Source organism: Pleurodeles waltl, chromosome 11, assembly GCF_031143425.1.
Source record: "Pleurodeles waltl isolate 20211129_DDA chromosome 11, aPleWal1.hap1.20221129, whole genome shotgun sequence".
In the NCBI taxonomy this organism is placed as follows: domain Eukaryota; kingdom Metazoa; phylum Chordata; class Amphibia; order Caudata; family Salamandridae; genus Pleurodeles; species Pleurodeles waltl.
In genome coordinates, this window is record NC_090450.1 from 639,228,969 (window position 1) to 639,805,684 (window position 576,716).

The window sequence follows — 576,716 nt, forward strand, 5'->3', positions numbered from 1 at the left end:
TACTCGATAAAGGAGACTCATCCTCCCTTATCTTACTCGACCTCTCTACAGCCTTCAACACCAACACACTCATTGAGTGGCTTCCCCAGGTCGTAATCACAAACCGCACACTCAAATGGGTGGCTTCCTTCCTCACGGGGCACACCCAGAGAATCCATCTCCCTTCCTTCACCTCTCAACGCAATAGTACCATTTGTGGCATCCATCAAGACTCATCCCTCAGTCCAACCCTCTTCAACATCTACATAACACCACTTGGAGACATTGTCAGAGCCCATGACATCAACACGCTCTCCTACGCCAACGACACACAGCTTTTCTTCTCGCTCTCAGCGGACCCCACCACGACGAAGACCAACTTCCACAACTGTATGAAGAACATCTCAGCATGGATGAATAACAACTGCCTGAAGCTCAACACGGACAAAACTGAAGTATTACTCTTCGGCAGACACACCTCCCTCTGTAACCACTCCTGGTGACCATCGGAACTCAGATCCAACTCCACTCTGAAAGACCACACCGGCAATCTCAGCATCATCCTGAACAGCAACCCTCAATGAAAGGTCAGGTCATTACTGTCTCCTCTTCCTCGTTCGGCTTGCACACTCTCTGCATGCTCCGCAAAGTCTTCAAATGGCATCCCATCAGTACCAGGAAAACTGTCATGCAGGCCCTCATCACCAGCTGACTGGACTATGGTAACACACACTATGCAGGCACCACCACCAAACTCATGAGGAGACTCCAGACAACCCAGAATGCAGCAGCCAGACTGATCCTCAACCTGCCAAAGAGGACCCACATCACCCAGCACCTGAGAGACCTCCACTGGCTCCAATCCAGAAAAGATGCCAATACAAGCTCCTGACCTAACCCTACAAAGCCATTCATGACCAAGGACCCACCTACATTGTATTGTGTTGTATTGTAATAGTATTTATATAGCGCTTACTGCCCCAGACAAGGCGTCAAAGCACTTTTCAGCGAGTAGCACGCTACTCCGGAACCCAAAAGGAATTAGTGGTGGATTTGTATAGGGAAATAGGAGTACAGTTTTAGTATTATTATGAGTTAATTTGAGCCGCGGATAGGTGAGTTTGTTAGTTAGATTGACTGGAGTAATGGAGGGGTGAAGGAGGGAAGAATCCAGAAGTGTTAATTGGGAGTTTATGGTAACAGGATTTAGGCTTGGGATGAGTAAAGGGGGGATGGAGGAGGCAAGAGTCTGTGGAAAGGGTTAGGGAGATCATAGTAGCAGGGTGAGATAAATGAGGGAGAATATAGTAGGGTTGTTTGGGTGATCATGGTAGTAAAGTGAGGTTTGGGCGACTTAGATGTGGAAGAGGGGGGACGAGCTTAGGCATAGTTATTTAGGAGATGAAAGTAGTAGAATGGATTTGGGATGAGTCAGAGTAGGAATGGAGGATAGATTGATAGAGACATGACATATGGTGATGGGTAGACAAGTGTGATATAAGATGAGAGCAGGGATTCATAAGTATCTGGTATAACAACATATCCAGGAGTTATGCAATGACCTCTCAACATGTTAAGCATAGAATAACATATACACACACACATATATATATAGATATATACTTGTATATATATATATATACACACTCACACATACACACATAAATACACACACATATGCACACATATATGTACATACATATACATATTTAAACCATGAGTATCTATACATTAGTTAAACAGGTTTAAGGAGTGTGTGTGTAGTTTATTGTTATGACATAGTAGCGATACATATTTTCTAAAGAACTATATCTAACAAGAATATACACATAATCTGAAAAAAATATTTATCAACATAGCCATGTTTGAATATGGTGGTTATGAAAGAAAGAGTCAACTCTTGAGTAGTTTTCTGAAGACAAGATAGTTACCTGTGGCGCTTATAGTTGGGGGTAATAATTCCATAGTTTGGCTGCTTGAACAGAGAAAGATGTACCACCTAGAGTCTTTTTCTTGTATGGTGGTGTTCTAAGGTGGGGTGCCAATCTTGAGCCGAGGTTTCTTTGTTGAATGTATTTGGTTATTTTGTTTCTGATAAAAAGCGGTCCTGTTCCATGTGTAGCTTTGTGGGTGATACAAAGCAGCTTGAAGGTGCATCTTCTGGCAACGGGTAACCAGTGTAGTGCTCTCAAGGCAGGGGAGATGTGGGCTTGTGGCTTTACTGTAATAGTAGCCTGGCTGCGGAGTTCTGAATACGTTGTAGTTTTTTCATTATGGATAGAGATGATCTATGGTAAAGGCCATTGGCATAATCCAGTTTGGATAGCACAAGCTGAGATAGTAGCTTTCATATTGAGTGGAAATCGGAAGTGGGGGAAGATGTGTGGTAGAGTCTTCAAAGTGATGAAGCTTGTTCATGCTAATTTGTCCACTTGGGCATTCATAGTTAACTTGGAGTCCATGGTGATTCCAAGGTTTTCAACTTCCTTGGATAATTGAGGAGGTGGTCTGAGATAGTCAGGCCAGACGCACAGTGGGTCATAACTTTTCCAGTCACCACATATGAGTATTTCTGTTTTGGAGTCATTTAGTTTGAGATGGCTCCAGGTCATCTACTGATCAACGGCTCTGAGGCAACTGAAGATTTCTGAGTTTTCAAGGTTTTTGGGGCATTCTAATTTAAGTAGTACTTGTGTGTCATCTGCATAGTAGTAGCATGTGAGATGAAAATCATTGATCAGTTCTGGTAATGATATCATGTAGATGTTGAAAAGCCAAGGTGAGATGATTGATCCTTGGGGGACCCCTGCTTTTGTGAGGTACGGTTGTGACGAGAAGGGGGGAGAATAGATTATATTAGATCTTTTTTGAAGGTAGGATGTAATCCAGTCGAGAGCAGTCCCTTCTATGCCAGCTTCGTGGAGTCTTTGAATTAGGGTGTCATGATCAACCGTATCAAAGACAGCCGAGAGGTCCAAGAGAAGTAGTGCAGCAACTCCATTGCGGTCGACTGTGTTTTTAGGATCATCCCAGATTGCTAAGAGTGCCGATTCAGTGCCTCTTCCTGGGAGGAATCAAGTTTGGAAGTCTGAAAGTATAGAATTGTCTTCAATAAATTGTGAAATCTGGGCAAATACTGCTCTTTCAATCAGTTTGCCCAGGAAAGGTCCATTTGTGATTGGTTTGTAGTTTTTGGGGTCTTGCGGATCTAGGTTTGTTTTCTTTAATAACGGTAGTAGTATGCCTTTTTCAGGTCTACAGGAAAAGTTCCTGTAGTTAAAGAGTTGTTGATGATTCTTCTTACAGGTGTGGCAGCAGAAGCAGATAAAAGAATGTTCTTGAAGATGTGTGGTGGACAAGGGTCAGAAGGGCAACCGAAAGGTCTGCTTGCTTTGACCAAATCCATAAGTTCACCTTGGGATGTTTGTTTGAAGGACTGTAGAGGCTGGGTTGGTTTATTCTTAGACGGTATATTAGGAAAGAGGTTGGTGCTGATGGTCTTCTTCTGTTTTGAATAGGAGTCCAATGTGTCTGCCTTGGTTGTGTAATTAGTTGCCAGTTTGTTTGTGAAATCTTGAGTAGGGGGATGACTTCCTTCCATACATGTAGGTTTTCGAAATTCATTGAGAATTTTATAAAATTCTTTGGTTGCAGATTTAGCATTTTGAATTCTGTCTGAGTGATACCTTTTTTTAGCTTTTTTGATTGATGATTTGTATATTCTATTTAGTTTGTATAGCTGCAGTTTGTCTTCACTGTTGTTTGTTTTGAGCCAGGTCTGCTGCAACTTTCTGATTTGTTGCTTTTTCTTTTTAAGTTCTGTGTTTCTCCAAGGTGTTGGTTTTCCTTTGTCGTGTTTAGTTTTTCTGAGTGGTATTAGGATATCAAAAGCTTCCTATAGCCACTCACAAAGTTTTGGAACAGAATTAATTGTATCTAGATCTGTGTTGGCTGTTAGTTGTGTTTCTAAGTCATCAAAATTGAGTTTGCTCCAAGGTCGATAGGTGCATGTATGTCAATAGTTGTGGGGTATGTTGATTTTTTGAGTTTTATGTCAGAAAGTTATCAAATGGTGGTCTGACCATGTGATTGGCGTGATGCTATGAACGGTAACTAGTTCAGGCTTTACATGAACCACCGCCTGAATTTGCACCTACCTCCTGGGAACCTCCACTCACCTTGCCCTGGGACAGGTACCACGCATCTGCAACTGGCACACAGGAGGACCCTCCTTCGCCCTCCTCGCCGCCAAGTACTGGAACACCATCCCCCACCACCTCCACACCTCACCCTCACTGACCCACTTTAGGAAGGGACTCAAGACCTGGCCCTTCGACTGGCTCTGCGGCAGAGCACCTGGATATCCTCCTGGGTGATAAGTAGTGCTCTACAAATACTGACTGATTGACCTGAACATTGCAGCACTTTTTTATGTGCGAATAAGTGTCACTGAAAGTGGCACAAGGCATGGAAATGTCTTACATAAACACACTGAAAACACAGAAATCTCACATATGTACAAACAGAAATGTTAGCAGATTTGTCCTCTCATGGTTGAGGTGACGAATAATGCAGCCGAATTTGCAATAAAAATAGAGAAAGAACAGACAGTGTTTTTCAGGAAATGTCTATAAGTCTTACATGAAAGTGAAACAAGATTTTTAGTTTTGAAATATCTTTCTTATGTTCTTTTTATAGTTGACTGCAGACAGCTTGAGCTGTCTCCAATCATAGTTCATGCCGTCAATTCTCCAAAAAAGATATAAACTGAAGTACAGAGGGAAAACGGGCTTTGGGTAAGCCCCTCTAAGCTATTGGCTTTCCTGCCGTTGCTCTACATACAGCAACCCACTGATAGCTTCAGAACCACCCCCCCACACACCTTCCCTAGTATTGCCAGTCCTTTCCATGCCTAGTGAGCACTCCAGACTCTTTGCATCTCCTCTGGCGAGTATTTCAAAGCCCCTGCGCTTGCTGTGATGTAATGTGACTTTGCTGCCACCAGACATAAAATTATTTGGATCTCAGGCTGTCACTTACAATGTGACTGGTGGGGATGCCAAAGCGATGTGCCTGAAGTGGCAGGGTTTAGTTTCCATTGGAAGAACTAGAGACTACAGAGTAATGGGGTAAACCCAAATATACTAGGATTAACAAACGATAATCTAAAACCGAACATACACTAAGGATGAGTGATGCAGCAAATCTGAATATGTATAATGATGGTAGTTCTTGACACATTGGTAGCATACTTGGCGCTATAATACATAATTCTGCATAACACATCATTATGGTAGTTAATTAGTGACATACTCCATCCATACACTCACTAATTCAATCATTTATCAGTCTACTCACCTTTCAGTTATTCATGAACTGTCACTCCGTCATTCATCCCTCAATGCACCTTCTCAATTATCCAAACATTGACTCTCACATGCACTCAGTCACCCATTCACACAAACGCACCAATCAATGAAGAAACATTTTCCCTTATGAAATAGATCAACCCAATTTGCTTTGATAATGATTGCTTAGAACTAGAAGTTCTTTCTGCTAGTTCATTTTATTTGCTGCTTTACAGCAGGTGCAGAACACTGTGCATCACAGTGCATCACAGTGTAAACGTGTATTTAGATTTTTATGCTGGGACGAGAGCATTGCAGCTGTACTATTTCTATAAAGCTGAAAGCGCTCTGCATGTTTAGATAGTTAATGAAAATATATATTTAGCAACTCTTCTGCTCTAAAGAAATATGTTCAATATAGTTACAATTGTATAGTCTGTATAATATAATATTAGAACACAAGATTTACTCCATGCCTACTGCCAGCGTTATAATCTGAAGACCGTCTCTGATTAGTCAGCTTTCCTTTTGATAGTCATTACAATCTGTGGCACCCAAGAGGGTCACACGACAGGATAGTAAGATCTATGGCTCAATAACTCAACACTGTCCTTTGCCATTTGCGATCCTATTTCAGAGAAACACAAATCATTCGAGCCCTGCTAGATCGTTTTGAAAGGTCATTTGCAAGCTAAATGGGTAAATGTGCCTCTTTGCAAACAAATCATGACTTCTCGGTGAGAGGTGCATTTTATAAGGCACGGGACGGACTCCTTCAGTCACCGGAGCACAGTGTGGGGATGGCAGACCTTGGCTAAATCATTTATTCGATTACATTTTACATTTTTACTTAACAATGTATTCACCTTTACAAACTGACAATTGGGTACTGTATCTCCTAAATGTAGTTTTAAAATGGGTATACAGCGATTCAATCTAATATTAGTGCATGGGGACAGGGTTTATGTGTTGTAAGCCTTGCAGATTTGTAAAATATATTTTGACTATGCAAGGTGTACATTCAGGTCAGTTGTGCTGTACAGCAATACCTGGCCTTGGATTTTTTGTAAATGTAACATAAATGCGAGATGTGCATTTAGGTTAGCTGTGTAGTGCAGCAACACATGGCTTTGGTTCTGCTGTAAATTTAAAAAACAGGTTGAACATGTAACTTATGCATTCAATTTAGCTGTGTAGTAAAGCAATAGATCATCCAAACGAAGGATGCTCCTAAAACATAATCTACAGTAATTTCAACCCAATATTCAATGAACGAAGGAAGGAAAAGGTGTCATATGTTTCCTCCCTATGAGAAATATATTGCTGGAAAAGATTGTATACGAGTAATTATTAAAGTAAACGATGGCCACACTATCTCTGAAATATAGATGAGTGAGAATATGTATTATGCTTTTGCAATACTAACAATTGGAAACAAGACAAAGGATGCATTATTATGCCCATAACCATTACAAATATTGTTAAACATATAGACTATAATATTTATCTATGAGAGATTCTACTCAAAAGTGAACTGGTGTCCATAATGTGTTATACGTAACTTTAGTTGGTAGTTTGAATTGCGCAAAATGAAACGAAATGGACGTAGATGTTTTGGTTTATCGTATCAGAGTACATAAGACTATCCTTAGGACGATATTGCCTTTTGCAAAATACCAGACTCCAGTGACTACAGCATGGAAATGCAATTGACTATCATTTGAGAATCCAAGGGCCATATGTACGAACACATTTTCCCATTGACACAGAATGGGTAAAACCCTTTGATACATCTGGCCCCAAGATACTTATCACCAATAAACTAAACTAGCTGTGTGAAATTGCCAATCAATGCAACAGAAAAAGGTCAATCCAAAAATCAGGACTTGGTGCGTCGAATACACTGCCCTGTGGACAATGTAGTGTCTGTCATCTCACGTCGCCTACTAAGATAATTGACCTAGGCCTACCCACACCCTGGCTGATCTAGAAACATACTAACTATAATTCACAACCGGTTATTTATATGATTAAATGCCCTAGTGGGGGCAGATACATAAGGGATGATGACCCAAAAAGTAAAACAATGATCTGTGAACAGAGGAGCAACATACACTGCAAGCAGACTACAGCAAAATGGAAGCACTTACATCTCTAAGAGGCACACAGCAATGCACCTTAAATGGGTAGTGAGTGGACAGGTGGATGGGTACAGAGACATATAAAAAGGATACTTTTTGAAAGAGAACAGCATTGGATATACAGACTGTCCACACATAAACAGGGTCTCAATGACGACATCCCATGGTGGAACATTCTGTAGAACAACTTAACTCCACTGCTTAACTCCACTGGGTGCTCATCCCAAAGAATGCAACAATATATGTATACAAGCTGATATAGTCAAATGAGTTTGGATACCTAAAGCACAGGTCAGATAATAACGCAAGTTTGTGGGAGGTACACTATAGAATCATGGTAGGGAAGGCATTCTTTCTACTACCACCACCTGGGATGATTCTGAATAATGTGTCTGCCATCCATACATACTACCTAGCGTATTTTATTTCGTTATAGACCTTGAAAACCTAGTTCCATATTTACAAGAAACTGGTGCATCAGCTTTGATGTGCCACTTTTCATGCGCCCCCCCCCCTAAGATATTTGACACTATTGTGGTACTTTGCAGGATTAGCTCCACAAATTGTGGTGCTAATCCTGCTAAGTAAAGGGAGGCCCATTGAAAGTAATGGGCAACTCAGTTTAACGCCTGCCTTAGGCAGGCATTAAAAATGATGCTAAAATGGCACAGTGAAATGTTGTACATTTTCACTCCGTAATTTTTACGGGACTCCCTGCGTGGCAATGCCCTCCTCGCATACATTATGCCTGGCGCAGGCATAATGTGGCATAAGGGGTTACAAAGTAGCACACTTTGTATGGTGAAGGAGAATGGCCTCCTTAATGCCACATTAGTGTAAAAAAATGACACTAGTGTGGCACTAAGAGGCGCTAGGGCGTTGTAAATCTGGCCATTGGTGTTTCTTTCACCACAATTGAAGTTGTGTTAGGGCGGACAGGTCATAAAGGGAATAATGGTGCAATGATCCTCCAGAAAACACATATAACCTGTAACAACGGCTCCAGGACTTCATTTCCTGACTTCCCTGACACTGCTGTGACGACTTGCTTGTGTGCGAGCAGTACATAATGGTGATGCTGTGAAAAAAAAATAACCACATGACAACTAGGTGAAAGTAACACAATCCAATAAATGGTCCTAGTGCAGCAGGGTCTGATCAGAAGTTTAATAGCTATATTCAACAGTGGATACACAGCTGAGCTGATGTACCACAGACTGAAGCACTCACCTTTCACACAGGGAACTCGGGCTCTATTTCCCAATGTCTCCTCATGCTGGCGTCAGCTCATGGAGGTGAGACAGAAGCCCAAAGCGTCAGGAGGTACGTCACTGGCATGCACACTTCACAGCAATTGCTCCAATACCTATTTAAAAGCAGGAGCTCCTCCACTGGCTGGTAACATGCAGGCCTCGGAGGTTTCACCATGGGTACCAGGCAGGGCGCAGACTCTTGACGAAGTAAGTCTCGGGGGCATATTTCATGGGGGGAAGCTTTTATTTGATTACTGAACCAGTGATAATCCAAAACCTCTCTTGATTGCCTTACAGTGTGTGACTACAGAACCCGCCTTTCTCCAGAGATCTTATGGAGCCTTGAATTTTAACTAAGCAGTGTAGGTCTAGATACTTAATTGGCTTGCATGCAAGAGTCTTTACACCTCACAATGCACTGTGTGAGAAGTGCTTCTGCACAAAATATTGATTTTCACTCAAGTGTGTTGACAGCATTGAGGGGTGAAGTGTAGAGGAGTCACAAGTGTGCATGGCTCTCCATTATGACAGTGTATGATTTAATATATGTAACACTGTATATAATAACTGAATAATATTTCTCCAAAATGCAGCCACACATCAGGAAATTCCCACTTATGGTTTACATATGCATGTTTCTATACATTTTCCACCACTGTACTGCAATGTGGTGAATTACCATTGTGAAAAAGGGATTATAGACAATAGTAGTCCTGAAAAAAGCACAGTGACCTTGATGGGAAGTGAATGGGTCTGAAACATATCGACCTGTGTCGGTTGGGTCATAATACACACTAACAATGCCACCTTTCAAATCTGTTTTTAATCTTGCCAAAGGTGTCCATAATAAAGAAAAAGTTAAAGGAACCCGCAGACAATTTTAACTCATAGATTCTGTAGTAATAAGTGCTCCGCTTACAAACTGCATGGAGCCTGCCCAATCACATTAGTAGTAATGGGTGAGGGTCCGATGATGCAGCGTGCTACAGGTGGTTCCTGTGGGTGAGGATCCTTAAAAATAATCTAAGAGATTCCTAGGGTCCCTTACATAGCCACCCATAAGGGGACGTATGGGGAAGGGGCACCCTCTCATTGTGATAGAATTGATATACATTATGAAGTCGAGGGCATCCTAAATTGAATTGCTTCTCTCCCCCTCTTAGTGTAAATGACTACAGGCATGAGATTCAGGTGTTGAATGAATCTGAAATTGTGTCTCCTGTTGTCAAAGATCACTATGAAGTCAATGCAAGTCTGGTCAAATTCAAATTAATTTCTATTGTGCATAGTTAATTAAAGTCATTACACTTTTATACACTAAAACAATAGACTTAAGAAGGTTGATATACTTGTGAGATGATAGGGCTGTGAGCGAGGTTTTACAAGCTTCACTAATATGTACATACTTCGCTATACCACTTTCGGGCTCCTATTTGAAAAAGTGCCTGTACACAGTTCATTAAAATGGCAGTGCTATTTGTAGTGTTCATTGCCTGGCTATGGGCCAGTCCCTGTGCTGCCATTGTGTTTGTCAGTTCCTCAGATTGGTCTTTATTCTAGCTTCAAATGTTTCTAGGAACTTTAGGCACGTATGTTCTGGGTTGAATACGGCAATGAGAGCTTTCCTGCATGTGCAAATGGCAGCTTGGTTGAAGGTTCCACGCAACAGCTTTCAACTTTCAGGTAGCATTGCAGGACAGGTGCAGAATATATGTATTACATTATTGTTAGACTTTTCATCCTTGGCGTGGTCTCCCTTAACGTTTTGCCTCTGTTCCCCAGGTTGTTGATGTGTGCTGGACTCTGATTTTGCTGTTTTTGTTACCCTGGGCACTTTACCACTGCTAACCAGTGCTAAAGTGCATGTGCTCCTTTACAAAATGTGTATGTGATTGGTTTATCCATGAATGGCATATTTGATTTACTAGTAAGTCCCTAGTAAAGTGCACTAGAGGTGCCAGGGCCTGTAAATCAAATGCTACTAGTGGGCCTGCAGCACTGGTTGTGCCACCCACATAAGTAGCTCTGTAGTCATGACTCAGACCTGTCATTGCACTGTATGTGTGTGCAGTTTTACCTGTAAATTCGACTTGGCAAGTGTACCCACTTGCCAGGCCTAAACCTTCCCTTTTCTTACATGTCAGACACCCCTAAGGTAGGCCCTAGGTAGCCCCAAGGGCAGGGTGCAGTGTATGGTTAAGGTAGGACATATAGTAATGTGTTTTATATGTCCTGACAGTGAAATATTGCTAAATTCGTTTTTCACTGTTGCAAGGCCTGTCCCTCTCATAGGTTAACATGGGGGCTACCTTTAAATCTGATTAAAGTGTAGATTCCCTTTGGGAGCGGATGGACATGTGGAGTTTGGGGTCTCTGAGCTCACAATTTAAAAATACATCTTTTAGTAAAGTTGATTTTAAGATTGTGCGCTTGAAAATGCCACTTTTAGAAAGTGAGCATTTTCTTGCTTATACCATTTCTGTGACTCTGTCTGTTTGTGGATTCCCTGTCTGGGTCAGTTTGACAGTTGGGCTGGTTGCACCTCACACTAGACAGTGACACAAAGGGAGCTGGGGTGTAGCCTGCATATCCTGATGAGCCATCTGTGCTAGGAGGGAGGGGAGGAGTGGTCACTCACACCTGAAAAGGCTGTGCCTTCCCTCACACAATGCAGTCTCCAACCCTCTGGTGAGTGTCTGGGGCCTGGCCTGGGCAAGGCAGGATTTCACATTCCAAAGAGACTTTACTTTGAAGTAGGCCTACTTCAAAGGAGAAACTGGGTATAAGAAGGGCACCCAAAACCACAGACTTTAGAACACTTCTGGAAACAAGAAGGAACCTCTGCCTGGAGAAGAGCTGAGGAGAAGTGCTGCCCTGCCTGTGACTGTGCTTTGTGGAGCTATCCTGCAGTTGCTGCTTCTGCCAGAGTAAGAGGGCAAAGCCTGGACTGTGTGTGCCTTCCATCTTGTGAAGAAATCTCCAAGGGCTTGATTTAGAGCTTGCCTCCTGTTGTTTGAAGTCTCAGGGACAGCAAAGACTTCTCTCTGCCAGCACCTGGAGTCTCTGGAGAGACTCCTGCTCTGACAAGTGGTGCCCTATCCAGTCCCTGGGCCCTTGAAAGGAAAGCTGGTGGAAATCCAAGGAAATCGACTTCGGACGACTTCGGACTGACGCTGCTGCTGAATCCGGTGACGCCGCCTGCACCCAACGCCGTGACCTTCGCTGGAACGCGACGCTCTTTGCAGGCCGACGCCGCTGCAGCCCCGCTAAAGTCCACGACTCCGTGGAAGTTGCCGCACCACGTCCTGACCGACGCCGCTCAAAGTGCACGGATTCAACGTTTTGCACAGACGCCGCGATCCCCGACTTCGCGCATCAGCTTGTTTTCACTCTTCACCAAAGGTACTGTACTTGGGGGTCTACATGACTCCGTGTCCGGCGCCGCTGGTGTCGGCTTGTTGGGAACGACTCCGTCACAATGCCGTGTTAACATCTCATCTAAGCATTTTTGTTTCTAAGCGCTATTTTTGAGTTTAATCTTTAAAAATTCATAACTTGACTTGTGTATGCCAGATTTTTGTCGTTTTGGTCTTGTTTTGTTTAGGTAAATATTTCCTATTTTTCTAAACTGGTGTTGTGTCATTTTGTAGTGTTTTACATTGAGTTACTGTGTGTGTTGGTACAAATACTTTACACCTAGCACTCTGAAGTTAAGCCTACTGCTCTGCCAAACTACCAAGGGGGTAAGCAGGGGTTAGCTGAGGGTGATTCTCTTTTACCCTGACTAGAGTGAGGGTCCTTGCTTGAACAGGGGGTAACCTGACTGTCAACCAAAGACCCCATTTCTAACAATTATCTTTTCCCATGCCACAGAGTCTGCATTCTGCAGTCTCTACAGTTCCATGGCTCCTACGTTACTAGGTGTCAGAAAACTGTAAAGTAGATAGACATATAAAGAGCAGCCCTAGGGGCTTAGTCAGCATTTGTGTCTGCTTTTAATGCCCTCTCCTTGAAGCATTTCCAATCAAGAGAAGGGACTGAGAGAGCTTAGCTTATATAATCTATATTAACATGAAATGTTTATGAACTAATGTGTAATAATGCCGCATAGAAAATGTATTAATGTATTTTGCTAAAACGTGCGCTTGAAATGTGCCCACTGGGAGTGGCCGCCAACATATACGAGGACTAATGAAACTGACTAATAATGTTGAAATGTTATATGATTTCATACTAATAATAATAGGTATATGTAAAGGCTTTTGCTAATAAATTATTAGGCTTTAGTTAGCATGAGTCGAGGCCTAGCTGCCTGACTCTCATATTAGATGTGTTTTTCTAACATGCAGTGTGCTGACTTGCTGAAGGACATGAACTCTTGTTTTCCTCCAAACTAGAAGCTGAATGTAACTGTAGTAGATCCGTTCTCATGAAATTCGACTTGCTCGTAGAAACATTTTAGCTGAATGCAACACTGTAGACCAATAGCAAGTACAAGATCGCTTGAACCGGTACAGACAATGGAGCCACTGACCGAAGATGTGCAAAGGACCACAAGACCATGAAATCATACCGGACATTCCACCCGCTAAAGACTTCAATCATAAGGACCAATAAAATACGTGAGACAATTTCGATGACCTAATGTAAAGACAATTGGTTAAAGATAGTGGGGTGCAACCCCTTGTCCAACCAAATTTTAGGGGAATGTACAACGAAAAGGGGATAAAAACCCTTGACACCAGGAAGTAAAGTAGAACAGGAGGGATAGGAGAGAGAGAGAGTTAGGGGAGATACTGATGCGATTTGCTATGACCCAGACATTTTGTCACTCTGCATAGAGACCTTGTTGTTTGGTTCTTAAAACCATTCTTGCCTTATAATTTGCTTGTTTACACTTTACCTCCTTATGAGGGGAGTGCCCCTTTTATCCAATTGCTGAATTCCTGATGGCGAACCAACTGATGTCCTGAGGACGAAGACCGAACCTGAGTGCTGACCCAAATACGGAGGTTAACTATATGACAATGAAATTGTAATTGTATGGTTGCTTTTTCTTTCTAGGTACCAACTGCTTCTTTTGACAGAGACCATAGCTAGGTGTTTTCTAAATTGATGTTGCTAAATTGTTTTGCATGAAGCCCAACATGCCAATGCTAATTTGAGGTTAGGAGAGGGATTCACTAAACTGACGCAAATAGACAAATGACTGAATCTATGCTTTGTTGAATAACATTATGATGATACTTTGCTAAGGATAACCTATGCTGACGCCGTGTTATATTCTAATGTTTGTGATTCTTGCTTTGATGAAATCTTATCAGAGTTGCCATATTGTGACCATGCTAATGTGTTTCTTGGTTTTGAGACCAATAAACTTGATAGTAGAATTGTAATCAACAGGGAATAAAACTTCACAAAATTGTACTAAAATGGTGTGGTTATTCATGACAGAAAGGTCATGGTGGTTTTGAGTTTTATTAAATGTCTTTGATCAATTTGAATTGTCGTATTACTGTCAACTTTGATGACATTATTGTCATATTGATTGACATTCTGATTAGCTATCTCGTCCTAAGGTGTCTTCAATCAGGGTCAAAAGATTCATTGGCCTAAAACGAGTCCCAAAGTGAGTAAATTAATCATAAAGGGACGTGTTATCAGGACTGCAAATGCTTGTCTCCACCCTTCTAAAATACCTGTCACTCAGGCATCCATATGATGCCCAAGCAGTGTCATGGTGGCATTCAGTTACTTGCAGGGAGGATTGACTCCATGCAAATTCCTGAAGGCATTTGCCTTTGCACCTACGCTATATTACTAAAGTTGGTGTAGGAGCAAAGTGGCTCTTGGCAGTCACACTAGCTCTATACCACGCTTAGTATGCCTCTAAGGTCGCCAAAATGGAGTCATGACTGTCTCTGACACCCTGAAGATTCCCACATTTACTCTGGACGCCATCATGCCGTCCACCGCTCACTCTTTCTCTGCGGCACTGGAGAAATTAATTTTTTTTAGACTCTTTGCACGGTCTGATCTGTGGCAGGCATGGAGAATGAGGGTGCTCACCATTGCATCCTGTTGTGTGTTAGGTCTTAAAGGTAAATGTCTTCCCATTGCTTCTTATGGAGAGCATTTCATATTTAGTTTTCCTATCTTGCCAGTTTCAGTCCTACTATGGTTGTTTAAAGCAGAAGAGGGTCTGAGAATGCAGGTTTTAATCATCAAGTGAATGCTGGTGCCTGGTAAAATGTTATGGGACATTCTTTTTGCAAGTACACATGAGCTACACCGTGGTCTCTCTAGAAAAGTCGGCAAGTACATATGATTTTTATTTGTGCCTCCAGTGGCATTCAGTTCAAACCTCTCTAGTCTTCAGGGCCCAGATTTATCATTGAATTGCATTGCTCTTGTGTCACGCACGGTGTTGCAAGGGCAACACAATCCTTAAGTCAGAACAAGTCAGGCCTTGCAAGGCCCTGCTTTGTCTGGTAAATCTGGAGTAACGCAGGGCAAAGAAAGTCATTGCCTCACATTACTCTGCTCTAGGAAGGCATTCCATGGGTGGAGCGTGAGTGGTCTCACTTATCCACTCATACATTTTGGCAGATTCCCAGATTTTCCAAGACTGCTAAACCTTCAAATATGTTAAAATTGTACACCTTCCCGATAGAGGCACAACATGGAGAATATCTTTATTCCTTTTCATTGTTTCTTCTTTCTAAGTGTGCATCTCCAAAGCTGCTGAATAAGACAAACATTGCAGCAATTAAATTCTATATCCTTCACGGGAAACCTCTAAATGGGAGAAAAGCAAATATTGTAGAGACTAATACTTGATTTGGGCATGTATTTTATGGGAGAACACTTATTGGCACTTATTTTTGCTGTTAGGTAAAGAAACCAGGCAGATTTTTGTAACAAGAAGCAGGAAACAGTTCGGAACACCCTGCTTCATACTCCAGCATGCAGTCAGCCCCATTGCATCATGGTAAATGTAGTACAAGCTTGTTCTTAATTCATTAAGTAGTCTGTAGTTTTTCACTTTAGTAGGTGCAGCTAGTGCTGTATATCGCTGGACACGTGTTTCTGGGTTTAGCCCTTCATCAGTAGAGAGCAGCAGGTTTATCTCTGGGGTTGCTGGAAATGCTGCCAAAAGTCCTCTCAGGTTTCAGTACTAGTTACTGGCACGCAAGAGCTTCAACCAGAGCTCGTCAGCTCACTGGCTCAAGGGAGCCTTTTTGAACAGGAGACAGTTGGGAGCACCCTGCCTCGCACTCCAGCATGCAGTCAGCCCCTTTGCAACATGAAAAATGAAGTCCACGTTTGCTCTTACTTCATTAAGTAGTCTAGTTTTCATTTTAGTAGGTGCAGCTAGTGCTGTATATCTCTGGACATGTGCTTCTGGGTTTAGCCCTTCATCAGCAGAAATCAGCAGGTTTATCTCTGGGGTTGCTGGAAATGCTGCCAAAAGTCCTCTCAGGTTTCAGTACCACTTACTGGCATGCAGGAGCTTCAACCAGAGCTCGTCAGCTCACTGGCTTAAGGTAGCCTTTTTGAACAGGAAACAGTTGGGCGCCCCCGCCTCACACTTCAGCATGAAGTCAGCCCCATTGGATCATGGTTAATGGAGTACAAGTTTGTTCTTACTTCATTAAGTACTCTGTAGTTTTCACCTTAGTAGGTGTAGCTAGTGCTGTATATCTCTGGACAGATGTTTCTGGCTTTAGCCTTTCATCAGCAGGGAGCAGCAGGTTTATCTCAGGGGTTACTGGAAATGCTTGCAAAAGTCCTGTCAGGTTTCAGTACCACTCAACAGCACACATGTGCTTCAACCAGAGCTCGTCAGTTTGCTGGCTGAAGGGAGTCTTTTTAAACAGGAAACAGTTGGGAGCATCCTGCCTCACACTCCAGAAGGAGGTCAGCCCCACTGTATCATGGTATATGTAGTACAAGTTTGTTTTTGCTTCATTAAGTAGTCTGTAGTATTTCACCTCAGTAGGTGCAGCCAGTTCTGTATATCTCTGGACATGTGTTTTTGGGTTTAGCCCTTCATCAGCAGAGTGCAGTAGGTTTATCTCTGGGGTTTCTGGGAATGCTGCCAAAAGTCCTCTCAGGTTTCAGTACCTCTCACTGCCTCGCAGGTGCTTGAACCAGAGATTGTCAGCTCACTGGCTCAAGAGAGCCTTTTTTAACAGGACACAGTTGGGAGCACCCTGCCTCACACTCCAGCATGCAGTCAGCCTCATCTGATCATGTTAACAACATAACACAAAAGTATTCTTTAACTTTTCCAGATTATGTTCTCACCCCATGGACAGCACCAGTTTCGACTTTCCACACTCTAATCCGACATCATCACCAAATGTGTGCCAGGACCCCCTTGGAGGAAGCCATTTTGAAGAAATATATACTCGGTCCACTATATTTAGTTTGTGAGAAGTCTACATCCTAATTATGGAATTTTGTATTTTCAATACCGTGAGGTCCAATTTGTCTCCTTTTGAAAGTTTATGCATTGTAGGTTGTGTTGTTTAGGGGAACAAATAACTTAAGAGACCCAACATTAAAGGGTTCAACTTGAATTCGCTTTGAGCCCCATACTTCAAGGATGCTAGGAGCAAATACCCAAAGTTTGCCAATCCTTGAACCATGACACTGCTTTTGGGGCATTTTGAGTCATGCTGATCAGCTCCACATATATCATCATATATGATCAGCACCACCTTGATCTATTGAACTTGGTGAGATTAGAACCAAATAGTATTCAGCCTTTCCCTATATGATGCACGGGATGGCCTAAATAAGCCAATGAGGGCCACCTAAAGACAAAGTCTGTGATGGTCCAGAAGTGCATGGGGAGGCTGTTCCAGGTTTTTGCTGCAGTGTGAGAGAAGGAGTGTCCTCCACTTCTGCTTCAGTAGATGTGGGGAGTATGGGCAAGTGAAAGGGAGGCAGAGCATAGTCTTTTCGACAGTTGGTGGAAGTTCATGAGGTGATTAATGTACATGGGTCCTTGGTTGTGCAGAGCCTTGTGTGTGTGGATCAGCAGCTGGAATTGGCATCTCTTCTGTACGGGGAGTTAGTGGAGTTCCCTGAGGTGGGGTTTGATGTGGGTTAGTCGGGGAAGGCCGAGGATGAGTCTGCCTGTGGCAGTCTAATGTCCAGCAATGTCTATGTAGAGAGCGTTGCTGTAGTCCAGTCGGCTGGTGAAGAGGGCCTTTGTCATATGGCGTCTCATGTGTAGGGGTAGCCACTTGAAGATTTCACATACCATGCGCAAAGTGAGGAAGCAGGTGGAGAATTAATTTGTGGTTTCTGGTGAGCTTGTTGTCAATCATGATTCTGAGATTTCTAACATGGTTGGAGGGAGAGGGTACTGGTCTTAGGTCTGATGGCCACCAGGAGCTGTTTCATGCGTTGCTGCTATTGCCAAAGATCAGTACTTCTTTCTTGTCTGTGTTAAGCTGCAGGCACTTGTTATTCATTCAGCCAGCGATGCTTGTGATGCATCTCTGAAAGTTGGTTCTGGCGGTGAGTGAGACGATGAGTTGCATAGAAAATTATGTTGAGACCATGGGATTTGATGATGTTGGCCAGAGGGGTCATATATGCGTTGCTAAGAGCTATGTGGGGAAAGATGGCCCAAGGCTATGTTAAAAACTAGTATCAAAAAGGGAGAATAGGTGGAAAAAAACCAAGACAGGTGAGAAGGAAAGTGAGGCAGCCTAAGTTCAGCAATGTACGCAGATGGACTACAGATAACAAATAAGAGAAGGGAGACCGATGCGTGCCAGAGTAACATTAATATTCTCCTACAGGAACATGCTAGCCAAAATATCAACTACTAAAATATTTTCAAGATTAAAATAAATAGGTAAATATACATTTAACATCCGTAAGTCTTCCTATTTGTTGGACCTGACATCTTTGGTGTGGTTTTCCCCCAACCTTTTGCCTTTCAGCCTCCTGTTTTTACTGACTTCGTTTTTGCTGCCTTTAGGACCCTGCACATTTTATCATTGCTAACCAGTGCTACAGCTTGTGCTCTCTCCTCTAAATAGGCTGACATTGGTGTACACCCAATTGGCATATTTATTGTACCTGTAAGTCCTAAGTAAAGTGGTATTACATGTGCCTATTGCTTGTAAGTTAAATGCTGCTAGGGGCGGAGTTGAGCCCAGCATCAAGGTTGCCACTCTTTAGAGGGCTCTGCGGGCTGATGCCAGAATCATCCGAAACCAGCGGGCTCTTACATGGCCCAAACTATGAAGTCAGCCCACAGAAGACTGAGACGATGCTGCCCATGCAGTCAGTGAGCCACCTGGACTCCAGTGGCACCCTTTCAGCATCAACTCCTGTAGTGGTCTGCGCCGGGCTTTAGGTGCAGCCCATTCCATGGAAAAGCTTTGGGAGCTCTCCCCATGGACAGTACTTACCTGGGCACTCTTGTGGAGCTATGAGATGGACCAATGTGGGCTGATCCAACCCTGCTGTCCCCAACAGCCACGCTGAGCAACAGGACAACCAAAGCACCCATTGTGCCACATGACCACACATGGTCCAGGGCGGCTGGAGCATCCTAACTGTCTTGCGGCCTGTGTGGCAGCTGACACTCAGAATGCCAGGAGGTCCCTTGCCTCCCCCATGCTGTGCAACACCAGGCCTTCGGGAGGCTGAGTAACAAGAGACCCCAGGTGACCATCATCCCCCACTGAACATGGGCTGACGGCCCACCCGGGTGCCGCTGGCATGAGGTGCCGAAGTGACGTGCAGAGGCCGATGGCACACGGGGGAATCCATGAAGCCTCCAAGAGCAGTGGTGCTTCAGAAAATAGCACGGCAACCAAGAGTAGTGGTGAATGTGCAGCACCACACGACCCCCCCCCCAGAGACCACAGCACACAGATGGGGTCTTCTTCTGCGCACTGACCATACCTCTGGACCCAGTGACATTGCTTGTTCTGCCACGCTTCTGAAGGCCACTCTGCACATGTCTCCACTTGGAACATGTTACGTCTGGGCCTACCAATGAATCCCTGCACTATCCAACAGCACAATGTGTTATCTCACTTAACCGGGCCAGCTACCCCCATACTGGCTGGCAAGGAGTGCAGCCCTCGTGGTTCTGTTGCACAGGACCCTTATGCCAACAGATGAATTGCTCCAGAGCGAACCACCCCTCACATCCTGTGGGTGCTTGTGCAACACCTCTTCTCATTACTGGGAAGAGGTGGGGCCCCAGAGGGGCTGACAGACAATTCTTATTACCACTCCACATAGATTGCTCTTTACTGTCCTGTCCCCTGGACACGTCCCTAAAGAACTTTACAGTACTGCTGGTGGTGACTCTGGCTCATACCCACCTCTTCGTTTAATCTATTAGACATGCGTACCAACCGTTCACCTTCCAGGCTGTCCCTGCTCGCCTAACAACTAGGGAAGCCATAGGGAAACAGGACATGTGACAATCTAAACTGACCTTTGAGGGCAAGTGACAAACATGCAATTCTGAACAGGATAAGACTGCCGAGGGCCCCCTGGACTGGCACCATGGGGACTCCCTACAGGACATTGACCTAAAGGAGATACTAGTGGATGTAAAAAAACAGCCAGCGTGCCATTGATGCAATAATCTCCTAACCAGCTGCATCAACGGCATGAAGGAGAGAGATGACAAGCATGAAGACCGGCTGAATCACTTTGAAGCCTGTGTGTCAGATGCGAATAATGCCCAAGCTGCCAGATGCAAGCACCTTCTATGCATGGATAAAGTTCTCAAACTTATTAAACTCTAAAATGAAGAATGGCCCCGGCGCAACAATCTCTGCATAACATGAATCCTGGAGATCACAGCCATTGATAAAATGGAAGACTACCTATAGATAATGCTTTGAGCACTTTTTAAAGACGCGCTTTCCTCGATCTTCATTAGGGAGCGCACCCAGCAATCCCTCGGACTGCACCCCAAGGATTCCGGCTTGAATCATCGTCGCTAGACTCCTTAACTACAGGGACGGAGATTCAGTCCTCTGGCTTGCCTCGAGAGCTGCTCTGTTCCATGTCAGGGTAATGCGGTCCCCTTCAACCCCAATTTTACGCTGGTGGTACAAGCCACCCACCAGGAATTCCTATCGGCCAGGTGATTCTTCAGAAAGCAAACATCTTGTACGCACTTTACTACCCTGGAAAGCTGTGCATTCACCATGAAGGAAAAGGCTGTCCTAAAATTTTCAAAACACACCACTACCCAGAAGGTGTCACCTAGGGCGCCCCCAAGGCATCACAATGCGAATCACCTCAGTGACAATGACTGAATCCCCATGCAGCTATGAGTGCACTCTTAGCTCAATGATATAACATCACCTCCCTCAACATGCTAGTACTATACTTGCTCTCCAAAGTGGCCTGCCTGCGGAATCGGGGGGCCCCCACACTCATATGGGTGCCATATACTCTAATGACGATGGCCCGCATTGAGGGCCTGCTGACTCCATGTCTAGTGCTTCTGCACCCTATCAGCCGCTCAGTTCGACCTTGATTAGGATGTTCGCCTGGCTCTCTGCCACCTTCAGGGATGATTCCCATGCTGTTTGATTGTTCTTGAGAAGGGTATTGGGGTGAGGGTGGGAACAAAGCTCTCAACCATGTTTAGAGGCTGGAGTGGGTAGGGGGTGGGTTTTGTTCAAGGGTTCCTGTTGGTCATCTCCCTGTTCCATCACCTGTACAGCCTTACACTATGCACCTCCTCTTTCCAGATGTGAACCGTGCCTGGCCCTTCTTCCTCCTGGGCTGTCACCCTCTCTTGACAGCACAATGACCACCACCAGATGCTTGACCTGGAACATTGGCAGGCTAAATGACCATCAAAAGGCCAGACTGGTACATGTCTACATCAACAGGCATCATGTAGATATCTGTTTCTCCAGAAACCCAACCTAACCCCGTCCACTGCATCCTGACTGCACCTGGGATGGTGCACTTTAACATATACATCCATGTACTATAACTACGCTAGGGCTGAGGCCATACTGTGCAAAGGCCTGCCCTGGAAGATGCAACACGCCCTATGCTATATCAATGGGAGATATGTCCTCCTTGCCGGTACACTGCGCAGACATCTGTCATATTGGCTTCAATATATGGCCCCAACAGATGACCCTGAATTTTTCTCTGATGACTGATCACTAGCCTGGGCCCAGGAGCTGTCATATGGGGGGTGGTCTTCAATGTGGTCCTTGATGGAGGGGTAGAACACTCGAGTACTCCCAGATGCCTCAGTCCCAACGCAGCAGCGCAACTCCATAGATTTATGTGTGACAATTTCTTGAAGTACATTTGGAGGCTCATACAACCAACTGGGATGGAGGGCCCCTGTGTTATTAACTCACACAATACATGGTCAAGCATAGATTACAGATTACTCTTCCGAGATGCCCTTATTTGGGCCATCTCAGTGACACACATGCCCTGCACCCTCTCCAATCATGCCCCTCTTCTGCTGGAACTCTTGCTGCCACTGTCAGTCCCACAGGCCTTCACATGGTGATAACCCCCAGGGCACTCCAGGATGCGGTGTTCCGGGAAGAGGTCTGCACTTCACCAATAACGAAAGTTCGGTGCCATCCCCTTCCAGGCTTTGGGAGGTCCTCAAGGTGGTCATTCGTGGCACCTGCATTGCAAAGCAATCTGGCATCCTCAAGGCAATACAATAGAAACTAACCATGCTTGAATGGGACCTCTGGTCCCTGGAGTTGGAGTTTTACCCTCAAAAGAATGCCACTACTTTTCTTTCTCTTTCTTTCTCTGAGAAGCGACTGCACGCTGATGTGGGGAAGGTGATTGCCTTGGCAGGATGCTTGCCAGCATGCTGCACAAGCCTTGGGCCTCCATTTACAATATAGAGCTTCTGGACAAGTTATAGGAATGACAGTCCACCCCTGTTGGTCTACCTCAAACAATGACCTCCTTCTACTCAAAGCTTTACAGCGCAATGCCAGTGCCCAGTGCAGAGGTGCTAACTGCATACCTGGACATGACCCAGCTGCTTTGGCTGAACCAAGCTTACCGCCTATACCTGGACTCCCCCTTCATGGTTGAGAAAGTCATACAGAGACTTCCTGGTGACAAGGCGCTGGGGCTAGACAGACTCACTACCTTCTTCTACAAGGAATACATGGCCCTGCTGGCTCCTCATTTATTGTTAATGTACTAGGATTCCTCTAACGCAGTGGTTCCCAACCTTTTGACTTATGTGGACCCCCACTTTATCAATACTGGAACCCGGGGACCCCCACTGAATCATTATTGGAATCCGGGGGCCCCCCAGTGAGTCATTACTGAAGGCTGGGGACCTAATCTGTTAAAATTATTACATTTTCTAAGCAGTCGGGGACCCCCTGAGGAGGCTTTGTGGACCCCCAGGGGGTCCCTGGACCACAGGTTGGGAACCACTGCTCTAACGTCTGGGGTGCTCCCACTGTCCTTGGGTGAAGCAGTTATAGTCACTATTCCGAAATCCAACAAGCCAGCCGACCACTGTGATTCATGTCCGCTTTTCTCCATGCTAAACGTCAACAACAACATTTTCGCAAAACTCCTTGTGAACAGCTTCCTTCCCCTACTGCCTGACATTGTATGCCCAGACTACTCTGTGTTCATGCCGGGCCGATCCACTTTGCACAACCTCTGCACAATTTTCACCCTCATGCGCTCCATTGACCCACTGCTTGCCGCTATACTACTGGATGCCACAAAGCCCTTCAATTCCTTGGAGTGGCCTTATTTATTTCAGCTGCTCTTGTGACTTGGGCTCACCCTGCTTTTTGGCCATCTGATTTGCGTTCTATATACCTCCCCAACAGCCTGCCTTCACCTCAACAGTATGCTTTCCAAACCATTCCAGATTGCCCATGGAACTCGCCAGGGGTGCCTGCTGTCTCTGATCCTATTCGCCTAGGCAATGGAACACCTTGCAGCCCAGCTGTGGCAGCACCACGCTCCCAGGGGCCTTGCCTGCATGGCCAGGAGTCTGGTGGTATCAATGTATGAGGACAACGTGACGCTATACATCCACAAACCCCAGGAGAACCTAGCCCCAGTTATTGGCAAGGTCACACGTTTTGGTGGATACTCTGGTATTCTTGTCAACTAGGTCAAGTTCACACCTGTTTGACTCTCACCACTGTACACAGCCATTTACCTCAGAGTACCCGCTGCTTTGGGCCTCTGAACTGGTCCACTACATGAGCATTTGGCTCAGCATAACGTTGATGAACTCTTGAAGGCCAACTATGGCTGTAACATTGCGTGGCTGGAAGAGAGGATCCTGGTGTGGACTCACCTGCCACTATTTGTAACTGGTCGGATAGCTATCATGAAAATGGTACCATTGCCTAAGTTTCTGTACCGCTTCATAAACATGCCGATGTGACTCATTGCACACTTCCTCCGGTGGCTGCGCTCTAATCTTATTGCCCTGGTTTGGACTGGCAAGCAACCGAGGATCACATGAGAGACACTCACCCTACCATTCCAGCAAGGGGGCTTGGGTGTGCCGGAACATGTCCCATATGCCTTATGCGCCCAGACTTAATATATTAATTTCTAGATTGACCTAATGCAATTTCAACCACACATTGCTGTCGATGCGGACCAAGTGGCGCCCTGGCCCATTACCATGACACTCCATAAAAACCACCACGGACTGAAAGTGACATGGTGGAGTGCATGAAGTGGGCATGGGATGGCATTTGATGGTGTGCTCAACTCCCCCTCCCTATGTTCCCATTCCACACAACCCCCTACTGCCGCCACTGCAGGATAAGGGTGCCAGGGTGATGGAGCGCAGGTGTAGCCTCACAACCTTTGTGGTCCTATACCCTGATGACCACTTACTACTGCCATTTGCATTCACTTAGACCTCATTCTACGGTGCTCGGGGTCCTCCTCTATCATGAGCTCCAAGCCACTTGCAGTGTGACACATTCCCGCACCCCCACACTGCATGCCCTTGAACGCATGCTAACTAAACCATTGCCCCGCTGACTGGTCACCTGACTATACTCTGTTATGCAAGACACAGCACCAGCACAGGTCACGGCAGCCCACACTGCCTGGGAACTAGACACTAACCCCCCCTATCACTGACGCCCAGTGATGATTCTGTTGTGGCTAAACTGCAGTCCTCTCCCTCACTTATAGACTGTGACTCATCCACTTCAAATTCCTCCACAGGCTGCATTGCACCCCAATACAGCTTCGCCGCATGGGGTGACAGGTGGACGTCCACTGCCTGCGCTGTGCTCTCCATCGGGCCTCCTTCCTCCATCTCGCCTGGGAGTGCCCACGGGTGACAGACTATTTGACTGGAGTTTTCTCCTCTCTGCTCCTGATTACGGGCCACTCAGCCACATCAGACTCCCTTGATTAGCCTCTTGGGATATGCCAAAGATGTTCCCACTCAGGTCTGCCACCTCACCGCTATGCTTCTACTCCTGGCCAAGCGCTGAGTATCCGTGCACTGAGGGAGAAGGTCGGCTCCCACAATGGAGGCATGGCTGCACGACGTGGCCTACTGTCAGGAACAACTCTCCATCTGCTGAAAGCTGATTCTGCCATGCCCACACCCAAAAGACATCTGGGAACCACTGCTGACATATCTAAGGCAGAGGGACTCACCTCCTCAGTTGGACACGAGGGTCCCTCCCTGAGCGGCGAACCACCTCACCCCAGGAAATGATATAACCATTCCCCAGGTCGCGTCCTCCCCCACTCACTTGCTCCCCTGATATATGGGTGTCGGGAGTCAGGAGCTATTATGGTCCCTCACCCATGTAACTCTCTGGTCAGACCACAGACTGATGGACTGAATACAATGTGGGTAATGGTATGTTGACACTGCTGTAAATGTTTCTCTCCATTGGTGGTTCAATGTGATAACTATTCATGTATCCAAATCAGCTTCCATACTGTGCTTCCCTCCCACTCCTCCTCTTCCCAGGTGTTGTTGTCTTGTTGCTGTTTTCTAACCAAAGTGTCAATAAATATATTTTTTTAATAAAATGCTAGTAGTGGGCCTGCTGCACAAATTGTTCCACCTACTTAAATAGCCCTTTAAACATGCCTCAGGCCTGCCATGGCAGACTGTGTGCAGTTATACACTAACAATTCGCCCAGGCAAAATAAACCTTTTGCCAGGCCTAAACCTCCCTATTTAATATATATATGTCACCCATGGGGTAGGCCCTAAACAGCCACAGGGCAGGGTGCAGTCTATGTAACAAGTTGGAAATGCACTTTTAAGTTTTACATTTCCTGGTAGTGAAAAACTCTTAAACATATTTTTCACTATGCATGGCCTGCCTTTCCCATAGAATAACATTGTGTCAGCTCACTACATTTAATAAGTGGTAACTTTCAATTAGGAGGAGGAAGGAAGCTTGAGTTCGGTGTCTAAAGAATTGTAATTGAAAACTCTCTTGAATGGTAAAGTCTGATTTTAAGTCACAATTCTTAGCATGCCACTTTAGAAACTTCTCATTTTCTTGTCCTAACCAAGTAATGCCTGCAGCCAGTTTCCTGGGCCACATGACTAAAGGAGCTGGCAGATGGTCTTTGTATATGGAGCCCAGACAGTGAGACAAAGGAGCATTGTTGTTGGCAGGATGAGCCATCTTTGACTTTATAAGGTGGAGCATCTGTCACATACCACACCTACACATCACAAAGGGGGTCATTCTGACCCCGGCGGTCATGGACCGCCGGGGCCAGGGTTGGCGGGAGCACCGCCAACAGGCTGGCGGTGCCCCGCAGGGCATTCTGACTGCGGCGGTTTGGCCACGGTCAGATGCGGAAAACCGGCAGTCTCCCGCCGGTTTTCCGCTGCCCAAATGAATCCTCCATGGCGGCGCAGCTCGCTGCGCCGCCATGGAGGATTCTGACACCCCATACCGCCATCCTGTTCCTGGCGGTTCGCCCGCCAGGAACAGGATGGCGGTATGGGGTGTCTTGGGGCCCCTGGGGGCCCCTGCAGTGCCCATGCCAATGGCATGGGCACTGCAGGGGCCCCCGTAAGAGGGCCCCACTTTGTATTTCAGTGTCTGCTTTGCAGACACTGAAATACGCGACGGGTGCCACTGCACCCGTCGCACCTTCCCACTCCGCCGGCGTCCTCGTGGGAAGGGTGTTTTGCACTGGGCTGGCGGGCGGCCTTTTGGCGGTCGCCCACCAGCCCAGTGCAAAACCCAAAATACCCTCAGCGGTCTTTCGACCGCGGAGCGGTATTTTGGAGGGGGGAACTCTGGCGGGCGGCCTCCGCCGCCCGCCAGGGTGAGAATCACCCCCAAAGTATCTGCCTGGGCATACTCTCAAAATATATTGTGTATATTGTAGAAAACTCACAAAGTCTATTGTGTATAGTCATTGTGACCCCACACAATCTGGGGCGAGGGCAAGGAGGCAGGAAGTTCCAATCACTTCTGCTGATAGAAACCGCCAGAACCTTCTCCTACTTCAAAGTAGGCACAAGGTATAAATATTGGACGCCCAGACTCAACTCCTCATTACACCTCTGCACCTTTGGAATACTCAGAAAGGGAAGACCGCTGTGCTGCTCTGCAAAAAGGACTGCTACGCTGTTGCCCTGCTACCTGCTGCCCTGCTGCCTGGTGTTACAAATGGGGTTTCTGGTTGGCTAGGGTATGCACCTAAGCCAGGCAGAACCCACCACTCTAGTCGGGGCAAATCAGTTACACACCAACGATAATCTGTGTTCACACCCTGGTAGCTTAGCACAGAGCAGTCAGGCTTATCTCCAGAGGCCATGTCTAAAGCATTTACACAACACACTCAAGCCAGTGACACAATAAATATACCACAAAAGAGAGTCCCTACAGGGTTATAAAGAAAAATAGGTTTCTCTTTTGTGTACATAGCATGAGATCAAAATGAAATAAAGCATAAGTTTGGCACATATGGAGCAGTTACTGCAGTGAAACTAAGTATTGTAATAATACATGAATCACACAAAACAAATCACTAGTAATACCCATATGAAACAACTACTGCAAGGGCACCCCATGTCCTGCTAGTGCGATAATCAACATGATAATATTCAAGAGGCAATAATTACTCAGGTCATATAGTGTCTCAGATTATAAAGCCAATTGGTACAACAGTCCAATTGGCACACATAAGGTACCTCAGATGGGACAGCATAAAAATTCTCATAAACAATGATTGGGCACCAGGGCACCTGCGCACCTTCTAAGTTACATATGGTAGGCTTATGTGTCCTGTCAAATGGTTAGATCCAACGTCTAAGGTGCCGAGTGTGGGTGGTCCCGCACCCATTTTAGGCCCTTTATGGCAGTTCCATAGTGAGGGACTCCTGCACCCCCTAGATGTCAGAGGGTCGCTTCCAGTGAATTACCCTGAGGCAATAAAATGGGGACCTCCCCACAGCTAGGAACCACAATAATAGGGGTTGGGGGCTGTTGCCTGTGCTTGTCCTATAATAAGGTGCAACTGTCAACTGTGGCCACAACCCATGCTCCTCCTACAATGCAGTGTGGCTGTCTGTCTGTAACTACTCCTCCAGGGGGCAGAAATGGTGCAGCTACCCAAAAATGTGCAGTACAGCTGCTTTCATCAGCACAGCCTTGCTAGCACAAAAAAACAGTCTGTTTCACTTGTGAAGGAACGCGGGGCAAGTCGGTATCTCCTTTTCATCTGGCGTGGTGTGTCCCTGCCACCAAGGTGTTCCCTTCTGTGCAGCTCTAAGAGTGGGATCCTTCCTATGGTGTCGATGGGCGTGAGTTCTGCTCACCATGTTGCTAGCAAGAGTGGTGGCCCAGCTAGCGGGTGTCAGACGGATGGTGGTACTATTCCCTGAGGGGATGGACTCCTGAGCTGCTCCTCTCCTAGGCGGGTTGTCCGTTACGATCCTCGGACTGATGGGATCGTACAGAGGGTCAACAATGTTCACTTTCTTCTTTCCTGCACCATTCTTAACTTCTCCCACTGCCTCATGTGGAGTAGAAGTGTGCAGGGGAAAAGTAAGCACTCACCAGGGGCTAAGTATACACAAATGGAGCACTCACCCCATGCTGGTCATAAAAGCAAGGATGGAATAGAAAAATTATTGCTAAGCGCTCACTATATGCTAGTAGCCCCAAAACAGAGTCAGGTTATAAAGCACCCACCATGCGCTAATAAAATAGTGAAAGACTAAGGCTTGGTTGGGCCAGACACAGACCCTCACGGCCATTTCTAGGTAGACCATTCCCAGGAGAACACTTGGGAACACCTAGGGTCAGGCAGGCCAGCACATTAGGGCAAACAATGGTGGTTCCTCCTGTCAGTTCAACATTGTCCGGTGATCCACAGTCAAGAAACACCTGGCACAGGGCAACAAGTAGAAAAGTAATCCAGTGAGTACTTTATGCCACCCGGCAGGTAGCAGGGGAACAACAGAAGAACAGTCTAATTGGGCCCTTTGGGCCAGCACAGCAGTACTTCTGACAGAGGTTCAATCCCAGTTCCAAAAGTGCTCTAAAATCATGGGGTTAGAGGCCCTGTACTTATACTCAAAAAGTTGTTTGTTCAGGGGGTGACTTCAAAGGAACCCTTTCAAGTGAAACACAACCCCTTCTAACCTAGCTCTGTCTCCAGACATCAATAGGGGGTAATCAACACATTGCGTGAGGGCAGGACACAGCCTATTGACATGTAAGGTGTGAACAACTCTCCCTCTCCCCAGCCTAGGATGACTATCAGTATGCAGATGCCTCTTCTGTCACACCCAGCCCCTCCTGTGATATGCCTGTCTGGAAAGTATGCATCAGGTGGATCTGTCACTCTGCCCTGGACGTAGATTGGAGTCAAGGTGCAAAACACATAGGGGGTCATTACAACATTGGCGGTGAAAGCCGCTTACCGCCGTGCAGAAGACCGCCAATACACCGCAGCGGCCACGGAAATCCGCCACAGCTATTATGACCCACAGCTCGGAATCCGCCGAAACTCAGACACCCACACAAGTCCACCACACCAAAGGTCAGTGATAAACTGGCCAAAACAAAACCTCCACCGTCACGCCAACAGAAACACGCCCGTACTATTACGACCCACGAATCCACGCGGCGGTCTTTCAACCGCGGTATTCCATTGGCGGTACACACCGCCGCGCTCAAAATACACACACATCTCCAAAACACCACCACATTGGACAATTCAAAATACACACACCTGATACGCATACACACACCACTCCCACACACCCAATACAATATAAAACACATACCCACATCACCCACAAACCCCTACGACCAAAAAAGTTTGACGAAGGCCAGAGAGAGACTGCACAGCATAGACAACCCCACCACACAGAAGCACACAACACCATCACCCACACTACATCCACGCACAAAATACCACACACCACTGCACATCACCATACTCATCACCACATACACCACCCCACACATCACCTACACCACCCCAGGGCATGGCAAAGACACCCCAGGTTCTCAGAGGAGGAGCTCAGGGTCATGGTGGAGGAAATCGTACGGGTAGAGCCACAGCTATTTGGATCACTGTTGCAGCACACCTCCATAGCTAGGAAGATGGAGCTATGGAGAAGAATAGTCGACAGGGTCAACGCAGTGGGACAGCACCCAAGAAATAGGGAGGACATCAGGAAGAGGTGGAACGACCTACGGGGAAAGGTGCGTTCCGTGGTCTCCAGGCACAACATCGCGGTACAGCGGACTGGCGGCGGACCCCCACCTCCTCCCCCACAACTAACAACATGGGAGGAGCAGGTCTTGACCATCATGCATCCTGAGGGCCTCGGAGGAGTCGGTGGAGGAATGGACTCTGGTAAGTCAAATCTTAACTATCATATCCCCACCCTACCTGCATGCTATCACAGACCCCCACCCTCACCCCCTCCCCTATCACTCCAACTCCTCACTAATGTACTACTAATACAAGCCACACATCCCAACATCAATCCCTGCATGACACAACAAAGCATGGACACCCCTCACGAAAGCATGCCCACTGCACATACCCATAACACCCCCCCAACCATCATCACACAAGCCCCCACACAGGAATGTAGCACTGGGGTACACGCTCACCCACCCATTGCACACCATGACACACACAGATGCAATAATCATGCTTTTACACCCCTGCAGGACCACTACCCAACGTCACCAGACAGAGGCACCAGACATCTCTACCCCACCCACAGAAGAGGCCCCAGTGATGACAGCAGCTCTGTCCAACTGGATCCAGATGACCAGCCCGGACCATCGTGGGCCTTAGGACAGTCGGTTCCCCTCGCACAGGCACAGCCCAACACAGACCTTCCCCCCTGTGGAAACACCAGCACAGCACCCACCCAGCGGGCCCATAACTCCGTACCCAGGACACGTCAATCAGCTGTGTGTCCACCACTACAGGCAACCCAGGATAACCCACCACCCCAACAACAACAGGGACCTGGGGGCAGTGGTAGTGGGCACTCGGTCCAGGGGACGGAGGCACAGGAACACAGGGGAACTGGGAGGGCTGCTGTTCGTCAGGGGGCGGACAGGCCAAGGGAACCCACTCTCCACGAGGCCCTCTCCTCCATTATGGGAGCATACCACCACTCCCAGGAGACGATGGCTACGGTCCTGGCCAAGTTTCAGGAGACCCAGCGCCTGCAGGAGGACCAGTATTTGGGGTTCAGGGAGGAACTCAGAACCATCAGCTCCGCCCTGGGCACCATCGTAGGGGTGCTGAAGGACATACAGAATACCATGAGGGACACCGTGGCACTCCAAGGGGCTCCTGACACTAGCATGGACGATGAACTGCCTACCACCTCCGCTGGCGCTAGTGGACAGGACGCCCCGCCACAGGACCACCACACCAGCACCCCACCCCCTGCAGATGGAGAACCACCCCGCAAGCAGTCCCTGAGATCCAGGAACAGGACAGAGCACGATGCCAAGACCCCCACCAAGAAATGAGACCACCCTGATTGTCATCCCACTGTCCCACTTTGTAACCGTGTCCATACTGGAACTGCCCCAGCTCCACTTCCTATGCCCATATGGGCAGTGCACCTGTGAGACTAATAGACTGGACTCTGCCATGGACATTCCTCCACCATCACCCGTCACCATGTTACCACCCCCTCCAATAATTAGCACTTCAATAAACACCCTTGAAGCACAAAACAATCTAGAGTCAGTCTGTGATTTTGAAAATGTATATTAGCTATGACAGTGACAAAATCCGTACTCAAATGTAATGTCAACATACTTATGTCACACATCACAAGTCCATGAAGAATGCAAGCAGATGACACACGTTGGTAGCCACATCTGTGTAACGTAATGGAAATGTACAACTTAGTTACCAAATACTGCTTGAAATTGACAGGCAGGACAGAGGTAGAAGTGTGAAAGTACTTGTAGTACGCTAGAAAGTGTTCTCACCTGTGTGTCACTGGAAATATTGCTGGATGACTGAGTCCCTGTTGTCAATGTCTTCTTTCTCTGCTTCCTCCTCATCACTGTCCACAGGCTCCACAGCTGCCACAACACCGTCATCTGGACCATCCTCCTGCAGAAAAGGCACTTGTCTCCGCAAAGCCAAATTGTGAAGCATACAGCAGGCCACGATGATCTGGCACACCTTCCTTGGTGAGAAGAATAGGGAACCACCTGTCGTATGGAGGCACCTGAACCTGGCCTTTATGAGGCCGAAGGTGCATTTGATCACCCTCCTAGTCCGCCCATGGGCCTCATTGTATTGTTCCTCTGCCCTGGTCCTGGGATTCCTCACTGGGGTCAGTAGCTATGACAGGTTGGGGTAACCAGAGTCCCCTAATAGCCACACCCGGTGCCTCTGGAGTTGACCCATCACATAAGGGATGCTGCTATTCCGCAGGATGTAGGCGTCATGCACTGAGCCAGGGAACATAGCATTTACCTGGGAGATGTACTGGTCTGCCAAACATACCATCTGTACATTCATCGAATGGTAACTGTTCCGGTTCCTGTACACCTGTTCACTCCTGTGGGGGGGGACCAGAGCTACATGGGTCCCATCAATGGCACCTATGATGTTGGGGATATGTCCAACGGCATAGAAGTCACCTTTCACTGTAGGCAAATCATCCACCTGAGGCAGACAACACTCTGGACAACACGTTTGAAAACATAGGCTGGGACATCCCTGATGCCATGGCCACAGTTGTTTGAAATGACCCACTTGCAAGGAAATGGAGCACTGATAGCACCTGCACTTGAGGGAGGGGGGATTCCTGTGGGATGGCGGATTGCTGACATCAGGTCAGGCTCCAACTGGGCACACAGTTCCTGGATTGTGGCACGGTCAAACCTGTAGGTGATGATCAAATGTCGCTCCTCCATTGTCAACAGGTCCACCAGCGGTCGGTACACTGGAGGATTCTGCCATCTCCTCACATGTCCCAGCGGACGGTGCCTAGGAAGGACATCAGCAACCACAGAGTCAAACAACTCAGAGGTATGTACCCACAGTCTACACAGAACACGAATCATAATCCAAAAAGTTGCCTGTATGTGTGTTGAGTCTAGGCCTAGGTATGTGTGACGCACTTAAAAATGAATCCATGTGGCCCCTGAAATGGCAGCTGCCTGACCTCTAAACTGGGACAATGGGATGTGAGGTAACTGCGCTGGCGTTGTACACCGTCACGGTAGGCGGTCGAAGACAGCAGCGCAATGCTGCATTGGTTAACATTGGACCCTATGGGTCCCAGGAGCCAATGACGAAGTGCACCGGCGGTGATGGTACGCACCGCCGCGGACGTCACCGCCGTGGACGTGACCGCCATTTTTTATCTGTTCAATCACTCAATACCTGATCTTCGACAGGAGAGGACCTACACTGCAAGTGCTGCTGTGACCTCGGTCTGGAAGAGACAATGGCTTGTGCGTCTGGGGAAAGGGCCCCTGCCTTCACTGCAGAGGAGTTGGAGAAGCTCGTGGACGGGGTCCTCCCCCAGTACACGCTACTCTACGGTCCTCCAGACCAACAGGTAAGTACACAGGGAGCACGTTGTATGGGCTACGCCTGAGTGGAGAGGGCTGGTTGTAAGAATTAAGGGGGCACAGTTCTGCGTGCATGAAGGACTGTGAATGCATGTGCCACATGGCAAGGGTAGGGATGTGGGCCACTCACTTCAACGGTGCAGTTGGTAATGACTTCTCTTCTTCCCCCTTACATGTCATGTAGGTCAGCGCCCACCAGAAGAAGGATATTTGGCGTACCATCGCCAAGGACGTCCGGACCCTAGGGGTCCACCACAGACGGAGCACCCACTGCCGTAAAAGATGGGAGGACATTCGCCGCTGGAGCAAGAAGACGGCGGACGCTCAGCTGGGGATGGCCTCCCAACGTGGGAGGGGTGCCCGTCGCACCATGACCACCCTGATGTTCCGGATCCTGGTGGTGGCCTACCCGGAGTTGGATGGGCGCTTGAGGGCATCACAGCAGCCACAAGGGGGTGAGTACAACATCATTCTGCGGAATTTGCACGCAGTGAAGGTGTTTGGGTGGGGGAGGAGGGCTGTGGGTTTCCCTAGGCCAGGGCGAGTTCCGTAGGCTAGGCCCCTCCGTAATGCAGGCCATGTGGCACTCCACCCCACCTCTGTAGAGTGACAAGTACAGGTATACATGCCCCTGTGTCATCTATGTGTGCTGATGTCCACCATAGCCATGTAGGCCATATCCCAGGAACTGCATCAGTAGAGCCCAACAGCGCGGCATAGTGCAGGGGGCTGCTGTGTCTGTATTGTCCGCCAACGGTAGCGGTAAGCCATTTACTCAACCTGTCTTTCTTCTGTCGTCCCCCCCCCCCTTTTTCTGCTCTCCCTCTTCTTTTGTGCATCAGCATCATCAGGCGGAGGTACAGTGGCACTGGAGCACGAGGGAGCTGCATCCCACATGGCCATGGAGGGCCACATCACGGACTCGGAATACACCAGTGGGACGGAGGGCCAGGGGAGCTTCACGGCGGTCACAGGACCATCCACCAGCGACACGGACTTGTCCTCCGATGGGAGCTCCCTTGTGGTGGCGGCAAAATCTGTGCCCCCCACTTCTACAGGTACAGCTGCCACCCCCCCCTACCAGCACCGCCCTCCCAGCAGCCCCTCAGCCTTCGCCCCGTGCCCGCTAACCCAGGAGGGTGGGAATCACCTTCGCCCGATGGCACCTCAGCCCCTGCCCCTGTCACCTCTGCTACCCTCAGTGAGGAGGCCATTGACCTCCTCAGGTCACTCACTGTTGGGCAGTCTACCATTGTGAATGCCATCCAGGGTGTAGAAAGGGACTTGCAACACACTAATGCATTCCTGGAGGGCATTCATTCTGGTCAGGCTGCCCATCATCGAACCCTGCAATCTCTGGCCTCAGCACTGATGGCAGCCATTGTCCCTGTCTCTAGCCTCCCCCCTCCAACTTCCTCCACCCAGACCCAATCCCCTGTACCCCAGCCTATCCCAAGCACACCATCAGACCAGCATGCACACACCTCAACACACAAGGGAAGCTCAGGCAAACATAAGAACCACACATCCCACAGGCACTCACACAAGCATCACCCACATACAGACACAGCAACATCCACTGCCTCCACTGTGTCCCCCTCCTCCTCGTCTCCCTCCTCCCTCCCAGTATCATCTACACTCTCACCTGCATGCACTACTACTACAGCCACTACGTCCGGCACCAGCACACCCACCACCACACCCCGCTCACCTGCACTCACCACCCCCACTACCATTTACACGTCCCCTGTGTCCTCTCCCAGTGTGTCTGTGACGCCCCCTCCCAAAGTACACAAGCGCAGGCACACACCCACCCAACATCCATCCACCTCACGACAGCCTCCAGCGCATGCACCTGCACCCAAATAAACAAAAGTTACACCTCCTACAACCACCTCCTCTTCCTCCACTCCCAGACCCCCTCCAGCTACCCGTCCCAGTGTTTGTCAGAAACTTTTCCTGAGCAAAATTGACCTCTTTCCCACCACCCCCCTCCAATTCATAGGTCCCGTACTAGCACCTCAGCCAAAAAGTCTCCGGTACCAGTGGTGCCTGGTATAGATATGTGGAGTGCACTGGGCACCAGGGCAGCCAGTGTGACACGAAGCCACAGCACAGCCAGTTCCCCCCTGTGAAGCACCAGAAGTTGGACAGTGCCCGACGGGATAGGGGGAAGACTCCAGCCGGCAAAGCTGCTCACAAGGGTCCCGGGGGGACTGTCCACTCAGCTGTGACTCCTCCCAAGGTGGGGAAGGGGCAAAAGACGGCGCCAAAGTCTGGGAAGAGCAGCACGGCGGAGAAGCCCGCCATCATCCCCGCTGCCCAGGAGGCCACCGCCAGCCCCATCATCAGTGGCCAGGAGGCCACCGCCAGAGTCAGTGCCCAGGAAGGCAGCCCCATTGTCAGTGGCCAGGAGGCCAACGCCAGAGTCAGTGCCCAGGAGGGCAGTCCCATCGTCACTGGCCAGGAGGCCACCGCCAGAGTCAGTGCCCAGAAGGGCAGTCCCATCGTCAGTGGCCAGGAGGCCACGCCAGAGTCAGTGCCCAGGAGGGCAGTCCCATGGGCAGTCCCATCGTCAGTGGCCTGGAGGCCACCGCCAGAGTCAGTGCCCAGGAGGGCCCCGGCAGTCACAGCCCCGCTGGGCAATGAGGGACCGCCATGGCAAACACTGCTGAACAGGTCAGAGACAGCAAAGTCAAGCACCGCTGAACAGGGCAAAGACCGCTGAACAGGGCAAAGACCGCCATGGCAAGCATCGCTGAACAGGGCAAGCACCGCTGAACAGGGCAAAGACCGCTGAACAGGGCAAAGACCGCCATGGCAAGCACCGCTGAACAGGTCAGAGACAGCAAAGTCAAGCACCGCTGAACAGGGCAAGCACCGCTGAACAGGGCAAAGACCGCCATGGCAAGCACCGCTGAACAGGGCAAGCACCGCTTGCACTCCCCAGTATTGAACAGTGGGCAAACCACCCACTGTAGAGACTTTAGAGACTGTGGCTTTGCACTCCCCAGGATTAAACAGTGGGCAAACCACCCACTGTATAGACTTGAGAGACTGTGGCTTTGCACTCCCCAGGATGGTACAGTGGGCAAACCACCCACTGTATAGACTTGAGAGACTGTGGCTTTGCACTCCCCAGGATTAAACAGTGGGCAAACCTCCCACTGTAGAGACTTGAGAGACTGTGGCTTTGCACTCCCCAGGATGGTACAGTTGGCAAACCACCCACTGTATAGACTTGAGAGACTGTGGCTTTGCACTCCCCAGGATACATCAATGGGCATGGAGCCCCCTCGTGGATCTGGTGTGGTGCTGTCATCCGGCTCAGGTGCCCCCCGTCCCTTCCCCCTGAGGTGCCTGTTGTATTTCTATCTGATGCCCCTGCAGTGTTCTCTCCGTTTTGCTCAGGTATCGTGTGTGGGCCTCGCCCATGCATTTTGGGCCCAGAGGTCCACGGACATTGATTGGTGCATACCTGCACTACTAATCGTGATGTATATTTTGTTGGATGTGTATGTATATATGTATATATTTGCTTACTGTATTTTGATATATTACAATGGTTCCACTCATTTCCTTTTGTCTTTGCATTCTTCCGGGGGGGTATTGGAGTTGTTACTGTTATGTTTGGATATGCATTGGTGTGTGTGGTGTAGTGGATGAGGGTGGGGGTGGGGGTGGGGGTGTTGCGTGTGTGTCCCTGACTTTTGCCTCCCCCCTCCCCTATGTCATAGGTGCAGTACTCATCGTTGTCTTCGGCGCCGGCGTTGCTGATGATCGTACAGGAGCAGGAAGACTATCGCAGGGAGTATTTGGAGTTCCGGCTCCATGGTGGCCTCCTTCCTCGTGGAGTGTGTAGAGGTGAGCGTTTTCCCATTGAAATGGCTGTTTACGCCGTGTTTTTATCCACGGTGAATCCACCCCTGAAAAAGGTGGGGGATTGGTAGGTTGTGATACTGTGGGCGGTACTTTGTCTCCCGCCTGTCTGTTGGCAGTGACCGCCGCGCTGTTTGTCTGTACCGCCGTGGCGGTCGGAGTGTTAAAGTGGCTGTCTTTGTTGGCGGTTTCCGCCACGGTCATAATTCCCTTTTTTTTCCCGCCGGCCTGTTTGCGGTCTTACCACCGCTTTAACACCGTCCGCCAGGGTTGTAATGACCCCCATTGAGTATAAGCACAGGAAAGGCCCACTTTCTAAAAGTGGTATTTCTAAAATAGTAATGTAAAATCCAGCTACACCAGTAAGCAGGATTCCTCAATACTATGCCAGCCATATCAAACGTACCCTTGCTACTCCTCACAAATCAGAAATTACCACTTAGACATATATATGGGGATTCCCAATGCTATCCTGTGAGAGGAGCAGCCCTCAGAGTAGTGAAAAATGAAATAGGCTGTTGGTCACTACTTGGACATGTAAAACATTTCAAGTTCATACCCTACCCTTACATACACAGCACCCTGTTCATAGGGCTATCTAGAGTCTACCTGAGAGGTGACTTGGGTGTACAAAAAGGGGAGTTTAGGCCTTGGCAAGTAGTTTGAAATGCCAAATCAATGTGGCAGTAAGCTGTGCATGCAAGCCCTGCAGTGGCAGGCCTGAGACAGGCTTGTATTACCACATGTAGAAAGGTCCAAAGCTCCCTTCCCTTAGAATGCCACAATAAAGTAGAATTGAGTGGGAACTCAAAGTTTAGGGGTATGGACCAAAAACCCCCTTGTGAATAAATCCAAAGTCTATGTAAAGATGAGAACCCACTTTCATAAATTTTTTACACGTGTTGGCTATCACAACTGTATCCTAATCATCGGACTGTGATATTTGACGGACACACAGTCCAAGTCTGGATAACACCCATGCAATTAGGATTGTTTAACCTTTACTTACCGTACCATGATATGGATCTCTGATTTTCTAAATAAAGACTATCTGGACATATAAAAAATTTATGAAAGTGGGTTCTCATCTTTACATAGACCCTGAGACAGGTTTGGAAGGCTACTTCTGTGGGTGGTGCAATCAGTGCTGTAGGCCCACTAGCAGCAATTAATTAACAGGCCCGGGGTATAGGGTATACCCCTTTACAAAGGTCTTATATGTAACTTAAATATGGAAAACAGGTGTAAGCCAGTCATACCAAGTTTTTGGAGAGACAGCACATGCATTTTAGGACGTAGCAGTGGTAAAGTGCCCAAAGTCTTAAAGCCAACAAAAAGAGTGTCAGAAAAATAGGAGGAGAAAGGCAAAATGTTCGGGGATAACCCTGCAGAAAGGGTCATTTCCAACACTGTGTGAAAGACTGGACCTGCATCTTTAACCCATGACCACGAGAGTGACTCTAAGGGTCAGCTGGCTGGCCTCCTGATCAGATTCTCAGGGACAGAAAAGGCTCCAACCAACTTGAACCTAGCACCTGGACTCTGTCTGCTGTGGACCCTAGCCCCCAAGGGGTGCCACCTACATCCTGGACCCTTGCAGGTGGGCCTGAAGGTGTTCTGCCAGCCCAGCTGTGCTCCTGTGAGCAGAACTGACAAAGGCAATGTATCTCTTTGCAGCTGCATCAGAACCACCGCAGCACAATGATTCTTGATGCCAAAGCCCCACAGTCTCCTCGGAACTGCCACTGTCAGAAGCATGCCAGCACAGGCCTTCGCATCACAAGCCCCTTATAGACGGCATCCTTGACAACGACACAGGACTACAAAGCACACTTCTGCAGCTTTTTCGAACAGCCAGTGTGCAAAACATCTTTGGCGCAGGACTCTGCATCGCCACCTTGCAGCGCATCAGAACCACCACTGCACACCAACCACAACGCGGGATCTTGCAACGGTCCACAAACCGGGATTTAAGGTACTTTGTAAAGAGGGCCTAACTGGGTCCCTATATTTGGCCTGTGCTACATCGTGTGTGGCCTGAACTTGTGACTTTGTCCTGGTCCAGTGAGACCAGATTACCACAATTTCTTGTGTTGTGTTTTCACTTTATCACTGTTTAAACTGCTGCATAAATACTTTGCACATTGCCTTTAAGTTAAACCTCTCTGCTTTGTGCCGAACTACCTAAAGGTTATGCACAGGTTAGTTTGGGGTGCTTGTATTTATTCCCTGACAGCCATTATGGCTACTGCTTGCGTAGGGTTTCACCCCCACCACCCCACCACCCCACCACCAGTAACCCAATTTCCAGCATTGGTGTTTAGGGGTGAGGACTGGATTTGTGTTTGGGGAGTGCCATACTGTGATTTTGTGTTACAACAAAATCCCAGATAAATAATTTTTACCATTTTGAGTCTATTTTAAATTCTCCTTGATTGGCCTTTTTGCTTCTTCCAAATTATCTTTCAGTGTATTTGACTGTTGTCCCTGAAACCACAGCTGCAAAGGTGGAGTTTAGCTTTCCAACATGGATGCCTATACTGTTGCTGAGCTCAAGGTAGTCTGCAAGGCGCGACTTCCAGCTGAGAGAAACACCAGAAAGCCAAAGCACCAAAAATCGCTGAGGGCCTGGGCGGAAGTCCACCAGTCTCTTGTTACAGCAACAGAAAAGGATTATGATATGGAAAGACAGGGAGATAACTAGATATCAGCCCTGAGCAATAGCATTCAGCTGAGAGGGATGACATGTCTCCTGAATTGGAGCTCCCTTCCAGGCTGGAGAGCAGTGTATCTTCCCAAGGATTGTCTGCAGTGGAACTGGCAGACAGGAAGGCTTACAGGGGGTTTAGATTGCTGATGGCCAAGCTTAAGATGGAAGAAAGGAAACTGGCCTTGGAGGATGAGACAGCCCTGGTGAAGGACAAGGCCTAGGCAAGGGAAAATGCTGAGTCTAAGAGTATATTGGGGAAAAGTGACTAGCCATGGAGGAGAGGAGAATGGATCATGAGCTAATTCTCAGAGAGCTGTACACCTGAGCTAAACAGGTGGAGTCCAGCAATACTGGTGGCTGCATACATGCAGTGACCTCTGGAGACAAGGGGGTCCACATTCCAAAGGATCTGGCGCCTAACTTTTCTGTGAGAGATCACACCAACAAGTAGTTTGATGCCTATGAGGTATTTTTTTGGTAAAATAATTCCTCATTTGCAACAAAAGACAGGAGGTATCCAGTTTATGTCCAGATTCTGGTTAAAAACTCCAACCTGGAGATCAGCACATGGGAACTGGCCTCCACCAACAAAATGGAAGAAAGAGGGAGGGGGGAAGAGGAGAAACAGTCCCTTACCCTCACTTCCTCCTCGAGGTGCCTTGTTTTTTAATCATTGGACTTTTTGACTGCTGAATTGTCAAAGTAGAATTAAGTATCCCCCAGGCTAGAAACAGGAAGACCAGCTGAATAAAACAATAAGAAGGGTTCCCACATTCCAAGGCATTTCTCTGAACCATTACTGCAATCTAGATTGGCTATCCTCGTAGCTGACAATAGCCAATCCACCCGAGTAGGGGGAGATCTAGAAAGCTATTTAATGCAGATTTCCCGGCGGGCTATAAACACCAAATAAAAGATAAGACATACGTGAAGCTTCCCTACCTCATTGTGTGGACTTATCCCGGCTCCCTCATGCAGACCAAATACAACCATTGGTAGGGTTACCTCTATTCGTCCGTTCATTATAGCTGAAACCATCTTATCCACTTTTTGCCAGACGTTTTGAATTTCCGGGCACTGCCACCAAAGATGCACGTCATCCGCATCTTCCAGGGCATACTTCGAACAAGAGCTCTTCCTCAGAGCTCCAGTTTTAACCAATTTTCTAGGCATCCAGTATACCCTGTATATGGTGAACAAATGGTTCCTTCTGAGGGGTGCAGACTTCACAACAGACCAAAGTGTATGCATTGACACTTGCGACCCTTGACCCTGTTTCAGGCAGGTCGCTCCCCTTCACCGCTGCCTCTGCTCCAGATGCCCAGGTTTTTTTTAAATTTCATTTCGTTTTTAATTTTCCCGCTCCCCAGCTCCTGCTGCTGCGTCCCCGTGGCCCAACCCCCTCCCTCCACGTAAGTTTTCTTTTTCCCGTTGCTGTGGCCCCGCCCCCCCTTGCCTCCCATTTGCTGTTTCCCCTCCCTCCTCCCTGCCTCCACTCCCTCCCACCTCCCCTCATATGGCAGCCGCGGCGCGGTAAGGAGAGCGACCCTTGACCCTGCTTCAGGCAAGTTGCTCCCCTTCACCGCTGCCTCAGCTCCAGGTGCCAAGGTTTTTTTGATTTCATTTATTTTTTTCTTTTCCCACTCCCCTGGCCCCTGTCGCTGCATCCCCGCGGCCCCGCCCCCCTCCCTCCACGTCAGTTTTCTTTTTCCCACTGCTGCATACCTGCGGCCCAGCCCCCTGCTCTCCCATTCGCTGTTTCCCCTCCCTCCTCCCTGCTGCCACTCCCCCCCACCTCCCCTCATATGGCAGCCGCGCCTAAGGCAAGCCCGTCTGCGCCGGCCCGCGCCCAGACGGCGCCGAGCGCCAGTCCCTCTGGCCCACGTGCCTCCCGCACCACCAATCACCGCTACTCAGCCAATGACCTCCACACCCTCAATCCAGGACGCTCCTCCATCTGCTTCCAGTCCACTCCGAAGCACACCAAAGGACCCTTCTCCTGCAGAGCCTGCAACTTCACCTGCACCCTAACCACCAAGCTCCGACACAGAGCCACAGACAACCACCTCAGCCACAAGCATGCAGTCGAACTATGGGACCTACTGACCTCATCATCACCTGACGTCGCATTTCTCACTGAAACCTGGATGAATTCGGCCTCGGAACCAGACATAGCCATAGCCATACCTGAAGGCTACAAGATCACTAGAAGAGACCGCACCAATAAACCAGGAGGAGGAATCGCCATAGTCCACAAAAGCACCATCAGAGTCTCCACCAGCTCCCACAACACCATCAACTCCGCTGAGCACCTCCATTTCAAAATCCACGTCAACGCCAACACCACCCTCAGAGGAACACTGGTCTACAGACCACCGGGTCCCTGACCTCACTTCTGGTACGACATCACCGACATCATCAGCGCCCAAGCCCTCGGCTCAACTGACTACATCCTCCTTGGCGACCTGAACTTCGACCTAGAAAACAACAACGATATCAACACCACCAACCTACTCGACAACCTCGCCAACCTCGGTCTCAAGCAACTCGTAACATCGCCTACCCACACCGCAGGACACACACTCGACCCCATCTTCTCAGCCAGCAACCACGTCTCCTTCAGCCACACCACCAAACTCCACTGGACCGACCATTGCTGCATCCATTTCTCCTTTTAGAAGCCAGTCACTCAACACCTCACCACTCAACCCCTGCCGCTATTGGAACAGAATCTCAACAGAACAGCTGATCTCCACCCTCGCCCAGGCACCTCCTCCTAGGACCCGGGACCCCAACTCAGCCGCCACCAACCTGCATCAATGCATAGACGACTGCGCCAACACCCTTGCGCCACTCAAACAACCCTCGGACATCCACCACAGATCCAAGGCCAGCTGGTTCACCCCGACCTACAGGCCTCCAAACGGGAATGCCGAAGAATGGAGAAGACCTGGTGCCTTGTACCTACCGAATCCAACCACATCGTCCTCAAGACTGCCATCCGCACACATCACCAGCTGATCCGCACCACCAAAAGAACCTACTACAAAAGCCGCATAGACACCAATGCTCACAACAACAGAGAGCTCTTCGGCATCATCAAAGAACTCTCCAACCCCAGGACCTGCTCCTACGAACTCCCTCGCCACTTACTGAAACATCGAAGACATCCACAACAGCTTCAAACCCCGGACCCACCAGCCAACCACAGACAGCCACGAACACAATGCACCAAGCAACTTTAACCCTCTATGCGCCTGGACCCACGTCAGCAATGAAGACACCACCAACACCATGGCCTCCATCCACTCCGGCTCCCCCTCAGACCCCTGCCCACACCAGATCATCAACAAAGCCAGCAACATCATCGCCCCCTATCTCCGCGCCATCATCAACAGCTCCTTTGAGACAGCCACCTTCCCGGAGAGCTGGAAACACACCGACGTCAACGCACTGTTGAAGAAACCCAAGGCGGACCCAGATGACCCCAAAAACTATTGGCCCATCTCCCTCCTCCCCTTCCCAGCGAAGGTCATTGAGAAAATCGTGAACAACCAACTATCCCACTTCCTGGAAGACAGCAAAGCGCTCGATACCTCCCAATCCAGATTTCACAAGACCCACTGCACTGAGACCGCACTCATTGCTGCTACAGATGACATCAGGACCATGCTCGACAAAGGTGAAACTTCAGCGCTCATCCTCCTGGACCTCTCCGCAACCTTCAACACCGTTTGTCACCACACCCTTCAAACACGCCTCCACAATGCCGGGATCCGCGGCAAGGCCCTCGAATGGATCTCTTCATTCCTCTCTGGCAGAACCCAGAGAGTCCGCCTTCCGCCTTACCTGTCCGAATCCTCCAAAACAATCTGTAGCGTCCCTCAGGGATCCTACCTCAGCCCAACACTTTTCAACGTTTACATAGCTTCTCTCGCCAACATCGCAAGATCCCACCCCATCAACATAGTATCCAACGCAGACGACACACAACTGATCATCTCCCTCACGAAAGACCCTACAACAGCTAGAAACAACCTCCACAATGGACTTCATGCCATCGCCAACTGGATGGAATCAAGCCGCCTCAAGTTAAACACAGACAAAACAGAGATCCTCATCTTCGGCAGCAACCCCTCCGCTTGGAACGATTCCTGGTGGCCTACCTCCCTAGGAGCCGCACCCACACCCACCACCCAAGTACGAAACCTGGGAATCATCTTGGACTCAGCACTCAGCATGACTAAGCAGGGCAACGCAGTCTCCTCTTCCTGCTACAACACCCTTCGCATGCTCTGCAAGATTATCAAGTGGATACCCATTGAAACCAGAAAGACTGTCACCCACGCCCTGGTCAGCAGCCGACTGGACTACGGCAACGCACTCTATGCAGGAACCACGGCCAAACTACAAATGAAAATGCAACGTATCCAAAATGCCTCCGTCCGACTCATCCTCGTTGTCCCACGCCGCAACCACATCTCTGCCCACCTCAGAGACCTACACTGGCTACCCGTATCGAAGAGGATTACCTTCAAACTACTCACCCATGCACACAAAACCCTCCACAACACAGGCCCAGCCTACCTCAACGACAGACTCACCTTCCACATTCCCGTACGCCAGCTCCGCTCCGCCAGCCTCGCCCTCGCCTCCATCCCCCACATTCGCCGCACCACCGCCGGAAGAAAATCCTTCTCTCACCTCGCTGCCAGGACCTGGAACTCCCTACCGCTCCACCTATGCCAGACCCAGGACCATCTGACTTTCATGAAACGCCGAAAAACATGGCTATTCGACCAGTAGCTCCCCCCCCCCCAGCACCTTGAGACCCTGACGGGTGAGTAGCACGTTTTATAAATTACGTGATTGATTGATTGATTGCCAGAGATGCAAACAATTACAATCCGGCAGGTCCAGTTTCCAAACATCTTCCGGTAGTGAGAGAGAGGCATCTTCTGCTTGAGCTGGTGACCAGTACCCTATTGATACCTCTTTCTTTAATTTCTGCGTATCGATTCTTTCATTTTCCCATTCCGTTATGAGCCCTACCTCAGGTTCTCCCTGTAGCCAGCTTTTAAGTTTTAGGTATTTGAACATGGATAGCCTAGTATTGGTCCCACTGGATAAAGGGTCCCACAAGATCACAGAACCACCCATAGCTAATTGTCCCTAAATTGTAAATCCTGCATCCATTAATGGAGTTGCCAGCCCGTCCTGCAGACATACTGGGGGTGCCAGGAGAATTCCAAATTGAGGCCATCCCACTATAGCATGGAATTCTTAGCTTTCTTCTCACTTGAAACCATGTCCTACAGGCTGCATTAAGAACTTTTAGCCTTATTTTTTTGTAGTACCTTGGATGTCCAAATTTATATAGAAAATATGAACACTGCTGTCAGTAGTCTTTTGTTAATGCCCGTAATCGAGGGGAGGTGTAATCCTTAGAAAAGAGTTGTCTAATGTTTCTTAACTGAAAAGCCTAACAGTATAACTGGACGTCTGGCAGTATAATTCCTGCATCTAGTTTCTTTTTCCTCAGTTTTTTCCAAGCAATTCTTGGATTTTTATGTGACCAGACAAAACTGCAGGCGAAACAACCAGCAAACAAAGCTTCCGGGGACCACAGGGGGCTTGTGCTGACTCTGCCCAAGCAGCCCTGGAACTCCAACGTAGCTGCGGCACCAGGCTGCCTGCGACCACAGCAGAGGGTGCAGTGGGATCTCTGCTCTCGTGGAGGAATGCTCCATCGATGTGGAAGCAAATGAGGTTGCTCTGGAAATTAATAGTGTCCCTGAGGAGGCTTGTGGGAGGGCAGTCTCTGGAGGCACATACTAGTGAAGAGAGGGACACTCTACTGGCCCTGGCGAAGGGAACCAGGATGAGGTATCCCCCATGAAGGACACCCATGTCAGGATGTATGGCCTCACCCCAAAAAAGTACAGGCAGAAGTTTGGGGAAAGTCAGAGGCTGCCCCATCAGTCCTGGGCAGATCATGTGGATTCCTTTTGCAAGGCACTGGATGGTTGGGCGAAGGGCAGTGAAGTAAAAGATTATCAAAGGCTGTATAATGTGAAGGCAAGACAGCATATGTTCAGTCTTTGGTTTGCAGAGCTGCGCCAATAGCTGATTGATAGCAAGCTCACTGACCTCAGAGAGCCTGCCAAGGAAGAGGACCACCCGCTCAACACCAGGGTCCACAAGAAGGAATCTGGGGTGGCCACTAGAAGGCTGGGCAGGGTACCCACCAGCAGGAGGGGGAGATAAAAATAAAAACAAGGAGTTCTCTAAATAGCCCCAAAATAGTTCCCGGGGCAGGATTCCCAACCCCCACCTGAACAGAAAATGAGTAAGTTCCCTGACCATAAGCCCTCAGGGAAGATCACCCCTAAGTGCTATCAGTGGCTGTATTATGTATAGGGTGCACTCTCCCTGTTTGTGCCATGGTGCACCTTTCAGAGGTGTGTCAGACGCAAACAGGGAACGTGCACCGTATTACAAAGCATGCACTGCTCCCAGTGCAGCTGAGTACTGGTGCTTCCCTGGGGGCAGCACATTCAAGTGAAATATGGAGTGGCTGCTTCAAAAGCCGCTCCATGTTTCACAGTACAGGCGGTATGCTGCCTGCACAATGAAGTAGGGAGAGAGATCCCCTTACAGGCGGGTGCAGTAAATGACTACACCTGCCTGTAGGGGAATGTGTGAGGGGGTCCATCAGAGCACTGTTCTCCCGTCTAGAGGGGGGCCATAGGAGGCATACTGAAAGTATGCCACAGTTTTTCCTCTGTGCCCATGTCCATAATGCAGCAAGGGCACAGAGACAAAGAGATTCCATAATTTGCATGGGGTCACACCCTCATGCAAATGAGGGAATGCTCTCTTGTGATAGCGCTGGTAGTACTTGTGCGCTAGCACTATCAGTATTACAGAAGTGGAGGCACAAGCCTCTGCGGCCCCTTCTGTAATACCATTGTGACCTGGGGCCACACAAAGAGGGTGCGCATACCTGTTGTGCCCAGAGCACAGTTATATAATAGAGCCCCAGGTTGGGCACTTCAAGGGATATGCCAAGTGTCTCATGTGGGCAAAGCTCCCCACTGATGGGCAGATACCAGTACTGACTAGTGTAGCTCTTGGGGATGACTGCCCCACTTAGTATGTGGTAGTGCAGAGGTTACCCTAGTGTCCCCTGGATGGTGGAGAGATGCTGCCAAGAACCCATACACCTAGCAATACTAAGAAATACAGGCAGTGGGTCACAATCAATGGGCAGAGGGTGGAAGCTCTGAAAGACACAGGAGCCAGCACAACTACCGTAAGATGTCGGCTGGTTTCCTTAGAGTTGCAGTAGCTGACAACCATGTGACTCACTATCTAGTGGCCACGGTTCCCTTTGAATTGGGGGGGTGTCTCAGGTTCCTTAGGGTAGTTGTGAGTCCATCCATGCCTCTGGATTGCCTACCTGGTAATGACCTGGAGCATGCAATCTGCAAAGAGGAGGAGCTGCGTTCCCCCCTGAGATGTTGGGGTTGCCTGAGTGGGTGTGCCTGACTAGACAGTACATGGCCGGCCGATAGGATAGTCAGGAGGACCTGGATCCTGAAAGAATTTCCCAGGTACCTGCCAAGAAGAGGAAGGGCAAGGGGTTTGGGAAACCTGCTCCTGAAACTCCCAGGGTCCAGGTGGAGGTGAAGCCCGAGGGGCATGCTCCAGAAACTACAGGAACATTGGCACCCTGGGAAACCTATATGAGATGACCATTTGGCAGAAGGAAGGAGGACCCACCAGGGAGGTGTTCTTTAGAGTGCAGACTGAGTGCCCTACCCTACAGGGCATACAACAGCAGGCCAGGACTTAGGCAGCTGGAACACCTCTGATGATCACCTGCTACAGGGTCTTCCTACTAGAGCTGGCACATGATGTTCCCCTGGCAGCTCATCTAGGGCAGGCTTGTCGCCCACTTCTATTGGCCTTGGATGAAGATGGCCACAGATGCATTCTACAGGTCATGTATCCCAGAGTGTGGTAATCTACATGCTGGCCCTCTGTGCCTAGATGAAGCGCTTTTGGAAGAAGGCAACAGAGAACCTAGAATCCAGCCAGGAGGTTTTGAAACAGTGATATGACCAGAAGGCCACTCTGGTTGAGTTTGAGCCCAGCCAAACAAGTGTGGGTGATGGAGCCTGTGGTAGTGTTGGGCAGTAAACTCCACTCCTGCAGTGGGGTTTGCAGAGTTTTGCCGCTCCGCACTCCGCACTTCACTTGGAGCATGGAGTGCGGCAAAAGAACTCTGTCAACCACCAGTGGAGAGGAGTTTACCAGGGCAGAGTTTACCAGGGCGCTCACCGAATGTGTGTGCTAAATGTGGGAATTCATGGCTAAAAGGCTCTTCCTTGCGTGACGTCAAAACTAAATCTGCAGCCCAAACCTCTGCCCGCTGAACCAGTTGAAAGACAGGTGTCAAAGACTAGCACAAGGAGCGGCCAGTGACGTCTGGACTATGAGCTGCTTGGCTGAGCAGGAGCTGAATCATGTGTCTGTCAGCTAGCTGAAGCGGGAAGCCATGAGGTGTGCTCCTAGAGGCAGCTCTCTCTTCCCCTCGGGAGCACACCAGCGGAGGCACAGCCTCTCCCTGGCCAGGGAGAGGGAGAACTGCATCACAGGCAGTCTCACCCTGCTTTCTGTCAGGTATCATATACTACTGGGGGGAATCACTCAGGGATATATCTCACACTTACTCTCAGAAAGCTCTAGATGCCCCTTTGCTTTGTACAAGTCTTGTGTACCCTTTCGAATAAGCTGTGCTCCCAATTGTTAGTGGCCTCTTGCGCTCAGTGGCCTCGCTTTGACCTGCTAATTAAATTGAGCTCTTTTTGCGCTGTTAAATGGAGGAAAAAGTTATAAGTAATTAAGTATCTGCCACATTTCAATAGAAGATACAGGTTTGGTATAGTTCTTTTATGTTTAAAGGTACGTTTAAATATGTGTGTGGAATAGGATGGTTTAAATGTAGAAGCAAGCCCAATACTCCACCTGCTTGTTGAACTCCACGGAATTTCTCTGAGTTTTCTAGCAACTCCTTGTAATTCTCCGCATGCTCCGCCTACGCCTAGACTGTGGAACCCAGGGCCCTACAAGACAGATAGTGTTGGCCCTATGAGGTGAAAGAGCGTCAACTTAATGTCACTTACCTGGTGAACCTCATGATCCCCAAGAACGCTTTATGGGTCCTGCCTGCCAATGGCCTCAAACCCCACTTTGAGAGGTCACCATTCTCCTGGTCACAGATGATGGAGTGGAGGAGGAGAGTGAACCTCTACCCAACTTCCTTTCTTCCAAGGAACAGGATGGCTCAGTGGAGGGAGTCAAGCTCTCCCTTAACTTGAGCCTATAGCAACAGAGGGGCTTTCACCAAGTGTTGGGGCAGTTCGCCTCTCTCTTCTCCCTAACCCCTGGGCTCATTACATGGTGTACCAATGCTATTGATACTCGGCTCAGTATGCTTGCGAAGAATCAAATGAGATCTATAGGCTATTTGACAAGGTGAGAGCCCGCATAAAGGAGGTAGTCTCCAAAACGCTGGAGCTAGGATTAATTGAGCCCTTAAGCACCCCTCGGTCAAGCCCTGTGGTGCTTGTCCCCAAGGCTGACCCTCCAGCTGCCACCCCTTAACTCAGGTTCTGTGTGGATTACCGGAGGCTCAATGCAGTCACTAAGACTAACGCACACCCCATCCCAGAGCTGATGAGCTCATTGATCAGTTAGGAGTTTCTAAGTTCTTCAGCACGTTTGAGATGGCATCTGAGTAATGGCTGATCACCGTAACTTTGGGGGGCAAAGACAGGTCTATGTTCTTAACCCCAAAAGGCCACTCCCAATTTTGGGTGATGCCTTTGTGGTCGAAGAATGCCATTGCCACCATTCAGAGGTTGGTCAATCAGGTCATGGCTGGGTTGAAGAACCTTAGTGCTTCCTACCTACACCACATTGAGCTCTTCAGTTCTAGCTGGGAGGACCACCTGTGCCACCTCAGGGAAGTGCTTCAGGCTACGCAGAGATCACACCTGACTATCAAGGCCAGTAAATGTCAGAAAGGGCACAGTTCATTGGTCTACTTGGGTCACCAAGTGGTAAGAGACAAGGTGCATATCCTCCAGGCCAAAATCCAGACCATATTAGTTTGGGTACCCCCCAAGACCCAGGTAGAGGTGAAGGGCTTCCTAGGTGTCACCATGCATTGCAGGAGATTTGTCAAGGGGTATGGCACCATGTTGCTCCCTTGAAAAACCTGACTGCTAAGAAGCAGCCCAGAGAGGTGATCTGGAAAGAGGCATGCCAGACTGCTTTTGTTACCCTGAAAAAGGCCATGTGCACAGCACCCATGCTCAAAGCCTCAGATTTCTTAATGGAGTTAATCATGCAGACAGATGCCTCTGACATGGCATAGAAGCTTTGCTCTCACAGGCAAACAAAGAGGACCTAGATCAACCAGTAGCCTCCAAAAGTAGGAAGTTACTTTACAGGGAACAGAGGTGGATGGCAATTGAAAGGAAAGCATTTTCAGTGGTCTGAGCACTGAAGAAGTTGAGAATATACCTGTTTGGGGCTCACTTCTGTGTTAGACAGAACCCTCTGATGGCTAATGCAGTTAAGGGGTGAGACCCCAAACTGTTAAGGTGGTTCATCTTCCTACAGGGAATGGACTTTATGGTAGAGCATCGCCCTAGAACTGATTATACCAATGCTGATGGTCTCTCAAGGTTCTTCTACCTTGGCGATGAGAACTCCCATGAGGCTGGGTAGTTCTCCCCGCTTTCATCTGGGGAGGGGGATACAAGCTGGACCCGGCATCGTTGTTGTGGTTGTTTATCAACTTTCTGCCTTCCAGCTTCCTGTTTTGCTGGCTTTTGTGTTTGGTGCCTTTGTGACCCTGCACGTTTTCCCACTGCTACCAGGACTAAGGGACTTCTGCTCTCTCTCCTCTAAACAAGGTAACATTGGCTTACAATAAAATGGCATATTTAATTTACTTGTAAGTCCCTAATAATGTGGTACTACATATACCCAGGGCATGTAAATGAAATTGTGCTAGTGGGCCTGCAGCACTCATTCTGCCTCCCACTTAATTAGCCCTTTAAACATGTCTCAGGCCTGTCATTGCAGCCTGTGTGAGTAGTTTTAAACTATCATTATGACCTGGCAAAATAAACCTTTTGCCAGGCCTATATCTTCCTTTTTAATACATATGTCACCTGTAGGGTAGGCCCTAAAAAGCCATGGGGCAGAGTGAAATGTAATCAACACGTTGGACATGTACTTTTAAGTTTTACATGTCTGGGTAGTGAAACTCTCTTAAGTTTTTTACTACAGCAAGGCCTGCTTTTCCATAGGATAACACTGGGTTAACTTACTACATTTAATACGTGTTAACTATGAGCTGGGAGCAGATAGGAGACCCATGTTTGGTGTCTAAACAATTATAATGTAAAAACCTCTTCAATGGCAAAGTCAAATTTTAAGTCACAGTTCTTAAAATGCTACTGTTAGAAAACTGGCATTTTCTACTTCTAACCATTTGATGCCTGTTTCCTGGGTCACATGACTAGAGGTAGCTGGCAGTTGGTCTTTGTATATTGCTCCCAAAAAGTGAGACAAAGGAGCATAGTTATTGGCAGGATGGGCCATCTCTAACTTGATGAGGTAGGGGAGCTGTCACCTACCACACTTACACCACATAAAGGCTCTGCCTGAGCACACTCACACTTATCCTATCTCAAAGGTGGCACCAGTTATGCATATTGGCCCTCAGACCCAACTCTTCAGTAGACCTCTTGACCTGTGGAAGATTCAGAAGGACTGATGTGTTGCTCTGCAATAAGGACAGCTACTCTGTTGCCCTGCTGCCTTGCTGCCTACTGCCCGAGTGATGGGCTGGACCTGAATCTTGAAGTACCAGAGTGCCAAGGGCCATGTGGCTGCCCAGAGCATCAGGGACAGAAAAGGTTCCAACCACCTTGAGTCCAGCACTTGGACTCTGCCTGCTGTGAACTCTACCTCCCAAATAGTGCCACTGCAGTCCTTGACCCTTGGAAGTGGGCACGTAGGTACTCTGCCAGCCCAGCTGTGGTCCTGTGAGCAGAAATGAAGCAGTACAACGCATCTCTTCGCAGCTGCATCAGAACCGCTGCACTGTGATGCATCTCCGATGCAAACCTCGCCTCACAGCCCACCGTCTTCTCGAAGCACCACTGCTCAATACACCACCAATGCAGTCATTTGCATCGCAAGCCCCTTGCCAATGACAAACTTAAGGATGATGCAGGACTCCACATTGCAGCCTGCCAGCTTCTTCAGAACCGCTGCTGTGCAACGCACCTTGCCTCGGTATCTCACAATGCTCTGCAATCTAGGATTCAAGGTACTTTGTTCAGTAGGCCTAACCGAGTGCCTGTATCCGGCCCGACCTCCATCGCGGTCAGCCTGAACATATGACTTTGTCCCGGTCCGGCACAACCAGATAACCCCAGTTGGCCCCTTGTGCTTTTAAGCACTGTTTTTATTGAAAATCTTTAAAATGTCATATCTCCAGTTCTACTGATTTGATTTTTGTCATTTTGGTTTCCTATAATTTGTTTTATTTTATTCTATGTTTCTAAATTCATATAGGATTTTTTGTTCTGGTTTCAATTTATAAGTGTCTGAAGTGCTGCAAAAATACTTTACACACTGCTTCTTAGTTAAGCCTTGTACTGCTCCCCTCACCTTTTTCTGCCCAGTTTGTGGTCCTAAATCTCTGTTTCCCTGCGCACCGCGTCTCCCCCTCGCCGCCCGTTTCCAGCCGCCGCGTCCCGTAGCTCCGCCCCCCTCACACCCCTTTGGCTGCCCCGCTCCCACCTCCCAGCTGCTCCTCCCTCCCTCTCCCACTCATATGGAGGCCGCGCTGCGGCCGCGCCGCTGGTGCGCCAAAGGCGCACCTAAGGCAAGCCCGTCTGCGCCCGTCCCGCGCCCAGCGCCAGACCCCTGGCCCCCGCAGAGGCCAGCCCACCCGCAAGACCTACAACGCCGCCACTCTCATCGCAATCAACACCGGCCCGATCCCCGGCTGCTGCAGAGCCACCCCTAGACGCACCCACGGACCCTTCACCTGCCAATCCTGCAAGTTCTCCTGCATTCAGACACGGACCGCACCGGCCAAGCCAAGCACCAGCAGCAACCACCTGAAGTGCATCCTGCTCAACACCCGCTCTATCCACAGACACGCCGTGGAACTCTGGAACCTGCTCGACACCACATCTCCAGACGTCGCCTTCCTCACAGAAACCTGGATGAATGCCTCCTCAGCGCCCAACATCGCCATCGCCATCCCAGACGGATACAAGATCACCCGGAGGGACCGCGTCAACCAAACAGGAGGAGGCATCGCTATCGTCCACAAGAACACCATCCGCATCACGACCAACTCCGACGTCACCCTCACAGCCGCCGAACATCTCCACTTCCAGATACACACCGACCCCAAGACCACACTCAGAGGCACCCTCATCTACAGACCCCGCACACAATTCAGCGAAGACATCGCAAACTTCATCAGCCCACACGCCCTCCCCTCCGCTGACTACATCCTCCTAGGGGACCTCAACTTCCACCTCGAGAACAACAACGACAACAACACCACCACCCTGCTGGACAACCTCGCCAACCTCGGACTCAAGCAACTGGTGAACACCCCCACCCACTACGCCGGACACACGCTTGACCCAGTCTTCTCCTCCAGCAAGTACATCTCCTTCAGCCACTCCACCGGACTCCACTGGACAGACCACAGTTGCGTCCACTTCAGCTTCAGAAGAACCACGACTCACCACCACCCACAACAGGCTCCCCGCAGGAGCTGGAACAAGATCACCACCGACCAGCTCTCCACATCACTGAGCCAGAACCCTCCCACCAGCTCAGCGGACCCCAACCAAGCAGCCAACAACCTCACACAGTGGATCACCAACTGCGCTGACAACCTCGCACCTCTGAAAACCCATCCCACCAGGCCCAACAGCAAGAAAGCCTCCTGGTTCAACAACGACCTCAAGAACTCCAAGAAGAACTGCTGCACCCTCGAGAAAGCCTGGCGAAAAAACCCGACCACAGACAACATGACCGCCCTCAAGCACGCCTCCCGCAAACACCACCAGCTGATCCACACCACCAAGAAGACAGCATTCAAAGAACGACTAGACAACAACGCACACAACAGCAAGGAACTCTTCAGCATCGTCAAAGAGCTCTCCAACCCCAGCGCCGGAAACAACGACATCACTCCCTCACAAGACCTCTGCGACTCACTCGCCTCGTTCTTTCACCGCAAGATCGCCGACATACACAACAGCTTTGGCGCACAGACCACGCACCCAACCACCAAACCGATGCCCCCCAACACCACCCTCCGCGCCTGGACCCCAGTCAGCACCGAAGACACCATCCAGATGATGGACACCATCCATTCCGGTTCTCCAACCGACCCATGCCCGCACCATGTCTTCAACAAAGCCAACTCAGTCATCGCACCCCATCTCCGGGACATCATCAACTGCTCCTTCAACACCGCCACCTTCCCGGAGAGCTGGAAACATGCCGAACTCAGCGCCCTCCTGAAGAAACCATCAGCAGACCCCACCGACCTCAAGAACTACCGCCCCATCTCGCTCCTCCTGTTTCCTGCCAAAGTCATCGAGAAGACCGTCAACAGACAGCTAGCCGCCTTCCTCGAGACTAATGGATCCCTCGACCACTCGCAGTCCGGCTTCCGAGCCAACCACAGCACCGAGACCGCCCTCATCGCAGCCACCGAGGACATCCGAGCCCTGCTCGACAACGGGGAGACAGCGGCCCTCATCCTCCTGGACCTCTCTGCAGCGTTCGACACTGTATGCCACCGCACCCTAGTGCAGCGCCTCAGCAACATCGGAATCCAAGAGAAGGCTCTAGAGTGGATCATCTCGTTCCTCGCCGGAAGAACCCAGAGAGTCCGCCTCCCCCCCGTTCAGATCCGAGGCCACCGAAGTCAGCTGCGGCGTACCACAAGGATCATCACTCAGCCCCACCCTCTTCAACGTCTACATGAGCCCCCTCACAGCCATCGCATGCCAACACAACCTCAACATCATCTCCTACGCCGACGACACCCAGCTGATCCTCTCCCTCACCAACGACCCAGGCACCGCCAGAACCAACCTGCACGAAGGGATGAAAGACGTAGCCGAGTGGATGATGAACAGCCGCCTGAAACTGAACTCAGACAAGACGGAAGTCCTCATCCTTGGATCATCACCCTCTGCCTGGGACGACTCCTGGTGGCCCACTGCCCTGGGCAGCGCACCCAAACCAATGGACCACGCACGCAACCTGGGCTTCATCCTGGACTCCTCCCTCTCGATGACCAGACAAGTCAACGCCGTCTCATCATCATGCTTCAACATCCTACGCATGCTCCGAAAGATCTTCCGATGGATCCCCACCGAAACCAGGAAGACGGTCACCCAGGCACTCGTCACCAGCTGACTGGACTATGGTAACACCCTCTACACCGGAACCACGGCCAAACTACAGAAAAGACTCCAACACATCCAGAACGCCTCCGCACTCCTCATCCTTGACATCCCCCGTCACAGCCACATCTCCGGACACCTGAGAGACTTGCACTTGCTCCCCGTCAGCAAGAGAATCACGTTCCGTCTCCTCACCCACGCACACAAGGCCCTCCACGACCTGGGCCCCAGGTACCTCAACAACCGCCTGACCTTCTACACTCCCACCCGCCAGCTACGATCGACCAGCCACGCCCTCGCCGCTGTGCCACGCATTAGAAAAGCCACCATGGGAGGAAGATCCTTTTCCTACCTGGCAGCCAAGACTTGGAACTCCCTCCCCATCCACCTCCGCCTGACCCAAGACCACCTCTCCTTCAGGAAGCAACTCAAGACCTGGCTGTTCGAGCAGTAGCGGTCCCCCCTCCCCCAGCGCCTTGAGACCCTCCGGGTGAGTAGCGCGCTATACAAATTTCTTGATTGATTGATTGATTGAAGCCTGGCTGCTTTGAGCCAAGCTGCCAGAGGGTTAAGCACAGGTTGATTTGGGGTTTGATTGTGTTGCTCCCTGACAAAGACTGTTGTTTCTGCTTGAGTAGGGGTTCACCCACCTCAACCAGTAACCAAACTTCTATATATATATATAGTAGGTATTCACATGTGAAGTTAGATATAGTACATCTATATTTACATACATAAACTTACCTTGTCGATATTTAATTAATCAATAGTTCAGCTATGGTATTTTTGCAGACGGTATTCTGGTACCATACCAGGAGACTAATTAGGCCCCACAATGCAATTAGAGTACATGGGAAAGACTAGGAAAGGCCAAGAAACTTCTGAGAAAGGCCAGTCCTGGAGAGAAAGCAAACTAGCCTCTGGAGGCAGACACTTTGCAATCCTATCCTTGAACACAAGACTGCCATCTTCTAGAACATAGGTACACCTAAACCAGGGTTCTCCAACATTTTCTGTAATAAGAACTACGAACTACTTATGTTCAATTAAAAGAATTCTGAGCTAATAATATTAGTGATGTAATAATGACCACCCATCCAAGTTTTGATAGTCGACAAATTTATTATGTGCAGCAAGGTCCACAAATATATCTAATAAAGAAAATCCATTACATAATTAAATACATACAGACAATAAAAATAACATGACCGTTCACAGCTACAAATTGATAATCTCTACAGCACGAAACACATTTAAACACCCAAATCAAAAATTATGTTAAAGCTCATTATACTATACCAAAAAAACACGAGAGAACAAACTATCATAAAAGGCAAGATTGGATTCGTTTTTTATGTTGAGTAAAGGCTAATAAATCACATCTAGAGATGGTAACACTCAGTATATAAGTGCGATGCATTTTAATCTGCGAATCCAATATATATATCTATATATATATATTATTTGTTTTTGACACAACAACCATCTTGTCCTTAAATCAGGTGTGAGCATATGATGGCGAGTTAGATGTAGCTGAGCTATCATGATGTTTTATCAGTCTACCTCCTTGTATGGTTTTTAAGATCCTTACCCAAATTCAGGAAACATATGAGTTTACATACTACATTTAGGCCATCATTCCCCTTTTTTATTCACGAGGTTAGAGCCCTCGATCCTAGGGTGGTGGAGTAGTGAAGTATTTACCGCACCACCACCAAATACCGATACTGTGGTTTGCTCTTTTAAAAAAAAAACTCTTTTTATTAGGTTTTGAAACATAACATATGGAACATAACATACACACATCTTACTGGTGGCAGATCTACAAGGTGGCCAAACGTGCAAGCGCGTGCTGGATTGTTCTGTTGCCCACTAAATTTCGCACTGCAAATCTCAACATTTCGATTGCTTCACGAAAAAGAATTTGCCTAGGCACTGGGATTTATCCCTCGCCTCAAATGTAATCGCGGCCTTGGTGTGTGCAGTGTTATTGATCTGTCTCTGAAGCACGTTCCAAATTTAAGCTGACTGTATGGTTGTGCAAGGTATACAATGAAGATTGCAGGGGATTACAAGCAGAGCCCAGGAGGGGATCCTTCCGAAAGTCGTGTCTCAAAGGCACGCACCTGTCATCCAACAAGAGAAGCGTATCCAGGCAGCAGCTAACAAGAATTACAATGAGTGATGCTTAAGTCTTCTGCAGCAGAGAAGCATTAATTGCTTTTTTTTATTACATATTTATGAGTTACCTATTGGAGACTTCAAGTGAAAATCCCACGAGTCAGGCGATTATCATGAAGAAGTACAAATCCGGATTCTATAGGTCCTTTTTGATCATCGTGTCCAAACCATGCAGAGTTGTGGCAGAAGAATGCATGTCATTACAAGGTCATTTTACGAAAAAACTGAAGATGCTTCACATTATTCCAGTCAGACCTGGTGTTACACCAAATCCACAAGTCAGTAGCCCTTCACACTCTGACATACCTTCCTGTGTTAAGGCACAATCTCTGCAGGAATTTTATTTTGGGCTCCTTGTCTTTCTAATCATAAGAACATATGGATTATGTGGGGCAGAGTTGTCTGCAGCCAGGAGCAATAAGGGCCATATCATGCTAGGCAGCTCAATCCTCTTCCTCACTCGTTCATTTATTTATTTGGAGCTTTTGGCGCTTCGGGCCTCATTAGTTTATTGCAATAAGTTGATAAGGGGACGCGTGTGTGAGTTAAATGAACCACTGGACTCGTTTAAGACGTTCACACCCTCAAGTCTACACATATCATGAATATCAACAAACAATCAATGTAAATCTTTAGAGACAGTGAATTTCACACACCATGACCCATTTGGCCACGAATAACCACACCTTTAGTATCAATTAGAAAGTTTATTTCCCTATATTAACAATGCTAGTATCACGTACATTAGTCTCAAAACCAAATAATATAACTATAGGAACAACACAGGTTGACCAAACCTTCTAAAGAATCTCAACCTAATCAATGCATTTATGATCAGACCTTCTAAAATCAGGGTACAAAGCAACAATAAGAGTAACTGCGCAATAGAAATAACATACATTGTGATAGTCAGCAATTGAGCAACATTAAGTCAGTGCCCTAGTCAGTTGAAAGGTAATCAGATCAGCATTAGCATGTTGGGCTTCATGCAAAAAGTTTTAGTCAACATTCATTTGGATAACATCGAACTATGGCTCTATCAAAAAGCAGCAGTTGGTACCGAGAAACAAAAGACACATGAATTATGACATTTATAGTTTGTATACCTTTCCTAGTAATGGATCAGCAAGTTGTAATTATTCTTCGGCTGGCGGACATCAGTTCAGGAAACATCAGCAAAAGGACATGACAGGAGTAATAGTTCAGAATTTGGGGACTCTAAGTTCTCCAGACCATTAAGAGAAATTTCAAAGGCAGACAGCAAAGACACATCGAGCTCTAAGAATCGAGTGCAACAGTGAACATCACCATTTATGCATGGAGCATGCAAATAGTAGAGTAAGGTCTCAGCTAAAAGATTGTAATGAATGACCCCAAAGTTCTTAGTGCAGTGCTGTTAAATTAAAGTTGTCCCACGTTGTCATCAGTCAGAAAATCATACGAGAGCTTATCAATCCAATGAGAATAATATTTCAAATCAGGGTTATAACTAGGCAGTCTTTCACACGTCGATGATTGGTTCTTCTCCCTTTATGCACGTTGTTGAATTGTCAAAATGCAACACTTAATGTTTCTTCCACTGCTTTTACCAGTACATCCATTGTTAGTTCCTGGGAGGATTCGTTTTTTCTTACATTTAAATTATCAAAATTGTAGCAATAGTGGTACATTGACATTTCTACACACATTACCTAATACACAGTAGCTTCTGAAGACAGGAAAACATTTACTTATTCGCAGGATTTGGTCAACCTTCAAGACTGATACAATTAGTTAACTTTTATTCAGCAAGCATGAGATCATATTTTATTCTAACATTGCAATTTCAATAATTGGCAGTCATTCATTTTTAAACCTAGGCCTTGCTAACTTGAGGCCTACAGTTAATTTAAGCTAACACATAGCATTTAATCATAAGTATGACATATTACTGCATTTTATTATTAAAATAGACTCTAAATGCACATTATTATTTCATTAATATGCCATTTCATATTAAATGGCAGCCAATCAAGTGGGCACATTTACGAGTTCCATGTTATTTTCTATATTAAGTCAATTTCTATGCATATTCAAAATAAAGAATACATAAAATATTAATCTGTAAAATTTCAGCGCTCACAGAGCCAACACATTATAAAAAAGGTCTTGAAACAAGATTGTTGATTCACAGCCCTCTGGGCTCAGGGCTGGTGCTTGGCCTGGGTAGCTTGGTAGCAGGTTGTGGTGGGCTGTCTAATTGCCTTTGCAGTCCTGCGCTCTACTTTACAGTATCTTCATCTCTCGTATGACCTTCTAGTACTGGGGGCCTGGGTAAGAGAAAGGCATGGGAACCAAGACATTGAACTAGCCCTGCCTTTAGAGGTGTTCGACTTGCTCCATGTCTTTTTAGGTGCTGTTTCCAGTCCTGAATTTTCATGTGTCAACCTAATTAATTCTGGGTGCTGTAGTTTGGTGGGCTTCAACTGAACTAATTAGGTAACACACCTGTTAGAATTTATTTGGATGTTGAAGGTTCAGAACTGTGGTAGTGGATAGGCCCATCTGCTTCCAGACTGGGAGCGTGTCATAGGTCTATGGTCCTAGTATTTTGGGAGGTGGAGACTAGTGGATTGCCTCAGCTCAGGGCTTATGGGCTCCATTGAGCCATGTCAATCAGATGCCCATGCTTCATTGAGCAACATTGTGAAATTCCAAAAAGAATTCTAGGACCCAAGACTAACTGAGTGGGCTCCAGCCCAGGTTGTTTACGGAGCTGGCCGATGCCTTCTTGTACATCATTAGAAGGACAGCACCTGTAAGTAGTAGCTGCAAAGCAGCTGGAACAGACCATTGAGTCCCAGCCTTTCCATGAAAAAAGAGCAAGAAAGCCTCAGCTGTGGGTCCTCCTTTAAGCGTGATGCATTTTCACAAAGCCCTAGGCACATCAGCATTGGCATCTTTGGATCTTTCTAATGGCCTAGATTTAGATTTCATGCTTCTCAGTGAGTTTTCTGAGACCATTCCCTGTAGGTGCCTTGCTCTTTGTAGTTCTTCCGGTCTCTCCTACTTGGTGTGGTAGATGTTCTATCTTCATACCAGATAAAGGTGCTTCCCTTCGAGATTTTTCACCACTTCTGGTGTCTTGTGTCATAAACTTTGATCCTTAAGAATCCCATGCAGTCTTATTTTCCTAGTGCTGTTTGATCAGTTCTACCCTACAGTACGTCCTGTTGCCTTTCTGTGATGGTAACGTTTTGGACGATTCTCCTGCAAACCTAGGTGGTTGTAGTGCTCTTCTTTTTCTAGTCTGGTTGTTTTTTCTTTCTTTCAAATCTCTGTTCTCTTCCTTTCCTAGGTTTGAGTTGGCTTCTGTCTCTGTGCATTCTAATGCATGAGCCTCAATGGATTAATTGCTTTCCTTCCCTTATGGTATGCTGTTTGGGGTGGAATTCCCTGGGGCTTTTTCCTGTCGAACTTGGATATGATAGTGTCCTGGACAATCTTTGTTCCTTGTTTATTTCATTGAAGGGATATGGTTTAAGCAGAGTTTGCCTCCTCTGGGGAGTCTCTGAATCCTGTCATCTGGGTGGCTTTGTCTGTTTGGTTCAGGGAAAAAATTCTCATTCAAAGATTTAAACAATTATGTTTTTTTTTCTTTTTTTTTCATGGTGTCCCAGTGGTTAGGTTTCTCTCCTTAGGTAGCTCTTCATGGTAAAGGACTGAGATAATGAAGGTGAACTTAGTGGTAATCTTCAATACTCCAAGTTCTGGTCTTCCCCTTCACAGATGCATATAAGGTTGGTTTGTCCACAAGGCCGGGGAGGTTTTAGATGTTTCAGGAAGTACAGTACAAGAAGCCCCCCATTTACGTCTTCCAGGGAAAAAGTGGGGCCAGGTTGGAGGACCGGAAATATACTTTAAAAAAAAAATTATTTTATGGTAACAGGAGGTTTATCATTTGAAATTTTTATTTCAGAAATTCAATTCCATAAAACATACAGTGCATAAAATCCCAGTATAATACAAGACATTAAAAGATTAAGGGAATACACCAAAAACAACTGATGTCTCATATGGCAAGTAAAAAACTGATAGTCCACGACATAGATCTTACAGTTCTAGTGCGGTTCAAACCCCTCCTAGGCTGGAACTAGGGTTATAAGAATTAGATACAATAACGCCATTAAAATCGACAACATACAAGCTAGAATGCAGAGTCATGAAATGAATAATAAATATATAAAAAGAAAATAATAACACAAGATTCAGAAGCAATAGAGTTCTATTTAAAATGTTTGTGCTACCCAAATAAAAACCATCATAGATAACCCAAACTACCTATGCCATAAAAGGATACAATTTAAACAGACATGGGCAAGGGCTAACTACGGCCCTCGCATCAAAACTTATGTAGTCAATACCCAGCTTAAATGTAGATTGCTATAAAGTTCTACATGGCTATAGCTTAAGATCTTTCTGTTTTCTTAGAAGCCCCACCTGAAATAGATATTTACTCAGGGAAAACATGATAATCGTAGTATAGCTTCCCGGCATCGTCTAAATCCAAGCCGATACAGGAGGTAAATCATGTCTATGTACCCAGGCAAACCTCATGATATAAGGAATGTGACATACAAGCTCTGGACAAGTAAGTAATCTGGACATTTCTTAAATAGTAGATATATTATTTCAAATGTGGCTCACATTTAGTCTTAATGCCTTAACATTAGTGCTGTGCATACCAACCCCCTGGGCATAACGGTGTCTACAGTCACTTGACTTAAGGGATTGATGACAGAAGTGCACCAGTCCTTGCTAACATATTGAATTCATAATAGTAGCTATGTGTATGAGCAATCCAACTGTCCTTCCCACCCCCTAGATAAAAACCCTGCCATGTCCTTTCCTGTACTAATTGTTGTGTATTGCATCTGTGTTTCAGACACCTATATAATGTGTTATCAGGTGTATGAAAAAAAAATCGCTATGTATTCAGATTATTTGAATCTCAGATTTCACTACACTGCAGTCATATTCACATTATCTGAAAAGTAGTTCACATATTAGTTGAAATATAGCAATTGATTGCCCTCAGGAATATATGTAAGCACTGAGATACACTACAGTTGATTTGATTGACCATAAAAGTAAAAAGGGCTTGATTTAAAGATTGGCTTCAGAGTAAAGGCTGTTAGGGTGGTGGAGGACTTCATGTCCACCACCCTGCCCTTACTGCAACTGCCAGATTTAGAGTTCTCATTCGACATAGCAGGGAACTCTATGGGTTTGTATAAACCACCTCCATGGTGGTTCATACAAAGCCATTTAAAAGTTTAGTGTTCGTCCGTCATTGGTATCGAACACTCTCATAAGATTTTTAAAGACAAACTTCCAAAGCGGGATATTGTTGTTCTAAAATGAAAAACTAATAGCCCCAACACCATGTGATGTTTCTTCTAATGGCAGGTGGTCATTTCTTTTATTAGGGTCGAGCTCGTAAAGTGCTCTGTCCCTGGTGTAATCTCTCTGTGGGCTTTTAACTATGTCCGTGTCACGCCCATCAGTTTGGTTGGTTTATGGGCTTTCCTTTTAAAAGACGCTTGATTTAATTAGTGAAAAGCATGCCCCACATCCTTATCCGTGTTTAGCCTGCCTCAAGCGCACCGGCCAACTACTGAAAACATACAAGACTCTATCTTTTCGGTATGGTCTCTGGACTACTTTTTCTCTTTGTTTCGTAGGCAGTGCGATCTTTCAGGGCAGTAGTCATGCGCTTTGCATGACATCAACCCTGTTACATGGATATTTGCACTTTTGCCGGTTACATGTGTTGAAGCAGATATGCTAATTAGGAAGATTAATGATGATATATGTGTGTTTACTAATGAGAAATGCATAGAGAAATTAATTGTGGAAAAATAATGTGCACGTTTGAAAATGTCACCATGTGTACTAAAATCACTCAAAATGTGCAAAATAACGAAAATATATGAGAAAAATGTAGTAATATGTCATAATGAGATGCATAACCTCTGTTTTGTATTACTAAGTTAGCTGAACTAAAGGCCTAGATCCACTTGGCCTCGCACATTCTGAACATGGAGAAATCGGACGCTTTGTAAAGGACTGGAAACCGCGAACTGCAACCTTGAACCACTCCATGTTCAAGTTACTTAGCTAGAACATTCTGCAATGTACAGGCGGACAGGAGATGATGAAGACAATTTGATACAATTATGTGTAGAGCAGGCTAAATGTACTTTCCCAGGACTTGAAAAATAGGGGCACTGACTGGAGAGCCATATGCAACAATTTTGATACCTGAAGAGCCGGATGATGAGGGCATCGCATTAAGAACCAATCTGTTTTGTGTAACTTGAAATTTATGGAAATTAGTAGGGGCCAGATGTATGAAAAAAAAACATTGCGAATCGCAAATAGCGATTTTTAAGAAATCGCTATTTCTGAGTCCCAAAATGCAATGTAACAAAATTGTGATTCAGAAATAGCGATTTCTTAAAAATCGCAAATGCAATTTGCGAGGTCTAAATACCGAATCGCAAAACAGTTTGCGATTCGGTATTTGAAAATCGCAAATTGCGAAAACGCACACCTGGTACAGCCTGATGACATCACAAGCAGGAAGTGAGTCATCCCAGGCTGTTTCCAGGTGCCACCCCCAAAGGAGCAGTGAGAGAGACACAGCCCAGCCCCAGGGAGCAAGTCTGTGAGCAAGCCAAGACTGCACATCATCATGGCCAATTCTGCTAATGGAAAGGAGAAGGGAGAGAGGAAGAGAAAACTGAAGTTCAGTGAGCAGGAACTGGAGGTGCTCACTGAGGAGGTGGTGAGGAGCCATGACCAGCTTTTTGGGAAGAGCTCACTCCAGGTCCAAGAGAGTGGGAAGCGCAAACTGTGGGCGGACATACAAACCAAAATCTGCGCAGTGGGGTTTTTTAGAAAGAGGTGGTACAAACCTGCGTTCCCGTGCCAAGGAGAGGGTGGCCAGAAGACTACAGGAGGCAAGGAGCACAGGAGGCGGACCATCCACCCAGACACCCTCCACCCCCATGGAAGACCTGGTGGAGTCGACACTGCTCCCAGAAGCTGTCAGTGGGGTCACTGACATAGACACGTCCGGCACACCAAGCACCAGTAAAGGTAAGTGCAATAATGAATTGTAACCCCATATGTGTATGTACAAATGCCCCTTAGGAATTAGCAATTAGTGCAAAGCATTGTGAAAAGTAGTCCATTCCACATCTTAGAAGCGGCACAACAATGCCTTATGGAAGTGGTAGTTCACAACCCAGAGCTGAAAGTAGCACCTAGAATGTAATTAAGCAGAGCGACACCCTGAAGAACACAACACCCACTACAAAGTGATAGGATGTAACTGTACATTTATTACCATTGTGCAACATTTGGTGATACATACATAAATGACATTCTGCACATTGTCGTTGCAGATGGCGCAGGCCCAGCAGCATCAGCATGTGCCGTTGTGGGGGATGCTGAAACACAGTCTCCATCAGACTCCAACACCAGCCAGTCAGTGACTATTGCGCCAATCAGACGCAGGGCAAGGGCTGTACCTCTCCCAGATTTGAGCCAGGACTCGGATGACATGCGGGATGAAGGCCACACTCCATCCCCAGAAGCCAGATCCATCGTAAGGCAGAAGTGCCAGTCCCAGCTTCACTCAACACCCCGCAGGAGGCCTCAGTATGCAGGCACACAGCACGTGGAAGTAGGTGAGGGCCCATCATTCTTCGGTGGCCTGGAATCCTCTATGCTTATAGTGCAGCGCCTGCAAAATAAGAACATGAGGGCAATGCATAGGTAGATGCAGCCACACAATGCTAGCATGGGAGGGCTGCATAGGCAGTTGGAGTGCCTTAATTCAAACATTTGCAAGCTGTATGAGGGACAGATCACAGCTGTGGAGAACACCAGGGAACTGACCAACACAGTGAAGGAACTCTGTGAAGAGATAAGGCATGAGAGAGTCAGCCACCACAGGCATGAGAGGCGATTCATGGGGATGTTTAGTGGATTCTGTAGATCTGTCAATCACCTTGCAATATCTACGGCCCTCATATCGCGGTGTGCTGTGGCCGCACAGGTGGAGGCAGCACACAGCAGTCGGGATGTAGCCCAGGGACTGGTCCAGATCACAAATGTTCTGGATACTCTGCTGGGTAACCGCAGTGCTACACCCAGTGAACTTGGACTAGGGGAGACTGAGGACTCATCTAGCCTCAGCAGCCTTGCAGTGCCCACACAGATCCTAGGCGTCGCAGTGCCAGGCACAGCACTGCCACTGAGGCAGATACCAGAGGTGCCGGCGAGGCCACTGCGCACTCGAGTGGATTGTGTGGCTGTAAAAAGTGACTTTGATGGCCACAGGGGACTGACTGCATATTTTGTTTTACAGTGAACTATGAAGACAATAGTGAGACACTGTAAATGGTTCTTTTATGACACGTGTTTATTTTTTTTTGCTAGTGACACTTATGTTACCTGAAGTTTAGGTAATAAAGGTACTAACTACCAGAACACATGTCAGTGAGTTGTGTTGTTATTACTTACATCTGAAATGGTTGTGCGTGATGTCAGCACGCCTTTGCTCGCCCTCTGCTGCACTGGTCCTGTCTGCTGGCTGTAGGGGGGGTATGGGATCATCATCCTCATCTGAGTCTGGATCAGATATTTCCACAGGTATGCCCCTGGTGGTAGCTATATTGTGCAGGATCGCACATGTGGCCACTATTCTACAGGTCATGTCCTGGCTGTACTGTAGGGCCCTTCACCTTTTGTGGATGCACCGGAAGCGACTCTTCAGCAGGCCAAAGGTGCGCTCCACCACATTGCGGGTTGCCCTGTGTGCTGAATTGTATCTCCGTTCTGCTGGTGTTGTAGGACTTAGGTAGGGCGTCATCATGTAGGTGCGCACTGCGTAGGCACTTTCTCCTGGAAGGCACAGAGGGTATAATGAGTAACTGAGCCATCTGACGTCACAAAGCCATCAATGCACCAGTGTACAGAGGGACAATACCTAGGAGATAATCTTCACCAAACTCCCCAGCTAGCAGTCTTGTGTGAATCCCGCTGTGGCGAAAGATGTAAGAATCATGTGTGCTCCCTGGGTACCTGGCCACGAGATCAGTTATGATGTAGGAGGCATTGCATATCACCTGTATATTCATGGAATGTTGGTATTTACGATTGCGGTACACATACTCTGTGGCCGATGGTGGACAGATTGCAACATGTGTCCCATCTATGGCACCTAGGACATGGGGGAACTGTGCTATCTGGTAGAAATCGATTTTTGTCTGCTATATTTCCTGTGGGGTGTGGGGGAATCTGATGTACTGGTGTTTCCTACTCAGCATGGTGTTAAGAAATACATTGAAAAATCTAGAGAGGGCACTCTGTGATACTCCTCCAGCTACTGCTATGAACCCTTGATAGCTCCCTGAGGCAAGTAGGTGCAGGGAGCATAATACCTGCACATGGGTGGGTATGCTATTAGTCCTATGTGTTGTGCGCTGCAGTATGGGTTGTAGCTCAGCTATCAGGTCAAGTATCATGGCTGAGTTCAACCTGTACTTATCATAAATTTCCTCCTCAGTCTGGTCAAAAAGGGTAATGCGCACTCTGAAAATGCGCTCCTGTCTCCTCCTCCCTCTCCACAAACCTGCCAAGATCCTCATTCTCCTCGCCATGACGTAGAGTGCAGCCATTGTGGAAAAGAGTCTGATGCATTCTGGGCCTCTTTATATAGGTTGCACCTGGTTACCACCTGGTTTCACTCCTTGGTAATTTGCATGTGCAAAAGGCCATTCTGCGAAAATGAGCAATTTGGGAATTTTTGATGCATCGAATTGCGATATGGTTTTGCGTTTTGCATGTTGCGTCTCGCAATTTCCGACGTGAAATACCGAATCTGTGTTTGCGAGTCGCTATTCCGACTCGCAATTTGCGAAATGCTAATAGCGATTCAGTATTTCATGTCGCAAATTGCGAGATGCAAAATGCGACAGGCAAAACCATGTCACTTCACAAAAAATCACTATTTTTGTGATTCCTTGTTTTTGGCCTGCGAATGCCTTTCATGCATCGCAGACTACGTTTTTGCATTAGCAAACGGCCACATTCTGCGATTCGCACCGTTTGCGAATGCAAAATGGTTTGATACATCTGGCCCTAAATCTGTTAAACAAAAACTATAGGTTAAAGTCATATCTGCTGACAGACTGACCAATTAGCAATTAGGGGGATGGACTGGGAGACCCTAATAAAAGGTCATGACATGGGGCGAGGAATCTGAATTGCGGGGAGAAAATCGATGACGGCAGGAGACGCTGACTGAGGTGCTGATATTGGGTTCATACCCTGTGAGCCTGATCCGTAGCTGACTGATTGATGACCTGAAGATGAAGACTTACTTGTTGCTGATCCATCTTGGATAGGTAGCTATGAAAATGTGACTAACGATTTTGTTTTTGACTTTTCTTCTAGGTACCAACTGCGCTGTTTATAGAGATTCACATTTAGGTAGATTTTTCCAAATTAATGTTTTCTAAAAATTATTTTCGAAGGAAGACCCACATGCTAATGCTAATCTTGGTTATGTAGGCTGTTAGGAGTGACGTTGACGGTGACAAATGACTGACGAACCTAATTGCTGAATTACATTATTAAGGCTGATATTCTTAGCTTATGGTATTGCATTGTCGTATATGTTTACTTATGAAATAATGTCTTTTAACTAATGAATTAATAAAGAGTTGATTTGAATATGGTTTGATTTAACAGATGTTTTAGAATTGTAAGCAATAGGGAATAACATTTGTTAACCCTTTTTCTGAGTAGTGGTGATTCTTGATTAATATGGTTTATGGGCGATTTTCATAGAATGTTTCTTGATCAATGATGTAAGCTTCCGTTTCAGTAGTCACTGCATGAGTAGTCTACTCCATGCAATTCAAAAGGTTCATCGACCTATACGCGTCCCCTTGTAAGTTTACTTACTAAGGACCAGGCGTGCTAGCACATGGATAATTGCACTTTTGCCAATACATTTCACTGCGAGCGAACTTCTGTTTCTTTTTGTGTGTGTGTGCTTTGCGCTCATGGTGGCCGTCGGCTTGCTTATGTGAAACTGTTCACTTTTCATTTTCAGTTTATGTGACAAGAAAAGTCCAGTTAGAAGTTTACAACGTTAATACCTTTAACTCGAGCAAATGCGAGACCCATTGCTTTGCAAATGCTTGTTTTCATTGTCCCTCACTGCCAGTATATCCGGGTGTTGACAGACAGTAAAAACAAAAACATTCAACCACCCACTCTAAATAGGGGACACAGCTGGATGGCGTTTCTCCGGTGGCCCTTACTTCCTTGGGCTGCTAGAGGAAGCTTTATGTCTATGGGGTAAATTGTACTCCATCGGCATAAACCTGGTGGCCCACCCTACTCAAAATAGGGCAGGTGGACTGAGGGTTTGTTGGACAGGGAGCTCCGTTGCCACCCTGTCTGCCAAAGTCTAAATCTGACCCTAAGCGACTAGGTAGTAGGTGCATCCTAAACTAGATAAGTATCACAAAGAAAATATCAATTAACATGTAAGGTGCATGCACCAATAGCCATGTACAACATGGTGTGCAAAGAGGGATTGGAATACCAGAGGGCTCCAGACCGTACAATTCTTGGGTTTTGATTGATAACCTAAAGCATTCTGTGAGTTGTAGTCTTCGTTCATTTCAACTGAAACTATGTAACCTTACCAACATACTCACTTTGCATTTCTCTACATTGAAAGGCAGGATAGCTTTGTTGTAGAATGTGTGTTACCGAAGGGCTACAGATGTTTACCTCATTAGTGCAGAGATTTTCATCCTCCCAAAAACACATTTGTGGAAAGTGGCCTAAGAGTTTTTGGGTTGAAACGTATGGCTTAATTGTGGTGTAGCAGGGAAGTCAGAGGACCTAGTGCAAGCAAGTAAAATGGGCCCCCCATCTCTTCACCAGGTACCACAATCCTGTTGTAGTTGAAGTGGGAAGGGCACCATTGACCTGCTGCACTATTAGTAGCTACGTCCCTCCTGCTTAAGCATATTGAGCCCTATTCACAAAGCTGTTGCCGTGACTTATTATTGGAATACGTCTGGACACTTCTAGAATTCAGAAGTAAGTATGGAGTAGTACAAGTACTACAAAAGTAAGTCACAACTCGCCATGGCTAAATCTTTGTGATTCTGATAGTCCCTATTTTCTAATTAGTGACAAGTTACTGTTTTGACGGGATAGACAGCTTGGTTTCCTATATGCCTTGCGGCGTGGCATTATGTTTTGAGGCGGTGGTGTTGTTAATGATAATTTATTACACATCAGGACTCGTTTCAGGCCAATGAATCTTTTGACCCAGTTGAGAGACACCTTAGGATGAGATAGCTAATCAATATGTCAATCAATACATCAATAATGTCATCAATATTTACCACAACAATACATTTCACTTTAGTCAAAGTCATCAATTAATTCAAAACACTCCCATGACCTTGCAGTCATGAATAACCACACCGGTTTAGTAGAATTTTATGAGTTTAATTCCATATTGATTACAATTCTAAAAGCAGATACGTTAATCTCAAAACCAAGAAGCATAATAGCATAGTCACGATATGGCAACTCTGATAAGATTTCATTAAGGCGAGAATCACAAACATCAGAACTTAACACGGCGTGAACATAAATCAGCTTAGCAAAGTGTCAATAACGCGTTAGTTCAACAAAGCATAGTTTCGGTCGTTTGTCTATTTGCATCAGTTTAGTGAACACCTGTCCTAACCACTGATTAGCATTAGCATGTTGGGTTTCATGCAAAATGATTTAGAACACCAATTTGGAAAACATCTAACTATGGTCTCTGTCAAAAGTAAGCAGTTGATACCTGAAAGGAAAAGCAAACAGACAAATCACAAATGCATTGTCATAATTACCCTCCAAAGTTTAGGTCAGCGCACAGGCTCAGTATTCGTCTTCAGGACATCAGTCAAATCGCCATCAGTCAGGACTCAGCTCCGGGGCAAAAAGGGGGCACTTCCCTCATAAGGAGGTAAAGTGTAATATGGACAATCTAAGGACAAAGATGGCTCTAAACGAACCAATAAGTCACCAAACGGAGTGACAAAGTTTCTGGATAAAATCAATAGCATTACCTGACCCACCTAAATGGCTCCCCGTGTCATGGGTTTTTATCCCTTTTTTGTTGTACATTCCCCCAAAATTCTATTGGACATTTGTTATACCCCACTATCTTTAACCTATCAGAAAACACATTAGGTCACCTATCTTTCACCCCATATTATTTTACAAGTCTCTCATTGGTTCTCCTGTTCGATGTCTTCAGAGGTGGCACGTCCGGTATGATTTCATCTTTCTGTAATTCTTTGCACATCTTTTGGTCAGTAGCTCCATTGTCTTCACAGGTTTGAATGACCTTGTACATTACATTAATCTAGACTGTTTCATTTTGTTTTAATGTCACCCTACAAGCAATGAACAATGCATGAGAACGGATCTAGCATGGTTACATTTGGCTTCTAGTTTGAAGAAAAACAAGAGGTCATGTCCTTTTGTGAGTCAGCACACTGCAAGATAGGAAAAATACATTTAATATGAGAGCCAAGCAGCTAAGCTTCGGCTCATGCTAACTTAAGGCCTACAAGGATTTCAGCACAAATTTAAAAATACAATTATTAATAATTAGTATAAACTTATTCAATATAATGATAAATAAACATTTTAGTCATCATTATTAGTCCACGTATACATTGGCGGCCACTCCCCGTGGTCACATTTCAGGTGCACGTTTAAGCAAAATTACTATTACAGTTTCTATGCGGCATTATCACACATTAATTTATAAACATTTCATGTTAATATAGATTATTTAAGCTACGCTCTCTCAGTCCCTCCTCTGATGACGTTCGTCATCACACAAACCTTTCACTTAATTTTTCACCTTGCGCATAATGCGCATTTCAACATCTTGTCCTTTATGTGAACTTTCCCAAATTTCATTAAACATTTTCTCCCTTTCACTTTCTTCATTCTTCTTATTCCTCTTTGTCCAATTTCTTTTAATTTGATCATTAATTTTGCATGCTCCCTATAAACCTAATAAACAGGCCAGAACAATTAATAGCCGCCTAGTATTTTTGCGATTACCCCATTCCAAATATTGCTAAACCAGCTCCCTACTCTGGCAATTCCTTTTCCCACTTTCTCCCACACTTCAGGTTCCTTCAAATCTGCACTATCTTTAGTTAGGTTAGTAAGCATACCTCTAATCTTTTTATTATTATCGGGTATATATGTGCAACAATGACGCTTGTTGAGCATCCTGCAGACTCCGCCGCTCTTTGCTAAATGAATGTCTAAAGCAAGCCGATTTTGAAGAGTCATAGCTCTTTCCGCAGCAAGTTCAGTATCCATCAGGAGTATAGCCCCTGTAAAGTTTGTCAGCATGTTATCCACATTAGTAGACAACTTTTGAATCTTTATGGAGTTTGAGATAACCCCTACTGAAGGAATTATGGCTCCAAATATGCAGCTGCTGTCTCTCGTTTTTGTCTAGCATGTTGTAATTCAGATGTTTTAGGTATTTGCTTTAAGTCATCAATCTGGTAAATCTTTGGGAAAACTATTTCCAAATAACATGTCCCGTACCATCCCTTAGGGAGACGGTAATAAGCATTAAGTCCACAGATATAATAGATCCCAGGGATCGCTGGGTCCTGTCCATTTAACATGAATGTCCATTTACTCTGAAACAAAAACACATGCCTGCATTCACTCGTTCCCACAAATAAAGTGTCATGTTCAGATTTCGGCCTATATATACAAAGCTTTCCTACATGTAATGCATCTATAGCTAGTTTGCCTTGCGTCTTTATTGCAGTGTAAGCATAATCATTTGCATATGTGCGTTTTTCTAGCCCCTTTTCAAATCTTTCTTTCAGTGCTTTGCGTCTATCATCAGTATGATGTAAAAAGCTTTTCTCTACAGGTGTCAATAAGCAAGTCAGATTATTGCGGTGTGCATACGCTGTCCCAAATGTAAGCGTCGGTTCAAAGAACCCTCTAACTAATTTTATACTATGCTCCTTAGCTAACTTATTCAGAAACTCAATCACTGGCACGAAAGAAAACACCACATCCAAATCTGAATAGAAATATTGCACATGCTCTTGATTATAGAATCTCGCTAGTAGCAAACTACAACTTATCCCATAGGTTAATGGCAAGCTATGATAAGTGACCCCTTCTTGTACTGATGAAGGAATCTTTGTGCACACATAACAGTTCTTTGCATCCATGGTTTCAACATACTCATTCAGCAAGCGATAGAAGACATTAGTGGAAAGTTCCCCTTTTGAGTTAGTTCCCTCATGCAAGTGTTTTGTATCCTGCTCAAACTTTTCCCAGGGTGTTAATGTTGTAGTCTCAGGTTTTGAAGCATTGTTAGTCGCTTTCTTATCCAACCACGGCATTCCCACAATCACACCTACAATTATTATTGCACACACAATACCTAATATAAGACTTAACCAACCACACACCTTACCCTTTTTGTTACTACCTCTATTATAAGCCATGTCTGTAAAGAATCAGATAGCAGAGCAACAATCGACTTGAGGACGATATAAAAACTCTTTATTATTTTTTTCTTGATGCAAAGTCTCTCTCTCTCTGCGTGTATTTACAGCGTTTCACTCACTCCAGGACCCCTTTTTGTCAATCAGGTTAGCAGCTTGTCATAATCGGGGTTTCAAAGTCAATTCAGGTTATCAGTGTCACATCCGGTAATTTATAAGTCTCTTTCTCAGTTTTCCAGCTTTTGATTTCAATTTCAACTTTAACACAGTCTCTTTCTCTGCTTGAATTCAGGTACCATAGTATTGACCTGGTACTTCTCGATCAAAACAGAATGCTAAGAATTCTTGTTGCCATTCAGATGTTGTTGCATATGCCCATTCAGGACCTGCGTACCTTCTATTTGCAGTTCTTTTTCTTTTCAATCTGCGTTCGTCTTGCAATCTCCTTCACTGAGATCCTCTACTCGGGATGTATCAGTTTCTTCTGTTATTGTTTCACCTGGTACAACCTTTTCTTTCGCAGCCTGTTTCTCTGGCCAGTTATCTCCCTTATGTGTCTTCTTCCTGCTTGACCTTTCAGGACGCTGAACAGCACCCTCCTCTTGTGCTATGGTGTTTTCTCATGATGGACCTGCAACTGGCTCAGGGGATGCCGGTGTGCTTTGATCTCTCTCTACTATTTCCCCTTCTTCTTCTTCTGGATCTGTAACAGGTTCAAGCTCTAACCCGTATCCGTCTACTTCTGGGAGAACCTCTCCTTGATTTAGTTCTCCTGCTGCCTCTACTGAGATAGGCACACTGTCACCTCTCTCGAACTCGTTTACTGTTTGAGGGACTAGGCTGTTCTCAGTGGGCTCTCCTACAGTCTCAGTCCCCCCTTGGCTATTTTCTGACCCTGATGTTGTAGTTTAGCAGCAATTAGATTAAGCATTAACAGAAGACATCTTGTATTTGTAACTATTGTGAACATTTCGCGGAATCCATTTTGTATTCATGGCAGCCATTTTCTCTGCCACATGCTGCCATGTGCTCACCATGTGCTCTGTCCTACCTTTCTGTTAACTACTCTTGAAATCTGCCTAGTGACAAGTTATATTTAGCATCTCCCACTTTCGCACATGCTCAGTAAGGTCTGCAGCTGTTAGTCCTTGAAAACTGTTAGCTCCTCCTACCTGTCGACTGTGCATTTTCCACATGACCTTACATGTATACAAGTCTTGCTTCTATAATTGTACCACCTCCTTTTAGCCCCTGCGTGGGTATAAAAGGACCATGCTCTCTCAGTTCAGTGTGCTACTTCAGACATTACCTAAGGGTGCTGTTTGAACTGTAGTACCACCTCATGAGGTTAATAAACTTTGTCTTTTATTTCAGTTCCTGTGCCAACTTCTTCCTACATGGTCTGAGGACTTTGTGCAGAGAAAGGTGAACCCCTTGCACTCGTAGGCCTTGCTGAGGCTTACTTCAACACTGAGACTTCCTTCTCTGGACTTGCTGAGTCGGAGGGTTCAAGTTCCTCATCAGTCGGACACGTTACCTTCTTTGTGTGACTGGCATGTATCCAGTTTGGAACGCCTGCACATTTCACAGCAGTGGTTGTTGTCAGTATTACTTGGTATGGCCCCTTCCAGCGCGGCTCCAAATGCGACTTTCTCACGTGCTTCTTTACAACCATCCAGTCACCGGTTTGCAGGGTGTGACCTGGATCACTGATCGGTGGCAATGTGTTGGTTTCCACCTGGTGAGAAAAAGAGCGAACCACATCAGCCAAACCTTTGCAGTAGTCCAGCACCATATCATCCGTGATATTCACAAGAGCATTTGCAGGTACTGCGGGCAACCTCATAGCTCTGCCCATAAGGATCTCATCGGGTGATAGGTCTGTCTTCTTATCAGGGGTGTTCCTCATCGACATCAGCACTAAGGGCAATGCATCTGGCCATTTCATATTGGTAGCTGCGCACATCTTTGCCATTCTCGACTTCAAGGTACCATTCATTTGTTCTACTAGTCCTGATGCTTCAGGGCGGTAGCTACAATGCAGCTTCTGTTCAATGTCTAACGCAGCACACAAGAGCTTAATCACCTCATTGTCGAAGTGTCTGCCCCTATCTTATTCTAAAGAGACCGGAAAAACGAACCTGGGTATTAGTTCTTTAAGCAGCAGCTTTGCAAATGTGAGACTGTGATTTCTACGTGTGGGGTAAGCTTCAATCCAGTGGCTGAAAACACACACAATCACCAGCATGTACTTCAATCCTCCACAAACAGGCATTTCAATTAAATCCATTTGCATCTTGCTAAATGGACCGCCAGCTCTCCCTATGTGGCTCAAAGTTACCACAGTCCCTTTTCTTGCATTCATCTGTTGACAGATGATGCACCTGTGACAAGTAACCTCTGCGGCTTGTCTGAATTTTGGGTTAAACCAGTCAATTTTGAAGGACCTGATCATTGCATCTCTCCCAAGATGTGCTTGTCCATGATAAAGCCTTGCAAATTGTGACAGAAGACTGTTTGGCAAAACCAGTTTCCCCTCCTCTGAGACCCATAAGTCATCAGCTCTCTGTACACATTGCATTCTCTGCCAGGAGCGTTTCTACTCTCTGCATGCACGACTCTGTAGTGTTTTTAGCTCATCTAGTGTATCAACCACCCTTAATGCAAAGTTCAAGCATGTTTCATTTTCAGTTTGTGGTAACAGTTCCCACTGATCCTTGAAAGATATACAGTTCAATGCGCAAAATCTTGCGACTCGATCTGCATAGCTGTTTCCCATGGACACAAAGTCTTGTGACTTAACATGAGCATTGCATTTCACCACGGCAATTTCAAGAGGTAACTGAATCGCATGTAACAAGTCCTTAATGTGTTCGCCGTTTTTCACTGGAGAACCAGAAGAGGTCATGGAACCTCTCTGTGACCACAATTGGCCAAAATCACGTACAATTCCGAATCCGTATCTGCTGTCAGTATAGATAGTGACTCTCAGATTTTCAACTGCGTGGCATGCCTTAGTAAGGGCAATTAGCTCTGCCACTTGTGCGGAATACACTCTTTTGAGCCAGGAAGCTTCAATAATACCAGCTATGCTACACACAGCATAACCAGCTCTCAGCATTCCGACTGCGTCTCTCAAACAGGATCCGTCAACAAACATAATGCAGTCATTTTCCTTTCACTGCGTATCTTGAATGTCAGGCCGGGGCTTGGTACATAGTTCTGTTACCTCAAGACAATCATGCTCCACTTCCTCTTCATTATTAATCTCGGTACTCTCAACAGGAAGTAGAGTTGCCGGGTTCAATACAGTACATCGCTTCAGTGAGACATTAGGCGACCCCAAAATGATTGTCTCATATCGTGTAAGTCGGGCATTTGTCGTCTGCTGGGTTTTAGTTCGAGTCAACAGAATTTCAACTGAATGTGGAACCATTACTGTCAAGGGATGTCCCATCACTATGCCTTCACAGTGTGTGAGGCTTTGACCAACTGCTGCAACTGCACGCAAACAACCCGGTAAGGCTGCTGCAACGGGGTCCAAGGTAGCTGAAAAATATGCTACAGGGCGGTTTGCACCTCCATGGACCTGTGTAAAGACAGACAAAGAACAAGCATCATGTTCATAACAAAACAGTAGAAAAGGTTTCGTGTAATCAGGCATACCCAAAGCTGGTTCCCTGCACATGTACTCTCTCAATTCCATGAATGACTCAAGCTCTTCCTTGGATAGGGTTATGGTATACGGTTCATCCTTAGTCTCTTTGCCTGTCAGCTTTATCAATGGTTTAGAGATAATTGAGAAGTTGGGTATCCACTGGCGACAGTAGCCCACCATTCCCAAAAACATCCTGACATCCCTCTTTGTTGTCGGGGGTTCATTTGCAAAATAGCTGTCACCCTTTCCTTTGATATTCTCCTGGACCCTCTCTCAATCAAGTGTCCTAAGTACTTTACCTCTTTCTGACAGTACTGCAGCTTCTTTGGCGACACTTTATGTCCGTTCTTTCCCAAATGATTCAGTAAGGGAATTGTGTCATACCTACAGTCATCTTTTGTCCTGGACGAAATCAGCAAGTCGTCAACGTACTGTACTAGAGTCGAACTGAAAGGCAGTACTAAGGACTCTAGGTCCTTTTTCAATATCTGATTGAAGATGGACGGTGACTCAGAAAACCCTTGAGGAATTCTGCACCAACTGTACACTTTGTCCAGCAATTTGAAACTGAAAAGAAATTGGCTGTCCTCATGAAGAGGCACCGAAAAGAAAGCTTGTGACAAGTCTACAACAGTGAACCATTCAGTATCACACGGAACCTGAAACATGATCACTGCTGGGTTTGGCACTATGGGGCAACATTTTACCACAATCTTGTTTATTTTCCTCAAGTCCTGCACAATTCGAACCTTCCTGCAAGGCTTTTTCAGACCCATTATACTGGGCTGCTCAATACTTCCTTCAGGACTCCTTGTTTTACAAAGTAGGCAATTATTTGCGACACCTGAATAAGGACATCTTGTGCCATGTGGTACTGCAGCACCTGGGGAAACACCGCATTTGGCTTCACTTGTACTTTAACTAGTTCCACTCCTTTTATCAGTTCCACTTCCTTTCCTGTCAAATCCCACACTTTCTCTGTCACCGTTCCCTGTAACTCGGCTGGTAAGTCAGTCACTGTAAGCTTCTGGAATAATGTTATCAAAGGGTAATCTTCATTCGCGGTTTCTGTCTCTAACTCTGAGAACTGACCATCATCCCCTTCATCATCACTGTTTGTCTGCACCTCAATTACATCATTGGAACAGGTAATCGAACATTTTGTTTTGCACAGTAAGTCTCTTCCCAGTAGGGACACAGGACTTGAATCGCAGACTACAAACTTATGCAGTCCCTGAAAGTTGCCAATCTCAACTTGCACCGGATCTGTAATTGGATTTGTCAAGTACTGGTTTGCTACTCCGACCACTCTTATGGTACGCCCTGAAAGTGGTAATTTTGGAACCTCTGCACTTCTGACTGTAAAGCGTGTAGCTCCGGTATCAACCAAGAATGAAACCTTGTGACCCATTACCTTTCCCTCTACATAGGGCCCCCTCTGATCTACTTCTAGGGACGCTGCAAGCCTGCACTCTTCACTGTCTAAACTGTCATCCGACCATTCCTCATTCATTCCATCTTCACCACGCAATGGGAATTGCTGTACTGTATTATTTTGGCTCATCACTTGACCTGTGACCTGCTGAGGAAGCATCACCTGCTGCTGTCCCATTGGAGCTAATGGTAATTGCATTTGCTGTCTAGGTACCATGGGAACCTGCTGTTGTACTTGCTGCATTTGCGCTGGTTGAACACGCGGCATTTGCATTTGCTGCATGGGCTGTAGCCCTTGCATCTGAACCATGTTATTTTGGAAGTTCGGATTTTGACTTCTCAATTTTGGACCTCTCACATTTTGTAATGTACCGACATTAGTGCTTTGTTGAACGACACCATCCTGCACCACATTTGGGCATTCCCGCTTCCAATGCCCCACGCCCCCGCACGCGTGACATGGAGACATCTTTTTCATTCCTTGCACATCATTTTGGATCACCACAGTATTCAAATCTGGACCGCGATTCACAAAACCTCGACCTCTCGGTTGTGGCTGAAACACATAATTTCTTTGCGGTTGCTGCTGTATCATCTGCTGGATTCCATTTCCCTGCATACCTGCCTGTGCTGCCCTTATCTGCATCACCATCACTTTCTCCTTCAGTTTTCTCTGCTTTAGCTCAATCTCGTCACTACAGTATTTCGCATACTGCAACACCTCATCAATCGGCTTCGCTTGCCAACAGATCAAATGATTCTTGATCATCTGGCTAACCTCTAGTCTCAGCCCTTCAACAAATCTGAACACGAGATGGTTCATGTCTTTCGGTTTAATGGTCTCAGTGCCACTGTAATGTTTGAATGCCTTCAACAACCTCGCATAGTAAGCATGTATCGATTCTTTAACCTCCTGTGAGGTCCGGTCGATTTTCTGCCAATCAGTCACTTTCGGCGACACTTTCTGCATCAAAAACTCAATCACTTTGTGTTAATACTTCACCACCTCCTCAGAGGGTGCTCCGGTCACCTTATCCCATGCCGGTTCCTGTGTCGGCCAGTCTACCCCTCTCTTGCACTCAAGCCATAAGTCGGGTGGAACAATGATCTCAAACAAGGTATTCAAATCTTCCCAGAGACACTTCGCAAGCTTCACAAACCTATCGGTCTGCTGATACCACTCTATCGGCTTCTCCCTCAACTCTGGATAATCATTGGTGAAAGATAGGATGTCTCCCCTGGACAACGGTACATGGATTAGAACCCCACCAGCTGTTTCTCTCATGGGTAACATCTTTACTGATTCCGTTTCTGGTGAAGCTTTAGCTTTACTTGATCCCGGACTGTCACTTTTCTCATCTCTTTTCTTTGCCCATCTGCCTTCCCACTTTTCTAAAGCTCCCCTGATCTGAGCACTTTGCAGTATTTACTTTAGATGCGCTTTCATATCGGCAGACCTCATATGCTCGAAGTCTTTTGAATCAAAGTCTAACCTGTAGCTTCTTTTCAAATGTTTAGTATTCTCAATATCAATATTGTATTTGTCTGCCAGGTTAGCTAATTTCTGATGTGCCTTACCTACTTCCTTAGTAATCTTAGGGCACAGATATCTCAATTCTGCTTCTGTGTATGACTCTAATCTGCTTACCCCCATCATTCCTTCCACTAATTCAGCAGCTTCCACACCCAGTCTCACAAAGTTCAGGTACTCATCTCTCTCCAACCTTTCCGGTTCCACTGCAGTTACTGTAGTCTTTTGTGAAGCATAGGTCTTCTCTAACCACTCATTTAACTGTTGTACTGTAAAACCTTGCAGTGAAATATTCCCTGCATGCATCATTGGCGACTGTGAAGCATTCGTACTTATTGTCTGTGGGGTTAGCACACCTAGCCCTGCCTGTCTCATTGCCTCCAACGGTGCTTCAACCGGGCTAAGGTCTAACAAAGAATTCGGTTTTTTCAACTGCTTGTTCTCCCGGGGCCATTAATTGGGGAGTTCTTATGGACCCTCCTCCTATTACATCTTGTGTCATTACTCCCTGATCACACCTGCCAGGCTTACCTTGTGCATACAATGGCACCAGTGGAACAACAGTAATTGGCAATGATATGGCCGCAGGTGTCTGACCTGGTCCAAAACTCCATTGAGCAGCGACTCCAAAGGTCTGATTTTCTGAAGCCGGGGCAGGTATTAATGGAGGTCCTGCTGCTGGATTATACCCTGGTATCAGTTGTGGCTGTGGCTGTGGCTGCGGCTGGGGCAGCAATTGTGGAGTTGGCTCAATCTGCACTAACCTTGATTTTGTATATATCAGGTCTGGCTGCACTATCAGATTTGTAGTAGTCTCTAGTACTGGGACGTCTGGATAGATTCTCTGTATCTGCGGTGGAGGTTGCAACTGTATGTGCATGTCTGGCGCAGTGGGTACACTGACACCATTCTGTATCAAACACGTATCACTAGTCTGTGCTGTATCAGCAACTCCCTTCTCCTGCGTCTGGTTCCCAGGACCCACACTAGTGCTCTGGACATTGTCGCTTACCGCATAAGGTGGCGGGCGATCATGCAATAACTGATTTAGAAATTCTTCGTTATCTGAATCATCTTCTTCTTCCCAAGACCTCTTAGTCTCTTTAGGCTTACTAGAGTCTTTGTCTGTTTTACATGTGGCTTTCTTCCTCTGCGTCTCATCTCCCTGTGTTATTGCTGGGAATAATTTGAGTCCGTCAACTTTTCCCCCTCTTTTTCTGTCAATTTGTGCCACTGTTTCATCCATAAGCAAGGCGGGACACCTTTTTCCTTTTTCCTCCATAACTATATAAGCTGGCGGTATAGGCTCCCCTTCACTCGCCATAATGTATGCTTCTCCTTTCAGAGCGCTCTTAAAAGCTTTAATAAAATTCATTTTTGGGTCTTTTCCTTTGTTGTATTTAATCAGAAAATTACTTTAATTCCCAGGACACTCTTCACCCACCTTTCTCAACCTATTGCCTCTCACGGACGGCAGCCAATCCGTGCGCGACCCCTCTCGACAACTGACCTATATCAGCGCGGCAACACTGATGTCACACTCACACACTGCAGCTGACAAAGCCTTGCGGCTCGTCCGCCCCTCACTGGATTCACACCAAACTAATGCAAAAATTACTGCGAGCACCTTAACAACAACAACAACACAAATTTGCTGGTTTACTACAGGAAGGAGAACACATTCGCTTCAGAACATTACAGAGATTTCACTTGAAGCCTCAGCCGCTACTCTCTCCTTCTCAGTTCCAGCACCCGCAAGCAGAATTCGACCCGCAAATCCTACTCTCGACTTGTCAATGGTTTGTTCTAGTGCACTTTAGAACTTGCCAAATCTCCATTGAAGGTTTCACACATACAATTTTGACTCAAACTCGACTTGTCAACCATGCTCAATTGACCTAATTAAACCGCACAAATTACAACATAAACCCAAGTGTCTCCTACACTTGTCAATATACTCCGGAGTCTTAGACCACGACGGGTCCGTACATGAACAACCAACCACGTGGATAATTTTGAGCACAAAGCGCCACACTCATATGAAGTACGCCGACTTATCTACTCTCATACTGCGGAGTATGCCCACTCCTACTAAAAACAACATTTACCTGGCCTAAATACACACAAACCTCACAAATCACCTGCAAAATGCATAAGCTGAGCAAGAGCAAATTCTACACCACGCATGCTATGACGCCGAGAACATTCCCAACTCACTTAGGCAGGCTCCGAGATCCCAGGAAAGTCATGGTGAATTCAGAAACACATCATACCTCCAATTTGCATTATCTCAGAAAACTGGTCTAAACAATAATTCTCCGTCCTAGGGCCCTAAAGGGCCAAACCGTCGCTCTGCTACCAGAACTGTTAACGCGTCCCTTTATGATAATTTATTACACATCAGGACTCGTTTCAGGCCAATGAATCTTTTGACCCAGTTGAGAGACACCTTAGGACGAGATAGCTAATCAATATGTCAATCAATACATCAATAATGTCATCAATATTTACCACAACAATACATTTTACTTTAGTCAAAGTCATCAATTAATTCAAAACACTCCCATGACCTTGCAGTCATGAATAACCACACCAGTTTAGTAGAATTTTATGAGTTTTATTCCCTATTGATTACAATTCTAAAAGCAGATACGTTAATCTCAAAACCAAGAAGCATAATAGCATAGTCACGATATGGCAACTCTGATAAGATTTAATTAAGGCGAGAATCACAAACATCAGAACATAACACGGCGTGAACATAAATCAGTTTAGCAAAGTGTCAATAACGGGTTAGTTCAACAAAGCATAGTTTCGGTTGTTTGTCTATTTGTGTCAGTTTAGTGAACACCTGTCCTAACCACTGATTAGCATTAGTATGTTAGGTTTCATGCAAAACGATTTAGAACACCAATTTGGAAAACATCTAACTATGGTCTCTGTCAAAAGTAAGCAGTTGGTACCTAGAAAGGAAAAACAAACAGACAAATCACAAATGCATTGTCATAATTACCCTCCAAAGTTTAGGTCAGCGCACAGGCTCAGTATTCGTCTTCAGGACATCAGTCAAATCGCCATCAGTCAGGACTCAGCTCCGGGGCAAAAAGGGGGCACTTCCCTCATAAGGAGGTAAAGTGTAATATGGACAATCTAAGGACAAAGATGGCTCTAACGAACCAATATGTCACCAAACAGAGTGACAAAGTTTCTGGATAAAATCAATAGCATTTCCTAACCCACCTAAATGGCTCCCCGTGTCATGGGTTTTTATCCCTTTTTCATTGTACATTCCCCCAAAATTCTATTGGACATTTGTTATATCCCACTATCTTTAACCTATCAGAAAACACATTAGGTCACCTATCTTTCACCCCGTATTATTTTACAAGTCTCTCATTGGTTCTCCTGTTCGATGTCTTCAGAGGTGGCACGTCCGGTATGATTTCATCTTTCTGTAATTCTTTGCATATCTTTTGGTCAGTAGCTCCATTGTCTTCACTGGTTTGAATGACCTTGTACATTACATTAATCTACACTGTTTCATTTTGTTTTAATATCACCCTACAAGCAATGAAGAACGCATAAGAACGGATCTAGCATGGTTACATTTGGCTTCTAGTTTGAAGAAAAACAAGAGGTCATATCCTTTTGTGAGTCAGCACACTGCAAGATAGGAAAAATACATTTAATATAAGAGCCAAGCAGCTAAGCTTCGGCTCATGCTAACTTAAGGCCTACAAGGATTTCAGCACAAATTTAATAATACAAGTATTAATAATTAGTATAAACTTATTCAATATAATAATACATACACAGTTTAGTCATCATTATTAGTCCATGTATACATTGATGGCCACTCCCCGTGGACACATTTCAGGTGCACGTTTAAGCAAAATTACTATTACAGTTTCTATGCGGCATTATCACACATTAATTTATAAACATTTCATGTTAATATAGATTATATAAGCTACGCTCTCTCAGTGTCATAGCTGCTATCCCAAACTCAGACGTATTCATTCAGTAATGGAAATGAGAGCACTTAGCCTGAGGACATTACAGTGATTCTTCTAAGAATGAGATATCAACTCTTTCAAGTTAACCACTTCCAAAACATTTTCTTGGAGCGGATGCAGTGTTTTATTTAATTTCTTTTTTTAATGATTTTAATACATCATAAAACAGCTTGCTAACCCAGCAATATAACTTCACCACAATCCTATCCCACAGCCCAGTCCAGGAATTACCAGTACGTTTCACAGGACAAAAAGAAAATGAAGTACAAACATAAAGTTGGATGGGCACAAACAGACTCTTCCAGGCTAACATCACAAAACTAGGCCTCTTCATCTGCAGAGTGAAGTTAATTCTGCCACCCTACCAAATTGTTTATGCTCCAGGAGGCAGCCCCTACCTTTTCTACTGACTCCTTGGCCACCGCACACATGCCTGTGCCTCTACACCATTCCGAAAAGATGGGGCGGGGCTGGGGGCTCTCCAATATCTTGGCATGGCTCTCTTGGTGAGGACTAGATTAGTGAATCCAAATGTTCTCCAAGCTCATTCTCCTCCCTCATCAGCCATAGCCCCATGCAAGGCGACTTTGTGATTCATAGCTAGTGGCCTCCAACAGACGTATGTAATACCACTGTGCATTCTTGGCCAATGCATCTGAATCCCTGGGCAGTCCCACACTACGTAGAACACAGTCCCCATACACAAGTGGCGTCTAAGACAAAAGTGATCTGTACTTCGTCAGATTAAACAGCCAAGATGGTGTATAAAATATTCTATGAAAGGAAGTAAAGTGTATTTGATGCAGACCGGCTGTTATGGTCAACTGACAGGTGCCTGTCTTAGCCTCGACCTAAACGTCCTCCTGTAGAGTACCCAAGTCTTATTCATACATCCCTCTGATAGATTGAAGGGGATCCGAGTTTTTTTTATGACCAGGGTCCTATAAATAGGGCGATACCCTTGCTCTCTATTTTGCCGGAAACGAATTTTGATTCAAGTGGCTTAAATTCGGGAACCATAGCCAGGTTGGCCCAATAGTTGTCTAAGGCATGTCATAGTTGTGGGTATCTAAAAATAACTGTGATTTATGCAGTACAAATTCTGTCTATAATTGCTCGAAGGACTTCATATGACCAGACCCCATACATCCCCAAACTTGGAGATTCCAATACTGCCCCAAGCCTTGAATCCAATGAGTTGGGCCACAGGTGGCAGCCTATTAATATACAATGTATCCCCAGTTATCTGCTTGTTCCAGCTCATCATTTTTAACTCCCTGTGCCAACTGTCTGTCAGGAGCTTGGAGACCAATGGGAGGACCAGAGTGATCCTATCCCTGTACAATACCAACAAAAGGTGAGGGACACACAGGGTTGCCATCTCAAGACTCAGGCCATGAGACAATATTTACCTGTAGTAAAATAAATCAATTCTGGCAGCAGACTTTCTCCGATATTAGTACAAAACCGCAATGTAAAGTATTCCTGGACGTGCCACGGGCTCAATATGTTATTAAGACTCAGGGTATTGATGGTGGGGAGGAGCCAAGATGGCGGCCGGGACGGTCGCTTGATCTGAGCGCTCCGTTCCCGGCTACCTCGAAACATCCTGGAAGGCGCCCCCCCGCGGCCTGGTAGCGGCGGCCAGGACGGCGGCTTGACCGGGGGAGACCGGGGCGCCCAACTTGTGCCGCGAGCGCCCCTTGGTGCGCGTGCAAGGCGGGGCTGAGACTCGCGAGTGGCGCAGAGTGGGAGGAGCTGCGGCCCCGATCGCGCTCTCGCCGGGTGCGGCCGCCTCCTGCGTCCAAGACTGCTCGTGGCCGGGGGAGCTGAAGAGACGCGTCCCAAAAGCGGACCGCACGGCTGATCCCACTGGGCGCCCCGGGACGCGTGAAGCCGGCTTGAGGAACTGGGGCGGCATCTTGAATTTTGCCGCGACAGCAGCAGCGTGTGTAAGCTGCAGAGGAACAAAGAAGAGGCCCGGCAAAGAAGACGCGTGGCGGCCCAGCAGGCTACGGGGGTTCCCGGTGCAGGGACTTTTTTTTAAAAAACGAGGTGAGGAGGGCACCTGCGAGGGGGGGGGAACACCAAAACTAAGCTGAGGAGGGGGAGAAACCCTTGGAGCGACAAGCAAACCCCCGCCACCCCACCTCCCCAGCTACGCAAAAAAATGGATGTGGACCGCGTGCTACTGGGAGCTCGGACTACTCAACCAACGCCGAGTGGACGGCTGGGTTGGACCGCGGGCGTGCGGTCTGCCCTGGACTCCCCTGCAATGGGTCCCTGCCACGACTGTCCTTAGCTGCACAAAGTTTATTTGCGGCGCCCTGCGATCGCCCTGACCCGCGATTTCTCCCGCGTGTCGACGCCTCTCCCGGCTGTCCAGCACTTCTCCCCTCTATCTGAGGGAGCCTCTGACACCAAGCCCTCCCGCCACACAAGAAGAAACAAGTGTTCTCCCCCAGCGTTTACACCCTCCGCATATTCCGGTGGGCCCGGAGGACAGCCCCACAAGAACTCATAGCTGGAACATTGAATCCATTAATGACTGCAGCATTTGTCATTGAATATCCAGGCCACAATAAGTCAGAATAAGACTAAATATCCTTTGCTTTGCTGCCTAATCTCACGCCCTCAACGCCGGATGTGCGCTCCATGCCCAGGCAACTCAGTAAAAGTTTAAAACAACGAATCAGGAAGTTTTAAAGTGCGTAATCTCTGCAGATTGGGAGGTAATCTCAGAAAAGCCAAAATGGCCGGCAGAGCCAAGTCACCCAAGAATCCAGATCGAACTACCCAAGCGACAACGCCTACCGACCAACAATCTGGCCCATCCCTACAGTCACTGGAAAGCACACTTCTAGCGCATTCTGCTCAGTTCGAGAAAGTATTGCAGGCAATACTGGACACTAAGTCATCCTTGGAAGGCAGAATTGATGCAGTCGCGCAAGACTTGAATCTCTTACGAGTGGATCATCGAAGCCTAGCTGAAAAAGTGAAAACAACGGAAGCTGAAATAGCTGATCTAACTCCAATAGCGCAAGGGAACCAAAAACAGATTCAGCGTATGGACGAGGAGCTGAAGATACTCTGGAGAAGATCGGAGGAAATGGAGAGTAGGGCGTGCCGAAATAACGTGAGATTTCTGGGCTTTCCGGAAAGTATGTGTCAACCGGAATCAGAAATTTCCCTAGAGCAGTGGCTAATCAAGGAGGTGTTAAATGGGGCTACATCCAAGTTTTTCTCAGTTGAAAGGGCTTACAGAGTCCCGGGCAGACCTCCGGCCCCCGGCCAGTCCCCCAGGCCACTGATTGCCAGGTTCTTGAACTATAGAGACCGAGACACAATATTGCAACAATTCCGCAATAAGAGCCCGTTCAAGTATGAAGACTCGAGCATTAACGCTTACCCAGACTTTACGCAAGAGGTGCAGAACCAACGCAATTCTTTTGTTAAAATCAAGCAACGCTTACGAGAAGAGAGCATAAAAAATATGCCCTGCTCTTCCCAGCCAAGCTAAGGGTAGTGATGGAGGACCGTACCCATATATTCACCAACCCCGAGGATGCCTGGACATGGCTCCACGCCAAGGGCCTTGCACACCCCCGGGAGGACGAAGAGGGGGACGAGAAATGGCAAAAACCTGCTTCAAGGAAGCGATCCAAACGGCCTCAACACCCTTAAACAACAGTTAAAATGTCAGTGAAACTGCATATGCTGCACAAATGATAAACATACCTGTGAGAAATTGGATACTGAATGAGACGGGTGAAACCCTACTCAAGTAGCAACCACAATTCTTGTCAGGGTGAAGTCACAAGCAAACCTCAACTGTACCTGTGCTCAACCCTCTGGTAGCTTGGCACATAGCAGTCAGGCTTAACTTAGAGGCAATGTGTAAAGTATTTGTGCAACACTTCAAACTGTAATAATGTGAAAACTCAACACAAGAGAAATTCCATACAAAATGAGAAAAATAGAGTCAATTTTAATAAATAAAACAAGAACAAAATAACAAAATTCCAGTCAGTGGAACTGGAGATATGCAAGTTTAAATGTTTTGGTGAAAATAGCACTGAAAAGCACAAAGCACCAACTGTGGATATCTGGTTACGCTGGACTGGGACAAAGTCCCAAGTTGAGGGCATTATCGATGGAACAAGGGTAATTTACAGGGACCCACTTAGTCTGCTGAACACAGTACCTTGATCCTAGCTGTGAAGAAATGTGGAGTCTCTCATTGAGGATGCGTCATGCAGCAAAGGCAATGTGATGTCTGTGCAAGGTGAGGTGTCACGCATCGGTGGTTCCGGAGAGCTGCAAAGTGCAATGTGATGTGCTTCAATGAAGATGCATCGTGCAGCAGCAGCTCTGATGGGATGCATTGGGCGAGGTAATGTCCTTGCTTGGAGATGGGTTGCGCAGTGACGGTTCCAATGGGCTGCATTGGGAGGGCTAATGTTGTTGTGAGGAGATTTGTCACGCAATGGTAGTTCCGATGGGCTGTGACTGGAACAGTAACCACCTATTGAAAGCACTGGACATAGGACAACTTGTGAAGCAGTAAAGGCCAGAGAAGGAGACAGTCACCACAGCCATCATTCACTTGAGGATCCTCCCACGTTTTGCACAGGTTCAGCAGTGGTTGGATGAAGAGGGAACGGCTGCTTTAAAAGTTTTAAAAACTCCCACGTTTAAAATCTGCTATTGCAGTGTCGAACACTGGTCCACGAGGGCCAGATCTGCACCACATTATAAGAATGGCTTCACATGAAATTTACATACAATAGCTAAAATCTGAGCTGTTTTACATACTTGTTGCCATGAAAATCTGGCCCTCGTCCATGCTCCCTGGACTGACTCTGAAACCACATCACCTATTTAAAGCAGTTCTTAGCAGCCAAATAATGTACTTGTTGTAGCAACACGTTTAAAATCTAAAATACACCACAGAGGGTTGTAGCCTGGAACATGAAGCTAGTTTGGTGCATTCACGATCATGCTACAAATGTACATAAATACCACCATAAGCCATATGAAATACTCAGCATACAACATACTCTAATGTGATTGAGTAATAGTTATATTTGCTAAAGCAAGTGTTTTGTGATATATATAGCATTTTGACGAATTGGGCGTACTCATTTTCCACCTTCACAGGGGCATTTCATGAACATTAGAGATTTTATTTGGCTTTTTAAAAGCCAGCTTGTTAAGTGCGTTACCTACTTTTGAGTGTTGTTATTGCAAATAGTGTTATGATTATTATCATGCACAATAACGACAATTTATTTAAGCTGAAACTTCTTTACATGCGTAACTACATAGATTGTCCCATCTTGAAGTTTTTCTTCATAATCCTGCCCATTGGCTGTAATGTTGTTGTTAGACTTTTCATCCTTGGCGTGGTCTTCCTTAACTCTTTGTCTCTGTTCCCGAGGTTGTTGATGTGTGCTGGACTCTGATTTTGCTGTTTTTGTTACTCTGGGCACTTTACCACTGCTAACCAGTGCTAAAGTGCAAGTGCTCCTTTACAAAATGTGTATGTAATTGGCTTTTCCATGATTGGCATATTTGATGTACTAAAGTGCACTGGAGGTGCCAGGGCCTGTAAATCAAATGCTACTAGTGGGCTTGCAGCACAGGTTGTGCCACCCACATAAGTAGCTCTGTAATCATGTCTCAGACCTGCCATTGCCGTGTCTGTGTGTGCAGTTTTAACTGTAAATTCAACTTGGCAAGTGTACCCACTTGCCAGCCCTAAACCTTCCCTTTTCTTACATGTCAGACACCCCCAACATAGGCCCTAGGTAGCCCCCAAGGGCAGGGTGCAGTGTATGGTTAAGGTAGGACGTATAGTAATGTGTTTTATATGTCCTGACAGTGAAATATTGCTAAATTCGTTTTTCACTGTTGCAAGGCCTGTTCCTCTCATAGGTTAACATGGGGATACCTTTAAATCTGATTAAAGTGTAGATTCCCTTTGGGAGCGGATGGACATGGGGAGTTTGGGGTCTCTGAGCTCACAATTTAAAAATACATCTTTTAGTAAATTTGATTTTGAGATTGTGTGTTTCAAAATGCCACTTTTAAGAAAGTGAGCATTTTCTTGCTTATACCATTTCTGTGACTCTGCCTGTTTGTGGATTCCCTGTCTGGGTCAGTTTGACAGTTGGGCTGGCTGCACCTCACACTAGACAGTGACACAAAGGGAGCTGGGGTGTAGCCTACATATCCTGGTGAGCCATCTGTGCTAGGAGGGAGGGGAGGAGTGGTCACTTACACCTGAAAGGGCTGTGCCTGTCCTCACACAATGCCGTCTCTGACCCCCTGTTGAGTGTCTGGGGCCTGGCCTGGGCAAGGCAGGATTTCACATTCAAAAGAGAATTTACTTTGAAGTAGACCTACTTCAAAGGAGAAATTGGGCATAAGAAGGGCACCCAAAACCACATACTTTAGATCACTTCTGGACATCAAGAGGAACCTCTGCTTAGAGAAGAGCTGAAGACCTGAGAAGTGCTGCCCTGCCTGTGACTGTGCTTTGTGGAGCTATACTGCAGTTGTCCTGCATGTCAACCGCCTCATGCCACACTTTGAGCGGACTGTGCTGTCAGTGCTCCTTGCAGCAGATGATGGGGTAGAGGAGGAGAGCGAGCCTCTCCCTGTCCTCCTGTCTGCAGGAGAAAAAGATGAGTCAGTGGAGGGAGTGATCCTCTCCCCCTCCCTGATTGAGGAACAGCAAGGTGACTGTCGCCAAGTGTTGGGACAGTTTTCCACACTGTTTTCCCTGATCCCAGAAGTCACACACTTGTGCACACATGATGTGAACATTGGGGACAGTACACCTATTAAACAGAAGGTTTACAGGTTGACTGACAGGGTCAGGGCATGCATTAAGGATGAGGTATCCAAAATGCTTGCCATAGGGGTTATTGAGCACTCCAGCAGTCCTTGGGTCAGCCCAGTGGTATTAGTCCCAAAGGCTGCTACACCTGGCGCCACTCCAGAACTCAGGTTCTGTGTGGAGTACCTTGGACTCAATGCGGTCAGCAAGACTGACACACACCCCATCCCCCGAGTTGATGAGCTCATTGACTGGTTGGGAGCTGCCAAGTACCCCAGTACGTTAGATTTAACATCTGGGTACTGGCAGATTGCCTTAACTGAGGGGGCCAAGGAGAGGTGAGCATTCTCTACGCCAGATGGACACTTTCAATTAAAAGTGATGCCATTTGGGATGAAGAATGCCCCTGCCACTTTTCAGAGGTTGGTCAACTAGGTGTTGGCAGGACTGGATGAGTTCAGTGCCGCCTACCTGGATGACATTGCTGTGTTTGTTTCCACATGGGAGGAACACCTGCAACACCTCTGGAGAGTGTTAGAGGCCCTGCAGAAGGCAGGCCTCACTATTAAGGCGAGCAAGTGCCAAATAGGGCAGGGATCTGTGGTGTACTTAGGACACCAGGTGGGGAGTGGCCAGTTGGCACCCCTACAGCCTAAGATTGATACCATTATGGCTTGGGAGCCTCCCAAGACCCAGACTGAAGTGAGAGCCTTTTTAGGTCTCACAGGATATTACAGGAGGTTTGTTAAGGGATATTGTGCCATTGTTACCGCCTTAACCGAGCTGACTTCTAAGAAGCAACCCAGGAAAGTGATCTGGACAGAGGCTTGCCAGAATGCTTTTGATTCCCTGAAGGCTGCCATGTGCACAGCACCTGTGGAGAAGGCACCTGACTACTCCAAGGAGTTTGTTGTGCAAACAGACGCCTCAGAGCATGGTATTCGAGCAGTACTCTCACAGCTTAATAAAGAGGGCCCAGATCAACCCGTAGGCTTCGTTAGCAGGAGATTACCGCCTAGGGAACGTAGGAGGAGTGCCATAGAATGTGAAGCATTTGCTGTGGTCTTGACACTGAAGAAGCTAAGACCCTACTTGTTTGGGACTCACTTCTGAATTCAGACCGACCACAGGCACCTCAGATGGTTAATGCAGATGAGGGGTGAGAATCCAAAACTGTTGAGGTTGTCCATTTCCCTACAGGGGATGGACTTTACGGTGGAACACCGTCCTGGTACAGAACACGCCAATGCTGATGGTCTGTCCAGGTTCTTCCGCCTTAGTGATGAGAACTCCCATGAGGTTGGGTAGTTGCTCCCCACTTTTAGCTGGGGGGACACGTGTTAGACTTTTCATCCTTGGCGTGCTCTCCCTTAACATTTTGCCTCTGTTCCCCAGGTTGTTGATGTGTGCCGGACTCTGATTTTGTTGTTTTTGTTACTCTGGGCACTTTACCACTGCTAACCGGTGCTAAAGTGCAAGTGCTCCTTTACAAAATGTGTATGTAATTGGCTTTTCCATGATTGGCATATTTGATTTACTAATAAGTCCCTAGTAAAGTGCACTGGAGGTGCCAGGGCCTGTAAATCAAATGCTACTAGTGGGCTTGCAGCACTGGTTGTGCCACCCACCTAAGTAGCTCTGTAATCATGTCTCCGACCTGCCATTGCCGTGTCTGTGTGCGTAGTTTTAACTGTAAATTCAACTTGGCAAGTGTACCCACTTGCCAGGCCTAAACCTTCCCTTTTCTTACATGTCAGACACCCCTAACATAGGCCCTAGGTAGCCCCCAAGGGCAGGGTGCAGTGTATGGTTAAAGTAGGACATAAAGTAATGTGTTTTATATGTCCTGACAGTTAAATATTGCTAAATTCGTTTTTCACTGTTGCAAGGCCTGTCCCTCTCATAGGTTAACATGGGGGCTACCTTTAAATCTGATTAAAGTGTAGATTCCCTTTGGGAGTGGATGGACATGTGGAGTTTGGGGTCTCTGCGCTCACAATTTAAAAATACATCTTTTAGTAAAGTTGAATTTGAGATTGTGTGTTTGAAAATGCCACTTTTAAGAAAGTGAGTATTTTCTTGCTTATACCATTTCTGTGACTCTGCCTGTTTGTGGATTCCCTGTCTGGGTCAGTTTGACAGTTGGGCTGGTTGCATCTCACACTAGACAGTGACACAAAGGGAGCTGGGGTGTAGCCTGCATATCCTGATGAGCCATCTGTGCTAGGAGGGAGGGGAGGATTGGTCACTTACACCTGAAAGGGCTGTGCCTGTCCTCACACAATGCAGTTTCCAACCCCCTGCTGGGTGTCTGGGGCCTGGCCTGGGCAAGGCAGGATTTCACATTCAAAAGAGAATTTACTTTGAAGTAGGCCTACTTCAAAGGAGAAATTGGGCATAAGAAGGGCACCCAAAACCACAGACTTTAGATCACTTCTGGACATCAAGAGGAACCTCTGCTTAGAGAAGAGCTGAAAAGTGCTGCCCTGCCTGTGACTGTGCTTTGTGGAGCTATCTTGCAGTTGTCCTGCATGTCAACTGCCTCAAGCCACACTTTGAGCGGACTGAGCTGTCAATGCTCCTTGCAGCAGATGATGTGGTAGAGGAGGAGAGCGAGCCTCTCCCTGACCTCCTGTCTGCAGGAGAAAAAGATGAGTCAGTGGAGGGAGTGATCCTCTCCCCCCCCCGACTGAGGAACAGCAAGGTGACTGTCGCCACGTGTTGGGACAGTTTTCCTCACTGTTTCCCTGATCCCAGGAGTCACACACTTGTGCATACATGATGTGAACATTGGGGACAGTACACCTATTAAACAGAAGGTTTACAGGGTGACTGACAGGGTCAGTGCATGCATTAAGGATGAGGTATCCAAAATGCTTGCCATAGGGTTTATTGAGCACTCCAGCAGCCCTTGGGTCAGCCCAGTGGTATTAGTCCCCAAGGCTGCTACACCTGGCGCCAATCCAGAACTCAGGTTCTGTGTGGACTACCTTGGACTCAATGCGGTCAGCAAGACTTACACACACCCCATCCTCCGAGCTGATGAGCTCATTGACTGTTTGGGAGCTGCCAAGTACCCCAGTACATTAGATTTAACATCTGGGTACTGGCAGATTGGCTTAACTGAGGGGGCCAAGGAGAGGTGAGCATTCTCTACGCCAGATAGACACTTTCAATTTAAAGTGATGCCATTTGGGATGAAGAATGCCCCTGCCACCTTTCAGAGGTTGGTCAACCAGGTGTTGGCAGGACTGGATGAGTGCTATGCTGAAGGCACCTGACTACTCCAAGGAGTTTGTTGTGCAAACAGATGCCTCAGAGCATGGTATTGGAGCAGTACTCTCGCAGCTTAATAAAGAGGGCCTAGATCAACCCGTAGCCTTCATTAGCAGGAGGTTATTACCCAGGGAACGTAAGAGAAGTGCCATAGAACGTGAAGAGTTTGCTGTGGTCTGGGCACTGAAGAAGCTAAGACCCTACTTGTTTGGGACTCACTTCCGAGTTCAGACTGACCACAGTCCCCTCAGATGGTTAATGCAGATGAGGGATGAGAATCCAAAACTGTTGAGGTTGTCCATTTCCCTACAGGGGGTGGACTTTACAGTGGAACACTGTCCTGGTACAGAACACGCCAATGCTGATGGTCTGTCCAGGTTCTTCCGCCTTAGTGATGAGAACTCCCATGAGGTTGGGTAGTTGCTCCCCACTTTTAGCTGGGGGGACACGTGTTAGACTTTTCATCCTTGGCGTGCTCTCCCTTAACATTTTGCCTCTGTTCCCCAGGTTGTTGATGTGTGCTGGACTCTGATTTTGTTGTTTTTGTTACTCTGGGCACTTTACCACTGCTAACCAGTGCTAAAGTGCAAGTGCTCCTTTACAAAATGTGTATGTAATTGGCTTTTCCATGATTGGCATATTTGATTTACTAATAGGTCCCTAGTAAAGTGCACTGGAGGTGCCAGGGCCTGTAAATCAAATGCTACTAGTGGGCTTGCAGCACTGGTTGTGCCACCCACCTAAGTAGCTCTGTAATCATGTCTCAGACCTGCCATTGCCGTGTCTTTGTGTGCAGTTTTAACTGTAAATTCAACTTGGCAAATGTACCCACTTGCCAGGCCTAAACCTTCCCTTTTCTTAAATGTCAGACACCCCTAAAGTAGGCCCTAGGTAGCCCCCAAGGCAGGGTGCAGTGTATGGTTTAGGTAGGACATATAGGCCCTCATTCTGACCCTGGCGGTCCTAAACCGCCAGGGCCACGGGCAACGGAAGCACCGCCAACAGGCTGGCGGTGCTTCAGTGCCCATTCTGACCGCAGCGGTAAAGCCGCGGTCAGAAAAGGGGATCCAGCGGTTTCGCGCCAGATTACCCCTGGGCCAGAGAATCCTCCATGGCGGCGCTGCTTGCAGCGCCACCATGGGGATTCCGACCCCCTTCCCGCCATCCTGTTCCTGGCGGTAAAACCCGCCAGGAACAGGATGGCGGGAACGGGTGTCGTGGGACCCCTGGGGGCCCCTGCACTGCCCATGCCACTGGCATGGGCAGTGCAGGGGCCCCCTAACAGGGCCCCACAAAGATTTTCACTGTCTGCTATGCAGACAGTGAAAATCGCGACGGGTGCTACTGCACCCGTCGCACCCCTGCAACTCTGCCGGCTCCATTCGGAGCCGGCTTCCTCGTTGCAGGGGCTTTCCCGCTGGGCTCAGAATAAGCCCCATAGTAATGTGTTTTATATGTCCTGACAGAGAAATATGGAGAGGTCACTTACACCTGAAAGGGCTGTGCCTGCCCTCACACAATGCAGTCTCCAACCCCCTGGTGAGTGTCTGGGGCCTGGCCTGGGCAAGGCAGGATTTCACATTCAAAAGAGACTTTACTTTGAAGTAGGTCAACTTCAAAGGAGAGATTGGGTATAAGAAGGGCACCCAAAACCACAGATTTTAGATCACTTCTGGACATCAAGAGGTACCTCTGCCTGGAGAAGAGCTGAAGAGCTGAGGAGAAGTGCTGCCCTGCCTGTGACTGTGCTTTGTGGAGCTATCCTGCAGTTGCTGCTTCTGCCTGTGCAAGGGGGCAAAGACTGGACTTTGTGGTATATTCCTGCTTGAGAAGGACTCTCCAAGGGCTTGGAGTGAGCTTTGCCCCCTGTTCTGAAGTCTCAGGGCCATCAAAGACTTCCCTTACCAGCACCTGGACTCTCTGCTGAGACTCCTGCCCTGACAAGGGGTGCCCTATTCAGTCCCTGGGCCCATGAATGGAAAAGCTGGTAAAAATGCAAAGAAATCGACTTCGGATGACTCCGGACCGACGCCGCTGCTGAATCTGGTGCCGCCGCCTGCAACTGACTCTGTAATCTTCGCTGGAACACGACGACCTTCGCAGGCCCGACACCGCTGCAGCCCCGCCGATGTCCGCAACTCCGTGGAAGTCGCCGCAACACGCCGTGATCGACGCCGCTCGAAGAGCGCAGATTCAACGTTTCGTACAGATGCCGTGATCCCCGACTTCACACATCAGCTTGTTTCCATTCTTCACCAAGGTACTGTACCTGGGGGTCTACGTGACTCTGTGGCCAGCACTGCTGGTTTGCTGGTTGGGAACGAATGCGTCACGACACCGTGTTAACACCTCATCGAAGCATTTTGGGTTTCTAAGCTCTAATTTTGGATTTAATCTTTAAAAATTCATAACTTGACTTGTGTATGGTGGAGTTTTGTCGTGTTAGTCTTGTTTTGTTTAGATAAATATTTCCTATTTTTCTGAACCTGTGTTGTGTCATTTTGTAGTGTTTTCATTAAGTTACTGTGTGTGTTGGTACAAATACTTTATACCTAGGAGTCTGAAGTTAAGACTACTGCTCTGCCAAGCTACCAAGGGGGTAAGCAGGGGTTAGCTGAGGGTGATTCTCTTTTACCCTGACTAGAGTGAGGGACCTTGTTTTAACAGGGAGTAACCTGACTGTCAACCAAAGACCCCATTTCTAACAGTTGTTTAATACATAACCCCTTAATTCATAACGGTGCTGACTGGTGCCTTTCATTTCCATGTCTTCCACTCATTCTACCACCTCCCTCCACCCCCAGAATAAACATAGGAACACGCAGACTTGCAAAGAATAAAATGAAAATCAGAATGGCCGTTTGTGGAATACCTGCAGTCCCTGGAGGCACACTGGGTCCTTCTACCCCTCTCAGACCCAGTGCCACCGCCCCAGCTGCACCAGTGACAGGCTTGAGTTTAGAGGCGCTACTCTGGTACACATGATGTCACACAGACCCCATAGTACACAACATCCTTCCTTTCCCACAGTTGCTCATCCATAGTTGTACAAATATTTGATGGCAAAGGTTCTGTTTCCTTGTGCTTTGGATATTGCTCCCCCATTTCCTAGGAGTCGTGCTTTCAATCTTGGTTTACTGGTTGACGAGTCACAGTAGTGGAGCAATGGATGGTTATGCCTGCATTGGCTCAAACAATTATTGTGATGTCACTCTAGAAATGACACGCAGTGCGCAATGTTCTGTGAGATCATAATAATGCAGAGATGTAGTTCTCCCTTCAGAACACAAAACTGTGTCCGTTTACATGCCAACGCAGCAGGGATGTTATGTGCCCCACAGTGTTATTCTCAACCCAAGAGAGGAAGAACAGTCCTATGATGCACTGGTAAATTCCTATTTCACACTGCCATTACTGGTTCAGTTTTCGGGTCTCTGGATCTGGGAGTGCACTGTTCCCCAATGTGGATTAGAGTGACCTGTGACTGGCTCTTCCATAGATATGCTTGCTTTTCTGAAGCATTGGCTGCATTGCATCCTGGACGGCGGTGTGGCAGAACACCTCACATGAAGACAGGGAGATGTAGTTGAGGTACAGAGCTTTATTCACTGGCTATATAATGAAATATCTTCTTCCTCCTTAGGTGCTCTAGCTACTGTCTCAACTAACAATACCAACATCCACACAGCATTCACATTCTCACTCCAGACTCCATTCACGTCAATCTTCTGGTATAATTCAACTTCACAGATCCTCAGTGCTTAGTGACATCAGTAGTTCCACAAACGTTTTCAGTGGCTATGAATACTGAGAGACTCTTAGCCACCCTTAGCCACAAAGCAAGACCAGGTAATTTCACCATCACCTCATCAGAATTCCTAAACTATTTGGATGTTGAACTAGGTTTTTGTGACTCACTGTCTCTTTCTGGTGCACACCTCATGGTGCAAAGCTCTCCTTTCGCCATTACACCCCACCATTTCCTTACCATGAGATCACCATAGACATACGTCTACCAAATGAGGCACCCCTCAAAATTTAGGAAGGATGACTTTTCCAGCACAGTATTAGAAGTGGCAAAATATAACCAAATAGTATCTATAACTGCTTGATTATCATATCTTAATGCTCTCTTTTAATCATTCTGTTCACAGTTTTGACTTCTCTTGCTTTCAAATACCAGTGATTGTTTTTGCTAAACATCCTACCTTGTTATTCCTCACCAGTATCCCAGAATAGCATTTCCTTGAAACAGCTCCTCAAGAAATTGTAATACCACCTGAATAGTGGACTGCACTAGCAATTCTTGTGTGGACATCAAATTGATTTGCCTAATAAAATCAACTGCCACATTGACCTAGCGTCGACTGGCTACACAGTCCACAATCAGCATCTAAGTCTTCAAGGCCTTCTCGCTTTCTTAAAGAGATGCACAGGTTCTGGCCACATTTTCTAAATCTTTATGGAATGCAGATCACAAGTATCCTCTCACTTTAGATTTTGCTAAACAGATTCTCTTACTTGTTAAACGTATTATTTTACAACTTATTTGTGCTTCCATAGTTATCACCCCTATCTCTACACTATCACACTTCACTTCAATTCCATTTGAAACCCTTTATTCGGATTGAAAATCCATAAAAGATACACATAAATGTAACACAAGCAGTATTCATAATACATATTATTAAAAAATATTTAAAAGTTCCATTGAAAAGAATAATACTCTGTGTTAAAGTGCAAAATTATTATATTGCTAGAATGCAGACGGAAGGCACATAAACATTCCAACATCAATAATCAATTTAATATCCTGTCTTAATATGTGATATATGATATGGGTCTTTAGTCAATCTCATAATGTAAATTTTCTAGATGACTATATGTAGTCCTTCGTTTTATTGCAGAAGAAAAAAATGAGGATCCTGCAAAGCACAAATCCACCATGTCTAACTTATATAGTTGATTAAAAGCATCCTTACGATAAAACAATGTATATGTGTAATAAATAACGGTTTTAAAAAACGATTCACTATAGCACTCATTCGACATTCAATTTCCTTAAGTAACTTAAACACTTGAGGGACATTTTTACGCCATGGCATCCTTCTTTAACACACTTCCATCTCATTGTTAACATTGGGTCAGGTTTACTTTCTTCTTCATGCCTTCTTTTAATTTCCCCTTCAGGCTCTACATAGAGCACATCTTACATATATGTGACTCATTTGTCCTCTTCATCTAACCAAGCATTGTGTGATATATTCTATAAGCACTCAGACTGTAGCCCACATGGAAGCACCAGAACCTTCTGGAATCACTCATCAAAGACATGCTATAATGAAATGAAGTCATACTAGTGACAGAGGTACACTATGCAAATGCTGGTAACATAAGAAAAAAATCCATGATTGCATTCACCTTTTGTTGATCATACACATTTATGACTGTACCCATACAATTTATCCACAGCCTGGGTCTTCTCCGCCACTTCTGCAGACTACCTATACAGGAGCGTAAGTTATGATCCTCCTTAGAAGCCTAATTTTGTGTCACCAATCGTGTGTGTAGAAAAGATGAATCACCTACCATGCATTGGTCATATACCCCTCATTCCATCACAACATAATTTTGTTCTGCTGGGCTCAACCCTCTAGATGTGCATCAAGTGCTGCAGCCTCCTGCTGTAGCCCCATGCAATTACCACCCCCAACCAAGGAGCCGGCATTCACAGAGACCATACACTCTTTATTTATGTTGAATAGTAGTAAAGTGTGGGCATTGCATGTGTCTTGCCTTTATATCATCTTTTGAGACAATGACTCTTTTAGTTGTAAAATGCAATAGGCTGCCTTTTTGAAACGCATCCGCCTTTTAGATCGAAGGATTAAAACTTGATTTTGTGGTATGCTCTCATGCATCTTGAAATGCAACTGCAAATCTTCTGAGAAATCCAAGGTGAAGTCCTGGCGGTACACTGTGGTTCCTGTATTGTTAAAGAGGGTTTTGACTCATTGCTAATATCCTGTTGGTGAATGTCAGATTGAAGACACAGAGATGTTTAAATATGGCAGCTCGAATCGTCAGAAGCCACACAGTAGTCCCTTTCTCATTCCAGACTACTTGCAAAGCATTTTATTTTATTTGTATTTTCTTTCTTGCTTTTGTAATATGCTCTTTTGACAAATATACGCTAGAGAGGGGGTGGGGAAAGGAAATAAAACAGTCTAGAGCAGTGGTTCCCAGCCTTTTGACTTCTGTGGACCCCCACTTTATCATTACTGGAACCAGGGGACCTCCACTGAATATTACTGGGTTCCGGGGACCCGCCCCCATGAGTCATTAATGGAAGCTGGGGACCTAATCAGTGAATAATATTTAATTTTCTATGCAGTCGTGGACCTCCTGAGGAGGCTTCACGGACCCCCAGGGGTCCTCAGACCACAGGTTGGGAACCACTGGTCTAGGGGAAGACTTAGGCCCTCATTCTGACCTTGGCGGTCTTTTCGCGAGACCGCCGAGTTACCGCCGCGGTGAAGACCGCCAACCGCGGCGGTAAGCCGCTGTGCGCATTCCGATCGCTGGGAGCGTTCCGCCGGGAAACCGCCAGCAGCCACACTGGCGGTCGGCGGAAGAGTGGAGACTGGTCAACCTCCACCGCCACGCCAGCAGAACACCGCCCACAGAATTACGACCCACATATCTGTGTGGCGGTCTTCTGTTGGCGGTGTTCTGTTGGCGGTCACCTCCCCATGGCTCCCGTCGCCTCCCGGAGGACCAACGCACAAGGTAAGTTGACCGTCCGTGAGGGGGGGGGAGGGGGGGTGTTGTGTGATGTGGGCGTGCATGGGGGTGTGCGTGTGAGTGTGTAGAGGGGGTGTGTGAGTGCGTGTATGCGGGCGGGGGGTGCTGCTGTGTCTATGGGTAATGTGTGCTGTTCGGCAGGTGCGCATGTCTGCATGTATGTGTGCGGTATGTGTCCCCGTTGTGTATGTGTGTGTAGGGGGTGTGTATATGTGCATGTTGGGGGTGTGTGCATGTCGGGGTGCATGTATGTGCATGTCGGGGTGGGGGTGGGGAGGGGGTTCGTACCACCTCTGGGGAGTGGCAGGGGGGTGGAGGGTGTGGGGGGGGGACTCGGGTGGGTAGTGGGGGGTGGGGGAGACCCCTATCAGTGCCAGGGAAGGAATTCCCTGGCCCCGATAGTGCTTACCGCCATGGTTCGCATGGCGGTTCCCGACCGCAAGAAACCGCGGCGGTAGGCAGGGTCATGATACCGTTGGCGGTCTTGGGACGACCGCCGGGCCGGAGTGCGCAAACTCCAGCCCGGCAGTCATGACCGCCGTGGCGGTCGGAGTGGGGAAGTGGCGGTCGATCGCGGCGGTGACCGCCGCGGTCAGAATGCCATTTTTCTGACCGCCGGTCTGTTCGCGGTCCGACCGCCGCCTCTCCGCCGACCGCCAAGGTCAGAATGAGGGCCTTAATGTGTGGCAAATAAATGGATCTTCGGATGGTTGAACTCATTTTAATTTCTCCGGAGAGTTTAAGACAGAGGAGCCTTGGTGGTATAGTGACCTGACCCCATTTTGTTTTTGAATTAGCAGTAATGTTATTGGAAGATGTTGCGAGGCCGATCTTACACGACTTGTTGCCGGTAAGGTGCAAAATGCCTACAGAGCTGTGCGGTGTAGGGCCTTGTGAACTACACGGAGATTTTCAATTAGATTATTTGGTTGTCAGCCTATAAAATGGTTCTAAGGTTGGATTGATAGGATCCGAATCTGTCAGGCTCAAAATGAGTCAGGTAGAAATGTTTTGTCCTCTTTGCAGTTTACTTGTGTTTTTTACAACGATGCCTCCACAAATTGATGCATAATCGATGCATATTTGGGCCTCTGCTAAAATTAGGATTTTTTCGTATAGAATTTGCAGGACAGTATCTTCTGAAAGCGGCAGATGTGGAACGATATGCTGTTACTTTTTGTTTGAGTGGGGCTTTTCACTTTCTGTTCTCACCTTAGAGAGGGTTTTACTCCTGCCAATGTCATGAGTTAATCTCCAACCTTGTCCTCAGTTGCAAGGAGTTAAAAAGGGTTGCCGAAAAGCAAAAAACCCAAAATGTGTCAATTTGGGGCTAGCCACAAACTCACAAAGCATACCAGCCACAGAACTCGTGCTCCCGGGAGTATATTTACTCATGCAAAGATATTTTTGTGAGAAAAACTATTTGCAAGTTCAAAATATTATTTTATGAATCTCAGATGTCCTTGTTTACATGTCCACGCCAAAATTACATGCAAAAATGGCTTTGTTAATTTAGCCTTTTGATGTTTAAGAAGCATTTGTTGTGCACTTGCCTTTTCCTGTGAAGAGGCATTCATCTTTATGCGCAAAAATCCGGAGTGGCTCCATGAAAGATATTTACTTTTACATTTTTATAGAGCATGACTATACCAGGAGGTGTGAATACTTTTACTGTAATGTTGCCACGTGGGTGACCTTCTCGTGCTTTTCTCAAGCACTTTAAATTGTTGCCAGGTAGAGATCAACCTATTGAGTTTGGTACCAGAGAACTTTAAGGGTGAAAGAACAGAACCATCCCAGCATCTGTGCCTTCCCTTCCATTTCTTGCTCTTATCATGAAGTTCAACTGCATTTTTGCTTTTTTACAGTTTGCAGAGACCCCAATCCCCAGGGACCCTCAAATTCTAGATCTGGAGCTCCTCAAGGACACACCGTGGTGTACTCTGAAAAGTGGAGACACCCTGTTGGCTTCCCCATCCTGTATTATCAAGGTGGCAGCCCCCATTAGAATCCTGTGAGGAAAGCCTGGCTGGTGGCAAAATATTATAGCTTGAGAAGTTTGAACAGACTGCCTCAGTGAGCCTGTGCTTAGTTATGCTCAGGTGGCAGGCAATTATTCATTTTTATGTTATTTTTATTTTTAGTGTGCACATGTGCTCGTCTGTTCCAAGCAATACTGCTTGGAACAGACGACCACATGTGCACACTAAAAATCACAATCACAATTAATTATGGAACTGGTGAGTAAGAATGGGATTTCTTGTAATGAAGATCAGTGGAAGACAGGAAGTGTAGGATGGTGAAAGAAAGGTCTGATATAGAGTCGAGACTAGGGCGCCTTTGTTCATGGCGGCCTCGGAATTCGACAGGACTTGTGTTGGGTCCTAAGAAAAATGTTGGTTCAATGCAGTTTAAAAAAATATATATAGTAGTGGGGTTACATCTGCCTCTCTATGTTGCCATCCGCACAGTTGGGTACAGATCCCAGTATGAATGCAGAATGCGGTTTAACCTCTTTTATAAAAAGTGTGTATTGACCTTTCAAAGGGTTTAGGGGCATATTTATACTCCGTTTGCGCCGAATTTGCGTCGTTTTTTTCGACGCAAATTCGACGCAAAACTAACTCCATATTTATACTTTGTTAGACGCGTCTAGCGCCAATGTTCATGGAGTTAGCATCATTTTTTTGCGTGAACACCTTCCTTGCGTTAATGATATGCAAGGTAGGCGTTCCCGTCTTAAAAAATGACTGCGATGCATATGCGTCGTATTTATACTCCCGGGCAAAAATGATGCCCGGGAGTGGGCGGGTCTAAAAAACCCGCATTTGCGCCGGATTTTAGCGCCTGGGTCAGGGCAGGCGTTAAGGGACCTGTGGGCTCAGAATTAGCCCAGAGGTGCCCTCCCCTGCCCCCAGGGACAGACCCTGCCACCCTTGCCCACCCCAGGAGGACACCCAAGGATGGAGGGACCCACCCCAGGGACATTAAGGTAAGTCCAGGTAAGTATTTATTTATTTATTTTTTTGTGGCATAGGGGGGCCTGATTTGTGCCCCCCTACATGCCACTATGCCCAATGACCATGCCCAGGGGACAGAAGTCCCCTGGGCATGGCCATTGGGCAAGGGGGCATGATTCCTGTCTTTGCAAAGACAGGATTAATTTCAATGGGGGATGGGCGTCGTAAAAAAATGGCGCAAATCGGGTTGTGGCGATTTTTTTGCCTCAGCCTGACTTGCACCATTTCTAGACGCCCATACGCCATTTTCCCCCTACGCCGGCGCTGCCTGGTGTACGTCGTTTTTTTTAACGCAAACCAGACAGCGCCGGCGGCTAACGCCGGCTAACGTCATTCAATAAATAAGGCGCCCGCATGGCGCTTCAGAATGGCGTTAGCCGGCGCTAATTTTTTTGACGCAAAACTGCGTTGGCGCAGTTTTGCGTCAAAAAGTATAAATATGGGCCTTAGTGTCTTTGAATGAAAGTCAGCACAACTTAAGTATAGTTTTTTGCTTCTGTTATCACCGTTTACACTGCATAACAGAAAATAAATTCTATGCTGGATTCACGACTACAGATCATCACATCCGCGTGCCTGTCCCATGTCTGTGTCTCTCCATAACTCTGCCTCTATATCTCTAGTTACTTGTGTTGCACAACTATCTTTCTTCTTCCGTTTTTCTACCACCATACTCACTTTTCTTTGATGCCTTTGTCACGGTCACTTCTTCTTGCTCTTTATATGTTTGCTCATTTGTTAACAGACTTTATTTTTTACTTTTTGGAATCTTATTCTCAATGTCTGTTTATCCTCCTTGCTAAATTTCTTTATGATTTTCATTCTTATTCTCTCTGGACTTATTTATCTTTTTTATGTTCTCTGTTTTTCTTTATCTATTCTTCTGGCTTCCTCTTTTCCTATGGGTATTTTTCGTTTTCTCCTCTTCTCTATATTCCGAAATCACCTTACCATTTCCTCTTTTTATACCTTTCTCTAAACTGCCCTTGTCCCTCTCTTTCACTTTAACTATTCTTCTTATTCCCTCTCGCTTTATCTATTTTTCGATGTGTCACACTTACTTTGTCTTTTCCTCTGTGTATTACTCGTTTTCTTTTTTCACTGCCTCTTCAACTCTCTCACCTTCTCAGTTCCCTTTCTATTCCTTTATCCACCGTCTGAATTAATTTGTTTCTATTATTTTCACTTAGTCTGCCCCTCTCGTTTCCTCTGTTTTACTTCCTTCCTCCAAGTTACCCATACATACATATATTTGACCCTCTCTTCCACTGTTACTCTCTCTCTGTCCCTCCTTCTTTTTATCTCATTTCTCTGCATTCCCCTCTCTGCTACTATGTCTATCATTTTCATATTCGCTGTTTATCTTTCTCTTCGGTCTTCTAGCTTTTTTTTGGCTCTCCAAATCACTCATTGTGTTTTTGCTCTGTCTGTACCTCTCACGTTTTCTATTTCCCGTTGCCTGTTTTTCTCTGAAATCTCTGTCCAGCCTTCTCACTTTTTGCTGTTTCTTTTGTCTCTCGAACTTTCTCAAATAATCCTTCAGTTTATTATTATTTTTTTCTTCTGGTTGTTGCAGTTACAGCCTTTGTACTTAAACCTTAATGTTTTCCAGTCACATCCTGCCTATCAGACCCTGGCACCCTATTTCTTTCCTCTGCCCATCCAACAATGTCCTTTCTTACGGTTTGTCCCTCTTATGTTCTTCCTTTCAAGCTACCTGTCCCTTGAAGCTTCTCTAATTCTCAGTCTACCCATCCTACTTACTTTGAAAGAGAAACTAGAATTTCTATTTGCATTTATGACAGACTTCAACCTGTGATTGAAAAAATGTATGAGCCACCCTAGCCAGGGTTCTGAATGGACTCAGGATAGTTCACTGAAATGCCTTATGCATTGGCATCTCAACGAGTCTGGTAACTTGTCTTTGAGAGATTTAGAGGCCGGCAACTGGAACAGTGGCAATGATATAGAGGTGTTACCACACATCTCCCATCTTGAAAAGGTTGAAGTGAGACCAGATACATCAATGTATTTCCTTTCAAACATCCACAATTATATTTCTGGTGTAGACCTTTAAGCTGTCTGCAAGTGTCCTGTATGCAGTCAATTCTAGGAGTGCTTCACTCATCCTCCATGCTTCTCATGTCAGTTCCTAGACACAAAATGGCCACCTTTCATAGTCGATCTCCCTCTCTTCAGCAAATAAACTTCTAGGATGCCATGCTACTGGATCTAAGCCAAAAATCTCGCTTGTTTCGGTTCCGCAAAAAGCTATGGACTCTGTAATTTATCTATTTTATGTTAAGCATAGATCTTTACTGTCATTTTTAATGGCCTGTAGCATTTAAAATCGAAGTCCCTTTTACAGTTCTAGCCTTGGGTAGGCCTTGACTGGAGCCCAAGTGGTCTGTGACATTGAATTTGAGTGTGTTTCGTACTCTTTGAAGGTCAGACATATTGAATAGTGGCTGCTAAGGCTATAATATTTTGGTGTATTGATTAGTGGATTATACTGAATAGCAGCTGGTTACATTCTGTTATGGATGGTGTGAAGCATTATGCGCATGGCTTGTGCGCTCAAGAACATAGCAGCTTCTCTTGTTCTGCTGGAATGTAGATTGATCATTCCTTGGATTCAGGGGGATATTGCGTTTTGAGTCGATTCATGAACGTGTTTCTGTTAGGAAGTGTAACACAGTCTCGAATTTCCATAAATAAGTCACACGTACTCATAGTAATAAGCCTTGTGAATTTGGGGCCCTAAAGATGACTTTCATTTTGTTCACAGTACTATACTTTTGACTAATTTGGTCAAAGAGATGGAATACCTGTAAAGGTTTGAAGACACTATAAATTACAACCACGACTACTCTACCTCTTTACCCCCTGTATGTTTCTGCCAGTGATTTTTGTCTGTATGTGTACTTCTTATTTATGTCCTTTCGCTTTCCCTGACAGTTTTTCTCTCCTTCCCTACTCCACGACTTGCACCCTTACAGCCTCATCTTTTTTGTTCTCTGTTTTTCTCCTGTCTCCTGCCACCCCTCCTGCTTACCTTACTTCTTTCTCTCTGATTATTCCTCACATTTGTTTTTTCCTACGTTAATTCCATATTCTGTTCCCTTAACGCTATTCTTTGTCTCTCGCTCTCACTCCTTCCAGCTTCCTCATCCCAAAAGTATTAAGAGTTTGTGAAAACTGGCACCTCTCTCCTCCTCTCTCTGTCTTTCTCACGCTCTCTCTCTCCCTCCCACCACCCTGTCCTCACCTCATAAACTTTTGCGGCAAGTCAAAAAGCATGGAAGCCCGTTGTGAGCTCGGTGGTATTTTGATTTGAATGTAGGGTTCCTTCCCTGACTTGCCTCTTGGGGAATGGGGGAACTTCAAAACACTGACCGCCAGAGTAAACCCCTCTTTCTGGACAGTTTTATTTTGCCAGATCGCAAAGGCTTCAATGTCCTAGCGCAACACAAGCCAACAAATTTCAGGGGGATGGAGCTACATACGTTCGAGAGCTATTCGATTGTCACCTTTAAAGAAGAGCTCCAATCAGAGAGCATGTCATGCGTCAGTATCGCAATAAACGACGGACTGTGTTTCGAATGCGTTTTAATTTCAGTGTTACACCATAGACCTCTATTTAACGCTGATCAATAGGGGTGCAGGTGAGAAACATATATCGAGGCCATTGGTACACGAAAAATGTGCCTCATAGGTGGGCGTGACAACGATGGTTGTTAGGAGGGCGGTGGCTGGAGCCGCTGCATATATCAAAGCCCCCGTCACTGGTGTAAGCGTTCTGTCTAATGCCCCTTCGCTCATGTAATCTCACTCACTCACAGAGCAGGGTGGTGCTGAACGGACAGCTCCTTAAAGGCGCCACATGCCAACGCTGCACCTCAGCAGCCACACAAAAAACACTGCCTTTGTCTTGGCCGGTAATTTCATTTGTGATTGCTTGGTAGTGCAAAGCTCAATAAGAATATCCTGGATAAATAATTATCCCTTTACACAATAAATCTGACTGCACAAGTAAAGGAATGGCTCTGATTTTACCCTCCTTGCTCTGCTTTTTTTCTGCTTTACTGTCAGTGCACCTTGTCAGTCTGCGTTGCTCCTTCCTGGTTGGGCAATACCGGGGGCATTTTCCCTTGTGCGGATGCAAGCTGGGGAGGGGTCTAGCGCCCACCCTGCATTATTACCGTGTCATGGCAGCTGTAATAAAGGAAAACTGTGACTCAGCATCGTGTCAAAGGGGAGGGGAGGTGGGAATCATTCCCGGCAGAGCGGGAGCTGGATGAACCAGGCAGAAACCCCAAGTCAGTCCCCTCCCTTCTCAAAAAACACCCAGGGCTGGAGATCGCTGCAGAAAGCAGGAGGTTACACGCGACCACCCAAAAACAAATTAACCCTGCCGCCCCTGCCTCCCAGACCTGCTGTAACTTGAGTGATCGGGTCTCCACGGACGCCTAGCACATGGCACCTCCCAAAGCTGGCATCCCTTGAAGCTGACACCCCCCTGATGCTGACAGTGCCCCGAATGCTAACATCTCCCCCTTTGCCTAGGCACACCATCATCACTTCCGGATCAGAGCCCGGTTCTGCTGCAGAGTTCTTCTCCTGGTCTTGATGCTGAACGGGGAACTAGCAGCCTGCCTCCGCCTCCTCCTGAAAGCACTGCAGAGAAAAGGGTAAGCCCACAACGCCCAACTTTGGTGGCCACAATCAGGAGCCACTCCCTGAAATTCATTGTTAGAAAAAAATGACCAGTGTGAGAAAGAACAGAAGGGGGGTGGATTCAACCTCTGTTGTCTGACGCTGTTGCCCATGCCCCTCACCCTCTAATACACTGATCAGTTGCTCTTCTCTTCCCTCCAGGGGCAAATTGACTGCTGGGCAGAGGCGAGGATGGCTGGGAGGAGCGGCATGGAGAATGGCGAGGAGGATGGCTTCTTTAAGAACTTGGGCTCCGGGAGCCCCAAGCCCAGACAGAAATTCTGCGGCATGTTCTGCCCGGTGGAAGGCTCCTCGGAGAACAAGACCATCGACTTCCACTCGCTTCCCCCGGGCAAAGGTTTGTCCAAGGTGGTGGCCCAGCAGAGGGACGTGGCCCACCTGGGCAAGAGCAGCAGTAACTGGGGTGATGCCGGGGAGCCATCTGTTGATTCCGGGAGGAGGCTGGAGATCCGGAGGAGTACCGGCAAAGAAGCACTGCAGAACATCAGCGACAAGGTGGGTGAGGACTATACGAGTTTGGGCTGATATTCTGCAGCTGTGCCATTAATGCCCATTATCGCTCTTCTCTTGTTTCACCCATTCCCCTTTATTGACTTTGAATGCCGTTGTCAGTACATCCCCTTAATTGTATCCTCGTTGTTACTGATAAGTATCTAACAAAGTCCTGTTGTGCATAATTCATGCTTGGATTAATCGCTGCCCCTGAGCAAAATTTGGGACATGACCAGCGTTAGCTGTGTAAGCCCTACAGTTTTGAGGAGGGGTCCCTGCTGATGCACGCCTGAGGCTGGCGGGCGGGGTTTGGTTTTATCGCTTCATTTAACATTTTCAATCACCACCAGACTAGACAAAGCCCCACCCTTTTTTGTGCAGCTCACAGCTGCGGTAATTGTGATTCCGGCGCAGCACAAACTGCCCACATGGCACAGAGTGATGCCCCTGTGCTGAAGATCAAACTCTGCAGGGGACATCCGTCTGTCCTGTGATGTCCTTGGGCGTACGGGACCATCTCATATGCCTCTTAAACGTGCATGAATAAGTGCAGGCCAGGAGTGGATCGGGTGGGCGTGTGTGCACAGGAGTGACAGACTGGTCACACAATTTCCCCATAGGCTCATAATGATCAAGGACTTACGCATCAGTGCCCTTTCCTAGTGGGCCATAACGGTACCCACAGCACCTGAAGAACCGAGCATCGACCTCGAAGAACAGATGCATGCAAGCAGCACGGGTTCTAGTCCCTGCAGTACACCAGAGCACGCAAGTTTCCCAGGTAGAGGTGTGAGTAGGTCATGTCGTCCTTGATTTTACTTTGCATTCTGGGCACTGTAGTCCTGTTTATCCTACTTAAAAAATCAAGACTACAAGTCTTAGAATAGAAAAAGAAAAACACAGAAGTGATTGAGGTTTAAGGACCAAGAAACGGGAGATCTTTGCAGCGCCAACTGTATCGTCATTCTCAGGGGCCCCGCACGAGAGATATAACTTGGTTTGATTGCAGGATGTTCAGAGATAGAAAACTTAATTGAACTGGCACACACACACTTCAGTGAAAATACGCCGATAATGGGAAAAATGCTGATTGACACACTTTTATAATTATAGTAGTGGAGTTAATAGTACAGCTTCAAACTAATTGCAGATTAAAAACGATAAAAATCTAAAATATTTAATTTAAAAAAATGAATAATTTATGTCACATAATTCTGAGTGCATTTTTGGGCAGGCATACCTCTTCACAGGACTCCTGTCAGTTGGCATTCATGTTTCTTACACCCTGCACCTTTTTTTTTTTACAGCTGTGGGGTATTATTCCATGTGCCTTGTGGATGAATATAAAAAATGGGCACTTAAAGAACCACGATGATGCTAATGTCCTTAATGCCACACACGGGGCGGGGTGTTTGTTGTTGCAATCAAGACAATGATGTGCATTACGGAAACATTAGGCCTATTTTAACACATGGCTCACTCTATATCACTCTACCAAATACATGCCATGGTCAAGAAATACACGTCCTCTGGTGCTGCGGCCCATGAGACTGCTTAATGTAAATGGCTTTTCCATTTCTTATTTATTTCCCTTAGTCCTTGTTCAGCAGCCCTTGAACATTCAAACTTTCTTCTAGAACGTGCAGCCTTTGCAGAAATGGCCTTCTGATACTCTGCAAGCACATCTTCTCTTTCATACCACGATGCCTGCTCCTGTTCACTTACATCCGTCCCTCAAAATGCCACGATGGACAAACCCCAATGTACTACGTCTCCCTCACTAACATACACCAAATATCTTATAACATGTAGGTCTGCTCTGTGCACCCACTGCCTCTTATAACACCCGGAAATGCTTCCTAACACTTGTTTGTGTTCTCATTCACAGCACCCGCCCCCTTTTCCTAGTCCCTACACCCCATATTACCCAAATCACCCTGCCCGGCCATCTACACCTCCTCTTCTCCACACACCCAGCACCCACAAGCCACATTCCTCACACCACATAGCCCACCCTATGCCAATTCTTTTTACCCACTGCCTCTTTTTCCTTCACTCCCTGTCCCTGATCATCTCCTGCTCCCCATTGCCTACTCATTATTACCAGCACACCTTCACCTTCTCCTTCACTTCTCCCCAGAATTCACCATCTCACATCACCCATCCTTGCTCCCTACAGTCAGCAACCCATACCCCTCCATTATTAAGTCATGCTCCTTAGCACTCTCAAAATACGGAGTATTGCTCTTTACCACCAGCAAACCTAGTCAACCAAATTATATCCACGCTTCCTAGCCGTCTTTGACTTCAAATGCCCAGCCCTACCTGCCCCCTACAAATTTCTCTTCCAAGTAGTAATACAGTGCATTGAATGCGGCCATATTTCTAGCATGGTTTCTGTCCCCAACCCTTAGGCTGCCCCAAAACACCAATTTAAGTGGCCTCAATGATTCTACCATCTGTTTTTTTGTGGTTTCTTGCAGAGGCTTTCCCTGTAGGGGGCATCGAGTGCCCGCGTCATAATGGTTGAGGTGAGCTCCCATAAAGGGTCTGTGCTATTATAATTTTGCACCCATCGGCACACTCAAGGCTACCTGGGGGCTTATTGCATACATTGGACGGTGCGTGAACTGAGGTGACTAGAGCAGCCCATAGCAGGCCCGTGAGTGTATCACCACCCCTGCCCCAGTGAGACATTGCTAAGCACACAATGCATGAGAGTCCTTCTTCATTTAGAGTGCCCGTATCAGTCGGGTAGACTGAAGTTCTCAAGTACGAGGCTAGCGGCTAGCGGAAGGCACAGGTCAGCAAGCCAGCTGTCAAATAAATCCTGTTTATTTTGGGAAGTAACTTGATCTAATTTTGACTGCTTCTCTGTTGAGAGATAGACGGTGCATTAGCCTCTTAGCATCAGGTTTGAAGGTTTCAAAAATGCTACCTACCTGTTCTGCAATCAGGAGCTATGGCTTAGAGGCAAAGGCTTCTGAATTTCGTGACACTGGTCCCTCTGAGGCAAGGGTTCAAGATCCAACATTGATGGCAAGGTCTTCCTTTACAGTCAAAATCTATAGTAATTGTTTACAGCTTAACCAGGTTTGCAAAACCTACCACCACTGAACAGTTGTCTGGAGGCTCGTTAATGGAATGATCAGACCCTGGGGACAGCCTGCGCAGGCAACTCATCCTGGCCCTAGTTATTTGGGGGACTGGGGACAGCCCCTCAGGGAGACATGACCCAGTCTCCTCTTAAGCAACTACAACATAGCAACATCACACAGCACAATGCGATTCAGGCGTCGTGACCTGGCCTACCCTAGTATTAGGAGGCTTGGGGACAGCCCCCTTTGGGAAAACGATCCCAACCCCCTCCAACTATCACACCATAGTGACAAGTCACGGCATGACCAGACGTGATGGGCCTAGGCCACAGCAAGCAGCCAGAAGAGGTGGCAGAGATGCTGGCCAGAATAAGAATGGCAGCAGAGAAGCACAGGAAAGATTGGTTGTACCGCAAGTTGAGCAAGGACCTGAAAGAAAGTCACAATGATCAGCCAGTGAGTGGCACATTAGGCACCATGGTGGATTCAGAGGACACAAACACTGAACCTGAGGCGTTGCCAAGGCCAAAGAAGCATCAGAAGAATGAGAGCAAGGCACCTAAGAAATGTGTGGGAAAGAAAGGACTAGGGTGAGTGCACTCGCCGCCTGCAGCCATCACGGCAACAGCAGGATCCAGCAGCGGGGACAGGGAGAAGACATCCCATAGTGAGCATATAAGTGCAACTGTTAAAGAGTGTTTAACATCTTTTACCCCAGTACTGTTCAGTGGCAATGACCCAGTGCTAGGGCAAGCTCCCCCAGTGGGGAGGGGATGCTGGTTTGTGGTGCCAGTGGGAGGGAGACAGGGGCCCTAAGATACATGTGAACAGGACAATTCAGCATCACCTACAGCAGCATGGGGCAGCGCAGTAGTTAACAGGGCACCTACAGCGGAAAGCCTGGTATTAGCAGGTCAAGCGCTGGAATCTAACACAAGACCCTCACTGGGGCAGCCCTCAAAGATCACTAAGGCAACAGGGTTAACAATATGCCAAATAAGGGACAGGCAGATTAATGGTCCAGTGTACAGCCTCCCGTGTATAATCCTCACAAAAACAAGATACACTGTTCCAAAGAGAAAGAAAATGAAGAACAACACAGGGCAACCCTTTTGCTAGAAGCAAAGTCCCTCACACATCCAATTGGATGTCATGCTTCATCACTGGGCATACTCCTCGTCAGACCGGCGTTGCAATGTCTGACGGGCACCCCGTAAAGGGGGTTCTTTGCTGGAGATCTTTTCCCAATTACTCTGTGCCGTGATAGGAGGTATAGCAGACAATGCCAACTTACAGGCACAATAAAGATAGGAGAGCAAAGAAAGAATAAAATTGGCTCAACCTAGCACATCATCATAAATTTATTTGATCAGGGAAGGGTCTTGGCCAAAGTTAAAAACAAAAGGAGAGTGAAAGTAGAGATAATGCTCATTCACTCTCTCAATCAAGGTCAAGAAGGGGGGAGGACACTACCTTACAACCCCTTTAATTGGGTCAACATGTTTCCATTGACGCTTCATCAGGACCAAAACAATCGAAACTTCTCCTTTATTACACACACAGACCTCAATACGTCTAGAATTGTTAGTCTACTAGTCTCCGGTCACTTACTTGAATAAACTGCACATCAGGCTAGTCTAGTACAAAAAGGTCGCCCTGTAGAGAAATAATAAAAAATGATGAACATCTCGAATCCAATGCAAGTCATGTAATTCTATGCACACACAAAATAAAAGGTGCCACTCAGTGAATAAAAAGCGATATTGTGCTCAGTGGTAGTGTGGGGTACATCAGTATACTGGCTTACCATCCCAAATTATGAAACCGGCTCCCTAGGAATACACGTGCCGGGAGACAGGCGCAATCACTATAAAGACATAGAACATTGTTATCATGGTATTGTGCATAAAGGCCCCTCAAGCCCCCTTGTTTGGGAAACGTGGGATCAAAAACGAGCTAAGTCACGATCCCACCAAACCAATCAAAGGAAAACACAGTCAGACTCGACCACCCAGGTGTATGATAATACACCAGCAGCCCAACACCTATGTCACCTGTTGTCCAGGGACTGGGGCGGCTAATCACCCTATTTGTGGAGGAACTTAGAACAGGAGACAAGGCATCGGTGAAAGGGAGTCCCCTTAGGTGCATAACAATGTTAGTAACTAACATAGTACAGAGAGTACAACCAACATTAAGCCCATATTAAAACCACTGAAAATTCCAGTCAAAGTAGTGTGAGAAACTCACTCACGCAAGTATATACTCACAGTTGTTTAGCCAGTCCTCCGTTCGGGACCTACCCCGGGGCAGTGTTCCTGCAATTATGCACAGAACGCGATCGGTAACGTAAATAAGCCGATGGGACCCGGAAGTCAAATCAGCAAAGTGTATGCTAATAGGCTCCCCCTGGTCACGCAGTGAGGAGCTGCAAAAATGGAAAAAGGACACAGGGGAGAGAGTCTCTCCCTCAAAGCACCATGGAAATAGAAATAGGACTAGGCACAGCCAGGCACGTAAATGCATGGAAAATCTCAATTACCGTGTAGGAGCCAAACAATGGCCGTAACAAAAAGAGAAATAGATAATTAAAAAATATAATGACTGTACGCATAGTGGAACGTGCTGAATTATTAAAAGCACACATATAAACCAGCCATATCAGCAGAGAATAGCAGGAAAGTAGACAAGATATATGGAAAAAACGAATGAATGTAAAGACTAAGGATAACAATCACATCTTTGCCAAAAATACACTCAATCAAAATTATTGAGCAAAATGCAACCATGGGATGTCATCATTTATAACCCATGGTCCCCAGTTGGAACACCCAACGCTGTTTAGTCTCAAAAAGGGACCTCGAATCACTACTTATAAACCTAGGAGAGTCAAAATTACCCACCACATGTCATTGGGATTGTGGTGTAATTCTGAGAAATGTACGCTCAGTTTCGTGGTGGCACGGCCACACCTGATATTACTCCGGTGCTTATTAATCCTTACTTTGACTGGTTTGGTAATCATTCCAATGTAACGAAGGCCACAGGGGCAAGTAATCATATAAATACAATTACGTGGCTTACAATTAGTATGTTTGACAAGTCACCAAATGCCTATCAGTTCCAGGTCAAGCGTATCCAGGTGTCTAGTAAGAGGATAGACGTTACAGTTACCACATGGATAGTGACCTGAAACAGGGGGGAGATTCCAAAGTGTCATTTCTTTAGAGTTCACAAGGTCGGCTGGTGGTCGAGTATGGACCACCATATCTTTGATATTGGTTATCCTCTTAAACGCAAATAAGGGTTTTGGAATACATTCACCTCCACTCACTAGGATAGACCATCTCTTGTTGATCAATTTCCTAACGGTATTGGATAACGGAGTGTATGTGGACACACAGGTCAACCGAGTGTCAGGTTCCTTCACAGTAGTCGTCAATAATGCGCCTCTATTGTTGTTCCTAGCCCTTTTGCGGGCAGTGTTCACAATGTGGGGTGGATAGTGTCGCTCATGTAGTTTAGTCTTAAGGTCATTTGCTTGTGTCTCAAACAACTGAGCACTGCTACAATTGTGACGTAACCGCAAGAACTGTCCATAGGGCAAGTTGTCATGCAAGGATTAAGGGTGGTGACTCTCATAGAGTAACAAACTGTTACGATCTGTGGTCTTATGATAGGTGCATGTTTTCAATTTGCCTTTATCAATACTGATCATCAGATCCAAAAAGGGGATGTATGTTGAAGAGACAGAAGAAGTGAATTTCGAAAAAGGATTGAGGGTGTTAATCCACAGAATGAAGGGATTAACATCTCCTAACAAACTTTGCCATACAATCAAAATATCATCGATGTAGCATCGCCATAATTTGATATTGTCATAAAAAGGGTTAGAAATAGGAAGTATATGGCATGTTTCAAAATCATACATGTACAAACAGGCCAGACTTGGTGCGAAGGTACTGCCCATCGAAGTCCCCCATATCTGATGGAAAAACAGATCCTCAAATTGAAAAAAGTTTTCATTCGTGGCTAATGTAAAGCACTGCATGATAAAATGAACTGGAGTTGTGGAACTCCATGTCCCCCCGAGAAGGGCATTCTCAACTACAGTACTTGCAGCGTAGCCTCCTGGGGTATGTTGGTGTATAGGGCTTCTACATCAAGTGTTATGAAAGCATGAACTTCCACAGTAGAATTGAGTGATTCAATCAAATTCAAGACATCCTTTGTGTCTTTTAAGTAAGTGATGGATTCCCTCACTAATGGTTGCAAGAAGTGATCGCAAAAAACGGATAAGGGCTCTAAAATAGAACCAATACCGGACACTATAGGGCGTCCGGGTGGAGGAACCCTCCCCTTGTGTATCTTAGGGAGGCAATAAAAGTACGGAGTTCGTGGATGGACAGTATCCAGAAACTCTGCCTCTTTTTGTGAGATCCATAAGTTACTGCAAGCTTCCTCAATCATACTCCGTATCTGTAATCTCTCTGTAGGGTCTCGTACAATCCGGGCATAGTAGGTGGAGTCGCTTAAGAGGCGAATTCACTCATGCCTATAGTCATCGGAATTCATAACAACTATGGCCCCACCCTTATCACTGAGTGCCACCTTTTATTTGTGTGTGCATAGAATTACATGACTTGCATTGGATTTGAGATGTTCGTCATTTTTTATTATTTCTCCACAGGGAGACCTTTTTGTACTAGACTAGCCTGATGTGCAGTTTATTTAAGTAAGTGACCGGAGACTAGAAGACTGAGGTCTGTGTGTGTGTAATAAAGGAGAAGTTTCAATTGTTTTGGTCCTGATGAAGCGTCGATGGATCCATATGGACCCTTGAGACGCGAAACATGTTGACCCATTTAAAGGGGGTGTAAGATAGTGTCCTCCCCACTTCTTGACCTTGATTGAGAGAGTGAATGAGCATTATCTCTACTTTCACTCTCCTTTTGTTTTTAACTTTGGCCAAGACCCTTCCCTGATCAAATAAATGTATGATGATGTGCTAGGTTTTGAGCTAATGTTATTCTTTCTTTGCTCTCCTATCCTTATTGTGCCTGTAAGTCGGTATTGTCCGCTATACCTCCTATCACGGCACAGAGTCATTGGGAAAAGATCTCCGGTAAAGAGCCCCATTTACGGGGTGTCCGTCAGACATTGCAGCACCGGTCTGATGAGGAGCATGCCCGGTGATGAAGCATGACATCCAATTGGATGTGTGAGGGCTTTTGCTTTTAGCAAAAGGGTTGCCCTGTGTCGTTCTTCATTTTCTTTCTCTTTGGAACAGTGTATCTTGTTTTTGTGAGGATTATACATGGGAGGCTGTACACTGGACCATTAATCTCAGTGTCCCTTATTTGGAGTATAGTTAGCACAGCAGTTTTGCTGTGGGACTTTATCATTTATCTTTTTTCTAAGTGGTTGTAGACTTAGTTGTCCCCTAAGATGGATGACTTCCAGGGTCTAAGTTTAGATGATGATATGGTGTCTGCGATTTTACAGACTCCTTCTATTCTTGGTAGGGATGGATCCAGCCCCTAAGGGAGTCTCAAGGAAGACTGGGACAAACTGTCTGCCTTGAACCGGGAATTGATTAAAACTATTATGTATGGAACTATTATGACGGATTATCTTAGAGCCAATATTGCCCCCAATGGTTTACTTGTATCCAACATACAGAGAATCTTCTTACAAGATCTGGTATGTAGGAAAGACTGGGCACAAATTGCCTGGAAGTGTACAAGGGACTGGCTAGTCCTCATCATTAACATGTCCAAATGGCTAGCTGAATCTATTACCATCCAAATCAACCTGGTAGAAAGCACACTAAAGACAGCCATCACATTGGCAGCATTTAAGAGTCACTTAACAGAAATCAATTCCGAACTTAATGAAACTAAAGAATTCCTGACGCAACAGAAAATTACGAAATTACAGAAGGACATCATTAATTTCAGCAGAGAAAAAGTTTACCCATACATCAAGGAGGAGTTTGAGGCCGACACTCAGTCACATTCCTCAGATGAGTCGACTTCTCATAAGAAGCCGTGTAATTAAGGGATCAACTCTTCCTCTGATGGGTGGAGTACTGATGATAATATGCCACAAACCATGTTTTAATTTCTCACAGTTCCCTGTTAATCAACGGATGGCATGGCAATCACCATATCCTTTCTTCCAGCCTCGCCCTGTGATGCCTTTTACATGCCTTTTTTAGGCCGCGGCCGGGGCAGAGGAAGAGGCAGATGTGTACATTGGGATAAGGAAGAACCCCAGATGGTGACTTGGAGCCAAGGCAAAAAACAGCCACTGAGAACCGAGTGGTTAACCTATCCCTATCCACTAGGCCCCTCTCATTTGATGTGACCAATGCCCTCAACAGAGGTTTAGGCTTTGTGCCTACTCCCAGTGAAGAATTTATTCGACTAAACTGTGAACTTTCACAATTTTTCAGAAAGATTCTGTTACAATTCTTTTTTAAGGATAAACCGGTTGACCCTCAAAAAGAGGATTCTGGATTGAAGAAACCATCATCCTTTGTTCCCCCTTCACTGGCTTTGCCATGTGAAGTACTTGCATTTGAAAAAGCAGTGATGTCTGACCTTAATAAATTACGACCTAAACATTACTTTATCAATATTCCAACCAAGGAGAGGAATGCACTAAAAGTCTTGGCAGCTGACCGGACTATTGTGATAAAGCTAGCAGATAAGGGTGGGGCCATAGTGGTTATGAATTCCGATGACTATAGGCAGGAGTGCATTCGCCTCTTAAGCGACTCCACCTACTATGCCCCCGATTATACGAGACAGTACAGAGAGATTACAGATCCAGATACGGAGTATGATTGAGGAAGCTTGCAGTAACTTATGGATCTCACAAAAAGAGGAAGAGTTTCTGGATACTGTCCATCCACGAACTCCGTATTTTTACTGCCTCCCTAAGATACACAAGGGGAGGGTTCCTCCACCTGGACGCCCTTTAGTGTCTGGTATTGGTTCTATTTTAGAGCCCTTATCCGTTTTTTGCGATCACTTCACTTCTTGCAACCATTAGTGAGGGAATCCATCACTTACTTAAAAGACACAAAGGATGTCTTGAATTTGATTGAATCAATCAATTCTGCTGTGGAAGTTCATGCACTCATTACACTTGACGTAGGAGCCCTATACACCAACATACCCTAGAAGGCTACGCTGCAAGTAGCTGAGAATGCCCTCCTCGAGGGGACATGGAGTTCCTCAACTCCAGTTCATTTTATCATGCAGTGCGCTACGTTAACCATGACTGAAAACTTTTTCCATTTGAGGATCTATTTTTCCATCAGATACAGGGGACTTCCATGGGCAGTACCTTTGCACCAAGTCTGGCCTGTTTATACACATATGATTTTGAAAAATAGCATATACTTCCTACTTCTAACCCTTTTTATGACAATATCAAATTATGGTGACGCTACATCAATGATGTTTTGATTTTATGGCAAGCTTTGTTAGGAGATGTTAATCCCTTCATTCTGTGAATTAACACCCTCAATCCTTTTTTGAAATTCACTTCTTCTGTCTCTTCAACACACATCTTCTTTTTGGATCTGATGATCAGTATTGATAAAGGCAAATTGAAAACCTGCACCTATCATAAGACCACAGATCGTAACAGTTTGTTACTCTATGAGAGTCACCATCCTAAATCCTTGCGTGACAACTTACCCTATGGACAGTTCTTGCGGTTACGTCACAATTGTAGCAGTGCTCAGTTGTTTGAGACCCAAGCAAATGACCTTAAGAGTAAACTATTTGAGCAACACTATCCACCCCATGTTGTGTACACTGCCCGCAAAAGGGCTAGAACAACAATAGAGATGCATTATTGATGACTACTGTGAAGGAACCTGACACTTATTTGACCTGTGTGTCCACATACACTCCGTTATCCAATACCATTAGGAAATTGATCAACAAGAGATGGTCTATCCTAGTGAGTGGAGGTGAATGTATTCCAAAACCCTTACTTGCGTTTAAGAGGACAACCAATATCAAAGATATGGTGGGCCATACTCGACCACCAGCAGACCTTGTGAACTCTAAACAAACAACACTTTGTAATCTCCCCCCTGTTTCAGGTCACTATCCATGTGGTAATTGTAATGTCTGTCCTCTTACTAGACACCTGGATACGCTTGACCTGGAACCGATAGGCATTTGACGACTTGTCAAACACACTAATTGTAACACACGTAATTGTATTTATATGATTACTTGCCCCTGTGGCCTACATCACATTGGAATGACTACCAGACCAGTCAAAGTAAGGATTAATGAGCACCGGAGTAATATCAGGTGTGACTGTGCCACCACAAAACTGAGTGTACATTTCTCAGGATTACACCACAATCCCGATGACATGTGGTGGGTAGTTTTGGACTCTCCTAGGTTTATAAGTAGTGATTCGAGATGCCTTTTTGAGACTGAACAGCGCTGGATGTTCAAATTGGGGACACATACCCATGGGGTAAATGATGACATCCCATGGTTGCATTTTGCTCACTAATTTACATTGAGTGTATTTTTGGCAAAGATGTGATTGTTATCCTTAGTCTTTACATTTATTAGTTTTTTCCATATATCTTGTCTACCTTCCTGCTATTCTCTGCTGATATGGATGGTTTATATGTGTGCTTTTAATAATTCAGCACGTTCCACCATGCACACAGTCATTATATTTTTTTATTATCTATTTCTCTTTTTGTTACGGCCATTGTTTGGCTCTTACACGGTAATGGAGATTTTCCATGCATTTACGTATCTGGCTGTGCCTAGTCCTATGTCTATTTCCATGGCGCTTTGAGGGAGAGACTCTCTCTCCTGTGTCCTTTTTTCATTTTTGCAGCTCCTCACCGCGTGACCAGGTAGAGCCTATCAGCTTACACTTTGATGATTTGACTTCCGGGTCCCATCGGCTTATTTACGTTGCCGATAGCGTTTCGTGCATAATTGCAGGAACACTGCTCCAGGGTAGGTCCCGAACGGAGGACTGGCTGAACAACTGTGAGAATATACTTGTGTGAGTGAGTTTCTCACACCACTTTGACTGGGTTTTCCAGTAGTTTTAACATGGGCTTAATGTTGGTTGTACTCTCTGTACTATGTTAGCAACGTTGTTATGCACCTGTCCCCCTTTCACCGATGCCTCGTCTCCCGTTCCAAGTTCCTCCACAAATAGGGTGAGTAGCCGCCCCAGTCCCTCAACAACATGTGACATAGGTGTTGGGCTCCTGGTGTATTATCATACACCTGGGTGGTCGAATCTGACTGTGTTTTCCTTTGATTGGTTTGGTGGGATTGTGACTTAGCTCGTTTTTGATCCCACGTTTCCCAAACAAGGGGACTTGAGGTGCCTTTATGCACAATACCCTGATAACAATGTTCTATGTCTTTATAGTGATTGTGCCTGTCTCCCCGCACGTGTATTCCTAGGGAGCCGGTTTCATAATTTGGGACGGTAAGCCAGTTGACTGATGTACCCCACACTACCACTGAGCACAATATCACTTTTTATTCACTGAGTGGCACCTTTTATTTGTGTGTTCATACAATTACATGGCTTGCATTGGATTTGAGATGTTCATCATTTTTTATTATTTCTCTACAGAGCGACCTTTTTGTACTAGACTAGCCTGATGTGCAGTTTATTTAAGTAAGTAACCGGAGACTAATAGACTGACAATTCAAGACGTACTGAGGTCTGTGTGTGTAATAAAGGAGAAGTTTTGATTGTTTTGGTCCTGATGAAGCATCGATGGATCCATATGGACCCTTGAGACGTGAAACATGTTGACCCAATTAAAGGGGTTGTAAGGTAGTGTCCTCCCCCTTCTTGACCTTGATTGAGAGAGTGAATGAGCATTATCTCTACTTTCACTCTCCTTTTGTTTTTAACTTTGGCCAAGACCCTTCCCTGATTAAAGAAATTTATGATGATGTGCTAGGTTTTGAGCCAATTTTATTCTTTCTCTGCTCTCCTATCCTTAGCCTGTAAGTCGGCATTGTCCGCTATACCTCCTATCACAGCAGAGAGTCATTGGGAAAAGATCTCCGGCAAAGAGCCCCCTTTTCGGGGTGCCCGTCAGACATTGCAGCGCCGGTCTGACGAGAAGCATGCCCTATGAATGAAGCATGACATCCAATTGGATGTATGAGGGCTTTTGCTTCTAGCAAAAGGGTTGCCCTGTGTCGTTCTTCATTTTCTTTCTCTTTGGAACAACAGGGTTAACAAGCCTGATCACCCTAGCAGTTAAGGAGTGGATCTAGAGGAAGGAGTTTATCTACATATCCACCCTCTTAGAAATACAACTACAGGTTCTGGACCTGACCCTGTGTCATAGGAAGGAAGAAGTCACGAAAGAAAGGAAGAGAGTGAGGAATGAAAGGAACCTTGACAACTGGTTAGACACCTTTACATTAATGGCACGTGTCATAGCGAAGTTCCCTGCCTGCATGGCTGACATAAGGTTGTATGAGTCCAAGATACATGAGGCACATAAAATTGTTCCGGGTGATGCTTGGCTGGAATACAACAAGGGGTTTAGACTAAAAATGTAGGCACACCCGGAGATGGAGTAGAATGAGGAGGATGTATCTGGGTACATTCATAAAATGATGGTGGCCAAAGAGGTCACGTCATGGGCAGGGAAATGCGAACAGCCCTTTCGGATCACCCATTTCAAGGGGAGGCAGGAGACTAATAGGTCAACACAGAGCACAAATCTCCATAACCGGAGGCCACCCAGTGATGAGGCAGCCAGCGATATGTTTGAAATATGACACTGATGAATGCAAGTGGGGGCCAGCATACAAATTTACACACGCCTGCTCCTCATGCAGAAGAAATCAACCAGCATCAAGGTGCAAGTGGAACAAACTCCGAGCAGACAAGAAGGAAAAGAAAAAGAAGCATTAGTATAGGCAGGATGTCCGGGGGGACACAAGGAGTGGCCAAGTGATCAGCTAGCCAAATCCCTAGCCAACACACACCTACTCAGAAGGTTAGCCAGTGACTACACTAACAAAGAGGATGCTAACTTGTTGGTAAAGGGCTTTGAGGAAGGCTTTGTAATGCCATTTGAGGGTGCCACACTTCTTGGGGTGGGGGAAGGAATTTGAAATCACCACAGGAACATCCAGAGTTGGAGCAACAAAAAATCAAGATAGCGAAAGACCTGGGGAATAAAGGGAACACTATCCCTCCCTTTCCACAAGGACATGATAATCTCACCACTTGGGGTGGTTTTCAAGAAAGAGCTAGTGCAGTACAGGCTCATTCATCTCCTTTCATTCCTAAAGGGTGCTTTAGTGAACCAATGGGATTAACCCGGAAGCATGCTTTGTAGGGTATTCCACTGCGGAGGACGCCATTGACCTGATGAAGGCAACAGGCAGGGGATCCCTCATGGCAAAGGCAGACATCGAGTCCACTTTCCGACTTCTTCCGGTTCACCCTGATAGTTTCCATCTGCTGGGTTTCCAATACAAGGGCAGACATGCTTTGACAAGGCAATGTCAATGAGTTGCTCAATATCCTCTTTTACTTTGAGTGCTTCAGTACATTTTTGGAGTGCTCCATACACAAGAGGTACCCGTGGGGGGGGGGGGGGAGGGGTGTCAAAATGCATTACCTAGACAAATTCCTGTTCGTAGGTCAGACAAGAACAGAGGAATATCGGAGCACAGTGAGAGCATTTCATGAGTTGGCAAAGGAGCTAGGAGGCCCCCTGGCAGCAGCGAAGACAGTGGGCCCGGAAAGGCCGCTAGTTTTCCTGGGTATTGAGCAAGACTCAATAGCAGGTACATCTGGCTGCTGGAAGACAAGGTCACTGAGTTGAGAAAGGAGATCAGGGCCCTATGCAGTAAAGAGAAGGCAACCATCAGAAAAATACAAAGAATGATTGGCAAGGTGAACTTTGCAGCAAGGGTTATACCAGCTGGACAGATGTTTGCAATTGCTTAATCAGACTGACAGCAGACCTGCAGGAGAAACGCCACCATGTCAGGCTGGGGGCAGGAGTAAAAAGAGACTTTGGCCCTCATTATGACCCTGGCAGTCTACTGACCGCCAGGGCCACAGTGGCGGTTTCACCCCCGACAGGCTGGCGATGACGACCTCCACATACCCGCTCAGACCGCCAGGGAGGTTGGGCCCCCCGGTCCAGAGATGAGCATCTCTGACCCGGTGGTGCAATGAAGACTGCTGGCGAACCACGAAAACCCTGGCAGAAAGGCTACCGGTGACAGGGAATTTCTTCCCTGTCACCGGCAGACGACTCCCTCCCCAGCAAGCACAATACCCCCACCCCGCCATACCAGAACCCCCACACTCCCTTTCTGGTACAGTGCCCCCTTCCCCCACCACCCCTTCTTGTACTGCACGCCTCTCACCCCACCCCCCCCTACTGGTACAGCGCCCCCCCCCTCCCCGCATACATGCACATGCACACACACCCACACGCACCTTGCATACACCCATTCACCAACACTGACATACACGCATTCACTCACATGCATCCATACACGCATTCACTTCAACATTCATACACGCATTCACTTTAATGTTCATGCACACATTCACCTCAACATTCATACATGCATTCACTTCAACATTCATACACACATTCACTTCAACATTCATACACGCATGCACACACCCATAGCCACACACATACACACACGCATACACACTTCACTTCACACACGCAGACATGCACACACAGAACCCCCTACCCTCCCACCCCCCTCCCCTTTCGGAAACCTGGCTTACCTTATCTGACGAGGAGGTCGTCCGGCAGGGAATGCCCGCTTCCACCGCCGGTAGTGCCCCACCATTAAGACACCGTCAGGCCGTATTACAGGTTGTAATACGGCTGGTGATGTCCTTCTGGCGGGCTGGGCCGGTGGGGGAACCGCCCATGCGCCTCCGCCCACCAGCACGAGTACTGCAGGATTTCCGCCCAAAATGTGGCAGAAATCGTGCAGGACTCGCAATATGGTGGGCCGAAGACCGCCAGCACTGGTTGTCTTCTGGCGCCTGCGGCTTTGGCAGTCTTTCAAAAAGACCGCCAAAGTCATAATGAGGGCCTTAGTTATGCGGGATTCCTTCCTGACCCAATTTAACAGACTCCTCATTTGGTGAGGTATGGGTCCCATCCAAACAAATACCTCTATTCATGGACGTGGATGACAGCCACTGTTTTGAAGTTTTACTGGGTAAGGACTGGTGTGCAGGGCAGTGGCCCACAAGATGGCACACCCTTGGCGTCACTGGCAATATTACCTTCCTCAGACTATTCCCCATAGTGGTAGCCCTAATCATGTGGAAAAAGAGGCTGCAGGATATGAAGATCACACTTTGGTCGGACAACCAGGGAGTGGTGCTGGCTATAAATAGGGGAACAGCCACATGCCTGGATATATTGAGGCTAATGAGATGTATGGTTAGGGTGCTGCTTGTTTTGTATGCATGGGACATGTCTTGACATTAGGTAAGACATGTCCCAGGAATACAAAACTCACTGGCGGATGCGCTCTCTCATTGTTAGATGGACAAGTTCAGAAGCCTAGCACTGGGCACTCATCAGAAAATGACACCTTTTCCAAAAGAATTGTGGGAGCTGGCGGAGCGGAACTGTCCATACTAATTAAACGAGCCGCTACACCCAGCACAGCGAGGCGATATGACAGATATTTCAGCACTGTGATGCAGGTTGGGGTGGGAGGGGTTGCAGTTGCTGGGGTACCCTGAAGCCATGACTGGGGAAGTGGAGCACTTCATTGAACGGGCCTACCAGCAGAACAAGGCAAAGTTCTGGGCACAAGCCTACTTAGCGGCAAGGGAACCTAGATACAGCTCAGTTGCATAGAGATCCATGGTACTGCTACGTGTGCAGCCTACACAATTACTTGGCGATACGACCCAGTGGGGTGGGCCCTCTTCTCATACATGGAAATGGGGATATGCTAAGTAAATTTCACTTCACAGCAGTCATGCGCAAAGCCCTGGGGCAGACAGACTTCACCCTCTCTTCATTTGGGCCCACTCATTTAGGATAGTGGCAGTCACAACAGTAGCGCAGCATGGGTTGCCCAAGGCGGGCATCAAGTAATGGGGCAGGTGGCGTTCCAGTGCTTACAAAACTATGTAAGACTGTAACTGCTATGATCAGACCAAGGGGGTGTTGCAGCCACAACTGACAGAAGTGCTTATGTTGCCCCGACAAGGGCTCTGTCCAGAACAGTGTGGGTGGTCCTTCACTTATCTATTCATAGGTTTCAAGCCTAGTGGAACTACGGTGGCAGCAAACTAGCAGGGGTCCTGAGAGCCACAGACAAATGGTGGTGCTACCCATAGATGAGATGGGGGTCAGCTTTCCGACACTGGACAGACTTTGCGCATCAACTTATAAGCACTCCAACATCTTGATCATACACCTGATGGGCAACGACCTTGCACATCTGTGGCATAAAAGATATCCTTAATGACATTCAGCTGGGTTTAACAGAGGCAGCAAGGTCATTTGATGACACAACTATAATATGGTCTGAAATCATCCCCAAGCTCACATGGCCGGGGGCCATGTCAATCATTGCGGCTGACAGCTCCAGAAAAAAGCTGCATATTGCAGTTAGTAAATATTGCATGGCAAACGGCCTGAAAAGCATCTGGCATGGCCTAATCCACTCAAGACGCCCAGAGGTGTATGCTCCCATAGGGTGCACCTGTCCAAGGAAGGGATGGGTGTGTTTTGGTCCAATCTATGAACAGTCATGGTTCTCGTGGGCTGCTTTTAAAAAAAATAAAAAATAACGGGGAGCCACCTGAAACGTGAAAAGGGGGACAATTGCTGGTAGGGCAACTCACCTGGTAAGGTGGTGTGCCAAAGGAAGGCCACTCACATGGGGATGCTTTACAGAGTAAACCAACAACAAATCTAAGGACCCCCAAAGAGGCATGTATGATTACCTAACAATAAAAGGTGCCAGAAAGGAGGACAAGCAGATGACAGGACTGGATAGAGATGTGACAATCCTGATTTATGGCCTAGCAGCAATTTTTGATGTATGACCTTTAACTTCTGAATGATTTATCACTCTGTCATGATGATAAACGACGCCCCTGTGACTATGACATGTTAATTGCTTTATGGTCCCATCACACCTTGATGTGTGACCTGGTTTCTGTGATCATGCATTCTGAATAATAAATTGCAGCCATGCTTTTCCCATAATCAAAACAAGTACCTATGTATTGTGTAATCATTTATTTCGGAGCAATGAAGTGCGTATGAGGGGACTAGAGTGTACCAAGTGCAGGAGTTATTGCAGGAAAATTACCCCTGTTAGTTGCTCCAACTCTTTTACAACCTTTCATTTACATTTGTCAGGTTGGTTACACTTTTTTCACAGTCCTTCTATTGTGTTGACAGAAACTATCACAGAAGGGACTGGCTGTTTTCCTTACATACTGGCCCCTATCATCAAAGAGTAACTTTATAAAACTGAGTCAACTGTGCAAAAAGTTTTTGTCACTACAAGTGGTTTTGCTATTTATCTTGGCTTTAGTTGTACCCGGTTGCTCTAAAATTGTTAGAGATGTCAGCAAAGTATACTGTTAAAACCAATCACGCTAAACATTATCCTTGACTCGCCAGACCAGAACTCATAAATGGTGTCAATTCTCAAAAGTTATGCCCTCACGCTAAAATAACAATTGGACTGGAAAGCTATTTTGGAAATGTGCTAGCAAACAATTCTATAGATAGTTAGTTATGAATGCACCACAGCTTTGTGATGACCTCTTTGAGCATAAATCTGAGCCCACTCAACCTTTTTTAGTCAGGCGGTGTATCGGCGGTCACCCATCAGGAAGATAGTGGAAAAGTGGTTGTTTTTCAAGAAAAGATTCCCTAGGACTGATAATTAGTGAAATGGCAAGCCAGAACATCTAGTAAAACAGAAAGTGACCTACCACAATTATATTTCCAAGGTCCCAATGATAGCTGACCCTGTCCATCGGAATGAATGTATTTATAGAAGGTCCTTAACCCATCCATTCTTTTGATTGCATTCCCAAGCGCTTACAGGGTTTGTGCTTTTGCATGGCACCTCATTTGTCGGTTGTTTTGTTAGGCTCCTAATACGCACTTCGAAAATTTGGCTTTCTCCTGGCATGGAAAACTTTGATAAAAAATATACCATATGCTCTGAAAATCCCAAATGTTACGATTAGCACAAAGACTCATACAGAAGTGTCAACACTGGATGACGACACATGCTTTTTAAAGTTGCTTTACTTTTCTGAGTTTCAGTCAAAGATTTAGCCAGGGGACACCTTCCTCATACCTTTCAGTCCTGCCAGTAATCTAGTTTTGTGGTACTCTATGGGAATTTTAAATGAGAGATGAGATTTGTTTCCAAGGAATGTTCTACGTCGATGGAAATTGTTCCTGAGAAAGTGGAGGTTCTCTTTTTAGAGGGAAGGTTATGATACTTAGAACTTCTTGCAGAAGAGGCCCCTTTGGTGTTAGTGTCAGACAGCTGTCCCTAAATTGAGATGGAATGGAAACAGGTTCAATTCAGTTGTTAATACTTTTTGATTATTCAGATCAGAGTACCCAAGAAGAAAAGACTCAGAAGGCACAGAGGGCAGGGTTTAACTCTTTTTCAAACTTTTACTAGATTTCTGTAACAGATGTCAACATAAATGCAACAGAAGGCCTGGACTTCGAATATTAAATACTTTTTCAGAGCCTGGCATTGAAGTCTCAATATCAGCTACGGATACCCGGACAGGGCCACTACTCATAATGAATGCACTAATGATCGGAAATTGCATACTAAGGTTCTGGTAAAAAGAGAAAGGTCGCATATCTAGGACGCTTGAGGGAATGGTGTGCACCATGAGCTTAAGGTTTGGATACCCACATGCTTCGGCTGGCATAACATTTTTAAAGTATTCCTTCTGTGTTGTCATTGGTCATCTTCTGTCCAATCAGTTTTATGCAGAAGATATCTTCAAACAGATAGGTTTAGGGTGATTGTAGGAAGTTGGCTCTGTATGCACTATTTCAAAGTAAGGAATAGTATGCACAGAGTCCAAGGGTTCCCCTTAGAGGTAAGATAGTGGCAAAAAGAGATAATACTAATGCTCTATTTTGTGGTAGTGTGGTCGAGCAGTAGGCTTATCAAAGGAGTAGTGTTAAGCATTTGTTGTACATACACACAGGCAATAAATGAGGAACACACACTCAGAAACAATTCCAGGCCAATAGGTTTTTGTTATAGAAAAATATATTTTCTTAGTTTATTTTAAGAACCACAGGTTCAAATTCTACATGTAATATCTCATTTGAAAGGCATTGCAGGTAAGTACTTTAGGAACTTTGAATAATCACAGTAGCATATATACTTTTTACATAAAACACAATAAGCTGTTTTAAAAGTGGACACAGTGCAATCTTCACAGTTCCTGGGGGAGGTAAAGTAATGTTAGTTTTTGCAGGCAAGTAAACCACCTACGGGGTTAAGATTGGGGTCCAAGGTAGCCCACCGTTGGGGGTTCAGAGCAACCCCAAAGTCACCACACCAGCAGCTCAGGGCCGGTCAGGTGCAGAGTTCAAAGTGGTGCCCATAACGCATAGGCTTCAATGGAGAGAAGGGGGTGCCCCGGTTCCAGTCTGCCAGCAGGTAAGTACCCGCGTCTTCGGAGGGCAGACAAGGGGGGTTTTGTAGGGCACCGGGGGGGACACAAGTCCACACAGAAAGTACACCCTCAGCAGCGCGGGGGCGGACGGGTGCAGTGTGCAAACAAGCGTCGGGTTCGCAATGTAAATCAATGGGAGACCAAGGGGTCTCTTCAGCGGTGCAGGCAGGCAAGGGGGGGGCTCCTCGGGGTAGCCACCACCTGGGCAAGGGAGAGGGCCTCCTGGGGGTCACTCCTGCACTGAAGTTCCGATCCTTCAGTTGCTGGGGGCTGCGGGTGCAGGGTCTTTTCCAGCCATCGGAATTTTAGAGTCAGGCAGTCGCGGTCAGGGGGAGCCTCGGGATTCCCTCTGCAGGCGTCGCTGTGGGGGCTCAGGGGGGACAACTTTGGTTACTCACAGTCTTGGAGTCGCCGGAGGGTCCTCCCTGAGGTGTTGTTTCTCCACCAATCGAGTCGGGGTCGCCGGGTGCAGTGTTGCAAGTCTCACGCTTCTTGCAGGGATTGCAGGGGTCTTTAATTCTGCTCCTCTGTAACAAAGTTGCAGTCTTTTTGGAGCAGGTCCGCTGTCCTCGGGAGTTTCTTGTTCCTCTTGAAGCAGGGCAGTCCTCTGAGGATTCAGAGATCGCTGGTCCTTGAGAAAGCGTCGCTGGAGCAGGTTTCTTTAGAAGGCAGGAGACAGGCCGGTAGGACTCGGGCCAAAGCAGTTGGTGTCTTCTTTCTTCTGCAGGGGTTTTCAGCTCAGCAGTCTTCTTCTTCGATAAGTTGCAGGAATCTAAATCTTTAGGTTCAGGGAAGCCCTTAAATACTAAATTTAAGGGCGTGTTTAGGTCTGGGGGGTTAGTAGCCAACGGCTACTAGCCCTGAGGGTGGGTACACCCTCTTTGTGCCTCCTCCCAAGGGGAGGGGGTCACATTCCTATCCCTATTGGGGGAATCCTCCATCTGCAAGATGGAGGATTTCTAAACGTTAGAGTCACCTCAGCTCAGGACACCGTAGGGGCTGTCCTGACTGGCCGGTGACTCCTCCTTGTTATTCTCATTATCTCCTCCGGCCTTGCCGCCAAAAGTGGGGCCGTGACCGGAAGGGGCGGGCAACCCCACTAGCTGGAGTGCCCTGTGGTGCTGGAACAAAGGGGGTAAGCCTTTGAGACTCACCGCCAGGTGTTACAGCTCCTGCCTGGGGGAGGTGATAGCATCTCCACCCAGTGCAGGCTTTGTTACAGGCCACAGAGTGACAAAGGCACTCTCCCCATGTGGCCAGCAACATGTCTCGAGTGTGGCAGGCTGCTAGAACCAGTCAGCCTACACGGGTAGTTGGATTAGGTTTCAGGGGGCACCTCTAAGGTGCCCTCTGGGGTGTATTTTACAATAAAGTGTACACTGGCATCAGTGTGCATTTATTGTGCTGAGAAGTTTGATACCAAACTTCCCAGTTTTCGGTGTAGCCATTATGGTGCTGTGGAGTCCGTGTTTGACAGACTCCCAGACCATATACTCTTATGGCTACCCTGCACTTACAATGTCTAAGGTTTGGCTTAGACACTGTAGGGGCACAGTGCTCATGCACTGGTGCCCTCACCTATGGTATAGTGCACCCTGCCTTAGGGCTGTAAGGCCTACTAGAGGGGTGACTTATCTATACTGCATAGGCAGTGTGAGGTTGGCATGGCACCCTGAGGGGAGTGCCATGTCGACTTACTCGTTTTGTTCTCACCAGCACACACAAGCTGGCAAGCAGTGTGTCTGTGCTGAGTGAGGGGTCCCTAGGGTGGCATAAGATATGCTGCAGCCCTTAGAGACCTTCCCTGGCATCAGGGCCCTTGGTACCAGGGGTACCAGTTACAAGGGACTTATCTGGATGCCAGGGTGTGCCAATTGTGGAATCAAAAGTACAGGTTAGGGAAAGAACACTGGTGCTGGGGCCTGGTTAGCAGGCCTCAGCACACTTTCAATTCAAAACATAGAATCAGCAAAGGCAAAAAGTCAGGGGGTAACCATGCCAAGGAGGCATTTCCTTACACAACCCCCCACCCCAAACAAAAGAGGATGAGACTAACCTTTCCCAAGAGAGTCTTCATTTTCTAAGTGGAAGAACCTGGAAAGGCCATCTGCATTGGCATGGGCAGTCCCAGGTCTGTGTTCCACTATAAAGTCCATTCCCTGTAGGGAGATGGACCACCTCAACAGTTTTGGATTTTCACCTTTCATTTGCATCAGCCATCTGAGAGGTCTGTGGTCAGTCTGAACTAGGGAGTGAGTACCAAAGAGGTATGGTCTCAGCTTCTTCAGGGACCAAACCACAGCAAAGGCCTCCCTCTCAATGGCACTCCAACGCTGCTCCCTGGGGAGTAACCTCCTGCTAATGAAAGCAACAGGCTGGTCAAGGCCATCATCATTTGTTTGGGACAAAACTGCCCCTATCCCATGTTCAGAGGCATCAGTCTGCACAATGAACTGCTTGGAGTAATCTGGAGCTTTTAGAACTGGCGCTGTGCACATTGCTTGTTTCAGGGTGTCAAAGGCCTGTTGGCATTCTACAGTCCAGTTTACTTTCTTGGGCATTTTCTTGGAGGTGAGTTCTGTGAGGGCTGTCACAATGGATCCATATCCCTTCACAAACCTCCTATAGTACCCAGTCAAGCCAAGGAATGCCCTGACTTGAGTCTGGGTTTTTGGAGCTGCCCAGACCAGAATAGTCTGGATCTTGGGCTGGAGTGGCTGAACTTGGCCTCCACCTACAAGGTGTCCCAAGTAAACCACAGTTCCCTGCCCTATCTGGCATTTGGATGCCTTGATAGAGAGGCCTGCAGATTGCAGAGCCTTCAAAACCTTCTTCCGGTGGACCAGGTGATCCTGCCAGTTGGAGCTAAAGACAGCAATATCGTCCAGATAAGCTGCACTAAAGGACTCCAAGCCAGCAAGGACTTGATTCACCAACCTTTGGAAGGTGGCAAGGGCATTCTTTAAACCAAAGGGCATAACAGTGAACTGATAATGCCCATCAGGTGTGGAGAATGCTGTCTTTTGTTTTGCTCCAGGTGCCATTTTGATTTGCCAGTACCCTGCTGTTAAGTCAAAGGTACTTAAGAATTTGGCAGCACCTAATTTGTCTATCAGCTCATCAGCTCTAGGAATGGGATGGGCATCTGTCTTGGTGACAGAATTAAGTCCTCTGTAGTCCACACAAAACCTCATCTCTCTCTTTCCATCTTTGGTGTGAGGTTTGGGGACTAAGACCACTGGGCTAGCCCAGGGGCTGTCAGAGTGCTCGATTACTCCCAATTCCAGCATCTTGTGGACTTCCACCCTGATGCTTTCCTTAACTTGATCAGACTGTCTGAATATTTTGTTTTTGACAGGCATGCTGTCTCCTGTGTCCACATCATGGGTACACAGGGGTGTCTGACCAGGGGTTAGGGAAAAGAGCTCAGCAAACTGCTGCAGGACTTTCCTACAGTCAGATTGCTGTTGGCCAGAGAGGGTGTGTGAATAGATCACTCCATCTACTGAGCCATCATTAGGGTTTGATGACAGAAGATCAGGGAGAGGTTCACTCTCAGCTTCCTGATCCTCATCTGTTACCATTAACAGATTTACATCAGCCCTGTCATGGAAGAGCTTAAGGCGGTTCACATGGATCACCCTCTTGGGGCTCCTGCTTGTGCCCAGGTCCACCAGGTAGGTGACCTGACTCTTCCTCTCTAGCACTGGGTAAGGGCCACTCCATTTGTCCTGAAGTGCCCTGGGAGCCACAGGCTCCAAAACCCAGACTTTCTGTCCTGGTTGAAATTCAACCAGTGCAGCCTTTTGGTCATACCAAAACTTCTGGAGCTGTTGGCTGGCCTCAAGGTTTTTGCTTGCCTTTTCCATGTACTCTGCCATCCTTGAGCGAAGGCCAAGTACATAGTCCACTATGTCTTGTTTAGGCTCATGAAGAGGTCTCTCCCAGCCTTCTTTCACAAGAGCTAGTGGTCCCCTTACAGGGTGGCCAAACAGAAGTTCAAAGGGTGAGAATCCTACTCCCTTCTGAGGCACCTCTCTGTAAGCGAAGAGCAGACATGGCAGGAGGACATCCCATCTTCTTTTGAGTTTTTCTGGGAGCCCCATGATCATGCCCTTTAATGTTTTGTTGAATCTCTCAACAAGGCCATTAGTTTGTGGATGATAGGGTGTAGTGAATTTATAAGTCACTCCACACTCATTCCACATATGTTTCAGGTATGCTGACATGAAGTTGGTACCTCTGTCAGACACCACCTCCTTAGGGAAGCCCACTCTGGTAAAGATACCAATGAGGGCCTTGGCTACTGCAGGGGCAGTAGTCGACCTAAGGGGAATAGCTTCAGGATACCTAGTAGCATGATCCACTACTACTAGGATGTACATATTTCCTGAGGCTGTGGGAGGTTCAAGTGGACCCACTATGTCCACACCCACTCTTTCAAAGGGGACCCCCACCACTGGAAGTGGAATGAGGGGGCCTTTGGATGTCCACCTGTCTTACCTCTGGCTTGACAGGTGGTACAGGAGACACAAAACTCCTTAACTTTCTGGGACATATTGGGCCAATAGAAGTGGTTGACTAGTCTCTCCCACGTCTTGGTTTGTCCCAAATGCCCAGCAAGGGGAATATCATGGGCTAAGGTCAGAATGAACTCTCTGAACTCCTGAGGCACTACCACTCTCCTAGTGGCACCAGGTTTGGGATCTCGTGCCTCAGTGTACAGGAGCCATTCTTCCCAATAGACCCTATGTATTCCAGTTTTCTTGCCATTGGACTCTTCAGCAGCTTGCTGCCTAAGGCCTTCAAGAGAGGGACAGGTTTCTTGCCCCTTACACAACTGCTCCCTTGAGGGTCCCCCTGGGCCTAAGAGCTCAACCTGATAAGGTTCTAACTCCATAGGCTCAGTTCCCTCAGAGGGCAGAACTTCTTCCTGAGAAGAGAGGTTCTCTTTTTGGTGTTGTGTTGCAGCTGGTTTCCCAGCTGGCTTTCCTTTTCTCTTGGTAGGCTGGGCCCTTTTTCCAGACTCCAGCTCTACTTTTTCACCCTGAGCCTTGCACTGTGCCCTTGTCTTGACACACACCAGTTCAGGGATACCCAGCATGGCTGCGTGGGTTTTTAGTTCTACCTCAGCCCATGCTGAGGACTCCAGGTCATTTCCAAGCAAACAGTCTACTGGGATATTTGAGGAGACCACCACCTGTTTCAGGCCATTGACCCCTCCCCACTCTAAAGTTACCATAGCCATGGGATGTACTTTAGTCTGATTGTCAGCGTTGGTGACTGGATAAGTTTGTCCAGCCAGGTATTGACCAGGGGAAACCAGTTTCTCTGTCACCATGGTGACACTGGCACCTGTATCCCTCAGGCCTTCTACACTTGTCCCATTAATTAAGAGCTGCTGCCTGTATTTTTGCATGTTAGGAGGCCAGGCAGCCAGTGTGGCTAAATCCACCCCACCCTCAGAGACTAATGTAGCTTCAGTGTGACACCTGATTTGCTCTGGGCACACTGTTAATCCCACTTGGAGACTGGCCATTCCAGTTTTAGCTGGAGTGGAGTTAGAAGTGGTATTTTTCTGGGGACAGGCCTTGTCTCCAGTTTGGTGTCCAGGCTGATTACAGCTACGACACCAGGCTTTTTTGGGATCAAAGTTTTTACCCTTGTACCCAAAATTGGTTTGTGAAGAGGCTCTGGGCCCACCCTCCTGTGCAGGTTTTTGGGGGCCTGTAGAAGACTCTTTACTATTTTTGTTTTTGGCTGTCTCACCACCCTTCCCCTGGGGAGGTTTTGTGACCCCTTTCTTTTGGTCACCCCCTGTGGAAGTCTTGGACACCCTAGTCTTGACCCAAAGGTCTGCCTTCTTTCCCAATTCTTGGGGAGAAATTGGTCCTAGGTCTACCAGATGCTGATGCAGTTTATCATTGAAACAATTACTTAATAGGTGTTCTTTCACAAATAAATTGTACAGCCCATCATAATTACTTACACCACTGCCTTGAATCCAACCATCTAGTGTTTTTACTGAGTAGTCTACAAAGTCAACCCAGGTCTGGCTCGAGGATTTTTGAGCCCTCCTGAATCTAATCCTATACTCCTCAGTGGAGAATCCAAAGCCCTCAATCAGGGTACCCTTCATGAGGTCATAAGATTCTGCATCTTTTCCAGAGAGTGTGAGGAGTCTATCCCTACACTTCCCTGTGAACATTTCCCAAAGGAGAGCACCCCAGTGAGATTTGTTCACTTTTCTGGTTACACAAGCCCTCTCAAAAGCTGTGAACCATTTGGTGATGTCATCACCATCTTCATATTTAGTTACAATCCCTTTAGGGATTTTCAACATGTCAGGAGAATCTCTGACCCTAGTTATGTTGCTGCCACCATTGATGGGTCCTAGGCCCATCTCTTGTCTTTCCCTTTCTTATGGCTAGGATCTGTTTTTCCAAAGCCAATCTTTTGGCCATCCTGGCTAACTGGATGTCCTCTTCACTGGAGTTATCCTCAGTGATTTCAGAGATGTTGGTCCCTCCTGTGAGGGAAGCAGCATCTCTGACTATTATGTTTGGAGTCAGGGCTTGAGAGGCCCTGTTCTCCCTAAATAGGACTGGTAGGGGGGATCTCCCTCCAAGTCACTATCATCATCCTCTGTGTTGCCATCCTCAGAGGGGTTGGCCTTTTCAAACTCTGCCAACAGCTCCTGGAGCTGTAGTTTGGAAGGTCTGGGGCCCATTGTTATTTTCTTTATTTTACAGAGTGACCTTAGCTCCCTCATCTTAAGATGGAGGTAAAGTGTGGTGTCGAGTTCCACCACATTCACATCTGTACTAGACATTATGCTTCTAAAAGTTGGAATACTTTTTAAGAATCTAAAAACTAGTTCTAGAATCTAATTCAAACTTTTACCAAACTTTTAAACTCTAAAAACAATGCTAACAGGGACTAACACAAGGCCCTAGCAGGACTTTTAAGAATTTAGAAAAATAGTTCAAATTGCAAAAATCAATTTCTAATGACAATTTTTGGAATTTGTCGTGTGATCAGGTATTGGCTGAGTAGTCCAGCAAATGCAAAGTCTTGTACCCCACCGCTGATCCACCAATGTAGGAAGTTGGCTCTGTATGCACTATTTCAAAGTAAGGAATAGTATGCACAGAGTCCAAGGGTTCCCCTTAGAGGTAAGATAGTGGCAAAAAGAGATAATACTAATGCTCTATCTTGTGGTAGTGTGGTCGAGCAGTAGGCTTATCAAAGGAGTAGTGTTAAGCATTTGTTGTACATACACACAGGCAATAAATGAGGAACACACACTCAGAAACAATTCCAGGCCAATAGGTTTTTGTTATAGAAAAATATCTTTTCTTAGTTTATTTTAAGAACCACAGGTTCAAATTCTACATGTAATATCTCATTTGAAAGGTATTGCAGGTAAGTACTTTAGGAACTTTGAATAATCACAGTAGCATATATACTTTTTACATAAAACACAATAAGCTGTTTTAAAAGTGGACACAGTGCAATCTTCACAGTTCCTGGGGGAGGTAAAGTAATGTTAGTTTTTGGAGGCAAGTAAACCACCTACGGGGTTAAGATTGGGGTCCAAGGTAGCCCACAGTTGGGGGTTCAGAGCAACCCCAAAGTCACCACACCAGCAGCTCAGGGCCGGTCAGGTGCAGAGTTCAAAGTGGTGCCCAAAACGCATAGGCTTCAATGGAGAGAAGGGGGTGCCCCGGTTCCAGTCTGCCAGCAGGTAAGTACCCGCGTCTTCGGAGGGCAGACCAGGGGGGTTTTGTAGGGCACCGGGGGGGACACAAGTCCACACAGAAAGTACACCCTCAGCAGCGCGGGGGCGGCCGGGTGCAGTGTGCAAACAAGCGTCGGGTTCGCAATGTAAATCAATGGGAGACCAAGGGGTCTCTTCAGCGGTGCAGGCAGGCAAGGGGGGGTTCCTCGGGGTAGCCACCACCTGGGCAAGGGAGAGGGCCTCCTGGGGGTCACTCCTGCACTGAAGTTCTGATCCTTCAGGTGCTGGGGGCTGCGGGTGCAGGGTCTTTTCCAGCCGTCGGGACTTTAGAGTCAGGCAGTCGCGGTCAGGGGGAGCCTTGGGATTCCCTCTGCAGGCGTCGCTGTGGGGGCTCAGGGGGGACAACTTTGGTTACTCACAGTCTCAGAGTCGCCGGAGGGTCCTCCCTGAGGTGTTGTTTCTCCACCAATCGAGTCGGGGTCGCCGGGTGCAGTGTTGCAAGTCTCACGCTTCTTGCGGGGATTGCAGGGGTCTTTAATTCTGCTCCTCTGTAACAAACTTGCAGTCTTTTTGGAGCAGGTCCGTTGTCCTCAGGAGTTTCTTGTTCCTCTTGAAGCAGGGCAGTCCTCTGAGGATTCAGAGGTCGCTGGTCCTTGAGAAAGCGTCGCTGGAGCAGGTTTCTTTAGAAGGCAGGAGACAGGCCGGTAGGACTGGGGCCAAAGCAGTTGGTGTCTTCTTTCTTCTTCTGCAGGGGTTTTCAGCTCAGCAGTCTTCTTCTTCGATAAGTTGCAGGAATCTAAATCTTTAGGTTCAGGGAAGCCCTTAAATACTAAATTTAAGGGCGTGTTTAGGTCTGGGGGGTTAGTAGCCTATGGCTACTAGCCCTGAGGGTGGGTACACCCTCTTTGTGCCTCCTCCCAAGGGGAGGGGGTCACATTCCTATCCCTATTGGGGGAATCCTCCATCTGCAAGATGGAGGATTTCTAAAAGTTAGAGTCACCTCAGCTCAGGACACCTTAGGGGCTGTCCTGACTGGCCGGTGACTCCTCCTTGTTATTCTCATTATCTCCTCCGGCCTTGCCGCCAAAAGTGGGGCCGTGACCGGAGGGGGCGGGCAACTCCACTAGCTGAAGTGCCCTGTGGTGCTGGAACAAAGGGGGTAAGCCTTTGAGGCTCACCGCCAGGTGTTACAGCTCCTGCCTTGGGGAGGTGATAGCATCTCCACCCAGTGCAGGCTTTGTTACAGGCCACAGAGTGACAAAGGCACTCTCCCCATGTGGCCAGCAACATGTCTCGAGTGTGGCAGGCTGCTAGAACCAGTCAGCCTACACGGGTAGTTGGATTAGGTTTCAGGGGGCACCTCTAAGGTGCCCTCTGGGTTGTATTTTACAATAAAGTGTACACTGGCATCAGTGTGCATTTATTGTGCTGAGAAGTTTGATACCAAACTTCCCAGTTTTCAGTGTAGCCATTATGGTGCTGTGGAGTCCGTGTTTGACAGACTCCCAGACCATATACTGTTATGGCTACCCTGCACTTACAATGTCTAAGGTTTGGCTTAGACACTGTAGGGGCACAGTGCTCATGCACTGGTGCCCTCACCTATGGTATAGTGCACCCTGCCTTAGGGCTGTAAGGCCTACTAGAGGGGTGACTTATCTATACTGCATAGGCAGTGTGAGGTTGGCATGGCACGCTGAGGGGAGTGCCATGTCGACTTACTCGTTTTGTTCTCACCAGCACACACAAGCTGGCAAGCAGTGTGTCTGTGCTGAGTGAGGGGTCCCTAGGGTGGCATAAGATATGCTGCAGCCCTTAGAGACCTTCCCTGGCATCAGGGCCCTTGGTACCAGGGGTACCAGTTACAAGGGACTTATCTGGATGCCAGAGTGTGCCAATTGTGGAATCAAAAGTACAGGTTAGGGAAAGAACACTGGTGCTGGGGCCTGGTTAGCAGGCCTCAGCACACTTTCAATTCAAAACATAGCATCAGCAAAGGCAAAAAGTCAGGGGTTAATCATGCCAAGGAGGCATTTCCTTACAGTGATCAAAATCCAACACTAGATGCAGAAAAGAAACACAATTGTGTATCTTCGGCACACTGATGCTAAAACAGAATAAGCCCCAGAATGATGGTTCCCTGTGCCTTTCCTTGAACACAGAACAGCAGTGATGTAGCACTGACCCATGCAGATCCTCTGACGGAGATCAGTCTCCAAAAGGCACTGAGAATCATGATCAGTTGATGGGTCTGCACTTGAAAGAACAACTTCCAGCTCTGGAAACAATTATTTCATATGCTCACAAATTAACACAAATTAGTAGCCCCAGCATACGGTCTGGCACTGTCCCCTATGGGCTACTGTAATACCATGTTTTTTAACTTAAAACTGAGCTAACTAAGACAGTCTGAAAGCAGGCAGACTACATAACGCTAGCAGGCCCTGACATCCATAGATAGAATCCTGAAAAACAACCAAATAACTTTAAAAACTGAATTTGTTGACTGGCACCTACTGTGCAAAAGTTCCAACTTCTAGAGCTTTTTGACACAGTATTACAGTCCAGTCTGAAAAAGGAGGTCTACATACAGCAACCTCACACAACCTTCCTGCAACGTAAAACATTTTGGGGATAAAACCATATACTCCCTTTTACAATAACAAAAAGCTTTAGATTCAGAAACTACTTAAAAGCAGCACTGTTCTTTGCATTTTGTGCCACAAACAACAAAAAGTGGGTGAAAGAATGGGCAGTAAGAGATGTCCTCCTGTATGTAAAATGTTTGCTATTAGCTCCATATCCTCCTGGAACCTACATGACCTTTCTCTTCAATTCCCCGCTTTGTGATCTGCAGGAGCCTCTCTCTGTGGAACTTAAGGTGGGATCTTTAATAAAAATAACCTAAAACATTGGAAAATAGTTCACTAAGTAATACAGGGAGAAAACCATCACCCATAGACCAATTGTAAATAAAAGTTGCTGACCAGATCAGAAATGTACCTCGATATACTGATGAAAGAACATTATTTCCTAGATGCAGCCAGGAAAGTGTGTCACATACGCCGAGCTTATAATTTTAACATTAAACAAACATCTGGTCTTTAGGGAACCTGTCAGCTTGGATTTGCTCACGTTCTGTAAATATCTGCCAAAAAATGGGGATACAGTTGGCCGCCAGCTCAACACTCAACCTTGGTCTTTTGAAGAGTGGGCATTTTATGGTTTTAAGGGCTCTATAACTATTATCTCGGACAAGGAGAAGTACTTGTGGTCACTAATGGAGACAATGTTCAAGATTTTTTAAAAAGGCTTGAGGGACATGTCCCTCAAACAACATGTAGTCGTGCCAGTGTAGGCCAAGGCCCTACCTTGGCAGATAGTACCCCAAGCAAAGAACTGTCTCAGCATCAATGTTAACTATGTTAACTATGGGCATAGGTATGATGCTGGGCGCATCTCAGATATCCGTGATCTAAATGGAATAAGTTAAATGGAGTTCACTTTAATGGCTATGGCTATTAAATGACTTTAATGCTTCATTGTACTAATTCGGTCGTGATAACACATTTCTGGACCACAAAGAGTGCTTTCACACATTTCCATTGCAACCTTGAAGCGATATTCATACAGGGCTGAGGTGTAGTTCAGCCAATTAGTGAGGATGCATTGATATTCTATAAAATGTTTGTTTATTGAACCAAAACTTTGGGTACTACTCCACACTCAAGTGAGAAGGAGCAGCAAAAAGTAATTGCAGAGTAAACTAATTAATGGTCTATTGTATTTCACTACTTTGTTATTTTCTTTATTTTAATAGTAATTGGGTTTTGTAAAGTGAACAATTGCCAATCGTGTAGCGTGTTCATACTTACAAAACAGGAAGCTCATTGAACCCTCGAATTACAGTGAACAATGGCAAAATCTTATTGGCTGTCTAAGATATGTGTATTTAAAGCCTTGCTGAGGTTAGGCTGTCCAGGAATTGAAATAACTATACAATGGAGTTGGGTCCCGTTCCAAGTTCCTCCACAAATAGGGTGTTTAGCCACCCCAGTCCCTCGACAACGTGTGACATAGGTGCTGGGCTGCTGGTGTATTATCATACACCTGGGTGGTCGAGTCTGACTGTGTTTTCCTTTGATTGGTTTGGTGGGATTGTGACTTAGCTCATTTTTGATCCCACGTTTCCCAAACAAGGGGACTTGAGGTGCCTTTATGCACAATACCATGATAACAATGTTCTATGTCTTTATAGTGATTGCGCCTGTCTCCCTCTATTCCTAGGGAGCCGGTTTCATAATTTGGGACGGTAAACCAGTTTATTGATGTACCCCACACTACCACTGAGCACAATATCACTTACTGAATGCCACCTTTTATTTGTGTGTGCATAGAATTACATGACTTGCTTTGGATTTGAGATGTCATTTTTTATTATTTCTCTACAGGGCGACCTTTTTGTACTAGACTAGCCTGATGTGCAATTTATTTAAGTAAGTGACCGGAGACTAATAGACTGACAATTCAAGACGTATTGAGGTCTGTGTGTGTAATAAAGGATAAGTTTCGATTGTTTTGGTCCTGATGAAGCATTGATGGATCCATATGGACCCTTGAGACGTGAAACATGTTGAGCCAATTAAAGGGGTTGTAAGGTAGTGTCCTCCCCCTTCTTGACCTTGATTGAGAGAGTGAATGAGCATTATCTCTACTTTCACTCTCCTTTTGTTTTTAACTTTGGCCAAGACCCTTCCCTGATCAAAGAAATTTACGATGATGTGCTAGGTTTTGAGCCAATTTTATTCTTTCTTTGCTCTCCTGTCCTTATTGTGCCTGTAAGTCGGCATTGTCCACTATACCTCCTATCATGGCACAGAGTCATCGGGAAAAGATCTCCGGCAAAGAGCCCCCTTTACGGGGTGCCCATCAGACATTGCAGCGCCGGTCTGACGAGGAGCATGCCCGATGATGAAGCATGACATCCAATTGGATGTATGAGGGCTTTTGCTTCTAGCAAAAGGGTTGCCCTGTGTCGTTCTTCATTTTCTTTCTCTTTGGAACAACAGGGTTAACAAGCCTGATCACCCTAGCAGTTAAGGAGTGGATCTAGAGGAAGGGGTTTATCGACATATCCACCCTCTTAGAAATACAACTACAGGTCCTGGACCTGACCCTGTGTGATAGGAAGGAAGAAGTCAGGAAAGAAAGGAAGAGAGTGAGGAATGAAAGGAACCTTGACAACTGGTTAGACACCTTTACGGTAATGGCATGTGTCATAGAGAAGTTCCCTGTCTGCGTGGCTGACATAAGGCTGTATGAGTCCAAGATACATGAGGCACATAAACAATTTCCGGGTGATGCTTGGCTGGAATACAACAAGGGGTTTAGACTAAAAATGTAGGCACACCCGGAGATGGAGTAGAATGAGGAGGATGTATCTGGGTACATTCATAAAATGATGGTGGCCAAAGAGGTCACGTCATGGGCAGGGAAATGCGAACAGCCCTTTCGGATCACCCATTTCAAGGGGAGGCAGGAGACTAATAGGCCAACACAGAGCACAAATCTCCATAGCCAAAGGCCACCAGTGATGAGGCAGCCAGCAATATGTTTGAAATATGACACTGATGAATGCAAGTGGGGGCCAGTATGCAAATTTACACACGCCTGCTCCTCATGCAGAAGAAATCATCCAGCATCAAGGTGCAAGTGGAACAAACTCCGAGCAGACAAGAAGGAAAAGAAAAAGAAGCATTAGTATAAGCAGGATGTCCGGGGGGTCACAAGGAGTGGCCAAGTGATCAGCTAGCCAAATCCCTAGCCAACACACACCTACTCAGAAGGTTAGCCAGTGACTACACTAACAAAGAGGATGCTAACTTGCTGGTAAAGGGCTTTGAGGAAGGCTTTGTAGTGCCATTTGAGGGTGCCACACTTCTTGGGGTGGGGGAAGGAATTTGAAATCACCACAGGAACATCCAGAGTTGGAGCAGCAAAAAATCAAGCTAGCGAAAGACCTGGGGCATAAAGGGAACACTATCCCTCCCTTTCCACAAGGACATGATAATCTCACCACTTGGGGTGGTTTTCAAGAAAGAGCTAGCAGTACAGGCTCATTCATCTCCTTTCATTCCTAGAGGGTGCTTTGGTGAACCAATGGGATTAACCCGGAAGCATGCTTTGTAGGGTATTCCACTGCGGAGGACGCCATTGACCTGATGAAGGCAACAGGCAGGGGATCCCTCATGGCAAAGGCAGACATCGAGTCCACTTTCCGACTTCTTCCGTTTCACCCAGATAGTTTCCATCTGCTTGGTTTCCAATACAAGGGCAGACATACTTTGACAAGGCAATGCCAATGAGTTGCTCAATATCCTGTTTTACTTTGAGTGCTTCAGTACATTTTTGGAGTGCTCCATACACAAGAGGTACCCGTGGTGGGGTGGGGTTCAAAATGCATTACCTAGACAAATTCCTGTTCGTAGGTCAGACAAGAACAGAGGAATATCCGAGCACAGTGAGAGCATTTCATGAGTTGGCAAAGGAGCTAGGAGGCCCCCTGGCAGCAGCGAAGAGAGTGGGCCCGGCAAGGCCGCTAGTTTTCCTGGGTATTGAGCAAGACTCAATAGCAGGTACATCTGGCTGCTGGAAGACAAGGTCACTGATTTGAGAAAGGAGATCAGGGCCCTATGCAGTAAAGAGAAGGCAACCATCAGAGAAATACAAAGAATGATTGGCAAGGTGAACTTTGCAGCAAGGGTTATACCAGCAGGACAGATGTTTGCAATTGCTTAATCAGACTGACAGCAGACCTGCAGGAGAAACGCCACCATGTCAGGCTGGGGGCAGGAGTAAAAAGAGACTTTGGCCCTCATTATGACCCTGGCGGTCTACTGACCGCTAGGGCCACAGTGGAAGTTTCACCCCCGACGGGCTGGCGATGACGACCACCACATACCCGCTCAGACCGCCAGGGAGGTTGGACCCCCCGGTCCGGAGATGAGCATCTCCGACCCGGTGGTCCAATGAAGACTGCCGGCCGTATTATGAGCCGGCTTTCCAATAGAGTTTCCGTGGTGGTAGCACCACCACAAAAACCCTGTCACCAGCAGACGACTCCCTCCCCAGCAAGCACAATACCACCACCCGCCATACCAGAACCCCCACATTCCCCTTCAGGTACAGTGCCCCCTTCCCCCACCACCCCTTCTGGTACTGCACACCTCTCACCCCACCCCCCCTTCTGGTACAGCACCCCCCTCCCCGCATACATGCACATGCACACACACCCACACTCACCTTGCATACACCCATTCACCAACACTGACATACATGCATTCACTCACATGCATCCATACACGCATTCACTTCAACATTCATACACGCATTCACTTTAATGTTCATGCACACATTCACTTCAACATTCATACATGCATTCACTTCAACATTCATACACACATTCACTTCAACATTCATACACGCATTCAACTACGCATGCACACACCCATAGGCACACACGTACACACACGCATACACACTTCACTTCACACACGCAGACATGCACACACAAAACCCCCTACCCTCCCACCCCCTTCCCCTGTCGGAAACCTGGCTTACCTTATCTTACGAGGAGGTCGTCCGGCAGGGAATGCGTGCTTCCACCGCTGGTAGTGCCCCGCCATTGAGACACTGTCAGGCCGTATTACAGGTTGTAATACGGCTGGTGATGTCCTTCTGGCGGGGCAGGCCGGTGGGGGAACCGCCCATGCGCCTCCGCCCACCGGCACGAGTACTGCAGGATTTCCACCCAAAATGTGGCAGAAATCGTGCAGGGCTCGTAATATGGTGGGCGGAAGACCGCCAGCACTGGTTGTCTTCTGGCGCCTGCGGCTTTGGCAGTCTTTCAAAAAGACCGCCAAAGTCATAATGAGGGCCTTAGTTATGCGGGATTCCTTCCTGACCCATTTTAACAGACTCCTCATTTGGAGAGGGATTGGTCGCATCTAAACAAATACCCCTATTCATGGACATGGATGACAGCCACTGTTTTGAAGTTTTACTGGGTAAGGACTGGTGTGCAGGGCAGTGGCCCACAAGATGGCACACCCTTGGCGTCACTGGCAATATTACCTTCTTCAGACTATTCCCCATAGTGGTAGCCCTAATCATGTGGAAAAAGAAGCTGCAGGATATGAAGATCACACTTTGGTCCGACAACCAGGGAGTCGTGCTGGCTATAAATAGGGGAACAGCCACATGCCTGCATATATTGAGGCTTATGAGATGTATGGTTAGGGTGCAGCTTGTTTTGTGTGCCTGGGACATGTCTTGACATTAGGTAAGACATGTCCCAGGAATACAAAACTCACTGGCGGATGCGCTCTCTCATTGCTAGATGGACAAGTTCAGAAGCCTAGCACTGGGCACTCATCAGAAAATGACACCTTTTCCAAAAGAATTGTGGGAGCTGGGGGAGCGGAACTGTCCATACTAATTGAACAAGCCGCTACACCCAGCACAGCGAGGCGATATGACAGATATTTCAGCACTGTGATGCAGGTTGGGGTGGGAGGGGTTGTAGTTGCTGGGGTACCCTGAAGCCATGACTGGGGAAGTGGAGCACTTCATTGAATGGGCCTACCAGCAGAACAAGGCAAAGTTCTGGGCACAAGCCTACTTAGCAGCAAGGGAACCTAGATACAGCTCAGTTGCATAGAGATCCATGGTACTGCTACCAGTGCAGCCTACACAATTACTTGGCGATACGATCCATGGGGTGGGCCCTCTTCTCATACATGGAAATGGGGCTATGCTAAGTAAATTTTACTTCACAGCAGTCATGCGCAAAGCCCCGGGGCAGACAGATTTCACCCACCCTTCATTTGCTCCCACTCGTTTAGGATAGGGGCAGTCACAACAGTAGCGCAGCATGGGTTGCCCAAGGCGGGAATCAAGTAATGGGGCAGGTGGCGTTCCAATGCTTACAAAACTATGTAAGACTGTAACTGCTATCATCAGACCAAGGGGGTGCTGCAGCCACAACTGACAGAAGTGCTTATGTTGCCCCGACAAGGGCTCTGCCCAGAACAGTGTGGGTGGTCCGGCACTTATCTATTCATAGATTTCAAGCCTAGTGGAACTACGGTGGCAGCAAACTAGCAGGGGCCCTGAGAGCCACAGACAAATGGTGGTGCTACCCATGGATGAGATGGGGTCAGCTTTCCGACACTGGACAGACTTTGCGCATCAACTTCTAAGCACTCCAACATCTTGCTCATACACCTGATGGGCAACGACCTTGCACATCTGTGGCATAAAAGATATCCTTAATGACATTCAGCTGGGTTGAACAGAGGCAGCAAGGTCATTTGGTGACACAACCATAATATGGTCTGAAATCATCCCCAAGCTCACATGGCCGGGGGCCATGTCAATCATTGCGGTTGACAGCTCCAGGAAAAAGCTGCATATTGCAGTTAGTAAATATTGCAAGGCCTTAAAAGCATCTGGCATGGCCTAATCCACTCAAGACGCCCAGAGGTGTATGCTCCCATAGGGTGCACCTGTCCAAGGAAGGGATGGGCGTGATTTGGTCCAATCTATGGACAGTCATGGTTCTCGTGGGCTGCATATAAAAAAATTAATAATAAACGGGGAGCCACCTGAAACGTGAAAAGGGGGACAATTGCTGGTAGGGCAACTCACCTGGTAAGGGGGTGTGCCAAAGGAAGGCCACTCACATGGGGATGCTTTACAGAGTAAACCAACAACAAATCTAAGGACCACCAAAGAGGTATGTATGATTGCCTAACAATAAAAGGTGCCAGAAAGGAGGACAAGCAGATGACAGGACTGGATAGAGATGTGACAATCCTGATTTATGGCCTAGCAGCAATTTTTGATGTATGACCTTTAACTTCTGAATGATTTATCACTCTGTCATGATGATAAACCACGCCCCTATGACTATGACATGTTAATTGCTTTATGGTCCCATCACACCTTGATGTGTGACCTGGTTTCTGTGATCATGCATTCTGAATAATAAATTGCAGCCATGCTTTTCCCATAATCAAAACAAGTACCTATGTATTGTGTAATCATTTATTTCGGAGCAATGAAGTGCGTATGAGGGGACTAGAGTGTACCAAGTGCAGGAGTTATTGCAGGAAAATGACCCCTGTTAGTTGCTCCAACTCTTTTACAACCTTTCATTTACATTTGTCAGGTTGGTTACACTTTTTTCACAGTCCTTCTATTGTGTTGACAGAAACTATCACAGAAGGGACTGGCTGTTTTCCTTACATACTGGCCCCTATCATCAAAGAGTAACTTTATAAAACTGAGTCAACTGTGCAAAAAGTTTTTGTTACTACAAGTGGTTTTGCTATTTATCTTGGCTTTAGTTGTACCCGGTTGCTCTAAAATTGTTAGAGATGTCAGCAAAGTATACTGTTAAAACCAATCACGCTAAACATTATCCTTGACTCGCCAGACCAGAACTCATAAATGGTGTCAATTCTCAAAAGTTATGCCCTCACGCTAAAATAACAATTGGACTGGAAAGCTATTTTGGAAATGTGCTAGCAAACAATTCTATAGATAGTTAGTTATGAATGCACCACAGCTTTGTGATGACCTCTTTGAGCATAAATCTGAGCCCACTCAACCTTTTTTAGCCAGGCGGTGTATCGGCGGTCATCCATCAGGAAGATAGTGGAAAAGTGGTTGTTTTTCAAGAAAAGATTCCCTGGAAAAGTGGTTGTTTTTCAAGAAAAGATTCCCTAGTACTGATAATTAGTGAAATGGCTAGCCAGAACATCTAGTAAAACAGAAAGTGACCTACCACAATTATATTTCCAAGGTCCCAATGATAGCTGATCCTGTCCATCGGAATGAATGTACTTATAAAAGGTCCTTAACCCATCCATTCTTTTGATTGCACTCCAAAGCGCTTACAGGGTTTGTGCTTTTGCATGGCATCTCATTTGTCAGTTGTTTTGTTAGGCTCCTAATACGCACTTCGAAAATTTGGCTTTCTCCTGGCATGGAAAATTTGATAAAAAATATACCATATGCTCTGAAAATCCCAAATGTTGCCATTAGCACAAAGACTCATACACTAGTGTCAACATTGGATGACGACACATGCTTTTAAAAGTTGCTTTACTTTTCTGAGTTTCAGTCAAAGATTTAGCCAGGGGTCACCTTCCTCATACCTTTCAGCCCTGCCAGTAATCTGGTTTCGTGGAACTCTATGGCAAATTTAAACGAGAGATGTGATTTGTTTCCAAGGAATGTTCTACGTCGATAAAAATTGTTCCTGAGAAAGTGAAGGTTCTCTCTTTAGAGGGAAGGTTATGATACTTAGAACTTCTTGCAGAAGAGACCCCTTTGGTGTTAGTGTAAGACAGCTGTCCCGAAATTGAGATGGAATGGAAACAGGTTCAATTCAGTTGTTAATACTTTTTGAGTATTCTGATCAGAGTACCCAAGAAGAAAAGACTCAGAAGGCACAGAGGGCAGGGTTTGACTCTTTTTCAAACTTTTACTAGATTTCTGTAACATAGATGTCAACAGAAATGCAACAGAAGGCCTGGACTTCGAATATTAGGTACTTTTTCAGAGCCTGGCATTGAAGTCTCAATATCAGCTACGGATACCCGGACAGGGCCACTACGCATAATGAATGCACTAATGATCGGAAATTGCATACTAAGGTTCTGGTAAAAAGAGAAAGGCCGCATATCTAGGACGCTTGAGCGAATGAAGTGCACCATGAGTTTAAGGTTTGGATACTCACATGCTTCAGCTGCCATAACATTTTTTTAGTATTCCTTCTGTGTTGTCATTGGTCATCTTCTGTCCAATCAGTTTTATGCAGAAGATATCTTCAAACAGATAGGTTTAGGGTGATCACAATCCGACACTAGGTGCGGAAAAGAAACACAATTGTGTATCTTTGGCATACTGACGATAAAACAGAATAAGACCCCGAATTATGGTTCCCTGCGCCTTTCCTTGCACACAGAACAGCAGTGATGTAGCACTGACCCATGCAGATCCTCTGACGGAGATCAGTCTCCAAAAGGCACTGTGAATCATGATCAGTTGATGGGTCTGCACTTGAAAGAACAACTTCCAACTCTGGAAACAATTATTTCATATGCTCACAAATTAACACAAATTAGTAGCCCCAGCATACAGTCTGGCACTGTCCCTTATGGGCTACTGTAATAGCATGTTTTTTAAGTTAAAACTGAGCTAACTAAGACAGTCCGAAAGCAGGCAGACTACATAACGCTAGCAGGCCCTGTTATCCATAGACAGAATCCTGAAAAACAACCAAATAACTTTAAAAACTGAATTTGGTGACTGGCACCTACTGTGCAAAAGTTCCACATTCTAGAGCTTTTTGATACGGTATTATAGTCCAGTCTGAAATAGGAGGTCTACAGACAGCGACCTCACACAACCTTCCTGCAACATAAAACATTTTGGGGATAGAAGCATATACTCCCTTTTACAATAACAAAAAGCTTTAGGTTCAGAACCTACTTAAAAGCAGCACTATTCTTTGCATTTTGCGCCACAAACAACAAAAAGTGGGTGAAAGAATGGGCAGTAAGAGATGTCCTCCTCTATGTAAATGTTTTGCTATTTAACTCCATATCATCCTGGAACCTACATGACCTTTCTCTTCAATTCTCCTCTTTGTGATCTGCAGGAGCCTCTCTCTGTGGCACTTAAGATGGGATCTTTAATAAAAATAACCTAAAACATTGGAAAATAGTTCACTAAGTAATACAGGGAGTAAACCATCACCTGTAGACAAGTTGTAAATAAAAGTTGCTGACCAGATCAGAAATTTACCTCGGTATACCGATGAAAGAACATTATTTCCTAGATGCAGCCAGGAAAGTGTGTCACATACGCCCAGCTTATACTTTTAACATTAAACAAACATCTGGTCTTTAGAGAACCTGTCAGCTTGGACTTTGCTCACGTTCTGTAAATATATCTGCCAAAAAATGGGGAGACAGTTGGCCGCCAGCTCAACACCCAACCTTGGTCGTTTGAAGAGTGGGCATTTTATGGTTTTAAGGGCTCCATAACTATTCTCTCGGACAAGGAGAAGTACTTGTGGTCACTAATGGAGACAATGTTCAAGATTTTTTTTAAAGGCTTGAGGGACATGTCCCTCAAAAAACATGTAGTCGTGCCAGTGTAGGCCAAGGACCTACCTTGGCAGATAGTACCCCAAGCAAAGAACTGTCTCAGCATCAATGTTAAGTATGGGCATAGGTATGATGCTGGGCGCATCTCAGATATCCGTGATCTAAATGGAATAAGTTAAATGGAGTTCACTTTAATGGCTATGCCTATTAAATGACTTTAATGCTTCATTGTATTAATTCTGTGGTGATAAAACATTTCTGCACCACAAAGAGTGCTTTCACACATTTCCATTGCAACCTTGAAGCGATATTCATACAGGACTGAGGTGTAGTTCAGTCAGTTAATGAGGATGCATTGATATTCTATAAAATGTTTGTTTATTGAACCAAAACTTTGGGTACTACTCCACACTCAAGTGAGAAGGAGTAGCAAAAAGTAATTGCAGAGTAAACTAATTGATGGTCTATTGTATTTCACTACTTTGTTATTTTCTTTATTTTAATAGTAATTGGGTTTTGTAAAGTGAACAATTGGCAATTGTGTAGCGTGTTCACACTTACAAAACAGGAAGCTCGTTGAACCCTCGAATTACAGTGAAAAATGGCAAAATCTTATTGGCTGTCTAAGATACGTGTAGTTAAAGCCTTGCTGAGGTTAGGCTGTCCAGGAATTGACATACCTCTACATTGGAGTTAGGTCCAGAGACTGGCCACCCAGCCAGGACACATCCCTTTATCCGTGTCTTTTTCTAGAGTTAAAATCTGGGACATATGTTTCGCAATTATGCACCCCATCTATGGAAGAAGTAGCGTGTGACAAACAAATCTTAAATTGGGTGAATTTAGTTACAAGCAGTGAAGCTAATGAAGGGCGTAGTATAAGCGAGCTCTATAATGCAGTTAACACAATTTATGCTGCAGTATTTTGAAAAAGCTACAGTCCAATGATTTCTTAGTGGGAAAGCCAATTAGATGCAATTGGCAAAAGCATGTTTTGAGGAGATTAGGGCCAAAAGATTGAGGAGCCTTTGTGGGGATAGAAGGAAAGATAACACTACAATCCCTGGAACTGCTGATATTTTCAGGATTAATGGAAGTTTAGTGATTTGAATGACTCCTGGGGTCTCCCAAGGACCCAGAGAGAATAACTTCCAGGGTGGGTGGCCAAGGTGTTCCTAGTGATGGGGTCCAAAGATCTGAAGTTTGCTGGAGTTCAGTGTCAGGAAGTGTTAACATATACAGCTGTCAGTTGCCTTAATGCAGAGTGCTTGTGGGTTCTGGTAGTGTGCAGTTCTTTCTTCCAAACAACACCCGCATTGAGCGTGTTCTATGTAGTTCTACACTGTAACTAGTAAGTAACGCTTGTCATGAGTTGCACACTGAGGTTGCAAATCAGTGGCGTCAAGTGCGGACCCATGTGATATGCTGAAGGTGAAAATAAATTAAACAGAAATACTTGGAGAATGTGTGACTTTCGACACCCTCCTTGGTAAGGAGTAGGACCTGCTCCACTAATGATCCTAGATCCAAAGGTGGGAAAGCAAGAAAGCAGGAGGAAGAAGAAAATAGTACTGAAGGCTGCCAACTAGTCTAAGCACCCACAATGCCACCATTCATTCATGCCTGATGTCATCCAAGACCATAATTATGGGTAAACATGTCCACTGAAACATAGACAAACAATACAACTTAATAAAAAGCAATTCAATTAATAAAATCCACCAACCTATAAAACCAGAGCACATCATTTCATATTACCATACATCTTGATTGTCTCAAATTATAGTATAAAAAAGGCCTACAGCTATGTCCAAAAAGTTCATTTTCAACACAAATGGAATCTCATTCGGACTAGACAAAATCTAACATTTGATCAACAAAGGTTTAGGGACTTGATTCACGCGGATTTACAATACAGACAATCTAGCTAAACATGGCACATGGACCACTTCATCTTTAGGCCACCAAGGCACCACTCATTTCGCATTTGCCAGCATATACGAAACTGTTGATGCGAATTGACTGGATTACACAAGCCAGAATTTGAGCAATACTAAGCTATAATTCTCATCAGGCAGCTGAACATGTATGGAAAAAGATCTCTATACCCTATGAATTTATATGGGAGAGTAATTAATTCAGGATCTCATTGACAGGTAGTTAACATCATAATTTGTGGAAACATGGAAAGATGGATCCTTCAGTAAGCATTGTGAAGGAAACGGATCACATTTTGATGTTTCCCATGGGTAAATAAACAACATTTTAGACTTGTTAAACCTATTGACAACTGCTCTGGCTCATTCCTTTTCACCAGAATTTCCTCCCAACACAACATCGAAATTTTGGGAGGCTGATCACTTTGAGCTAGATGGTTAAAAAACCTAAGTAAGTGCACACCGGCAATAAAACACCAGGGTATTAAGCTGAAATCACTCAGGATCCCTTGGACCAATGAATATTTTGGTAAACACAAGAATCTTGGTATGACCGCCATTTCAAAGGCATCCCAGAGATACCTTCAGTTCAAGCACACATTCTCTGCCCCATACAGGGCTACAGGAGGGATTTTGCTACTATAAGTTTTCATTTTATGGGCCCACAAGAGCCCACTGTAGATGTGATTAAATTTGCAAGCAATCTCGTCTAGTGCAAGATCCTGGTCGTTGTGTAGTCCATATGGGTCTCCCATCTCGGATTACTTGAGACTGTGAGACTATCTGATTGGTATCCAGGTGCTATTTTTTCCAAACACCAGAATCTTTGTTTGCTCCATATTTATTGTTAGTCAATATTCCATACAATACAGACCTAAAGCGTCTTAATTTCCTCTGAAGACCCACGGCTGTATAGTCAAGCACAATAAAATCACCTACAAATAATAAACAAAGGATGTAGGCGGGACCCTTTTTAGGGGAGAATGAGTTAGTTACTCAATGCAGAAGGTAAATCTGCCACATAAAGACTAAAAAGGATGAGTGCAAGGACCCAGCCTTGCCTCAACCCCTTTTTCCGATAGTCTCCCTGACTTATCCAGTTCCACCTGAGTCCAGTTACCTGAGTGGAGTTCCTGAAGTGCAGAAAGCAAGTCCAAGGGAATCCTCCAGGCACTCAAGTTTGACTACAAACACCCTCCATCCACAGTATCAAAGGCTGTGCAAATATCAGTAAAACAACAGCACAGCCTTTGATTAATAGCTGTGGGTTTCCTAACAATTGCCCATAGCGCGTATCAATGGTCAGCTGTAGAGTGCCCTACGTGGGACCCCCATTGTTCAAGGTGAAGAAGGTCATTAGCCCTAACCCATTCCTCTAGTTGGATCAAGAGTATTCTCAGAAATATCTAACAGACTAGTTATTCTATAATTAGGTGGACAGCTTACATTTACTATTTTCTAAATAGGCTTTATTATGGGCCCTTTTCAGGATTCTGGGTACTTCCTGGTCAAGAATATTCCCACCAGTCATTGCTGGTTTTTATTACTGCTGCTCGAATGTTATCATGCCCTGCTGCTCAATTCTGCTTTGGGGATGGTATAACTGACCTAATATCCCTTACTGAAAACCAATCGGTCAGCTATCTACCAGATTTGATTTAGACTCCCTATGGTTTGCCAGGAGTGAGCTGGAGATTTGGAGATATACAGACTGAGCACCCGCCAGCTCATCTGGTTGGCCATATAGATTCTCCGTGTATGCTATCCAGGAGTCTTCCTCAAGTGATCATTGAACAGCTCCTGGGTGGCAATTATTTAGCTGATTCACTAATTTCCAAAATTGTTTTTTGTCCCCAGACATAATAACCCATGTCATATCATCCCTCCAATTATAGTAGAATTGTCTTTTCTTTTCCCAAATAAATGTCAATACTGGTTTTTAAGGCGGTCTACAGCCTGTTTAGTGACAACTAATCAGCCAAGACAGTAATTCTTACCAGCCTTTCTCAGCTGACCTTTATGTTTCTGGCAAGAGGGGTCAAACCATGTATTGTCTGCTTGTTTCGAGTATACTTTTGCCTTTTCCAATTTGGAAATTAGATTAATACTTAAACAGGAGAGAACATCATCCATCACCTCTTTATACCACTTTGATATGTCTTCTCCCCTTTCCAGTACCCAATTTAAACTCCCTGTTACCTGCAGATTAGATAAGTACTCATATGTTCTGGATCTAGTCTAGTAGTTAAGCGACGTGGACAGCTCATGGCTATGGGTAAGACTTTTTCAGAATTTCGTGTTTACCTGTAATTAAAAGTAACAGCAAGAGCCCAATGGTCAAACTCCTCAAATGTAATACAGTAAAGGAACCAATTGCTCCAAAATGCCAGGACAATACAAAAATGTAATCAATCAGACAACCTTAACTGCCAGCATGAAAAGTCTGTGTGGCAAGAGTGTTCTTTACCAGATGCCCATGTAGACAAATCAGGCTCTTTCTGGTCAATCAATCCCCCAGCAAGATGTGTTTCTATGTCGGGACCTCGCTAAGAGAATAGTTACAGGCACATTTTATTGATCAAGCAAAACTTGTAGTACAATATCAAGACCTGCAGGAAAGAGCCTTGAGTTAAAGTCACCAGACATTATCAGAATTGCTTCTGGATATTTCAACAATTGTGTATGACAATTTCCAATTCAGCAATCCATATACCCCAAGGATTAAATACCTCTTCATGAATATACACATTCACTGACAAAGAATGTTTCCTTTCTTTGTTCTTTAGATAAACTTCCACTATTATGACCCATGTACCCCGAGGTGATTCCTAGCAATTCTAAAATGACTGTGACTAATTTAATGGGGATAAGGATCATTAGCCTACTGATATTCTACCTCTATCTCAATCAGACTCCGGTCTAGAAAATTGTTACAAAACTCTCAACAATGGTGTTCTCTCACAACCATGTTTCTTGCAAAAGCACAATTTGATGATTCTAAAAGATTTCATTCAGGTGTCATGATCTATGCTACATTCCAAACTTCTCTGAATCATGGATACTCTGTTGGCTGAAGAGGGGAGCATAGAGATTCGAAGTTTCCAATCCTTAGATCCAACCTGCACAATAGGGAGCCATATTGTTTGGAATGACAATCCTTAAATTATTATTAAAATGCTGGGGTAAATTCTCGGGACCTGGTTGAAACGAGGGTAGCTAACCTTGGTTGCTGAGTGGGATGTAATTAAATCCCTATGTTCCTTATGTCTAGATGGTAGGCCTTCATGGTGATTTAACACTGGTGTTACCATTTCTTTTGTTGCTAGCAAGTCCTCTACAGATATTCCCATGTCAGTTGCGATCAACAAACCCTGGCGTAAAAGATTTGTTTCGGCCCTGTACACAATACTGGCTATTACGGGGGACATAAGGTCCACCCTTGAAGCTCTCGACTTCTTTTGCCCATCAGGAAAAGTAGATATGCAAGTTCTGCTGACTCTGTTTCTAGAAGAGAGGTTATCTGCTTAAAACTGTTGTTTTAATCTATTCAATGGACATCATTTATTTCCTTTCTTCCCCTTATGGTTTATATCAAACAAGATGGCTGGCCTAAGGGATGAGGTATAACAGCCACAGAAGGTGATACAATGCCGGAGCCACACATCTCCCCCTGAGCAATGGAATTCACTTTGGGCCTAGGAGAGCTGGTCTTACCCTTTATTTTATTCTGATTGAGTCTGTGGGTTTGAGTCGGACCATTTCATAGATGCTGCCCTTACCCGTCATTTCTTTCAAAGAGATTTTATTGGATTTTCAATGTAATAACAAGTTAGCCAACACTGACAGCGCAGAGCATAGCACTGGCCAAATCCCCCCTCCAATCCCCAGAAGTCCACAATAAAAGGCTGGCAATACCATAAAGTCCAGAAGGTGTTCCACAGGGGCTCAATGTGACGCTCTCCAACGACAGCATCCATCCCAACTTCCCTGAAATAACTCGGTTAAGTGCAGGGATCATATCAATCTAGGACATCTATAAACAAAATATTTTGCTGTTATGTAATTCAGCAAGGGCCCCTACAAGTCCTCGAACTTATGTCCCATTTCTAGTAGCCCCCAAGACAGTTTACCATTGCTAATAGGGTCCATAGTCCCCCCAAACCCTCTGACATGGAGGGTTTCTGGTTGGTTTTCCATTTCAGAGCAAGAAATTGTTTGGCCGCAAAAGTCATATCCTTTATTGAGCGCCAATCTTGTAGTGGAAAGTTTTAAACCTCGGGCGGACTTACATTGAGAATCAGAGTTGCTGGGTCTGTGCACAATGGATAGCCAACAACCCCCTTGATATGGCTGAGTATTTTGTTTCAAAAGAACTGAAGCCTCAGACATGCCCACCACGTGTAGCACATCTCCTATCTGCCCGCACTCTCTCCAATATAGGCCATCTGCATTGTCATACAAGTGTTGCAGTTTCACAGGCATCACATACCAGCCCATCATTATTTTGTACATAGTTTTGCAGTTCTGGACACTTACACAATGAGATAGTATCCCCCCATAACTTTTCCACTGTGCACTGTAATCTGTCTCCCTAGGTTCCTAGTGCCACTTGGTCATATACAGCCACTCTATGACAGAGCCCACTCTCAACAGTATAAATGTTAGAAATAAAACCCTTCAGTCTGATATAAGCAGCAAACAACTTCTCCCATGCTGTCAGGGACCAAAGAGCCTCTTTTTTGGTTTCAGGGTGAAGAGCCAAATGCCACAACTGAAAATAGGGAGCCGGTCAGTTTCCCAGCGGCCATACTCCTGTTTGCACTGTAGGAAAGGCTTGATTTCTCCTCCCTGAAAGAGGTCTCTGAGCACTCTACAACCCACGTCCTCCCACTGTCTAAACTATGCTTTGAGCACACCTGGAGCAAAGCCCTGATTTCCTAGCAGGGGTGTAAGGGGGAGGGAAATGTTATAGTCGCAGTTCTTGTGAGTGAGTCCTACACCAGCATGACCGACTTCAGGAGTCCCGAATATAACAGATTGGTGGGCTGGCCTGCTTGGGTAGCCAAGGTATACATCCATGGTGCCCATTTCATCACTGCTGTATCCATTTGGATCCAGTGACATTCCGTTTCATATAAGGACTATTCAAAGAATATGCGCAGTTGGACCGCCTGATAATATTTAGTGATATCTGGCAAAACCCTTCTTCCTCCCTCAAACAGAGCATCTATTGGCTTGCAGTACCCTTCCGGAGACCCACACCCACTTCCCACCCCATATGAAGGCATCTAAATCTTTTTGAAGGACCATCAGAGTCTCCTTTGGGATCACCACCGGTAGAGCCTGGAAAACGTTTAATAGGCATGGCATGATATTTTGCTTGACAACTCCTACTCTACCCAACCAGGGCAGGAAAACCCCCTTCCATTTGGGCAGGTCACTGACAATAGCATGAATGAGTCTAGTGTAATTTGCCATACATAGCAGCTGATGCAAGGGTGCAATGTAGATCTCCAGGTACTTAGCCTTCTTCTTCACCCAGTGCAGAGGGGTGGTCTCCAGAATTACTGTTTTGGAGGTGGCAGGGATCCCTATACTAAGGATTTCTGACTTACTAAGATTAACCTTGAAGCCAGGCACCTTGCCTTAGGCCTCCAGGGCCGCCATTGTCTGGAGAAAAGAATGCTCAGGGTCCATCAAGGTCAACGGGACATTATCTGCAAATAGATGGATCTTATGATGATCATCCCCAAAGGACATGCTCCTAAAATCCCAGTGATTTTGTATCATGGCCACCAGAGGCTTGATGGAGAGGACAAAATTTAGGTGATAGGGGCAGCCCTGTCTCACACCCCTTTTCAAGGAGAGCATGGCAGAGCACAGACCATTCACCCAAACAGATATGGTAGGACCCTTGTAACAGGCTGCTATCCAAGTTTGCATAGTCTTCCCCAGCCCAACTACTAATAGCACCGTAAAGAGCTATACCAAGTTTGCCCTGACAAAGGCCTTTCAACATCTAATGACAGGATTGTATGGGAATTTCTGGTTGTTACACCTGGCATCCTTGGCGTAGTCTCCCCTGTCTTTTTTGCCTCTGCTTCCTATGTTTTGCCCGTGTGCTGGATTTTGTTTTTGCTGGTTTTGGTACTCTGGGCACTTTACCACTGCTGACTAGTGCTAAAGTGCAAGTGCTCCCTGTGTAAACTGAATGTGGTATTGGCTTTCGCATGATTGGCATATTTGATTTACTAGTAAGTCTCTAGCAAAGAGCACTAGAGGTGCCCAGGGCCTGTAAATCAAATGCTACTAGTGGGCCTGCAGCACTGACTGTGCTACCCTCATGAGTAGCCCTGTAAACATGGCTCAGACCTGCCACTGCAGTGTCTGTGTGTGCAGTTGTAAACTGCCAATTCAACCTGACAAGTGTACCAACTTGCCAGGCCCAAACCGTCCCTTTTTATACATTTAAGGCACCCCTAGGTAGCCCCCTGGGCAGGGTGCAGTGTATGTTAAAGGTGGGACATATACTGGTGTGTTTTACATGTCCTAACAGTGAAATACTGCCAAATTCGGTTTTCACTGTTGCAAGGCCTATCTCTCTCATAGGTTAACATGGGGACTGCCTTTAAATATCTTTTAAGTGCAATTTCCCTTTGGGAGCAGAGAGAGATTTGAAGTTTGGGGTCTCTGAACTCACAATTTAAAAGTACCTCTTTTGGTAAAGTTGGTTTTTAAATTGTCGGTTTGAAAATGCCACTTTTACAAAGTGGGCATTATCTTGCTGAAACCATTCTGTGACTCTGCCTGCTTGTGTATTAGCTGTCTGGGTCAGACTGACGGTTGGGCTATTTGTGAATCTCGATTAGACAGTGACACAATGGGAGCTGGGGTGTAGCCTGCATATCCTGTTGGGCGATCTGGGCTACAGTGGAGGGAGCATTGGTCACTTACACCTGAAAGGGCTGTGTCTGCCCTCACACAGTGTCATCTCCAACCCCCTGGTGTGTGTCTGGAGCCAGACCTGGGCAAGGTATGATCTTGTGAGCAACAGAGACTTTCCTTTGAAGTTTGCCTACTTTGGCAGAAAGGGGTATAAGTAGTGGACCCAAAACCCCAGATTTTTAGATTACTTCTGGAACCAAGAGGAACCTCTGCCAAGGAGAAGAGCTGAAGAGCTGGAGGAGGAGTACTGCCCCTTTGCATGTGACTGTGGTTTGCTGGGTTGGCCTGCAGTTGCTGCTTTTGCCTGAAAAAGGACAAAGACTTGACTTTGTGGTATATTCATTCATGTGAAGTGTCTCCAAGGGCTTGGACTGAGCTTGCCTCCTGTTTTGAAGTCTCAGGGCCATCACAGACTTCCTCTGCCAGCACCTGGACTCTGCTGAGACTCCTGCAAAGTGGTGCCCTATCCAGTCCCTGGGACCTTGAAAGGTGAAGCTGGTAGAACAAGGACTGAAATCCAGGCACAGGAAGCCGTGCTGAGAATATTTTGATGCACCACCTGCAATGTGGCTGTAAAAATGACGTACCACCCGCCTTGCAGCTGAAATTGACGCACCACCTCCATCACGGCTGGGAAATCGATGCATCACCTGCATCACGGCTGGAGAAATGACCCAACACCCGCTCGTGGCTGCTAAAATCGACACAAACCCCATACAGCACAATTTTCCATCACAGCATGGCCAGATTTCACACTGCTCATTGCTGGGCGTCAAAATCAATGTGAACCTGCACGGAACTGAGGAGCCCCATCTGGAGATCGATGCATCGCTCTCTTGAGGGAGAAAAAAATTACACATCTCCTACCCGACAGGAGAAGAGACGACTCACAGTCTCACTTGCGGGTAAGGAATTGATGCATCGCTGACTTTTCCAATCCACACTCGCCCATGCCGCTTTATTTTTACTTTGTGTAACAACAACATTTCCATTGTTTTCTATGGAATAAGACTCTTTTTACTTTAAAAATTCATAACTTGACTTGTGTATGTTGGAGTTTTGACATTTTGGTTTTGTTTTACTCAGAAAAGTATTGGCTATTTTTCTAAACTGGTGTGGTGTCCATTGTGTGTTTTTTTTACTGTATTAGTGTGGGTGTTGGTACAAATACTATTCACATTGCTTTTGAGAGCAGCCTGACTGCTTGTGTCAAGCTACCAAGGGGGTTGAGCAGGGGCTGTCTTAGTAGTGTAACTCCCTTACCCTGTCTAGAGTGAGGGTCCCTGCTAGGACAGAGTGCAAACTGACTGACCCTATTTCTAACACCAGTTATTGGGTTTTCATTGAGATGCAACACCTGCTGTATATTATTGACAGCCTGGCACTGGGGAACAAATCCCAACTGATTAGGATCAGCCAGGGACTGGAGGTGTGAAAGCAGCCTATTTGCTTAGGCTCATGTTTAACTTTTTAGGTCAGAGTTCAGGAGTCTATGGGCCTGTAGGATTTGCATCAGTGCCGGGTCTTACCCTCCTTGAAAATTAAGATGATAGGCCCCTGCTGCATCGAAGGTGTAACAATCCCCATTTTCAGAAAGGAATTGAACAATGTTGCCAATCTTGGGACCACCTCTGATGAAAAATATTTATAGAAACGGTTTGTGAGTTCATCTGGCCCAGAGCCTTTAACAGGACACAGCTCTTTTATCGCTCTCACGACTTCCTCAGGTGAGATAATGTATCTAAATCAGCGGCATTGGCCCGTGCCAGTCTAGGAAGGGACGCCTCTTGTAGGAGCACCTGCACTTCCTCCAAGTTAATTGGCTCCTCAGCATGGATGGTCTCATAATAATCCTAAAAAGCTCTACATTTTTCCACCCTGTTGCTTTCTTCTTTTTACTGGGGGGATAACACCCGCCAAATCCATAAGCGCCCATGCCAACAGGGCTCCCATCTTGTTGGCACATTCATAAAGGGTCTGCCACAGGTAGGGTAGTGCTTTTTCTGCCCTCTTCATGGCCTTCAAATTAGTTTGTCCCTGAAGCACAGCCATTCGATGCTGATCCCTTAAGGAGCCCATCTGTTGGTGCCTAGCAGTGGCCTCTTTGAACTCTGCTTCCAGAGCATCCCGGTCACAAGAAGACATGCCTTCTCCACTATGCAGTGGCCTCTGAGGACTGCACTATAGGCAGCCCAGAGCAGAGCAGGAGAGGTCTTCTCCGTCTTATTTTCCTAGAAGTAGTTCCCTATAAATTCATATAGTTCCTGCCGACAGGTATGGTCCCTAAGTAAGGTCTGATTGGAACACCACAATGGTGTTCTTCCTTCTCCACTCTGTTGCTCATCTCCCCCACATGGAACCCATGCTTGGTCTGAGAGAGCATGGCACTCTGCTCAATGGCCACAGTCACCTCAAAAATATGAGACCCCCACATCAGGTCAATTCTAGAATAGGACTGATGGACATGGGAGAAAAAAGTAAAAGCTCCCCCCACTCACTACCCATCCGGTGCTGCATCCTCCAAAGATCCACCAACCCAAAATCGCCCAGACAATCCAGCATCTCTTGAGGGAAGGATCCTTGTGAGTATCGTTAAAATCACCCACCCAGAGGAGATGCTCTGGCGCCCATGTCCTGACTTTGTCTATCAAACTCCGGATATACTGTGCCTGATTCAGAACAGGAGCAATCTTCTAATATCCCTCCAGATTGTATGCCGCTTGATGGGGGACTTCAGCCCCTTCACGTTCCACGAAGTATCTTAACCATAGGGCAAGAGTTGATGAAGGATCAAGTCATCTCCCGCCAGTCATACCCGGGCTTGCAAGCAGCAAGTCCAAACTGTCTGGTCAAATCTTAGTGTGTGGAATATAAAGCCTATACCTGTGGACCCCTTCAACGTAACTCAAATCCCTCCCCTCACTTTCCACCAACATCCTCATCTCAACTCCCCCTCCCTCCAGATATCGCAACTCCTGAGGTACAGGACCCTAAACAGTCTCATCATGGTGGAGAGTCATGAAGTACTCTCCATTGGGCCTCCCAACCTGGGCAAGGCCCCCTAACCCCCCTTTCCAGCAAGTATGCAGCAATCAGTCCAAGGCAGCAGTCCAGGCCCAGGCAAAACAACAAAGGAAAAATTTCCTTCACAGGGAATCAGCATATGGTCATGTGCCTCTCACTTGCAGTGGAGTAACCCACCACATGCCCCAAACTTAAACAAGCAGTAGAAGGGTTTGTGCAGGATGAAACAGTTCAACCACATGCTACTATTCTACTTCAACTTTGCCCCCATCCTCAGTGTCTTTCCTCCTCTGTGTTTGCCACGTGAGGCTGACCTTCTCCCACCTGTGCCTGTTGCGCCAGAGTTTGCCACTGTCATCACTTATCCTGAATGTCAGACTCGCTCCCTGATCTGACACTTGGCTCTCAGCAGCTTGATCTGGAGCATCTGGACGATCCTAAGAGGGCCCCAGAACCACTTGTGAGTCCTCCCCTTGAGCACTATGTGGTCCAGCCCCCACCTGGAACCATGGAGTGGTCACCCAATCCATATTGCGTGAGGGCCCCAGCAGGAGAGCTCAGCACCGAAGCATCCACTCCGAGTGGGCTCAGGCCGCACCCTCCCACCCAACTTTTGATTTGTTTTTCCTGTTTTGCTTTAGGCATTTTAGTAATATTGCCCAAAGGGCTTGAACCTTGATGGGTTTAGTTAGTGAATGAGGTTGTCCTCCCCCGGAGATAATTTCCCCTGAAGCAACTTTCCTGGATAAAGGGTGACCTCTGACTGGCCTAAGTAGCTTTTCCCCTTTTAAACTCTTTATATTCTTTGTATGTTTTCTCCACCTACCCAGTGGAGCCCTCTTGTAATTTCCTAAATGAGAATTAAAAAGCCTTTTTTGATTATTATAGGCTGTCTGGAGATATAAAGAGAGTAATAATATCCACCAGGCTCAATCTCCACACGTTCTTTGGTCACTGGAAATGCAGGATGCTGAATAATTGAGTCCTAGTTTCCCTGACTTTCAAAATGGGCAACAGCTGGATTTCTGGCCTATTAAGTGAAGGCAAACATATGTTCACTTTACAATGTTTTAACTTGACTTAATTTAGATAGTTATTTGTGACTGGTTGGAGTTCATCATGACCTAAGTCTCCAGAATCCTTTGCAGGTTCTTCTGCATCAACAAGACTACATCCAGTAGGGTTGTATAGGAAGATGGATGGATGTCTGAAGTATTTGCAGAGAAAACTTGGGACTGATCGAAGACTCCTTTATGTACCTATTGGAGGAGCGATTGTGGGTTGGACTGATTTACTGAAGCGACTAAGGTTGACGTATTAGCTGAATGAGTTGACCCGCCAAAACGTGGAGAAGATGAAAGCTGGAGGGCCTTCCCCCTGCTGGAAAATGAAAAATCCCCATAATAGAGACCACACAATCCACACTTTGAGGCTAATACGGAGGCCCCTTTGGCTTTCATTTGAGGCCTGACTACCCCTTCGATCCTCAGAGTACAAGTCTGCCTTTAAATTTAAGTGTTTAGTGACAAACTTCCGGCTAGACTTTGGGAGTGGGGAATGTTCTTATCTATATCTTTCACCTGGATGATGGTCCTCGTCTTCTTTATCAAGACATTTCTCCTTCTTACATGCATTGTCTTTTTCCTTTTCGTTTCCCAATGACAAATTAACTGAAGACCCTTTCTTAGACTGTGTGGGGGGAATAAAGAGCTGTGGAGGCCATGGAATGATTGACACTGTAGGTTCTACAGACTGACTATCAGCAAAACTGAGGCATGAAGCAAAGCAGGATAAGGATTCACCAGAGGTCCAGATTAAATGAGCACCTACCTACCCCTCACTTCATGTTCTCTAATGACCACATTATTGCCACTGCCACCAGTCTGATGTTCACTGGACCCGATGTATGGGAAAACTTAAAAGGAACCAAAGCTTCCAATGATCGTAATACTCTGATGTTAGCTTCCTGACCCCCCTTTTACAACTTTGGGATGGTCAACGGGATATGAGCACCCAATCTAACTGCAGAATGAAGGATGCCTGGCGCTTAACACCTTTCAAATTGTCCTACCCTCCTACCTCCCGGGGAAGTGGACACAGTGGTGTAGATCGTAAAATAACAGTTTCCACAACATTAGAGTGAAACCTCCAATGAGGCTAAAACTAAATAATAAGGTATTTGTAGAATTCCAAAAGGGCAAATCACATAGACCGCATGGACCTCTTCAGGGGAACAACTGACCTCCCTCCTTGAGGGCTCATGTGGTCTGCATGTGCAACAGGGGATAACTCAGACAGCTACCCACAAAGGTTGGATTTGTTTGACATATGGATTAAATACTGCAGAGATCCTGCAGACTCTAGATTCTAGTGGCTTGGCAGCAGGATGACCCCTAGCCCAGAGGTCTTCACTGTGTGGGGCGCGACCCTCGGGGTGTGGAGTCATGGGAAGGGGGTTGCACATTCCTCCACCATACTGCCAGCACATAAAAGGATTTGTGTAAAACTGTTCTCCTACTTTTCATAAAACAACCATCACAAGGACGGTTAATTCCGATATTGTAAATGCTTCAGCTGAAGTGTCATTTGCGGAGTGTCCTGCGCTGTGAAACCAAAGCCCGGCAGACAGATAAACTACATCTTGCCAGGGTGCTGCTGCCTGTAAGAAATGCAAATGTGTGCAACAAATTAATCTGCAAATGTAAAAGACGATTGGGAGCCAGTACTGGATTTAATTGATGAATCTTTGTGATAACAAAGATTTATTCTTTTTGAGTGGTAGTGCAGTTAACAACTGAGCTGTGATGTGAGTGTTTTAATTTGTAATTGTATTTACATGGCGCTTACTACCCCAAGGAGGTGTTGAAGGGGCAGTTATGTAAAATAAATTGCATAACACAGTCTGGGTATTGCTAAAATCCATATTTTGGAAGCACCATTTTATAATAAAATGTTTAATGCATTTTGTAGCAGTATATTTTATGCTGTGTGTAATGCAAGTTTAAAATGATGACTTACATATTCACAGTGCTTTCAGTCACAGGCTGTGACCTCGTAGCACAAAAAATACAAAAGTCACTATTTTCAACTTCACCACCCAAGATTTAATTGTGTGTCTCTCTGGTTACACACAGACCACTGCAGTGCATTAACTAATAGAGGTTTCATAACCTACTATTGTGCATTTCCCAATGAGTAACAACTTTTTTAATGTAATTTTTTTTAAGCTGTGTGTTTTTATATGTAGCTACCTTACCGTGAGATACATAAAAAACGTACAGAATATTTTGTTTTTGGCCACACCTTTGACCCCCGCCCCCACACTCACTGACACCACGCCTATTCAGGATCTCAGTTCCCATTTTTTTTAATGCACTGCGACAGCTGGTTGACCTGGCTGCCCATTCACTTGCAGATGGTGGGAGGTTGACAAGAATAACAGCGCTGTACTGCACACAGCACTGATACATCAGTGGGTACAGTTTTTTAATCACAATATAGCTGTCACTCGTAGCACCGGCCTGGGGCCTCAGCTGCGCTGGCTGCAGCAGTTTTACCACAGCTGAGACTCACTCAAGCCAGACGGCAAGCGGAAGTTATGTTTCTTTTTCACACTGCTGCCAATGTCTCCAGTTTGGACCCTCACGGATGAGTAGTCACACTATATAAGAACCTCGAATTAATCAATCAATCGAGGTTCTTATATAGTGTGACTACTCATCCGTGAGGGTCTCAAGGCCCAACCAGTGACTTAATTTTTGGCTAAATCGAACCATGTATATGTGTTTTTTTAATGTGTGGGGCACCTCACCTTTAAGTCGTGCAGACATGCACTGTCCTACAGTACTGTGCTAGCTGCTGCCACCGCTGATCTCCCGCCCAGACAGTGCCTGCCTCAGGATTCAGCATGTGGCTGCACCCCTGCACCTAGGCCAGCTCTCACTCCCAGGCAGCATTAAAAAAAAGCAGCGTGTCTCAGGTGCACACATTAATTAAGCCATATGGTACATGGGGTCACAGGATATTATATCACCGGATTGGGAAGCGCTATCACATGGTTCTGCGTGCTCAGACTCTCAAGGCTCTCCAGTCTCCCCCAAACATGTCTGAAGCCAATAACAGCAGCAAACTAACATAACTAGGAGTCTCACACAAACGTTTGGTTTGCTAAACACTGTTTAATATTATTTCTCTACTGTAAAAATGATTTGCTGCGGGAATTGGGGGGATTTATGGTTGTCGATGATGAGGAGTACCAGGTTCTAGAGATTTTTGTCAGGAGGGGGTCCTTATGCCTAAAATATTTTGACCGGGGGGTCTTGGTACCAAAACATTTGAAGACCTCCTCCCTAGTCCTAGTGTGGCATCTGGCTTCAGCGTCCAGTCGCCTTCTGGCCATCCTCATACAGTTCACACTTTGCCACACCACTGCACTCCTTGGGGTTTGGAGCTCAGATGTGCACGACGAGGGGGGCACAAGTATGACCCAGGAGGCAGACGTGAGGTCTGAGAACGCTGTAAAGGGGAGGCATCCCAGGAACAGCCTGTGCTCACCAACTTCACAAGAACTTTTACAATATAAAATCTCTAATAGCTCAGTCAAACAATCAGTCTTCAAGTCTGGGGCTCCAAGTATAAATGTAAATTCAGATGTGGATGCAGATGCAAATAGAGAACAGCACAATGACTCCCATTTCCCCACCCGCCTCTGTTGTGTAAATGCAAGGCTTCCTGCTGGGTCTTAAGATTTTAAAACCTTCAGGTCTCTAGGCTCACTTGGCCTCCAACACTAGCCCCTAAAGCAGCCAGGAGCAGTACCAGCAGAGAAAAAGGTTAAAAAAAAAAAAAAAAATACAACAGGCTAGGTTAAAAGACGAAGATGCCCATAGTGACCAAAATGAGCAGTTTTGCGTAGGCTGTCATAGGCAGGGGTACCAGAGCCACAACTGTAATACACTGCAACACAATACTTGGATTGCGCACTAGTATAACAGTGTGTGATAAGATATTAATGTTAATGTTGCCTAAGGCCGGGTCTGGGGCCTGGGGCCTGGGGCCGGAGGGGCTGGAGAGCATTACCTGAGGGGCGGGGAGCGTTACCGCGTAGAGTAGAGCTGATGGCGAAACAAATACAAGATGGCACCTTCTCATGAATGACTCACATGGCCCCTGTCCACCATGGGGTACCGCTGGGGTGTAACTCAAGTAATCAAATTGAAATATCACAACTCTTCTTCAACTCTATTTATCCAGTCTGGACGTTTACAGTGGTACTGTTTATTGATAAACTGATAGATGATAGAAAAAGCTCAAACTGAATGCCGTTGACTGAGGATGGCCCAAATGAATGCTCAGGTATCAAAGAAAAAAGAGAGGCATCAGTTTGGAGCAGCCGCCTCATTACCACTTAAATGAACTGGATTGGAAGGTGCTTTACAAACATGCTTAATCAAAGCTCACCTCTGGGCATATTTAATGTATGCAATTCGGGTAAACGCATCTGCTCCAACGCTGAGGGTCATTAGCAGTTCCTGATTTTTCAGCAGTTCTGTGGGTTGGATGTTCCTTCACTCGGTTTCCGCAATCCCACCTTTTTCTGTGGGGTTTTGTGCCACACTCTCTTATATATTTTCTTACTGGTTTGGCATAAATGGCTCACCTGCCACATTTTGTCTTTGGCAGTTTATGCCACAATGATCAGACTTTAAATAAAAAAAACAGACGTGTCGTAGCTATCACTGTGGTGCCAGTGCTTTTGAGTGCTTCTACTGCATCAAGCGGGTCATTCGTTAATTGAATTCTGGTACAGCCCTGAACGAGAGACCAAGACAGAACAAGGGAATTATCACGGGAAACAAAGAAGACAAACATTTTGGGGGCTTGATCAGACCTAAAAATCTTTTGAAGGTGTTCCAAGCCCTTCCTACTTAGTTATAATGCAACCTACCAAAGGCATCCTGTTTGATTTGACTGGACTTTCCATTTTCACTCATTGACTTTCCAAGCCCTCCATATAAAGAATGAAGGAAAGAAGCAGGATATTGAAATACTGGAAAAACTACATTGCTAACCCATACTTTTTTAAGACCTTTGTAACAACAACATTGCAGGAAGAGCCTTCTCAACTGGCATCTAACGTATCACGCTGAGAAGTTCGTTACCTACATGATCTCCTCACACACATAAAGAGGCACCATCAGAATGTTGATGAAGAAGGGAAATAACATGGTAACAGGCTGTCTCCATCTGTGCACCCAGGACCTGGAACAACATCCCCGCATTTATCAAGGATGCCACCCCAGTTCTTCAATTTGGGAGAGAGCTAAAGACACATCTATTTGAGGAACACTATATTATGAGCAGATAACAGTCCACACCCACTCTCAGAACTTGGCTACCCCTCCAGTTATTGGTTATTTGTATTTTTGCCTTTAAGTCTGTACATCGCCCCGCTGCCTTTCAGCTATATTTGTGCTACATAACTATCACAAACATGCATACACACATATATACATGAACCTTCTTTTGATATGGCCTGTCTACATGCTCAGTCAGTGGTGGTGTTAACTGTTTTTTTCTGAAGCTATCTCCTACTGTATGGCTAAAGATTGAAAATCACTGGAAATGAACGCACAAGCTTGTGACATAGGGTCATAGGCTTCTATTTCTACAGCCTACAGAGCACTGGGGGCATTCAACGAGGGAAATGGTTCCTATTCAAGCAAATTTCTACTGAACAGTAAAAGAGGGATGTTTGCCCAATTCTAGGTTTGTATAATTTACATCATTACATGTCATTACAAAAGTTTAAAATGTTAACTGTGGCCCATATGTTGTCAGCACTACGAGAAAATATGTTTTAAATGGACTTGGAGGATGCACACTAGGTCAGACCATTGACAATACCATACATTTGTTATGGAAGACCATTGATCTCACCGTACAACTCTCAGCTTCGGTGCATATGTAATCCCTAAATATGTAATCCCGCATGTGTGTGTCAAGCTACTTGCTTCATTGATGGAGTTTTTCAGCTCCAAAACGCCTGAGATTGCAAGGGTTACCAAAAAAACAAAAAGTTGGTGAAATGTAGCCGATAAGGTAATACAGAAAGAGCTAATGCATTAATATAGCAATAAAATGTCATAAAACACACACAGTAGCAGCACTAGGAACTCATGTTACTTACACACACACATTCTATGTTGATCATAATTTTAGAACACAGTAAAACGTATTTGCCATCTGGAAAAGAAAAGTTTCTAGCACAGACAAATCAAGTGCCTCGGAGTCTGAGATTAAATGTTATGAGACGAGGAACCCTTGCCTCAAATTTAGGTTTAGGTTTTGCCAGTACCTTGAACCTTAGATATCTTGCGATCCAAAGGTGCTAGTAACACTAGGTCATAGTCTCCACCATCATTGGGGACAGCCCTCGGTAGAAAAGGGTCAGGGCAGACAGTTGTTTGGCCCCTCGAAAATTGGAACAGGGGCCCTCTGGCACTAAAGGTACAGACAAGAATTGTTCAGCACATCTTTGAGATTCTGGATGTTGCTAGTCATCCATTGCGGTCAATGTTCCCTTTTTGTAGCTCAGGACACTTATTCTAGCTCCGACTTAAGGAAGTACCAAAACTGAATTAATACAGCTATGTGTCACTGAAGATCTTCTAGTTGCAGGAATGGGGCTTGTTCGGAAATCGGTAGTTGGGCATCAACCCTGTCAATCGGTGTCAATGTGTTGATCAAGCATTTTCAAGTATACTGGAATGGGGCATCTGTTCATAAGCTCAGTCCTGGCATTTGGTTAGCAGCCCACTGCCAGTCAGTACCAGGGTGACTTTAGACTTAGAAGATCCATCCAATCACATTGGGCAGATTTTTTCTCTTCAAAGAGGATGTTGGGCCAAGCAGACCTTGCCCCGCTCCCAAAATGCATGTGTGCTTCTGATGCCTAAACAACACCAGGCACATCAGGCGGATACATCATCCAGCACTGTGCTTTGGCAGACACCTTGTGCATTTCCTCAAAACAGATCCAGAAGACAAATACGCAAGAGAGAGAAGTGGAGTGTGGGCTGACCCTGTTATTTTTTTGTAGACACTCGCCATCCTTTAACTTACACAGCTTTCAGAAAAAAAGATGCTCATAATCAACAAATTAGTTAACTCTAGAGATAGGTGCACCAAACATTATTGGGGTTAGTCTTCTGTCTGTATTAATTCCAGTGTTCATGATCATTATTGCAATTACAATCCAAATAATCTTGTTCCACAACACTCCTGTAATTTTTCAGTCAATGAACGTTTGGCATTGCAATCCCCCTTTCATTTTTTATTGTGTTCCTTTGCAGTTGTTTCAGTCTCTCTATTCCTTTCACTGATTATAGTGGGAGAATTATTGCTTTACATATCCCCTGGTTAAAAAAAAATCAGTTTCCCCTCACAATACCTCGGCAGAAAAATATGTTTTGCCATTGTTATTATGTTTATGGGTATAATTTCAGCATAAAAACACTTACTATTTGAATGGGATTCAATTAGAGTTACTTAGCTGATCAAAGAGATCAGACTTTGCACAAACAGAACAGACTGTCACAGGTTATGAGTCTCTTCCAGCCCTGAATTGATGGTATCAGCAAATTTTATCCGAGGCCTCTTCCAACAACACTTAGAGTCTCAAATACCTATCACATGTGATACATCAAATTTTGGTAAGGGACGCCACACAGCAGACCTGGCAAAAGAATCCCTGAAGAACATCTAGACTAAGAACTCCACAAAGGCATGGTAAGTTGAAGGCTATTCTTTGGGTTTAAATCTTGGCTCCCGCTGATTATTACAAAAGCTATAGTGAACCATAAGGACAATACATTTGCCGTTACAAAGTCGGGATACATGGTGTTAACAGTAACACTATGCATGGTAACGTAGATTTGGTTTGGTGCTGGTTTGTAAAACATTGTGTGGGTGTGTAGGCCAGGAGACTCAGAGCCTCACCTGACACTTTTACACAGTTTTACAAGCAAGCACTTTTACACAGTCTTGCATGCAGTCCAATCTAACTAGAACTTCAAGACCTGTGCTCCGGTGTACATGTGACTGTTTGTTCTGGTTGACCACAGGCTGTTTCTATTGATCAAAGGCAGACCTATTTGTTACCAGTTTTAATTCCAAGTTCCAGCCAACTGCTTCATCTTTTCATCGGAGAGTGTACGCCCTGGAAGATTTCCCTTTCCTATAAACATGCTGAGAGAGGTCATTTAAGTTTCTCATCAACTGCATAGATTCTAAAGAGAGAAAATACATTCAGTGGTCTCCATTGTTCTAAAAGGACCCCATGAATACTGGTTCTAGCAATTTCTCTTTGAAACAGTTCAACTCCAAGATTGGATTAAAGGGAACCATCTACTGCCTGCACAACTACAAATATGGCTTCAGATCGTGCCATAGCACGGAGAGCACTGCCTTCCACACCATAGACGATACCCTTCTTTCCACAAATGGACATGAGTGCTGCCTCCTGATATTGCTGGAACTCTCAGCTCCCTTCAAATCAGTCAACAATCCCACATTCTTACACATCTGGAGTCTCAAATGGAATTCACTAGCAATGCTCTTCGCTGGTTCACCTTTTACCTTTCCAACTAACACCTGTCTGTTTACATGGGCACCTATGGGTCACAAAATATCTCTATCACCTGTGAAGTCCCCTACTATTCCATAATGTCCCCTTTAATCTTCATCCTCTATTTGTAACTGGTTGGTAGTCTGCTCACTGATAACAGCATCAAGATTCACCAATATGCTGATGATACACAACTCTACTTGAAAGTCTCCTCTGCTTCAGTAATACAACAACTGAAACACTCTCTGCATATCATCCAGACTTGGATGTCCAGCGCCTACCTGATGCTCAACTCAACCAAGACAAAATACTGTGAATTACCAAGAACACGATACAGTACAACCCTAGCTCAGTGACATGAGCCTTGATGCTTCAAACCTCCTCTTGCTATTTCACTTGGATACTCATTGACATCACCTCACCCTCAAGGAACACAGTGCCAAAAACACGAAGATGGCCTGGTACAAGCTTTCTCTTCTGAAAGTAACACTGCTTTTTCCAAAAAGTGACTGCAGAATTGTTTTTCAAGCCCTCATACTTTCATATCTGGATGGTGGTAATACCCTGCTACATTGCCTCCCAGACTGCACTCTGGAACCCCTTTAAGGGCATCCTGCATGCCGCCTACGTCTTAACCAGGGCCTGAAAAAATATGATCAAATTACGCCAATTGGGATGGATTTTCATTGGTCCACTTGCCGTACTCACTTTATTCAATGCTATTGCGTCAGTTACAAAGCTATCACGACTAGCACCCCCACTTATCTTGCAGACAAACTCACGATCTATGGTAAGTCCTGAAATGCCCACAGCTAGGGTACCATCAGACTGTAGACTAAGAAGTGTAAAACAGAAAAAAAAATGTTTTTTCCATCAATGTGCCAGTATCTAGAAAACCATCCCCATATCCATCAGGACCGACACAATGCTGCTCTCTTTTAGTAAAGAATTAAAGAAGCAGCTCTTAAAAACACTACATCTTGATTCATTAACAGGCCACAAACCAGCTGCCTTTCCGATCACTTGTTGACTTTATGCTTGTCTTTGATCCTGTAAAGCATTCCCCTACCTCTTGGCTAGGTTTGTGTTTTAGAAATACCCATAAATACATACAGACCCATCAATCTTCCACGAGTTTTATATTCTCTATAGAAAGGAACTTCCACCACCAATTTTCACCACTGTCTATAATCCTTTAACTTTAGTGCATGTTTCTTGAAAAAATAAAGTTTGCTCGTTTGGGTCACTCTCCTTACACATTAGAAATTCTAGGACCTCTGGAAACTCTTACCAGACATCAGTACACAATCAAGTGGATAACGTACTCACAAGGTGATCCCTTGACCAATATCCTAGGCATTATTTTTAACATACACACCACTTGGCAGTTGGATGTTGACTCAGTCTTGCTTAAAGAGAATTGTACAGGCATGGGGTCCAGTGGTTGTAGACTTGTTTGCAATCAGGCTTATATTTCAGGCAGAGAATTACTTCAGTTGGACGTCAGACCAATTGGATATGCAGTAGATGCTTTTCAAAAGAGTTGGAGTGCCCGTCACAGGCTATGCATTCCCTCAGTTTGAAGCTGTACAGCGGGTTCTGATGAAGGCAAGAAGAGAGGGGTGTTGGATAATCATGGTAACTCCTTTTTGGGCATCGCGAGCTTGGTTCTTGGGAGTGTTGGAATCAGCAGTAGCTGGAGTATTTCTAATACCAATGAAGCTAGGTTTGTTGGTAGGTCCAGACAAAGAACAACATTATTTGGCTTTGTTAGGATATTTTGAATATTCTTCTCTAGAAAATATCAGAGAATCTCAGGGGTGTTCAGATCTTTTGAGAGAAGCTGAGGAGCTCCGTGATCAATTCTGGGTTTTCTGGATTGAAAATCAAATTGAAGGGTATATGGAGAAATGATTAGTTGGTGCACGAAAAGGAAATTAGATTAGGTGTAAAATTTCCTAGCATCTAAAAATCCCTGAGATCATCTATAGCTGCAGATTCTTCCACTTCTACCTTTCTTAGGAAAGAAATGGGTTGCCAGTTGGAATTCCCTTCCATTTACTCTTCCTTGATAATAACACTGGGACCTCCACCCCCCTCAGCTGGTAGCCAGTCCCTTCCTGCAAGCCTTTCCAAAAACACTATTTCCGAGTGCTCGTCTCATATTAGATTGGGGCCTAATTAGGACTGTGAAAGTTGAGACGTATTTGCTTAAGGGTCTAACTAGACCCTGTCCAAATACCAAACCTATTGGTTCCTAAGAGATTCACTAGTTGCATATCTCTAATTTTGGATTATTTTCAATAAAACAGCCTTAATCTTCTCAGATATTAGTCCAGCATCAGCATTACCCATTAAACTAATTGCTCTTTGGCTGCAACCTCTAGGTACATTCACATTTAACGCCAACCCTTTTAGGTGTTGTTCCTCAGCCATGTATAAGATAGAGGTCAGTGGTCCCAAAATATCCAAACATTTATCCTGTTAAATTTTAAGGGAGTGTTCCAGTCTCTTACTAGTGCCTCTCACAATTTTAAATAGGAAGGAAATCATCTCCAGATCTAAATTTGGAGTTACACAGTAAGTTTTCCCATTGACTGATCTAAAACACCCTGCATGCATCACTTTATGTGCCTCCTTCTCCAAAGATGTTCTCTTCCATCCCTTAATAAACTTTGCTACATGCTTCTTTGGCCACCAATCCGAACTTTCTGGGTGCCTTCAAATGTTTAGCTCAAATATATCCTCTCCGCAAGGATCTTTGAGCACACTTCTCTTTCAGTAACATCCTGAACATCTTCATCTAAAAAGCCTGAGTGATCAAAGCTTTACTGGAGATAAAGGACATGCTCCTCTTCAACAAAATGTTAATTTTCTTCCAACATTCCAAACTCTTCATTAACTTCCATTGAGGGCTGCAGTCATCTCTTTGTGCCTTCAAGCACACCTTGCATTGTGTTGCTGAGGTCACTCATTTTATTAGCATGAAATGCACAGAGAGATCGTTATGTAGCCCTGTTTCACCTAATAATTGAGCTTTTTGAGATGATGGCTTCCCCTGAACCCCGGCACCAGTGTTGTATGATTGTTTTCAATGAGGCAAGCATTTTTCCCAGGAGCATAAGGGAACTTTAAACTTTAGTCTTTCCAAAACAGTTAGGCACTTTCCATCTGTATAAAGTGGTCCCTGTGATGCATCGCATCCATATTCACAAAATGTAGAGCACCTTTCATCAAACTGGAGGAATATGTCTTCCTGATATTTCCTGATCCCCACATGTTTGTTCCACTTAAAACATTTTGCATAGCCCTAGGACTCAATAAGTTCTCTTATGTTATCTTGACAGAACTTAATCCTTTTGTTGATCTCAACACCTCCCTATCACTTATGATGTCCAAATTCAGGAAAACAGCTTTCTGTATCCAGCAGTGCCATCTTCACTGCTCTTTCCTAAAGGGTGAATCTATGTTCATTCCACCTGAGCCAAGACAACAACATTTTTTGTGTTCTCCAGATCTTCACCACTCAGGGATGTCTGTAAAATTACAAACTGACAAACAGCTTTGTCAAGAAGATCTAAGAAATATGGGCCTACTACAAAGCAGCGTTTACGTTAGATCAGTTACTTCTATGCCAAGGTTCACATTGCTTATAATCCCACTGACATCCACTAGCCCTGGTTACCTACATAATATTGTAGTTGGTGAGGGTATGCAGTCACAGAGAGAAATGTTTTTTATGCACCAACGTAAGTAGGCAATATTGTTTGCTGTTTTAGAGCTGTAGTTGTACTCATTTGGTGAAATGACAATTTCATTTCAGGATTGATTGTGCTCTGCATCTCTATGATAATGTGTAGGAAATTGGTTTATTTGTCTAGGGGTTCTGACAAAATCCTTATCCGAGCGAACCCTCAACGTCACTAAATCAACCAGAGCACAACACCCTGGACGTTATTGCACAGAGTAGATAGGCTTACTCGTGGAAAGCATTTAAGCAGTACCAAAACAGTGATAAAGTCAAAACACAATTTGAAAAATAGAGTAAATTTGAATAAATAAAGTGACATCAACACAACAAAAATCCATTTATAAGGGAAACAAGAGATACACATTTTGAGAGTTTTAAATCAAATAGTGCCAAAAAGTGTTAAGCGCCAACTGCTTTAAACGGGTTACGATAAACTGGGTCCTAGGTGTGATTTGTGGCTGACTAAGATGGAGTGCCGGTCAGATACAGAAACAACGTGTGACTCAGTCTGAAGTTAATCTTCGGTGGGGCAAGGCAGCAGCCGAAGGGGGTTCCATAAGGTTGGATAACCATTGGAAGGGGCCCCAGTGAACCCATTGGATTTATTGTGAAAATCTCCAAGCAGGAGAGATTCAAATTTTGTACTCAGGAAATTCCTCTCACAGCTAGGTGCTTTGGGGCTTTTAACTGGTCAAGTTTTCTGCACTCTCACGTATTCACTTTTTTGGAGCTCAGAATCCTTTAGTGGGGCTGAAGACAGCAAGTAAGTTTTTGAATAGTTTTAGGTACATGCCAGCAACCACAATGGTGACACCTCACTCTAAGTTGCATCTGAAACATCTCATTCCACATTTGTTGACACACTTGGATCCAGCCAGTCTAGACATGAAGGTATTGATTCCTGTATTGTCTAGCTTTACACAAGAGATGGCTTGGTAGTTGGTGGATTCTCACCTGTTTCTCTGAAGCTTTTTACAGTAGTAGTCCAGAAGGTCAGTGTCCTAGGATGTTGGGATCTTCTGGGGAATAACTGGCTGCTGAGCCATTAGTCCACAATAAAGGCAGCTCATTCCTCAAATTCACATGACTTATCAGAAATATTCCTAGCAGGAGAAGACAATATTAGTTAAGATCAATACTCAGGTGGCAAAAACATATATAAATCACCAGAGCGGCACATAAGCAATTTGCCTCACGATCTTCACTCCATGTGATTTTGAATACAAGAACATCTGCTTTCTCTAAAACAACATATTTGCTAGGGAAGAACAGAAGACAATCAGATTTGGTGATTTCTATTAACCATACAATTTCACCTCGATCTCAAAGTGTTGGGAATGGCAAAGCTAAATCTTTTTGCATTAATGAGGAGGCTTGTATCTCAGTATTCTGTTCAACGGTACTTGTGCTGAAGCCTGGGCAGTGAACATACTGTTAGTCAATGGCCATGATGTCTCATGTATATAATCCCACTCATTCACCTCCTCTGAAATGTATTCAAGAATTTTCAGAGGGAGAATGTACAGGTCCTCCTGGTGACTCAATTTTTTGGCCACAAAGACTATGGTTCCTTGATTATGCCACATGACACATGCTCCTCTGTTGAGGCATCTGAGGGCTCCCTAGCAGGCTATTATGGCTGAAGTTGCTACATCCTGCATTGATTCGGCTGCGGATGATTGCCCAAAGGTTGAGAGGATAGCATTACAGTCACTACTATGTAAAAGTGAGGTGTCATCCTATATTCAGGAACGTGGTCACCCTCCTACAACATGCATTAAGTTTGGATGCAAAAGACTTATTTTGGGCTTACCAAGAACCTACAGAGACTTCTAGCCCATTACTTACAATTGGTTGGCTTTATTGCCACTCTCAGTTGCTTGCTTCTTAGTCAATGGCTATATTTTTCTATCTAGTGTATGTTCCTCCCCTGAGGCATAGCCTCTTTGCCATTCCTTTGATTGGCTGACTTGTATCCTTCCACTGTTCTCTTTCAGGGAACTTTTTTCCTTTTGGTTAAGTACTCAGTGAGAGTTCATATGTTTTCCAGCTTTATTTCCTGGCCATGTTGCTCTCACCTTTGTGTTCTCTCTTTCTTTTTTGCACGTTCTTGCACTGTGTTCTGAATTCTCTCCATTGTGCTCTTCTACCCTATCCAGTGTTGTGTTGCTCTCTCCCTCATGCGCTTCATTTCCCTTCCCCCTATCTGCTATTCCATTGGCCATCTCCTACAACCAAATGGTTCTTTGATTCTTTTTTTTTTTTGTTTGCATGTTCACACTAAAAATTATTCAGCTTTTATTTATCGATGCACTTGGTGTCTGCCGTCCTGAATCATTAAACAAAAAATCTAAGCAAATGTTGCCCACTTCATTCTGTTAATGTGTGTACCAGTGGAATGACATGAACTCCAACAGTGGTCACTCCAAAACACTTTTTATCCTTTCTTTTTAAATTTTTTCTTTTGCACAGCATCAGGAAAAAAGCTTTCACTTTTTTCCCAACGGTGTACAGCATTGACAAAGCCAGATCTTTCAGGAGTACTATAGAGAATGACTGAGGCCCCGCCCCTTTGATGCAGCTGTGATCATTTGATCAATAAGCTGTGTGAGCCAGGGGTTTGTATCAAATCAAGCTATTGTGTTACAACCGGAGATTTACTTAAAGCCATTTATGTCACACACATGCAGCTACTGTTCTGTGGCAGCAGCACAAATGGACACAAATAGGAGGAAGTCCAGCAGGAGGATTAAGTTGTTGTTTTGCAGTTCCAGTCCCCTTCCCTTTTCGTTATCAAATTCAAAGGTACCTTAACATGGCACTCGTTCTGAGAATGTGTTTTTTCTTTCTAATTCCTAGTTTAAAGACTCATGGGCTTGAGAGGTGTGCATGTAAAAGGTTTTACTAAAGCTTGTTGGCTCCCCTTGGCTTATTTCTCTAACTACATTCTTGCCCTTGGCTCTGTCAAATATAACTTCTTCAACCTTTTCATTGCATCAAGGTAAGTACTCTCAGAATGCATGCCTTTCCATCACCGTTTTTTTACACCTGTGGTGCCTTTGCTTCAAAAGTAAGTTTGCAAATATTACTATATTTAAATTCCAAAAAGTTAATTTGATTATTATTTTAGCATTTAATTTTTACAATTTACAATTCTATTTAATTTACTTGAAATGTAATTTTATATATTGAATTCATTGTTTAATTTAATACACTGTCGTTTTAAATAGCTCTTTACTGGACCCTAAAAACCACTTGCTAACATTTAACACTACCAATCCCTGAATCCTAAAACCCCTTTCCTATCCTTTAATGCTACCTTTCTCGAAGCTTAAAAACTCCTTCCTACCCCTTACCACCACCCTTCCCTATACCCTAAAAAGCTATGTAGTATTCTTTAATGATACCCCTTGCACAAACCCTACACACCCATTATTGCCACTTGACGCTATCCTTCCCTGAGCTTGAAAACTTTACAACCACTTAATGCTATCTATGCATGAATACTGAAAAACAATTGCTACTCTTTATCACTAAACTTCTCTGAACCTTAATATTATGTGCCCCTGAATGCTATAAACATTACTACTGCTTAACATTACCCATCTATGAACCCTTGAAATCCCTTACAACCCTATTAAGCTACCCATCAATTAACCATAAAAACACTTGCAACCCTTGGACGCTACCCTTTCTTGAACCTGCAACCTCCTTGCTACCCTTAACACTGCCCATTCCTTAACCATCAAGACCCTTACTATCCCTTATAGCTCACTCAGGGACTCTGACTGCTGAAAATAGTGGAACAAATTTGGGAACCGAATTATTAATTTTCTGGTAATTCCTTACAATACAGAATAGTGTTATCACAACCAGTAGCCATTGCATTACCACAAATTAGTGTTAAATGTGCCAGAATTGCTTCGGTCTGTTTTTCTGCAACAATTAGTGTAAATTTAGCACCAGATTTTTGCTTACACTCTGGTACTAGAAGGCATGGAATAGAGTACTTCTCTCTTAAATTGAAAATAGTGTTAAATGCACGGAAAATTACTTTCCACACATTTTGCCAGATTATTTGCAGCTCCTAAATGACTCCTCAACCGCAAAGTAGTATGTACGTAATGACAAAATCCACCAAATAATAGACTGTTCTAAAATTTTCATGACAAAGGCCTATCTGTGAAAGGCAAACTTTTTTAGGTTTTAGGTCGGCCATGACAGAGCAGGTGTGTGGATGACATATGTTTACCAATCCTTTAAAATGTGAACAGAGTGGGTTTTGATTTAACCTCACCCAGAATATTACCCTCTCACTTTGTGCAACCAGCTTGAGATGTATCATTCGACTTCCAGGAAGAACTTCCATTAGAATGCATAAGGCGCTATTCTAAATTTTAAAAGTAAACTCAGCAATGCTGTTTGTCACCTTCAGTTACTTTTCTCCCATTCACATTCTGCACAGAAAACCTTATGTTATCTACTTTCTCCCAGCATTGACATGGCCAGTTGGGCAGCCTTTAATGTGATAACAACATTTATGGATGTAATACATGCAAAAGGCATTTGTGAATGCCCGTGTTTATGTTTGTAGGTACATTAAAGCCAGACTCAGTGGCTTTGCCAATGCTTATTAACATTTAACATCACTTTTCCTTACACTCATGCCACCTCAACATAAAGAGAAAATTGCAGCTGTAAATATAGATGATCTCTTTTTTTATGATGCTGCAGCATATGGTCATTTTATGACCTGGCAAGATGAATTCCTAAAGTAATTTTAACTTCTTTAGGATTAGGAGATCATTCATCTGCTTTTTTCAACATCCTTCCAACCTGGAGACATTTTTGAGGTGCATCAAAAGAACATAGGCCCTCCATTAAACTTGTGTTTTCTGTTCTTCATTTTTGTGCTGGTGCGGGGAGGGAAGAAGCCATCTTCTGCAATATTAAGTAGCTAAGTTACGTTTGCTATTACCTTAGCTAATGAAGCAGCGGGTCAAAGAACGCCCCCTGGCATTTCTGGGTAGTTTACAACAGGGTTAGCTGTTTCCTGGACCAAACCTCAGGGAGTGACTTTGTCAGGAACCTGTAGATCTGCTACACTGATTTCTCCTCACACATTTGTGAAGCATTCCAATTTGGATGGAATTTCACACTGTGCTGTTAGTCTTTCAGAGGTTTTTTGGCTACTGTATCTATAGGTATTGTTTTCAAATTTCTATAGATTTTAGTCAGTTATAAACTTAACAGTGCTGCCATATAAATTCGGAATCAGCTGACAGCATGCATTTGGTACAGGGCAGAGTCTGCTGAGCACGATTTTTCAGGGTGTCATTTTGTAAATATTACAGCCTTCCATAGCACAGGACACCTTTTACAGCATTGGGATATGTTGTATAGCCCATTGAGCTCAACCTATGCTTGAGGAAATCTTCTGGCAATGAAGAGCTGATCTAGAACCTTGGGGGACACTCAGTATATGCATAAGCCTTTTTCAGACTGCTCTAGATCTACCTGTGTATTCCAGTCTCTTGGGAAACAAGAGCGCCAGGGCAGGACATGTATTATTGGTGGTGGGAATCATCTCTACCCATCTCAACAGAACAATCTTGGGGTTGAATGGTTTTTGCAGTCTCTCATTATGGATTGTCATCATGACCCTCGTCCATTATTTCTGAACTCTATTACAAGACCATACTAATTGGAGGAAGTCAGCCCTTGGAGTTCTACAGCTAGTGCAGTATGAATCCTCCTTGACCCTGCACCTTGAAAGGCTCTTGGGGGTATAATAAACTCTATGGAAGAACTTATATCTAATTGAACAAAGTCTGCTGCTTGGGGAGAGCAGGCCATTTGGAGATAGCATAATTCTCAGACCTCCTCAGTAATCACAACATTTAGTTCTTCCGTTTGGCCCTGGAATAAGGAAAAGTAGTTATGGCTGCCTCTTGTATAGATCAGTATAAGCAGAATTTAAATGTCTGTTGAAAGTTTCAGATAAGAGTTTATCTTTAGTGTTTTAAGAGCTATTGACCAACAGGACGGAATGTGGGGCATTCCAACCCACACGCCACCCCCTAGAGGCGATACTACAGGAGAGTTTCCATTGGAGTGTGAGCCTGTCCACCCATGACATCAGTATGCAATGAAGCTACCACATTTATAGAGATCCCTCCATTCAAGGGTGCCAAAGGAATGCAGTTGGGCAATCACATTTTACTCATGCATCACAGGCTGCCTTCATTAGAGGGGCAGTAGGAACAAAGGATAGTATATTGGGTCCAGACTGGCACTCGCCCTCAGTCTGCCTCAGGGACAGGCAGGGCAAGAGATGGCATCTATTATTGCCAGATAATTGGAACGTCACCTTCCTACCAGTGAACAGAGAGGTAAAGGAGCTGCATCATCTAGTACGACCACGAGATGTGGCATGTAGGATGACGGGAAAACCCAGTAACATGTAACAAGCACCTTTGCACATTAATAGTACAGGCCTCTCAAACCCACCCTGGTGGAATGGTAGAATCAACATTTCCCACTTGACCCTAGGCTGCTTTCCTGCCTATGCTCATGTTAGTCTGATCATCAGAGATCTCAGCAGCTCAAAGAAAGACTTATTGAGGGGATAGGGATATTCACAAAATAGTAGAGTAATTTGGGAAGGAGAATTATTTTCATTAGTGGTATCCGACCAGCTGAGATCGGGACAGGATCAGTGATTGATCTGATTCAATATTTAAGTAAAAGTGATGCAGAAGTGTTCACTAACAATTAAGCTAAAATTTCAGTTAGTATGTGTCCTCAGATAGTTCTTTGATCCCTCACACCACTCCAAAGGGAATTTTGGTTCAAATTTACTAGCACTGATAGTAAATGAAGATGTCAGCAACCCATCCTAGTTTATGGTAACTCCTGAGGGAGTGATAAACTTTATGAATTCCCTCATTGTCGGTTTGAGGTGCACCTGTGGTTGTCTCAGATACAGGATCATGTCATCTGTGTAGAGGCTGTTCAAGAGCTGGCAACTAGTATTCCTGTAGGCATAGATTGAGGAATGTTGTTGAAGCTTAGCAGCAGTTGGTTTTGGTGTTTTTGTGAGTAGGATATGTGAGAGGGGGCAGCCCTGATGTGTTCCACAGAAGATAGAAATAGGACATGAGGTTATTGATCTGGATGCAGACCACATGGGAGTATAACAATCTGATCCAGTCAATGAAGGGATACTAACTCTACCCAGGACAGTAAATGAATACTATATCTGGGAAGTCAAACACTCTGGTAGTATCTAAAAATACCACTGTCACATTAAGGCACAGTTGGAGACCATGCAGGAGGCAAAGAGATTGCTCAAGTTGTGAGCAGATGATCTACTTGGGACCAATCCTGCCTGGTCCGGTAGCATATAGTCTGGAAGTAAAGGGGAGATGTTGTAAGCAATAAACTTGGCCAGACTTCTTGAGTAGCAATTTATGAGTGGGGTAGTCTGTAAGACTGACACTTGCAAGTTTCCCAGGTTTTAATACAACAATCAGTACGTCTCTCATTGTTGGTGGGAGAAAGTGTTTTACTCTTAGTTCCTCATATTCAGCCAGCAGGTGAGGGGCCGGAATATTGGCAAATATTTGTAAAACTCAGGTGGAAGCCTGTCTGAGCCAGGGATTTACTTGATGTCAGGCTGCTGATCTCTCCTTTGAATTATTCTAGCATGAAAGGGTGGTAAAGGGATGGTAGATGTGCTTCTTTCAACCAGGCCTGTGCAGTATCCTCTACGTACTCTCCAACCTGAGCAGCTGAATGCACGTTTTCTATGGAGTATAATCTGAAAAGGTGTTCAGAGAATGCAACTAGAATGTGAATCACCTCGTATTTGGTGGCACCTAACGGATTTACTATCTCAGTTATGTTGTTGGCAGCCAGGGTCCCATAAACATATTGGCCAGTGATCAATCAGGGAATTCACATTCACAATATGGATGTGCCTGGGAATATTTTCCACTGTGTTTCTTCCATCTGTCTACAACTTCTGCATCTTTAGAAAGCTTGTCCCTGGTCTCATTAAGAGTGGTTGCATGAGCACATTGTACAAGTGCCAGTTTTACCTCTCTCTTATCTCACCTTCCAACTGTGCTAGGTATTTCCTCTATGATCGCAACATCCCATCCTATTTATCATACTCATACCCTTGACCACCACAAAGATTGCCTCCCAAACCGTATCCACACTATCCTCTGTACCCACATTTAGGACCAGATTTACAAGGCCCTTGCGCACCTTAGTGCCACATTTGCTGCAAACATTTTGCTGAAAATGTGACGCTAATGGGCCACTACCATAGCACCATATTTACAAGGTGGCATAAACTGGGGGCCAGATTTACAAGGCTCTCGTGCCCCTTAGTGACACATTCGTGGCAAACGTTTTGCCACAAATGTGACTCTAACCGGCCACTACCATAGCTCCATGTTTACAAGGTGGCGCAAACTAGGTTTGCGCCACCTTGTAAACCCTTTGCGCCACTTCATGCATAATATATGGATGATGTATGCAAAGGGGGCATTCCCACGTTGGAGGGAGGGAGCGTTCCCTCACTAGAGGGTCGAAAAAAATGACGCAATGGAATATTCAGGATTCCATTGCGCCATTTCTGGTGTCATTTTTAATGCCTGCTTACAGCAGGCATTAAAATGAGGCCCCCATCGATTTCAATGGGCCTCTTAACACTATACTGGATTAGTGACATTTTTTTACGCTAATCCAGTGTTGCGTCACAATAGCGCCAACATTTTTACGTTATTGTCCCTAACTTGCACCATGGTTCACCGTATTGTAAATACATTGTTACCATGGTGGCGTTAGGGGGCAGCAAGAAAAGTGGTGCATCACCAGTGATGCACCACCTTCTTGTAAATATGGCCCTTAGTTGTAAGCATTCTATTATCTTAAATCTGAGCTCATCATAGTACAGGCTTGCAGTCAGTGCTCCTACCCCTAGGCGCCACTGCTTAACAAACAGAGGCGACCCAGGGGTCTGGCGGAACTGTATCTGTCTCAACTGGGTGAACTGTCAAATTGTTCTTGCAGAGTGCAGTTAAAATCGTCGCCCAAAGCAGTAGGGTGGCTCAGTGGTCTTCATCTAGCCACAAAGGTCATTGTAGAATCTGGGATAATCTCCATTGGGACTGTAATTGTTAACAAGATATGTGTACCTCCCAATATCCTGCACAATTTTTTTTATATCTCCCTGGTCATCTGTATTGGGGCCTAGGAAGCTGAATTGGGTGTATTCCCTAACCTATATTGTGATACCTCAAGTGTAAGGGGAGTATGATGAAGCATTGCAGTGAATTACCCATCTTTTACTGAAGGCTGGTTTGTTTTGCAGTGAGATATTGTAGCAGAGCACTTTAACGAAACTTGAGGGGGCCCTTGCAAAGTACATGGAGGCTGCCCCACCCCTCGCACCATGGTAGCCAAAGTTACGCCACTGATTTGGTACCATGACAAGGAATACTGGACAGGGAAGATAAGAGCTGATTACGTACTTGTAATCTTCATTACTCTTGACCTGGTTCTTTCTTGTCACAGTCTACCATCCTTCCTCTCTGTTTCTGTATGCTGTCATCTGAAACTTGGCATTTCTAGGTACTTTCAGGTTGCGGTAAGGGATTTTTGTGGGGAGGGGGGTGGGTTCTGTTATGAGTAATCACCGAAGCAGGACAATAACCTTTTGCAAAGAGAAGAGTTAAAAGTGAAAGAACATTTAAATTAAGGTATGAGACAATGAGATTGCCTGTTTGCATGGGTGGGGCTTGCTCTACGTGAGCATGACTGTGACAAGGGAGCATCAACCAGGAGCAATTAAGTTACCAGTACAAAAGATAATTTGCATAGTAAGTGGTTGGCCCGAAAATGTAGCAAAGAACCAGTCATACTGGACCTATGTGGAACACTCTCGTGTTAGATTAGTTATGTCACCATCCTCACCTCTCATTTTGCTAATTTTTAGATTTGCTTTTCTACAGTCCGATCACTATTGTGGACAAAATTGAAGGCTGAGTAGTTGAGACCATTGTAGTGGGCTGCTAGAGCACAGAAAGGAAAGTGGTATGTTGAAAATGCTCATGACACCTTATGATTTGATATAGACAAATAACATTTATTGCTTGATCCCTTTTCAAGACAGCGGGGGATTCAAACAGTGGTGCCCTGCAGAATTTTCAGCACTCGGGACGCTGTTCTTTCAGGTAACTAACATACTCTCAAGCTCACTGTGATCATGCCTGTCCATGACTGCTCGCGGCCACTTGTATCCCCTTCACAATAAAGTCCCGAGCTCTACAACATGCATCCAGTCCTGCCTGCTTTTATTCACCTGAATCAAGATCTGGAAGTGGGAAAATTGAAGTGGAAATTCTACCAATGCTAGTATTAAATATTTTAATTTTCCCTACCAAACAGGAACACTAGAAATGTATCCTACATAAAAGTATATGATCAGTGCCCCTGTATCTAATCTTTCTAACATGCACGGTTGTGTTACGGACAACATAATTTCATTTTTGCGAAGGTCGACCAAAGCCTTTCACAGACTTTCACAACCTCCTCTGGCATCTGCACCGCCAGGGAGTGGAGGTAGCTCCACCAGACACAGTGATGCCAATTTATGTGGCGGTGTTAGCTCTGTGAAAGTTCACAAACGTCTTTCACAGAGCTAAGCATGCCCCATATGTTGCCATCACTATTTACAGTGGAAATACCTCCACTCAGTTGCAGGGCAGATGCCAGAGTAGGTTTTGACTGCCAAAAGTTTGCTTTCTAGCGAATTCCAAGTTAGGTAGACATGCCACCTCAAGCACAGACTCTGAATGTGCTACTGGGGGTTAGGTATAGCTCGGCAAAGCAGGGAGATATGCAAGGCATGGAAGACCCCTGCTAGCAAAACAAAAAATGGCTTGATGTGCACAGAAAAAACTCCCTGTGCATTAGGACCACTGTTGTTTCGTTTTTCAGAAACAACCCCTCACTTTGTGAGTTTGTTTTTCAAAAGCAAAATAAAATGTTGACTAGTCAAAAAAAGAACAAAAGCCTATGGTGGCCAGCTCTATACTGATCTGTGAGGGAGGTGCGTCCTTCAATGCAGGAGATGAATTTTAGGCACAGAGATCAAGTGATGGTGTGGATCTCTAAATGTGGTGGGCATCTCTGTACCAGGGGCCTTTTCTGACATGGTTGTCCAACTAACGAGGTGTAAGTGATCATATTAATCTTGTACTTAAATCCTCAATTCCGCTCCGCGCAATCCACACACTCTTCCTTTGACCTCCTAATTCTAAGTACACTTGTATACATCCCCTAACAACACTCAGCTCCATTCCTCACTGAACACGTCCATATAACATCCAACCATCTCCCTTATTCCTCAGTTCCTGTACTCACAAACTATATGCAAGTCTGCTACTCCCACTCAACTTAACCAGTGCTTAACTAGTGCCTCGCAAACAGCTCTCCTCTTTCCAGCCTACATCCCCATAGTTCACGGGGTCTTACCACCCGCACACAGAACCTAACGTGCCTTCAGATTTGCACCTAGGCCATCTCACCCCTCAGTGCTACTTCCCATTTTGTAATTCCTCTCTATCCCAGCACTCAGCGTTTCTCTTTGTCACCTACATTCCCTCTGATCTTAAAATCCTGCTCCCGTTCTCTTACACTGACCAACCCCAGAGAACCTACCTAAGATGCAGTATCGATGTATGGACTATGAAACTACTGCATACACTCGTGCAGTAAATTACCAACTTTTTACAGGTAGGTCATAGAAAATCACATGGGGTACAGTGGCATTCAATGCATCTCTTCATTTCATATGTTCCAGACTTTTTTTATTAGAGTAACTTTGTATAGATTCATCCACCCTGCATGCTGCCTTTCCCTTACATATTTTTATTTTTTCAGTGTGGCATGGACTCTTTTGCTGCTGTCTTTAACATTACGCCCAAAATCAAGGTAGGATTTAGTTATGTTCAAATATCACCCGTTGGTACATTTCTATAGGTAGCATTCAAGGCAGCCACGGTTATACAATTTTTGCTTTACCAAAATAAGTGAACATGATTGAATGAGTACTACTAGAAAAATCACCAGTGTAAACAGTGGCTCTTGTGTCATATTAATTTCCTATTGAATTCGACCTTGTCTGGAAAATGCACTGTGCTTCTGGTCATGAACGTATATCTAACGATGTACACCTGGGGTGATAATTTTGTATAGCCATGAAGGAAAATGACTGGAAGGGTTGGTCTGGTCTAAAATCTATTACAAGGAAACCTTCAATATGGTAGGTCTTTCAGAAAAGCGGAATGCTTATTTCACTTCAGGGAAGCAATAGAGACAAAATACGTGATGGTTTAAATGAACACTTTTTGCATGCATTATGCATGGTGGAATGCATTTAGCTTGAAGTTCTTTAACTACTATGAGAAAAACACCTACCAATAATTATCTCATATCTGCCGAGTTATTGTATATTTATACCTTACAGCAGAGGGTAATGCGGGTGCATAAAACACTTGTAGCTGAATTTTAGGTCTAAGCCAAAGGCGGGATAAGGCCTTTAATGATAGGTTTACCCCGAGGCAGAAGGGCTATAATGCTACAGAATATTTCACTAAGAGAGACTGGAATGTTCTAAATTAAACAGGAAGAAAGAGAATGACAAACATTGGAATGTTGGAGCACAAGGTCTACACCAACCCTTTATTATCCTTCTGTCAACCTACTGTTATCAATACAGCTCCCAACATTTCAGTGTTCTAATAAGCAATATTTATTTTTGGTAGTTCTTCTGTTGTGATGCTGTTATGGTATGACATTACACCCATGAAAAGCGTGGCATACTCTAATCGCTGTGTACAGCTGTGGAGGAACTGCAAGCCAAGGCTCCTGCTCTAATGGATTCTACATTCTCCTTTTATCTACGATATTGAAATAAATGTTGAAGTGCGATATACTTTATGGATCTGTTAAATTAGTGTTACTGCTTATCGATGTTAGTGAATAAAATACCGTTATAAAAAATAAAATAATTCCATTGATGCAAGATGGATGCCAGTGAAATGACTGCCACAGACGCATATAGCAGCATTATAGCCTACTGGCAATATAACTATACATGCGGCTAAAGGCCCTCTTTCCAAGTGATAGACTTTAGCTGCATGCGAAGGCTGAATGGCTATATTACTATAAGAAAGCTCCTTCCACTCAGGGGGACACAAATAGGGAGACACAGAAACATAAGCATTGGAATGTCACAGCAGACAGTTATACAGGCACTAGTGGCCCTCTGACACTTTACTGTCTTCAATAGAACTGCCAAGATTCCAATCCTCTAATCCATATTAAAAGGACAAACCAGTAAATGCCACAGTACATCTCAAAAGCCAAGCAGTAGTCTTCAAACAAGGCAACTGTTTTAGAATGCTTATTGCTGGTGAATGTTAGTAATAAATATCTAGGTAAAGATAACCATTTTTTTCTGTTCACATGGTGACCCATTTAACTGAACACAATTTCATTTTGAAACTGAGGTATGTTAGGCTCGGGCGAAATTTCAATTACGGCAGCGTAATTCGTATAATTTTGGAAATTACATATTATGCCTATTACGAGAAATTTCTGAAATTACGCCACATGTAATGTAGTTACAGTGCAGGAGAGCGGGAACAACAAGAACGGCAAGAAAGAAAGTGTACTTGCATGGACGTCAATTCACCAAAGTGCCTGGGGTAGCAGAAGTGACATCACTTGCCCTCTGATCTCCATTTTCACTCACAGACACATACTTACACAGGCACACAAAATTCACACTCACACACACACTCTCTCACTTAGACACACTCGCACCTGCAAGTATGCCTACGCCATACATTTAAAAGCATTTTTACTTTCCTCAGTTGCCATGGAAAGGCATATGCAAGCTAATTGTCCCTTTGTTATTACACTAATAGTGAATAATATGTTATTATTCACTATTAGTGTAATAAAAATTGACAGAAAACAAAGAAAGCGAGTCCCAACTGACCTCCATATGGACGAGCTGTCATTGTGTTCCTTGCACTGAATTTGCCACCTCTGAAGCCAGGGGTAGCAAAGACAGTGCCAGGGGTCGCAGCGGCAAGCCAGGGGTCACAGCTGCACCCCTAATTGATGTCGATGTGTACCTATGTTTCTGGCATTATTTTTGTAGCGTGAAATGTGTCATCATATCAAAAATGAATGCGATGATACATTTTGAGCTAAAATGTTATGCTCAATTCCACATTTGCATTTGACATAATTTTCAGGAAATTGCGCATAATTAAGTGAAAGCCAATTATGCACATTTCACACACCTCTAGGTAGGATTTGCATCTTCACCAAATGCTTACATCACATAAAGTTTCCTTAGTATTAAGGGGGAAAGATGGGAGCGGAGGGAAGAAGAGAGAGGAACAGAAGAAGCAAAAAGGAGGGAAGAAGCAAGAAGGAAGAAACAGGACAGAGGAACAAAAAAGAAATAGGGAGGAGAAAGAGGCAAAGAGGAAACATGATGTAATGTCATGTTGGTGGGAAAGATCCAGAACAATGAGTCCGGAACCATGCCTGCGTTGTTCATGCAAGTGGAAGGACGCTTGCCTGAACAATGCAGGCCTTTTTCTCTGCCTTAACCATGCGTGTGCCGAACAACGCACATGCGTGGTTAAGGCAGAGAAAAAGGAAGATCCATTGGGAGAGGACACGGTTAGGTAAGTGGGGCTGGGGCAGGGTTGGGTTGGGGGTAGTTTTTAGGGGTGGGGGCATGGGGTGAAGGGGTTGGGGTGGTTAGGTCATTTTTCTTTCTTAAAGGGGTGGGGGTGGGGAGGGTCGGGACTATGGTTTTTTAGGGCAGGGGTGGGGTTCAGGGTTATTTTGTTTTTAGGGGCTGGGTGGGGGTCAGGGTTAATTTTGCATTTAGGGGGGTTGGGGATCTGGTTTTTAGGGGTGGGGGTCTGGGTAATTTTGTATTTAGGGCGAGTGGGGGGTCAGGTTTTTGGGGGTTGGTGGGGGGGTCAGGGTAATTTTGTATTTGGGGTGTTGTGGTAATTATGTTTTTAGAGTGGATGGGAAAGTTTTTTTAGGGGTGGGGTTGGGGTAATTTTGTATTTAGGGCTGGTGGGGGGTCGGGTTTTTAGGGGCGGGTGGGAGTTGGGGTAATTTTGTATTTAGGGTGGGTGGGTTACTAGGGGTGGTGGGGTTGGGGTAATTTTGTATTTAGGGCGGGCGGGTCTTTAGGGGTGGGAGGTTGGGGTAATTTTGTATTTAGGGCGGGTGGGGGCATCAGGTTTTTAGGGGCGGGGTGGGGTTGGGGTAAATTTGTATTCAGGGCAGGTGAGGGTGTCGGGTTTTTAGGGGTGGGGTAATTTTGTTTTTAGGGATTGGGTAGTTTTATTTTTGGGGGATGGGGCGCTTTTAGTGCTCAGGGTGGGTGGGAGTATTGGGGTAATTTTTAAGGGTGGAGGGGTCGGGGTACTTCTGTTTTTAGGGTCGGGTGGAGGGGTCAGGGTAATTTTGTTTTTAGGGGTTGGGTTGTTCTATTTTTGGGGATCAGGGCGTTTTTAGGGCTCAGGGTGAGTGGGGCATATTGGGGTAATTGTTAAGGGTGGAGGGGTCGGGGTACTTCTGTTTTTAGGGGGGGAGTGGCATGCAACAGCCATGCATGGCGTTTCCACACATGCCTTTACTAGGCATGCCTTTACAAAGAAAAATCATCGTAAAGGCATGCGTGGTAAAGGCATATGTGAAAACAACACAGTCGTTGTTCTGACCGTGTTGTTCAGGCATGCGTGGTTGCCTCATGCGTGGTTCCATCATACAACCCATGTTGGTTGCTTGTATAGCACTGCTATCAGCCAAAACGTTGTCGCAGGGGGAATATAAGAGTCAGAAGAGGGAGCATTAGAGAGAATGAATGGTCAATATAGAGGTCTCGAGGGATTAAATGAGATGAGGTGGGTAACATGATGGTAGTAACTACTTACGGCAGGGACCTGACCTGAACATAAAACCTTTATGTAGCAGGTATCACTGAACTGAATATGGCTTCAAAAGTAAATTGAGATGAAGGTGGATGTCATGATTTATAAATGTTTTTGGGGAAGGTGGTAATACTGAGTGTGTAATGAGCTGTGGAAAATATGATTGGATTTGTGGTTGTAAATAATTATAGTATTTACTAATGGTCCAGCACCTTATGGAACATGTACCGTACTAGGGTTATTGGATGACACCTTGTTTTCAGTACTGGGCTTTTATTTAACTTAGCAGTGCATTCTTAGATGTGCAGTCTATGTTGATACAAGTTACTTAAGAGATGCTCCTCACCTTAGGTTTACTGACATGGCAAAGAATGTCAGTGCTTTAGTTGGACGGTTAATAGAACTTGCTATGTACGTGTTAATTGTAAATGTTATGAATCATTCAAGATATGTACCTTCTAGCTTTGTAAGGAACCTCCATAGGGTGGGCACTTAATTAATTTGTGACTTGTAAAGGGATACAATGAATCACAAAGTATTTTAGACTAATAATCTCCCATAGAAGATTCAGACTTCCAGATTTTAACTTATATTACCAGGTAGCTACAAAGGTGTGTATCAATCTAGCTGTTCGTTTGAAGGGACCATTTTCAGTAGCCATAGCCGTACAATTCTGTGATAGGGGACCTACTATATACTAACACCTGCTAAAACCAAACCAACCAGCCAACTGTAAAGATTAGACTTAAGAATGTTCAAGTGCTAGTGCACTTTAAGGCTAATATGGCATGTCCACTTGAGGCTATTGCGACCAAGATATAAACCCCACTCTGACAGAGCCCCATCAAATTAAATCACTTTTCTGAGGAAAGATCTGGTAGAAGCTCGGGATTTCATAGCGATTTGATCAACAACTCGCTCAAGTCTTTTGAGGATCTTAGAGCTTAATTCAAGTTATCTTTGGTGAATGTCTTTAGGTATGTGCAAGTATAGTCTACTGTGCTACAACTGACTGACTACGAACATTGTACCTTCATATGGTGAGGTTAGTAACTCTTAATCTTCGAACAACCAGGGGGTTATCATTCTTCTTTCATGAGTTGCTGCAAGACTGGCCTGAATGGCATTACAGGAAACTGGAGAACTAGGAATATATATCTGTATCCTGGAAATCCATGTCTCTGCTACCAATGGATAAGATTGTACTACTGGGCAACTTACAGATTCAGCATTTCTTCACAGTTTGTTGGCTAAAAAGTGGCTACTTCGTAAATCCCCTGATGACTAAGGGTACGCTCAAGAAGCAGTCAATTTGTCTCACATGCTTGATGCACGTAGATGAACATAAAAATACTCCGATACTATCTTTACTAATCTGCCAGATCTGTCTTTACAATGTGGCTTAATCGCCATTACTAATTATGGAATATTGGATGAAAAAATACCTGAAACTAAAGCTAACTTTATATTTAATGAAGCTATAATTACAAGACGTATTGCAGTACAACGTTGAATCGATTCAGGTGTTCCAGTCTGAAGAGCGGTTGAAGCTTGTGATCAATTATGATACATTGTTAAAAGTATTGTTTGGAAAGCGAGGCAGTGCTGGCAGTCAGGATGGACAATGGGTGTTAGGAGACTTGTATTTAATGGAGCCTAGAGGTACTTGTTTCCAGGCCCACACTTAATTTGGTGTAAAGCACAGTGTTGGTCACATTTGACCTTCATGCAGCTTTTGTGTCCTTTGAGTTGTATGAGTCTTACTTTTCTATTGTATCAAGATAAGCTAGATGACATTTTGTAAAATGTTTTTGGAGATAACGGTATGATTGTTTATTGTTTTTTAAATGAGCTTTGGAGATTTTGATAGAATGTTTGAGGGTTACTGGATGGCTCTATGTCACCGGGACCTCATGCTTCGAGTCTAGAGCTTACATTTAACGCTTCACTGTATTCTGGGAGCTGTACTCTAAGAGAAACTCCCAGGACTGGAAAGGTTGTGACCCGGTGATATGAAGTCATCTGGCTAACACATGTTTTATATTACAGGTAAGATTTCTTGTTTTAGGTGTAAACCAATAAATCTGTGTAACCAGATGAACATGAATAAGCATAAGGTTCCCTACACCCCACATACTAAAACGTTGTCACAGCAAACTTATGGTGGAGAAATGATTTTTTTTTAAGTGAACCGGCCTTCATTACAGTCTTTGCTATATACGGCGGATATCAAGGAGGAATGATCAAAGCCTACTTTCTGCTTGTATTTTGAGTTTACAATTCTTTTTTTATCTCTACTTTTGTGTGCTTGGTGTAGACATACTGAGATGCTTTAACATAGGATGCAAACATTGTTTATTTGAAATTGTAGAAAAGTTAAAAGAAATATAATCCTATTGATTTTTGACACCGTTTCAAAATAACACTGATTGGCAAAATGGCTTGTCAACAAGAGTCCTTCCTAACAAGTCAGAATCCATAGCATGTCACGTGACTGACATCACATTTTTTTTTACAGTTAAAAGCCTTGTAGAGGGAAAGGTGGCTGTATAAAGCGAGATAGAACCATCTGCATGGATCTGTTATGAAAACATGACAACAGTTTCCTCATGGAAGTACAGCACAATAGCAATATTCATTGCTGCCAAGTGACCCAATGTCATGTGAGACACATTTACACTGTTAAAAACGAAAGAACAAGTTGCAGAATGCAATATGATATTGGTCAAAACGTCAGGACTGGTAGAGAATAACACTCAGGTTGGGGTTACTTGGAAGGTAGAAACATCCACACAATAGAGACACCACATCCAGGAAAGCATGCAAATAGTGCAGAAAAGCACTCTCGGGCAACTTGAAGGAATCGAGTTTCAGCTGGTTAAGAATGATGTGATACAAGTTAACTGCTCCAACTCAGAAGTTTTAATGTTCCACAAATTACCACCCCTAGTTCTAGTGACACGCCCTACACGTTTGAGAACTAGGTGAATGGCCTTCAACTGTAACAAAGTCTTGAGCCACTAGAATCCATGAAAAAGTAATTAACAAGTGTTATATTACTTCTGCAGTCCAGGAGCTCTCTATAAAACTATTACAGAAATTAATGAATTATCTAATTACTTAATTCATAGACCTGTAGATCAGGCAGAGTCTCAAGATAGTGGAACTATGAGAAGCAGTGAACATGTGAGGAAAAGCAAGTGAGAGAGTGGGTGGCAGAGGCTGATTGAGATCTATGCAAAACACAGAGACCCTGCTTAATCAGTCCAGCTTAAGTCCATTACACACCCTGCCAACAAGGAAAGTTCCACCTATCCTGCATTACTCCTCTTTAAGTGTCTGTGTCTTTTCCTGGGTCACCACTGACAATTATCACAGGACCAGAGAACTGTTTGGAACAAGGGATGTGATCTGGAATGACTATGCTCAGATATAGTAAGTCTCTCAGATAGGGAGGGCAGGAGAGAAGGATGTGGCTGGGTGGAGAGGACAAGTAAGTGTACACAGAAAATAGGGGGTAGGTAGGAGGGGATGGGGCAAGCACACAGGCAACTGAGGGTAAACAGGAGGGGCTGCGGCAGTCACACAGAAGTGTGGGCAGGAGTTACAGGGACAAACACACAGACAATGAAAGGTGGGTGGGGGAGACTACATCAAGCACATGGGCTATAGGGGGCAGGTGGCAGGGGGAAGCACACAGACAATGGAAAGTGGGTGGGAAAGGTTTGGGGAAGCACACAGGCAATGGAGGGTGGGTGGGAGTGATGGAAAAGCACACAGTCAGAGGGTTGGTGGGGGGGCTGGAGGCTTGGGCAGCACACAGTCAGAGGGTTGGTGGGGGGGCTGGAGGCTTGGGCAGCACACAGACAACAGATTGTGGGCAGGAGAGGAATGGGGGAGGAACATGGATGGGAGCTTTTCATGAAGGAGGCATCTGGAAAAAAGACTCTCATAAAGTGATGAAGGAAAAAAAGTTGCGCCTGAAAAAGCAGGCAGTCCTTTGACACAGCAAGGTGTCCGTGCTCCAGGGGAGGGACAGAAACAAGAAGGAAAAACTATGAGAGCTGATAAATAAGAAGCAAGCAAATGAGAGTGACAAGCCAACCAATGGGTGGCCTCTAAGCTCACTGTAAGGTTACAAAAAGTCTCGCAAGAGGCAGCAACAGTGCTGACTTATGCTAGACTTAAAAAGCAAAGCTTAAGAAAACTAAAGGTAGATCAGAAATAATGGAATGTTATTTACACAACATAGAGGAGCATATGATGATTCTGCTTGTCCAATATGGCGTTTTGTGTATTGAAGACGAGGATTACAAGTACCAGGGTAATCACAACACATTTTTAGGGGTTTCTCCTAGTACCAAAGTGAACGTTAGCATGTCAAATAGTTACACCTCAGTAACCTGTAAAGCTAAAACAAAATCACTATTATGATCAATCAGTTCACAAAGAGCCCCGGTAACCTGGAAAGAGGACAATGGTTTTGAAAAAGGCAAAAGCCAACGTAATCTTGCAGACAGTACTTTTGCTGTGTTTACATTTTGGTTTGAGGCTCAAAATACATCTTGGTTAGAAAAGGGGGTCACAACCAGAACTGACAACGAACCCGTTTGTCAACTTTAAACTTCTGAGATGCTGCCAGGTGTGCATGAATCAGACCTGACAACTTATTAAAAGGGTTTCAAATAGAAAATACTGGATTACAATAGTTTTACATTGCAATACAACTTGTAAGGTATTTAACTAAAATATACATCGGATGTGTGTTAGGCAGAAAAAAACTGGAGGTACATCAGAGCCATTAAAAGTACTGAAATGATAACTTTACTGTCCTCTTTAGGCTTGGCACAACCGCAATCTGAAGGATTTGCACTTTTTTGGAATTACATTCCACCCCAAAGTTAAATATGAAAAACACTTTGCAACATACCAAAGCTTGTTTGCAGTTAGCTCAATCAGAAATAACACTATATTCATGTAATAGAATATAGACAGCAGGTAATTTGGTGGTGAGTAAAAATGTTAGGAGTAATTCCATCTAGTGTTTAATAAGGTCAACAAGTAAAGAAAGGTAATGCCCAATATAAGTTTGTGAACTGGATTCTCACAATCAGTCTTTTATAAATGCAATAACATGATCACACTTCCAGTAGTTCCCTACCATGGTTTCTTGATCATCTTTCCCAATGCTTAGGAAATACTCCCCTATTGAACAGGATTTCAGAACACATTTTTTACTATGTAGCTAACTAACATTTTAAGGGGGAATGCTTTTTACCAGTCACACAAAAAATATAAATGTAGGTTTAACAAAATGGGTTCTGGACTTATAATCCGCCCAAATTGTTTGCTTTTTGATCACCTTGCTTTTGGCCTTTTTACTGTGGGTGAGCCTTTCAACTGGTGACTCACCCATGGTAAACACACAGTAATTGGACTGAACATGGTTATCAACAGTGTAGCCTTTTAAGATAAGGTAGCTGAGACAAAGCAAGGTTAAGCGGCACCTGGCTGGTTATGCGTGAACCTGTGTGCACATGTATGAGGGCTGTGCATGTGAAACTAGTGTCAAGCACGGCCTGGTAACTGCGCACAGGTAGCCTGGCTCAGAGGGGACTCTACAGAGTTAGATGTTGACCTGGGGTAGGCTGTATAATAAAAGTGTACATTCAAAGGGAAAGTCAGTGTGGTCTACTGTCTTGTCTGCAGTGACACTTTATTAGAGTGCAGTTTCACTTCCCTTTGGCCTACAAATTCCATTGACAAATCAAAATGGGGCAAAACATGTGTGCCAAGATCAAATGTACAAAGTCCAATAAATATTTGCACATGTTATGGGTCATCCATAAATGCATATTTCTCTGGCCCAGTTAAGGATCAGAGCCCAAGCCTTTTGTTACTCTGCTGGACCAGGTTAATTACCTTTCTTCCTAGCAGGAGGAACAAAGGCCTCAGTACAAAAAGGCAGCAATTAACAATGTTTCGCATAGCTCCTAAAGAGGAAAGGGGCAGAAGAAAAATCTGCATCTATTAGCTGTCACACTGAATCAGGGATGGGACAGCCCAAGCCCACTGAACAAAGGAGGGAACCTAGACCTTTGCACCTAGCACAGGAGGGGGCTCCTCTCTGATGTTTTGGCAGGACAGATGTCAGTGAAGTCAGTGAGGGGTGGAGCTGTGGCCCCCAGAGGAGATGTGACCAGTGACTCCTGGATGGCACCATCTTGAAATGTCGCAGCATCATGTGCAGGAGCATTGAGAAAGAGGCAGAGAGGTGATGGGGCACCCAAGGATTGCCCTGGGTGCCTGGCTTCTAGAACCTTCCACCTCCACTTAAATAGTGTTGCACCAGGGGGAGAGGGTAGTTGTTGGAGCTGGACATTGGTACTGGTGGTGACTGCCATAGACAACTGGAAGGAGGATCCCCCTGATATCCACCTAAACTAAAGGTTCTGCCAATAGTTGACCTCAGGTGGTCTCTGCCCAGGACCAGGGAAGCTGGTCCCCTCAAACCCTCTAAGAACCACTTGGAGGAAAAACTGGAATCCTGCCCCAAGGAAGAGAGAAGCACCAGCAGAGAAATTAGGAGAAAGGCTGGTACAGGAAGCCAGTGGAACCAACTCCCTGCAAAGTGTGCCATCGTAGAGTCCAGGAAGCTTAAGGAAAGGCTCCAGATAGCTAGGGCTCTTAAACAGTAGTAAAATGAGCCCAAGCTCAAACAAAACAGTACAATGGGCCCAACACATGTGAAGAAAATAATTTGACCTTTGACCCCCAGTGAGGCCCAACGTGCATGGAGCTCCACTGAGATGGATCTGGGCCTGGCAGTCAGCACAAGGACTATTGTTAAACTTTTAAACCTGGGAGAAGCTTGCTTGGGGGACCCTCCCCAAAGTTCTAGAGGCCTGTGAATCATAACCCCGTATGGTTTTTCACAACAGGGGGGCTCAGGACCCCATCTCTGGACCCCTGCCCAACGTGCATGGAGCTCCACTGAGATGGATCTGGGCCTGGGAGTCAGCACAAGGACTATTGTTAAACTTTTAAACCTGGGAGAAGCTTGCTTGGGGGACCCTCCCCAAAGTTCTAGAGGCCTGTGAATCATAACCCTGTATGGTTTTTCACAACAGGGGGGCTCAGGACCCCATCTCTGGAACCCTGCACAAAAGAAAAATCCGGGGTAGTGCCTTCATACCCCCCAGGAAGCCACAAAATGGCCTGGGATTCCAACTCCAGGCTTCCAACATTACTGAATTGGGGCAGGACTGTCGCACTCGCCAAGAGGAGGAGGAAGGGCATGTGATCCCAACTCAGGACCTTGGTGGAGAAATGGAGGAAGTAGAGTGCCACTTCGCTTCCTTTCAGCTGTGTGGCCTACCCTGCTCCCTGTGCCCATGTTGTGGGGGCCAGGTAGCCGCCACTGAAGCAAATTCCCTGCACCAAAGAGCTGCTGGCTCCTGCGCCAGCTAGGAGGATGCTACCTCAGTGGGGAGCCACCCAGGGCAGCTGGAGGTGTGCTCTCTGAGCTGCAGCCAACAAATAAAAACATACGTGGGTGGGGCTGGGCACCGCCAAAAAGAATACAAGAAAAGAAGAAGAAGCTGTGGAGCACATCAAAAAGCAAAAGTCATGGCCGGAGCCGCCTACTCAATATTTGCGACCCCTGGAGATAGAGCCGCATAATGCCCTGTGGGGTCTTGCAAAAGCACACACTTTTCACTGATGTGGTGGCCCCAGGATGTCAGGGGCACCACCAATGGTACAAAAGAGTGTGCTGGGGGCCTGTAGGAGTATAGCAGCAGCCCCCAAGGAAAGGTATATAAAAGTACTGACACTAAGTTTGAAAGGTGGAAAAGAATGTAACCACCCTAGTTTTCAAAACTTCCAAGGCTGGAGCTTTTGCTCTACAGATGAAAGTGCAGTGGCCTGTAGGGGTTGAGTCTATGGCTGCAGATTATGTGGTTTGACAGTTGTTAAAAAGACACAAAGATAGGGTGTATGTTTGAATAATGTTTCACTTAAAAGTGTTTCACAAAGGTTTGAACAATGCTTTAGTTAGAACTATTACTCACATTGTTTTAAACAATATTTAAAGAGGCTATTTACCATGCGTTATTTAAAGGTGTTGTTGATGCTTACAGTAATGCATATTCAGGATAGCTGCAATATTTTTTTAATGATAATGTAAGCACATGCTAGCAATGCTTGATTACTCATATTAAGTGCAGAAGGGTTATAGTTAGAGCCTTATATAAATATGTAAATTACTGTTTACAGTAGTATTAAGTAGTGTATGTGGAATAAATGTAGTTATCCTTTTCTAAAGAAAAGGCACAGACTGAACTGTCATCTTGTTGAGTGTCATGAGTGTTGTTAGTGCGTGCCAGGAATAGTGATTACAAGCCCACACCACCTCTCTTGAATGGATTGCTCTGCTTCGCTACCCAGAGAAAGTCAAGCACTACAATGGGATATTTGGTTCACAGTGAAGCAGTGAATGTCGACCCATTACTTGTGCAGCCTACACAACTAATGGCCCCTTTCCTTACAACATAGAAGGCCAAAAAGAGTATTTTGCCCTCCTCATGGTAGCCATAACCATTGGTAGTGTTTTTCTGTCTCTGACAAGTGTGGTGGAATGAACTTACTGTAAATTTACTGTTCACACGTGCCTGCTATGCTTCTCTACAGCTCAGTGTTTTATATGGATTGCTTCACGTCACTCACATTTAAATGGGCAATCAATTTATATGGGATAGTTATGCATGAAAGGGGCTCGACTTAATGCATTGCATAGGGAGAGGGAACACATGATTGAGCATAATTTGTGACATTTGTTATGTTTTATGCCTGCAAGAGCCCTCCTACATGAGGGCCTCTGACAACTGTATGTGTCAACTACACCTTACCTCACACTGCCAAATTTTACAAACTGCGAGACACGTTTCAGTGATTGATATAAGTGGCACTGGTGTTTGCACCTGCCTTCTTGTGTGTTGGCTGCAGAGAATTTGTCAGGGTCTAGAGTATGTGGGTTGAAAATAGCATCTCAAATAGTATCATAGGTTATATCAGGGCTCCTTGTTGGGATAGCCAGGCCAGTTGGTGAGGCAATGTTGCAATACCATACATCTTTGCCATGCCTCCATTACTTTACTATCATTCTCCAAGAACTGGATCATTGAACTGGATCATCCTCAATATGCATCTAATAGCAGGTTTTTTTCAAAGCTTCTGCAAAATCTTAGCATAAAGGAATGTCAGTCTAGAGCAGGGTTCTTCAAACTGGGGGGCGAACTCCCCTAGGGTGGATTCAAGTAATCCAAGGAGGGCGTCAGGCTCTGGCCTCAAGAAGCATTATGCTGATAATAGCTTTATTTTCAGTGGGAAAAAATGAGAAGCAGTAATCCTGTCTGTAATGGGCCATCACTAACTTCTGTTGTCATTTACATCCTGGCTAGGAGAAACTGACAAAGTAGAAAGAACACCAAATATTCTTTAAAACCCTCACTACTAATAATGACACTGTGGATACTTTTCCAAGTTAGAAGGCCTGCAAGACCAAAATAATATGTTTAGCAATCATGTATTTGATTGCATTTTGAAAACTATAACAGAACTCAAATGTAATGTTTAGATAAGTCTAGACATATTTAAACATTGTCAGTTAATAGAATAATTGTGAAACTTTTGAGGGGGGACTGATGATTTGTTTCCCACTGGGGGGCACGACATTAAAAAGTTTGAAGACCACTGGTCTCAAAAATGAAGTAGCACATGCAAGCAGAAATAATAATTAATGATACATCACAATTGAACAACAAGCATGTGCCATGCCTTGCTGGTTACACTAGCTGACATTTACAGGTTGCCACAATAGGGCCCCACAGAAACACTGTTGAACAAAAATCTCAGGAAGAAGTCAAACTAGCGAGTGGCCACTACACTTCCAATCAGTATCACCTATTTGTTAAAAATTCCATCTGCCCTAGTGTATCGGTTTTCAGTCGCAGATCACACCAAGACTATGATAGATCTCTTGTGCACACTGCCGGAAACAATTTCTTACAAATGACTTCAGACCATATATACATTATGCAAGATGACTATTTTCTTAAGCATAGCCATCTATGCCAGTCAAATTGGCCGAACACAAAGTCAGGAACTAGGCTGAGATGGAGAGGTGTGAGGATACATCTGGCCCATTTTCTAGTCTCTCTTCTGGCAGACCTTTTTAGGTGTTCAGAGGGTAATGAGTATCATATCAACTCTTTCAAATCAATTGACAGTGCAACCTATTTGGTCACACATTAAATCTTGGAGGCAGAAATTCAAGTTTAAATGTTTATTACAAATTCAAGACCAGACGTATATAAATGAGTCTCAGAAACATTCTATATAAGTACATAATCACCAAAGGTGAAATAAAACGTTGAATCAGATTAAACTGTACAAGCATAAGGCATACAAATATTTTTGTTGTAGCAATACAAAAGATGAGGAACAATACTTGGAGGTCAGAATCTAAATTGCGATCCTCCTGAGTAATCACTTGGAAATTAATCAACTCTAAATACTCTAACTAAATTATGGGAAAAATCTAAGCATTCTCTGATAATGCAGGAACTGGTAATAATCAATAAAGTGTCAGCATAACAGAAACCTTAGTAGACGTTCTTCAAGAGAGATGTACGTAGCATGAAGCCACTTCGTCAAATTAGGCATAGAGATATCTTTACCTCTCTAAGTCTCAAGAAAATCTGCTCTAGTCGAAGAGTGAAAAGGGTCTGTCTTACCGAAATACCTGAACACCACTTTAGACCTTAAAGAATCTTCGAGATCCCATGTAATCATCACCAGTAGTTTTCCATCTTCAGTGCACAGTTTGGAATTTGGAACTCCCATTAAAATTTCATCCCTCAAAATAAATCAGGATGACCTTGAGTATCTCCAAGGTCAAGGAGCACACAAGGGAGTTCCCCTCTTCATCCGTTCATTAGCCCTCCTTGTCCTTGCCAACATATTCTCCTGTACCCCTTTATCTCAAACACACAACATGGCATTCATTAACTGTAGACTTGTGCAGATGCACCTACAAATAAAAAATAATACAACACGAGCAAAACTCCACGTTGAAAGTCAAACACAGAAAAACATTCCAGGCCTTCACTTGAGTCAACTTAAAAAATGATTCAATGCACATTCAAATTTATTAGTTATGCATGCATTTCTCCTCATAAGCACAATAAATGGCAAATTACTGTGATTATACAACTTTTAACTGTAATACCGTAATACAAATACATTGAATGCAAATGCATATATGTACCACTCAGCTGTATTTCTTTAAACAACCAAGGGGTTACTCTCCCCAGTCACATCAATCGATATGGTGGCTGGGGCATTTTGCCATCGGTGGTTTCTTTAGATAACATGTTCATTATTGACTTTCGTGCAGTGAAAAAACCATTATCTTCAATGGGCTAAAGTTAAATTTTGTATCGCTTTTTCAATGGTTATCTAGTTTTCAGCATTTTTTTGTAATTTTTCTGGTTAACACAATTTTCTTTTTGCTTAATGTGGTGTGGGCTTTGAAGGATCCTTGTTTTTCTCTGGCTTGCTACCACACCTGAGCAAAGGTAGCCTTAGTGAAGAGTGTTTATCTTGGAATACTGGTTGGCCAGTAACAGAGCTCATTCACAGCTATCTGGAAGACTGTGACTTCTCTCCCTTGTTACCTGTTATGTACAACTTCCCTCTCCAATGGCCATCTGTAATTTATCCCAAAAACATCTCTGCCACAAGGCATTTGGCTATGTTTGTGTGTGTGCATGCATGTGCGCCTCTCAATTATGCATTGTCTAACCTCTAAAAGAAAACTGAAAGAACAAAGAAAAATGTACTTACCTTCAAAAATTATTTATCTGCTGGATAATATAGCTTTGTGCAGATTCCGTAACATATGAGTAACCTCTAGATGATAGACTGGACCCGGAAAACACAGCAACAGATCTTCATAGCCGTCTGGTGGTGCCACACAGCCTCAGTCGCAGACTCATCACCCCATGATTTGAGAACATCAGGGTATATTTGGTAAATTGGTGTTAATTTCTTTCATTTCTTTCTACACCCCATTGAGGAGCGCAAGAGAAACCAAGAGAACATTAACGTCAGTGGCAATAAAAGTACATGATATATTATACCTTGGGATCTTCTTAATGACCGACTAAGACATCTGGGAATGAGGGTAGCAGTAAAGGAATCTGTAGGAAAATATAGAGTATCCACCAGAAATATCATTACTAAAGGTAATTCAACTGTTTCCTCTGATGGATACTTCTTCCAGCCACACTTCTTGAAGAGTCTTGATTGCTGTACGAGACAACTGTTTTAAATGGAGAGGCCGTGGGGAAGGAGAAGGCTAGATTCAAATCCAATGGCAGGACAATAACAAGTGTGGTAGGAAACAGAAAATTTTTAAGGAAACACATCATCAAATGTAGGCTGACCAGGAAGGCACATGAAGGTAGAAAACATTGCCAAATAACGTGTAACAATGGCCCTGCTTAGCTTAGAATAGCAGAAAAAATAGAGCATCTGAGAGATGATTTTGTAAATCAATCTGACTTGTACAGGCCCACCTTAATGATTTCATAGCAGGGTTCCTGGTTGCCAAAATATAATAAGCCCCTTCTGTTGGAAATTAGATGGTCAAGACTTTTGACACAAATGCAATTGACACAAATGTATAAATCAGACCTCACAAGCAGCCAAATCTCAGCACACCGTCTGGGGAAGCATTCAGAGGGAAGCATAGTACACAAAACTAGTGACAGTTCCTGTTCTAAAGATGAACAGATCTACGTGTAGGCATACCAATCTACAGAAGACATGTCTGTCTCTCTGGGATGGAGTTCCCACTTGTGCTCAAGTGAGAGGTGACTAAGCACATCTGACCTCATACTGACGGAACCTGCAAGATGGGCTGCCACAGGGAAAATGTACTTCTTTAAAACCCATCGCCAAAGGTGTCAGGCCTCCTAATACAGTGCCAGGATCCCAAACCACACTGATTTCTGATATGGTGGACGGTGGTCGTGTTGTCCAATGGCACCTGGATGGTACTCCCTGATATGGAAGGAAGCAAGACCTTCAGGATGAAGTGAGCAGCCAACATGTTTCTAGAGTCACTGCACTGACAGCAGCCAAAGACACTCTGCGATCAAGGTGCCCAGTTGGGCACCACAGCCCAAAGTGGAGGAGTTGGTGACCATGGCTGGAAAGGACTGAATGGGAGACCTGCCGTGTGATTGGCAGGGAACATCTCCATATTCCGATCTGGGAGAATAGAAATAAAAAATCTGAACCTGAGCCTAAAGGATCCCATGGTACTGGAACCACTACCACATCCAGCACCTCTTAAGAACACTAATATGGCATGTGAAGGATGGTGGATGGTATGATTTCATTTTTTTTCATGCAAACAGTTCTGGGGCAGAGGCATATATGGCCGCACCTTTCCCTTTAGTCATATAATAAACTCAAGTATATTTTTTAATATCTATTTGGACAAGTTGTGCACAAGTCCAGAAGATCAGCCCCCTAATCCTCAATCACCAAACTGGTGCTGTAATAATGAACCAAGGCTCAGCACAAACTTGACCCAAAATATGAACAATGGAAGACCTCATTAAACATCTTTATGTCCTTGGAAAGTATTATGTATATATATCATTCCACCAGTCAGATCATCTTTGGTCATAAATGATTTTATTGATTTACTTATGAGTGTCCATATAAAATCCAAATGTGATAAGAACAATGCCATAGCCAACGCGTTTCGTCCCTCAGGACTTCTTCAGGGCACAGCACGGCTCTGGCAGCAACAAGCCAAAGAACAGGGCAGCTTTGTGGTATTATCGCTTCAATCCCAGCGTGGCTCCCTGGCTGACTAATCCATTACAGCACAATTGTTTAGAAAAGCATCCAACAGATGTTGATGACTTCACTGAAAATAGTGAATCAAAGGCAGACACAACAGAGCACAATCCACTTTCTACAATAGAAGCCCACAACAGACACATTTATTTCGGATTACCAAGGCACAGTGAAGTAGTCCACAAAGTCTATATGATACAAAGCATGTCCACATAAGTTATGAGCACGTCTTGTGGATGATTAGGATTTATTTTTTCCAAGGCACGATTAATCCAATAACAACAGCCGACACCAAGACACTTTTTCAAGGCATATAGGGGGTCATTCTGACCCTGGCCAACGACCGCGGATGCACCGCCAACAGGCTGGCGGTGCATCCATGGGCATTCTGACCGCGGCGGTACCGCAGCGGTCAGAAACGGAAAACCGGCGGTGTCCCGCCGGTTTCCCGCTGCCCTGGGGAATCCTCCATGGCGGCGCTGCAGGCAGCGCCGCCATGGGGATTCCGACCCCCTTACCGCCAGCCTGGCTCTGGCGGTTTTGCCCGCCAGAACCTGGCTGGCGGTAACAGGTGTCGCGGGGCCCCCTAACAGGGCCCCACCAAGATTTTCAGTGTCTGCTAAGCAGACACTGAAAATCGCGACGGGTGCAACTGCACCCGTCGCACCCCTTCCACTCCGCCGGCTCCATTCGGAGCCGGCATCCTCATGGAAGGGGGTTTCCCGCTGGGCTGGCGGGCAGCCTTCTGGCGGTCGCCCGCCAGCCCAGCAGGAAACTCAGAATAACCGCGGCGGTCTTTTGACCGCGCAGCTGTATTCTGGCGGTTCCCGCTTGGCGGCTGGCTCCCGCCGCCCGCCAAGCTCGGAATGACCCCCATAGTGGTGAAAAAATGTCCAAACATAAGGCACAAATTTGTGCTGTCTGATGTATTCTATAATGGGTTGTCTTCTTTATAATGAAAGGATTCAGAAATATTCACGCAGAAATGGCCATGATAAGCCTTCAAGTTAGTGCTATGAAGAGTATGAGTAAAAGCAGCAGTCGTGTAATAAAGAAGACGGGGGATTGCCTTGAAATTTCTTTTAAGTGTAATTTCCCATTAGGAGTACGTAGAGATTTGGAGTTTGGGGTATCTGAAAGAGGGCATTTTCTTGCTTAACCATTCTGTGTCTCTGCTTGGTTGTGGAATACATGTCTGGGCCAAGATAACAGACGGGCTGTTTGCAAATTCACTCTAGACAATCACACAAAGGGAGCTCAGGTGTGCCCTGCATTTCCTGATGGGTCTTCCTGAGCTAGAGTGGTGGGAAGAGCTGACACTTGCACCTGTATAGGGCTGTGCCTGTCCTTACACAAAGGTCTCTAAACCTGTGGAGTGTGCCTGGGGCCAGGGCAGGGAAAGGCAGGGCCATGTGCACTACAAAGACTTCTCTTTGAAGTTTGCCTAGTTCAAAAACAGAAATGGGTATAAGTACTGGACCACTAACCCCACAAAATTAGAATCCTTCTGGACTGAGAACATTCTGCCACGAAGAAAAGCTGGATGCTGTAGGAGGGACTGCCACTCTGCATGTTGCTTTGCTGTGCTGGCCTGCTTCTTGCGGCTTCTGTCCTGGGAGTGAAAGGACTGGACTTTGCTTTCTACATTCTGCTTCCAAAGGTTCTCCAAAGGCATGAACTGAGCTTGTCTCCTGTTAAGAGGTCTCAGGGACATCAAAGACCATCTGCCAGCACCTGGGTTCTTTTTCTGAGAGTCCTCACTTACCAAAGGGTGCCAAATCTAGTTCTTGGGCCCTTGGGAGTGAAGAAGAAACAAGCACACAGACTCCAGAGCAACTTCAAAACCAGCACCTCTGTCTGACTCTGCATCCCTGCCTGCATTGGAGCTGTGGTCTCCGCTGAGTGCAATGACTGAGACCGATGTCACAGCAGTGCCTTCAAAGTCCCGCCATAGCATGCATCCTGAGTGCTGTGTCTCCAACGTCTGTGACACCCGACTCTGACTCCACCGCAGCACCTGTGGTCCCGTGGTGTGGTCCAACACTGCAAAGTTGACGCCTCGCATCTTGATCTGGTGGATTCATCGACCCTGCCGAGTCGTAAGGAACAGACACCTCGCCACTGACGCCGCATTACCTACCCTGCAACCATAAGGAACCAACACCTCACCTCCCCTGCCTAACAGTAAGGAACAAATGCCTCACCTCCCCGGTAGCAGTAAGGAACCTACGCCACACCGGCTCCAGTGGCGCCTCACCTCCCCGACTCCCTGCACCATTTTTGTTTCCTCATCGCTTTGCAAGGTACTGCTCCTGGTGTACATGCGACTCCGTGACTGGCCCGCACTCCCTCATAAGTGGCATTGGACTGTGGGAATGACTCCGTCAAGACGCCGTGATAGCCCCAGTTGGAGCTATTGTATTTCTAAGAGCTTTACTAAGATTTAGGGGGTCATTATGAGTTTGGCAGTGCCATAAACTCCATGTTGGCGGTCGTACCGCCAAGAGCCTGGCAGAGAAGACTGCCAAATTATGACCATCGGGGGTCTTCACAACAGAATACAGCCAAACCACCACCAGTGCGGTCAGGCAGCCGGAGACGGCAGGAGGCACCTTTAGGCCAGCAGAGACCATGTTTCCGCCGGACAGATTACAAAGTTGCACACCGCCAAGGTTTCCACTGCAGTCGCACCACCATGGAAACCCTGGCGGAAAACAAAAGTATAAATGGAGACACTCACCTTCAGGAAGCCATTTTCGACTGGTGCCGCCATGAAACCTGAACTACACGCCTTCCTGCTGCTCCTGCTTGCCCAACGACTCCGGAAACAGCGACGATGACAGCAACAGTGACTACACACACTTACCTGTCACTGTTGCATAATGCCAAGGTCGCGACAAACACATAACATACACATCTGAACAGTTGACGATGGCGACACATACACGTACTCCTACACTGACACGCACATTCACAACAGCCACATACACACACACTGAGTACACACACCACATCCAACACACACTACCAAAACACACACCAAGCCATAGACACACATCTCCGCCACTGTCAAACACATCATACAACACCAGCAAAGTACACACTACACTACAACCGCAACATCTCATACACACTGTCAACGCTCCATCACCCCCCACACGTGACAATACATACAAACAATACAATGTAACATCACCATTCGACTAATACACACAATTACACAGCCATACAACAAGGCAAACGTCACACCATGCAAACACACTACACAGCGGTTCTGACATACCAGTCACCACACACATACATGCATACAGTACAACTACAGAAGGGCACACCACACTCCAAATAACAAATGCCAACACTATCAACCACACAATATCTACATAAATGAATGGCCCAAACACATACATGCCCAACACACCAAACACAGACATCACTGCAGGACAATGCAAAGCACACCCACACACAAGCAGCCCAGACACAAATTGCAGAACAACCACCACACACACAATACACTCACACACAGAAGAATGTAAGCAAGACCATAGCAGCCATGAGGAATGAAAGGCAGAACAAATATGTAAAGTTGTAACCAACAAATGGTTGGCCCAGATGTATGGGATTAAATAAATAAATAAACAATTAATGAATAACTATGTACAATACATAAAAGCCCTTAGGCCAGTCCAAATACAAAAGAGCAACATGCACAAATGGCATGTCTGACAGCCCCAACTTAACTCCTGACTTCTAAATTACCTCCACTGGTAGGGGCATAAAGGGCCAGGCAGGCACCTCAGTGATTAGGGGGTGTTTTGGCTGAGGTTTGGGAGGGGGGTCTTTGGGCTTCGGCTTGGGAGGGGCGACTTTGAACGCAGCTTAGGGGAAGGCTGAGAACACTTTGGAGGGGTCGACTTCTTGATGGGGGAGGGGCATGGGTAGTAGCAGGGGGGCACGGGAGGACTTGGAGGTGGAAAGGCTGAACTTGGGGTGGGAAACTGATCTCTTTGGGGTCAGACAGTGTAGGAGAGGAGTGGGGAAAAGGGACAACTCCAAGGGGAAAAACGTTTTCGACACACGGGGATGGTCATGGCAAAAGGGTTTGGGAGTGGAGGGAGAGGGAGTACTTGTAGGAGGTGTCTTGGTGGATGTTTTGGGAGCATGTGTGTGCAAGGAATGCTTGTGTGTACTGGGTGTATATTGGGTGGCTGAGTGTGGGCATTTATTTGTCTTGGGAGGAGGGGGGTGGAGTTGCCGTTCTGGATGGTTGACTGTCTGCTGGGGTAGTGTCTGCAGGTATCGTGGATGTTCTGCATGTGGGAGTGTCTGTGGTTGTGGTGTCTGTGGATATGGTGACTGGCGTGCATGTCTGCGGGTCTGCTATTGTGCTGACTGTGGGTAGGATTGGATTCATGGCTGTATCGGTGAATGTCAGAGTGGTGTCTGCAGGTGTGTCCGGTGTAGTGTCTGTGAAGGTGGGGGTGGTGGGGGAGTCTGTGCAGGTAGTGAGTGTTGGTGTGTCTGCAGATGGGTGTTGTTTATGTGCATGCTGGTGGTGGTGCTTGTGTTTGTCTGCAGAACCCTTGGCTGTTGAGGTGGATGCCTGGCTGCCTGTCTGTGTGCTCTGGCTGGGACGGGGAAGAGGGGTGTGGGATTGGGAAGAGAAAGATGGAGGAGGGGCGGAAGACAAAAGGTGACTGGCTGCCGTCAGTTTGGAGGTCAGAGCCTGAAAGGATCTCTGTAGGCTAGCCAGTGCACTGTGAATTCCCTCCAGGAACGCATTGTTCTGTTGGACTTGATTTGCATTTCCCTGGATTACATTCACAGTGGTCAACTGACCCACAGAAATCGACCTCAGGAGGTCAATAGCCTCCTCACAGAAGGCAGTAGGGCTGACAGGGGCAGGGACAGAGGTGCTTGCAGCGAAGGAGATTCCCACCCACCTGAGTGGGGAGGGCAGTGGTAGTAAGGGGGTGGTGGACAAAGATGGTGCTGGTGAAGTCCCAGGTGGGTCCACCACCACCAGGGAGTGCCCAGTGGAAGAGGATTCCAAAGATGATGATGCAGAAGATCCGGTCTCCCCTGTGGCATTCTCCTCGCCCTCTGGGCCACTGGGTCTCTCGCTGTCACTGGTCGCAGCACTCCAGATACCATGGCCAGCAGCATCCCCACTCACCTGTGCCCCGTCTCCTTCACCTGCTGATGATGATGCACACAAATAAAGAGAGATAGGGAGGGAGAAACAGAGAGGGAGAGAAAGGGTTATCATATTCCTTACATACACAAATAAACATGCAGGTAAACATCTCCAGGCTAAGCCATCTCTTTTGGCATTACACATATCCCGCATGATGTCACAACATGTTACAACTATCCACCTGTTTATGTCATCCCTCACACCCACATAAGATGCCAAGTAAGGTAGCATGAGTGGAGTAATCCAATTGAACACCTGTAAAGCCATGTAAGCATGCTACTCGTGTCCTGGTAGAAGTAGGTATATCAAGCATATCCCAGTTCATATCTCTCCATACTCCTATCACCAACTGGAAGAGCAGGTGATTGATCACAACACATCATGCATGTCCTGAAGCAACACCTGACCAGTCCATCTCAATTAGTAATGTCCCTTGTTAGTGTAGACTAACCTATTCACAGACCACCCAGCAGCTGCCATACATATCACATGTCTGATGACCCCATCATGGGTACCCGAAATGATGAAGCTAGAACAAGTGGGATTCCCATACAGGTGACAACTGATGTGTAGAATACATGTCTGGAGTACAGGCATGGCACGACATTCACACATTCACAGAGGAATAACGGCAGAATCAAAACACAGATTCAGTGCATAAATGCAAGTGCAGCTACAATGGCCTACATAGCCCACATTAAACATCCATAGAAAATCACTGAGTGCAGTGTCACAACAGCTAACCTTCAGGCAGCCACAATTGACATCATAGGCCACCTACCATTCCACCAGGCATGCAGTTCCAATTCCAGAACTTGACAACATGAGTAAACCAACATCGCTCACACCATACCCACACTACACAAACTGCACACGGAAATGACATGTACGCATGAAGTACACATGGACCTACGCGACTGCCAGTACATATAAAACATTTCCCATTACAACAAATACTTCCTTTAGAAATAGTGGTACAACAAAACCATTACTTCATGATAACATAAGTGATGCAATAACTAATCCTCACCAGACTGGACACATCAGCTAGGCCAAGGGTAGCAAAGATTGTCCCACTTCATATGTTGTGTCCCAAAGTAACAATTGACACATGATGTAGGCAGCATATTACCAAGGTTGCTAAGGATTTGGAAAGGGCATTGCCACACATAGCACTGACATAGCATATTGTAAAAGGCTAGCTCTGCCAAGGGCCTTACCTCCTCCAGAACCAACCCTTTGGGACAGAGATGAAATGCCCACATGGCAGTCACATGGAAAAGCATGATGAGTCTAAACACCCAAAGTAGAATGTCCTTTCGTTGTTACCTTCACATAACCCATAGAATGGAGATGAATGCACAATGGGGGTACAAGAACAAACACAGATAAGTACTGTCATACACAGACTATATATGTGGTGTAAATGAGATGGCAGCCTCACGTGGAGTCTATACCTGTACCAGTACTAGTTATGTTTGGACCCTGTACCAAATAAGTGAGTCACCCAGTTGCTACAACAGGTGATCAGCACAAATGGGAGTGGTCAGACACCTTAGAGCCACTAACGCTGATATGCAGAAGGATTGACCAGGTTTGAGTCAATGGGTATGGTGAAACACCACCTCGCATCAATAGGAATGGCAGGATGGGGCAACACATGTGACATTGACATTCAAGCATCTCCACATGCAGTCAGACTGATATTGTGATACAGGAGTCCAAAACTTACACATAGCTAATCATGATGCCAGATCCACAGCTCAAACACTAGTCTACAAACATTTATCACCTACTACATTGTCACAGAAGCTACATTGAGGCAGCAAACACCATACAATCAGATCCAAGTACCAGGAAACAGTCAGTACCTACCACTTTGTGGCTGCTGTGCTGCCCTCAAATGCCCATCCACCTCAGGGTAGGCCACCGCCAAAATGCAGGCCATTAGGAGGCTCAGGATCCGACAGTCACCCCTCCCACGTTCGGAGGACATTCCCAGGTGGGCGTCCGTGCTCTTTCGGACCCAGCACTCAGGTCCTCCCATCGCTTCCGACAATGGGTGCTCTGCCAGCTGTGGACCCCCAAGGTCTGCACTTGCTTGGCACTGGCATGCCAGATCCCCTTCTTCTGATGTGTGTTCACCTGCATGGATGACACAGACAAAAAGAGAAAGTCATGTAAACATGCCCCATACCAACAGGAGTTGACACTACACAACTGTAACAGCAAGTGAGCACACATTCCCATCCTCTCAGCACATACGCCTGTACGGTATGCCACATACATGAATCTACTCCAACTACTGTTCACGTGGCCGACACACCGTCATACCCAACACCAATCACACATGGCTGAGGCATTGGACTCACCTGTTCCTCTGGTGCCCCATATAGCTGTCCATACAGTGGTAGGACCTCCTCCACCAGCTTCTCCAGCTCTTCCTGTGTGAAGGCATGGGCCCTATCACCTGCAGGACGTGGCATGATGGTTCCCAGTGGCAGTACCCAGCAGCTCACATAGTGGAGGTCTTGCTAGCAACAGTGCCAGGAGTCAAGTGAGCAAGACTGCAGAAAATGGCGGTCACATACTGGACTGTCACCGCCGGCTGTCATCACCATTAGTCTCAGTCCGTCATAGGCAGCAATGACAAGTTGCATGGCAGATTGCGACTCCCTTATGCCATGACGACTTCCGCCGTCCGACTTAGGTCACTTCCAACTGTCCAGAATAGTAGGTCAGGCACCTGCCTGACACACTTATTTAAGCACATGCATCCAGTAAATGTTCTTAAATAAGTGTGTCAGACACCTAATCGTCCAGATGTGTATCACCCAATGTTGTGACTTCATGGTTGTGCTACATAATTGGCCAGTCATGAGAATAAGACGTGTTGAGCCTGTATATATGTTGATAGTTCTGTGTAGCTACTCTGAGGTACATAGGCATTGTTTAACTATCGGCTGATTTAATCACATATGTATGATCAGTGCAGGACTGCACAGTCACCCACACATTTTCTTATACATATGTGTCATATGTCCTATCCAACTTACATTTTACATTTTAGCCAATGTGCTGCAATGACGGTGTATGATGTGCATTTCTATGATCTGTAATGTTTATGTCAGGACTGCTGTGCATCCCCTACACGTTATGTGTCTGCTACTATACCATGTGCTGCTGATGTGTGCCTACTGCATGACTTTTTGTACATCATCTCCTCTCAACATAAATATCCTGCCATGAGGGAAATTATACAACCACCAGTGTACGGTCCACTGGTAGACCTGGCAAACATGGAGAATAGGTATGTCATCCAGGCCTATCATCTGAATCGCCAGACCATCATGGATCTATGTAGACAGTTGGAGCCAGATCTGATGCCAGGCAATCACAATCCTCATTGCAAACCTCCCATTGTTCAAGTATTATCAGTGCTACACTCCCTGGCCACAGGGTCATTCCAGAATGCTGTTGTCTTAACAGCAGGGATGTCTCAGCCCATGTTCAGTCTGGTGTTGAGGGATGTACTGTGTGCTTTCTTGATACATCTGGACAGCTACATCAGGTTTCCTCAAAGAACAGATATGGCCTTATGGACGGCTGACTTTTATTAGATGGGACAGATTCCTCATGCGGTACCCATGTATCCCTGGCCCCTCCCAGTATCAATGAATAGGTGTAGAGGAACAAGAAGAACTACCACTATATCAACGTGCAGGTGGTGTGTTTGGTAGACCAGTCCATCTCCCAAGTGACAGCCAAGTTTCCTGGATCAGTGCATGACTCCTACATTATGCGGAACAGCAATGTCCCACACACGATGGCACGATTACACACAGAGAGGGCCTGGCTGGTTGGTAAGTATGCAATGTGTATGTAATGTGACCTGTCATCACAATCTACCCACTTGCTGAACCTTCAATTTAAATTGTTGTACCTTTGTGTTCACAGGTGACTCTGGCTATCTAACCCGTCCTTGGCTGTTGATACCTGTGAGGTACCCAGCCACGCCAGGGGAACTCCGTTGCAATGAGGCCTACAGGAGGACAAGGTGTGTAATTGAACAAACTTTCAGCCTCCTGAAGGCACGATTCAGGTGCCTGGACCTATCTGGAGGTGCCCTCCTCTACTCGCCCCACAAGGTTTGCCAAATTATCCTTCCCTGCTGCATGCTCCAAAATCTAACACTGAGGCATCGGATACCATTGCTAGCTGATGACGGCGGGGCAGCTGTACCTGTGGCTACGCATGGTGATATGGAAAGTGAAGAGCCAGAGGAAGAAGGAGCAGCTGGCTGTAGGACTGAGCTCATTAATCAGTACTTCCAGTGACATACAGGTATTTGAGGTGGGCCTTTTCAAGTCTTGTCTGTGAACAATCAGAAGTGGATAGCTGACATTACACCTCCTGACCTTTAGCACATATGATGTTGTAATTATGTCAAATGCCAATGTGTGAGTTGTGGAAGCAGACAGATAGAATGTAAGGTGCACAGTACTAGTGGCTAACCTCTGACATGTGTTGTTGCAACTGATTCCAACATTCACTTCTCCCATTGACTGACCAGTTTGGAGCTGGATTCCTGCATTCTCATATTCCCATCTCAACCCACCCACTGGATGTGAAATTAATCTGTGGTTCTCCAACCTAAGGCTTGAGGTATACATTGCCAGTAGTAAATGGTGATTGAGTACAGTTATGAGAGGTGTACATGACAGATAGCCTGTTAAATGGATCATGTGAAGGGCCTTAGCCTGGTGCTGTAGGGGTCCAATCTGAGTGCCCATGAATTGAAATTATACTACTACAATAGGCATGCAGTCGATTACCTGTATAAGTGATTACTGTCTCATCATGCCTTCCATCCTGATGGTACTCTCTGTGTAGGTCTTATTGCATATGGCTCAATGGACTATACCCTGGTGCTACAGTGGATTTCAACCGCACTCTCTGACATCTGTCCAGTGACATTACTGTTGTCATGTGTGTCCTGCTGAGGTAGTCTCCGTCTGATGGCCATAACACTGTCAGTTTAAATAAGGAGGCATTACCAGACCACAGTTGGGTAGAAGGACAGTTTTTGTTGTATCATTAAACACACAGATACAGTAGCTGTGTCCATAAGTGATTTATTATGCATTTAAGGTGATGGGTGGAGTCATGGTAGATGGGTTAATCATTGTAGCTGCTACAACATTTAGTCACACAGGTCCAGTGTCCTTGTACCATGGGAAATTTGAGTTCTGTCTAAGAACAGTCAACAGGGTATATCAGTAGCAAACAAGGGTGACAAAGCAGGAGAGGTTCACTTCCTGGCAGTGAGTTTGGTCTTGGCATCTGCTCCAGCCGGATGTCTGGAAGAACGTCCATTTTTGCTGGGGGGTCTTCAGCTACAGAGGGAAGGGTGTCTGAGGCTTGGGGTTCCCCTGGCAGTGCCTCCATTCCACTAGCTGTTGCTGATGTAGAGGGGGCAGATGTTACGTTGTTAGTGGAAGGGGCTTGATGGTGGGTTGCTAAACCATGCAGGGTGCTGGTCATGTCCCTCAGCACCCCTGCTATGGAGGCTATGGTGGCACTGTATGCCTGCCACTGCTGCATGACCTCCTGGTGGTATTCTCTCTGCAGCCTTTGATTGTCCCCTAACATTGTGATGATTTGACCCATCCTGTCCTGGGATGTTTGGTATGCTCCCAGGAGTTGGGAGATGGTATCCTGGTCAGTGGAGTCCCTTGGGTGCCTTATCCTCTAGCCATTCCTCCCCTGCCCTTTGCCCCCAAGTGCCTGTGTCCCTGGCATGGTGTGCCCACTCCCAGTGTTAGCAGGACCATCATTGTCTGGGGTGTGAAGTTCCAACTCAGGTCCCTGTACTGTGGGGAACACAATAGATTGAACAGTCCTTGGGACACAGGTTTGGGGGTGCTTGCTTGGCTGTGATGTCAATGCAACAGGGGTGGGGAGGACTGATGTGGGCAGGGTGAGGTTGGGAGTCAGCAACTGACCAGGTGTCCCTGATGGGCCAGGTAGCTTGTCACTGTGCAGACATCCAGGTGGTATCCTCTCCATGATGGCAATGGCCGTGTTACTTGTGGATTGAATGAGACACAGAGTACAGTTAAGAAAGTGTGTTTGGTTCCCTCTTTGTGAGATGCAAACAGTGGCTTACCATGATTCCCTGAAATGACAATGACAGATGCTGCACAGCATAGCTTGGTAGTACATAAACGTCTGTTACAGGAGTACCATCCTCCATGTTGGGTGCTCTCGTCAATGATTTGTATACATGGCACTGCTGATGAGTTTTGTTACTATCTAATAATAGCCATGACTATTTGACTATGCTACCTAGTGAGTAGTTAGGTTGGATAGTTGTCACACAATATGGCTGCACATTGCACCATGATGTCCCATTGGGAACACAGTATGTGAGTACCCAAGGGTCATATTCCTGTCTCTGGATCTTGTGCATGTGCATGGAGCCTGGCATCTTACTTTCCAAACCAGGGTCAGTCCATTACCGGCTTTGGGATATGGATCAGTGTCTATTTGGAATAGCTGTAGCTGTGTTTTGCCTTGCTTGCCATTGTGGTGTGCTATTGCTTTGCTGTCATTGCTATGTACTGGTACTCAGTCGTACATTCTAGTTGGTGTATGTCGTACAATAGTCATGCATGCATTAAATGTGACGTGATGTGCACATTGCAGGTTTTTGCATTGATGGGTTGATGCATTGTGGGAGTCTCAGTGATGGGATTAGCCTTGTGGTATCCGTGCCCTTGCCAAGGGCTGTATGGGCAGTAGGGCTGTGTGGGGTAGTGGCATGCAGGAGAGGGGCATTGGGTGATTGGCAGGTAGGTGTAGTGGGACATTCAGTGGATAAGGGGGTATTTGAGTGGTGAGGAAGCACGCAGGACATGACAACTGTGTGACATTGATGTTGTGAGTATTTACTAGACTCCAGTCCCCCAGGTATCCCAGTCACGCCCTCAGGATGCAGTATATCCAATACCTGCTCCTCCTCCCAAGAAGTGAACTGTGGGGGAGGAGGTGGGTGCCCAATGCCAGTCTTCTCCATGGCTATCAGGTGTCTTGATGCCATGGCGCACACCTTCCCCGTAACTCATTCCACCTCTTCCTGATGTCGTCCTTTGTGCATGGATGACTGCCCACTGAGTTGACCCTGTTGACTATTCTTTGCCATAACTCCATTTTCCTAGCAATTGATGTTTGCTGGATCTATGCTCCAAACAGTTGTGGCTCTACTCTGACAATTTCATCCACGATGCCTTTGTGGGGACATGGTTGTGATTGTGTTGATGGTGTGGGGGTGGGGTGTTGTGTATGTAAGGGTGCAGAGTTGGCTGATTGATGGGGTGTGGGTGGTGTGTTGTGAGGGATGGTCGGTTGTTGTGGAATGTGTGTGCTTGTTATGTGTGTATTGTCTCTGTTTAGCAAGTGTATGATGCGTGTGATGTGTGTGTACCTATAGTGTTAGGCTGCCTTCTCTGTGAATGTGCCTGCTCTCTGTTTCTCAGTATTGTGGTTTTCTTGCAAAGGATTGTGGGTTGTGTGGGGGTGTGTTATAGAGTTGTGTGTGTAGGTGTGTTGGGTGTGTGGATGTGTGTCCTGTGTGTGGTATTCAAACTGTCCAATGTATTGTATTGTATTGTAATAGTATTTATATAGCGCTTACTTCCCCTGACGAGGCGTCGAATCGCTTTTTGGCGATTAGCACGCTACTCCGGAACCCAAAAGGAATTAGTGGTGGATTAGTATAAGGAAATATGAGAACAGTTTAAGTATTATTAGAAGTTAATTTGAGCAGGGGATATGTGAGTTTGTTAGTTAGATTGACTGGAGTAATGGAGGGGTAGAGGTGGGAAGAATCCAGAAATGTTAATTGGGAGTTTATAGTAATAGGATGAGGCTTGGGATGAGTAAAGGAGAGATGGAGGAGGGAAGTGTCCGTGGAAAGGGTTAGGGAGATCATAGTAGCAGGAGGGGTTTTGGATGAGTCAAAGGTGAGATAAATGAGGGAGAATTTAGTAGGGTTGTTTGGGAGAACATGGTAGTAAACTGAGGTTTGAGTGAGTTACATGTGGAAGAGGAGGGAAGAGCTTAGGCAGGGTTATTTAGGAGATGAAAGTAGTAGAATGGGGTTGGGATGAGTCAAAGTGGGGATAGAGGATAGATTGATAGAGACATGACATATGGTGATGGGTAGACAAAGTAAAGCTTACAACGCTTACAATGTGGTGTTGTGTTCTGTCAGTGGTGGATTCTGACCACGGCGGTTCACACTGCTAATGTTTTTCCGCCATGGCAGAACCGCTTTGGTGATTTGTGGGTCTAATCTGGTGGGGGGATTTGTGTTGGCCTGGCGGTGCTGATGGTGGAACCGCCTCTTTCCTGCCCTCCAGTGTCCTGGCGGTTTCGGAATTTTTGCAGTTTTTTTGCAGTCTTCACAGTGTGGATCGTAATATTGTGTCGGATGACCGCCAACATGGCAGTCTTTTGGCGGCCGCCACTACAGTGGTCTTGCCAAAAGAACGCTAAACTCCTACTGAGGCCCTTCATCTTAACGACCACGACTGATTCCGCAGGCCCGACGCCACTGCAGCGCCTCCGAAGTGAGTGAAAAGAGCACAGAGCACAAGGGGTGAAAGAGAAAGGAATGAGAAAAACAGGTGAGAAGAGTGACAAAAGTGAGTGAAAAGAGTACAAGGGATGAAAGAAAAAGCAAGCAGGAAAATGGGTGAAAGATTTACAAGAAAGTGAGTAAAAGGCACAGAAGGGTGAAATAGCTAGGTAGAGGCCAAGGATCGGGTGAAAAAGAAAGGAGAAAAGGAGCTGGTCAAAAATATACAGTATAAGAGTTTAGTTTAGTTTAGTTTTGAGGATTTATAAAGCGCGTAGTTACCCTAAGGCATCCCAGCGAAGAGAGAGCAGAAGAAGGGAGGTGGGAGCCTTAAGGCAAGAAAGCCGGGTTCTAATCGGCCTTCACTGGTCGGAGGACCGGTAACAGGCAAGTGGGGGATGGGCCCAGACCCCTGCTTAATGGGGTCATGCAACAGCCACCATTAAGTAGGTCCTGGTAGATTGGAGGAGCACATGGGCTTTGGGTGGGGCTGCAGAGACCTGGGAAGAAGAGGCTGGAAGGAGACGAAGCTGGAAGAGCAAGTAAGGAGTGGAGGCAGGCGGGAAAGGGCACTGGGGGGAGTGGGGGCTACTCTGAGCACAAAATGGGTGGGCAGAAAGCTCGAAAATGAAGAAAAACGCAGAATAAAATTAGAGGAAGGTCAAAAAGGCACAAGGACTGAAAGAGGAGAATGCAAGCAAGGGTAAAAGATTGACAAAAAGAGTGAAAAGAGAAAAAAGGCACAAGGGGTAAGAGAGAAAGCAATCAGAACAAGCATTTGCAATGCAACGGGTCTCGCATTTCTCTGAGTTAGAGCTATCAGTTGTGAACTACCAACCGGACTTTTCTTGCTTCATGAAATGGAAAAAACAAGCGCGAATGCGCTGCTAAACAAGTGAGATCGCGCTGCAAAATAATAGAAAAAGTAGTCCACAAACCGGACGGAAAACAGCGAGCCTCGTATGTTTTCAGTACTTGGTTGCTGCGCTCGATGAAGGCTAACCACCGGAAAAGGCATGACGTATGCATGCCTTCCACTAATGCAAGCAAGCAGATTTTAAAAGGCAAGCCCATGAACCAATGAAAGACACTGACGTGACATGGACGGGGCTCCGAGCCATTTTCTAACTACCACAGCGTCTCGCAAGCACATGCTACGCAGGCTCGACCCTAAAAATGGGTGAAAGATTGACAAAAACGTGATGTAGATTGAAGGAACTTTGGTATGAGACACATGCACTGGCTAGCCTGCCAAATCTTAAGGAAGACAAGGAGAGTTTTAAATCATGCTTGTTTTTAGTAAGTGGTAGTTGTCAAGCCTTTATCATGTAATGTAACTTGGCAGAAAACCTGATGGACAGGAAAGAACCCTTGCAAGTCCCATTTGCGTGACCAACCACAGCCATAAATCTGAAAATAAATGAAGAAATATAATAACACCAAAGTGAAGGACGTGTAACACCTCCCTCGCTGTAGTACAACTGCAAATAATGTGTGGTGCACAAGATATTTTATATTTCCATATGAATTTCTGCCAACTGGCTTTAACCTTCAAAAATGTTTACAAAGAGACAGAGTGGACCTGAACAGAGAGAGATAGTGGGGCAAGAGGACCATCTAAAAAATGTTATATCTACCTATTACAGTTTGTCCCATTTTCTAAATGTGAAAAGGGAATCCAAATAGAAGGTGTCATAATTAAGGAGAATAACAAAGTCCATGTTAAGGAAAATATGAACGCTTAAATATCTGGCAGATGCAACGTATCACACATCCTGAGTTTCCGGAGATATATTTGCTAAAATCTCAGTCTTTTCAATATTTAACTTGTACCCCGAGACATGCCGAATAACCAGCCTGCCTGTCTGATAGCTGGGAGAGCTTCCATTAGAGATGCAGTTATTATTGCTATGTCATCAGTGTAAGCTAAAGCCTGAACTCCAATTTATGCAGCTTTAATGGCGAATTAACATTGATGATTTTAGCACTTGAATGGACAGGTAAATAGCACATAACTGTGGGGAAAGTGGGCACTCCTGCATTGTGCCACGATTTATGTGCATTTTTTTAGAGATGGCCCCCATACACACAATCCTAGGGGTAAGAAGAGAGTAAAGCACCTTGGTCCATGTTAAAAAACATGAGCTACAGCCTACTGATATCACAATGGACCATATGGCAGGGTCATCCCAGCGGGCCTCTTCTGTTCTCATGCGATCTCAAAAGCAAATAAGGCTAGATTAATTCAGGAAGACGTATCAAGTGATGGAATAAATTTATGCTTCACTGGGTCATCTAATAAATTAAAAACTGTATCGAGATGGTTAGATGATATTCTGGTGTAATTTTTGAGTCTGAGTTTGTTAGAGAAATAGACTAATATGAACCACAGTCGAGAGCATGTTTTCTTTTCTTTAGGAATACCGCAATATAAGTGTCACCTATGTCACTGATACATACCCCAAAAATGTAGGGCAGTTTGAGTAACAACATAACCTCTCATAATACCTCTCTGAGATATTTATCATTAGCTGCCAACCGCATACTTTTAATGCTCCATTTAATATGTGTACCTACTGGTTACCAAAATATGAAACAATACCCATTAAAAATCAATATGTTCTTACATATGGCATATGCACTGATTGACTCGATTGAGACTTTCCTTTTTTACCCAATTTATCCCTACACTAACCTTTAGACTTCTTGCCTCCGTGAGAAATCCCAACTTGTTGAACCCTGCATCCCCCTGATGACTCACCCCTCCCTCGGGTCCAGACTTCCTCCACTCCCTGCACCCAGCCCCCTGCAACCCTTACCCTGTCCTGCCTTCCCTGAGGAGCACAGGACTTGAACTGTCAGCGTAAGACCCTACACGATGAAACTGTGAGCAATATTTAGTAGAGCTAGAGATGCCAACGCCAGGGATATAGCTATGTCCTATCAAAATTACTCCACTAAATTCAAACGACTAGCTAGACTCAAAACACTTTTGAGATTATTTTTATCTGTTCTAATGGGAACGAGTAAAAGATCGAACTGAGAAAACACCAACTTTTTCGCTTTCTACAAATTTCTTTTTATAACTTATTAGATGTGGTCTTCAAACAGAAATCACATGGCCAAAATCAAAGACATGATGCACTGGAGTATTAAATAGTTTAATAATTGGTGGTTAATCATTAAGGCAAAAAGAATTACACAAAACCTCACCATAATTTAGTGACAATTCAATTAAACTAACAGTATTTTGTTATTCTACAAAAGATGTCAAGTGATTTATGGCACCTTTCTCCATAAATTATACAAGGGATAACGATGTGAAATGAGTCAATTATATTGTGTAATAATGTATTTATTTAAGCATTTTTAAATCGTGCAATTGCCCCAAACGACAGCCTAGTGCAGTCAAATGCACTACCCGCATTCTGTGCCGCCTGTCGAAACAATCAAGACTTGAGGTCCTTCCTAAAATAAAGCAAGTGAATTCCACTTAGTGGTTATCTGGTCGGCAAATGATCTGCCACCTTCACAAGATTTTTTTTATCTTGCATACCTGAAGAAAATATGCTGAGGAAGATTTTAATGTTCTCACAGGGAAATACCAATAAAAGGGTTGTTTAAGGAAGGCGGGACGACAGACCTGCAGAGTTTTTAAACAAATGCAAAGACTTTTAAAAAGGATGTGCTCCTCAACAAGGAGTCAATGCAGGGTCCGTGATTGACTTGAGATAGGAACATGCTGTGACATTGAGTAGTAGATGAGCAGCACGGTTTTGTACCATATGGGGGCATTGGATTAAATGTGCTAGAAGACTGAGATACAGCACATAATCAAGTTTAGCTCCCACCACCACTTGACTGAGTAGAATTAAAAAGGAATGGGACAATTTTATTTAGAATCTTTGACTAATGAAAACATAAGGAATAAACTTTCTTAATTTGAGGAGGAAAAGAGAAGTTCTTGTCAAAAGTACCCCTAAGTTCCTTACAACCCATAAAGGAGTGAAATATTGAACAAGGGCTTCAGGCCAACAATCAGAGGTCTAACCAGAAAAATGGCCACCGAGTATCAACACTTTAAGTAGGTGGTAGATGTTCAGGTTGCAAGGACGTTCAAACCTTTTAAGGAAATTCGTGGAGGAAAAATATTCTTTTACATTCAATCTCAGTATTATTTGGTATTATTTGTTTATCATGTACAAGACAGATGGAATACTTTGATCAACTCGATCAACAGGGCCATACAGAGGTTGAAGAACTGAATCGAGGCATGAAGACTGCCTGGCTCACATGTACAAAAAAAGATCAAAACCAATCCAGACTTGTCACCCTCACTCATCCATTGGCACACTTAGTCAAAAGTGACAGATAGGTCGAGGTGAGTGAGGGCCACTACTTCACCTTGATCCAATATCATACACAACTTATTATGAACTGTGAATAAGCATCCCCTGTACTGTGGAAGACCTAAATACTGTCCAATTAAGGTGAAGAAGGGAGTTGTTAGAAATGAACTGAGAGCTGCATGTTGACCACATTTTCAGTGCTTTTGGCACAGCTGTGAAGAAATTACATAGGGGAATGACTGGCGGGAATTGTGGGTCAAGGAGTAACTTGTTTAATGTTTTTTTTCTGCTAAGACAATATACTGCCAGATCTAAGAGCAGAATTAACTACCTGACAGATGTATAGACTAATAAGAGGTGCAATGACCTGACAAACACGACCAGAGCAAGGATCGTCTTCTGACTCGCTTTAAGGATCTGTAGGATTATGTCAGGATAGATGGCAATAAACTTGGATAAAAACTGGGACAGACCTCAGGGAGTTCCTGGTGATGTCTGCACATTAGTTACAGGAATGGGACAGGATAGGTAAATGGTCTGGATCTTTTCACAGAAAAAAGCATTGACAGGGATTAACATAGTTCAGAAGATGTGCATCTATGGTCTATTTGAGGAAACATTTTAAATTATTATTAGCTTATCTCTGAGTACAATATGTTGTCACAAAACACAATTTATATATTGCACATAATGAATAGATGTAACTGTCCGTAATCATTTTGTTGCTATGCAATATTTGATTAAATCTGGTTATGGTACATCCTCATGTGATATTGTATGGAGTGGGTCTGACTCATCTCTAAGAAGAACTTCAGGCTAAAGACCATCTAAGTTACAGAAGAAGATGTTCATTACTACTATTTTAGTGATAGTGCAAGCTGTGTTAGCACTTGGGAACCATATTGGTACAAGGCTTACAACATTACATAATCTTTGACATTAGAAGTCGGGAGTTTAGAAAATGTCACTGAAACTAAGCTTTAGAAGAGTTGCACATGCTATCCAGGAGCATCTTGCCTTGGAGCTAACATAGTACAGAGATGCATGCAAGTGACTTGTGTTAGAGATGATGTTTTTACCAGGGAAAAGACATGTGATGCTGCAAGCATTGGCTACACGCAGTATTATTACTGATATAATTAAAACTGAATGTATGCATCACAATTTGGGAAGACAAAGAGTAGAGAGAGATCCTAATAAGATCACAAATGCCTATTGCCAGAAGATTGCAGTACAGAAGGGTGGTCCTATTTGCAAGATGAGGGTAGTCATATTTTGCAAAATGCGGGTAGTCTTTTCAGTAACAGGCTAAATCAGAGGCAGTGCTGAAGCCATTATGTACTGTACCAATCTCCAAACTGACCTCATAAACAGCCACCAACAGTTTAAATTTGAGAGAGCAGTGGATAGTTCAGGCTGCCAGGATTCAAGCAAGGGAGCTTAGTGATGCATGGCTACATTAATTGAGTAACCCGGTGTGGTATAAGTCCCTTGTTTACACCTCGTCTGCTGCCATCTTTGCCCAATCTGGCCCTTACTTGCCTTGAATATCACCTTTGTGATCTACACGGCTTGCAGAACCTTCTTAATGTGGTTCTTCAAGTCAGGGTAAAAACAATAACCGCATTTTTCATCTTCATATCACTTGATGTATCCAGTGTTGCTGCAATATATCCCTTTGTCCATACCCCTGGAATCTGCTGCCTATCACAGGATATGCTGCTTGGGTAAGTGACCTAATAATAGATGTCAATGTAATAAGTGCCTAGCATCACTTTAAAAAAAAAAAAAAAAAAAGGGTATGAAAGAGTAAGTAACAGTTTTCTTAAGCACATGAATACTGAATTGTCTTGACACTAACGACTCCAAGATGGACTGAAAGACAAAGGCCTACTTAGAAGAGAAGACAAAGAGGCACATCTTTAACAATTTCCTGCAAATGACAAGATTTGTTTGAGATCTCATGGACAAGGGCATAGAACTACAGAGTTTACAAGCTAGAAATGAGAAGCTTCTGCATCCCCACCTGGTCCTCTTTATTTTGGGAATGGTCATCAGTTTGGCTGCGGATGATCTTAACTCACGACATGCGGCATACCATTTAAAGACTTTTTGAAAAAAGAATGAGCCAATGTCATTCAATACTTTGTACACTATGCATAGGGCCTTAAATGTTACCCTTTCAGAGATGGGAAGCCAATGAAGCTCATGAATTTCCTTAGCAATCGAGCTGGACTTGGGGACTTTCAAAACAGACAGTCGCATTTTGTAGTGATAGAAGCTTGGATTAAAGACGTTTATTAACTTCCAGGTAAAGCGCATTGCAATAATCTATCCTAGACAGGATGAGTGCCACTACCACCATTTTTTGCATGTCAAAGAGGATGAAGGGAAGAACCTTTTTTAAGATATTGATTAGATATAAACAGGAAGACGTTATATGGTTAATCTGTTCTGAAAAACCAAGCTGATCATCAAATAGAACCCCCAGATGTTTTACCTTCTGGACCGGGGATGAAAGTGAGCCAAGATTTACCAGCCACCGTGCATCATTCCAAAACGAAGTATCATTTCCGAAAAGGATCATATCAGTTGTCTCAGTATTTAACTTTGAACAGAGGATATGTTTCTTCAGCAAAGAACACACAAAAACCAAGGGAGATTGGTTTCAGACGTCCAATCTGCAAGGATTATCGCCCAGGAAGGGGGAATCTGGAGTGCAGTGCACAAAGTAAGTATGTATACCACACAAGAATAACTATAAGTAAAAAAAAAAAAAAATGGTAGTACACTGACATAGTAGAACAGAATTATGTAGAACAGGATAATGCTGACAGGCACTCAAAACAGATTTTCATTACCAAAATTCAACATGAAGATAGTCTAAAATAAGAAAAAAGGTTGGAGAGATGAGCCAGATGGAAACATTTCAGGGGAAACCAAAATGATAGAGCACTGTAGAACAGGTGTGACACAGCCTTATTTACAGTAGCTGGGACGGAGAAGTTCTCTTCATGGTAATGTAATGTATTGAGTACTCAACTGTACTGCTGTCTGGATCCCTAATGCTGATTTTTGTTGTTCTAGGCAAAACATGGATCATGTGTGTATACCATTGGCCGTCACCAGTTAGATGTGAAGTACTGTGCAGTGCAGGAGTGATGACTGATTTTATGTGTGCCTGAAAAGGGTACAATAAAGGAACAGAGCAGTGCTGTGCAGTGTGTGCATGCCAATTGCATATACTCTGAGATGTACATGCACCTGTGGTGAGTACAGTACATAAAAGATGTTGTGCTAAGCAGTGTGTGCATGCTGAATGCATGTACTGGGTGCATGTGTAAAGCAGAGTACAGTAAATGAAGGGTAAGGTATTGTGCAGTACATGCATGGAAAATGTGTGAGCTGGCTGCATGTGTATCTGCCAGTGGCAACACAGAAACAGTTATAGTACTGAGCAGTGCATGCAGTATGTATGTGTGTCTGTGGTGGCACAATACATGGATGTAACAGTGCTGGATATTGTGTGTACTGTGTACATACACTGAGTGCAAGTGTGCCTGTTACATTACATGGAGCACCAAGTGTTCCATTTTGGGAGGTTCAGGCTTGTTGGTGAAGACATGACAAGGTAAAGGAATCCACCCAGACAGATCTATGTACTGCTGCATTCCTGTGAGTGCAGTTGTACATACTGGAGGAGGGAGAGCTAAGCTCACCTTGTACACTTCAAAGGGTACTCTTTAATTAAGTGAGAGATCACGGGAAAGGGGCATGGCCACATCTCAGGAAAGAAATGGGCCTGATAAGAGAATCACAGAGAGAGGGCCTGGGAGCCCAAGATTAATCTTTTGATGCAATATCAATGTGGCTTCCATCCAGATGTGAACTCCTCTAGTCACTCCCATTGGCTGTGTTGTGCGACTGTCACCTTCTGAGTGTCTCCTGCTGTGGCAGGCAGCTTTTCAAGAGGAAGAGGGAGAGCAAAGTTATGTACTTCAAAACCAACAGAACCTCAACATAAAACTTCAAAGACCTGGACGCTAAATCACATCTGGTGTCTAGAAAAGGACTGCAAGAAGGGGAAGTTGACATCTCAAAAATTCTCATCTGTAAAGCAGCCAGATGGGCTGTGTGAGAAGGGGAAACTCTGCAAGACTTCTGCCTGTGACCAGGACTGTTGGCCAAGACCTAGTAGTCTCCCTGCTGGGTGAGGAGACATCACCAAGTGAAACCAAGAACACCTGCTCTGCAGCCTGGAGCACCAGCGCCTGCCAACTTGCCAAGTGGTGAGGTGCTTAATGGTTAGCAGCCTGGATACAGAAGTGGCATTGGCCATTTCCAATTTGCGTCAGTAGTTCCATATGTCAAGTTGTTTTTCTACGCACAAAAGCGACCCACAGACAATGGAAAACACAGGGTTCAGCACCATCTCGATAGATTAGATGAAGGACTTATGTAGGGACAGAGTGTGTAGGACCTAAGGAGTAGGGACAGAGAGGTCCTTGATACATTTATTAGGGCCCAGTTTGAGACACTGGGTGAAAGGGATAAGCTGTCGTTTGCTCTGGGGAGGAAACCATGGTAGGAACCCAGAGAGAGAGCTGTGGATTCAGGCTCTTGGATCCCCTTAGCACAGATCTATACCAGACACATGCCGAGTGTGTACCCTAAGCATCTTCCAGAGTTTCACTAAGACACTCACTACCTTTAGTTTCTAGAATATCTCAGGTGTGTACACCACCTCGAATTTCTAGGGTGCCTCTGTCACTAGTTCCAGGAGTAAATCCCTTAAGTGGGTTAAGCCTAGCAGAGATACAAGCTTGCGGTTGGCATTTCTGAAAGCTAAGGCTGAGGAAGATGAGACATCAAGAGAGTTTGAGAGGGAGCATCTAAGACTATCTCGCTGGGAAGAAGAGGAATGAGAAGGGAGAAGCCAGAGGAATGGGCCCAGGAAGAGAAAATGTGAGAGAGAGAGAGAGCACAAAACAGAGAGAAAGGAGGAGAAACAGAAAGAGTGGGACAAGAACCTGAAGGAAAAGGAAAGAGAGCTGGAAAGGGAAATGATAGCCTTTAAGAGATAGAAACATAGAGTGGCACCAATGACAACTTCATCTGGGATAAGTGACTCTACAATCAGTTGAGGCCATGTTGTGGCCAAGGTTCCAAAACATCTTGTGCATGTGGAAGGTCAGGATATTTTGGAATGATCTATGAGCTTTGACATTGCTTCTAAGGCGCAGGCTTAAATAAGGCGTCTAAGGCAGCCGCCATAATGGGGCGCATGCCATTGGCGGGATAGCTGTCATTGGCAGAATGCCTATGGCAGACAAGATGGTCTATGAGCAAATGAAGGATGCTCTCATTAGGCGGTCTGGGCTAAACCCAGCTCAAAGTGAGCAGAGATTCCATGACTACAAGTGAATGGATAGTGTTCCATTTGAGGCTTGAATTCATTGTGTATTGTGTGATTGTAATGAGTGGGTAAGAGAGATGGAGGCCACGGATTTTCAGTTCTTTAACCAGTTGATGGTAACAGAATAACTCAAGGATGATTGTTCTATCCTTCTTAGGCAATGTATGCCTGATTTGACAGAAATGGGTCCAACAACTTGCAGTGTTAGCTGATGAGTGGTTGGTTAACAGAGTTCACAAAGGGCTACAACAGCACAGTTTTAAGCCAAAAGGGGAGAAGAACTGTCCACAGACAGGTTCCAAACCAGAGGGTAAGGGCCAGGCTAATTCTCATGGGACATGAGGAGGGCCCATGAAACATGATAATGGTAACGGTGTATGCAGGAAGGAGCATCATGAGAAAGGAAGGCATGAAAGTCCTTCTAAGCCCAAAGCGATGACTTGCTAAAGTGCCACTAGGTGGGGCACTTTAATAGAGATTGTCAGGCGAAAGAACCTGACCCAGTGATACCTGTGATAGCAAGCATGGTACACATGGGTGAAGGTACCTGAGAAGTACCAGCTGCCCTTAACCTAGTAGGTATGGACGTTTGGAAGAGGTACCCAGATGCTCTGACCCACATTCATCCTAACACGATGGGATATGTGCAGGAAGTTAGTGTCAATGGAAGGAAAGTGACTGCCTTCAGGGATACTGGAGCCTTCCACACTATGCAGAGGAATTACCTTAAGGCTGAAGAGATATTTCTAGGGGCCAAAGATACTGGAATGGTATCCAGTGGAGACGGCATGGAGTATCCACTCGCGGGGGTTGAGATTGAGCTCAATGGCAAAGCAGACAAGATTGATATTGGAGAAAGGGAAACGCTAAATGTTGTTGCAAAGATCGCATGTAGCTGTTACACATGAGCACAACCAGAACTGTGGAGAGGGTCCACAGACAAGGCACCTCGTAAGATGCTGCATGCTTCCTCTCTGCCAAAGTGGGTAAGACTGTTGACGGGCCTTCCAAACCCTGGGGGATTTGCTGCTAGGAGTGCTGCTGCACTCAGACACTTTAACTGTAATCAAAGAGTCAGAGTGGACTGTTAAATTAAAGGCCTACTTGTGAGCATTCCCTGGATGCAGCCACCACTGAACGGGGACTAACTCTGATCACACCGCGATTAATGGGTGGGATGGGAACTTGCCAATGAAACACTAGAGTCCCAACCTCATTGGGGAAATGGGTTGTTGTCTGTGAATGTCTTAACATTCCTCTGCATGAGTAGAGTTTGAAATAAAATACTTCTTTGTCATTTAAAAATAGGTATTTGGCTGGACATTGATTTATTGCTGCTGCTCCTCTAATTTTTATCCACACTTTCTGCCCCCCAGGGAGCCTTAGTCTGCTTGTTTATGTCTATCACTGAGAGTCAAGTGAAGAAGCGGTACTTGGCTCAGTTGCTCAGGATCCATAGTAGGCTGGGCCCAGCACATCAGAAGTAAAAGGCCTCAACACCCAAAGCCGGGCCAAATAGCTCCTGCATGCCCTTGGCCCTCGGAAAGAGGTTTTGACAACTGGCGGCAGTCGGTGGAGCGCATAACGTTTAGGAGCCTGTATACATAAGTAGCAGTGAAGTTTTATTTCTTCTAGTCACGAAGGTGACACACATAGACAAAGGAAAATGAAAAAGTGGTTGGCTAACAGGGCTCACAACGGGCTAGAGCAGCACAAATCTAAGCCGAAAGGGGAGAAGAAGTGCCCACAAGACTGGTCCCAGAACAGAGGGTAAGGGCCAGGGTAATTTTCATAGGATTCAAGGAGGTCCTAGAAAACATGAGAATGGTAATGGTGTATCTGAGAAGCAGCATCAGGAGAAGGGAAGGCAAGGAAGTCCTAAGCCCAAAGTGGTGACTTGCTTCAAGTACCAACAGGTGGGACTTTGATTGTCAGGTGAAAAAACCTGACACAGGACACCTGTGTAAGTAAGCATGTAACACATGGGTGAAGGTACCTAAGAGGGACCGGTTGTGCTTAACTTAGTATCCTTGGACATTTGGGAAATGGACACAGATGCTCTGAACCACATTCATCCAAACACAACTGGACTTGTGCAGGAAGTTAGTATCAAGGGAAAGATAGTGCTTGTCCTGAGGGACACTGGAGCCTTCTGCACTATAATTGGTAGGAATTACCTTAAGCCTGAAGAGATACTTCCTGGGACCAAGCATACTGGAATAGTAGCCAGTGGAGAGGGCATGGAGTACCTGCTTGCCAAGGTTGAAATTGAGCTCACTGGCAAGGCGGCCATGGTTGATGGGGTAAGGGAAAAGCAAGGAGCTGGATGTCTCTTGGGCAGTGATTTGATTGCTCCTGGCGTGGTGCCAGGAGAAGAAGCCTTTATGGCTTGGATATCAGCGAGGCACAGGCTGCACATCAGTCTCAGAGTGGGACTGGCATCATCTCTGATTTGCAGGAACCAGGACAAGGTAGTTTGCAGGAAACGCCAGACTCTGGGAAAGCAATGGACTTGGAGGTCATCACTTTTGTTCAAGATGGAGAGGAGAATGAGGCTCCTGAGACGGTCCAAATGCTGGAGTCGGGGTCACATTCTGAACTGCATGTTTTGCTAGCTGCTGAGGGGCCTAGTCGGTAAGATTTCTGCATGGGAAAAAAAGAGTGCCATATGCTTGAAGGACTTCGGAAGGAAACCCAGGTACTGGTCAGCAAAGGAGAGGTTGAAAACACTATGTTGGCTGGGAGAATGGTGTACTTTACAGTGAACTGGTAAATCCCGAGCCAGGAATTAGGAAGAGGCTACTGGTTCCATTAGTGCACAGGAACTTCCTGTTGTCACTGGCCATGTAAGCAGGACACATACAGATTAGAAACCCCTGGATAGGTTGGACCGTATGTTCTACTGGCCAAGGATGTGCAGAGGCACAGAGAGGTTCTATAGGAATTGTCCTGCTTGCCAGCTGAATGGTAAGACAGGAGGAAGGACTACGGCACTGTTGGTGCCTTTACCAGTTGTAGGTGTTGCATTTGAGTGGGTGAAAATAGACATAATTGGTCTATTTGACCTCACTTCACAGTCAGGCACCAAGTATATCTTGGTTGTGGTGGATCATGCCACCAGGTAGCATGAAATTGTACCTCTGAGGAGCATGACTGCAAAAGTGGTAGCAAGTGCTCTCCTAGGTATCTTTTCTAGAGTTGAATTTCCAAGGGCGGTAATATTTGACTGGAATCCAGTTTCATCACTTTTTATGTGAAAGAGCTGTGAGAGCAAGCTAGTGTGACATACCACTTCTCCATGGCATACCATCTACAAAATAATGGTTTGATGGTGCAGTTTAACAAAACACCAAAGAGCATGGTGGGAATTCTGCCAGAGAACCTCAGGAGGAAGTGGGACATTTTCCTGCCATGTCTCATGCTTGCCTACTGAGATATTCCACAGGCGGGAGAAGGGTTCAGTCCCTTTGAACTTCTGTATGGACATCTGGTGTGGAGTCCAGTCACCTTAGTCAGAGAGGGGTGAGATGGAACCTCAAAGTCTCTACAGAAGAGCGTGGTGGACTATGTGATTGGCTTCAGAATTAGACAGCACAATAAATTTGGAAAAAGAAGACCTTCAGGCTAGCCAAGCACTGATGAAAGAATGGTATTACCAGAAAGCTACACTGACTAGGTACCAAGAAGGTCAGGTGGTGTTGGTGCTAAAGCCTATTTGTCCAAGGGCTTTGGAGGATAAATGGTGTGGGCCATACAAGGTAGTTCAGAAGGTTTCTGAGATAAACTATTTCATGGGCACAGGTGCCACAAGGGAATACAAGAGGGTGTTCCATGTGAACAGACTCAAGACGTAAGCTGACAAAATGGTGGATCTGGGGGCCATTGAGAGATCTTGTAGTCCTTAGCATAATTCTGTGGTTCTAGTGCCAAAGGGAGGGTCTACTGATTTGCGGTTCTGTGTGGACTAACGAGCCCTCAATGAGGTAACCAAAACTGATGCCCATCCAATCCCCAGAGTGGGTGAGCTAGATGATTGGTTAGGTGCTGCAAAACACTTGAGCACCTGGGATGTGACCAGAGGGTACTGGTAGATCCCTATGGCACCACACACCAAGTCAAACACAGCATTTTTTTATGCGGGGATAGCTGTATCAGTTTAAGAGGATGCCCTCTGGGTTGAAAAATTCTCCTTTCACTTTTTAGCGCCTTGTGAACCATGTTCTCGCAGGATTGGAAGAGTGCTGCGTGGCCAACCTGGATAATATTGCGGTGTTTAGCAATTCATGGAAGGACCACCTGAAGCACCTGGAGCAGGTGTTGGCCAGGACACAAGAGTCAAAATGCATCTAAGTGGCAGCCCTCTGTGCATACTACCCAGACTGAAGTGAGGACCTTTTTAGGACTCGCTAGGTAGGGTATTACAGGAATGTTATGTCACACTATGGAAGTAGCGTTGGCCCATTGACTAAGTTGACCTCTAAGAAACAGCTGAGGAAGGTAATATAGACTGAAGACTGTCAGAAAGCATTTCAGGTGCTAAAGAAGGCACTATGTTCTGCTCCCGTACTAAAAGTACCTGACTACAGTCAGCCCTTCATTGTATAGATGGATTCCTCTAACAAAGGAGTTTGAGTGCAGTTAGCTCAACTTTATGACAAAAGTAGAGTGATTCCTGTAGCCTTTTAGTAGATTACTACCCAGAGAGCAGAACTTGGCAGCTATTGAGAAGGAGTGCTTTGCAATAGCATGGGTCTTGCACAACTTACGGCCATATTTGTTTGGCACTAAGGGGGTCATTCTAACTCTGGCGGGCGGCGGAGGCCGCCCGCCAGAGTTCCCCCTCCAGAACACCGCTCCGCGGTCCGAAGACCGCCGCAGTGATTCTGTGTTTCCCGCTGGGCTGGCGGGCGACCGCCAGGAGGCCACCCACCAGCCCAGCGGGAAACCCCTTCCCACGAGGAAGCCGGCTCCGAATGGAGCCGGTGGAGTGGGAAGGGTGCGACGGGTGCAGTTGCACCCGTCGCGAATTTCAGTGTCTGCTAAGCAGACACTGAAATTCTTTGTGGGGCCCTCTTACGGGGGCCCCTGCAGTGCCCATGCCATTGGCATGGGCACTGCAGGGGCCCCCAGGGGCCCCACGACACCCCATACCGCCATCCTGTTCCTGGCGGCCGAACCGCCAGGAACAGGATGGCGGTATGGGGTGTCGGAATCCCCATGGCGGCGCAGCAAGCTGCGCCGCCATGGAGGATTCCTAAGGGCAGCGGAAAACCGGCGGGAGACCGCCGGTTTTCCCTTTCTGACCGCGGCCAAACCGCCGCGGTCAGAATGCCCTTGAGAGCACCGCCAGCCTGTTGGCGGTGCTCTCGCGGTCGTTGACCCTGGCGGTCAATGACCGCCAGGGTCAGAATGACCCCCTAAGTGTGTGGGGTATACAGATCATAAACCCTGAAACAGTTGAAGGATATGAAGGGAGAGAATCTCAAGCTTGAGATGGTCTATTTTTTGCAGGGGTTAGACTTTGGAATGGTGCACAGAGCTGGATTGAGCCATGGGAATGCTGGTGGACTTCCCTGCAAGTTTTACCAATCTGACCAGGTTAGGAGTTGGTTCAGGGCATGCTTATCTGGGAGGGGCATCTGTCGGGATGGAAAAGTCCTCTTCATGGCAATGGATGTGTACCCATGCCCTGAGTGCCCAACTGTGCTAATGTCAGGATCTCTAATGTTATTTTTTCATAGGTGAAAACAGATCGGGCATATGCACTGACATAAGCCTGTCTCATGGATAGCGGTCTTGTTGAACTGGAAGGGGTGTCCAAAGACCTACCTTCATAGTGGTGGAAGGCTACTATCTTCACCAGGAGCTAAGCAGCATTAGCGCAGTGGTGGCAGCATACCATGTACTAATCAGTAGGAGTGAACAGGTCTTTTCTAACCTGTGTCACTGGAGTGAGTCCTACAGACTCATTTACTTTTTAAGGTTCAGCTGCTGTGTGCTTACCTCACCCTTGGCCTACATCAGTTAGATGTGAAGTGATGTGCATTGCAGGAGTGGTGACTCTACACTGGGTGTATGTTTCTGGTAAGAGTATAATACAGGGACAGAGCAGTGCTGTGCAGAGCGTGCATGGTGAGTGCATGTAATTAGTGTACATGTACCTGCAAGGAGTACAGTACATGAAAGATGTAGTGCTAGGCAGTGTATGCATGGTAAGTGCATATACTACATTTATGTGAACCTGCGTGAAGTACATTACATGAAGGGTACAGTGTTGTGCTGCGTGCGCATGGTGAATGTGTGTGCTGGCTGTATGCTTGCCTGCAAGTGGCAACACAGAAAGGCTAAAGTACTGAGCAGTGCGTGGAGAGTGTATGTGTGTGCTGAGTGTTTATATGTCTGTGGTGCCACAATACATGGAGGTAATAGTGCTGGATAGTGTGTGTACTGTGTATATACATTGAGTGCAAGTGTGTTTGTAAAGGTGCATTACATGGAGGACCCTGAGTTCCATTTTGGGAGGCCCAGGCCTAGCTGGTGGAGACATGAGAAGGTAGAGGAATCTATCCAGAAACATTTGTGCATTGTTGCACTCCTGTGACCTGGGTGTGACACAGTGGAGGAAGGGAAGTGAGCTCCTCATGCACTTTAAAGGGTGCTCTTTGTTTCATTCAGTGATCACAAAAAAAGGGGCCTGGACACATCTCAGGAAGGAGATGAGGCTGCTAACAGAATCACAAAAACAGGCTGAGATCCCAAGATTAACCTTTTGATGCATGTATTTGGCATCCAGCTGTGAACTCTAGTCACTCCCATTGCCTGTGTTGTGTGACTATCAGCTTTGAAACCTTTCTGGCTGTGACTGATGGCTTTTTCAAGAGGAAGAGGGAAAGAAGTATGTACTTCAAAGGAGGCAGAATACCAACATAATATTTCAAAGACCCAGACCCTAACTCACATTTGGTGTCAGGAAATGGACTATAAGAAGGGGAGATTAGGACCCCACAAATTGTTCTCTGCCAAGCAGCCAAATAGGCTGTGTGAGGAGGAGAAGCTCTGTAAGACTTCTGCCTGTTACCAGGACTGGCAGCTAAGGCTTGCTAGTCTACCTGCTAGTTGAGGGGACATCACCCAGGGCAACCAAGACCACCTGCTCTAGAGCCTGGCTGACCAGCACCTGCCTGTTTGCCAAAAGAGGATAGCGTTGTTGGGAGTGAGGTTCAGTGGCAAGCCCTGTCGAGTGAAGTCCTAGTGCAAGGTGTGAGGAGACCACTGCTGCACTGATCGGGCCATTGCCCATGTGCAGACTTGAGTCGGTGACCCCTGTATGCCAGGCATGGGCAGCTGTGAAAACCGCTGTGCAGTATAGGCAGGGCCAAGATAGTCCACAGTGGAAGAGACTGCCCTGCAGAGAAGGGCCAAAGCCTGTGGGACATCGTAGTGATGACCAGTATACCAAGAGGGGCTACAGGAATCATTATGCCATGTGGACCGGACAGGAGCCCATGAATGGCGAGCAGTGGTGACCTGTATGTTACCAGGAGCAACAAGGACTGCATCCGACCAGACCCCGTAAATCGAGTAAAGATGGCATGGAAGTATTGCGCCTTAATGGGATTGAGATCAGTAGCATCTGAATCATTGCCCCCTCTCCTCTCTAATGCCCACCAGGGATGGGAAATAATCCCGATCCCATTGTGAGGAACGGGTAGGACAGGGACTTGCCGATGAAACACTACACCCCGACCTCAAGGGAGAATTTTTTTTTTTGTCTGTGAACATGTTAACTTTCCTTTGCATGAGGAGAGTTGGAAATAAAATACTTCTTTCTGTTATAGTATTTGATTTGTTCCTGCTCCTCCATGCTCTTTGAGTTATGAGCTGTGTACACTAATCTTTATCGACCCCTCCCAAGGGAGCTTTAGACTGCTTCTTCACATCTACCACTGAGAGTCAGGTGCAGAAGGGGTACTTTACAAAGTTGCCCAGTATCCATAGTGGGCAGGGCCCTCGGATATCAGCAGTAAAAGACATAACCCCAACGGTTGAGCCCAGTAGCTGCTGCGTGCCCCATGGCCGTCTGAAAGGGGGTTCGGACACTAGTCTTCCAAACTGTTGATTTGGCTGCACTATTTAGAAAAGGGTGATTGGTTATATGTTTCTACTGGCAGAGCATAAATGACTCAGTAGGAGAAACCTTAGACCAACGGCCCCATAGATATGGGCTGTTGGTCTAAGTACATCAAACCATCTGCCTCTATAGGTCGCACAGTTTTTCAAGTCAACTTTTTTTCTGTACATTGTCTTTTGAAACAAAAAAAACACCAATCTTGCTATTAGACTTCTGCACATAATCAGGGAGCATTCTGAAAGCATTATAAGTAGTTTTAAATTGTTACATTTTGCAAACGTGTAATTGTTTTTGTACTGACAGCACTATCAGCAATAAAAGCTTAGCTCACAGCACACTTTTCCTTATTTCCTTACAGAGCATGGACCCTAATAGTAAAGGCTATATGTATATGTATATATATGTATATATACATATATATATATATATATATATATATATATATATATATATATATATATATATATATATATATATATATGAAGCACCAACGTTGCCAGACATCCGAGGCTGCTACTTCAGTAGCGGTCCAGGCGTGGACCTAGCCATCCACATATTATTGCCAACAATCCTCCTGTTACATGCAGAGAGTTCCGGGACACCAAGTGGAGGTCCAAAAACTATATTCACCAATGCTTCCTCCCAAAACAACGCGTTTCAGCCGTAGCCTTGATCATGTAACAATTGAGAGTGTTTCACAACCAACTATATACCACACCCAACATGCACATAAGGACAAAAATAAAAGAAGGACTATCAGATCACCCAGCTATTACATAGTGTGCAAATGTCAGCCCCATCTTGGAGTGTCTAAAATAGCCCATAAGCTGTACCAAAATTGATCTTACAATTACAGAATTATCCACATCATTTACTCTCTTTATATATTGATTACATTTCTATATGGTCCTCTAAATGCCCTACATATTACATATAAAATATTAAATATCAAATATTAAATATTAAATATTATTAATAAACCAAAAGGTCAAAACAATTTTTTGCATTCATTAAATATGCGACTTTAAATATTAAATATTAAATATTAGAACGTTGGAAGTTGGCAGCTCCATTGAAAACAATGGAGTGCTGCGGGCTTTTACTGGCCGGTAAAAGCCCGCAGCGCCAACATTCCAATGTTTGCTTTGTTCACAGCAGCAGCTGTGAACAAAGCCTCACGGAGCCCGAGGGGATTCGAATCCCCTCGGGCTCCCTGAGCAATTTGATTTTTTTTAAGAGAACATTCTGCCCTGAGTGGCAGAATGTTCTAATAGCCTTAGAACCCGCCGTAGCGAGCTCTACCGGCTATTAAAGGCCCTTTCCCTTGTTAAATGCCCTCGCCTTCGGCTCGGGCATTTAACGCGGAGCGGACTTTTAATAGCCGGTAGAGCCCGCTACGGCGGGTTCCAAGGCTATATTATTAATATCCGAAATGGTCTAAACCAGTTTTTAAAAGACCATACTATACACTGGATAACGTTCTGTTCCTAAAATATCCACATTAGTTTCTCTCATTGACCTATGTATAATTATAATCATTTGACTGACCTTCATATTAAATATTAAATATTCAAATGTTCTAAATTCTGTAAATATCAGAAGATAATCCGAAACTGTAAAGTATGATATATATCGGATAACATTGTGTTCCTAAGCACATAAATTCCCAATAGTATACAAATATACCTTGACAGCCCTATGTTGTTATTCAAAACAATTCCTATGCATGTAAACAAAAATGTGTCTCTTACTCCATACCACATATCAAAACACCACCCTCAATGTCACATCTATCACAAAACGATTTCTTTCTCTATAAAAAACCCACAAAAATGAATGAAATATAATTAAAATGACTGACGAAAAGTATATATATATCTACACATATCCAGCAGCTTCAATTAACCTAAATGCACATTCATCTCCTCACTTTAATTTAAACCCCCAGGGCTCAGGGTGTTGAGTCTAATAATCAATTTTGATTAAAAAAAATTGTGATAGATGTGACATTGTGGGTGGTGTTTTGATATGTAGTATGGAGTAAGAGACACATTTTTGTTTACATGCATAGGAATTGTTTTGAATAACAACATAGGGCTGTCAAGGTATATTTGTATACTAATGGGCATTTATGTGCTTAGGAACACAATGTTATCCAATATATATCATACTTTACAGTTTTGGATTATCTTCTGATATTTACAGCATTTTGAATATTTGAATATTTAGGGGGTCATTACAACCCTGGCGGACGGTGTTAAAGCGGCTGTAAGACCGCCAACAGGCCGGCGGTAAAAAAATGGGAATTATGACCGTGGCAGAAACCGCCAACAAAGACAGCCACTTTAACACTCCGACCGCCACTGCGGTACAGACAAACAGCGCGGCGGTCACCACCAACAGACAGGCGGGAGACAAAGTACCGCCCACAGTATCACAACCTACCAATCCGCCACCTTTTCTGGGGCGGATTCACTGCGGATAAAAACACGGCGGAAACAGCCATTTCAAAGGGAAAACGCTCACCTCTACACACTCCACGATGAAGGAGGGCACCATGGAGCCTGAACTCCATATTCTTCCTGCACTAGTCTTCCTGCTCCTATACGACGATCATCAACGCCGGCGGCTAAGACAACGGTGAGTACTGCACCTACGACATAGGGGAGGGGGAGGCAAAAGACAGGGACACACACACGCAACACCCCCACCCCCACCCCGACCCTCACCCACTACAACACACACACCAATGCATATCCAAACATTACAGTAACAACCCCCAACCCCCCCCGGAAGAATGCAAAGACCAAAGGAAATGAGTGGAACCATTGTAATATATCAAAATACAGTAACCAAATATCTACATATATATATATATACACATTAAACAAAATATACACCACGATTAGTAGTGCAGGTAATGCACAAGTCATTGTCCGTGGACCACTGGGCCCAAAATGCATGGGCGAGGCCCACACTAGATACCTGATCAAAACGGAGAGAACACTGCTGGGGCATCAGATACAAATACAACAGGCACCTCAGGGGGAAGGGAAGGGGGAGCACCTCAGCCGGATGAGTGCACCACGCCAGACCGCCGAGGGGGCTCCATGCCCATTGATGTATCCTGGGGAGTGCAAACCCACAGTCTCTCAAGTCTCACAAGTGGGTGGGTTGCCCACTGTACCATCCTGGGGAGTGCAAAGCCACAGTCTCTCAAGTCTCTACAGTGGGTGGGTTGCCCACTGTACCATCCTAGGGAGTGCAAAGCCACAGTCTCTCAAGTCTCTACAGTGGGTGGCTTGCCCACTGTACCATCCTGGGGAGTGAAAAGCCACAGTCTCTCAAGTCTCTACAGTGGGTGGGTTGCCCACTGTACCATCCTGGGGAGTGCAAAGCCACAGTCTCTCAAGTCTCTACAGTGGGTGGTTTGCCCACTGTACCATCCTGGGGAGTGCAAAGCCACAGTCTCTCAAGTGGATAACAGTCTCCACTGGTTCTGGAGGGGGACTGGTGCCCAGAGTGCTTCATCCTGTGCAGGATAGATGGAGTGGATGCATATCTCCACTGGTTCTGGAGGGGGACTGGTGCCCAGAGTGCTTCATCCTGTGCAGGACAGACGGAGTGGATGCATGTCTCCACTGGTTCTAGAGGGGGACTGGTGCCCAGAGTATATCACTCACCCCGTGACGGTCCCAGTTGCGTCACTGCCCCTGCCGCTCATGGGCTAGCGGTGCTTGAGTTGGCGGTCCTTGCCCTGTTCGGTGGTGCTTGCCCTGTTCAGAGGTGCTTGCCCTGTTCAGCGGAGCTTGCCATGGCGGTCTTTGCCCTGTTCAGCGGTGCTTAAGTTTGCAGTTTCTGACTTGTTCAGCTGTGCTTGCCCTGTTCAGCAGAGCTTGCCATGGCGGTCTTTGCCCTGTTCAGCGGTGCTTGCCCTGTTCAGCGGTGCTTGCCATGGCGGTCCTTCATTGCCCAGCTGGGCTGGGGCTGGCGGTCCTTCATTGGGCAGCTGGGCTGTGGCTGGCGGTGGCCTCCTGGCCAGTGACGATCGGGCTGCCCTCCTGGGCACTGACTCTGGCGGTGGCCTTCTGGCCAGTGACGATCGGGCTGCCCTCCTGGACACTGACTCTGGTGGTGTCCTCCTGGCCAGTGACGATTGGGCTGGTGGTGCCTCCTGGGCAGCAGGGATGATGGCGGTCTTCTCCGCCGTGCTGCTCCTCCCAGACTTTGGCGATTTCTTCTGCCCCTTCCCCACCTTGGGAGGAGTCACAGCTGAGTCGACACTCCTCCCGGGACCCTTGTGAGCGGCTTTCTTGGCTGGAGTCTTCCCCCTCTCCCGCCGGGCACTGTCCAACTTCTGGTGCCTCACGGGGGGGACTGGCTGTGCTGTGGCTCCGTGTCACACTGGCTGCCCTGGTGCCCGGTGCACTCCACATACCTGTAACAACAGGCACCACTGGTCCCGGAGATTTTTTGGCTGAGGTGCTAGTACGGGACCTATGAATTGGAGGGGGGTGGGGGAAAGAGGTCAAGCTTGGTCAGGAAAAGTTTCTTAGGAACACTGGGACGGGTAGCTGGAGGGGGTTTGGGAGTGGAGGAAGAGGAGGTGGTTGTAGGAGGTGTAACTTTTGTGGCTTTGGGTGCAGGTGCATGCGCTGGAGGCTGTCCTGAGGTGGATGTATGTTGGGTGGGTGTGTGCCTGCATTTGTGTACTTTGGGAGGGGGCGTCACAGACACACTGGGAGAGGACACAAGGGACGTGTAAATGGTAGTGGGGGTGGTGACTGCACGTGAGCGGGGTGTGGTGGTGGGTGTGCTGGTACGGGACTTAGTGGCTGTAGTGGTAGTGCATGCAGGTGAGAGTGTAGATGAGACTGGGAGGGAGAAGGGAGACGACGAAGAGGGGGACACAGTGGAAGTTGGTGTGTCTGTATGTGTGTGATGCTTGCGTGAGTGCCTGTGGGATGTGTGGTGCTTATGTTTGCCTGAGCTTCCCTTGTGTGGTGAGGTGTGTGCATGCTGGTCTGATGGTGTGCTTGGGATAGGCTGGGGTACAGGGGATTGGTCTGGGTGGAGGAAGTTGGAGGGGGGAGGCTAGACACAGGGACAATGGCTGCCATCAGTGCTGAGGCCAGAGTTTGCAGGGTTCGATGAAGGGCAGCCTGACCAGAATGAATGCCCTCCAGGAATGCATTTGTGTGTTGCAATTCCCTTTCTACACCCTGGATGGCATTCAAAATGGTAGACTGCCCAACAGTGAGGGACCTGAGGAGGTCAATGGCCTCCTCACTGAGGGCAGCAGAGGTCACAGGGCCAGGGGCTGAGGTGCCTGGGGCGAAGGTGAAACCCACCCTCCTGGGTGAGCGGGCACAGGGCAAAGTCTGAGGGGCTGCTGGGAGGGCGGTGCTGGTAGGGGGGGTGGCGGCTGGACCTGTAAAAGTGGGGGGCACAGATTTTGCCACCACCACAAGGGAGCTCCCATCGGAGGACGAGTCTGTGTCGCTGGTTGCAGATCCTGTGACCGCCGTGAAGCTCCCCTCGCCCTCCGTCCCACTGGTGTATTCAGAGTCCGTGGTGTGGCCCTCCATGGCCATGTGGGATGCAGCTCCCTCGTGCTCCGGTGCCACTGTACCTCCGCCTGATGATGCTGATGCACACAAGAACAGGGAGACCACAGAAAGGGGGGGGACGACAGACGAAAGACAGTTTGAGTGCATGGCTTACCGCTACCGCTGGCGGACAATACAGACACAGCAGCCCCTTGCACTACGCCGCGCTGTTGGGCTCTACAGATGCAGTTCCTGGGATATGGCCTACATGGCTATGGTCGACATCTGCACACATAGATGACACAGGGGCATGTATACCTGTACTTGGCACTCTACAGAGGTGGGGTGGAGTGCCACATGGCCTGCATTCCGGAGGGGCCTAGCCTACGGAACTCGCCCTGGCCTAGGGAAACCCACAGCCCTCCTCCCCCACCAAGACACCTTCACTGCGCGCAAAGTCCGCAGAATGATGTTGTACTCACCCCCTTGTGTCTGCTGTGATGCCCTCAAGCGCCCATCCAACTCAGGGTAGGCCACCGCCAAGATCCGGAACATCAGGGGGGTCATGGTGCGTCAGGCATCCCTCCCACGTTGGGAGGCCAACCCCAGCTGAGCGTCAGCCGTCTTCTTGCTCCAGCGGCGAATGTCCTCCCATCTTTTACGGCAGTGGGTGCTCCGTCTGTGGTGGACCCCCAGGGTCCGGACGTCCTTGGCGATGGCATGCCAAATATCCTTCTTCTGGTGGGCGCTGACCTACATGACATGTACAGGGGAAGAAGAGAAGTCATTACCAACTGCACCGTCGAAGTGAGTGGCCCACATCCCTACCCTTGCCATGTGGCACATGCATTCACAGTCCTTCATGCACGCAGAACTGTGCCCCTTTCATTCTTACAACCAGCCCTCTCCACTCAGGCATAGCCCATACAACGCGCTCCCTGTGTACTTACCGGTCTGGAGGACCGTAGAGTAGCGTGTACTGGGGGAGGACCCCATCCACGAGCTTCTCCAACTCCTCTGCAGTGAAGGCAGGGGCTCTTTCCCCAGACGCACGAGCCTTTGTCTCTTCCAGACCGAGGTCACAGCAGCACTTGCAGTGTAGGTCCTCTCCTGTCGAAGATCAGGTATCGAGTGATTGAACAGATAGAAAATGGCGGTCACGTCCGCGGCAGTGACGTTCGCGGTGGTGCGTACCATCACCGCCGGCGCACTTCATCATTGGCTCCTGGGACCCATAGGGTCCAATGTTAACCAATGCAGCATTGCGCCGCTGTCTTCGACCGCCTACCGCAACGGTGTACAACGCCAGCGCAGTTACCTCACATCCCATTGTCCCAGTTTAGAGGTCAGGCAGCCTCCATTTCAGGGGCCACATGGCTTCATTTTTAAGTGCGTCACACATACCTAGGCCTCGACTAAACACACATACAGGCAACTTTTTGGATTATGATTCGTGTACTGTGTAGACTGTGGGTACATACCTCTGAGTTGTTTGACTCTGTGGTCGCTGATGTCCTTCCTAGGCACCGTCCGCTGGGACATGTGAGGAGATGGCAGAATCCTCCGGTGTACCGACCGGTGGTGGACCTGTTGACAATGGAGGAGCGACATTTGATTATCACCTACAGGTTTGACCGTGCCACAATCCAGGAACTGTGTGCCCAGTTGGAGCATGATGTCAGCAATCCGCCATCCCACAGGAATCCCCCCCCTCAAGTGCAGTTGCTATCAGTGCTCCATTTCCTTGCAAGTGGGTCATTTCAAACAACTGTGGCCATGGCATCAGGGATGTCCCAGCCTATGTTTTCAAACGTGTTGTCCAGAGTGTTGTCTGCCCTGCTGAAACACATGCGGAGCTACATCGTTTTCCCTCAGGTGGAGGATTTGCCTACAGTGAAAGGTGACTTCTATGCCCTTGGACATATCCCCAACATCATAGGTGCCATTGATGGGACCCATGTAGCTCTGGTCCCCCCCCACAGGAGTGAACAGGTGTACAGGAACCGGAAGAGTTATCATTCGATGAATGTACAGATGGTATGTTTGGCAGACCAATACATCTCCCAGGTAAATGCTATGTTCCCTGGCTCAGTGCATGACGCCTACATCCTGCGGAATAGCAGCATCCCTTATGTGATGGGTCAACTCCAGAGGCACCGGGTGTGGCTATTAGGGGACTCTGGTTACCCCAACCTGTCATAGCTACTGACCCCAGTGAGGAATCCCAGGACCAGGGCAGAGGAACGCTACAATGAGGCCCATGGGCGGACTAGGAGGGTGATCAAATGCACCTTCGGCCTCATGAAGGCCAGGTTCAGGTGCCTCCATATGACAGGTGGTTCCCTATTCTACTCACCAAGGAAGGTGTGCCAGATCATCGTGGCCTGCTGTATGCTTCACAATTTGGCTTTGCGACGACAAGTGCCTTTTCTGCAGGAGGATGGTCCAGATGACGGTGTTGTGGCAGCTGTGGAGCCTGTGGACAGTGATGAGGAGGAAGCAGAGAAAGAAGACATTGACAAAAGGGACTCAGTTATCCAGCAATATTTCCAGTGACACACAGGTGAGAATACATTCCTGCCTACTACAAGTACTTTCACACTTCTACCTCTATCCTGTCTGTCGATTTCAACCAGTATATGGTAACTGAGTTGGACATTTCCATTACGGTTTCACAGGTGTGGTTTCCAACGTGTGTCATCTGCTTAGATTCCTCATGGACTTGAGATGTGTGACATAGGTATGTTGACATTACATTTGAGAACGCATTTTGTCACTGTCATTGCTAATACACATTTTCAAAATCACATACTGACTCCAGATTGTTTTGTGCTTCAAGGGTGTTTATTGCAGTGCTAAATATTGGAGGGGGGTTGTAAAATGGTGAGGGGTGATGGTGGAGGAATGTCCATGGCAGAGTCCAGTCTATTAGTCTCACAGGTGCATTGCCCATATGGGCATAGGAAGTTGAGCTGGGGCAGTTCCAATATGGACAGGGTTACAAAGTGGGACAGTAGGATGACAATCAGGGTGGTCTTATTTCTTGGCGGGGGTCTTGGCATCGTGCTCTGTCTTGTTCCTGGTTCTCATGGACTGCTTGCGGGGTGGTTCTCCATCTGCGGGGGGTGCTGGTGTGGTGGTCCTGTGGCGGTGCCTCCTGTCCACTAGCGCCGGCGGAGGTGGTGGGCAGTTTATCGTCCATACTAGTGTCAGGGGCCCCTTGGAGTGTCACAGTGTCCCTCCTGGTGTTCAGTATCTCCTTCAGCACCCCTACGATGGTGCCCAGGGCGGAGCTGATGGTTCTGAGTTCCTCCCTGAACCCCAAATACTGTTCCTCCTGCAGGCGCTGGGTCTCCTGAAACTTGGCCAGTACCGTTGCCATCGTCTCCTAGGAGTGGTGGTATGCTCCCATGATGGAGGAGAGGGCCTCGTGGAGAGTGGGTTCCCTAGGCCTGTCCGCCCCCTGTCGCACAGCAGCCCTCCCAGTTCCCCTGTGTTCCTGTGCCTCCGTCCCCTGGACCGTGTGCCCACTACCACTGCCCCCAGGTCCCTGTTGTTGTTGGGGTGGTGGGTTATCCTGGGTTCCCTGTAGTGGTGGACACACAGCTGATTGACGTGTCCTGGGGACGGAGGTATGGGCCTGCTGGGTGGGTGCTGTGCTGGTGTTACCAGAGGGTGGAAGGTCTGTGGTGGGCTGTGCCTGTGTGAGGGGAACCGACTGTCCTGAGGCCCACGATGGTCCGGGCTGGTCATCTAGATCCAGGTGGACAGAGCTGCTGTCATCACTGTGGGCCTCTTCTGTGGGTGGGTGGAGATGTCTGGACCCTCCTGTCTGGTGACGTTGGGTAGTGGTCCTGCAGGGGTGGAAAGGCATGATTATTGCATCTGTGTGTTTCATGGTGTGCAATGGGTGGGTGAGCGTGTACCCCAGTGTTAGCATTCCTGTGTGTGGGCTTGTGTGATGATGGTTGAGGGGGGTGTTATGGGTATGTGCAGGGGGCATGCTTTAGTGATGGGTGTCCATGCTTTGTTTTTGCGTGCAGGGCTTGGTGTTGGGATGGGTGGTTTGTGATATTGGTACATTTGTGAGGAGTTGGAGTGATAGGGGTGGGGGCGAGGGTGGGGGTATGTGATAGCATGCAGGTAGGGTGGGGGATATGATAGTTAAGATTTGACTTACCAGAGTCCATTCCTCCACCGACTCCTGCGAGGCCCTCAGGATGCAGAATAGTCAAGACCTGCTCCTCCCATGTTGTTAGTTGTGGGGGAGGAGGTGGGGGTCCGCCGCCAGTCCGCTGTACCGCGATGTTGTGTCTGGAGACCACGGAACGCACCTTCCCCCGTAGGTCTTTCCACCTCTTCCTGATGTCGTCCCGATTTCTTGGATGCTGTCCCACTGCGTTGACCCTGTCGACTATTCTTCGCCATAGCTCCATTTTCCTAGCTATGGAGGTGTGCTGCACCTGTGAGCCAAATAGCTGTGGCTCTACCCGTACGATTTCCTCCAACATGACCCTGAGCTCCTCCTCCGAGAACCTGGGGTGTCTTTGCCGTGCCACGGGTGGTGTAGGTGATGTGTGGGGTGGTGTATATGGTGATAAATGTGGTGATATGTAGTGGTGTGTGGTGTTTTGTACGTGGAAGTTGTGTGGGTGATGGTGTTGAGTGTCTGTGGCTGCTAGTTTGTGGATGGTGGTGTCTCTCTCTGTGCTTCGTTCTCAATTGTTGTCGAAGGGGTTTGTGGGTGATGTGGGTGTGTGTTTTATATAGAATTGAGTGTGTGGGAGTGGTGTGTGTATGTGTCTCAGGTGTGTGTCTTTCGAATTGTCCAATGCGGTGGTGTTTTGGAGATGTGTGTGTATTTTGAGCGCAGCGGTGTGTACCGCCAATGGAATACCGCGGTAGAAAGACCGCTGCGTGGATTCGTGGGTCGTGATAGCATGGGCGTATTTCTGTTGGGTGACGTGTCGGTTTTGTTTTCGCCAGTTTGTCACTGACCTTTGGTGTGGCAGACTTGTGTGGGTGTCTGAATTTTGTCGGATTTCGGGATGTGGATCATAATAGCTGTGGCTGATTTCCGCGGCCACAGCGGTGTGTTGGCAGTCTTCTGCACGGCGGTAAGCGGCTTTTACCGCCAATGTTGTAATGAGGGCCTTAATATTTAATATGAAGGTCAGTCAAATGATTATAATTATACTTAGGTCAATGAGAGAAACTAATGTGGATATTTTAGGAACAGAACTTTATCCAGTGTATAGTATGCTCTTTTAAAAACTGGTTTGGACCATTTTGGATATTAATAATATTTTATATTTAATATTGCATATTTAACGAATGCAATTTTTTTGACCTTTTGGGTTATTAATAATATTTAATATTTAATATTTGATATTTAATATTTTATATGTAATATGTAGGGCATTTGGAGGACCATATAGAAATGTAATCAATATATAAAGAGAGTAAATGATGTGGATAATTCTGTAATCGTAAGATCAATTTTGGTACAGCTTATGGGCTATTTTAGACACTCCAAGATGGGGCTGACATTTGCACACTATGTAATAGCTGGGTGATCTGATAGTCCTTCTTTTATTTTTGTCATTATGTGAATGGTTGTGGCATATAGTTGGTTGTGAAACACTCTCAATTGTTACGTGATCAAGGCTACGGCTGAAACGCGTTGTTTTGGGAGGAAGCATTGGTGAATAAAGTTTTTGGACCTCCACTTGGTGTCCGGGAACTCTCTGCATGTAACAGGAGGATTGTTGGCAATATATATATATATATATATATATGTATATATATATATAGGTATATATATATATTTACATATATATAACCATTTGGCCTAGTTGTCTATCAGCCAAAGTAAATATGAATATTTTTTGCCCTTGACTCTAAACAATATTTTTGTGTGTGTCAGGCGATAGGAATTCAACACGCTGACAGTACTCATTTAATAGGCCTTGGAATGATAAAATGCTGAGCAGACCCTCCAGGATTTTAGCCTGTGACCATGGGGTCATAAAATAGGTCTCCACCGTGAATCTATTAGTTGACTGAGGAACCAGACCCAGTTCAACAACAAAACATTTTCCCGATAGGCCATACTTACATTCCAATACCTTTCTAGCTAGCAACAACAACGTATTAAAAGGCTAAGGGTCTTACCGCTAGTTAGTTTCACCCCCGCTACACATCCAGGCACAATCATAAGAACCACATTACGGTGGCCCCTGCGGCTCTGGCCCCACCAATAACTGATTTAAGGTGGCTTGTTAAATCTTATTTGATCATTAAACGATAAGACAACATCCATGTTCTTCATTGTTATCTGAGAAGGATGAAACCATGATGGTAAACCTAAGGAAAACAAAATGAAATTCTTCCACTTTCGTCTTCGCTATTGCCAGACACTGCCTACTTCCTTCAAAGATCTTGGAAAGGTGTCAATTGCATTTGCATATCGACGGGCTGCAAGTGATGTGTCTTTGACATTTATTCAATATTAGCCTTATCACTTTAAACCAATATGTTCACAACAAGTACTTTACTCCTTTATAGCAGACCTTTTTAAAAATAGCAAACAAGCTCAGAAACTGCTCTTCGAAAATGTTAGCTTGTTGCACTTAGCTGACCTACACCCTTAATCTGAGGAAAATATACATGTCTTTTCAATAAGTAAACTAACTTTTAAAAAGCTCATTTCACATTCCTCTTTGATAACATCTATTTGTTGTTTTGTATAGCACAGAGAACATGATCACCATCCTCTGAAAACTTGAGATGCAAATCTGCACTCATTAACTGTGGAACTCTAGCTTGAAGAGTCTCAAAAATACATGCAATTAACATGACCCATCAATGGTATTAAGTTGATGACACTTATAAATAGAATAATGGAATAAGAGTGCATTGGTTAGTAAGGCAATCTTTGCATTCCATGATGTTGGATTTATTGTATGGCTAGTATGACTGAATAGTTACAAATAAAATATACAAAAAGTGATGGATGGAATGCCTGAATAAATCTCAGCCATTGGTAATTACTCAAGGACGCATCGCAATCCATTGTTATTTCAGTCTTGACCCTGCTCCAATTGGAACTGCCCAAACCAAATTGTCAGGCTAAGTCTTCCCTGAACAGGCACACAAGCAACCCAGGACCAGTTTTACACTATTTAGAGCTCAACAGGTAGGTATACCTTGGGTCCAGTGACAGAGTGTACACAGGACCCATGTCTGGGCATACCTATCCTACCTAGGGCGACACACAAAAAGTATGGATAGAATGCGTGAAATAATCTCAGCTATCGGTAATTACTGAGGTCGCATCACAATCCATAGTTATTTTGCACATCATGCCACCTCAGTCTGGACCTAAGCCATATGCAAATCAGTCTTGACCCTGCCTTAAAGGGAACTGTCCCGACTGAACTGCAATGAAAGCATTTTTGTAAATGTAAATTTATGTAACATCTTAAATGTACATGGCTGCTTTTCAGTGACAGACAAAAGCATTGATATGAAAGTGTTGCTTACATTTAAAAAGATATATTGTATATATTGTGACCAACTCATGGATTTCCATGCATATAAATAATACATATCTGGAAAGTCTGCATCTCATCTTTGACTAGACATTTTACCAGTTCTCGTTCAAATGAAAGACAAATAGGGTTTTAACATTTCTTCTTAATAAAACATTAGGACTGCATTGTCTAGCTTGCTACTTTCGATTCAAGGTAGGACGTTTTGGGTGTCTGACACTCGTTGGTTGGTGCTACACAAACTGAGCAAATTAATGGTGCATGCATGGTTCAACAGACTGTGGCCATTCCCACATCTTTTCATGTGGAAAGTGAACCCACGAGCCAAGGCCTCCTATGGGTCACACAAAACATTTGGACATCAATTAGCTCAAAGAATATGACACAGACTTTCACAAATATTTTATTAAACCTGGCACCCATGGGCATGTCAGCGTGTAGCATAATAATAATAGCACAAATCTGGTCTTTAAACAAAACCACTTCCCATTTGTGCAACACACATACAAACACATTCCTTCCCAAACAAGAAAAGCCAGTGGAGTAGCGTGCTTCCCATCTACCAAAACCATTCAGCATCTTGTCATGGGTAGGTGGGCCTGGGTGATATGTTTTGTGAAAAAAGGGAAAACCCCTTTTGTTCAATATCTGCTAAACTTTATAGGTTTGTGGGCTTTTGCTGTGGTTCATTTAGGGGGAGGGAGGGTGAAAAGCCTAAAAATTCTAAGAAACTGAACAATTCCATAAAATTACCCAAAATCCTGTTATTCTTTATCTCAGCCTTTGTTTAGACTTCAGGTATGTGCATGCGTTTCGATGGCTTTTGATATGAGTTTCATCTTTACGATTCTGTCATCAGTTCATTCTTTCATCCATCCTTGTACCATTACATCCATCCATTCACACATCCATCATCCATGCATGCATCTGTCCATACATCCATCTTTAGACTTACCCATCATCAGTAAAGCCATCCATCCTCTCAGATTTCCCTTTACTGTGACATCCTTTCACCTACCCATTCGCCTATCTATTCACTCATACTTTCAGCCAGTAATCCATGAACCCACTCCTCCATTCATTCTTCATATCATCCTTCTTACCTCTCTCTTACACTTCCTTACTTTAACCTTTCCTTCGTTTCAACCTTCCATCAACCAATGGCATCAATTATGAGCTTTATTCTGCCGAACTGGAGACTGATGAGACCTATAAATACCTCCACCACCACTGTTGCTGCTAGAGTAGTATGTTCACAACCCTTGTGTGTGTGATCTGGAAACCAGATATTCGAGTTATAGTGATAAAGAACATTAATATCAAGCAAGTAAACAAAAATGAAGTACTTCATTATTCCACAGATTATAAAGACGGAATATCCTGGAGTGATGAAGAGACGAAACAGTCTGAGATCGTTTTTCTGCACTTATGTACAATTCTAATGTCATAGCACGATGCCGGTTTGTGCGAATTCCTTTGAGCAAGCCAGAGTCTGACATCTGGATCCTGGTGTGATGTGACTAACTCCAAGTCTTGTCGACTGCAGTGGTACAGCAAGGGTGCCAGAGACCCTATGTAAACTAGCAAAATTGATCTTCCTATTCCCCAGTTTTGTAATAATAGCCATAGTTGGGGTAGAGAGGCACCTTACACCTCAAGGTACAGATGCCACTGCACTATTCGTAGCTATGCAACTGCTCAAGTAATATTCAGTCTTCAGGTGATGTCATGGTGGGTTGATGCTGCATTTTCATAGTGCACTACTTTTCATTATTTACAAAGAAATCCTGGGGAGAGCCTTATTGTACAGTGAGCTTTAAACCATATCTAGTTCTAACATAATTGTGGTTGGTAATACTTTAAAATGTACCAATGTGCCACATATTTTACCATGAGACAAAAGCCCAGTATGTTCATGACAAGCTTAAAGTTTTAATATCATCTGCATTTATGTCTGGAAAGATAGCCGTACCCAGTACCATGCTCAAGGGACAGACTTGCACAACCATTTAATCATAACCGAATTGCCACACCACAGCATCCTGTCACACAAATTCTGGATGCTTTTTTGAGCTCAGCAGCTGTCCTTCACTGATCACCACCATGTTCCAAAACTTTACTTGTCAGTGTGCTCAAGACGACAGACAGCTTTTAACTACTGCCAGCAGAACATGAAAGTTGGCTGAAATTTCAGGGATTGAGATTTTTGTCATGGTTGGGTGGTGCACTGTGTTAGGAGGCTGGAGTGGGATGTTCCCTTGATATATGAAACTGAGAAAAATAAACTGTTGCACTGTGGGTAAATATGGGCAGCCCTTAGAAATAGCTTCAGTCCTTGAGATTGGTTTAAAATATGTGTTTAATATCATGGCCCCACATTTTTATTTCAATACCTTCATGTTAGGAGACGTGCGTCACTGGCCGTCTGTAAGCATTCCAGAGGTGATTTAGTAATTTTATTGCCATTTCTCCTGAGATTGTAGGAGCAAAATGGCAGAATGTTCTGATATTTATCCCATTCAATAGATTTCACTGCTGGTTTTTACTCAAGACAGTGTCACACATACAGGGTCAGACTGGGAAAGAAAATCGGCCTGGGCACCAAAATAAAAGTGGCTCCCATTAGTAAATTAGATATCCAAAAAAGTGCTGTTGTGTTCGCAAATTAGGGCAGTTTTTAACTTGTAAAGACATACTGTATGAGTGTTTTGCAAGGTGTGGAAGACTGCAAGGATTTGATCTTGCTGCACAAAATGTGTCTTTTAATATCAGGGAATTCAACAGTAAAATCTGGGCTAGCGTATCATAAAACAGCCCCACAAACAACCAAAAAACTTGACAAACATTCACCAGTCAGACCAGCTCCTCAGGAACAGCTTGGTTGCCCTAAAGATAGGCCACCAGAATTATGTGATTCTGTGGCCATTTTCACATAATTACTGATTTGCCACATAATCCGCTATCTACTGCATAATCTGCAGATTTCTTTTTTTTTTTAAAAGGTTCATCTTTTCAGTTGCTTATTTCTGTCTTTAGTTGTTAAGCTTGTACTAATGAGGTGAAGTCTTCGCCCAGACAGTATTACTATGTGTTAAAATGAAAAAATATTAAATATTATCAAGAATCTGCCACATAATCTGCTTTTTCTTGCTTATTATTTAACCCCTTCGCTGCCAGGCCTTTACCTCTCCTGTGCTGAGCCTTTTTTTGGCTATTTAGGGCAGATCGCGCTTAGGCCCTCATAACTTTTTCTCCACATAAGCTACCCTTGCCAAATTTGCGTCCTTTTTTTCCAACATCCTAGGGATTCTAAAGGTACCCAGACTTTGTGGGTTCCCCTGAAGGAGACCAATAAATTAGCCAAAATACTGCAAACATTTTGTTTTTGTGTTTTTTTCCCTGAAAATGGCATCAACAAAGGGTTTGTGGTGGTTAAATCACCATCTTCCCAGCTTTCAGGAACAGGCAGACTTGAATTCGAAAACCCCATTTTTCAACACAATTTTGACATTTTACTGGGCCATACCCCATTTTTACTATTTTTGGTGCTTTCAGCCTCCTTACAGTTAGTGATAGAAATGGGTGAGAAACCAATGCTGGATCCCAGAAAGCTAAACATTTCTGTAAAGTAGACAGAATTCTGAATTCAGCAAAGGGTTATTTGTGTAGATCCTACAAGTGTTTCTTACAGAAAATAACAGCTGAAATAAAAGAATATTGAAATTGAGGTAAAAAAACAGCCGTTTTTCTCCACGTTTTACTCTGTAACTTTTTCCTGCGATGTTAGATTTTTGAAAGCAATATACTGTTACGTCAGCAGGACTCTTCTGGTTGCGGGGATATGTGGGGCTTGTAGGTTCATCAAGAACCCTAGGTACCCAGAGCCAATAACTGAGCTGCACCTTGCAATGGGTTTTCATTCTATACTGGGTATACAACAATTCATTTGCTGAAATATAAAAAGTGAAAAATAGGTATCAAGAAAACCTTTGTATTTCCAAAATGGCCCCAAGATAAGGTGTTGAGAAGCAGTGGTTATTTACACATCTCTGAATTCTGGGGTGCCCATACTAGCATGTGAATTACAGGGAATTTCTCAAATAGATGTCTTTTTTATACACTGTCTTATATTTGGAAGGAAGAAATGTAAAGAAAGACAAGGGGCAATAACATGTGTTTTGCTATTCTGTGTTTCTCCAAGTCTCCCGATATAAATGGTACCTCACTTGCATGGGTAGGCCTAGCGCCGCAACAGGAAATGCCCCAAAACACAACGTGGACACATCACATTTTCACGAAGAAAACAGAGCTGTCTTTTGCAAAGTGCCTAGCTGTGGATTTTGGCCTCTAGCTCAGCCGGCACCTAAGGAAACCTAGCAAACCTGAGCAGTTTTGAAAACTGGACACCTAGGGGAATCCAAGATGGGCTGACTTGTGGGGCTCTGACCAGGTTCTGTTACCCAGAATCCTTTGCAAACCTCAAAATTTGGAACAAAAAAAACCTTTTTCCTCTCACTTCAGTGAAAGAAAGTTCTGGAATCTGAGAGGAGCCACAAATGTCCTTCCTCCCAGTGTTCCCCCAAGTCTCCCAATAAAAATGGTACCTCACTCGTGGGGGTAGGCCTAGCGCCCGTGACAGAAAATGCCTCAAAACACAACATGGACACATTACATTTTCACAAAGAAAACAGAGCTGTTTTTTTGCAAAATGCCCAGCTGTGGATTTTGGCCTCTAGCTCAGCCGGCACCTAGGGAAACCTAGCAAACCTGCGCAGTTTTGAAAACTAGACACCTGGGGGAATCCAAGATGGGGTGACTTGTGGGGCTCTGACCAGGTTCTGTTACCCAGAATCCATTGCAAACCTCAAAATTCGGCCAACAAAACACTTTTTCCTCTCATTTTGGTGACAGAAAGGTCTGGAATCAGAGAGGAGCCACGAATTTCCTTCCACCCAGATTTCTCCCAAGTCTCCCGATAAAAATGGTAACTCACTTGTGGGGGTAGGCCTAGCGCCCGTGACAGAAAATGCCTCAAAACACAACATGGACACATCACATTTTCACAAAGAAAACAGAGCTGTTTTTTTGCAAAATGCCCAGCTGTGGATTTTGGCCTGTAGCTCAGCCGGCACCTAGGGAAACCTAGCAAACCTGCGCAGTTTTGAAAACTAGACACCTAGGGGAATCCAAGATGGGGTGACATGTGGGGCTCTGATCATGTTCTGGTACCCAGAATCCATTGCAAACCTCAAAATTCGGCCAACAAAACACTTTTTCCTCTCATTTTGGTGACAGAAAGTTCTGGAATGAGAGAGGAGCCACAAATTTCCTTTCACCCAGCGTTCCCCCAAGTCTCCCGATAAAAATGGTACCTCACTTGTGGGGATAGGCCTAGCACCCGCGACAGGAAATGCCCCAAAACACAACGTGAACACATCCCATTTTCACAAAGAAAACAGAGCTGTTTTTTACATTGTTCCTAGCTGTGGATTTTGACCTCTAGCTCAGCTGGCACCTAGGGAAACCTAGCAAACCTGCGCAGTCTTGAAAACTAGACACCTAGGGGAATCCAAGATGGGGTGACCTGTGGGGCTCTGACCAGGTTCTGTCACCCAAAATCCTTTGCAAACCTCAACATTTGGCCAACAAAACGCTTCTTCCTCACATTTCGGTGACAGAAAGGTCTAGAATCAGAGAGGAGCCACGAATTTCCTTCCACCCAGATTTCTCCCAAGTCTCCCGATAAAAATGGTACCTCACTTGTGGGGGTAGGCCTAGCGCCTGCGACAGGAAATGTCCCAAAACACAATGTGGAAACATCAAATTTTCACACAAAAAACAGAGCTGTTTTTTGCAAAGTGCCTAGCTGTGGATTTTGGCCTCTAACTCAGCCGGCACCTAGGGAAACCTAGCAAACCTGCGCAGTTTTTAAAACTAGACACTTAGGGAGAAATGTCCCAAAACACAATGTGGAAACATCAAATTTTCACACAAAAAACAGAGCTGTTTTTTGCAAAGTGCCTAGCTGTGGATTTTGGCCTCTAACTCAGCCGGCACCTAGGGAAACCTAGCAAACCTGCGCAGTTTTTAAAACTAGACACTTAGGGGAATCCAAGATGGGGTGACTTGTGGGGCTCAGACCAGGTTCTGTTACCCAGAATCCTTTGCAAACCTCACAATTTGGACAAAAAAACACTTTTTCTCTAATTTGGGTGACAGAAAGTTCTGGAATCAGAGAGGAGCCACAAATTTCCTTCCACCCAGCGTTCCCCCAAGTCTCCCGATAAAAATGGTACCTCACTTGTGTGGGTAGACCTAGTACCCCCGAAAGGAAATGCCCCAAATCCCTATCTGGACACATCAAAATTATTAAACACAAAACTACCTGTTTTCCGGGGGAGGGGGTTTCACCTGCGTTTTTGGTCCTGGGCTCAGCAGCCATCTAGGGAAACCCACCAAACCCAGACATTTCTGAAAACTAGACACGCAAGGGAGTCCAGGGGGGTGTGACTTGCGTGGATCCCCCAATGTTTTCTTACCCATAATCCTCAGCAAACCTCAAATTTAGCTAAAAAAAAACAAATTGTTCCCACATTTCTGTGTGGGATCACCGCACTGGGACAAATTTCATACGACCCAACGTTCCCCTCAGTCTCCCGGTAAAAATGATCCCTCATTTGTGTAGGTGGGCCAAGTGCTTGTGACAGGGAAGAGCCAAAAACATGTCAAGTGCAGCAAAAGTTTTATCGGTATAGATGAGACAATGCTGGGTGGTAGGAATTTTGTGGAATCCTGCAGATTCCGGAAGGTTCCATCACAAAAATGTGGGGAAAATGTGTGATTTCCAGCAAAGTTGGAGGTTTGCAGGGCATTGTGGGTAAGAAAATGGTGCGGGTGCATGTATAACACACCACCCTGGAATCACCCAGATGTTTAGTATTTAGATGTGTCTAGGTCTTGTGGATTTTTCTACATGGCAGCGTCCCAAAGTCCATAAAGTGCAGCCTTCACCATTCCAAGTGGGACGATTTTGAGAGTTAGCCAAGCTCTCATGGCCCAAATGTAAAACCAAAACCCCAAATAATCAAATGTCTTCTTGCTTACTGTGGGATAAGACGTTTTAGTGTGCGGGGGAGAGCTGAAAAACGGTTACCTCCTTCAGTTTGGGTGGGGGCATAACCAGGCCCATGCTGGTTTGTAGCCACCACCCCACTATTTTTTTATTTTAATTCTCTGTCATCTAGTAGACTTTCTGCCCCCCCGGGGTGTGGATCAGGGGTAATTGTCCCATCTGCCCACTGGTAGGCAGAACAACTATGGCCCCATTTGTTTGGGGTGGGGGTATGGCCATACCCCCACCCTCTTATTTTGGAAACAAAAACTTCCCTGGTCTCTGGTGGGCTTTCTGTCCCCGCTTGGGGGCAGATGGGACTTCCAAAAATAGGCCAATCTGCCCCTAAGGGGGGCAGATATGGCCAACAGTAATGTGCCCCCATGGGGAGCGATCCTTACCCAAGGGGCTGCCCCCCTAAAGAAAACACACACATACACACACACCAATCCCTGGAGCCTAAGTAGTTTCTGCCCTCCCCCCACGGGGCGGATCGGCCTAATAAAAATATGTCGATCTGTCCCCAAGGAAAGCAGAAATGGCCAAAAATAAATTTGCCCCCCAGGGGAGCGACCCTTGCCTAAGGGGTTGCTCCCCTTGCGTGAAATTGGCGTGAAAAAACAATTCCGGTGCCTAGTGGTTTCTGCCTCCCTTGGGGCCAGATCGGCCTAATAGATAGATGCCGATCTGCCCCCAAGGGGAGCAGAAATGGCCTAAAATAAATTTGCCCCCCCAGGGGACTGACCCTTGCCTAAGGGGTTGCTCCCCCAGCGTGAAATTGGCACCAAAAAAATATCATGGGTGCCTAGTGGTTTCTGACCCTTTGCGGGCAGATTGGCCTAACAAAAATCGCCCGATCTGCCCCCAAGGGGGGCAGAAATGGTCTAAATACAATTTGCCCCCAGGGGAGCGACCCTTGCCTAAGGGGTCGCTCCCCACCTCTAAAAAACAAAACGAAATAAATAAATAAAATAAATGATCCCTGGTGCTTAGAGGTTAGATCGGCCTAATAACAATAAGCCGATCTGCCCCCAGAGGGGGCATAAATGGCCTAAAATATATTTGCCCCCTTCCAGGTAGTGACCCTTGCCTAAGGGGTCACTCCCCTTGCGTGAAATTGGTGCAAAAAAAAAAATCCCAGGTCCCTAGTGGTTTATGCCCCACTTGGGGGCAGATTGGCCTAACAAAAATCGTGGTCTAAATATAATTTGCCCCCCCCCCAGGAAGCAGCCCTTGCCTAAGGGGTCGCTCCCCACCTTTAAAAACTCCCCCCTCAAAAAAGATCCCTGGCGCCTAGCGGCCTAATAAAAATAGGCCGATCTGCCCCCGTGGGGGACAGAAATGGCCTATATATAATTTGCCCCCTAGGGGAGTGACCCTTGCCTAAGGGGTTGCTCCCCACCTCTGAAAAAACAAAAAAAAAGATCCCTGGCGCCTATTGGTTTCTGCTCCCCCGGGGGCAGATCGGCCTAATAACAATAGGCCGAAAAGGCCTTGAAAAGAATTGCCCCCCTGGGGAGCGACCCTTGCCCAAGGGGTTACTCCCCTTATGCCAGTTTCTCTCGTAAAATAAATCCATGGTGTCTAGTTGGCATTTCAGAAGCTGGATCGCTTCATGATCCGGCTTCTGAAATGCTCTCAGAGACTTCAAAGGGAAGGAAATTCCTTTCCTTCCCTTTGAAGCCTCTCAGGCCCCCATTACATGATCGGAAGAGAAATGCAAAGCATTTCTCTTCGGATCGCGCTGGGGAAGTGGCCTCTGATGAGGTCAGCGCGCGAATGCACGCTGATGTCATCAGACGTCACTGGGGGGGTCGGGGGTGGAAGGGGAAGGGCTTCCCCTTCCATCCCTGCCTTGGGGTGTGGGATGGAAGCCTAGCGCTCCCTCTGAGCTCTGTGCCGGTGGACATAACCATTACGTCCCCGGCACAGAAGGAGTTAATCAACTCTACAGCATAATGTAGTGCTTCCCTGTGGCGTAATTCCAGTGGACTTTCCTCATACATGTAACATTTCAGAAAAGGAAAGTGGTAGATTTAAAGAAAATAATCGGGAGAACGTATTTCTCTCATTGGCTTCTATTGTAGCAGAAGCTATTTCATGTGGGAGACAGTCAAAATAATGCAGTTTTCGGCTTCAAAAACCAGGATCCTCCTGCCAAAATCAGGTCTATTGGGAAAGGATGTGGCATAATGGCCAGAGCTTCTGACCTTGGAGCAGGGGTACTAAGTTCAAGGCTGGCGTCGGCTCAAAATCCTGTGATTCTGGGCAAATCACTTACGGTCTGATTTACAGTTTGGTGGAGGGGGTTAATCTGTTACAAATGTGACAGATATCCTGTCCACAGTATTACAATGCCATAAGAGACTATGGAGATCATATTACGGCAGATGGGATATCTGTCATGATGGTGTAACCCATCTGGCAAACTCTAAATCAGGCCCTTAATCTCACTGTGCCTACTAAAAGTGAACGTGTCCTTGTAAAATGTAATTCTATGTCAGGACTGGAGCCTCCGATTATGCTTCTCTTTCTATTAGTAAATTTTTCAGCAGCCAAGCAAAACAAAGTTTATAATCAACAACACATCCCATGACCCTGTTCATATCACAGGAGCAACCATAGAGCCCTAGCCCTATATAACTCTCATGAGACATAAAGCTTCCTCTTTCTTTACTGCTCCGCAGCCTGTTAACTACCTCAGTTTCTATTGTGTATGTAGATGTGCTTTGCATGCGTTTTCACTTATGCCTTTAAACTTGCTCAGAACACATGTGCGCTGCAGAAGGTTGCCAATGGTTTTTTAGGGAGCGTTTACCCTCCTCATGAGGCGCGCACACTGCCTCACTTTTTTCTCTTTGTGAAGCAGGAGATAGGAGAGCAAAGATTTTGCGGGCGCATCAGAATGAGGGAGAGATGTGTGTTCCAGTCTCAGGGCCTGCAGCTGTTTGGCTCTACGTTTATGACCGGTTGTGCTCCTTCCTGGGCTGTAATATTAAGAATTTAGGCTCTGCCTTATATATATATATATACATTTGTGTAAAGGCAGGTCTCGCTCAACACTTTATTTTTCTTTGGGTTTTTCACCCATATCCTAGGATTTTTTTCCGTGGATTAATCCTGCCTTGGGGAAATTTGTTCAGTATTGCCACCCCACTTCAATTTGAAGTTTATTTGTTGGCAGAAGCTCTATGCTTCCTGAGGTCACTGCTCTTGCAACTTTTGTGCCCTCTTCCTCCATTATGGCTGATTTTGAGGAGGATTCTGGGGAAGGTATTTACTATGATGACTCTGTTGGGTCCTTTGAGCAAGACCTAGTCTATGCACTTGACGCTGGAGTGCGCCACACAGTTAATGTGGCCTTGGCTCAGGATATCCAGCCTGCTAAGCATCACTTATTGGGGTTCGCGGAACAACACGGCTGGCTCCCTAATACTGCGTCTCACAGCGATGTTGACCTTTCTTTTCCTCAAGAGCATCTCAACTCAAATTCAGATACTAACCCCCATGTAGCTGATTTTGAGCAATTGGTGAGATCCTTAGCTAAGGACCACAACTATTGCTCCTCTCAGTCCGTCCCAACTAGGGAAAGTTCTAAGGGTGATTCTGACCGTTCTTCTTCCTCCCAGGGCCCAGAGAAAGAAACTTATCCCCCACCCCTAAATGGAAGATGAAATCATGCCACTCTCAATCAGCCTCACAACCTCTGAAAGTCCTCACTTTCAAGCCAGAAAATATTATACATCCCAGGTGGTCCTCCTGGACACCTCCTTCATTAGTGGGGGAATATTTGCAAGCTCACATTCATCATAGTTTTGACAAAAATGTTCGATCCTGGCTGAGATCGGAATGCCCCAGACCTGATTTCTCTTCCAAGTTCACGAGACCCCTGAGACAGACCCTACTCTGGTGACCTATCTGAAGATATTTTCTAAAGACCCTAAGAAGGGCACTGACCGGGCCTGGTGCGGTTCTCAAGACAAGCTATTGGATGTCTCTGGCCCTCTCACAAAAATTTTGGAGTTAGGCTTTCAGGCCAAGGATTCTGGTACTCCAATTCATGTCAAAGTACTGGTGGGTCGGGCTCAGCGGGCTTTATGCTTTCTGAGGAGGCCAACTGTGCCATTTCTAGCAAAGGCGTTCCAGTCTGATTAAAATGGACCCAAAAGTTTACGAACTTGTCTTCTTCAAAATCTGGACTCTTGGCTCAAGGGTTACGCTTTGGACCTCCTTTTCTCAAGGAATTGTCAAACTTTGCTACCACATATGGGAACCTGGATAAAGCCCAGGGGTCAATTATAAAGGTTCTTTGCCCCCTTTGTACCAGGGCCAGACGCTTTAGAGGATGAGCCTTTGGTTGCAGCTACTAATAAGGTCCTTCCAGAGGCTACCATCATCAATCCAGAGGCAGTTATCAGGATTCCTCCTCCACCTTTTCTACCACTCTAGGCCCAAGCATGTTGCAACCATTTCCAAAGAGGGAAATCCAGAGGCTCCTATCAGGACGCCAGTTCTACAGGTGAGCATAATTTCCCTTTCAGATGTGGTTTTTGGGGGCAGGACGGCACTGTTTCTGTTCCTGGGACCTGAAAGCAATTCAGGGTTTCAAGTTGGAATTTTACGATTCCCCAGTACAGAGTGTTTTCCCTCAGAGAAGTATTTTTTCCTACAAGATCAGGATTTCATCTCCTCCGAAGTTTCAGATCTTCTTGCCAAAGGGGCCATTGTGGAAGCTCCTCCTCACCCTTGCGGTTTCCTCAGTCCCATCTTCCTTGTGGAAAAGAAGGGTGGCGGGTCTCGTTTGGTTCTGAATCTAAAGGATTTCAATGGTTGGATTATTTATCGCCATTTCTAGCTGGAGGGCATCCACTTGTTAAGTGATATCCTACGAGAAAAGGATTGGATGGTAAGCGTAGATCTAAAAAATGCTTACTTGACCATTCCTATTTTTCCTCCTCATCTGTGGTTCCTGCAAGTCCTTTGGCAGGGCCGCTGTTATGAGTACAAGGTTCTCCCCTTCGGCATATCTTCGGCCCCTTGGGGCTTCACAAAGGTGATGCGCCTGATAGTGGAATCGCTTTGAGCCAGGGGCGTTTGTCTGATAATCTATCTGGACGATATCATCATCATGGCCCAATGCCCTCTTCCAATCCTGACTCACCTGCAGTGGCCAATTTCTCTTCTTCAGGACTTGGGCTTCATTATCAACAGTTAGAAGTCCATTCTGATTCCTTCCCAGCGGATGGAATTTCTGGGATTTCAGATGGATTCTGTCCTAGCCCAGTTGCTTCTTCCCCCTCTCCAGATATACAACATATAGAGAGAACTGAAATCGATGTTGTCCAAGCAGATGGTATCTTTGAGATGCATAGCCCGTATGGTGGGTCTGCTTTCATGCTCGATTCAGGCTATTTTCCTAGGTCATGTACAAAAACAAGGTATACACAGTTCCACAACGTAAGTATAATCAGGAAAACCACATTGGGTCCTGATCTAAGGAAAAGATCGTAAAAAAGAGAGAAGAAAGAAGAAAGAAAGCCAGGTCCCTGGAAAATTAATTATTTTGGAACAAGAGCCCTCACTCACCAAAGGTGACATGCTTCATCCTCGGGCTTTGCTCCACGTCAGGCCGGCGCTGCAATGCCTGACGGGCCCCTCAAGGGGGGCTCTTTGCCGGAGATCTTTTGAGATATATGCCCGGTTTAGAAAGAATAGGGTATAGGATTGGAAAAATTCTATTTAAAAATAACTAGAGGTTAGGCAAATTTTATTAAATAGCCTGACGTGGAGCAAAGCCCGAGGATGAAGCATGTCACCTTTGGTGAGTGAGGGCTCTTGTTCCAAAATAATTAATTTTCCAGGGACCTGGCTTTCTTTCTTCTTTCTACTCTCTTTTTTACGATCTTTTCCTTAGATCAGGACCCAATGTGGTTTTCCTGATTATACTTACGTTGTGGAACTGTGTATACCTTGTTTTTGTACATGTATTGGGAGCTCTATACACAGGACCAGGATTTTTCTATCCAAATCTCCCTTTTTCCAAACCCCTCTTTTAGTTGGTTTTTGATATTTTCCTAGGTCCCCTTCATTATCAGGCCCTTCAATGCCTAAAGATCTCCCATCTTCAGAAGGGTCTCAGTTACTCAGAACTCATTCCCTTATCCTCGGAGGCCAGGACAGAGATCTACTGGTGGCTAGCATACATGGATGCCTGGAATGGCGAGCGATCTTTGGCTTGTCTCCAGAGACCGTGATTGAGTCTGATGCCAGCCGTTGGGGTTGGGGAGCCAGATGCGACCTAATATCGCGTTGGTCCTGAGCAGAACTAAACCTTCATATCAATTGCTTGGAAATCTTAGCAGGCTCTTTTGCTCTTCCCCTGAGAAGTTGAACTGTTGCAATCGCCTTCAGATGGACAACATCTCTGCAGTGCAGTATGTCAACAGATTGGGCCTGGCAAAGTCTCTCCTCCTCACATGGATTGCCAAGGACTTCTGGCACTTTTGTTTCCATCATCTGATATCTCTGGTGTCGGAATATCTCCCGGGTCAGAACAACTCGGTGGCGGATTGGCAGTTTCTCCACCTTTAGGACTTCAGCGATTGGAGGCTTCACCCGAAAATCTTCCATTCCCTCCAATGTTTTTGGGGCCCCTTCTTGATGGATCTCTTTGCCTCTCGGCTCAACCGTCAGCTGAAACAGTTTTTCAGCTAGCATCTGGATCCAGAGGCGCTGGTGACCAATGCTTTTCTGCAGGACTGGTCTCCATTCCTGGGGCATGCATTTCCACCGTTCATGATGATCCCCAGGGCCCTGGCTCCATGTTGTCGTCAGAGAGCGGAGCTAGTCCTAGTGACCTCCCTCTGGAGGGCTCAGGTTTGGTTTTCTGTGGTTCTGGAGATGAGTTGCTCCCCTCTGGTTCTTCTTCCACACCGTTTGAATCTGCTTCTGGATCCCTTGGGTCTTCCTCACCGTCTGGTGCAATCACACAATCTGTTCCTGGTAGTGTGGAGAATTTCAGGGAACTTTGGTCTCTCCCAGGACTTTCGTACAAGTCTACTGACTTCATCGCCAAGGCCTGGTCATCTAGCATGCACAAGCGGTACTCTTCTGCTTGGAAGCGCTGGTGTAAATGGTGCGGTGAACGGGGTGCTGATCCATCTTCAGCAGATTGGTCTTCAATTCTAAATTTTTTGTCTTCATTGGCAGCCTCAGGTATTGCCTATAGACCTGTGAACAACTGCAGGTCAGCCATTTCTGTGGGTAATTTGCCTATTGATGACAAACCTGTGGGCGAACTCCCTATTATGTGCAAACTGTTACGGGGATTCGGTTTTCCAGTCCCCCTCTTCTGTGCTATTTTGCCCTGGGGGATGTAAGTATTGTCTTACGTTTCTTGGACTCCTGGACGGCAAATAAATACCTTTCTAGGAAGCAGCTTTCTGCTAAGCTTACAATGCTTTTGTACCAGATATCTTGTAAGCAAGTTTCTGACATGAAGGCTTTGGATCTGTCAGGGAGAGTTTTTTGTCCTGACGGGGTATCCTTTACCAAATCTCGCCATACCAAATGTAATACTAGGTCTGTCTCCTATCCTAGTTTCCCACATAATTCCAAATTATATGTGATGCAATTTCTTTTTTTTTTTACTTTCTTTATTGGTATTTTTATCACGCCTGGCATCAGTCATGATTGAACATTACAATAACCCAAAACATAACAAGCAGTGCATTTTGGCAATTCAATGAAGGAACAATCTCAGAGGCCCGTGCATGGGCAAGGGCAATACATAAAATCTGGATCACGTATCCACTGGAGCTGGGACCCCTGCTTCTCAAGGCACATTAATGCCCAGGTGACCCAACGACCACACATGGGGACCACCGTGCAACACTATTAGTCATCAAACGTTACGATCATAAATAGAAAAAACACTACAACAGTGTTGCACATCACTCCCCCTCACTTGAGCCATCAAGAGAATCATACTCATCCCCCTCTGTAAGGTTGTGTAGTAGGGACCCCCACAGCATTACGGCCTCCGAGGCCCCCCGTCGCTGCGGGTATCACTCATATGCACTTCCTCTACCACTCCCCATTCAAGGAGATCCCTCTGCCATGATGCCTCCCGGGGAACCCGAGCACTCATCCAGCATATGGCCACTCGTCTCTTGGCTAGCAGTAATGCCAGCTGGGCTATTTTATGATGTATCTCGTCCCCTGGGTCTAGGCAGGCCTTCAGGTTCAAGGGTCTCGCTATGCCAGTCCCTTCTGTTATCTTCGGAACCACCTTTTCCCAGTTTACCTGAACCCCCTGCATGTCCAGGCTAGATGCAAAAAACTGGCGCCTAACTTCCCATATCTCGTGCACTTCGCCTAGCACACTTTCTTCACCAGCATACATGCTTGTGCCCAAACTGCGTCTGTTATCGGCTCCTCCAACTCCCTCGCCCACGCAGCATGTGCCACACACTGGGGTGGAACCTGATCACCTCTGACAGCTTTATAAAATAATGAGATGAGGTGTCCCCCTTCTCCCTATTGGAGCAAGCCTCCCAGCACTTAGGATGGCTACGGGGCGGCCGGGAACCCAACCCAAACCTCCTGCGCCACATTTTCCAGCTTGTGCCTGGCCCCACCTCAAAAGTTTTCTGAGCCTCCGGAAACTCAATGAATACCTCCCTGGGGTAAAGATCCCGCAAGTCTGGCAGCCACCGGCCCTTCAACGATCCATAGACATATCGGCGTAGATGGCCCTGAATGGAGCAAGATCCCAAATGCGCAGCTCCCTGTCGAATGGCCCCCTACCCAGCACTTTACCCATGAACGCACCTGATTGCAGCGGTCTTCCCCACCAGATAAGGAGCTCCCTCCTTCGACCTCCCTCCTCTCATCAGTAATTGCACCAAGGCGTCACCACCCAACATACTGAGGAACAACCTCTTCTCCCAATTATCTGATACTGTCAGCCATTGTGCCGCATTCTGTAAATGGGCCACATATTAGTAATGCTGCACATCTGGCAGTGAGAGTCCACCATTCTCCATATCCCATTTAAAAACCGACATTACCACCCTACTACGACGTCCGGCCAAGACCAGGGAGATAAGCAAACTGTCTAACTTCAAGAAAAAGGAGGAATGGATCAGGAACATGGCATTCTGAATTAGATAAAGGCAACATGGGAGAAAAAACATCTTCGCCACAGCTGCCATACCCATCACAGACAGGGGCAGTCGACTCCAAAATGCCCCTGACCCCTCAAGATTAGTCTTGACTTTATCCTCGTTGGGGCATCTATATGTTTCCTCCGTATGGGCCACCCATATACCCAAGTATCTAAAACATTCCAATACCCAGCGGAGGCCAAGCTCAAGCAATCGATCAGCAGAAACCCCCACCAACCTGCCCATTGGAAACAGGAGTGACTTCCCAACATTTGCTCGGAGACCCAAGACCACGCCAAAGGTCTCAAGGGGCCCCAGCAAGACCGGTACCGCCGGGCAAGGGTATGGAAATATATCAATGCATCATCGGCGTATACAGAGAGAATATGAGTAGAATCACCTAGCTTAATTCCCCATCGTTCCATCTCCCTACGCAGCAAAATCGTCAATGGCTCAATGGCAAGGGCAAATAGTAGAGGGGGCAGCCCTGCCTTGTGCCCCTCCTCACCTCCCACTCCTCCGATAAGTCTCTCCCGATTCGAACCTTAACTGAAGGACTGCTATACAAAAGGAGCACCCAACTACAAAAGACAGGACCAAATCGCATTCCCCTCATTACAGCCATAAGGTATGGCCACTCCACTGTATCAAACACCTTTTCCAAGTCGAGTGATACTAATGCCAAGTCGGAAGCACAGTCTATCGTTTCGTGCAATACATGAGTGAGTCTATGAATGTTAAGAGTCGTACTACGTGCAGGCATAAAGCAACATTGATCTTCATGGACCAGAATTTGGACCACCGTCGACAGCTGCGTTGCCAACACTTTGCACAATTTTTTTACGGCTGTGTTGAGCATCGTGAGGGGCCTGTACGAAGATGGGTCAGCCGCATCCCTTCCAGGCTTGGGCAACAAACAGATAACACCCTCCCTCATCGTATGCGGTAGTATCCCGCCGTCCTGAGCCTCAAGAAAAACCTCTAAAAGCTTTCTTGTAAGCGTGGCAGAATAAGCTTGTTAAAACTGCAGGAAATCCATCCCCTGCCGGGACTCTGGATCTGCTGAGGGTCTGAATAGCCACTCTCAGTTCCTCCACATCTAACTTACTTTCCAATTCCTACTCAAGCTCAGGGACCGGCGTGGGCAGCCAAACTCCATCCAGGTAACCCCCAATCCACTCAGGCGGACCTGCCACCCCAGCACTGTACACTCCACGAACGTGCTCCATGAATACCTCCAGGACATTCTGCTGATTAGTTACAAGGTCTGACGGAATCCTCAAGGGGGCTCTTTGCCGGAGATCTTTTGATGTAGAAATGCCGGTTGATGAATGCTAGAATGCGGGATTGGTCCAAAAAATGTGAGAAGTTAAAAATGACTAGAGGTATAAAGAGTCAATGTTTAATAGAGATTAAACTTTTGTCATAGTTAAAAACAATAATGTAGGGGAAAGAAGATTAGTTGTAATGCCTAATCAGCCCTAATCAAAGAAATAATGAAAAAATACAGTCCCTATGGTCAGAGAGTGTGTGGAATGCAAGCACAGTGATCCCTATACTGCCTCAGAAAAGGTCAACATGTTTCTCACGTTTAAAGTCGATAAAGATCAGTGTGATTCGTCAGGACCAAACCTACCTAATCCTCATATTTCATTAAGCCTATAGTTGGGTTACTCACAGGAACCTAAAAATGAGAAAAAAGAAAAGCATATAATGCAATGTCACAAGCAAAGTAGCGTACACTGTGAAGGGGTAGGGAGATTCGGACCACACTGGTGACTCATCCCCTAAGTGAAGTGCACAACAGAGTGAAACAAACACAGACAACAAATATAATCCTTTTAATTTAGAGGAAATATCCTTACCCTCCCCATATTAAAGGATGGGCCCCATTGGCATAGCAACAAGCATCAGTGGTCCAAGCTGGTCTAGATACCTGGGTATATGTAGGTGTAAAGGATTAAGGACAAACAATCTTAAAGAAGAATATCATAAACAAAATAGATAAACTGATTGTTGATAAAATACATTGTAAAATGTAAAGAAAGGTGCAGTAGTCTCATCAACCTATCAAGTGATGTTGATATAAAAAATGGTAGTAGAAGCCCTGTGGTGTCAACTCAATGGTCGGTACTGACAGGTCCCACTAGAGGCGTGGAATTGTCATGAGGGCTTTGTTTCTGATTAGTTCATAGTTCTAAACTGTTGTATGGGTCCCACACAGGAAGTTTGAATATGTAGCCCCATGCGTTGGTACCAATGTAGCCAACCACTCTGATCGTAATGTATGCAATAAATTGGCAGTTCCCACCAAGGGATCAATGTAATATTGGTTACGCCAATGTCCGGTAGTTAAAGTGCATTTAAAACACAGATACCGCCAAGCAAATAGAGTGCGAGACGTTCAAACCCGAGGACCGTCTCACTGTCTGGCGTTGGATGAGGCATGTATTCCGCCACCCCAAGCAGCTAAAAAAGGGGGGAGGAGACAATGTTGGAATAACTTACCAGCTATGCGTGTCCACTCACTGGTGAACACCTACCCCTGCTCCGTGCTCCCGGGAGAGTGATGCGGGAACGCAAGGCTGGTAAATAAGGGAGCAGGCAGTGATTAAGACATAGAAGTAAAAAGAGGACTACTCCTCCAGTTTCAGTATGGCTGCCATCTTAGTGTAGAGTGTAGAGAATGAAAGAAAAAAAGAAATGGGACAGAATAGTCCACCCTTAGCGGCGGCCATCTTAAGGGGAGCACCAGCGTCCTAACTTGGTGGATACTACAAAGACAGGTGTGCTACAGTCAAAGGAGGTTACAGTTTGAGTTTTACCCATACATAACTAAATGTATACTATTATATGGTAAAGAATAATAATAAGTGAATCTCAGAAAGAGAACTTCTAAATGAAATTAGAGATAATGTACATGCCCAAAGGTGTCATAAAAATCTATGATAGAAAGTGCTTTTGACGCAGATATAAGCTCTACGGACACTGTAAGAGCCGGATATTTACTTCATAGTAGGGAACTTAGCGGTGGATGAATTCCAGCCAGGAAATGTCATAGTTCAATCCTGTCCGATGTGTCCCCAGTCCAAATACCCAGCGTTGTTCCTTTTCAAATAGTCTTCTGGTGCAGTCTTTGTTATTTGTCACACGTTCCAGCACTACCCATCTAAGGTCATCAGGCGTATGGTGGAACTCGATATAATGTGTAATCAATTTTGTGGAGGATCGCTGACATTTTATAGTACTGCGATGTTCATTGATCCGTGTCTTAACCATCCTAGTGGTCATCCCAATGTAGTGGAGACCACATGGACAAGTGATCATGTAAATGCAGTTCTTGGAATGACAGTTCGTATGTGTCAGTAACTGCCATTTAGTAGTTTCTCCTAGATCTAGTCCCTGGGTGTTCATAGACAAGGGACAGACATTGCAACCACCACAGGAATGATGTCCTGTAACTCTTAACCAGGATACAGGGAGGGTGGTGCCACAATTTCTAAAAGGTGTAGTTCTGGTGTGTACCACAAGGTATCTAATGTTTTGTGTGTATTTAAAAGCAAATAAAGGACATGCTAAATTCTCCCCTGAGCTGTTCAGAATGGACCAATGTTTCTTAATGATCTTCTTCACACGGTTGCTTAAAGGTGCGAAAGTGGTAACACAGGTCAGTCTGGTTTGGGGTTTGCGTGCAGTTTCACTCAAAAGAACATCTCTGGGTATATTACAAGCTCTTTTTTTGGCCTGTCCGATGATCCATTGTGGATAATTGCGATTCCTCAACTTTTGACTGTGAAGTTCTGCTTGACTATGAAAGTCAGAAATTTCGGTACAGTTACGTCTCAGTCTCAAAAACTGACAGAAAGGTGAGTTCATCCTTAGGGATTTCGGATGGTGACTGTCAAAGAGTAACAGACTGTTGCTATCTGTGGGCTTGTGAAAGATGGATGAATGTAAAAATCCATCAGTCAATACGATACGTAAATCAAGGAAGGAGACCTCTTTAGTGGAAAAATTGGCACTGAAACATAGATGGCCGTCCAGGGTGTTAATCCAGTTGATGAACGCCTTAGCCTGGTCAGTGTCACCCTTCCAAACCACCAATATGTCATCTATGTATCTGCGCCACAACCGACTATTAGAAAAGAAAGGTTGTGAAGATGGTAAGATATGTTGTTGTTCGAAGGTGTACAAATAAAGGCAGGCCAGACTGGGTGCAAATGTACTTCCCATTGAGGTCCCTTGTATTTGATGGTACAGTTGATTTTCAAATTGAAGAAATTCTCTTTTAGAGCTAGACTCGCACATTGTAGAATAAAAGTAGTGGGAGTTTTGTAAGACCAGGGCATGGAACTAAGAGTATCTTCTACTGCTTCCAGAGTGGCATCCTGTGGTATGTTGGTGTATAATGCCTCCACATCCAAGCATATCAACATATCTGTGGTTCCGCTGTTGTTAACGCTGTCTAATAGTATCAAGGTATACTTGGTATCTTTTAAAAAAGTGGAGGTTTCTAGGACTATGGGCTGTAGAAAGAAGTCACAAAATTTGGACAAAGATTCCAAGAGGGATCCTATGCCTGACACAATGGGGCGACCCAGCGGTGGAGTCCCTTTGTGGATCTTAGGGAGCAGTTAAATAGGGAATCCTTGGTTCTTTAGTGTCCTAAAATTTGGCTTCTGAGTGAGTTATCCAGTCTGAGCTCTCAGCCTCACTGTTCATCCCTCGAATTGTTCTTTGTAAATGTGGAGTGGGATCAATCGAAATAGGTTCATAGTACATGTCATCACTTAGTAGTCTCAGGCATTCTTGTCTATAGGAGGTTTTATCCAGGATCACAATAGCACCTCCTTTGTCTGCTGGTTTTATAATGACATCTGGATGATGAGATAACGTGCAAATCGCTTCTCTTTCAATGTTAGACACATTTTATAAAGTGTGGGGTTGGTTGTAATAACTCAATTTCATGGTGCACCAATTTTTCAAAGGCAATTACTTCAATGGGTACTGAGGTAGATGGTGGCATGAATGTGGAGGGATTCCTCAGATTTGTGTCCCCACTGAGGGGAGGAATAGGTTGATTTTTGAAGAAGTGTAAGCGGACCTTCTGGAAAAAGCGGTAACCTCACAGTTAAGGCGGAAGGATTCTTCTTTAGGAGTGGGTACGAAACCTAGTCCTTTATTGAGCACAGACACTTCCACGGATGATAATATGGTGTCAGACAGATTGACGACTAGGGTTTCTTTGATGGTACTACACTGCGGCTTCTGGTTACCATCTGTGGTTCTTCTTGTATCCAATGTACACTCCTTCCTCTTCCTCTGTTTCTTCCTCTGACCCTGGCCCGGCCTCTTCCTAAAAAAGGATTGTAAGGAATCTGTGGTTGTGGTTGAAAGAATGGGTAGGGGGGCCTTTGCCACATCAGGAACTGAGGATATAAAAAGGGAGAGGCCATATCAACAGGGGGAAATTAGTGGTTCCGATGCGTTTTCCTCTTGTCATCACTACTCCAACCATCAGAATTGGAACTATAATGTTGTGTATGAATTTTTCAGTGTGAATCATCTATATCATCCGATGATTCCGAACCACCCTCCCGTTGGTGGTCATCTTTCGTGTAAGGGTATATCTTTTCTCTACTGAATTTTTTTATATCTTTTTGTAATTTAGAAATCTTTTGACGAGTCAGATGCTGTTTAGTCTCATTTAGTCCTGCAGTGATCTCTGCCAAACGAGACTTGAACTGCGTCAGTTGGATGATAATCTTAATAGATGTTTCCATCATAGAAATTTGAATTGTGATAGAGTCGGCCATTCGTTTTGAGGTGTTGATTATCAACACCAGCCGGTCGTGTGCACATTTCCACAAGACTTGTGCTCAATCATTCCGAAATTGTAAGTCTAGTAGAAAAATCCTGGGGACGTTGGTAACAGTCAAACCGTTAGGTGAGATATTAGCCCTAATATATTTCGTCATAACGGTACCATGTAAAACTGTTTTGATTAGATCTTTTTTTAGATTACATAGTCTCTCCCAATCCTCCTTAGAGCATCTAAACGGACCACTGTGATCATCTCCCAATGATTTAAGACAAGACAAATGGTCCTGTGTACGGTACTCCCATAAAGCTTATAGTAAAAAAGAAGTACACAGTTCCAAAACAGAAGGGATACTAACATAATACATAAAGAACTGTCCCTGTGAGTCCGATCACGTTGGAAATAGAGCCCTCACTTACCAATTCGTGACATGCTTCATCATTGGGCTTTGCTCCTCGTCAGTCTGGTGCTTCAATGCCTGACGGGCCCCTCAAGGGGGCACTTTGCCAGAGATCTTTTGATGTAGAAATGACGGTTGATGAATGCTGGAATGCGGGATTGGTACAAAAAATCTCATTTTTAGGTTCCTGTGAGTAACCCAACTATAGGCTTAATGAAATGTGAGGATTAGGTAGGTTTGGTCCTGATGAATCGCACTGATCTTTATTGACTTTAAACGTGAGAAACATGTTGACCTTTTTTGAGGCAGTATAGGGATCACTGTACTTGCACTCCACACACGCTCTGACTATAGGGACTGTATTTTTTAATTATTTCTTTGATTAGGGTTGATTAGCATTACAACTAATCTTCTTTCCCCTACATTATTGTTTTTAACCATGACAGAGGTTTAATCTCTATTAAACATTGACTCTTTATACCTCTAGTCATTTTTAACTTCACACATTTTGTGTACCAATCCCACATTCTAGCATTCATCCACTGGCATTTCTACTTCAAAAGATCTCCATCAGGCATTGCAGTGCCGGCATGACGGGAGCAAAGCCCAATGATGAATCATGTCACCAATTGGTGAGTGAGGGCTCTTGTTCCAACTAGATCAAACTCACAGGGACAGTTCTTTATGTGTTATGTTAGTATTCCTTCTGTTTTGGAACTGTGTACTTCTTTTTTACTATAAGCTTGATGGGAGTACCGTACACAGGACCATTTGTCTTGTCTTAAATCTCCCGATACTGTAGCCCTTTCTGTTTTATTTTTGATAGTTACAAGGTCCCCATACAGTATGCGGACCTGCAGAATAGGGGGTAGTTCCTGTTCCCGTCTCAATATCCATGCAAGGAGCTTCCCCAATTTATCCCCCTCTCTTTGGAGTTGCTGACATAACGCCCTAAGCGTGCACCTGTCTAATGAATACCATGCCAACTGCACTTTGCGATGCACTTTTAGCATCTCCTGTGGCACCTCCTGCAATGTCTCCCCAGAGCTGTCAGAACTGCCAGCCTGCATTCCTTCGCCCCCGAGGTCGCCTCTAGCTGGCGCCGCACTCCACATGTCACACCCATACAGGCCACACGCATGACAGCCTTAAGTGCCTCACAGCCCAATGCCCTGGTAGTCGAAGACTTCCAAATACACTCTAGATAATCCATCAGTGCCCCTGCAATAGCCTCTCGACATGCTGGATCCATTAAAAGATCTGGAGGCATGTGCCAGCTGCATAAATGGTGCCCAGGCGAACTCCACTGCAACCCCAGCAACACCGGTGCATGATCAGATATGAACCGACCCAAATGTGTCACCTCCAGCGAGGACTGCAGATCTATGCCATTCACTAATATATGATCCAGATGACTATAAGTGTTATGCGTCAATGAATGACATGTAAATTCATGACTCTCCAGATGTATATCCCGCCAGCTATCCCTGAACCACAAATCACACATAACTTCTGCGAGCGAGGACGACATCAGCGGTTTAGTGCCATGTCGGGGTGGGTGTCGATCCATTCGGCCATCCATGATACAACTGTAGTCCCCTGTCCATATTATTGGTGTCCCTATACAGCCCTCCAATAACTCTCATAAAGGCATGAAGAATAATTTATCATCTATATTGGGTACATAAATGTTGAGCAATATAACCTTTCTACCATCTAGCATCCTCTGGACCAACACATAGCGCCCCTTCACATCTGCTTACCTATACGTGTGTCTGAAGGGCACCCCAGGTGCGATCTAAGTGGCAACCCCTCTCGCATAAGAATAGTAAGTTGTGGAGTACTGCTGCCCCCTCCATTTCTTCCCCAACCGCTGAACCTCCTCCCCCACTAAGTGGGTCTCCTGTAGGTAAGCTATTTGTATCTTAATACGGGGAGGAATGATTAGAGTAGCCCTTTAAGCCCCGGAAATTCCAGGTCAAGATGTTTGTGTGCTCCGCCATAATGAACTGTGATCTTCACTCAGCCCGGATGAGCTGTCCCATCTCTCTGAACTACCATCCTCCCATGCCCCTCCAGATATTACAGATGTGTATGAATTCACGCATGCACTGTATGAACACAGCCCCTTCTTAAACCTAGGAGCAGTATTAAACAAGCCAAAACACTCAACACCCCCCTCCCTGGACATGCAGCAAAACAAATGAAACACCAATCACAGCTCATCCATAAAATACCATGCTGTCATGACCCACAGCTTAACCCCGACCCACTGAAACATGGCCTACCACTCATAGTGGAGAGAGGCTGTCCCGCCCCCAGATCATATAATGTCCCAACCGGTAACCAAGTATTACAAGTCAAGGCATCCATAGCCCTACCAGCCCCCCTCCGATGAAGTCTGCGCTCACCTCCCGCAGTGCCAGAGCAGACAAGAGAGAACGGATGGAATAAAAAAGAAAAGGAGAGAACAAGTCAGAAACATGACATGCACAGTACATCTAGCAATTGCACAGTCAAGTACCAGTGCCAACAACTACCGCCCCCCCTGTATCAGCCGTCTCCATGGATTCAATTGTCACTTCCTGACGTGTCAGTGCCATTGTGCCATCTTCCTGGATCTCGACCCTGGTCCGACTCGCCCTCTCTCCAAGTGACAACTCCAACTGTCGGTTTGCCTCCCTAAACCACCAGTTCGATCTACGGGTCCCCTATGTAGTTCCATCTTCATTCCTCTGGGGTCTCACTCCCCCACGAGAAACCTTGTCGCATAGCTCCAGCCATTTCCACACATCTGGCATGTCAAAGAAATGGGACTTGCTGCCATGACGGACCTTTAGCCGAGCAGGATACAGCAGCATACAGCGTATGTTCAGCGACCGCAGCTTGACCTTAACCTCCAAGAATCCCTTCCTGGACCCCTGTACTTTGTTGGTGTAATATGGATATATTGAAATCTTGTGGTTGTCAAAGAGAACTCACTCCATTTAACGACTGGCCCGAAGGTTGCAACCTCTGTCCTTATAGTTGAGTATGCAGGCTATGATGGCCCTCAGGGTTCCCCGGGCCGATGGGGAGCAATTAATGTACAGTGCGCCCTTTCGATCGCAAATATTGGAGAAAGTCCAACAGGTTTGAATACCTCTCGCACCCAACTCTCCAAAAAGGCCTTCGTGACCGACCCTTCAGCCCGCTCCGGGAACCCAATAAGTTGGATATTGTTGCGGCAGGACTTGCCCTCCGCATCCTCCACTCTGTCCTCGAGGGTCCCAGCTCTGGATGTAACCTCCACCATCTGTCACTGCAGTGCTTCTACCTCCGTCAGTAGCTCGGAAAATCAAGCCCTCAGTGGTGTGCACCCTGTTGGATACCTTCCCGAGGTCCGCCCAGAGGAGACTGACTTCGACTGCCACTGATTCAATCTTCCCATCCAGGGCCTCCCTAGATCCCTGAATCACCTCTAACAGGGCAGGGGTGGTGTATAACTCCATGGTGTTTCCCTGCAACGGGCCGGTCGCTTGCTTTTACCCATCAGCGGGGCCCCAATGGGCGCAACAGCCAATATTTGGTAGCAGAATAGGGCACAGGGGGTGAGAGGCAACCCCCGCCAGTCCAATAAGCCCTGGTGACCACCAGGTGTCTGCAATCACGTGGTTTCACCCCCTCAGCTCTGGTCTAACAACAAGGACACCTCTGCCTTTCAAGGTGGTCTAATGGGGACCTGGGTCCCAGCACATCTTCAGGGCCCAGTGTATCCTCTCCAATGTCAGTAATGCCGCGCCACTCAGGGACCCCCACAGACCAAGTCCAGTCACCTTCAGTGGCCGCTCCCGGAAGTGCCTCAGGCTCCAGGTCCCAAGGGCCGGTCCCGCCTCTGCCTAGGGCCCTTGTTGGTCTTCAGGCCCCACAGCCAAGGCCCGCCCCATCACGCTCACCTAAGGGGCCCTAGCATTGCCGCACCCCGTCCTCCGCTGCAGAACCGGGCAGCTCCAAGCCCAGCTATGCTGCTCATCTCCATTAGCCCTCTGCACTCCAGCAAACATGCGGGCACACCCGCACTTCAGTCCCGATGAACCGGGCAGCGCACCACGCAGGCAGAGGGAGACAAGCTGCTTCCACCTCCGCCATGTTCTCCTCCAGCCCTCTCTCCTCTCTGCTGCTCCCTCCTAGGCTGCGAGCCTCGCCCGCGACAGGCTCTGGCTAGAGCCCCCAGCCAGGCCGACACTCCAGGCCCCGGCTGCAGCCCCCAGCTAGGCTGCAAGCACCAGCAATGCGCTCACGGGCCTCCGCCACCAGCAGAGAGCCCCACAAAATCACAGGGGTACCCTGGGGGGCCCCAGCTATCGGCGATCCATCAAGTTTCCAGTTGGGCAGGATTACTTGGAGGATTTTGTTGACGCGGGAGCCTCTCAAAGGTGTGTCCTGTCAGCCATCTTGCGTGGCCACGCTCCTCCATGTGATGCAATGTTTAAAAGAGTACAAGGTGAGTACTGATGAATTTTGTTCTGACATGTGTGGTCAGTTGTTAATTTCTCTACAAAAAACCTTTTCGTCCTTCTCTTCAGCCACGTTGGCCAGATGGATGCGGTGACTGCTGAGTGAGGCAGGTATTGATACATCTAAGTTTGGGGGCTCATTCTGTGAGGGGCCCAATGGCATCTACGGCTTTTTTGTTTGGATTCTCGTCTTGAAGACATTTTGAAGGCAGCTGACTAGTTGTCCGAATCCACATTTAAATCTTTTTACTATAAGACTATTTTGGATATCGCTTCTGCTGTTACCGATCAGCTTCAAACTAGCATAATCGGAGCCTCCAGTCCTCACATAGAATAAAAACCTTTCTATCATTCATGTCAAGAATTTTTCAATTCTATTAAGGACACCGAGGCAAGGATTATCCCACCCTATTGTATGTCTTTTGAAAGCTGATTGATGCATTGTCTCATGTGATGTTTATTCTCTTGATATTGTTGAATTGAATGTTCCTTCTTTCCCTACCTGATGAAGTTATGTTGTGGTTTTGAAGTTTTTTGGACCAGCGTTTATGCTATGTTTATTCTTTCTACGTGAGAAATGAAGATCAGTGAGCTTGGGTCTTTCTGGATGTCTCTGGCATGTCTGCCTCTACTGTTTTCCGGGATTGCTGTCCCACATCAGAGTCCTACAGGTTCCTTCGCCCTGGCTTGGATCTTCTGTGCTCCGGTTGAAGTTTCAGTTTTGTTTTCCGTTTATCCTGCCGTTTCAGGATTTCTTGAGGCTGTTTATCTGTTAGGTGGACTTAAGCAAAGAAAGAGAAGGCTTTAGGTCTCATGAGACTTATATTGGGCTAGGGCTCTATAGTTGGTCATGTGATATATACATGGTCACGGGTTGTGCTGTTGATTATAAACTTTTTTTTCATTGGCTGCTGAAAAATTAAAGCATAGAAAGAGAAGCATAATCCTTGCCTTCGTGTCAGGAATACAATTAAAAAGTTCTTGATGCAAATGCGAAAAAATATTTTACTGTGCTCATGTAAAGTGCTCCAATACCTTCCAGTCGATTTTGGACTATATAAAACTAACAAAAAAATGTATGGTGTCTAAGGGCCACTCTGATCCTTCACATATAGTACAATGGAGTGTGACATAAAAGCGCACAAACCATGGAATTGGCACATATAAGCAACATGAAAACTTGACAGCTAAAGAAAGCGTGACAGTCATGCACCAATGTACTACAGTGGGGTTTACGTTTTAACATAATTCCTGTATTTAACGAAATTACACTCAAAGTAAATTTTACATCGCAACCCAACATTATCGCCACATCCCGTACCCACGTCCCTCAAAAATAATGACTGAGACGAGGACAATAGGGCCTAAGTAAAATCAGATTTTCCGGTAACCAATCACGTCTCATGCGTTATTCGAGTGCTAATTAACAATAACAATAATACAACAGTAAACATTTCTGTAGGTACAGTTAGCTTGCCGCTGCTATGTAAATTGTGCGCCATACGCGATATATAACGGCCACTTGCAGGCAGCTACTCCAAAGAACTGTTCCTTTTTGAATACTCGTTTTTTTTTTTTTCTTTTCCTGCAGCCACCTGCCTCACTGCACTCCATGGAAACCATCACGCTACATTTTTGGCAAAGTAAAGTAGCGTCATCGCCGTTTCGCCCTCCCGCCAGAACCGCCTCTATCCTCGCTACTCGAATCAGAGACGAGATTCTTTCGTTTGTAAATCTGTCGCGAAAACCCACTCGATGGTGCCAGATCCTGGCGTGACAGGCTTACGCGCGCGCGCTTGTTGAGAAACACGCACGCGCTCTATGCTTCTGCGAAAGATGGCAGAACGGAGGGAGGGGGTGACAAGGAGAGAAGTGAAAGAAGGGAGTGGCGGCTAGGGCACGCATGCGCAGTGTTACCCTGCTGCACAGTTCTTTATTGCCACAGTCTCTGAGGCTGGTCTGGCAGCAGAGGATAGAAGCGGGGGATTATTTTTTAATGTTTTTATACCCCCTTTTGGGATTTTGCCAAGGGGATATTTTCCATCCTACACAGAAAGCCTTCTTCGCAAAACCCCTTATTTAATTAAAGAAAAAACCCGGGTGTGCATCTGACCCTTGGGGGAGCCCGTTGCATCGCATTATACAGTGCCCCCTCCCCAAAGATGTCTTACCAAGGGAAGAAAAACATCCCTCGCATTACGGTGAGTGGGGGCTACTGCATGCTGGGAGGGCGGTTATATTTTGCATAAGGGAGGTGTCTTTGTGTTGTGTGTGATGAGCTAGGCTGGGCTGGAAGGGATGCAGGAGCGGAGGGTAGATAACGCAAGATGGATGGAGTAGTCCTGTGAAATCTCTGCGTGTGAAAGAATCCATGGAGAGTACTAAACACACATACATACCCCGCCCCCAAGTGGGAAACCTGATGACATTTGTAGGATAATAGTACAAAATAAAAAACGAGTGGTTTGAGGCATCGTGTTTCTGAAAGAAACATTACCTGCGACGGCGGAACGTTCAATTAGGTGGGCAAGAAGGTGATACTATTTCTTTTAAATGATTACTACTCTTGTTAAAAAAAATCCCAGATCAGAGGAACAGACCCAATCTGTAACTTTTTACATTAACATACATGGGGTCCGATACAGACAATATAATCAGGTGGTTCAAATATGCAACATCGAGGGCTTGGGGGAGGGTCGATTATCTGCGTGCCTACTTACTATATATGGCCCTCATATAAAGTAAATATTTAGGGAAGAATCGACCTACGGGTCATGAGAATTTTTAAAACTAAGGTCTAGGGTAGTTACTGTGTTTGGCAGGGGACACGGAGGAGGCATTACTTGGGGGATGGAGTTGTGGGATAATTTTAAAATAACAATGCCTGCTGTTCATATAAATCACTTATTGCCGAGGGAGAAACAAGGAGTTCTTTATTTGGGTAGGAGGGTCATTGTTTTCTTTTTTAATGTGTATACATGCTGTAACAATACAATTGTACTGGGGGACGTGCATCCGTTTTGGGAAGGCATAAAGGATGACCAGCTGTTGGTGTGTGTGTGTGTGTATGTATATATATATATGTGTGTGTGTGTGTGTGTGTGTGTATATATATCATAAAAACCCAACAGTTCAAACTGTTCGCCACCATAACCACATTTCAAAATAGTGAAATGTAGAGCTGAGCTAGACTGTCATATATTATTCAAACGCCAGTCCTTACTTTTGCTTTAAAATGCTGGAAAAGGGAGATATTCGTCTGCTACAAACTTAAAACGATTACAGTGACTCCAGATTAATTATATTAACTTGAGAGGGGTGTGGCAGTAGGTGATCGGCAGCTGTTCCATTTCGTAAGATGCGTGGCCCTTCCGTCAAATAAATGCTGGAAAGCAGGAGGGGGCGACATCCGCTTGGTTTAACAGAAAGGCTTGCAGCTGCTGTAAAATTAACATTATGGAATGGGGTGTGTGTGGGGGGTGGGGGGGCAGTACTGCATTATTTGGTTTAGGTTTGAAGCTAGAAAGGTGAGTACTGTGCTATACTGCAATTCGCCCTTCCCATTCACACCAGCCTCCACACCCCATGGCCAACCCTCAGGTCAGCAGCAGTGAAGGGCTTATCAGTGTCATGGTGTATAGCTGAATATGAGATGGCGCCGAGTAAAATACCAAGTGTTCAGTCCCCGAGTGTTCATTGAATAGCTGTAGTACAGTGTGCCATTAAAACATGAGAGGTGGTTTATGAAGGATGCATGCAAATGGATGGGGGTAGGATGCAGAATGCCGCCTTGTGTACATAGCCCAGCGCTCTGGAGGCTTGCACGGAGATGTACTGCTCCGTATAGGAGCTTTATTCCTGCATACAAAGAGACTGCTGTGATGCTAAGGAGACGGGCACCGCTACCGAGCTGCTCTTCCAGCAGGCAGTGGCGCTGCATGACAGCAGAGCAGATGCTCTGCTCCCGTTTCCAGTCCTCCGGTGCAGGAGAACAGACCCGATTGCAAGACGCTGGTTCTTCGTTCTACCTAAGCACCATCCCGTGGCCCTGTGCCAGCAGTCGCTTGGGAGTCTGGCGCGAATGCTGCATTCTAGGCACGAACATTGTTCTTTCTATAGTATTTCTACCATTTATTGGTCCTTGGTTCTTAAAGGATGTCTTCACCAGAAAATGCTATCCGTTTAATGTTGGCTTCTAGAACATGCCACATAGCATCTGTTTGTCTAGGTTTATGCATTTGGACCCACATTGTCTCTCACCAGGGAGGCTATACCCGAATGCTGAACGTGTTGAATGTATTATATAATTTGTTGTTGGTAGGGCTAGGATTTCAGGCTTGCTAGCTGCTCGACTTGTCGTCTTCCATGTTTTGAAGACGAGGACACACCCAGCATTCATTTGTCACGGGGTGGGAAAAGGATATGTAATTAGCGATTGGCGGCACTCTGAATTTAGAGGCAGAAAAATTGTCTTAATGCCAGATTTTGTGTCGCTTCTGGATTGCATCACTTTCGACCGCAGGCTTTGGTCGCATGCTTGTATTTTATTTTGATCTGCGATGAAGACACTAAAGCACAACTGGAGAAATAGTGCGACGCTTCTCAAAGCGTTGATTTTAAAATCTACATTATCTTGGTCAGGTTGTCCAAATTGGTTAGTCATTCAATTATATTTTAGGTTTATGTCTTTTCATTTGACACGAGGGAAGTGTTCGTTGATCTGAAAAATAAAGCATTGTTTTATTTGATATGTTTTCTGTGTATATTGTCACTTTCTAATTTTATATAACTTGGTTTTATGGTATCTCTGGACTGCTTCAGTTTAGCCCATGCTTTTTCAGCCTGCCTCTTGACTGCTGTAGTAAAGCAATATAGTCAGCTGAAATTAAGGATAGAAAGATGCTTTTGGATCTTCCGCAACATAGTATCCTGGTGTCATGTTAAGAATGTCAAAAGCCTGCGTTCTTTTTCTCGTGTCCATAATGTCCAGGAGTTTTGGGGTCACCTACAACCGACTGAGGTCACCAGGATCCATTCAATGCTTTAAGGGTTTTGGAGTATGAAACCAATTATTGAGTGTTTCTTGTATTTGGGTTTAAAAAGAAAAGATGTCCCAGATCCTTCAATAGTTTGAATTTCACATAGTAGGACAGTCAACTTGCCACTAGCTCACTGCTAACGGATATTACATGTCTTTGGGCTGAATACCAACGCTGCATTGTCTAGAATCCACCTCAGGCCTTAATTTACCTTGAGACACTCTATTCCACTATCTCACTCCTGCAGGTCTTTATGCTTTGTTCCTTTGTCAAGTTTGTTGTCTTTCTCTTCCTTTCCTCCTTTGTAAGCTTTCTTTTTTTTCCTCTCTTGCTCTCAGGAAATGTCTGATAAGGAAAAATAAATGATGGTCCCGAAAAATAGGTGCCAGTGGGCCCACCGCAACCACTAGCTCAAATTAAGCCCTGTTTAGTCGCTATAATGGAGTGTTATTTTTGGTGATGTGAGAACGCTAAAAGTTACTGTTTGCTCATGTCAGATCACTGGCCTGCCAGATGGGAAGTTGGGTTGTACAGTGGAGTGATTTCCAGTTGGTAGTATCTGGTCCTTCATTATGGCTGATACCTGCCCAGTCATCTAGTGGGCGAAGACAGTGCCCCAGTTCTTTTCTCAACCAAATCTGGGGGTGCTCAGAAGTAGGGTAGACTGCCATATTAAGCCCTTTATCAAAATATGTATTCAGCAAGAAAACATAAACGGTATCTAATCCTTTCTTCTCAAGACCTGCATTATGTCTGCTCTGGGAGTTGAAAGTAATGGGGCCATGCTTTGAAAAGAGGTACTATACAGAACCTCTTTGTGGCCCTAACAATCATTAACAACTGAGCTTGTATTCAGTGGTTGGGACTAGGGACACTCCTAAAGAGAATACAAGCTCTGTACTTTCCTACTACCAGTGTGTGAGGACAGCTGGCAGCTTGAAAATTCTGCTGGGCACCTTTCATCGATGGTCGCATCAGTTTAGAAGCAAGCGTATTTATTCCTCAGGAGGGAGTTAAGCAGATATCAACATTGATCATTATTTGTGTAGTCGGTCTATCCATCATCACTTTATTTTGCTGCATTGTCCAGTGTACCAGAAAGAGGAGCACAACAGAAAACTAAGACATTTGGGGCTTTAACTGTGATCATGGAAAAGCCTAACATTTATGCTGGTCTTTGCAAAGCACATTGAGGTTATTGGCTGTTCGGCCTGAGGGAAGATAAAAGGTACAGGTGTAAAAGGCTTCGCTTAATTACAGAAAATAGCTCCGGGTACATTCTGTCCTCTTGCACCATTGCACACTGCGTCATTCAGAAATGGGACCAGTCTTTACTGGTGACATTTGACAGCGGAGCAGCAGCAACGTATCCTCAAAGTATAGGCAGATTCATATAATAATATCTCACATCTGGTGCTCCTTAACCACCACAGCCTACTCCATTCTTCAACTGGCCACCATTCCTGACGCCATTTCAAAATGTAATACGTTTCTTTGCATGCTGTAGGGTGGGATGGGTTGGTGTTCTTGAGTCCAGAGGCTATCAGGGCCCCTAATGGTAATTGACGCAAAACATCCCTTGCTGCAAAAGCTTAATGTAGACAATACAAAGTCTATTAAAAGCTGAAAACGTCCTAATGAGTGTCAGAACACTAGATTCAACTTTTAATTTTTGGAAATGCTGTCGGGGTAAAGCTCCCACAATCGTATATTTCTAAGATGGGATACACTGTATCGAGTAGCTAGATTAGTTACATTTCGGAGTGCTTTCAGTTTTCTGCATGACCAGTGAAGCCCAATGGACCTAATGGTGACATTGATCCTCTTTTAGCAATTGCTGCGTAGCCCTTTTTGAAGGGCATTTGCCTCCTTGTCTAACATAGCCCATACATCAGCTTTAAATCCAGCTTCTTTTTCAAGCACAGTGCCCCTATGAGATGTTCATAGCAGTACAATGTATAGATGGATGGAGCTTCCAGATGCACTGTCATTTCCCTCCACCCATGGCGCTCCGTCCTTTGTCCATATCTCACCTTCATGTGCCCCCTTCTCCATGCTTTCCCATACCAACTTCCTGTCTGCACCCGTCAGTCTGTGTTCACTCTTCAATTTAATCAGGGCACAGATATTTATCTGCTGGTTAACTGATCCCGTCCTTGTCAGATTTTCCCCCTGTGCCTATTAGTCTAGATCTAAGTCCCTTCACCACTGTCCCAATATTTTAAGTCCTTTTTAGAGCATGTTAGGCTAATAGAATCCAATTTTAATCTTTTCCCTCTTGAGAGCTGCTGGTAGAAGATGCTGTTTGAGAAACCAACAGCAGTTGGAGGTTGGGACTTGCACCCCAGATTCTCACATTAGCTGATAAGCTTTTCTTTCCTACCCCAAAACAACTGCTTAGCTCTGAAGCACGAGCTATCAATCAATCCATAGTGCTGTGCGACCTACAACTTACCTACCTGGACCAGGATTTTGACCTTCCAGATGCTGGCAAACTCTGGAGTAGGAATAAGTACCTTCTGCCCTCTTAGTATATCTCTCTAAAGCAGAGGAAATGTGCTTAGGACTCTTTGCTCCACCAGCCTTCCTGTTTGGTACTGTTGTCAGTAAGCACCAACCATTTTTCCCAGCTGCCAGGGAGGGGCTGCATTTGGATCATGTAAATGAAAGAGAGGCAAGATGAAACTGTTGGATGCGTTGCACTGCTGCTGTTGTGCTGTGTGTGGTCTCTGAAGGAGAAGGCATCATGTGCTGTTGCCATGCTGTAACTATTTGAAACCTGGAGGGCTGATTTATTGCCATTATTTTGCTTAGCCTGTTCTGTGCTTAATGGGAGATTGCACTGCTTTGTCTCTGCTCTGAGAGAAATATGTTTTCTGTGCTACTTCTGTGCTGCTGTGAGAGAGATGGAAGTTTGTGTTGATGTGCATGCAGTAGCAAGGAGTACTTGCTCTTCGTTTAACTGTTCCATCGCCGTTCTCTCTTTCTGAGGAAGTATGAACACTGCCTGTATTGTACCTTCTACATCTGAGAGAATTTGCAGTGCTGTTACCATTGCTGTATCTGAGGCCTTACTAGTGAAGCTTGGTAAACACCTTTTGCACTATAGCAAAGATAGAATAGTATTGAATGTTTGTCTTTGACAGTGCGAAATGCACGAAAGAGGGTTCTCTTGAGACAGTATAATAAAATATTAACAAACATTTGCAATGCAGTGGGTCTCACATTTGCTCGAGTTAGAGCTATTAGCATTGTACATTCCTAACTCGACTTTTCTTGCCACTTAAATTGAAAATGAAAAGTAAAACAGTTGACATGAGTGAGACAATTCAAAGCTCCATGCCTGACATGAGCATGAACGCGAAGGAGAGACAGAAAAATAATTTCGCTCGCAGTCAACCGTATTGGCAATCGTGCAGTTATCCATGTAACGGGGGCGGTCTGCAAGGCGATAACAAAATGACCCCAAGGAGGAACAAACTTAAAGCACTTACAAATCAAAACAAATAATTTTTGAAAGGCAAGCCCACGAATGAGTGAAAGTGATGGGTGCACGTTGAGCTTGGTTAAAAGCCCACAATACTGACAACAGGTCAAAGCGCTTGCATGCTCGACCTAAAAACGCAGAAGAGGGAGTATGTAAGTCGATCTGGAGACTACATGGATACACGTGGTTAGCAGCAGTTGAAGAGATGTTGGAATAGTATATATAAGAGGAAGAAGCAGGTACACCTTAGGACATAAAGAGATGCAGGGGGAAATTCAGGGCTAAGCAGGGGAAGTAGGACAGAGAAGAATGCGAAAAGACAGGAGGCATAACTAACACATAGCAATAACCGTAGAAGAGGGATGTACGGTGTGGAAACATTTATCTGGAAAATATGGCTCCTGGGTCTATTTTCATGCCAATGTAAATGATATGGGCTTCCGTGTCCATTTCATAATTATTTTTTTTTGGTGCTTCGTAACACAATTAATGTCACCTTGATGTAACTTGGGAACCTCAGTCCTCCATACTGATGCAGAACAGGAAGAAATGGGGTTGATTGGGACAGTTCTCTCACTGATGTGGTGATTGTCCACAATGGTTTGGAAGTTCTGTTAGAGAGGTTTTCATATACCTGTACTGTATTCTAAGCCACTGATAAAGTAATCTAACTGAGCCATTTTTACAATATCTCAACAGAACGTAATGGTAAAGGTGATCAAAATCTTCTCAGTTTAACTTCTTTTGATGGACAATGGTATTGTTCATGTTGCAGCTATGTAAACAGTTGTTAAATTAGTGGTTTTTTAAATGCGTTATGATACTCCTTATGATATTACTTAACAATAATTTGGGTACATAATAATGTATTAATAATAAATACACAAAGAGTTGACTTGATCTAGGACTTCCACAAAAAAGCTTAGAAAAGCTGATGCAATATGTTCATTATTTTTGGGAAGATGTTTCCAAACATAGCTAGCAATATAGCTAGTTGGCAATACATGCTGTTTCGGAGGAAGGGTACCCATTTTCTGTTGGTGTGGTATATTTGATGAGTCCACAGCTTTTCCCATAAATTGGCATTCAGGGCATTTGCAGGTCTATGAGGGATGGAGCTTATTGTAAAGCAGATGTATGTATCGAGTAATGTGGAAGCACATATATAACACCTGCCAATGAACATAGTATATTTATCTTGAGTCATTAGTGTAATACAACTCTTTCTCCCGTGGTTTCAGGTCTTTTAAACCTGTATTTTAGGACTCGTCGTTTCTCCTTGAGTTAATATTCACCTGTTGATCTTCTGCAGGTACATTTTTAGATATCTCCACAAGACTATAGACAGCTAATTGTTACTAATGCCCCAGAATACCTGAAACAAGACACCCCAAAAGTTACAAATTTAATATTCAGTTGAGAGAACATATTACTTTACTGTAAGATGCTCTCTGACATTGAAGTGGTTTTTCACTTCTGTCCATTAATTGAGCTATGTGATTTGTTGGCACTGATTAGGTCCTAAATAACAAGTGTCGTTAAGGTTGCTTTGAAATTTCCTTTTGTGAAGGGAGCAGTGCCTTGCATCTTAAGGATTCATGAGTTGTCAGGCAGTTAGTGCTAACTTGCATTTTGCCTTTGCTGCTAATTTTTTCCTCCTGAGGCATGCACTATTCCCCCCTATCCTGACTTGAAATGCTTTCTGTACTCAATTAAATAAAAAGCTTTTAAGCACGGCATTCGAACTCCAAGCAGTCAAAGATCGCCTTTTCAAACGTGACTTACGAGTATTCATGAGGAGTAAACACTGTAGTCTTTCGTTTGAGAGCACAAAAAACTGAAGGATGTGTGCTTATCTTGCGTCCTAGAGGCCTCTCACCATGTGAACGCAATCTGAGTTAATGGTGTTTTTGGATAACCCTGCTTCTGTAAATGTAATTAATGAATACATTTAATAGGGATTGTGTGACAAACGAGTCCAGTATTTTTTTTTTAGAACGTTCAATGTTGCATTTAGAATGCCCAATAATACTCTGACACCAAAGGCAGTTTAGATGTTGCAACAGTAATCATTTCCAGAATTGCTCTATTTACTGAGTTGGAGAATACAGTTGTGGTCTTCTGACTCTACACTCGACAATGTAACTACTGTTCCACATCAGCTGCACTTTTCAGCGTCTCCAGCTATCTTTGGAATTGAATCCTGCCAGGTTTTTACAGGTACCTAGCTGCTTGTCTTCACAACCTATGATGTTGAAATATCATTTACCCCAAAAATAAACGTCATAACTAATTGTAATGCTATTTATTTGGAGTTTTTTGTACATTCTGTTTGATATACCCCACCTAAAATGAGTACAGTTAGATGCTACATGTTATTCATGTTCACTTTCTCAGTGGCTAGTTCTAGTGCTATAGAAGTCTGTAGGGAGGTCTCTACATTGATGTTTTCACAGTCAATGAAGTTTGTGGTCTTCATTTTATCGGTATTTTTTATTTTTTATCTTTTATCTTTTTGAATGATTTTAATATGAATTTGTGTAGTTTTATTGTGGTGATGTATATGATTGTATTTTACTTTTGTGGTATATATCAATATGACCGAATAAAGTTAATTTGAATTACGTACAGTTAAAATATCTGTGTGCCAATGGGTAACGGATTCAGATTCTTTCTCTGCTACTATAAGTAGGTCTAATATCTGCCAGGAGTGCATAAGGTTATGAGCTCTGTTCTCATAATTGTGACCAATGGTGTGTTGAGAATCTATTACCAAGAGTGTGCCCTGCTTCGTTTGTTGGATTGAAAGCAGTGGGTCAAATGTGCTGGAAGGAATGCTTGTTGACCTTAGCAGTAACTTATACTTAAGGCCTGGTATCGGATACCACTGCTGCACCTATAGTAGCCTTACCCCAATTACCTTACTATCTTTGTCCAGCAAAGGATGAAGGTGGCAGACTAGGGTTTCTGTTGGTAAGGTAGACTTGATAAGAAACATGCTGTGCTTTGAGGTCCTTGTCTGTCCTCAAGACACAAACTTATCAATCAATCGGTTTTTGTAAAGCATGGCTACTCACCCGTGTGGGTCTCAAGGAGCTGGGGGGGAGGGGGCCTCATCAGAAGAGCCACGTCTTGAGGTTCTTCCTGAAGATGGTGAGCAACGGGCTTTGTCTGAGGTGCAGGGGGAAGTTTTTCCTGCTCTTTGCCGCAATGTAGGTGAAGGATTGTCCTCCAGCAGTGGTTTTGCAGATGCAAGGGATGGTGGCCAGGGCCATCTGGGCAGAGTGGATGGATCTGGTCTGGGTGTGGCTTGAGATGTGAGGGTTCTGGTAGGCTGGTTCTGCGTTGTCTATGGCCTTGTATGTGTGTGGAGTAGCTTGAAAGTTATGTGCTTCTCAACCGGTAGCCATTGGAGGGTCCTCGGGTGTTAGGAGATGTGTTCTCAGCAAGGGAGGTCCACAAAGAGTCTGGCGGCGGTGTTCTGGATGAGTTGTAGTTTTTTTTAATGTTTCTAGTTGAGGTGCTGGCACAGAGGGCATTGCCATAGTCGAGCTTGCTAGTGACTAAGGTGTGGGTGACTGCCCAGCGGCAGTCTGCTGGGATCCATCTAAAGATCTCCTGAAGTTCGCGGAGTGTTTGCCAGCAGGAGGAGGCGACTGAGTTTGTGGCGGGTCATGGATAGGGAGGAGTCGAGGATGATTCCTAGGTTGCGGGCGTGCTCGGTAGGTCCCTCGCTGAGGGATGTGGGCCACCAGGAATCGACACAAGCTGAGGTGGTGTTTCCAAAGATGATGAGCTCAATCTTGTCGGAGTTAAGCTTGAGTCAGCTTTCTCTCATCCAGGTGGCGACTGCTTCCATTCCTGAGTTGAATTTCCTTTTGGCTGTGTCCAGGTCTTCGGTGAGGGAAATAAGTTGTGAGTCATCGGCATATGACACTATATTCATACCGTGGCTTCTGTCGATGGCAGCGAGAAGGACCATGTATAGGTTGAACAGTGTGGAACTCAGTGAGGATCCTTGGGGGACTCTGCAGTTGACTCCTGTGGGTCTGGAAGTGTAGGGCAGGAGTCTGACCCTCTGCGTCCTTCCAGAGAGGCAGGAGTTGATCCATTCCAGGGCTCTTCCACTGATTACTTTGTTGTGGAGTCTGTTGCACAGAGTGCTGTGGGAGACCGTGTCAAAGGTTGCTGAGAGGTCGAGGAGTATGAGCACTGCGGTGTGGCTGCGGTCTAGGAGTAATCAGATGTCATCGGCAGCTGCCAGGAGGGTAGTCTCCGTGCTGTGGTTGCTGCGTAAGCCGGACTAGGAGCTGTCCAGGGAGTTGTTGGCCCTGATGAAATTCTGTAGTTGTACGTTGATTGCTTCTCCAGTACTTTGGCGGGGTAGGGTAGCAGCGAGATGGTCCGGAAATTCTTTAGTTCTGATGGGTCAGCCGAAGGTTTCTTCAGGAGAGGGTGCATTTCGGCATTTTTCCAGTCCTCAGGGCAGGTGCCAGTGTTGATGGAGCAGTTGATTAGGTTCCGGAACTAGGGAGCGATGGATGCGCTGGCTCTGATGTATATGTGGTGCGGGTAGGGGTATGTGGTGGCTCCGGAGTGAGTGCTGTTCATGATACTGACTGTTTCCTCTGTGTTGAGTGTGGACCAGCTGTGGATGGTCTGGGTGGGTTCTGGGTGGGTGGGTCGGTCACAGGTTCCGGTGCAAGGATTTTCTGGGAGGAAGCTGTTTTAAATGTCCCGGATCTTGTGGTGGAAAAAGGTGGCGAGTTTGACGCAGAGGTCCTGTGACGGGGGGATGCTGGTGGCTTCAGAGGGGGAATTTATAAACTCGTTGATGATTGAGAAGAGTTCCTTAGAGTTGTGTGCGAAGGAGTTGGACTGCTCATTGGTGTTTATCAGTATTCAGAATCCTGTAGTGCAGACTTTCAATTTAAAATTTTGAAACATGCACATTTTGGTCCCATGTACATCTGAAGGTGCTTTGGAATTGTCTGACTACACATAAAAAGGCCATGTTCTGCAGCAATTACCATAGGACCTGTCAAAATTGCCCAAACCCCCGTTCTTTGTATACCAATGTTCCTGGATTTAGTTTGAACCAGTATGCAAGTTCTCGTCAACAGTAGGATGATGTCTCCCTTTGTTTCTACTGTTTTCACCAAGTTTGGTTTGTCAGCAGACCTATGTGATAACATTACAGCGCCCACTGAAACTTTTAAAATTGCCTTCTTTTTAGCTGTACATTTGAGAATGGAATTTACTTTCTACACTGATACCCTACCGTAATTTGTATCATCACTTTGTGGTACTTACTTACTAAAGAGATGAAACGTAATATTGCACAGGTCACCTGTGTCTTTCAAAAATCTTGCCGGGTTTTATAATTTAGATGTGCCTTAGAAATAAGTGCATGAGGATGATAATTGAACAGGTGGGTAGGCATGAGCTTACCTAGAAGTTAAGATATATGAAGATAGTTTTAGTGTTGAAAAGGGGTATTAGCATATCATTCATATAGAGTGGCCATTGTTGCCAATATTATAGTGCGTTTTATAATAGATAAATATTTTTTTTTAAGCTTAGTTGAAGCATTTTGATGTATTTTTAAACGTGACATTTAAGCTCTTGTCTTGCAGATAAGTGATTTACAGAGATTTAGGGCCATATGTACAAACACTTTTTCCCATAGACATAGAATGGGTAAAAACCTTTGCTACATCTGGCCCATACTTTCTACAGTATTGGATACATTTGATGATCGTGGGTATCCATTTTCTGTGTATTACTTGAGAATGTTAATGTCATATGATGAATATACAGTTTGTAAAGAGATTTGCTGACATTCAATTTTAGTGTTGAATAGTGAACGACTAAACAATGCAGCTCCCTTTTCAACCAATGCTTGTTAATTATTTTTTTTCTTTCTTCAAACCAACGTAATCAAAAATTGGTAAAGCCAGGTGGTCTGGGCTTAATGTGGAAACCACAAAGCTTTAACTCATTAAAGCAGGACACCCAAAAGGGAGCCAGCAGGAAAGGTCAGACCGAGCTACTGTTGTAAAGTAGCCCCTCATACAGTTCAGTTGAAGAACTTAAGTAGAGGCAAAAGGATGCTCTCAAATTAGGGTGACCACCTGGTAAGGAGGCAAATTCAGGACTGTGGCAGTAGAAATTCAGGCCAAAGGGTTGAAAAGCAGGGCAAAAGGTAATTTTTACAGACACACTTAAAGATATTTGATTATAAAATAGACATCTGAACAACAACAATTTGTTTTTTATGGTCTTATTTTAAACATTGAAGTGTTGAGTAAACATTCACATATAGCTGGACAGATTTAAAGATGAGAAAACTAGCAAACTAATACACTTCAAGCAGAATTGCTAGCCGACATAAGAGTCCGTTTTCACAATTCTGCCCTGGTTCCATGAATGATAATGCCAGAAGCAGCACTCTGTTGCTGATAATATACTTAGAATTCACAGGCATTGGCACCACTAGAAAGTGTGAAAAAGAGAGAAAAATGATGGCGAGAAAGGAGAAAAGACCTATGCTGAAAGGAAGAGAGAGAAATGTTGAACAGGGAGAGGGAACAGTGGGAGAAGAATAAAGCAAGTGAGGATCTGCAAGCTGACAGAAAAAGCAGATAGTGATGAGAGAAAAGAAGACAACGGAAGATGGGGTAGAGAAAGGAGCAAAAAAGCAGATACAGAAAATGCTGAGGGTGACTGATAAGGCTGAAAAAAGAGCAAAAGGTAGCGATGGCATATGCAAGGTAGAGAGAAAGCATGTGGGGGAGTGTGAGAGAAAGAGACAAATGGCAAGTTAAAAGAGGAGGGAACGGAGCGAGAAAAGGGAATGGAGAAATGAAGAGGCTCAGTAGGGAATACATTGAAAGATGATGTGAGGGCTGACTTTGTAACTTGGATTTCAGACCGTTCAATCCCATTTCCAGTGTACCATATCTTTGAAAATATGGTTCTACTCTGCTTATTCACACAACTTCACTTGCTGTGCTGTGTTTGAAATTTTAGTAAATATCTCCCTCAAAGACTTCACACAGGTTTCCAGATTAGTCTTAGACCTCGTATAGTGCTCTGCTGCCTTTTGGCTAGGGTCCCACTACAGAAATGACATGTACATACAGACAGAAAATCAACGTTTGATAAGAAAAGGCTATTTTTCAGAGAATGAGGGGGAAATCTATCCAAGGTTCTAGCCCAGGCATTTGTTTGGCAGGTTACAGTGTGGCACAAGAAGTGTCTGGGACTAGAGCACTCCGGTCACATTTATAGGCTTTTCTACTTGTGCTCTTCATCGTCCATTAACTGGAAATGTTTAAATACCAACCTTACTGAAACACTGATTATGATAAAATTAAATTCTTCCGTTCATGGTGTCTTCCTATCAGCCCGTCCCATAATCAGCTGAAGTGCTTTTACCTCTGGGTCTGGGGCTCTGCACTGGCTGAAGGAATGAACGGTATACCCCTGACCGGGCTGGCTTTAATGCTGGTGCTGAACAGTGTAAGGATATTCGTTGTGTCCCCCAGATCTCCTTCTCCAAGGTTTCAATCGGCACTGCCCTCCATTGCTGCCCCTCACCACTACATAGAGCCACGCTCCTGTGTATTTAATTCCTTTTACAGCTCTACTCATTCCAAGTATGCAGGCTAGAGAAGGGTGTAAGAGTGAGTTATATCACGCACATATTATAAAGAGACAATGGTGTGTAAGTATGTAAACCAGTGGAAATGTTACTTAAGACAATGGCCACTGGAATTAGGCGACTGTGGCGCTTTTCGCATAATTATGTTTGCCACACTTGACAAGTAATCCATCACCTGCTGCATAATGTGCAGAGTTTAGCTCAAACAGTTTGAGTTACTAAAACAGAGCAACATGTTTCTGCACAGTGGTAGGATCTTTGCAAAGGTTGACTGGTCACCTTTCTGTTGCCTATACCTATATGAGGGTGTTAAACTGGTACTAATGAGTTGGAACCAATACCCAGACGGTGTTAATATATTTAAAAATGACAAAATAATAAAGCAATAGTATCACAAAATGTGCTGCGTTACACTGAATAATTTAGCTTTTTTCACATAATTTTCTCAACCCTGCCGCATAATTTGGCTCTCCCCTGCAGCATAATTCCAGTGGCCCTCCTTAAGACAGTGAGGTCTACAACGTATAGGAGCCACGTCATCCATAGTTGCAGACATTATATGTTGAGTGCTTAGTCTGGAGAAATACAAATGTGAGATTTAAAATATAGCATAGTGGTTGGGGTTTGTAGCAAACAGGTCTTCTTTGCAGATGCCCCCACTTTTTGCCCCATTTGAACTGCTCGATGCTGTTGTTTTTGACCTGTCAGGTTACTGAGGCCTGCCAACCAGGCCCCAGTACCAATGCTCTTCCTTAAATTGTGTTGATGTGCATAGGCCAAGCACCTTGCCACCACTGTATGGCCCCAGTAAATGGCACCCATGCCAAGGTTGGTAAAGGCGCGACAAGGGCTGCAGCACTGATTGTGCCACCCTGAGTACCCCAAGTAAAAGAGACTGCAGGGCTGCCATGCCAGCCTGCACGAGCAGCCTGCTGCTTGAGTGAGACTCTGCCCACAAGAAGTGCAGGCAGTGTTTTAGTTACTGCCCATGCACAGGTCAGTTAACCCTAATGTATGCCCCCTCTAGCCCAAGGGTCAGGGTTCCCTGTTCCATGATTGAGGGCATGTGTCCAGGAGAACATATGCCCCAGTGTTGTCATTTAAACTGCAGTGCTGGCCTGAGTAACTGGTGGTCCATTGGATAACATGGGCTGGCATCTGACCACTGCTCAGATGTCCAGCTCTGCAATGGCCCAGCCGAATACCGTCATATTTAATATCAACCACTGTGCTTTTTAACTCTGAACATGATGCCCAAAGAAACTCGGTGTCCAGCAACTAAGGAGTGAGAGTGAGGCCTGTGGCAAGTTTTAAGCCTCTACTCCCCACCAAATTAACTCCCGCTGCCAGAAAGCTTGTAGACCCCCCCTGCAGCTATCATGGCTTGTTGGACGCCTGCATGGAAACCGATGGGCACACAACATTCACGGACTCCAGAGCACCTCCCACCCACTCCCACCCCCGCTTCTCCTGCACAGGGACAGACGTTGCCAGGACCCCCCCCCCCCCCCTCCTGTGGGTTTGCAGCCTGAGAAAAGTGTCTTCTACTGCAGCAGCAAAGCAGCTTTGGCACGACTAGCCTGGTGACTGACAGCTAGGAGCTACCACTACACCCGGAGCTACCGGACGAGGTAGTGATGATCCAAGCATCAAATCATGGTCCTGACCCCCCTCCCCGAAGAACTCTACATCCGCAGGGTAGAGCGAGTCCATCCCCAAGTCCAGTTTTGCACAGAGTGTAAAACGCACCAACCACTGCAGACCATTCAGCACCAAGAACAACCAAGTCACCTCTGCAGCGTGACTCCCCGAGCAAGGTAATACGTTTGACTGTTGTCTCTTGGTCTAGGTCTCCGCAGCACCTTATATTTCCATGGGTTTGCCAGAACTCGCCCTAGAAGTCCCCGAGTGCACATTGACATTTTTCCTATTGACTTCAGTGGATGCCCTTTAAATCTTCAAAGTACTGTATTTTCCAAAGACTTAAAAATTCACAACTCGTGTTGTACAAAAGCTGCAAAGTTCATTTTGGTGTCTAAATTAAGATTTAAATCTGATCTATTTCTCTAAATTGGTGTTGGATTTCTGTTGAGTCATGTCATTTACTTATAGTCTATGTTGGTGATGTGAAATGTTTTACACATGTTTCTCTAAGTAGCCTGACTGCTCTTTGCCACACTACCATGACTGAGTGGGGGTTTGCTGAGAGTGAATCCGAAGTCCACTACTGGGTATTATTTTGGTATTCCATGGTAAGGCTACCTAGTCATACCATATAATACCGTCACCTTGCTACAGGGTTTTTTCTAATAAGTATTTTTTAATATTCAAAGGAACCTTACTTAGCAACCTTAGAATAATAAAAGATTAGGGAACAAACATTAAGGTTATAAACCCATGCCTTGCAGGTTCCATGCTGCTGTTTGATTCTGGTTCATAGACAGTTCAATTGCAAAAATGCGTCAGAAGGCCAAATTATGCAGCAGGTTTGATTAAATTATGTGGGAAGAAAAAGCAAATTATGTGGTGTAATGAGAAAAATTTGGTGTTAGCATTACTTCATTATTTTACAGATTTTTACACTTCTTAAAACTTTCTGGGCGTAGATTGCACCTCATAAGTACTGGTTTAATACTCCCTTTTAGTAATTAGTAAGACAAAACTGACCAGTCAACTTTAGCAAAGGATGTTCCACTGTGAGGCAACACGTGTTGCTGCATTTTTAGTAACTTGTGGACCATTTGAGCTACAAACAAAATGTTTTGGTAAAATCTGCTGATTATGCAGCAGATGATGGATTATGTAACAAATCCACAACTAGTCGAAAAACTCTGCAGCAGCACAATCGCAGAATTCCAGTGGCCATGTTCATAGCTCACTGTGCTTTATCAAGAATGTATCTCATGAACTGCAATTAACAAAAGTATCTCTGTGACAAAAATAGTAAACCACTGAACTATCTACATAAACGAACAATTTTGATCTGCATGTTGGATATTGTTTTTTCCTGGAGGAACACTAATCCCTCTATGCTACTTTTAGATGAGTCAAAAACTCTGATCTCTCGATTGATCACCAGAGTTAAATTTCTGGCACACACTCTGAAGTCTTTGTCTTTAATCCTGCAACAAGTGTGACAGTGCAGCCCTCCCCCAGAGCTTGACCTGGGGTGCAGAGGCATTGCCCTGGGCCAACCAGGAGGAGGCCCAGCACATGCTGCCTCTCCACAGAGAGGCCCATTATCATCCTGTCTATGACAATCAACTGGCAAACAAAATGACAATGGGCTGAACGCAGTATGTGCCAGGTCGGGGAGGGGCCGCTGCAGGTCCTTGAGTTTACAGGAGTGCGAGGTGGCCCCCTGTCCAGAATTACAGACAAAAGGTGCCTGTGAGAGGGCTCTTCACGAGCAACGGACGTGAGGCCCAAATAGCGGACCGTCCATGAAATTTACGGACAGGTGGTCAACCTATCTCAAAAAGCCATTAGCATTAGGTGAGAAATGAATATTCAACTGTACTGAATCAAGATGCGATTGCAAAGTATCAGGCCAATAGCTGAGAGAGGCTGGTTGAAGAAAGCCAGTGATTTAAAGGGGCCACTCTAGACATATTTTGTATGTTGTTAGCAATAGAGAGCTGCACTGTCAAATATAGGACCATACCACATGTGCTACCCATATTTTTTTTTTTTTTTTTTTTAGTATTAGATGTAAGTTTTGGGCATTTGGCTTGAAAGAAATTGTTTTTCACATTGTTGATAAAAATGGACAATGAATGAAATTAGAATGTTTATTGTTTAGTTTTTGTTTATTTTTAATTATTTTTTGATAAAACAGTAAGGAGTGGTGAGAGCTAGTGGAGTTATGGCGTTCTGTGGCTGCATGAGTTACCACATAGTTATGGGCTTGCCGCATAATTTGGAAACTTCCCAAAAATGTTGTTTGTAGCTCAAATGGATGAAAACAATACTGCAAGAGACTGTGCGGCGTAAATTTCATTTTTTGTCTCATACTTTAGGTAACCTTGCTGTACAATCCTAGTAGCAGTATAAATAATAATAATCTGCAGAGTGGTTTCAGGGGTGTCTATGTGATATTGACGTACTTGTACCCTGGGTAGATTCTCATTTCATTTGGGTTAAAATGCCGGACAGGATGAAGTGCAAGGTGGAGAGAGATTTGAATAAGAGCTAATTTGTTTCCCATGTGGTAAATTGAGAGAGCGCTCTGCTGGCTCACAGCTAGTCCTCCAAAGAGCCATGAGCTCTGATTGCAATTGTAATATTTTTTGTGGTTTTTGATATTGCACTTTCTTCCCTTTTCTGATTTGATTCGTTTAGGTTGGTATTTTTTTATTTGCCCGGTCATATGACTAGTGTTAGCCTATTTTCATTTGACTCGCGCTCCCAAGCACCATGTTTTGTGCTTTGTGTTTTGTGTTTCCATTGGTAACAGACATTTGGCCAGCATGCCTGACTCAAACTGACTCATAATGAGCCAAGAAGTTACTTTTTTTCGTTGCGAGGCTGCTTTTGCACAAAACCATAGAGAAACAACAAACGGCTTCAGTTCGCGTTGTGCATTTCAGTGGCCTTTTGTTCTTGTGATCGTCGAAGTCGTACCCAATAATGCTTAATTTGTTGAACAACCTATACACGTTTTACATGGTAAAATGAAATGCAAGATTTTCTTTCTCAGAGATTTGACTGACCTTCCTGCAACATTTTTGCACGCGCTCGGGCCTTTAACGTCTTCCTGGAAATCTAGAGAGTGTGAGATTGTGTTAGAAATCATAGATTCAAATGAGCAATATTCACATTTTTGGCAAGTACTTCACCATAGCTCTGCTACGGAGACAGCCGTTTGCTCGCTAGGTAAGTAAAATGCTAAACCAGAGCAATGTTATTTTTCTTTTTAACTCTTTTTTTTTTTTTCGTAAACACACATTTTATTGAAGATTTCCAAAAACGAACACACACAGCTCAACTCTAGTGTAGCAAGTCAATAGAGCATGTAGTACATGGTATATGTAGCAGTAGACCACTTTACCGTCCCCGTGAGAGTCATCCCATCCATCCTCCCAACTGCATCAAGACCTGTGGGTCCTTCACCCCAAGATACAAAACCCACGGCTGACTGATCCGTTCCCTATTTCTGGGCATCTCTTTCTTTCATAGACTTGTTTTCCAACTAGGGAGCATCAGTCCATGCCCATTTTCTATTGATCTAAGTCTGGAATAACCGGGGATCCCCATTGCTGGACCACATTTCTCCTGGCCACCATAATACCCATCTTACAAAAAATGTTATGCATCGCTTTGTGGTTACATTGCCCAAGACATTAAGTATCACCCTTTTTTGCAGTAAGGGCTCCTTGTATACTAGTTATATCCACAATACATCGTTCCACTCCTAACAAAAAGTCCTTCAGTGCCGGGCAGCCCCACAGCACATAGAGAACAGTACAGTTTTGGCCGCAGCTGCGGGGCAGTGATCATTGGAGGACAATCTCTTTGGCCAGCTACCTAGTGAGTTATGCCCTTTGCAAGATCTTTAACTGCACTAGACGGAAGCTTAACTGTATCGCTGGTGCAGAAATTGCTTCTTCCCACTTCACCTCCTCAAAAGGGTCTATGTCTGCCTCTCATTTCACTTTAAGATCCACTAGGGGTATTGTGTATAATATTCCGAGGTATATGAGATAGAGCTTTCTGTTGGATTACCTCTGCCACAAGTCTGTTCTTCAGAGGCGTTGAGTCTACAAGGGTAGTATCGCAGAGGACATGGGTTGCCAAAGCATCCCATAGTTGCAGGTATTGAAATGCCTCCCTGTCCGCCAAGTCAACCTCTCCATGAAGGCCTTCTAGTGATTTAGGAGCTCCCTTCCCCTCACACATCTCCTAGCCTGTTAATACCTATTTAAGTCCCATTTTCCAAATCCCCGCAGGCCCCCCACCTACTGGAACATACCACTGTCCATCAATAAAGTTTCCTTTCTTAAGGCCCCATCCCACTCTAGGCATTGCAGTTTCCTGTCCCATGTCTGAACCACTGTCCGAGTGAGTTAAGGGAGTGAGGTCCGTCATCCGCGCCTGTAAAGCGCAGCCAGATAGCCCCAGGAGCCCATCATGTGTCTACCATCAGCGAGGGTACATGAGCAATGTTATTTTGACCAATCTTTAGTGGGATAATTTATTTTTACTGCTAGATATACTAACTGACTTGAAAGAAAGCATGGCCTGGTTGACCAAAAATGTGTCTCCACTGCAAGGCTGCTGCATTCTAAAATTGTCTCTGTCTCTCATGAAGCGTCCACACTGGTCTAATAGACACATACATGGTAGTCCAGTGCACCTGAGCAATTTTTCTAAAATGTTTCACAATAGAACTTTTTAGGCCATACTAATACAGAGATGCAATCTTGTGTTTCAAATGAGTACATTTATGTATATCCGCCTTCGCTTTCCTTACTTCTAGTCAATAATTATCTTAAAACTTGGGCCTGCTGACAAGCCATAGGTATGTGGCTCTGAGGATAATCTATCTTTGTGAAGCTCTTTTTGATTACTTTATTGAACCTGGGAGGCAGTCTTAAGGCAGACCAAACTTTGAAAGTTAATGGTTGCCTCTCTAGTAAATATGGGAGTTTGATGTCAAAACGCAAAATGTGCTGTGAGCTAGGGATGCCTATCCCACCTGTTCGAACAGAGTGAGTGCTGGCCATAAAAATGCAAGAGAGCAATGCAGGTGGGTAATCTTGCAAATGCATTGGGCATCCCAGCAGACCATATTGAGGAGTGGTAGGAGCAAGATGAACCCACCCATCTACCTGAGACCATGACATCCTAGAAGACCACATACTGATAGCGGAAAATCCTGTAATGGAAGCGAAATGATGCAACAGGGGCAACAGACCTTTCAACCCACGGGTTGCATTAACCCACAGAGTATTCACCCACTTAGAGGACAGACTCGCCCCTGAAAAAGACCCATGCCAGACCAGATCTGTCGAATTACAGACCAAATTACAAACTTTCTGTATCCAGAATAATCCTTATTTGACTAGTTAATGAATGCCTTCTAGAATTTATATATTAAAACCGTCATATGCGTTCCCTCCCAGAGAGGCGTCTGTACATCACTGGTAATAGCCATTTATCTCTACCCTCCAAAGCAACTTGTGATCAGAAATGGTTGATGGTGGAGTTATTCCTCTTGAAATGTTAAACTTTTTGTCATCATTTGTTACTGCCCACTGTAACTTTGAGACGCAATATTTGTGTCATCTAAAAATTGGTGAGAAATACTGGGAAGATCTCGGGAGTGGGAGGTAAAATTCCCTCTGTTTTCTTTTTGTTCTTCAGAGCCTACTTTGGGGCCCTCAGAATAGTTCCTGATTCCCATCTCTTTAATATCTACATGACCTTGCCAGTATGATTGGTAAAGGGCTTTGGAGTGCATTTTTACTTCTATGCAGACGACAGTCAGCCCCTGCTGAAGATGGTCCTCTGAGGAAATAAATCACCTTTCTTCAGTGCTTCTAGCTTTGTACACTGATTGGGTGCGGATTGTTTAAAAGTAAACAGAAACAAAATGAAGATCATAGTCATCAATGACCAGGCACCTCTTTGACAAAGGCCATTTGTAGAGGTAATGATCTTGGTATAATCCCAGACTGGGCGTTGTCAACATGTTAAATGTCTACTTTTTTAATTTCTGTATCGTCAAATATAATTTTAAAATGATAAATATTTACCATCACATACAGGCAGCAATTCAACTGATAGTATCTAGGCTAGATTGAGCTAACAACGCATAGTTTTTAACCGTTAAATATCTCAAATTAAATAATCATTTGCACCAACATGCATCAGTGTAAATCCTGATGGGGTTGGAAAGTCTAGGGCCTTTATGCTCAGGCACTTTGCTCTTTTTGCTGAAACAAATCCTACTTCCAGAGCCTAGTTATATTCATATGTTCACCTCGCATCAACTTGCCAGTATCATCACTACTTTACTTTTCCCCCTCAACAAACAGCTGCACAGTATTCATTCCTCTCTATCACTGATCGTGCCTCATATTTTTAAGGTATAGTCCTCAGAAATGCTCTAACTACACTTGTCATGACTACGCTGCCTCTCTACTTACAGCCTGCCATCTCCCACTTAAAGCACCCAACTCTCAGAATTCCTACCTACATCATCAGCAGAGCTTCTCTCCAAATTTAAATATGCGAATCCATCTTCTGCCCTTCCCCTTGGCTCTCTCACCCCCCATAATGTTAAACCTGTGGGGCTTGCCTCCCATGTTCTGGCCTGCCCAACAAAACCCTTTAACAAGTCCCTCGACCTGGGCCTTAATGCAGAAGGTTTTAAATCTGTATGTGCTTCTCTGCTAAGAAAACTATGGTGACCCATTATTCTCTTCTGTTTCCTATCTCCCTTTCTCATTGATACATTTTTGAAAAACTGGTATTTAACTGCATCATCCTCTTTCTCACCATACATAGTTTACTTAACCTCCATCAATTGGACAGTTCATTTTCAATCTCGTGGTCCTCACTGCTCTCTCCACCAACTCCCTTTCTTATCTCTCACAAGCCTCTATCTAGATTCAGCTCATTATTCTAACTCTACACCACCTCCCTCAGTGATGTCTCCTCTTTCGAGATCTCCACTTCTCTGCATGCCAGGGATATACAAATCTTTCTCATCCTCAACCTTCATTATTCCTCCAATTTTGTTGACTGCCTCACTGCAATCTCGCACTAGGTGGCTCTTCTATTCATCTTCTAATGAACTGATTTACTCTTCCACCATGTAGGTACTTACCTCCCTAAAGCATTGTGATAATTGTTCAATTAAGCTCTGTTTCCAGCTTCTTTGGACTCACTTCTCAGTGTTCTCTTCAGCCCCACAATGGCTGAATTTTAGCTGCAGTGCGGTTGAAAAGCAGGCTGTCATTTTTCTTAGTCGCTCCACAAAGGGCAGATGTGGGAGTCATATTTTAACTCCATGTAGAATCTCCCGAACATCCTTTTATTTCATCTTAGCAGTGGTCATTAGTGTGTTTTACTCTACTGCTACCCCTACATTGAGAGTTTTAAATGCGGCTTGGAGGAGCCGGTAGGACCTCCTAGATATGCCTATCTTGCCTTACTGTTACCAGGGTGGTTGCCTCTCTCTTACGAGAATAGAATTCTGTTCCAACTATTTACCCTACAATTCATCGTTTTTGCATGATCTCCCAGCTGTGTGTCCACAACTTGCTTGAATATACATTCTGCAGCAGTTAGGTTCTGATTTTTCTCATTACTAGGGCACCTTGATTATAACTTATAGCCAACTGATCTGTGCAATCCTAGGACTCCCAGTGTTCAAAACTACCCTCAAACAGCTACAGCACAACATTTGCAAACCACAACTTGAGAATAGTCTCCATGCATGCCAGAATTGGACACATAGGCCTATATGTAGTCACCTTGCTGCGCTCTCCTGTGTCAATGGGAAAGGGCAGGAATGTGCTGTATCTACGCCATTCCTGTCCTTTCCCACTGTGTTAGCTCCATTTTGGCAGCCTAGCGCCAATGCAGGCACCCTTGCACCATGGTGCAAGGGTGTCTACATTGTAGGCAGAGTCATTTTTGTACAGGAAGGGTCTCCTTCGTGCACAAAAACAACCCTGATAGGATTTTCCTCTTTCTATGTGTGATGCAGAATGCAGCACACATAGAAAGAGGTAAAAAACAAGGCATAAGGTTTTGGTGCATCCTCAGGTATACAAGTTCTTGTAAATCTGGGGATGCTTGGGAACACCCACCGCAATGCCCATGAAATGCCTCTCTTGTGCAGAGTAAGGCAATGCAGCGATTTGCGCTACCTTGCCTTACTCGACCTCTGTGAGGCCATTTAAAGCCATGCACAGTGGCTTTGCGTTTCCTCACAGGTATGATTTCAAGGTTTGCTCCGCCATTGCGTCAAAAAAGTGACTCAATGGATATGCAAGGGGGTCGTAAATATGCCCCAAAGAGCACAAATATGTCTTATTTGTTCCTAATCTTATGTGTCCGTATTTGTATTGCAGTTGTCTTCATCTCCCGTCCACCAAACCAACTATCCTTTCTTTATGTAATTCACTCAGTGTTTACTATCATTTTATTGCCATATGGAACAAATCCTGCTACAGTGCACTTGCTGCTTAATAGGCACTTGTCATGTTTAATAACCACACGTAGGGCTTCACCTTTCACACATGAAGGAACTAATGAATGGTACCAGTCTATAATTCTGTAACTCTTTATATTATTCAATATAATCTGTATAGATAAAAGCTATCAATCAGTGTACCAGCATAGATGCAAAGCGCCAAGATGTTTTATCCGTCACTGGGCTTAATCATGACGTAGTGTTCACGTGATCCAATTTCTTTTTAAATTTTAAACTGATCCTTTGCAGCAACACATGTACAAACACACCCCACACATTAGATGAAAATGTACCTATTGATCAGATATTGCTAAGGCACAATTGCTATAATCCTAATTAATAATTGGCACTGTGGGTTTCACACTCACAGTTCATCTCTATTCATTGAACCTTATAATCATAAGTGATCTTATCGGTGAATAAAACCAACTAATAAAACACGCATCCTCCTCTATACATTTTTAGATTAATAGTTTGTAATCAGACCAGAGAAACATAGATGAGTCCCTTGAATAAAGTATTTTCCATTAATGCTGTTTTAAAGTCAATTCTTACTAGGCATACCAACACAACGCTTATTTTTCTCCGAAGCTTCCTTTTCTTCAGGATATCCTAGTCCATGATGCCCATGTATTTGTAGAGGAGGAGAAAAAAACGGATGGAGAAAAATAAACATAGCACACCTATTTACAACTTCTGCAAAAGAGCAAACACTTGATTATTGCTGTCTTGTATTTAAAATAGAATGCCATTATAAATGAAATACTTGTTTTTGCATGATAAAAATTATGAACAAGGTACAATAATAATATGGGTTCTCACAATGGTTCAGAACCTTTATTCAGTTCAATAAAACATGCATCTCACCATCTAAATTGTGTCCACAGAGAGAGATTCAAAATTTATACAGACCACAAACGCCTCAGTTTCTTCTAAAAGTCTAATCCTCAGATTTTAGGCTGAATTTATAAAATCCTCACTCTTGTTACTATTGTGCCTACCTCTTCATGTTGCTGGTGAAAGTGGAAGACCAAAAGATAGCTCTGATCAGCTGTGTTATAAGCACAGGCATGTTCCCAAAGCCTCTTATCAAATTTTCTCATAGTGCTGCATACTTAGTTTCTGTGGCAAGGGCAAGTACACAACATAATGTGAGTTATTCATAAAGACTGCTAATATCGTGCAACGTGCCCCAACAGAGTTAAAGGTTAAAAAACCTCCAATGTGTTTAGCACACAGTGAAAAAACCTACCCTGTCCACATATATAAATTCCCACTTGTTCAAGCACATGGTCGTAGAAGTTGTCCCTTAAGGCAGCAGAAAGCAAATGGTCATTAATTTGCTGTATGTGGTAATAGGGATTGGAGAAACTACAGTATCCTGCTTATGGTCTGATCTAAGCCCTTCCCATTATGTGTTTAGAATGCCACATACTTGCTTACGGCTTGAACTGTGCCCATCATAAACCTGATAGGTCTGATATGTTCCAGCAACAACCCTCCTCCTCTTTGTCCTGCACATCATCCTATCATTAACTAGTAGTATAAACCTCCATTGTTTGGCTGTTTTAATAAATACTTCCAAAGAAGTTGGTTATGAGGACCCTTTATGCAGGGACAGGGGCCTTCTCCCTTGTGTATATAAGCAGAGTACCTCATCTGAAGAACAGTTTTGCTATGGCTGTGAATTTGGGTAGTGTGGACTCTCAGAAAGCAACACACATTGGTGTCGTCTTTCTTTCAAAATATCTAGATTGTATCCTCTTTTGTTAGATCCACGTCTCAAGACACAAATAATAAGTTCATGAATCTCACAGCAAAGGGAAGTAAAATGGATGAACGGAGAGAGACTTGGACTTCAGATGGAACTCTGAGCTCTGACTATCGGCCTACCTGGGGGTTAGGTTACTCTGTACCTTTGATAATGAGAACATGGTGGAGCATATTGACTATTCCACTCTCAAATACTTGCATTCTGCTGCTCTGATGTAGAATGTGGTGAACTAATCATCAAGACAAATAAATGCTATATTTTAGAGCATCTGAGTTGCATCAGACTCTAAAACAACATGTTTGTGGCCAGTTTTGATTTATAGTTTGGTCAAGTACAGCTGTTTTACTCGCATCACTAAGTTGTCACCTTCCCACACTGTTCTGTAGTCGTCCTTGTTGGACAGTTTTAATTGCAACTACTGCATCATGCTTATGTGTTTCTATTGCTCGCTGGTGTTCTACTGTTGCTTAATTGCTTATGATCCACTAAGAGCTCATTATTCTAGATGGTAATGGTATAAAAATTAATATTCCTTTGCAAGCTAGATTCTCCTTAAGAAACACATGAGTAATTCAAAATTAATTTATGAAGTTCTTATTTCCCACAAATTTAAAAAGCTTTTGTTAGACCTGGTATCCTTAGAGTGGTCTCCCCTGTCTTTTTTGCTTCTGCTTCCCATGTTTTGACTGTGTTGTGGACTCTGTTTTTGCTACTCTGGGCACTTCACCACTGCTGACCAGTAATAAAGTGCAAGTGCTCCTGTGTAAAGTGTGTGTAATTGGCTTTTCCCTGATCAGCAAATTTGATTTACTAGTAAGTCCCTAGTAAAATTGCACTAGAGGTTTCCAGGGCCTGTAAATAAAATGCTACTAGTGGGCCTGCAGCACTGGTTGTGCCACCCACATGAGTAGCCCTGCAAACATGTCTCAGACCTGCCACTGCAGATGTCTGCATGTGCAGTTTTAAACTGCCAGTTCGACCTGGCAAGTGTATCCACTTGCCAGGCCCAAACTTTCCCTTTTCATACAAGTAAGGCACCCCTAAGGTAGGCCCTAGGTATCCCCATGGGCCGGGTGCAGTGTATGATAAATGTGGGAGGGGAGAGGTACTTGTATAGTTTTACGTGTCCTAACAGTGAAATACTGCTAAATTTTGTTTTTCACTGTTGCAAGGCCTCTCTCTCATAGGTTAACATGGGGGCTGCCTTTAAACATTCTTCAAGTGCAGATTCCCTTCGAGAGCAGCTAGAGATGTGGAGTTTGGGGTCTCGGAACTCCTGGAATTGTTTTTTAGATTGTTAATTTGAAAATGCTACTTTAAGAAAGTAAGCATTTTCTTGCTTAAACCATTCTGTGACTCTGCCTGTTTGTGGATTCCCTGTCTGGGTCAGACTGACAGTTGGGCTGTTTGTGAATCTCCTTTAGGCAGTGACACAAAGGGAGCTGGGGTGTAACCTGCATATCTTGATGAGCCATCTGGGCTGGAGTGGAGGGAGGAGTGGTCACTTACACCTGAATGGGCTGTGCTTGCCCTCACACGATGCAGTCTCCAATCCCCTGGTGTCTGGGGCCTGGCCTGGGCAAGGCAGGATCCTGTAAACAACAGAGACATTCCTTTGAAGTTTGCCTACTTCAAAGGCAGAAAGGGGTATAAGTAGTGGACCCAAAACCCCAGACTTTAGATTTCATAAAGATTCCTTTCTGGAACCAAAGGAACCTCTGGCAAGTAGAAGAGCTGAGGAGAAGTGCTGCCCCTGCCTGTGCTTTGTTGGGCTAGCCTGAAGTTTCTTCTTCTGCCTGTGATAGGGGACAAAGACTGGACTTTGTTGTACATTCCTGCTTGAGGAGAATCCCTGAGGGCTTCAACTGAGCTTGCCTCCTATTTTTAAAGTCTCAGGGCTATCAAAGACTTCCTCTGCCAGCACCTGGACGCACTGCTGAGACTCCTGCCCTGCTAAGTGGTGCCCTATCCAGTCACTGGGCCCTTGAAAGGTGAAGTTGCAGAACAAGGACTGAAATCTCCCCACAGAACGCCGTGTGGGGAAATTTTTGATGCAACGTGGCTGATAAACAATGCGCCACCCGCTTTGCGGCTTAAATCGATGCTCCAATTGCATTGTGGCTGGGAGATCGACGGATCGTGACTGGAGAAACAACGGCTTCTGATAACGATGCAAACCCCATGCAGTACAGTTTTCTAACACAGTGCAACCGGATTTCTCACGCATCGTCCCTGGTTGTCGTTCATTGTGAACCTGCATGAATCCTAGGTGCCCCATCCGCATTGCTCTCTTGCGAGGGAGAAAAATGATGCATCGCCAACCAGAGAAGAAAATGACGCACTGCCTCACTTGTGAGTAAGGAATCGAAGCATCTCTTACTTTTTCAATGCGCGCTCACCCGTGCAGCTTTATTTTTTACGCAAACCAGGTACTTTAGTAAAGTCAACATTTCCATTGATTTCCATGGAGTAAGACTCTTATTCTTTTGAAAATTCATATCTTGGATTTTTGTCATTTGGTCTTGTTTGATCTAGATAAATATTGCCTATTTTTCTAAATTGGTGTGGTGTCCATTTTGTATTGTTTTCTCTTCATTACTGTGTGTGTTGGTACAAATACTTTACACATTGCTTCTGTGTTAAGCCTTTCTTCTCGTGCCAAGCTACCAATGGGGAGAGTGGGGGTTAACCAGGTGTGTTTCTTCTTGGCCCTGACTAGAGTGAGGGTCCTTGCTTGGACAAGGTATAACCTGACTGCCAACCAAAGACCCTATTTCTAACAGGTTTGTTCTTAATCAAACCCCCAATTGACTGAGAAACCTTTCCATAATATGGTCATCTTTATTTTGGTTTTGACACTGCTTTAAATTATCCTTAACCTTTTACCACTTTCTGCATTCTAACCCCCATTTCACTGAGCTGATCTCACATAGATAGGAAAGCTAAAACTTCCACCCTTCGTCTGTGTCCCTCTGTCACATTGTGCCCCTTCTTTTGACACATTCAGTTTTTTTAAATCTTACAGAGTAGTGAAGAAAATGCTTCTCTTCTTAGAAAAAAATCTTTTGGTCTTCAACTGTGGCCTGACTTCTAAGTTAGTTCTTCATGTGTAGTGGTAGAGACCTCTGATTCTGAATTTTGGCAACCTTCTGTTTAGCAGTGAGACACTAGTTCTGAGCAAATGTGTAGACTGCCTATTTTGTAATTATAAAACAGTGGCGTAATAAATCCTAAGGGGGCCACCCTGCAAGAGATGCTTAAGGGCACCCGCAAGAGATTCTTAAGGCCCCCTCCGACACATACTTACATCAGTAGGGGCTCCCATCCAATATGGGTAAGCTTGGGGCCACCACGGGCTACGGGGGCCTCTGTTACAACCCTATCACATAGGAATTTATATTGTTTATGTTTATGTATTTTATGTTTTTATATGTATTAAGACTGAAATTGATAGTCTTTATAAACATCTTAGTCTTTTCCTTATCCTTCCCCTCTGGGATCTCATACACATGTTTAAATTTGTGTTATTGTTAATGTGTCCCTTTATGACTAATTTACTCACTCTGGGACTCGTTTTAGGCCAATGAATCTTTTGACCCTGATTGAAGACACCTTAGGACGAGATAACTAATCAACATGTCAATCAATATATCAATAACGTCATCAATATTTACCATAATAAGACAATTCAAATTAGTCAAAGACATGAATAAAACTCAGAAACCACCATGACCTTGCAGTCATGAATAACCACACCAGTTTAGTACTATTATATGAAGTTTATTCCCTATTGATTATAATTCTTCTGGTAAGTTTATTAGCCTCAAAACCAGGAAACACATTAGCATAGTCACAATATGGCAACTCTGATAAGATTTCATCAACCTGAAGACCTGAAGAACTTCCGCCCCATCTCCCTCCTCCCCTTCCCTGTCAAAGTCATAGAGAAGACCGTCAACAACCAACTTACCATCTTCCTTGAAGACAACAACCTACTCGACCCCTCTCTGTCCGCATTCCGAGCCAATCACAGCACAGAAACTGCCCTCATCTCAGTCACAGACGACATCAGAACTCTGATGGACAACGGAGAAACAGTTGCCCTCATCCTCCTCGATCTCTCGGCTGCCTTCGACACAGTCTGCCACCGAACCCTAATATCCCGCCTCCGCTCCACCGGTATCCAAGGACAGGCCCTGGACTGGATCACCTCTTTCCTCTCCAACCGCTCCCAAAGAGTCTACCTCCCACCGTTCCGCTCAGACCCCTCTGAGATCATCTGCGGCGTCCCACAAGGCTCCTCGCTCAGCCCGACTCTCTTCAATGTCTACATGAGCCCCCTCGCCGACATCGTACGCAAACACAACATCAACATCACCTCCTATGCCGACGACACTCAGCTGATACTCTCCCTCACCAAGGACCCCACCAGCGCCAAAAAAAACCTGCAAGATGGAATGAAAGACGTCGCAGAATGGATGAAACTCAGCCGTCTGAAACTGAACTCCGACAAAACGGAAGTCCTCATCCTCGGAAACACCCCTTCCGCCTGGGACGACTCTTGGTGGCCCACGGCCCTTGGCACTGCACCAACCCCCTCAGTCCACGCACTCAACCTCGGTTTCATCCTGGACCCACTTCTCACCATGACCAAACAAGTCAACGCCGTATCATCTTCCTGCTTCCTCACCCTCCGCATGCTCTCAAAGATCTTCCGTTGGATCCCCGTCAACACCAGAAAGACTGTGACCCACGCCCTCGTCACGAGCTGCCTGGACTACGGAAACACCCTATGCGCAGGAACCACCACTAAACTCCAGAAACGTCTGCAGCAAATACAAAACGCCTCCGCCCGCCTCGTCCTCGACATACCCCGCAACAGCCACATCGCCGCCCACCTGAGACACCTGCACTGGCTTCCCGTCAACAAAAGGATCACCTTCCGGCTCCTCACCCACGCACACAAAGCCCTCCACAACAAGGGACCCGAATACCTCAACCGTCGCCTCAGTTTCTACACGCCCACCCGTCAACTTCGCTCCGCCAACCTCGCACTCGCCGCTGTCCCTCGCATCCGCCGCACCACGGCAGGTGGAAAATCCTTCTCCTACCTGGCGGCCAAGACATGGAATTCCCTCACCACCAACCTCAGGACCACCCAGGACCACCTCGCTTTCCGGAGGCAACTCAAGACCTGGCTCTTCGAGCAGCAGTAACCCCCTCCCCCTAGCGCCTTGAGACCCTCACGGGTGAGTAGCGGGCTTTATAAATGTCTTTGATTTGATCAATGCAAGAATCACGGATATTAGAATATAGCACGGCGTCAACATAAGTTATCCTTAGCAGAGTATCATTATCACGTTATTCAACAAAACATAGATTCAGTTATTTGTCTATTTGCGTCTGTTTAGTGTACCCCTCATCTAACCTCGAATTAGCATCGGCAGGTTGGGCTTCATGCAAAACAATTTAGCAACACCAATTTAGAAAACATCTAACTAGGGTCTCTGTCAAAAGAAGCAGTTGGTACCTAGAAAGGAAAAGCAAACAGACAATTACAATTTCATTGTCATATAGTTACCCTCCGTATTGGGTCAGCATACAGGTTCGGTCTTCGTCCTCAGGACATCAGTTGATTCGCCATTAGCCAGGAATTCAGCAGTCGGATAAAAGGGACACTTCCCTCATAAGGTGGTAAAGTGTAAACGGGCAATATAAGGACAAGGATGGTTTGGAGAACAAAACAGCAAAGTCTCTATGCAGAGTAACAAAGTGTCTGGGTCATAGCAAATCGCAATAGCATCTCCCTAACTTTCTCATTTCCTTGTGTCAAGGGTTTTTATCCCTTTTCTGTTGTATAGTCCCCTAAAATTGAATTGGTTGGGGTTGGCACCCCACTATCTCCCTCCAATAGGGTTTCGATGACTTCATTAAATTTGTCACCCCATAACAGCTCTCACGTAGTTTATTGGTCCTTATGATTGACGTCTTCAGCAGGTAGGATGTCCGGTATGATTTCATACTCTTGTGGTCCTCTTTGCATCTTCAGTCAGTGGTTCCATTGACTGAACCGGTTCAGGCGACCTTGTACCTGCGACTAGTCTACACTGATGCATTCAGCAAGAATGTTTCACTAAGCAAGTCGAATTTCATGAGAACGGATATACTACAGTTACATTCATCTTCTAGCTTTGGAAAAATACGAGTTCATGTCCTTCAGGAAGTCAGCACACTGCACGTTAGCAAAACACATTTAATATGAAACCGGGCAGCTAGGCCTCGACTCATGCTAACTAAGGCCTAATGATTTATTAGCAGAACTTTAACATATAACCTTTTATATTAGTGCAAAATCATACTTTAACATAACATTTCATCATTATTAATCAGTTTCATTAGTCATTGTATATTTTGGCAGCCACTCACCGTGGGCACATTTCAAGCGCACGTTTAGCAAAATACATTAATACATTTTCTATGCAGCATTATTACGCATTAGTTCATAAACATTTCATATTAATTTCTAAGTATATAAACTGCGCTCTCTCATTATTAATTACTGGTGATCCATATTGGTGTAATTAACCAGTACAGCCAACATGGCGGTGAGGAAGTTAATCACCAAATCTACCCTCTTTCAGCATATGAGATTTGGGTCCTCACTTAAGTCTATTCTCGAACCATGTCGAATCATCTTGATTATAATATCATTTTGCAAGCTAATATATTTCCTCCAATTCTTTTTTCAAAGGATGTTCATTGAACAGGGTTGTGCCAACAGAGGAGTTCAAATTTCTTCCCCCAAAAATGTACACGCTCAATCTGGAAGAGCTTTGTGGTCAGATGACCATTTCAGTTTGCGCACACCCTAATTTTAATTAGGCAGTTTGGTGGTAGCGGAGCCTTTTCTGTCAGGGCAACCCTTATTGGGAATGCTTTTCTTTCTTAATTGAAGTACCTAGATGATACCTCCATTTTACGTGTACCATAGAACAACCTTTATGATGTAATGCAGGCTTATTGTGATGAAAAGTGCCAAAAGGCTATTCTTGTGGTTTATGTTGCAGGTTTCCTTCACATGGCAATATAATGGAACACCCTCACTATATTCCTAGATCCCAATCGGCTTACAAATACTTGTTCACTGCGAACCCCATAGTACCATTAACAGGGTGATGGTATGTCTTTTTGCATTTTATTGTCTGCAAATTCACAGTGTGGTGAAATACTAATTCCACTAAAACCTAATTACCTAAATGTTTGAAGGCACAATCAAAGGCTTTCTCAACATTATGTGAAGTCCCCTGCTCTGCATTTAAATCCTCAACACGTTTTACACCAATTGGACCCCCACCCATCCCTCACATCACCACCAACCCTTTATCAGATCCACACCCAGAGTCTCCATATTTGAATATATGTACATCACTAATATGTCTGGGGAGTGTAGTAGTAAACACCAAACAAATCAATACAGCAATGAATTTGAAATTAGATGCGGGACATGCATAGAGATAAAATGCCCATTTAGACTTTGGTGGTCAAAGTGCTGTGTTGTATAGGCAACAGAGTTCCCTGCCCACCAACCTCTCGGTTTGCCTACCTCATTTAGGGATGGGTAGACCTTAAGTCTCTGTTGGCTCCATTAATGTATTACTTCTTCTGACAGCATGACAGATTAGGGGCCAGCAGAGGAAGGGATTACTCAGCCCACCCTTTTTAGGGTGGATGTTGGATTGCCTTTTCTTTTGCCTGTCTAACTACCAGAAAACAGCTGTCCGTGAGACAACAAAAAAGCAAAAAGACCCCCACACCGTGGTAGTAACCCCCCATGGTTTGGTTGTCATTTGTTTTCATTTTATAAAAACAAAATTTAGTTTTTTTTTTTTTAATTTAAAAAAAAAAAAAAGTTTTGAAAAGTTTAATGGCCGGCCATCGTGGCTGATGGTATTTGTGTCAAAAGATTTGTATATTGGCAGGAACCACCGTGACAGCGATTCCTGTCAGTGAAGAGATGTCTTTGCGGCTGGTGGGCATTTCTAAATTTAGCAGGTGAGGTCCCTCGGGATGTTAGAATTAGTGCATTCTGCCACCCCAACAGAGTAAACTTGCCTCTAAACTCTAAAAAGGCCCTAAGACTGGACATAACACAGACCTCAATTCCAGGCAAGCTTCTCTCATGACAAATTTCTGGTTAAAAATCAAATGGTGAAAAAAGTTTTTATCCTTTTCAGTCATTAACGGAGAATGACCATCTGGGTCATTGCAGACCCATCACTACCGGGAGGTGTCGAGGCGATTATTTCTTCTTGCTAAATAAAGGCCAACACTTGGATGCCTTACTTGTGCCTTCTGACAGAGCATAGATAATTTATTCTATGCATTTTAAAGCTAAATTTGTAACCACATTTGGGTATGTCTTTTGTTCGCCCGTTGTGTTTTAAAATCTGCTCCTAGTACATTTTCAAAGGTAGCTCAAAACCTATGTTCTAAAAATAGGTTAATCAATTTAGTTTGGTATGGGTTTGTTTTTTCATTTGTCTTAGAAAATCCCCCTTCAATAATTTGTCTGTCGTCTTGTAGCCTTTTTTAGAATTATTCTGATTTGGCTTTTTTTGCATTTATTTGGGTTTGGCAGGGTTCTTTCAATGTAGTTTACTAATATGCACTATTCTGAAGGTTATTTAAGTGTGTATTGAAAAAACTACTATGGCAATCATACCGTCTGTCATTGACTATGGAGGTCTGAAGAATGCGCTTGACACTAAGATATGTTTAAAAACAAAAAACGAGCCTACTGCACAGGAGTCTGTAATCCTTGTTGATCTCAACTGCAGCTAAATTTATGACGTTTGATACTTTATGGAAAGCTATGAATCTCATCCAATTTGTTGGGCAAATTAAAACACCTTTTGAACTTCATTCCTTGAATGTAGAGCGAATGTAGAGTGAAAGATTATTGATAGGAAGAATAAGAAGCAATTTTAGACTCCCCTTTTTTAAGATGCTTTTATTTAGTATGAGAGTTGAATAATCCATAAAGGTTTTATGATAGCCATCAAAGCTAATAGGAGGACTTCAAATTCCTTCTATATAGAAATTGAGTCCTAATAGCACATGAAAAGGTTTTTTGCCCAACATTAACTAATTGGTGAGCAGCGTTGTGTGATGTTCCTGTTATGGGTTTGTTGTATTGCCAGTTGTCTTCCTTTGTATGACTTGGGACTGTTCTTAGGCCTGAACGCGCTAAGTCTGTCTTCTCCTGCATCACATAATCATTTGCACAGAGTTTTATGGAATGGCTGGAAATGGTGCTCATATGCTTTCATCAGTCCTGTACAAAGGCTGCATAGCTCCAAACGTGTCAGAATCATTGCTGGCGAGGTAAAAGTACAATTGACAAAGAGTTAAACCTTTTTGCGCTGTCACCACGACATTCAGCTAAAACAGAAGTTTAACAAAACACTGCCTTTGAAAACAAGAGGCTTGCTCGTAACTGTAGCATCTTCCCCAGCCTGGCACCCACTGAATCACTAGGCCACACAGGGAGCTGTATATCACAAGTCTTCATTCCTCTGTGTGGGCCTAAGAACTCCAACATTCTAAAACAACCGTTCATAGATTCTAGTCTAACGATTACATTACACTCTGATATGGAGTCCTCGAGCAGCCAGAAAGGTTTTGTTCTAAATCATGCAAGACACTATAATAGGACACAAAAACATCTAGTGTTTAGACTTTAGCAATCTGGCCAAACAAATGCACTGCAACAATTTTGCCAGTAAGACAGTACGCTTTCAGCTGAAGTGGAGAACTAGAAATGTTTTGGATGATGGACAGTGCTAAATTTGAGCCCGTGGTTGCAGGTGAGGCCCACCGGTACTCCTTTTGAGGAATCGGCACTTATTTCTCCTCATCAAACTTTGACCAAAACCAAGAGAGAGAAAAACACACAAACGGGAGAAAAAAAGAGAAAGTCTGTAATATTGTGACACAGGGAGAATGCAGTAACATGGGAGAGCGAGAGAAAGTAACTGGGAGTTTGGAGGTGGGCTAAAGAGGCATGAGATTGAACAAAGACTGCCCAGTTTTGGTATTCGGTGCACCGATATTCAGTAGCACAGGCCATTAGCTTTTGAACACAACTTTGTGCCACTGTACATATTCCTTTACATTACAAATTAAGCACTAACTGTAAGTAATTTGGAGATTTCTGGACATGTCCATGTACTCCTTCTCCACTCAGACCAGTACAAAATTAGAGATATTCCGGGATGGGGGAACCCTGCACATTCCATTGATCTGGTGTCCATTTTCAGTTTTAGAAGGACTTTACTTATGAAAGGAAGATTACATTTGTGTTCTTTACTCTTCTACAAATATGTTCAAAATCCTCTAATTTGTCCAGAATAATGATGTTTTCTCCACGGCGAGCTCGAGTCAGAACCTTCTTTTGACTCAAAAGCTACCCACCTTCACATGTTTTTTTTTTTAGATGTGTTATGCAGTCCAGGGCACACACTACGTTGGGGCAAAGCTAGGGCCAGGTCTTCAGCACCCTGTGGGGCTCCTTCATTCAACTGTAAACTTCTGGTCTTCGCAGATTTCTGTGCTTCTTGAATGAGGCGCTTCAAGCATGCCCGCTTTCTGAGTTCCTGTGTAGTCCCTGGCAGTTTGTAGACCCAGAGGAACATGTATTTAGCATTGAAAGGCTTTGTGATATGTCTGACTGTTGATCCTGTGGAGAAGGAGACAGTCCCCATCTTTCAGATGCTCTTCCATGTCCTTACTTCTAACAGGATACCATGATTTTAAAATCAAAAGCTTGCCCTGAATTTTCGTACTCCTCCATGCTCCGACCAAGACTTATTCCTTTCCTGCTTCTCCCTCCTATCTGTCTCTCCAATTCTCTCTACCTGTTTATTAAATGCATAAGACTCGATCCTCCAATATCACTATTGCAGGGCCGTGCTTGTTTATAGTGTTTTGATAATAACACTTGTTTCTCATTCACACTATCATCAATTCTTCTTTCCTGTCCCCAGGTGGCTCTTTTGAGTCTCCTCCTTTCCACCAAGCAGCATACAAGTAAACGACTTAGCATGTTTTTCTCTTTATGTATCCAATATCGTTAATGTAAATTGGCAGAGCATGCAGTTGCTATACATGTTCTCCTCCAGCTTATGCTACCAAACATGAACATTATCTAACACACTTCCTCGCCTAGAGGACATTTTAAGGGCCCTTGAGCGGTAAAACCAGAGGGAATTAAGCTCCCTCAGAAGTGAGGACTCTACAAAGTATAGTGGTGTGGCGAGCTCTACCATATCCTGGCACTGCCTGTAGAGAGGTTGGCTTGATCTGCAGAAATTCCTTTGGCCCCGACTATCATGCCGTTCCAACAGTCTGCTGCTGTGTGCGCTGCTTATGCCTGCAGCGTTTCCATGCAGCCTCTGCTCTCCATAGGCTAATAAGCACATCGCTGGACTCCACCCAACAGTTTTATTTTTCAGGGTACTTTGTTTTTATACAAAGTTGCTTTACATTCCGAGCTGTTAGTTTGGTGTTGTACATTTTCCTTTCCATGCCTGAAACAAATCTTGAGATTTCAATTCTGCCTCCTGTTTCTCACTTGCTGCAATGATGTCTCTAATGCTGGTGCCTTGAACAGAGTCTATTGTGAGATCATCATCAAACAACTTTATTCGGTCTCGAAGAAATCATAGAACATTTTTTTAATAAATACAACAGTAAAATCACAAGCCTCCAATTCTAAATCACGCAGCATACTTACTCCTTGTTCTCAACACCTGGGTAATAAAGTCCGAAACTGCAAAGTATATTTTTGGGGACACCAAATGCTGTCAAATCCTAAAACACTCCCAATATGTTATAGGGCATTTCTCTCTAAAAATAGGGCATAAAAACTATTTCCTAAAAACAGAATATAGTTTGCAAAACAACAAAGTGCAAGGGGAACTGCTTAGAAATTCTGTGTCACGGACAACAAGGCAGTGACGGGAACCGTAACCCTGTAACTGAAAAAGCACCCAGAATGTGAATTGTGTAAGCCAGGTTAAGTAGAACCTATGTTCTAGCCCCTTCACCCATGTCAAATAATGCTCCATGCAAACATCCGTAGAAATTGGTATGTTAGATTGCACTGAAGACAGATCAGCCACTTTTGTCATTCTCATCTATCCATATGGGCCAAGTACAATTCCTTAACATGGCATTTTATATTTGTGCTAATATTCTTGAGAATCTCAAAAAGGTGATTTATATCCTGGTGTACACTCTTCACATAGGAAATCCATGGGATAGCCAAATGTTTACTTTGTTTAAGACCATCCTCTCAAATTTTACAATTAAAATTTATTTCTGGAGAGGACCAAACCTTCACCCATAGCACGATGGGGGCTAAGCGTACCCAATCTTCCAGGAACCCCTTTCCCATGTTGCAATGAGAACTGAAACTCAAAGCAGATCTGGGGAGCCCTAACAATCTACTAAAAAAACGTATGTTCTATTAATTTAGGATTTGGGTGACATATACTCCCATACCCCTGCCCCATATATGCCTGTGGGATCCTGAAATTTAAAACATTGCCTCATGGTCTCTCTATCCTATCTGTACCTTCCTGCCCTCTCCACCTTCTGACACTGCCCTCTCCACCTTCTGCCCCTTAAATCTGCTCCTCCTTTATACCCCAATATTGTATATCCTCTTCCCAGCCAGATTTTTCCATTCCTTACTCTTCTCTGTGCTAATGATGTGGTGACATTTGACTATCTTTTTCACAGATGCAAATGCCCTGTCATAATGACGATGTTGCACGGCATAAGTACGTTTAAAAAAAAAAAGAAAAAGGGGATTACTTGTTAATATTGCCTCTTTTTTTCCTGTAAAGGGCTCTGGTGCTCAAGGATGAGATCGGCATATATACATTCTTTGCTAGATCAACAATTTGTGTAGTTCCCAGTTTCGCACACCAGCATTGGGAGGGTGACAAGAGAAGTAGAACACTTACGGGGGATGGTTAAAGTTCTACATATCACAAGATTAATAATTTGTTACGTTAACTAACTTGTTTTTGATCAAGCACTTTATACAGCACTTATACCACTCAAAGTGCTGCAAGTTGCTAAATGTAATGGTATTTGTCTACCCGACCTTGCAAGGCTAGAAGTCTTCTTTGATTTTGTGGGGAATGAAACTCATTACTTTCAGGTCACAGGCTATCCAAGCAGCGAGGATGTATGTAACTCACTGGGACAGTCTGCTGGCCTCTTGTCCATTTGCATAGGCCTCATTCTGACAGACCAAGGCCAAATGGACCTTCCTGACAATGTGACTATTGAGTCCTTGTTTCTTGTTCTGTTGGCAACATGACCCGTTTGTAACTCGGTCTATAAGCAAATACCATTTTGAATCAATTTAAATCATTTGAGCAAATTCAGTTTGGTGCAGCTCTCTAATGCACCTTGGCCAAACGATTTCCACGTGCTTGCAGTTTATCATCATTGGTTTAATCTCTCCAGCCCACAGCCTTGTAGCTAAATTATTGACTTACCGCATTGTTCATCAACATTACTGGTCGAGAACCTTTTTTATTCTAGGTACCTCGACTATATCAGTCTAGTCTGATTCCATATAGACAATGGAACCTGAAGTTCACAAGTTTGAATACTGACAGGTGCACTCAGGTTGCCATTATTCCGAGTTGGCCACCATTAATTTAGTCATGTGTACCACCTGCATTTAAAGTACTTTGAGTCTTGGATGATTAGGGACTGTGGGGCCGATACTCAAAAACATGGTATGTAGCAAGTACTACAGGACTAATCATGTACGCACTATTTCTTACACACTTTTATGAGTTGGCCGCATAACTTACTAAATGGGAACAAAATGTGAATATTCATATACACTTAGTCAAATTAGAAAGGACTTTGTCCTCTTTGCACTTCTATTAACATTGAGGTAGATGTTTTAAGACCGATACACAAAGCATGCTTCAACATGTCTTTGTGACTAGGCCCCTGTGTGACCACTCATTTACAGCCAGTAATATTAATCAACCAGACTCACAAGGCTTTTTGATAAGTAATATCTCATTCCTGGCTGAGGAGTGCTTCTTTTCTTTAATATTCAAGTGTAAAAACACTTTGCAATCAGACCAATTATATCGTCCTTGGCCTAACTTCGTTTTGCACTCTGATATAAACTTCTGTGGTTTAATCTTATTCTTACCAAGAATTTTACTTTCAGAGAAATGATCTGTGTTCTCTGTAAAGAGCGCCATCTATTGGTGCAGTGGAGCTGTGGTAAACTGTTGCATAAAATTAACATTTGTATTTTCTTATTTTGTATATGTATGAAGTGCTCAGTGCAGCTGGCCATCTTTTGTATCTGATCACAGAAATTTCTGCAAAGTGTGATTAGTAAAATATGTTTATTTCTGTGTGACCAGTAGATGTTTTCTCTGAAAAAATGAAGTTCCTCTCAATTATTTGTCACTTCACGTACGTCACGTGCATCCACACAGCACAGATATGCCATTTAGTTGGCTATTTAGTTGTTGCTAACAGCAATTGCAATATACCCACACCAGATGCAAACATCTAACCGAACTCTTGATCAATGCATTGAACCAGTAGCTTATTTTACTGTGCTGACATCTTTGCTTTTCCTTTTCCCATCCAATCCTTTCACATCATGTTCACCTCTCTCACGAGGCTTCCAGCGACAGAACCTGGAATAGTTCCAACCTGAGGATCATCCAAGAGATGGTGCTGAAAGGAAACCACTGAAACAGCTCTAACCCACACGGTCAATCATCTATTTTTTCTCTCTTCCGATTTGGCATTTCTTGCTTCCCATTCGACTTAACATAAGTGCCTCCTATTAGACGTTTCACTACAGCTCACATGCTGTTGCTTGCTGTGTCTCTTGTTATCTGTGCATTCTCCCCCATTCCTTTTTCACCTTGAGCCTCCATAGTATATTTTTGTCTCTTAATCTCTCTGCTCCTTGCATATTTTGTAGCCTTCTTTCCCCAAGAACAGAGTATTTGGACTGTTACTTTTTAAATATTGTTCTCCGGCTGGAACACTGACGTTTCTATTTAAACCTTCTTTACTTGTTGCCTTTGTGTCCCAGGAGGATGTTAATACTAGGATATTTGTGAAATAGAGCCAGGTTGCACATTGTCTTTTTTGTCTTTTTATTTTCCATGATAGTTATAGGACAGTAAGCTTGAAAAGGCTGTTTTCTTTAAAGACAAGCTGACACTTGGCCCTGACTGGAATCAGAATGTTATGCTTTTGTTTTCCTTTATAAATGAGTAATTGATAAATCGATGGATAATTGTGAGTCAGTGGATTTATTCGATTCTGTGGCTGCAGTGTTTCCTGCACAGTTATTGATTTACAACATTTAGCACATAATTTGGTACATACGTTGTAGAATTTTCAAAAATGTGCCAAAAAGGAATTAAAATGCCCTGAATGAGCAGAATGAAGAAACCTCCAGTGTGGGTGGCCATTCCCTCAACTCTTCCCTTTAATTGATGATGCACAAGCCCCTCTGACTACACTAGCAATTTAAAAATCTAATTTTCTTCTTTGATCATGGTTTTAACATGGGAATGAATACCAGATGTGGTCAAGTGTTATCTTAGCATTCCATGTTTATAAGCATTCTACCTTCCTATAAATATTTCACAAAGGAATCCTGATGAGGGGTGTTTTATGCCTGTGCTGTTAATAATGTGCTGCTTTCCAGTGCTGTGCAGCTTTACACATAATAGACATAATAGATCAATTGTCAAAATAAAAAGGCATAGAAACTCTTAATAGAGTTCAAGGTACTGTGGTTGGACATATGAGTCTCTGGTTGAAGAAGCATCTCACTCATTAGATACATACCATCTATGCTACTCAGGTCAAGTCGATCATGTAGGTAATATTCTGTAGAATAAACAAGGCTTGGTTGGGACGGTCTTATCATACCATACTTTGAAGTGTTCTGTCTGAAAAGAATAATGTAGGATGTTTATGGCTTTAGTAGGAGGCACAAGAAAGAACTATTCAAGAGAATTTTTCTGCCTTACTGTTCTTCTGGCATTTTTGGCACCCAACATAGCAGAGCTGTCAGTAGCTTGAGGATGACTTTTCAAATACTTCTTTGTTTTCCATTGCAGACTGGAGTTCTACGTGGCTTGTGAAGATGTCATAAGTAGTGGGATTGTATATTTGTATGTTATGTGAATGCATCAATGAGTTGTTGGCCAATTTTCTTACATTTGATTGGTGAATCAGGGGTTTGTACCAAATCACTTGCACATCTACTTGTATGGTGTCATGGAAGACCTCTTCCTCTTCAGAGTACTCAATGGGATGGTTCTAGTTATGTTAAGGAAGTGTGCCAGTTTTCCGTGGTTAGGCTGTTTTGTACAGTTCCTGCTATCTCACTGCAGTCCTGTATATTGTTCTAATATGTTTCCAGTAAATGTGATAGTTTAGCTTCATGTTGGGCATTTCAGATTTGCTACTTACGCTTTCTCGTTATTCTGCCTGAATGTGCTAAGTGACTGACATCTTGGCTAAGTGCAGAGTTTAAATCTGTTTTATAGGCTGAACTCCTAAGGTGTTCATTTTTCATAATGTTGATCTTTAGTCTAAGGGTCAGTAGCCATCCACTTTCAATAACATCGGTTTTAGGCTCTGTGCTATTGTGTATTTCCCATTGTAGGTGTAAAGAAAAAGGTGCAAAATCGGCAATTGCATTGCAAAATCGGCAATTGCATTGTAATCCAGGCAGCAATCATTTTTAGGTTGAGTGTGCAAGTGCTTTGACCTATTGTATGTATTGTGGGCTTTTAATCATGCCCACCTCACGCCCATCACTTTCATTCGTTCATGTGCTTGCCTTTCAAAAATCACTTGATGTCATTGGTAAATGCTTTACGTTTGTCCCGCTTTGGGCGGTTTCGTTACCGTCTTGGACACCGACCCTGTTATAGGGATAATAGACAATTGCTGATACACTTCAGCATAGGCAAACTACTTTTTTCTTTTGTCTGTGCTTCGTGGCTGCCAATGCGCTCAGAGCACAAACTCTATCTGCTCAAATGTGTTTATAAAATATGCACTCTGATCTGCTTAGTACATGTTCTTTGCAGCGGGCATATTAACCCTGTGTGCCACCTTATGATGACTCCAAGCTTCCAATAGAAAAAAGTACATTCAACACATAAATCGCCAGAGGTATTTTGACATTTTTACATTACATGCAGTTTGTGATTTTTCCATAGCGCATGTTCTTTGCAGCAGGCACATTAACCCTGTGTGCTACCTTATGATGACTCCAAGCTTCCACTAGACAAAAGTACGTTCTCTTGGCTGCCATGGTGCTCACATCGTGAACTCGATCAGCTTTATCGTTTTTAGATTTCCTTAGTACACTTTCTTTGCAGCAGGCATGTTAAGCTTATGTGCTACTTTATCATGGCTCCAAGATTCCACTAGAGAAAAGTATGTTCTCTCTCTACAGAGAGCATAAATCACCAGTTATTTTGACATTTTTACATTATATGCACTTTAAGATTTGCCTAGTGAACGTTCTTTGCAGCAGGCACATTAACCCTCTGCGTTACCTTATGAGTCCAAGCTTCTAGACAAAAGCATGTTCTCTCTCCAAAAAACATTACTCATCAGAGTTATTTAGAACGTGATACAAGCTGCGAATACAAAGCAGAAACCTGACTATATGAACTACACATTTTTGAGTCTATGAAACTTGAACTGTGTGTACGTGTATTCATAAAATTAACCTTGAGGAGAGCTTACAGTTGATTATGCTATACAATGGTCAATATTTTATAAATAATATTTAAGTTAAAAACTGACTGAGGATCATTAATATTAGATGAGGTAGCTCTCCTTAAGCGTGTGAAGAATCGTGGGCATTTTGTTCGACTCCCCAGAGTGCGGTAAAGGGACAATGATCCAGTAAGCATGCATTCTTGTAGTACAATTACTTATTCATTGCCCAGTGGGCAATGTCTCCTGTACCAACTGCCAAGTAAATATGTTTTGCACCTTGGAGTAGTATGTGCTTTAATGGCCTTTTAAAAAAATATATTCTAGTAGGCCTACTAGCCTTTTAGTTGTATGCAAGGCCACTGGAATTATGTGGCTGAAAGGATTGAAATATGCAGCAGGGGTGACCAATTAATGTGGCAAAAAAGTCCAGTTATGTATTTACAATGCTGCAACTCAAGTAAATGCAAGGCCTGTTGTATTGCAAATGCTTGTTAAAATGAGGGGGTTTTGGTAGTGTTGCGTGGGTGTTTTTACCTTTATCCTGTTTATTCAATTTCATATCAATTGCATATTTGGGGTGTTATTGACTAACTTTTGTTAGTCATTGTTATTCACTATGCGGCAGTGACAACACACACTTTGGTGTCTGCTTTCCAAGAGTCCTGATATCTCATGTTTGATCCTTTACTAACCCTGAGTTTGTTATAGGATTTCACTTCAATGCATCTGACTTTACTGATAAAGCATATGGTCTCATAATAACATTTCTTTATTTCAGAGCGATCGTCTTTTGATCAAGGGCGGCAAAATCGTCAATGATGACCAGAGTTTCTTGGCTGACATTTACATGGAGGATGGCTTGATAAAGTAAGTTACCTTTATGTCCTATGCTAATTAGTAAGGTGTAGCGGTCTCTGCTGGTCATGAGTGGAGGTCAACAGTGTGCCATTGATGTTTTCACATATCAAAATATCCGAGTTGTAAAATTAGCCTTTCGATTAAGGAATGTTTTTTTTCCTTTAGGCTGCCAGACACCACTAATTATGAGATCTTGTGTCCATTTAGGTTTAGTCGATTTAGCAGATGGCATTTTAAGTCTGCCCTGCAATGTTTTATCAACTGTGCTACAAAGAGAATGCTTCTGTGCAGCCTGCGTTTTACCCGACAATGAACGTTCAAGAACAATTCTCCCTCTGGTGTTCGCTGTCATTTTAATAACTCAGCAGCAAATTACAAATGTTTAGCATTGCAGACACAGGTAAGTAGGTAGGTTTTCTTCCTTTAGGGACTCATTTCCTTGTAATATATGTATGGAAAAAAGACCAGCAGAACGTCTTAAATTACTGTTTGTTTGGGATTACAGAAGTGTGGAAGGCGAATGGCCGACGTTGGCAAAGGGTTGGGCCTCTTTCAGTGTCTTGAAATGAGGTTAGATGCAGTACTGATCAATCTGCATTCACTCATCGTCCATGCCACCAGGCTTTTTAGTTGCAATAGCTCTAACTCAGTTGGATTTAATTTTACATCGCATAGGGGGACATTACCATATGTGAAGTAAACCATAATTGTAATACTCAACTCCTCCCAAAGCAATCCACCCACCTCCACAGCCTTGGAGTAGCATCCCACATCACCTGCACCCACATAACACCACTAGTGCCCCCATCAGGTGACTTGGATCTATCCTTGGTTCCTGCTTTCTCTTGAGCTAAATAAGTTGGTTCTCATGCCCACTGTTAATATGTGCATCCCACAGTTCTTTTCTTTCTAAAATGTTCTGTACCCATATTCTCTTGAGGCAATTGGGTTCATTACGTTCTGTAGCTTGGTAAAAGACCAGTTTTGAAATTTCTGATTTTAAAAGCTTTGCTCCTTCCCTAGACCTCTTCATGCAACTTTTCCAACCCAGAATCCACGATATCTTCTGCCACCAGGCTTCCTCGGAAGGCAAGACATTTTAACCCACCCTCCCCTCAAGTGAGCCATGATCACTTATTTTTCTGTTAGTAGCATTCCATATTAGAACCTCTCCATACACAGGGCCATAAAATGAGGGAAGTGTGCCCTTCCCTCCACAACCCCACCAGCATTCACTCGGTCTGTCGATGATATAGAGGATTTTGTGGAGTGTTCCCCAACTGCATTTGTCAGAAAGTTTTAGCTCTCTGCAATATCTCAATCCTCTGATCCTCATCCAAATGTATGTCCAGCACGCTCTCCCAGGATTCCTGAAGCTATTGTTTTTTGGAAACTAATACATTATAGCTTTTAATAGTCAGCGCATTATGTCTATTAACTCCAAAATGTTCAAATCAGCATGCAGTAGTCTTTCAGCTTTGTCTGTAAAGATATTTCAAGTCTAAGATTATTATACTTTTGTGAGCGTAGTCACAGAATTTTGATTGGATTTGTGTACATCAACATTCACTTACTGAAAACTTCCTTATATGGGTTTTGCTCATTGTCAGAGAGCCCTCTGGTTTTATGCAAAGTTTTAAGAAAAAGCAACCTAATGTAGCAAAGACTTTGCCATGCACTGCTAATTACCCCACAAATTATGGCACTCGTGACATCTTTGATAACATTATTGATAATATCAATATAATATTTGCAGTAAAAGTTTTGACTAAAAAACTGTGCATGGCAGGAGCGCGAGCTATAGTTGCCTCAGGTCATGAGTTATGATTACTTGAGATAACTCTAACTATAACAGGTGAATTTCTATGGTTTGGTACATTTAAAATGTGAGCCTAGCTATAACTTCCCTGTAACCTTTGTTTTTTAAGTGAATGTATCTGTCTATAGATTTTTATATATATATATATATATATATATATATATATATATATATAATATGTAGTTCTAGTTAGAACCTAGTTTCCATAGAAAAACTGGTTTTCGACTTGCCTATATCTTTTGCACCGTTTGACCAATCTTCACAAAATGTTCTCCCAAAAGTGGCCCGGTGATTTTGTTGCGCAAAGGAAGTTTTGGGGTGATCTGTCAAAGGGGGGGGCAAGAAGAAGGGGGTTAAAAAACCATTGCGTTTCCCATGTTAATTCCCATAGGATCTGTCAACATGTCTACAGGCTGAACCAGTGGACGGAATTACACCAAATTGTGGAGAAAGTTAACTGCCGGTATGCAGATTGTGCTTTTTGTTATTTGGTGTAAATCTGTTCAGTAGTTTAGGAGATATTTAAGGGCATATATCTCTGGCCATGAAATTCGCGAATACGCATGCAAAAAGAAGTATTGCAATTGGCTGACCGCAACCTGACTAGAAAGTTGTGACTGCCATTTATTTCACAGGACACGGTCCCTGGGGATGAAATTTAAAATTAAAAGTGCCATAAGGGGATCAGGGTGAAGGTACCCTGACCACAGGGTTGTGATATAGGTGTGTTTTAGGGGCAAATTATAGGTTTAATATAATTTTACATCACAGCGTGCAATATTTACAAAAATTCATGGATTTTCACGAATTTTTGTGAATTAGTCAAGAAATATTCATGATTATGGAAAGATTTGAAAGAAAACCACAGACTCATTCATACACTAATTCATTCATTCACTCATACATGCACTCAGAGGCTCAGACGCTCACTCACACACCCACTCAGGCACTCATGCATCCACTCAGACCCACTCATAGACTAACACACCCACTGACAGAGACAGGCCCTGTGGCCAACCTGTGCTGCGCACGACCAAAGGCCATGCATGATGCAGGGTTGGGTGGTTATAAGAGCTCTGTTGCAAAGCCTGGCCTCGGGACCAACGGCTGTGCATGGAGGTGTTGGAATAACATATAGTAATCAGAATTACTTTTTTTATATAAAAAAAAAAAAGGAAAAAACGAAACCCACCGAAAAAACCCAAGATTACAGGGACTTTATGGTTAGGTTCTGAATTTACTCGTACAAAACCATAGAAATTCAGCCATTCTAATTAGTTCTTTCAAGTAACTATAATTCGTGCCCTGAGGTAACTAAAACTCGCAATGAATTAAGAGCTTTAGTGAGACGGAATTGGCACAATATTCAATCAGATCTAGTTTTAGGGTCCCTAGTTCCAAGGAATCCACAGATCACTTATCGCAGAGTACTTTTGATTAGGAACACCTTGGCGAAAGCCTGGAAGGTAAAAAGTTAAAAAATGTGCTTACCTTGAAAAAGTGTAGAGCACGCACCATAGGTAATAATACATCTGTTTATTTAACACCTTTCAGTGATACACCTCGCAAACTTTCAGAGGCCTTAAACTGCAAAAGTGAATATGTTGTATATTTTAAAATGCAGCTGCGATTTAGGATGTGTAGACAGCACAGTGCTGCAGGTTCTTAAGCGATCTGCAGCACATGCATGCAATCACTAAGGTAGACCATTCATACCCAGTTGTAGGGCACTGTGTAGAAGTTCATAAAAGCAATGTATCACAAATTAGGTATTTTGTGATGGATACAGTTCAGTACAATAGGCGGGAAAGTGATAGTTACATTATTGAGGCAACTTGAAACTAGGTATTTAATTCTAAATTCTAAGTCCCCGAATGAGCTGCATAGTGAAGAAGACTTGCACAATTTTCTGTAATGTGACTTTTCAACATAAGGAATGCATTTGAGATATACAGAGGGTTACACTACTCAGGATTTGGAGAGTTCTGGTGGACTAAACTAGGGATAAGCAGTGTCTTCATCTAGCTGTAGGTCATGAAGATACAAAATAAGCAGCTCCTCCCTTGCTGTGCCTGGAAAAAATGTGTAGGAGTATTCGGTTTATAGAATATGGCATAAAGGAGTCAGCCCACTAGAGCTTAATAGTAAGAGGCTCTTTTTTAGCACATATAAATAATGTAAATATGGAGTATTGAATATTCGCATTGAGGAGTGTTATAATGAATTTGCCATTGTAAGGTTTATTTTTGCAAAGTGTTGTGCTGATTGCATAGCAATGCCTTAATGAAGAATGCAGGCAAAGCACAATGAATTTACCCATTCAAGGTTTAATTTTTGCCAAGCAGTGTGGTGATTAACATCGATGATGAAAGAATTCTAAATGCCTTGAATATGTGTATAAAGATGATGAAAGTATTTTTTTATGATGTGAGATTGTTGCATTATTGAACAAAGATGCATTGGCACAAAGTGAAGTGTTCTGTCTCAGACCTCAAACAATCATACAAATGTTACTAGATCTGCAGGTCGAGTAGCTTGAATAATCTACTCGACCATAACTTTAATGTTCTTGACCCGTAAATGGGCCTCAAATTTTGTGATCCTAGCCAAACATTTTAGTTTACAGAGTCGTCTTTTTCTTTATTGTCGCTTATGAGCGTACCTTCTAGGCATAGACCAATCAGAGCAAAAAGACTGGTCCGGTTCTACCTTCGCATAGTAATAAAAACGAGCGCGATCGCTCTGTGTAAACCCTTTAATTCGCAAAGGAGCGCTAGGATAAACAATAGAATTAAACTAGTAGTCATGAAAAGCGCTCAAATACTGCTCAGTGAGAACGCGCTGCCTACGAAAGAAAAAGTAGTCCAGAAACCATACGGAAAACATGGAGCCTCGTATGTTTTCAATAGTTGACCAGTGCTCTCAAGGAGGGCTAAACACCGGAAAAGGCAGGACTTATGAATCCCTTTCAGTAATGAAATTAATCAAATTTTAAAAAGCAATCCCACGAAGCAACAAAAGTGATGGTCGTGGTTAAAAACCTGCAGAAAGATTACAACAGGGGCCAGAGCGCTTGCACCCTCAATCCTAAAAAGAATCTAGTTCACATTTGGGAACACATGATCCATTACTTGCCTCTTAGTTTATTAATAGCACTGCCATCAGGGCAGGAGTGTTTCTCAGTTTGTTTAAACACTCACTTTTAATACATATATTACTAAACCATGATGTGGTTGCACACTGCTATTTACAGACAGAACTTTTCCAAGAAATGTCTAAAAACCTTCCTACTAACTTGCAGCTTTATTGGTAAAACTATATAATGTACTTACAATCTGTGAAAATTGGATTTCAGACAACATTTATTCTTTGCGCATAACCAAGTAAAGTGTTCTGGTTTGTTTTCATCCTATTAAAATATTTTTTCCTTCACACAGAAGTACAAGCAATGGGCTTTCACAACTACTGAAATATATTTTGGAAATGTTTGTACAGTTGACTTCGCTATTTAAATGTTGTGTTAGAAAAAAATCTGACAAAATCCTGGAACTCTGCAGTGAGAAGGAAAATTAATTGTAAGACAAACTGACTTTTGACCTCTGTTTCTGAACACAGAGCAGATGTGATAAGAATAAGATTCAAAGGCATCTTTATTGTTGCTCCACTTTCTAGCTCAACAGAACACCTGTTTTTTTGTCAACTGGCCAGAAGGTGTGAGTAGGTCCTAAAAAATAGCTCCACCTCATAAAATAGGACTCGCCATAGCAAGTGGGCGAGTAGATTTTTTTGAGACCTGTTTCTATTTGCATAATGACGTGTTACATAAGAATAGGCAGGATGGTGATGCTGCATTCGTATGGTCAAGGCTGTTCAGTGGCGGCCAAAACGCTTTACGCTGTACATGACAAAAGAATAAAAAGTGTGTTGGAGCAAACTTTAAGTGTCTGCATCAGCCCCGTGGGAGGAGTCATTGTTGGAGGATTAAAGGTGAATTGATATAAACTAGCACATAGGTTGCCATTCCAATGAGCTGTTGTATCGTCTTCCATGTAGCAAAGCTCATGTCGGTTAGTTCATACAAGTAAATTCCTTGCATTTACTTTATTAATCTGGGTACAAGGTGATAACTGAGATATTTATATTTGGTAACAGCATAAAATGATTAGTGTCATTCTAATTATTTGCCTGCATCTACAGTTGTTTATTCCCATTTGGGCATAACCACCCCCTGTAACCCTTATTGCAGTGACTTTCGCATCATTTAGATTTGACAGTAATCGTGTTGTTGAAGTCCAGTTTTTAGACCCAGTAATTTATGCAGAAGAACCTGTTTTGTAGTTGTCTGAGAAAATGATTTTTATTGAAATAAAAAAAGTCAAGCTCGAACACCATAGCATAGTAGAAAAATATCTTGCTGTCATTTGAAATTTGTTTGTAACAATAGTAATCTTAAAGGACATTGTGTAATGGAGGCATGTACCAATATGTTATCCCAAGAATGGCTCAATCCCATGTTTTGTGAAGGAACTGTAAACCAATCAAAAAGCCAGGCCATGATTTTCACTATAGAAAATGTATTATCAAAGGTTCTGTAAAATGTTTAATACCTTGCTTCGCATGCTTTTCCAGTGAGGTGTCTTGCTTATTGTGACCTATTTGCCTTTTCTGCATTATTCAATTGTTTTTTATGATAACCAATGAATTAATGTTGTCAGATTGTGCTATAAATGTAGGTAGAGCTGCTCTACGTCTTAATAATGAACTCTAGATCCCTCAGGCGTCCCGGCTCTGACTTTTCCATATTCTGCATGTTTGACAAAATCCTTTATCCTTGTTGAAAATCTTTAATTTCCCATGTTTCCCATTAAAATATGACGGCCACCTCCAACATCTGATCGTTGTCAAACATGCATGAACACCTTAAAATGTGATTTCACAGTGTTGCCTTAGGAACAGACGGATTATTTTTTTGTAGGGGCTTTTTAAGTTTTTACCTGGTGTGACTTAACTGGTCTGTTTCTCTTATTTATTTATTTTTTAAATAGGCAAATAGGCGAGAACCTGATTGTACCGGGAGGTGTGAAGACTATTGAGGCCCATGGAAGGATGGTGATCCCAGGTGGCATTGATGTCCACACTCGCTTTCAATTGCCAGATCAAGGAATAACATCAACTGATGACTTCTTCCAGGGAACCAAGGCTGCTCTGGCTGGAGGCACCACCATGATCAGTAAGATGAAGATTATGCTTGTTACCTATGTTTCCGATCTGTGCATCCAACCTACTTATTGAGCATTTTAACTATGTAGTTTCCAATTTCATCGTCCTTTGTTTGAAATGTGGTCGTCACCTCTGTGGTGAAACAATATAGAAAATCATTGTTTTAAGAATAGCTGCCATTTAATGAAGAAGTAAGCACAGTACATGTGATCACCATTGAGAATCTCCCCTGGCTTCTGATACACACTTCTTTTTTTTTTTTTGTTTGATTTCACTTTCATGCCAGCCTGTTTATTGATTTTGTAACAACACTATTACTCTTTAATTCACTTAGTCCTCTCTACGACCACTATTATTATCAGTTTTATGCTGTATTTGCATGTGATCAGATAAATGATTTATGTCAACTACTGGGTCCTCCCTTCCTTACCTAGCATTGGATCTACAGATAGCTAAATCTGTTCATTATTCTTGTATTGTGGAAGCTCCATTCATACACCTATACAGTCTCTCAGGCACCTGGCCAAAATAAGTGCACGATTCATATCCCGAACATCTGTGGAAATATGCTTGCTCTGAGCCTATGCCCATAATTTTAATTATGATTTTTACTCAATCAATTCAGTGCCCCCAGTCATCTAATGACAGAGTCTTAACATTCCACAGTTTGTGCCATTTTAGTGTGGTTTGGCAAACACGTTAGTAGTTTTTGCCTGGTGCCAGGGGGCATGTAAGCAAGTAAAGTCTTGTACGTTTCCACATTTATGATTAACACTAAAGGCAACTGCCCAATTGGTGACTTTTGGCTGAGAAATTGCTGAAACATTTTTCATATTTTGACAATTATCATACAGGAAAGGACTACCATATGTGTTTAAGTTAATAAATGTAAATCTTAATGATTAACTTGAGTACAATGATCTAAAGCAATTCTTGGTCTACAGAGATGGCACTGTCACCAGCTGCATTCAGTTTAGGCTGGTTGTGGTTCAGTATTGTAACAACCACTGTGGTAACATAAAGGCGTGCCGAAAAAAAATCCCTTCTCAACTATTTGAATACAGCCTTAACCTCTACAATGACCATAGCTGCCTACAGTTCTGTCTTCATGGATTTAGCATTTGGTCCGAAAAGTTGGTGAAGCCGCCTTTTATTTGCCTGCCCTGGAGCAGTAGGTTAATATAACCAGCTTACGTCGGGATAAAACGTTAATAAAAAAATTAAAAAAACAATACAAAAATACCTGGTACGGTGGAGCACTTCATGGATTTTTGTTGTGTGTTGCCAAGAGCTCTCAAATCTTGCTTGGATCGCCAATGATTTTACTTTCTGTGGAATGCCAATGCTCTAAATCCATCATCAGTACATTGGGGACTTTGATGACTGTGAACGTGAGATAAGATATTGTTAGTAAATGGGAATTAGTGGGTTTCTCCCTTTCACAGGAATAATGACCACTGAAGATTCGAGATCTGGCCACCTCTGTGGATATTGCCAGTTTCTACCTTTATTTTCCTTCCATTGGCACTCTTCACATTGCAAAAATGTCCTGCTCTGGCGCTCCACATGTGTTTGGTTGAACTTCTGAAATAATTTTAACATAACCTTATTGTGTTTTTCAAAGTTGCTTGATTTGACAATTCCTACGCTGGTACCACCACCAGCAGCAGGTAAAAGACAAGTGAGTGAAATCCTGATCACTTTCGCAGTTTTCACTATGTGAGCAGCCTGCCCTATCTGTTATGTAACTGGCAATGGCCATGTTTGTGGCACATTTCTCGTGTGACAAACTTTTTTTTCCTTTGATCTCTTTTTATCAGATCACTTCCAAACATTTGCTGTCCTCCAGGCACATCCCCGATGCATTGTTCTTTTGTTTGGGGGAATTTCTGTCCTCAGAATTGTTTACATGTCGGTCTGATTTCGACAATGTTCTTTCAAAACTGTACTTATGATACTACAATGCACATTTCTAACACAAAATGGAGGATGACCAAGGGTCGCGGTCATCACGTTAAGTGATTGCCTCAGTGCTGTTAGTCACTGACTGTTAGAAAAACTCGAAGTGATGTGCTTTAGGGGCAAGTGGTAACAGAATTCAGAATTTTTGTTTTTGAGTGTTCTCCAGTGTTCCTTACTTAATTTTTTCCTCTTTGTGCGGCTATGAAAGTACTCAGTCCAATGTAGCTAAGCTTGCGTTCACTGCAGACATTCAATGAATTACTATGCAAGTGTGCAAGCTACAAAAATTAATGATTTAAATGGCAGAATGAGGGAGATAATCCTTCATTCCTCCTCAACCTCTTTACACATTTCACAATTTGTGCTTCCTGTTTCTTCTTTTTCACAGTTCTGCTTCCACCCTGTATACACTCAGCTCAGTAGTGTAGCTTGGTCAGTAAGATTTGGGGGCGGGAGTGCTTCAGAATTCCATAAATATGACAAATAGAGCCCGTTATAGTGGCTATGGGGCAGTGGAAAGGGAGACAAATGTGCATTGGCAGGTGTAGTGAGAGAAAACACAATATTTTGTTACATAACCAACGTTTTTGTAGATTTTCAAAGAATAAAGAGAGAGAGTGTGCATGCGTTTTGTCTGTGTTCATGTAAAAATTCCTGGTGAAATCCAATAGTCCCCTCAACCTATCTGACTGAAAGCACCTGTACCCAACTATTTCCCAGAAAATGCATTCATTGGGGGTGTGTAATACCCCAAACCCTCCCCTGAAGCTAAGCCCTTCACTTGACTCCCTCTCCTTTACACATTTTTCACTGCTCTGCTGTCCCGACTTTGCTCTGCTTTTCTTTCCATCTTTTTACACATCTGTCACAATCCTGATTCTGTCTGCCCCCTCCTTTTCACTTGTCTGCTATTGGTTCCATTCTTTGTTAGACATCTTCGACTATCCTACACATTGCACATTATCCGCTTCTCTCCTATTTCTCCTATCTACATCCTTTCCCTCAACTTTTATGCATCTCTTACTAGTCTCCTGCTCTTCTGTTCTTTCAGCTATCCTTTCCACACTGCCCCCCCCCCCACCAACACACTACATCACCTCAAAGCAATTTTAGGTATGGATAACATTGTGTCCAAAGGGATCAAGCTTGGTACTATTCAGATTCTATCCTCATTCTGGGCTTGGCTTCTTAGCTGCGAGAGAGCAGCAATAATAACATGTACAAGGCTTTCAAAGTAGGCAGCACAAAGACAGTAATGACAAAGATCTATAATTATTACTCTGGATAACTGTGTGCACCAGTGTTTCTTTCAGTCGAACTGTGTGACGTTGGCCTGTTGCCTCTTCACAGACAGAAAGACACAGTTTGAGTTCTTAAATCACTCAGTAACAGCCTCTTGCTTTGTCCTTGGTAAAGAAACAAGCATTTGCAATGCAACGGGTCTCGCATTTGCTCGAGTTAGAGCTATTAGCGTTGTAAACTCCTAGCCTGACTTTTCTTGCCACACAAACTGAAAGAAAAAAAAACTAGCACTATGTAAAACGAAGCGCGATCGCGCTGAAATTGAAAACCAAAAAAACGATCACGCTATATAAAACCCAGCATGATCGCGATATGTGGAAAATAAAAAGCTAAAGTAGTGCAGAAACCATGCTGAAAACATGGAGCCTCATATGTTTTCATTAGTTGGCTGGTGCGCGTGGGGAGGGCTAAAGACCAGAAAAGGCATGACGTATACATGACTTTCACTAATAAAATCAAGCGGATTTTAAAAGGCAAGCCCACGAACCAATGAAAGTGACAGGCGTGACATGGGTGTGGTTAAAACCCAAAGAGAGATTACAACAGGGACGGATAGCTTGTGCGCTCGACCCTAAAAAACCCAGTTGCAATCATTGACAAACATGAGCCTGCTCAAAACTATATGTAACTTTGTGAAGGAATCCCTTTTCCTTTCTACCATTTTACAGTGGTTCCAGCTGTGCTCCAGATAGAGACAAGAGTTCACTAGTCCTAGCTTTTACTGCAACTACTGCTTTGCTACTACTTTACTGGGCACTACCAGTAACTGTATTCTGAAAGAGAAAAGGCTATGCTCGCTTACGAGTGCGCAGCATACAAAGAACTGTTTCTGACCTCCAGTGTTGCTTCCGGTGCTCAGAGTACCCTGCTTTTAAGTGACCTGCTTCTATTAGGCCGAACATAGCAGCGCACAAGTGCTGCTTTTCCACTGTGTTGGTATGTATCTGGACTTTTAACCACGCCTACCACCATCACTCGTTCACTGACTTTCCTTTAAAAAATCCTTTGTTTTCATTGGTAACTGCTTTACGTTTGTCCCTCCTTGTAGAGCGGTTTTGTTACAGCCTTGGCCATCGACCCTGTTACATGGATAATTGCACTTTTGTCTAACTTTGACTGCAATCAGACTTTTTCCTTTTGTCTCTCTCTTTGCGCTCACGGCAGTGCTATGAATCGGCTTGCTTATGTCAACTGTTTTATTTTTTATTTTCAGTTTGTGTGGCAAGAAAAGTCCAGTTAGGAATTTACAACGCTAATAGCTCTAACGCGAGCAATTGCGAGACCCTTTGCATTGCAAATGCTTGTTTTATTAATTAAGTTGTTGCAAAACCTGTTTTGGAGGCTTTGTGATATGCAGAGACTTTTATATACTTTTTGGTGATCTATAAGATATAGGCAGAACATAAATGTATATGAGTTGTTATATATGGATTACTACATTTATTTTCATGCAGATATATGTCGCTATATTGATGTAATTATTGGTTTTAAAATTGAATATTTGTTGTTTTGTTTGTTTGAAATTTAGTCACAGTGTGTTTGTCCTTTATATATTTTGTTATATGTTGTCTGTGTACGTCCATGTTGTGTTATTTACATATATGATTTTTGATTATATTTGTTCTGTTTAGTTTAGGATTAGGTTGTTAGGACTGGCTTTATTTGATATAGTATTAAAGGCAGTTGTTCTAAGTTTGAGTTGTATTCTATTAAATATTTTTTGGTTTTGTTATTTAGATAGGAGAGTAATTTTCATTACTGTTTTGCAGCTTCACGATAACTGCATTTTAATCAAACACCTAAAATAACTGGTACCGAGTTCCAACTGAGACATACATGTTTTAAGCTATTCAAAAGGCAAAACTGATATGTTTTTTGAAGAAACAGTGACATTCGGGTGGGGATGGCGGAATGTGGTCAGGGTGGTTCTTTGTGGGGAGGCGCCACATAGTTGCGACCACATTGCTGAGTGTTTAAATAAGTTTTAAAAGAATCCTGATGGCTCGGTGCTTTTTACGAAACATGTTTGCAATTCCAATGAAATTATACAGCCGTTTAACCTGGCCTTCAGTTCGCTGCATTTAAGTGCAGAATACTAAAGCAGTTTGGAAAGCGAGTTCAATGATCTGTATTAATTATTAATCTAGTGTAAAGAGAACAGTTTCCTCTTTCTGCCCCTACTTCAAATTAAAAGTGGAGACATTCTATACAAATTATGGGCCCTAAGCAGGATATCTTTTGATGGCATGGCATATGCTGTTCCAGGTAGCCCCGGATGTATTGCATACAGCTGAATTAAAGTACACAAGCTTTGGACTGATCGTATTGCAAGACAGCCAATTTGTGCAATCTTCTGTTTCAGGCTTGGAGCATAATCTGATTGCACTGCATCCCTCCCTCTGCATAGGATTTACTCTTCACTATCTTCTTCCCCCTGGCAACTTGCCATACACAATGGGTTGCCTTTCCAAATATGGCACAGTCCTTCTGTGGCCTATATCATTTGTCCTTTCTCTGTTTCAGATCCACACTGCTAATATCCTCTGGGGTCAACATTTAATGTCTCCCATTCACTGGCCACGTGCTGGATGTTTTGCTAGTCATGTTCTGACCGTCTAGTTACTTTCTGTATGGTAATTGTTGTTCAGACCACATATGCAGTGATACTTTTTTTTCTTAGTGCAATATTGTGGCACTATCGTGCATCCTGGTTATTTAGTATTTCTTATCTGGTGTTCCCTGCGTTGGCAAATGTATTTTGAATCTTAGCAATATAGAGTTCCGTGCATTTTAAGAAAAAAAACTTTTGTATAACTGACGTACCAGGCAGATGTTGGGACTTTATGTCCTGCCATTTTCATGATTGAGTTTGCATGGTAAATTGAGTAAGGCATTTTGTTGGCCCTCATGTGCGAGGCCTTTAGATTGAATGTGCCTGTCTCTGCCCCACTCGTAAATCTCTCTGTTTATTCATGTTTTTCCTGGCCAGATCTCTGTAACTTCTTTTTATAATTCTGCCTTTTGAATGATTTTTTATTAAATGATCGTGATTACATTATTTGTAAGTCATATCTATAATTCTACATTAACAGACGTTGAACAGCTCATTTGAAAATCACAATAACTTGCTGCATCTTTTCCTTGCTGGCCTTTTTGTGTATTGTTATTTTGGAAATGAATGACAATATTAGTTCTCTTGTGACTGGACACGTAGGTGTTTGTCTAAAGGCAACAGCTGTTGCCAATTAATTGATTCCCAATTGTTCTGTCGTTTGCCATTCCTATGCGCTAAGCAGTAAAAACTGCGAATTCAAAAGTGCATACAGGGTGGAGTGGTGCACTTATTGACATGGTGGATGTATCGTGCTCTGCAGTCAGGAAACCAGGTCTAATATTGTAGAGCACGTCATTATAATGTATAATTAAATAAAGTACCACGAAAGTTGTGTGGCCGTTGCAACTTTGGTGCCAAGCGATGTAATGCTTCACACAAAATGCTTGGCCTTATGGTGACCCTAACTGGTCACTCTAGTAATGGCGATCAGAGGTTTGTCCTGTAAAAGGGCCTTCAAGGGCTATAGCTTTTTACGTCGAGCGTGCAAGCGCTTTGACGTGTTGTAATCTAGCTTTGGGCTTTTAACCACGCCCATCACTATCACTCGTTAATGGGCTTGCCTTTCAAAAGTCCTTTGTTATTATTAGTAAATGTTTTAAGTTTGTCTCTCCTTGAGGCGGTTTTGTTACCACCTTCCCCATCGACCCTGTTACATGGATAATTGCACCTTTGCCGATACATTTGACTGCAAGCAAACTTTTTTCCTTTTTGTGTGTCTACTTTGCGCTCACGCTCATGGCGGCTGTGGCGCATTGAATTGACTTGCTTATGTAAACTGTTTTACTTTTTATTTTCAATTTATGTGGCAAGAAAAGTCCAGTGGGGAATTTACAATGCTAATAGCTCTAACTCGAGCAAACGCGAGACTCATTGCATTGCAAATGTTTGTTTTAGTTTTTTAGTGAGTTACTTACAGCCCCAGACAGGCGGTGGTCCTATTTTTTTTTTTTTTTTTTTTTTAAGCTCTGTGTATGGCTGTACACTTTGCAGTTCCTTCTGTCCAACTGTGCATCTGCTCTTTGATTGTAACATGGAACAACGAGTGTCTTCAGGCGGTATTCCCAGCTATAACAATTCCGTCAGTAAGTTATTAAGTCACCACATGATCATAAGGCATGTTAGTTTTCCATCTTTACCAAAGGGGATTCTGATCGTTTCTGGAAAATTTTGAAGCAAGGGCATAGTTACAACATAATTTTTCTCAATCATTAATTGATGTACCAGAAGGTAGTTGTGGTGCACACATTGGTCTCCAAAAGAGTCCTGTTAAAAACATGGCTTGGAGACTACTATGGGCGTGCCAAGTAGAGACAGATTTATGAGTTTTATTCTTCTAATATTACATTTGAGCCATCTGTAGTACTCTGTTGTGCTCTAAATAGCGCTGTGTGTGTCATCCGCAGCACCGCGTATTATTTCTTTCATTAACAGTCTCCCGCCCCCGCTCCCTGAGGTCTTCGGCTCGGAGTGGTTTCCAGCTGGATGCTTTGCTCCAGTTGTGAAGAGATTAGAATTGCAGTGTGTGTACTGATGGGCCAGCAGCTTTTGCTGTGCATGCTGTACGAGGATGACCTACATTTTCCTCATAGCAGAAAAGCTGGGATTTGTAAACCTTTCAGCAGGATGCCTGATGTTGGTTTGTGTTCACTACGGTATATAATTCTGGTGATGCTAAGTACTCAGGTTAACTGTAAAAAGCCTCTTTTCTACGGATCACTTGACTGTATGACCTTACTGCGGTGTTGTCGCAGTGATGTCTTTCGCTTTCAGTTTTCTTTTCCACCTTTTGGCACTTTGGGGTTAGTTTCAAGCATGCTTGTCTAGGTGATGTAAGATTCTTCATCTCAGAAACCCTGTGTGTATGCTTCTCCAGAAATGGTATGATTTATTGCTCCCTTTGAAGCCTTATAAAAGGATAAACGTGGGCTTTGCAAGCCAATCACATACATACATCTGTGCCCTATTCCTTCATCCAAAGGGTCAAGCCTGCTCCCTGCAGAGGTCCATTACAGGGTCACTGCACTCTGAAACAAAAATTCAGGGTACTTAGTAATCAGTGCTCAAGGTACTCAGTATGTTTCAGAATGTGGAGTCCACTTTAGCATCCCTTACCCAGGGGCAATCAGTCCAAGGTTTATCTAAAAAAAAGGGTGTGTTGGCTGAGACTAGGTACATTAATAGGGATTCTACTAAGGCTATCACTTGCTTGTACATGGTCCTGCGATGACATTCCACGGGGATGACTGAGTAGCTTCGTGACTGGTGGGCGACTGCGCTGGCTACAGATATACTGAACAGGATGTCAGTGCTGTCTTCATTTGGTTTGACAGGTGTCCAGAATGCTAGGTTCCAATTTATACAGTTTAACCACACCACACATATTTAACACGACACAGGATTGGGATGGTGTACCCAGGGGGGAGTAGTCGGTGCCCCAGGTATAGCACGTCTAAGGCGGATTTTATACATGTGGTCTGGTCCAGTGCGGTGATATCACCCTTCTGGACGCAAGTGACACAGAGCGTGACGGAAGTGACATGTTGCCTGCTCCCACCGGACACTATATGATGCTTATTAGACATGGGGCGGATCACTAAGAAAATGAAGGGCCTGTTGAGGTTTCAGAACCTGGCCCTGATCCTTGTGAAAAGGTGTATAGCTGGCGAGCTGGATTGTGTAAGTGGGCAGTAGCTGACTTTACAGCATAAACAGTTCAAATAAATGTAAAACACAGAATGAAGAACAGTACCAGTGTAGTTCACAATTTGATGCAGTGATCCAGAAATCTCAGATTAAAAATGTGAATGCTGGTCAGCAGTGAAAGCAGTTTATTAAAGCAGCATATGTTACTGAAATCAACGCCATGGTTAAATAAATACACTTTTATAATTTTGGCAATTAATTGCTTAATATTCATAAAATTTCAATCATCCCAAAGCTTAGAATACTCCTTCAGTGAAAAGACAAATGCCACTTGCGAACATCTTAAAACCACACAAAACACAGCTAACCACAATAACTATTAGAGTGCCAATGTTCCCTGTAATGAAAGTTTTGGTGTGTTGACTTTGGAGACAGCAAGTTCACAGAATCAGGCTAGCTTGCAAGCTGGACGGGTACTGAACGGGCATGCTGTAAGGAGAGTGGCAAAGAAATTGATGAGAAAACAAAGTAGGCATAAAGAAGGAAGCAGCAGGGCAGGCAAACATAGCCTCACTAGGTTTATAGACTACGAAATAGCAAAGAAGAAGAGGGCAGGAGGCCACCTTAACACTCTGCATGCTCTGCAGCAAAAAGGGACCACGTAGGTCCGGAAGGAGACTTGTACTGTATATTTTGTACGCAAAGTTGGACAGTTAGCTGAAGACAGAATGGCCATTGAGTGAGCTAAAGACAGACTGGCCATTGAGCGGCAGGGATTTTTTTCAGTGCTTTGAGAGGCGTTTACTAAATTTAGGAGCATCTGTAAGTGCAAGGGCTGTGATGACCGCTCTAGGGGCTTCTGTGACTGGAAGCTAAAAGTATCTTTTGCTCTCCATTTGTGGCTAGGGAAGGGAAAAGTGGGGAAGGGGTTGTCCTCTCTGGTTAGCGGTCACTTTCTGTCTTGCAACATACTTGTCACAGTCAAGTAGATATTTATGATTAATTATGAGTGACTCTAAAAAAAAAAACTGTTACACTTTTGTGAAACTATTTTATTTCACTCGTACTAATGCTCATGATGGGTCTCAGCAGAGAAATGGCTATTAATAATGTTTGTGAATGTGTGTGGGTGGGGGTGTGGCTAACGTCCGACCGGAATGGACTCCCAGGTCCAGAGCTCCGGGATTGCCCAGCTTCCGACCACGAAACACGCTTGCTGTTGGAGTGCTAACTTACTCACTTTGACAGGCTGACACGATGGACAACTGGGTGCCACGGATGCAATGGTCGGCATGACTGTAGAGGAGCGCAGCAGCCCTTTCTTCGCTGATTATGGAACCCCTTGCGGATAACCTAAGATGGCACCCGCGGAGCTCTGCATCGCCTGTTGTCGCCCATATGATTCTACAGCATTGAAAGTGTCATGAACGCGATTCTGTAAAATGTAAAGTGGTATGAAACTCGCTGTCTGCATGCTGTGGTTTTTTTTCGGCTTCCCCCTCCGGCCCCACTACATTGGGTTATGTCTTTTTGTTTGTGGCTCTATCTCCACGTCAACATCGTATTCCATAATACAAAAAGTCTTGATCATCCTGTCAAGCGAGATAAGGTTCTAGATTTCTGTTGTAAACTGAGAGGAGATAATATTTTCCTCCAGGAGATCAAGGCAGGGGCCCTAGAAACACATAGAATGCAGAAAGTTTTGATTAGCAATAGCGCTTGTTCTCCTGCAGTAAACTAGAAGAACAAGAAGAAATGGGGTATTTACCTTGTTTACTAAATAAGCTAATTGCACCTGCGACACTGTTGCACACGATGACCAGAGTAGATGGCTGTTATCTAAAATCACTAAAGATGGGGTTTCCTTCTTTCTTCTCAACATATACGCCCCTACAGTGGAAGGCCCCTCCTCTTGGACCTCTCTGAACAGTAAATTGCATGAACTGCCTGGGAACTGTAACATTATCTCTGGGGGGAAGATCTTAACATACCATATAACACTATACCTTCGGACTCTCTGGATACCCCAGTAGGCCCAACCGCTTGCAAAGACGTACGCATACACTATGTGAGGACAATGATTTGGTGGATATATGGAGACTACACAGTCTGACAAATAGTGATTTTAACTTCTCTCCACACACTCCAACTCTTTGTTTAGAATTGATTATATTCTTGTAAGTAAAAAATTAGTTCATACAGCCTCTGATGCCACTATAGAACCAATCTTCAAATGAGTTCACATGTGTATTACACTAACCATCAATATCTCTATACAACATTCAAAAAGTTATTCATGGTGAATGAACGATAGATACTCTGTTATCAGACCAGGAGTCCAGTGATCAAGATTGAATCTCCCTTTCTATATCTCAATTTTTTCTTGACAGTAAAACTCTGGGTATTGTAGGGGCAGCTTAAGGATTTTGGGGGCCCTTGTTTGGAACAGCTTTGGTGTTATTAGCCAATCACAGCTCTGTCATGCCTTCTTTGACCAGGTAACTGATGGGGCACAGGCACACTTGTCCAAATACTAAGGGGGTCATTACGACCTCGGCTGTCTTTTTGCAAGACCGCCGAGGGATCTCCGTCGTTATTCTGACGGAGAGCCGCCAACAGCCATACTTGCGGGCAGTGGGGAAGTGGAGGTTGCTCGACCTCCACCGCCACGCCAACAGAACACCGCCCAGCGAATCACGTCCTGTGATTCGCCGTGGCGGTGTTCTGTTGGCGGTGTGGTGTCGGCGGAGCTTCCCCCATGGCTCCCGTCCCCTCCCGGAGGATCGATGGACCAGGTAAGTCGATTGTCCGTTAGGGGAGGGGGGTGGGGGGGTGTTGTGTGCGTGTGTGTATGTAGAGGGGGTGTGTGAGTGTGTGTATGCTTGCGGGGGTGTTGTGTGTATGGAAATGAGTGCGTGTATGGCTGTGGGTATGTCTGTATGGATGTGTGCGTGTATGTTTGAATGTGGGTGTGCGTGTCTGACTGTGTGTGTGGATGTAGGCATGTATGTCGGGTGTGTGCGTGTGTGTGTTGGTGGTGCCTGCATGCGTGTCGGGTGTGTGTTAAAGTTATGTTATGTTGGGGGGTCGGGGTGGAGAGGGGGTTCCCTGCCACCTTTGGGGGGTGCCAGGGGTGGTGGGGGGTGTAGGGGAGGGAGTCGGGGTGGGGGAGACCCCTATCAGTGCCAGGGAAGGAATTCCCTGGCACTGATAATGCTTACCGCCATGGATTTCATGGCGGTTCAAACCGCTGGAAATCCACGGCGGTAAGCCGGGTCAAAATACTGCTGGCGGTATACTGCCGGCCGCCGGGCTGGAGACCCAGGTCTCCAGCCCTGCGGTCGTCTCCGCCCTGGCGGGCGGGACGGAGAACCAGCGGTTGACCATGGCGGTAACCGCCATGGTCATAATACACCAAGGTAAGACCGCCAGCCTGTTGGCGGTCTTACCGCCGGTTCTCCGCCATCCGCCAGGGTTGTAATGACCCCCTAAAAGTGTTTACAAATAATATTTTGGTATAGTGATGTGTGTTTTTAATACTGTAACACATCAGCAGCTCACCAATATTACTGCTGATAATCTCTGAAACACCCTCCCATCTCTCCTATGTGATCTAAAATAAGCTTTTTTATGGATGTTGCATGAAACATGTAGGAAAGTACCATCTTGCTTGGCATGTTACCCCCATTTTTCACTGGATATATGTTGTTTTAGTTGTATGTGTCACTGGGACCCTGGTAACCCAGGGCCCCAGTGCTCATAAGTGTGCCTGAATGTGTTACCTGTGTAGTGACTAACTGTCTCACTGAGGCTCTGCTAATCAGAACCTCAGTGGTTATGCTCTCTCATTTCTTTCCAAATTGTCACTGACAGGCTAGTGACCAATTTTACCAATTTACATTGGCTTACTGGAACACCCTTATAATTCCCTAGTATATGGTACTGAGGTACCCAGGGTATTGGGGTTCCAGGAGATCCCTATGGGCTGCAGCATTTCTTTTGCCACCCATAGGGAGCTCTGACAATTCTTACACAGGCCTGCCACTGCAGCCTGAGTGAAATAACGTCCACGTTATTTCACAGCCATTTTACACTGCACTTAAGTAACTTATAAGTCACCTATATGTCTAACCTTTACCTGGTAAAGGTTAGGTGCAAAGTTACTTAGTGTGAGGGCACCCTGGCACTAGCCAAGGTGCCCCCACATTGTTCAGAGCCAATTCCCTGAACTTTGTGAGTGCGGGGACACCATTACACGCGTGCACTACATATAGGTCACTACCTATATGTAGCTTCACAATGGTAACTCCGAATATGGCCATGTAACATGTCTATGATCATGGAATTGCCCCCTCTATGTCATCCTGGCATAGTTGGCACAATCCCATGATCCCAGTGGTCTGTAGCACAGACCCTGGTACTGCCAAACTGCCCTTCCTGGGGTTCCACTGCAGCTGCTGCTGCTGCTGCCAACCCCTCAGACAGGCAGCTGCCCTCCTGGGGTCCAGCCAGGCCTGGCCCAGGATGGCAGAACAAAGAACTTCCTCTGAGAGAGGGTGTGACACCCTCTCCCTTTGGAAAATGGTGTGAAGGCAGGGGAGGAGTAGCCTCCCCCAGCCTCTGGAAATGCTTTGTTGGGCACAGAGGTGCCCAATTCTGCATAAGCCAGTCTACACCGGTTCAGGGACCCCTTAGCCCCTGCTCTGGCGCGAAACTGGACAAAGGAAAGGGGAGTGACCACTCCCCTGACCTGCACCTCCCCTGGGAGGTGTCCAGAGCTCCTCCAGTGTGCTCCAGACCTCTGCCATCTTGGAAACAGAGGTGCTGCTGGCACACTGGACTGCTCTGAGTGGCCAGTGCCACCAGGTGACGTCAGAGACTCCTGCTGATAGGCTCCTTCAGGTGTTAGTAGCCTATCCTCTCTCCTAGGTAGCCAAACCCTCTTTTCTGGCTATTTAGGGTCTCTGTCTCTGGGGAAACTTCAGATAACGAATGCACGAGCTCATCCGAGTTCCTCTGCATCTCCCTCTTCACCTTCTGATAAGGAAACGACCGCTGACCGCGCTGGAAGCCTGCAAACCTGCAACATAGTAGCAAAGACGACTACTGCAACTCTGTAACGCTGATCCTGCCGCCTTCTCGACTGTTTTCCTGCTTGTGCATGCTGTGGGGGTAGCCTGCCTCCTCTCTGCACCAGAAGCTCCGAAGAAATCTCCCGTGGGTCGACGGAATCTTCCCCCTGCAACCGCAGGCACCAAAAAGCTGCATTACCGGTCCCTTGGGTCTCCTCTCAGCACGACGAGCGAGGTCCCTCGAATCCAGCGACTCTGTCCAAGTGACCCCCACAGTCCAGTGACTCTTCAGTCCAAGTTTGGTGGAGGTAAGTCCTTGCCTCACCTCGCTGGGCTGCATTGCTGGGAACCGCGACTTTGCAGCTACTCCGGCCCCTGTGCACTTCCGGCGGAAATCCTGTGTGCACAGCCAAGCCTGGGTCCACGGCACTCTAACCTGCATTGCACGACTTTCTAAGTTGGTCTCCGGCGACGTGGGACTCCTTTGTGCAACTTCGGCGAGCACCGTTTCACGCATCCTCGTAGTGCCTGTTTCTGGCACTTCTCCGGGTGCTACCTGCTTCAGTGAGGGCTCTTTGTCTTGCTCGACGTCCCCTCTCTCTTCAGGTCCAATTTGCGACCTCCTGGTCCCTCCTGGGCCCCAGCAGCGTCCAAAAACGCCAAACGCACGATTTGCGTGTAGCAAGGCTTGTTGGCGTCCTTCCGGCGGGAAAACACTTCTGCACGACTCTCCAAGGCGAGATGGATCCGTCCACCAAAGGGGAAGTCTCTAGCCCTTTTCGTTCCTGCAGAAACCTCAGCTTCTTCTGTCCAGTCGAAGCTTCTTTGCACACGCAGCTGGCATTTCCTGGGCATCTGCCCATCTCCGACTTGCTTGTGACTTTTGGACTTGGTCCCATTGTTCCACAGGTACCCTAGATTGGAAATCCACAGTTGTTGCATTGCTGGTTTGTGTCTTTCCTGCATTATTCCTCTAACACGACTACTTTGTCCTTAGGGGAACTTTAGTGCACTTTGCACTCACTTTTCAGGGTCTTGGGGAGGGTTATTTTTCTAACTCTCACTATTTTCTAATAGTCCCAGCGACCCTCTACAAGGTCACATAGGTTTGGGGTCCATTCGTGGTTCGCATTCCACTTTTAGAGTATATGGTTTGTGTTGCCCCTATCCCTATGTTTCCCCATTGCATCCTATTGTAACTATACATTGTTTGCACTGTTTTCTAAGACTATACTGCATATTTTTGCTATTGTGTATATATATCTTGTGTATATTTCCTATCCTCTCACTGAGGGTGCACTCTAAGATACTTTGGCATATTGTCATAAAAATAAAGTACCTTTATTTTTAGTATAACTGTGTATTGTGTTTTCTTATGATATTGTGCATATGACACTAAGTGGTACTGTAGTAGCTTCACACGTCTCCTAGTTCAGCCTGAGCTGCTCTGCTAAGCTACCATTATCTATCAGCCTAAGCTGCTAGACACCCTATACACTAATAAGGGATAACTGGGCCTGGTGCAAGGTGTAAGTACCCCTTGGTACTCACTACAAGCCAGTCCAGCCTCCTACATTGGTTGTGCAGTGGTGGGATAAGTGCTTGAGACTACTTACCACTCTTGTCATTGTACTTTTCATAAGAGAAAAATATACAAAACAAGGTCAGTGTATATACACATAGCCAAAAAGTTTTGCATTTCCTCTTTTCACTCTTTTCTAAGTGCTGAAAAGTACTTCTAAACTTTCAAAAAGTTCTTAAAAGTTTAAAAAGTTTTTTTTCTGTCTTTCCAAAAAGTTCTGAAAACTTTTTTCTCTTTTTCTATCACTTTAACTCTCTCTAAAAAATGTCTGGCACAGGCCAAAATGTTGAACTGTCCAAACTTGCATATGATCACCTTAGCTGGAAAGGAGCAAGGAGTCTCTGCATAGAGAGAGGTTTGAGTGTAGGGAAGAATCCTTCCTTAGAACTGTTAATTAACATGCTTAGAGTACAGGATAAGGCCATAAGTGCCCAATCTGGTGAAAAAGTAGCTAATGGTTCTCAATCTGATCCAGGGACTCCCCCAGGAAAAGATTCTGGAAAGAAACTTCTCAGCCTGCCCATTACTAGACAGTCTAGCATAGTTGGTACAGAGGTTGAATCACACCATACTGATGGTGTGCTCTCACATTATACTGTTAGCCAAGCTGTTAGGGTGCCTTCTGTAAGGGACAGGTCTCCTTCTGTTCATTCCCATCATACCTCTGTATCTAGAAATGTCCCTCCCACCCACCCTGATGACAGATTGTTAGAAAGGGAGCTCAATAGATTGAGAGTGGAACAAACCAGACTGAAGCTCAAGAAGCAACAGCTGGATTTGGATAGACAGTCTTTAGAATTAGAGAAGGAAAGACAGAAGTTGGGTTTAGATACCCATGGTGGCAGCAGCAGTATTCCCCATAGTCATCCTGCGAAAGAGCATGATTCCAGGAATCTGCACAAGATAGTTCCCCCTTATAAGGAGGGGGATGACATTAACAAGTGGTTTGCTGCACTTGAGAGGGCCTGTGCTGTACAGGATGTCCCTCAAAAGCAGTGGGCTGCTATCCTATGGCTATCATTTAGTGGAAAAGGTAGGGATAGGCTCCTTACTGTAAAAGAAAATGATGCTAATAATTTCCAAGTTCTTAAGAATGCACTCCTGGATGGTTATGGCTTAACCACTGAACAGTACAGGATAAAGTTCAGAGAGACCAAAAAGGAGTCTTCACAAGACTGGGTTGATTTCATTGACCAGGCAGTGAAGGCCTTGGAGGGGTGGTTACATGGCAGTAAAGTTACTGATTATGACAGCCTGTATAACTTGATCCTGAGAGAGCATATTCTTAATAATTGTGTGTCTGATTTGTTGCACCAGTACTTGGTGGACTCTGATCTGACCTCTCCCCAAGAATTGGGAAAGAAGGCAGACAAATGGGTCAGAACAAGAGTGAACAGAAATGTTCATACAGTGGGTGACAAAGAGGGCAACAAAAAGAAGGATGGTAAGTCTTCTGACAAGGGTGGGGACAAATCTAAAAATGAGTCTTCATCAGGCCCACAAAAACACTCTGGTGGGGGTGGTGGGTCCAAATCCTCCTTTAATCAGAACAAGGAAAAGAAACCATGGTGCTATTTATGTAAAATAAAAGGCCATTGGACAACAGATCCCAGTTGTCCAAAGAAAGGCACCACAGCTCCTACCACTACAACCCCTACTGCTACACCTAGTGTCCCTACTAATAGCAGTGGTGGTGGGAGCAAACCTACTAATAGCCAATCCAAGGGAGTAGCTGGGCTCACTTTTGGTAATTTAGTTGGGGTTGGTCTGATTAGGGAGACCACAGAGGCTACTTTAGTCTCTGAAGGGGCTATTGATTTAGCCACTTTGGTTGCTTGCCCCCATAACTTGGAGAAGTACAAGCAACTAACCCTAATAAATGGTGTTGAGGTCCAGGCCTACAGGGACACAGGTGCCAGTGTCACAATGGTGATTGAGAAACTGGTGCACCCTGAACAACACATACTTGGACACCAGTACCAAGTAACCGATGCTCACAACATAACACAAAGCCACCCCATGGCTGTTGTAAATCTCAACTGGGGGGGGGTAACTGGTCCTAAGAAAGTTGTGGTAGCTTCAGATTTACCTGTAGACTGTCTATTAGGGAATGATTTGGAGACATCAGCTTGGTCAGATGTGGAGTTGGAGGCCCATGCAGCAATGCTGGGCATTCCAGGGCATATTTTTGCTTTGACAAGGGCTCAGGCCAAAAAGCAAAAAGGACAGGGAAGCTTGGATCCTGGAACAATGGACCAAGTGCTCCCTAAAGCTAGGGCTAGTAGAAGCAAACCACTTCCTACTATCCCTCCCTCTACAGTGGATTCTACTTCTGAGGAAGAAGAATTCCCTCCCTGTGCAGAACCTACACCAGAGGAGCTGGAAGCAGACACTGCTGAGCTTTTGGGTGAAGGGGGGCCTGCCAGAGAGGAGCCGAGTGTGGCACAGCAAACCTGTCCCACATTAGAGGGTCTCAGACAGCAAGCTGTCAAACAGGCTAATGGGGATGTCAGTGACTCTCACAGAGTTTACTGGGAGGACAACCTCTTGTACACTGAGCATAGGGATCCTAAACCTGGAGCTGCCAGGAGATTAGTGATCCCTCAGGAGTACAGAAAGTTCCTCCTAACACTGGCACATGACATTCCCTTAGCTGGGCATCTAGGACAAATGAAAACTTGGGACAGGCTTGTTCCCCTGTTTCATTGGCGTAGGATGTCTGAGGACACAAAGGAATTTTGTAAGTCCTGTGAAACCTGTCAAGCCAGTGGCAAGACAGGTGGCACCCCAAAGGCACCCCTTATCCCACTGCCTGTGGTTGGGGTTCCCTTTGAAAGGGTAGGGGTTGACATAGTTGGCCCCCTTGACCCTCCTACTGCTTCAGGCAATAGGTTTATCTTAGTGGTAGTGGACCATGCCACAAGATATCCTGAAGCTATTCCTTTAAGGACCACTACAGCTCCTGCAGTGGCAAAGGCCCTCCTGGGAATATTTTCCAGGGTGGGCTTCCCAAAGGAAGTAGTATCAGACAGGGGAAGCAATTTCATGTCTGCATACTTAAAGGCCATGTGGAAGGAGTGTGGTGTAACTTACAAGTTCACAACACCCTATCATCCACAAACAAATTGACTGGTGGAGAGATTTAATAAAACTCTCAAAGGCATGATTATGGGTCTCCCTGAAAAACTCCGCAGGAGATGGGATATCCTTCTACCATGCCTCCTTTTTGCCTACAGGGAGGTACCCCAGAAAGGAGTGGGCTTCAGCCCCTTTGAACTTCTTTTTGGACACCCTGTTAGGGGTCCACTCACACTTGTAAAGGAGGGTTGGGAACAACCTTTAAAAGCTCCTAAGCAGGATATTGTGGATTATGTACTTGGCCTCAGATCAAGGATGGCTGAGTACATGAAAAAGGCCAGTAAAAACCTTCAGGCCAGCCAAGAGCTCCAGAAGCAATGGCATGATCAGAAGGCTGTTTTGGTTCAGTACCAACCAGGGCAGAAAGTGTGGGTCTTGGAGCCTGTGGCCCCAAGAGCACTCCAAGATAAATGGAGTGGACCCCACACAATTGTTGAACAGAAGGGTGAAGTCACCTACTTGGTTGACTTAGGCACTGCCAGGAGTCCCCTTAGGGTGCTTCATGTCAACCGCCTAAAACCCTACTATGACAGGGCTGATCTCACCCTGCTCATGGCAACTGATGAGGGACAGGAAGAAGACAGTGATCCTCTACCTGATCTCTTCTCTTCCACAGAACAAGATGCTCTTGTGGAAGGTGTAGTTTTGGCTGATTGTCTTACTGCTGAGCAGAAAGATAATTGCATAAATCTCCTAGGACAATTTTCAGAACTCTTCTCTACTGTGCCAGGCACCACTTCTTGGTGTGAGCACACTATAGATACTGGAGACAGTTTACCTGTCAAAAGTAAGATCTATAGGCAGCCTGACCATGTCAGGGACTGCATAAAGCAAGAAGTTCAGAAAATGTTGGAACTAGGAGTGGTTGAGCACTCTGACAGTCCATGGGCTTCTCCTGTGGTACTGGTACCAAAACCCAATTCTAAAGATGGAAAGAAGGAAATTAGGTTTTGTGTAGACTATAGAGGTCTCAACTTGGTAACCAAAACTGATGCTCACCCTATACCCAGGGCAGATGAGCTCATAGATACACTGGCATCTGCCAAGTATCTAAGCACTTTTGATTTGACTGCAGGGTATTGGCAGATCAAATTGTCAGAAGATGCTAAACCTAAGACTGCATTTTCTACCATTGGAAGACATTACCAGTTTACTGTAATGCCTTTTTGTTTGAAAAATGCACCTGCCACTTTTCAGAGGTTGGTGAACACAGTGCTGCAAGGGCTGGAAGCTTTCAGTGCAGCATATTTGGATGATATAGCTGTCTTTAGCTCCAGCTGGGTTGATCACCTGGTCCACCTATGGAAAGTTTTGGAGGCCCTGCAAAAGGCAGGCCTCACTATCAAGGCTTCAAAGTGCCAGATAGGGCAGGGTAAGGTGGTTTATCTGGGACACCTTGTTGGTGGAGAACAGATTGCACCACTTCAGGGGAAAATCCAAACTATTATTGATTGGGTTCCCCCTACCACTCAGACTCAGGTGAGAGCCTTCTTAGGCCTCACTGGGTATTACAGGAGGTTCATTAAGAACTATGGCTCCATTGCAGCCCCTCTTAATGACCTCACATCCAAGAAAATGCCTAAAAAGGTATTATGGACAGCAAGCTGTCAGAAAGCTTTTGAGGAGCTGAAGCAGGCCATGTGCTCTGCACCTGTCCTGAAAAGCCCTTGTTACTCTAAAAAATTCTATGTCCAAACTGATGCATCTGAATTAGGAGTAGGGGCAGTCCTATCACAACTTAATTCTGAGGGCCAGGATCAACCTGTTGCTTTTATTAGTAGGAGGTTGACCCCTAGAGAAAAGCGTTGGTCTGCCATTGAGAGGGAGGCCTTTGCTGTGGTCTGGGCTCTGAAGAAGTTGAGGCCATACCTGTTTGGCACTCACTTCATTGTTCAGACAGACCACAAACCTCTACTTTGGCTAAAACAAATGAAAGGTGAAAATCCTAAATTGTTGAGGTGGTCCATATCCCTACAGGGAATGGACTATACAGTGGAACATAGACCTGGGAGTAGCCACTCCAATGCAGATGGACTCTCAAGATATTTCCACTTAGACAATGAAGACTCATCAGGTCATGGCTAGTCTTATTGTCCTTCGTTTGGGGGGGGGTTGTGTAGGAAAGTACCATCTTGCCTGGCATGTTACCCCCATTTTTCACTGGATATATGTTGTTTTAGTTGTATGTGTCACTGGGACCCTGGTAACCCAGGGCCCCAGTGCTCATAAGTGTGCCTGAATCTGTTACCTGTGTAGTGACTAACTGTCTCACTGAGGCTCTGCTAATCAGAACCTCAGTGGTTATGCTCTCTCATTTCTTTCCAAATTGTCACTGACAGGCTAGTGACCAATTTTACCAATTTACATTGGCTTACTGGAACACCCTTATAATTCCCTAGTATATGGTACTGAGGTACCCAGGGTATTGGGGTTCCAGGAGATCCCTATGGGCTGCAGCATTTCTTTTGCCACCCATAGGGAGCTCTGACAATTCTTACACAGGCCTGCCACTGCAGCCTGAGTGAAATAACGTCCACGTTATTTCACAGCCATTTTACACTGCACTTAAGTAACTTATAAGTCACCTATATGTCTAACCTTTACCTGGTAAAGGTTAGGTGCAAAGTTACTTAGTGTGAGGGCACCCTGGCACTAGCCAAGGTGCCCCCACATTGTTCAGAGCCAATTCCCTGAACTTTGTGAGTGCGGGGACACCATTACACGCGTGCACTACATATAGGTCACTACCTATATGTAGCTTCACAATGGTAACTCCGAATATGGCCATGTAACATGTCTATGATCATGGAATTGCCCCCTCTGTCATCCTGGCATAGTTGGCACAATCCCATGATCCCAGTGGTCTGTAGCACAGACCCTGGTACTGCCAAACTGCCCTTCCTGGGGTTTCACTGCAGCTGCTGCTGCTGCCAACCCCTCAGACAGGCAGCTGCCCTCGTGGGGTCCAGCCAGGCCTGGCCCAGGATGGCAGAACAAAGAACTTCCTCTGAGAGAGGGTGTGACACCCTCTCCCTTTGGAAAATGGTGTGAAGGCAGGGGAGGAGTAGCCTCCCCCAGCCTCTGGAAATGCTTTGTTGGGCACAGAGGTGCCCAATTCTGCATAAGCCAGTCTACACCGGTTCAGGGACCCCTTAGCCCCTGCTCTGGCGCGAAACTGGACAAAGGAAAGGGGAGTGACCACTCCCCTGACCTGCACCTCCCCTGAGAGGTGTCCAGAGCTCCTCCAGTGTGCTCCAGACCTCTGCCATCTTGGAAACAGAGGTGCTGCTGGCACACTGGACTGCTCTGAGTGGCCAGTGCCACCAGGTGACGTCAGAGACTCCTGCTGATCGGCTCCTTCAGGTGTTAGTAGCCTATCCTCTCTCCTAGGTAGCCAAACCCTCTTTTCTGGCTATTTAGGGTCTCTGTCTCTGGGGAAACTTCAGATAACGAATGCACGAGCTCATCCGAGTTCCTCTGCATCTCCCTCTTCACCTTCTGATAAGGAAACGACCGCTGACCGCGCTTGAAGCCTGCAAGCCTGCAAACCTGCAACATAGTAGCAAAGACGACTACTGCAACTCTGTAACGCTGATCCTGCCGCCTTCTCGACTGTTTTCCTGCTTGTGCATGCTGTGGGGGTAGCCTGCCTCCTCTCTGCACCAGAAGCTCCGAAGAAATCTCCCGTGGGTCGACGGAATCTTCCCCCTGCAACCGCAGGCACCAAAAAGCTGCATTACCGGTCCCTTGGGTCTCCTCTCAGCACGACGAGCGAGGTCCCTCGAATCCAGCGACTCTGTCCAAGTGACCCCCACAGTCCAGTGACTCTTCAGTCCAAGTTTGGTGGAGGTAAGTCCTTGCCTCACCTCGCTGGGCTGCATTGCTGGGAACCGCGACTTTGCAGCTACTCCGGCCCCTGTGCACTTCCGGCGGAAATCCTTTGTGAACAGCCAAGCCTGGGTCCACGGCACTCTAACCTGCATTGCACGACTTTCTAAGTTGGTCTCCGGCGACGTGGGACTCCTTTGTGCAACTTCGGCGAGCACCGTTTCACGCATCCTCGTAGTGCCTGTTTCTGGCACTTCTCCGGGTGCTACCTGCTTCAGTGAGGGCTCTTTGTCTTGCTCGACGGGCCCTCTCTCTTCAGGTCCAATTTGCGACCTCCTGGGCCCCAGCAGCGTCCAAAAACGCCAAACGCACGATTTGCGTGTAGCAAGGCTTGTTGGCGTCCTTCCGGCGGGAAAACACTTCTGCACGACTCTCCAAGGCGAGAGGGATCCGTCCACCAAAGGGGAAGTCTCTAGCCCTTTTCGTTCCTGCAGAAACCTCAGCTTCTTCTGTCCAGTCGAAGCTTCTTTGCACACGCAGCTGGCATTTCCTGGGCATCTGCCCATCTCCGACTTGCTTGTGACTTTTGGACTTGGTCCCCTTGTTCCACAGGTACCCTAGATTGGAAATCCACAGTTGTTGCATTGCTGGTTTGTGTCTTTCCTGCATTATTCCTCTAACACGACTACTTTGTCCTTAGGGGAACTTTAGTGCACTTTGCACTCACTTTTCAGGGTCTTGGGGAGGGTTATTTTTCAAACTCTCACTATTTTCTAATAGTCCCAGCGACCCTCTACAAGGTCACATAGGTTTGGGGTCCATTCGTGGTTCGCATTCCACTTTTGGAGTATATGGTTTGTGTTGCCCCTATCCCTATGTTTCCCCATTGCATCCTATTGTAACTATACATTGTTTGCACTGTTTTCTAAGACTATACTGCATATTTTTGCTATTGTGTATATATATCTTGTGTATATTTCCTATCCTCTCACTGAGGGTGCACTCTAAGATACTTTGGCATATTGTCATAAAAATAAAGTACCTTTATTTTTAGTATAACTGTGTATTGTGTTTTCTAATGATATTGTGCATATGACACTAAGTGGTACTGTAGTAGCTTCACACGTCTCCTAGTTCAGCCTGAGCTGCTCTGCTAAGCTACCATTATCTATCAGCCTAAGCTGCTAGACACCCTATACACTAATAAGGGATAACTGGGCCTGGTGCAAGGTGTAAGTACCCCTTGGTACTCACTACAAGCCAGTCCAGCCTCCTACAACATGTACAAAAATTATCTCTGCAAAATGTCTGTAAGAGACTTACACATCACTCACATTAAAAGTAAGATAAAGGAAAACTGTATTTAAAACAATGTGTTTAAGAATTATTTAAAGTCATCAGAGCTGCACCTGGCTCTATCAGGAAGGCCCCCTGACTGGGGCCCTGGCTCAGAGCCAGCTTTGCCCATGCCTTAAAACTTGGGGTATGAATGCTGAAACGTTCTAGGGCTATGATGAAGGCAACTATCAGAGGAGATATGCTCAGCATTTTGGCAACAAAAAAATAGACATCTAAACGCAAGGCTCAATCTTTTAGAAACACACAAAAAAACTGGTAACATGGAAAATTATTTAAAAACTAACCATAAATTCCTCCACTATAGTCAGGATTAAACTTCTTACATTTGAGTATAACAAAATCTTAAGTGAAAGGAGCTCATGTCCGGTCCTTTAAAACTCATGCTAAAAATCTCCTGGAGTGGAACAAGGCTGGTAGACTCCTAACTTTAACCCTTAAAAATTCTAAAGAACCCATTAATATCCTGCCATTAAAGGTAGTAATGGTATGCTACAGAACCCATTAATATCCTGCCATTAAAGATATTAATGGTATGCTACAGGTTGCTTACTCAAAAATTGCAGGTGCCTTCCAATCCTTATACACAGACTTGTATAATACACCCTCTGCAGGACATAATCCTGGTATACAGGCTTGCAGGATCCACTTCAGTTTCCTAGACTAACAGATGAATAATTTGATGCTCTTAATAAGGCGATTTGACCGGAAGAGATCACAACAGCCATTAATTACCTTAAGACTGAAAAAGCACAGATGGGTTTCTGGCTTCCTTTTACCAATGCTTTTAGTATACCCACCTGTCCGATCTGTCTTATAAATTTGAATTGCTGGTCGAAATCTCTGGGTCAGCTTCAAAAGATCATATAGTTAGAATACAAAAAGAGGGTAAAGATCTGATGGAGATGAAAAACTTTCGTCCCATATCATTATTTAACATTGAATATATAATTTATACTAAGCTACAAGCTCTTAGATTAGAGAAGGTACTCCCTTCCCTTATACATCTGTCCCAGACTGGTTGTGCAAAAGAAAGTCTGGCCGCAGACAATATTCATACTTTCTGTCATGTGATAGAAAAAGCTAAGCAGGTTCCTTCTCCCACTATGGCCATGGCGTTATATACAGAGAAGCCCTTTGACAAAGTCTCATGGACTTTCCTCAGGGCTGCCCTGGAAGATTTTATCTTGGGGACTGCTTTATACGCTTGCCATGGCGATCAACCACAAACCCTCTTAGCGCATAAAACTTAATGGTCCGCTATCTGATAGATTTGTGTTAGGTCAGGGTACCAGACAGGGTTGTACCCCTATGTTTCCTCCTTTTTTTGCTCTCAACAGAACCGCTTCTCCATTCTATCCGAGACAACAATAGTATAAAAAGTATCCACTTTAACAGCAGCCTTCAAAAATTGGCAGCTTGAGCCGATGATGTCTTAATCTTTTTGGCAGTAATGGATTCGGTGGTCCCTGAAGTTCTTGACAACATTTCCAAATATGCCTCTGTCTTGGGATGCTCTTTAAACAAGGAAAAACAGATATTTCCATGACACAAGCTTTGCCTACCATGCATATCTACTCATGCTAACCTAAAATGGCAACCCTCTACTCTAAAATATCTAGGGGCCTGGTTTAAAGTTTGGCAGATGGGGTTACTCCATCCTAAATGTGACAGATATCCCGTCCGCAGTATTACAATTCTGTTATATCCTATGGAAATTGTAATATGGCGGATGGGATATCCGTCACGTTTGTGACAGAGCAACCCGTCTGCCGAACTCTAAGTCAGGCCCTAGGTATTGAATTTCCAGACTCAACTGAAGGCACCAGAATACATATAGAGTATACTTCACTAAGATTAACAAACTCATTGATAAGTGGTCACCTAAGTTGATCACATGGTGGTGTCATATAGAAACCATTAAGATGATGTTAGCCCCGTAAATTATTTTATTCTTAAGCATGTTCCCAAGTAATTTCTCTACCTCCTTATATGCTGATGTTAATGTTATAAAATCATATTTTATCTGGATCAATAAGAGAACAATGATCTCACCGCAGAAACTCCAAACAAACACATTTAAGCATGGCCTGAGCCTTCCAAATATTAAACACTCAAGTCTCATTTCTGGCCAGACAACCCACTTGGTGGCTAAACCTGAATTTTCACACCCAGCCTGCATGAGTAGATACTGAAATTGACTTAGTCAGCCCCCTTTCTCTTATTAGTACCCTTTCAATTAAAGAACTTAGTCCGTCACTCCTTTCGGACCGCTCACTCCCTCACTCCTTTCAGATCATAAAGACTCAACACTTGTGATAAAATCTATAGATAGATGCTTTATTCATAAAATAAAAGGATCGGAATTTACTTTTCAATGGTTCAATAGTACCATCAAAATTGATCCTACCCCATCCTTCTGGAGGGAATGGGCTGCTCTTGATATACTTTACGTTAAAAATCTTGGTGATTCTAGTAATCCCCTCTCCCTTGTTATGCTGCCCGAAAGAGTCAGTCTGCAACCTTATGACTTTTACATCTTCCTGAAACGTAGTCGCATTGTGTGAGTTTAAGCACCCTCACCCTGCAGATTGCCTACACTTCCTTATAAATCGACCGTCCAAACCTCATACCGCTTCCCAGATATGTAGAATCTTGCAAAAGAACTCCAAACCAGACACTGCAAGCGCTCAACAGGTACGGGATGACTCCTACTCAAAGTACAACATTGAACCGATTTCCCTTGTCTCTTGGGAAAAAAATGTGGGACTCCCGTGTCACAAAATATCTACATTAATCCTTTAATGCAATATTAGACTGCATATAGATTATTTTGGTCTACGACAAGACTATAAGTATGGCTTATCAGATTCAAAAGCTTGCTGGCATTGTGATCACCCATCAGGTGAGCTCGATGGCCTACTCCTTGACTGCAAACCTATTAACCCCCTCAGGAGAGAAATTGGGGAGATCCTTAAAAATATTTTTGACATCAAGCTCACCCTAAATAACTTCATTATTGCAGTAGAAATCATGGCCACTATTCGATTCATTAAACTATTGGGACCTGCTTCATAAGAAGTGCGGCCAACAGTTTACACAATTGTGATTTTTCCAGTAAATCTTCACCCTTATTTTGGTCAAAACTGGACTTATACCTGCAAAAAATTAAACCTTCTTGAACTACATCCGCTCGTCTCGGATGAACTGTCTTTCATTGTTTTAGTGTTCCTATTTTTTCCTAACAACGCATACTACTAACTTCTACTTCCCTCTCTTTCCACTTCTCTCCTACTTTATTACTTTCCCTCTTTTTTTCTCTTTGGGGCTCAACATCTATATTCTATCATCTTATGTTAATACCTTGATTTGGATCCACACAATTGTTGAATGATTTTTTTTCTATATGAACCCTTTATTTTTCAATTGAAGTAATTGTTAACAGTACAGTGTTTTTGCAATTGTCACAGGTTTTACTGTGTCTATATTCTCTGCTGCTGAATCTCGCCATTAAAAAATTCTTGAAAAGATAAGGTTTGTGAACATTACAATTATTCAAAAAATATTTATGAAGGAGCATCTGTCTTTCTCAAGGTGCTTGCCTTCTGTTTACTTGGGGATGCCCGTTGGCACCGCCCCAGAGTGCACCAAGAAACCAACTATTAAACACCTGCCACCAGCCAGGATTCAGTCTGAGGGTTGTAGTGGGGGCTGTTCCCTTTTAACTATGTAGGGAGACAAATGAGGATCTGTCTTATTAGGGCTCGCCCAAGGGGTAACCATAAGGAAACCCAGAATTGAGTTTTGGAGGGGTTTCCATTAGGGGGGTGTGAGAAAGTAGCCTCTTTCTAGCCTTGTTACCCCCACTTTTGGCCTGTTTGTGAGTATATGTCAGGGTGTTTTCACTGTCTCACTGGGATCCTGCTAGCCAGGGCCCAGTGCTCATAGTGAAAACCCTATGTTGTCAGTATGTTTGTTATGTGTCACTGGGACCCTGCTAGCCAGGACCCCAGTGCTCATAAGTTTGTGGCCTATATGTGTTCCCAGTGTGATGCCTAACTGTCTCACTGAGGCTCTGCTAACCAGAACCTCAGTGGTTATGCTCTCTCTTTTTACTTTAAAATTTATCACTAACAGGCTAGTGACTACATTTACCAATTCACATTGGCATACTGGTACACCCATATAATTCCCTAGTATATGGTACTGAGGTACACAGGGTATTGGGGTTCCAGGAGATCCATATGGGCTGCAGCATTTCTTTTGCCACCCATAGGGAGCTCAGACAATTCTTACACAGGCCTGCCAGTGCAGCCTGCGTGAAATAACGTCCACGTTATTTCACAGCCATTTACCTGTGCACTTAAGTAACTTATAAGTCACCTATATGTCTAACCTTCACCTGGTGAAGGTTGGGTGCAAAGTTACTTAGTGTGTGGGCACCCTGGCACTAGCCAAGGTGCCCCCACATCGTTCAGGGCAAATTTCCCGGACTTTGTGAGTGCGGGGACACCATTACACGCGTGCACTAAACATAGGTCACTACCTATGTATAGCGTCACAATGGTAACTACGAACATGGCAATGTAACATGTCTAAGATCATGGAATTGTCACCCCAGTACCATTCTGGTATTGAGGGGACAATTCCATGATCCCCCGGGTCTCTAGCACAGTACCCGGGTACTGCCAAACTGCCTTTCCGGGGTCTCCACTGCAGCTGCTGCTGCTGCCAATCCCTCAGACAGGTTTCTGCCCTCCTGGGGTCCAGGCAGCCCTGGCCCAGGAAGGCAGAACAAAGGACTTCCTCTGAGAGAGGGTGTAACATCCTCTCCCTTTGGAAATAGGTGTGAGGGCTGGGGAGGAGTAGCCTCCCCCAGCCTCTGGAAATGCTTTGATGGGCACAGATGGTGCCCATCTCTGCATAAGCCAGTCTACACCTCCTTCCTAGCTAGCCAAACCTCCTTTTCTGGCTACTTAGGGTCTCTGCTTTGGGGAATTCCTTAGATAACGAATGCAAGAGCTCATCAGAGTTCTTCTGCATCTCCCTCTTCACCTTCTACCAAAGGATCAACCGCTGACTGCTCAGGATGCCTGTAAAACCGCAACAAAGTAGCAAGACGACTACTAGCAACCTTGTATCGCCTCATCCTGCCGACTTTCTCAACTGTATCCAGGTGGTGCATGCCCTGGGGGTAGCCTTCCTTCACCCTGCACCAGAAGCTACGAATAAATCTCACGTGGGCCGACTGAATCTTCCCCCTGCTAACGCAGGCACAAAAAGACTGCAACACTGGTCCTCTGGGTCCTCTCTCATCCTGACGAGCATGGTCCCCGGAACTCAACAACTCTGTCCAAGTGACTCCCACAGTCCAGTGACTCTTCAGTCCAAGTTTGGTGGAGGTAAGTCCTTGCCTCCTCATGCTAGACTGCATTGCTGGGCACCACGTGATTTGCATCTGCTCCGGCTCCTGTGCACTCTTCCAGGATTTCCTTCGTACACAGCCAAGCTTGGGTCCCTGACACTCCTTCCTACAGTGCACAACTTTGAGTTGTCCTCCGGCGTCGTGGGACTCCCTTTTGTGACTTTGCGTGGACTCCGGTTCACTCTTGTTCCAAGTGCCTGTAAGGGAACTTCTGCAGGTGCTGCCTGCTTCTGTGAGGGCTCCGAGAGTTGCTGGGCACCCCCTCTGTCTCCTCCTCCAAGTGGCGACATCCTGGTCCCTCCTTAGCCACAGCAGCACCCAAAAACCTCTACTGCGACCCTTGCAGCTAGCAAGGCTTGTTTGCGGTCTTTCTGCGTGGGAACACCTCTGCAAGCTTCATCGCAACGTGGGACATCCGTCTTCCAAAGGAGAAGTCCCTAGTCCGTTTCCTTCTTGCAGAACTCCAAGCTTCTTCCACCCGGTGGCAGCTTCCTTGCACCCTCAGCTGGCATTTCCTAGGCTCCTGCCCACTCTCGACACTGTCGTGGCTATTGGACTTGGTCCCCTTGTCTTACAGGTACTCTGGTCCGGAAATCCACTGTTGTTGCATTGCTGGTGCTTGTTCTTCCTGCAGAATCCCCCTATCACGACTTCTGTGCTCTCTGGGGGTAGTAGGTGCACTTTACACCTACCTTTCAGGGTCTTGGGGTGGGCTATTTTTCTAACCACACTGTTTTCTTACAGTCCCAGCGACCCTCTACAAGCTCACATAGGTTTGGGGTCCATTCGTGGTTCGCATTCCACTTTTGGAGTATATGGTTTGTGTTGCCCCTATACCTATGCGCTCCTTTTGCAATTTACTGCAATTCTACACTGCTTGCATTACTTTTCTTGCTATTACCTGCATAATTTTGGTTTGTGTACATATATCTTGTGTATATATCTTATCCTCATACTGAGGGTACTCACTGAGATACTTTTGGAATATTGTCATAAAAATAAAGTACCTTTATTTTTAGTACTTCTGTGTATTGTGTTTTCGTATGATATTGTGCATATGACACCAGTGGTATAGTAGGAGCTTTACATGTCTCCTAGTTCAGCCTAAGCTGCTTTGCCATAGCTACCTTCTATCAGCCTAAGCTGCTAGAAACACCTCTTCTACACTAATAAGGGATAACTGGACCTGGCACAAGGTGTAAGTACCTCTGGTACCCACTACAAGCCAGGCCACCCTCCTACAGGGGGCCCTTAAGTTATTGACCGTTAGGGGAAAATGACAGGGTAAACTATACAAGGACAACAGCTGCACCGGTTGTCTAGCATGTCCATCCTTACCAAAGGATATCCTATGTACTTTGACTACCAGAATGTATTTTTTCAGCAGCACTGCACAAATATCCCATGGTTACGCTTAACCAATGTAATTGGACTCAAACCTTAGAAGGGTGGGAGGTAGAGTTGACCATGCCTAGATCGGAGCTTGTAACCTGCAAATCACAGTGGATGCCAGTGGGGGCAAGGGCTTAACCCACCCAGTCATCAATTATGTTCTTATGACACACATTGTCTTGCACCTTTGACTGCAGACAAAATAGATCAGTCGAGCAGCACTCCTCTAAATATCCCAAAAGCCCTAGGTTGCACAATATTATATCATTCCTTACCCTGCTTTTCAAAGGACTTGTTCTAAAATTCTTTATATTGGCATAGCCTAATTTCAGGATTTCTTGTTTGTGGTTTCTTGGCAGTGCTTTCCTATTTCTGTTTGATGGGTGTTTGTTTCTGTGTCAGTCCACTATGAAGATCTGACATCTTCACGGTGTAACACTCTTTACTATTTGAGCTGGAAGGACTTTGCTAGCTTGTACAGCCCTTGAGCTTCAAGAGTCTTACTGCCATTATTGTTCGTGGTTCATGGAATCTACCCCAGGGCTCTGGCGAAGGGTTAATTACTGACAGGGCTTTGCTTTCTGGTGACCCCTTTTATTATTGATCATGTGTAATTGGTCCTGGTTTGATTAGCACAGCTGGTGAAATAGTTTAGTGCGCTTAGGACTTGCTGCTCTGATCAGTGGGTCGAATCGTGAAGGGTCAACTTGGGTTGCCATTCTTCCAAAGTAGCTTAAGAATGTTTTGTGACTATTTGTAGTGCATCGAGTGCTACAAAGTCATTTGTCTGCAGTGGTTCATAGAAATCGACTTAGTGGTATTTTTAATAATGTTTATACTTTTGTATATTTTCAGAGCAAGGAAGAGTCTAATTATCCCACATTTATTCTAAGTTATTTATTACATTGATTTAAATTCGCGAACACGTTTTGCACATCCGGGCATTGCTGGTTCATCTTATTAAGGGCGGATTGGGTTGTTTGCATAAACCAAACCGAAAGAGAAAAATACTGTTGTGTGACACATTAACAGCAAAAAATAAACCGTACAATACGAGCAGAAGTGACAATATATATTGAAACTTTAACGTTAGTGAGAGTTTCTATTTACTCTTTACCTTTCAGTTAAAAGGAATAAGAGTTGCTTTAAAGTAACAAAAGGGAGGGCAAACATGGTGTCAAGTGGCAATGTGATCTTGAGGAGGAGTGTTAGAAGATTAAGATCAGTGGACCTGGAACGATTCTTCAGTGTGGGTGCTGTCCGGTAATGTCACCTCGGTAGAGTATATGGGATATCTGACAGTGTTTCTTTCAAAATACAAAAAATTGCTCCATGAGAAAAAAACCTTCATTGTTCCTTCATGGGGTGCTGCAGCACGTCCTACACCTCTAGTTCCAGCGCCACTGATTAAGACAACCGAACCTGAAAGCAACAGAGGATGAGTTGGGTAAGACCAGAAGACTAGAAGGTTCTGATTTGCAGGTCTTAGATTGTGGGTTAGAGTGTAGCTGGTCAGGAGGACAGAAAGAAAGCTAGTCAGCGCCTATACCAATGGCCACTTTAAATATTTGTGCTTAGCAGCTTGTCAAATTCTTATTTTTTTGCTGACAGCCAGACCTCTTGGTTAAGATATGATGAGATGAACATATGTCCAGGAAGGTTGCTTAAGGTTTTTTAGAGCAATGGTAACAACTTTATCTAGTGGCAGGAAACTGTATTAACGGTGGCCTGATAAGAGACTATTGCCATAAACAATTCAATTAATCCTTGCAAATTGATTGATGATATAGCTTTTTGTTAAGGGATAACGTATTTACCTTTTGCAAGTATAGTACTTGATAGGGAACAACAGTGGCAGTAGCAATTAAGTATTTATGTGCATCATGGAGTGGATAAAACTCCAACCTTTCTGGCTAAGGAGATGAAAGTCAAGGCGGTGTGGGGCAAAAGATTGAGTTGGGTGTGACAATGAGTGCAGCTGTTTGACATGAAAAAGGGTAAAGGAATTAATTGAGAGGCAAATTGTATGAAAGTTAAAAATATGTGTCTATATCAGGGGAGAGAAGTTTGGAAAGGAGAAAAGTTGTGTAAATTCTGCATATAGGTTATAAGAGAAAAAATGAGGTGCTGTAACTAAGGGGGTAGAGAGAAAACAAATGTATCTTGAACTGAAGGGCACTATCTTGGAAGGATGCTGGTGGGTTTAACTCCAAGACGCACAGAAGAGAAAGAGTGATTTGAGAGGTAGGAAATGAAGCATTTTAAGGCAGAGCTGGCAATAGTTAAGGTGTTGGATGAAATAAAACAAAAGATGTTAATGGTTTTGAATTTCACACATAGTGGAGGTAGATGTTCCAATATCTTGGCAAAGAAAGACGTTTGTGATACTCGACAGCCATTAGAAGAGGAGGGTTCTTCTGTTTTTGCTTTTTATTTTTAAATCTACATTGCAATAGTCGCAAAGTGTGAGAGTGGTTCTCACTCACCTTTGTGTACCAAAACAGATCCCTGTGAATCTCTGGAAATTCTACTTCCATGTTGCTTCAAAAAGCATGCCAATTCCCTGGCTTACAAAGCTACAGCAGAGGATCTGCACCTTTGCCTTTCTTTGCAGACACCAGTCTCAGGCATGTGTATCCATTCGGCAGAGTGGAACAGGGCTTATGCATTATGAAATGGCAAGATATCTTCAAAGAATTTCCTACATCTACTTAAGGTTTTTTATTTTTGCATCCCCCGGCATCACACTACAAAAATATAAATCTGAAAGAACACTAGCCGTGTTTTATTTCTACAACCAATATTCCTGATCGCCTGTAGAGAACATCATGACAGTGGGACAGGTCAGCTAGCCTTGATTAAACATAGGCCCAGGGATCCTATGACTGCCTATATAAAAGTATTTGAATAGAGTAGGCACTTAGCTTCCCATTATGGGTGATCTTGAGTTGGTAGTCCTTGCATCTCCATTTCTCAGCTAAAAAGCATTTGAACATATCAAATTGCGTTATAATGGACCACTTCATTTCTTCTTTTTTTAAGAACCGTAAATAATGAACTTCAATATTACAAAATGTGATGATATTGAGTTTTCTGAACTCGGCGGGATGGAAAGTTGATTCGTCCTTGGCAGGATTTCATCTTGTGATCTGCAGATTATCGCACATACCAGCAGCGAGCATTTAAGTCACTGACTTTTCTATTATTCATTATGGAATGACTATAGAAATTCATTATTGGTACACTTTAGTTTTAATCATTTGGTGTGTATTTTACTTTAGTTAATATGTATTTTATGTATATTTGTTGTCAAAATTAATAAAGAATTGAAACACAAAAAAAGTCACTGAAGCACCCTAGTTGCATTTAGGAGAGCACATTGAGCTCAAATAACGTTGTTTTTTTTACGCTGGTATTTTAATGGCTTAGTTAAATAATTTGCTATAGTGCCTGATTAGACCTAAATCTTGTGTTTGTCATCAGCATGTCATGGAAGTGTGCCTCTCTACAGTTGCCTGCAAAGGTGACATTAGGACATGTAGTGTTCGGCTGGATGGGTTGGTTTAGGTCTAGCTTGAAAGCGCTAGAAACTGCTGGACATATTGGTACTAATTTGTTAAGAAGTCCAAAGTGTTTGCTTTGGTTTCATGCTAGGGAGCAACACATTCTTAGATATTATTGACTGTTTGGTGCATCATTGCACATTCCATGAAGTGCTCCCACTAGGTGCACTTCATGGAATGTTATTTGCCACAATCAGTTGTTTATCTTCTATATGTATTCTCTTCAGAAATTAATCCTTTTTATGCACATTTTTGTTTGCATTGGCAAAGCCAACAGGGCAGCCTCTGATGTGGCAAACAGCATTTTTACGTGCAGTGGATGCAAGCACCTTGTGAACGCCTGTGTGTTGCTACATTAAAGCCAGACCGAACACTTGAGAGGATACCAGGTGTGTTTTTTTTTTTTTTTTTTTTCTCTCTCTCTCTTCTGAACTGGCGGATGGTGAAAGCATTAGGGAAGTCGTCAGCTTTTCAACCGTTTAATTGGATGCTATAAATAGATGTGCAGTGTATCATTTGAAGGGGGTTTTAAATAGGGGGCTTTTAATCCTTAGGCTCACCGTTCTGCAAGAGTATTACACAGTTTGCTTTCTATTTTGACCCCTCCCCTTTAAATCCCATCTGTCACACAGTGTAGATATTGATGGATTTATCAGCGAAAGCATTCTCTGGAGGTAGGTTTAGACAATACAAGCCGGTCTTGCCTGCTTTAGCAGAAGTGTGCCACGTGTGAGTCACAGGTCAGAGCATAAGTGTCGTCACACCCCTTTCAGATTAATGCCTTTCTCTCTGTGTTGAGGTTACGAAATTTGTATAAAATAATTTTTGCGAATCTACGCGAAATTATGCAAATCTTGCAATTTCTGCTTTTTTGTAAGTGCGTGGTACATTCTCCGGTCCACAGTCTGAAGCGAGGGCACACTTCGTGCTGAAAAAACGCAAAAATACAAGTGCCACGAGCTCTTGCTTTCTGTTTGTTCTCATAGTTCTGGTGCACCCATATAGTTTTTATTGTTTTACCCCATCAGCCCCCCAATTACACTATTTTGTTTATTGCGTATAATGCATAACATAAAATACCAGAAATTACGTAAATTATGTCAGCGTAATTGAAGTTTCGCCTTCAGACCTAACCCTGCTTCCTTTTCAGTGACCTCGTTGACTGAGCTGAAGGCTGCCCTGTTGTGGGGCTGTTCTAACCTCTCAAGTTCCCTCATCTTTCCGTGCCTCCCAGAGCAGCCATAATTCTACTGCCCCTCAAAATTGCCCAAGACATAGAAATCTGTTCAACTGTTTGGTTGGAGTGTCTGTTTAACCTTGTATGACTCTAAGCAAGAGGGGAAGGTGAAATTATCATTCTGCCATTGCGCCTGCGACAAAAACACCAGGGGCATTGACAGCTGGAACGTTTCGAGGGAAGGAACACCATGGCTGGTACCGGAATAACCGTGCCCCCTTCCCTTCCCATCCAGTCCCACATTACGATTTGCTGGAAATTCTGATAGGCCCAGAGTTACAGGGTCCATAACTGTAATACATTTTCGCTTTGGGAACCATCGGCAGAAACCATGTGGGGAATTCACGCGAGAACGCCGATTTTCGCATGTTTTTCCCCAAACCATGTCATCTCCATTCTTTACCTTCCCTTGGAATCTCGCCTGTCCGGGAAAATAATGGGCATTTGAATGGGCCCCTTCTAATGAGGGCCATTGTAATGGCATAAATCAGTAGCTCAATATGATAGCACCCGGGCTTCCCTTATTCCTTTGTCGCGGTGTTTTAAGATCGATTTTAATGTTCATCATCTGGTTGCTGGACTTATGTTAGTGTGTTACCTTATTAAATACAATTTAAATATCCGTGAGGAGTGCGGCCCAGTGTGGCAGCGTTCGATTCGAGATTGTGAAATGTGCTTTGTGGGCGCTTAAATGTACCCTGCCTAGTGTGGTGATGGCTGGCATATGGGTAATTTCATTATTAGCTTTTATATGAGGGTGACTTACACAGCCTTCCTTCTGCGCAGGCTGCTGTTACTAGCTGACAAAGCCTAACTTTTCTGAGTGGTCAAAAATACAAGCTAATGCCGAGTTTACCGAACAAATCCAAAATTGTCTCCTGGTACTAATAAAAGATCCCTGTCCTCGGCCGTGATTACGAATTGCACCCTGCGGGTTTGGGACATTCATGGCTCTAGAATCACCAATTCCGGATCCTAAGTTCCCCCCTCCAGGCACACAGTGCAATTGTGATTTTTGTCCCGATGTGGAATAACCACGTGAAGCAGTAGTGATCCGATCCTTTTCCGCGTTGTTATTCCTGATTTCCGTGAAAGTTCTGGTCCAGTAAGTACCGAATTTCAGCTGCTGCGACACAACTAGGTATGTTCCTCCCCTACTGACCCCTCAGTGACGACCTTGGTTACTTAAGTACAGGACGCTCAGCATCGTGACATCATGGCTGCTTACCGGACTCCAACAGAACTATAACCATCGAGTGTTTAATTCACAGCAGACTCGGATCCAAATGTCAGGTGTCATGTTATCTGTGGCCTATCTTGATAAATAATACATCCAATAAAATTAAAAATAGACATTACTGTGCTACTTGTTTTGCGAGAATCCCTGTTGTAACACTTCTAAATGGGCAGGTCTCTGGCTGCGCCAGATGTGTCCACGCCTAGCTGGCAGTGCCAGCCTGCCTGTCCCTGGCCCACCCTCGACTTACAGGTAATTTTCAATAAGTTTTCCCTGCCGGTCAATAACCCGCACATCAGTGAAGCCAACTTAGCGTGCGAGTCCGAGCGACAGTTCAGCACATCCCACCTTCCTGGCATCACACTCACGGTCTAGACTGCTTATAATCACGTTTCAAGTGATCCACACTTTGGACTGCTTTTCGGCGTGGATGAAAGGCAGCCATCTCATTAAAAATACAAATTCTTTCTTGAATAGTTTACTACTCCTTTGGAACTAAATAAGTTGTGTATCTACAAAGCCAGATTTACATGGTTTTTGAACACACCTTTCTTACACCGAGGCACTTACAACTACAAAGGCTTTAGTGCGCTTAGCAGTGCACTCTTATTTGTCTAGAACGCGAGTGTCCAGTGTTTGCTCGGGATAGCTAAATGCACAATAGCTTTTTAGCATAAGACGAGATCGCATAAATTAGCTTTATTTAAATTGATTGTGTGTAAATGTATTTGATGTAGAAATCTAGAACATTTGGCATTGATCCAGGCTTCCTGGACCTACATTGGACATCCTGATCAAGACCTTGAGTGATGTGCACTATTTTAAATGATCACATTTTAACAGATGAGAACGACTTGCCCCAGTGACTAGATAAAGACTTTCCTTGGAAGCCCTGTCTGAGTCTTGTCTTGACACGTATATACATGCATACACAAATGTGCCGCAAACCCCACTTAAGGAACCTTTGTTGGGTATTTGTGCATCATCCGATCTTCCCAATTGTTTCTTTAGGTCTGGTGGGCCTCAAGGCTACTCTCAAAAAACGAAATATCGGATTTAAACAAGAACTTAAACATACATGGTGAGTGATCTCTCATGTGTTCTTACTTTAAATTATAGATGGAGGTGGGATAGTGGAAGCAATAAAACTTGAACTTCTTTGGGGAATATATGCTCTGTTATTTTTCGCCTTATGACGCAAATGGCATCGACTATAAGGATTCATTTATTGTGATCCTGCTTCAAATTGGAGTACTTGAACTACAATAACCTTAGCGTTTGGGAGGAAATTGCTTCTTACTTATTATAGTTTAATGCTTGACTTTTTAGTGGTTCCCAGAGTTATATCAATGCACGTAAACTGCTAAACAGTCTTTATATTCAAACCTTCTACTGGATAGTTGTTCGAATTTACAACATGTTAATTTGGCGGCCTTCTAAGGTCGGCTTTGGTAATTTAGGTCTTTTCATATTTCCCACTTGTAAGTTTATCCTTTACAACATCATTTATTTGGAGGGTGAGTAAGCCTGCTTAACCTTTCTGCTGAAGGTGATTCATTGCACTGTGTATCGAAGAAACGGAAGAGCACTTCCTGAATTATTTTTTTTGGAATCCCACAAAAGTAGTGAGCTCATCTTTGGCATACACGGCGGTAGGCGTGAAGCCATGTCTAGATTCCTCAGGCTGATTTCAATGCTCTTGTGCAGGCTGCTTTTACCTTTGTTGTCAAAAGCCCGCTTGTTAGCAATGCCAGTACTTACAGTGGGCTTCGGCTCAGTTCATTGCTTCCCATTGGATGATTTTCTTGTCATCCTCATTTGCTTTTTTCTTTTTCAATGGCCTTTTTAGGGTCGAACGTGCGATCGCTTTGGCCCCTACTGTAATCTCTCTGTGGGCGTTTAACCACACCCATGTCACGACCATTGTAGGAAAGTACCATCTTGCCTGGCATGTTACCCCCATTTTTCACATGTAAGTTTGTTTTTGCCTGTCTCACTGGGATCCTGCTAGCCAGGACCCCAGTGCTCATAGTTTGTGGCCTGAATGTGTGTATCTGTGTAGTGCCTAACTGTGTCACTGAGGCTCTGCTAACCAGAACCTCAGTGCTTATGCTCTCTCTGCCTTTACAATTGTCACTATAGGCTAGTGACCATTTTCACCAATTCTATATGGCACACTGGCACACCCTTATAATTCCCTAGTATATGGTACCTAGGTACCCAGGGTATTGGGGTTCCAGGAGATCCCTATGGGCTGCAGCCTTTCTTTTGCCACCCATAGGGAGCTCAGCCAAATCTTACACAGGACTGCCACTGCAGCCTGAGTGAAATAACGCACACGTTATTTCACAGCCATTTTACATTGCACTTAAGTATGTTATAAGTCACCTATATGTCTAACCCTCACTTAGTAACTTTGCACCTAACCTTCACTAAGTGTGAGGGCACCCTGCCACTAGCCAAGGTGCCCCCCACATAGTTCAGGGCAATTTCCCCAGACTTTGTGAGTGTGAGGACACCATTACACGTGTGCACTACATATAGGTCAATACCTATATGTAGCTTCACAATGGTAACTCCGAATATGGCCATGTAACATGTCTAAGATCATGGAATTGTCCCCCCATGCCAAATCTGGTATTGGGGTGCCAATCCCATGCATCCCGGGGCTCCACTATGGACCCAGGGCACTGCCAAACCAGCTCTCTGGGGTTTTCTCTGCCAACCCACATACAGGGTTCTGCCCTCCTGGGGTCTGGGCAGCCAAGGAAGGCAGAAAAAAAGAATTTCCTCTGAGAGAGGGTGTTACACCCTCTCCCTTTGGAAATAGTGTTAAGGGCTGGGGAGGAGTAGCCTTCCCCAGCCTCTGGAAATGCTTTGAAGGCCCAGATGGTGCCCTCCTTGCATAAGCCAGTCTACACCGGTTCAGGGAACCCCCAGTCCCTGCTCTAGCGCGAAACTGGACAAAGGAAAGGGGAGTGACCACTCCCCTGTCCATCACCACCCCAGGGGTGGTGCCCAGAGCTCCTCCAGTGTGTCCCAGACCTCTGCCATCTTGAATGCAGAGGTGTGAGGGCACAAGGGAGGCCTCTGAGTGGCCAGTGCCAGCAGGTGACGTCAGAGACCCCTCCTGATAGATGCTTACCTGACTAGGTGGCCAATCCTCCTCTGAGGGCTATTTAGGGTCTCTCCTGTGGGCTTTTCCTCAGATAACGACTTGCAAGAATTCACCAGAGTTCCTCATCAACTCTCTTCGACTTCTGCCAAGGATCGACCGCTGACTGCTCCAGGACGCCTGCAAAACTGCAACAAAGTAGCAAGAAGACTACCAGTGACATTGTAGAGCCTAATCCTGCCGGCTTTCTCGACCGTTTCCTGGTGGTGCATGCTCTGAGGGCTGTCTGCCTTCACCCTGCAATAGAAGCCACAAAGAAATGTCCTGTGGGTTGAAGGAATCGTCCCCCTGCTCCAGCAGGCACCAAACGTCAGCGTCATCGGTACTCTGGGACCCCTCTCATCCTGACGAATGTGGCCCCTGGAACATAGGTGGTAGACCCTAGTGACCCAGACTGTCCAGTGGTCCAACTGTCCAAATTTGGAGGAGGTAAGTCCTTGCCTCACCTCTCCAGACAGTAATCCTGTGCATCGTGTGAACTGCAGCTGCTAGGGCTTCTGTGGACTTTTGCAAGGAATCCTTCGTCCATAGCCTAGCCCAGGTCCTTAGCACTCCGTCCTGCATTGCTCAACTCGCTGAGTTGACCACCGGCTTAGTGGGACCCTCTTTTGTAGTGTTGAGACGACCGCTGTGCTCGGTATTCTTGAACCCATGTTCAAGGACTTCTGCGGGTGCTGCCTTTTTGTGCGTGGGCTGTGTATGTGGTTGAGGGCCCCCTCTGTCTCCTCTCCCAAGGGGCGACATCCTGGTCCTTCCTGGGCCCAGGCAGCGCTCTTTTTCTTCAACCGCGACGTTTGCAGCTAGCAAGGCTTGTTTGCAGTCTTTCTCCAAGGAAACAACACTGCATCCTCCAGCACTCCGTGGGACATCTTTTGCACCAAGGAGAAGTTTCTAGCGCCTTTCGTTGTTGAAGAATCTTCATCTTCTTCCATCCGGAGGCAGCCATTTTGCTCCTTCATCTGGGGTTTAGTGGGCTCCTGCCCCCACTGGACACTTTTGTGATTCTTGGACTTGGTCCCCTTCCTTTGCAGGTCCTCAGATCCAGGAATCCGTCTTCAGTGCTTTGCAGTCTGTTGTGGTCTTTGCAGAATCCTCTATCACAGGTTAAGTGTATCTTGGACACCCTTAGTGTTTTCTTACACTCCCAACGACCCTCTAGACACTATACACTAGCCTAGGGGTCCATTTGTAGTTTGCATTCCCCTTTCTTTGTATATGGTGGTTGTTGTTGCCTCTGTGCCCATTGCATCCTATTGTATTCTACAGTGTTTGCACTACTTTCTGACTGTTTTACTTTCCTGATTTTGGTTTGTGTGTATATTTTGTGTATTTTACTTACCTCCTAAGGGAGTATATCCTCTGAGATATTTTTGGCGTGTTGTCACTAAAATAAAATGCCTTTATTTTTAGTAACCCTGAGTATTGTGTTTCTTATGATATAGTACCTATATTATATAAGTGGTATAGTAGGAACTTTGCATGTCTCCTAGTTCAGCCTAAGCTGCTCTGCTGTAGCTACCTCTATCAGCCTAAGCTGCTTGAACACTACTAATCTACTAATAAGGGATAACTGAACCTGGCACAAGGTGCAAGTACCATCAGGTACCCACTATAAGCCAGGCCAGCCTTCTACACCCATCAGTTTCCTTGGTTCGTGGGCTAGCCTTTTAAGATTCGCTTGATTTCATTTGTGAAAGGCATGCATATGGCATGCCTTTTCTGATGTTTAGCCCACCTCGAGAGCACTGGTAAACTACTGAAAACATACGAGGCTCCACGTTTTCCGCATGGCTTCTGGACTACTTTTTCTTTTTATTTCCTATGCAGCAGGATCTTGCTGGGTAGTAGTTGGGCACTTTGCATGACATCAACCGTGTTACATAGATAATTGCATAACAGCCAATAGGTTTGGCTGCAAGCAAACTTCTGTCTCCTTTTGTGTGCTACTTCACGCTCATGGCGTTACGCTTTAAATCGGCTCGCTTATGTAAAACTGTATTACTTTTCATTTTCAATTTATGTCACAAGAAAAGTCTGGTTAGGACTTTACAACGCTAATAGCTCTAAGTCGAAGAAATGCGGGACCCATTGCATTGCAAATGCTTGATTCCTCTTCTTGTGCACATCCTTACTTTGGAGCATTGCTTCTTCACCATCCTTTTGATTTGATGACTTGTTTTCTTCCTCTGCTCACATTCATGGGTTTGCTTCAGCTCATTGCTTACCATTGGATGACTTTCTTGTCAACCTCATTTGCGTCCTTCTTTTGCAATGGCCTGCTTTCCTCTTCTTGTGCGTACCCTTCTCTTGGAACATTGCTTCTTTATAAAAACATTTTTTTTGATTTGATGACTTGCATTCTTCCTCTCCACATTCAAGGAACTACTTTTTTTCTTTTGATATCAACATTCATGAGCGCCTATGTTTTCTTGGTCCCTCACTCGTTTGCTTCTTCCATCTCAAATCCCCATCCTTCTACGCTGTGTTGCTGTCGGCCCCCAAACTTGTTGGTTGCTTCTCTCGCCCTCTTTTTTGTTTTTTTGTTAGACCAACCCCAAATCAAAGATCCTTTGTTGCTGTCTTTCCCTGTACTCACCGTTGCTCCTCTGTGTCGGGTTGATTGCTCTTTTGCCCCCCCCACCCCCTCCGGTTTTCCCTCCTGAATTTTAACCCCTACACCTTGTCCATTGGTACCCCTCTAGAATATTACTTTTTTTTCTTTTTTGCAAGCCTGGCAGCTGCAATCTGCTGCTGGCCTGTTCCTTTGTTTTTCAATTTACTGTTTCAAATGTGCATCTGCCACCTTAGAACAGTATATTCAACAAGCATTGGCATAACCAATAGGTCTTGCCTTTTGGACCTTATAAGTGTTTAGCCATGCAGCACATTATCCTGGGATAAATACAATATGTTGTGAATGATGTTATCATTTGTTCATGTTTATATTGAAGCATATTTTACTTATGTCTATTAGCACTCGATTTATAACACAGTAAGTGAATTGCTAGGATAACATGGTGTGTTATGACCAAAGGATAATGTTTTCTAAAATATATATTTATTTATTTATTTCCCAGAAGGGTAATCTCGTTAAAGTTACTGAGACCGATCAACAAACACAACAGCACAAACAGCAGGGCCTTGCAAAGTGAAAGAGTCTTATAGGCGGTGCTGGGCTTGTTAAAATGTGGTTAATCAAAACATGACTATATTAAGATTCATCAGATGACAAAGAGTCCAGTACAAATGAACGTTCTATTATTCCGTCAGATATGACCTGTCAATAATTCTGCCATTAGGTAATGGAACAGTCACGGGAGCAAGCTTTATTTGCACATTTCAGAATCTTCTTCTTATATTGTCTTGGTCCATTCCGTTTCTACTAAAACCATTTATTTGCAACCTCTTTTAATTTCTTATTGTTCATCTGCGATGCCACCTCCGCAGTCTTCGGCTGAGCCTTGGGCAGAATGTGGTAAACATGTGCAGCAGAGATTCAGTCACACACAGCGACTGTAACTGGAGCAGGAGAGGACCGGCCTAAACCGTGGCGAACAAATCCTGCCAGCAGGCAGCAATGCCTTGTATGCAAAGAATGTGACGCAAAGGCTAGCCAACTTGCCATAAGGCACTGCCCCTACTTCTACTTTCGGAGGGGAGGGAAAGTGTAAAACTTACCCAATGTCGTTTTCCGAGGGCGAGCTAGCTATTGAATGGTGTCCATTCTAGGATCAGGCATAAACAATGTCACTGACTAGCTGATGCCGTTAAACAATTAGTGTGTTATAATTGAGTGGTATGAATAAGAACCCAGACCAAATTGAAAACGCATGGTTTGAAATTAGGCACAAGCAAATGCGGTTAAGAATTATTAACGCAAAACAGTTGTAATGAATATTACTGAATAATATGCTTAAGAATGGGAAACATTAAGGCATACCTCTATTTGTTGTGATAGCATCTATTTAGAGTTTGTAGGAAAAGGTGGCTAGTAGTAACCCAGAGTTCACAAGCTGTCGGTTTCACGCTTATTGAGAACCAATATATCCTCAGGATCATTTCAGGAGCCACTTGGAAAAAACATGATCAATGGCTATTCTATTAATAGCGGCTCTGCACTCTTTTGTCTGAAGAGTCCGTTAAGAAAACCTGTCCACCTGTGGCTTGGCAACAGTATCAGCCAATGACAAAATGTTAACGTCGCCTTGGCAACGCACATATCTAATGTGCTCCACCAATCCACAGGAAAGAAGGGGCGGAGAACAAGTGGTGCGAACAGAGCGAAGATAGTGTGCAAAGCAGGCCGTTGAAATAAACATTTGCAACATGAAATAATATGGTGAAACATGAAGGGGGGGCGACCCTGAATATGGCTCAAGAGTGCGCTGTGTAGATAATGGTTAGGTCTGCGCCCGCCATGCTGAAGCATGATGTGGCCGAAATGGTGACACATGAAAGCTGGCGCTGTGTTGATTAAGAAACAAAAAGGTGCACAACATTTCCAGGACCGTTGGAGCTCCGAGCGCTCATGTTAAGAGTTCAAAACAAGATTTGCAGTCCTGTGTACAGAAACAGAAGTCTAAGGTCAGAGTGACTGAAAGATCAAGTGCTTGTGTGCAGTGTTCTTGCTCCAGGAAAAAGTAGTCCCTTTTACAGTTGCTAAAATGGCACAAGTGGAAGGCTGCAAATACTGGGGTGCTGCTTCATGGGAGTGAACAATCAATGAAAAGCGGGCAAATAGGAAAGATTAACCACTTGGAAGCAAGGATTTTTAAAGCACAGTGTGAAAGAAACAAATGAAAAGCAATGGGTGGGTTGTAAGCCCACAAAGTATATGCGACATGTTTCGAAGAGAAGGCGTAAGCACTGTCTAGGCTCGACCTAAAGAAAAATGACAGACGCGTCATTACACATTTGTGCAAGAATGATGGCACATGCACGCCTATATATAATCATGCTTTGCCAATGTTCTTCAGCATTGGCAGTAAATGTTTTAGTTTGTTTGCTGATGCTGCCCAACAATGGCAAAAAAGCATTACAATCCCAAAGACGAGACCTGTTTCTTTGCTAATGCATGTTATGTTCTAGTTTCCACAGTGCACCATGACCAAACACTTGGTGTACCAGCAGACCTTCACCCCTGAAATACTCAAGAGTACCAAACAACTGAAATCTGTATCTGGAATTTGCATAGCCACAGTGGGTTTCTGGGCTCAGGTTTGGCTGTGAGGGATGCTTTTACAGTTGCTGGTTTAAAGTATTATGTTAAAGCCACATGCTCATTCCATTTATCTGTATCCACTAGTTTATATATCTTGCAGATGTTCTTCTTTTGGAGGAAATGGTGTGTCTTTGAAGAAAAATTGACTGGTTCCTGAATTTTCCTCTCATCTAGTGTGTGAGAGAGAGAGAGAGAGAGAGAGTGTGTGTGTGTGTCTGTGTGTGTGTCTCTATGTTTTTACTCTGTGTTCTTTTAAGTCCATTCTGGGACATGCTGGATCTCATGCCACTGCCTATTGATGTTTTGGGATGTGCATAGCTCAGGAAGAGGAGATAGAGTGACTTAAAATAATATTATTCAAGGCTTCTTGGCATGTCTACGCTGTTATCAAACATCTGCACAGGGGATTTATTCCGTACGAAAGACTGAGGTAGCAGTATTGCTTTCCTTAATGAATTTCAAGGTATTTATTTACCAATACACCTTCATTTCTATAGTTAACAAATGGACAGTGGAAAAATATTAGTTTTGTATTTCTTTGAGATTCTTTACAAATATCTATTTTCCCACTATCAAATCCCAATAGTTGAAGCTACTACCTCCTCGAAACAGCCTGTTGCATGTTGGATAAAACATTGGAAGATCATTACATGTCACATCTTTGATAAAGGTACATGTGCGGATTCTCTTCACTCCAAACAGTATTTTTGCTGTTGGAGTTCTCACCATATGCTCCCTATTTCTTGCAACGGGAAATTTTCAGGCCTTTTTTTGTATATCTTTACAGTCCCTACCTGGCACTCCTGCTTTGCATTATAAATCAGACAGCCCTGCCTCCATACTAAAGAAGTCAAGACTGCCTTTCAAGCAAAAGCTGCTCACGTGTGAGTGTGATCCCCACGTCATCTGCCCTCTCACTCAGTGCAACATTAGGACTCATTCTTGAATTATTCATCCCAAATCTTGAGGTTACATCAAGTTGTTTTTTTATTGTTTTTGATTGTTGTTTTTTGTTTTCTATTTTGTTCTGGTTTTGGGTTTTTTGGTTATTTGTGTTTGTTTGTTTCTTTTTTTAATAATAGCATATGCTGTAAAATCTTGGAGTAGATCAAAGTAGGCAGGGCTGTACAGGGTCCTCCAGGAGCAGGTACCTTTGTTGTTTTCAGTCACGTGTCTCTTGCAGTAGGATGCCTCCTGCCTTAGTTGCCCAAACACCCACCTTTTTAAACGTTATTTGTAGTTTTAAAATATTTCAGTGTGGCTTGGGAACAGTGGTGAATAAAAAGGTGCATTACCATTTTTAGTCATACAATAATGCGTTTATTCTTCTTGTTTTTTTTTTTTTTTTTTTAAGTACCAAAACTAGGATTAAATCCCAGGCCTCCTGGTTACAAAGTATGTAATATAAAAACTAGACAGCTCCTCCTATTTTACGGGGATTCCTTCACAGAAGTTTAGTCGGGTGACCAAGTCGCCACTCAAGGCAACACTAGCAGGACAGTCCCACTTACTGGGGAAAGCAAATTATTTCTTCTGTGGTCACCTCGCCACCCCAAATATATCAAGTCTGGTGGGGAATTTCTCTCACTCAAAGCCCCAGTCTCATCTCAAATCCAGATGCATTTTCACGAGATGTGGCCACGGGTAGTATTTTAGAGGGGTCAGAGCTGGAGCTTGCGCTTTCTTCCCACTGAAGTAGCAACAAATTCCAGCCTGCCCAGCTTTGAGTGCAAGAAGTAACATCCTCGTTTTTCAGTATGGCAAGCAGAGTTAATGGGCAACTCTAATTCACACAGTACAAAATTCCTCAAAAATAGAAGAAATTTCTGCAAACCTCATATCTTAAAAATATAATTGCCCATGGGGAAAGCAACAGCAACCATTCTCTTTCATAAAGGGCAGTTAGTATCCTCACAACTGATAACTGGCTGTTAGTTGTTCTCTGTTTACGGGTACAGGAACTCCAAAATTAAATGGGCCCGCAACCACACTTCTGAAATGGCAAACAGTGTTTGTTGATGAAAATATTGCACTTCATATTTGCTTTGGCTTGGCATTTAAAATGGGTACCAGCTGCTAAATTTTAACACCCCTCTGAACACTCCTGTCACCTTTAAGTATAGGCTACTAGTGAACCATTAAGATCAAAACACTTAAAACTGTTTTTCCCACCCAAAAAAACTGTATGGACTGCTTTTGTGATACAAAAGATTTAACCTTCATTGTGAGATTTACGATGGGGGATGCTTTGGTTGGGAACACTAGATGGTAATACAAGTTACCTGCGAATTCATTCTTCAGTGTATTTGAAGCTGTTAATTGGAACTAATAGCAACATTCAGGGTTGTTGGGATGTAGGCAAAAAGGGGTAAAATTGCTACTCTGAAATACGTGCTGCCTTCAAATGAATTACCTTATCCTTGCCTAACCACTTTGTACTGCGAAGTGCCCGGTGCTATCTGGCTGCCGTTTAAGAGAACTGCAGGGTAAGGGCGTTCCGTGAATCTGCTTTATACAACTCCACTTTGGCTTGTCACCCCAAACTTCAACAAGCATCCTTGATGAATTCCGATGGACGCCCTAGATAAGATGGCTTTCCTGCAGTGCTTTGCTTGCATATAGAAGAGGACTTCGAGGCTGCTCTATTGACATTGCTCTTGGCTTCTCGTCAAACAGCTGTGGTATTCCCCTTCTGCTGCACAGAAGGGATTGCCCAGCAGCTCATCCCTCCTACCAGCTGCGATGTTATTCCTGTTTATGGCCTCTGTGTACATTGCGCGCTCCGCGAACACTGGAACACTCCCGCCTTTTATTGGTTGCTTCAGTTGGTGTACAATGAGGGCGATGCGCTGCTCTTAGTGCGTGTACACAACGCAGCTGCGTCGACAAGATGTCATTTTGACCTCATTTGGGCCTATTCTTCGGTTTGTGCCTGTTCTTCGGTTTGCAAGGGTATAGGGGGTTGGGGGCTGGGGCAGTCTTACAGGAGGGGCCATGAGAATGGAGGCAAGTTACTTAGTTTCGCATCCCAAACGATTCATGCACACACTGTTTATAATTGCTTCCTGTCTCTTCTATTGTAATCAGTTTTTCACCCGCCATATGTGAGATTTTACTACTTTGTAGTAATTGATGATTATAAACAATGACATTGGACCACTATGTGATAGATTAAAGGGGCATATTTTCAATCAATCTACACGTTTTTAAAGCGCTAAAATCCCATGAGGGCGATGACGCTCGACAGCAAATGGAGTAAAAGCTTAAGATAACCAGCTAGAATTTAGGGCAGACTTATAATCATATGTGATTTTAAAGGATTTCTAAATGTAAGGCTGTGATTACAAAGCCTGAGCGTCTCTAAGCAAGTATTCCAAAAATAACATGCAAACTTCATGCAAAGTGTCTGAATTCATGCAAGCATTTTTCGACCCTTTACATAGCGGATATTGTGGCAATGACTTGAGTATAGGCAGTGATGCAGCGCAAGCCTTGCGACAAAACAAACAAATAAATGGTTTATGCAAAAATTGCCAAGGCCAGCCTGACTAAGAAGTGAGCTATGGCGAGAGGCCACTCATAGGGAACTATACTTGACACTAGAGTAAAATACTGTCCCGCCCCAGACATCATTACTAAGAAAGGAGTGAAAACTAGACTGACTCTATTAAGTGGCAAGTATTATACATTTATACTACGTCACCGCCTCCAAGGCTTTATGGGTGATGTAGTGCACAAGTATAATTTCTGTGTCTGGGATGCATGAAATAAAAATACTCGGCGATGGAGAGCCATTAGCGCGGCACCTAGAACTGACCCCTGAAACCATATCTAGGCAATGTAGGCTAAAGTAATTCTGTTTTGTATACACTGCCTGTGAAACTATCCTCACACTGCCTTCATTCTCCGCTCCACATGTAGGATGCTGCCTCGCTAAGTCTGGTGCACTTCTTTGGGTCTCTCACAAGGCACCAAAACTCCACACTACTAGATGACACTGCGACCAACACCATTCTTCAGTCATGCACGGGGGGAAGGTAACCATTAGCAAGTGGCAGGAAAGTGTTGTAAAAATTCTACAATACATTACTTTACAATGCAATAAAATTTACTGGTTGGGGCAGATGTGCACAGTCAGGGTGCTCTGGTGGACCATGATAGAAGTACACTGTGCTTTAAAAAAAAAAAAAACATTTGCAATGCAGTGAGTCTCGAATTAAAGCTATTAGCTTTGTAAACTCCTAACCTGACTTTTCTTGCCACATAAACTGAAAATAAATAGTAAAACCGTTTCACATAACCAACCAGACTTTTCTTGTCCCATAAACTGAAAATGAGAAGTAAAACAGTTTCACATAAGTGAGCTGAGGGCAGCCATGAGCGCCAAGGAGACAGACAAAAGGAATCCGAAGTTAGCTGACAGTCAAATGTATCGGCAAAAGTGCAATTACCCATGTAACCGGCAAAAGTGCAATTACCCATGTAACAGACAAAAGTGCAAATATCCCTGTAACAGGGTTGATGTCATGCAAAGCGCTCAACTACTGCCCAGCGAGATTGCGCTGCCTACGAAATAATGAGAAAAAGTAGTCCAGAAATTATACGGAACACATGGAGCCTTGTATATTTTCTGTAGTTGGCCGGTGCAATCGAGGCGGATAAACACTGTAAAAGGCATGATGTATGCATGCCTTTCACAAATTAAATCAAGCTAAATTTAAAAGTCAAGCCCACGAATAACCAAACTGATGGGCGTGGTTAAAAGCCCACAGAGAGTTTACACCAGGGACAGAGTGCTTTGTGCTCAACCCTAAAAAGGTGTTGGTGTTTCTCAAGGTTTCATTTTTAACTGAATGTAATACGTATGTCTATCAATAAAGATCTCATAACCTTTTAATTTTTTTTTTTTTTTAAAAACATTTTATTTAATTCACGGCAGAGAAGTACAGACAAGTACAATGAGAGGAAATTCATGTAGTTGCACATATGTCATCTGGCAAACCTTTTATTGGTTGTACAACTTTTATTAGTAGACATATTTCTGCACTCATTCAGTTCAAAATGAGACCATGGGATCGACTGTGTCATTAGGTATTGTGATATCTATATATAGAATATTCCTACTTATAGGGGCTTTCAGCCGGCCCTCTTCATCCATTGGTCTGTTGTTGTCATTAACATTTTTGTTCACCCACCGAAACATACAGCATAGGGCAGTGGGACAGCCCACTTCAGCCATTGGCTCACTTCACTGTGAGTGATGCTTTCTGCTCCTTCCTCAGAAGTACTTAGGCACACAACATAGTTCCCTTCAGTGCAGGGGACTGCTATGACCATGTGTGCTTTTTGAGAATGAAAAAACATTTTTGCTTTTGGCTAGATTTTGTTGTAATGTTGGTGATATCACAGCTGCCTGCACAACAATAATGTTTTATAAAAACAATGAGAAAATAAGCACTGACAAAGCCAAAAGGCAAGCAGCTAATGCAAAACTTGTAGTCCTTGCCAATCCTTTAATTTGTATGCGATACCCAGGTGCCTTATAAGTTAATAGGTTTGCCCTTTCCTTTATTTTTGAAAGGAAAGAAAGCTAGAAACAGAAAGGCACAACCAACATTAATAGTGAACTAAGAGTAAGCTCTAAAGGTAAACCAGGCTGCAAATTATCGGATGCATAGTTGAGTGAGACTGAGCAGGGTGACTAATTGGATCCCACAAAGAATGCAGAGTGCTTACTCGACACAGAAAACATTAATCTGGAATCTAAGCAAGGCACAGGATACCCCAGTAAAGCAAGAAGTGGCCGTTACAAGAGAACACAGTTTAATTAAACTGTCCTATTGTGTTTGAAACAAAGGAGGTAGATTGTTTACTGTTCTGCAGCGAGATTGCTTGGCAGTCAAAAACCGAATGTAGCCTAAAGCTTTCCTAAACCAGAAGGGGGTAAGCCTAATTAAGGAGATGCCTTAAGTCTGAGAAGTAGCAGTCAGCTACTACCAGCTGCAGAAGTGAATACAATAATCAAAGAGTCTCACCAAGGGTTGGAATAAAGAACACCCACTTGGAATTGCATTGGTCAGGTCGCTGACTAGTATGGCCATGCCAAAGTGTCACAGTAAACCCGGGACCCACGTCTGGGCATACCCTTCCCACTTAGGGCAACTATAGCAACACAAAAAGATGATAGACTGAATGCTGAACATTGTCAAACCTTCATCCCCAGTCACAGATCTGGGTTAAATCCGTCGTGTTTTTTGCTCTAAATGTTCTGATTACCTGTATCTTAAAAGAACGGGGTGACAAGGAAGTAATCCTCCCTGTTGTCTTCGCTCACAGCTTCAGTTTAGTTAGGATGAAAGATATTTACCAACCATTTTCACAGAACTAGATTTCATTATGTTCACTTGTAATAATGTGCTTTAATAAAATGTGTACAGTTGTTTTTAGTGCATCTGTTTCCCAAAGGAAAGTAGATGATGAGTATCTGTCTCAAGCAACACTCTGTCCAGTTCCACTGCACAGGCGGCTTGTTTGCACCATCTTCTTTCTTGTGTTAGCACGTGGCTTAAGTTAACATGTAGGAGGCAGCAGCATCAAGGGTATTTTATATCTATTGACATTGGCTTTTGGAACGCTTTGTACCCTGAAACAATGTTTTTTAGTAAATTGGCCAAATACTAGTATCTTACCAACTGTTAACTATCTTCTCTATACCTACTTCTGCTGAATGTGTAGAAGTTTACTGCATTTAAATGGCTACTTTGGGGGGGGGGGGTTCTTGTACCCCTATAAAAATGGAACCACTTTGATTTAGTTATCCAAAAGGTTTGGACGAGCCATGGCACATGCTTGAACACTTTCCACAACTTTGATATTGTAATCGTTTTGAGGTTTCATATGAATTTGTATCTGTTTAAGACAATTTTAACATTGCCTGCCAATTTGCTTTATGTTGGGGGATGATCTCACGATGTGGATTTGGGAGAGCTTTATATTTATTTCAGGACTACCGATTTAACGTGGTCAGTCTCAGTAAATATATATTATTTAAATAAAGTAGAAGAAAGACACCAAACACCTTACACAACATACATATCACTAGCAAGCAAAGTGCTGCAGCTAGTCAAGTTGTCATAGTCACTTCTGTAGCAGCAAAGTTGTCAATGGAAAGCAGATTAGGGCTAGTAAATATATTTTATTGCCAGATGTAATGATAGGATCCATCAACAAATACAATAATTTTAAAAATGTAATGTTAGCCAGTTAAAAGTGTTATACAAAGATGATAATTATAATTCAGAGGGCATATTGCCTATACTCACTAGGGCTAGCTGCTTGTCAGTGGGTGCAAAGAAAAGACGTCAATAAAATCTAGAACCTGTTTTTATTTACATAAAGATGGTCATTTCAGCAGTGGTGTTGGTAGTGTGTTTTAAACCTGTAATGGATGCCAGGACTTCCTTCATCCTGCTGCAGTATTTTCGTGGAACTGGTTTGTGAAGTACCAGTTTATCCTATGGCCACATATTTCGGACAGGGTAGTATCATTTTATGAACTGCAAGGGCAAATAACATGGTGTACAGTAGTTAACTTGGAATTCAGCTATTTTTTAATAAGACATTTTGACTTAATGCAAATAGACCCTCCACATGTCCCAAATGCATGGAGCATAATGCCAAATCCCTACATGCGTCTTGGACATGTAGGCTAATTGCTTTATACCGGGAAGTGGTCACCACGAGACTGAGGTGGGCAGCGGCTATCAGGATTGAGAATGCTATGAAACTCTGCTGGTGAGGTATAATCCTGAAACCTAGAAAAGGGAGGAAATATAGATTTGCTAACCTGGGTTTGCTGCCGAGTAAATGTAAAATAGCAATATACTAGCTGTCACCCAAGGCCCCACAGTGCCTATTTGGGACCGAGATGTAGTAGATTGGTCCTGAACAGAGCAGCGACACATGAAAGAGTTCAGAACAGATAGTAATATGCCAGAGGAATTAGAACTGTGGGCACAAATGATTAATGCATTGGCTGAACCCCTAGAGAAGGTGAAGGTACTGGACCCCACCCCCCAACCCCCTCCCCCTACAGAGCTAAGTATATCTTAGATATGGACAGAAATTGAAGAATTATGGAAATCTCCCCCATGTTAAGAGTACTCATGGTGTAAAGAGAACAAGTGAAAAGGTAAGTCTCCCTATAATGTATCCAGAGGTTTCAGACAACTCTAAACTATCCATTTAAAGAGTAGTAGTTTCATTGGTAGAAATCCGAAGTTAACCAAAAAAAATAAGATCTACCATAAAAGGGCCCGAACAAAGTTTAATTGGTAGTGGAAGAGTGGACTAATCGTCCGTTCCCAGTGAAACAGAGGATATGACGGTGAAAGGTGTTGGCAGAGCTGGGGGTGGTGTGTGAAAGTAGGAGACGCCTGCAAACATCTTGTGAATGCATGGGGAATATGGAGAGCCTCGTTTGGGTTTGTACAGGTTTCAAGTGACAGAAGAACAGTGTTGGGCATTGCAATCTGATATTTACAAATGCACAGCGAGTGTGACACTGATATTATCCTGCGCGCAATTATGAGAAGAGGACTCATCCCTTAGAACTGTAGTTTCTAAGATGTATCACCTTCTGAGATTTAAATTCTTTATTTGATGCTTATCTTTTGTTTTTTACATCAAAATATCAATAAAAGTTAACAAATTAAACATTTTACATTTATGTAGGATCAGCTATCAATGACTATTTTGTGCCTCCAAAAGTGTTTGTATGGAGAATGTGCAAAAGAGTCGGTTAAGTGATTATTAAGTATGAGCGTAATGAGGTGGTCAGGTTTGAAAGTAATGGTGCCATCCTGTAAAATTGACCATCATTGGTGCGCGGTGCACATTCAACCCAATGAAAATATTTTCTGGTGAGTTGAAATTGCAGAGGCACACTGGTATCAGAAGATATATTGTTCTGAAAGACTATGTTTAGTGCACAGTTTTGAATGGAGTATGGGAGGAGGGCTAAAAAGGTCCCTAATTATGAGGGTTATCAAGCTTGCTGAATCCATCTTTTGAAAATTTAGTGCACCTCCACCCGCCACCCATTCTACAAATATTCTTTGTCTTCTTGCTGTTGATGGCTATATCTCGTCTTTGTATACCATGCTGCCTCTAATATTGTATGGTTGGTATATTCATTAATGTATCCTATCAAGCCAGTAACTCCGGTTTTACAACCCCTAACTACCTATTGCCCATCAAGTGATTTGTGACAGGCCAGCCCAGCACAGCTGTGAGAAACTTAAATGTGCTTAATGAAATGCTTGAATTAATCTGTGCAGTAGATAAATATTCAGGGCTGGATCCCGGTCTGTAGTATTTTTTTGCCTTTTTGTGTCACTGCAGAGAGAGATCACCCATATGCATATCAGTCTTACCTCCGTCCCACATGGTCGCTTCTGCTTGAACAGCTTGGGGTGCTCCCCCTCCACATCTCAATGGGAAAAATAAAAGTGATGTATGAAATATTTGCATTAGTCCTAGTCACTGATAATTGCTATTGACCGCTTAACAAGCCATCCTTTTTTGTTCACTGTGGGACTACACACATTGTCTAACTATGGCCAAGAGGCAGTGTATCCGAAGCAATTTAAAAGCCTTAAGCTTCTCCTCTTGTAGATCCCTAGTCATCTGATTAGTTACTGCTTACAGGTGTAGATGTCACAAAAACTTCAGGAACATTACATATTCTTGCCTTTGTAGAAGGGCTGCATCTGTTAATACAGCTGGTTCTATCACTGAGCATTTTCTTCTTTGATCTCTCAGAGTACTCAGTATAGAATAATGAGGTTTCCTTAGGTGAACCCAGAATGGATGCGTTCTCAAAAATGTTTTTGTTTGACATGTTAGTATTTTGTCTTTTTTAATTAGAGGATGGATTTCCTGCTAGTGTGCTGTTGGCACTTAGATAGAATTATGTAGCCAGGAGATTTATGCCAGCAGATAGTTTGGAACAGTGCTGGCTGGGCATGTGCCTCAAAGGGGTTTCCTTCGAACTGCATTTGTAGTTTTGTTTTGTAGGAATGAAGACGCTGTATTGATTACACCAGAAATCTTTCTTCTCATTTTTCATTTATTTTTAATAACGTTTGGACAACCAGTCAGGCTTTTGCTCTGGGTTCTATTTCTCCTGAAGTTTATTAGGCAGAATATGTTGTGGGTACTTTTATTTACCAGTGGTGTCCTAGGGTCTTTTGTATTTTTGTCTTGTAAGTGGATCAACCAAGAGTAATCCCTATTCTCCTGGTTTGACAGCCAGCGAACGCTTACTCCTGGAATTGGTATAGTTTTGGAACACTGATACCCTGACTACCGCAAATAGTACTATAGTAAGTCGATGGGTTTGAGAGGAGCTAGGTTAGCAATAGAGAGGAACTTAGACAAGGCTCCATTCCACCATCGTACAAACCATCCTTGTTTGAGTGTTTTGGCACAAAAATCAGTACCAGTATCAGGAGCTGAGTAATTGTCCTGAGAAAGAAATGGGAAATGTATACTTGTTTTACTGAGGGAATGCTGTTGTCATGGCCAAGTATGAAATATCTTCTCTGCTACATACAACTTTCAAGTCAGAGTGTTGCTTTGATATTGCTGAGGGACTAAGTAGTGTGTACCTTGCTTCAAAACGGGGTTCAGCTTCACTGCACAGCTACTCTGAGAGCCTGATTAAACGTGGGTCGGTTAATTCTGACCTATGCATAAACCCCTATTCACGCATGGATCGGAATTACGTGTTTCAAGGCATCTGATAATTATCAAATGTGTTAAATAAGTCAACCTTCATTACGTTTTAGCAGGTCAAACTTGCAGAAATCTAACCGGGGAACACATACGGTATTTACCTTATCATGTGGATTTTGGCAATTTAAACACCAAAATCCAAATGTTTCTCACCACAAACCCATAACAGGTGTTGTTTATTGCACCCGATAAATATCGTACTCCGTGGTACTGTTATTTATCAGGTGCATTGAATAACACCTAAATTCGTAATCCGTCCCTAAATGTCTACTCTAATCTATACATACTATGTTTTCGATTTGGAGCCTTTTTAGTCATTAAATTATCGTCTTTTACAGTAAATTAGCGTAGAAGTTTCATGATGTTTAATAGCTGTAATATTGCTTGGTGTTGCTGTTCGTGTTTCATGTGAATGTACCAAGCTATGGATGACTAGAATAAGTTTTGGATTCCTCACAGAAACCTGTTTTGCCTTTAGGCACTAGATTCCTTTGACTATATGGGAACTCAGCAACCTCTTCCATCTAGACTGAGACTTCTCACACTTTTCCCTTTCCTGTGTGTAAACAGCTATTCCTACACTGAGAGGCAAGAAAAATTATTTTAGTTTCCTCTGTGAGGTTAGTTCATGGTTAGTCCTCTCTGGCAACGTGACTGGAATAATCTAATGAGATCCAAAAGAAAATGCAGCAGTCTTTGTGGAAGACAGTAAGGGCCTCATTATGAGTTTGGTGGAGGGGATTACTCCGTCCCAAACGTGACAGATATCCGGCCCGCTGTATTACAAGTTCCATTATATCCTATGGTACTTGTAAAACGGCAGACAGAATATCTGTCACGTTTGAGACGTAGTAATCCCCTCCGCCAAGGTCGTAATCAGGCCCTAAGTGTTTAAAATTGCAACTAAAACATGCAACAAAGATTGTCCTTTCTTATCGAACTGTCCAAAATAAATATGTCGAGGATATTTTAGGATTGCATTTCAGTTGTCCTCACTGTGACAATTGAGAAACCATAAAATTAACTGAAATCCAATACTGATCAGCCCAACAATTCTAAAAATACTTCCACACTATTTGTAATCATTTAAAGCAATGGGATTATTTAATTCAGTCTTTTTGGAATCAATATCTTAAGTGATTGCCCATTCTCAATGAGGGAAGACTATAAATTTTGATTATTTCAGTTAATAGGAGGTTGAGGAGAAGTTGCTTATTTCAATATTGTACGTGTTGCTGAGCAAAAGGCGTTAATATTACCCTGCTTAAACAGAGACATATTCCCAGCTTTTAGCACTTGAAGAAAAATGCCCTGAAAAATAACAGCTACTGGCTGATAACTAAAAGCATTATTTAGAGTTTGGCGGACAGGGTTCTCAGTTTCAAACGCAATAGAGGACCCAGCCTGCCAAACCCTCGGTCTGCCTGCTTCATTTAGAGATGAGTGGGCCATAAGTATTCTTGACGGAGCCCCATTGGCTCAGTTGATGGAATACCTACTCCAGTGACATTATTGAGTAGGGGCTGTCAGAAAAAAGATATTACACCATCCTCCCTATTAATGGACTGTGTAAGCCTTTAGTTCATCCCATCCCTGCCAGATAAAACCTGGTGGTGAGTGACAGGAAAAATCAAGACTTACCTTCACACCGAGGGAGAACACTCTCTAGGTTAGAGGCCATTAGCTTGTGTTTTTTAGCCAGCAAACTCACACATGAGAAAAAAGTATGTCTCTAAAAGTGTTCAGAGGAAGTGTAGAAACCAGCCAAATAAAGAGATGGTGAAGAGGTTGTGCTTCATAGGAGTGACAAACAAAAGATGGGCAAGGTAAGCCATCGAAAAAGAAGTAGGAAAATGTGAGTGACTGTACAGCCAACCATTGGAAAGCAATAGGCGTGTTGCAAGCTCCTGTATGTCCTTGGTAAGCCCACAATATGTCTTCTGCAAGCAGGCAGTCTGCTCAGCCTGGTAAGCTCGACCTAAAAATCAGAAAAGTACTTTACAACTTTATTGTTAAGTCCACCATACAAGATGACATCGTTCATTATATAGTTTAGTGTGTCAGTGCAATGGATAAATAGAAAGAGGTGCCTCAAGTAAATTACATTTGAGATTGTTACAAAAAGTGGGGGACATGACCCACCCACTAGGTGTATTTGTAAGTTGGTGGGATGCCTCCCAGCAGCACACAGAGGTCGGAGTCCTCTAGGGTGAGCTCATCAACAGCCCATGGAAAATGAGGTAAAATATTTTTTCTTTCATTACATACCACATGAATTAAAGCTGAACTGAATTGGAAGATCTGATTTTTTTTATTTTAGGTGATATAGCCACATGAAATGAGAAGAAATTAAAAATATACTTAACATGCTAACAAACATTCTCTACATAGTCATTAGCTATAATTGTAATATTGTAATGTTGGGAGGTCCATTGAAGACAATGGAGTGCTCCGGGCTTCTAATGGCTGGTAAAAGGCCCGAGCTCCAACATCCCAATGTTTGTTTCACAGCAACAGCTGTGAACAAAGGCCTCACGGAGTCTGAGGGGTTTATAATCCCCTCAGGCTCCGTGAGGCCTTTGTTTTATTTATTAGAACATTCTGCCCTCCAGTGGCAGAATGTTCTAACAGCCTCATAGCCCACCATAGCTCGGCTATGCCAGCCATTAAAGGCCTGCTCCCTTGTAGCGGGCTATAAGGTCATATTAATAGCATGATCGTCCCGCCTTGTGTCCTAGCTCTATGAAACTGAGAAAGGTTGGATTCCTTTAAAATCCTACCCTTTAATTCTTACCACTGGGCCTCAGATCTTTAAGCATAGTTTAACAAAACGTTTGGTGTCGTGAAATGTTACTTACCCATCACCAGCTAATAGGAAGCTGCAGCTTGACAATGCCTATGCCAGATATAGACCGAATGCCCAGGAACCATAGGTAGAGCTGCCTCAGCAGGATTGAAACAACAGCAAGCAAAATATCATTGGATCTTTCGGGAAATGGTTTACTACCTCCAGGTTATATTGAAAGATTCTTGCATTGACTCCAAGGCAAATGAAATTCAAACATCACTTGGATTACTGTAAAGTTTGTAGTTCTTTATATTTTACTTTTGTCTGTTTCTTGTTGGAAGGCCTTTCTGTGATATTTTTTGGTAGTGTTTTCACGTGCACATGCCTACATGTAGATTTAGATTCGTATTCTTCCGTTTTAGTTGATCATGTGGTTCCAGAGCCCGGGACTAGCTTGCACAGTGCATTTGACCAGTGGAGAGAGTGGGCGGATAGCAAGTCATGCTGCGATTACTCCCTGCATGTGGATATCACAGAGTGGCATAAAGGTATCCAGGAGGAGATGGAGGCTCTTGTTAAAGACCACGGTAAGTCTCCTAATTCTCAAAATGTTGTTTGTTCCAAATGCACAAGAATTAATTCTCCTTAATAAGAGTTGGTTTTCTCTCTTAAGAATGAACAAAAGACTATAGGCTGCCAGCCGGGAAAAGATTATACCAGAAGCCCTTGTTGGTAAACAGAGGTTATTACTAAATAGTTCTTGGTGTTTGTTCCTGGGAACGCTGTGGGATTATACTAGATTATGGGCCACATATACTATTGCTATATTTTGCGAGTTCCAAATTGCGACTTTCTGTGACTCGCATTTAGAAACTCGCAAAATGTGATGCACAATAGTGTCTCAGACACGGTTTGCAATTCCCAAATGGGTCGCAAGGGACCTGGCTCATCAATATTCATGAGGCAGGTCTCAATTTGCTACCCATTGAGAATGGCCTGCACTCACAGGGATAGGAATGGTGTTTGCTTTTTAAATAAAGCAATTTTGTTAAAAAAGCAGCCCGTTTTCCCTTAAAGGAAAACGGGATTCATTTCAAAATTAAAAATGAAAAGTGTTATTTTAATTTTTAAGAGTATCCAGTGGCCTGACCACTGCCTGATCTTAAAAAATTGTTGGTGCCCACATTAACATAGGGGCAGAGGTCCCTTGGGGACCCCTTACCGTTTGCAAATGAGTTATCACCTCCTTCACAGAGTCCCCTGCATTCCAGTCGCAAAACATTTATACATGCCTCTGCGACTTGCTATTTGGAAGGGATGTTCTTAACACGCCCCATCCCAATACGGACTCCCAAACCCTATTTTGTGTTTCGATAATTGGTTACCGAATCGCGAAATAAGGTTGGTACATGTCAAAAGTCTATTTAGCGGTTGCAAACAGTCCAATTCACTGATTGCGACCACTAAAAACTTTTGTACATGTGGCCCTATCTTTCTACCAATAGAATTTGAAAGGCTTTCTTTAGCCTAAGTTGCATTTTCCTCCTCTCTTTATTCTATCTGCTGTTGAATTTTCCCAAGTATAGAGAACGAGAGAAATTAGGACTTAAAAATAAGATAGTTATCTTCATGGTAACCCAATTTAACATGGTCCATGCTTTTCACCATCAATAATATCCTCTCCCTCAGTTGACCCCCAGAAGTGCTCTCTTTAGTAGCAGACGAGCTGGCAAGGGTGTTTAACTGCTTGTGGCAATGTGGTGCAACCCCATTTATGCACCTAATGCAAGTCCTGCCAGGCCTCAACTACGGCAGAATTTGAACAGATTCCTCTGTATTCTTTAAAACACGTAAAGACAAAATGCCACCACTTGTGAGTTCCCTGATTTGCCTGTTGAAATCACTAGGCAAAGAGACCACTAAACCGCCATTTTGACCCACTCTCCAACAAGATTCTAAAACAACTGCAGAACGCACCCTCAATCTTTGATTCATTAATTCATGATAGTGACCCAAACATGCTGTTGAAATCATTGGTGTCATCAGAGCTGAAGATTTTCATATCTATTTATTCTCAGAAAGCTGGCTCATAGCTGCTGCAGTCATTGAAATAAAATACTATATCATATTTATGTAGTGGATCTTTCACCTTACAGGTAGCCTTGCGCTGAGGGCTTTCACCTGAACATAACAGCTGTTAAATTAAGCACACAAAGTCCACACTGTCACATGGGGAAGAGCCAGGTATCAAGGCCTTCCTGAAGAGCAGTAGATCGATATGAAAGTAACAAGTAACTTGTTCCAGAGCTAGGCTGCCTTTACTAAAAAAGCTCATCCGCCTTGTCTAGTCTTATGGAATCTGGGTACACAGGGGAGGTTCCCTGATTTTACTGAGGCAGGGTATATCTCTTTAGATTCCATTGCAGGGGCACAGGGCCTGTTCCCTGAAGGCGTATTGAAGACAGTACACACTTGAAGGGACTGCACTGGCTTCCTCTGAAACCGAGGACAGTCTTAATCGTATTAGATTCGGGTGATCTATGAGGTCTGATACACTGGTGCTCCAAGTAGCAGAGCATTATGATAATCTAACCTGTTTAGGATTACGCTGCACACATTTTGAGATTTGGCTCTGGGTAGCAGTGGGAAAAGCTTCCTGAGACCACGAAGAAGTGCCAAGCAAGTATTTGCTACTTTGTTGACATGGTTCTCCAGTGATAGTTTTGTATCAAAGATAACCCCAAGGTTGCGGACCATGTAAGTAAAATGCAGTTCTTCATCTGTTGGGAGAGCCCAGAAGTTAGAAGGGAGTGTCTTGGGAACTTTATTTGCAGAACAGCAGAGAAACTCAGTTTTATCCCCGCTAAATTTCAGTGAATTTGTGTTTAACCAGTTATTGTCTGTCGCACAATTCTGGAAAGTGCCGGCAGCATCCTGCTGGTTATTATTGATGGACAGAATCATCCGAGTACCATCAGCGTACTTAACCAGCCTTATGTTTTGGGCGTTGATAAGAGTATGAGCGGCTTTGTGTAACCATGTGGAACTTCATGTTGGATAGTTTCAGATCGGGACGTTAAAGGGGTACCTGTCTTAGAAAGGGTTGTGGAATTCCTGTAGCCGGATACCCACAACATATTGTTTGGGTCAAGAACAACACGTTTACATGGTTATTTTGTCTTTGGGACATGTAGGGTCAACCCCCTGCCTCACAAACCCTTTGGCTACTAGTTTCCAGTGCCACATTATGGATCAGGGAAGGGTATTGTCTGCAGTTAAGGTAATATTTGTCTCCGTATGTTAATGCTGTGCCAGCTTGCATTTGTGGTTCATTAATGCAAAGCCTTTATTACTATGATGAGCGCTCTGAATAAATGTTGTGACCTCGAACTACACTTCTGACAGTAGTTCCAGTAAAAAAATGGGTACACACGTTTGTAGAGTTTAACAGTATTAGGCTACGTAGGCTGCTCACCGATTTGCTTTCAAAATACAATGTTCACAAAAAAATGCAAGTAGGAAAAAAATGTTTTGCTAAATTACTGTAGCATTTTAGGTACAATTTTTTTAGAAAAATCATTTCGTAAAATGGGTTGATGTATGCTAGTATTTCTGAAAAATATTCCTAATGGAAAATCAGTGCAATCAGTTTCAACAAGATTATGGGAAACATTAAAATAAACAAGCATTGGCAATGCCCATAGGTCTGACATTGGTGGCCAGTCTTTTGGTTTTGCTGATGCGTGTCTTCTTTTGACATGGCTTTTGTAAAACTTTATTGATCATTCCTTCTTTTTATTTTTTTCAGAGAGAACCGAGGTGTGTGTGCATGTGCGTGTGTGTTAGTTACTTAGTTATGGTAACAAAACCTTAAACCACTAACATTCACCAGTTATAGTTAGCTCCAGAATCCATTACTCCCCAAAAAGCAATTCACACCTAATGCATTTCTCATGTCCTCATGCTCGATGTGAGTAAATTGCAAATGTCATAAATAATATTACAGATGGAACTATGCATCACAGTTCCCTTAATAGTATGATTGAGATCACCAAATGCACTATTGTTTATTGATCTCAGTATGGGTTGTCATTTAATGATGTTGTGCTTCACTGTGCTCTCATTCGTATGAATATTGTAAGATCTTAAGCAATCCATTTGGTATGCAAGTTATGGTTTGCACAACTATTGGCAAGCGTTATGAATTGTTGAGATAACCATAATTAGTGAATTTTAGTGTTGTTTAGATCTGGTTTATAATCATACCTTCTCATTCATTTTTAAGTGAATTTCAAGGGCTTTTAAAAACATACATCATGGTGTTATAACCAAAGTTGACCATAGCTTCACTATAATTGTATTTTTTTCAGTGAATATCTTTTTTTTATTTTTATTTTTTTATAAATGATGTACTACAAATAACTTCTTTGCAATTATTGGCTTTCCTGCTTTGCAGGATTTTGTTTGAGTGCAGTGGAGGCTGTTCTCATGGCATAGCCTTCGGCTTGGACTTGTTCCCAAACTTCCAGTAGGGTCAACCTGGGGGGTTTGCTGCGGTATGTTGGCCCTTCCTGCCTCGGGTGACTAATCACCCTGCTCACGGGCGAAAGCCTGCACAGCAGAAGTTGGCCAGCCTATGCAGTATAGATCTGAAGACCATGCACCACTGGGGATTTGTCACAGGACCGGTTGTAAACACCACTATACATGGCCAAAGGCCTGGCCTATGGCTAGACTTGCCCCAACCCTCTGTGTCCCATCAGCCTTCGCTATGCTCTTCCTTCAAGCATGGACTGACTCCTTTTGGGAGAGGCTCCTGAACCTTTTGAAGCTTGTGGGCCCTTGGAACCAAGTCCAGAGTTCGCAAACTCACCAAGAGACACAAAGTTTCATAAATCTTTCCTGTGTGGTTGACGAACCACACTTCTTGACATTTTCCATCAAAAAGTTCTAATAGTTTCTGAGTCCTCACTGTTCCAATAAAAAGCTCTGATTGGAGTCCCATGGATATGTTTTGGATGGTCTGTTTCTAGCTTTGTATATGTATGAAATATTAGCATGTAATTCCTTGCAGTCTTGTTTGTCACTAACAAAGATTTTATTCTCTATTTCTTTTTTGTTCCCTGTTCTCCTAGGTGTCAACTCTTTCTTGGTGTATATGGCTTTTAAAGACAACTTTCAGCTGACAGATAGCCAGGTAGGAGCACTTGCATTGCCATGGGTGAGGCTTGATGCTAGCTAAAGATTGGGCTTGGAGATGTAAACAGTCTTAAAGGAAAGCAAGAAACAGGTATGTTTTTCTTCCTGTCAGAAATTGGGTCTCTAGTTGGCAGAGGTATACACCCTGTCCAAGTAGGGACCACAATCCTAGTCAGGATAAGTCAAATACACACCCTAAATAAACCTGTGCTCGCCCTCTGGTAGCTTGGCGCAGAGCAGTCAGTTTTAACTTAAGAGGCAATATGTAAAGTATTTGTGCAATACACAGTAAGTAATACAATGACCACCAAAAAGGACTCCACACAGGGTTGGGAAAATAGAGGCTATTTATCTGAGTTGAATGAGACCAAAATGACAAAAATCCAATCAGTAGAAGATTTATTCACTTTTCAATACATCAAAAGCAGTAGTTTCAATGGGGCTTGTCTTACAGTCTTTAAAATAATTTGGGTAATGAGTTAAACTATTGTTGTCCTAGAAGTCAATGTATTTCTCGTAAATCAATTGTGACCCCAGTGGGGGGGGGGGAATATTATATTTATGAATCAAGTGTATGCTTCTCATACAACAACGTCTAGACTGCTCAGGTCCAAGTTAAGCAACTAAACACACCGTTGCGGGCTGGGACAATTAAGTACTTGTCTAGATGCAGGCATTGCCGCTGAGAGCGGGATCAGGTTTGGGCGCGGCTCACAGGGCAGGGGAGGTGCAGTGGCATACAGCATGTCGCAGTTGCCTGGGCAACTGTGCGGGGTACCTCCATCAGCAGTGCCTGCTGAGGTCAGCGAAGGCACCCAATCAGAGTTGATCACAGTAACCGGAAGGTCTCGTCAGGTGCAGACTGCAACAAAGTGCTGCAATCGCTAGCGAGACCTTGAAAGGAATGATCAACTTGTCCTAAAGTGGGTCGGGAGTGAGGATTATGCATCACACTGTGGCTCCAGCCAGACAGTTGGAAATCCTCCCCCGAACCGGAGAGCAGATACTTGATGAGTGGTGCAGCAGGCTATGTTTGAGCTGTTTATGGGGTCTTAGATGTCCCTGAGACCTTGGGAAAGAACAGGGGGCAAGCCCTTGGAGCCCCTCTGGGGTAGTCCTTAGTTCAATTTGACGGGCCAGAAGGCATCAGGGCATCTCAGCAAAGCATGGCAGCAGTTCCTGGGAACAATCAGGCATAGCAAGTTGTCAATCCTTTCAGCACAGCAGGCTTTATTCCAGCAGAGTTTCCTTCAGGACAAGAAGTGTACTGATTTCAGGTGTTCAGAGCCCCAGTATTTATGCAAAAAAGTGCTTTGAATGTGTTGGATGACTTCAAAGGATCCTTCTGAAGTGCGCAGGTTCCCCTTTCAACCCAGCCCTGGCTCAAGACTATCAGTAGGGGGTAATCAGCCATTTGTGTGGGGACAGGCTTTTCTCACTTGAAGTATAGGTGTGAGCTCTCATCCACCCTTCCAGTCCAGGAAGACGCATCATTATGCAGATGAGTTCAGATGCAGTTGAGTGTCCTTTATTATGGGTGTCTGGAGGGAATGCACAAATGTACCTGTCACCCTGCCCAGACAAGACATGTATTGGAGACAGGCTGTCAGACAAACAGAGCAGTGAGAGCAGAGAAATGCCCATTTTGTAAAAGTGGCATTTCTAAAATATTAATAATAAGTCCTACTTTATCAGTAAATAGGATTTATTATTACCATTCCAATGATATGAAACCTGATTCAGCTAGTATTTTCTGAGCAGAAATTGCAGCTTAAAAGTATATTAAGGAATTCCCAGTGCTGGCCTATGAGAGGAGCAGTCCTCACAGCAACTTTGGGAGTTTTCATTAACAGGACACGTAAAACTTAGAGTACATGCCCTGCCTTTTACTTGCATGCCACCTTGCCCTGTGGGCTACCCAAGGCCTACCTTAGGTGTGCCTCATATGTAAGAAGAGGGTAATTTAAGGCCTGGCAAGAGGTTTTAAATGCCAAGTGGAAGTGAAGCTGCAAACAGGCTGTGCAATCAATCAAAATAAATTATAGAGCGCGCTACTCACCCGTGAGGGTCTCAAGGAGCTTGGGGGGAGGGGGATCACTGTTCGAATAGCCATGTCTTGAGGTTCTTTTTGAAAAGCAGGAGGTCTTGGGTCTTGCGGAGGTTGGTGTGGAGGGAGTTCCAGGTCTTGGGGGCGAGGTAGGAGAAGGATCTGCCTCCTGTGGTGGTGCGTTGGATGCGGAGGACTGTGGCAAGTGCGAGGTCGGCAGATCGGAGGTGGCGGGTGGGAGTGTGGAAGTTCACTCTTTCGTTGAGGTAGGTTGGGCCGGTGTTGTGGAGGGATTTGTGTGCGTGGATGAGGATCTTAAAGGTGATCCTCTTGTCGATGGGGAGCCAGTGCAGGGATTTGAGGTGAGATGAGATGTGTTCATGGCGAGGGAGGTCCAGGATGAGGCGTGCAGCTGTGTTCTGGATTCTCTGGAGTTTGAGTGTGGGGCCGGCATAGAGGGCGTTACCGTAGTGTAGCCTGCTGCTGATGAGTGCGTGGGTGACGGTCTTTCTGATCTCTATGGGAATCCATTTGAAGGTTTTTTCAGCGTGCGGAGTGTGTTGAAACAGGAGGAGGTGACAGCATTGATTTGCTGGGTCATGGAGAGGGAGGGGCCCAGGATGATGCCAAGGTTGCGTTCGTGGTTTGCGGGGGTAGATGCGGGGCCTAGGGCGGTGGGCCACCAGGAGTCATCCCATATGGTCTTGTTGGGGCTGAAAATTATTATTTTGGTTTTGTTGGAGTTGAACTTGAGGTGGTTTGCTGTCATCCAAGTGGCGGTGTCAAGGAGTGCAGCGTGGAGGTTGGTTTTGGGGGTAGTAGGGTTGCGGGTGAGGGAGATGATGAGTTGGGTGTCGTCTGCATAGGAGAAGATGGTGATTCCGTGTGGTCGGAGGATGTTGGCGAGTGGGGTCATGTAGATGTTGAAAAGGGTGGGGCTTAGGGAGGACCCTTGGGTCACTCCGCAGGTGATTTTGGTGGCAGTTGAGGTGAAGGGAGGGAGGCGGACTTTTTGGGTTCTATTGGTGAGGAAGGAGGTGAGCCAGTCTAGGGCTTTGTGTCGAATCCCTGTGTTGTGGAGGCATGTGCGGAGTGTATGGTGGCAGATAGTGTCAAAGGCTGCGGAGAGGTCCAGGAGGATGAGTGCGACGGTTTCGCCCTTGTCGACTCTGGTTCTGATGTCGTCAGTACATGCGATGAGGGCGGTTTCCGTGCTGTGGTTCTTGCGAAACCCAGACTGGGAGGGGTTGAGTGTTTTGTTTTCCTCCAGGAAGTGGGATAGGCGGGTGCTCACTAGTTTCTCAGCGACCTTGGCGGGAAGAGGGAGGAGAGAGATGGGGCGGTAGTTGGAGAGGTCGTCCGGGTCAGCTTTGGGCTTTTTTAGGAGTGCAGTGATTTCTGCGTGCTTCCAGGGGTCTGGGAAGGTGGCGGTGTCGATTTTGTCGCGAAGCATGGGGGCGATGGTTGGGCTGGCTTTGTTGTAAATGCGATGGGGGCAGGGGTCGGAGGGGGATCCAGAGTGGATGGAATTCATTGTTTTTTCATTTCTTCGTCGGTGGTTGGGGCCCAGATGATTAGTAGGTTGGAAGGGGTGTGGGGGGGGGGGGGGGGTCTGTGTTGGACAGGTGTGTGGTGTGTGTGGTGGGAGTGTGTGGTATGAAACTTGTGTATGTCTAGGATTTTGCGGTTGAAGTGGTTTGAGAGGGAGTCGCAGAGGGGTTGTGTGTGCGTGGGTTCTATGTTGCTGGCTTTGGGTTTGGAGAGCTCTTTGATGATGGTAAAGAGTTCTTTGCTGTTGTGGGTGTTGCTGTCTATGCGTTCCTTGTAGTATGCTCTTTTGGTGGTGTGTATGAGTTGGTGGTGATTGCGAATGGAGGTTTTGAGGGTGGAGAAGTTTGTGGTTGAGGGTTCCTGTCGCCAGGCTTTCCCTGCTTTGCGGCATTTGCGCTTGGAGTCTTGGAGTTCAGTGGTGAACCATGGGGCGTTCTTAATGTTGCGGGTGGTGATGTTTTTTCTGAGGGGGGCGAGTGAGTCTGCTCAGGTAGTGATCCACTTTGCGAGGTTGTGGGCTGCAGTGTTGGGGTCATTGGTGTGTGGGGGGGGGTTCTGCGCTAGTTTGGAGTTCAGGAGTTCTGTCGGGATCTTGTCCCACATGCGTTAGGGCGTGGTGTGTTGGTGGTGGTGTGGGGGAGGTTTGGCGAAGGAGAAGTGGACGCAGTGGTGGTCGGTCCAGTGGAGTTCGGTGTTGTGCGTGTAGGTTATGTGTTGGCTCGAAGTGAAGATTGCGTCTAGTGTGTGTCCTGCTGAGTGGGTGGGTGCTGTGACCAGTTGTTTGAGTCTGAGGTTGGTGAGGTTGTCTAGGAGAGATCAGGAGTTGTGGTCTTGAGGGTTCTCCAAGTGAAAGTTGAAGTCACAGAGGAGGATGTAGTCTGTGGAGGTGAGTGTGTGAGGGCTGATGGTGTCAGCGATGGTGTCACAGAAGGGGGGGTGTGGCCCTGGGGGTCTGTATATGAATGTACCTCTGAGGGTGGTGGTGTTGTTTATGTGGATTAGGAAGTGCATGTGTTCTGCGCTGTCGAGGGTGTCGTGGGTGTTGGTGGTGACCTTAATGTTGTCTTTGTGAAGCATGGCGATGCCACCTCCTGGTTTGTTTAGGCGGTCTTTGCGTTGGAGTTTGACCCATTAGGGGTGGCTGTGGCTATGTCGGGCTCAGATGAGTGGTTTGTCCAGGTTTCCGTGAGGAAGACGATGTCGGGTGAGTGTGATGTGGTCCCAGAGTTCTATGGCATGTTTGTGTAGGGAGCGGGTGTTTAGAAGTAAGCAGTTGAGATGGTTGTGGGGGGGTGTTGTTGTGTTGTGCGATGGTGTTGGTGTGGGGGCTTGTGGTGTTGGTGTGGGTTGTGGTGGTGTTGTCGTGGAGTGTGTTCAGGTTGTGTGTTTTTTGTGGTGGGGCCTGTTGGGGGATGCGGGGGCTGTGCGGGAGTTTGTTGCATTGGGGGTGTTGTGTTTGGTGTGGGGGCGTTGGGGTTGGTGTGGAGCGTGTGGGTGTTGGAGGTGTGAAAGATGGAGCAGGAGAATCGGAATGCGTAGCAGGTGAAGGGCCCCTGTGTGTGTGTGTGTGGGGTTGGTTTGGGTGCAGGCGGGGCGTGGTCCTGGGTTGAGGAAGTGGAGAGTGTTTGTGGTGTAGTGTTGTTTGGGGGGGGCCTTGGCTGGGTGGACCAGGGGGACTGGCGCTGGGTGCAGTCCAGGCACGGATGGGCGCAGACAGAGTTGCCTATGGCGCGCCAGCGGCGCGGCCTTGCTGTGGCCGCCATTAAGAGGATGGGATGGGAGGGTGGAGTAGCTGGGAGGAGGGAGGGAGGGAGGGCCAATGGGTGTGCGCGGGGGCGGGGCGGCAGGGGAGGCAGCGGCAGGGGCAACCGAGACCGGCCGGAGGTGAGAAAAACAGGCGGGGGAGAGAGCGAAGCGAGAGCTAGGAACGGGGGCAGAAAAGCGCGGTGCAGGGATCACAGTAGGATTCGAAGGGTATGCAAAAGAAGGTAGAAGAAAACGGCATATACAGAATAAAAAGTACATAAACGGCATATACGGAATACAAAAATACAAAAATACAAAAGGATCACTTACACGGTAAACCGGAGATGCCTACCACTAGGCACCAGGGATGAGGTGCAGGCGGGTGCCTGCGGGTGGAAGAGGGCCTCGAACTGCTGTCCAGGCGGCAGTCGGATGGATCAGGGGCACGGGGGCAGGCTGGTGGTGCCAAGTGGACTCCTGGCCAGAACCAGGTCAGGGAGTCACACACGTGCAATTGCAGGCATGTGGCGTGTTTAAGGGCTACAGAAGAGGGTGTCACAATCAGTGCCTCAGGACAACTAGTACCATTTAATTTACAGACCCTGGGTATATGGCATACCACTTTACAAGGGATTTAAAGTAAATTAAATATATCACTTGTGGATACACTAATGTTACCATGTTTAGGGGAGAAGCACATGCACTTTAGCACTGGTTAGCAGTGGTAAAGTGCTCAGAATCTTAAAGCCAACAAAAAGATACAGCAAAAAACAGGAGGTAAAAGGCAAAAAGTCTGGAGAAAGACCACTCTAAGGAGGCCAGGTCTAACACATTCTCCCTCTCCCCTCCCCCCCCCCCCAAGCTGAAAGTGGGGAGAGCTATCCAACCTCTAGGGAGTTCTCATCACTAAGGCAGAAAAACCTAGATAGGCCATCAGCGTTGGTGTGGTCTTCCCCAGGTCTATGTTCTACCCTGAAGTCTATACCCTGTAGGGAAATGGACCACGTAAACAGTTTGGGAGTTTCACCCCTCATTTGCTTGAGCCACCTGAGGGGCGTGTGGTCAGCCCGAAACAGGAAGTGAGTGCCGACAGGTATGGCCTCAACTTCACCACAGCAGAAGCTTCTCTCTCAGTAGCACTTCACCTCTCTTCCTGAAGAAGTAACCTCCTAGAGATGTAGGCTACAGGTTGGTCCAGGCCTTCTTCATTGAGATGTAATAAAACAGCCCCTATGCCATGCTCATAGATGGCATCTGTCTGAACGATAAACTCCTTAGAGAAGTCAGGGGCCCCAAGCACAGGAGTAGTGTTAGCACATGGCTTACTTCAGGGAGTCAAATGCTTTTTGGCATACCTCTGTCACATTCCTGGGCTGCTTCTTAGAAGTCAGCTCAGTCATGGGGGCAAAAATGGTGCCGTATCACTTGACAAACCCCCTATAGTACCCAGTGAGGCCCAAGAATGTGCTGACCTCAGCCTGGGTTTTTGTGGCTTCCAGGCCATGGTGGTCTCCCAAGGTACACCACCTGCCCTATCTGGCACTTACTGGCCTTGATAGTCAGGCTGAAGGTGCCCTATCCATCTCACTGGCGTACACTCAGCGGCTGGTTTCCCACACCCTCTGCCTTTCCCCTTTTAAGCACCTGGCTAGCCCATTATTCCAGGCTCCATCCCTTTCTGACTCTCCTCCCAGGCAGCCATGGAGTTTGTGGTAGCACAGATCCAATCGGGTAACCTCAACATCTCCACATGAGCCTTGAGTTCCACTTCTTTCTAGACAGTGGACTCCAGGTCATTACCCAGCAAACAGTTTACAGGCATGGCAGGGCTCACAGCAACCTTCAGAAGTCCTGTATCCCCCACCCCACTCAAATGGAACAAGAGAAATGGAAAAATGACCTCACAGAGTATTGACCCTCTCTGTGGTCAGCCACCACAACTTGGTGGAATGTATTTGGAATCACCTGCCCAGGGGACACCAGGTGACTCCGTACCATAGTCAGACAGGCACCTGTGTCCCTCAGAACCTCAACACCTTGATAGTGACCCATTACCTATACTGGGTAGTATTTGAAGGCACATGGATCTTAAGAATGATCTCACTGTCACCCAGGGACACTAGGGTAACCTTGCTAAACTATTCCCCCCACCCCCAATTAACTGGGCCAAACTACTTTCCCAGCACTATGCTAGCCACTCCTTGGTTCTCGCCTCCAGTGGGAGGGTGTGCTCTTCTTGGATATTTGGGGTTGCGCTTGTAGTGTCCATACTCAATGCACTAATAGCACTTGGGCATTTTGGGCTGCTGACTTTTATCAGGGTAGCTTTGCTTTTTGTGGCCAGATTGGGAATGAGAACCAGACCCTTTCCCTTGTGAGTTGGTTTGGGGGCATTTAGAGAGCCCCTTTTTATCCCCCTCCTTCTGCTGGGAACCCTGACCACCTTTATGGGAGTCACCCCAGATACCTTCTTGGACACCCTGGTGCTGACCCTGACCCAGATGTCTGCCTCTTCAGCAAGCTTCCTAGATTCAGTGAGCTTGCTATCCACCAGGTGTTGGTGCAGCCCTGGAAAACAAGTATCAAGAACGTGTTCATTCAAAAATAAGTTGTACAGCCCTTCAAAGTCATCAGCCTTGCTGCCTCTCACCAAGGCCTTCAGTACCTTACTAGCGTAGTCCAAGAAATCTACCCATGTTTGTGTAGAAAGTTTGTGAATAGCCCTGAACCGTTGCCTATACTTCTTGAGTGTCAACCCAAACTTACTGATTCATGTCCTTGAGATCTTGTGTAAGAACAGGGTGCAAGCCAACAATCCCTTGGAGTCACTCTGAGGTAGTCCTTAGTTTGGCAGGGCAGAGGTCAGTAGGCATCACGGCAGCTCAGCAAACAGGGCAGCAGTTCCTTGTAACAGCAAGGTGGCTTCACAGCAGCCTTTACTCCATCAGTCTTCTTCAGGTCCAGAGGACTGCTGATTTCAGGGGTTCAGATCTCCAGTACTTACACTAAAAGATACCTTTGATGTGGGGGGGATGACTTCAAAGGATCCTTCTAAAGTGCACAGGTCTCCCTCTCAAACCAGCCTTGACTCTAGACTATCAATAGGGGGCGAATCCGCCCTTTGTGTGGGGACAGGCACTTCCCTCTTGAAGTGTAGGTGTGAGCTCCCCTCCATCCTTCCAGTCCAGGAAGACCCATCAGTATTCACATGAATGTAGATGCAGTTGAGTGTCCTGCATTGTGGGTGTCTGGAGGGAATGCACAAATGTAGCTGTCGCCCAGCCCAGACCAGATGGATATTGGAGACAGGCTGTCAGGCACACAGATCAGTGACAGCAGAAAAATGCCAATTTGTAAAAGTGGCATTTCTAAAATAGTAATAATAAATCTGACTTTACTAGTAAAGAGGATTTATTATTACCATTACAAAGATGTCATTTCATTTCAGTAAATGAGACTGTGACTGTAGGCAACAGATACTGTAGCATTCTTACTGTTATTAGAGTCAACACCCTGGGTAAAAGTATGAGGGGGATGAGATACCAGAATGAAACAAAACCTGAATGTCCTTGATACTCCTTATAATTGGAGCCTATATTGGTATGAAGTTGTAGGATGGGGAAGCTTCTAAAAGTATAGTTATGAGGTGGTTGAAAATAGTGTGATGGACAGGGCTTATGCATGAAGAGATTAAATCATATTTTGTTTTTCAGATATACGAGGTACTGAGCGTAATACGTGACATGGGAGCTATTGCACAAGTTCATGCTGAGAACGGCGATATCATTGCTGAGGTAATTATTGCCACCTGCTGATGAAACCGTGGGTAATGTTAGAAGCACTAAACACATGGTGTCTTGGAAAGGTTCAATAGACATGTTTTTAGTTGTAGCAAAAAAAAAAAAACATGCCTTCCTAATAACTGTTCCCTATATTGTATTGTTTAAGGATTGTTTGTGCTTCAACATAGTTACTGAATATTGTCAGATAAAGTAATTTATGGCAACATAAGTGATATACCAGTTTTCTAAACTAGAAGAAAACTAATGCTGTGCATCGCCAGTTTTCTGTGGACAACAAGACTAAATGTTTGAGATCGTAGGTGAAGCGCAAATAAGACAGCACTTAAATTTTTATGTAATCCACAAAAATGATGCACTGATAATAAACAATCAAAAAGTATCTTTGGGAAAGATGATTTTAAACTCTGCCCCTTCCTTAGCTTGATGTGCGCTCTCCTCTGCAGCATCCCAGGCCGGACTGGGAACCCAAAGCATCCCTGGCAAATTTTCTCAGAGCAGCCACCACAGGATGCATAGCGAGTGCATCTGACCACTACAATGGGGTTTGGTGGGGGCTCCCCCCTACACCCTCAAGAAAATTTTAGAAACAAATGGCAAAAACTGTGCATTTCACAACACATTTTTCATTATGTATTCAATTGCATTCCTTTTTAAGGCATAGTAAATTATGACTTTACAGTGCACCAGAATAGGGCAATCTTTATTGGGTTTCTTCAATTATTCACTCACCATCATCCTCTAACAGTGTCTCTCATCTCTCCATAGCCCCTTTCTTACATGTATTTGGTATGTAGAACTTCTCTAACCAGCTTAGGGTGTTGGTGCACTTACATCACACACTCCTAATCAGTGTATAGAAAATGTTGGCAATGGGGACTATAAAGTGTAGGATTATCCAAACTGGTAGGCATTATTTAAGAGTGCTTGGTCTTGGGAAGCATAAACATAGGATTCAGAACCTAATGCAGTGGGTAGGGTTGACTTTACTCATAACAATTGATTTCTAACCAAACAAACCCGTTTTTTTTTTTTTTTTTTTCTTTTAAGTAAAATTAGGATAATCAAAGACTGGGGAAAACATAACTTTCTAAACTGTACTATGATGCTTTCATGATGCTCTTTAATGGCAGTTCATAATAGCTCTCTGTGCTAGATTATGATTATAACTTATGAACTGTACAGTAACAAAAGAAGCTCTGTGACAAGCAGTGTCCCACTGAGCTATGCATATAAAATAATGTTCTGCGATCGCCATAGTACACATCCTTTGCAGCAGGCATATCATCCTTCTGCGCTACCTTAGATGGGTTAAAATTGCCACTAGACAAAACCCCGATCTCTCTTCAGCAGTTATATTAATCACCAGTTATCTTGGCATGTTACTTATCTACCCATTGCTGCTCTGTGGCCTCCTCCGCTTACAGCTTTGTATCCTGTCCTCCCCATTTATGTGTTATCTAGCCTTCTCTTCCCCATTTGTGTATTCTCAAGCATCCTCCTTTTGAGTCGGACATCTCACATTTTTGGCTGTTTCTCACTACTGATGCTCTTTATACCAAAAGTCATTGAGAAGGCTGGCCACAGACCACTAACCCGCTTCCTCGAGGAGAACAGCACCCTGGACCCTTCCCAATCCGGATTCCGCAGCAACCACAGTACAGAAACTCCCCTCATCGCCGCCACCGACGACTTCAGAACCATACTGGACAATGGTGAAACGGCAGCCCTCATCCTCCTGGACCTCTCGGCCGCGTTCGACACTGTTTGCCACCACACCCTACGCTCATGCCTCAGCAATGCAGGAACCCACGACAGAGCCCTGGACTGGGTCATCTCCTTTCTCACCGGCAGAACCCAGAGAGTCCGCCAACCCCCCCCCCCCCCCCCCCCATTCCGCTTGGAGGCCACCAAAATCATCTGTTGCGTACCCCAGGGTTCGGCCCTCAGCCCGACCCTCTTCAATGTTTTCATGGCCCCGCTCGCTAACATCGCCCGATCCCACAACCTCAACATCATCTCATACGCCAACGACACCCAGCTGATCCTCTCCCTCACCAAGGACTCTGCCAAGACCAATCTCCATGAAGGAATGAAGGCCATCGCCGAATGGATGAAGAACAGCTGCCTCAAACTCAAGTCCAACAAAATGGAAGTCCTCCTCTTTGGCTCCACCCCCTCCGCATGGGATGACTCCTGGTGGCCTGCCTCTCTCGGAGCTGCTCCGACTCCCACTGACTGCGCATACAACCTAGGATTCATCTTGGACTCCTCATTATCCATGACCCAGCTAGTCAATGCCGACTCCTCCTCCTGCTTCAACACCCTCTGCATGCTCCGAAAGATCTACAAATGGATCTTCACCGAAACCAGAAGAACAATCACCCAAGCCCTCGTAAGCAGCAAACTGGACTACCGCAATGCCCTCTACGCAGGAACCATGGCCAAACTGCAGAAGAGGCTGCAACGCATCCAGAACGCCTCTGCATGCCTCATCCTAGACATCCCCTACCACTGCCACATCACAGGCCATCAGAGACCTGCACTGGCTCCCAGTCAACAAGAGAATCACCTTCAAACTCCTCACCCACGCTCACAAAGCACTGCAAAACACTGGACCAGAATACCTCAACAGAAGGCTCTCCCACATCCTGACCCAGCATCTCCGCTCCGCCGACCTCGCCCTCGCAACCGTCCACGCGTCCGCAGAACCATCACCAGCGGCAGATCATTCTTACCTCGCCGCCAAGACATGGAACACTCTTCCCACCCACCTGCGTCAGACCAAAGACCTCCTTACTTTCAGGAGACTTCTCAAGACCTGGCTGTTAGAGCAGTAGCAGCACCTCTCTTCTCCCCCCATCCCCCCGCACCCCCCACCCCACCCAACCCCAAGTTTAGTAAACCAATAACTGTAGTCTAGTTGTTGAATAAAGTAGTACGCCACAAAACCCTTAGTTCTTCTCTGGCCTCCTCATTGTGTGTCAGGTGACTCCCAGTTGTCACTCTGCATCTTGCCCTGGTGTTCTCAATATCGCCTTTGGATGCTGTCTCCATTGCACATTGCCCCATTTCCTGCTGATTGGTTGGTTAATAGTGTTTATACAGCCATTTTACAAACCGTCTGTCTCTTGAAGCTAATGCATTGGAAAATACACATATGTGTTATTTTGCTGCCTCCCTGCAACTTAAGTTCTATTTATGAGAATAGCCAGGTTTTGAGCTCCGAAAGTGAAGGTGAGCATACTGTTACTACTCTCAAATGTGCAGGGGGAAGTGTTGCACAGTTGCTCCCTTCTGAAGTCCTACTTACTGTTTACAGTTTCCTTTCGCAAAAACGTCAGTGTTTTCAATAGGGGGTTTGAAACAGAAAGGGTTGTTGAAAGTTGCGCAGTTGTTTCCTACCTTAGACATTGTAGGAGGCTTGGCAAATAATAATACAGGTCACATTAAACTTTGTTCTTTCTCACTTCAAGCGCTGCAGTAAGCGCTAGCAGGAAGAGGCACGTTTAAACATATGCAGACCAAATAGGACTATTGGCTGTGGCATTCTATATCTTTTACTGGCCTTCGGTGGAGAAATTAGGATCTCAGTAAACTCGTTTGCCATAGTCCAGTTTTGAAAACTTTAACCAGGAAAAACAGGACTGGCCAGATCGGTTGAATTTTAGTGGAGAAGAAAAAATTAAACCTGATTTATCCGCTGGAATTAGTCCTGGTGCCACCCACTCTAACATTTATTTTAAAATTTTGCTATTATGGAAATCGATTAAGCAAAGGCATATTAGTCTTGGCCTGGATCCAAATAATGTGAAGTGCACCATTCTTCATCCTATTTGTGATACGTACTTTTTCGTACCGTAGTCTATCACATTTCATTTACACCAACTTTTCATGTGGTAGACCTTGCGTTAAGTCATGACTTTTCAGTATAGCTAAGGTTGTTTAAGCTACTAGGCCAGTTGTCAAGATCTCTTTACCTGACATGTGATTTATCAGTGTACTCCATCATTAGTCTGTTACATGTGTATTCTAGAGACCTTTCGTAATATTTTTCTAACCCTTTGGCCAGAATATGCTCAAGAGGGCATGTCTGCCGATTACCACATTTGTGCCTTTTAACTGCTGGTAATACAGCCTTATAGCCCGCTGCCAAGGTCATACCGGTTGTTAAAGGCAATGAACAGGTTATGGGACAGTGCCACAGGTGAGGGCCTGTAACGAGGGAGCGCACGTTTAACAAACGGTGTACCCAGAGGCAGAAGGACTATAAGGCTATTAAAACATTCCACCCACTAAGTTAAAATGTTCTAAACTAAAAAGGGAGAAACAGAAAGAAAAACATTGGGATGTTGGAGCTCTGGGCTTATACTAGCCATGATAAGCCCGGAGCTACCCCACTGTCTTCAGTGGAGCTCCCAACATTCCAGTGTTCTAATAATTGTTATAATTAGTTTGCAGGATGTTGCCCTCCGAGTGTAATGGTTATTCTTTATGCATCTGCTACTGTTCAATCTTAAGGTGGGGATTTGATTGACATTAATCCACTGGGAGCCGAGAAGAAAACCGAGCAGGGAAGCCTTGTAATATCAGGTACACTAAAGACAATGCATCAAAATGGCGCTGAGAAAGGGATCAAGGATGTGGGAGCAAAGTGGAGTAAGGGGGGCTGAATGACTGATGCCAGGAGTTGGATGGAACTTGAAATGAGGCAGGGAAGCACATAAAGAAAGAATATGGGGAAAAAGATACCAAAGGTGTCTCCTGGTGTTTACCTGCGATGTGTTTGCAGAAAGATCCTCAAAGGAAAGGGGACAGAAAAAAGAAAATGGCAGTGAGGGAATGTTTTAGAAACTTCAGAGTTGATAAAAAAGGGTTTGATTCAGGGTGTTCACACTTTCTTCCCTTTTAAAGACACAGTATCAGATTAAGGAAGAGGGTCCTCTGTAAACGTTCAGGTGCGACCATAGAATGACCTCTTTATTTGTGTGTGGGGGTCATTTGCAAGCTGTCCTAGCCTGGAAGTCTTCCATCGTTGGATTGAACATAAAATCTAAAGAGGTAACTGCCACAGAGAAAGATTGTGAATGAATTATCATGCTTGAAAGTAAAACCTTTGACTCCGGAGGCATTTTCACAGCTGAATTCCACAGCTCTTTTATTCAGTCTTGATTGGTCATCCAGTGGAGAACGATCTGCATTTTAGCAGTCCTCCAGCACATTAGTCCTGTGATTGACATATTAGGGCCATGACCTGTTTCTCGCCCTTTCAGGCTGAAGTTCAGTTTTTTGATTACTCTTCAAACTCTGCATAGTTCTCTGACAATATCATGTCAGAAAATAATGTACTGATTGTGGAGAAATCAGAATTGAAGGGGTGGCATTAATTCCCTCTTTGTCTTGAATGAATGTGTGCTGAGCCTTTGGTGGCAGAGCTCAGTGTGTAAAAGGCGCACTTCAAGAATCACCTTTTAACTAAAGAGTTCCTCAGCAGCACTGACATAATGCCTGGGAGATTTGGCACCAAGACAGTCTCTGAAGATTACAAAGGACAGGTTGCACATACTGTTTTGCAGTAGATTCAGAACCAAAACATTGGATCTCTTGTCTTTGTCGTAAAGATGGAGTTAATGGAGCAAGATGACTAGATGATTGCCTTGAAAAACAGTCCATGTGGCACTGAAAGATGTTTAAATCGGTACCCCAAAAGGTTTTTTGTTTTGGAAATAGGCGTGTGTTCAACAACTTCCACATCTCAAGTGGAAGTAACAGGACTTCCTTACTCTGAATTGGGTATGAGTAGGCACCCTCCTGGTTGCCTAGTTGTTCCTGAAGAAACAAGGTGGCAAGAGGTTTAGGTGGCTAGCACGTTATTCTACCCTCAGCAGCCTGAACGCTTTTTAGCTTTAAGAATGATTCTGCGTTTAAGCAGAAAATGTACTTGCCCTGTCTATTAATTTGTTGTTGTCCTGGAATAACCTAGCCAAATCTTTAAAAGGATCTTACTGTGTTTTTAGAGACCAAGAGTTTTACAGAGGAAATGCAGGTGATAAATATTAACAGTAGAAAAGAGAGACTGTAAAGCAACGGTGGGAAAGTGATACTTGAGGTTGCGGAAAGAGATTTTGCATAGCTAACCTATTCTATTTCAACACTAATTGGCCATTGCTGGAAGAGACATGTATTGATGCATATGCTCCAATTCTTATGTGACTGCACTCGTTATAGCTTTTCATAATTATATGAATTTTGAGATTAGAGGAGCACATAAATTATATTTGCAGGAATAAACAATAGATCAATATGTATGATATGTTTTGATGGGAGTGAGTGAAAGAGGGTCAACCTCGCTCTGAAGCACTCCTTATAAAAACAACATTCCAACTTCGAGGCTACTAAGTTATGTTTCGGTTTGTTTTGTGTTTTATGTCTTAGGAACAACAGAGAATCCTGGAACTGGGCATCACTGGGCCAGAAGGGCATGCCCTGAGCCGCCCTGAAGAGGTGAGCATATATTTTGTCTGTTTGCGTTGTTTTTTCAAACTCAAATTTATCCTGTAGTTTTTTCTAGCTCCTTAATGTTGCAAACTGTGTCGTGCAGTGAGAGAACTGTAAACGGCTAAACGTCGTATTAGTAACACTCTGGTCTCCTCTTCGATCCCTTTGTTGCCACACATAGAGACCCATAGGGTATACTGTGCTGTGCAGTGACCCATGAGAAACAGCAAACTGTCATTCCCCCCATTAAAAATTCAAACTGATTCATGACGGTTTAGTTAGTCTACAAATTACTTTGCTGCTTCATCTTGAAAGACAATAGAGGCCACTCTGAGCATAGCTGTGTTCCACATCATTGACGGTACATTCAAAGTAAATGGTGCTCTGCAGCTTGCAGTAAGACTTTCCCTTTGGTTACAGTCTCGATGCTTAGGTCAGGGACCATTTATAGACCCCATTCGCCATAATTCAAGTCTTGTTTCTTAAATGTTGCACTCATCCTAGCTTTATCTTTCATCCCCAGATCTTAAAGCTGAACCATAATTGTGCCTTCGCTATGTTCACTAGCATCATTTGGAGAACTTGATGAAGTATGCCTTCTTAGAAATGGACTTCATCAGCTATTTTCGAAGAATGAGACTCGTTAACTAGTCAAAAAATGTCTCAAGCCAGTTAAATCTCATCAGGTGTACCTGGAACTCCAAACACTTTCACATTAGCTGCTTTCTGGGTATTTAAAACAATCTTTGTTTCATCACAGCATTTGTTATTCCTTGGCAGAATATATTCAAGTTTTGTATCTACTTCTCCATGTTGACCATGTGACTCTCAGTCCGTTTTCTTTGTGCTTCAATTGCTGCAACCTAGGTTCCGTGAGTCCCATATGGACCTCAGGGGCTAACGGTGCCTTTTCCACATTTAAAAGGATCTCGAGGTTTGTGTCCGGGATGGCTGTCATCTCGTTTCACCTCTCACCAAATCGTTTGCTGCCATATCCTCAATTCCTGGTTTCCTGCCTCTCTTTTCTTGTCTTGAGATCGATGTTATTTATTCTTCTCTGATCATCAGTCACCTCTCAGTATTTAATGTGTGGCTCAGACCTACCCTGAAATCCTATGTTAAACACTGCTATTCACCATGGGTCCATTTCTTCCCTTCTGCAATCTAGGACTAGAACTTGATTAGTGTTGCAGACTTAGCTATACCAGTGCTCGCAGTTCCTGAGGGAGACACTTCTAGGGTACATTGAAGATGGGCGGGCCAACTCCTTGCTTTTGGTTACAATCTCTGCACTTAGGCCGGGGAACATCAGAAGTGTAGCCCCTTGTCGCTTTCTTCAGAAGTGCTTCTACGTTGTCCTCTTCCTTACTGGGGAACACCTAGTCTCATACCGAGTGAAAAAAAACATCTTGTTCATGGCTTGTACTTACATTAATGTCCTTTTAGCTGCCTCTAATACCTCCGAATTCCTATTAATGGGTACTTTTTTGGTACTGTTGGCATTATTGACTTTGCACGCCTAACACACTTGATTCATCCTTTTCAGCACAGTCTGCATAAATCTGAAGTATTATTTCCTTTGTGTTCTTTGGTTTGTAACTTTAGATTAGATATCCTTCCACAGATCCTCCTCATTAAACTACTTTTTTTTAGCTTCTAGCATTCCAATGGAGTGCAGGCGTTTTCCAGCTCTACCTGGGTATCATTGGTTGTCATAGTTTCATGTTAAATTTTTTAAGTTCTGTTTTGATCAATGGTATCTTCCATGGCACACAGCCCTACATATACCTATTCTTGTGTGAATATTGACTTGTACAAGACAGAGAGCAGTCTGTTGAGATCTTTTTAGCTTCCAGTCCATCCTGTTGTCAATCAGCAGAACAAGTGTATCAGTCTCTTCTGATGACTTATTTCAAACTGTTGCCTTTTAAAATGTATCCAGTTCAGATCCTCATCAATCCTGTGTTGATGCTGATATTTGCAGTTGCTAGTTAGATTCAATATATAAAAACACTTGAAAGAATTTTCCTTTCTGGCATTTTTTCCAAGAAGCGAATTTTAAAAATGTGTACTAATGGAGATATTGAATACTAAAATCACACTTTCTGTATGTGTATACATATTGTGTGTAACTCTGTGTAGATATTTCTTGAAAGGGGCTGCAAGAGGAAGTGCAAAAGTGATGGTTATCCATAAAGATCGGAAGATGGTAACTTTAAGCATCAATGCTGAGTGTTTTAGATGTTTTCGATTTGTTTGCATGGTTATAGTGCCTTCTAAGAGCTGGTTCAATACACAGATTATGAGCTGTAGTGGAGCCTTTTTTACTGCATTCACAGGAACTGGTGAAGCCTAACACATAACTACAAGCACATGCATTTTTGTAAGGTGCATGCTGCTGTCGCAATGATTTACATTATAAGTACATGGGAGATTAGATCTGTTTTCTGACCTCAAAGGCATCTGTCTCCTGAGCCCTAGCCCGCCCCTCCTCATTGTGCTCCGCTTTTTTGTATTTTTGTTTATTCCGTTGAACCACCCTCCCTGTTCCGCCCAATGCTTGTCAGCGTGTATTTTCCTCTTGAACAAACCCTCCCTGTCACACTTATTCTTTTATTTAAAGCTCCCTTCCTTTCTTTCTCAGCTTTTAATTTTTTTTTGTTTATGTACATTCCCTCCTCTTCCATCCTGTTAGTCCATTGACCCCAACCCCTATTTCACCCAAAGCTTGTCTACATGTATTTTTCTCCTCCACTCCTCCCCATCACATTTATTGTCTTATTTGAAGACCCCAGACCTGCAATTTTTCTATATTAAAAAAAGCTATCTGCCACACTTTTGTTTTATAGTTATTTAATTTAGCCCTCCAATATTTGTGCCTGCTGTTTTTGATTGGTAAATGAAAATGAAATGGCCACCCCGCCATGACGTATATGTGTATATGCGTGCATGTGTAATGATTAATGTGTAATAATGCATGTGTGCATATGCTGCATCACGGTGGGCCGGTGGTGTTGCACATCTGTGAAAGCATCGACAAACCCACTGAAAGGCAAAACTTACCGGATTTTCCTTTTTTAGGGGCGAGCGCAATGCACTCTGTTAGAAATGGGGTTTTTGGTTGGCAGTCAGGTTACTTCCTGTCCAAGCAAAAGCCCTCACTCTAGTCAGGGTAAGTCACACACTATCCAAGATTATCCTGTGCCCACCCTCTGGTAGCTTGGCACGAGCAGTCAGGCTTAACTTAGAAGGCAATGTGTAAAGTATTTGTGCAATAAATCATACAATACCACCATATAGCACCACAAAAATACACCACACAGTGTTTAGAAAAATATATAATATTTATCAGGATAATTGTAGGTCAAAAAGAATAAAGTTGCAATGGAAAATTGTAGAAATATCACAGGGAAGTGATATAGAGTGTCTTAAGTCTTTAGAATGCAATACAGTGTCTTTCAAGCACAAAGTACCTGGTTTCTGGTGGAAAATCTCCTCAGAGGGCCACAGGAGAAGAGATGCGTGGAAAAAGGGGTGTGTGCGTCGATTTCTCCTCAGCACACACAGACTTGCGTCGGTCTTTTCCACGCGGGGAAGTCGGGCGTCGTTTTCCGGCGCGCAGACAGTCTCTTTTTGTGGATCGCGGGGATTACCAGATGTCCCGGGTCTGTGCGTGGATTCTCCTGCTTATTTTCCGGCTGCGCGTCGTTCTGCGGGGCTGCGCGTCGAAGTTTCGATCTCACGGTAGACGTCGCGTCGATTTCTCCTTGGAAGTCGGGCGGCGTTGTCCTTGCGAGGCCGTGCGTCGAAATTTTGGTCTCACGGCAGGCGTCGCGTCGATTTCTCCTTGGAAGTCGGGCGGCGTTGTCCTTGCGAGGCCGTGCGGCAAAGTTTCGCACTCACGGTAGGCGTCGCGTCGATTTCTCCTTGGAAGTCGGGCGGCTTTGTCCTTGCGAGGTTGTGCGTCGAAGTCTCGATCGTCCCGAGGGCGTCGCGTTGTTCAGCGTCGGTGTGCGGCGTTTTTCTCGCCGCGAAACAAGCTGTGCGTCGAAATTTTCGGCGCACGGAGCGTCCACGTGAAAGGAAGAAGTCTTTTTGGTCCTGAGACTTCAAGGAACAGGAGGCAAGCTCTATCCAAGCCCTTGGAGAGCACTTTCACAGCCAGACAAGAGTTCAGCAAGGCAGCAGGGCAACAGCAAGACAGCAGTCCTTTGGAGAAAGCAGACAGGTGAGTCCTTTGAGCAGCCAGGCAGTTCTTCTTGGCAGGATGTAGTTTCTGGTTCAGATTTCTTCTCCAGCAAGTGTCTGATGAGGTAGGGCAGAGGCCCTGTTTTATACCCAAATGTGCCTTTGAAGTGGGGGAGACTTCAAAGAGTGGCTAAGAAGTGCACCAGGTCCCCTTTCAGTTCAATCCTGTCTGCCAGGGTCCCAGTAGGGGGTGTGGCAGTCCTTTGTGTGAGGGCAGGCCCTCCACCCTCCCAGCCCAGGAAGACCCATTCAAAATGCAGATGTATGCAAGTGAGGCTGAGTACCCTGTGTTTGGGGTGTGTCTGAGTGAATGCACAAGGAGCTGTCAACTAAACCTAGCCAGACGTGGATTGTAAGGCACAGAAGGATTTAAATGCAAAGAAATGCTCACTTTCTAAAAGTGGCATTTCTAGAATAGTAATATTAAATCCGACTTCACCAGTCAGTAGGATTTTGTATTACCATTCTGGCCATACTAAATATGACCTCCCTGATCCTTTCAGATCAGCAGCTGCCACTTCAACAGTGTATGAGGGCAGCCCCAATGTTAGCCTATGAAGGGAGCAGGTCTCCCAGTAGTGCAAAAACGAATTTAGGAGTTTTACACTACCAGGACATATAACTACACAGGTACATGTCCTGTCTTTTACCTACACAGCACCCTGCTCTAGGGGATACCCAGGGCACACATTAAGGGTGACTTATATGCAGAAAAAGGGGAGTTCTAGGCTTGGCAAGTACTTTTAAATGCCAAGTCGAGGTGGTAGTGAAACTGCACACACAGGCCTAGCAATGGTAGGCCTGAGACAAGGAAAAGGGGCTACTTAAGTGGGTGGCACAATCCGTGCTGCAGGTCCACTAGTAGCATTTAATCTATATGCCCTCGGCACCTGGAGTGCACATGACTGGGGACTTATAAATAGATTAAATAGTTCAATCAGGTATGATCCAAAGTTACCATGTTTACAGAGAGAGAGCATATGCACTTTAGCACTGGTTAGCAGTGGTAAAGTGCGCAGAGTCTAAAAACCAGCAAAAAATGAGGTCAGAAAAAGAGAAGGAGGAAGGCAAAAAGTTTGGGGATGACCCTGTCAAAAAGCCAGGTCCAACATGACCCCCTCCCAGCCTAAAGCCAGGGTAGACTAATCAACACTCTGATGGACTTCCCTGCTTAAGGCGATAGAACATGGACAATGGCCCACTACTGCAGGGGCACTCGCCAGTTCTACGCCTTTCCGAACTCAGTGAGGCTTCTTTGTCTATACTCTCTGGGGCCACTGATCTGGCCCATGGGGAACCCTTCTCATCACCTGAGGACCCCATCTGTACAGCTCCTAACTTTAATTTGCTTACAGATGTATCCCAGTATGCAGACAGTATCACCATGGCCAACAACGTGATGTGGCCCATTCCATTCCTTGGGTCTGACTTCTGTCCCCAACCCAGGGAAAACTCTGCCCACAAGGACAGAAACCAATAGATGCCACTGACAGCTGTCAGTGTCATGAGCCAGGCCCCTGACCATCCACTGCTAGGTGGAGACCCGGAGGGAGGCCGTTGGCTGAGCTTCTCCTCCAGCTGGGTGGCTGGTAGGGAGCTCCCAAGGGATTCCTGTAGCATCCCAGAATGGGGGGTAGTAACCCCAGGGGTCTGGCACCCCTTCTCCACTCTCACCAGGTCAGGGGTGGGTCCCTGATACTGGTCCCTCAGCCCCGGGTCTATACTCTGAGGCTGAACAGAGGACAGGGGTGAGTCCTTTTTCCCCGTGCCTCCCCATCTGGGCTTCCATACCCTCCTCTGGGGAGTGGTACCGCCAGATATCTGAACTGTTAGGGCACCCTTGGGGGTCGGCCCTCTCAGCTCTCCTGACACTAAGGGAAACTCATTCCCCAGAATGCAGTCAATGGGCAGCTGGGGACTAACTATGACCCGCCTCTGGGTCACCTCCCCACCCCATTCTAGGGACACCCGGGCCAGGGGGCGGAAGAAATCTTCCCCAATGGCTGGAGTCACTCTACACACCTGTCCGGTGTACTGCTCTGGTGACACTAGTCTCTCCACAATCATGGTAAGACTAGCCCCCGTGTCTCTCAGAGCGGTGACTGGGATCCCATTCACTCCCACCTGGTGGAAGTGACGACTCCCACCCTCAGGGATCACCAGTTTACCCTCTGAGTCCACCTCCCAACTGAAGGAGATGGAGGCATGATCTACGACCTGCCCCTGGGGATGACATTCCCCTAAGGCCACATTGGCCACCCCTGTAGAGGTCCCAATAGTGGGTGAGTTCTTTGGACAGACAGAGTCCCCCTTCCTGTGTCCTATCTGGGAACACTCAAAGCAGCGGGGTTGGGAATGGGATGCTTTGGGCCACTGCCCACCAGAACCCCCACCCTGTTTCTCAGAGGGGGTATGGGAACCCTTTCTTCCCCCCTTACTCGGGAACTCGTCTGGGTCATCTCTAACCTCCCCCTCACTTTGTTGGGGGGAACCGGAACTACCCTTCTCGGGGTCACTCCCAGATACCTTTTTGGACACTCTGGTGCTTGCCCAGAGGTCCGCCTCCTCAGCAAGCTTCCTGGGATCAGTCAGCTTACTATCCACTAAGTGCTGGCGCAACTCTGTAAAAGTAGTATTAAGCATATGCTCTCTCAGAATCAAGTCATATAAACCTTTATAATCAGTTACTTTGTTGCCCCGCACCCATCCATTCAGTGCCTTACTAGAGAAATCAAAGAAATCTACCCATGTTTGTGTGGTTTGTTTGGTGCTGTCCCTGAACCTCTGACGGTATCCCTCAGGGGTCAGCCCAAACTTGGCAAGTAAAGTGGCTTTCTGGAGTGGGTATGTGTTTTGATCCGGTGGATCCAATGTGAGAAGTGTGTCCCTCCCCAATGGCGGCACATAACCCCACATAGCTACCCCCCATTGCCCTTCAGGAACCTCATGAGCCCTTAGTGCAACTTCATAAGCAGCTAACCATTTATCTATGTCATCTCCCACCACAAAACTGGGCACCACATTTTTGGGTATACGAACCTTCTTTTCTCCAGCAGGTCCTGTCTGTATGCTGCCACCATTATTGCTGGATTCAGACTGTCTTGCCTTGATCTCCAGCTCCTTGAGACTCAGTTCATGAGCCAACAATAGTTTCTTTTCAGCCAACGCTCTTTCAGCTTCTGCTTGTTTGGCTGTTCTTTCAGCTTCAATCTGTTTGGCTGCTCTTTCAGCCTCAGCTTGTTTGGCTTCTCTTTCTGCCCTCCTCTCCTCCTGTTGTGCCTCAATTTTCAGTTTTGCCATTTGCAATTGGAACTCCCTTTCCTCTCTCCTTTCCTCTGCGGTCAGGCTTTGCATGGAGACACTGCTCCCTGGTCTGAAAGGGTGCACAATTGCAGTGGTAACACCATCCATAGATAGTGAAAATCCTTCTGAGGGGCCATTTTCTGGCTCCTCTTCCTCATCATCCTCTAAATGGGCTTCTGCCCAGGCCCTCAGCGCCACTTGAAAGTCCTCCTTTCTGGAGGCCCCTTGGGTGGGTACCCTTAATGCCCTGCAGAATCCTCTTAGTTGTTTGACCGTGTATGTATCCAACTGGACTAGGTCAAAGTCCCCTGTCTGAGACCCAGTCAGAGACATGTTGAGTGAGGATTTAGTTTTTGAAAATTGTCAGGAAAAAAAACGGATTTTCAAAAAGATATAAACACCAAGTTGACCTTCAATTGTGGGTATGTAGTGAAATACTTAGCTACTGTATGTCACTGCACAAATACAAGTCCTATCCTCACCGCTGATCACCAATGTTAGAAATGGGGTTTTTGGTTGGCAGTCAGGTTACTTCCTGTCCAAGCAAAAGCCCTCACTCTAGTCAGGGTAAGTCACACACTATCCAAGATTATCCTGTGCCCACCCTCTGGTAGCTTGGCACGAGCAGTCAGGCTTAACTTAGAAGGCAATGTGTAAAGTATTTGTGCAATAAATCATACAATACCACCATATAGCACCACAAAAATACACCACACAGTGTTTAGAAAAATATATAATATTTATCAGGATAATTGTAGGTCAAAAAGAATAAAGTTGCAATGGAAAATTGTAGAAATATCACAGGGAAGTGATATAGAGTGTCTTAAGTCTTTAGAATGCAATACAGTGTCTTTCAAGCACAAAGTACCTGGTTTCTGGTGGAAAATCTCCTCAGAGGGCCACAGGAGAAGAGATGCGTGGAAAAAGGGGTGTGTGCGTCGATTTCTCCTCAGCACACACAGACTTGCGTCGGTCTTTTCCACGCGGGGAAGTCGGGCGTCGTTTTCCGGCGCGCAGACAGTCTCTTTTTGTGGATCGCGGGGATTACCAGATGTCCCGGGTCTGTGCGTGGATTCTCCTGCTTATTTTCCGGCTGCGCGTCGTTCTGCGGGGCTGCGCGTCGAAGTTTCGATCTCACGGTAGACGTCGCGTCGATTTCTCCTTGGAAGTCGGGCGGCGTTGTCCTTGCGAGGCCGTGCGTCGAAATTTTGGTCTCACGGCAGGCGTCGCGTCGATTTCTCCTTGGAAGTCGGGCGGCGTTGTCCTTGCGAGGCCGTGCGGCAAAGTTTCGCACTCACGGTAGGCGTCGCGTCGATTTCTCCTTGGAAGTCGGGCGGCTTTGTCCTTGCGAGGTTGTGCGTCGAAGTCTCGATCGTCCCGAGGGCGTCGCGTTGTTCAGCGTCGGTGTGCGGCGTTTTTCTCGCCGCGAAACAAGCTGTGCGTCGAAATTTTCGGCGCACGGAGCGTCCACGTGAAAGGAAGAAGTCTTTTTGGTCCTGAGACTTCAAGGAACAGGAGGCAAGCTCTATCCAAGCCCTTGGAGAGCACTTTCACAGCCAGACAAGAGTTCAGCAAGGCAGCAGGGCAACAGCAAGACAGCAGTCCTTTGGAGAAAGCAGACAGGTGAGTCCTTTGAGCAGCCAGGCAGTTCTTCTTGGCAGGATGTAGTTTCTGGTTCAGATTTCTTCTCCAGCAAGTGTCTGATGAGGTAGGGCAGAGGCCCTGTTTTATACCCAAATGTGCCTTTGAAGTGGGGGAGACTTCAAAGAGTGGCTAAGAAGTGCACCAGGTCCCCTTTCAGTTCAATCCTGTCTGCCAGGGTCCCAGTAGGGGGTGTGGCAGTCCTTTGTGTGAGGGCAGGCCCTCCACCCTCCCAGCCCAGGAAGACCCATTCAAAATGCAGATGTATGCAAGTGAGGCTGAGTACCCTGTGTTTGGGGTGTGTCTGAGTGAATGCACAAGGAGCTGTCAACTAAACCTAGCCAGACGTGGATTGTAAGGCACAGAAGGATTTAAATGCAAAGAAATGCTCACTTTCTAAAAGTGGCATTTCTAGAATAGTAATATTAAATCCGACTTCACCAGTCAGTAGGATTTTGTATTACCATTCTGGCCATACTAAATATGACCTCCCTGCTCCTTTCAGATCAGCAGCTGCCACTTCAACAGTGTATGAGGGCAGCCCCAATGTTAGCCTATGAAGGGAGCAGGTCTCCCAGTAGTGCAAAAACGAATTTAGGAGTTTTACACTACCAGGACATATAACTACACAGGTACATGTCCTGTCTTTTACCTACACAGCACCCTGCTCTAGGGGATACCCAGGGCACACATTAAGGGTGACTTATATGCAGAAAAAGGGGAGTTCTAGGCTTGGCAAGTACTTTTAAATGCCAAGTCGAGGTGGTAGTGAAACTGCACACACAGGCCTAGCAATGGTAGGCCTGAGACAAGGAAAAGGGGCTACTTAAGTGGGTGGCACAATCCGTGCTGCAGGTCCACTAGTAGCATTTAATCTATATGCCCTCGGCACCTGGAGTGCACATGACTGGGGACTTATAAATAGATTAAATAGTTCAATCAGGTATGATCCAAAGTTACCATGTTTACAGAGAGAGAGCATATGCACTTTAGCACTGGTTAGCAGTGGTAAAGTGCGCAGAGTCTAAAAACCAGCAAAAAATGAGGTCAGAAAAAGAGAAGGAGGAAGGCAAAAAGTTTGGGGATGACCCTGTCAAAAAGCCAGGTCCAACACACTCCATCCCTCTTTTAATCTCTCTTAGGGGGATTTTACCCATGCCCATGTTACGTCAGTCACTTTCATTGGTTCGTGGGCTTGCCTTTTAAAATCCGCTTGTTTTCTTTCGTGAAAGGCATGCATGCGTCATGCCTTTTCTGGTCATTAGCCCTCCTCGAGAGCACCGGTAAGCTACTGGAAACATACGAGGCTCCATGTTTTCCGTATGGTTTCTGGACTATTTTTTTTCTCTTTATTTCGCATTGCGCTCGTTTTGATTTTTTTCTTCATTTAATGTGGCAAGAAAAGTCCGGTTAGGAGTTTACAACGCTAATAGCTCTAACTCAATGTAATGCGAGACCCGTTGCATTGCAAATGCTTGTTTGTTCTAGTTGTTGCGGCTGACATTTGAATAGGCCAAGCTGACATTTTTAAACACCATTCGTCCATATATTCTCTGCTGGCTACCTGTACGTTCTTTAAACAGTGCTATAGTAATTTTATAGTTTTGAATTTGTACTTTATCGCTAACACAGTTTTGATGCAGTTCATTTTTTTCTGTAAAGGAAGCCTTCTCATAAATCTGGAACAAGTATTAATTCCAGTCCTACCCTCAAGCGAAATTAGGTGGTCGATTTCACTTTGTAGTGCATAGATTTGGATAAGTCATAAAAGGTTGCAGACATAACTTCATAGTCACTAAAATCAACACAGTATTACATAAGGACAATTATTTTTTGCAAAGTTTAGCTCCTTTACTGCAGAAGGCCTAATTTTGACCCTTCTGGAATTATTAATTCATGTCTTCTCTCTTGCATACACTTTAGTTCTACTGGTAAACCCATCCACATTTGTAACATAATAAAGGCACGCCCTCCCTCATTTATGGGTCCATGGAATGATTGTGTGTTTTTTGCGCACTTATTCAGACATAAATGTATTGACATACACTTGTTTTTGGCATACCTCTCTATTATTCAGTCTGAGTAATAGAGAGATCACTTAACTGATTTAAAACTACTACATTTTCTGATGCTGCCATTGCTCTGTGAAATGTTATATTTCACATAGACTTTTTTCCATATGTAACTGTTAAACTACATACGTGTTGACATTCAGTTAAAGGCCTTCAGTCTGCTTCCTTTATCTCAAATAAGACCTGATAAGTTGTTTTTAGGTGGACTATTATGTCAATGAGCTTACCCAAAAGACTTCATAATATTATTAAGCCAACCTACCCTAAATCTATGAGAGAAAAAATGTTTTATAGTTATAGCTTAAAACCTAGCGTGTCTACGCACTTGCCTTATGAGTGGCAGAAATTAATTACTGGTTCTCCTAACATGTGCTTTTTGGATTGTTTCTGGACCTATGTGCCAGTCATTTATTTTCAAAACAGTGGGTAGGATTTTCAAGATATTGGAAATCAATAGGGGCACAGTGCTTCCCTCCTACTTTATTTTTTCACTGAAGGTCAATGAGGAATTTCCAATTAGTTAAGTATTTACTCAACCGAGTAAGTTCCTTGCTTGGATTCCATAGAATTTAATATTTTCATATAATGGCAATTCTATATGAAAAGAGGTGCTGATGACTACTACATTTTGCACTATGTATAGTGTGGACATTTACAGGAAGCATGTTGACTGGGTGGGTGGGTCATCTCAATAGGGTGAGTATAATGCAGAAAGAAACCTTTTGCTGCTGTATTTTGAGAGCATTTTGTTGTCAAGGGATAGATTAAATAACTTTCTAGGAAGAGAATGCTAGGGTTGTGATAGGTTCTATATGTTAATCAGAGTTCGGATGTGTTGCTTGTTTTGAGCACAGGACTAGAAAGAGAGCAGGAAGGATAGGATATTGGGGTAGCTCAGACCATAGTGCGTAAAGGATAAATTTTTCATTTGCAACAGGTGATTGGATCCTGTCGGAAAACTTGGCTGATTGCAGAAGTCTCCGCACTTTGTGCCTCCTTTTTTCCCTCATACTAGTGTTTTCCTGACTCTGACGGTGCCCTGGGCACTGCTAAGCAGGGCCTGTGCTCTGACTAAAATGGTATATGTGCAAATTAGGTTAATTATAATTGGTGTTACCAACCTACCTTTAAGTCCCTAGTACAGAGTAGGGCATGTAGGTTTAGAGACCCCAGCATAGATAGTACACCGATAGGTGCACTGCAGTGGTGCCCAGTGTCATTTTAAAAGCAAGCCTGCCTTGCTGGCTGCTTTTAAGTTAAAGTTAACCCCAAATTCGACTTTGGAATTAAAATTACTTACAAATTCCTAAGCTACCTTATATTTACATATAAGTCACTCCTAAGGTATGCCTTAAGTTTCCCCTCCACCCACACCAGGGCTGTGTGCAGTGTAATTAAAAGCAGGGGCTTTATAAAAGGTGTTTTATAAGCCCTGGTGAGGGAAAAATAGCCAAATTTGGTTTTCCCCATTGTAGTGAATAGGCTCTATTGGCTAACATGGAGAGCCTTTATTTTAAATTAATAAAGTCTTATTTGCCATAGGAAAGAGCTAAATATAGCAAGTTTAGTATCAATTTAAAAGTTATAATCATACATTGCCACTGTTGAATTTAATATAGCTTGGACAGGGGAAAGAGTTTTAGAACTCTTGCTAAAAGTTACCAACTTCAGCCCTGTAGTGCCCTTCCTTGATTGGTCAACATCTGGCCTGCCTTGATGACATGTGAAGTGGCCTTGACTGAAACAAAGGAAGCATCTTGTAGAGGGAGAACTCCCTCAGCAGGTGGTAGAACAGTCTGGGGGTGGAGCAGCCAAACTGGACTTCAAACGAGGGAAGGACATTTGGGACAGCAACTGTACCTCCCCCATTTCTTGCAACCCCAGACAACCAAGTGCCCCCTGATTAGATTAAGAGATGGCTGTTAAAGAGTATGTTTGGAGAAACGTAGCCACACCAGTGGGTGGACTCAGCCATATCTAAACTCCAAGATTGTTTTTTTTGCCATCCTGGATTTTGGAGGAATGTTGCTACCTGGGATTGATTTTTGCCACACTTCCCAGGAAGTGATCTCTCAAGAGGGTGATGATCTGCATGTGATTGGACAGGAGCACCCCCCTGCTTGCCACCCCAGGAGCGAGGATAAGTATGGCAGAGCTGCCCCACACTTCTCATCCCTACTGGAAAAAGACCAGAAGAAGGACTGCCCTGGTGGATGCCTAGCCTGCACCTGGACACTGCACTCAGAAGGACTGCAGTAGCTGCACACTTTGGGCTTCATCGAGAAAATGACTTTGCCTTACTTTTGAAACCTCAAGAAGGGACTCCATGTAAGCTGCAGGTAGAAAGGAGCTGACCACAGTCCCCTGCATCAAGCCCTGCAAACAATTGCCCTGTGGTCATGTTTGGATTTGAACCAGGTGCATTCTGGAATTGTAGTCCTATCCCCCAAGGAGCACCTCAAGGCCTCTGGAACCCTGGGGTGAGTTGTGGACACCTAAATAACCTTAAAAGTACTTCTGGGAATTGTTCAAGAAATTTGGAGCAACTTTGGAAAAAAGCTCATTACGTGGACTGACCTGACGCCATGAGTCAAGCTGGTCAACGTCTACTGCAACCTGGCCTGACTTTGCAGGTTTGGCATGCTAAAAAGTTCTGGAGCCCCAAACTTCCCAGATTTCACCAGGGGCTCTTCAAAAAGCAATCGACGTTGCATCGAAATTAACTTGCTGGGGAGGGCAGTCCGATGTCAGGGAAGAAAAGCTCCAGAAAGTTTCTAAATCTGAAGGTAAAAGTTTGATAGAGACTTCCCACTCAGTGTATCCGAGGAGGGCTCCATCAAGGTTGGCTTCAATTTTTGACAAAGATTTCCATCCCGACAAAGCTTCTAAGTCCAAACATAGAACACTTGATAGAGGCCTCCTGTGACTCTTATCCGAAGAGGCCTCCAGCGAGGTCGGCCTCAACTTGTGCCTTCGTCCCAGTTGGTGAGAAATCTTCAAAAACGTGTCTAACTGTGAAGGTAAAACTTTGACTGAGGCCTCATGCTCATTTAAGTCGAGCAGGGCTCCATCGCGATTGGCCTCAAATTTTGACTTTGCCCCGATCGAGTACGATCAGGTTTGCAGATTGGCCTGTTTAAAATTTTCTAGCGCCTAGAAACCAATCTTTAAAAATTCATATCTTTACTGGATTTTGGTCATGGTGGTGTCATTTTAAAGATAAAAATATAATCTATTATTTACTGTTTTGTTGATATTTAATACATTACACACCTGTCTCCTAAGGTAAGCCTAACTGCTTGTGGCCAAGTTTCCAAAGGTTGAGCCAGGATTACTTTGAGACCTTGACTTGACCTAGTAGCAGTTTGTGGCCTATTGCTAAGTGTAGGTACGTACCTGCCCTTACCAATAATCCAGTTTCCAATAGATCCTAATGTAGATGCTTTAGTCATGGTTTTGGGAGTACTGAGGGGTTTGTCCCACTTAATCAGTTGTATAGACTTTTTTAAAGTAGTACCAACAAATGCCAGGGATGAAGGATTTAACTTGATTTGTACAAGACCAATTTCAATGTAAAGCAGTGAACAATATGCCAGACTCTAGAGACACAGTGGAATAGAAAATTGATCTTCGTATCATAGGGAAACATTTTAAAAATGTAAGTTGCAATCATAAGTTGAAAAGTCATTGGGCCAAAGCATATTAGAAGAACAAGAGGTAGTGATCTGGCAATCCCACCCAGAGGGATCCCATCCGTAAATGCAGTTGATGCTGAGAATTGTTGGTTGATAATATTACTTTGGGAGTGATTGGTCCATACCTGAATACCCAACAGTTCATGTGGTGGAGCAAGACCACAACGTCCAGTGGGAAATGGTGCAGAAACCTCTGAAAGAATGTACACATGCAGAGTTAAGATGGTTCATATTTTACTAGTTTCCTAGAGTGAAGTATGGCTTTTATGATTTTATCTTTTGCATTTCTTATGTATATTCTCAGATAGCATGAGACCTCTTAATGATTGTTTCCATTTGTTAGCACACAATCTGCGTGTTGAAATGTCTAAATTCTCTAATAAAATACCAAGAGATGTCACTCGGGGACCAGTTCTCAGACTAGCCAGCTTATCAAGCAATGTTTTTGTGTGTGTAACTCACTTTAATCTGGATGTGTATGGTGATGGAGATTGTTAATACATTCTTATACAAATTTAGCAAAAATATAATTTATTTCGCAGTTTTTCAAGTAATATTTCCAAACTGGTATGAAATCCTTTTGAATAATAAATCTACATCACTTTGACCTGTAGCTTTTGTCCAGGAAAAGGGACTAAATTGTGGTTGCACCTGAAAGGAGCAAATCTTGTGCATTTGTGATGATGGCTTGTTTCATGTTTAGTACTTGGTTTCTTTGAATGCCGTCCTTCAAACTTTGATGTCATCCTAATATTTTGTGAGAGTTTTCACACATGGTATTGAAGTTGCAGATATTGTTGTCTAAAATAAGTAACTATGTTACAGGTGATGTGAAGTAATGTTTACAATGTATCTATAGTAATAACTCCGAAAATCTATTCTCGTCCAGCTGCTTGTGGGTTTCGAGGGTAATTTGTACCTTATAAATATGAAATGATCTCTGCTTCATGTAAAGCAGGCAATGTTACAGTGTAGTCATGACTAGAGATTCTGTGGCATATTTACCCCTGGATGTCACTTACATCTGAGATATTTGACTCGTAATGCACCCCTCACCCAGAGATCAGACCAGTAGACCATTTTCCAAGCTATATAGCCCTTGGCAGTGCCCTGTAATAAACATTTTGCAGGGATTTTGATTCAGCAACATTGCTGTGACTGATGTGATAAAGGATAATTTCTCAAGTGTTCTGGTTCATCAGTATTTCTAGTCCACCACCTGACAATATGTTATTTAAAAATCACCTCCTCAGTAACATATAGGGTGCAGGATTACTCTGCTGCTGTCCTTATTTCAGTCTTTGCGAAATGCACACAGTTTTGTCTTGCACACATGTATAAATATCAGGGCAATCCCAATAGATGGATTGAGGTATGTGTGCTATTGATCGATTGACCTATGGATATTGCTTTGTTGAATTGCCTCATTTGGCGACTAGACACAGACATGAATAATAATGTTAATACCTATGTATGTCATATTCACGATCAGCTATAGATATCCTTTTTTACTATGTTTTTACCAACGACAGTGCGAGGAGGTTTTTGTACTGTCGTATGCAAACAAGTTAATTGTAGCAAAATGTTTTGTGGTGTGGCGAATCACAGAGATTGCCACCCGATTCCGCTCACAAGAACATCGTTTTTATTGTTGTCTTTTGCCCTGAAGTTATGCCCATCTCAGAATGTACTGATTAGTACTGTCCCTTGATACATTTTCAGAAACTATTCCCAAAGTATGCTCTCAATTGTTGGCTGTCAGTTGTATAAGTCCAAGATCCATAACGTCTGAGAAGTTCACATTTAATGGATGAATTTAATGTTTGGTATGGAATTTTCTGAAACCAGTAATCTACCTTCATGATGACCAGACCTGCTTTTTGCCTTCCTGGCAGGTAAATGGTTCTAAAAAGACACCATTTTAAACTATATTCATAGCCTATCATACTCCTCCGTACATCAACGTGTAGTGAATCCTACTTCGTTTTAATGGGATAACAGGAGTTAGCTTAGCCATTAGCTTGCAGACTCGTGCCCCCGTCACCTAGTGACTTTTAACCTACTTAGCTTGCTCTGTCTTAGCACATTTAATTATTTATTTCTTCTAAGATGGCTGCCTTGTTTAGAGTTAGGCCACTTGTTATGGGTTACATTATCAGTGTCACTGCGCCAAGGCGTCAAGATCTAGCACCAAAGACAAACAAACAGTAGGCCTTCACACTTAGGGTTTTTCCCTCTCTATACTTTCAAGGGAAAATTGCCGTCCCAAGCATGTTATCTATTGTTTGGGAACACACCTACGTCAGGGGTCTTTGAAGATCTGTATAAATATATCGCACTTTAGACAGATAATCAGAGGGATTCTGACCAGAGGGCATTGCCACCATCGCTCATATCGATGCTGCAAGTCGTCTTGACGCTGACCCAGTCTTCGTGTCCCTACGGAGTCTGAGATTGAGACCTCATTCCAAGGTACCAAGGGTTGGGGGCTCCTTTCGTGGACATGGCATTGGCAGATTAGGTTTAACAAACCCAGCTCTCCTTTAGGTAGGAGGTTCGGCCTTTTACATTAGGGTATTAGGGCATATCACATTCCGTATGTCTTTTTCATGCATTGCAAGATGGTGCAGGTCTTTGTAATAATGACTCTCGTCTTCACAATTCTGTTGCTTGCAGTATTCATTATCCTAATCATTGCAGCCTATGCAACTTATCGCAAATTGCAGTTATGTTGAATAAAAACTATTGAAACTTTACTGCATCTTTGTCATTGCCTGTGTTTGTACGAGACATAATACATCTGTGAGAAAGGGGTAATCTCCGTTTAACCACAACACTCCCTGAGACACTTCCTGAGATGTCTTACTCTCGAGTCCATGCGTGAAGGCTGCCACAAATCACCTTTTATTATTGTGTTTCTGGTGAGGTGCTGCTAGTGAGCCGGTAAGGTTGGGACAACAGTTGCGACTTGCTGTAGGAGAGACGTAGTCACCTACAAACAAAAGTGCTGTCATCCTTTAACCAGCAGTCTTGCCTAGAACAAGAGTCCAAACTACGACAAACGTGCAGGTCCTTATCTCCCTGTCTTACTCTACCTTTCAACTACCACTTCTGTTGCTCAAAGTTCTACTTCAAGCAAAGAGGAGACTAGGCTTATGCCTTTAAAAAGCTTTGAATGCTTTTTAAGATGGAGGGAGAACAAGGACTATGAGAAACTAAATTGCCATGAAGGTAACGTATCATTTATCTTCCATTCTGCTCTCATCCCTTCCCATTTTGGTTGGGGCAAATTTCACAGATATTAACTGTATTAGATAGAGATATTAAATGCACATTTGGGGTGTGTTTGAAAGAGTTGCACACAATTACCTGACAAAGGAGAGATTGCATCTCAAAGAAATGGATGGGAGATAAATTTCAGCTTACTGTATGAGCAGTTGTTCAATCAACTTCCCTGAATATATTAGCGCTTGTGGCGTGCCTCTAAAATGGCATGTTTGTAGCCTTACCTCTTTTGAATTGTGCCCAAATAATTTCCAGAATGGAGTTTGTAAGAATATAAAATAAAAATGACTAGCTTTGTGGTAATATTTGCTTTTGAGGTCTTATTATTGGGAGGTTAGCTCCAAGGCTAACTAATCAAGTGAATGATTTTTTTTCTGAAGGACTCCATCCTTTCTAACTCAAACGCAAGGGCCATGGCATCAGAAACATAATGTAGACTCTCATATGAAGTAGAATATACTGAGGTTGTAAGACAGGACTACAAAGTTGCTGATGTAGGTGATTTGTTTCTACAACTTTATGAATTAAACAAGAGAATCTTCAAAAGGCGTCCTTGTTTTTATATGATAATGTAAGAATCTTAAATAGAAAAAAACTTGTAAGTCAGTAATGCTACCAGGCTGATGTAATAGCCACGGAAATACTTTCTGGATTGATAGAAAGGCTTTATCAAAAGATGCCATAGGTTCAAATGGTTTTGCCATTAATGACCTTTAAGAAAGAATGAGGTGTCTCTAGGAGCTGGACATTATACTAATGGATGAACATGAAGCAGTCCCTCAACCTCCCTATTTATATTCCATTAGATAACTATTGTAATCTAACACTGATAACATTTTCATGTGACATGATCTTCTAGGATCATAGCCCTTTCTATCATTGCTACATGGGATTGCTGTGGTAGGGGTCTGCTTAGGATGTCCTATTAGTGCGTTGGTAGATCTTGTTTTGAAAGAAGTAAACTGTTCATGGCTGTGCATTTCTCCCTGGTGTAGGCAAGTAGACGATTTCTGCAGTGATCCATTACTGTAAAGAGTGCCCTTCTGTCGGAAGCTTCATTGGTCATATCTTTTTTGTAGGTAGCCTTAGCTTCTGTCATAAAATGTAAGCATTTCATGCAGAGAGCTTTTAGATTTCTTCACTTGGTCTGAATTTCTTTTCTTGCAGTCTGATAGCACACTTGTAGTCTGTGAGCTCTAGTATTGTTGTCTGAAGAGTTTAGGGAGCAAGGTTTAATTGGGATATCGTCGTCTTCTGTGTCCGGTGAGTGCGCTTGAAGTCTTGGAGCTCAGATTCCTCGTCTGATGGGGTGAGATGTGATGGCCATAGACATCTGGCTATAATGAGTGCTTCAGCACGAAGTTCTAGAATGACTGACACATCCTCTTAATTTGATTTTGATTCACACATCCTCTACCAATAGTGATTAATCGGTAAATTACACAGGATGCCTAATCATCCCATTTGATGTAGTGGGGTGAGTGGCAAGTTTTTTCATGGTTGTGTGGTTTAGGTCCAGGCTGTACCACTTGGTATCGATCGGAAGCATAATGGACTGTGTCATGTCAGCAGATTGACAGTATCCTTTTTGTTTTTGTTTAATGCATATCCTTCATGATTTTGTTTAACATGGCACTTAGAAGATTGAAATCGCAGAGCAAAAGGTTTACTTAGCTGGTGAAGATTTAGTGATGAGGTGTGACATCACAATGTTGAAAATTTGTTACGAGCTGGAAAGTTGATAGATAAGGGGGAAAAGGTCAGTCTCTGTTGGTCAGTGGAAATTGAAAGGAGTTGAATTCAAATACATGATTTCTGTGGTAGTGTACAAGACTGTCATTCAGTGAGTGATGCCATAGCCCCTTCCTGGGTGGTTTGTTTTGTCAGTGTGACAGATGCTGTAGTTTTGCACAACCCCAAATCAAAGATGTGCGAGATTCTTGGGCTAAGCCTAACCTGTAATAAAAACGTCACTGTGATTATTGGAAGTGAAGAGGTCATCTATGGCTTCTGCATACTCTACTAGAGTAGTGATGGCGCAATGACAAGAAGGAAGTGAAGTATGTGCTCAGTGTATTTGTTGTTGGCTGTGGAGAGTGGAATGCTGATAGGGTTTTAGGTTTCGTAAGGGCATGGATGATGTTCCTAGTTTGCTTTGTGAGCATGTGCACAGATGTTAGATCGTAGAGATGGTATTAAGTGAGATCGCATGGTAAGCAATGGTGGTGGCTTGTGCAAGGGATAGAATGTAAGAGTTCAGACCTGAAAACCCTGACGAGCCCAAAAAGGTGATGCTGTGGTCATTCTACACCCTGTCCTTCGTCTGCGTTTAACCAAGTACATGAAGGCAATGGAACACCCCAAGTGCAAAAGAAACTTATGGGTGAGCAGTTTTGTTTTATATGCTTGATTATTTGTTTTGGATAATTTATTGGATTTTCTTGGTACTCTTGATACTTGACACTTCATCAGTTTCTGCTGTAGCTGTTACTTTTTTCCTACTTTTATCCCTGCTCTTTTAGTTGCATTTACTGTGAAGAAAAGCAATGTCTCCAAAGCTCAATGGTTACTCACTTCAGATGATATGAGTAAGATCCACGCTTTAAGACAACTACCTGTTTGTAAAGAAATGTAGTGTTTTGTATTTAATTAAAAACCCTACATGAATGTCAGAAAATGTGAGATGCAATCTGGAATAGATGGATGCCACCCTCCTAAGAGCAACAATTGAAGCAGCAACGCCCAAGGTGCTAGGGGTGTATTTCAAGCCAGTCCTGATTCTAATAAAATGTTGCACTCACAAAGGAATAATTAGTTTGGACGTTCAACACCTGTGCATATAAAGTGCACTCACAGGTTTTGGTAGTTTCGAGATGAATATATAATTTTGATCTACTTTAAACATTTTTTAAAGGGACATAATATAAAATGACCAAAACAGCAAGTTTGCAAAGATACATTTTAATTGAAAAATACTATGAAATTGGAAATTTGATTTATATTGTGTATTGCAACAATATTTTCCTAGAACGTGTAGAATGAGCTTAGACCTTGAGCTGTTAAATCTACAACGAAAATTTTTGTAGCGTTTGTAATGGTCTTTACAAAAGCTCAAATGAAATGGCTTTGTTAGGGAAGTTTTTGTATAGCGGTAGCTAGCCTATCAGTGAATGGCCTATCATTAACAGGTGTATGATGGTAAATGCAGTTCAAGATTGTCTGTAATTCACAGTTTTTGTTGTTGTAGTGTTAGTGTTGAAAACATCTTGCGTGTGACATTTGACTCAAGCAACCACAACAAACACTATGAGTTATGGATTACCATGAACTGCATTTGCCAGAGTGCAGTGATGAAGACTGGTAAGGCTTGTGACCAGTGTGGGACTACACACCCTAGTTAGTTTTTGTAACTCATGCTCTATATGTAACTCTCATTTACATAAATCAATAAAAATCACCATGAGCCCCTTTTCAGATCTGCAAAATCAACAGTAGTATACTGAGAGAAATTTAGCTTACACCCACTGTGATTTGGGCACCCTGTATGGATTCAAATAATTGGTGTGTGAAGCACATTGAAAATATGTCTTTCACATTGAAGTTGGTATCCAGATAGGATTCTCTCATTATGAGAGTTTCAATATAACTTATTGCACAGTGCCTGGTTAGACCTCCAGTTCACAATCCAGACACTGCTCCTTAATAGAATGTTGAATGATTTGTTTCCTTGTGAAACTGAATGTTTTCCAATTCCCCTTCAACAATTTCTATCCTACGATATGGGCAAAATCATTGTACTGTAAGCATCTTTAGCTATATTAATCACATTGATTATACATCGCTTTTTAAATTCATTTTAATCATATGAAACGTATTCAATTTGTTGCTTAAGTGTGAGCATTAACACTGCTGAAATTCAACTTAAATTTGTTATATCGATGATCTCTTTCGGTAATAGATTTGTGACCCTGCTTGCAACCATATACTTAGCTGGTTGTGTTAGCTGAACTTAATGCTGATTATTATAAGCATTTTGTGTTGTACACAAGCTACATTCTGACATGGGCAGCTTCAGACCAGTGCTCTGCACTCTTTAGGCAATGGATTTCATATTGTTGTCTGCAACCGCATGGTGTGTGGCTGACCAGTGAAATTCCTGTGAGTGTAGTGTTGATCGAGAATGGAGAGTGTTTAATTTGTTTCTCTCCTCCTACCCCTCAGTTGATTGGGGTGAGCTTTCCCGCAGGTACTGCCCTGCAGTGCTGCTGAACTTCCAAAACATTGCAGCTTGACCAATCCGAAACTGTTAAGAGTATTGGAAGGTGACTGAAAACTTTTCCTACTCTGAATACTGTCTTCTACTGAACCTGTTTCCATTTCTGTCTGCGTCTATTATCTGTGGGTTCTTGGACGTGGTAGCAGATGTGGATTTGCTTTATTTAGTACAAATTCATCTTTGAGCATGACTGGTATAATACCTACAGTTAAGACATTTGCCCCAGTTATTAGTTCACCAAGTGCTGGTTTGAAAGTAAAACTCTCATCCCTTGCCACATGAGCTGGAGCCAAAAATCAAGCTTTTTGATCCTTTCTTATGTTTCAAAGAAGCATTGAACTTGTAAAAATCTGGTCTAAGCAAACCTACCTGCATGTTAGTTACTTCAAGCCCTTCTTAGTAGGATATGCAGTGTCTGCTATAGGACTTTTATAAGAACCAATGTGACTTGGATATGGTAGTGTCCCTGTGTTTTCCATGAGTAGCAGCTTCCCACGTGGCATAACAGTACTTTGGAGAAGATATAAGGTGTATCATTGACGAACTGCTGTCAGTAAGATTGCTGAATGTGTTGAATGGTGGATGCAAGATTGTCTGGGACCAGTGCGACCAAGGGTTCTAATCCACTTGGTTCTATGTTAGAATATCATATATATAGAAATATTGGCTGACCTAAATATTGTGTCCTGCAAACATAAATAAAAGTTTTGTCCAATTGGGTGACGACTTCCTATGAGGACCACCATCTGTAAATTATATTTAGAAAACAATATTTACACTGATATTCTGACAATAATATTATGGTATCACACCATACCACTCATCATTTGTCCTACTGAATTTGATGAAAATGGTTGCTCTTGGGTTTGGTAGTAACCCCTATCAATTTAGTACAAGGTGGCTGTTCAGTTATGGGGTGGGGGCTATCAATATTAGAGCTTTATCGCATCAGGCTTAATAAATGTGTTCTTTTTTAAGGTGGAGGCTGAAGCAGTGAATCGAGCCATCACTGTTGCCAATCAAACAAACTGTCCTCTCTACATCACCAAGGTGATGAGCAAGAGTGCAGCTGATGTTATCGCTCAGGCCAGGAAAAAGGGTAAGTTCATCCCCTATTTACTGTTTACTTGAATTTAAATAGACTTGATTAACGCAAGTGCTGTTCCCAGACCCCTCTCATTTCACTAAAGTGTTTTATTAACTGGGGGTCTGCCTTCACTATTACACTTAAGCATTCTTTACAAGGTGGCTTGGTGTATGAGCTGGTCATTTCATCAAAGGGTAAATACGATCCTGATCCTTGCCTTAATCTGGGGCAAAATCACTTCCAGAGGTTTCACTGAGGGATAACTTGGGTATCTGACTTCCCTACTACAATAGATTTTCCTTTTTCCAACCTCTTTTCACTGTGCAGATTTCACCAGTTGTTACTGGGCAAAACCTACTAAGGAAAACTTGAGAATTGCTTTATTATAGTGAAACTCCGAACACATAGATCATCACGGTTTTTCCAGCCAACCCTTACCGAAGGTTTTACTGGTAATTTACTAACATACTAGATGGAAAGAGCATAAATTAACAAACCGTTTATAGAGGTTGGGTTATGCAAATCTTTTTTGACTGAACTGTGCCTGTTTGAATTTGTAAATGGCCTAATTCCGTCCACACCAAATTTGGAGGCAATACCCCTATTGCAGGAGACATTTTCAAGATGTTGAACATGTTTTCAACATTCTATATAAAATTTGCAGATGCTTTCTGGATAGCACCACATGAATTTAGCAGTGCACCCAAAGTGTCAAAGTTTTGATTTGAAATGTTAGAATGATGCCAATATTGCAGAAATAATGTTTTTCATATTTGTTACAGGAAGTGAAATTCTGCTTTTTTTTCTTGTCAGCAGTTGTCTTGCATTTGCATTAATATTTTATTACTGAAGTACAAACTTTGCTGTTGCAGAACTGTCTAGTGTTTGAGGGATAACCTTGCCAGAAAAGTGGGTGACCACAAACCAATAAAAGTAATCAATTGTCAAGAGCATTTGAGTAGTTTGAAATCTCCCTGTTCTTTGGGCAAATTAGCCATAGTGCTTAAAGGTCCAATTACTGAGTTGATTTTTTGTAACCTATGTATTGCCTGTTGACTCATAATTCTTGCCTTACATGACCGCCAGTTAAAGTTTTTGCTACAAACGTTTACTAAAGAGTAAACGCCTTTCTGTGTTGTGTTTTTGTCTATGCATGCTGTTCCCTTCAGGCTGTGTTTGCCTTTTACTCCTCTTTAGGTACAGTCGTATATGGTGAGCCCATCACAGCCAGTCTGGGTACAGATGGAACTCATTATTGGAGCAAAAACTGGGCCAAGGCAGCTGCCTTTGTTACCTCTCCCCCGCTCAGCCCTGACCCTACCACACCAGACTTCCTCAACTCCTTGCTGTCCTGGTGAGTAGTACAGTTGTAAGTGTGCCATGTGTTGCAAAATTTGATCCTTTAAATTGTCTTTCTCTCGCCCGTCACACCTAACTCTTGTTACAATCACACAGAAGGCCTGACCTATGCTGCTTTATATATGCTGTCTTTTCTCTGTGGTGGTGACTGGGGCATCCTGTTATTTGCAGTAATGACGATGCTTTCTTCGGAAAAGCAGTGTTCCATTCTTATGGTGCCAGTAGACGATGGCTGTCTGTTTGTTGTATCATCTGTCACCAGTTTAATGTTCTCCGAAGAGTGCTTTCGGGCTGCTGCCTCACAGATTGGCTGAAATCATAAGCCTTTTACTTTTTTTTTACTAGCCTGATATAAAGTTTTGCTGGTTCTTTTTGCCAGTACAGATAACCTGCAAGCCACCAAGCATTTGTTGAATATTGTGACATATATGAAGAACCGACAGAGGTAACTGTATGCAATGTAACTGTTGCAGTCTGTAGTTGAACACTTTTAATAGTGAGCGTCCCTACATTTACATTCTAACAGTGCTGTAACATTTTTGGATCTCCAAACAGCAGCAATTGAAATAACTCGAGAGGTGTTTTGAAAACAATTTGTCTAAACCGTACTACTTTATTAAAAACCACAATTAGTTGCAACGTTAATTCTTCCTCTCAGTTTCTCCATCCTTTGATGTTAGTCTTTCATTCAAAATAAACAATTATCTTCCAAATTGTTTTAATTTTTTTATAGAGTACTATGAAGTGTCTTTTCTGCATCCATACTTTATTTGCTTTAGACAGATACAGCAGTAGGAAGTCTGAATCGAAAAAGGGCCTGTGGGACAGTGTAGCTTTATAAGCTCAGGTAGTGTGAGGGAACAAAACCCAAGAGGTACATAGATATTTGTGGAAAAAAAGAGTTTGCTCTCTGTGGTCTCCCCATTTAACTGTTTGGTTCACCAATGTATGGTCCCCTGACCTCTGCCATTTTGTATCTCGCTTTGTAGAATGATTCCGGTTTGTCTTTCCTATTGTCTCCAAAAAGGTCTGCAGTTGTGATGAAATGGTCATGTTCCACAGTAATGGTCAAATAGTGTGCATTTAGGTGACCTAGAACTCGTGTCTGACCTCGCATCCACTCTCCAGAAAGGAGACAGAAGAACGTGAAAGGAATCTATTTACTTTTGTTACCTCTACAGGGAGTGCAGAATTATTAGGCAAATGAGTATTTTGACCACATCATCCTCTTTATGCATGTTGTCTTACTCCAAGCTGTATAGGCTCGAAAGCCTACTACCAATTAAGCATATTAGGTGATGTGCATCTCTGTAATGAGAAGGGGTGTGGTCTAATGACATCAACACCCTATATCAGGTGTGCATAATTATTAGGCAACTTCCTTTCCTTTGGCAAAATGGGTCAAAAGAAGGACTTGACAGGCTCAGAAAAGTCAAAAATAGTGAGATATCTTGCAGAGGGATGCAGCACTCTTAAAATTGCAAAGCTTCTGAAGCGTGATCATCGAACAATCAAGCGTTTCATTCAAAATAGTCAACAGGGTTGCAAGAAGCGTGTGGAAAAACCAAGGCGCAAAATAACTGCCCATGAACTGAGAAAAGTCAAGCGTGCAGCTGCCACGATGCCACTTGCCACCAGTTTGGCCATATTTCAGAGCTGCAACATCACTGGAGTGCCCAAAAGCACAAGGTGTGCAATACTCAGAGACATGGCCAAGGTAAGAAAGGCTGAAAGACGACCACCACTGAACAAGACACACAAGCTGATACGTCAAGACTGGGCCAAGAAATATCTCAAGACTGATTTTTCTAAGGTTTTATGGACTGATGAAATGAGAGTGAGTCTTGATGGGCCAGATGGATGGGCCCGTGGCTGGATTGGTAAAGGGCAGAGAGCTCCAGTCCGACTCAGACGCCAGCAAGGTGGAGGTTGAGTACTGGTTTGGGCTGGTATCATCAAAGATGAGCTTGTGGGGCCTTTTAGGGTTGAGGATGGAGTCAAGCTCAACTCCCAGTCCTACTGCCAGTTCCTGGAAGACACCTTCTTCAAGCAGTGGTACAGGAAGAAGTCTGCATCCTTCAAGAAAAACATGATTTTCATGCAGGACAATGCTCCATCACACGCGTCCAAGTACTCCACAGCATGGCTGGCAAGAAAGGGTATAAAAGAAGGAAATCTAATGACATGGCCTCCTTGTTCACCTGATCTGAACCCCATTGAGAACCTGTGGTCCATCATCAAATGTGAGATTTACAAGGAGGGAAAACAGTACACCTCTCTGAACAGTGTCTGGGAGGCTGTGGTTGCTGCTGCACGCAATGTTGATGGTGAACAGATCAAAACACTGACAGAATCCATGGATGGCAGGCTTTTGAGTGTCCTTGCAAAGAAAGGTGGCTATATTGGTCACTGATTTGTTTTTGTTTTGTTTTTGAATGTCAGAAATGTATATTTGTGAATGTTGAGATGTTATATTGGTTTCACTGGTAATAATAAATAATTGAAATGGGTATATATTTTTTTTTTGTTAAGTTGCCTAATAACTATGCACAGTAATAGTCACCTGCACACACAGATATCCCCCTAACATAGCTAAAACTAAAAACAAACTACAAACTACTTCCAAAAATATTCAGCTTTGATATTAATGAGTTTTTTGGGCTCATTGAGAACATGGTTGTTGTTCAATAATAAAATTAATCCTCAAAAATACTGCTTGCCTAATAATTCTGCACTCCCTGTATAACTGTTTAATGTACCCTCTGCAGTGCAGTATTAATCAGATTTGTATAGTAAGCATGATAATGCAAATAACCACATCAAATTAGAATGTAGTTTGGAGTTATGGAAGAAAGGTGGCATCTTGTATAGATTTGCTTTGGACTACAGCCCCTTAACCTTCCTTTTTGGGTGAATTCCCAGAACAGGGGTTGGTGGGGTCAATTTTGTGTTTCTCTAATCACTGTTGTCCTGGCATAAACCTTACTAGTTCTCAATAAGCAGGTAGGGTATTTCTGGATCTAAGTACCCCCGCCTTGCAGCTAATCTTATCCGCAATGGTAGGGCATTAACCCCCTCCAATTACCTAAACACCTTTCCTGTGACAGCTGTGAGCACTACATGTGACCTGTGCCTTTGCTTCTTAGCACATCCTCGTATCTAAACAGGGTCCCTGAGCTAGATACAGAGAGTAACACACAGGGAAGCAATACTATGAGTATAACGTAGTTTACTCTCCATTAACATGGCAAACATAGGAATGGAAATCTTAAATTCAAATATACAACATACAATATATTTCAATTTAGATATTTATTATAGCTAATTAAACATTCAGTTCGCACATAATATAATCAACATAGAATCAACCAAAAAAATTATAATACAACCCCCTACCCTAAATGAAACATACATATATGAAAACATAAATAACATACCAGTAAATACGCAAAAATAAACAAATAACACAGAACCAACAAAATCACAAAATAATATACATACAAATTTACAACCGCCTAATACATGAGAGGATATTTAAACCGCACAATAAAGTTACTGCTTTGATGCTACAATTATGCGTTGTAGTTTGGATTGTATAAATTTCAACATAATAACAGCCAATTCTAGGTTATAATTTCCTGATTCAAATTCTCGTGTTACAGGCCTGATGGTAGCCAATCCTGGTCAGGGCTTCAAATTTGCCAATTTCAAACACTTCATGCCAATGTTCAAGACATGCCAATTTACAAGCTGACGCGCGTTTCGGTGAGTGAAGAAAAATATAAATACACCTTCATCAGGACTTTATGATTCAGTATAATTGGCATACGTACATCTTGTAATCTGCCTTAGATATGAAAGAACTTAGATATCCCTTACAGGCTGGATTAAACACTCTCCAACTTCAAATTTGTAGTCCAAAATGAAGGACTAACACATGGATATAGCTAAATGAAATAATCATTATTGCTCCTCGAGAGATCATCGTGCTGGTCATATGTCCTGGATCCTGCTGATACTGAGTGAGAAAGCATAGCTTCATTTAGCTATATCCATGTGTTAGTCCTTCATTTTGGACTACAAATTTGAAGTTGGAGAGTGTTTAATCCAGCCTGTAAGGGATATCTAAGTTCTTTCATATCTAAGGCAGATTACAAGATGTACGTATGCCAATTATACTGAATCATAAAGTCCTGATGAAGGTGTATTTATATTTTTCTTCACTCACCGAAACGCGCGTCAGCTTGTAAATTGGCATGTCTTGAACATTGGCATGAAGTGTTTGAAATTGGCAAATTTGAAGCCCTGACCAGGATTGGCTACCATCAGGCCTGTAACACGAGAATTTGAATCAGGAAATTATAACCTAGAATTGGCTGTTATTATGTTGAAATTTATACAATCCAAACTACAACGCATAATTGTAGCATCAAAGCAGTAACTTTATTGTGCAGTTTAAATATCCTCTCATGTATTAGGCGGTTATAAATTTGTATGTATATTATTTTGTGATTTTGTTGGTTCTGTGTTATTTGTTTATTTTTGCGTATTTACTGGTATGTTATTTATGTTTTCATATATGTATGTTTCATTTAGGGTAGGGGGTTGTATTATAATTTTTTTGGTTGATTCTATGTTGATTATATTATGTGCGAACTGAATGTTTAATTAGCTATAATAAATATCTAAATTGAAATATATTGTATGTTGTATATTTGAATTTAAGATTTCCATTCCTATGTTTGCTATGTTAATGGAGAGTAAACTACGTTATACTCATAGTTTTGCTTCTTAGCACTCCAACACCTGATTGGACTATAACTTTCTCACAAAGATTAATTATTTTTTGGGAGTTGTCTGACATCTGGAAGTACGATGAAATGGAGAGGGTAGCTTCAGCTTGGACTGAGTAGGCAAAGACGAATTCTGCCCTGTGTTACTACTAATGGTCTTCTATTTTTCCTCTCAAGAGAGCTTTTGCTCTGTGGGGGTGGTGATGATTGTAACATAATTGAAAGCTATAGTCAGCGTATATTGCCACCACAAGCACAGTGACGTCTTCCAGAATATGTAGATATTAAAACCAGAAGAAATAAATAGGAAAAAGTAAAAGAATTAACAGATAATATATACATGACAGAACTTTGAGAGTGGTGCCCGCTAAATAAAGGGACTAGAATACCCTGCATACTCGCCACCCTTGGTCATGCCACTAGGACTTCATGACTCCTGCATCCAACTTTCATATTTTGTATGGTCCTACATTGGGCTTCTCTACCTATCTCACTGCTGTCTTGCCTCCAAGAGACATAGAGGACTTCCTAGAGCAGCCAAACCACCTCTGTCCTGAGGGTAAAGGACAGTAGGAGAGATAAGAAGGAGCTAGTTGTCATTGTTATTTCTATAGTGCATTGCTGAAACTAGTGTGCACTTGAGTGATATTATCCCAGCCTTAGAGACATGCAGGTGCATACATGTGTGAATCAGATGTATTTGATGGATGCAATTATATGTATGCTGGATGTTTTTTTGGTGACAACAAAAGAGGTGTTCCATTAGTAACCCAGAGAGAATGTTGCAGTTCAGCATGCAAGACACTTCTCTGATAGAGACTTCTAGTTGAAGATTCCTCACCTTTGAGTTCTCCCCAGGCGACTAGATCCAGAAGATTTATGTGAGCATTACTCCAGTGTGCCGGTAGGTAGTGTCGATCGGCTCCACGTCTGTTGGCATCATCATCTGCATCTGATATGTCGTCCCAGGTCCTAAGTAGGTGCCACCCAGGGATGCTGACATAAATTCTTTTCTTTCCATGCTAGCTACGCCCCACTGTCAAACAGAAAAACAGTTTATTGTGACAACCACCCTCAGTGTGTAATAAAAAAGGAAATGAATAGAGGTTTTCTGTTTTCACCACTGGCACTAATTGTTATTTGTCTTTTCGATTCTATGCAGGGCGACCGTACTGACCAACTGACTTAGACATACTCTGTCTTCTATTTTGTAAGTGACTTTTTTGCACTTGATTAATTGTTGATACACAGGAGAAGTAGTTTAATAACAAGTTCTTTTCGTGGGTCCTGAAGAAGTGTCATAGGATCACTTTGTGACCGACCGCAGACGCGAAACATGTTGACCATGTAGGATTAGGTAAACTACCTTCCCTAGTTATAGAGTGTAGTGGTACATTATTGCCAGCAACACTCTTTACATTCCCGTTTTAATCTTGGCCTGTACCTTATTTCTAGCTCATTAAAATAATCGTTTTGGTTCAGAGCCAATTTTAAGAGTTTTGTCTCTTTTCTATACTCTCCGTTTCTTAGTCAGTCTCTATCCCAGACCTTCTTTGTTAGCAATTTCACAACGGTTGAGCATCACCCAGAATGCTGGGTGGCCCGCCAGGCATTGCAGCACCGGTCTGGTGAGGAGTAAGCCCAATGATGATACCTGTCACCCTAGTGGGTGCTTGAGGGCTCTCCTAAAACACCCAGTATAGATTTGCCTTTGCTGAATAGAACTTAATCAGTTCTTTCGTCTTCTCTTTCTCTTGTGGAACAGTGTACTTATATTGATGTAACAAATTCATTTTGTCAGACAGATGGGTATCGTAGATAGTCCAAAGAATGTACTCCCTCCCTTTCGAGACTACCCCTCCATTCATGCCACCATCCTATGATTGGATGACCATTTGTCCATTCTCTGCGAGGGAGTAACAACTCTTTTGGTCAAGAGAGCCATAGAGTGGCTTCCTGTGCCAGAAGGAGGCTGTGTTTGCTATTCCCAATACTTCCTGGTCCCAAAAAGGACAGTGGTCTCTGTCTGCGCTATCCTAGGCCTTCGGTACCTCAGTCTCTTCCTCAAGAAGGAGTTCAAGATGCTCACTTTGGCTCAGTTCCTGTCTTACCTGGACCTCAGAGACTGAATGGTAGCTGTGGACTTGCAGGATGCTTATTTTCACATCACCGTCCTGTCTGCACACAGATGTTACTTGCGGATCACAGTAGGCCACAAGCACTTTCAGTTTACCGGGCTTCCCTTTGGCCTTACCAGTCCAACCCCCCCCAGGTGTTCACAAAGATGGTTGTGGTTAATTTGCAGAGTCTTTGCCTCCCTCGACGTCTGGCAGTTGAAGGCAAGTTTGCCCCAGACTGTCATCTCCCTCCTCCAGAGTACGTTGGACCTCCTGCATTCGCTGGGGTTTTACTATAAACATGCCAAAGGCACATCAGGCTGCCTCTCGGGCGGTCCCTTTCATCTGAGCTGTTCTAGACAGTTTTGGGCCTATCCTCCTGAGCAGGCTATGATACAGATGTTTCACCCTCTATCCTGGATTTCGGTAGGATTGACTCTGAGGCTGCTGGGCCTCATGGCTTCCTGCATCCTGCTGGTAAACACTTGCCAGAGTGCATATGTGGGCTCTGCTGTGGGACCTTAAGTTCCAGTGGGCGCAGCACCAGGGAAATCTCTCTGACAGAGTCCAGATCTCGGATGGAACATGCAAAATCTATAGTGGTGGTTAACTAACCACGATTTGGTCAGAGGCAGATCCCTGTCCCTTCCCCCAACCAGATCTGACAGTAGTGACTGATACATCACTTCTGGGATGGGACGGCCACCTGGGAGAGGTGGAGATCAGAGGCAGAAACTGGACTCCACATCAACATGCTGGAGCTCCATGCAATCTGGCTGGCATTGAAAGTCTTTCTTCTCTCGATCAAGGGAAAGATGAAGCAGGTGTTCAAGGACAACACCACCGCCATGTGATATTGCAACAAGCAGGGCAGGGTGAAGTCGTGGACCCTTTGTCAAGAGGCTCTATGCCTCTGGACGTGGCTGAAACACCACGGCATAATGAATTCCAGAGTGGACAAACTCAGCTGAAAATGCCTAGCGATCACAAACGCCATCTCGTTCTTGAGGTGGCGCAAGGCCTCTTTCAGCGACAGGGAGAGCCTTGGTTAGATCTGTTCACCTCCACAGACAACGCGCAATGTCAGCAGTTTTGCGCGTTGGAGTAGGGTTAAGGCCTCCGGTACATCTTTCCGCCCATACCACTTCTGCCCAGAGTTTTCAAGAAGATCACGTCCGACTGGGTCCAAGTAATCCTTGTGGTCCCGGACTGGTTGCACGGAGAGTCTGGTATCCCAAGCTGCTGAGCATGTCAATCGATCCTCCGATCAGACTGCCCCTTCAAGAGGATCTTCTGTTGGAGCAGCCAGGGAAGGTTCTGCACTTGAACCTGTCCACTCGCCACCTTCTTGACTGGAGATTGAGCGGTGGCAGTTGATACCTTTTGACCTTCCTGCCGAAATCTGTAACGTAATCTTGGTAGCCAGGCGGCCTTCCACCAAAACGGTATATGCCTGTCGGAAGAAATTTGTGGCATTAGGCACAGGCAAGTCTGACCCCCTTTATGCCCCTCTCTCTAAGGTCCTGTTATTCATCCTTTCCCTTGCCCAGCAGGGCTCTGTTTTGGGCACTCCTAAGGGATATTATTCTGCTATTTCAGCTTTTTTGCGGTTGCCTGATCAACCTTCTTTGTTGAAGTCTCCTATTGTACATAGGTTCCTCAAAGGTCTTACAAATCTTTTTCCTCCATCCCCATTCAGTATTCCCTAAGGGCTCTGCATTTGGTTCTGACCTGTCTGATGTGCGCTCCTTTCGAGCCTCTCCACAATTATCATCTCAGGTTTCTCACTTTGAAAACAGCCTTATTTGCAGCAATTACTTCTACCTACAGAATCTGTGAGCTGCAGGCATTGTCATTTAAGCTGTCTTACCTTTCTATCTATCCTGAAAAAGTGGTGCTTTGAGTAAGGCCTCTTTTCTACCAGAAGTGGTCATGCCCTTTCATGTAGGCCAATTTATAGCCTCGGCTACTTTTAACCCCCTCCCCCCCTTTCCATCCTTCACCGCCTGCACCCAAAAAGAGCATTGGCATTCTACATTGATCGTACGACAGAGTTCCAGGTGGATAACCAACTCTTTGTAGGGTATGTGGGTGCGAAGAAAGGTTGGGCAGTGGAGAAGCGGACTATCTGTAGATGGGCATTATTTACATATTGACAGAGGGGTTACTTTGTCAAAATGGTGACGGACATCCCGTCTGCCGAAATCTAAATCCCATTATATCCAATAGGATTTAGATTTCGTCAACCGGGTTTCCGTCACTGCTGTAACGGAGTAACCCTTCCGTCAATATCTGTATCAGGCCCTATAGCTAGCTGCGGATTCTGTACCGACCCACCCATCCTCTCCGCTCTGCAAACTGATTTGTAGGGGAAGGGCCTCCCCTTTCACAGCCTTAGTTCTGACACACCAGTATTCAGTGTTCTTCATGGCTGTGCTCTTCTGGTGTGGAAAGTTGTGAAAAGAAACTGACGTTGGCATACCTGGGTGGGGTCTATATAGGACCCACAACGTTGTGTGGTGTGGACAACACCTATGGCAGATGCGGAGCTAAACACCACCACCACCTACTGGCGAGCAGGAGTATTTCTCATGAAAATCCTCCGGATCCAGTTTGACTCCTAGGGAGAATTCAAAGGTAAGAAATCTGCAGCTAGATATGGTCTCTACTAGATAAGGCATTACCGAAGGTAAGTAACTTGTCCATTAAGGCAGTGGTACTGATAGACACTAGATAGGCAGCCTTAGTAGCACTATGAGGGAGCAGTATAAATGCTGATAGCATATGAGTGCAGTTTGGAGAGCTAGACCTTGCATCTGTGACGGGACTGTTTGTCTGAGATCTGCTCTGAACATGACACTCCGGTGAGTGCAATTCTAAATTTAGTATTGTGTGGCCAGGGTCAAAGATGTTATGAGGGAACTTGGTGCATACATGTGCAATATTGCAGAGGAGGTGCTATTTTCTGCGTAAATGCCAGCTTTAGTACCACAGATGTGCTCCAATCTAGGTTCTGAGTAACAAGCACAGATAAGAGGATGGGATGACTATTCAGATACACACATACTGGCTCACCAAACATCCGATTATTTCAACCAATTGCGTGTTTCAAACTTAGGTGTATTGCTTTCATATTGAGTACATGGCTATTATCTTGATCAGGTTTGCCATTGCGGGTGATGTACGAGTTTGCAATCTGCCTCGTCTTCAGAGCTTTATATCAGGCTAGTCGGTCTGGAAGATTCTTGATAATAACAGTGCACACTGAATAGAGAATGGAATGATTAGTTTCCAAGTCATTTTATTTTAGGTGTAGAGATTTCAGTACATTTTAAGCAACAACTACACCTGGGCTGAGTTGTCCATAATTTCCTCTGGAGCAAGGTAACTTTTATTTTGTGTAGGTCCTGCTGAGTAATGTGAAAGGCCTTGAAGGAGACTCACCTAGCTATGAGTAAACGGCCTAGGGCTTACAACTGGCACTAAACGTACCCCAGATGAAGATGCAGTAGTCTCCCCACAATGTTGTGTATCTGTTGGAGTGCATGAAGGAGATATTTGGGGGAAGAGGGTGATGTGTGAGTAGGTGTAGGAAAGCTTAAAGGTCTTAAAGACTGAAACCAAGAAAAGGAGAAGAGTCTCCTTCATAATCTTGGAAGATGGAGTGAGGCCCAGATACCATTTGACTTAGGGCATGAGGTTAAGGTCAGAGCCCATGGTTACTCATTCCTAGGGCACGTTTTTGTGCCTTTGTAAGTAGGCTGACCAGCTGGGGGGGGATCACCAGTCTGGGGCCACTGTATGGATCGTTGAACCGCCAAACCTGACTCTCTTCTTCATTGGTTTAGTTTCAGATTGTTTATGGCCATTGAGTCATGAACAGTGGCAAGAAAATTAATGCCTGGGTCAGGTTCTGCAGGATTTGTGTATCCTTCGCATAAATGTAGCAGTTTACACCAACATATTCAATGAACTATGGTTGTGGTCTGAAATAGATGTTGAAAAGGGTCAGAGAGATGACAGAGCATTATGGTATGCCAGAGATGAAGGATTAAGAAGATGAGGCTTCAGTTTAAGAGGCAGGAGGAGAACGAGTTCAAAGCCTTTTCTTGAATGTCAGTATCATGGTGACAAGAGGATGGTAGAATCTTGGACCATGAAAATACAGGTTAGTGGTCAAGAGGAGGGCAGGAGCCTCATTTCATTCTACTTGTGTCTTGAGGGCACCCTATGTGGTGATCATGGAAGTGCCTGTCCCCTTTGGGTATTTGAGCCGGGTTTTGGAAAGAGTTGAAATGCCTTAATATAGTGGTTAAGTTGTGTGAAAGCGGTTACCAAAAGCATTGCTCACACAAAGGGTCTGTTGGCAATTGGTCTATGTTTGTTTGATTTGAATGATCATTCTCAGGCTTCTTCAGTGGTGGTGCGGACAATGTTCAAGGCTTCCGGAGTGGTACTGCCTTGAAAAGAAAATTTCAGAATAGTTTGAACCACTAAAGAGGTTGAAGGGAAAGACAAACTCCTGAAGTTTGAGGGCTAGCACAAGTCAACATCTGACCCGGCTTGGCTGATGGAGGCAACAAGCTTGGTGAAGTATTAGCCATAAGGTGGAGAGGACTGAAATGCATTTGAGAGGGTAACTGAAGGATTGGTCCAACATTGCAGCTGAATGTAGCCCAGGCTGGTCCTTTCTTTGGCAAGGTGAGATTCAATAGCTTTCTTCACTGTGTAGTAGGCATACATCTTGAGAAGTGGCTGAATCTGTGTTCGTGCTTGGTTTAATTATTGTGATAGGACCTAGTAATGTTCTGTTAAAAGTTAGTAAGAGTCACTTAGATGGGTTATGTAGCACTTTCTGATTGATGGTTAGTAGAATTCCAGTTGCTATGTGTATATTTACTTGTATGTAGGTCTGTAACACTGTTTCCACTTATGTTTTGGGATGCAAATGTCTGTTTTAAACACTGCTAGTTCTTTGGAATAACACTTTGTTCATTGTGAGTGGTGGCAACAGTGCTGACACTTGAGCAGTTCCAGTGGTTCGATGGTATTAGTGTTCCCAAAGGTTCATGGCAGAGATTTCTTGTTCCATTGAAATGGAAGCCTGCTGTGGTGTGGCTGAGGATTTCAGGAGGCCTTCCAAGCATAATCAACATAGTTTGCTAAAAGGCTGAGTGAAGGTTCTAGGGGGAATGTTTAGCCACGGAGTCTTTCTTAGAGGCATGTGCCTAGAGATGGTGACAACATATTAGTCACATGAGAAGAGCGTATTGGTTGATGTGCTTCTTGGCTTGATGTTTGCAGCAGATGGTACCCAGATTTATGAATAGGTGTAGAGACAGGTTGATCAAGATCTACACCTTTTAGGATGCTGTGAATGTGAAGAAGTGACAGAAACAGTCAAGGGAGACAGAATCGGAAACGAGAGAGAAGGGTGTTGAAAGATTAGATTAGTAGAAATTAAAGAGAATTGTGAGTAGTTGAGATAATGGCATTGACTCGCTGGGGGAAGCAGTTGTAAGAATAGTAGGAAGAGATAGATGATACCAAGGTGGCCGGCCTGTTTGTTTGGTTCTGAAGAATAATTGTGAGTGGCCATGTGGAAATTCTTTCATCAACACAAGAATATTTTGTGTATGATAATATTTTTTTTTTACTAGCGCTAGGGTTGATAGAGATAAATAAGTGGCAAGTAATAGACTGGGTTTAAAAACTGTAGATTGCATAGAATGGGAGGCCGCAGAGGTGTTTTGAAAGTGACCCAAATGCAGACTTCATCTTGGAGTGATCTTGGTGTGACCCTTGCCTCCTGGTGGATACGCCAGCTGGTCAACTACCTAGGAGTCTACATAGTGGCCACCATTAGGATAAACCATAGGATATTACGTGGCCTTAACTGTACAGAGCCCATTTTTTAGGTCTCCTCCACTGCTTCACAGTTGTTTCAAACACTCATGGTCTGATTTAGATTTCAGCGGATGGGTTACTCCACAAACATGGTGAGTGATATCCTGTCAGCAGAAATATAAATCCCATTATTTCTTGTGGGATTTAGATTTCGGCGGACAGTATATCTGTCACTGTTGTGACGTAGTAACCCGTCCATCGAAATCAGGCCTTCAGTCTTTCACTCTCTGCTGTTTTGGCATTGCATCAGAGGTCATATTAGCCAGAGAAGCCCGTGGAACACTAGATCTACAAGTAAATGCCCTCTTGGTGTCCTAATGATTAAACTGTATAGTTTCTAAACAGTGAGCCCAGAGAAAATGTAGTTTACTGCATTAAATCATAAAGCTTTTTCCACATATAAAATTGCCTTGAACGTTGCAAAGTACACATGGTGTATGTTGGTTACACAAAGAGGATATATGCTCCTACATGCAGTCTACCCACTTATTTTACACAATACTTTCCTAAATTAGACACTTAATTTCTACCTGTGGTGATAAAAGTGCTCATCCTTTAGACATTTAGAAGGGCTTAGAAGTTCATTTGGCACACTTTTCTTGAAACCAAACATACACGTAAATGCTTGAGGCATTAAAATAAGTGCACCAATATGTTAACCTTGTCTGTTTACTTATTACATGCAGTACACATTCCTGCTGGTATACTGTTAGATCTGCGTCTAGTGAATCCCACACTAATGCAGGTTTTTGGGTGGTAACCCAACCAATTCACACCACCTTGTTCAGGACAATTTGTGATAATTCAAATTAACGATAGTGGATGCATTCTAGGGTTTCATGAGATTCTCACTACAGAAAAAGATGCAATGAAATAGATAATATACAAGTGCTATACTGAAAATCTATCAGCATATATAGATTGATATATAAAGCATTAGCCTATGCTTTAGCGGTAGATGGTCAGTGAACTGTGAAAATAAATATCGATCTGCGATCCTCATCCCCAGATATTAATTTAGATCTTATATATTATGGTCTGCTAAGAAGTGTCTCTCTAAGCAGAAAGCTCTGACCGTACGCAGTGGCTCTCATTAACATGTTAGGTGGATTTAGATGTGGGGATACCAGGAGGCCGTAATTTCAGGTTTCGGCCTGTATCCCTAAACCTAAATCTGGGCATTACCAGTTATAGTCCCTGAACGTGGAATAACTGTGTGGCCCCAAGAATAACAGCTAAAAATCTCGGTTTTCCTTGATTTTAGGGACTATTGTGCTGACATTTCCCACCTTCTTTGAGCAGCTAGTGACATCAGTGTGGGTTGGTTCTGGTCAGTGAGTGAGGGAGAGGGACTGAGGCCATGGCAGGCAGTGACGTGGCTGAAGAAGCGTTGCTTCCTCCATGGTGCTGTAGAAGGATGGGTGGATGCAGGGCTATGCCCCTGCCTGGAGCCCCAGAAGCACTGCTCTGTTGTTTTGCCGGGTACAGACCAACACCTGATAAAACTGCCCCCTTCCAGTTTGGATTTTTGTCTTCTGACTTCAGCACTATTAGAGGGATTTTAAGTGTATTAAAATAGGCTCTTTTCTGTGAATTTCTTTTTGCTGCGTTTTTATATGAAAATATTTGCTGATAATCCTTTCATTTTTGTCTGCTCTCAGCCTTAAAGTTGTCCATTCACAGCTTACTGAGGAAATGATGCACACACAACCCAAGCCCCACTTATAGTTTAGTGACTTTATACTGACTGGTCTTTGTGGTTGTAGGTGATCTATTTTCCTCCAGGGTTAATTGATCAACTTACATTATGGCAGAAGCAATTGGTGTATGATCATTTCAGTCCTAGCGGTAGCCAGCAGCCAGGATGATGATGTTGCATCTTATGTTCTGTATCTCTCAATTATACTTTGCAAGCTCATGTAGCAATTGCGCCTGTCTTTATTTTTCAGTGGAGATCTCCAGGTGACGGGCAGTGCACACTGCACCTTCAACACTTCTCAAAAAGCTGTGGGCAAGGACAACTTCACTTTGATTCCTGCTGGCACTAACGGAACTGAGGAGCGGATGTCCATCATCTGGGACAAGTCAGTGGTAAGGATGTTTTACCCGATTCCAACCCTGAAATTAACATGATATAAGGTAAAGACTTGGGTTGTTGTAAAGTTCATTACGTTGGGATAAGATGTATTGATCAAATACTTATGAAGTTTAATTTTTAGTGGGGTGCTCTACATGAAGTTTAACTTTAAGTGCAGTGTTCTACGATAAATGTGCTAAGTAAATGTGCTCAGACATTGCTGCTAAGCTACCCTCTTCTGCTAAATGATATTGCATGAGTTTACTTTTTTGTAATGTGTGGTTTGCTTCCATCTTTATTAACATCTCCTTTATGTTACTGAGAAAACACTTTTGCAGGTTATATCAGCTTTTGCCATGATGCATTCAAGGAACAGATTACCATTGTGTTGGCATACTGTTCCCAAATAGGCTTGTCATTTAATCCTTAGGACTGTGGGGTGTAACAATTCCCCTTGGTCTGTGACATGGACTTTAGCTGATCTTTCTCAGTCAAGTAGTTAGTTCTTTCACTGACCTCTTTCTCATTTAAGTAGTAGTTCTTTCACTGACAGTGTTTTATGTGGCACATAGGTGACTGGTAAGATGGATGAAAACCAGTTTGTAGCAGTTACCAGCACTAACGCTGCAAAGATCTTCCACCTCTACCCACGGAAAGGCCGCATTGCTGTGGGCTCTGACGCAGACCTCGTTATTTGGGACCCTGACAGCATGAAGACCATTTCTGCGAAGACTCACAACAGCGTAAGTTGGTTCTTTGACAAATAAGCACTATTGTTATACGGTTACTAGCAGACATTTATGCCTACAGGTTGATTGCATTCATTCTATGTAGGCCTTTGTGATTGGATATGTAAAAATAACCAAATGGTTCTCAACAATATTCGTTTTTGGAGAATCACTTGTGTTACTTTTGCATGCTTGTGGAACTTGTTGGGGTGATTTGTGCCTATACCATTTGAACCATGGTGGTGATATTTGTTTTTGCAGCAGGACTCTCTTCTGATGGATACTTCTACTGAAGAGAATCTCAGCCAGGTGCCATACTGGATATGGAAAGTTGAAAGCGCTGTACTGCACTGATCGGTGGTGTCTCGGATCCAGTCCCAGGCAGATATGACATCAAAGCCAAAGGCATCACCCCTGTGCACTGATGTCTGTTACTTTTTGCACCCTTCAATGCAGATCTAGAATTTCTACTGTAGACACATTTCCTACCAAATAATCTTTTTCCGTGTTTATGAATCTATGCCTATTGTGCCTCCATCTAATGGTATCCCTCCTCAGTATCGAACCCACTATATTGGTGAGACAGAATATCTGGGACAAAATATAAAAAACAATTATCAGCAGGTAAGTCTAGATTTTCTTTACATAACTCCACAGATATGTACATACACTGTACATATATCTTCAAGGTACCTATGTGGACTTAGGAATAGTAAATCTGTGCTTCCCTATATGCACTCACACTTCAATATTTTCTTTCTTGTTATTTTGCCCTCAATATTCTTGTGCCGCAATATTGCTGGTGTCGACATTCAGTAGTACAGTCATTCAGGCCTGCACATTGTCTGCCTGGGGCCCAAACACAACTACAGGTTTTGTGAGTAGTGTGGTCTCATGCATGCTAATACTATGAAGCAGCACAGGACAAAGCTTTTCATGGCACAGACCTGAGATGAACAACAGGCCCGTAACTAGTGCAGATACCAAATTCTCGACATGGATCACTTCCAAAGACAGTTTCTCCTGGAAGAAACACAAGATGCACCACAGGTGGTATGTTTCAGCTTTCCTGCAGTGTTCCCTTTCGAGGGTTTGGTTTTTGGGTTAATTCCCTCATTTCAGTATAGACATCGTCCTTGAAGCCTGTTGTTGGTGTTGCAGCTAGTGCCAGATTTAGCCCAGCTCTGGGCACAGATCCACCAGCTCCTTTTGTAGGATTTCTAGCTCCTTACTCTGACCCGGCACAAATTGCAGCTTTCACTCAAACTATGCTAGCACTCTTCCACTCCATCCCAGTTCTCTCTGGTGCACAAGAAGCTGTTGGGACCTCCAAACAAGGTTTTACCGGTGGCTGCATCCCAGCTGTCAGTCAGCATTGTTCAGCCTTTTCCTGATACCGTTCTTTTGCTGCCGGAGTCCTTACTTCCATCAAAGTCCTTGCTGGCTACCTCAACATTGCTGCTGGTGCCGTCTCTGATGTCTCCTGCTGATCTAGTTGAGAAAGTGATGAATTTTGCGAAGGCATTTCCAGTCAGATCCAGACATAAGACGCAGAGGTTGATGAACGAGCCCCTTTTCTGGCCCTTTGCCAGGCTTCATGTCCTTGATGCCCAAAATTACCTGCACCCACATCCCACCTACAAGTCTCAGAGGAAGTTGACTCATTCACGGCTGTCCCATTAAAGGTAGAAGAGGTCCTTAAATTTACCATTGCTTTTAGAGAAGAAAAAAAAGCAAACCTAACTGAAATGTTGCAATTGACGTCCTCCCGTGTGGACCCATTGCTCCCTTTCAACCAAGAATTTATCTGTCTGATTTTGGAAACCAGTTTCTGCTCCTATGTTGAGCCACCAGATCAACAGCACCATCATGTCGCTCTTGGACCCAAAACGCTAATCCTTCTTCAGAGAATCTTGTTGTTCAGGCTTTCTCTTCCACTAAACAGGTCCCTGCTTATTTTTTATCTACTCCAACCGATAGGGAGTTAAAATGGACTGAGAGATGGAGAAGACTGACTTTTCAGGTAGTCTTACTCTTTGTTCCATGAATGCAATTTCTTTTTTGACCCTATACTCCCATGCTCTGTGGGAAGTGGCGCAAATAGTCGTTCTAACAGGGATGTGCAATTTCATAAATATCTACTTGTTGATGGGGCAGGTTGCTTCATAAATCTACTTGTCCTGTAAAAAAAATCTACTTGTCCCTTAGGTGCCATGTAGTGTGGCAACAGTAGCAATCTCATTATATGAGAGCTCTGATAACAGTCTCTCTGATTATGTCGGGGCTAACACTATAGTAGGGTTTGAATACTATCAGTTTTCTTATTTTGCCATCTATCTGCAGATCTATATACAGGGACTGAAGGTAGCGGTAAGCAATAGATTCAGGGTTGGACTGCCCTTTTGAGTCTGTGCAAACCAACTAACTTGTGTGTTTTAAAGGTTTTCACCAGCTCTTTTCTAATCTTTTCTGGGAAAGGTTGGAAATGTACTCCTGACAGGGTTCAGAAGTAAAACTTCTTCCAGAGTTGGGAAAAAAGTGGTTGGAGGGAAAGTGAACGCTCAACATATTTTGCATGAGCAAATCTACACAAGCATATTTATTTTTCGTGCTAAAATATAGTTTGCAAATATTTTCCTGGACTACGATTTCCTGGTCTACTTTTGTAAACGATTGTGAATTCATGAAATACGTAAATCTCCATTAATGCAAAGACAAATACCATGGGTACACCTTAGTGACTTTCGTTAAGAATTGAGTAGTTTTGCTCAGTATCATGAACTACCATGAAAATGTGTGCTTTTTGAGACCAGGAAATATTTTTCTTTTTGCCAGCGTTTGTTACAATAATGAGGGCCCAAAGCTTCTACAACAATAAAGCTTTACAAAAGCCATGTCAAAACAAGTCACACATTGACAAAATCAAAGGGCTGACCACCAGTGGCAGATCTATTGGCTTTGCCAATTCTTGTTTATTTTCTCATTTCCCATAATCTTGTCGAAACTGGTTACACTGACTTTCCATTATGAATTTTTTTAATGCTACCATACGTCAATACATTTTACTAAATGATGCTTCAAGGAAATGGTACATAAAATGTCAGTTTAGTAAAACTTTTTTTCTTGTTGCATTTTTTTGTAAACAATTTATTTTGAAAGCAAAATATCAACAATCTTACTGTCAACCTTCTGCAAATATTTGCATTTAATCTGAGAGCCTTCTGGGAGCAATTTATATAGCGTTATATTGTTAAACTTTGCAAATGGTGTACACATTTTTTTTACTGGAACCAGTCAATAGTGCAGTCCGAGCTTACACCATTTATTTAGAACTCTCACCCTCATAATAAAGGCTTTGCATTAATGAATCATAAAAACAAGTTTGAATAGCATTAACATATGCACACAAATATGACTTCAACTGCAGACAAGTCCTTTCCCTGTTCCATAATGTTGTACTGTAATTTGGCAGCCATAGGGTTGTGCTGCAGGGGGTTGGGCCGCTTGTCCCAAGGACAAAATAAATCCTGAAACTTATTGTCCTTGACCCCAAACAATATGTCCTAGGTGTTGGGCTATAGGAGTTCTACACCCCTGTTCTAAATCTTTCTGGCCACCTTTGTAAATATTTTGATGAAGTCCTGCATGATGGGCAGGACACGGCCGAACAGGTCCTCCAGGGAGACCTGGATATATTAGATTCTGTAGTGTATGTGGTGTAATCACTGCTTTTATGTGGTCATCCTCTGCCATAAAGAGATACGTTTTTGGGTGATGTCCAGTCAACCCTACAGACATGTCCTTTGAAAGAGATTGTGCTTTTGGTGAGAAGACCATCTCTTCAATCATGTTTGGGATAGGGCTCAGTCCTTGGGCCACCTTGCATATGGGAAACTCTATGCCCTCCACGATGGCAACCATACTAGTATGTGATACCTCTTCCCTCAGTTGGGATCTTCGTCTTGATGTAATGCAGATCGGAGGCGTTTATCCCCCCAACAGAGCAGAAAGCACCTATCAAACTGCACAGCTACAATGTGGTACTCACAACAATCAAAGCAAGGTGGGCTTGTATCCCTGCTGCCTTGAGATATTGAGGCAGAGGACTTGGGCTCAGGCTCATGATTTCAGGTTAGGGGTGGACCAGCTAGTAGGCGTCCTGACTATGCGGACCAACAATCTCACTTGGCAGGATCTTGCCAACCAAGTAGTAGTGGGATTGTACATATTTGCCCACTGATACAACCCTCTGGTGGAAAATATTTCTGCTGAAGAGAACGCATACTGCCTGCACTTCTATGTGCCTTACAGATCCCATTGCTATTGGCTTCCTAAGGAGTCAGCATGATCTTTCTCTGGTCGATGCCCAAAAAGAAAGAAAAATGAAAAAAGAAACCCAGAAAGTTTCTGGTCCCAACTACTACATGACCTAACAATGCACCAAGTGTGAATTTAGAAGAGCATCAAGCTGCAAAATTATGATTACAGCTAAGTAACTTTTTTGATCCACTTTTTGTGAATAGATGCCTATTTCAGTCAGTGGAGTTCTCAACATCAAGAAACGTGCCTTGGCTGATGCTGTTATGCTTATTATTGATTAGATTATTTTTGTTGCACGTTTGTCACTTGGGGGCTGTTTCAGAAATAAAAACAAACAGGATTTGCCATCATGCTCGTGCTTTCCAGAGTGTGCGTGATGACCCATTTGCATTTTAACTGGGGAAGACAAGTCACACAGTGAGTGGAAGTAATGTTGCTTTTTACGTGCCTTACTAATGCCATGCTACCTACTTAGCTCTGCTCCTGCTTTAATTGAATGAAGTGTCTGGGGAAGGATCACAAAATGAGGAAACACTGATCCACGGCACACATGTTTTCAGACTTCTTTTCTTTTTTAAATTCATTACAATCTGACGCATACATCCCATTGGTTCAGTGGCAGTGAACTAAGACTTAAACCCCGTCCCTGACCGACACCCTGTTGCAGATTTACATTCTTTTCTTTGACCACAAACAAGACACATTTGTAAGCCTTTGATGTATTGTCACACACAAGGAAAATGGGACCTTTTCATGCCCCTTCCCATATACAGTTTACAAAGGGTCACAAAGCATGCTGTGTGAGCTGGAAACGCATTTTCAACTTACAGTGTACCGTTTTTACATAGCAACTGTGTTGTGTGTTTTTGCAAATTGCAGGCTGTGTGACTGAAAAACACTTTTATACATCAGGCCATATATTTGAAGTTTAGAAATTAGGCACTCTGTTTTCTGAATTACAGATTTCAGAGCCCTTTGTTTCACTCCACTGGCCATACCTAATGAATAGTAGTGTGTTTATAACTGTTCAGTGCATTACAATTTGTGCAGGGTCACCCCCAAACGTTTTGCCTTCCTCCTTCCCTTTTTCTGACCTCATTTTTGCTGGCTTTAGGACTCTGTGCACGTTACCACTGCTAATCAGTGCTAAAGTGCATATGCGCTCTCCCCTAAAACATGGTAACATTGGTTCATACCCAACTGGCATATTTGATCTACTTGTAAGTCCCTAGTAAAGTGCACTACATGTCCCCAGGCGTGTAAATTGAATGCTACCAGAGGGCCTGCAGCACTGTTTGTGCCACCCACATAAGTAGCCCCATAACCATGTCTCAGGCCTGCTATTGCAAGGCCTGTGTGTGCAGTTTCTCTGCCACTTCGACATGGCATTTAAAAGTACTTGCCAAGCCAGAAACTTCCCTTTTTCTCGTATAAGTCACCCCTAAAGTAGACCCTAGCTAACCCATATGGCAGGGTGCTATGTAGGTAAAAGGCATGACATATACAAGTGTGTTTCATATATCCTGGCAGTAGAATACTCCTAAATTCGTTTTTTACTACTGTGAGGCCTGCTCCTTTCATAACCTAGCATTAGGTATGCCCTCATATACTGTTTGAGTGGTAGATTCTGATCAGAAAGGTATAAACAGGTCATGTTTAGTAAGACCAGAATGGTAATAGAAAATCCTGCTTATTGGTGAAGTTGGATTTTATATTACTATTTTAGAAATGTCACTTTTAAAAAGTGAGTATTTCTCTGCACTTAACATCCATCTGTGTCTTACAGCCTGTCTCCAGTCCACGTCTGGGTTGGGCTGGTTGACAGCTCTCTTGTGCATTTCATCCAGACAACCACAAACACAGGATGCACAGTCACACCTGCACTCATCCGCATACTGAATGGGTCTTCCTGGGCTGGAAGGGTGGAGGGTCTGACACATTTCAAAGGACAGTGGCTGCCCTCACACAATGGACTGCCATCCCCCCACTGGGACCCTGGCAGACAGGATTGTACTGAAAGGGGACCTTGTGCACTTCAAAACCACTCTTTAAAGTCTCCCCCACTTCATGGCGCTTTTGGGTGCATAACCTGGGTCCCTGACCCCTCCCACTCAGACACTGAACTGTATCCTGCAACCTGCCAAGAAGAGCTGCCTGTCTGCCCAAAGGACTCACCTGGACTGCTTTGCTGTGAAGGACTGCAGCCTTGCTGTTGCCTTGATGGCCTCTGGTTCTGCTGAGAAGTGCTCTCCAAGGGCTTGGCTTGGCCAGAAAAAACATCTTCTTTGCAAGGAAACTCCTTGTGCAGCGAAAATCGGCACACAGCCTGCAGCAGTTGATGCACAGCCTGCCCAGCGGTGAAAGAATCACTGCATCGCCGAATTGGGACGACGTAGCCCGGTTCCCCGAGTGGAGATCAACACAGCGCCAGCGTTGCAACCAGAACTTTGATGCAAAGCCCACCGGATCGACTCATCGCCAAGCTGGAATGACGCAGCCTGACTTCCTGTGGGAGGAATTGACGCAGTGTCTGCAGTGCAACAGAAACTCCAACGCATTGCCCACCAGATCATCCTGCGCACTGAGGATTTCCACTCATCGTCCGTGGGCTTCAGAAGCCCCGCACCGCAAAGAGGATTCAAGCCTGCGTGCCAGAATTCGCTGCAAAGCCCTTGCCGCATTGATAAAAACAGACGCATCATCTGTGCGCGCCCAAAAATCCAACACACACTTGCCTTTTTCCACACATCTCCTCCTGTGCAGTCTTCGTGCGTGTAATTTTGACGCATACCAGATACTTTGTTCATACAAGAGACATTTGTTGATTTCTTAAGACTCTTCTTATCATTGCAGCAGTGATATATTTTAACTCGTGCTTATCAAATCTCGATCGTTTTGACCTTAATTTACTCAGATAAATATCTTATGTATTTCTAAACCTGTGTGGTGTATTTTTGTGGTGTTATACTGTGTTATTGCATTATTTATTGCACAAACGCCCTACACATTGCCTTCTAAGTTAAGTCTGACTGCTCAGTGCCAAGCTACCAGAGGGTGGGCACAGGATAATTTGAGTTGTGTGTGACTTACCCTGACCAGGATTGTGGTCCCTACTTGTACAAGGATGTATACCTCTGCCAACAGGAGACTCCATTTCTAACAGTAAGCTTCTCCTCCAGTCTGGGGGCTGGCAGGGAGTTCCCTATGAGCTCCTGAGGTTTCCCTGACCTCTAAGGCATCTCAGAATGGGGGATGGGGAGTAACTCCAGGGGGCTTGTACCCTTCTCCACTCTACCTCCCACCAGATCAAGGGTGGTACCCGGACTCTGGTCAATCAACCCAGGGTCTGTACCCTGAGGCTGAACAGAGGTGAGACCTCCCTCACCTTGCCCCTACATCTCGGCTCCCGTACCCTCCTCTGGGGAGCGGTACTGCCAGACAACTGGAACTGTCAGGGTGCCCTTAGGGGTCACCCCTCTCGGTTTTCCTGCCACGAGGGGTAACTCATTCCCCAGAATGCAGTCAGTGGGCATCTGGGGACTAACTATGACCCTTCACTGGTACACCTCCCTACTCCGCCCCACTCCACTCCAGGGATACCAGGGCCAGAGTGCAGAAGAAATCCTCCCCACGGGCTGGAGTCACCCTACACACCTTGCCTGTGTACTGCTCTGGGGAAACTAATCTCTCCACCATCATGGTATGACTAGCCCCTTTGTCCCTCATAACAGTAACTGGGACCCCATTCACTCCCACCTGGTGGAAGTGATGACTCCTACCCTCCGGGATCACCGGCTTACCCTCCGAGTCCCTACTGAAGGATATTAGGGCATGGTCTATTTCCTGTCCCTGGGGACTACTTTCCCCTAAGGCCACATTGGCCACCTCTGTGGAGGTCCCACCATTGGGTGTTTTCTTTGGACATACAGAGTCTCCCTGCTTGTGTCCTAGCTGGGAGCACTCAAAGCAACGGGGTGCCCTGGGCCACCTCCCACCAGAACCACCACCTTGTTTCTCAGATGAGGTATGTGAGCCCTTCGCTCTCTTCTTACTCTGGGGCTTGTCTGGGTCATCTTTAACCTCCCCCTCACTCTATTGGGCGGAACTGGAACCACCTTTCTGGGGTCCTTTTTGGACACTGGTTCTAGCCCAGAGGTCTGCCTCCTCAGCAAGCTTCCTGTGATCAGTCAACTTACTGTCAATCAGGTGCTGGCATAACTCTGTAAAGCAAATACTAAGCATATGCTCTGTCAGGATCAAATCATATAACCCCTTATATTCATTTACTTTACTTCCTGCACTGATTCATCCAGTGCTTTGCTAAAAGAATCATAAAAGTCTACCCAAGTTTGGTGGGAAAGTTTGGTACTGTTCTAGAATTTCTGGCGATACTTCTCAGGGGTCAGTCCAAACTTGGTAATTAAAATGGTTTTCATTAGCAGGTATGAGTTACGGTCCTCTGGTTCTAGTGTAAGAAGTGTGTCCCTCCCAATTACTGGTACGTGTTTCAACTAGCCTACGCCCCATTGCTCTTCAGGAACCCCATAAGCCCTTAATGCAACTTCATAGCCTTCACACCATTTGTCAATGTCATCTCCCACCACATAACTTGGCACCATATCTCTGGGTATACAATCCATTTTGTCTCCAGCAGTTCCTCTATGTATGCTGCCACCATCACTGCTGGACTCAGACTGTTTAGACTTGAGGTCCAGCTCTTTTAGACTCCGTTCATAAGCCAAAAGTAGTTTCTTCTCTGCCACGTCCTCTGAGCCTTCCTCTCCTTTGCCTCCATGATTAACCTTGCCAATTGCAGTTGAAACTGTCTCTCCTCCCTCCTTTCCTCTTCAGTCAGGCCGTGACTTGAGACACTGCTCCCTCGTTTAGCAGGGGGCACAAATCCAGGGGCGTCACCCCCCACTGCTTTTGGCAAATCCTCTCAGGAGCCATACTCTGACCCCTCCACCTCAACATCCTCTTGTGCATGGGGTTCTGTCTGGGACCTCAGTGCCTTTTGGTACTCTTCCTTCCTGGAGGAACCGCGGGTGGGTACTTCCATCCCCTTGCAGAACCTTTTCAGCTGTCTGACCATGTATATCTCCAGCTTAGCTAGGTCAAACTCTCCTTGAGACTCGGCCAGAGACATGTTGTTTAGAATTAGATTAAAATGTAAAGTAGGAAAACAATTGCAGTAAAAATAAAAATCATGTTGACCTTTAACTGTGGGTAGGTAGTGAACACGTAGCTATTGTATGTTACTGCACAAACAAATCCTATCCTCACCACTGATCACCAATGTTAGAAATGGGGTCTCTAGTTGCCAGAGGTATTCTCCTTTGTCCAAATAGGGACCACAATCTTAGTCAGGGTAAGTCGCACACAATGCAAACTATCCTGTGCCCATCCTCCCTCTGGTAACTTGGCACTGAGCAGCCAGGCTTAGCTTAGTATAGTATTTGTGCAATAAATCATACAATAACACAGTGAAAACACCACAAAAATACACCACACAGGTTTAGAAAATATAAGATATTTGTCTGGTTAAATTAAGGTTGAAACGGTTAAGATTCAATAAGCACAAGTTGAGAACACTTTTGCAAGATAAAAAAAGAGTCTTAAATCTTAGAACTCAACAGTTGTCTCTTGTGTGCACAAAGTACCTGCTTTGCGTCAAAAATAACATGCATGGAGACCACAGAGGTGGAGATGCATGGAAAAATATGGTGTGCCTCTGATTTCCCGACGCGCCACAGACTATGCACAATGCAAGGGGCTTTGCGTCGATTTCAGGCACGCAGTCTTGGTTCCTCACTGCGATGCGGGGATCTTATTGATGCCCAGGGACAAAGGAAATCCTAGGCATGCGGGACGAGGTCACTGGCGTTGAGTCAATCTGGTATGGCAATGCGTCAAATTTTCTGTCTCACTGCAGGCGCTGCGTCGATTCTTCACTCAGGAAGTCGGGCTGCGTCGTTCCGGCTCAGCTGTGCGCCAATCCGATAGGGCTCTGCATCTAATTTCTTGTCACAGTGCAGTCGCTGCGTCAATTCTTCACTCGGGAAGTCTGGCTGCGTCATTCTGGTTCGCCTGTGCAGAGTTTTTCTCATCACAAGGCAGGCTATGCGTCGTTTCCAGCAGGCTGTACTGCGATTTTCGCCCCACAAGGAATTTCCTTGAAGAGATGAAGTCTTTTTGGCCCTGAGACTTTAGAAAACAGGAGGCAAGCTCACTCCAAGCCCTTGGAGAGCACTTCTCAGCAAAGTCAGAGGCCAGCAAGGCAGCAGGGCAGCAGTCCTTCACAGCAAAGAAATCCAGGTGAGTCATTTGGGCAGCCAGTCAGTTCCTTTTGACAGGTTGCAGATTCAGGTCCAGAAGTGCCTGATTTGGTGGGGTCAGGGACCCAGTTTATATATCCAAAAATGCCTTTTAAAGTGGTGGAGATGTCTGAGTGGTTTTGAAGTGCACATGGTCCCCTTTCAGTACAGGTCTGTCTGCCAGGGTCCCAGTAGGGGGTTTGGCAGTCCATTGTGTGAGGGCAGGCCACTAGCTTTTGAAATGTCAGTGTCAGGCCCTCCACCCTCCCAGCCCACCAAGACCCATTCAACATGCAGATGTGTGCAGGTGCGACTGAGCATCCTGTGTTTGTGGCTGTCTGGGTGGAATGCACAAGGGAGCTGTCAACCAGCCCAGCCCAGACGTAGATTGGAAACAGGCTGTAAGACACAGATCACTAAAATCCTTAGTGCAGAGAAATGCTCACTTTCTAAAAGTGACATTTCTAAAAAAGTAATATAAAATCCAACCTTACCAATAGGCAGGATTTTCTATTACCATTCTATTCTGGCTATACTAAATATGACCTGTTTAGCCCTTTCTGACCAGAGTCTACCACGCAAACAGTATATGAGGGCAGACCTAATGCTAGCCTATGAAAGGAACAGGCCTCACAGTAGTGGAAAACACATTTAGGAGTGTTCCACTACCAGGATACATAAAACACTATTGTATGTGTCCTGCCCTTTACCTATGGCACACTGCCCTATAGGTTGGCTAGGGCCTACTTTAAGGGTGACTAATGTGAGAAAAAGGGGAGTTTCAGGCTTGGCAAGTACTTTTAAATGCCAGGTCGAAGTGGCAGTGAAACTACTCCCAAAAGCCTTGCAATGGCAGGCCTGAGATGTGATTATGGGGCTACTTATGTGGGTGGCACAATCAGTGTTGCAGGCCCACTAGTAGCATTCAATTTACAGGCCCTGGACACATGTAGTGCACTTTACCAGGGACTTACAAGTTAATTAAATATGCCAATTGGGTATGAGCCAATGTTACCATGTTTTTAGGGAGAGAGCAAATGCACTTTAGCACTGGTTAGCAGTGGTAAAGTGACCAGAGTCCTAAAGCCAGCAAAAATGAGATCAGAAAAAGGAGAGGAGGGAGGCAAGAAGTTTGGGGGTGACTCTGCAGAGAGGCCATTTCCAACACCCTTGAACAAATACATTCTAATAGAGAATTTCCACATGGTCACCTCAAAGGACGTCACTCCACTTCTTCAACAAGGCGACTTTGTCAACACTAGACCTAAAGGACATTTTCTTCTACATACCAATACACCCAGCTCATCCCAAGTACCTAAGTTTTGTCATAGCAGGCAAACATTACCAATTCAGAGTTCTCCCATTCGGGGTCACCACTGGACTCTGAATGTTCACCAAATGCCTAGCAGTGGTAGCAGCCCATTTACGCAGACAAAGTATTTACATATTCGCTTATCTGGACGATTAGGTTTCCAAAGCCAACACTCGTCATCAGCGCTAGCACTCACTCGGACAACAATAGATCTTCTCCACAGCGTAGGGTTTACTATCATAGTCTCACCTGCACCCGTTGCAAGTTCAGACATATTTAAGGGCAATCCTAAACACACAGCTGGGATTAGCCTACCCGAGTCCTGCATGAATCCAAAACTTTCAGGCAATACCGCCCCAGTTTCAAATAAACCAGCAATTCACAGTGAGGATGGCCATGCTTCTTTTAGGAATGATGGATTCTTGCATTGCCATAGTTCCATATGCACAATTATACATGTGTCTGTTACAGGAGTATCTAGCTTGGCAGTGGTTTCACACACAGGGTCAGTTGGAGGATCTAGTGTTGATAGACCGCCACACTCGCTGCTCTCTGTAATGGTGGAACCCCACCAACCTGTTCAATGGGCAGCCTTTTCTCTACCCCGTTTCTCACATCACTCTCAGTGGACGCATCACAGACAGGATGCTGTGCACACCTAGAGGACCTCACAGTACAGTACCTCTGGGATGCAAGGCATGGATCTCTCCATATCAGCTACCTAGAGGTTTAAGCTGTTCACCGAGCATTGAAAGCATTCCTACTGCACCAGACTTGTAGGGGTGTCCTAGTCCAGACAGACAATATGACAGCCATGTATTACGTACAACAACAGGGGGAGGGGCACAGTCTCCACAGCTCTCGCACTTATCAGACCATCTGGTATTGGTCTCTACAACACAGAATCCATCTGTTAGCAGAATTCCTTCTGGGAGCAGACAACAGTTTTGCAGACCTGCTCAGCAGGATGCACCAGCAAGCCCACAAATGGGAATTCCACCCACAAGTCCTCCTTCTATATTTCCACAGGTGGAGGTTCCTTCAAATAGATCTGCTCGCAACCCCAGAAAAGATAAAATGCCCAAACTCCGCCTCCAGGTTCCCAAACCCACAATCCAAGGGTAACGCACTATTGATAAATTGGCCAGTGATATTTGCTTATGTGTTCCCACCTCTCCCTTTTCTTCCATTTGTGGTTCGGAAGCTCAGGCAAACTTCTCTAACGATGATCCTCGTAGCTCCCACATGGGCTTGTCAGTCCTAGTTCACAACACTGCTTGACGTCTTTGTGGTTCCACACAAGAACCTCCCCTCTAGGCCAATCCTTCTCACTCAGAACCACAAACAAATCAGTCACCCAGATATCCAAACTCTCACCTCAGCAAATTGGTTATAGAGTTTGGTTACCTTGACTTACCACCAGAATGCAAGAACTTTCTTAAAGAAGCACGTAGACCCACCGCTAGAGCTTTCTATGCAACAAAGTGGAAAAGTTTTATCTGCTACTGTCATTCAGAACAAATTGCACAGCAGTGGTACCCAACATCCTCTGTTGCCTACTTCACTTTAAAAAATACTGGTTTAGAGTTCACATCTATAAGGTTACATCTCGCATCAGTGGTTGCCGGACTCCAAAATAGACAACACCTTTCTCTGTTTAAGATCCCAGTCAACAAACCCTTCATGGAGGGGCTCAAAAGAGCTGTTCCACCATGAGTTCCAACCGCGCCTTTCTGGAACCTCAGTATCATCCTTACAAAACTCATGGGTCCCCCTTTGGGACTCATGCAATCATGCCCTCTTCAATTTCTCTCTTGGAAAGTGGCATTTTTAGTTACTATCCCTTTACTGAGACGTGTTAGTGAGTTCCAGGCTTTAACCTAGGAAGAACCTTTTTTTCCAAATGCATAGAGTGGTTCTTCGTACTCACCCTAAATTTCTCCCTTAAATGATATCTGAAATCCATCTCAATCAGTCAATTGAATTGTCCGTTTTTTTCACACAACCAAATTCTGTTGCATAAAGAGCTCTTCATACACTAGATGTTAAAAGAGCACCCATTTTCTATACTAATAGGACTAAAACCTCCAGAAACCCTAAGCAACATTTTATTGATTTTTTCCACCTCCACACAAAGGCAACCTTATGTCCAAATCTGGCATAGCCAGATGGATAGTGTAATGCATACAGACTTGTTTTGTTAAGGTGAAAAGACCTTTACTTGTTCCTTCCAGAGCACACTGTACTCAGAAAAAAGGAGCATCCAGGCCCGTTTTTGTAAACATTCCCATTGCTGACCTATGTAAAGCAGTACCATGGTCCGCACCGCACACTTATACCAAATATTATTGTGTGGGTGTATTAGCTCGTCAACAAGCCAGTGTAAGACAGGCAGTGATACATACCATTTTCCAAACAACTGCAACTCCCACAGATTAGCCACAGTTTTTGAGGGGGGCTGCTTTACAGTCTATGCAGAGCATGTGTATCTACAGCCATACATGACATTGAACGGAATATGTTACTTAGCCTTTAAGCATGTTAGTGGCATGTAGTGTTGTAGATTCACATGCACCCACCCCTCCTCCCTGAAGACCAGTGACCATTGCAATTTTTTCCATTTTCTGTATTCACTATTTATATGTAGCATTGTCATCACATTATTTACACATACTCTGCACTCCTTTCTCACCCACCTGTGGCAAAACAATCTAAAAATTGAGTTGATGCCCATGTGCATTATCACCGAGGAGTCACTCGACCTCGTGACTCGAAACACTTCTTCGAAGAAAAACAGCTTGCACAGCTCCATACCCAACACTTCATGGTAGGAGTATGCAGAACATGTGAATTTACAGCACTACATGCCACGATCAGATGCTTACAGAGTAAGTAACATATTCCTTTCTGTTATTGAATTCTCCCCAAGAAACATATTTCCTTAAATTCACATGCAAAAACTTTTTTTCTGGGAAATTCCAACTGCTAAAGATGCTTTGGCAGAGGCCTAGAAGTCTCAACTTTGTAAAATTGGGAAGTTCACCTACTTCACGATACCTTGCCTGCAAAATGTTTTACATCCTTAGTTTTCAGTTGACTAGATTGTAACATCTGATGATCTCTTCTGTCCTAGTTGGTGGAGTACAATATCTTTGAAGGCCTGGAATGCCGTGGCTGTCCACTGGTAGTGATCAGTCAGGGGAAGATCGTACTGGAGGATGGAAACCTTCATGTGACAGAGGGCTCTGGACGTTACATCCCTAGGAAACCATTCCCAGACTTTGTTTACAAGCGAATCAAGGCCAGGAGCAGGGTAGGTGTTTTTCTCCTTTCACGTTTGCATTTTCTTCTCAGTGCCTCCCACTACTTACAAATAGCTAAATTGAACCTTACCACTCCTCTCTCCCTGCTACTTTTGTGTATGTTTTTGCAACGAATGCCTGACATTTAAGTGTTTACTCGTCTGTTAACCACCCATGGAAGTTGCACAGAGCCACAAATTAGGACACACAGAGATTAATTCACAAACAAAAAATGAATAGTAGGTACATGTTGGTGAACCCTGAGAAAACATTGTACATTTTTCTTATGCACTTTTGTATCAAATTGGTAATGAGTCATCTATCAGACTCTTTGAGAATGTTTAAGCCATAATCTTCCCCACATACTCTTGTTGTGCTATTGGCTTGATGAATAGCCCTCTAATAATTTGTGAGCAAATAGTAAGCAATGGGATTCTGTTGAAGTTCATGGTTTACTGACTGAAAAATAGAAAGTACAGTGTGAATTTAGTTTTTGCCGTTTTGTATCAAGTTTATATTTTATCCACGTTACACTGATATGTCCTGGTAATTTAAATTTTATTTTCCTTCCGACTAACTGAGGACACCTTTTTTAGTCCAGAATGTCTGCACTGTTAGTGCCATGCATAACTCTCTAACCATTCTTTAATTGCTGTTTGCCGTAGCCCTAATCTCCTGTAATATCCTTAATCCACTGCTGGTTACTTGTATGGTAACATGTTCACTCTCTACCCCAGTTGGTCTGAGTATCAAAGTATCAATGTCTGTTTCATTCTAAACAAGAGCTACCCCTTAGAAGGCTCCATGCTGATCTTGATACATCACAATAAGAGCAAATTACATTGTTTACTTTGGTCCCTAGCTACAGTCATAAGGATGTGAAATACTCTGTCTTCCAGCTTGCTGAGCTGAGGGGTGTCCCACGTGGTCTCTATGATGGCCCTGTTTGTGAAGTATCAGTGACTCCAAAAGCGGTTACTCCTGCAACCTCTGCTAAGACCTCTCCCGCTAAACAGCCAGTGCAGCCTGTCCGGAACCTCCATCAGTCTGGATTCAGCTTGTCTGGTACGTTTTGTGTACATGATGCTTGGAAATTTATAGTCACCATGATCATGTAAGATGGAAATAACTAATATGTTAAGTATTAAAATACATGCCAGAGGTTGACACAAACCATTTACGTGTACTTCATGTGAATACTTTGTCCATCTCTACTGTATACCCTTCATATTCATAGATTCTGTTTTATTATTGGCTCATAAATTTACTGTGTTTGTCAAAAAAAGAATGAAAGCAAAATAGAGGCATTCACTTGAGTTGAGACGTATGCAGGAAGGGAATTAAAAGGCTGTACAACAATGGGAGGATAAGGACGACATTGAATTATATATAAACAGTGTTATCAAGAATACGCAATGATTTCCAAATAGTTTAAATAGACCTAAAAGCATGATAACTTCTTAATTGGAAAATGGGGAACAAGCGGTTTTAACTTGTGTCACAATGGAGAAACCAATTTGGAAAGCCTTTGACAAACAAGCCTCTGGCATTGAAAAATAGGTTCATAGCATTGAGTTCAGTCTCTCACTGTTAAATCGCGGCCCACATTTTCTTTTCTTCACTCAGACTGTAATGTTTGTGCCTTATTTCATGATCTAGAATTAGGTGTGATTCTTTTAGACTAAAAACGCACAGTGTATTCCTCATTATTTTAAGCATGTCCCATCGACTTCCCTACGTAAATTGTGCAGAGCTTCTAATTGCATTCAGAACATAGAATGCTGCTCCTAATTTTTTGGGCAGAGGTCCCCTAACCATACCTTTCATTAGTCAAAGTGGTCCAAAGACTTCTTTGAGGACCTCATCAGATCTTTGAGTTCACCATCAACATGGCAAGATTCTCATCTCAATGCACTAACAAATGAGTTAAAGGGGGAATGGAGTAGGACACTTGCTGGAATTTTCCAAAGTATTCCTTGACATCAGATATCTACTTTTTGAAATGTATATCTAGGCTATCCAAGCATATGCAAACTTCCTCATTGTGCTGCCCACCAACAATACAATTTGTTTGTTCAGTTGAAATTACAATTATAGTTTTCCTGGAGCCATCTAAAATAGCACTTTGACACAGCAGCCACTATGTTCAACCAAATTCTTGAGGCTTGCCCTTTTCCTTCCATGCAGTTGAGTCGGTCACCCAGTGACGAGCTGGTACCACATAATGAAATGCATGGTGATCTGAAAACCCTTGAAAAGAGTGGGTTTCCAGCTTTGTATGTTTGATCAGTGCTTTTGATGCCCACCAGGGTTCTTACAACCTCACTTCTCATCACACCTGGCTACTTACATCGCACAATCTGATATAGACTTCTAGTTACAGATTCCTTACCTTAGAATTATACCCAGGCATCAAACTGGATCTGGAGATTTTTCTTCGAGCAAAACCCTTGCGCGTTGGTAGATGCATCGGTCGACTCCGAGCTTCGTTTGCGTAGTAGTCGCTGTGATGACGTCGGGAGTAGTATATAGACACTGCCTTCGTGCAGTGACGACATCATTCATTCTTTTCTTTCTGCGCCACATGCTGATCCGGAGAGGAGGTACCCTGGTCTGTTTTTGACTGACTTTGACTGTTGTGTTGAGATTTCGTGAGACTTTTGGTACGTTGGGGATGTCCCCGAAGACTAGTTTCAAGCCGTGCGAGGACTGTCCCCGCACAATGTCTGTGACGGATCCTCATTGGGTTTGTCTGTGGTGTCTCAAACGCGACCACGACCCGAAGTTGTGCTCAGAGTGCCAGGCCATGCACCTGAAGGCTTTGAGGGAGCGGTCCCTAAAGCTAATGGTGGCCTGGCACTCTATTCCACGTAAGTCACGGTCTTGATCAAGAGGAAGGTCTTGAGAGTGTTCGCAGAGCCATCACCACTTGTCTTCTTCTAAATCTTCAGGTACAGGTAAGAAGAAGAAGAATTTGAAGAGGTCCCATTGTCTCCGACTTTGCCCCTACGCTTGACTGACGCGATGCTGGAAGAGCGGCGACACTCAAGGCCTCCATCCTCAGAGCCTTCGTCTGGGTCAGCTCTGCGCTTCCCTGAGTTTGCCGGAACGACCCCCCCCAGCTTAAAGAGTTCTATGAGGCCATGTGCCTAATTTTTGGGTGGACCAACCCCGTTACAGCGCCTTTGGGCCCACGGGGTTCGGTTGAGGGGCCTTCGGGTTCCGCGGCTCCAGCCACCGAGGTCACCTCCGGATCTGCTCATGGATCCGCACCCGCACGGGTCGCACCCTTGAGACCTTCTCTGGCACCAGGTTGATTGCCGATGCTCCCGACATTGGTAGTGCCCACTATCGACGTCGACCCAGTCCTTATCCCCGACGACTCGGAGCGGCGTTGGCCGATGCTACCTTTGTCTTCGATTGAACCTATTCACCCCAGGTAGGATTCAGACCCTTTTTCCTATGGCTCCTCACCTTCAAAAATGTCTTTCTTGTTGCTGTCACCTCTGCTCGCAGGGTGAGTGAGCTTCAAGCCCTATGGGGTTTCTCCATACTTGTCTGTGCACCCTGACAAAGTGGTGTTGCGCAGTAAGGCTTCCTTCCTTCTCAACGTGGTTACGCCTTTCATGTAGGTCAGTCCATCTCCCTGCCTACTTTCTACGCACCCCCACATCCTTCTCATGAGGAGGAGAGACTCCACCATCCGGACCCAAAAAGAGTGTAGGCGTTCTATCCTAATCGTACTAAAGATTTCCGGGTGGACGATCAACTGTTTGTTGGGTATGTGGTTGTGAAAAAAGGGAAGGCGGTGCAAAGGCCTACCTTCTCTCAATGGGTGCTTCTTTGCATCAAAATGTGCTGCGCTTTGGCCAAGAAGCAACCCCCAGAGGGCTTGCGTACTCATTCCACCAGAGCAACTGCTGCTTCCACTGCCTTAGCATGCGGAACTCCTGTCCTGGATATCTGTCAGGCAGCTACATGGATGTCCCTGCACATGTTTGCTAAACACTACTGCCTGGACAGTCAGGTCCGTCGGGACGGCTACTTTGGTCGCTCGGTCCTGCAGGACTTCCTGGTATGATCTTGGTTCGCAGCCCACCTCCGAGGATGGCATTGCTTTGGTATCTATTCTAAGGTGAGGAATCTGCAACTAGAAGTCTCTATCAGATGTACAAGTTACTTACCTTTGGTAACGAAATATCTGGTAGAGACATATTCTAGTTGCAGATTCCTTAACTTAGAATTTTCCCCAGGTGTCAGACTGGATCCAGAGATTTTTCTTCGGTCAACACCCTTGTACGCCAGTAGGTGGCGTCAGTGAACTCCGCAGGCATCGTAGTCACCGTGAAGACGTCGGGAGTAGTATATAGATGCTGCCTTCGCACAGCGATGTCAGTTTCATTTAACGACTTTACACACCAGCGCAGAGCCGCTAAGAACACTGAGATTGGTGTGCCAGAGCTAAGGACCTGAAAGGGGAATCCCTGTCCCTAGAAATCAGTTTGCAAGCGGGGAGGATGTGTGGGCAGTAAGGAATCTGCAACTGGAATATGTCTCTACCAGATATTTTGCTTACTGTTGTTTCTTATTCACAGCCCAACCTCTGTTATTTGGCAGGAACTCAAGGTGTGAACAAGTAAATTGACACTGATAAAGCATTCTTGTCAACCATTGAGTCTTTGGAATTGCATACTCAAAAACAAAAGGTACAATCCGACTTACTTCCAAAAAGACCTAACTCACACTTCTTAGAGTTCTGATTACAGACTACAGAATTTCTTAGTTCTTCTCCTACATACGTCTCTCTACCCCATATGAATTGTAAACTTTTGCTTTTGTTCACTATGCTGCTTACTTGGCTTAGTTCAGTGGTGTTTATGGCGATTTTACCGTAGTAACCTTCAATAAATAAATATATAAATGGCATCTATATATATGCACTACACTATCTCCACCTGCTAACCACCCACATAACTATTCTTTATCTTATATTCCAGTATGCCAAAATGACTTTCTCATGGCCACATTTTTACCACATCCATCCCTTTAAATTGTTCTCATTTTCCACCGATATCATATTAAACTTTATAAATCCACTTTCACCTCTACGTGTCTTCAGCTGGCATTTTGTATATAAGTTGTTCATTCTCATGTTCGCATCTATTGATGGGTTTCATGCCTTTAGCCTCACACATTTATTATGCGTTAACAATCTTCAGTGCCCTTTTGTAAATTCATTGGCACCGCTTAACTCTTAAACAACTATGCCTCCATTTAATTCAGATATTTTGTGCTCTTGACCACTCCCACACACAAAACTAAAATACCGGAGACATACCATATTCAATCCCAAGTCCATCAACTTGCAGTCCTCTTCCCACAACACCCATTGGCTATGTATTTTCACAGCACACCATCTTTACCCATGTATCTCAATTCCATAGTGTTCATTAAAGTAGGTTTTCCTGTTCTATATTGTCTTGTTTGTCATTATTTATCTCAAATATTGTTTTGTTTTTTCTGAGCTCTAGCTGCAGGCATATGGAACCGTTGTACAAAATCTCTGTTTGAGGAGCATGGGGGAATATGTAAATATTTAAAAAAAACAAGGCACTTGATTGCTGTGTTAGAAATTTGCTGAGCAGGAGATGTTTGTGCATTTGACATATTCTACGAAAATAAGTTTCTTCCTCTCAGTTTTGTTGCAAATTACCATCACAGAGATCTGCAAGTGCCCTTTTTAGGTTCGAGCTTTAGTGAAAGGCATGCATAAGTCATGGCTTTTCCAGTGTTTAGTCCTCCGTGAGCGCACCGGACAACTACTGAAAACATGCAGGGCTGCATGCTTTCCGTATGCTTTCTGGGCTACTTCTCTGGGCAGTAGTCGAGCACTTTGCATGACATCGAACCTGTTACGTGGAGAACTGCACTTTTGCTGGTAACATGGATAATTGACTAATCCTGCATTTATCATGGGGTGCTTGCGGTCACAGGTCCCCACACCCCCCCACCCCATTACAGGGAAAGGTGCCCGGACCTTGTAGATGCCCTCGTGCCTCTTTTAGGGGTTCTGGTCCACAGCTCTGGGGTAGAGCAGATCGGGCGAAGGGAGCCGGGCCGCAGGAGGAGGACGCGAGCGCGCAGCCGCCCCTTCGGGTGTGCCACAGTCAGGCTGGCATATAAGGCGGGTGGTCGGCCCCCCCAGTGAAGGGATTCCAGACCTGCTGGTGCAGTTGAATCGCAGTTCCGCGGCGTGGGCAGATCCGATCGCCGAGGTGGTGCAGCCTGGTGCTGGAGTGGGCCTGTGTGCTCGAGCGCCTGTGGAGCGCCCTGGCTGGGCCCGCCTGTCAGCTCCGGTGGACGGATGGGAGCAAGGGCCTGGTGACAGGCATTGGATCAGCAGCGTGGGGGTAGTGAAGGAGCAGCTTGAAGCTGCTGGACAGTCTGTGGTGCTGCCTGCACGGTTGGGCTGCGGACTTCTGGGCGGTGGCTCGGCTGGCTAACAAAGCGTTCGTAGCCCAGTTGTGTGCCTGTCCGGTACGACAGTTTTGGACTTGCTGCTTGGGACTCTAGGGGAGGATGGACATATTGACCCCGGGGCTGCTTGTCTGCGACAAAAGCGCCACACGTCTGATGCAGTGCACAGCCTAGCGACAACTCCTGACATTCTGAGGGATGTTGCATCTGTCAGGTACTTCTGCTCCCCATCTTGGTTACTTGTGGTGCGGATGCCGCGTGGTCCCCTGCCGGTTGAGGTATGGGATGGCACCGTCAGTCGGCAGCATCGCAGGGGAATACCATTGAACAATACACCACGCCAGTGCCTCTGCCGCAGCTCCAGACACGATCTGGGGGGCCCCCAAGGATGCGTGAGTGCGCCCGCGACCACTGGGGAGCCTTCGCAAGCTGAACTTCTTGCAGCTATAAAGGGCTCCAGGGTGACCCTCGAGGGGAAAAATGAGATGGTGGCAGTGGAGGTCAATCTCCTGTGGGCGGATCTCAGGAAGGTCTCTGAGAAGGTCAAAGTTGCGGAGGGTTCCATAGTGGAGCTGCAGCCCCAGGTGGGCACTCTGCGCAAACAGATGGTTCAGGTTAATTCCACGGTTGGAAGTCAGATTGGAGGATGCAGAGGGCAAGTCCCCTTCATTCATGTATACAGTGAGGGAGATGTTGAGGGGAGATATGTGCTTGTGCAAGGCTCTTTAGATGGGGAGCCCCACACCATACTGAATATGTATGCACCTAATGTGGATGATCACTCCTTTTATGATGGTATCCCTGAGATTATAGGGGATGGGATGGATGCACCTCTTATGCGGCCGGGCGATTATAACTGTATCATGGATGGTGAAAAGGATCCTCTCCCACCTAGACTGGGGACCAAACCACTGATGACGAGATCGCTTGCGGAGGTAATGCACAATTTAGGGCTATGGGATGCATGGTGGGTACTACATCCGGATGGCAGGGGGTATACATGTCATTCTAAGACGCACAACACATAGTCAGCCGGGTCGGTTTCTCTTGGGTGGCCTCAACTCCTTGCAGACTTTGGACATTAGTTATCTGGGTAGTTTTCTATCTGATCATACACCTGTATTGATGCAGCTGCGGTGGGGACCTGATAATACTGAGCTAACAGGTAGTTGGAGGATGCCTGTGTGTTTTCTGGATGCTGGGTGTCGTGATAAGGTGGCAATGGCTATCAAGGACTATTTGGACCTAAACTGGTCCTCTACAGATTCTAGAGGTACGGAGTGGGATGCACTGAAGGTGGTTGTGAGAGGGGTGTGCATCGGTACTGCATGTGGGGTGCGTAAACAAATGGAGCAAGAACTTACTGAGTGGGAGAACAAGTTGACTGATTTGCAGTGTCAGACAACACTTACATGGGAGACTGAGAGGGAACAGCTCTGGCTGTACAAAATGGTGAACAAGTTCTGGGACATATTAAGCAAGGTAGCACTTAGAGCATATAGACAATACTTGCATAGGGAGAGGGACAAATCAAGCAAATTATTGGTGTGGATCCTAAAATGAGACGTGGAGAATCCCCCCATATTGTATATTAGGAATGCCAAAGATGAGACGAGCGCAAGGATATAATTAAGGTATTGGTGGAGCATCTGCAGCGAGTATCGCGGGCTGGTACGGTAACCCCGGATGATGAGTTGACAGGATTTCTACAGCTTATGCGGCTTCCGCGTTTGGAGCCCGAGTGTAGGGAGGCTCTTGAGAATGCATGAGGAAGTGAGCGAGGTGGTGGAGGCAATGATGAAATCTAGGTCGCTGGGAGGTGACGGGTTCCCGATTGAGCTACATCAAGCGTTTCCCCTACTCCTGCGGGAGAAATTGTTGGTGGTGTTTGAAGAGGCGCAACAGCGTGGTATCCTGCCGGAAACCATGCGCCAAGGCATTGTCTGTTTGATGCTTAAACCTGGGGGGGATCCTGGTGATCCCTCCTCTTGCCGCCTGCTTACTATGTTGAATAGTGATGTGAAGATAGATCCTATGCAAAATATTGGCCACTAGGCTTAGTGGAGTGATAAGGAGGTTGCTGCATGAAGATCAATGTGGTTTTATTCCGGGCCATAGTACGACCAATAATTTATGTCACCTGACACGTGCTGCATGAAACTGTGGGTGGGGAACGATGTACTAGTGCTAGTGTCATTGGACCTGGAGAAGGCCTTTGACACTGTGGAATGGGGCTGTCTACTAGTGGTGCTGTGGGGTATGGGGTTTGGCCCACAATTTTGTGTGTGGGTGAAGCTGCTATATACAGCACCCTTTACACGTGTTCGAGTGGGGGGTAGGGGAGCTCTCAGAAGCTTGGGAGATTTCAGGGGAACTAGGCAGGGTTGTCTGCTTTCTCCTGTTCTCTTTGCCTTGGCTGTGAAGCTGTTGGCGATCTGGATCCGGGAGGAGCCGGAACCTTGGGTTATCCGGGTGGAGCAGAACACACATATTGTCTCTTTAAATGGGGGTGATGTGCTGGTGTATCTTCGTGTACCCGGTGTTTCGGTGCCTACGTTGTTGCAGCTCTTGGAGGCTTTTGGAGCTGTGTCTGGTCTTCAAGTAAATAGGAAAAAGTCACTCCTGTTCCCGTTGGGTTCTCTCTGTGGTGCCCCCTAGGAGGGCTACCAAGGGTGAGGATTCATTGGGAGCTTGAAAGCTTTAGATTTTGGGTAATTCACACTCTGGCAGCCTGTGAAAACCATAAAGTGGAATGAGTGGTGTCTGGTCTTGACGGTTCGGTACTGTTTTGGAATAGACTACCTCTCTTAGTAATGGGAGGGCGGCTGTAGCCAAGATGGTATTTTTGCCAAGGTGTCTTTATCTGGTTCAGAACTGGCTGTTCCCACTGCTTGCTCAACTTTTTAATCGACTGGACAGCTTGCTGATTTTGTTAGTATGGGCTGGTAGAAGGGTGGCACTGTTGACCCTGCAGAGGGAGTTGGAAGAGGGAGGATTGGCAATCTCGAACATTAGATATTATTGCTATGCGGCGCGTCTACAGCATGCTGCAAAGTGAATGACTGAATCGGACAACTGGGAGAAGAGACTGTTTTGTAGGATTGTTGGGTGGGAAGACGTTGGTGAATCTACTGATGTCGGACGGCCGGTCTGAGTCAGACGTACCATATCTGGTTAGAACCACTGCCTGGATTTGGGAGCAGGCGGTCAAGAAAGTACTCAAATGTGCCCTGTTTGATAGAGAATTAAAGATCTGGGACTTTGCCCCCTTCAGGGATATGGATACCTTAATGTCAATGGAAGGCTGGAGGCTTGGAGTTTGTGAAGTGGGGAGAGATTTATACCCCAAAGGAGAGTTTATCTCATTCCTGGATGCTCGGGAAACGTTTGGACTGGGCCCAGGTCAGTTCTTGCAATATGCCAAAATGGAAAGTGTGGCTAGGGAGATCTGGTGTGGGTTGCCGTTGGCCCCTCTGCATTGTGGGTGTTGAATGGACTATTGAATTGGGGTGAGGAGACCCATATAATCACACTGTTTTATAAGGCTTTTCGGGAGGATCGACCAAGTCCTAAGACTGTTGCGCGTCAGGGCATGGGAGTGTAAATTTGGAGAATCTATGGAGGATGCGGATTGGGAAATGGCGTTATAACTGGTGCATACGGTGTCCTGTAACAACAGGTTCAAACTATTACACTTCACCTTGGTGCACAGAACATACATCACACTTGACCGTCTCAATAAGATTGACCCAGCAAGGGGGGACGAGTTGTCCTAGATGTGGCCTGTTGGATGCTTCTTTTCTCCACTTGGCATGGTCCTGTCAGATGGTGCACCAATACTGGCGGGAGGTAGTTGGTAGGGTAGAGGAGGTAACAGGACTGGTGCTAGAAGTATCGCCTGTGACATGCCTTCTTGGAGTGGTGAGGAGGCCACGGGGTAGGAATATCCCATACAAACTCACACAATTGGCCTTGGTATTGGCCAAACGCAGGGTGGCCATTGGTTGGATGAGCTCCCGGTGCCTTTCAGTCTCTTGCTGGACTCGAGATTTTATTGAATGGGGTGCTGCTGAAGAACAACATATGGGAATGAAAAAAATTGATTTAGGTTCTTCACCCTTCTCAGTGAGAGCCACGATCGACCGAGGCGACTGGTCCTGTGAGGCTATGGATCATGAATGTCATTCCCAAGCCCCTATTAGCCGGAACATTAAGCATGTGATAAGGTCAGAGAACCCCACCCCCTGGCCCATTTGATGGAATGCAGACTAGTTCTCCGGTCCAATTTATACCTCGGTAGGAGTCGTAAGTGTGAGGATGCAAGTCAGGTGTGCGTTCAGTAGGAATAGTGAGTGTCCAGTGTGGCAGATGGTAGTGTCGTCTCCATCATTTGACACACCCGTCGGTTGGCTGCAGTGGATAGCAGCCCGCAAGAAACCCTGGTTGCCCTCATGGGCAGATTCACAAGTATTTAGTAGTATTGTATTGTCACTTTTGCAAAGCTCTGCATACCTCTTACAAGTCTGCTAAGCTCCTCCAGTTGGCATTGGTACCTGGAGAAATTCAGGGTGTATTGTTGAAACGTTTTCCAATTAAGTATGTCCCCTGTTGGAGTTGTTGGTTGACGTAGGTGAGTTTTAGTAATGTTCTCAAAGCAAAGTGCAGCCTGTGTAGCAGTAATTAATCATGTGGTCTTGCAGAGAGTGTGAGTATAGGCACGGCTACACATATTACTTATCCTTTTGTACACGGAGATTATACTCTAAGTTTTATGGTTCAAGTATTGGGAAGAGCCACAACATTTAATGTTTTCCAGGAATTAGAGACAGGTGTCGACTTTTAATATTTGGTCAGAAATAAAGTTCCAGTGTTTGGCTAACTGGACAGAAAAGGGAGTTTCACCGCTTGCTTAGAAGACCACTTAAAGGGGACTGGGTTGCCTCTGCTCAGTCCTGAACAAGGCACTCCAAATCTTTTGCTTTTTTGCATTTCTGAAGCATTTCTTTAAGTTAGTATCAAAGCTCCTGGTAGCCAGAACAACAGAAATACTGGACAATTCCTCTTGATATGTCTCATCAGTCACTCTGGCATGCTTTGTCAGGGGAAGGAAGAAGCTGCAAATGTTTCTGTTGCCAGCTTTTACATGATGAATTATGTGCATAAATGCGTGATTCATAGCACCTTCTAGCCAACTCTCGCACCACTTCATATCAAGTGTTGTTATTAGCCAAGTGCATGGCTCTCGTTTGATCAGGTCTGGAAGAATGGGGGCTGTGTACCCTCTTTAGGATTCTAACATGTAATTTTCAGTTTACTCCGTCTCAATATTGGATGCCGTATTCCACTGAACTATTTTAATAGGAAGGAGCTGCATTGCAGCGAATTAGCTAAATGAAGGCAGTGGACCTGTCTTTTATTTGGTAGAATGCAGTCCAGATTAGCATTTCTTATGTATCAGAGGTTTTTATGGATATATGGTATGTTTTGTGCCTTAATAGTGTAGGTTTTTAGCTGTGTGTTGCCTGGGGCTTGCTGTCTATGTAAGGGGGTGTCCAAGTTAGTGGGATAAGGGATTGAGGTAGTTGTGAGCTCGTTGAAAATGAGTGTGTGCTAATGTAGAGGAGTGTCACATTTGTGTCAGTGAACTACTTCAAGTGGTAAAATAAGAACTAGGTTGTCATTGTTATGCTGAAAATGTTTGTGCTCTTGTATGGTTCTGATGTTCTAGAGTAGTAAGATCCTAAGTGCTTTTGGCAGCACAAGGAGGAAGGTCAACCTTTTGAGTTGCTTGTCCTGTTAGTCAATAGGAGCCAGGATATGATTTCTTACAGTAGTCATTTGGGACCTCTACCATAAAATGCTTCATAGTTTATGCTGATAGTCATCAAATTTATCTACTTTATACCAAAGATTCTGAAGTGTCTGTAAATAGCAAAAGAGCTTCCCCATTTATTTCAGTTATACTTGTTAAAACTGTGGTTTTGTTCGCTTTTGAGTCTGTCAGGCCGTCTAAACATTATTACAATCTTGCAATCAATGTTCAAAGTGCCTTCTTTGGTCTCCTTCATTCTCTCTTCTTTGCCATATCCGATTTGACTTCTCAACCTATGCCAAATATCATTTCACTTCTTCCTGTATGCGGCCTCACAATCATTCTTTTCTCTTCAGCATTTACAAATTCTTATCAATAGCTTTGGTCCTGCTTTCATGAGACACCCATGATTCATCTTTTCCCATCTCTAGATAATTTTCCTGCACCTTCCTGGCCTCCCTTCTTCGCTTGCCGCTCCTCTGTTCTGCTTCCTTACCTGTTGCTAGTCTTTGTGCAGCCTTCAGACTCTCATCTATGTCTCTTTCCCCATTTCTGTGTCTATCCAACCATCACTGTCCTTTCTCTCTTCTCCTCCAGTTTCATGCCCTGCAATCTATTCCCCACCAATGCCCCTCACTAGGCTTTTTTTCCACTGGTTCCCATTCTTATGATCCTTTGAAATTTCCTGCTCCCGGTGTCTTTACTATCTGTATAAACTCCTCATATTCAGGATCCTTCCCACATTCTCTTCTTGCCTTAGTCTGATGCCTCCATTCTGCCCCTGATCTGTGTTACGCCGTTTGGCTGGTGAGGCATCTTTAGACTAAGTTATGGTCTAAGGTCAGAAGCTTCTGTCTGGATAGCAGATTCAAGTACAAAATTCAGCCAAGTTCTCTGAAACTTTGTTGTAAGCGATCTGTTGGCACTTATCCACCTTCCAAGTAAATCACTGTACCATTCTGCACTGATTGTACCAGTCCAACATCAATAGTGGCAGTTCTCACTATGTTTGTGGAGGGTTTTTATGATATTCCACTTCAACATTTGTCCAGACTGCAAAACACAATACCACAGTGCCAGCATACCAGATGTTCCATTTGACCTGACACACCCATCAAAACTCAAACTGTTTGGGTGCAACCTGGTCAGGCAAAGACACTACTCTGCAACATAACCACCATCCTTCCTTCTTGTCCACTCTTAATTTTCTCACACCAAGCTGTCATTTCTCCATCAGCTGAGCTCATGCTTCACCATTTTCCAACTCTATCCTTCACTGCCCCCTTTAAGGCAGGAATCTTCTCACTACCATGAACATACACAACTCTTTTTTAAGACTATGCACCTCCCCGCCACCTTCCTTGCACTCTTACACCTGTTGAGATTGAGAACCTCTTACACAGACACACGCACATATTAGGTTGCAGTACATGTCCACTCCCCTCCTCATATAGAGCTTTCTTTGCAATGTTGAACCTGGATAGCTCTTCCTTCCTGCTGTTCGCACTCTAACCCATATGCCTGTCTTTGCTCTCTCCATTGAACCTTAGAACTCCTTGCTCCCACCCTCCATCTACCCTTATCATGCATAGTTCCATAGTCCCAGTGAGCTTGGGCACCACACCTCTCTTTCTACTCTATTTACACCGAGATCCTCGGGTTCCACTGAGCTTAAGCTCCTCTCCCTCATGTCACACAGATCTGCCTTCCTCCAGCTGCCCATCCTGGTGACCTTTGGACACCTTTCACAGATAACCAGTCTCCCTCATTTCTCTTATTGTGTAACACTGTCTGGCAGACTTCCAATAATAGCCAGCAAATGTCTCAATTATATTCACTGCTAGTAGTCTGTGATGAATTTAATGTTATGTGGGATAGTCCATTTTTAGGTTGAACGCGCAAGTGCTCTGGCCTGTTATAATCTATCTGTGGGCTTTTAACGACACCCGGCACATGCCCATCACTATCACTTGTTCATGGGGTTGCCTTTCGAAAATCCTTTATCATTGGTAAATGCTTTACGTTTGTCCCTCCTTGGGGCAGTTTTGTTACCGCCTTGGACACCGACACTGTTACATGGATAATTGCAAGTTTGCCGAAACGTCTGACTGTGAGCGAACTTCTTTTTCCTTTTGTGTCTCTCCTTCGCGCTCATGCACATGATGGTTTTTGCGCTTTGAATGGGCTTGCTTATGTCAACTGGTTTTTTCTTTTCAATTTATGTGGCAAGAAAAGTCCAGTTAGGAATTTACAACGCCAGTAGCTTTAACTCGAACAAACGCGAGACCCATTACATTGCAAATGCTTGTTGTTTCCTGCATGCATTGTTTACAACCCCTGTTTTTTTTCTTTCCTCTCTCCAGGTGCTCAGGTTGACGATAACATTCCACGCCGCACCACCCAGCGCATTGTGGCGCCACCAGGTGGCCGTGCCAACATCACCAGCTTGGGCTAAGCTCCAGTACTTGCCAGGCCAGACTGGGGAGAGAGGGATGTGGGGGTGATCACTTCAGGAGGACCCTGTCATTTTTTTATTTTGTTTTTTAGAGCCTGTGACAGTTACTGTGGGCAGTGTGAGGTGGTACCAAGCTCACACACATAGACCAACACAAATCAGATCAGACCCCCTGCACCGATCTACTCAAATATTCAATTATATAAACACCTAGTCTGACTACCTGGGCATGCAGACAAATAAAGACAGTGTTTAACATAAGTAATCCCTGTTGTTGTAACATCTTTCTTTTATCAAAGGAAGGGTGAAGTGAATATCCCTGGAGCTGCTTTTTTAATGTTTTTAATCATTTTACAACACAGAATTCTCCCAAGTAATTTATAGCAGGTTTTAAACTGGACATCTTTTTACATATTAACTTGTAAAAAAAATCATTTATGGTTGTAATCCCTCCAGAAAAAGAGCAGCTGGTGACCTCTTTTGAGTGTGTCATCGTACCAGTGATATTTGTTCCTACAATTTTGCTTGAAGTAGGGTCATTGATTCAATTTTTTCTTTCAAATGTTTTGTGAATAAAGGGCTCTGTTCCTGGCATTTCTCATGCAATGCTAGCGCCATCACGTCAGCCATGAGAAGATTGTGATTCTTGTGCCCTGTTGAAGAGGGAGGAGATAGCATAATATGGATGACAGCTAATGTGACTCTTCTTTGCTTTTACGTATATTGGCACTGCGCACGGCTCGGTATTTCAGCTCAGTTTCAAACGCACTCATCAGTATATTTATTTTTCTCCATTTTTCCCCCTCTTTTCCTGTCCTTTAAAATGCCACTCAACAACATAGTTGCACCCTTTCCCTCTTTTTGTTGGCCTAGCTTTCATTTATTGGGTAGCATAAGTGAGATACTTTGTAACTTAAAGCGCACTTGCTTAAGTGTCATTTGTAGGCTGGCATTCCGCAAGCTCAATGGAATACGTATTTTTCCAGGTGGTATATTACTGCAGTACTCTGGGAGGGACATGCCATTCAGGCCGCATGTAGGGAAATGACTACTGCACCTCCTAAATTATGATCATTCGATTATTAGTTCACTTAAACTCGCACACATTTGCAGACTAGATAAATAAGTCACCAGTTGTTTTGTTTGCATAATGATTGCCAGTTGAGATTTAGTTAGTCGTGCCACGTGTTTACCTTATCAGTAATGGTCTGTTCCAGAAAAGAGAGGGAGAGCCAGATTGACACAATGAACCGAAGAAATTGACTTGTACATGCAAAAAGGCAAGTGAGTTCTTGGTGGTTTACAGCAATAGAAAAGACTGTAGAAGAAATCCTCGCTGGACAAGAAATTTTCTAGAGGAATGTCCTTCTAGAAAAGGGGCTGGATAATTGCAAGAAATTCACTCCACATATACTTATTTGTCCTGTTTTAGAATACTGTACCATTAATAATGGTTTTCACTAAGGCCCGGAGAAGTGATGCTTGCATCTTTCATGGCAATGGGACACCTTTAGTGCAGCATCAGTTTGCCTTCACCTTCCAGTGAGTTGGTTTTGCTGGATGCGCACATCATCTCAGATTTTGTCATATTCGTTTTAGGGTCAAACTGATTGAGGGCCATTTGAATGCTATTAGTGTACTGAGGCGGAAATCAACGCCATGACATTCTAATGCATGGCTTTCTCTACTGGAAGTTTGAGATGTCTGAATACTGCTTTGAGCTGGTAGTAAAAACTAATGGCACGTCAGCTGTATCCAAGCCTCATAAGTAATTTGGGACCTTAAGTTCGTTCTGAGGCAGTTACTACTGGCATGGTAACTTGTGTAGTTGTAGTGTGCATTTGTACCGGAAGGGACTTTAGGATAACAAAGGGAAGGTCAAATGTTGGAAAGGTGATACTGCTTCAGCAAGAGGCCCAGTATAGCACCTATCGAATTTTGACGGGCCATATCGTTCTGATTAATTATTTTGCGTCCTAATCAGCTTATGTGTGCACTGGAGAACATGATTATGCACATATCTTGGTTGAAACCACGAAAAAGGCAGAAAAAAGCATTTGGGTAAAAGTGATACTTTGATTGGCTGCTGACCTAACAGGAGCTCTTGCAGGTTGCCTTATAGCTAGATTACTCTGCTGCACAACCAGGGATAAAATATAGACACAAACAATTATTCGAAATATAGAAAGATTAGTAAAAGTCCATGAAGTGCTACTTACCCTCTCTGCCAAACACCATTCTTTCTCAGGTGAAGTAACCCTAATACTCGAACAGTGTCAGCATGCTAGGCTGTGTGACTGAACCAAAGGGAATGTACGCACAATGCTTAGTTGTTCTAGAGCTTAGTCATCATTAAGGGCAAGCACAAGAAATCATCTCTTCTGTTTTACTTGTGCAGTAATAACATTGTTCCAATATCACAGGTATCTGCCAGTGAGGCACCTTAGAACTCAACATTGAATATTTTCTCCTGGACACTCATCAGAGCATCATTCTTAAAAATGGGATTGGTCATTGCAAAGTGTATTGTGCTATATTGGCATCCAGAGACCATTTCTCTGGCTTTGTTAGCATATTAGCTTGTTATGGAGCTCAGTCATTTTTTGCTTTAGGGTTGATGTCTGCCATCTGTGTCTCAACATTTTCATAACAATGCTTCGCTATCCAGCATAAGAGGTTTGTTTGCCTCCTTGCCGCAAGTATTCATTATTTCTCATCACTTGTTTTCTAACTTATTGTGTACTCTTATGTCATGTAATTTAAGTTTATTTCTTTGTTCTTAGTGTGTTTGTTTAGAGGAAATGTTTGTATTTGCATGATGCGAAAGCCAGATTTGCTTTTATAAAGTAACAATTGGTCGGCATAGGTTGTTTCCCAACAATTTTTCTGTTTAGTTTTGTTACTGTTTTTGCATTTTGTTAAATGTTACATTTAAAGAATTATGAAAAAAAAGTCCTCACAGCTACTAAACCCACTGACCATTATTTGGACCACATTATGATGGCAACCTGATATGGGATGGGAAGTAGCCTTGTGAAAAGCAGATAGGTTGGTCTTGTTGGAATCACTGCAGCTCTTAAGTATTCACTTAAGTCTTCCTTTTGATGCACCACACTTGTAATGGCTTCTGTTATATTTTTGTGGAAAGAAATGGTTAAGAATTTTGCAGGCTGTGTAAGCATGTTCTCTATTGGCTCGCTTTGTGTGTCCGTTGATGAATGTCATGTAAATGCTATGGGAAAAGCGACTTGGAATAAATTAACTGCGGTGACTTGATGCTCTAAAAAGATGTAGGATTTTCTTCTTCTTGCTGTTTTTGTTTTCTCTCATTGTTTTTATTCAACCCCTTGGATATGTTATTGTGAGTAATGAGTGAAGGATGTAAAGAACTAAATCCCAGTAAATGTATGTAGGCAAAGACATTAATGGTTTTTGACCACTGTTATACTTGCAAATGAATTATGGTAAAATGAAGTCTTGTGTTCCCTTCCCTAAAGAGTTGTGTTTTAACTGCCACGGGACCCTCTAATAAAAGAAAAATGTTGTTTCACAATGTGTGGATGTGCCTCTTTTTACATTGAGGAGGAAGACTGTATGGTGTCAATTTGCTTGTGGTCTAGGAGAATGTTTATTACCTATATTTATTATAGATTCACATACTTTGAATAAATCTTTATTGATTTCTCCAAGAATATGAACCTGTTGTGGGTTCATTTTCACACCCTGCTTGGGCACACATATTTTAGCTTAGCTTAGGCCTGTTGCCTGTGCCTTTTTACCCAGATGTATGCTCTAATTTCATCTGTTCATTTTAGTTTAGCCTGCTTTTCAGTGGGGATGTTTTCTTTTTCCTAATCATCCTTGATTCTGCGAAAGCGTTATTTTTGTGCACTACGTTTCGCTATGTACTTCTGCCCAAGTCTGACAAGAACAGTACATGATAATCCATCTAATATTGTTGACACAAGACTATGTAAATAGTCTGACACTTAGGCTCATGCCCATGTCAGGCCTATTTCACAGAGCCTAAACGTGCTTCTTATAAAAACATCATACACACCAAGGAAAAGGAGGGAGTTAATTATGGCCAGGATACCCATACACTCTGTAAGCCATTAACTGCTTACCTCAGCCCTTTCTCTACAACCAGCCAAGGAGATGGTGGGCAGATCCATCTTCTAAGGTAATGGGGGTGGGTGCTCCTCTCATGGACTAAGTACGGACAGATTGGGCTATCACCACTATCCTCTTGTTAGAAGCTAGGTCTTAGGTATGATCCTTTCCACATGTTTATTCCAATATGCTTGGGTTGTTTATTTTCTTCTCACTGATCGTAACAATCCTAATCTTGAACTCTTTGCCTTAATAATTGCAGCTCATATATTTTATTGTAGATTACAGTCTTTTCAATAAATGCTGCCTCCTAAATAAAAAAACATCCTGCATCTTATCTTTTGCCTGTTTGTGTGTGTGTGTGTTTGTGTATAAGACCTTTGCTAATGAGAGAAAGGGGTAAGATTTGCAGACCACAAGTCCCCTAAGAGGTCCCTCAATCAATCAATATTTGTAAAACGTGGCTAGTCACCCGTGAGGGTCTCAAGGCTCTGGGGGGGGATGGGGAGGGGCCTCATCTGAAGATCCACGTCTTGAGGTTCTTCCTGAAGATGATGAGCGACAGGCTTTGTCTGAGGTGCAGGGGGAGGTTGTCCAAGATCTTTGCTGTAATGTAGGTAAAAGATCGTCCTTCGGCAGTGGTTTTGCGGAAGCGAGGGACGGTGGCCAGGGCCATCTGGGTGGAGCGGAGTGATGTGGCGGGGGGGTGGAAGGAGACACGGTGGTTCAGGTAGGCTGGTCCTGCATTGTGTATGGCCTTGTACGTGTGGGTGAGAAGCTTGAAGGTGATTTGCTTCTCAAGTGGTAGCCAGTGGAGGGTTGTCAGGTGTTGGGAGATGTGCTCTCAGCGAGTAAGGTCCAGAATGAGTCTGGCGGTAGCGTTCTGGATGAGTTGAAGTTCTTTGATGTTCCTAGTTGAGGTGTCAGTGTAGAGGGCGTTGCCGTAGTCTAGCTTGCTTGTGACTAAGGTGTGGGTGACAGTCCTGCGACAGTCTGCTGGGATCCATTTGAAGATCTTCTAAAGTTTGTGCCAGCAGGAGGAGGTGACAGAGTTTACCTGGCGGGTCATAGATAGGCAGTAGTTGAGGATTATTCCTAATTTGCGGGCCTGCTCGGTCAGTGCAGGGGGGTGCTGAAGGATGTGGTGCCACCATGATCATCCTAAGCTGAGGTGTCGTTTCCGAAGATGATGAGCTCCGTCTTGTCGGAGTTGAGCTTGAGGCAACTTTCCCTCATCCAGGTGGCGGCTGCTTCCATTTCTGCGTGAAAGTTCAATTTGGCCATGTCCGGGTCTTCGGTGAGGGAAATGAGTTGTGTGTCATTGGCATACGACACGATGTTCATACCATGGCTTCTGACAATGGCAGCAAGAGGGGCCAACTATATGCTGAACAGTGTGGGACTCAGTGAGGATAGATCCTTGGGGGACTCCGTAGTTGACTCACTGACTGTCATGCATCACACTGCCACATATAACCTTTGCTTTTTATGTTTGGGTGATTTGCTGCTAGCTAGCCAAAAGGGTTGGTCTGACAGCTGGCAATCGGTGTGGGATTGACTCAGACACCCACAAGCGGTGGTGCTGCTTCCCCAAATCCAGCAGTCTTGTTCCAATAACGATAGTCCTACAACAAGCCTTTACCAGATCCATGCTGAACATAAAACCTTACTTCTTTGTAATTCCATGTTCGATGGCATCTGTCGCTGTAGATACGCATGTTCTGCAATAGCTCGCCATCTGGTGTTGGGCCGGAGTGTTACAAGTTGTTTTTCTTCGAAGAAGTCTTTCGAGTCACGGGACCGAGTGACTCCTCCTTTTGTCTCCATTGCGCATGGGCGTCGACTCCATCTTCGATTGTTTTTTTTCCGCCATCGGGTTCGGACGTGTTCCTGTCGCTCCGAGTTTCGGAACGGAAAAAATAGTTAATTTCGGAAGATTTTCGTCGGTATTGTTGCGTTCGGGATCGGCGTACTTAGATTCAACACCGCATCGAAGATCGAAGAGCTCCGGTGCCCTTCGGGGTAGTTTTTCGATCCTCCGTCGGGGCCTGGTCGGCCCGACCGCGTGCTGAGGAACGCCGATGGAACGGACCCCGTTCCGTTTCTGCCCCAAATGCCACAATAAATACCCCTACACAGACCAACACTTGGTCTGCAACCTGTGCCTGTCACCTGAGCACAGCGAAGACACCTGCGAGGCCTGTCGTGCGTTCCGGTCCCGAAAAACACTCCGAGACCGTCGAGCCAGAAGACTTCAAATGGCGTCCGCACCGACAGCCCGACGGGAGTTCGAGGAACAGGAGGAGGAAGGTACCTTCTCGATCCAAGACTCAGACTCCGAAGGATTCGACGATACACAAACCGTGAGTAAGACGTCGAAAAACACACAGAGAAACATTTACAAGGCCCAGGGGACGCCACTGCCACCAGGCCATGGCTCGACCCATAAATTCGGTGACCGACCGTCGGCACCGAAAAAGGCCAAAACAGTGCCGAGATCGTCCGACTCCGGTCGAGACACCGGCACGCAGCCTTCTCGGGACCGAGAAAGTGCTGGAGACAAGCCTCGACACCGAGATACCGGTGTGGACACGGCTCGACGCCGAGACAGCGGCACCGAAACAGATCGACGCCGAGAGGTTTCGGCCCCGAAAAGGAAAAAAGTCACCTCGGAGCCGAAAAAACACGCAGACAAAGTTTCGACGCCGAAACAAACTGCAAGCGACCCAGCTTCAGGCTCTTATACAGAAGAGCACTCGCTAACCTCCCAAATGCAAAAGCATAGGTTTGAGGAAGAGCTACAAGCAACTGATGTGGACCATACGCAAAAGCGTATCTTCATTCAGCAGGGGACAGGAAAAATAAGCACCCTTCCCCCCATTAGGAGAAAGAGAAGGTTGGAGTTCCAGACGGAACAAGCACCACAACCAAAAGTGGTTAAAAGAATTACACCACCACCCTCTCCTCCGCCCGTGATTAACGTTTCACCAGCACAAACTCCATCTCACTCCCCAGCTCACACCACCATGAGCCAGGGTGACCAAGATCAGGACGCATGGGACCTATACGACGCCCCAGTGTCAGATAACAGCCCGGAGGCCTACCCTACAAAGCCATCTCCACCAGAAGACAGCACCGCGTACTCTCAGGTGGTGGCTAGAGCAGCACAATTTCATAACGTAAGCCTCCACTCAGAACAGGTCGAGGATGATTTCTTGTTCAACACACTCTCCTCCACCCACAGCTCCTACCAAAGCCTGCCTATGCTCCCTGGTATGCTCCGGCACGCAAAAGACATATTTAAGGAGCCGGTCAAAAGTAGGGCAATCACACCACGGGTGGAAAAGAAGTATAAGCCGCCTCCTACGGACCCGGTTTTCATCACTACACAGCTGCCACCAGACTCTGTTGTTGTAGGAGCAGCTAGGAAAAGGGCCAACTCTCACACATCTGGAGATGCACCACCCCCAGATAAAGAAAGCCGCAAGTTCGATGCAGCTGGTAAAAGAGTTGCAGCACAAGCTGCAAACCAGTGGCGCATCGCGAACTCCCAGGCACTACTTGCGCGCTATGACAGAGCCCACTGGGACGAGATGCAACATCTCATTGAACATCTGCCCAAGGACTTCCAAAATAGGGCGAAACAAGTGGTTGAGGAGGGACAGACCATCTCCAACAACCAGATACGTTCCTCCATGGACGCTGCAGATACAGCTGCACGGACAATTAATACATCTGTAACTATCAGACGGCATGCATGGCTCCGAACGTCTGGATTTAAACCAGAGATTCAACAAGCAGTTCTCAATATGCCTTTTAATGAAAAAGAACTGTTCGGTCCAGAAGTGGACACAGCGATTGAGAAACTCAAAAAAGATACGGACACTGCCAAAGCCATGGGCGCACTCTACTCCCCGCAGAGCAGAGGGAATTACAGCACATTCCGTAAAACGCCCTTTCGAGGGGGGTTTCGGGGTCAAAGCACACAAGCCAGCACCTCACAAGCAACACCGTCCACTTACCAGGGACAGTATAGAGGAGGTTTTCGGGGACAATATAGAGGAGGGCAATTCCCTAGAAATAGAGGGAGATTTCAAAGCCCCAAAACCCCTACTACTAAACAATGACTCACATGTCACTCACCCCCTCCACACAACACCAGTGGGGGGAAGAATAGGTCATTATTACAAAGCATGGGAGGAAATCACTACAGACACTTGGGTTCTAGCAATTATCCAACATGGTTATTGCATAGAATTTCTACAATTCCCTCCAAACATACCACCAAAAGCACAAAATTTAACAACACACCATTCCAATCTCCTGGAGATAGAAGTGCAGGCACTATTGCAAAAGAATGCAATCGAATTAGTGCCAAACACACAAATAAACACAGGAGTTTACTCACTGTACTTTCTGATACCAAAGAAGGACAAAACGCTGAGACCAATCCTAGACCTCAGAGTAGTGAACACTTTCATCAAATCAGACCACTTCCACATGGTCACACTACAAGAAGTATTGCCATTGCTAAAACTACACGACTACATGGCAACTTTAGACCTCAAGGATGCTTATTTCCATATACCAATACACCCATCTCACAGGAAATACCTAAGGTTCGTATTCAAAGGAATACATTACCAATTCAAGGTACTGCCTTTCGGATTAACAACCGCACCAAGAGTCTTTACCAAATGTCTAGCGGTAGTCGCTGCACACATAAGAAGGCAGCAAATACATGTGTTCCCATATTTGGACGACTGGCTAATCAAGGCCCATTCGTTCATACAGTGCTCAAATCACACAAATCAGATCATACAAACCCTCTTCAAACTCGGGTTCACCGTCAATTTCACAAAATCCAAAATTCTGCCACGCAAGGTACAACAATACCTGGGAGCCATAATAGACACATCAAAGGGAGTAGCCACTCCAAGTCCACAAAGAATTCAAAATTTCAACACCATCATACAACGCATGTATCCAACACAAAAGATACAGGCAAAGATGGTATTACAACTCCTAGGCATGATGTCATCATGCATAGCCATTGTCCCAAACGCAAGACTGCACATGAGGCCCTTACAACAATGCCTAGCATCACAGTGGTCTCAAGCACAGGGTCACCTTCTAGATCTGGTGTTAATAGACCGCCAAACTTACCTCTCGCTTCTATGGTGGAACAACATAAATTTAAACAAGGGGCGGCCTTTCCAAGACCCAGTGCCACAATACGTAATAACAACAGATGCTTCCATGACAGGGTGGGGAGCACACCTCAATCAACACAGCATACAAGGACAATGGAACGTACATCAAACAAAACTGCATATCAATCACCTAGAACTGCTAGCAGTTTTTCAAGCACTAAAAGCTTTCCAACCAATAATAGTTCACAAATACATTCTCGTCAAAACAGACAACATGACAACAATGTATTATCTAAACAAGCAGGGAGGGACGCACTCCACGCAGTTAAGCCTGCTAGCACAAAAAATTTGGCATTGGGCAATTCACAACCAAATTCGCCTAATTGCACAGTTTATACCAGGGATACAAAATCAACTCGCAGACAATCTCTCTCGAGATCACCAACAGGTCCACGAATGGGAAATTCACCCCCAAATTCTGAACACTTATTTCAAACTCTGGGGAACACCTCAGATAGACTTGTTTGCGACAAGGGAGAACGCAAAATGCCAAAACTTCGCATCCAGGTACCCACACAAACAATCCCAAGGCAATGCCCTATGGATGAACTGGTCAGGGATATTTGCTTACGCTTTTCCTCCTCTCCCTCTCCTTCCTTACCTGGTAAACAAACTCAGTCAAAGCAAACTCAAACTCATATTGATAGCACCAACTTGGGCAAGGCAACCCTGGTACACAACGCTGCTAGACCTATCAGTGGTACCCTGCATCAAATTGCCCAACAGGCCAGATCTGTTGACACAGCACAACCAAAAGATCAGACACCCAGATCCAGCATCGCTGAATCTAGCAATCTGGCTCCTGAAATCCTAGAATTCGGGCACTTACAACTTACCCAAGAATGTATGGAAGTCATAAAACAAGCAAGAAGGCCATCCACCAGGCACTGCTATGCAAGTAAATGGAAGAGGTTTGTTTGCTACTGCCATATTAATCAAATACAACCATTACACACAACTCCAGAACATGTAGTGGGTTACTTGCTTCACTTACAAAAATCTAACCTGGCTTTCTCTTCCATTAAAATACACCTTGCAGCAATATCTGCATACCTGCAAACTACCTATTCAACTTCCCTATATAAAATACCAGTCATTAAAGCATTCATGGAGGGCCTTAGGAGAATTATACCACCAAGAACACCACCTGTTCCTTCATGGAACCTAAATGTTGTCCTAACTAGACTTATGGGTCCACCTTTTGAACCCATGCACTCCTGCGACATACAGTTCCTAACCTGGAAGGTGGCATTTCTCATCGCCATTACTTCCCTGAGAAGAGTAAGCGAGATTCAGGCGTTTACTATACAGGAACCTTTTATACAACTACACAAAAATAAAGTCGTCCTAAGGACCAATCCTAAATTTTTGCCAAAGGTTATTTCACCGTTCCATCTAAATCAAACAGTGGAACTTCCAGTGTTCTTTCCACAGCCAGATACCGTAGCTGAAAGGGCACTACATACATTAGATGTCAAAAGAGCATTAATGTATTACATTGACAGAACAAAAAACATCAGAAAGACTAAACAACTCTTTATTGCATTTCAAAAACCTCACGCAGGAAACCCAATTTCAAAACAAGGTATAGCCAGATGGATAGTTAAATGCATCCAAATCTGCTACCTTAAAGCTAAACGACAGCTGCCCATTACACCAAGGGCACACTCGACCAGAAAGAAAGGTGCTACCATGGCCTTTCTAGGAAACATCCCAATGCAAGAAATATGTAAGGCAGCCACATGGTCTACGCCTCACACATTCACCAAGCACTACTGTGTAGACGTGTTATCCGCACAACAAGCCACAGTAGGTCAAGCTGTATTAAGGACATTATTTCAGACTACTTCCACTCCTACAGGCTGATCCACCGCTTTTGGGGAAATAACTGCTTACTAGTCTATTGCAGAACATGCGTATCTACAGCGACAGATGCCATCGAACTGAAAATGTCACTTACCCAGTGTACATCTGTTCGTGGCATCAGTCGCAGTAGATTCGCATGTGCCCACCCGCCTCCCCGGGAGCCTGTAGCAGTTTGGAAGTTACCTTCAATTATTTATATATGTATCATCTCAACCTTAAATAGGTGCATACTTAGTCACTCCATTGCATGGGCACTATTACTACAATTCAACTCCTACCTCACCCTCTGCGGGGAAAAACAATCGAAGATGGAGTCGACGCCCATGCGCAATGGAGACAAAAGGAGGAGTCACTCGGTCCCGTGACTCGAAAGACTTCTTCGAAGAAAAACAACTTGTAACACTCCGGCCCAACACCAGATGGCGAGCTATTGCAGAACAAGCGAATCTACTGCGACTGATGCCACGAACAGATGTACACTGGGTAAGTGACATTTTCATTCTCCAACATGGGTATCTTAATTACATCTTTATCACTTTTGCAACCTTTTTATTCATCCTAGTGGTTGCAGTAGATCCTGGAACACCGTTCTTCATAATTAAGTACATGAAATAAAAGGATTAACAAAAGTCAATGTATCTATTTTGTAAAAGGCTTTTATAAAAAGTTTAATCACAAGTCTAGTGACTTGATGGAGCAAAGGGGTACTCCCATCATAAGGCTGACAGCCAAAGACCTTTCCTAATGCCCTGCTGGAGCATCTCTTTCTAAGGTATATTTGTTTTGTTGTGAGGAATACCCATCATATCTTTCGCAGGAGAGGGGTGAGAGCTAGTTGGTTGTGACTGATGAATATCCAAAATGGAGAACTATGAACATTGCTAAGTAACATCTCTCCATCGTGGGATATAAATAATGAGTTAGAAACTTCTGAATAATTTCCAAACAAACTAAAGGTGGGTCCTCAACAGATGCACATGCCGATCCATATCCTATATTGAACCACTTGCATAGCCAGACACAAGTCCAGTGCACACTCAAAAGGGCAGAACAGACTACAGAACACAGGCTGTATGCAGTGCAACCACACAGGTGTAAAGGTCAAAGACCAGTTCACATTCTGTTCTTGGAACATGCGTTCATGATGCAACAGGACGTGCAGAAGATTTATCACAATTTGGCCTCGAGGCGGGACATCAATAGCGGAACAACAAAAATAGGACCAAAATAGTAATGGCTAGGAATAACACAATTCATAAGCCTCGCAAAAATACTAGAAACCAAAGAGTGCAAATAGACCGGTATCTCCAAATACAGTCTGGAACGTGCTCACAAAGCCAGAATCAATTGCTTAAAAAGAGTGAACCACTCCCACGGTATTTGAAGCATTACATTTTCGGTGAACAAGTTCACCATAAATCTGCAGTAAGTTTGTGCACAACAGCGATTGAACTTCAAAGAAAGACCTTGCAACTTGAAGATCAAACGTTTCTCGACCAGATGTTCATGCAAAGTCCTTCTGAAACAATAAGGCTTTCAGTCTGTTCAACTTACCAAAGATGAAATAAATATAGGGATAGAATGCTACAAGGTACTTTCCCTAATCATGAGGGTGGGTGCAAATAACACTATTACAGCTGATCATGTCCCTGGAGACCGTCCTCACATATTGGATGTTTGGTTTCATTCCAAAACGTTGGTGGTTCAGGCCCAAATAACTCCCATTTTAGAGTAATCAGAACACTAGCCAAATCAGAGAGACTGGTGTGTCCTTCAGATAACACACCAAGTTGGCCATGGATTCATTACATACGCCATGTAGTGTTACCTCTTTAAAAACTAAGGAATGGCTGAACAAAGTTTCATATTCATTTCCAACAAGGAAGACTTGAATTTCCCTCTCCCACATTTGTAATCAAATGGCAAAACCCAGGACTCCTAAACAAAACTCTCCTCGTAGCTTCATATGTGCCTACCTGGAAATGTTTCAGAGAAGATGTAAACAGAAATGTAGAATTGGGTGATAATATAAATCCATTTATCAGCCACAAAGCAGATGTTGTTTCAACTAGCGAAAAGGGCAATTGTTCTGAAAGCTTAATGTTCAACTTTGTATAAGTTGTCTCTGTTTTTGCAATCGGTCTCTGTATGCATGTTAAATTATATGACAATACAATGCTGTTGCATTCCGATATTTCATTGGCCCACAGTTTGATTTTTAAAAACTCCGATGTCCAACTCATTTGCATAATCGATCTCAACTAACTTTGCCCATGCTGAAGGAGAGACAGTCATTCTGTTTGATATTGAATGCAGAGAATACAATAATACTAGAAAAATAAATGCCAGTCGACAATGTAGCCATGCCATTATCCACAACAGGCAATGCTTTTTTCCAAATTCCACATCCCATTCATCAGAAATGGCACTAGGAGTAATTATATCATCCATATCAATTTTAAACACATAAGGAATTTGTAATGTTTCTGTAGGACAAAAATATCAAATGGGACCTTGTCCCAAACAATTCCACCAGAGACAGGAAATGCAGAAATCTTCACTAGCAACAGGTCTCTTTGCACCCTGTGTGAAGTACAAGGAGACTTTACTACCTTAGCTACCAATTCAGCAGCAGAACATTCTCAAAGGTAATGTCCCTTCAGAATATAGAAAAAACTAACAACTCCAATTCAAATTAAGAGGAAAACAGTGAAATGGCAATCCAAATGTAGGACCCTGGACGAATCAGATAAGTCTGTTTCAGCCCCAAAAAAGCAAACATTCTCCATGCAATGAATAGTGTGAAGAATTTGAGGAAAAATCAGTATTGACAAAGTAACCAGAGGCGGTCTGTGCAAAAATAGGGGCCTCATGTGTCAAAGGAGAACTGGTAAGCTTTTCCAAAGGTGGTCTGTAATAAACAACCTCGTTATTAGAAGCAGCAGTTGAAATCTGTAGTCGCATGTCTGATGTGTGTCCTGTTTCAGAAGTAGCACCAGGAACTAGTGGAAGGTCAGCATCTGAAGTCCCCAGCAGGGGAGAAGCAATTTTTGTATGAGTTAATGCTTGTAGTGGGATTTCCTGTAGGAGGCAGGAAACTACCCAGGAGCTTTTGTGTCCTACTTCGTAGGACTGGCCACATGGACTGACATATTCAGATCAATTGAAACACATTTTCTACAACTAGCAAGTGGAGACAAAAGTTCTGGTACATTGAATGCCAAGGAATGGCACCGATGATTGGCCAAACTCCTTCCGGTCTGCAAATTTCTATCGAACTAGATCCCAAACTTTAGGAATCCAGCCAGAAGATGCTGATTGCTTCTTCACTTTGTCAGTGGCAAAACACTTAGAAATTTAATTTCAGCACTCATCTCTGAAGTCTTGTAATTCCTGTAGGACAGAGAAATGCTCATTGATGTCAAAAGCCATGTCTGCAGCCACTGAACCAGGATTATCAAGATCTGGAATGTACATCTGGCCCCAAAACAGGTCTTTATAGGGGGTCCGGCCTCCCAAAGACCTTCTAGACTGGTTGTTTAAAGCTCTCTGGACTCCATTCCGATGATGGATCCAACTATGACTTGAGCCTAATACTCTAGCTGTTAAGGACTGCTTTAAGTCATGGTTCTTCCTTTCCACTATTGGATTTCCCTCAGGATGATATGGAGAGGAATAATGCACAGCAACACCCAGGGTTGCCATGGTATCCCAGTAAGGCCTAAAACCAAACGATGGTCCCTGGTCCGAGTGGGATGTTGCTACTGCATATCTCCTGATAAATACTTGCAAATCTTTAATAACAGTTTGAGCGTCAGCCAATTGCTGTGGCCACACCCATGGAAACCTAGAACATGAATCTACTGCCACTAGAATAAACTCAAATGCACCATCTGAGTTCAGAGTTCTGCACTAATCCAAATACACACATTGGAGAGATTGTTTGGAAACTAAGAGGGGTAGCTGTGGTTGAACTTTTTATTTGCTAACAAATGTCACAACTGAGGACATATTGTTTTGTCTGCTTGTACAGACATGCCACCAACAGTGTTTCTGTAGTAAGGAAACTGTAACTGCCACACCAGCATGGGCAGACGCCAATCCTGCATATGCAGCAATAATTAATTCTAGCATATGGTCCTGGTTGGGTATCACTTGAACACCCTCCCTTGGAATGCAAGCAAAAGGAATGTATTGGCCACTCAACAGACAGGAATATTTGACTGGATATTTTTTTGGGGGTAAAGGAGTGCCACTTCTTGAAGCAGTGGCAGCAGCCACAATGTCATTATCCACTTTTGTGTGTAAATGAGTAATGGCACTCACTACAGCAGTCTGGACCACTGCTTTGGTAGCTTCATCAGTCAGTTAATTCCCTGCAACGTGTATTCTAGTGCTTTAGTGACTCAATGTATGAGTTACATGAGCCCGTGGCAAGCAATGCTTAAGATGCACCACTTTTGCCCAGAGCAATTTATGCTTTATAGTTTTCCCTTTAGAGTCACTGAATCCATTCAGGGGCCAGAAATTTAGATTTTCATTAAAAACTGGACACAATAATACTAAAGTGCAGGGAATTCAGGATCAGTATTCTCCAGTGTCAAAATTAAACCTTTCAATTCAGCCAACTGAGCCGTACAATCCTCTAGGGATTGAGTAAGTGTTTTTTGTGCATGAAATATTTTGTGGCAACTTCTGGCTTAGCTGATCATGCGACAAAATGTCACTGGACATTCTTGTTCATAATGTAGGAATTCTTGCGGATGCAAAGTGGGGTCAAAGACCGTCTACATCAATAGCTGTAACGTAAGTGGCCCATTGTATCCGTCTTGGATGCAAGGCTTTTACAAACTCTGGCCTTGGTGACAGCCTTTAAGGCTGGAATGGGGGTTACAATAATTATGCATTTTCCCTGAACCAATAGTCTTTCCTAAATAACAGCCATCTGAACTGCAGTATTTTTTCAGTCGATGCAAAACACATTTCAGCATTGGAATATAAATGAAATTTATAAGCAATACGCGTTGCATCGCTAACATTGAAGGCAACATAACCCTAATCAGAGGACCCTGCAATTATGCAGATTACTAGATTAGATGTGTTGGCGCAAGTATGTAAGTGTTTGGATGCAAGCACATCAGTTTTCAGTGTTCTGAGAATCTGTGTACCTTCTGATGTTCAATGTGCACTGGATAAATCAGGGCATATTAAATCATACAAAGGTTTAACCCGTTGTGCATAATCTGGTATGCATGTTCTGCCAAAGTTCAGAAAGTTTAAGAGTAACTGTAACTTTTTTATAGTGCTCGTGGTTGTAAAAGAGTACATTTCTTCAAGAAATGTGGTGCCATGCTTTGCCTTCATTAGACAGCTCGTAACCCATAAATAGGACACTGAGACAAGCAATATTTGAATTTTGAAAAATTAAAAAATAAATATGTAGTCATATTCAGCTAAGCCCAAAACAATGCGATCTACTCTGGCTAACAGCATGTTCAAGTCATTGTCCCTCAGACTATATGTCATCAACATAAAACAACGCTTCTGAGTCAATTTTTTGTAGGACTGACATTACTTTGACAGCAAGCATTTCTTATACCCCTGTGGGAGTCTACAGAATCTTCTCTAAATTCCGAGGGTGCTGAATGCAGATAGATCTCTGCATTGAGGCGCTATATTCTGACAGAAAAATCCATTGGAAATGTCTAATGTTTTATATTTTTAGCGGACTGTTGTTCCTTAAAGCCATACTCAGGAGCGTGGCTTGGTAAGTAAGAATAGGCGAGAGGGGGTGAACTTCAAATTTCCCCAAATCATGCTGGCATATCATGGTAAAATACATTATCTGAGAAGCGGGACATGAGTGGGCTTAAGGGGCATAGGAAAAGGAGTACAGTGTGAGCTGTTAGTGATACTTAAAATATTATGTAAAATAACCAATAATCAACATTTTTCAAGAACTGCAAAACAAAGAGGAGAGTGTGTGTGTGTGCATGTAAAAATCCTAGGGGAAATCTGACAGACACCCACCATAAAGACTGAAAGCACCTGTACCCAACTACTTACACCAGAATACATTTATTAGGGAGGGAGTAACAACCCAAACACCCACCCATGAAGCTGCAACCCTGGTCGTACGATATAGATCATGAATTGCAAATGTGCTTGTATGACTGTTTAAATGTCTATAGTCTATGACTATGTGATAGGAATGATCTGATTTCATCACAGGAAAAAGAAAATTATTCATAAGAGATACACAGAGTTCAATTACACCCTAGTACTCTAGTTGTGAAAGAAGTTCTCTCACAAGAGCTTTTGCTTCATGTTTAATTGGGTTTTGTGGTTGCACTTGCAAGCTAGAGTATATAAGTATTATATGGTGAGGGGAACCCTTCTCCCAACCTACATGATTGTGATATAATGCTGGGGCTTGTGCAAGAGCCCAATCTTCTGTATTTGCTTGTTTAACTGCTTCAGGGATAATAACAGAGAAGGAAGGCATAATTACATCTTCTCCATATGGGACTCTTCTAACAAAGTCAGGTGGCCAGTCTTCCTCAGCCAAAAGAATGTCATATGTGGTTGTAAATTTTTCAGACAAAATTACTTTAATTGTACACAGTATTTCTCCCTCAATTTGAATATCCAAATCATAAACTTTGTCAGGACGACTCACCTTCTGATCTGGTGTTTCAGCTTGAAAGAATTCACTAGTTGCTCTTGAAACCCGAAACTCTTAAAGATTCTGTTGAACCATTGTGACCTCTGCTGCATTGCCTAGCAGAGTCTATGCTTGCGTCTTGTTCTGAAGGAGCGTTCTCAACAAGTGCGGCATATTTAGTTGAAATACCTGCCACCTTCTCCTTTTTTAAACTGGTATTTTTGTTGTGGAATTTTCTCTTCCTTTTTTATGATGTCAGATAGGCGTTTAGAGTCCATTTTCAATTTTACATACTCCTAATTCCTGCATTGAAGCTGTCCCTCTCTCTCTCTCTGAATGTGTGTAGGTCGAGTCCTGAAAGGTACAAGAAAGACGTGTATCAGTGTACTTATACCTATCAGGCTGTTTAAGTATAATCACAGTTACATAAATTAGAATGCTTTTCAGTGGGCTCTGGGTGTGAAGACTCATCCCATGTTTTTGTTTAATCCTTATTTTTGTTTGTTTGTGTCTGTGTTTAAAAGACTCCGGTGCCTACTTGGTATTTTCTGTTTTAGATTAGCCTTTAAGCTGCTGTTTATTAGGCCTGGCTTCCAAATCATCTCAATCTATCATTGTATAGATGTCTGTAATGAATTTTGGTAATTTGCGCTCTCGGTCCACAGCCAGAAACTGCACAAGGCACTGGTGTGCTGCCAGCTCTGCTGCCTCCCCTTTCATATTTGATTAAACTGTGGTAAAGTTGCCAATTAATTTCACCCCCAAATCCAGGGCAGGGGCACCCCATATTCATTTTGAATCTGTTTTAGCACTTCAGCCAAACAGCATTAGTCGGTGTACTGTATATATGGCAGCAAAGACCGTACATCAGTGGCACAGGCTTCTACAGGGGGAACCATACCAAGTGATAGACACTTTGCGAGAATTCGCTTTGTCTTGGGGTCCTGTAACACTGCTTGAAGCTGATTTGTTTTTTTTGCAATCCAAAACAGAATTTCCTCCTGCCTGGTGGAAACCTTACCCATAACTGAGTTAATAGTGTCAGGGCTAATTACAGGCACAGCTGACACTGGCTGCACACTTTGAACTTTTCTTGCTGGGGCAGTTATTATTGTACGCATAACAAAGAGTGGTATATATTCTTCTATATAATTTAACCACACCTGAGTATGGCGTTCACCAACATTTAATGGTGTTATGTTTGGGTATGGTGTGTAGCCTATAGAACTGGCCAAGTTCCTCAAGAAGTTCAAAATGCTTATGCTCGCTCAAGTTCTGTCTGCCTTGAAACCCGGAGCCTGGATGATAGCATTGAGCTTGCAGGATGCATACTTCTACATTCCTGTACTGACTGCCCACTGACCTTATCTGGGGTTCACAGTAGGCTATGAGCACTTTCAGTTCACTGTGCTCCCTTTTGGCCTTACTAGCGACCCTTCGGTGTTCACCAAGGTGATGGTGGTGGTTGCAGCTCATTAGCGGGGATCAAGGTTGCCGGTGTTCCCTATCTCGATGGCTGGCTGTTAAGGGGAGGTTTGCCCCAGGCTGTCATCTCCCACCTCCAGACTATTGTAGACATTCTGCATTCACTGGAGTTCAGCATCAAAGTGCTGAAGTCACACCTGCCTCACTATCAGATGCTCATTGGAGCTGTTCTTGACACCGCAGTTTCAGGCCTATCCTCGTGAACAAGTCCAAGATATTTTGGCTATGATTCCTATGTTTCAGCCTCTATCCTGGATTTTGGTAAGACTGACTCTGAGGCTGCTGGGCCTCATGGCCTCCTGCATCTTGCTTGTGACACATGACTGCTGGCATATGCGGGCTCTGCAGTGGTGCCTGAAGTTCCAGTGGCTGCCGCTTCAGGGGAATCTCTCCGACATGGTGCAGATCCCATAGGGAACTGCAAAAGACCTGCAATTATGGCTAACGAACCACAGTTGGGTCAGCTGCAGACCCCTCTCACTTTCAAAACTAGATCTGACAGTGGTGCACTCCTGGGATTGGGTGGTCATCTGGGAGATGTGAAGCTCAGAGGCTTCTGGTCTCTGGCAGAATTTGAACTTCACATTAACCTATCAGAGCTCCTGGCAATCCGTCTGGCATTGAAAGCATTTATACCCTCAATGAAGGGAAGGCTAGTGCAAGTGTTCACAGACAACAGCACTGCCATATGGGACTGCAACAAACAGAGCAGGTGTCGTAGACCCTCTGGCAAGATGCCCTGCGCCTCTAGACATGGCTGGAATATTAGGGCATATCCCTGGTGGTTCAACACCTGGCAGGCTGTCTGAACTCCAGTGCAGACAAACTCAGCCAAAGATGCCTGATGGATCACAAATGGTGTCTCTCCATCCGGAGGTGGACAAGGCCTATTTCAGCAGTGGGGAGAGTCTTGCTTAGATCAGTTTGCTACTGCTGAGAATGTGCAATATCAGCAATTTTGTGCATTGGTGTTTCCAAAGTGTCGTTGGCTCAGAGATGCTTTCTGTCTCTAGTGGAGCTTAGGCCTCCTGTACACCTTTCCTCCCATACCACTCCTGCCCAGAGTTCTCAAGAACATCAGGACCAACCAGGCCCAAGTCATCCTAGTGGCTCTGCACTAGTCTCAGAGAGTTTGGTATCCTGAACTGTTGAGCATGGCCATTGGTCCTCCAATCAGACTGCCCCTTTTAGAGTATCTTCTGTTGCAGCAGCAGGGGAGAGTTCTCCAACCTAGCCTTTTAACGCTCCAACTTGATGCGGAAGATTGAGCGTATCAGTTGACAAATTTCAACCTTCCGCTTTATGTCTACAATGTTATCTTGGCAGCCAGGCATCCCTCCACCAAGAATGTATACTCGTGCCAGTGGGGCAGGTTTGCGGCATGGTTTACAGTAAAACAGGTTGACCCTCTTTCTGCTCTCCTCTCTCAGGTCCTTCTCTTTATCCTTTCTCTTGCCCAGCGGGACTCTGCTCTGAGCACCCTAGAGGGCTATCTTCCTTCCATCTTAGCCGTTCTGCGGTTTTCTCAGGCTCCTTACTACCAATACGGCCATCCTCGTGACATTAACATATTCCCACAGGGTCAGTGAACTTCAGGCTTTGTCATCCAAGCCTCAGTTCCAGAACATCTACCCAGACAAGCTGGTTCTTAGCACTAGAGCTTCCTTTCTGCCAACAGTGGTCAGTCCCTTTCCTGCAGACCAGTCGAGCACCCTACCTACTTTTTACCTTCTGCCACATCCCTTCAAGAAAGAGGAATTACTACACCATCTAGACTTAAAAAGAGCTTTGTCGTTCTACCTTGACTGTAGAAAAAAGCTCCAGGTGGGTGACTAACTCTTCGTGGAGTGTTTCAGAGCAAGGAAGGGAAATGCCATGCTGAAGCGGGCCATTTCCTGATCGATCATGCTCTTATTAAAATCTCCTGTGCATTAGCCAACACACCGCCCTCAGAGGGCTCATTCTACCAGAGCATAGGCAGCAACCACTGCATTAGCACTCTGACTTCCAGTCCTTGACATCTCCCAGATGGTAACGTGCATGTCTCTGCACGTTTACTAAGCACTACTGCTTGGATAGTCAGGCCTGTAGGGCTGGGAAATTTGGCCATTTGGTTGCTTTGGTAACTAGTCTAAGATGAGGAACATGTGGCTAGAAGGCTCTATCAGATGAGCAAGTTACTTACCTTCATTAACGCCTTATCTGGTAGAGACTCTATCTAGCCGCAGATTCCTCACTGACCTACCTATCCTCCCCACTCAGCGAATGGATTTCTTGGGACAGGGTCTTTTTCCCTTTCAGGGCTATATTTTCCCACACCAGTAGTCCGTGTTCTTCATGGCTTCGTGCTCCTGGCATGGAAAGTCGCAAAAAGAAAAAAATGTCAGCGCGCTGTGGTGGCACCTAAATAAGCACTGCGCACCTCACTTCTGGCTCAGATCATGCCAATGAGGCCACATGGAGCCAAACAGTGCCACTGACTGGCGCGCATGGGTACTGCTCACACAAAATGTCCGAATCCAGTTTGACACCTGGGATAATTTTGAGGTAAGAAATCTGCTGCTAGATAGAATTTCTAACAGATAAGATGTTACCAAGGTTAACTAACATGTTCATATGTACCCTAGACAAAAGGAAGGCACTCTCTTGCAAGAAAAACCCTGTCCTTTGAAATACTGCATAATACTGCTCAAAAAAGCTTGGGTTTCACTTTGTCTTCCAGCTGATATAAAGGCCACTAGAAAGACAACTCTCCAGGAAATTAAATGAAGATCTGTGTCAAGCATGGACTCACTGAGTGAACTGATCAACTTTGAAAATACAGTTTCCCATGGACTAAGTGGTCGTTGGATGGTAGAAATAACAATCTGTCCTTTCAAGATATTTAAGGAATTAACAAACTGATTTGTATGATTTCTGTAATCTCTAAGTTCACAAGTGTCTGCATAAAAGAAAATTGCAATTCCATTTTGGCTAAAGAAAGTAGATCTGAATAGAACTGTCTCCTCCTAGTAAGATTGACATATTTCTCAGAGGCCCCACGTGTAGAACCTTTCCATTTGAAAGTGTGAGGTTATTGTGGAGTGTGCCTTTGACTCCATTTAGATTGCCTTTCATTCCAGAGAAATGTTAAAATACCAACCTCCTTTTTAGGCATGCACTCATGCTTCTCGTAGCATGAAGCAGTGGGGAAGATCGTGCCTCTCCAGCTTCCTATTAAATAGCAGGCATTGTCAGCACAGTAACCTGTAGTTGGGGTGTTTTGGAAAGTCCAACCTGTTTCAGTAGGAATCATATAATGCTATGTTACAGGAACTTAGTATAGTGAAAACCACTCACTCCTGAAGGGGTATCTCAGCACACCACCGAATCCAGACATGACAACCAAGCAGAATAACCAGGTCTTCAGAAGTTTTTTTAAAGCAGCCAACTCTAAGCAGGAGCGAATATGAAAAGGAAGCTTGTTCCAGAAGTGCGGAGTGAGGTAGGAGAAAGACCGACCGACGTATCTCAAAGTGCGAATGCGGCCGGGACACAGCAGCAATTTGTTCTTTGATCTAAGATTCCTGCTAGGATAGTACAGAATGAGTTTCTCCCATAGGTAAGCCAGACCCTTGCAAACCAATGATTTCTAACATGAACGTGTGTTGTACTCTGAACTCTGCTGACATCGCCACTGTGGAGAGCAAAACCAACATCTTTCTCAAATGCTACACCTGGCTAATATTTTCAGGCTTTAGACATGAAGTACACCATCTGCTCAGCCCTCAGGTCTGCTAGAAAGAATTTGGCATGACACAGAGACTGCCTAGGTGATGAGCACAGCAGACTTAAACATGCAGATCTGTCTTCTGCAGACAGTAGGCTAGAGGAGATTCCAGATCATTTACTCAGGTCTGCTAGAAAGAATTTGGCATGACACAGAGACTGCCTAGGTGATGGACACAGCAGACCTAAACATGCAGATCTGTCTTCTGCAGGCAGTAGGCTAGAGGAGATTCCAGATCATTTACTAAGAGGTAGAATATCAGCAACAGGAGACCTTTCCAGACACACAGGGACCCATGTCCTCAGCAGGGGTGGATTCTGTGGCAAAGGCAAGGGGAAAAGTGACTCCTTCAAAAGCACCTCTACCGCCAAGGAGTGACTTGTCAAACATTCCCCCTGTTTTATCGCACAACAGCTGCTGAGGAAAGGTTGAAATTATTACTTCCACAGTGTGAGGAAATAACCTCTAACAAACTAGTGCTTTTGGTGTTGTTGTAGGGAATTCCACATATTGCCACAAAACATAACTCCTCATCGCCATGCAATGAGTCACAGCCATCTATGACTGTTACATGAAGAAGTACAAGAGATCTTCATCTAAGGTTCCATTAATCTGTTGCACTCTGGCCAACAGGCCAAGGAGTCTACTGCCTGTACTTTCTGATCCCCATAATAGGTGGAACTTTGCTGACTATCCTAGGCCATTAAACCACACCCTGTCAGAGCACTTCCACATAACTACCTTGAAGGGCGTCCTTTTGTTCTTCACAGCAGATCACATGGTGGACCCTCGATCTCAAGAATGCATACTCTATACATTGGGCACATCACTGCTCTTTAGGTAAGTGGACAACACTGCTAATTCAAAGTTCTAAGCTATGGGGTCACAACAGCCACAAGGGTATTTGCCAAATGTCTAGTCATCGTAGTTGAACACCTGTGCAGAAACTCTATCCATGTATTTCCTTACTTAGACGATTGAATGATAACGGGTGGCAGCCGGGGGCAATGTCTAGCACACAGTCAGAAGGCAGTGGCACTGTTATACAGACTAGGTTTCACTGTCAACATCAAAATGTCATATCTCAAGCCATAGAAGATCCAGCCCTTTCTAAGGTATATGCTATTTGCCTTCACAAGAAAAGCCTACACAAACAAACATGATGAACGCAGTTCAATGGCTTATGCCTCTTTTCAGACAACATGTCCTCTTACAGTAAGGATTAATGAAACTGTTAGATATGATGGCTTCATGGTTTGCCATAGTGCAGCAAGCAAGCTTCCATATATGTCTATTGCAGGAGTGCTTAAGCAGTGTTTACGAGCGGAGAATAATTTGAAAGATCTAGTTTTGTTACAAACCAGTACTCACAACACATTTGTTTTCTGGGCGGTCCTTTCTTAGAACCAACTTCACAGGTGACCAATAGCACAAATGTGGAATGGGGAGTAAATCTCAACCACATGATCAATCAGACTACATTGACACCATAACAACAATGTGCACAGTTCAATTATCTCAAACTCATGGCAATCAGATTAGCACTCTGAGGTGGTCATTCAGAGTTTGGCGGTTACCTAAGACTGCCTTACAAGCGGCTGCCGAAAGACCGCCAGTGATGGCAGAGTGAAGACTGCCGCATTACGAGCCACACACACACAACACCCCCCCAAAATACACCCAAAAACGACAACGTCGGCCGAAACGAAGCATGAAGGAGGTGGCTGCACCGCCACACTGAGAACATCCCGCCCGCCAAATAACGATTCACAAATCAGCACCGCGGTCCCAACATTTGGCAATCCATTGGCGGTCTGAACCGCCGTGGGGAAAAAAGGCACCACCACCAGAACACTGCACCACATTGGACAATACCATTACCCAACACCTGAGACACATACACACACCTGTCCACAGCACTACAAAACACCCCCCCACACAGAACCCTTTGCAACCAGAAAACTTTGACAGAGCGAGGCAAGAGCCCTCCAAAAGGAGGCACTGCACCTAGATATCACAGGCAACATCACACTGAACCCGCATCACACAACATACCAATGGACACAAACACTACAGAGCTCATGTACATACCACTACCCAAATTCACACCAACAAACAGCAAATCCAGCATTCCTGCACAACATACACCCTCACCCACAACCCAACCACCATGGCACCACAAAAAAAAAAAAACACAATCCACAGATGAGGAGCTGAGGGTAATGGTTGACAAAATTGTCAAAGTGGTGCCACAACTGTTTGGAGCACAGGTCCAGCAGACATCCATAGCCTGTGAGAACGACTTATGGCAGAGGATAGTCGTCAGGGTTAATGCAGTGGGGAACCGTCCAGGCACAAGGGAGGACATTAGGAAGAGGTGGAACAACCTATGGTGTAGGTACGGGCCATGGCTTCCAGGTACCAAATTGCCATCATGAGGACTGGTGGTAGGCCCCCACAGCCTCCCCCAGAATTGTCATTGTGGGAGGACAAGGTCCTGGCCATTCTACATCCCTAAGGGCTGACTGGAATACCAGTGGACTGGACACTGGTAAGTCAACTGCACTCCCCGGCCAACATGTCCCTGTGCACTGCATGTACTCCCACCATCCTCTCACCCCTTCACACCACCCTAATGTGCACAAGCCCATCATAGATCCAATACCCACTCTTGCATGCCACAGCCCCCTACTGACACCATTCCTTCACAGGCCCACCAAGTGCATGGATACCACAGACTGCAGCAAGTACCACAACTACCTCAGTGCAACTACCCCTACCCTTGCATGACTGCTATAGCCACTTCACATCTCTGCAATTGTACGCTAAACCATGTCACTCCCCATCACCAATACGAATAAGGAATGCACATCAGTACATGGCAATTACAAAAGCAAGGCAAACATTAACTATTCTCCAAAATAGGACCATTCCACTGAGAGTAACACAAGCAGTGGACTAGTAACTGTCTATGCCATTACTGCCCTGCAAATCCAGTCAATTATGGCATACAGCCATAAGTGTTACTGCTACAATACCATCATCTGACACTATACCTCTCATTCCAAAGGTCTCCCAAGTACTGCCACGCAGCAGAGGAGGCCAGTGACAGAAAGCTCAGGCCTGGAAGCAGGTCCAATAGGGGAGGACTCCCCTGGAAGTCTGGATATGGACGACAAACCTGGCCCATCAGGCATGAGTGGTCAGTCCACCACCACCAGCCTCACCCTGCCCACAGCTAAAACCACCTCCCCTGTGGCAGCCAATGCACTGCATGGCCCACCTTCCTATACCATTGTCCCAAGGTCACATCAAACACCTGTGTGCCCCACAGGACTGAGGCAGGAGTCACCGGTGAAAACAGAAGACAATGACAGTCCTGGTGTTAGTGGGAGGGAGCACGCTGCACCAGAGGCAAAGGTACAGGGGGCACGGGTCATCGGGAGGGCAATTGTGGGCCAAGGGACTAGGCAGGTACAGGACACAACTGGCCAGGAGGCCGTTTCCAGAGTCCTGGGAGCCTACCAGCAAACCCAGGACCAGATGGGCCAGATACTCACCACTTTGCAGGACACCCAAAGGCTGCAGGGGGAATACCACCAGGAGGCCATGCAACAGTGGCAGACACTGAATGCCACCATGGTCTCCATATTAGAGGAGTACAGGAATTGAGCAATATCCACCACCCAACAGCAGGCCCCATCCAATAGTCCGGCAACACCACGAACATCAACATCAGCACCTACTACTGGAATGGAGGCCCAGCAGGAGGACCCACAGCCCACCAGCACCCTACCCCTGCAGCTGAGGGATCCCTGTAAAATAGGTTGCCCATCTAGACATACTGCAGCACCTGAGGCCAAGACCAATCCCCCCACTAGGAAGTGATCCCTCTTCTGAACTCCCACCCTTCTGTGCCACTGTTACACCCTGTTGGCTGTCCAAAACCAAGTGCACATCATACCGGGCAAAAGGATACAGGACCTGTGAGACAAACAGCTGTGCTATCCACTCTGATCAGCACCTAGACCATTACCCCACTCCTCTGGGCTGTGATGTCATACACTTAATAAACATAAATTATCACAAGTTATGGTGCACGTCTCTTCATTGTATGTAGTGGCAATCCTGTTCCCAAGCAGCCAATATATACACATGTTGGCACCACAATAATGTTGAAGTGACAGATGCAGTGGGACACTCCAGCAGGTGTGTAGTATATTCAAATTGTAATGCTATCCAGTGTCAACAATGGCAACAAACAATACAGTAATCAGCTTCCAGACAGATGTGACCTGAAGAGGGAAAATTAAATGGAATAAGGCACAATGTTGTAAGGCTTGTGAACCACAGTCATACAGCCACAGTATTTGAAAACATACACAGGATGACTGGCCCAGCAGCTATGATACCACATATGTAAGGGCCTGCATCATCAGGAAAGACGTAACATCCTCTATTGTTCACCTCCCCAAGTAGTTAGGAACAGGTACTTGCCACACAGCAGCTGACAATGCAGCATGACATGCCTACACAGCAGGACAAGACTGATAAGTCCCCCTTACATTTACCCAAACAGGCAGACTGAGGACTCTAAACCTTTGGTAGAACTATAAGACTGTACCACAATGGCACAAGCATTCCACACATGTCCTTAGAAGCAGTACATTTCCATTACCCCTCATTGTAAGTCAGCTACCTTTCAGGGTCGGAAACCAATATGGAATGCTGTAGTCCCCACACACACCTTGATGCACGCAAATACTGGCTACAGACTGGCTTCAACAATACATCTTCCATGTGCAGATGACATACAAATCACACATACCTGTACTCAATTAAAGTAGTGACGAATCAGGTCAGTCCTGTTGTCATGTGCCTCATCCTTGTCTGCCTCCCCATCAGCATCAGAGTCACCGGCCCCAAACACTGCTCCAGCATCAACGTTCCCCCTCTCCAACAGTGGGATGTGCCTTCTGAGGGCCAGATTAAGGAGCATGCAGCATGCAACAATGATCTTGCAGACTTTCCCTGGTCGGTACTGTAGGGCACCACCGGACAGATGAAGGCAATAAAATCTAGTTTTCAAGAGACCAAGAGTCTGCTCAATTACTTGCCTCGTCTAGCCATGTGCCTCATTGTACCTGTTCTCCCCTCCTGTAGTTGGATGACTCACAGATGTCAGGAGCCAGGACAGGTTGGGGTATCCAAAGTCACCTGTGTGGAAAAGGAAACATGACTATAGGTAACAATGCTGGGCAGAGTGCAGACTGTGTAGGGAAGGGTACAAACATCGGACATGGAGAGCAGTGCACATATCTTTTAGCGAGGCCCTTTCTCCCTGTAGCTGTGACATCATTGCAGGGACACTGCTGTTCCTCAGGATGTAGGAATCATGTACTGATCCTCGGAATTTTGCGTTTACATGTGTTATGTACTCGTCTGCAAGACACACCACTTGTATTGTGAGCGAATATATACTCTTCAGGTTTCTGTAGACCTGTTCTTTGGTCCTCGGAGGTACCAAGGCGATGTGAGTCCCATCAATGGCCCCAATTACATGTGGGACATTTGATATGTTGTAGAAGGCTGCTTTTATAGTGGGCAATTCAGGACATTGTGGGAACCTAATGTACCTGTGCACATGCTTGAGTAGAGCATCCAGCGCATCCTGCAAAACCTTACTGAACTGAGGCTGTGACATCCCTGCAGCCAGCCCCACTGTAACCTGAAAAGAGCCTCTCGACAGAAAATGCAGGACTGACAACACCTGGACTGTTGAAGGGATGAGATGGGGATTTCTCAAACCCGGCAGGAGGTCTGGCTTCAACTGGGTGACCAGTTCCCTGATGCACAAACGGTTCAGTCGATAGGTCAGGATTATGTGGCGCTCTTCCATGGTATCAAAATCTATGAGTGGTCGGTAAACTGGTGCATTCCTCATCACTCCATTGTGGCGATGTCTGGGCGGGGACACAACAATCTGGGAACCTCTCACAATGTAGTGCACCAAGTATGACATAGGACAGTCGCTAAGTTTTGTTCATGCAAGTTGGCTGTCATGTGGGGAAAACACATTACTCCACACTCCATTCCTAACCAGGCGATGGCACATAATCCCTTTGACAATGGACGTATATAGGACATGTAAACATGCACCTTCCATGTGTTCCACTATACGGATCATATATACTGACAACTGTAGTGCCAAGTGTGGTGTTCTCACCAGACACTCACTTCATATGTCATTATCCACAATGTGTGACCTGATGTATCAATTTGTGACGGCATGCAGGTAATTACGCAGTATGAACCCAGGACAGTCATGTTACAGACTAATATGTCATCGGCCTGTCCAGCATGCATTGGACAGCTGGAAGTGGCCTCGTTCTGCCAGCGGAAGTCATCATGGTGGAAGGCAATCTGAACCGCCGTGCAGCTCCTCATTGGTTAACACTGAATCTATGGGAGACTGGGACCAATGACGATCACCGCCATCGGTGACGTCATGACCGCGGCAGTTGAAACCGCCTTTTTGTATGGGCCAGCTCACTTGACTCCTGGCATTCGGGCAAGACAGACCTCCACTTCATGTGCTGCTGTGTCCTGTATCTTGGAGCAACGATGGCACGCACTGCAGTGGATCGAGCCCCAGCCTTCACTACAGAGTAACTGGAGAAGCTGGTGGCAGGGGTCCTACCCCTGTATGAGCGGTTGTATGGTGCTCCAGGGCAACAGGACAGTACAACGTCTTTTGTCCCACATGTCAGGTGGTGTTTGACGATGTATGTGTGTGCACATCGACATGTCATGACTGATCAGGTGTTTTGCATGCACATTATATGTGTGGTGTATTGGCAGTGTGCATGGTCTGTGTTTGTAGTGTGTCGCCAAAGGTTTCAGCTGTATTGGTATTAATTACATCATGTCCCCCATTTTCGGAATGTATCCCATGCAGGTCATCGCCCACCCTAAAAAAGGGTTATGGAAAGCCATTGCCATGGAAGTGCGAACCCTGGGGGTCCATAACCAGCGGAGTACCCACTGCAGGAAGCTGTGGGAGGACCTGAGACGCTGGGATGGAAGACCACAGAGGCCCAATTGGGGACGGCCTCCCAACGTGGAAGGGGTGCCTGTCGGACCCTACCCCCCCCCCCCCCCCATGGCCTATATACTGGCGGTAGCCTAACCAGAGTTGGATGGGCCCTTGAGGGCAGCACAGCGGCCACAAGGGGATAAGTGTAGACTGTTAGGTTACTTCTGCATGGTTGTGTACCGTGACTCTCACTGGAATTACGTGATCAGATGACATTTAGGGAAGGTATAGTCGCAGTTGTCACACCAATCATGTAGGAGTGTGACACATTAGCTATGTTGAGCCATGCAGGAAAAGAAGTGGTGGTACTGACGCACACTTTCACCTGTACGTATGGGTCGCTCAAGTATGCTATCATGTCACTGGCTGCATCCTCCATCTCTGCGTGCACTGTAGTATACAAAGTGATCATATTGGCACTGTATTTGGGTAATGACAGGCATGTTTCATGAACATTGCAATTGCTTCAATTGCTACATCAATGGACCTCTGTACCACATGTTCTCCACACATTCCTGTCAGTTAGTTTGTGTGCTCAGTTCCTCTGAGCTCAGATTTGTCTCATCCCATAATGGATGACGTGATTGGATATGTTCCTGGGCTGGATTTTTGGATCAGTCATTTAGCCAGTTGATAGGCATGTAGTGGTCTTCATTCTGGTGTATAGGCTACAGGGTTGAGGTGATCGCTGATGAGTTTGGGTATCACTTGCATGACTCAATTGTAATTGATTGCAAAATGGTCTCTTGTGTACCCGGCACAGGCTGAATTATGTAATGTTTGTATGTGAAGTGGTTGTGTGTGTTATCATAATTTCCTCCCTTTCTGTTTCTCCCACCCTCCTTCTCTCTCCACCTCTGTGTGCATTAGCATCATCTGGCGAAGGAGGAAAGGAACCAGCGAGTGGGGATGCAGCAGCCCACAGAACCAAGGAGGCTGGCTCCAGCAAAGCCGAGGGTGAGGGGAGCACCAGGAGGGATACTGGAGCAACCACCACATCTGATACAGATTCCTCCCCCGATGGCGGCCCCCTGGTGGTGGCCGACCTATCTGGGACCACCCCAGCACCATCCTAGTCCGCCAGCTCCCTTACTAGCACGACCGTCCCTGTAGCACCCCATCCAGTTGCCCGTGCCCGTTCACCCAGGAGAGTGGGCGTCTCTTTTGCCGCAGGCACCTCTGACCCTGCCCCAGTCAGCCCTGCTGCCCTCAGTGAGGAGGCTATTGACCTCCTGAGGTCCATCTCTGTGGTGCAAACACCCTTTGTGAATGCCATCCAGGGACTGGTATCCCAGATGCAGTAGTCCAGTCCTGGAAGGCATTCACGGTGCCTTGTCTGAACTATAGGAGATCGTTTCAGGCTCTGGCCTCCTTGTTGACAGCAGCCAGGGTCCCTTCATCTTCCATTACCCCTCCAGCTACCTGCTGCCAATCCACAACCCCCTCTCTACACCTGTCCGAAGCAGAACAGCATACATCCACTACAACAGATAAGGTGCTCAAAGACAGACATAAGCATCACAAACGTTCCCGATGGCATGCACACACACAACACACATCTTCATACACAACAGACACTTCCCCCTCCACCTCGTCCCTTACAACCACATCTCCACTCACACCTGCCAGCACTGCATCATCACACACTGGTCCTGCTAGTATTCCTGTCATACCCTCAATCACCACAACAGCAGACTCACAGACACACACCCCACACACCACATCCGCACTCACCACGACTACCATCGCTGCCCCCCCTGCAGCACATCCAGCTCACTTGCACATACCACTGCAACATTCCCTCACACATCTCCCATTCCCTCTCCCTGCATCTCTACCCCCTCCTCCCAATGAATGCACACTCACCCACTCAAGTTGAGATGCTTTCCCTGGTTTCCTTCTACATGGTGGTGTGACATCTGTGTGCAACAGTGTGCGAGGTCTGTGTATGGGTTGTGTCTGTGTTGTTGCGTGTGCTGGATAGACGGGTTGTGCCATGGGCATGTTGTAATGTATCTGACTTCGTGCTTGTTGGATTGTATGGGGTGTAGTGTGTGCGTCCGTGTGTATGGTACTGCATGTGTATTTCCTTGTTTGTTGGTTGTACGTGATGTGTCACCTGGGTCATTGTTTGGATGTGTGTTCACTGCTATTGATTGTGTGTCATTGCTACATGCAGTTCATGGTGTGTGTGCATGTGTGGTGTTGCACAGCGTGCCTGTCTATGCCTACGTTGAGGTGTTTGTGGTCTAGTTGTTGTGTGGTTATGGTGTGTGTTGGTGTGCATTGTGCCGTATGTTTGGCATGCATCTGCTTGGCTTTGTGTGTGTATTGGGTACTTGTCATTGACGTATTTTGTGTGTGCCTGTGTGTGTCCTTCGCTGTCTGTGCGAGGAATGTGTGTTATGTGTGAGAGTGTATCACTACCTTCCACTCTGTGCTAGGCATACTTATGGTTGTCGTCTTCACTGTTGTTGGTGGCCCTGAAGGTGTATGGCGAGATACAACACTGGGAAGACTAGCAGTTGGTTTGCCATGACGGCCACGGACACATCTCTGTGCCTGGAAGTGGGTGTCTCCTTTTGTACTTTCTGTTTCCGCCAGGTTTTTTAGTGCAGCCAGTCCACCCTGGATATCCTGGCAGTGTGGTGACTCAGAATATGGTGGGTGGGACATTGGCCTCTGCCAGCCTGAAGTTGGCTTCTGCCGCTGGATGCTGCTCGTCGGCAGCAGTGGTAGTGCTTGCGGTGAGCTGTCTGTGTTTCGTTGGGTTCACCGCCTTACTCTTTATATGGCAGTCAAAACACAGCTGCCGGCGTGGTGGTTAGGTTACCGCCAACCTCGGAATGAGGGCTTGTGTCTTTTAAAGGCTCATCCGAGGCACAACAGTCCTAATAACAATGGACAATATGCCTGAGAATTGTAGCATCTACAAGCAGGGAGGATTTATCAAAGTTGTCAGCTCTAACCCAAAAGATTTGGCACAGGGCTATTTCGAATCACATTTGGCTTCTCGCAAATCATCTGCTTAGGGAAGACCACTACTTTGCAGACCTGTTTAGGAGAAATATGATCACAAATAGAAGATGAATCCCCATGTGCTTCAACAGTACTTTCACCAGTGGGGCACTCCTACAAACAATATGGTTGCCACCATATAACACCAAAACCTCACCTCCGGGTACCACACCCAGAGCCCAGTGGCAATGCACTCTTTATGAACTGGTCAAAGATATTTGCTTACGCTTTCACTCTGCTACCATTGATCCCATATGTGGTGAGGAACTATGACCCTTATTCTGGTGACTTGGACAAGACAGCTCTGGTATTCTATGCTGTTGGAAATGTTGGTGCATCTTCACAAGAATCTTCCACTGAAGCCATACCTAATACCTCATCAGGGCCAGCTCAGGTAGCTGAATCTAGCAATCTTGCACCTAAAGTTGTAGAGTTTTGTTACCTTAACTTCCTGAGGTGTGTATGCAAATCCTGTTAAATCTACCTGCTATGTCTGCTATGAGCGAAGTGGAAGAGATTTGTTTAGTACTATTTGGGTAAACAAACAGGCCCCTTAAAGCATCGGTGCAGGACTTTATATGCTATCTTTACATCTTGAAAAGGCATGGCTGGCATACCATTCGCTTATATTTAGCTGCAGTGGCAGCCTACATGCAAGCAGAGAACATTGGTCTGCCTTTAATATATCTGTAGTCAAGGCCTTTCTGGAAGACTATAAAAGGGTGTTTCCTCTATGAATGTCTCTAGCACTAGCCTGGAATCTCAACATAGTCCTAACAAAATTGATGTGCCCTCCTTTCGTGCCACTACATTTTTTTGACATGCAGTTCTTGTCCTGGAAGATAACCATCTTTGTTGTTACCATCTTTTTCAGGAGAATCAGTGAAACGCAAGCCCTAACTGTGAAGTAACCTTTTATTGAGGTGCTTGGAGATAAAGTGGTTTCTGATAGAAACTTCTAGCTGCAGATTCATCTTTTGAAAATCCCCAGGTGTCCGACTGGATCTGGGAACTTTTCCGCTGAACTTATGCACACCAATAGGTGGTGTTGTGTGACTCTGTACTGACCGTTCCGCTCTGGAAATGATGCATGGATCCTATATAGGTGCCACTCCCATGAATCCAGAATGTTAAGTCTTCAAGGTAAATGGTACCTTCTAAAATGATCACTTTTGAGGCCCTATAAGGACTGTCACAAACAAATGTCTTCATCAGATCCCAATCAGATTTTCCTGTGGTGATCGGGTTGGAATCACAACTTCAAGGTATGAAATGATTGACCATGATGAACCCGAGGGCCACACGAACCTGTGAGGTGATACTCTACATCACCAAGCACTGAAAAACTCGGCGACAAGACCAATTCACATTAAAAGTTCAGCCCCAGACCCATTCCAGATCCAGAAGTTGCAGGAGTCATTCCAGAGGCTAATCTCATTCTTGATCAAAGTCATTGGGTAAGTCAAAGAAAAACACAAGACATCTAAGCAGATTTGGCCTCTTCCCACCACTCACATTCTTCTGAGAAGGCATCCCCATACACCTCAATCTCGCTCCCGAAGTCAAGCCTATCTTGAAACTTGTTTTGGCACAACTAAAGTTGCCGGGGCTGTCTGCTATGCCAAAACAGATCCAGGTGTTCCATGAGGCTATGCATCAACTTTTCAGATCATTGACTCCCCCTCCGGCATGCTTTCGGGCCCTACGGAGTTGAGAGGACCTCTATCTGGAATATTGCCAACTGGCTTTCTTGGTGCCATTTGGACCCTCTGAATCCATTACCCAGAACCTCAACATCAATGCTGACATCATTGAGACAGGGAGACAAGGTATCTATTGTATTCTGTGACTCGGAGTCTGTGCTGGTTCGACCTCAACCGAGGCAGCGCCTGGCTGCTGATGAAGTGCCATTCCCTCCGCTCGAAATGCCACTTCCACAAAGGAGAACACATACCAGCATTCCCAGTTTGGCATGAATTCAGACAATAATTTCAATGTAGGTGATAAGATTGGACAGCCATTCCCTAAAAATAAATGGTATAATGACCTTCAGTAAACTAGTGGCCTTGATACCTCCTGGCCCTCCCACTGAAAAGAGCACTTCTTACGCCATGGTGATGTTTAAGGCAGCCAAAGTCCTTATCCTTCAGCTCCCTACCTTGGAGGTCAAGACTGATGTCCTGACAGAAGACCTCCAACTGGGGCAAACATCCATTGAGCCCCTCTTTCCTTTTAATGAGGCACTACAGGTGCCTTGTTGGCGGCTTCGACCAAGCCTTGCTCTGGCCCTTTAGTCATCTGCCAGATCACAAGACGCCACCCTGTGTTTTTATCTCTGTACCGCCCTACCACCCCCTGACAGCTTGGTGGTGCAAGCATCTACAAGCAGGAAAACCTAAACACATTTCCAACTACTCCTTCTGATAGGGAGTCAAAGTGGGTGGAGACATCTGGAAAGAGTATTCTCATCCAATTCTTAGATCAGTGACTGCCGGCTCAATTCTTATGCTTTGGGTTTCTGTGATTCAGGTGCTCCCAGATCTTCCTGAAGATGTCCAACCTGTCCTTGCCAAAGCTATACAAGATGGTCTTCATGTGACTAAGTTTGCAATTCATTGATTCTTAGACACCACAGATTCCATTGGGCAGGCCATTGGCACTGGTGTCACCATGTCTTGCGATGCTTAGCTGTGGTCAATTGGTTTTTCTGGCAATGTCCAGTTGTCACTCCTGGACATGCCCTTTAGCTTGACCCGTTTGTTTGACGACAAGGCATATTCTGCTCCACAGTAGTTCAAGGAGAGACGGGCCATGGCACACTTCCTGGCTAATCTGCCCCACCTCACCAACCACTGTATTCCTTTTGCAGCTTTTGCAGAGGCATCCCATACTGTCAGCTGATCCAACCTCAACAAGGTGCCCACCAGTTTTGCGGGTGAAGCCGTGGTGCCCACTGCCCCCGAGCATGAGGTCACTGTGCTACCCAGCCTACTACCCCCTCTGGAGCTCCACCTACCAAACCCCATTAGCATACCCTTAGTGGAGCAGTGCCACCTAGTGGAAGGCAGGATCTAACGATTCTTGCCAGGTTGGCAGATCATAACTTTGGACAGGTGGGCCCTGCAAATTGCTTGGAAGAGGTATGCCCTGCCTTTCCATGCCACTGCACCTACCAACACCTCCTCCCCCTATGACTGACGGAGGACCATTTTTTTGTTTTGTGGCAGGAAGTGCAGGCCCTTTTGGCCAAAGGTGCCTACGGAGGACGGAGGCCTCCATCCTATTTTAAACCTGCACTCTGTCCACTTCTTTCTTCGGAAAGAAAGATTCAAAATGCCCCCACTTGCCAACATCTTGTCTGTGCTTGACCCTTGTGACTGGTTGGTGGTTTTGGATTTGAAGGGTGGCTTTTTCCATATACCCATTGTGCAGTCCCATCGTATTGTAAGGGGGCAGGAGCATTTCCAGTTCACAATAGTCCCCTTTGGTCTCACCAATGGTCCTTTGGAGTTCACAAACGTGATGACTTTGTGGAAGCATACCTTCAGAAGTCATTGGTCCCAGTCTTCCCCTACCTCAATGAGCTAACACTGAACTCCTTCTGACACACTACCATTTATCTGAGCCATTTTAGACATGGTTTGGCTTTGTGCCTTTCCCCTTAAAGGAGAGTCCAGGACATTCAAGCAATGATCCAATCTTTGATCATTGGTCCTGAATTTCAGTGATGTTGACTCTGAGGCTGCTGGTACTGATGGCCTCCTGCATCCTGCTGGTCAAGCACCCCTAGTGAGCATATGTGGGCTCTGCAGTGGGATCTGAAGTCTCAGTGGGCCCAACATCAAGGAGATCTCTAAGATCATGCTCAGATTTCAGAGGGGACTGCGAAATATCTGCAGTGGCAGTGCTGAACTGCGATTGGGTCAGTAGCAGACCCCTCTCCCTTCCCGGTACAGAGCTGACAATGGTGACCAATGCATCCATTTTGGGCTGAGATGACCATCTGCAAGAGGTAGAGATCAGAGGCCTCTGGTTCCCAGCAGTATCCCAGTCCCATAGCAAACTTCTGGAGCTGAGGGCCATCCTCTTGGTGTTGAAAGCCTTCATTCTATCCATCAAGCTAAGGCTGATAGAGGTTATCACAGGTAACACTGCCACCATGTGGTACTGCAACAAACAGGGTGGGGTGGAGTTCCGGACACTCTGCCACTAGGTTCTGCTCCTCAGAAAATTGCTAGACCACCAAGGAATTTTCCTGGTGGGATTTTGGAATGCCAAGGCGAATTAGCTCAGCTGTCAGTACCTAGAGGATTATGAGTAGCTGTTAAAACAGGAGGTGGTGCAAGGCCTCTTCCGTGAATGGGGAGAACATTAGGTTGATCTGTTTCACCACGGATGAGAATGCACAATTTCAGCATTTCTGCACGTTGGTCTTTCCAAGGCGTCTCTCACTCGGAGATGTGTTCAGCCTTGAATGTAACTCTGGACTTGTGTATGCCTTTCCTGCCCCGAGTTCTCAAGAAGATCAGTCCTAACACAGTCTGTCACGCTATTGGCCCCGTATGGGGCACAAATAGTATGGTATCCAGCACTTCTGAGTTTTAGCATCTGTCCTCTGACCAAGCTGCCCCTCAGATAGGATTTGCTGTTGCAGCAGCAGGGCAGGGTTCTGCAGCCGGGGTTAAGCAGATCTTCATCTTTAAAATTGGAAATTAAGCTGCAACAGTTGAACACCTTCAACCTTCCTGCTGTTATCTTGACAGCCAGGCAACCTTTGACAAAAACGGTGTATGCATGTCATTGGGACAAAGTTGTGGCTTGGTGTGAGATGTATCAGATAGATGCCCTCCAGGTACAGTTATCTGATGTTTTGTTGTTTGTTGTTTCTTCTGGGCACAGCTAAAGGGTACCTTTTGACTTTTTAAAACTTTTTTAAACTTTTTACGATTACTAGATGAGCCCTCCTTGTTTAGGTCTCCAGTTGTTGTGCACTTTTTTCCCCCTTCTCCTTTTACCATGTCAGAGTGTGGCCTTAACTTGATCCTTGAATATCATATGTGCACTCCATTTGAGCCTCTTCTCTGATCTCTTGTGGGTTCTCACCTTTGATACAGTGTTCCTTGTCACCATAACATTGGTGGGGCATGTGAGTGAGATTCAAGCTCTCTGTGTCACAATTGCTGTACACCACCACAAGCTGGTTTTGCAGACACAGGCATCCTTCTTGCCTAAAGTTGTGATGCAGTTCCTCGTCAGTCTGAACATCACCTTGCTGGTGTTCCGCGCTCACCTCATCTCTCTAAGAAGGAGGAGAGACTCCCAAGAGAACTCTAAGCTTTTATACTGATTGTACCAAAGAACACCGGGTGGATGACCTATATCAAAGCACCCTCACATAACCCCTACTGCGTCTCAAGTGGGTTGTAACGGACGACAGCCAGGAGGTAGATAGTGAACACTCTAGTATACCGGAGCCCAGTTGCTGATTGGTCACATGCGTGTCCACACCACATCCAACATGGCGGTTGATCAACCAGCGACAGCAGCCCCTGTACAATTCTCACATGCCATGGTTACCACAGTTCAGTGAGTACCTAACCCTTCAATGGCCTCCCCGTGGTAAAAAAATGGATCGGGAGGATAGATAACTACTTCATCTTCACTTGGGAATGAGATGGGGCTGTCAAGAGCTCTCTATTGTTACGTGTCGGTGGATATGAAATAAATAAACTGTTCAGGCACCTTCCCAACACTGGTGCAGGAGACGACTATGACTCAGCCATGAGAACGCTTAATGCTCGTTTTGACCCACAATTGAAGCCTGACTTTCAGTGGTTCAAAGTCTGCCAGGCACACCAACGAGAAAGAGAATCAGTAGACCAATTCTATGCATGGCTGAAACAGCTAGCCAGCAAGTGTAAGGCGAGGAGCAGCCCAAAGAAATTAGAGCACAGATAATTCAGGGCTGTCACAACAAGACACTCAGAGGCCTCATCCCAAGGCAACCAAACATCAGTCTGGGTCACATCCTCATTAGGGCAAGTTCACACAATCTTTTGATGGCCAGAGCGAGTGAGATGGACACTGTCATAACTCAAGTCCCAAAAAAAGGCCCTACCATAAAGACAGAACGCACAGATGCAGGACAGACACAGTATACCAAAAGTCGATGCACAGTACAACCCCCAGTGAGATAAGTGTCATGCTGCATGTACTGTGGACGATAGGAACATGCCCCCAAGGACTGCCCCGCACAATGACTGTGCTCGAACTGTGGAAAAATGAATCGTTTTGCAACTGCTGAGGAGGCGCCAGAGGAAGAGGTGTGAGAGAAAGGCACACATTCACCATGAAACACTCATTGCTGGTAACCCCCGAACAACAAGAATGAGATCTGCAGGCGTCAAAGTGGAAGTGATAACCCGATGACTCATCACCTGATGAAGAGGAGATATTCCTCACATCCCTCACAAATGCCTTGAGACAGCACTGAAGACCTCAACCGACCTGTGTCGTTGAGATAGCAGGGTCCCAGGTAAAAGAGCTAATAGATACTGACCCCTCAGTCATGTGATGGGCGACCAGAAATATTGCTGTCTCCAACCGCACCCTCTGATGGTACCATCCAACACAAAAATCTTTACATATGAGAGCAACACGCCTCTGCATTGCACCACTTTGAAAATACGGTGCAAGTATTTTGACCTCATTGGGCCACATTAGCATAAAAAAATCTGACGCTAATGTGGCGCAAGTTGGCGCTAGGGGCTTATAAATATGCCCCCAAATATCTTAACAATGACGTTCGAACCAAGCATCTCGCTAGCGTGACACTTTGAAGTCATTGTATGGAGGGACCATTGCAATAACAATGGGACGGAAAAGAGAGAGAGTAAGAGATTGAGAGAGAGATTTAGGGAAATATATTGACAGAGAGAAATTTAGAGGGATAGAGTTTAGGCTTTGATGAATGATATACTTAGAATGAGATCTTTCCGGACAAATTGAAAAGAAAAATTTATTTGTCAAGTAAAAAGAGTGAAATCAGCTGATGGTATGTACATTAAATATTTGAAGTTGAAAAGAAATTAAAGCAGGGAAAGGACCATTGGTACACCTAGACTGGAACCCTCAACCTTCAGTGTGAGGGTCTGAGATCTTAACCACTAGGCTACAGGTGACTCCTTAGGCTGTAGTATCCAGACATAACTATGACATTCAACCCAAAGATTTTGATGGAAAAAGACATAAATGTTACATCACGAGGAATGTTTAATATTCAAACACTACTATATCTACAGACACACAACCATGAGATACGAGGATTTGAACATTCAACCTACTGAGTGACAGTCCAAGAGCTTTACCAGAGGGCCACAAGTGACTCTGTTTTGCTGTGCATCAAAACGTAACTATAACTCAAACCAAATATCTTGCTAGTGTGACGCTTTGAAGTCATAGCATGAAGAGGCCATTGCAATATCAATCTCTCTTTCTTCCATCCATTATGGGATGGAAGAGTGCGAGAGAGAGAGAAAGAGAGAGTGAAAGAGAGAGAGATTTGTTGAGGACTTCGGGGGGAGTCTGAAGGTCTCTGCGGTCCCAGCCGGTTACCCTCCTCCTGCAGGAGTCAGCACTGCTCTCTCACTCTGGGAGCTGCTACAAATGCAGCTCCCTACATGCTGTTGCATTCCTTTTATCTGTTTCCATGCCCTCATGACAGCAGACAGTGAAGCAGATTAAACCACGCTTCCAGCAACCGTGAGCTTTTTGACTGCTCCTGGTTGCTGGAAGCGGAGTTAGTGCTTGCTTTTGCTTGGTGGGAGTTGTCCAAAAGTAAACCGCTGTCTCCTGAGCATGGGTACCTAGGGAGATAGCAGGAGCCGACCCTGGGGAGTGTCGGTCCCCAGGGCCAGTAATGGCTCCGGGAGGGGGCTACATGGCCCCAATTCTTTCTTTTGCCTAAGCCGGCATCGGAGAGGTGGTGGTCCCCGGAGCCATATATAGCCTGGGAGGGGGAACTTTATTAAAAATGGTATTTGGACCCGGGTAGGTGGTGGTCCTCGGGGCCTGGGTTCCACGTGGACTACCTTCTTAATCTATAATTTAGTCCCAGGGAGATTCTGGTCACAGGAGCATATGAATGAAAGGGGGGGGGGAGTATGTGCCAAAAAAACAAAAACAAAAAAAAACCATGGAGGTGGTGGTCTCTCGGGTTTGGGTGGGTCCAGGTGCCCCCCCGTATATTTTTTTTTGTAGCCCCAGGCAAGTGGGGGTCCCCGGGGCATTTCAAAGCCCTTGGAGGGGGACCCTGTGTGCCACTTCATATTTTTATAAACTGTTCATGCTCCCGGAACGTGGTCCATCCGGGGGCTAACTTATGAACAAGCTTGGGAGACCGTGATTTAAAAAAAAAAATCTTTTTATTTTCAGCGGATTCTCTGTTTCTCCATGAATTTTGCTGACATTTAAAAAAAATGCTTTTTTGCCCTAGCAGAATCTCAGGGGGACCCCAGCACCAAGGCTGAGGATCAGGATAATTCTACCCTGTTGCCTTTTCTTTTTTTGTGGAGGGTGTTTGGGGGGGGGGACTTGGCTTAAGCTGAGTCCCAAAAAGGCTGCTAATACCTCCTGGTTGGACTATTGGCAGCCAATCTGATCTCAGCACAAGATCTCTGGGATCCACAGAGCCTCTGCATTCCTAAATATCTACATTTCTTTTCCCTTTAATTTTTCTAAAACGAATGAACAAATTTACACCAAATCAGAAAAAGCATACTTTCTGGACCAACAGCTAGCTTTGTGCCAAATTTGGTGAAATTCCTTCCAGCCGTTCAGGGTGTAGTCATGGGGTGTAGTCATGTTCGAAGTCCCTATGGGAATAAACATGGGAGCACACTTTTTTTTGGCCCACCTTGTTCTCAGCCCCTACTTAACGAATCACCCCAAAATGAACCATGCACAATAAGACACAGCAGGCCATTTTTGTTGAGAAATTTGGTGAAGATTTGTCAAACGGCGCAAAAGTTATAGTCAAGTCAAAAAATTGTTTTCCTATGGAAAGTAGGTCCTAACTATGACTACCTACTGGCAATCGCCAGTAGGCATTATTATATATATAATCTCAAACTAACACCTAATGGATAATGTTTAAATATTCTAATTTTTTCGCAATAATATATGATTACATTTCGCAAATGGACATGTACAAATCCTGGAACACTAACCAAAGAAACGTTTCCCTAAATGTCTGACCTCCGGCAACACCAAACATGTGTCGGTTTTCCTAGCGAATGTTGCCACCCCCTATCAATTATGTAACATGAGCTCAGGTCATGAAATTTTGATAGAATCACTGTTTTATTATAAACAGTTCATTTGATGACAATTATCAAACACATAACAACATGAAAAGAATAGAAACGGTATATATTCTAATTCTGTCTGACCGAAGTAATCTGTTGGTTCAAGCCATACCTTCCTTGCCATTCCTGGCTGATAGAAAATACTGAGCATGACGTTTGTCAGATTTTAAGCAATGTTTTTTTTTTTTTTTACAAAACATAGTTATTCCCTGCAGTCTCCATCTCACAAGAACATATCGTCACAAAGGTTTGATCCCCAACTTAGTTCCTCTGGCTCGCCTGAGTGTGAGAGGACCAGGCAAGTATGTGTTTTGTATTGGTACGATTTACCCACAAGTGATAAACGGAGAGCAGTGCTTTTTAGAAATTTGGAAAGCAGCTGCAAACCTGATGCCTGCCATAGGGTCACACATATTGCTCCTTTAATGTTTGGTAGGATACCACAACCATAATGTTTTAATACTGACACATCCTAAGGTTTCTATCACCTGTTGCTAGACCTCCCTCATCCCAATTGGCTGGCTAGGAGATCTCACTGAACAAAGACATTTTTCCGATTTGTGGAATGTTTTCCAAACCATGGTAATTCCCCAGTCTCTCTGTTGCAGGAACATATCACTGCCAAGGCTTTACCTGCTCTTCTGTTCTTTACAGGTGGGAAACTGATTGCAGTGCATTTGTGAAAACGCAAGTGAAAGGACTGTTTAGGCTGCCATTCTTTTCATCACAGGTATCAGCTGTGTGTACTGTATGGAAACCTAACCCAATCAAACATGTTTAACATCTACAGATCATAGGGTTGCTAACATTTGGTTCCAGACTTATATCACACTGATTAGCTGGCCAGGACAATGCATTGAACAAGACGTTTGACAGATTTTCTGTATTTTTCCCTAAAACATGGTAGTTTCCTTCAGTTCTCTTTTTCAAACAACATCATATCCCTCCCAAAGTGTGACCTAAGTCGGTGTTCTCCTACGTCTTCTGAGTATGGGAATATCAGATGTGTGAGGTTTCCTTGGATCTGAGCAAGGATCTACATAGTGAACACAATGGTATGTTTTTGATAGTGAAGGTTCCCTGGGAAGATGTCTGCTGTATTTGGGCTGAGGGTCAGCCAGATCTAAGGGGGACCTACCAGCTACAGACAATTCTGGAAAACAGATATGCAAGGGTGTCTACGGTTGCGTGGTTTGCATCAAGCCTAACAGGTTTATGTACTTAGACTACCCTGCAAATGTCAAATTATGGTTAAAAAGGTAGTTGTTTTAATTTTTTATGACTGACAACTCCAGAACTTTGGGCTTCTGCCAAAGGTTCATTTTTTTATGACTGACAACTCCAGAAGTTTGGGCCTCTGCCAAAGGTTCTACCATGCAGAGTTCCAATGCTTTTCACAGAAAAAATGATAGCCCATAACTGTGAGTGGGCATTTTGCACAGGACAGCAAAAGGCCAAATTCAGTCTTTTTTGGACTTTTCACAGTCCTAAGGAGATTGAAGTTAGAACAGTATATGCACTTTCTCAAATGTTTGTATGATTGGAGCTAGAAGAATAAATGTCACCTCCGCCAAAACATCTACATATTTTTTATTTGATGTTTTAAGATTGTAAGTTGTGATTTAGAAATTGTTTAAACTTTTGAAAATGATTTTTAATGTTTGGTTTTTAATAAATGATTCTAGAAATTGGTATTTCATAGCATATTATTTTAAATGTAGTGGTAAATGAATACTAAGCACGTTTTGATATATTCTCACTGTATCTATCTATCTATCTATCTATCTATCTATCTATCTATCTATCTATCTAATTAAAAAAAAACAAAGGTTACAGGGGCTTTATAGTTAGGCTTATGTTTTAAATTTACAAAACCCTAGAAATTCACCTGTTATAGTTAGTTATCTCAAGTAACTATAACTCGTGCCCTAAGGTAACAATAACTTGCGCCCGGGGCGACGGCGGTTCCTAGGGCTGTGGGGGAGGGGGAGGGCCGGTGGCCCCCTGCATTTGATTCTGTCTTCTGCCCAGTGGAGGTGGCTGTTCCTAGGGCTACGGGGGGGGGGGCAGATGGCCCCCGCATTTAATTCCATGATAGCTTTGGGGAGGTGGTGGTCCATGGGGCTGTGGGGGGCAGGTGGCCCCCTGCATTTGTTTCTATCTTCTGCCCCGGAGAGGTGGCAGTCCCTGCGGCTACAGGAGGGCCACACGCCCTCCCCCATTTAATTCAATGATAGCCCCAGGGAGGCGGCAGTCCTTGGGTCTGCTGGGGCGGGACAGGCAGCCCCCATGCATTAATTTCCATAATAGCCCCAGGGAGCTAGCTGTTCCTGGGGCTGCGGGGGATGGGTAGCCACTCTGCATTTAATTAGATTTTAGTCTGGTGGGGACAACAGGGTTAAGAGTGTGTCCTGCTGAGTGTGTGGGGAGGTTGACCAGTTGCTTGAGTCCAAAGGCAGCAAGGTTCTCCATGAGGGTAGAGGTGTTTGGTCTCTGTAGTTGTTGAGGTGAATGTTGAGGTTGTCAAGAAGTATGTATTCTGTTGAGGTGAGGGCATGGGGGGGTGATGAAGTCAGCCAGTGCTTCGCCGAAGCGTGGGTGGGTTCCAGAGTGTCTGTAGATGACTGTTTCACAGAGTGTGGTGTTTGGATTAGTCTGGATCTGCAAGTGTAGGTATTCGGTGACGGGGGTCTGGACATCGATGCTGGTCGTGAGGCGGAGTGATTTTTTTGTGGATGATGGCGACACCTTCTCCTGGTCATTTGACACGGTCTTGATGTATGATCTTGTAGCCGTCAGGGATGGTGGTGGCGATATCCAGAGCTGAGGAGGTGGTGATCCAGGTCTCAGTGAAGAAGGTAATGTCACAGATGATGGACTCGAGGAGGTCCCAAACTTCTATTGCATGCTTGTTGAGGGAGTGAGTGTTGAGTAGTATACATTTGAGGTGTCCGGGAGGTCCAGCAGAGGGGGAGTTTAGGGTGCGAGGACAGGTGAAGGTTCAGTTGCAGCAGGAGAACAGTCCTTGGGTGAGGCACGGTGGCAGGCGGTTGAGCCTCCAGTGTTGAGGGCGTGCATGGTGCTGCCATTTTATCAGTTGATGGAGCTGGAACCAGAGTCAGTGGCGGTGGGCGTGGTCCGGGCACAGGTGGGTTTGCCTTTGGCATGCCAGTGGTGCACCTGCTGGGTGCAGCCAGGCAGAGGCCACCATTAAGAAGAGGAGGGAGATGGGAGGGATCGGTCAGCTGGGAGGGAGGAAGGTGGGAAAAATGGTGCTGGGGTGGGGGCACAGGGACCAGAGAACAGAGGAAAAAAGGCAGGAAAGTGTTAAAAACCAGAAAGAATGACAAACGAGCAAAAAGGTAGAAAAAGGGCACAGGAAAAGAGAGATTGTTATTGCAATGGTCTCTCCATACAATTACTTCAAAGAGTCAGACTTCCAAGATGTTTGGTAAGAATGTTATAGTTCTTTTTTGATGGACAGCAGGCCAGGGTCACTTCTGGCCTAATGGTAAAGTTGTTGGACTATCACTCAGTAGGCTGAAGGTTCAAATCATTGTATATCTTGGCAATGTGCCTATTTATTTTCCAGTGTTTTGATGTAACATTGAAGTTTTTTGCATGCAAAATCTTGCTATGGCGGCGGTGGTGGAAATTACCGCCACGGGCATGGCGGTCCTGACCGCCATATAATGAACACTGGGAGACCGCCACAGGTGGAACTCCGCCATTGCCAGGCTTCTGCCGCCAGGCAGTCTGACTAGGGCAGAGTTCCCTATCCGACAGGGCAGTGCTGCAAGCAGCGCTGCCCGCCGGATAATTCACCTGCGTTCCCCCAGCCTTTCCCTGGCAGTTTATGCTGCCAGGGAAAGGCTGGTGGAATAGGTGCCCTGTGCACAGCCCCGTCGCGCATTTCACTGCACAATTTACGGGCAGTGATATGCGCGACGGGTGCTGCTGCACCCATCGCACTGCTACATTGACAGAGGCTCCATGTCCCCCAACCGGCCCAGCAGAATGTTGTTTATTGGGCTGGCGGGGTCTTCAACGTGCTGGTGGTCGTTGTTTCGACTGCCAGCACCAAACTCGCAGGATTTCCCGCCGAGTTCATAATGACCCTCTAAGTCTAGACACCACATACTATGGAGTCAGTTTTGGACTAAGAGAGAGAGAGAGAGAGAAAAAGAAAAAGATAGATAGATAGATAGATAGATAGATAGATAGATAGATATCATTTCCCTGGGATCTTGGGCCAAAATCGGCCAGGGTAGGGGTCTGCGTGGCCCCCTTCAAAAAACAATTAGAAGGTTGGGCCCCAGTGAATGGGGTCCCTGGGGCCGAAATCAGCCAGGGAATGGGGAGCATCGCAGACCTGCATCCAACTTCCACTGGACATGGCCAAAGGCTATGCACGGTTTATGGTTGAGTGGTTATAGGTCATTGGCCACCGGGCCTGGCCGCAGCTGAGACCCTGCAGCCAAAGGTTGGTTTAACATATAGTAATAAAAATTACTTTATGTTAAATAAAAAAAAGGATATTCACTGATAAACACAAAGGTTGCAGGGATTTTCTAGTTAAGCTCACATTTTAAACATACAAAACCATAGAAATTAATCTGTTATAGTTAGTTATCTCAAGTAACTATAACTCGTGCCCTAAGGTAACTATAACTCATGCCCTCGCCATGCACTGCTAATTACCCCATAAACTTCAGCCCTTGTGACATCTTTGATAACATCATTGATAATATCAATGTAACTTTTTCAGTAAAATATTTGACGAAACAACTGTGCATGGCGGGCGCGAGTTATAGTTACCTTAGGGCACGATTTATCGATATATATATATATATATATATATGTATGTATATATATATATATACACATTTATGTATGTATATATATATATATATATATACATATATATATACACACACTCATGCACACAAACTCCTCTTCAAGTTTTTCTTCCTCAGAACAGCTGCACCAAGCATATGCCACACAGTGTTACCACTCCAGAGGCGTCGGTATGTTAAATGTTAAAAATATCCTCACTTATTTAAGTTTCCACACCATACATGACAAGTAGCTAATGTGTTTCAGCAAATGCCTTCAACCTGGGCCAACCCACTGATATTGCGTAATGGCTTTTTATGCAGTTCTTTTTCCATTTTACTTCAACAATTAGACTGCCAATCTCCTTTTCACTCCTTGTCATCTTAACAGTAGAGACTGAACTCGGATTTCGGAATACTCCTATGTACCATCTCGAATGTTTGTAAGCTTGCATATCTTAGTACAGAATATAGGGCCAGATGTATCAAGGTTTTTTGCATTCGCAAACGGTGCGAATGGCAGTTTGGGAATGCAATAAGCCAGTTCAGAATGTATGAAAGACATTCTGAAGGCAATTTTAAGGAATCGCAAAAATAACGATTCCTTAAAATTGCGACCCTGTTTAGAGAGTCACAAATTGCGACTCTCTAAATAAGAAATCGCAAATAAGGATTCCTTATTTGCGATTTCTTAGCACATGTATGAAGCCATTCCTAAATGCGATTTGTGCATTTAGGAATCTCTATTTACCAACAGGTTGAATCTGGTGGTAACCATGTGCAAAATTTAAAAATGCATTTAAAATGTACATGTAAAGCACACATGCCCTTTTGGCATGTGTGCAACTTACATGTCCCCCCAAAAAATTTTTGGGGTGCAGAAGAGGGGGCCTTGGGCCCCCAGCACCCTGGGGTATTACATTTCCAAAATTGCGATTTCTGGTTAAGAAATCGCAATTTTGGAAATGCAAACAATTCGCAGATATGGGCCAACAGGCCCATAGGTGCGAATGGGGCCGGTATTGCAATTTGCGACTCGGTAATAGCATTTGCAATTTTTAAGAAATCACTACTACCGATTCGCAAATGTGATACATGGCATTTTGCGAGTCGGAAATAGCGATTTCTTAAAAATCGCTATTTCCGAATCGCAAAAGGCTTTCATGATACATCTGGCCCATACTTCTCAAAGTGAAACATTTCTCTAGAGCAGGGAAAGAAAGGTGAAAAAGAGCCAGCACCAAAGTGAGTACTAAGTTTTGCAAATCAAGTCATCACATGATTTAAAATAGTGCGCACCAGATACTCAAGGTGCAATCACAAATGCCCTCTCAGAGACCAATAGTATTATCATCTTCAGTTCTCATTTGCGTAACATCAATTTACTATTCCCCACCCTGTGGATGTGCTTTAATATGTTTCACTATATAATATCTAAAAAAATAAGGATTTTTTATGGCTCCTATGTGCTGTAAAATCTGGATTTTTTTTCTTTGTCAATAGCATTTCCAATATGTTTCATATTTCATTTGGTAGTCACATTTCAACACTTAGACCACACATTACATGTGCTTCTTCAAATGATATCTCTAGTTGTACCTTCAAATGTTTCATATTCCCTTTTCTTCACTCCATAGAGTTACACTTTACATTTCCCACATTTCCAGAACCCATTATTCTTATTGGCCAGCCAATTTCCTTTTTCCTCTGATGTATACACTGTACTAGTTAGCATGTTACTCAGTGATCTGGCTATTCTGTATATGATCTTGGGATGTCGACTTAACTTATCTTTTAGATGTACTTCGTGTTAGAGAATATGCCAGTTCTTCTCTAAATTTGATCTTATGTGGCTATTCCATATTGTATTTATTATAAATTGGGTTGTTGGTTGACTGGGTTGTGAGCTCTGGTCAAGCAGCAACCACAGTCATAGTCAGGGTAAAGCACAAGCAAACCAAAAAGTAACCTATGCTCAATCCCATGGTAGCTTGCACAGAGCAAGTGCTTGACTTAAAGACAGCGTATAAAGTATTTGTGCAACACTTCAAACAGTAGAACAGTGAAAACACCACACACAAGCATCCCAATCAGGTTAGAAAAATAAAGTATATTTTAATAAATGAAACAAGAACAAAACAACAAAAATCCAATAAGGTGAACTTGAGTTATGATTTTTTAATAATGATTAAACTGTAGAACAGCACTTGGAAGAAAGAAGCGCCATCTGGGGAATCTGGTCACTCTGGACTGGGACAAAGTCAAAGGTTCACACCGACCACAATGGAAATCAGACCCTCTACATGGACTCTGTTTGGCCTGCCTAACCAAAGTACCTAGTACCTTAAATCCTGGTTGTGGAGCATTGTGTCAGTCATGAAACATGCAGTAGACGCGATGCACTGGTTCTGCGTGTTCTGCTCTAGGTAACAGAGGAGATGCAGAGGAGAGGAGGAGATGCTGCAAGGCTGCACAGTGTGTTCGAACTGCGTCGAGGATGCACCATGCAGTCGAGGTAATGCATCAGTTCAGATGAGCACAGAGACTGCAAAGCAGAGTTTTGGCATCTTTGTTGAGGCTGCCATCAATGGAGATATGAGGACCTTGCTCATGGAAAAGCGTTGCAGTGGTGGTTCCGGATTCAATGCGCCGGTCCCAAGATGTGAGGTGCATCAGTGATGCTAGTCTGGTTGCGTTGGTTCTAACCCATGCAATTGCGGTGATGAACTGGTTCTGTTCCATGCAACAGCGGCAATTAGTCGGTTCTGCTCCTGCAGCATAGGATGCATCAGTTCTGCAGGAAGCAAACACCTCCGGTCCACTTCCAGGGGTCCAGCACTGGGGTGGCACCACTCCGCAGAACACATTCACAGATGGCAGAGGCCAGGTGCAGAAGCTGGGTGGTTGGATGTCTTTTATGTCTCGGAGACTTCAGATCAGGAGGCCGGTCAGCTAGCCCTTGGAGTCAATCGGGGTTGCGGGATGGAGAGATGCAGGTTGTTATACCTGACAGCCTTAGGGTGGTTGCCCCTAACTTTTCGCCTGCCTCCTTCCAATTTTTGGACACTGTTTTTGCTGGTCTTAGGACTCTGCACACTTTACCACTGCTCACAAGTGCATATGCTCTCTCTCTTAAAACATGGTGACATTGGTTAATACCCAATTGGCTTATTTAATCTACTTGTAAGACCCCAGTAAAGTGCACTACTTGTGTCCAGGGCATGTAGATTAAATGCTCCTACACAAGTAGCCTCTTAACCATGCCTCAGGCCTGCCATTGCAAGGCCTGTGTGTGCAGTTTCACTGCTACTTTGACTTGTCATTTAAAAATACTTGCCAAGCCTTAAACTCCCCTTTTTCTACATGTAAGTCACCCCTAAGGTAGACCCTAGGTAACTCATAGGGCTGGATGCTATGCAGGTAAAAGGCAGGATATGTACCTGTACAGTTTATATGTCCGGTAGTGTAAAACTCCTACATTCGTTTTACACTGTTGTGAGGCCTGCTTCTTTCATAGGATAACATTAGGGCTACCCTCATATACTGTTTGAGTGGTAGAATCTGATCTGAAAGGAGTAACAAGGTCATATTTAGTATGGCCAGAATAGTAATAAAAAATCCTGCTGACTGGTGAAGTTGGATTTAATATTACTATTTTAGAAAAGCCACTTTTAGGACGTGAGCATTTCTCTGCACCTAAATCGTTCTGTGTCTTACAATCCACGTCTGGCTATGTTTAGTTGACAGTTCACTTGTGCATTCACTCAGACAACCCCAAACACAGGATGCTCAGTCACACTTGCATACATCTGCATATTGAATGGATTTTCCTGGGCTGGGAGGGTGGAGGGCCTGACACTTACATGTCAAAGGACAGTAGCCTGCCCTCACACAAAGGTCTGCCACACCCCCTACTGGGACCCTGGCAGACAGGATGGAACTGGAAGGGGACCTTGTGCACTTCTAAGCCACTCTTCAAAGTCTCCCCCACTTCAAAGGCACATTTGGGTATTTAAGCAGGGTCTCTGACCCCACCAACTCAGACACTTCCTGGAGAAAAAACCATGAACCAGAACCTGCAACCTGCCAAGAAGAACTGTCTGACTGCCCAAATGACTCACCTGGACTGCTTTTCTGAGAAGGACTGCTGCCTTGTTGTTGCCCTGCTGCCTTACTGCTCTCTGGCTGAGCTGAGAAGTGCTCTCCAAGGGCTTAGATAGAGCTTGCCTTCCGTTCCCTAAAGTCTCAGGACCACAAAGACTTCACTCCTGCAAAAGAACTCCCCGTGTGGCGAAAGTTGACGCACAACCTGCAAAAAAACTACGCACAGCCTGCATCGCAGTTAGAAAATCACTGCATGCTGAACCGGATCAAAGCGGCCCGACTTCGCAAGGAGAAGATTGATGCAGTGCCAGCGTTGTGACTGGAAATTCAATGCACGGACCACTGGATCGACGCAGAGCTGAGCTGGCACAATGCAGTCCGACTTCCTGAGAGGAATCGACACAGCGCCTGCTGTGCAGTCAAAATTTCCACTCATCGCCCACCGGATCAACGCAGCCCCTGTGACTTCATCCTGCATGCCCAGGATTTTGACGCATCATCCCCGGGGCGTCCGAAAACGCTGCAACCCAAAGAGGATCCCAGTCTACGTGCTGGAAATCGATGCAAAGCCTGCCCTAAGTGAAAATTTGACGACGCATCGTCTGCATGCACCGGAAAAATCGACGCACACCTCCCCGTTTTCCACGCATCTCCTCCTCTCCTTGCAGAGAATTTGAACGCAAACCATGTACTTTGTACTTGCAAGAGACACTTGTTACTTTTTAAAAGACTAAAGGCACTTTATCTCATTTTTACAGTGATATCTCAACGTATACTTATTGAATCTTGATCTTTTTGACCTACATCTTACCAGGTAAATATTATATATTTTCTAAACACTGTGTGGTGTATCTTTGTGGTGTTATACTGTGTTATTGCATGAGTTATTGCACAAATACTTTACACATTGCCTTCTAAGGTAAGCCTTACTGCTCAGTGCCAAGTTACCAGAGGGTGGGCACAGGATAATGTGGATTGTGTGTGACTTACCTTGACTAGAGTGAGGGTCCTTGCTTGGACGGGGGTAACCTGACGGCCAACCAAAGACCCCATTTCTAACACAGGTCCAGCCCTTCTCACTCCTAGGCAAGGGGGCAGTAGGCACAGGTTAGCACAGCAAGGCAGAAGTCCAGCAAAAACAGCAGTCCTGAAGAGTGACAGGTCTTCAGCAGTACAGCAGTGTTTTGTAGCACAGTATCCACAGGTCCAGAAGTGTATTGAAGTGGTGGTGTCTGAGGTCCAATATTTATACTTTGCCCTTGTTGGAAAATGGGTTATTGGTAGGGCAGGTAGGTACCTACACCTAGCAACAAGCCACAAACCTCCACAAAAGTACAGTTAGGTCTCAGTAAATTAATCCCAGCTCTACCCTTGGTAGCTTGGCATCGAGCGTCAAGGCTTAACTTAGGAGACAAAGTGTAAAGCATTCAAATATCACAAAACAGTAATTAAATAAAACACAGGAAACAGTTTAAAAATCCAAAACCAATTTATAAAAATAGCTTATATTTTTATCTTTAAAATGACACAAAAACGATTAAAATCGGTTCAGGGGAACCGGAGATATGAATTTTTAAAGTATTATTATTTTCTAGCGCATAGAAACAAAAAGCGCCAATCGGGTCATCTGGTTGCACCAGGACTGGGACAAAGTCAAACTTTCAGGCCGACCGCGATGGAGCCCTGCTCGGCTACAGGTCGCGGGAGGCCTCGGTTAAAAAGTTACCTTCTGACTTAGTCTTTATTTTGAAGTTTTTCTTCACCGGGACGAACCTGCCAGTTGGATCCGACCTCCTGGAGCCCTTGTCCGGATACGCGAAGTCGGTTTCCTCGGTGGTGATTTCTACCTTCGGACTTAGTCGTTTTTTCGAGATGAAAATCCTTCGACCGGGGTAAACCTGGATCTTGATCCGACGTCCGTGGAGCCCTTCTCGGATACGATGGCTGGAAGGTCCCGGTCAACTTTTTACGTTCGGACTTAGTCTCTTTTTCGGATGTTTTTCTTTACCGGGACGAACCACGAAGTCAGGCCGGGTCGCGGTTGAGGCAAGCCGGCTAGAATTTCCGCGTCGGGTCGGTCACTTTATGGAGCTTTTTTCTAAAAATTCTCCAATCTTCTCCAAACTTCTGGGGCTTCACCCAGATGTTCTTTTAAGGTTCTTTTGGGGTCCACAGCTCACCCCAAGGGTCCAGAAGTTCTGTGATGGTCCTTGGGAAGTGCGGACTTCAACTCCCAGAATGCACCTGGCGCAAACTCCTTTTTGGCCACTGGACAGTGGTCAGCTGGTCACTTTTTCAGGAGTTGGTGCAGGGGACTCTGGTTAGCAATTTTTCACCTGTAGCAAACAGGGAGTCCCTCCTTGAACCAGTGGAAGCCAGGCAAAGTCCTTCTTGTGGTGAAGCCCAAGTGTGCAGCTGGTGCAGTCTTTCTGAGTGCAGGGTCCAGGTGCAGGCCAGGGGTCCAGCAGGGCAGTCCTTCTTCTCCTTGTAGTTCTTTCTTCTTGAAATTTGGTGGGGATCTGAGGCGTGGGTGCAGGTCTGCCAGTTTTATCCTTGCTCCTGGGTGAAAAGCAGGGGGGCCCTGGTCCTCCAATCAGGGACAGGGTCGTCCCCCTGTGATGACCACTTCCTGGGAAGTGTGGCAAAAATCCATCCCAGAAGGCAATAGTCTCTAAAAATCCAAAATGGATGAATCTGATTTTTGGAGGAGAGATCTGGCTGAGCCCACCCACTGGTGTGGCTAAAAATCATAAACACACCCCTCTCCTGCCCTCTCCTAATCTAATCAAGGGGGCACCTAGCTGTCTGGGGTTGCAGGATGTGGGGGTGTTGCTGGGTGCTCCAGATGTCCTTCTCTGCCTTTGAAGACCAGTTTGGCAGCCCTCCCCCTTCCTGCTTCCCCATCTGCTGAGGGGAGATTCTCTCCCCCAAGCACATTCCTTTGTGTGAAGTCAGGCCACTTCACACCTCATTAAAGTAGCCTGGCAGAAGCTGCTGCAGGCTGGCCAATCAGAGCACAGCAGCAAAAACAATGCAGAGCTGAAATTGGCAACTTTTTAGGTAAAGTCTAAACTTTTTACCTGCACTAGTTATATTAAATCCAACAACTGGAAGTTGTGGGATTTATTATAACAATCAATTTGATACCAAATTCTTGGTATGTAACATTTAAGGAGACTTTAAAATTTTAAATAAAGTCTGCCCATTCTAGCCTATGAAGGCCATTTACTTCAATGAGGGAAAAACGAATTTGGCTGTTTTTACCTCACCAGGGCTTATAAATCTATTTTTATAAAGTCCCTGCTTATAGTTACATGGCACCCAGCCCTAGGGGCACATAGGGCACACCTTAGGGGTGACTTATATGTAAAAATAAGGTAGTTTAAGACTTTGGAAGTACCTTTAATTCCAAAGTCGAATTTGCATATAACTTTAATTTAAAAGCAGCCAGCAAGGCAGGCTTGCTTTTAAAATGACACTGGGCACCTCAGCAATGCACCTAGGTGTGCACCACCTATGCTGTGGTCCCTAAACCTACATGCCCTACCATATACTAGGGACTTATAGGTAGGTTAACTTAGCCAATTATAATTAGCCTAATTTGCATATCCATTTTACACAGAGCACAGGCCCTGGGACTGGTTAGCAGTACCCAGGGCACCATCAGAGTCAGGAAAACACCAGCATAAAGTGGAAAATGGGAGCAAAAAGTTAGGGGGCCTCTGCAATCAGCCCCAGTTTCTCACACAACCCCCCCCCAGCCCACACGCCCAGGAGACTCAGCCCAACCCTGGGAGAGTCTTCCTGGCTTGTTAGGCGAGGAAGACAGTGAAGAAAACTGGCTGTCCCTTTGCAGGGCCTACTCTGCCTTATATCCTCCTGTCAGGGTCACTCCCTCTGGGTAGTGAAGCCATCCCAACAGTAAAAGGACCCAACCCAAACTGAAACTTCCCTCTAGGGGGGTCTTCCTCCTCTCTCTCTGCCAACTTGGGTAGTGAGGTGCCCACCTCCCCTACTCCTAACTTTGCTAGGGCAAGACCTAGCTTACCCAAAGAGGTCACCCAACACTTGAGCAACCCCACCATGACCAACAGGGTCAGGGGGCCTACTTTGCTATTGGCCTTGGGGTCTGCCTCCCAGGCCAAGTACAGTGCTGCCAGGAAGGCTAGCACCCAGCAGAGGCTACTGACAGCTGTCAGTACCCAGAACCACACCCTAAGCTCTCCACTGACAGGTGGCTGAGCTGCTTTAGGGGCATCTTTGGGGTCCTGGCACCCCTCTTGCTGTCTAGAGTGGGGGGCTACCACCTCCTGTGGCAGACACCCTCCTTCCACTCTCCCTTCTGTCAGTGCAGGGGCAACACCTTGCATCTGGACAGCTGCCTGACTACTCAGGACTTCCTTGGGGTCAGGTGAGGCCTCACCAGTGCCAACTCTGGGCTCCCCCCCTACTGGGGCAGAAGGCCTTTGGCTCATTGGAACTCTCTTTAAGAGTGGCCTACCCTTCCTTTTCTTCTTTCCTTTTCTTGGGGACCCCTGTCTCCTAACTGTAGGGACTGACTCCCCAGGACTTTGGGTTGGGGGGGCGCCCTGGGCGACCACCCCATCTGTGACCAGACTCACCTCTGGGAGGTCATTGCCCAGGATACAATCTAGGGGAAGGTCAGCACTGACTACCACCCTAATCCAGTCAAGGATACCCTCCCTCTCTAGGGGCACTATGGCTACAGGTTTGGAGGTGACCTCCCCTGTGGCTATCCTGACTTTCTTTGTCTTTCCTGGGACATACGTGTCTGGGGTCACTAACCGGTCACTCACTACAGTGTGACTGGCACAGGTGTCTCTCAGGCCAGTGGTAGGGATCCCATTCACTTGAATGTGGTGGAAGTGCCTACTCCCACCCTCAGGGATCACCAGCTTACCATCTGGTCCTGTCTCCCAGCACAATGCTAGGAGGACTTCATCATCTGAGGAATCCTCCTCTATGGCTACACTGGACAGCCCAGTGCTAACCACTTTCTTTGGACAGGCTGCATCTCCTCTGAAGTGACCTGTCTGCTGACAGTCAAAGCAAGCCCTACTGTCCAAGAGCTTTTTTAACCCTGGGTCTCCCTGTCTCTGCATGTCAGATTGGGAGTGGGATTTACTCTCCTCCTTCTTAGGGTTCTGGGGTACAGAGGGAGTCTCTGTGGTGGGCTTACCACCTCCCTCCTTAGGTTTTTGGGGACCTGTCCCCCCCTTCTTGGAGTCTCCCCCCTGGGACTTGACAACCACCCTGGTTCTCAACCACTCATCAGCTGCCTCCCCTAGCTCTCTAGGGTTGGTCAGCTTAGAGTCCACTAGATGCTGGCGTAACCTTTCTTGGATACAATTGGTCAAGATGTGCTCTCTCATGATCAGATTGTATAACCCCTCATAAGTATTTACTTTGTTGCCAATAATCCAGCCCTCTAGTGCCTTTAGTGAGGTGTCCACAAAGTCAACCCAAGACTGGGTACTGACCTTCTGGGTGTCCCTGAACTTCATTCTATATTGCTCTGGTGTCAGACCAAACTTCTTGGCTAAGCACCTTTTCATACTAGGGTATGAATCTGCCTCCTCCCCCCTTAAGGTCAGAAGCCTATCCCTCCCTGAGTTGGGGACCAACTCCCACAAAAGGGAACCCCAGTATTGAGGCTTAACCCTTCTCATTTGGAGTGCCCTCTCAAAGGCCCCTAGCCACTTATCTATGTCATCCCCCTCTATATAAGCAGGAACTACCCCCTTGGGTAATCTGGGGCAAACTCCCCCACCCATGGACACCTCAGCTTCTTTATCGCTGCTTCCATCTCTTTTTTCTTTGTATGCCCACTTTTTCTTCTCTAGAGCCAGCTTCTCTGCTTCCAAAGCTATGTAGGCTAGCTGGGCTTCCAGCTCTCTTTCCCTGATGGATGGGTTCTCTCCTCCTGAAAGGACCCCCTTCCCACCACTAGCTTTGGATCTGCCCCTAGTGACTGTATTTACTGAGGACCGTTCCTCCTCTTCCTCACTTAGGCTCGGATGCCTTCCCTCCCCTGAGTGGTTAGAGTTAGCATCTTCCCCTTTTTCTTCCCCCTCTGGAGCTTCCTCTGTGCCTAGCCCTTGGGCCTCAGCCCATGCTGTCAGGGATTTAATCAGGATTTGCTTCCTGAGATCAGTGGTTGCAGGCAACCCTCTCTCAATACACAACCCCCTAAGCTGGACTACTGTCAGTGTGGGTAGGCTAGCCAGATCAAGCTCCATGGTTCCCTTGTTTTGTGTCAACAAAAACTTTTTGCAAAAATTGGTAACAAGAATTTAGAAAAATTACAAAAATTCAATAATTGAAATTAATCCAAATTAATTAAAAAAAAAATTAAAATTAAAAATTAAAAACAATTTTTGCACTAGGACAATTTAAAGGATTTTTAATTTGTTTTATCTAAAACTGTAACGTGATATTGAACACAAGTACAGGATCCCACCGCTGCCACCAATTATGTTGGAAAATGGGTTATTGGTAGGGCAGGTAGGTACCTACACCTAGCAACAAGCCACAAACCTCCACAAAAGTACAGTTAGGTCTCAGTAAATTAATCCCAGCTCTACCCTTGGTAGCTTGGCATCGAGCGTCAAGGCTTAACTTAGGAGACAAAGTGTAAAGCATTCAAATATCACAAAACAGTAATTAAATAAAACACAGGAAACAGTTTAAAAATCCAAAACCAATTTATAAAAATAGCTTATATTTTTATCTTTAAAATGACACAAAAACGATTAAAATCGGTTCAGGGGAACCGGAGATATGAATTTTTAAAGTATTATTATTTTCTAGCGCATAGAAACAAAAAGCGCCAATCGGGTCATCTGGTTGCACCAGGACCGGGACAAAGTCAAACTTTCAGGCCGACCGCGATGGAGCCCTGCTCGGCTACAGGTCGCGGGAGGCCTCGGTTAAAAAGTTACCTTCTGACTTAGTCTTTATTTTGAAGTTTTTCTTCACCGGGACGAACCTGCCAGTTGGATCCGACCTCCTGGAGCCCTTGTCCGGATACGCGAAGTCGGTTTCCTCGGTGGTGATTTCTACCTTCGGACTTAGTCGTTTTTTCGAGATGAAAATCCTTCGACCGGGGTAAACCTGGATCTTGATCCGACGTCCGTGGAGCCCTTCTCGGATACGATGGCTGGAAGGTCCCGGTCAACTTTTTACGTTCGGACTTAGTCTCTTTTTCGGATGTTTTTCTTTACCGGGACGAACCACGAAGTCAGGCCGGGTCGCGGTTGAGGCAAGCCGGCTAGAATTTCCGCGTCGGGTCGGTCACTTTATGGAGCTTTTTTCTAAAAATTCTCCAATCTTCTCCAAACTTCTGGGGCTTCACCCAGATGTTCTTTTAAGGTTCTTTTGGGGTCCACAGCTCACCCCAAGGGTCCAGAAGTTCTGTGATGGTCCTTGGGAAGTGCGGACTTCAACTCCCAGAATGCACCTGGCGCAAACTCCTTTTTGGCCACTGGACAGTGGTCAGCTGGTCACTTTTTCAGGAGTTGGTGCAGGGGACTCTGGTTAGCAATTTTTCACCTGTAGCAAACAGGGAGTCCCTCCTTGAACCAGTGGAAGCCAGGCAAAGTCCTTCTTGTGGTGAAGCCCAAGTGTGCAGCTGGTGCAGTCTTTCTGAGTGCAGGGTCCAGGTGCAGGCCAGGGGTCCAGCAGGGCAGTCCTTCTTCTCCTTGTAGTTCTTTCTTCTTGAAATTTGGTGGGGATCTGAGGCGTGGGTGCAGGTCTGCCAGTTTTATCCTTGCTCCTGGGTGAAAAGCAGGGGGGCCCTGGTCCTCCAATCAGGGACAGGGTCGTCCCCCTGTGATGACCACTTCCTGGGAAGTGTGGCAAAAATCCATCCCAGAAGGCAATAGTCTCTAAAAATCCAAAATGGATGAATCTGATTTTTGGAGGAGAGATCTGGCTGAGCCCACCCACTGGTGTGGCTAAAAATCATAAACACACCCCTCTCCTGCCCTCTCCTAATCTAATCAAGGGGGCACCTAGCTGTCTGGGGTTGCAGGATGTGGGGGTGTTGCTGGGTGCTCCAGATGTCCTTCTCTGCCTTTGAAGACCAGTTTGGCAGCCCTCCCCCTTCCTGCTTCCCCATCTGCTGAGGGGAGATTCTCTCCCCCAAGCACATTCCTTTGTGTGAAGTCAGGCCACTTCACACCTCATTAAAGTAGCCTGGCAGAAGCTGCTGCAGGCTGGCCAATCAGAGCACAGCAGCAAAAACAATGCAGAGCTGAAATTGGCAACTTTTTAGGTAAAGTCTAAACTTTTTACCTGCACTAGTTATATTAAATCCAACAACTGGAAGTTGTGGGATTTATTATAACAATCAATTTGATACCAAATTCTTGGTATGTAACATTTAAGGAGACTTTAAAATTTTAAATAAAGTCTGCCCATTCTAGCCTATGAAGGCCATTTACTTCAATGAGGGAAAAACGAATTTGGCTGTTTTTACCTCACCAGGGCTTATAAATCTATTTTTATAAAGTCCCTGCTTATAGTTACATGGCACCCAGCCCTAGGGGCACATAGGGCACACCTTAGGGGTGACTTATATGTAAAAATAAGGTAGTTTAAGACTTTGGAAGTACCTTTAATTCCAAAGTCGAATTTGCATATAACTTTAATTTAAAAGCAGCCAGCAAGGCAGGCTTGCTTTTAAAATGACACTGGGCACCTCAGCAATGCACCTAGGTGTGCACCACCTATGCTGTGGTCCCTAAACCTACATGCCCTACCATATACTAGGGACTTATAGGTAGGTTAACTTAGCCAATTATAATTAGCCTAATTTGCATATCCATTTTACACAGAGCACAGGCCCTGGGACTGGTTAGCAGTACCCAGGGCACCATCAGAGTCAGGAAAACACCAGCATAAAGTGGAAAATGGGGGCAAAAAGTTAGGGGGCCTCTGCAATCAGCCCCAGTTTCTCACAGCCCTCATTCTGGAAGGTGTTAGAAGCTTCTAGACAGTTGCTTTGAAGTGCAAGGAAACCTTTTCCTCCTCTGGCACCAAGCTGGCTGGAGTGACAGAACAGGGTAATTAATCTCTTTGTGTGTGAACAGGACACATCCTAGTCAGGTGTAAGTGAAGCTGTGTCCAGCTCCTCCATCCCATCCTGCCCAGGATGACCCATTAATTCACACCTAAGCTCCCATTGTGTGTGGCTATCTAAGGGGATTACACAAAGCACAACAGCCAACTACACCCAGTTTTGTTACCTGAGACAGGCTGCAGGCACCAAATGCTAAGGCAAGAAAATGCCAACTTTCTCAAAGTGAGATGTTCAGAACTACATTTTAAAATCCGACTTCACCATAAGTAAGGATTTGAAATTGTGATTCCAGAAACACCAGACACAGACGGCTGATATCTTCCCATTTGGAAGTTATACTTAGAAGATGTAATAAGGGAGCCTGAATGTTATCGTATGGGAGAAATATGCCTTGTAGTAATGTAAAATGAATTTAAGAGTTTTTCACAACCAGGACATGTAAAACTAAAAATGACATGTCATATTGTTTGAATACATTGCACCCGTCCCTACGGGTGGTCCAGGGCCTACCCTAGGGGCGCCATATGTATTAAAGAGGAAGGTTTGGGCCTGGCAAAAACTTTATTTTGACAGGCTGGCATGGCAGTATAAACTGCATACACAGGCTCTGCAGTGGCAAGCCTGAGACATATTTGAAAGGGATGCTTGACTAGGTAACACAATCATTGCTGCAGTCCTACTAGTAACATTTAATTTACAGGCCTTGGGTTCATATTATGAACTTTACTGGGGACTTATCTGTAAATTAAATTTATCATTTGGGGAATAAGCCAATATTACCATGTTTTAAGGAGTGATCACATGTACTTTAGCACTAGTTAACAGTGGTAAAGTGCTCAGAATCCTAAAGCCAACAAAAATGGAGGAGGGGAGGCAAAACGTCTGGGGGAACACCATCCTACGGCTGGTATCCCATAAAAATCTGATCTAGTGCTCATTGGAGTCTTGATCCTTTCTCATCTATGTATCTGGAGAGTCCCTATGGTTCACTCTGTATAGTAAATTATCTTGTTTTTTTGTGTGCATTTCTTGATAGGCTTCAAGGAGAAATCTTTGGGATAACCTCTCCTTAAGAATCTTCCAACCATCATATTTGGCTCATTTTCAAATCCTTCTTCAGAAGAGCAAATTCTTCGTGATCTTAATAGTTGGCTGTAAGAGATGTTCCACTTCAGAACTTTTGGATTCCCACTATTTGCATGTAATATTGAATTCCTTGCATTTTCCTTGTGATAGATACATGAATTCAAATTATCATTTTCACATACAGGAATACATTGAGAAAGTCTATTATGGTTGTGCTCCATGTAGCAGTTAATTGAAAGCTATGTTCATTGTTATTCAACCTCTCAGTGTTGTCATTTAATACTGATTAGTCTCCATCCCAAATCAAAAATAAATCATCAATAAAAAAGTACCCAGGGTATTGCTCTCCCCACAAAAGTAATATACCCCGTGCTACCTCTTTTTTCTACCACCCCATACATAAATTGGCATACATAGGAGCAAAGGAAGTCCACATAGCTGGTCCTTGTTTTTGAAGATATATCCTATTGTCAAAAAGGAATACATTGTGGGGTGAGGCAGTATTGTAGCATGGTCATTAACATTTGGATATGTTGCAGAAAGTTGAGTGGTCGGGCTCTTCGAAAATATGAACAAGACCATGTCTTATTGAGGTATGTAATGAGGTCACATCCATCGTCACCATTATATAATTTGATTTTTATGGGAACTTATTCACTTTATATTTTTTTTTTTAAATGGTATCTCTTGATGACAGATTGGTAATATGTTAACATAGAAGTACATCCAAATCTTTGGAAATATTTTCTAATAGAGACCCAATGATGCCTATGATGTATAATATATATATATATATATATATAATACATATTTTGATAAACTATATTTTTACAGTTAATACTTTGGTTAATTCTAATGTTAATTTTACCTTTCTGTATTATTGGACTCAATATTTTGGCTGTAGGTATTTTTAGACTTTCTATGTTTTTATTTGCCATAATTTGGTAGCAGATATTTCTGTCATTGCAATAAGTATTGAACATTCACAATTTACTGGTAGATATTGTGACCTCGGTATTTTTGTAATTCAGTATTTCTATATTCAATGTTTAGGACTATAAACACCAAAACAAATGAAGTGCTAACCTGTTTGTCATTCTGTTATGGAATGGTGGTCTGGCCATCACTTTTTGTTGCCACAAATGCCAGAGGAAGCAAATTCGATAAAATTATACAGCCGCAACACACCACAGTTTAAATAATCCACGAGCCACGTGGGTGCGGATGTCTGTACAGAACGCAAAGGAGTGGTGCTTGTGTAGATCTCTGGCTGAAAGTTTACAAATTGCATTTTTATTGCACATTCTAGTCCAATTGTATGTACTCCAAAAGTAGCTTTTACTAATAGCATTTTGTAGTAAACAAACTAGTCAAATTTTACATTCTCCAAAGAAGCTTTTGCGAATTAGTTAAGGCAGCTTTGCCAGGTGGTATGCTCTGCATCTTCAGTGAGAAATAAATAATGAAGATGCTGCAAAGTGGGTTTATATGTTCTGGACTGGACTGGACTTTACAACTGTGGCACATAGAATCATCCTTAGAGAACATGCATGAACGTGTTCTAGTGGGTTCTCAGGTCCTCTGGGCTCTTTGGGAAGGTGGTCAGTAGAGCCCTGGAGGAATTTAAAGGCCGCAGAACTAGGGGCTACCCACCATGTTAATTTCCCCCTCCTATATAGTTCCATCAACAATATAGAAAGTTCATAGGATATTCCAGCAAGTGGTTGAGGTGCTCGTACCCTTCACACAGACGGTTAATGGATACCAAAATGTAAGCAATGATGTAAAAACCTGCATCAGGCATCTGCAAATTTGCTGCTACTCCAATTCTTCTTATTTCCCTTTATTACTGGTTTGTGGTGCACTATTGGTGATATCATGGTCCCCTGACCTGATGAATTCGCCATGACGTTACACTACAATGAAACATGTTTACCAGTCATCGGTTATACTTTATAGCATATATCTTAAGTTTTAACTGTACAGAGGCATCATACAAGTAAAATTGGGAAGGCCCCAGGACACATTTTTAGTTTTGACTGTCACAAGGCTGACTGAGTGTACAGTTTCACTCTAACAGAGGGCCAGGCATAAAATAAAACCTTTGGGGACACAATTAGGTACACATCAGAGAACACCTGAGCACAACAGGCCATTGCAGAATTATTTATCCTTAGTACGACCTCCCATCCATGCATACATAGGAGCACACTGATGATGATTAGCCCATGGTGGTGGACTCCACATCCAGCAGCTTAATCTGTGTTGCTTACGTGACTTGTCTCCTACCTTTTTAATAGCAATCTGCATTCTCTGGTTCTTGATCTCAAGCAACCACTACAAAACAGACATAGGCTCGTCTCCATTGGAGCATTTGTAGGAGGCAGAGGGAATTACATATTTTGTAGAATCCTGGTGCTTGGAAAGTTTTTTTTTTTCTTTGTTTGACTATATGCCTGGTGCTGGCTAACTTATATGCAATTCAGTAGGCCTGAGATGATTATGATGACAAGCCAAAGATAAATTATGTAGGTTTTATTGGTTCATATTGAAAAGGTATGTGAGATGCCAAAGGCTTGATCTGTTTGTTGTACAAATAATGACAAAAGAAGTAGTCTGATTTATCAGTATGAAAAACCTATTTTAAACCCAAAAGTCTTTTAAAGATGGGTTGCACACTGTGTTAAAGACTGTATAAATGTATTTTGTTACATGCAATCTCACAGATTCTGGGCGTGAATGCCTGTGTTGGTAACCTCTTCTTATTTACCCAGGAGGTGGAAGATTTTCAGTGGGAAAATCTGTGTTAGACCCTCTTAAGAGGGTTGTAATTTGCACCCATTTATGATTTTAACACTGGACATGATATTTGCCTGTGGGAAAGCAGAAGCTCAATACAGTCGCACTGTGTTGGTCCTTGTGACAAGCCAATGACAATGCTATAGGCCTGATTGTTTACTATGAAAAGTTAGAACAAATGCAAAAGGTTCAACTTATTTATTATGCGAACATGGGGATGGTAAAGGTAAGGTTAAAGGTAATACCTGGCTGTTCACTTGTCTATCATTTCATCCACAGTACACTGCATGGCAACAGTGGTTAGCAACATCAAACATTCAAAGCACTTCAAGGTTTCAGTTAGGTCTGAAAGCTTGGGAGCTGTAATATAGATAGCACTCAGTGCTTCAGAATTTCTTGCAAGACTTGTGAGCATTCAGCAGAACCTCTCTGGGTTAAATAGTCTTTTCCAATATAGAACAGGAAACCCCTAAAAATAACTTAAAGGTCCAGGAGAAGGGGGAAAACACATAACATGATACAACACTCCTGCTGGACGTTTCACCATTTACACTTGGATTGAGTCCTAGAGATTATTATTGCTAGGCCTGGCCATCCCTCTAGAGGAATCACAACATTCAATATCGGAAAAATATTTTTATTTATTTCATACCAACTTGCTCATTCTATTATATCCAAACAAAGTATATATATATATATATATATATATATATATATATATACACATAAAATCAATGTTCTGCTTGATTGTATATATCCCTATGTATACAACTCAAAAACCTGTCTTAACAGTTCTTTTTTTGCACAAAAACCTCATAAAGAACAAAATAAAGTTATTTTATATACAGATAAAAATCACTCCATATCCAATCCACTCCCAAATCCATACCCATTCACTTTTCCTCAAAAATGTTTATCATAGCCTATGACTATTCCATTGTTTATATTGGAACCACAATCAACAATGTGCCTTCATGCATGTTAGGGTGCATCATGCTGATCCTCACCCCATGCATAATACAACATTCTCTCTGGGGTGCTCATGCTCAAAAAGATGTGACCTGTGTCCTCATCAACCTTATAGCCCATGGACTGTATTTTAATCTCCACTGTACCTGCACCTGGTGGTTAAGATGTATGAATGACTACATAGTAGTAGTGATTCTTTTGTAAGGATGTGGAAATTACTGTGGCCATTTTACAGTTTTGAGCATGTTGGAGGTACCCTATCACCATGGTCTTTTGTCACATCACCCTTCTGCACTACCTGGTTCGCTACTCCTTTATCTACATACAGATAATATGGGTTCAGTGATCTGCAACTTGCCATAATACTGATGTAGCTCTAAGGTGCCAAAAACCCAAATGTTGCTCATGTTAAACAAACACTCAAAGGTGGTAATTTTCTTGCGTATCACACACCCACTCAAACACTTAGGAATGCCAAGGTGGATGTTTCCCAGTTCACATCTAGCATTTCTCTTATTTCAGATTTAATGTTTTGTAATGCTAAGGCACAATCAACTTGAATGGGCAGATTTTAGTATCATTCATACATTCAGGCTTCGTTCTGTTGCTATCTTTCAAATTTATAACAGTTTCTTTTTTCTCTCTAAGTGAACTCTGCTTGCAAAGGAAAAGTAACTTCACATGCCAGTTCAAAGCCATTCAACCCCTAGTGTATGTTGTGAACTAAATCCTTTGTGATCTGAGTGAAAGATTGAAAAAAACAGGGATAATTGAAGAAGTGGAAGTGACTGAATAGTTGGCTTCAGTGGTCATGGTAAAAAAAACAACTAATGGTGATGACAGACTGTGTATAGACTTGAAAGGGTCAAATAAATGTGTTGTAGTGGACCGTTACCCTTTACCCAACGCTAATGAGATGTTATCCATATTGAATGGGGCGAACTGTTTTTTGTCCATAGATTTAACTTCAACTTACCATCCGATAAGTTTACATGAAAACTGTCTGAGTCACCAGATCCTCGGGGTCTGCACACGTTCCCAACACGTCCACCATTGAACAGCTCCAAGACTCTGATAGATAAATCAAAGAGGCTAAGAGAGTTCAAGAGGGGAAGAGGGGATTAGGAAGGGAACAGCTGGGAAGGAGACCTGTAGTAAGAAAAAGGTTAAAACACACAATATGAAAATTACATCTCATGAAATCAATACTAGACTATGACTCTAAGCCTAGTAATTCTGAAAACATGAACAACCTAAGAATTAGGCTTAAAATGACTAAGTTTCAAGATGGCCGGATACCTGTAAGGGAATCAAGATGGATTAAATGAAACTTTCAAGTTCAAGTACTTTCCTTTACATGAGAATCAGGAAAACATTCTGAATAAGTTCTAAACCAGTCATATGAATCCTTTTTTTGAGAATGCATACTAGGACCATGCAATATTGCATCTAGAAACTCTGGTCTTCTGTGTTCTCTTGAAATGTTTCAACACAAATTGCGCACATTGCAGATTTTCATATATATAGTAAACACCATAAAAGGAAATGTGAAGCATGAATAACACAATATGGATTCTGGAAACAAATCACACAACTTGTCAACTCGAATATTACCTAATAAATGTCTTAGAATAAATGGCATACAATGAACAACATGAATTAAGCTCGAAGAGAGAATTGTGCGTCTTGCCGATTTGAGTGCCACCATGTAAAATGTCAAGAAATGGTAGCATGCAATGAATATCAAGGTTAAATCCCCATTAAATGAATCGTGCGTTTTGCCGATTCGTAAGCCACGATGTAAATGCCAAGAAATAACAGCGCGCAATGAATAACAAGATTAAAGCACCATGAAACGAATTGCGCGTCTTTTGCCGATTCTTAAGCCACCATGTAAATGTCAAGAATTGGTAGCACGCAATGAATAACAAAGTCAAATCATCATGAAACGAATCGTGCGTCTTGCCGATTCGCAAGCCACCATACAAATGTCAAGGAATGGTAGCGCGCAAAGTAATCTGTTAATCATTAAAGAATTAGGCCAAGAATATGAAAGTTCTCGATAACTTTGTTGGGAGGTCAGCCCAACCACCGTCTTACCGCCCAGAACAAGGATCACCAATGAAGAATGAAGGGGAGAGGCCTGGAAGATCAAATAGGCCACCGGGACAGGAGCTCAGGAAGTAGCTGCTGCTCTGCACCGGGACCTCTGAATAGTGAGCACTTGGAGCTGGGCTGGCTCCCTTTTATAGAGTCTTGGCCCAGCCCACAACCACACCCAGGCATGCTGCAGGGAAAGGCTCTGGAAGGCTCTGGAAAGGGATCACACCCTAACACACTCTGAAAGCCTGCAGCAATACATTGCAAATGAACAGTATTTGTAAACACATTAAAAATAACTCTTCAGGATTAAACTCTGCAATGCAAAAGGTTAAACAACAACATATCAGCACAATGCATGAATTACGTTGTTTTGAGAGTGCTGGGTTTTTGCATTCTAGTCGCCAATAGAGCACGCACTGCCCTGGTGTTGACAAAAACTTGCAAGATCTAACAACCTTTTTTTTACACCATTTGGTACATTCAAATTTGTAAGGATGCCATTTGGGCTCATCTCAGCGGCAGCTGTTTTCTAGCAGATAATGAAGAAGGAGGTGAAAGGGTTTGCTGGCATTAAAATCTGTCAGAATTATGTTTTAGTATATGCTGATAATGTAGAAGAACACAACAAAAGGATGCAAGAAGTACTACGGAGGTTGAGAGAGTGCGGATTGACTTTGAAGGCCAAAAAGTGCAGGTTTAACTTGGACAAGATAAACTATATAGGACACAAAATAATCTCCAAAGGTATCAAGCCTAAGAAAGAGTTAGTGGATAATATTGGGAATTTTGTGAGTCCTACCTCAAAAGACGACATCACATTTCTAGGTATGGTGAATATTACAGTAAATTTGTTAGGAATTTTGCAGAAAAAATAAAGAACATGAGACGGTTTTAAAGGTTCTCATTTTCTGTGGAATACAGCATGTGAATCAATAATCAGAGCAATGAAAAGTTTTCTTGGAAAATCTGTTTCTCTGCCGTGTTTTGAACCTGGTCAGGAAACCATCCTAATGACAGATGCAAGTGCAAAGGTCTGAGACCGCAAGGCCGACCAAGGGGGGAGAGAGGCAATCCCACCACCTGCATCACCACACCAACAACATCCCGCCCTCCATATTACAACCCACAAATCAGCACAACGGTCACTGCACAGCGGAAAACTATTGTTGGTGCAAACCGCTGGGATCAAATTACCACCACCACCAGAACCCAACACCATATTGGACAGCACGAACACCTCACACCGGACACACATTGCTACACTACATACACCCAAACCCACCACTATAAAACACACCCACACACAAACCGCAATCCTTTGCTACTACAACCGCAGACAGAAGGTGAGGAGCCACAAACTTATCACCTATCACTTATACTCCATAGGCACAAATACACTACACATGCAGCACACATCGTACAACTTCACCATCAACAAGAACACAAACAAAAGGATGTGAGACGTACTGCAGAGGTTGAGAGAGTGTGGATTGACTTTGAAGGCTAAGAAGTACAGGTTTAACTTGGACGAGATAAATTATATAGGGCACAAAATAATCTCCAAAGGTGTCAAGCCTAAGAAAGAGTTAGTGGATGCTATTGGGAATTTTGTGAGTCCTACCTCAAAAGACAAGGACGTCAAATTTCTAGGTATGGCTAATACTATAGTAAATTTGTTATGAATTTTTCAGAAAAAATAAAGAATATGAGATATCACAACTGCACACAAACACCAGCACACAAAACCAAGCACACCCCACCAAGCACCCAACCCTTGCACACAACATCCCCCTCCCCCCCAACCACATCACAACCACCATGTCACCTCAAAAACACCCACGATTCAGAGACGTAGAGTTGAGGGTCATGGTAGATGAAATCGTCAAGGTAGAACCACAGCTGTTGGGAGCACACGTCCAGCAAACATCCATAGCCAGGAAAATTGATTTATGAAGGAGGATAGGGTCAACTCAATGGGCACCCATCCACGCACAAGGGAAGACATCAGGAAGAGGTGGAATGACCTTAGGGAGAAGGTGCATTCCATGGCCTCATGACACCAAGTTGCCACCATCAAGACTGGTGGTGGACCCCCACCTCTTCCCTCAGAGTTAATATCGAGGGAGGAGAAGGTCTTGGACATCATGCATCCAGAGGGCCTGACTTGAATATCCTGAGGACTGGGCTCTGGTAAGTCAACAACACCCACCTGGCACCAACGACTCCTGTACAGCATGCGTCCGCACCACCTGATCACTCCACAATTCACCCCTTCTCACACTTCTACCCCCAAGCACCTGATGCTTCTCCCCTGCATGCCACACCACCCCACTGCCACTATCCCTACACAGTGCCTCATTTGAACGGATAACACTAACAATGGCAAGCACCACAACTCCCACAATGCATGGCTCCCTACACATGAAAAGCTGCTATTCCCACTTCACAGTGGAACATGTGCAAGTATAACTATAGCACCAGCTACACCAACTGGATGTGTTGACTGCGTACTACTACATGGCAATAACAGCAATGCTACCCACCATCCACAACCTACAATGGTACATGGAACCAATTGCATAATCCATGTCCCACAGACAATGTCTGCAGTGCTGCTTCTGTCATTGCCATCACTGGGAAGCAACTCAAGCCACTGCATGCATCAGACTATGAAATAAAGTAGTATACCTCCACAGTGTAACTCTCTCCCATTTTGTGTGGGGGTTAACTGTGGTCCATGTACTGTGGGGCACACCGCTGATTGAACAGTCCTTGGTAACGGATTTGGGGACGAGGGGTTGGCTGTGCTGTTGTTGCCACTTGGGTGGGGAACTCAGATGTGGTCAGGGTTAAGCTGGCGGTGGTGGACTGACCAGTTGTCCCAGATGGGCCAGGTAAGTCGCCATAGTCCAGACATCCACTGGGGCCTTCATCCTGGGGAGGGCTGCATTTGTGTTGATCTTGTGTCAGTGGAGCCACCAGTCAAGCCAGGAACCAGACTAGCACCACCCAACAGACCTGCAAAGAGACCAAGACAGGGACAACCATCACGATAGGAGTCAATGTTGCACAAATGCAGTACATTGTCGAGGTTACTAGTGCGAATAGGCAAGTGGAATGCAAACAAATATTGCAGACCCACATATACCAGACATGCTTTCCTAATGGGACATCCCTCACAGCTGACATTACTCCACTAAAGGCAAGTCCCACTGTCAGTAAAACCAATGTTCTATAAACTTTCATTGTGTACAGTGAGGATAGGTAACAATACTGTCAACCACTATATGTGTTGCAGTCCAATTGCAGTTAACAGAGCAGCACAGGGAACATACAACATGCCCAAGTCATTGCAGATGTGATGCTAGACTACAGCATAGAAAAAATAGCTCTGACATCAGAACAGTAACTCCTCTCCTGATGGCCAACATGGTGTCCCCCAAACCCACACAGTGGGATAGCTGCACTTGCTACCTCCACTGATGGCAACATCAGGAGGAGCAATGTCACAAGGCAGACAGAAGTGCAGCATACATACAACAGAACATATACGTACCTGCATGTCATAGGAAGTATTGATGGATCAACTCTGTTCTGGTGTCAGCTGCATCCCCATCACCAGCCTCCTCATCACTATCTATGTCACCATCATCAGTCACTGGTCCAGCTGCCACCTCCTCAACATCCAGTAATGGGATGTGACATCTCAGGGCTAGATTGTGTAGCATGCAGCAGGCAACAACTATCTAACACACCTTACGTGGTCTATAGAGCAGGGAACCTCCTGAGATGTGTAGACACCGGAATCTGGCTTTCAGTAGCCCAAAGGTCCTCTCGATGACATGCCTCGTTGTGCCGTGGGCCTCATTGAAACAGTTTTACCCATCTGTGGTCGGGATTCTCACTGGTGTCAGCAGCCACAGCAGGTTAGGAAAGTCAGACTCACTTGTGTGAACAAAGAATTGACACATCACAATACTGGTAATGACAGGGGGCAGTATGTGAAGGGAGGTGAGAGAACAGATGCACAAATACAATTGGTGTTCCTCAGAATGTAGGAGTCATGCACAGAACCAGGAAACTTGGCTGTCACTTGGGAGATATACTGGTCAGTGAGACACACCACCTGGACATTTATAGAGTAAAACTTTTCCCTGTTCCTGTACACTTGTTCATTGGCCCTGGGAGGTACCAAAGCAATGTGGGTGTCATCCATGGCCCCTATCACATGGGGGATGTGTGCCATAGCATAGAAGTCTGCCTTAACAGTGGGCAAATCTACACATTGATGTAGCTGTCCAGATGTTTGAGTAAAGCACACAGTACATCCTTCAACAGATGACTGAACATGGGCTGTGAATCCCTGCTGCCAAACCCACTGTGATCTGTAACGAGCCTGAGGCAAGAAAGTGTAGCACAGACAACACCTGCACTGTTGGAGGTATGGCATAGGGATGATGTATGGCAGACAAGAGATCTGGCTCCAACTGGGTACACAGTTCCATGATAGTCCAACGGTTCAGACAATAGTTCTGTATGATGTGTCTTTCTTCCAGGGAAGCAAGATCGACTGGGGTCCGATACACAGGTGCATGTCTCATTGTCACCATTGCACGGAATCTAAGAATAGGAGACAGGAATGGGCGCAAGTTGATGTTGACAGTACACAAACCACCAAACACAATACATGCAGCACAAAAGAGTAGTGTCGACATAACGCTGAGGTACACTCAATCCATATGGCCATGTTGAGTGACCCTGTATGCCATCATTGATGATAGTTCCAGGCCCAGACAGACAGTTTGGCTGACACAATACATTTGACACTTCCATGTTACAACATCGTATTACCAGAGATATTGAGCTGTATGTCCAATTTGAACATATAGATATGGTTACCCTGTCTATGAGGCAGCAAGTGACTGAACATGTCCTGTAATAGTTATCTGTACATCCAACAACACTATACATGCATATCAAATGTGTGTACCATGTTACATGTGTGTACATAGGTCATCGGTGCACCTCTCACTAAAATCATCCATGACACACTTATCATTCACCTACAACATACATGCAAAATGGTAGCCACCTGTCTGGCAAGCACAGAACATATGGAAGTGACCTAATTTCGCCGGTGTTTGTCGTCATGGTGGTAGGCGGTCTCAATCGCCACACAACTTCTCATTGACTAACATTGTTGCCTATGGGAGCCTGGGGCCAATGAAGATCACCACTGGCAGTAACGGTCATGTACGCGCCAAATGTGACCACCATTTTTTGTTGCATAGCTCACTTGACTCCTGACAATCGTGCAATCAAGACCCCCACTGCGTGTGCTGCTGTGTTCTGACTCTGGAAGCCAAAATGCCACGTCCTGCAGGACATAGGGCCCCTGCTTTCACCCAGGAGGAGCTGGAAAAGGTAGAAAACTGGGCCCTACCTCTGATTGGACAGTTCTATGGGGCACCAGAGCAGCAGGTGAGTCAAATGTTCCTGTCATGTCTGCTGGTGATGTGTGTGGGTGTGAAAGGCGTTGTGACGACTCACACCGTGTCTATTCATGCAGATCGCAAAGGATTTGGTGCATTAGTGACATATGTGCATGTTTGTGTGGTCATGAGATGTGTCTGATGTGTGGAGTCCACTGCTGCTGCTGTGATGCCACTCTACATGACTTTCTCCTCCTCGCTTTGTCACCCATGCAGCTCAGCACCTATCAGAAGAAGTGGATTTGGCATGCCATCACCAAGCAAGTGTGGACCCTGGGGGGCCATGCCCGGTGGAGCACCCACTGCAGAAAGCGGTGGGAGGACCTGAGACATTGGGCCCGGAAGACCGCTGAGGACCAGCTGGGGACATCCTCTCAATGAGGGAGGTGTGCCTGTTGGACCCTGATCCCCTAATGGCCCACATTTTGACAGTGGCTTATCCTGAGGTGGATGGGCGCTTGAGGGCCGCACAGCAGCCACAAGGGGGTAAGTATACACTCACAACTGGCTAATGGTAGGCATGTATGGGTTTGGGTAGCCTACTAGTGGGAGTATGTGGTGTAGATTATTGGAACGTGCACATTACCTATGGGTATGAACCACCCTAGCAGGATATTAGTCTATGTTGCCTGCCAATGCCATGCAGACAGTGACTCATGAGGGGGTCTTACTCCCATGTTAGAATTTGTCAGGACATGTTACATATCTTTTGAGTGGACAGATCCTTCCTTCAGCAACAGTATATCTGAGGTGTCCGGGCATTGCCATCAGTAATAGCCTGCCTCTATGACAGAGGAAATTAGTGAGTTCTTAATTGACTGCCTCATACTGTAGGTATAGATAGCTACAAGGGTCAAGATACTACTGTACACATTGTGAAAGGATGTCATGGCATGCGACCTTGCCATGCAGGAATAGTATGGGTAAGGAGTGCACGGTATGTCTATGTAAATGAGCATGGTAGTGTGGCAAGTACTGTGGACTGTAGGTCCCTTCATGAAGTCAAAGTGTGCCACATGTTTCCATATCAGGAGCTTTTGCCTGTATAGCTTCAGTTTGTCGTATAAGATTTCAGGCAGATGTGCATGTAAGTTCAAAGGCATGCAAGGGCATGGCATGTCAGCAGATTTTTGAAGTTGTTACTCTGTGTGAATGATGGGTGGGTATTAACGCACTGTACCCTTTCTTTCTCTCCCAACCTCCCTCTCTCTCTCCTCCTCTGTCTTTGTGTGCATCAGCCTCATCAGGTGAAGGAAATGGGGTACCGGCGAGTGGGGAAGCTGCAGCCTTTGGGACCCAGGAGGCTGAGACCAGCGGAGCAGAGGGGACAAGTGGGACAGAGGGTGAGGGGGAGTGCCACGGGGGACACCAGATCAACAACATCATCTATGGATTTCTCTTCCGATGGACGTTGCTTGTCGGTGGTGAACACTTCTGGGACCAGCCCAGCACCATCCTTGTTCACCACCTTCTTTACCAGCACCACCTTCCTAGTAGCTCCCCACCCAGTTGCCCGTGCCCGCTCACCCAGGAGGGTGGGCATCTCCTTCACAGCAGTCACCTCTGCCCCTGCCCCAGTCAGCCCTGCTGCCCTCAATGAGGAGGCTATTGACCTCCTGAGGTCCATCTCTATAGGACAGTCAACCTTTGTGGATGCCATCCAGGGACTGGCTTCACAGATGCAGCAGACCACTGCCTATCTCGAAGGCATTCATGGTGCCCTGACTGGCCTGCAGAGATCCTTTCAGGGTCTGGCCTCCTTGTTGACGGCAGTCTGTGGCCCTTCATCTTCCGTCCCCTCTCCAGCTATCTGTGCCCAAGCCCACATCCTACATCCCTCTCTCTACACCCATCCAAAGCACACAGTCAGATCTCTATTCATCCACCTCAATAGACACGGTTTGCAAGGACAAACACAACATCCACTCCCTACACAGACTCCCCACCACCTCCTCCCACACAGATACTACACCACTCAAACATGCTATCAGCACATCAACACTCCCAGAACCAGCCACCAGTCCCCTCATGCCCACCCTCACCACAATAGCAGCCACACAGGCATCTACCCCATACACCACATGCACTCACCACTACAACCCACATCCCCACATGCAGTACATCCACCTTACCTGCACACACCACCCCAACAGACACTCACACATCCACCCTGGCATCTCCCTGCATCTTTTCCTCCCAGTACACCTACATACCCACACAAAGCCATCCAACAGACACCCAGCACACACATGGCATCCACCCATGCACCAGCACCAAGGCATATACCTGTACACACCTGTCAAGCACTCCCTCTCCCTCCACTCCTAAATGTTTTTCCCATGACTGCCCTTGTGTTCCCAAAAAAGATTTTTGTATGAGTTTGCCCTATTCCCTCCCACTAACCCAGTCCCTGTTTCCCTCAAGTGCCCTACTACCCTCCCCAGACCCAGTCCCTCCACGTCCCAGTCCTCCCATGTCTCTCCAGTACTGCCCATGACCCTACCACACCTAAAACATCGACCCCCATAAAAGCTAGGGAGGGCCCTCCAAAAGCCAAGACCAAGGGCCCTCCCCCCTAAGGCAAAGGCAAAGTCCAACCCCCAAGCCTAAACCAAAGGACCCCCTTCCCGAACCCAATCCCCCATCTCACCCCATCACCCTTGAGGTACCTTCTTGCCCCATTAATGCCCCTGCCATGTGGAGGCCACTTTGCAGTCAGGAGTCAAGTTGGGGCAAGAGGCATTACCCAGTGTGCCAGGGGCACAGAGGACTATTAGATTGGCTAGCAGGCCCATTTTGTATATAGTTGTATTCACATCTATTTATGTATATCACTATATCTGCTCCACTTCACTGTTGGTATTGATGGTTAGAAATTTGTCCTGGCTTTCCTTCCACATGTACGTGTTGCACATGTGCGATTGGGTGTTTGTCTCTCTGTATATGATGTGTTTGTGTAGCAGCATGAGTTGTGTGGGTGAGTTGTGCTATGGAGTTGTTGTGATGTGTTGGTGGCATTGTGTTGTAGTGGTGTGTGTGTTGTGATGCATCTGTGATGTACTTTTTGTGTTGGGTGGACGTGGCGTGTGCTCAGACTAGTTGTTTGGCAGTGTTAATGGTTATATTGGTTGTGTGCTGTTGTTACGTGTTGCTGCCGGTACGTGTTTTCCTGTAGAGGTGCGCGTTTGTGTGTTTACAATGGTTTTGTTGTTGTGTGACTCAATGGTGTTATGTGTGAATGTGTTTGACAGTGGTGGTGGTGTGTTTGTATGATGTGGTGTGTGCATTTAGATGTGTATGTGTGTTGGCATGGGTGCATGTTTGCGTGTGTGTGTTTGTGGCCGTGATTTGTCGTGCTGAGGTAGTGTGTTGTGTATGGGTGTGTAGTAATGGCCTTCCCTTCAGTGTGTGCTAGGTGGGTGTACTTACGGTTGTTGTCTTCGTCGCCGGTTCTCGAGTAGTATAGCCAGCAGGAGCAGTGGGAAGACTTCAAGTTCAGGTTCTATGGCAGCAGCGGACGTGTCTGTGTTCCTGAAGGTGAATGTCTTCTTTTATATTGTTCATTACCGCCAGGCTTTTTGTGGTGGTGTAACCCCGTTGGAAATCCTGGTGGTGTGCAAACTAGTAATATGATCGGTCTGCCGGCCTGAAGATGCCTGCCGCTGGCCGCAGCGGTCTGTCCGCACTGGCAGTACTGGCGGTGTATTGGCTTTGTTCTGTTGGGAACACTGCTATGCTGACAAAATGGCGGTCTTCTCCGCGAGTCTGCCGGCAGAGCGACCGCCATTGCCACCATGGGACGCCAGACTTGTAATGAGGGCCTCGTTCTTCATCATGTTGGGACCATTTAAAGCCCTCTTCTCTCTGGACTGTTCCGAGGAAATGCGCAAGGGTCTTGTTCATCAGTGCAAATAACAGGGGCAAGGAGGGACAGCCAGAACAAGGACCCCTTTCAAGGGCACACTGTCAAAGGCCTTTTTAAAATTGATTAGAAGCAAGGCGGATGGCCATCGCAGTCAATCGACAAACACTAGTGCATTGTGGAGCCTTCGGATATTGTGTTGAATTGATCTATGGGGCATTAAGCCACACTGGTCTTTATGGATTAGATTGCTAATGTCAGTCACATTAGCCAGGATATGTTGGTTTTGCAGTTGTTCAGCAAAATGCATTTATAAGATGAGCAATGCTAAGTGAGTCAGCCCGGTTTAAGAATGATGACAATATGGGACTCTTCCATGTCTGACAGGAGTTGCCCATTATTGTACAGCTCCATCTGGGGATTTAGTAGGAGGGCCCGAGGATATCAGCTTAGCAGTGAAAGAGCTCAACAGGAAATCCGTTATGGCCTGGGGTTTTATTCTCAAGTAATTGAGCAATGGCGTCTCTGATCTTTAATGCCGTAAGTGGGTCCTCTAGTGTTTGCTGTTAGGTGGCTGCCAGACGGTTCAGGTTGATATACAGAGTTCTGCTTCTGAACGGTGTCAAGACTCCACATAGAGCTCTGTGTAATAAGTGGCAAACTTGTTTGCCACGTCTTCTGGTGCGGAATGAATGGTACCCAACTTGATCGAGGTGGTGAACAGCTTCCTGGCTGTGTGTTGTCTCAGGCAGAGCAACAGTTTTCCACTCTTATTGCTGTGTTCATACAGGCGACGCTGGGATGCTTGCCATAGTGTCCTGGCTTCATCTGTTTGGAGAACCTTGAACGCTAGTGTAGCCTATACCATCCATTGCATGTCTCACTTCCTCCAAGGGCATCCTAGCATGGGCACACACAGGGTATTGCACTGCCTGATCCAAGATGGCAATCACCCGTGTTTTCTTCCTATTGTTATGTGACAACCACTAAATTACACTGTACCAGCATCACTAAGGGGACAGGATCAGTCAAACTCTGGGCATGTAGCTGAATAGTAGACACAGAGGGCAGATGTGGTTCGAACCACAATTTAGTGGACCCAAGATAGGAATGTGCAACCCACAGGTTCAGGGGGGACTGACTCTATACATTGCTTAAGCTGAGAGACTCCTTAAAGAATGTTAGCATTTGTCCCTTGCAGTCATTCTGCAGACCAATAAATTTGCTGCCATATTCGTAGACCCATCCAGGACTGTGAGTACTGCCTCACTCAGGGCGGTAAGGAATGATTGAGTTAGAGGTGGGGTGCATAAACTGAACAATGAACAAAATGAGAGCCCCAGAGAGTTCCCTCCACCCAACCTATCCATAGAAACCGTCCTCCGGAATCATGAAGCACCTAAACCACCCTGATAGGGATCGATCAGAATCGCTATCCCCGTAGACCCTATGTGGAAGCCTGCATCATATACCATATTACACTCATATCTGCGTAGACATCTACAGTTTGTCCCCAAGAGGTGTCTCTTCTGAAGGAGGAACATACTCAATGCCCAATCGCCTGGCCTGCCTTAGAACAGCACCTCTCTTGACCTTGTCAAGCTACCTATTTGAGTTAAGCAGCAGATGGTGTGGTGTTTACATTATGTATGGGCATTATCAAGTTTTAAACTGAGGGAGTAGTAGAGCAAGATAGACATAGGAGTCTCCCCTTGGGGAGAAAAAGGCACACTAGTGAATCAATCCAAACAACAAACTTTCCTCCCACCAAATACTTTCAAACTTGAACTACCTGTTGTGTATAACCAAAGTCAATGCCTGAATCCCAGGCTAAGCAATGTGTCTTGCATTGGCGGTGGAACCCCAACATAGCAAAAGGAAAACTGAAAATAAGAATAACACCCCAGTGAAATGAGGGACTAGAGGGCAGGTCTCAGGACTGTCCCCCCTGCCTTTTGAGCATCTTACAGTGTACATACATTGTGGTCCTCATTATGAACTTGGTGGTAATCACCGCTGACGGCCGTGCCAACGGTGAACAGAAGTCCGCCAGTGGCGGTGGACTGCACACCGCCTAATAATGATACCAAAAAGACAATCCTCAAAAAATCCTGCAACCTTCACCCACCGCCAGGGCCAACGATGGAAGAAAGGCAGTACACCCCACCCCGCCACCGCCATGCAGACAAATCCTCTGCCCACCAAATAATGATCCACAAATCAGCTTGGCGGACAGTGAATGCCAAACGACCATTGGCGGTACTGACCGCTACGGCCAGCAATGGGACCCACCAACAACAAATGCACACATTGGCAACTTTGAGACCCACACACCTGACACGCATCCACAATACTATAAAACACTCACATACACACCCCACAATCCTTTGCAACGCCAATAGCACAACTGATATTGACAACACAACAAGTATACACTGAACTCAACATCACACAAGTCACACACACACAAATACACTACCAAAACCCATACATACCCCAAACACCATCACAAGCCACACACCCAACCACACAACAGCACCCTCACCAATACACCTACAACACACCACCCACAACACACACCATGGCACCACCTAAGCACCCCTGCTTAACAGACAGGGAGCTAAGGACCATGGTGGACGAAATACTCAGGATCGAGCCACAACTATTCGGGGCACAGGTGCAGCAGACACCTGTGGCCAGGAAGATGGAGCTATGGCAGCGGATAGTCAACAAGGTCAATGCAGTGGGAAACCATCCACGCACAAGGGACGACATCCGGAAGAGATGGAACAACCTGCGCAGGAAGGTTTCAGTCTATGGCATCCAGGCACAACATCGGTGTACAGAAGACTGGTGGTGTTCCCCCACCTACTCCCCCGAATACACCGACTGGGAGGAGAAGGTCCTGGCTATCCTGCACCCGGAGGGCCTCACTGGACTCACTGGAGGACTGGACTCTGGTAAGTCAACTACAATTTCTTCATATCCACCACACCTGTAATGCATGTACCACCCCATCCCTTCACTACCACCAGGACTCCATCCGCTACCAATTCCACAACACCCACATACAAGTTCCCTGCATGCCCACAATCCCACAAACAAATCTCAATCCAGCCCCATGTGCACAGTCACCTACCCTTGCATGGAATCTCAGTGTCACTACAGCACCCACAATGCACCTCCAACCCCCACATAAAATGCAACAAAATGTACACAAAGGGACCTTGCAAGCCACTACAGGGGAATATGAGCATAAAATAATTCAAACCAGTGCAGCAATTGCCGAAAATGTACCTGACACCCACATGTCTATTCCCCCACACATAGGCACCACCACCCATGCCACCCGGATGGAGACGTCAAGGAGTGCCAGGCCTCCACCTGAAGATGGATACCCCACTCAGGAGAGTGCAGAGAGATGTCTGGACACAGAGAAACTTCCTGGCCCATCACACAGTCCTGGACTGTCACCCTCCAGAAGCCCCACCTAGGATACCACTGACACCCCTAACACTCTACCACCATCATCAACAGCTCTGGCCAAACGACCCCACACCAGTGTCTTCCGGCCACGGACTGGCTGCCCACATGTACAGAGTCTCCACCCACCAACATGCAGGATGATGAAGGGCCAACTGCAAGTGGGACTGCCAGACCTATGCTGGGGACACAGGCACAGGGGAATAGGGCCAGTGGGAGATCATCAGTGGCCCAGGGGTGTGGCCAAAGGAGGGATGCAGGAGGTGATATCTGAGGCCCTAGGAGCATATCACCATACCCAGGACAGGATGGGCCAGATCCTGGCCACCCTGGAGCAGAATCAGCGGCTGCAGATAGCACACCACCGGAGGCCATGGAGCAATGGAAACAGCTCTACGCCACCATGGCCTCCATTGCAGGGGTGCTGCAGCACCAGTACCACAGCCAGCCTGAGTCCTTCACCCACTTTCAAGCCCCTATCACTAGGCAGGACACTAACCTGCCTTCTACATCAGCAGCAACCACTGGACTGGTGGCACTGCCAGAGGACACACAGGAAACCAGCACCCCTACCCCTGTAACCAAGCTGCACCTTCACAAACATGCTCTCAGACCCAGATGTGCCACTGAAACATCAGCCAAGACCAAGCCCAGCACCAGGAAGTGACTCTGCCCTGAACTGTCGCCCTTGTGTGCCACTGAGCCACCTTGTTGACATGCCACTGCCATCACACCATCTTCCAATGGCCACATGGGCCAAAACCCAGTGCTACCAACAGCTGAGCATATGTACCTGACTATGTTTTTAACCATGTGACCACTTCCTTTGACTGTCCCAACACATATGTATATATTGCCATTGAATAAATACACTTATGTATTCAAATCATATGTCCCTTATCAATATGACAATCAATTCTGATTGTGTATGCATTAGCCAGTTACTATCATAATCACACTTTTATTGCAGGAGGGGATCCAACTCACTGTAGTGTCTGAAGTATATCACACTGTACCTAATATTGGGTTCCCTGGCACATGCCACTTCAGTCATCAGTTAGCATTGTCACTGACAAAAGACACCACAGTACTTATTACATGAGACAGACTGTAACTATGCAGTGAAGACAGCAGCATCATTGAACAGTACCTTAGAGTCACTGGAAGTATAGCCGGATTAGCTGTCCTGGAGTTGAGCTCTTACCCCTCTTCTTCCTCACCATCACTCTCATCCTCTCTCTGAGGTTGCAGGGCTGGTTGAACAGCACCCTCCTCTTCCAGAAGTGGGATAGCTTTCCTCACAGCCAAGTTGTGCAGCATGCAGCAGGCCACCACTATCTTACACACCTTGTCAGGGACATAGCACAGGGATTCCCCAGAGAGATGGAGACAACAAAATCTTGCATTCGGGAGTCTTATAGTGCGCTCTATCACCCTCCTAGTACGTCCATAGGCCTCATTGTAATTCCTCTCTGCATCTGTCCTGGAATTCCTCACAGGTGTCAGGAGCAATTGCAAGTTGGTGTAGCCAGAATTACCTGCAAATGTGGGTGAAAGAGGACTTGAACAAACTGCCTTTACTTGCATACAGCCTGGCTGTCAGCTATGTAACTGATCCAGTGTCATACACACTCACCTATGAGCCAACCTCTGTCCCCTTGTAGTTGTCCCATCATGTGTGGCACACTGCTGTTTCGCAGGACAAATGAATCATGGATTGATCCTAGGAACCTGGCATTGGCATGTGATATGTACTGATCAGCAGTACACACCAATTGTACATTCGTGGAGAGATAGTTCTTACGATTCCTATACACCTGTTCATTCATTCTTTGGGGTATGAGAGCTATGTGGGTTCCATCAATGGCACCTATCACATGGGGGATATTAGCAAAGGCATAGAATCCAGATTTGATGGCGGGGAGTTCAGCCCTTTGGGGAAACTGGACATAAGTTTGCAAGTGTTGAACGAAGGCATCGAGGAATTTGGACAGGATGTGGCTGAACATTGGCTGTGAGACCTCTGCAGCCATGCCGACTGTCACCAGAAATGAGCCCTTAGCCAGGAAATGGAGTACAGATAGCACTTGCACAGTTGTTGGGATGGCATGCTGATTTTGATTGGCCCGCTTCAGAACAGGATCCATTAATGCACAGCGGTCATGGATTGTAGCTCTATTGAGTCGGTAGGTGATAATGATGTGACATTCCTCCATAGTGTCCAGATCTACCAGGGGTCTGTATAAAGATAGGGCCCTCCCTCGCCACATGGGTCTGTACCTATGGGGGAGGAAAGAACACATCCTGAGTTTCAACATACACTTGCATCACATGATGTCACTGTACTTTTCAAAATGCTTCACATAGGTAACGCACACAAAGGGAAAGAATGAGGTAGACCGTCAGGCAAATGTGTGCTGAGGTTTCTCTGTCATAATGGCATCACAGTGTGGACACACTTCCAAAGATGGGTACATGTGGGGATCATAGAATGTTGTCAGCAAGCAATGAAGGAGAGAGAGAATGGGGCCCTGGATGAGGCCCCCGGCTAGGCTATGGAGTCGTGGTGGTAGCAAAATGGCAGCCTCCTGCCATCCAGGTGTGATAGAGTGGAAGTGACCTCATTCCGCTGGCGTTAGTCGTCATGGCAGAAGGCGGTGTTCACCACCGTGCACCTGATCATTGGATTAGGTGGTTGTCAATTGGGAACCTTGGCCAATCATGATCGCCGCCGGTGGTGACAGAGCACGCAATTTTGTCAGACCCTTGACACTTGACTCCTGATTCATGTGAAGGGTAGTACTCCACTGTGTGTGCTGCTGTGTCCTAACTCTGGTCCCTGAGATGACGCATGTTACAGGGGAACGGGCTCGGGGCTTCACTGCGGGGAGCTGGAGAAGCTGGTGGATGGGGTCCTACCCCTGTATGTGAAGTTGTATGGGTGATTAGAGGAGCAGGTGAGTTGCCATCTGTCATCCGTAGATGTGTGTGATTGTGGCAGATGCATGTGTGTTCGATGTGTGACTGCCCAGCCGTAGTTTGTCTGGCGCGTTCTGCCTGTAATTTGTTCAAATGCATGTCAACAATGGCCATTCCGTATGTAACGACATGGCATTTGTATACGGTGCACCCACACCGACATCTGTTTCTCTGCTTCTGTGGCCCATGCAGGTCAGCGCCCATCAAAAGAAAGGCCTGTGGCAAGCCATCGCCAAGGAAGTGTGGAACCTGGAGGGTTTACAACCAGCGGAGCACCCACTGCAGGAAGCAGTGGGAGGACCTGAGGTGCTGGGCCAGGAAGACCGGAGAGGCACAGCTGCGGAAGGCCTCCCAACGAGGAAGAGGTGGCCTTCAGACCCTGGCCCCCCTAATGGACCGCGTACTGGTGGTGGCCTATCCTGTGTTGGATGGGCACTTGAAGGCAGCACACCAGCCACAAGGGGGTGAGTAGCAACACTGTTGTGATACCACTTTGATGTCTGAATTTGGGTGCTGTCGGATGTATGCATTGTAGTGCCAGCACTTAGATAGGTGGGTCCCCGCAGTCCTGCCCCTTCCAAGTCCTTGGGAAGGTGTAAGAGCTAGTTTTGGCATAGTCTGTATGCCTATGAGAGGTCCCCTTTCTGTCATCTGGTATTCGTTGTGGCTTTATGGACTTGTAAATGCATTGGCTGGGCATGGTCTCTCACGGGTATACGTGTTTCATGAGGGTTATTTGGTGTAGTCTGGGGTCATGCCCACTAGACAGGATTGAAAATTCATTACGTATGTTGTTTCTACTGAGGGTACATGCGTGACCTGAGTGGGAGTGTGTGTGAGCCAAAATGTACATAATATTCAGGATTTGAGATAATGTTTTCTTGTTTTGTTTCCCCACCCCTGTGCTTTTGTGTCTTCTATGTACATTAGCATCATCTGGTGAGGGAGCTGAGGCACTGGAGAGTGGGGATGCAGCAGGCCACAGTTCCAAGGAGGCAGAGTTGACCTGGGGAGGCAACTACCACTGGAGGTAGTGACTCTGATACCTCCTCTGAAGGCGCATCCTTGGTGGTGGCGGCCCCTACTGGGCCCACCCATTCTTTGTCATCTTCCACCACCCCCATACCATCACCGCCCTCCTAGTTGCTCCCCACCCAGTTGCCCGTGCCCGCTCACCCAGGAGGGTGGGTATTTCCTTCACCCAGGCACCTCATCTCCTGCCCCAGTCAGCCCTGCTGCCCTCACGGAGGAGGCTATTGGCTTCATGAGAACCATCTCTGTAGGGCAGACAACCATCGTGAATGCCATTCAGGGGCTAGCATCCACGATGCGGCAATGCAATGCATACCTGGAAGGCATTCACGGTGCCATGTCTGGCCTACAGAGATCTTTTCAGGCTCTGGCCTCCTCTTTGATGGCAGGAGTGTCCCTGGCCTTTCCGTCCCCCCTCCCACCCTCTCTATCCCTTCCAGCACCCCACTTCCTTCACCCATCCCAAGCACACATACGGACAGCCATGCGCACAGATCAACACACAAGAAGCACACAAACACAAGCACCACACTTCCCACCACAGGCAGGCACACGCCCAACATACCAAAGCACACACAACAACATTCACTTCCCCCAGTGTGTCAACCTCCCCCATCACCTCACCATGCACATCCACACATACTGCACCCTCAGTCACTGCTGCTGCCCCCATTCATGCAGTCACCACAACATCTGACATCCAGGCATGCACCCCTGACACCACACCTGCACTCCCCATGACTACATTTACAGACACTTGCAGAACCCTCACCAGACCTGCAGACACCCAGACAACATCCATCTACACTGGCAGCCTGTCTTCTCCTACTGTGTCCACCACTCCTCATCCCAACACACTCAAACATTTGCACACATCCACACCACACATAAGCATACTATACAGACACCTGCATCCACATCTGGCACACCTATAACTGATACGAGCACTCCCTCAACCTCCACTCCCAGACTTGCCTCCAAATCCCCTCCAACTGCACCTAAGGGGCTTTTCCTATCTTGTGTTGACCTGTTTTAACCTACCGGCCCACCCTGTTTTGTCCCTAAACATGTCCATGTCCTTGCCCAGTCCACTCCTTTCTCGTTAAAGTCCTCCCAAGTCCGCCCTTCTTATTCCTGTGCCCCTTCCATGTGGAGGAAGAGGCCCTGTGTTGCCCCAGGTCCCTCTGCCACCCCCTGGTCCAGGCCCACTCCCCCTCCTTCCAAGGGCAAGCCCAAACCCCCTCCACCTCTGAAAACTAAGCCCAGACCTAAGTTCCCACACCGACACCCCCTGCCCCTGTTCCCTGAGGTGCCTCGCTGCCCCATTGATGCCCCTTTCCAGTGAAGTACCCTTTGCACACTTGGGGTCAAGTTCGGGCTGTATTGGCCCTTCAGGGACTTTGAAATGGACTGGCAAATGGCCTTATTTGGATCTTACTTTTTTTGCTTGAAATAAAATGTAAGTGCCCAGTAGTGCTGTTGGCACAATATTGTGATGTTGTTCAGCATTTCACTGTCGAGGTGTGGTGTGCACATATGTGTACATTGGTGCAGTCTTTGTTGCCTTATGTCTGGTAAGTACATTTTGTTATGGTATGTATGGCTTGGGATGTGGGAGGGGTTGGGAGTGCATTGCCGGGTGGGTTGGGTGGGTGTGTAACTGTGCCCTTTCTTCCCATTTGTACTAGGCTATGGTACTTACCGTCATCGTCTTCGTCGTTGGTCACAGTCCTGGAGGAATATGGCAAGGAGTAGCAGTGGCATTGTTTCCAACTCTCGCTCCATGTCTGCGTCGGTGTGTCATGTGTACCTCCAGTGAGTGTTTCCTTTTAAATTGGTTGTTTCTGCCATGCTTTGCCTGGTGCTGGTCCCGCCCTGGAACTGCTGGCGGTCTGGTGTTTCATTATTTGGTGGGTGGTTAGGGCCTTTCCGTCGGACTGTGGGCAGCCTCCTCGGTCCTCATCGGGACTACAAAGATGGCGGTGTGTGGATGGACACCTACTTGTTTCTCATGCGCTTCGTTGTTTGGCAGCCCTTACCGCCAGCCTGTTGGCGGTAGTTACTGCCACCACCGGCTGTGCAGTGTTTACCGCCATGTTCATAATTACCATCTGTTGTCAGGTTATGCATCCCAGGGTGTGGGCCCTCCCCCACACACCCAGCAGGTCTCACTTGAGTGTAGATTGCCGAATAGGGAAGCATAGTTGTTGCATGTCTCATAGCTGTTTGTTGGCATTTAGACAAAATTGGAATGACAATTTAAGATGGTGGGGTGATGTTGTTTGATCTCTGTGAGAGAACCGTCCCATCTCAATCAAGGTGGGACGAGGGTAAAGCACCACCCGAGAGTGACTCAAACACCTCCCAGGAGAGCTCCTATTACCCCAGAGGCACTGCCCCCATGGTCTGGGCATGGAGCACCAGGTGACCTGGAGTGCCTGGCTATCTACCTCCCACAGCGGTAGTACCTTCTACTCCACTGCTTGTTCCATCTGGCAGTTGGTCCCATCACAGTATTGTTCTCTGAAGCAGTTGTCAGCTTTTCCAGTGGGCCTCTCCTCCACCCACTGCATGCGAGGCTCAGCATGTCAAAAAATAATGATTTAGAATGAAAAATCACCTGGAGTTTGGTGGGGAATAAAACCATGTATCACAGGCTCATGTTTCTCAACATTTGTTTGTCTGAGTGTTAGGATTTACACTGCTTCTGGATGTCTTTTGTGTAATCAGTAAATACCATGATGGTGCAGGAGTCATAGTGTACTGTGCCCTTCAGCCTGATTGAGTGAAGATCAAGATCTTGGTCCGGATCATTCAAGAACCATGCAATTATGGGTCTGGCGAAGGCAGCTGCTGCCACAAGACACAGTGAGACTGATTCAATAGGAAACGGGGGTTACTCCTGTTCTCCTGTTTACCTAAGACCATAAAAAGCACCCCAGACTGGACCCCTAACACTCTCCAGAAAGCCCGCAGACGTCAAGGTATTCCTTCAAGACTGTCCATCTGCATCTTCCACTCAAAGATGAAGAGGGTGGGACTCTGCCAACAATCGAACCACCATGCCTCAGAGCTCTCTCACTGTGTCCTCAAGTGCAGATACATACCATTCCACCTCAGTGACTCTCTCCCCTGCATTCAAGAGCTCTTATTGGAGTAGTGAAATGTTCACACACTACTTCTCCAATTTTAGCTTCCAGCGTAGAGCTGGACTAGCTGATGGCCTGGAGGATAATTAAACTTTAGCAACACAAAAGGATGATAGCCGGAGTGCTAAAACTTTCCAGTCCAGGGAGGACCTGGCCTGGCAGTTCGGGCTGGACTGTTCTTATGGGGAACAGGGTCAAGACTCATATGCATATCACAGGGTTCAAACTGGGGTGGCATTGTGAGCAAAAGAACAATGGATTAAACCCATATCTGTGACTGGGGTGAGTGTTTGATAAGTTTCAGCATTCTGGCCATCATCCTTTTGTGTTGCTTCAGGATATCTACCCTACCATCTTTTGACAGAGGGATTGTCCCCTATCTTTCCACCAAAATGGAGACAGTCATAATGGGTTGCTATGTTATCCAACTGATTTGCAAGGGGTGCATCCTACCTTTTCTTTCCTTCCCACCAGACAACACTGCCTATGCCAAGACATGCTCTCTGGTACTTACTTTGGTTTTAGCAGTGGAAGTCCTTGCCTTACGAGTAAAGGAGGGCCAGAGTGGCGGTGACTCTGGAAGAAAGAGGTATGGGATTTTACTCCTTTTACTTCCTGGTCTCCAAGAGGGGTAGTGGTCTTAGAGCCATCCCCAAACTTCACCTGTTCAACTTCTTTGGAAGTTCAAAATGCTGTCTCTGAGTCAAGTTCTATTGACCCTCAATGTGGCACCCACAGGCATCTCCTGAGGTTCACAATGGGGTTCAAACACTATCAGTTCAGTATTACAATTTCTACTGAAGATTGCAGCATGAATCTTTACGAAACTAATGACAGTTTTGATGGACTCACAGTGATGAGTCACTGTATTCCTTTGATTTGGCGACTGGCTGGTAAAAGCTGAGTCACAGTTGCAGATTGAAGATTGCCTTCGGTGTATCAGGACTTTCACCAATGACTTGGGCTTCACAATCATTGTCCTGAAATCTCATCTTACTCCCATGCAGAGACTCACAGAAGCAGTGCTAGACACAACACACAGGAAGGCTTTTCCACTACCTCAAAGATCACAGATATTCAATACATTATTGGGGAGATGATTAGATGATTCCAATGGTTTTTACTCAGACGAACATGGCTTTTCTATATGTCTTACATCTACTGGGTGTCACAGTCTTGTGCATCCTGTTGATCCCATATGATAAAAAGCAATTGCAGACCTTTTAGTGGTACCTGAGAACAGTGACTTCAACATTAATGCCTCTAGAGCAACTCCTTGAGTCGGTTAATCCCGATCTACAATGGTGGATGGACCCCTACAACTATTTGAACGGTCTTTGTGGTGGATTCATTTTAGTTCTTATTGGGACTCAGGAGTCTCACGTAGGCTTTTATTATTCAAATTAGGCTGCTGAATTCGGGTGGGGGAATCACCTGAATTGTGGGGAACTGAGCCCAAGCCCACACCATGTGACAACTGTCCACCTAATCTGGTTTTCTGGCTAATTAGCAGTGCCTCATCTCTACCCAATAGTAAGGATGATTGTGGCAACTGGGCGCATAACAGTAATCAATCCTCAGGGAAATCGTGGTTGATCAGATTTCATCCTTTTCCCTCAGAATATTAGTCTCACATATGCAACGACAAACGAAGGCAGAGAATGGTTAAATAAAGTTTATTGAATTAGCTGCATCTTAGATAAAATGGCATGAATTGCAATAACTAGGTTGATAAAACACGCTAGAAGCAAAATTGTGACAAGAAGAGTGAAACATAGAAAAAGTCCCACCATACTGTCACTAGGAGTTAAATATGTGGTTCCTACCTAAGCTATGTTAGAGCACAGCGTGATAAGCCCTAATCCACCCTTCTGGTTTACCCCCTGGGAAGACATCATCCCCCATACCTCAGCAAGGAAGCCTATTGTCTAGAAAGACACCATCCCCAGGTAGGCCAGGGATCAGGTGGTCTAAGCAACCAGCTGCAGCAAAGGCAATCGGCAATCAGCATGCTGTCGAGGTCATCTGGCTGGTATGTTTCTGTGAATGTTGGAGACCCAGCGTACCACTTTGTCGGCAACTCTATCTGGCTGCAGCCTTGAGGAAAGCACAAAGTGAAAAGAATGTCTTGGTAGAAACGCATTGCTTTCCTAGTCGGATGAACAACTAGATAAAGAAAATAAAACAGCACCGCAAAAGTGGCCTGTGCTAAAAAAATAAGCTGAAAACAATTTAAGTGGGCTTAAGTGCAAAAACAGCAGGCCTAGTTGCTAAAAGAACATGTCTAAAAACATTGTTAAAGTAGCTATACAACAGGACTTTAGCTTAGCCTTAGGCCTGTGCCACCGTCACCTAGTGACCTTTTACCTACTTAGCTTGCTCTGTTTTATTTTATTTATTTTATTATTTCTTCTAAGATGGCTGCCATTGTTTATATCTTATAAAAAAAATTTGATTTGCATTATCAGTGCTGCTCTGAGAAGGCGTCATTATCAGCGTCATGATCAGTGATGTATGGAGGTACTGTTATCATGGACCTTTCTCACTCATGTGTGATAGGAACATAATGTGCACTTGTTGGGGATTGTTTAAGTAATTACGACCACAAGTATGCTTCCTTATTAGTTGTTTAGGAACATACCCGCATGAGGGATCCTACTCGATCTGTATAAATACATCTCACATGGACAAACAAGGTCATTAGAGGGGTTCCTTCCAGGTGCCATCTACACTGCACGTCATCTTGCTGCAGAATGCAGCCTTTGTGTCACCACGGAGTCTGACCTAGAGACCGCATTCCAAAGTAACGTAGGTTGGGGTTGCTTCTCATGGACATGGTACTGGTAGATTAGGTTTAACACACCTAGCTCTCACTAAAGTAGTGATTACGTTATCTTTGCTAGGAATGTTATGTATCATGTTTATTGTAAGATGGTGGAGGTGTTATATTCACAACTCTTATCTTCACAGTTTTGTTTTTATTCCTGTTTTTTATCTTAACCATTGCAGTATACACATTTTATAGTAGATTGCAGTCTTTTTAATAAATATATTGAAAACTCTCCTGCATCTCCTTCATTGCCTTTGTGTGACTGAGACTTATTGCTAACAAGAGAAAAGGGTAAGTTCCGTTCCATCACTAGTTCCGTTCCATCACAACTTCCCTGAGAGGTCTTAACTAGGGTCTATGCGTAAGGCTGCCAGAAATCACTTTTGCTGTCTGAGTTTTGGTGAGGTACTGCTTGTGAGCTGGAAGGGTTGGGCCAACAGTTGTGGCATGTTGTAGGATTGGCTTAGTCGCCTACAAACAAAAGTGCTGTCAACCCTAAACCAGCAGTCTTGCCTAGGAGTGAGAGTCTGATTATGACATAGCACCACCAACAATGTTGTTCTGGCACTAATTTTTGGATATCATGAGTATCTCGGTCTCACTCAGAGTTGGTAACCTAAGTACCATTAGATGGAGACATCCGTGGTTTTAGGGATAATCCTCCTCAGTTGACTAGAGAGAACCTAACCAGGCTGTAGGTTGATCAAGCTTGAGCCCTTTAAAAGGACGTCTCATTATTTGGTGTTCTTTATCTGCACCCATTATTCAACATGGCTGATGCCATAGATATTTCAGAAATGTCAAACATGCATTAAAACAACACTTAGAAGCCCATGGCTTTACAAATGGGGGGTGGGGATGTCACACTTATAGTGGAAGCTCATGATGCTTACCAAACAGAAACATTCTATTACTGAATCACCTTTTCAGATGAAGATGACAGAACACATACAATTAACACACACAAAATAGTGAATGTACCACAGTGCTACCAAGCTTACCAGTATTTAGAGATACTGCTTTCTTATCAAGAGCATCAAAATTGGTTCAATAGTGCCCTACCACATGTAATACAACCCGTGAGATTAGGTCCCTTAAGTAATGACAGGCCAACGTAGCCCATGTTTGCCACATACACACCACATCCTGCCATACAGGAAATGCAAATAGCTGACGTACATGCACTTTATAATGAGCTAGTACAACTTTACAGATGACTGGTATAATTCGCTATGCAAACTTTGAGTACTGCCCCAGCACGGGCTGCACCAGATGGTAATCAATCGGCCGTTACTGGGATTAATACACAAACAGTACATTCTATCATGGGTCAAAGCACCCACAGAACGTGAGAAGCAGCTGGAAGCAGTGTTTTCCCATATGGGAGCCGAAGATAAACATAAAATTCTCACAATGTGCTTGCCATTTGGAATGGTTCCCTCAGTGGATGACTGCATTACATGGGGCACAGTCTTTGCTGCAATTTATACTTCCATACTTGGTACCCCAACACTTCCTAACTTACCAGAAGTGGTCAAATAAATTCAAAATGAACACGGGCTGCTCCAGTCCTAGATTTGGGGGTGAAACTGATGTGTAACTTTAACCCAGTCTCCTCAATACTACTAAGTAACATTAAAGGGGAAGCGGTAACGTTGGCTATACGCCAGCAACTCTGTGAGATTCCACAGTTGGAACAGAAACGTAAACTACTGAAAATTATTTCCAACACCTAATCTTGTAGAGGACGGGATAGTTTGGGAATCAAGCCAAAGAATCCTGAAATTCAGAATAGTATCTCTAAGGACCGTACTAAATAAGCACAAGAGGGTTCTAAAAAATGCCGGGATAAGCAAAAACAAAATAAAGACAGACAAAGTCAGAGAACAGACTCTGCGCATCTGGAGAGCTCTGAAAGGAGATGTAATCTCATAAACAGAGAAACTTTAAAGACAGATATACTGATTCACATCCCTCTCATTCCTTTCAGGACACACCAGATAGACGGAGTAAGAAAGTTGGCTGGTCAGAGCAATATACTGACTACGTGAAACAGAAAAAAGACTTACAGCGATCTTCAGACAAGAAAGAAGACAAATCCCCACAACAAAAGCCACAATTTAAAAAGAAAAAGGTGGCAGCAATTTCAATAAAACATGCCAGCAAACTTGAGAACATTGCTGAACAACAAGACGTGGGCAGTGACCCTGCTGGACAGCTCGGCAGTAGTCATGATATGTCGCCAGAGTCGGAAAATCATCTGGGTGGGACAGCAACTAATAACTTTCTTGTAATTGAGTCTGCGGATGGGTGCGTTCTCCTACCTAACAGGGTTTATGATTTAAATATTCAAATTGAGGGAGACATAGAGCGCACTTTTAGTGTAATCTTTTGGGAAGAACTTAATTGTAATATCCTATTGGCAGAAAGAGACTGGCCACCTGAACATGTTTGTACGCTCCCACATGGGGAAGATTTAACTTTGCCTTCTTTCTTAGATCCTGTTGTGGATGCGGCAAAAGAAGCCCACTAAGTTGACTGGGCTTTGGCGCAGGCACCCGCGCTCTACCGCAACCACATAGGGTTGGTTAAGGATTCCCTGACCATGTAATACCTATCAGATCTACACCCCAGCCTCAGCCCCAATATCCTGTTAAACATGAGGCTATAGTTCCAGTGAGAGAAATCCTCACTCAACTCGAGTACCAGAGAGTAATAAAGCTGTGTCTCTGCAATGAATAACCCGTTATTCCCCATTGCAAAACCAGATCACTCATATAGAATAGTCTTAGATTACAGACATCTAAACAATTACACAAACACATATAAGCAATACAAAATGCCCACGGCACCACACTAATTAACAACATAGTGCGAAAAAATACAAACCGACCTTGGATATTTCCAATGTTTTTTCCTGCCAAAACATAGTGCATGAAAGTCGGGACCTGAGTGCATTCTCATTTGTCTCCCAAATTTTTTTTTGCTGTTTGCCCCAGGGTTATAAGAGTAGCCAACAGTTGTTTTCTGCCTGTGTAACAACAATAGTGCATGATATTGATCCTGAGGTGTTGTCGTATGTGGATGACATCTATCGCACAGATGACGACCTCAATATTCATCTTGCCAGGGTCGATCGGATCGTTTTAGGATTCACAGCCCTTGGCTACAAATTTAATTTTAAGAAAACTAAAATAGGCTTTCTCAGTGTATTGTTCCTGGGATACGAACTATCAGATGAGGGCAAGAGCCTGGCCCAGCACTTTTTAGAAAAATGTGTTCAACTTCAACCACTAAACACAATCAAGAAACTGCAGACTTTACTTGATTTCTTTAATTTTGGCAGAACTTACATTCTAGATTATGTTCAACGCATAAAACCATGTGTAGGAAGTTGGCTCTGTATGTGCTATTTCAAAGTAAGGAATAGCATGCACAGAGTCCAAGGGTTCCCCTTAGAGGTATAATAGTGGTAAAAAGAGATAATACTAATGCTCTATTTTGTGGTAGTGTGGTCGAGCAGTAGGCTTATCCAAGGAGTAGTGTTAAGCATTTGTTGTACATACACATAGACAATAAATGAGGTACACACACTCAGAGACAAATCCAGCCAATAGGTTTTGTTATAGAAAAATATATTTTCTTAGTTTATTTTAAGAACCACAGGTTCAAA

General features: G+C 44.9%; 1 protein-coding gene across 3 annotated transcripts; it reads left to right on the plus strand.

Moving 5' to 3' along the window:
• The first annotated feature begins 108,466 nt into the window (after positions 1-108,466).
• On the plus strand, positions 108,467-486,181 carry DPYSL2 (dihydropyrimidinase like 2). 3 transcript variants are annotated; one of them, XM_069214158.1, is made up of 15 exons: positions 108,467-109,057; positions 109,245-109,598; positions 325,256-325,344; positions 332,200-332,384; positions 391,630-391,794; positions 396,343-396,404; positions 405,464-405,544; positions 411,986-412,054; positions 435,547-435,667; positions 436,853-437,009; positions 451,781-451,922; positions 452,481-452,651; positions 467,716-467,895; positions 468,784-468,949; positions 482,537-486,181. In XM_069214158.1, the coding sequence occupies exons 2-15, from the start codon at positions 109,275-109,277 to the stop codon at positions 482,626-482,628; spliced, it is 2,004 nt and encodes a 667-aa protein (XP_069070259.1). In that variant the 5' UTR covers positions 108,467-109,057; positions 109,245-109,274; the 3' UTR covers positions 482,629-486,181. The 3 variants fall into 3 exon arrangements, with proteins under 3 accessions (XP_069070259.1, XP_069070260.1, XP_069070262.1); XM_069214159.1 differs by lacking the exons at positions 108,467-109,057; positions 109,245-109,598 and adding an exon at positions 280,286-280,676; XM_069214161.1 differs by lacking the exons at positions 108,467-109,057; positions 109,245-109,598 and adding an exon at positions 280,989-281,009.
• Positions 486,182-576,716: the final 90,535 nt, after the last annotated feature.

Excerpts from the sequence above, each read along its gene's own strand:
- DPYSL2 (XM_069214158.1), top strand. The coding sequence starts at position 109,275 with ATGGCTGGGAGGAGCGGCATGGAGAATGGCGAGGAGGATGGCTTCTTT. Across the intron at positions 325,345-332,199 it reads ATGGAGGATGGCTTGATAAA|GCAAATAGGCGAGAACCTGA; the intron begins GTAAGTTACCTT and ends TTTTTTAAATAG. Across the intron at positions 467,896-468,783 it reads GAATCAAGGCCAGGAGCAGG|CTTGCTGAGCTGAGGGGTGT; the intron begins GTAGGTGTTTTT and ends TCTGTCTTCCAG.